Source organism: Rhipicephalus microplus, chromosome X, assembly GCF_043290135.1.
Source record: "Rhipicephalus microplus isolate Deutch F79 chromosome X, USDA_Rmic, whole genome shotgun sequence".
Classification (NCBI taxonomy): Eukaryota; Metazoa; Arthropoda; class Arachnida; order Ixodida; family Ixodidae; genus Rhipicephalus; species Rhipicephalus microplus.
The window spans coordinates 266,904,571-267,442,843 of NC_134710.1; the positions used below are offsets into that span (position 1 = coordinate 266,904,571).

The 538,273-nt window shown below is 46.7% G+C and overlaps 2 protein-coding genes and 5 non-coding genes across 7 annotated transcripts; 2 read left to right on the forward strand and 5 right to left on the reverse strand.

Annotated features, from left to right (window-relative positions):
• Positions 1-253: 253 nt before the first annotated feature.
• On the forward strand, positions 254-30,302 carry Rrp4 (exosome complex component Rrp4; the record flags this gene model as incomplete). Its single annotated transcript, XM_037414082.2, is given in 7 exon segments — positions 254-355; positions 831-966; positions 3,263-3,328; positions 3,654-3,722; positions 9,856-10,023; positions 29,608-29,736; positions 30,138-30,302. Coding segments are annotated over 7 exon segments (748 nt in total), but the record flags the coding sequence as incomplete, so codon positions are not given.
• A 54,642-nt stretch (positions 30,303-84,944) lies between these two features.
• ftz-f1 (ftz transcription factor 1) lies at positions 84,945-386,904 on the forward strand. The gene is made up of 7 exons (XM_037414080.2): positions 84,945-85,229; positions 250,166-250,477; positions 316,090-316,628; positions 322,817-323,092; positions 367,678-367,936; positions 373,098-373,198; positions 382,037-386,904. The coding sequence occupies exons 1-7, from the start codon at positions 85,118-85,120 to the stop codon at positions 382,181-382,183; spliced, it is 1,746 nt and encodes a 581-aa protein (XP_037269977.2). The 5' UTR covers positions 84,945-85,117; the 3' UTR covers positions 382,184-386,904.
• Positions 145,181-145,253, reverse strand: TRNAT-CGU (transfer RNA threonine (anticodon CGU)). The gene has a single exon. It is a non-coding gene; the product is annotated as a tRNA-Thr (tRNA).
• Positions 146,088-146,160, reverse strand: TRNAT-CGU (transfer RNA threonine (anticodon CGU)). The gene has a single exon. It is a non-coding gene; the product is annotated as a tRNA-Thr (tRNA).
• TRNAT-CGU (transfer RNA threonine (anticodon CGU)) lies at positions 146,544-146,616 on the reverse strand. Its single transcript has one exon. It is a non-coding gene; the product is annotated as a tRNA-Thr (tRNA).
• On the reverse strand, positions 147,000-147,072 carry TRNAT-CGU (transfer RNA threonine (anticodon CGU)). The gene has a single exon. It is a non-coding gene; the product is annotated as a tRNA-Thr (tRNA).
• TRNAT-CGU (transfer RNA threonine (anticodon CGU)) lies at positions 147,456-147,528 on the reverse strand. The gene has a single exon. It is a non-coding gene; the product is annotated as a tRNA-Thr (tRNA).
• Positions 386,905-538,273: the final 151,369 nt, after the last annotated feature.

A 538,273-nucleotide genomic window follows, 5' to 3' on the forward strand; every position in this document is an offset into this window, starting at 1 on the left:
CCTACGACGCGCCAGCTGTGCGGCGTGTTACGTCACTACTCCTCGGGCTTGCACAGAACTGCTCACCGTAAGACACACAAAACTGCTCAACCTCTGCCAGTGTAGCTTATGCTACAAAAAAAAAAAAAAAACGACGGGGGAGGGTCTCGATAACGAGAGAAAAACGACTAAGAAGAGAGAGTAGGCAGCAGCTGCGGTCGTACCGTTTTCACTATTCACATTCACACCATTTGTCTCTTCTTTTCCCTTTCAGAGGTCACGGAACATATATAGACAATGAACAGCTTCTGTCATCTGTAGCGGGGGCAGTGGAGAAAGTTAACAAACTCATCACTGTTCGTCCGCTCAAAACACGGTGCGTATACAACTTCGACAACTAGCAAACTTGTCACATACGCTGGCGCTAACGTTTGAGTCCTTGTACGGTAGCGCCAGCCTGGTGTGATATGATGATACAGTGGGGAACTTGATGTATCACACAAAAATGTTCAATGAAGTCATGGTGCTGATAAGACGGGGACCAAGAGAAGAGGACAGGACGTGCGTACGTCCTGTCCTCTTTCTTTTATCCACGTCTTATCAGCGCTGTGGTTTCGTTGACCGTAAGAAACACCTAGCCCAAAAGTCTGCTGTCTGAAATTTCAAGCCATAGTGGTTCTGGCCTGTAAATCGTTTTGTGTAAGAGGTGTTTCGTCTATCCAGTTGCAGTGTAACTTTGTTCAACAAAATTATTTTTATTTATAGGTTGACTGTGTTGAGACGTAAAAACACAGTGGCTGCTTTCATTTGTTTCCACCTGCCGCTGTAATGGTGACATTTTTTTTGCGCAGTTACATTGGCGAGATAGGAGATGTTGTTGTGGGACGTATTGTTGAAGTTCAGCAAAGACGATGGAAAGTTGAAATGGCCTCACGTCTGAATGCATCTCTACTACTTTCTTCTGTTAACCTACCTGGAGGAGAGTTGGTACGCGTCTTTCATTTTTCTTTGGGGCTGTGTTTATGGTTTCTTTAAAAGTGTACAAGCAGAAAGAACTGTGGTGGTGATGCTCTGTTATAATGTTATCATAGAGATGTTTTGTACTGATAATTGCAAGAAATATGTTTAGTAGGAGTGACCTCTTAATAATGAGTAATAAGAAAATAATACCATATTATCATACTTGCTATTTCTTTATGCATTTATGTCAGTTGTTAATTAATGTACAGTGAAAGGAAGTTGGCAGTCATAAAAAAAGCCACCATAACAGTTGTTAATAATATTTCTAAGATTCATACACCAAGGATTATTGTCTGAACACAATCGGCTTATTCCTGGTAGAAATAAACATTGTGACAAACGTTTCTCTTTACTCTGGCTACTTCTGCATTCTGTCTTGGTTAGATATAAGAATTTCCCACTTGTGTTGGGGAGTTTCTTCAAATCGTACTATATTTTTTCCAAAGTTCTTTTCTATATTAACAAAGACTTCCAAAGGGCTGTAATTTTGATAGCACTTACTTCCTCAAAGAAACTACTTATAAATGTAGGCAAAATGAAATTCTAACCCCATGCATACACACAAACTATGGCACTCAGATATTAGCCTTCCAAATTTCTTCTTTATTATCCCTTTGTGCAACAGTGCAACATAGGCGGCTGCATTTCCGATGGAGGCGGAAATGTTGTAGGCCCGTGTGCTCAGATTTGGGTGCACGTTAAAGATCTCCAGGTGGTCGAAATTTTCGGAGCCCTTCACTATGGCGTCTCTCATAATCATATGGTGGTTTTGGGACGTTAAACCCCACATATCAATCAATCAATCAACAGTGCAACATATAAGTCCCACTTTTCCATCTGCTGGGAAAATGTTCTCCCACATCACCCATTGCAATTAGCACAATGCTAAGTAGGTTGTATCTTAACCAAGTCTTTTGTAATCTCAAGAAAAATTCTTTTACCATGCTTTTGAAGGGCAGTTGTAGTGTTGCAATGGCATTTAATATTGGTCAATTTTCTTATGATAGCTTCGGAATTTTCCTCTTATTCAGATTTATGGAACTAGCCGATCAAAATAGTGGAGAATTTTCTTTTTTTATGGTTTTTCAGAGAGGTGCCTTTAGCTTCCAGTCATCACATGTTTCTGTAAATTCACGCAATATTTGACCAATAATTGCATTAGAGAAATTTGGTACCCATTGCCCCATTCATCCCTCAGCGCTATTACGGACATCGGGGCATAGAAATATTTTTCTTGATATTGTATACCTCCTAAAAAGTTTGCTAATATTTAGGGACAATACCTTAACTTGATAATTTTCACAGCAAAAGCAAGCAAAGCAAAATCGACTCAGAAATGGTTGGTGCGTGCGGTGAAGTAAGCTTTACAGAAACAGACCACAGCGCCACGAAAATGCACAATAGGCGCAACTGCGCGTTGTGTTCTCTTGCTAAAATGAGGTTTGCACAACTTTTCTCTTCACAACTTGACAAGTGACACTCAGCAGTGCCACTTCTTTGCCCATTTCATTGCAAAATACCTGTTGATGCATACTGATCATGAAATTAGTTTCAAACTATTTCTTTGTAGTATATAGGACTATACCACAGCCAATTTTTATATTATTGGTTCAAAAATATAGGTGAACCTACAAAGGGTTAAACAAGACTCTTTTGTACTTCGTGAATTAACTTCTCATTTATCTTCTACTGCCTTTAAAGGAGTACCATACTGATAGGATATTTGGTCAGATTTCTTAGTATGTGCAAGGTGTAGTTGTATTTGTTTGCCATTATGTATATAACATGCACATGAATTTGTGTTTGAATGTTGGAACGTGTATACTTTTTTGTGGGTGCTCTTCGCAATTGTATTGTTTCTCGCTGTTGCTCAATATATTCTGCACATGTGCGTTTCACAGTTATCAAATGGTCAGGCTCCTCGTTCGCAAGCAGAGCAACAAATAATTCAAGCCCACATAGCAAAGTTTGTCTATTTTTTTTTTCTTAAATGGCTGTGCAGTTCTTTCTGCTAATTTTTAGTGAGAATCATAAAAACAAAGCAAGCTGCATCCATTTTCACAAATCATAGTTGATGATACTAATTGCTATATTGGTAATCTTGCTGAATAGTAAAATGGCATGCTATTTGCATACATCTTGTAGACAGGTGTAAATAAATCTTGGCAATGATTGAAGCTGTATGTAAATAAAGCAGTGGAAATCATGTTAGCCCGTGCTATGTTCATTGTTTGTTGTTTGATGTGCTGACAAACTCTTTCAGAGAAGAAAATCTGCTGAAGATGAGCTGCTAATGAGGCAGTACTTGTGTGAAGGTGATCTCATCAGTGTATCCTTTAAATTTCTTAATTTGAAAAAACATGTGAATTACTGCATGCAAATATACAAAAGAGAGTGCAGATTAAGTAGACAGAGCTGGTATGTTTTATCTCTGGACAAGCAGGTATTCATCTTTGGATATTGTACTTTATCACGTGAGACTCTTAAGAATTGTGCTTGGGCTTCTGCCACCATTGAAAGCCCAGAACTACGCTAAATTTGCCTGGAAAGCTCCAAGTGGCTTGTTTTTCATCCTTTCCCATGTGCATGTTCTGAAGTGTTGTTTCTTGCACTGTTTGCTGCCAAACACGTTAACTTAGCAGCTACATCACTAGGCTGAAGTCCAGTCAGTGTTTGCTGATGGGTCCCTGTCACTACATACAAGGAGTCTCAAATATGGCAAGGCAAGTTCCCTTGTGAAATTTGGGCACGCATGAAATTCCCGACACTGTAAAGATATTGTGTCTTCTAATGTTCATGTTTCAAGTAAAAGTGGATGTGTCATAAAAATCTAGCCAGTGTTAGCCGTATATTTTACATTACTTCATTTTGCATGTCTTGGAATTAATTTTATGTGCGACCTGAGAGTTTAGGTGCTTTTGGCAGTTGCCTCAAGTGTGCTCAGATCTGTTGGGTGTGATGGGCTGAAACTTACTCTTGTGTGCTAACCATCATGTGCATGAGTCTTCTATTTAGATTCTACTTAAAATCTGCTAATTGGGAAAACAATATTTATCAGCCAAACAGCTCTTTTAAAATCGTTTCATTAGTGTATACCATGATGAGTTTGGCTAAAATGAAACTTTGTTACTCTTAGTCTTTCTAAAGAAGTAATACATGTGAATGTCAGAAGTGTGTTATATTAATATATTAAATTCTAGGAAAAAATTGCTCTCTTTGGGGCTTGTGTTGTTAGCAAATAATTTGCATTTATCTTGCTTGCCTTTTATTTACTACAGGCTTTCTAACAAATTACATAATGACTATTTCTCTTGTTTTCCTTGTGAATATCTGCCAAAACGTTTTGCAATTTCCTAGATTTACATGTTCAGGCAGTGATCACACTTTACGAGTGTGTTTCTCTCTTCTTTTGTCTCCACAAATATTCTGGAAGGTAGAAAGAGGAGAATCGGAATGGCGAAAGGCCCTGGCTTAGAGCTGCAGGTGATTCCATAAGTTTCCAGCCTCACATTTAAAACTAGCAATGATTTCAAAATTGCCAGCTCAGGCACATAGTGCTATTTATAAAAGGCATGCATATGAGTTTCAACTCAGTGCATTTGTTTGTATGAACTGCTTTGGTGCAATAAACGAAGTAATACGGGTGATTTTAATCATGGCATCCAGCTAGTTTACGACAACACTCCATTTTCTGTGGTGATAATTGCAAAGTCTGCACTGAAGGTCTGTGGCTTTGAAGAGGTCAATCACCCACCCTATGATACAGGGCCTAGCTCGTAGTGAATATTTGCTCATCTTAAGGCTGCTGATGATGAAGCATAGAATGCTTTCTGCGAACATGTTGAAGTTCATGCTATTTTATGAAGGGCATAAAATGTTAATACAAAGGAATGAAACATGTTTTGAAGGAGAGATATATTGAAAAATGGCACAGTTGTTTCACTTCTATCACTATCAAATGACGGTCAGGCTAGAAACTCGTAGAATCACCTTTGCATAAGCGCTTATTATGTTCTTGAGCCTTGTATATCTAGTTTTCTTTGAAAAGTCTTGGTCGCTGCTTCCGGTCTGGCCATGCAAAGCACTTTGTGGTCTCTCTACTTGTACCGAGACCTTTTTGCAGTTAAAGGGAAGCTGGAGCACTTTTTCGAAAATTGACTTGGGAGCGTGTGAGGACAACATGATTCCTCCTGAATTGGGTAAACGATGTGAGAATTCTCACAAGCAAACACAAATAAAGCTTTTCGGGGAAAAAACATGGGTTGTGGCGGCCGGGCTTCTTAAAACGTCGAGCGAATGCGGTGATGTCATGCTCGGTATGCCGCGTCATCCGCAACAGCATCACTGCTGAAGCATGGCCTCGTTTATTAGTTCTGGTAGCGACATCTCATGCGTTAGTCACATAGGCCATGGTTGAAAATATGAGGCGCTTGCTCACGTAGTGCTTGCTACATAGAATGCATTTCTTGCTCTGCTTACGAATTCAGTCGAGCAGAGGGTGAAGGTGTGGCCACTTGGTTTCACCGTCGTTTTGCAGCCCAGCTGACCGCATCTCGTCAAAATGTGATAGTTAAAAACACTAAATCTATGCAGTCCCCTGTTTTACCATACTTGCAGTGTCTCAACATGCTGCATCTGCACATGGCTCAGTGTAAGCGACGCTCACATAAACACGTCTGGTGAGCAGCCGAACCTTACGTCGAAGTAAAAAATGGCTCTACGAGAGAAAACAAAGATGATATAGGTTTCCACATCCACACTTTTGGCACATTCGCGGAAGTGGAGCAAGAAAACTTTTCTTTCACACATTCTAAAGCTCCTGCTGGGTGATTTCACGTAAGATCGAACAAAGCATGGCTGGTTGACATCTTAAAGAGGCCCAGAAACACTTTTTTAAGTAACCACAAAATTAATTCATTGGAAGAGTTTATTACCCACACAATCAACTACGCAAAAATTTTAAGAATCCGCCCAGTGCGTGTAGAGTTACAAAGGTTTGTCGCATGCTACAATTGCATTCTCTCTTCTCTCGTCCCGGCAAAAGTGCTGAAAGCTAAGCAGGGAGGGACGGTAGGGCCACAAAAAAATCTCAGGTGCGCCTTGCGACCTTGAGCACTTTTTTTTTCTTCGAATGCACAGCTTTTTCACTGTGATCGCGCGCACACGTCGACAAGTAGTGGCTTCCTACGGCGATCTCTGTAACGAGCAAGCGCGCCCTGTTCAAATCAGCCAATCACTGATAGATGGGCTTGCTATGTTTGATTTTTGGGTATATTCTATGATTTGTTGAGAAAAGAGAAAGCAATTTTTAACTGACTTTGATAATTCATTGCGTATTCCAGGCCGCGAGCTGCGCTATAATATTTGGCTTGCGTGTTGGTAGCCTCTACTATCGATCGGCAGCGTTTCCTGACCATGCTCAAAAAGTGTAGCATAGCCCCTTTAAATTTCTTTCAAAATTTTATATCTTGTTGCTTGATTAGTAGAAAGAAGAGATCCGCAATCAGTTTTGCTGTAAAAATTTTTTTCAAAGCACAGTAAATCAATATTGACAAAGAAGTGAAGTGTCACCGTTACTTGCCCCTTTTTTTTTTAATTTGATGATGAATAACGCAAAATATATTAAAGCTATGTACTTTAAATTTGTTTTGCTAAATGTAGGCATACTTGTGCTTACGTTCACTTATATTTTGATTCTCTGTGTAGTGTAGATTTTTTTTAATAAACATTCTCAAATTAGACTTAAAAAAATTTTTTCCCTAGTTAGCAGGCTTTTATTTAAAAAAAGACCTATGAGAGAGTGACGAAAATTCCGCATTACTTTCTCAGCATGCTTATTTATAAAACTACCAAAGTTTATATTAATAACACTTTTCAAGAAAAAGATACATTTACGCTAACTTTGCACTAATGCACAGCAGCAGAGCAAAGCTTGAGCACTATTGCAGTCAAATGAAGTGTGAGCAGCGGGCTGTGGGCACGGCCAGCACAAGTCATCTGCTGCCACTATATGAGGTGGTTGGGTGCACCCGGTAGTCTATAGTTAGGCATTTGTTCCCTTTTGATTTGGCTCCTGGAGCATCACCTTTATGGTTTCCACTCAGATCAATTCGAACAACGCAGTTTCTCTGGCTAAAGCGGCTGTCGCTGCGTGCGGGAAGCGAGCGCTCGCAGCTTCCTAACGAGTTTTCAGGTGCTTCTCATTGGGGCAGCGCAGTCAAACTTCAACTTACACGTCAATGCTTCGAAGTGTTTTTTGTGCAGGTGTGGAATGCGGTCTGGGAACTTGAGCTACAGACAGCGAATCTGTGACTTTGGCCGTTTGCCTCTGTTTACATGCAAAGCACGTGCGTTGGAATCATGGCGTGCTCAAGTTAAATCAGTCACCTCGAGACGCTTTTGTTCAAATATACAATCACGTATTGTAGACATGCTTTTGTTTGCATTTGCTTTGGATGCACAAAAAGCTCAAACAATGTCTGTTATGTCTGCAATCTTAACAAAACGTGGCTGCTATGCGAGCAAAGGGTGGATAAAATGGCTATGCTTCAAAGCCCATGGGTGGAAGTTATTCCCGGCTGTATCGCAGCCTAGCCACCTGAGGACGAAAAAAACGAGCCCTCTTTGCCCCGAAACACATCAGACTGTGCGCGCTTGCTTGCTCCTCAATCCCGCTCTCATGGCCGCTCCCGTTACCAAACCATTTCGAAATCGGCATGCTCAATACAGTCGACAGCGATTTCTCGCCTTTTAAGAAACTGAAGTACACGCCTGCATTCCATACTTAGCGGGCAGGAAGTTTGATCTACCGTTGCCTATCCTTGCACACAGCATTTTTTTACGCGTTTTTATTGTAACTGCAAGTGAAACCATATATTGCAACATGTTTTTATTGATTGTGAAAGCTGATGTGTGGGAGAATAAGTGGGGAAAGTATAAAAGATATCAAAAATGGTCTTTTTTTTAATTGTCATCAGACGTTTGTTTCCCTTGCGCGCTTTTTCTTGAAGTTAGCGGGATTATATACTTGTAATAAAAAGTGTTATTAATATCGGCTTTGGCATCTTTATAAATAAGCATGCTGAGAAAGTGATGCGGAATTTTCACCGCTCTGTCGTAGGCCCTTTTTGAAATAAAGGCCTGCAAACTAGGCACACAAACGTTTTTAGGTGAAATTTGAGTATGTTTAATAAAAAAATCTGTGCTACACAGAGAATCGAAGTATAATTGATCGTAAGCACAAGTACACCTATATTTAGCTAAACAAGTGTGAGGTACGTAGCTTTAATATATTTTGTGTAATTCATCGTCAAATTCGAAAAAAAAACAGCAGAGCAGGTAAGCGTGGCACTCCACCTCTTCGTCATGATTAATTTACTGTGCTTCAAAAATATTTGTTTCTAGCAAAACCAATTGCGAATCTCTTCTTTCCACTGATCAAGCAACAATATATAAAATTTCAAAAAAAAAATGTAAGAGGTCAACTAGCCATGCTTTGTTCGATCTTACGAGGAATCACCCTGCTGCTAAAACCATGAAAAAACATCTTCAGATCATCGAAAATAATATTGTTCTTCGTAAACCAGGAAATTTTGTCGAATTCTAAAACGTCTTGGGTTTCCTTTTAGAGTATGTTCACATTGGTGAATTTTTTTAAATTAAAAGTTAGAGTTCTATATGCACCTGCATCGTAAATTTTTCATTAATAGCTATTTTTCTCTTCAGCAGTCTTGGCATTTACTTGAAGATTGCGCCCACATATGTGGTTAGAGAAGAAGAGCAGGTTGTAATGATGGTAGTTCTATCGGTTCTATCACAAATTTATTTAAGTTGTCTGTAAGTATGGTATGCACATATACATTGTGCACTCTCAAGGATGAGGCACCATCCTTTCCTATTTCTAACTACTTAATTCTGAATCAGATTTTTTGCTAACTAGATTTTGTGGAATGGCTATGTAAATATGCCTAGAAATCTTGTGCTCTCGCTCCAGCATTTTAGAGCAGATGCACTTAATCTCGAGTCCTGTCACCACTTATCAGTACATGTGCATAGACTTGTGCATATTGCGCTGATGTGTCAGTGCAACATTTGCGAGGTAACACCTCATAGAAAGCTTGTCACATGAAGTGGCTGAGCACTATTTTGCTGCCTCCATGTTCTCAAAGCCCTCAACAAAAGATCACGGCCTCCTACACGCAGAAAAAGTCCTAATTTTATGTGGTGCATTGCAGGAGAAAAATTATGCAAGGAATTCGTTAAGGGGCCTGTGTTTTGTAAATTCTGCACAGCTTGTAAAAGTATATCTGAAAGATTTTGTGCTCTGCATAGTTAGCGGGCATAATAAAACAAAGCACTATCATTGCTTTATGCTAGAGACGTGATCATATCTGCAGTAGTGCATTTGCCTGACGAAAAAAAAAAAAGCTTGGTTTTCTTCAAGTACTGTTTAAACAGTACAAATTTTCTGTCTTCTCTGTTGTGTCCTCTCTTGTTAATATGGAGCATAGTTAGCACTAATAATATTAGGCAGCTTGACGCTGCTGTTTGTGTCTGGATGTGTACAGCAAACCCAAACTTATATCGACATTTAAGAGCACCGCTTATTTTGGGACATAATGTATTGTACTCATCATATAGCATGATTCCTCAGGAAGAGCCTGCATGCCTACTGTTTTTAAGCTAATTATATTACAACTAATGTGTGCCTAAACTGTGCATTTCTTTGTGGCTAACATGAATTTAAGATGAGGGTATCTTATTTTCATGAGAGGAGACTTGTGGGGTTTATTTCCCATGTCTACATTGTTGTGGTTAATCTAACACTAATCTATGCCTTTCAATTCGATGCCACAGCTGGGCCAAGGCACTTTGGTGCTTGTGTCACCATCGTTGATCAAGCGCTGCAAAACTCACTTCCACAACCTTCCTTGTGGTGCCCAAATTATCCTGGGCAACAACGGTTATGTGTGGATATGCCCCCTTCCATCTGAAGAAGGCACGAAGTTTGTTCAAAGTGTCGATGTAAGTCATAGCTGATGTTTTATTTTCATCACCTGCACTTAAAAGTATGCTTACTGGGCCTATCAAAGCATAGTAAATGCCTGTATAAATGAGCGCAAAGGAATACCATTATTTAAGAAGTGCTTGTGAATAGTTATTTTATTGTTTTCATACATTGTGTTCCCTTCAGTGCACATTGCAGGATCATCCAAGATGTGCTTCTCATGCTGGTGGCCTATACACGACTCTGCAATGTGCACACGAAATGTACAGTATAGCCTCGTTAATTCAAAGTCACTGTTGCCGCAAGAAATCTTCGAATTGAATTAACAGAACATAAAAAATGTGGGATGCAAGGAACTTGAAATTATTCAAGGTAATCAGGGCTGATGTGCCAGCTTGTTTGCAGCTCCAAGGGTTGTGTTTTCTCGCAAAACTTGGTCTTAATTTAGCCGCAAACACAGAGGAATGGCGGGCTTCACTGCTGCCGCTGAAAAAGCAAACGCTGTCATCAACTTAAATGCGCACCTGCGCAAAACAAGACGTGCTTCACTGTAGCACAGTAGTGACACGCGGGCAGCATGTTGCCTGCTCCTCGCAGCGTCAGCAAGTCATGATGATGCCATTCGGCCATTCTTTCTGGTAAAATAAAAAATTTAATGGTGGCCACCAGGACGAAATTGGCGATATGCTTTGGCTGGAAACCATGGTCTTTGAAGCCTTCAGACTCATTTTTCGAAGTTTCGCAAGGGCGTCTTCGTAAGCAGGCATTCGGTGTGGAGCAACACCACGGACCTGAGCCAATGGGGGGGGGGGGGGGGTCGACTCCCTCCGACGCCTAGCAGTGTGTGGCATTGCCGTGTCCGGGGAAAATTGGATCCTAGGGGTTGAGTCGACACCGGTTGATCGGACCTTTAAGGCCCCCCAGTGGAGGCAACACACTTCTTTGGCCCTGGCTTCATGTAGATGGCGCCCCTGGGCTGACCCACCCAGGGGAAACTGGCAGCGGCTTTTTCCTGTCTCTCTCTCCCCTTCTCCTCGTCTTTCTCGCACTTTAAATCTTTCCTGTCTTCTCCTCTTGTCTATTTACTTCAAAATTTCCTTGCGGCTACAGTTAACCTTGTGTATGTGCTCAACCTTGGGGCTCATGTATTAGGTTATAGCAGCAATGTACAGCTGATGTCATCGGCTTTACACTTTAAGTTCTACAACGTCTGCTAGTTGGGCTCCGAGGTGCAAGGCTGCCATTGCTGCCGAATGAATCAATATTGTTATGAGGACATCTTTCCCCATCTACTTGATTGACACCCTTCGAAGAGGGTGAGCACTGCATCATGAAGCTCTTCCGTAAACCAAAAGAAACTTTTCCGCGTTATGATGTAATACACAGTGATAAAGCAGATGTATTTGCACGTGTCATCTCTCCGTTCATTGTTTCAAGGTCGTTGAGTGATAATCTAGGAGCAGGATATAAGATCACTAGAATGGCCAGCAGAGAGCTCTTGTTTGAGGTTCAAGATAATGAGCAGTACTGTAAGCTCAGCAGCCTTAAGACACTAGGAGAAAGATTCGTTTCAGTTACCCCACACCGATCTATGAACGTGTCGCGAGAAGTTGTCTCTGACGCAAATCTTCTTCACTTGACCGAAACTGAACTCTTGAAGGGATGGCAATACCCTAATGTGACCAGTGTGCAAAGAATTAAAATAGGGCGTAACAACAAAGAAATCCCAACAAAACATCTGATTCTTATGTTTACGACCAGTGATCAACCTCAGACATTTGAGACAGGCTACATAAAGTTAACAGTAAGACTGTACATTCCAAATCCAAGGAAGTGTTATCAATGCCAAAGGTTCGGCCACAGTTCCCAGAGCTGTTGTGGTAAGCTCACTTGTGCCAAATGTGGAGCTTAAGGCCACTCCTCTGACAGCTGCAATGACACTTCACAGTGTGTAAATTGCCATGGATCACGCGCTGCATATTCAAGATGTTGTTCACAATGAAAAAAGGCGAAAAAGATCGCCACCCTGAAAGTCCTAGAAAATATGTCATCCAAGGAGGCCCGGAGGAGATGCTCTCATTCCATGGTCTGTCTTATGCTGATGCGGCGCGCCAGGGGGTGACGTCGCATTGGCCTTCGCCATTTGCTCGGCCCGCACATTGCGAGCCGGCTGTGGTGCCTGCCCCCCAGGTGGAAGTAGCTAAGCCCATTCCGCCTACCTTGCAAGAGAGCTCGGTGAGTGCAGGAGCGTCAGGCACTCGGACCACGTTTCACCAGATGTGGTCTCACACGAAAACTCTCAGCCTGCATGCACGGGCATCCAGTGCATCCAAAAAAGCAATGGACACAACACCAACTCCTCAGGTGCCAAAAGACCGGCGCCGATCGCTTGACGAAAATCTAAAAACCTATAACGGGGTCGGACAACGGCCCTGTTGTGTAAAAACACCTGCCCACATAAAGACACCTCTCCCGTGTGCGCACAGCACATTTTTATTTCCATTATGAATACAATACTCATTCAGTGGAATGTAACTGGCCTGTTTAAAAATCTTGATGACATTCAGGAACTTATTCATAAACACAATCCTAAAGTGCATGCGTGCCCAGGAAACACACTTGAATCCCAATAAACAAACTTTTTTACATTTTGCTGTGTATCGTAAAGACCGAAATGGTGCACTTGCATCATCAGGTGGTGTAGTAATTATAGTAGATAAAAGCGTTGGCTGTCAACATCTGCATCTTCAAACACGTCTTGAAGCAGTCTGTTAGAGCTTTACTCCTAAATAAACTAATTACAGTCTGTTCTCTTTACATCATCCACTCACCAAACATGAACTCCAATCGCTTATAGGTGAATTACCAGAATCGCATGTGGTTGTTGGAGATTTTAATGCCCACAGTGACCTATGGGGCGACTCTTGCTGCGATGCCTGAGGTCGTTTGGTGGGATAGCTCCTTTTCTCTTCTGGCGCTTGTATATTACATGAAAGAGAACCTACATATTATAATATTGCTAACAAATTGTACTCATCTATAGACCTCAGCATAGTTACATTGACGCTCCTGCCTAATCTTAAGGGGAGATGCGGGTCGAATAACGCGAGTTTTCTTCAATACTACTATTTTTTTATTTTCGCTTGTTTTGATAAGATTAGTTACCTCTACTGTTCTGAAAAAGAAAAAAATACATGTCGAGACTTGACTGGAAATTTTTTTAAATTGTGTCTAAAGAAGACAAGTTGCCTGTTAAGAGGGCCAAAGTGCGCAGTCTTCGAGCACCTGTCCGCCGATAATGCGCCGCCGCTCTCCATTGTTGATTGCATGAGGTAGAGTCGAGTCTCACTCTTCAGATAACGATAGCGTTCTGCGCTGATGCAGCACAAGAATGAGTAAAAAAAAGCATGTTTTTACACATTTTTTAAGCATCGCGACTGGCTTATCACGTGGTATGGATCGAGGACAGCCATTGATCGCTGTGTGCCTGTATGTGCTGTGAAGCCTACTTTCGGGGTCCATGTCTTGTCGATCAGCGCAGCTGAACAATGCTTTTCGCTTGTATTATCTCCGTTATGAATGAAAAAGGAAAAAATTCATTGCTCATGCGGGAAATTCGTGGCGATGCGCTCTGTAGGAATAGGCTACGAGCAATTGGTTCGATTTGCAGCAGTTTTTGGCTTGCAAAAGCCAGTGCATCAAAATTCATTCACAGCCATCAGCTGGAAAGTTCGTGATGCGGCAATGGATGGCGTCAGTGCCAATCTTGTGAGGTCGAAGGAGCTCGCAGTGAGGGAACTTAGCGGGTATGACATTGCCATTATGAACGACGGTATGTGGCACAAACCTGCCGCAAAATGGCATTGACACTGTTGTGTCTCTCGACACTGGACTTAGTTTAGATTTTGCAGTCATGTCGAACTTCTTCCTAGTTTGCAGTCGGCACAAGGCTCTGCCAGATGGAGCGGAAGATGTTTGGCAAGCGTTTCATGGCCCTGTCTGTGAGCGAAATGTCTTTGAGTAGTCAGCTCGAAAAAGTGGAGAGGGACAAACTCATGGTGCTGGTGTATTTTAGTGTCAGTGGCCACTACAAGAAGTATTGTCCTTTTGGTTTGCAAATTTCATCGCATTTAACAACATCTTTCATAAATAAAAACTGAATTTTAACTTGTTTTTCCGAAAACACCAATTTTGCCATTTTTTCATTTATTTTTTATTTATTTAAAAATACGGCAGGCCTTGAAAAGGCCCAGGCAGGAGGGGAAAGGTACAAACAAACAGTAAAATTGTACAGGTATCAAAGATAATATACTGACAACAAAATTAATCTACCACCAAGTAAACAAGCACTAAAAAAAGAATATACAGAATGAAAACATCAACAATACATAACTATCTAACAATGTACAAGGGTATCAGTACAAGGCTAAGTTTAAGACGTAAGATGCGATAGTGTCGGTATTGCTGAGTGCACCAAGAGGTAGGCTGTTCCACTCTGCTACTGTTCGAGGGATAAAGGAATACTTAAATATGTTAGTTTTGGTATTGTAAGGCGTTAATGGGGCAAAGTGGCGATGTTTTGTTCAGCGAGCAGTGAGAGGCTTACTATAAGATTCAGGAGAAAGAGGCAACGTATTATTATACAGCAGCAACATAAATTCAAGCTTGTGAATTTTTCTTCTTAGTTGTAAAGACTGAATGTTGTGTTGGGCTATTAAGATACTTGGAGAGTCACTGGTACAATATTTGAAATAGATAAATTTTACTGTTTTACGTTGGATTCTTTCTAGCGCATTGATGTTAGTTTTAGTGTAAAGAATCCACACGTAGCTGCTTCGTATTCTAACTTAGGTTGGACAAGGGAAGTATAGGCGGTTAGACAAGTCTTGGCAAGAGCTTGTTTAAATTTGTGTCTGAGGCAGCAGAGTTTTTTTAAAGCTGAGTCGCAAAGATGAGAGATGCGGGAACTCTAACTAAGATTATTGCTTATTATGACACCTAGGTATTTCCAGTTATTAACCTCTTTAAATGGCATGGATGCAAGGTTATAAGTGAACAAAAGTTTTTTTTTTTTTCTAATTTTCATGAATACTGTTTTATCAATATTAAGCTGCATATCCCAGCCTTTGCACCATCCTAAAATATTTTGAAGGCTGGAGTTTAAGGTAACCTTATCTTGTTGGCAGGTGATTTTTTAAAGAGTAAGCAGTCATCTGTGAATAAACTTATCTGGACAGGTTAAAATATAGTCAACAATGTCATTAATAAATATGTTATTAATACATAGTATATAGTAATATATAATGTGCCTCTCGTTTTCGGGCACTTCTAGTGCTTGGATCTGCATGAAATTTTGTCCAAATTTTTCCAAAGCATCACGAATGTAATTATCTCATTTAATTTTTAATATTTTATTATATAATAAAAATTGTATGTAAATCTTTACGACGGTAGGTGAAATATGGATTTTTTGTGTGTTATTTTTCACACCTACTACATATTTTGTATGTGCTTTCTAATTAGTTATTTGCATTTCACGCTTTATTTAAAACATTATGAACTATGAATAGTACAAAATTACGGGATGAAAAGAGGGTAGCAAAAAGTTAAGGTTTTCACTTTGTCATGTCGCAGAGCTAAAAGTATGCAACTTGCTAGAAAACTAATTATATATTTGAAATCTGCATGAAAAGGTCCATAAACAGCCCAAGTTTGAGTGCTGTAGGGTGAATATTCAAAAGGAAGTGTCTTTGAGTGGCATCTCCCCTTAAATGGGAGGTGATCGAAAATCGTTATGGGAGTGATCACTTCCCAATGCTGTTAAGAACACCACTTCAGCCCGATTTCATTCCTCATGCTCCTCGGTGGAAGGTGAAATGGCAGCACTACACTGCTAATACCTGTATTTCATGGGCTGATATGTCTTTTTTAGGAATAGAAGAAGCAGTCGAGTATTTCACCGCTTTTTTAATTGATGATGCTTCGCTTCAAAATGTATATGTGAAGCAAGTGGCATTACATTCAAATGCCGCATCCCGAGGTGAAATGATGAATGTGAGACTGCACGGAAAAAACATAAATCATGGGGGCTTTTGCGCAATTCACCCATTGCAGAGAATTTGAAAAACTTCAAAAGTCTCATGGAAGAAGAACTCTGTGGCCAGCTAGACTAAAAAGCTGGCAGAACTTTATATCAAGCATTAATTCCTACACTGATGAAGTCAAGGTCTGAAACCGAGTAAGTAGAGTTAAGAGGCCAGGAAACCTATTCACTTTCATTGACAATCACATCGGGCAACAGCTTAGAAGATCAAGCAAACTTGCTTAGCACACATTTTGAGCATTTATCAAGCTCCTCACATTATTCTGAAGCGTTAAAACGGTATAATGCAAAGATAGAGGGACATAAATTGGAACGGAAGTGTGGGGAAAATGAGCCCTACAACCAGCCATTCTTATTGGCTGAGCTACAGGCAGCACTAAACACGTGCAACCAGTCTGCGCCAGGTTGCGACCAAATAATATATCAAATGTTGAAGCACCTACTACCTGAAATGCAGAATACTCTCCTCTCTTTGTGTAATGCTCCATGGCTTTCTGGCGAGATCCCCTCTGTGTGGAAAAAGGCGAATATTATCCCTATATTTAAACAGGGTAAGGATTCATCTTCAGTTTCCAGCTATCGTCCTGTGGCACTAATAAGTTACATGTGCAAAGATAAACCGTCGACTACTACATTTCCTTGAATTGAACAAACTGCTTGACTCATACCAGTGTAGATTTACAGAGGGTTGGTCCGCGACTAACCATCTAATACGCCTTGAGACACAAATACCTGAAGCCTATGTCCATAAAGAATTCTTCGTGTTCATATTCTTTGACATGGAAAAGGCTTACGACACCACATGGCAGTTCGAAATACTTGGAGACCTCTCACACTTGGGTATACATGGAAATATGTTAAGGGTAATTGAAAGTTACCTGTCGAATCCCACATTTCGCGTTCGCATCGGCAATGCTTTATCAAGAGAGTTTGTGCAAGAAACCGGAGTACCACAAGGGGGAGTGCTCAGTTGTACTTTTTTTATTGTAAAAATGAACTCCTTATGTCTGTATTTCACACAATGTATTTCACACAACTTATGTTGATGACGTGCAGATAGGGTTTAAATCCTGCTCCCTGACAAGTTGTGAGTGCCAGGTGCAGTTCCGTCTTAACAAAGTCGGCAACTGGGCAGAAGAGAATGGATCATACTGAACCCACAAAAAAGCATGTGCATACTTTTTTCAATAGAGGCCTGCACCCCGATCCGGACATTGCTATGAAGGGTCAACGTTTGCCTGTCATAACAGAGCATAAATTTTTAGGAATTATTTTTGACGCAATGCTCACATTTATACAGCATATCAAATACCTTAAAAGCAAGTGTCTGAAAACAATGAACATTTTGGAAGTACTCTCACACACAACGTAGGGCAGTGACAGCAAATGTCTTATGAAGTTGCACAAAAGCCTAATATGAACACGCATGGACTAATGAGAAAGTCTTTCTCACTCCTGAAAGAGAACTGACTGAAGAAGTGGATATTCCTTTACTTAAACATCAATTTATAGCTCCTGAAAAACAGCTCCCACCATGGCACTGGCAAGTTATTGACTGTGACGCTTCTTTTGACGATGCTACGAAGCATGCCGCTGGTGCACAGATCCATGTCCACATTTTAGAACTACAGCACAAATACTCCTGCACAGTTTTTTTTACGGATGCATCGAAGACCCATGCCGGCGTATCTTGTGCAGCAGTCGGCCCCTCCTTTTCAGTCTCTGGCACGCTGCATCCGAACACATGCATATTCATAGCAGAGGCCTATGCCATATTATCCGCTGTTAAGCATATCAAAGAGGTAAAGTTAAAATCATCAGTTATCTACACAGACTCTGAGTGTTGTAAAAGCATTAAAATCGCTTAAAAAGCACAAAAACCGAGTGCTTAGCTCAATGTACACTCTCCTGTGCACTGCTTATGCTTCGAATCAACAGGTCGTGATATGCTGGGTACAAGAGCACTGTGACATTGAAGGCGATAGGCAGGCAGACCAGCTTGCCACCTCCGTCAACTAAAGCTGGAAACGACTCTATGCCGGTCCCTTTTCTTGATGTGATACCTTATATACGTAAGACTACGGATGTACTGGCAATGTCTGTGGGACGCTCAGTCTAACAATAAGTTTTACCTTATTAAGCCGAATTTAGGGTATTGACTCCAACCATAAGATCAAGGCAAAATGATGTCCTATTTTCAAGGTTGAGAATAGGACATACGGCATGCCGCATGTGTGGAGAGACGCAGTTTTTCACATATTGATAATGTGTGCAGGGTTGGAAAATCTCAGGAGAAAGTATTTCTCTAAATGCTACCGAGAGCAGATCCCCCTTCATCTAGCAATGTTTTTAGGTAACCATACATGCTTCGATCATCAGCCTGTCTTAAACTTTCTTAAACAGTCCCGCACATTGAACATTATTTGTACTTTGGACCTGTAGCACATCCTATTCAAGAAGATGCTGCTACGGCATTAAGTGCTCATGTGCTACCCTTCAGTCTCTTGCGCACAAGGGTTTTTGTGAGGTAGTAGCGCTGTGTAAGATGACAACTTTTCAGGCGCATTGTGTTCATGTTGATGCTTTATTCTAGTCCATCTCAAACACTTCATGTCCCTCATTATTTTAATTACGCACCTTTAGTCCGCATGGTCTTAGGTCCTTACACAGCCACCAAGCATTATCATTGTCCATGTCCCATACCATAACCTGGCACTCTTTGGCCATCAGTGGCCCTAGCGTCATAAAACCCCATATATCATCATCTCATTTTTTTGAAGTAGGCATTGCAGCAAGAACTCTGCCAGCAGTATAAGTGCGCAAATCGCAAGCGCAACTGGCAATTGGAGGTACGCATACATTGCGAATTTCGTCAAACTATCCTTTATCAAGTTTTTTACAGTCCCAGAAAGAATGGGTAAATCATCGATGACGTAGCGAGAAACATGCATTATGCTGCCCGAGCGTCATTGCTGTCTTGCAGTGAAGCATGTCTTGTTTTTTTTTTTTTGCACTGGAAGTACTGGGGCTGGGGTGCTTCAGCTGCCACTCAGTATTGTTAGGTTAAATTGCCTTGTGGCTCTTAAGGGCCATCACTTCCGGAGATTTTCGGCAAAGTCGGGATTGGGAATTGTCACATGGCACCCAATGTTTTCGAATTAACCGAACTGGTGCTGACCGCTGTTTCAAATTATCTGCTCAGACTTGCAGTGCAAAATGTGTAACCGCGGAAACATTTCGCATTAAGCGGTATTTCAAAGTAACCAAGTTCAAATTAATGAGGTTTTGCTGTATGTGCTCACATATAGAAACATGACAATTTAGGGCTAAGTAATGCACATGCTTTCATTGCCACCGTCTAGTTTGCATCACATGAGTTTAATTTCGCTCTGAACACTTACTACATCTGAGGCAACATTACCAGTGGTGGGAAACCTGCGCCAATTGCGCCAACCTGCTCCAACTGTAAATTGTTGCTTCATACTGCTTGAAAAGGGTCCTCTTCCTCTAATTTGTGCCACTGCTGTGCCACAAGGTGGTTTTTAAAGAGAAAGTAACGACAGCATGCACTGTTAGCGGGTATTACATGATGGTCATCACTATGTACACTTGCGCTGCTTCAAAAGCACAGAATCGGCCGGTCATACATTCCAACTTTCACACGATTGCTGCAGTACCTTTTTTTTTAACCATTGGCAAAAGATGAAGGCAAAGAAGGCGATGTGGCGACTACCGAAAAGCGTGCCAGTATTACTTGTTGCTGACAAATAGCCTATGTGTGTGGCGTAGCGCCGCTTTAAGCCTACTACACTCTTTTAATAGCTGGCGACTACCTGAAGGGTTGATCGCTGCCACCTCAACCGTTGTTCAGGACTGTGTTCAGCATGCCCCACTTTGCAGAAACGAAAGCAACTCGCTGTTGCGGAGTTGAGCATTGCAGCGACGGGAAACCTGCGTTAATGCGCCAACCTGCACCAGCGGGAAATTGCTGCGCCATACTGCTTCAAAAGGGTCTCTTTTTTCTAATTTGTGACATTGCTGTGCCACGAGGTGGTTTTGGAATTGAAGGTAATGTTAACAGCACGCATTGTGAGCGAATATTACGTGGTGGTTGCCATCTTATACACTTGCGCTGCTCCAGTGGCATGGAATCAGCCGATCAATTATTCCGACTTTTGCGTAATTACGGCAGTGCCTTTTCTGGTTACCATCCCCGCAGGGGTGCCTGCGCAAATAGGCGTTTGGTGTGTAGCGACTCCACAGACCCGAGCTATCGTGAGGGTTTCGACTCCTTCCCACGTCTAGCCGTGCGTGGCTGAGCCGTGTCCAGGGAAAAGGGGATCGTGGGGGTGAGTCGACGCTGGGTGATCGGACCTTTAAGGCCCCCCGGCAGAGGCAACACACCCCTTTGGCCCCGGCTTCACACAGACGGCACCCCTGGGCTGACCCACCCAGGGGAAATCGTTAGTCGCCTTTTCCTATCTCTCCCCCCTACGACTTTTGTCTTTATCTGTCACTTTTAGTCTGTCCTGTCAACTTCTCTCTTCTGCTTACTTGCACTTTTTCCTGGCGGCAAGGGTTAACCTTGTGTGTTCACTCCACCTTGGGATGCCTCACATCAGGTTATAGTGACGGTGTACAGCTGGCGAATGCAAGCAATTTCTTCATGTCTTGCAGCGTCCCCTCATTGGGCTCAGTGGTGGGTGGCTGCCACCGCCACTGAACACACTCCATATCTTATGGCCAAAAACTTCCAAACCTCTATTGATTGCTCCCTGAAGAGGACACGCACCAAAGCAAGCTTTCAGCTACTTCAACTAAACAAAAACAACTTTCCACGCTACCACCTTATCCACAGGGACACACCAGCAAAGCCTGTCAGAAAACTTTCACCGTTCTTAGTTTCAATGTGCCTAATAGACACACTCGGAACAGGGTACAAAGCTACAAAAATGGCCAGTGATGACCTCGTTGAAGTTCAAGACAAGGAACAATATGATAAACTATCCAGTTTGAAGACTTTTGGTGATGTTCCCATCACTGTTTCAGCTCACCGTTTGATGAACACGGTCCGAGGAGTCGTATCGCAGGATGACCTAGTTGACTTGACAGATGCCGAACTTCTTGACGGCTGGAAAGAAGAAAATGTAAATAATGTACAAAGAATCAAGATAAAGCAAAATGGCAAGGAGACTCCAACCAAGCATATAATCGTTACCTTTAGCTCCAGCATCCTTCCCGAAACACTCACAAGTGGGTACACAAAGCTTCGTGTTAGATCATACATACCTAACCTGCGATGTTGCTTTCAGTGTCAGAGTTATGGCCACGGCTCACAAAGCTGTCGTGGCCGACAAACTTGTGCACAATGTGGAGTTTCGGGTCACAACTCCGTTACTTGCACAGAACCGGCACTCTGCATCAACTGTGATGGAAATCATGCCTCATACTCACGGTCATGTCTATTCTGGAAGAAAGATAGAGAGATCATCACGTTGAAGGTGAAGGAAAACATCTCATTTAAAGAAGCAAGAAGAAGGGTCTCGCCATTTTATGGCCCAAAATCATATGCTGATGCGGCGCGTCCGGGAGTAGCGTCACACCAGCCATCGTCACTGCTTCTGCCTGCACAGAGCGAGCCGTCGGCTGTGACACCTGCCTCCAAAGCGGCAGTGGTTCAGTCTACTTCGCCTACATCTGAACAGAGATCAGAGACCCCAGGGTCTTCGGTTCTCAAGGCCCCCCTCATTAGGCGAGGCCCAAAATTAGAACTACCAGCTCGCACGTGCGGGCGTCCAGTGCCTCTGAGGAGCCAATGGATACATCGGCGCCCTTGGTGCCGAAAGAGCGGCGGGGCTCCTTGGAGCGCGCCAAGAAAACAAAAAAGCAAATAACAGGACCTGGTGACGGCCCTTTTACATAAACTCAAACTCCCCGCCTAAACAACCACTCGCTTTTCGTACACACAGCACTACTTCACATTCATCATGAACACTCAAATTATACAATGGAACGTCAGGGGCCTTCTCAGAAACCATGACGACATCCAAGAACTTTTACACGAACACTCCCCAAAAGTGCTGTGTGTACAAGAAACACGCCTCAATTGAAAACACACCAACTTTCTTCATAAATACGTTATTTTTCGAAAGGACCGTGATGATGCCATGACATCATCCAGAGGTGTTGCCATTATAGTAAATCAAGGGATTGCATGCACACGCTTACAACTCCAAATGTCCCTTGAGGCAGTGGCTGTTTGAGCTGTTCTTTTTGATAAACTGATCACAATTTGCCCTATTTACGTTCCTCCTAGCCATCAGCTGCAAAAACGTGATTTACACTCTTTAATTGAGGAACTTCCGGAGCCTTATGTTCTCCTTGGAGACTTTAATGCGCATAGCAGGCTATGGGGTGACTCTCGTTGTGACGCGCGAGGTTGACTAATTGAACAGTTCCTTCTCTCATCGAGCGCGTGTCTCCTAAATCGAAAAGATCCAACCTATTATAATCTCGCTAATAATACCTACTCCTCCATAGACCTAAGCATAGCATCGCCGTCTCCTTTGCCTCTACTCCGGCCGAAAGTCATCAGAAATCCGTACGGAAGTGCCCACTTCCCCGTAGTTTTGAGCACAACCACAGCAACTGAGTGTCCACCAAGTGTACCCAAATGGCTCATAAACAGAGCCGACTGGAAACAGTTTTATGCCATCGCTCGTCTAGGTTGGAGTGACGTATGTACTTTGAGCATTGATGTTGCTGTCAACTACTTCACAGCGTTTTTGATTGGTGCTACAACAAAATGCATCCCACAAACAAATGGACACCCTGGAAAACGGCGTGTGCCATGGTAGAACTCTGAATGCCAAAACGTGCGCAAACAGCAAAACAGAGCATGTAGGTTGCTTCGGAACTCACCGACAGCCGAAAATCTTGACACTTTCAAGAAAATAAAGTCTCAAGGCAGGAGAACGCGTCGGCAGGCCAGAAGAGAAAGCAGTCAGAACTTTTTGTCAGGGATCAATTCATACACACAGGAGGCTAAAGTCTGGAACATGGTTGGTAGGGTAGCAGGAAAACTAGTACGCGCACTTCCACTCGTAAACACACAGGGTGATACCTTGGAAGATCAGGCGAACTTCCTCGGTGCACACTTCGAACGGTTGTCCAGCTCTTCCCACTATACTGATGCTTTCCAAAAATACAGAACAAGAATAGAAAAGCAGAAACTCTGAAAACAAATGCACTAGAGACGAGGCATATAACCAAGCTTTCAGTTTAGCTGAGCTCCAAACATCACTAAACTCCTGCACTACTTCTACCCCAGGTTCTGACCGTGTGATGTATAAAATGTTTAAAAACCTACCAATCGAAACAAAAAACCTTACTTCGTTTGTACAACGCTATCTGGTTTTCTGGCACTAACCCTACTTCCTGGAAAGAGGCTATTATTATTCCCATTTTGAAAGAAGGCAAGGATCCTTCTTCAGCTTCGAGCTCTAGGCCTATTGCACTTACAAGCTGCTCTAGCATTGATGTTGTGCAAAGCCTTCGAAAAAATGATAAACTGCCGACTTGTACATTTGCTTGAAACAAACAATTTACTCGACCCATTTCAGTTCGGGTTTCGAGAGGGTAGATCCACCACAGACCACCTTGTTCGTATCGAGGCACAGATCAGAGACGCTTTCGACCATAAACAATATTTTCTCTCTGTGTTCCTCAATATCGAAAGGCTTACAGTACAACATGGCGCTTTGGAATATTAAGAGACCTGTCCCACCTTGGCGTGCGCGGAAGAATGTTTAACACAATCGAAAGTTACTTGTCAAATCGAACATTCAAAGTTCGAGTAGGCAGCATTTTTTCCCAAACATTTGTCCAAAAAATAGGCGTGCCGCAAGGTGGTGTACTTAGTTGCACACTTTATTATCAAAATGAATTCTTCGCACTTGTCTATCCCTCGAAATATCTTTTACTCCACATATGTCAATGACGTCCAGTTTGGTTTTAAGTCTTGTAATCTGGCCATGTGTGAGCGACAGGTTCAGCTCTGTCTGAACAATGTCTCCAATTGGGCAGAAGAAAACGGTTTCCGGCTGAATGCACAGAAAAGCACGTGTGTCTTGTTTTCCAGGAAGAGAGGCCTTCATTCCGAACCTGATATTCAACTGCATGGGCAACATCTTGCTGTTAATACTGAACATTAATTCTTAGGCCTAATATTGGACACTAAGCTAAGCTTCATACCACACATCAAGTATTTAAAAAACAAGTGCATAAAAGCCATAAATGTTTTAAAAGTATTGTCACGTACTACATGGGGAAGTGACAAGAAGTGCTTAATGAATTTGTATAAAAGCCTCGTACTTACCTGCCTAGACTGTGGGGCAATAGTATATCAGCCTGCGACACCTACTGCCCTTAAAATGCTTGACCCTGTTCATCATCTAGGCATCCGCCTCTCTACGGGTGCTTTTCGCACTAGCCCCATAGAGAGCCTGTACGTGGAATCGAACGAATGGTCGCTCCACCTACAGAGATGTAACATGTCTTTTAAACATTATTTTAATGTAAATGCAGACAAGGATCACCCATTACATACCACAATTAATACATGTCAAGCCTTGCTGTGTTTGAAAAACGGCCTTCCATGAGACAGCCCTACTCACTCTGTGAGGGGCCTATCGAAGGAAACCAGTGTGCCACTCGAACACTGTCTCATGGCTTCCGTGGTATGCCTGCCACCGTGGCAGTGGCAGGCGATAGATTGCGACGAGTCTTTCTTAGAAATTACGAAGCATGCACCAATTGCACACATCCAGACATACTTTCTTGAACTACAACATAAATACACATGTCCCGAGTTCTTTACGGATGCTTCAAAATCTAACACTTATGTCTCGTATGCAGCCGTCGGCCTATCCTTTTTGGAAGCCGGCGTTCTGCACACGGATACAAGCATTTTCACCGGCAAAGCCTATGCGATACTTGCGGCTGTTAAACATATTAAACAAATAAAACTACAGAAGGCAATAATATATACAGATTCTCTAAGTGTAGTAAAGGCTCTGAAAACACCTAAAAAGCACAAAAACCTTGTCTTTGTGTCGCTTTATTCGCTTTTATGCACAGTGTACTCATCCAAGCAGCGTGTTGTAGTCTGCTGGGTGCCAGGACACCGCAAAATAGAAGGCAATGTTTTGGTGGACCAGCTAGCTGGATCCGCCAACAAAACCGCTATCAACACTTTGATACCAATTCCTGCACTCAACTTGAAAGCTGTTCTAAAACGAAAGATCAGGGGTTACTGGCAGAGCACATGGGACACACACACAGGAAATAAATTGCATGTCGTCAAGCCGCAGCTTGGTCATTGGCCGCCAGTATCAAAATCACGCCACCCTGAAGTAATCCTTACAAGACTAAGAACAGGGCATACATACACTACACATTAATTTCTTTTGTCTGGGGGCGATTCACCTATGTGTGACAGATGTGGAGAAGCACTCACCATACTTCACATTCTAATACAGTGCAAAAAATTACAAGCTAAGAAGACAACTTTCCATTACCCTACCGGCAACAGATACCACTACATCCTGCAATGTTTGTTGGTAGGGAACTACTTTTGACACGTAAATCATTGTTAGCTTTTTTAAAAGATGTTCGTATGTTTCATATCATATACCCGGGCATTCCGTAGCACGACGTCCAGAGAGGTCTCCGCTGTGGTGGCTACACTCAATAAAGCACTTGCCTCACGGCCCTTGGGCCCCGCCGCGGTGGTCTAGTGGCTAAGGCACTCGGCTGCTGACCTGCAGGGCGCGGGTTCGAATCCCGGCTGCGGCGGCTGCATGTCCGATGGAGGCAGAAATGTTGTAGGCCCGTGTGCTCAGATTTGGGTGCACGTTAAAAAACCCCAGGTGGTCTAAATTTCCGGAGCCCTCCACTGCGGCGTCTCTCATAATCATATAGTGGTTTTCGGACGTTAAACCCCACATATCAATCAAATCACGGCCCTTGGACGCAAGGGTGTGATCGATTGAGGCACTAGTGGTTATGCCACACGTGCCCACCATGGTTTTTATTATCACAAACTTTTGTGATTCATTAACACCACACACTTTTCATGGCATGCTCATGATTTTATTATTTCTATGTTTTTACCCGCCTTAGGGCGAGGAATTTTAAGGCCCTTATACAGCCGCTAATCACTATCATTGTTCACATCTCTTGCCTCATGAACTGCCGCTCTTTGGTCACCAAATGGCCCTTGTGCCACAAAACACCAAACATCATCGTCATCATTTTCTGGTAACCATTGGCAAAGAATGAAGAAAATGTGGCGACTACCCAAAACCGCGTCAGTATGACTTATCGCCGACAAAAAAGCCTACATGTGTGGCATAGCGCTGCTTTAAGCCTACTGCACGCTTTTAATACCTGGCGACTACCTGAGAGTGCTGAGGCGCCGATCCCTACTGGCTCAATCGTTGTGCGGGACCGTGTTCAGCCTGCACCACTTTGCGAAAACGGAAGCAGCTCGCTGTTGCGGAATTTAGCATTGTGGGTAGCGCAGCACAGAGACAGCAAGCGTAGCACACGCTTTTATAAGGGGACAGCCCGAATCCGCCTCTGTTCGTTGCCAGGACCACTGAAGCATTGCTTGCAGAAAGCCCACATAGTCACATTAACGCAACAGTCTTCTCGCTGCATTTGTGCGTGGTCTGAAGTGGAGTGGGCGCTAGTTAGTACAGTCGAAACACGCAATAACGAGACCCTGGGAGTACGAAATCCCCGCGGCAAGGAAATATTTCCGGATCCCCGGTGAACGTTCACAGAAGCCCATGTATTACGTATCTCGTGGCAACGAAATATTTTTGGACAGCGACCCCGCATGAACGAATTTTCTGCCACGGTGCGGGCCTTATTTTTACCCTCCCGCCAAAAATAAACTGTCAAAAATATGCTCGTATGCGTGCTATGCACACTGAAAATTTGTAAACGTCTGTTTTCGTCGTGCTAGCGTGGGTACCGCTATTTTTGTTTACTTAAATTGGCGATGGGGGTCTGTGTCCGGCAACATGCCTGGCCTCACTGCAGCAGGCGATGGCAAATGATCATGCTGGAGTGCAGATGGCACTGTCGGACGAGCTCAACAGGCCGAAGCAACACCAACAGTTGGAATCATTCAAAACGACAAAAAAAAAAAAGACTGGAACTGGTGGCGACATCGAGATGAAGTTACAATGGCGCCTGAAAAATGCTTGACGCTCGAAGTGGATTCTCCGTTGATCGCGGAAAAAGAACTTCGAGCCATCGACATTCCGTATGAACTCGCCGTTGATGCGTACGTAGTCGTGTACGTAGATGACGACGTAGTTGTGTACAAGGAAGCGACCGACGAGGCCATTATCGAAAGCGTGCGCAAAGCTGACGACACCGAGGACTAAGAAGAGACACACGCGGAGAAACCCGCGGGTTGGGTTTCTCCGCGTTCTGCGGCGCACATGACGACGACGTAGAAATGGACCACTTTTTCTAGTGCGAAGGGAGAGCTTTGAAGTTTTGCATGACAAGGGTCAGCAAAGTAAGTTGACCGACTTCTGGCAATAAATTTTCGTTCTGCTGGCCGTATCACTGTTTTATGTCTCGTACTCACGGCAACAAAATTCTCGCAGAAAGGAAATTTTTTGGTTTCCCCAGCGATTTCGTTATTGCGGGTTTCGACTGTAGCTTACAAGGGGTGTATGAAGTAGACCAAGCGCTGCACGCAACTCGCCAGTAGACAATTGGCTCCCTTAGAGCATACCGTGTTTAAAAAAAGCTTTTTCAGTTTTCGCAAAATAGCAGGTCACGGTACACGTTTATCGCGGACAGCCGATTTTGCCGTTCCGTCATTATGTCAGTTGCTGTGTTCACTGTACCCTGCACTTTGCAGTAGTTTTGAAATGCTCTTTGGTGTCGCCACTGCGTGCCATTGGACGGTCGTGCGAGAATTCCAATCATTTCTGAACATTATCAAAAAGAAGCAAAAAGAAAGAAATGGCTTCATGGTAGGCACATTAGGCAATATTTGCTGTGGCACTTTATTTATTCCTTCTTTAGAGGTGGTGGCGCACGGAAAGAAATGCGAATTGGTATTTAGTCTTAGGCTTGCGTAAGGGGGAGAGGGGGACAGTAGGGGTGAGAGGGGGAGGCACTTATAGGGAGGGGGGCCCTGCAACGAACCTTTGCCCCCCTCCCATAAAGGGGAACCGTGCACACACTTATATATGTACTTGGTGGTTAATGCATATTACGTTTAATTCTTAGTTAGGCACATTCCGGGCAGGTTCTCGGCGGGTATGTACGTATTACTAGGTTTTATGGTTATAAGCTTTAAATATGTATGTGTATGTGTGTTTGTATGTGTGTTTGTGTGTATGTGCACTGCTATGAGCCTATGCTGCAGCTAGCGTCTTGCTGCAATATTCTTCACTGTCTTTTGTCACTGCTTCTGTATATAATCCTACTTTTGTTTATTTTTTGTGCTTATTTTGGGGGCGTGGTGTTTTTGTATAAATTAATATGTAAATTGAGGAGACAATAAACTTAATTAAATCTATCTTTTGTTGCTCTATGTGTTACGGAAAGTCCGTGCATGCTCCTAGTGCAGAGGTGGCTGCTCCAAATGCAGATTTTGCCTGCTCCAAAATGCTGGAAGGCATTCCCACAATTGCATTACCTTTATCGGGCTGATTCTTAGTAATATGATGCGGTTACTTGCAGCAGTTGCATGTTCTAGTTGTTGTAGTGAAAGTTTTATGCCCCATTTGGATCCGATAATGCTGCAGATTGCTACTATAATCCGATAGCGCTGCAGATTGCTACTATAATTATCTTTCGTACACCTTAACATTTCTAGATAGTTTAACTAATAAAGTGAATGCATCAGGTGGTTTTTTTCATGCTACGTTGCTTGTTTAAGGGCTATTGGATGGACTAGGCTTCGCCACTTTGTTTTAAGGAAACACCAATGATATGTTGCATAACACAGCTCTTATTGCTCCAGTTGGTGGCCTAATAACACACAGTCCTGCAGGACATATCATTGTAGCGGTTTATTAAAGATTTTTTTCGATATATAAGTTGTATTTTAGATTGTCGCTCTTTTGGGAAACGTCCTTTAAATATTGCTTCAGCGGTCGATTTCCTAAGACCTACGAAAGCTTTGGTTCTAATTAGCCAATGCATCTTCTTAAGTTTATCAAAACACAAAACCAATCATTTAAGAAAGCGTTGTTCTATTTTCGGGCAGTTGTTCCATTTAAGTGATTTTGGTTGGCTTAGATTCTACAGTAGTTCTTGCATATTCTGGCATGAACATTTGGATAACTATTTCCCACTGCATAGAGGACTTCCATTGAGAAGTAAGGGCCACAGAATTTTGTGGGAACACTTGCTGCAGTGTTATGAACTACAATATGCGCTGTTTTTTTTTTCTTCTCAGATGGTACCTGATGTGACCAGAGAAGCCATATCTAGAGTCAGGAACTGCGTCTTGGCTCTTGCACGGCACCATGTTCTCTTGTTTGACACCAGCATTGTGTATGCTTATGACATCTCGTTAGAACACAAGGTTAGAGATGGCTTCACATCTTGCATTGTGCATTTGTTTTGCCTGTTTCGTGTATCGTTAACTTAATTGCCACCATAGCACATCATCCTTGGACTCCATTTTGATGTTCTCAGTGGCTCTGATTACCTAGTATTCGGTCACCAAGCGATAGTCACATCATGCGGTCCTTCCGAGTCTGGTCACTATTGCATGTTCAGTGTGAATTTAGTCAATTAAAAATTTAACATTTACTAGTTTTGCAGTATTATTTCAGTTTACCACAAGTTCATGCAGGTCAACTAGCTGCACAGCAAGTCATCATCTAAATTTCTGCGGTGCTTTATCTTTTCTACCATGCAGTTTTTGCATCTTGCATGCTTTCTTGGACTTTGAGACATGTTTATTACCCTCTCCTTTTCCAGGTAAATGCCCTTTTGAAACCTGAGGTGATACTAGAAGTTGCTAACTTGACACAACAGAAGCTGCATCAGGAGGCATAGAAGTGGACAAAAAAAACGAAATTATAGCAACATCTTGCTGGTTTTAACATGACTCATCTTGCCCCAATTAAATACCATATATCACCATCTCTGACCTCTATTGCCAATGGCCATGCAGACGAAATGTCATGTGCTTCTCTGCAGCAAGACACCTGCTGGCTTCATTCTGCAGTGCTGCAGTAAGTGTGGCTAGTACATTTACCTATAATGAAGTGCAGCATACATGCATATCGCATACACACAGTTACAGAATAGAACAGGATTCTTTCAAAAAGGAAATTATGATTACGTTAGTGTGCACTTGTTAGCATATAAGTATTGTATGCTTTCTGTAGTTCAACATCAATCTGGCCTTTATTGGCGATAGATTATCACATGCCGGATATTAGATGCGAAGCTGCTCTTTGACTAGCCTGTGTAATGCTGTTCGTTCGTGTCTTCGTGCCAATGCGCCACAGGTGTTGGCGCAGTGCCAAGTATGTCACGCCTTCCCTCGCTGTGCACAGTGACGTCACTTTCTCCCTCACCTGCTGCACGCTCGCAACGTTCAAGCGTACATCGAGTAAACACTCTTTCGTCTGGTTTATCTCGGATGGAGCGGACGCCGAAAAGTGCAGCTCCTTCGCCCATCAAAACATGTGCCCAAACGATTTGGCCTAACTCGACCGCTGCCAGCATTGGGAGGTTTGGCAGAAACTATCGCGTTCACAAATGGCCACTTCACGGCTGCAACACCAACGAGGCGCGAGCCAGGGAACCAGAACGCAAGGGTTGGCAGTGAAAGACCAACACCGACGAGGTGCGAGTCAGGCACGTCGATCGCGTTTAAGAATGGCAACAGCGCGTGGGTAACACCGGCGAGACGCAAGCCAAGGAAGCCGAACAAAAGTTCCAACATCGGAAGGCCAACGCCGGTGAATCCTCATTGTCAGCAACTATCGGCACCATCTCGAAAACGCTGCGAGAGCCCTCTGCTGAAGCGCCTGCCCGAAAGCTCCGAGCTTCGCCGGGCGATCCAGAGGCGCCTCGCGGCCGCAACGCTGCTCGCGTCTGTGCATGACGAGAGCTGCCCATGACGACGCCCGCTTCCGACAAGAGTTCCTCCACCGCAGCTGTGGTCACAGTTCCCACGCGTGAGACTATGGTTAGACAGTCACCTGGCCGACGTCGGTTCCATCCGCAAGCAGCTGGAGGTGCCGACCGAAGGGATTTGACGAGAGTTCGACAAGAGCCGACCCGTCCGGCTTCGTGGTCTATGCCACTTGCAAGAAGTCACTGATATCGGGCAAGGTTTCAAAGATGAGCATCACGCTCAGTTACCGTTACCCGTCTCACCCATCGGAACTTCTCAAGCTGAACCGTTTTTCCAGCACCCACGTCGACGCCCGTTTCAACGAAGGCGATGCCGTACGCACTGCTGCTGCTTCGCATTTCATCAGGGTTGCCTTTGGAAAGATGGTCCATAAATTTTGTATTCAAGTTGGCTCAGCAGTTTTAAATTGAATGCAGTTAATGTAAACTTTTTTTTTAATTGGGAGCACCACAGCGGTGCTCAAAGTTATTGTATCTGAGAAAACACCACTTCAGCCTTGCTGTATGAAAGTGCAACATCTTTCTCCAGAGCGTACTGTTGTATTTGCTACACAATGAAATGGTGGGTTAAGACACGCCCACATGCTTGACTGCCACTGAAAATTTATTGCAACTTTTTTTTGTTACTGAATGCTGAACTCTCTTTAGTTGGAGTTGGATGCCAAATTGTTGATTATGTGCCATGTTTATTTCATTCTGCGGACTCTAGGTACAAGCACACTGGCGAACAAAAGGGGCACTGGTGTAGATGAAAGTTATTGATACATATGATGAATCTAATAGTGATTTGTTATTGTAAAATTGGAGAGTTTTACTGGATGTATACCTTTATACTACTTGTAGCAACCATTCATTGTTAGTTTCATTAGTTGAAGTGTCTAACATGGCAAATTTGTTTAAACCTTGCAGCTCTCTTTAATATGTTTTGGATTATAAACTCAATGTATAAGAGGGAGGGGGTACCCAAGAGTAGACGAAGGAGCATGTGTTCGGCGGGAGGAGGGGGCTAGTTGATATAGAACTTTGTTTTGTGGATTTTAACTGTGCTTTGGACGAGACACCAAAGTAGAAGTAGATTGCATGAATGCAGACTAACAACTGTATAATTGAAATCACACAAACTTGCTCTCTCGAACATCATGCATCTGCAGTAACAATCATGACCACGTGGCAATAGTACACTCCTCAATCAAGGCCCCTATCGACAAAATAAAATTATTGGTAGGACGAGGGTGTCAGGGTAAGCAAAGGGCAAATGGGCACAAAATCCTGGGAGCCTCATAGATAGCTAGACGTGGACCAAATAAATAAGTTATCAGAAAAAGATCTGTGTAACTCTTCAAGGAATGCCTTGATTTTCTTAAGGAGATAGGGAACTTGATGGGAGAATGTACAGTAGACTCTCAACAAATGAAACTTGAAGAGACTATGAAAATATGTTCCATTTTACATGAGTTCTTTTTACTGAAAGATGAATAGGGCTGTCAAGTTCCAATAGGAAACCAATTGTGTTAAAGGCAGTTGTTCCATTTAATATTTCTTTTTTATTATTTAAATAGAAAATGAATTAAGGAGTAGTTGTTGTCATTATTGGCGATAGTTACTCCTTTTCACTTGATTGTTACAAGTAAAGAATTTAAGATTTCCATTTGCTGAGATGCTACTGTACTATCGTCACAGTTGTTACTTTTATTGCACACACGCATTGTTTGAAGAGATAAATTTATGCAGATTCAATGAATTGGTTGTCCTATTATATTATGCTCTGCTCTTGTACCAAGAGCAGTTTAGGTCACAAAAGTAACCAGACTGGGGCTTTGTTGGGTAAAGCTACGATAGTACGAAATTCTCCTGTTAGGTGAGCATCCCGCCACACCTTTCAAGTTTATTGCATCTCGTGGATCATCCCGGGAACTTTTTTTCTGGGTATAGCGACTATTTTTTTACGAAACCAGTTTTATGGGCTCAGTGTTTCTGTTGTGGTCGTTTTAAATGAACTGAGTGCATATGCAAAATTTGGTTTTGGGGGTCTAACAGCATTATGACTGGTCACAAGTTACAACCTTAGAGGAAAGGTCTGGGTCGCTTAGGAGTTATTCCTTCACAGCACGGCCTCTTTTTCCTCGCCCATCTCTTTGCTCCTTGGTCGAAATTTGAGCATAAATTTTCTGAGGACCCTTCTCTTTTCTTGTTCTGTTAAAATTTTCTTAACTAAACTCCGCATGCAGGTAAGCTCGCTACTCTCTTTCGAGGTGATTTCAAAATCATTCAGCCAAGAAGGATGAACTCTCACGTTCACCACATTTTATCTTCAGTACAACTTGAAGCATGCATTGGTATCATGAAGGATTTGTATATACAAAAGGAAGGTTAATACCCACTGGCCTTTCTCACACGTGAGCAGAAAAAATATGAATATTTACCAGCTATTTTATGTAGTTCTTTTTAGATTTGTTACCCTGAAATCTTACAATAAGATATTGTAAATAAAGCTGAAGTTATGGAGTTGAGCACCTAAGGTGGTGAAAAAAAAAAATAATTGAACAGCAAATGTCACTGGTTACTAACACCAGGACTTTTCTTTGTCAGGGCAGCAACTGGCTTCCCTGACTGGTTGTTTAGGTGCGTTTTGCTCATTCACCCCCAAACTCAATGGTAAAGGCGAAAGAGAGAAAGAGGTATTATCATTTCTTTTAATGGTTCACCGCGGCTGGAGCCCTTCTTCCAAGGCTTCACTTGCTATAGAGGCTCGGTGGGCCTGACCCAGGGTCGCCAGTTGGCTTCCCAGGATCCATTTAGTGAGTGTCACCTCCCACGACCATGTTTGCATTGGGTGCGTATGTCCCATGTCAACTGTAACTGGTCATTCTGGACAGCAGTAGGTTATGTGTGTTAGTGTTGTCTCTGCATCAGGGACATGCGTTGGGATATCTTTATGGGTATGTGACGTGAAGCTTATTCAGGTTAAGAAATGTATTGGTCTACAGACGGCGCCAGTACCATGCTTGATGTCTGCCGGGGTCTGTGGAAGGAGGCACCCTGATGTGGTGATCTAATCTTTGTCTAGGATTCCATGCCGTGTCACCCCTTCATTTGTATCCTCTTCAGTGGCGGGTAGTCGTGAGACTCGGCCGCTAAGTACTCAAGCTTTGCAATGAACTTGTTCATTGCCAACCTATTTCATATGGGCTGGAGTAGGAAAAAGGGGAGAATGATACTAGCTGGGCACTCTAAGATGATATACTGCACCTTGTGTTCTGAATGGTGGCAGCTAGTGTGGTTCTTCAAAGGCTGCCTTCAAGTATCTTCTGGTGACATCAATTTCCAACCTAGTCCTTGGCACCACTAGCAAGAGTAGTCTAAGGTGTTGCGCCAAACCACAAAATTTGTGTCGTCGAGTTTGCCCCGGTCTATTAAAGAGAAAGCATATGTCACAGTGTGCAAAGGAGGGAAACAGAAGAAATGGGAGCAGGGGACAATCAAGATGGCTTGTCATGCCAAATGGGTGTTTCATGTTATATAGTGAGGCAGCGAGGCAGATATAAAAAAAAAGAATGAGGAGGAAATTTTTTTACTCCGTTTTCTTTTTGATGTTTCTGGATTATCTTTATGCTTTCAAATACCCTGTATTACCATAACCCAACGTTACTAGATTAGGTAATATTGATATTACCTCCATTCTGTATCCACACTCTGAAAGTACCGATGACAAAAATGGCCAAGGAGTTACGTTGATCTTTGATAGCAGTGCCCAACCTTTCTGCTGGCATAAGGAAGATGACGATGATTCCTACAGGTTGCATCTTGGCCACAACAGAACAGTTAAAAACTAATGCTTTTATGTGTGCTTTGAAAGTGTGACAGTGGCATGTTCAATATTTACCAGAGTATAGGCACTCCTGCAGCTGAGTGAGTTGTAACAAAGCTATTTCTTAGGGCAGGACGAGTTAAAACTACAAACGCTTTAACGTTAATATTCAGGCCCCGCCCCCGTGGTCTAGTGGTCAAGGTACTCGGCGGCTGACCCGCAGGTCGCGGAATCGAATCCCGGCTGTGGCGGCTGCATTTCTGATGGAGGTGGAAATGTTGTAGGCCCGTGTGCTCGGATTTAAGTGCACGTTAAAGAACACCAGGTGGTCGAAATTTCCGGAGCCCTCCACTACGGTGTCTCTCATAATCATATGGTGCCCCGCCGCGGTGGTCTAGTGGCTAAGGTACTCGGCTGCTGACCCGCAGGTCGCGGGTTCAAACCCCAACTGCGGCGGCTGCTTTTCCGATGGAGGCGGAAATGTCGTAGGCCCGTGTGCTCAGATTTGGGTGCACGTTAAAGAACCCCAGATGGTCGAAATTTACGGAGCCCTCCACTACGGTGTCTCTCATAGTCACATGGTGGGACGTTAAACCCCACATATCTATCAATCAACCTTAGTATTTAGTTATGTTGTGCGATTTCAAAAGTTCTTGTGCTCTCAAGGTATGCAAGTTCCAGATAATATTCACACATGTGCAGATTGAAAAATTTTCCAACTCGTCAAAATGCTAGTACTGCTCTAGACACTATGCTATATATGGGAGTGTTATATCCACTAGTGCTGCTTTTATATGTGAATGTGTTTGTGCAATAGCGTATATGTCAACTGAAAAGATACAACACCCCTTTTGTTTCAGCTTAATTGCGGGCATTATGGTCTCTAAAAACTTTTGCACCATATAATACGTGCTTTCTCACCAAGCTAAAATGCATGAACTCCAACGAAGATAAAGCTGAAATTCTGTGTCAAATAAGCTTTTGCTGATCTCTGGGGAACATACTAGGCCATATTTAAAGAGTGCTAGCATCTCACACGCTGCAGTTTTCAGAATATGTTTGGCCTACCACAGACAGTTTTGCATTTTTCACCAAGGTGACCCGGTAACAGAGATAACCCCTTAGGATTAAATCATCCACAACATTCAGGAAACACTCAAAGGATCAACTAAAAACTGAGACGAAGGCATTACATGAAAACCTTGTGCAGGCAAAGTGATTCTGCATGGCTAAACTGTTGTCAATAAAGCAATATCTGTAAACTCAAAGGTCACCCAGTGGTGAATGAAGGTACACCTTTTCCATTGGCACATGTAACAACACTGTTAAAATATCAGATACTCTGGACAAGCTGTCTTTCATGTAAGTCTGTGTTCCTACTGTCTCTATCAATTTTCCCCTCCAGAACTGGTAAAGTGCAAAGCACAAGAGAACACGAGTTTCACTATACTAAGTGCAGACTTTTCAGATTCGTGAGTCGGATTCGACATACTAAAGCAACACAAAGGCTACCATAGGTGCCTTGCAGAAAAACTCCATATTGACCGACCATCTGTAGTTGTTTAATATGCACCCAAAGCGCGACACATGAGTGTTTTTCCATTTCACTCAGATTAAAATGCAGTCGGCATCACGGTGTTGTCATAGCAAGAAGGTCAACTTGCATGCTCGTGTTCGGGCAGCAAAGGCCGCAGCCAGTACGCCAAAGTGAGTAGGATCTAAGAGAAAAGTCGCAGTAGACTAGGCTCAATGGTGAGGCCCTTGACGACAATTAACATTGTGGAACACGGCCTGTCTGCATAACTTTCTCTTTTCCCTGGCTCTCTGATTCTGGGACCAGTACTGCACCTGCTTGACAGATAAGCGTAGCCGAGAGGCCAGCTGGATGCACGTTTCGTGATTCACATATTGACTGCGCTTGTACTGTGCCTCCAGAAAACTCCTGTGATATAGTTTCAGAAGCCCTGGTGGATGTTGCTGCTCCTGCTCCGTCTCCATGTTGGGCTCACCAGCCAAAAAAGAAGGTGCTGTGGTGATGTGTATGCAGAATAAAAAGTGATGATAATAGCTGCACACATTTAGTATATTGTTTCAATGCTAAAGAGCTAGTTAAACATCTCCAGTAGTTTGCCAAAGATAATAAGTCAGACATGCTGGTGTTGCCAAGTATCAAAGAAAATTAAGGCTGGAAAAAAGGTGAATTAAATAATGGAAACACTGCAGAAAAAAATTAGAATGTGAACGGGACTTCCATATTTTTTATTGAGATGTTAAATACAATAGTAGAATTGCATTTCCATTCTATAATCTTATTTCATGGTACAGCCTTGCATTAAAACTTCATAAACCTATCCGCTGTGTCTTAATCATCTGGGTGGAAGACCACTTTAAGAAGCTAAAATCCTGCTACTACTCCGACTACAAACCTCAACGATGCACAGGGCCGCCAAAGCAGTTGCGTGCTTGTGCATCGTGAAAACTAACAATAGATGAGCGCATGTGCCTAGTGAATGTTCACCTTGTCCTACTACTTTCACCTTGCCGGGTGCACACCTGTAATGAAGGTCTTTCTTGCTTCTCGCTTCTCGTTATGTATAGCAGCTAACTTGGTGTGGCCAAGGTTGTCCAACTTGTCTCTCTCTTTCTCAATGTGTAGCTAATTTTTAGATAATCATGCCATGACCACAGAAACCGAACATAGGCGATGACACATTACAATTGTAAGGGTTCCTCTCTGTCTGACAAAGTTCTCTTCACCTGCTAAGGCAAAGAAAGTTATTTTAGTTATTGTGAAAAATTTCATAGATGGGGCAGCTAAAAGCATTAATGCAAGTGCACAAGAAATGTGCCTTAGTGCACTCTGGTTTATGCATCATCTTAAAAGGGCCCTGCAACACTTTCACAAGTAATATTTGAAGAGTTTAATTGAAAGAGTATGTTGCCTCAAGAATCAACTGTCGCAAAAGTTTTCAGAATCAAGTACAGGGATTTCCAGCAAGCTGTAAGTGCTTTTTCGCTCCTGTTGCCCTGACGAACACTCTAGAAAATAAACAGGGAGGACTAACACGGGGAAAAGAAGTTGCTTCACACACACTTGATGAACTTGAGCCCTTTCTTTCTTTTTTTTTCTCCAAACGTGTGGCTTACTTTCAGTGAGATCGCTAGTAAGCGTGTGGGCATGTCTCAACATCCCATGGCAGCTACGGTAACTATGAAGCTCATGATGCTCAAGTCAGCCAATGGCCATAAAATTTGGATTTATGGTGCAGTCATTCGAGTTTATGCGTCATTCGTTCAGAGAAGAGCAAGCAATATTTACCTTACTTTAAGAATGCTTGGCTCACATGCTCTCAAAAGCCTAGACTACAGATCGGCAGCGTATTGCAACTATGTTCAAAAAGTGTTGCAAGTCCCCTTTAATGGGGCTCTGCAAACACCGTGTGTGAAAGGTATGAGACGGGTTTCGTATTCAATTGCATCTTCTAATGCAACCTAATAAACTTTATGAATGAAATGCTGTAACTGTCAGACTATTGTTCCTTTAACATTGTTTTTAGTCGTTCGAGCTGAATGCTCTCAAATCTGTGCCTGAACAATGCATGAAAACGAAAATAGACAACCATATATTTGCAGCATGAAGTCAATTTTCCTTTTGAAAATAGACATTTTATTTAATTGTCTATTTTACCTTTCTAAAATTTTTCGCCACCTCGTGGTTTTCCGCAGAACTCATTTGCACTAAAGAATTCGTACAGTAACGCTTACCATGCTCCTTCTGTTCGCACACTGAGATTCTGTTTTAGAGGACCTCGAGGACATGTAATCAGACTCAGTAATTGTTGCTTAATTTTGCTCTCCAGCACTGCAGTGCTGGTATCACAATCTTAGTCATCATATGGCATCACAACTTTATCAATGACGAGATTTCTTCACTCTAGCCTATGTCAAGTGCATTGCACAGTACTGATACCTAAAAAGTCAAGCCAATAGTAGTCGCCATGCTTAACAGTGCACTGAACATAGAAACTGGCGGTGATATAAGGGTATGCAACAGCAAAGTAGTAGAGTCTAGTGGAGCATAAAACTTCACGGAAAATATTAGTCTCGTATTCCTAACAGCTTACAGAATGTTAAAAAAAATGTTGAAAAGTCATAAAAACAAATCAGAAAAATTCAGAAGAAACACAAACAGCTGTGAACATGCATTTAACCATTTTTTAGCAGCAAGGAAAATAATGCATAGTGCGCAGGGCGTGGGATCAAATCCCGGCTGCGGCGGCTGCTTTTTCGATGGAGGCGAAAATGCTGTCGGCCCGTGTGCTTAGATTTGGGTGCACATTAAAGAACCTCGGGTGGTCGAAATTTCCGGAGCCCTTCACTACGGCATCTCTCATAATCATATGGTGGTTTTGGGACCGCGAACGCCATTTCGATATACTTGTAACATTATAAAATTTGTTCCATTTTCCTCCCACAACCCACCTTCATCTTTCATTTTATCTCCTACATCTGGTGTTATGCCAATTTATCAGCAATGGAACATCGGGGTCTCACTGCTGCTTACTGTCATGACTGGGGGGACTGGCAGTGCAAGAGACGCCCGTCGGCTAAGCTCGTCGACGAGAACGCTGTCTGCGCCCCACAAGAGCGCGGGAACACTCCCAAGTGCACTGCCCGCCGGCGTGCCAGTGACACGCGGTCCGCATCGCACACGAGCGCCAATCGACGTTTCAGGAGAAGTGCGTGCACGGACAGAGGGGGATAAAAGCGCGTCGCATGGGGCTCGGTGGCCTTTGTTACGGCCGGTCGTGTCTGGTGTAAAGGCGCTTCTCGACGCCTTGTGTTCTTCACACCAGTACATATGTAAATAATTCGTGTGTTTGTGTCGTCAAGAAGCCTCGCAAGGGTTCTTCCTTCTCCGGCGCCTGGGTTGCCGATCGGTAGTAGATGCTCCCGAGAACACGCGAGCCGAATGTTATAGCGCAGCACGCGGTCTGGACTTCACAAAAAAAATGATCAGTCAGCTAAAATTGTTTTCTCTTCCCTCGACAAATGACGGAAGACGCTAAAACATTATTGGAAAAGACCTATCAGCCATTGGCTGATTTGAACATGGCGCGCTCGATCGTTACGGCCACGGAGGAAGGAAAGGTAAGGAGAGGCCCTGACGTCACTCGTTGTGAAGCCGCACGTGTGAAGCCGCGATGAAGCCGCAAGTCGGCCATATCGACTGGGCAAATTCTCCTCTCATGTTTACGTATGAATGCGAAGCAGAAGGCGCGACTCCCTCTCTGTCTCAAAAAAAGCACGTGGCCTGCGCGCCGCGTGTGCCGGTGCTATCCGAAACCAAGGCATTCGCTCGGAAGATTTCAAGCTGGACGGTCGTGCCCTCGCGATCTCCGACGCCAGCGTAGCTCCCGCCGACTGGTTCGCCCTCCGCGGTCTCCTGACACCGTGCAGCTCTCGCATTGTGGTGCCCCGCCCTTGGACTGCTTCGACCAGATCCCCACTTTCCTATCTCCTTCTATTTTCCGTCGCTTGCCTCCCTATTTCTTCACCTATTTCCTTGTATTCTTTTTATCCCTCCTTCCCCCCGTGTGTCGCCGCTCAGGTAGACAGAAATTAGGTGCGTTTTTTCTCTTCCTTACAACCACCACCACCTATCCGAAACCAACAGAACGGATTTGAACACGCTGTCTTGCTGCAAAACGGTTGACGAAATCTCTGCGCATGGCTGTTGTACTCTTGCACTGCCGGCGTTTACGATAAACACGGCAAGTTGCACGTTAAGCTTTTTTTTTTCTTCTATTTGATGTGTTCTTGGTGAAATAAAGATGATATTTCGGACACTGCCGCGCGACGAACCAGGCACCGAAATTTGTACAACTTCTTTCAGATCACTTTTTCCCCCTTTTGCGCTTCTCTTTAGGCTTTATGAAAATTTTGGTCAGGCTGTGGGCTAGACACAACGATAAAAAAAAAGAAAAAATGTCATCCCTGCAACAAAACCCGGAAGTCCGTTATGCCAGTAAAGTCGGCGTCGGGGAGTTTGTGTGCGTGGCAGCCCGTTGAGTTTGCGCCGGCCTCTTTGTTTTCGCCCCTCTTTTGTCCGACGTACACCGGTTACTACGGATAATCTCAAAGGCCATGATTTCATTAGGACGAAAGCAGCGAAGACCACCCGAAAGTGCGTGGGAACATGTCTCCAGTGTGAATCACGCGCACTAGTAGCTACGGAGAACGGAGACCAGGATCGCGTTAGGGCGAAAGGTGGGAAAGTTAGCCGAAGGAATGCGTGAGAAAAGGTCAACATCACTTGGTCAACATCGTTCGAACGGCTTTGTCAGCTTCTGAATGCACAAGCACGCGCATCTAGTGAGGTGCACCTAGTTACCTTGTGCAGGTGCGTGTAGACATTTTAACGAGTTTTGCTACAATACAGACAATATTGCGGAGAGCGAGACAATATTTCGAAGAGGGAGCATCTTTAGCGAAGCAGAACAGGAACTTTAATGCGCAGAAGCATGTGATAACTGTACAGGAACATGAAAAGCAAGATTAGATTACACTCTTTATAAGGGCTTGTGGACCGCAAATGCATCGTCCGTTGTCATAAGAAGCAACACCGCATAATAGTCACTAACCTGCAAGGCATTCGTTGAACGAATTCTTGAGCACAGTCGTTATCTTCTATGATGGCATTTCAGCTAAATTTTTACGGACGCTGCAAATTCGGAGTACGTATACGCGTGCTCGTTCCGTGGTTTCTAGTTCAGACACCTGGTTACAACCACCACCGGAGGAAAATCGCGTAACTAACAATGCGGCACAAAGAATGGATGCTGTCGAACACCTGCAGTACGCCACGGTTAGGTGCGAGGCCCATGAAAACGCGCACACCGCCGCTGGACCGCCTGAACGGTGCCGCACCGCACTACATCAACAATAACAAAACAAAACGCCGCCATTGTGCCCAGCATGGAGGAAGGAAAGGTAAAGAGAGGGAATGCCCAGCCGGCGCAGGGCGTAAAAAATGTGGCGGAAATTACGTCACGCGTGGCCATATTCACTGGGCAAAATGGCGGCGTGGTGCCCAATGAATATGGCCGCGCATGACGTGATTTCCGCCACATTTTTTACGCCCTGCGCCGGCTGAGCATTCCCTCTCTTTACCTTTCCTTCCTTCGTTGTTACGGCGATCACCGCGCAAAACCGTGACTTGTCCGCGCGTAAGCCGCGTATTCGAAGAAAAAAAAAAAGTGCTCAAGGTCACGAGGCGCGCGTGACGTATTTTCTTTGTTCCTGCCACCCCTCCCTGCTCAGCTTCCAACGCTTTGGTCGGCACAAGAAAGGATGCGATTGCAGAATGAGGCAAATCTTTGTAACTGCGCTCTCCAGCCCTGACCTGGCCCCAGAGCGTTGCATACTGGTGAGCTGTCGACATCGTCTGTTTGATCTGCCTGCGACAACGCTGGAAGACATCCTTTTTCGCGCGGACTCGAAGACGCAAGCCCTCCGAGCCTTTCCCGAGTTCTGTGCATCTGCGAACCTCGCCGCCTTATAGACGAACATTTTCGCTCTGTTCTATGACTGCACTTACAAGACGTCCTCTTGCCATGCCTCTCACTTTTTCTTTCTCTTCTTTCTATCATCTTTACCTTCCCCTTCCCTAAAGGCGCTGAGCCGTGCCCCCGCATCAGGTGGAGAAAATAGCGTCATTTTAATTCCTTCCTCTTTCATTACCCCCCTCACTCCGTTCGTACTGGACGGATTCTTAAAATTTTTGCAGCGTTGAATTTGTGAGGCAATAAGCTCTTCCAGTGAATTCGTTTTATGGTTACTTAAAAGAAAGTGTTTCAGGGCCCCTTAAAGCACGTCATTTTTTCACTTCAACCTAAACTGCAAATAACTTTCATAAAAATTATTACACACAGCCAGCACTTTGTTTTCACACTGCCACAGGAAATACAAACTATACTATAAATATAATGCACTTCTGACCCACAAGCTCCTTGCTTATCTCTTTTAAATCTTACTAAACAGGTAGGATACCAAGATGTGTAATGTAGTACTACAGTACAGTCCATTGTTAGAGGGTACCCGTGGGCTCGTGGCCGATGGGGGGGGGGGGGGGGGGCGGCGATGCGTTGCATGCCCATGGAGTCGTAAGGGCTGTGCGCGCCCAGTTTCGTATGCTCCGCCCATGCGCATGAAAGCGTTGGAGAGCACTTCCATATTTTTGTGGTGCAATTTATCTGGCTGTCACCCTGCTTGCTGCTCGCAGGATTTCTAGCAAGCACGAAAAATGTATGGTTTCATTTATTGCCACAGTTTTCGCACGCTATGACCATTATATTTTTGACATAGTGCTCGCTGCGACTGGCCACTTTTGTAACAGACAAGGCTACTGAAGTCTGGTGCAGCGAACATTCTAAAGTTGGCTTTTCAGCCGTGAAATAACAGCTTTTAGTGAAGAGGAAGCCCGAGTCAGTATCAGTTGATTTACAATGCGGAAATGAAAGATGCAAAGGGCCACGGCTTGCTAGTGTAGGCCGTGTGCAAGGTTAAAGAAGTAGCCCAACAAGTTACTCTATCAAAGAAGTAGCAAACGATGCGGGGCACGCGTCAGCCTGATAAACAATGCGCATGCGCCACATTTCGAGATCTCGGCAGCAGTTAGCACTCTGCAGACCGCCAGACATGCACTCACGTGGTCCCTTAAACAGTGGACAGTACTATACCTGGACAGAAGCTTGTTCACGTGTAACCTCTCAATGCACACTACCAAAGTTAGATAAAAAAATGTTTTTGGGGCCAAACTAACATATTTGTGCAGCATAACCATGGGAGTAGTATAAATGAGGCTACATAGAGACTACTATTTCTAGTGTATATATACCAAGACATTATTCTAGAACTGAAACACATAGAAAGGCTTCATGCATTAACACACAGCCATTAGTACAAATATTGTGCCATTTCATGTTTCCTGAATGCAAAACGTTTATACCTTTATACCTCAGGGCCATGCTAACTGGTACTATATTGTATGAAACTGTAGAAATAAAGCTACTCAAGACTCGTGTGGAAAAAGCAAGTGAAAATTTATTTTTCATCCCAAGGTAACATTATCCCAGTGGGTGCCATCTGTTTTCATCTTCCTGTACAAAAAATGCAAGTCTACTGCACTGATTCACAGTGAACAGTAGCATAATGCGATAGAAAGCAATGCGCAAGGTTTCATTTTGCTAAACACTGAGAATGCTATATGCACAGTCTTTATATGCAAATCACGACATGATGCATAAAAAAATTATACCATCTATATCCTATGCACTGAGCCTTCTGTCATCTATAATTGAATCATCATAACAATGAAAAAAAAAGTCAAGATTGTCTCACAATCTTTTACTATATGAGGTGACTCAAAAGAACCTTTTAACTGCATTATTTAGTCAAATAAAAATAATCGTAATTACCGAGTTTTATGTGCCAAACCTACAGTTTGAGAATGAGGGACGACGTAGTGCAAGGCTGTAAACATGCACCTAAGTACATGGGCCCCTGGCATTTCATCTCCATCAAAGTGCGACCATCGCAGCCTTCAGGTCAGCAACTGAGCACCAAAACCATTACACCACTGAAGCAATTAATATTATTATCAGTGTTTTTGCCCTCATTCAATGTCAATTAGGAGTCCCATTTCTTAGCATCAGCACAAATTAAATGGCTGAAATTGCAGACTGTGTTACCAAAAACAGTATAAAATATACGCATCATGACTCAATCACTCAATCTTGACACCGAAGTAAAGCACTGTGATGTGAATTGTCCTGTCACGGTGGTCCAATAGCTACGGCACTCGGCTGCTGACCTACAGGTCGCGGGATCGAATCCCGGCTGCGGTGGCTGCATTTCCGATGGAGGCGGAAATGTTGTAGGCCCGTGTACTCAGATTCGAATGCACATTAAAGAACCCCAGCTGGTCGAAATTTCCAGAGTCCTGCACTACGGCGTCTCTAATAATCATATGGTGGTTTTAGGACGTTAAACCCCACATATTATCATGTGATGTGAATCGCAGCATGCAACAATACATCATTTGATTTTCTATGTGACTTACAAAGCCATGCTGAAGAAATATAGACAATTCTGTGCACCAAGAGCTGTTTTAATCTAACATAGCTTTAGCAGCAAAAATACAGTCGCGAGGTGCTCTATTTAACCTTCCCATGCCATTTAAAAAATAAGTGACACACTCAAAAATTGTGCAAAAACGAAAAAAAAAAAGCGTAAATGACCTCGGCACAAAAGTTACACACAAAAATCTTTTATTTACCTAGAGTGCACAAAAAATAACAACTGTAATATTGGGAGAGTTCAGTACTATAACAGGCCAGTAGCAAAGCAGACACTTTCAGAAACTCTCAATCATGTGTACTCCCTGCTCTGCAGAGCAGACTACACTTTACCAAGCACACAAAGCTACACGAGCTAAGCAACTACATTCTCAGAGTTGACATCTCTGAATATTGAAATGAACATAATCCAGTCATTCCTATATTCCAAGCTTCAGCAACAAAAAAAAAGAAAACATCAATAAAAATTCTGCTGAGCTATTGTGCATGCTCAATTTCATGACAGCAAAAAAAAGAGTAATTACATTTGTTCATGAAAGATAATGTACAATATTTTACATATCCAATAAACAAATGGCATTGTATACTTTAAATGTAGTTAATTTAAGTGGCTTTCAAGCAACACAAATTTTTACTAGCCACACATTTAGTTCCCACTTGGAACTGAATGTACGACTGATATTCTAGTTACACACCCACAATGAACCCAAGAATAACTGAAACCTACAAGTCACAAGGGCTCGTTTTCCACAAGCTCATACAAAGATGCCATTCTTTCTTCACATTTACATAACAATTACTTTTAATACCATCCCCTATACTTCCCTTGGCATTATTTTCTGTTATTTATCATTAATATTGTGTCTAACAAAAAAACAAGTCCTTAAAATTTACATTTTTCTCCATTTAGACTTACAAGATTTCAATGGACTTGGCTTTAAATGGTCACTGAAAGTAACTGACTGCCATGACATACACATTCACTGTGCAGTTTCATTCTGAAGATGGAAATAAAACGACACTTATATACAGTCCTTGCCAGACACTGCAGTGAGTTAATGGACACCCTAAGCCACTTCATGGGAAAGACACACACTCGACAGAGACTCTGCACTGGCATGGTTAACAGGCTGCCTATTTGGTATGAGCCGGCCAGAAATTTAGGCTTCCTAAAACAGGAAAGAAAGAGTACTATCTAAACAAGCAGTGGCAAGGGCGAAGCAGTGGCTGATGACAAGCTGCCACTTCTCTGCACCGTTGCCCCTCCATTCTCTCTAAATGGCTGAGAATTACCAACACTCCTGCACCCAAGCCAAAAATACCAATTGTGTTCTCCATTTCTAAACAAGTCAACCCTTCCCTCGACTTTCCAAAAGTCCACCATCGAAGCTGCAGGTAGTTGGCATGAATTCTCAGCTAGCTATGCTGAACATAATAAACAGTCGCAGGTCACCGCAATACATGCATCAAGTTTCTCACAAGAGGGCAATGATGAACACATAGTAACTAAAAGTGCAGTAAGCGGACTTCTTTTCTACATCTGCAGCTAACAACTCTCTGTAGAAAAATGCCCATCAAGTGGCAAAGTAAGGAATGTACACTTCACATAGTCATACTTCATCTAATTTGGCCAGAAGACAATGGAAACAGAACCAACACCAAAAAAATAAATAATTATTAAAATGCTTAATAAGAATAGCATGCTACTACAAAATAATTAAACCATCAGAGAAGTACAGAAAACCACCGAGGTTAGCAAACTCAACAACATAGAATGTGCTATGACAGCAGCTTACTCTTCAGATGTGTACACAACAGTAGGTAGCTGTAATTTGACTTGTAACACAGCTCATAGTATACACATTCTCATGTCAATGAAAATGCTGGAGAATAATTAAGAAGTCTTGACATCTCTATGACAAGTGCTGAAATTCACCTGCCATAACCCTCGCACTAAAATTGTCAACAAAATAAATGAAAGGATAATATACAACACTTATTCCATTTTATTTCAATATTTTTTCTTCGTTCATTTGGTCATAAATACTCCTAGTTGACTTTACTATTATGGAAAGCTGCTGACTGATTGCTACAAAGTAGGCTTGTGGGAATAGTGAATTTTAGGTTCAAAGCAAATTTGAAGTGAATAGTGATTTTGGTCGAATAATTTGGAATCGAATTCGAATAGTATATATGACATATAAAGAAAAATGGGCATATTTATCATGACCTAACTAACTTCACAATATTTTTTAAAAATTGGAATAGGGCCTCTATGCAAATGCCTTTTTTTTTTTTCGTTTGAAGGAATTCGAAAGAACTTTAAGTAGTACCAAGATTTTACTTTCAGCATAATGCAAGTCATAACCCTTAAAATACATAACATTTTAAAATTTATTATACTTAGAGCATATAAGCTGTCATAACTAACTATTAAGCTTAATAAAATGAATTGATCTGAGAGTAATGTTTTCATTTAAAGGGGCCGTATGATACTTCTTCAAGTAGCCATGGAATGGGTTCCCTAAAGAAGCTTATTTATTGCTTCATTAATTCACCGGCACAAATATCTTTAGAATCCGTCCAGTACGTGTGGAGTTGCAAAGATTTATCGCACGCTGCAAGTGCATTTTCTCTTCTCGCCCCAACGAAAGTGCTGGAAGCTAAGCAGGAAGGGATGGCATGGGAAAATAAAATACGTCACATGTGCTTTCTGAGCTTGTGGTGTCATTTGCCAAGAGGAGAAAGCAATTTTTAGCTGACTTTGAGAAATTATTATGAATTCCATGCAGCGTGCTGCGTTATATTTGGCTTGCTCGTTTTCGGTAGCCTCAACTACCGATCGGCAGCGTTTGCTGACAAGGCTCAAAAAGTGTTGCAGGGACCCTTTAAATTTGGAGGAGGGCTTCGCGGCAGAGTGAATTTTTCCTGGATACGTGCTTTCACGGTTTAGCGCCCCTACACTGTAGTGAAACCACCTTTGCAAGCGGTAAATTCGGGTTTATATGCATCTATTCGTTTCTTGTGAATACTTTGAAATTCTCAATAATTTAAATTCGAATCGAAGCAAATTCGAATACCCTACTAATTGTTTGAATATTTGAAGCATTCGAATATTTGCACAAGCTTACTACAAAGTTATGTTCTGGTGGCTTGCAATCCTAAATAATAATCACTAAACTTACAGTTGTCACCACAACACATTACACAGCCAAGCAACATTGGTGTAGAATGCTTTGCTTGCAAACAGATGTACCATGCACAGTAACTGGAAATGATAAAAATATAAATGAGCTCACTGGATCGCAACAAAATATTTTATCCATACGCTTGTTCAGCATCCACAATTTGAATGAAGGCATTTTTATGCTCCACGAACTGAAGACGTTTGTAGTACACCATGTGTTTAGTCTAAAAAAAGTTGGCTGTACACAAATCTTCTTTAGCTTTATTGTATATGTTCTGCTTCAGAGCACAAACTGAGAGAAAGACTATACTTGTGGACAACTTGGCAATGAAGGCAAAGCTACGGAGGCAGAGCTTCTTCTCATGTACTCCTACGTGAGGTAGTCCACTACGGCGCACGTTTAGCACAGGGACGAAAAGTGACGGCTTTCTGCAATCAGTGCTTCATATCGACGCAGATGCCACTTGGTGTTGAAGGTACACTTAAAAAGCAGGATTTTCTTACGCCTAAAAAATTGAGAAGTGACAATATACAAAGTGAAACAAGAATAGTACAAAGGACTTTATGTAAATGAAAATGTGTAAAACTAAACCAGGGGCGTAGCCAGAAATTTTTTTAAGGGGGGGGGGGGGGGGCACTTCTTTTATTTTAGAAGGCATGCCCTCTTGAAATGGTAATTTTTTGCTTACTATGCCTTGGCAAAAAAAATCTTAGAGGGAGGAGGGAGGGGCTGCCCGGGCCTGGTATGGCACCCCCTGGCTATGCCCCTGAACAAACGAAACTACTGCTTAAATGAAACAACTGCCTCTGGTGTGTTTGGTTTTGGGCTGGTATTCAGCACCTAAGTTCATCTCTTAGTAAACAGAACTTCAGTTAAAAGAAGCATATTTAGGTTTCGTTTAATAGGAGTCTACTCTTTGTCACCGGTGTGAGCTGCATCCTGACTCAAAAAGCTAGTATATGTAGAAACTAAAAGAGTATTCTTTATATTTCATGCAGAAAATACTGACACAATTGTGGGACCACATTCATAAGCACTAGTACGATATGTACAATTTGGCTGTGTAGCCTTCACTCGATTGCCGAGAAAAGTTGTCCACGAGTATTGTTTGTTTGGGTACCTTCAAATAAGTGGGGGGAAAGGGGGATAATTGTTAGTCAATTCACCTTATTGTTGCTTAGTTTTATTAATAAAATGGAGAAGCAAGTAGCATTTCTACCATTCAAAACCTGTTATCTGAAAGATGAAAGGAGGGAAAAAAAACCTAGCAATGTAAGCAGCTTATGTGCAAGGGCAGGTGAACCTCCATATTTAAATAAATGAAAGATATTTAAAGTCCAACCTCCTGAAGTAGAACAATGCACTACCAAGAGATGGTGCAGTGTAGGGATACAAAGTCTGAACATTTCTGGTCCTTTGCCGCGCATCTAAGTCTGAGCACACAAGCAGTTTTGCATTCCATTTCCCTAAACTGTATCTGTGTAGCCAGATGACTGAACTCGCAGCCTCATTATTAAGAAAGAAAAAGTGGGGACACCATTTTGCAACAATGCAACTGCATCTCAAGATGAGCAATGAAAGGCATAACAGTGACTATTCAAGACATGGCTGCTGCTATCTACCCTTCATTTGTCATACTTTAAGGAACACAAAACAGTTTTTACAGCATTAGGCTTTGTCTCATATCAAAAGTTAAACCATGGAAGCACTGTGACATAATTTTTCTCACTTATATAGCACCGGTTTATATCTGTTGAAGCATTGTTCAGAACCGGGCACCACGTTTTCCTGCTGAGTAAGTCACATCACAGAGAAAGGTGCTTATATAAAGATGTTCAATAAATAATCCAGTGGGGGCAATGACATACCCTAGCACTGTGTGCGGCCAGCAAAGAAATGACGCTAAACGTTACATTATGAGCTTAGCCACCTGCTTCAGGGTCATCGTCGGCTGCTTCTTTCATTCTACTGCCACAAAGCTTTGGTTGCTCATAGTACACTTATGTAACAGCTTTTTTTTGTTTTGCCTAGTAGTTTTGCACACTGCATGAGAATATTCTACGTTGCTACGTGCCAGCTCTAGCTAAATATTCTACATCCGATTGCAGAAATCGCATGGAAAGCATGGTATATGCATGCCTTCTACAATAGTGAAGTAACCGAATATAGGTGAAATAAGATATGTGCACCGAATGGAGCCATTACATGCATAGCACATTACTATATCTTCTACATGTTTGGGATACAGCAAATGTTTTTTTACTTTACATTATTTAAATTTTGTGTTCACTCATGTGCATCACATCATTAGACAATCAGAACATTTTCCTTAGCCATTGGCATGTCAAAAAATGCAGCTCTATTGTCTGCATAACTTTATGCTGCAAGTACCTTCGTCACTAAACCTGCCATCAACATTGTCGCTGCATAAATCTTCTCAGTAGATTTTCAAGAAGTTTTATTGCCCTTACAATACAAGGCCTTCAGGACCAAGGCATGCCTCTCCTAAATTGCAAGAAATGTATTGTGTGGTGCAGTCATGTCTTTTTTTATCTTTCATCCCACTACATGGCAGCACAGGATAAATCTTGCTGTAAATTTATTCTTTGCATGGCACATGGCCAAACAAAAAGAATCAATAATAAAAATAAAATAAAAATGAGAGAGAGCTTTGTAACTACAAAGAGAGGTGCAGAATGATTCTATTTTGTTTAATACTAAATATATTTTACAATATTTTATCATCCACTTACATTACGTTTTCTTCAAGAAATTTTTTTGCACTGATCATTAAACAGCTGAATGCAGCTGCCTATAAGTTTATGAAATGTAAATGTTCTCTTACTAAAGTCATTAAAAATTGTTAACTAATTATTTTGTTAATTAGATACCTGAAAATGTCCACTGTCATTTCACTTTGTGCCCCCCTGGCCACATTATGTTCAGAAGTGAATTTCATGTACTTCTAAGTGCCTAATTTTAAGAAATGTGCAAAGCTTGATTTTGATCACGAGATGAGCAAACGAAATGATGAGGGAAAAGGCAAGTACAACAAATAAGAATACCATATTATCAAGACAGAGCATGTGTTGAACTGTGAAACAAAAAAGAAAGCAAAGAAATGCTAAACAGATCACCTGTAAACTGCAGCGCGTGTCATGCTAAATGCTTTGCCTGCTTTGCATGCACTATACTTTTTATTTGCAACTTTCCGACACTCCTCCGAAACTACTATCACACAAATTAAGGGTCCAAGATAATTAGTCTCCATGTTGACTACAGGGCAATTAAAGCACCCTTTCTATTGATAATTGCAGCTCCCTTGTTTATAATGCGTGCTTTCCAAGTGTAAAAGTGTATACACTATTTTCATCCCACTCGTGACAAGTGACTACAGAGAGACTGCACTAAAGAAGCCATCAGGCAAGTGCACACAGATACTAGCACACTTGGGAGACTCCACACCGGCTATGTGGGCCTTTATTCTACAGTCGCTCCTCATGCAATGATGGGTCAATAACATACAATAGACAACACAAATTAATGCCAGCCAGCGCTATTGCAGCAGCAATGCACTCAATGAAACCTCAAAGCACCATCATGAGGACAATTCTGAACTACTCACTGTGTTCTGTGTATCTTAGGAAGTGCTAATTTACCTACTTATGCAACATGCTGCCCACCAATGTGAAGCCCAGCTTCAGAAATCTCAACCTTTTCAGGGGCTGACTCAAAACATTTAGCACAATTTCGATTCATTAAGACTTCAAAAATTTTCCAAGCTTTTATCACTAATAATAAAGATGAAAGGATTAAACTTTCACATATAACAGAACTTAAACAAGTACTCGTAATTCCACTTAAAAAATTTTAATATCTCATCACGTTGTTTCCCTGTGCCTTTAAAAAAAAAAAGTTTGTTAACTGGAGCAATCTCTGGGTAAAGTACAAAGGTTTAGAGAGTGGCAAACACTTATCTTAACTTCTTAAAGAGAAACTAAAGAAAATAACTGATTTTTCTCGTATTCGTAAATTACTCTTTCACACTCTAAAAAAGCGCGAGTAAAAAGGGTGTCTTTTTGTCCCACAACAATAATCATCATCTATATTCCGTTCCATCCTTGCACTATCGCCCCGCGCCCGGTACATTCCGGTCACGATCGACATGCCCATTGTCAGGGTTACATTGCATTCTTGATAGGAAAGCGGCCAGCGCCGAGTTTTCAAGAATGGAAGCGCACGCAAGCCTGATGACGATTATTGTGGTTAGACAAAAAGACACCCTTTCTACTCGATATCTCTTTAGAGTGCACAAACACCAAAACCATCATGCTTACCACTGAGGGGGCCAGCGACTTAACATACCAAGTTTCAAGGACCCCCGACACCAAATTTGGAAACTCAAGATGCTTCTGTTGTTTGAGAGTGCTGCACACAGGGCCATGTCCGACCAATTATCAGTGACAAGCTCTGCTTATAAGATAATTTAATTTGGTTTTAAAGCATGGGTGCAAGCTTGTCCCGAGTGTTCAGGTGTAATCGACATTTTTCTGTTCTTTGACGTAGGCATGAGGCCCCATCATGACATTGCAGAGGTTCAGCAAGTATTGCTGGCATCAGGGAACATTTGCGGGGTGCACACAATACCCGACTGACACCCGGCAAAGACTATTGTTCAGTACCCCTCTCGCTCTGTTGTCGGGCTGTTTTTAAGTCTCAAGGTGGTTTTGGCTGCTTATGCCAGGAATGCTTTCCTTTTTACTGAGGGGGCACACGCTTGAAGCATCCACATCCTTTGTTTTTTCACCAACCGCGGGTCCCCCTATTTGGAAACAGCATGTTCAGTGTCACCGAAGTTTGAGCGCACGTAATTTCAGGCAATGCCCCGCTGTATGGCGGTATTTTCTTTTGGTATTTAGGTGGGCATTTAGAACTGATGCACTATCGTTCTGAATTAACAAGGCTAACATAAATAATAAAATGTGTTAAAGTATTTACGATTCAATGTCAACATTACCATACACAAAGCTACAAATCCCTGCAAAAAAAAAAAAGTCTCAAAGAAACCTTTCACTGTTAAGAGTCCTTTAGGAAATTGTTTTCTTCAGCCAATGTCACCAAAATATATAGAATGCATGTTGAAATCCGAGACGAAACTCACAGAAACTCTGGGGCGAAATTAAAAAATAAGACATTTACCTTGATTTTCTCCTGGGTTGCTAATACTATGATGGTGAAATTAATCCCATTAGAGTTTTCAGACTAAAACTTTTCAATCTAAATGGATTCATTGCATCACTTTAGTGTCCTTTTAAAGATCAGAGTGCAATTAAGCATTAACTTCAACTATTTTGTGTTTTTACTCATAAAGAAAAAGTTTTACTTTATAATGTACAAAATAAAGATGGCCATAAATTACATAAAAACCTACTTTTAATTGCATTCAAAATATCCTCCTGCCTACACTTGGCATACATGGTTAAAATTAAAGAACATTAAGTATACAGTTTAGCGCACAAACATGACAAACAGCCTGAAATAGATAAAAAAAAGAACCATTTAAGAGTCTACAAATAAAAATCATGCCATGTAGCGGTGCATTAACTGCCTTGGTCGGTAAATATTTTTATCTACATACAAAAGTGACAGACATTGAAAATAAGAAAGCTTTTTTTTTTGCTTGCAACAGAAAGCAACAACACAAGTGAGTGCAATTTTGAAGTGCAGGATTTTAAAAGTAGCTTTCTGACATGCAAATTTGCACTTTCACTACATGACATAGAAAGAAATGAATTTTTCACTAACTTCTAGTTTTAAATGTGTTCTAGTCTTATATCGCACAAAAAAAACTTTGGAAGCTAAATATTGCAGGGAAAATGATTTTTAAAGAGATTATTTGTATTCATATGTACTCCTTAACAAGATCTCCCAATTTCAACTAATAATTTTCATAATACCTGTACAACACATATTTGATATGACAGTAAGTAAAATTATTTTTTGCAAGACCGTGTCTATGCTGTCAGTAGTAAAAAGAACTCTTCCCATATTTCGATATATTCCTGAAGTGCAAATCAGGATGCTGCTACAAAGGCTTGGTATAGAAGCAGGAGGCATTGGGAAATTCGCATTTGATATATGTAGACATCATGTTGTCGAGGCACAACGCACGTGGTGGTGCCACACCTAGAATAAGTGCTCTTAAAAAACATCATTACTAGGCAGTGTCAATCTCAAACATGAGGCACAGCCCGACTTCCACGGTACATTTTTGTTTTCGTATAGAGTCATGACAGTCGTGCAGCATTTAGAGCAGCACATTTAGGTGATTTGAAAGCTAAGGTAACGTAATTTGACAATACCGCTTTATCCTGTGAAATTACAGGTGGCATTAAACATGCCAAATGATTCACTCTTGGAGGGCATAGGTGGGTACAGACAGCCAGAGAGCCTTTCACTGCAACTAAGTCTTACAGGGTACCTTCTATTCGGTGGCACGAGTTTCATCACCAGTGACTTCCTAAGACATACAGAAGCTAAGTCTTTTCAAAACAACTGTAAATTGGGAAAAACAAGAGCCTTCTTGCGGTCACGGGTCCTCTTGTTGGCAAACCAAACCTTGACTTGCTCCGTGGTGAGCCCCAGCTGCTGCGCCAGAGAACGTTGACACGCAGTATCTGGGTAGGCATTCATTATAAAGGCCTTCATCAGCTGATCCTTTTGATAACAGGTAAAGTAGCGGCCTGCATGGAGGGACAAGCAAGACACAGTAAAACACATTATGCTAAGCCACAATTACACAAAAGTGGCAGTATATGTACCCTTACGTGCCAATTTCTAATCAGCATGAATAATTAGGGTATGAATATGGCAAAAGCTTCTCATGTATAACATGAATCCTGCAGGAAAAACGGGAAGGCAAAAGCCCAAGACTAAATGTTTATGCAAAGTGGCAAGCATAACAAAATCCAATATTCTGTGTCCCATAAGTGTCAAATATGCTAAGCACCAGTATCTAAGAAAAAAATGCCATGCAATTTAGGATGAAATGCTATGCTATCAACAAACAGCTAGTAACATGCAGAAGGTACGTTTCATTATTGAATACTTTGTAATGTAACATACTGGAAGCATCCAGTTCAGCACAATTACACAGTTTTCCTACCCATAAAGTGTACGTGGCCAAGCTGTTTCTGTCCAAATTGACAAAAAACATAGCCTAGACATGCAAGACTACAAACATTCGTAACAGGTGTAACCGCAAAAGACGAAAACATTGCAAGTATTAAGGATGGTTTTAGGCCATTTAAAATTTTTTTTAGCCATAAGTGATTTGCTATTTGCACAGAATTTACCTTAGAACTAATAACCCAGTTCTTGAACCCAAACTTAAGTAGAATTGTTTTGCCATGCAAGACATCAAATCGTGCAAACAAGTGCAGTCGTACACTTTTTAAAATGAAAATCCATCTGTCCAATAATGCAGAACATTGAAATAAGAGTGTTGAAAATGTTACAACACAAGACTAGTTTAAACAATAGCTTAGCAGTACTGAATATTCAAGAAGGTCTAGTCAACCTCACTTAAACTTTGAAAAGCCTCACAGCCATTTTCATAAAAGACATTATATTTTGAGCTATTCTGAAAATAAAGAACGCCTTGAAGGTTTAGCTAAAGCAATAATAGCATCTTTCCATTTTAAAAATATTTACACTATATGACAGGGGGAGCTTTTTATAACTAGATGGCAAATGCTCAGCAGTACTGATGCCTTTTTAGTATCAGGAGAGTGCATGCAATATTTAAGTGTTGGTTTTAAGGGATTTTACATGGCAGCATGCAACCCAAGCCACTAAGCAGTCAGCTCTGTGGCTGGGGCAAGGAAGCTTCAAAGCCAAAGATGTGCTGTTTCTTTGGTTTATTAACTGCTTAAAAACATGAAAATACTGAGTTAAAAAATTTGTTCAATACAGACACAACGGACACAACAGCAAGAAATGTGGGACAAGTACTTTTACACCAATTCTCCCCAGAACATGGTGGTGATTATACAAAGGCTAGAGCAGATAGACCAGACCAAGACTAAATCACATCACAGGAGGCTCTCATGTATGGAAGACGCAACTAATGTGCGTAAAAGCACAGCCCAGTGCTTCGACCAAAGCAGTCTATAAATTACCACTGCAGCCTCTTTCAAATAAAATTGTTGCGATTAACGTTGTCGGAGACACCTCCTGTTCGGGGAAGGGTAAGCTAGCTACAATGCTGCTTCGTGAATGATGCCTGTGCCGTATACGCATAAAAGAGGTCATCTATCACTTCCTAAGTACTGCATTAATGTAGTTGCAAGTGTAAATTCAAGTTAACAAATGTTTTGTGCACAGTGTGGTAGCCAGGTGTTTGTATGGCAAGCATAAAGCAACACAAAGCCACTGCATAGTTGTATCTCACTACTGATCCTTGCCACAATGTTCTTACGGAGAAGTGCACAGTGAGTGAAGGCAGCACTGAGGTAATAGCAGCATGAACATTTGCCAACTCAAACACCTTCAATGCATGAAAATTACAATGACAAACACACAACGAGGCTATAGGTTAAATCACATCTTTGCAAAAGACTGTAGACTTGGCATGTGAGCTGTTCACAAAAGAAGACAAGTGACACACTAAACAAAACTGCACCAAACATGGACACAAGTGTAATAATGATTAATAACATACTACGTGGAAGGTGACACACCTACAAGCATCAAGATGAATATCAGTACTGCATCACACAGTCAGATTAGACTTTGGCATTTGAAATGAAAAACCCATGATCTGATGGATACACTGTAATAGAGGACTTAAGATTAATTTAGACCACCAGGTGTTCTCTAATGTGCACCTGAATTTAGGTAGACAAGGATTTTGAATTTTTTGTAACACAGGCACTAGCGATCCTGGCAAGAGCATCGTACTATCATTACTGTGTGACCTTCCAGATGAGACCATGTCCTTTGCCAATGCACCAGGCACAATTCTAATAATGTCATGGCTGAAAGGCAGTCATATTCTTTTGCAGAAGCTTTTTCTCCTTGCTGCGCCGATTTTGAAACCAGAACTGAACCTGGGTCTTCGAAAGGCTCAGCCTTTGAGCCAGCTCGGCCTTGCGCTCGTAGGAGATAAAGCGGCTGCGCTGGTACTCTTGCTCAAGCTGAGACCTCTGATATTCGGAATACCGCTCGAAGGTGCGTGTCCGCCCTAGAAGCACTTGGTGCAGAAAGGAAGCAGTGGAGCAGGGAAAGGGGCAAGAGTGGGAGATAAAAAGCCAGTTAGACATGAAACAAGCTCATACGCAAAACAGATAAAGATGACAGTGCGCCATGGCCCGACACATTGTACGACTTGTCTTGAACAAATTACTGCCAGACAGACTAGCAGGATGTGCTCAATAGGAAGAACACCTCAGACAGATTTTTAATTAAAAATTTCCCTATTGCCTCAGATACATCAGCTTAAAGCAGTACTAACTACAGCCTATGCAATCTTCCTATGCAATCTTTTTTTTACTTTACCACAGAAATTTAAAGGGGCCCTGCAACACTTTTAACGCTGCCGATCGGTAGTAAAGGCTACCGACAACACGCAAGCTAAATATTATAGCGGAGCATGCGGCCTGGAATTCACAATTGATTATCAAAGTCAACTAAAAATTGCTTTCTCTTATCTTCACAAATCCTGAAAAATGCTCAAAAATGACTCGTAAATAGCCCATCTATCAGCCATTGGCTGATTTGAACATGGCGTGCTCGGTCGTCACAGAGATCGCCGCGACTTGTCCACGCGTGCGCACGCGATTACACTGAAAAAGTTGCACATTCGAAGAAAAAGTGCTCAAGGTCACAAGGCGTGCGTGACATTTTTGTTTGGCTCTGCCATCCCTTCTTGCTTAGCTTCCAGCGCTTTCGTCAGGATGAGAGAAGAGAGAATGCAATTGCAGCATGCAACAAATCTTTGTAACTACCCTCGCACTGGAAAAATTTTTAAAATTTTTGTGGCGTTGAATTCGTGAGGCAATAAGCTCTTCCAGTGAATTCATTTCATGGTTACTTTAAAAAGTGTTTCAAGGGCCCTTTAACAAGTATTTTTGTCAAAATTTTCGTGCTGTTTTAGTATTAAGATTTTTGTCCAAATATTTGTGCTGCTTTAGTATGATGACCCAAGTAATGTCGGTGCAGCCTACAGCATACATAAGGATTAAATGAAGAATGCAGTTAAGAAAACCAAGAACAAACCTGTCTTTAAACTTCGAGGAAGAGATTCAGACTATTATGAGCAAATGACATGTATGATGTGCAATATGATTTTAGAAACCAGGAAAGTTAGCAAATGATCAACTATTCTTGAATTTCAGATTGCATCACAACACTAAGCTTCTACACAGTTCAGACTGCAGGTTGCAACTATGCGCTCAGTCAGTAATCATGACAGGGCTTAAACATTAGCGATTTGTTGAAGGTTCTTTTTTTGTTTTGTTTTTTTATATCTAAAGTGATAATTATAGTAATAAGACATGGAAAAACCAGAAGCAAGGTCATACTGCAGCAGCAGCACAGCTTGGAATTTAAGATTCCGTAAAAGAGACATGTATGTTCTTAGAAGAATATTGATTCCATTCCTCCATTTAGAACACTTCACTGATGCAGCTAAAGCAATACTTAAGCCATTTAAAAGTCAAACAGCTACTGACCCTAACCAAAATTAAAATTTTTTTCAAACACTGTCTTCAACAAAATGGGTTGTAGCAAACAACACTGCACTTTTCAACTTGAGTGAAATACTGACACAGGGACTCCCTTGCTATTTGAAATGAATTTTGAGCCTGAAAATTAAAATGTTGGTCTACTTTGATTTCAGTGGCGAAGCGATTCGAAGGGGCCCTGACAAAGTCACCCAAAAATTTGCAGTTCTCAGCGAAATAAAGGAGGAGGTCTATTGTACTTATATGCATATATCAAAAATGCACCATACAAAAATTTTGCAGCATAAAGTAAGTCCTAAAAGCCGTTGCCCATGACCCCCCACCGCTAACAACTGCCATTTTGATAAAGTGTCTGACGTAGCTGCTACACGGAGCGGAGCTGTTGTCTTCGACCTGTTTCAGCTTTCAGCTGCTGCAAATCGTTCAATTTCAATGCCAAGCTGAATAAGGCTAAAACGGTTTGAACGCACGTGTAGCAAACCGACCAGAGAGCAAAATAGTTCACCGAAATTCAGACACTGCACAACAAGCAGTTTGTCACAAGCAGTTTAAGTGTGCCAGTGTTCCCAGACTCTTCGGCCACTCGAGTCTTTATGAAAATATTCAATTATAAATTATATGTTCAACCAAATATGCTAAAATATTGCAAGTTTGTTCCTGAATACACAAGGATCAACCCATACAAAATGGATTAGCATCGATAATTGAGTGTCGTGCCCCCTCAAATAAAAACATTAGTGAATATGCACAGCCATGTTGATAAAAGAAATGAGCTACTATTTGTAAAATTGATCTTTTCATTTTGGTTATCACGCAACAAAAGTGGCACACTAAAACACTGCTACTCAACAAACCGGATGCCATCGGAGAAGTTTAGACTTGCAAGTCTAAAGTCAGATGTGTGAGAGGCGAGAGCAACACATTTGCTGCAGGTTGATGTTTTATCAGCACAAAATCATCAACGAAATCGCACTGCCAAGACTGACAGAGGTGCTGCAATGAGTAAATAGCTTTAAATCTCCAAGTGAAATGCTAAAAGGAGCCACACTGTTCATAACACAACCAAGACAAATGCATACAAGCATAATGAACTGTACTCAACACTGAATGCACAAGTAATCTCAAATGCTTCATGACAGCAGTTAGAAACAAAGTTCAAAATGCCATGCAAATAAAAAAAAATATATAGACTGAACCCCCTTAGTACAGTTTAACTGGGTACTACACTGTCACTCAACAATGTTGAGCATTCTCTATGTCTGCATTACAGTACATCATAGCAAGTAATACCAGCAAGTAATAACAGTTAAATATATCATTTTAGCATTACCTAGCTAACATTAAAAACAATGTTTTGTTTTATATTCAGGTGGCCCAAAAGCACCCTTACAATTATTGCCAATAGTGCAAGTCACAGGTAGCTACATAAGCACCTTAAATTTCCTTCTGAATCAAAAGCTAATGTTTCAGTAACATCAGCAGTTTAGGCTCATTCTGTCACATTATAAAACGGCACACTGAGAACTTACAAGAAATAAATGACTTGTTTGGCTTCAACTCCAGAAACACACATACCCGACAAAAAATGCATTTCGTACAAAAAGCTAATGTACCCGTTATATACCCTAACGCAACTACGTATACAAGGAGTAACACATATCTGAAAAAAAAAAAAAAGTGCCTGCCTTCCAAATGAGTATTGAAGGCAGTTTTCTCCTAGCATTGTTTCAGTCAAACTTGCACATCCACCGAGGTTTCAAAGAAAAGGTCAGTCACACTGGCAAAACTTGTGCAATTCTTGCATGATCCGTTATGCAATCTTCCACTCGACATGGCTAGTGCACAACAGCTTCAGTCAAGAGCATTAAATGTATTGATAGACACCTAGTCATGCTCGCATTCCTTCACATGAGCAAGCAAGCTTTTCCAGAGATGCTTGAAACACTCAAATAGTTGCAGTCAGCTTAAGTACCTGAAAATTGAAAAACAAAATAAAGCAGATATTCATAAACGATTAGCATGAATGTTATAAGATGAAAAGTTTAAGAACTATGCACATTGGTACTTCCTATCACCACAGCACACTTATATAGGAAATCAAATTCATCAGAAAAAAAAAATTAATTTAAAAGTATGTTAGAAAATATATAATAGGCAAGTTGCAATGCTAATTACCATGCACTTAGCTTAAAATAAAACATTTATTACATTTGAGCTCAGAAATACATGCCTAAGCACACTATCTGTACAGCTTATTGTATGCATTACAAGCATGGCAGGCACACATACCAATTTTCAAAAAAGAAAACCAACAAAAAAAAAGTTGGCCACAAGATAACGTACAAAGAAAGATACATTACGTCGCAAACAAATTTGGTGACTCAAAGTACGAAAGTGTGAAGATTTCTAAAATAATGCAACAATATATAAACTTCCGAAGATGATAAGGAAATGAATGTTAAGTCACCAAGTTCACTCTTCCAAGTTGCCAACGTAGCTACTGCAGGCTAGATTTGTTGCGAGCAATTTAGTCATCAAATAAAACAATCATCGGAGTTCGGGACCTCCAGCACAATATGCTACTTATCCATCGCAGGTCAACATTTAATCCATAAGTAATAGCAAGGAGCAATTATGTGCTGTGCCTGCTTTTCACTATCCAGAAAAAAGTGCAGGCTTCACACGATGGAAAGAAGTTAAAGTACTTGCACTATTATGCGTCATTCAATGATGGCCGTACAAATATTAGTCAAGAAAATGAATTCCGCAGTGCATAGCAAAATGATTAGCCTTAAGAGGTGCTAGTATGTTTTGGGTAAACAAAAAGAATGAACTAATTTAGGAAAGCTTGCAATGCTTCTCGAGTGGAAATGAGACCAATGGCTGGTTGATGTTGTAATATCAAGAATAGCAAAAATTTTGTCGCCATAGCCAAGTGGTCACATGTCTGGGAAGTTGTATTGTGGAATCCTTTCCTAAATCTTGGAAGCTGTTTGAGGATGCATCAACTGCCTTGTGACAAAGCCTTTCATTTTTTTTAAAAGCCCGACATCTGTATGTTGAAAAATCAGCAAACCAAACACTTATGATGCTTCGAAAAAACAAACATTCTGCAATGAAAAAAAAAATAGTTACAAAATGTCATTGCTGGCAGAGAGGTGACGCCAGTAAGTCAAAAACTCAAGTCCTCAAACAACTTTTGACTTTGCTGGCTGATATGATCTTCATTCAGAAAGAACGCTGAATAAAAGATTAAGGTTTCTCTTTTAAGAAAATGATCATGATTTATGGAGAGTATATAGGGCACTTATTGATGATTTCTTGTTTCCAAAATATATACATATATATATTTTTTTATAGAAAACACCAGTGACACAGATTTCTAGTTTGTGTATTTTATTCGATTGGAGATTCATCAGTAAAGGTTCTTACAAGCCTATACCTATAGAACACTTCGAAAACAAGGCAGATTTAAAAAAAAGAAAAAAAAAAAGAGGGGACACAGAATGGTTACACAGAATAGAATTTAGGCAAACCTACATGCAGGTAATGAAGCCTAGTTGCTAAACATTTGCAATGTACAACATGACCTAAGGAACCACCATGTAGGATAACAATATACATTGTTTGGTTAGGCTAGTCAAAGGCCATCATTACAGCTTGATGGCCATTAAAATGATGGATCAACTGTGTGTGTTAATAAAAAAAAAAGCACAACTCCAGAATGTGATAATTTTGCAAATGCCAAACCAACTGTGGCACTCCTAATCTATCTGTGATGTGACCTGTTCAAGATCACACCCGCTTGGCTTCAATATAAACAGTTCTGTGACCTTCACCATGTCACAATTTTTTTTTTTTCAATTAACTTTTCAGAAAGAAGCTCGGGCTCAAAAATGAAACTTTCCATGATGCAAATAAAGCTATCTTGACAATGTGAAATTCTCCACCAGCAATTCTTTTGGGAAGAAGCAAGTGAACACTTTAGCCAATCAAGCACACAGAGGGGCACCTGGCGAATGTCCTGTTGGCATTATCAATATTGAAGGCTAGGGCTAACACACATCCTGGCTAGAAAGCAGTCTAGAGGCAGCAGCCCTTGTGCCAAAAATGACAGTGCTTAATATATCTGAGCAAGTTGGTCATCATAAATGCATACATTGAAAATAATATAGTTGAGGAACAGTGCAATATTATTTCATAAAGCAATGGGATTTTATGTTGGCATCTATATTGCAAATTTTTGTAATGTCCTCTTAGGTCTTACCACACCTCATACTATCAACTATCATTGTTTAAAAAAAAAAACTGGCATTTCATGCACAGAAAAGAAGAGATACAAGATGTCCACTAACAAGGAGTGCAAAGGCACTATCTGGCATCTCTTGCGTTGAGAGATATTCTCTTTCTTGCTCGAAGCAAGGCAGTGTGTACTGAAAACAGTGTTAAAGACACCAGAAACAACAGTAGATGCAAGTTTTTTGCTGGAAGAAAGCCTTGCCGAGTAGCTCATTAGCAAAAAATTGAAATCCAGTTAAAGAACTTGATGTGCAAAAAGAACACCAAACAGGGGATAGAGACGAATGTGTGCATGTCGTCTTTCTACCCTGTGCTATGTCCTTTTTTACATGTTTTTGTTTGAAACAATGTATAGACTAGTCACCAAGAGTGTATCATTTGTTCGCAAAAGGAAGACTTATTGCGTTCCTTTGTGCTAGTAGGTTTACTTGTTGAGAAAGTGAAGCTGAAGTTCCATTTCTTGAATATGACACCGAAACCATGGCACAGGTACACCAGTGCAATGTCACAGATTTTTACGTATCTCTGATACATTGACACTGTTGAAACATGAGAAATACGAGACATAATTTCTTCAAACTCACCAATTTCATCTAATGGTTTTTCTAGAGTACAATGTAGTCCACCTTTGCTAATAGAAAGTTCACTAGGTGCAAGCATATGATAGAGCCGATGACATCGCAGCATGCTGTCAGGAATGTCCAAAATGTTGTGATGAACCATGTTTCATTCTAGCGCCTATTCTAAATTATCGAGCCCCTTTTCACAGAAACAACAGCTTTTTTTTTTCGTTGTAGGATGGTAATTTATTGATTGATTGATATGTGGGTTTTAACGACCCAAAACCACCATATGATTATGAGAGACGCCGTAGTGGAGGGCTCCGGAAATTTCGACCACCTGCGGTTCTGTAGCGTTCTTTAACCCAAATATGAGCACATGGGCCTACAACATTTCTGCCTCCATCGGAAATGCAGCCGCCGCAGCCAGGATTCGATCCCGCGACCTGCGGGTCAGCAGCCGAGTACCTTAGCCACTAGACCACCGCGGCGGGGCGATGGTAATTTATTAATACAGCCCAATTTGTTTTTCTCCTTAATGTACTTAATAGGCGAGAAGCTTGCAATACACAACAAAATCATTGGATTCAGACTGAGAACATGACGCGGCACTAAGTGAACTGCATTAAGCAATTAAGTGCCACCTAGGCACATCACAATTTGTGTTCAGAATAATTTGGTTATGCCATCTGGTTCTCAAAGTCCCTACCAACAAGCTTAACCTTATGCCACCCTATTCTTTCCATGGTAGCTTCTTTTATATTATATGTGTCACATGTCCCTGGCTTTTCATATAAAGATTCTGCCTAAAGCTCGTGCCTGTGCAGCAAGTGCCGATTAAAATTGGACCCAAGGTATTGTTTTTGCTGCTACTGTTCTAACGACCCACATAAGCAAACAAACAACACAAGCTCTACTGCTCGCACACGAGAGGTTCTGGCTATTGATTATTCCACTCAGAATAAACAATAATTCGCTGACCCATTTTCACAGCTAAGCTGGTTATTGCAGTTGCAGCAAGTGAACTTTGTATAAGTGTTTTAAGGTTTGTCAATTTAAATTTTTTTTCTAGCTGTTGTAAGGAGGAGAAGGAAAATTCTGCAGACCGAACCATAACAGTCTAGCTGATAGCTGACAATAGAAGAGCCAGCAAAGAGGTTGATTATCAAAGTGACATTAACGTCCATGGGTATAGTTTCTCGTCTCTCTCAGTAACTTTCATCAGTTGGCAGATATCACTATGACAGAGCAGATGCAAGCATCTAATCCCACTGTTTTAGCTTCTCCTGTGGAACCGCGATTCTTAACTGCATTTTTTCTTTTGACATGAGTTTTTTAATGTATGTTGTACTTAGCAGACAACACTGAGAGTGCAGTGAATTGTAGAAAACAAGCAATTGGTTTAGATTGATAGATTGTACTCTGAAAAATCTTGTGTCGTTAATTTCACCATCATAGGTTTATTGATGGAGAAGAAAATTAGGTTTAAAGTTACATTTTCCAACTTCGCGCCGAATTCTCCACGACATTGGCTCTAAACTACATAGGCCCAAGTAGGCGCCGTCAAACTATATGACGTAACAGCGAATGGTGCAAAAAGTTCAAGCTGGTGTTACCACCCATACTTTCTTTTTGGACGTTTTCTCCCTAACTAAACGTCTTGTCACTGCAAGCGTGGTGTTTTGGCCTCGTGAAAGAGTAGTTAACTAATTCGATAAATATAATTTTGCTTTTAATGTTCCTTTGAGCTTGATTAGCGAGAGGCTGCACTGAAACATACTGTACGATCAAACACAATATGTGCAGCCTAAGACAACTAAGGGTCCAACGATATGGTGCGAGGGTTGTACAGTGACGAAGTGTATACATATGCATGACAAGACCTGGCAAAAGGTGTGGCACTGAATATGGCAATGCTTACAGTATCCACTACCCAAACAGGCTTTGCAACTCTAGTGTGCCATGCTCTATATAGTATCTACTACCCAAACAGGCTTTTCAACTCTAGTGTGCCATGCTCTATAAGCAAGCCGAAAACTTCACTGCTATTGGCCACTAGTTAGTGTCACAGGTGAATTAAAAGGCAGTTTGAGAGCCACGAAATTTCAAATTGAGAGTGGCTCTTCATCTTGCACTATAAGGTATTTAACAGCTTATGTATGTATGCATAAATTACCATGGTTATACTTCTCTTACCTCTGCCATGCCTAGAATAGATATAAAGAAATATTAGCCTCAAAGTTTGTCTGGGATTCTTTAATGGGTCCCCAAAATGGCTTTTTTTTTTTTTTTCACATTGCGTTCTTGATTAGACCACTACTGTAGTAAATCATAGGCACCATAGCAGAGCTATGAGTACTAAATAGGTACCCTCCTCCTCCACTCTGCCTTTCACTATCAACTATCTTAACTATTCCTTCGAGCGCTTGGGGCTAAGCTCTGCCTTCAGGGGGCCTGAGAAGCGTGCTTTACACCCAATCAGATCAGCAGCCATGGTGACATCAATAGAACAGAGCATGACGCTCTGTGAATGCGCGGTCGAAAACAAGTTTGGCAGAGTCGCAACGATCTGCAGCGATTTGCAGCTTCAAATCGTTGCAATAAATTACATAGTTTATGCAGATAGCTCAAATTAACTTGTAAATTACCTTTGGGACTTGGCCCAATGTGTTTGTACAAAATCGTCAAAATTGTTTAAGGGTGACTTTAACTCTTTCCTTACCACGCCACTAGGCATCGTTCACCGGTGAACGATGATTTCACGGCCCTATTTTTCAACAGACACCGTGCGCATGGACTTGCAGAGCCATCTAGGCGATTGTACACACACTAGAATTGCTGTTTCTGTACGGTTCGCATTTTTACCGCGTGGCGGTGATTTTTAAAGGGCGCGCCCATTCAAAGGTTGAAGCGCACGTGATCCGCGTGATGGCGTCAACATTCCAAACCACGCGCGCTCGGAAAAAAGCGATTTCGCTCAATGCCGACGCCTCGACGAGCAATCTTTTGGATTTCTCGAGCAGTGAGGAATCTGACAACGATGCGGTGACATCGGATTTCAGCTCCAATAAAAAAATTTCATCAGATAAGCCTGGAACGTCAGCTGTTAGTCGCGAGTAAGTTTGGTTTTCACCTTCTGTTTTGTTTATCGTGTTCTGGAGCTGGCTGACTTGCTCTGTATGTGTCCCACATATTATTATTATTTCTAGCGTGTCTACTTCATTTGGGCGCGATATGCTGCCTCCAGCACAAAGACACGTGGACTTCCGACCCCAGAGGGATCCGGGCATCGACCTCGGCATGGCGCTCCGCAGCACCGCACAATTTATAGCTCGAGAAGTTCTTGAGCTATAACTTTCATTTTTTCAATCCTACTCCAATACGCTGTTTTAAATATTTTGCATCTCTCATAACTTTTCCATATTTTTTTACTCGGAAGATATAAGTATATCATTACGACGTTTGTTGTGAACGTACCTAATTATTTGTGTTTGTTAATTTTTGTTACCTATTTAGATCTGCCAGTTCTTTCGTCAAATGTATCTATCAAACCCTACATTTAGTACTTGCATTTTAGTATGTAATATTTTGCTCTAAAATTTTTTTCTTGAAAAAAAAAAAAAATCTCGCGTAGGACCAACTCAGAACTTCACTATTTCACTATGCATCAGGCAATTTTTTTGTAACTCAAAAACAGCTTCGTCAATTTTAACAATTCTTTTAAATAATGTTGCCCTGTGATTACTAAACATTTTGCATATTTCAGAATTCCTCAGAAAAATTTTTTGTCGGAGATATTGCTTCGTTTTTTGAATAAAATTCTTAAAAATTTTAGAATTCTTTTGTATACCAATTTTTTTTGCCAAATAAATTTCCTTTATTGCTTCAAAATAAAAAGCATTCAAAAGTACGTTCATTCATCTTTATTTTGATGTATTGCATGGCACTATAAAACTAGTAGCAACGGCACGGAAAATTCCTAGCTGCAACATACAAAAATAGGCCAATTTTCCCGTGGTACGGAAAGAGTTAACTGGCTTAGAATAGCAACTTCCGAGAGCAAGAAAAATATATCACTAAAAAACTTCTGCAGGCTTGCTTTTGGTGGACACCTCTTTTTCCATTCATTAGTTTGATCTTTCACAGGTCAACGGAAAGGTGAAATGCTGTAGAACATTCGAATTCTGAGTATAAAAGCACCTGTCATAAGCGGCACATGTACTACTGGCATTATCTTTCTGCAAACGTTCACCAAAGTGGCCAGATTCGGTATCATTGTTCCTCATCTTGGCTATAAGAATGGCTTTCAGTGCATGAAAATTGCATATAGTAGATTGGAACATAAATCTTTGTTTAAAAATGACATTACTATACAGGTGCCTTTAAAAATCATTGTATATTACAAATCATTGTGGTGCAATTATGTAAACTAAAATCAATATATCTACACTTATATAATAACAATATTCCTAGTCACATGATACATACTTCGATAAACAGCACCCAAACTACAACACTGCCGGGGCAAACTGCTGCAAAACCATGAAAATAAAACTTCCCCCTTATATGACCGCTGCACAACCTCAGGTATTGTTTAACGTTTCAAGTAAACATGTGCCGGGCGAACTGCTGCAAAACCATGGAAATAAAACTTCCCCCTTAAATGACCGCTGAACAACCTCAGGTATTGTTTAACGTTTCAAGTAAACATGTGCATCAAGTCCAGAGTGCTGTCACGACCAACAATGCTAAACGCAGCAGCACTATGAGCTGCAGGTGCGCCACAAAATAGAAAAAGTATCCTGTTCTCCTCTCCATGCCTTTTGGTTTGCCTCGTGTTTGTCGTGACGTCAACACCCGCATCTCGTCATGTCAGCGCCAACAAGAACCAGTTTATCTGAAGCAGGTACGCGCACACTCCCTTCCCTTCTTCCTCATGTGGTGAAGACAAGACAATGAAGGGTAGTGAAAAAAAAAAAAAAAAAGAGCAAGACAAATGAGAGCGGCATTTCAATCATCAAATGAATGTAACTCCGCTAATGTGGCACAATTTTAAAAAAGTCTCACAGTTACGTGTTCAATGTAGACTCGTGCTCAATGGACCCTTTTCATAATTCACAAGTGTGCTTCTCTGCACTGCATATTTGAACAAGTAATGGCTGCACCTGTCGTGCTTCAAGCTGTGACGCGGTCCTAGTTGAACGTGCTGGGGCTTGTCTATTAGGAGTGTTTATATCAAGAGAGCCGACTCAACATTTTTCACTTCATTGCGTTAGCAAACCGTGCTTGAACACACTATTTGCACTAAGTGACAAGACACCATCTGTTGTCCAAACAGCATAGTAGAAAAGCTAACTTTACAATTTTAAAAAGAGTCTATCGCAGTGCCACATCTAAATTTTGACCTATGGGTGATTTAGGGGCCCTTTAATGAACAAGACTTCTGACACTCACTTGTTAAGATGAACTCTCGTGTGTGTACGCGATTACATAAACTATCTAAAAGAAGAAAAAAAAAACTCTATACTGATCTAAAATATTCGAACACTAAAGTCAGCAGAGGCTCTTAACATATTCAGAATCCAAACTTCATCAAGATGTGCATAGAATTTCACACACTAAGCAACACCAAGGACCTCAAAAATATGTGCATGAATATAAGCACAATAACAACAAAAATGTTAGTTTCTTACAAGTGTGGTTTGAGTTAACACAGAGTAATGGCGAGAAAAAAAGTCATGAATGCGGAAAATGTAAACCCATGCCAGCAGGCAAGACGGCTTTCGTGCATGTATAACAAATAAATGCCTTTGGCCATTGTAATCCCATTAATACAAACCAAGAATGGGAAGTATTCAGTAAAGCAAGCAACACAATTAAAATTTTCACTCAATCTATTTAACAATGAACAACCTTACACATAAACTTGAAGCTAGATTTGATGACTTCACTTTATTTCATTCCACGAGTTTGATGCACTTTTAAGAAATTTCGCTCCAACTTCCGGACGGTCTCAGTGACCTCACCTCTAACCAAGACATAAGGCTGGGCAAGTTTCTAAGCAGCGTCCTTGTTGGCAAAGACTCGCCACAAAGACAATGAAGTTGCAATCTCATGATAGATAGCAATTAACCGAAAAGATACAGGAAGCCTACCACTTTGTTAAACCCTGAATCAATCGCAGAGAAGATTGTCTTTCCTCCAGGGACTGAAAAACTCACTCAAGAATAATAAACTGAATAGCGTCCCAATTAAATAAGGTCCTCAAACTGAACAGTCACTAGGAGCAAAATGAAATGTTTTTCTGGCAACAGGTGTAATGAACAATATCATTCAACCGTAAACGCAATCAAGACTATAATGAAAATCAAATACTAAAAAAAAAATTACAGGGTAAAGCACACTCACTCACTCTGGATGCCATACTTCTCTGGGTGCTCTCCAAGCATTGTTCCTAAAATTTTGGCCGCCACAGTGGCCCGGTGGTTATGGAGCTCGGCTGCTGACACGGAGATCACGGGTTCGATACCAGGTGCGGCTGTTGCATTTCGACGAAGGGAAAATGCAAGAGGCCCATTAACTTTGCGATTTCAGTGCACAATTAAAGAACCTCAGCTATCCAGAGCTTCTTTAGTTGCCCTCCATTACGGTGCCTCTCGTTGCCCCGCTTTGAAAAGTTACAAAAACCAACAATCATTTCGAGTACATGTGTCCTTTGATAGTGGGCAACGACTGCAGACATGAATCGAAATTGGCCCACAAGTCCTCAGCACGAAAGTTGCTTATTTGCTTTTGGTGCTACATTCGTGCTCTCTAAAGGACCACCAATGAGCAAAAAGATTTTTCTTGCATTAGTAAAGCACGATTTCACAATTTCAAAAACACCACTCTTACTGCGACATGACGCTCAACATGCGAGCAACTGGACAGAAAGAAAACGCAGGTGTAGACGGCACCTTGAGATTCTCGCACCAAACACCGTGACATCATAAATTTTGAAGGAGTCTACTGGGTCTTGTGTAGATTCTCATTGATAAAAATTAAGTACGTACATGGTGATTTGTGGGTGCCACAGACCTAGCATTTGAAGTTTCAGAAAATTTCATCAAGCCAATGTCGTGAAAATACGAAAAATACATGAAATATTTTTTTTTACATCATGCGTGGAGATTTTGGCACAAAATTTAGAATTGAAACTTCATCCTTGATTTTGTCCGCTAATAATGAACTTATGATAGAGAAACATATGGCATTAGATTTTTCATAGTGCAGTTTGTCAATCTAAACCAAGTTTTTTCTTTAATGTCCCTCTAAATTAAAAATCCCGGCTGTGGCGGCTGCATTTCCGATGGAGGCGGAAATGTTGTAGGCCCGCGTGCTCAGATTTGGGTGCACGTTAAAGAACCCCAGGTGGTCTAAATTTCCGGAGCCCTCCATTACAACGTCTCTCGTAAGAATATGGTCGTTTTGGGACGTTAAACCCGACATATCAATCAATCTAAATTAAAAATACTGGTTCATAATGCACTCATTACAAATCAAGCTAAGCATTCAATCCTTAACTTCATTTGTTTCGAATGCTATACACTTAATTGCAGGCTGATGTTCACTTTTAGTACTTATGACAATTTCTTATGATACGGTGTATGCACTTGTGGTCTCTCGTTTCTCTCCCCTCATTATCGACATTGCAATTGGGTTTCCAATTCAAAGATAAATGGTTCAGGTTGGGTTGTTTAGTGCGAAACAGCAGAAAAAGTGTTCTGCAGACGAGCCTATAAATGGGCAATATTAGCAAAGTACACCTAAATCTTTCGTAAACATTTGCCTATTACGGGGCTTCACCCAATACAGATGCTACATTAGAGAGCTAGGTGGATCAGGGAGACTACACCTATGAGTAAAAGTACAAAAACATGCCAACTTTGATTGCACACCTCAAAAATTATTGGACCATGAGTGACATCATCGCACATTTCTCAGGAACTACTGACAGGTGCCCACCAAAGTCCAGCATAGCAATATTGCAGCGGTCAGTTGGGACATTTTGTGAAAAAGTATGCAAATAAGCAAGAGAAATTTTCAGCAGCTGTAGACATACATATATCTCCGAACCATGGAAAACTGTTGTAGGGAAGCTTTGCTTTACAGCATCTGAATGCTGCATCGTATGAGGTCAACAGATGTAGCAGTCAGCACATAGTTTAATTAAGATGAAAGTTCTATAAGAAGGAAAGAAGACACAAGTAATTAAAAAGTCTACTGCAATATAGAAAATAGAATATAGAAAGAAGAGAGCAGTAGCAGCAGCATTACAATGACCAGAGAAAGCAACAAGACTGTTGCAGAGAACAAAATCAGGAAGGTAGGGGTTAATATAAAGGGTACTAATTAGCAAACAGTTAAAGGGGTATATGCTATACGACAGTGATGTGTATGTGGGGATGAAACAATTTAATGAGGGCAGAAGTCACAGAGGTGCTGCTGAACGGTTTTGAGTGTGATTTGTTCTATGTACACCTTGCTCTTCCTATGCTGTTTGCTGGAGCATTTTCCATTCTAGGTTCCTACTATAGTACTTTTTAATGCCTTCAGCATTAGGCAATGGTACATAAAATTCTAAGTAGTACATTGAATGTCAGCAGGTGCATAAAATTTAGTTTATATAACTCACTCTGATGCACAAGGTCCAAATTGAAAGCACCTCACATGACTTACAGCGCTTGACCACCCAATATTCTCGCATATTCTTCAAGGTTCAGATCAGCCTTTTGAGGCAACTTCAACAACCTGCCCACCATTCATGTGCACACAGTATTCAACAACAGTATAGTAAAACCGAACCCCCAAAAGTTGAGACTTCCAACATTAAATGTTAAGGCTTTACGTCCAAAGCCCTAACATTTAACATTTATGAGGGAAAACATAGTGGAGGGCTTCTAAAACTGACCACCTAGTGTTCTTTACCGTGCACTTTAATCTAAGTATATGGGCCTCTAGCATTCGCCCACACCGATATGTGGCTGCAACAGCTGGGATTTGATCTTGTGGCCTTCCGGCCAGCAATAAAAAATTGAGAGGTGGTTCTGCCAGAAGCCTTATTTGCAACATATGGGATTTGATCTTGTGGCCTTCCGGCCAGCAATAAAAAATTGAGAGGTGGTTCTGCCAGAAACCTTATTTGCAACATATGGCTAATGCTCGATAAACATATCATCAAACTGCAAAAAAAAAAAAAAAAAAACTCCTGCAAACATTAAAAGAACCACACATCCATGACCAGGATATTTAAGGAGGCCAGTAATATGAATTAAATGTGCTTGTAAAGACAAGTAGGAGTCACAATATTTGACTTTCCAACTATAGTATATAACACTAGTGCATACCTGATGTAGAAGTGCTAAAAGAATAAAAATTTACACTTTACGATGATGCATTAGAAAAAAGAGGTCTCAAAATGGCCTGTATAGTGATGCATTCACAGATGAACCTCACTATAATGAACCTTGATGTCACAATGCTTTAATAGTCACACCACTCCTTATTTATAGAGCACTTCCATAGCTCTTTGTGAATCCTCCTCAAATTATTAATTTGTTTTGGACTAGTTGATTATTCACTGTGTTCACATGTTGGGAAAACACTCACCGTACATGTAACTACTCTACCCCCCCCCCCCCCCCAAAAGTATAAATTGAAGAAATTAATAGCATAAAATAAAATAATGTGGTAGGTTCGTCAGTGACTTATCAGCCAAGGTACCACATGAATGCACACCTCTGACGACAACAGCGTTAATAGAAACACACAAGGTACAAACTGAAGTTTGTGTAAACTGGGAATAATTGCGCATACCTATGTCATGGGAATGTCTCCTGCTGCTAGTAATGTGTTAATAATTGTGGTCAACAGACTAGTCAATTGGGCAGAACTAACCAGGCCTGAACAAAAGATGCCAACAGCAGCTCTCAAAAAGAAAAGTGTGGCCAGTTATAACCTACCATAAAATCCCGAGAAAGCACCTTTTTCCAAACAAGAACCCCCCTTCTTTCTTCGGGAGATATAAACCATTTGGCCTCTTCTGCCCTGCCACCATTTTCACTGTTTCATTTACTGTTTTTATAGGAACAACGAGAGCGAACGAAAACAGTGAATGCATGCAAATTCTGTAAAGAATTTCACTAGAAGCACAGGTGTGCATTTTTTATTCTTAGTGCCTATTCTGCTGCCATATTTATTATTGATCCATGACTGAGCAAGGGCCAGTCTTCAAAATTTTGTAAATTATCCTCAACCACATGAAGAGCACTTGCTCGGGAATGTAGGGCACATTTATGAATTTGCTGCATTAATTGAACATTTGCAGTTTGTAGTCGGTCCCCTCCCTAAATGTAGAGATCCACGATCGAACACTACTTAACAAGCTCTTTTGCAGTTGACTAACGTGCACATTTTCTAAAAGAATAAGTAAACTTCTTTTACTTGAGCTTTACTTTCTTTGGTTTCGAACCAGAATGGACGGAAGGTAGGAAGAAGTTTCGAGCCGCGAAGAATAATTGGAACACAATGAAGTAACAGAACATAAATTTTCATTGTTAAACAAACAAAACAAGAGGCTTCTATTAGTGAAAATTACCTCTGCTATAGCTAAACAGCACCTCTAAATGAAAGAGGAGCTTTGGCAGCCAAGAAAAGAAGGAAAATAAAACCCCTTGGCAACGTATTGAATAATAACAAGTGCATTCTCTTCTACTAAAATGTTCATTGGTCAAATGTACTTGCATATTTCGACAGACAAACTGACAACTGAGCCTACCATGCTTAAAAAAATTTCCTGTCCCCAAAAGAATCCACACAATACTCTCAGTGTCATACCAGAGCCGACATTATGGCATAATTTTCATGCCCAAATTCGCCCTTAGCTTTTATTATCAAGTAACTATTTTTGCCCAAAAAAATGAAAATATTTTATTGAAAGAGTATCTGACCTATCTAGTTTTTTTTTTTACCCTTAATGTTTTTAAAGTCGTCTTGCAGAATTAATTTCAAATCATTTAGTAGAAAGGGGTTTATAGGTGCTAAGGAAATGCAGGCCGAACTTTCTTTTTTCTTCTTTTTTGTGACCTCTTGGACTAGAAATCTCATACTCAAGGATTAAAGGTGCCAACACAAAAAGGACGAGAAAGGGCACAATCCGAGCACTTTGTGTTCTGCTATTAATCTTCAGGTAGGAATCAGTACCAACTAGCTCGCTTTTCCGTTTTGCTGCACCTTAGAAATAGCAACTTCAGTACACCAGTATGAGACCACAGGTTTGTATGTCGTCACATATGGGTGATTTTCTGGGGCAAGAGCAGTTATTAGAGCTCATGTTTTCAACTTCTTAATGCACATTAAATACTGTTAAATATTTAGCTACAAAGTTGACCACATGCTCTCAATGCCTACGACAGGAAGAGCTTATAAGAAAATTTCAGGGCAGCCCCACAGTCCGTCTTCTGTTCTGAATTTTGACAGTCTGACCAAGACCCCTCTGACATTAGGAATGTTTGCTTTGACTATTGTACTAACGCGGCTGAACTTATTCCTCATTTTGTGCTCTCTTCAAATGTCCCACACAATTTCTCCCGATGCACAAATGGCTTATTTAAACAAGAAAAGTAACCCTCAGACAAACCTTTCCTATAAAAATTAAAGGGTGGCAACCACCTATGCACCGTAGAATAGGCAGAGTAGGTTTTGAAAAAATAATAAACAGATGGAAGTGAATAATTTGGATCAGCTGGAATGGAACTAAAAACCATCAAAAAAAAAAGGGTTAGGACAGCAATCCACAGCGTTCATGTAAGAGGCATATGCCTATTAGTCCCTGCCTGCCAGAGCCCCACTATTTTAGTGCAAGAGCGTGAATTGCGATTTAAGTGATTTGGTGCTGTCATAATTGTCCACTAACACATACTTCAGTTATTTGTGCTAACACACTCGTAAGAAAAGGAAAGAAAACAACCACCTATTCATAGGATGAAGCCATGAAGCCAGAAGAAAATCCGTACAGATTTCTCAGAAAGAAAAACTTCGTAGTTGCTGAAAAATTCGTCCTGGTCTGGGGTTTGAAGCTGGGATAAACGCCTTTCCGGAACGGTCACCCTTCCAAATAAGCTAACCAGAAAGCTAGCAAGTGACAGCGCGAGGGCGAATTCATCGACAACTTGAAGCACATGAGTTCTGCAGAAACCCGCAAGGTGGCGGAAAGGTTAAGAAAGGGAAAGAAGACAACCACCCATTTGAAGCATGAAGCCACAGGGTCATCTGTACAGATTTCTCAGAATAAATAAAGGCTTCTTATTTGCTGAAAGATTTGTCCAGGTATTGTACATATCTAGTTTGTACATATCTAACTTAACTTGTCTCGATCATAGCGTATCTAAAGCCCTTCAGTGCTACGACCTACACTACCAAATTTGTAAATTAATGCAAAACTGGCTCATGTCGCTTTAATTGAACATGCGACAGCTTTTACAGACGTACCTCAGATCATGGGGGCAGCCATTTTTAGTAGAACTTATTTCAGGATGCATGTTCATTACATATCTGCTACCCAAGCGTGCTAATGAAAGTAAAATTTTGCTTTAACTTCACTACAGAGAGGTTCAACTGTTCATGCCATTATTGATTGCATGTAGATTAAATGAGTCCAAAGCTAAACAAAAGCTAGAAAGCTCTGTACAAAAAAAAAGAAAAGAAAAAAGTAAACAAAAAGGAGACGACATAGCTGCATTCTATGAACAGCATCGAGAGTCATAGATAAGACTGCATAATACAAAAATGTTGACCAATTACACAGCACTATCAAGTGCATATATACATAGATATATAAAAGTAGCAGTTATAAATGTAACCACGCAATAAACATGAAAATAAATTCAATATATGCTGCCGTAAAAAGTAAATACTCAACAATCATGAGTACAGCTTAGAGGAAGTTCCACAAAAATTTTATGAAAGTCAAGACAGAACGTCAGTGGTGGATAAAAATGTGTTCTGTATGGGAGATACAATTTATTCAGAAATTATACTAGGGATATACACGGCTATAATCTGGAAACAGTATTTTTGATTCTAGGCTTCACAAACTCAATAAAGTGCACACGAAAAACTAAACAGAACTTTCATTACTGACAGAATATTTGAATGTTTAGAGCACGACTATAAGCTGTGAGGCACACCTACTCTGAAAGTAGGCCGTAAAATCATATACCAAGTCTAAAGATGCCTTCGCCTTCTCAGTACTTGCTTTAGTTTTCCTTCACACAGCATTCCTATGCCCACCTAGCACTAGGTAGGGGCCAGCAACCTATCAAACAGCGTTACCCAATCAGGAGCTCACATACCTTATGCAAATTACACTGTCCCACAGTCCACATGCACGCCCCGTTCCACCAAAACACAAGAAATTACTGTCAATAATGCAAATACAACACAATAACAGATATACAACACACAGGGGCAAACAGTAGCTAGAGGGCCACACAAGGCAGCCAGGACACACGGACACTAGATGGGAAGAGAATTACCCAACAGTTGCACTGATATTTCTCCACGACTTTAAATAGCTCAACTCCATATTTCATGTATGTTAATTACAAGGTAAGGTTATTTATGTAAATAAGAAAAGGTCAGCACAGCTAGCTACCTAAGTTTAAATATTACAGAAAGCTTTTTTTTTCACCTTCTACTTTTCAGTAAAAGTTGAAAAGCTAAAAGCTCCACAAGGAAACAATACAAATCAAGAAAATGGAAAACATCATTTATAGCATATCTATCAGTTAACAATGTATTCCATTTATGCTAGAAAGTAGCCCTTATATCATAAAGTCTTCACGAAACAAGTCACCACAAGTTTAGGCTCACAGTAATCTACAGTCGAGATAAACGTCGTCAACGCCGTCTTGCGACACCTCACAGGTGTCCCAAGATGGCTTAGTACTAATGCTCTAAGACCCATCTCTCTCACCACTGTTAGATGACACAAAGGCAACAAAAGCAACCTTATGAGCTGATTATCAAAGGCAGGTACTTCACAAAACACTGCAAGAAAATGTGCTGGGAAACGAGACAAAGTGCTGCAGGCAGAAAGCACAAGAGAGATTGCAGCAAGAGCCATGGGTCAGCAGTTACTTGGGAGGAGAGTTTGTCCACCATGGTGTCCCTGAACTGGAAGCTGCTTTGGGCGAATAGAGCCGATCTGTGGGCTCAGTGCGTCGCTTGGCAACTTGGCGGTCCTTAGCCCGCCTGTTCTGGAACCAAATCCTTACTTGCTCTTCTGAGAGTCCGATGTTCATTGCCAGCTCCATGCGTCGCTGGTAGTCCACATATGGTTTACATCTGTATGCTTGCTCCAGAGTAGTGCGCTGAGACTCTGAGAAGGTGGATTTTTCCCGCACACGCAGCAATCCCAGGGTCATTGATGACGGCAGTGGAGGGGCCGCTGCAAGTACAGAAAGTGGAAGGGAGCACTTGAATAATTTTTCTTCACTGTGACTACCAATGTCACTAATTACCAATCTAGGAAAAGAGAGCAGCACCAATGTGTTTTACACAATGAAAATTCACCAGATTGAGCTATGCTCACATTTCACACTGAGTCATTGGCCAATGTATGCAAATAGCAATGAAGAATGCTGTATTAGCACAAGCCAAACACTTCTTTACATTCTTCTGTGTTTGGTCCCTTTGACATTCTGCCTTATAATCATTATCAGTCTATACTGACTTCAGGGCAAAGTCCTCTGCGATACTTCACCTATTAACCCTGTCCTGTGCTCGCTGTGAACACATTAACCTCACTAATTTATTCTTATCTGCCAACTTATCTTTTTTTCTCCCTTACGCGCACGCACTTGCCTTCTGTTAGAATTCACTCTGTTACTCTTACTGACCAGTGGTTTCCTTGCCTTCGTGCAATATCCCCTGCCCTACCCATTTCTTATCGGCTTCAACTAAAATGTCCTCAACACCTGTTAATTCCCAGACGCATCCTTGTATTCCTGCCTATCCCTTTGCTTTGTATGGCTCACGGCCTTGTACTCTATTTTTCAACTTGAACCCTGTTTATGAGCCTCAGAAAACAAATGGGGTGTTTTATGGGAAGATACGAGCTTTCGCCATATGCTAGGCTTTGATGGTCAAGCATATAAGACTGAACAATAAACTATTCTTGACACAAGATTCTTCAGCGCTCGCAGTTGGTCATGAAATGAGAACAGAAAAGCAGAACAGTGTTGTTAACAAGCTAGAACTCTTGTTATAAGAGCCCCAACATTGAATATATTCAATCAGATAGTAAAGCCAATGTTGGTTTCTTGACCGAATACCCCTTTTCAATCCACTGATGGCCAATGGGTCACGTAATACTTAACATGGCAACACTATTGTGCTGTTGCAACAGGTACCTTTATTCCACCATTTATACCCTTTTTGTGTATTCCTTATTTTTTTTTTGTTTTGCACTATGTGAATTCCATACATGAAAAAGCTTTTTAGCAAAATTTTTTCCTAGTAGTAGAGCAATGACAGAGGTAAAGACTGCGCCTATAGGGCCAAAAATAGAAGCCTGGCCTTCTTAACCATCTTCACCTCTCACTTGCCAGTTTTACAAGGTATGGGCACAACGTTTCACATTCGTTACCCAAAAGCTTGACAGTGGGCAACTTTTAAAGGCAGTACGAGTGCAAAGGGTGATTGATAGACTTGACAGAAATCCACAAATTATGCATTTGCTGCTTATATGTGCAATGTCATACATAGGCTGGTTCCAATCATTTTCTCAGGCAGCCAAAAGGAGGCAGAAGCAGCGATGAGAATGTACGCCATTCTTTTCATGAAAATAACCAATATGAACAAGGGCACATGTGCCACTTTTTGTCTACTATACAAAGTCGTTCTCCCCTTTTCAATTGCCTACTTATTAACAATACAAGATCAAGAGTATAAGTGCATTGTTTCAAGTTCAATTTAATCCACCTTTTTATATCATTCATCAAAGGTTAAGCCAATGCTGACCACTACACATAAAAGCTGCATACGGCATAAAGCAGAGTTGGTTCTATTTCGAATACTGCACGGGCTACAAGGTTTCAATAGGGGTAGAGGCTGTGTATCAAATGTGACATGCTCTAACTGCCATAACTATACACGAGGTTATTATCACATTTCCTTCACTTTCTCAAACCACAAAACTAGCTGAAAACTACACAGCCTGCATATAAAGAGACCATGCCTCAATAATAACAATAATTGTTAGGGTTTAGCATCCCAAAACTGTGCTATGATTACCATTGGCGCCATAGGAGAGGGCTCCCGAAATTCCAATCCCCTGGGGAGGTGGCATCACCCAATCAACGGATCACCTCAATTCTACTAGAATTCGAAACAAAGTTCTCAGCAAGTAATTTCAAACTATCTGAAATATTTTCTTTTTGCACTGCACAACTACAACCTTGCGAGAAAACTAGTGCGAGTATATGAGCCCCCCCGTCCCCCTTTAAAAGCTACTTCTACAGTAAGGCTCATATTCCCTGAAATCAAAAATTTTCTTTTCGCCTACCACTAAAACTAGGAATGGTGGAAAATACTACAACGCAGCACTATGCACGGCAACGCAAATTCATAGCGGCCAAGACGCCCCAATGCTGCAGTGGAAGTAGGTGCTAAATCTGGTGTAACTGTGCCACAAATCCGATAGTAGAATGAAATTAATGCCACTCCCTGTGTACATCAGCCTTTCTATTTGAAAGCACAAAAACAGTTGATCATAGTGCACCCTACAAGCACATCTTGCTTACATAATCTGCCTTGTCAACAAAATATTAACCATTAGCTGCAAGCCTGCACGTTATTCACATGCCTCCAATACTCACGAAGACATGGCCACTAATATCCAAACAATGACATCTGGTTTTACAAAGTCATTACTGCAATTATCAACATGGCATTACCAATCTAATCAAACACAGCCAAATGAAAGCATTCAAGAAACTGCGGTGCAAGTTTTAGTAGACGCGAGATGTAAACTGTGGTGGTTGTGAGGGAAACTGCATTGGTGCAACTCTCTTCCCTACCATCTTTTACCATGGCAACAAGCTGAAAACATTTATCTATTAATGTTAAAAAAAAAATGCCTGCTTGAAGCACTATTTGCAGTAACTATTCTCTCACAATGAGATATTCTGTGTAAATACAGAACTATCATTACAATGTCTCCACTAATGAACTGCCTTCAGTATTTCTGCATGATAACTACAGCTAGATATGCTGAAGTCACTTTGCAATGAAGAATGATAAAGGGCACACTCTGTAACATAAACCAAATTACATAATTGAGAATGATGTAAATAGAAATCAATCTACAGCAGCAACAAGTGCAGGCTTCTTGCCTTGAATACCAGTAACTTGTAATAATCAGATGAAAAAGTGACCCAGGCCCCCCAGCCTAACAGCATTTTCGGCATTTGCACCAACACGAACACACTACTTAACAGAATGTTACATAACACACTTTTTTACTTAACGCAATGAAGATTTTAAAAGCTTCTAGAAACGAGAACTTTGCAAATGTATAAATAGCAAAACGAGCAGTATGATATTTGCCAGTTAATACGAATGAAGTTACTGAAAAGACTACACAAAAAGAGAGGTAAGTGTACTTGGGCAGTAGAACCAAAAGCACACACAGGAAATAGCAAACAGCACTTGATTTCTGCCTCGTGTATGACATCGAAGACCATCACACACTAAATTCTGTCTTACAAAGAAGTACTCGGTTGTCATAAAAGTAGAACTAGCATGCACACAAACCAATATGCAAAAGGCAGCTTAGAGCAAACGTTTTGACACAACTCGAGAAACATGATAGCATTTACAAGTGTCAACATCTCTCACCTACACAAATTCAAGACTACATCAGCATCACATCAAACATTCAAGATCTGATAAAGCGTCACTGTTTTAAAGGGACACAGTAGAAAAAAAAAAATTTTTGTGCATTTGTAAATTACAATTTCACAATACCGCGAATACCCATCTTACTGCAAGAATACGACTGGTAACAGAAAAAACGCACGAAACGAAAATCCGAGTGGCGATGCCACCATAAAATTTTTGCACTTAACACCGTGACATCACAGATATTGATGCAGTCTAATATGTTGCAGGTAACTCCTAATCGGTAAAAATGATGTATATTGTACCTTAACGAGGCCATAGACTTAACATACCAAGTCTCAACATATTTCTTTGAGTCCATGCCACCAAAATACGAAAAAATACAATGTGAAATTCGTAACATCACGCGGATATTTGCTGCGAAATTCAATACTGAAACTTTGACCAACTAATGGCGTAAGTTTTCAGAGTACAATTTATCGATCTAAATCTATTTGTTTTACTTTGGTGTCCCTTAAACCACCAAAATAGCTTTTCCTGTGGTGCAAATGCACTTAAGCACTGATTCGGCCATCAATAGGCCTCACAGACGGCAACATAAGCTTGTTTTATATATATATGCGAATACTCAAAAAACTTTCAAGCAAAGCTAGAAGTACACCGCAGAAATAAATCCGCGCTAGTGCATGGTTTGCATGAACGGGCGATCAAGCTTGCAGAAAATTTCGAACGGAAATGGGTTACAAAAATAGAAAATTTTATAATAGCGTATGCTAAGCTTTGCAGTCCTTGCGGTCGCCCACTATTTTTACCACTTGACGGGGCCCCGCAAGAGTTAGCGTACGACGCATGCGCAGTGGCTACAAACGGTAATGCTAGGCTTACGAAAAGTATTCAAATAATCCCTCATTACGAAAAATAGCCAACACGCAGGTGACGTCAACATGAACTGATAAGTTCTACGGCAATGAAACTTCGCGGGTAACATTATCACATGTAATGAATAAAACGACGAAGTACGAAATAAAGTGAACAGCAGCCAGAAAACTAAAACGGACTACCGCTGTCCAACAGCGATGTCCTTCGCGATTTAGAGGCGCCAACAGTTCGTTCGAGTCAAGTGTTCTCAACTCAAGTGGACCACACTTGCTCTGGATTCGATTGGGAAGCGAAACAAAAGCAAGACCGTCACAGAACGCACATTCGCATTTCCTTATTTGGATCGTAAGGCAACAAACGTCTAGATCTGAGCACGGTAAACAAGGCCCCGCGAGGAACCACCGGGAAAACGCGTCATTTTGCTGCAAGTCTTGACAGCTCATCCAACTCGACGGGCGCGCCGCTTTAGAGGAGCAACAGGAGGATGGAGGGGTGAATCGCCTCTTGATTTGGCTTCCCAGACGTCGTTTTCGGCCTTGATCGTAGACACCTGAGCACAGAAACAAGAAGGCGTTAAATAAAAAAAAACGTAGCAAAAAACAATGTAGACTACTCGTCCCAGACAGGCGACGCTCGTCTCAAAACGGGGACAGGCGGGAACGCGCCACAAACGTCACTGGGACATCGATGCAAGTGGCGCTAAGGAAAACAGGCTCAAGACAAACGTGCACGCAGCCGGAGCAGGTAACACAAGGCGCAGATGCACCAGAACTTGACCACGAATGATTTAATTAATAAATAGTTTAGGAAATCGATTCTGATCGCTAATTGCGGCAACCGCCCTTACTGCACTCTACGCGTCTAGAATTCGAGACAAAGAAAAACCGCCGCTACGGTTGAATCGACGCGGTCCGGGCACAAACTAATGGTGTGTAGAGTTAAATCGACCTGCTCTTCCATCTCATCTCGCACGAACAAACGACGAGAGGTAATGACTTATCAGGATTGCATTGTCCGCGACGTAACTCGCTGCTTAGATCGAAGCCGAAATTCATTATTGAAATTATGTTGCCAGACTGCTTTCATGATGATTCATGACAACACTAGAACCACCAAATAAAAATTAAGTAATTATATATTAAATTAGGTTGCAATATATAATAAACAAATACGGTTTCAGTTTTAGTTATCGGCTTTAAAATTTAAAAAAAATAGATTTTAGACACTGCGCGAAGAAGTGCAGCAACATTGAAATCATAGTAAACTTTTTACTTAGCAGATGGCGCCAGTTAGCTTTTTCCGTTGCGTATTCTGTTGTGGATGTTATGCTGGGAAGACCGTCAGCTGTCGCAGGCGCACTAATGAAAATTTTCTATTGTACCGCTGTGTGCGTGTGCAAGAGAACAGTTACGCCAACGAATATAACCGGCCATTATTGCTGTGAAGGAAAAAAAATAATACGCAGTAAAACGTGAAAAAATAGTACATATGCCGACGGCGCTCATCTCTCGATGTGAGAATGGTTTAAACCATTTATACATAAACACTGTGACGTACTTATTTTGCTAAATTTTTTATAATTACTTACTCCGTCCGCGCGAACATTTTTTGAGCTTACAACAGGCATATTCACTGCGGTTACGAATTTAAAAAACCCCAAAAGCTGACAGGTGCCGGGGCGCTGGAGAATCTCCTCGAGCGCGTTAACCACTCGTTACATACGCGTAGCATTAAAAAGGAACGCATGCAAACCTCCCATGAAAATTTAAACTTGCTCCTAACAGCAGCTGAAATCGGCTTGATATAGCCGAACCGGTTGGGAGGAGGAGGCGGCTCATCGTTGGAGGCGGCTTTCATGCGAGCCGCGAAAACCGGAACCACGTGACTGTCGGCGACGGTCGCTTGATACAACGTTTTCAGGCTTTTTTATCGCTTTCGATTTCAAAATTGAAGGAGAAATTGAAACTTGCACGGCGACATTTTAAACTTTCCGATTGTTTTAATCCGATTGCACTTGCTGTTATGTCATAACAGGTAAAGCGCTGGCGATCTCGCCAACTGTGACCCAATTCCATTGCAGCAAGCGACCGTCTGCGCTAACCCAGTGCGACTGAAAGTGATGTTGCGCGTGTATGTTGCTTTGGGGAGCTAGGCCTTGCCCTTGATCTCCAAACGAAGAGGAAAAGTGGCGCTCGTTGTACTGTCGGTGCAGTAACCGGGATTTCGTCGTGCAATCGGTTCGCCGGGCGATGTTGGTGGATGGATTGGCGGACACTTGTTCAGCCTCGACAATGAGCAGCGACAACAGCAACAGCTCGTCGAACGGCAACTCCTCGGCCGCACTGCCCGTCGTCTCGTCCGGTAGGTATTCGATACCCTTGAATGTCGCGCGCGGTGGTTACTTGGTAGGTCTGCTGCGTGCGCCTCTCGACCTAGAGCGGTGTCATCGAGAGGTCGCTGATGCTTTGTCACTTGGTGAATGCCACTCGCGCGCAGCGGCAGCCTGAGCACATGTGCGTTTAATGCGCAATACATTCGGAAATCACGATCGTCGCCGCGCCTGCGGGAGCCGGCCCGCTTCCGAAGTGTGTCGGAAAGTGCGGTGCTTGTCGAAGGTAAAAGCGTTGACCGCGAATCGTCGGCGTTCCGCTCAGTGCCGCCTTTGTTTCGAATGCAGTGAGAGCGAAGCGCGACCTTGGCACACATTTGCGGCTTCCATGCTTCCCGTCTGGCCGCTGAGCAACGGCGCCGTTTCTCGGACGCGCGCGCCGTTGCACTGCGGCCGTAGCGAGCACGCGTTGTGGACCTCGTTGCGTGTCGGAAGTTGCGGGCATTTCTCATTTTTCGCCGCAGTCGGCAGCTTCGCAAGCGCCATAAATAAGATCATCTCCCGATGACCCGTTTTCCGGATAGCGTCTCGCCTAGACATATGCGTATTCAGCTGTTGCGAGTTTCGATTAATTTTTTTTTTGTATTCCCTCTTTTTCGACGGGTGTTAGCCGCTGTTAGTTCCCCTGGTATCATGATTCGCCACGCTGCTTTTCACTGATTATTTTACTTTTTTTTAATTGTTCGTCATCATTGTAGAAGGTTCAGTTGGCGGCTGTCTGGTTTCGCATGCGGGCCTCGGCGAGACAATGCTCCTGCAAAGTCCGCCCAGTGCTCACACACGGGTGTTGTGTTTGCCAAAGAGCAAATTTGCGTCTTGGTTTGCTTAAGTGTTCTTGCTCAGCCAGAGAAAGCGACCGTCTACTATTGAGATGGAAATTTCCGGCGAGCAGCAGACTGCCCGTGATGCAATACGGCGGCGCAGGCGTTGGTTCGAACTGGTTGACTTCTCCATACTCGAGAGCGCTCGCACAAGGCGAAACCGCTATGGTGAACGCTTTTACGCATGTGACTTAATGCCCAGAGGGGGCCTATCGCGCGTTGCGTAATCGCGGGCTTTCTCTCGTCGTCGTATCTCTCTGCATACCCTCGTGCTGCCGGTCATCTATACTATATTCTTATCATTTGACCTCAACTTGGGCTCTAAGGAAGTTCGGGGAGATATCTCTCTTTTCTGATTGCGTCTTACGCCAGTGATGTGCCGAAAAAAAAAAAAGCGACCTAGCACTCATTCACCATGATCGGCTTACTCACCGTTCACTTCTATGACTCAACTGATTAATAAAAGAAGACCGTTCTGTAGTGGGTATGTGTCATCTCGATGGCACACACCTACAAAAAAACCTTCTATTTCAACAAACTCTGTCAGTTAATTTTCGTTGGGTAACCTGACAGTTAATTGACCTTTATCTTTCGAAACTTGTGTATGCTATCAATGGAAGCATTACTTCCGTTTAGGTATTAGGTGGCACAGAAGTGGTGCGCGCTTCTATGCCAGCCCGTATACCCCAGTGTATAATGCTTAAAGAAAAAGAATAAAAAAATTCAGACTGCGTAGGAAGATTGATGTTCATTCTTCGCTGCACCGTTGACTTTCACAGCCGTATGCTCTGTGCAGTTTCATTCACGTGGTGTGTTTCATTTCAGCTCGCGATCACAACGCTTGATGTGCATAATCTTCTACGCACTTTCAAGTGCACGCTAAATCTGAAACTCAACTACAAGGCTGCAGACGGGCAAGCTGCATGCCGCTTATGCGCCGCTAGTATAGTGTCACAGTTACGTGTGAAAAACTATCTTTTTTTGTTGTTATTTTGTGTGTGTATGTATGTATGTATGTGAGAGAGAGGGGGGGGAGATCGTCTTCTGTAAGCGGTGAATGATGTTTTGATGTTTAGTTTATTGCGTAATTTAGAGCTACCTTCTCTTTCTTCTGCTGGCGTTGCTTTGCCGTGACGTAAGATGGTGTTTCTACGCACGCGGTCATTGTTTCGTGCGCCCTCTGGGCAGTAGCGTATCCTGGTTGTTTCTTTTCGATACCTTTCTGCCTGTCTCATATCCAAACATTTTCATATGCGTCAATGAAAGTCTGAGTGCTCAGAGCGCACTGTTTTTGTAGCCTAACGGTGCCCAAAGATGGCCGCGACTCGAGGGAAGTGCGCCCGTGCCAAACGCAAGTGTGCTGTGGATCGCAGAAAAAACAGAGCTGATTCGTCCGCTCTTTGTGTACCACTCGTTTAAGGCGCCATGAACCTGCGGTCAGCACGAGCACATGTATATACAACAGTGGTAGTTGTTTTGCGAAAGGCGATGTGGGATATTCCGTGGGAGCGAGGGTTTTCGCAAATGAGGAGGCAACCCAGCTTGCTTCTCACTGCGGCCAAGGTCCACTGTGAACTTTTCTCCCACCTTCGCCGCGTCAGCGGAGCCTTCTTATGTAAGGCAGGAAGAGCTCGCGTCGCTTGCTTCCGTGTTGCGCGTTTTCCTTATTGGTGAAGAAGAAGAGAACGAGGAAGGTGTGCGCCTACAACGCCATATCCGGCCGAGCGCAGAGGCAGGCGCGCACGACCCTTTCAGCGCGTGCTCGAGCTTTGGCGGCGTTGTATAATACCTTTCATCATCATCACTTTAACTATACTCGCTGCAGGGCAAAGGCCTCTCCCATGTTCCTCCAGTTAACCCCGTTTAATCAGTGTCTTATTCTTTCTCTCGTGTCTTACGTTCCGTGAATGCTCGACTGCCACAAAGCCGAACGTAAAGGTGTTCGTGGAGCTATAGACGTCAGGCTCTGGAGTTTTGCCGGCACGCAGCGCCACCTGTCGACGCAGTTTTGAGTAGTGCAAACCCCGACTCCCTAGCGCAGTTTGCTGCGCAAACAGGTGCAACTACAGCGTATGAAACAATGAGCGAAATATTAGGTGTATTTGCGCATTCAGCGCTTAGAAAAAAGGCTACAAATTTCTCTCCGATAGTCGGATTCGACACCGAACCACCGTGAAGTGCTTGCTGGTTCACTCGCCAGAACGACGGCGAAAATCAAGAGCAGACGCAACAGCTTCGCGGTCTACGAAAAAACAAAAGACCCCAGTGGACGCTACTGTTGCGTTGTGAATTCGCAATGGACGTAAAGCACTACAGTTTTACTAATTTCCGCTGCTCTCGCGGAGCAGAATGGCGAGAGCGCTGCAGGGATGCGGGCCGTTGTGAACGTGTTGGGTAAGCGAATTGCTCGTGTTTTCCACACCTGGTCGCATGAAAAAGTGTGATAATGTAGGTCTCCCGTTATTGCTTTGAGCTGCCTTGACGGATAAGCGTGGTAACTTTGATTATGAAGCTTAACAGAGCCTCTGACCACGGTGCGCGCCGTGCAGCAGTAGACAGCTAGGTGACGCGCGCAATAAACATCCCACATTCCGCCACCACCAATAATTTTAAGTTGTCGCCACCACACAGCATTACGCACGTAGAACTTGGAGGGGTCTAAGTTACGGCTTTAACGGGGAAATGCGAACACGTGCGCCATACAGGTAAATCACAATATTATCGCGACCACGATCAGTTTTTCCATTTTTTTCTCTTTTTTTTTTTGCCGTTGGTCTCGGCGGTTGCCGGAGCTATCTCGCAGGCCTCGGTTTTGCTTTTCGTTGCACACCGAGAAAGTGGACACGCATGTATCCCCTTTTGCAGTATATACAAATAGAAGACGGCCTTCGACAGAACACATCAATTGTTCCCCACAGCTCCCAAACCCCACATATCAATTGATTGATATGTGGGGTTTAACGTTCCAAAACCACCATATGATTATGAGAGACGCCCTAGTGGAGGGCCGCGGAAGACAGAACATTCTAGCATGTGTAATAAAACAATACAACACACAGGAAGCGAGAGATGGGTGGAGAATGCAACTGCAAAGGCGCAAATTGACGGGGCTATTCGTGCCGGATAAAGCGAGCTTTGTACCACTGATTGTAAGATAGATGGCTCGTGTATGCATCATCGCTTTGGCATCATGGGCATGCCTAAGTTTAACGCGTTTAGGCGTTACATGACGCACGTCGGAGTGCTTGCATGCCTCGGACTCGATGTCATGCGATGCTCGCTTGCAGTTAAATTGCCAGTTTCAGAACGCCTAAATAGTTGCAACATCTTTTGCATTGTACGCACAGTTCGTTTTGATGAGCTTCCTACATTTCTGAAGCGAGGTTCGATTGAAATTAAGGAAGGAGCTTGCCAGGTCCTTGATATTCATGAAACCGCACCCGAATACCAACGAAAGAGGAGGGTTTATACACGTTTGCTTGCGGACGGTTCTTTTTGCTGCCCCGCCGCGGTGGTGTAGTGGCTAAGGTACTCGGCTGCTGACCCGCAGGTCGCGGGATCGAATCCCGGCTACGGCGGCTGCTTTTTCGATGGAGCCGAAAATGCTGTAGGCTTGTGTGCTTGAGGGCACTCTGGCGCGACGCAGCGCCAGAGTGCCTTCTAGTTAATTTTGAGAAACTCTATGGCCCGCAACACCTGACGCCACCGCCGCTCGCGAATCTTGCAGCGCTCACCGCAGCACCCTCGTTAGCGCCGTTCAACCCGTGAGGCCACCCGTGCGCAACGCTGCTGCTTCACAACATATCAGGGTCCCCTTTGGGAAGATGGTGTGCATTTGTAACCAGCTGTTGGCTTGCAGCGCATCGCTTCTTTCGCCAGTTCCATCAAGTAATGGCGTCGCTGGTTGGGTCCTGCTAGCGTGACAGGTGAGGGGAAGGAAGTGGCGAGTGGGAAGGAAGCGGTGTTCCACCTTGCGCCGGCGTTCCGTACCGGGCCCCGCGGGATGGACGAGCGGCAAGTGCACAACAACAAGGGGAAGTCCCCGCCGCCGAATCGCCGCTGCCTGCGCTCTTTGCGGGCCCCGCTTGGGCCTCCCTCGTGGCCGCCTCTCCTCGCCCCGTCATCCGTTTCGGACTTTCGCACGACGAGCAACCACAAAGAAAAGCGAAGAGCCGGGGGCCCGACTCGACAAGAAACGTTTTGTGTGTAGGTAAACTTGCATGTCGTGAAAAAAAAAAAATGTAATCGTCAAAAATAGCCGGCCTTTCTTTTATAAAACATCGGTTTTCTTCCGTGTGATATGGGATGATGCAGAGTTTCTTTCGTCCTCTTTAACTGCTTCTGTCGTTCTTTCATTCTTTTGCTTGTCGGTGTTTGAAAATTCTCCTCCGCAGGGCTATCGCCAGTTAAACCGAGCTTGTTGTTTTTCAGGACTCGTCATATTCGAGCTCGTGTCGCTCCCTTCCCTCTTTCCACTCTTTCGCCCCTGCTCGACTACGTTAGGCAATGTTCAGAGCAAAATGCACGAGGAGGCGAAGGGTGAACACTTGTTGTGACGTTCGGCAATCAAAGCACCCCGCAGCCAGCCCGTGCTGTTTGCGTCGGCGCCTTTGCATTTGCGATAAATGTCTTACCTCCAAACACGTAGAGTGAAACAAAATGTAAAGTAAGGAATAAATAAAATAAACAATAAAAATAAAACAGACCGAAGTTCTCGCGAGTTATCAATTTATGAGGAGAGCGCTCGGTGAGTCAATATGAGAGCGAGGAAGCTGCATGTTGTCCGCGCCGATCAGACGACGTCGTCTGCTTACCATCTTCCGCAAATCCATGCGCTCAACACGTTAGCGACAGATGGGAATCTTGGCGCGAGTCGCGCAAGAGAAGTGATACTCTCGTTAGGCAACCGTTAGGCTTGCGAGTCGAAGCGGCTGCAAGGCCTCATGCGGTCACCCTTCTCACCGATTGCGTACGACGCGCGCCCCACGAAACAGTGGTTACACTGCCGCGGCTGCCTCCTGGGTATCTCCCGTTTCACTCGGCGGCGGGGCCTCTTCCGTTTCGCCTGCGTCACCTGCGCAGCGCCCGCGCGGGGATCGACCGTCTCGCTGTCGTCACGCCCGTGTACGCTCGGTAGTGAGCCTCGGTGGCGGCGAGGACGGGCAGGTTTTGTGGGTCTTGAAAGCGATAAGAAAGGGGGGGAGGGGTAATGCCGCCGATAGCGCTACCGATACCGCCTTATCTCCTTCGCCGCTCGTTGCGTGTGCCGGCCTTCCCCACTTGTGCGCGTGGCAAGCGGCTTGTCGGAACGTGCGTATTTGGATTACGCGCGTCCGCCGGAGGTGCCGATAAAAGGCGGGCGACGCGATAACGTCGGAAAGCGAGCCGTTTCGACGCTAGCATTTCGAAAGAGCCTGTTTCTGAGGCTGCAAACGGGCCGAGGTTGTTCCGTGCGCAGCGCCAGTGCCCACTAAATACAAAACGAACGTGTTTCCGAAAAATGCAGAGTTTCGTTGCAGGGGAGTATTTATATACGCGCCGCTCCGTGAAACTTCATCGGTTCGGCTGCGAGTCTCCCTGCAGTCGAATCAAGAGCAATGCTCAGAACGGAAGATAGGAAGTCGCACTGGCGTGTAGAAATTCGTATTAGCAGAAACGTAAGCGTTCAGACACGGGGCACAGATGTAGAGAAACGGACTACTTAAACGTCGAGTGCCAAATGAAATGTCGCACGGTGACTGACGAGTACACGAATACAAAATTTGTACGTATTTGTGTATGCCGATACCATCCACAAATCGGACGGAGCTCGTGTATGCACAAAATGTTTGATTGATATGCACATGAGAGACGCCGTAGTGGAGGGCTCCGGAAATTGTGACCACCTGTGGTTCTTTAACGCGCACTCAAATCTGAGCACACGGGCCTACAGGATTTTATCCTATAGACGGAATGTGATTGCTATAAGGCCCGTATGAAGTAATCATCTTACATGTACCGTAATTGAAACCGTAGAAACTGTTGATCAACTTTTCTGTAAGCGCTCGAGGACCTTCATCGACCTTGTCTCCGCCCCGTCGTGGTTCACCGAATGGCGTGTGAACGAAGTGATTTAGCGTCGCTTCAACACGCAAGTTATCCGTCGTGTAGATTGTGAAAATTGTTGATTCGGTACGGCAAGTTGTCTTTTCCTCCACCTTTTTTTATACATTTTTTTCTACATTTATGTCATATTTACCACACCTGTATAACTACTTCAAATACTCTCCCTTATATACTATTATACCTTCTTCGAGTTCATGCTTGGTTTCTTTATGTAGTGCAACTTCAGAAGTCGAGCCCCTGATCAATTCCAATTTCGTGTGTGAGACTGCAAGCTATATCCTCGCCGGGGTGTAGCCACCGTTTCAGGAGGCTTATCGTTTTTTTTTTTTATAGTGGAGCTTGCCTTAAATTGTCCGTCGGAAATAGAAATGTTCATCGTTATGAACTGGCGGCACGCGCTCTCTTCATCGTCTGCTTCGCTTCCAAAACACGGGCGATGATTTTTTTGTTGCAGGATGTGATAGCCTAATAGCGAGATAACTAGTTGACAGTGAGAGAAAGAAGGATACTTTTTTTTTTGCGATAAGAAAGCCAGTGGGGATTCGAAGCCGCGGTCCCACAATCCCAATGCAAGCGACGTAACCGCTCGGCTATACAGACTCGATATAGCCCCACATGGCATGCCATTGTCCTTTATAGTAGGGTAAAGGGGATGGGAAGTGCGGGTGAGGAGGAAAGAGATTAAATCATGGCTTATGAGAAAAAGAAAGAGAGGGTGATTAGCAAATATGGTGAGGGTAGATACGTGAGGAGGTGGGAAAGGAGGACGAGAGAGAGAAAGTAAGCTAGACAGAAGTATTGATTTGGTTTGATATGTGGGTTTTAACGTTCCGAAACCACCATATGTGATACGCCGTAGTGGAGGGCTCCTCTGGAAATTTCCGCACCTGGGGTTTTTTAACGTGCACCCAAACCTGGGCACGCGGGCCTACAATATTTTCGCCCCCGTCAAAAATGCAGCCACCGCAGCCAGGATTCGATCCCGCGACCAGCGGGATAGACAGAAGGAGTAAGAGAGAAGCATGGAGAAAGGCCCGTGTGCTCAGATTTGGGTGCACGTTGTCGAAATTGAGCCCTCCACTCATGTGGTGATGTTGGGACGTTAAACCCCACCCATCAATGAAGAAACAGGGAGAAACGTATGTAGAAAGAGAGAATCAAATGCACTTTTTCAGCGTGGTGAAATAATGCTGCCTGATCCGTCGAGGCAACAACCAGGTGGTCGAGGACACGTGAGCTAGGTAGCGCGCAATCTCTTCGACGATGGGCTTAGCTGCTGTGAACGCGCGACAGGGTCACGTGCTGCGGTATCTGGTCGCTGGACGACGCGATGCTTGCATCCTCTTTCCGTCTTCTCTTTCTCTCATTCTTTCTGTGTTGCGCTCTACTCTCTCTGCTCCGGCTTTCTCTCCTCCTCATCATCACATGTTCTTACTCACGCTCATTTCCCTTCCTTACCTTTTTGCTACACAGTATATACTATACAAGGTTATGCTACGCGCTGCTATAGCGTGCCTGTAAGCCGAGTCGTCGGGACGCTCGCCTTCGGTTCAAGGGTACGTGGGTTCGAATCCTCCCGCCTCGTACATTTCTTTCTTTTTCTATTTTTCTTTCTTTCCGCTCTCTCTCTCTCTCTCTCTCTCTCTCTCTCTCTCTATATATATATATATATATATATATATATATATATATATATATATATATATTGAATGAACTTGCAGATAGCACATTTGAAAAGGAAATCGTATTTACTAACGTTTCGGCCGTGGCACGGCCTTCGCCACGACCGAAACGTTAGTAAATACAATTTCCTTTTCAAAGATCCTATCTGCAAGTTCATTCAATATAGAAAATATCCGGACCTGTCGTGCCTTCCCTTCTGAATCTGAATTCGCCATGGGCGACCCGATAGCTCTATCTCAGTGAGAAAGAGGGCAGCATGGACCCTCGGGCTGGCTCTGGATAAATATAGGGTCAGGGATTCAAATCCACATTGGTGGTGAAAATGGTGAAAATGTGTAGAGCGTCTGCCTCTGACGGGCTAGGTTCGACTCCCAGTTACGCCGTGCACACATCGGTTTATATAAAGTGCAAACAGACACTCCGAACAAACGCTCGGTGATGCGCAGCACTCATTTTCAAGATTGTCGTTTCTTTCCTCTTTATCTTCTGTATTTGACTCTCTCTCTCTCCCTTCTCATTTGAGGTGCAAACGGTTAGCGCATTTCTTTCAAGCCGCTCTCTCTCCTCTCTCGCTCTCTCTCTCTCTTTCTCTCAGGGAATAACCTATTCCCGCATAGAGATATGCGGCGTGTGTCTATATTGTTCGAGGTCGCTTTCTCTTAGTTTCGGAGACGCTTGGAAGTGTCTGAGTGAAAGTAAACCCCAAGCCTCTGCTCCTCTGTTCATATCCGCCTACTTCATTCATCTCGCTGGCAATTTCAGGGAGCTTTCGCGGCTGTCGAGTGAGTACTATGTTTTGTCTATGCCAGCGTGATATCGTGCCTCTTAATTTAATTAATTGATACGTGGGGTTTATCGTCTTTAAACCACCGTATGATATAATTTAATTGGTAAGCTAATTTTTACCGCAGTATGTGCGGCCGATAAAAATACAAACCCTACAGCGTCTTGTCTATATATAATACATTGCTATCGTTGCGAAAGCTTTGCCTTTGGCCTGTATCTGCGACATTCATTCTACTCTTTTTATTGCTCCATTCAAGGACATCCGCTTTAAAATATATATTAACAACATCGGAACTGTTTTACTAACATTAGGATTTCATGTCCTAAAACCATGATATAATTACAAGAGACTCCATAGGGGAGTTTTCCGGAAATTTCGACGAATATGTTTTTTTTTTTTTAAGGTGCACCTAAGTTGCATTGAAAATGCGGCCGACGCGGCGGGGTTCTACACCGCGACCTTTCGGGTCAGCATTCGAATAAGTCATCGCTGTGAGGAGGGTGGCATATATATGACCTAATCATTTCGACTACACTAAGCATTTGTTTTCCTTAAGTACTCACGTGTTTGCTGCACTCGCATTCGATTCAGCACAAGCGGGCGGGAAACCTAATTCGCTCAGCTGCTGTGGACCACGCGGTCATTGAGCGTCGGTTACGCCCACATTCTTCGCCGTGTTTTCAAGATTCTCTCTCTCTATAGTTCTCTATCACTATAGTTTCTCTCACTATAGTTTTTCACAAATAGTACATGGTATTATTCTAAATTCTTTTTACAGTCCAACTTGCTGTAGTACTTTTAACGACTCCCGTTTTCTTTCGGACGCATTGCGACAATTGGACGATTGGCCAGTCTCTATGCAGATGCTACTGGATTACCGTCCTCGCCTTTCTTCGGCTCAGAAAGTAGTCAAAGCTGTCTTGTGCTTTTTGAGGACTACAGGCCTACGTGACAACCTTTAAGTTTTGTGTAGTGCCACCGCTGGATACGCGCCAGCCGATAGACTGACAATCCCTTTTTTTTCTCTTTCTTTCTCTTCCCTTTCCCCTCTCTCTCATCTTTATGCCCCCTTCCCATTCCCCCAGCGTAGGGTAGCAAACCGGGCATGTGCCTGGTTAACCTCCCGGACTTCTCTCTTGTTCATCCCTCCTCCATCCTCGCTTTACCGCGGGAGTCGTTTATGTCTGCAACTGCCTCACTTCTGATTGGCCGTCCTTGATACAGTGCGTAAGGGGCGCGCGCACGGCGCACGTTTAGTTGGAGGGATGTTTTTCCCCTCTCTCTCCTTCTCCTCGTGTACGTATAGAAAGCGTGCGCTATTCGCCTGCGCGTCGCGGCGGCGCGCCATTGTTCTCCTGCGGGGGATCGTCTTACACGCTCCGCACATTGTATCACCTCTGTTTCCGCGCGTCGAGTCTAAGGAAGGGTTACTCTGGAGTGGCGCGGTGTCGCGTTCACTGCATGCACGTTTGTTTTTTTCTTGTTGCGCGTGGGAACGGGGCTTGCGCGTTCTCAACGGAGAATACGTAGGGACCTCTATAGCTCTAGGATTGAAGCTCCAAACTTTTGCGCTCTTTTGCACTCTCCTCGCGTTCTTGGCTCACGGACGTCACAGGCGCCGCCTATACCGATGGAGCAGATGCTGCAACATTTGTTAACTCTCCGCTCTCAGTCGGCGTGCGTATATATACTCTCATGGAGTATTGTGATTTTCGACACTTCACTTGACGCCGGGTTGATGTATAGATGAAAACACTTTCGTGAGGTTTTTTCGGGAAGGTATGACCGTTGATCCAGCGACTATACAGTCGTGCTCAATAAAGCCTTCGGACTAAAATAGCGTCTTCCTTACAAGTGTGCCAGTTTGGGCTAGTTGGTATGACATGACGATAGTTATAGCGCGAGAACACAACGACGACAAAGAGCGCTCGTGTCCTTCTTGTCTCTTTGTCGCCGTTCTGTTGTGGCGCTATAACTATCGTCATGTCTTCCTTACGTGTCCGCTCTGGATCTCGAGACTGGGCACTCCGCGCGACAACCCACGCACACCTCTTCGCGTCTTCACGCCTTCACACCCGCGACGTTATTCATTCCGGAACACATAACGATGACATAGTCCGAGAAGCGCCTACAACCGTTCACCGTTCGTCACTGGACTGTTCTCAAGGCTTGGGGATAAGCACTCGGACACTGTGACCGAATGGCGTCAGGAAGTGAACTCTTGAAGGTTTTCTTACTGGAAGCCGTGGACTATGCGATATATACAGGAGGGGACGACAGGGCAGATGCCGGAGATCTCTGTTCTTATGCGTTAGTCTCGTGCTCCACGTGTGCAGTAATTATCGAATGCCCACTATAGTTTGTTTTCAAACCTTTCCGAACGGTCGTAGTCGTGGTCACATTTATATTAGCGGCTGTTAGCGATCAGAGGTGATGCGTCGCGAGGCTTATTTTCCTCCCGATCCGGCGTAAGCAGTGTATACTGCGCGGTTCTGCTGTAAATCACGCCCAGGGAAGGAAGGCTCGCCACTGCCACTTTGATACCGAATAACGCCGATCGACTGGCCAGCTGCCAGTGATCTGCGGAGGCTTCATTGTATTCCTTTGTCCATTGTCGTCCGCCCGTGTGAGCGGCGTCGCGAGCGGTGAAGTTGGCCGCCGTCTGCTATAGGCGCGGCTGCCGCGCGAGAAGTGCCGTGGCGGAGGTGGCTGTCGGGCGAGAGTCACTAATAAACGCCTGACTCGTATAGGGGGACGACAGCGGCAGCTATTCACGAACGAGGAACATTGGTAGTATCATGCATGGCGAATGTGAATGTGCGCGGCTTGGTCGGCGGGTATTCGGGGAAGTTTCGAACGTTTTTCGTGGGCAAAGATGAACTCTTGAAAGATGGGCTACGAAAGAACTCAAATACTGAAGGGCAAATATACATGACTTCCTTACATGGCGAATGTGAATGTGCGCGGCTTAATTGGCGGATATTCAGAGAAATTTCGAACGTTTTTTGTGGGCAAAGACGAACTCTTGAAAGGCGGGCTACGGAAGAATTCAAATACTGAAGGGCAAATAGACATAACTTCCTTTTTTTTTTCTCCTGAAGGTTTTCATCCAAAATGGAATGTTTCGCTGTGTCTTTCGTGTCCTTCTTGTCTCTGTGTCGTCGTTTTGTTCTCGCGCTATAACTATCGTCATGCCATACCAACTAGCCCAAGCTTCCACAGTTCTTAGTTTCGCTCATATGTAGCGATGTTTCTAATATAAAACAGCTTTGGTGGTTTTGGGACGTTAAACCCCACATATCAATCAATATTAAAACAGCTTACGATAATGAGGAAGTGCAGCAGATTAGGAATATGAACATATAGCCCGCCCTACTGCCATATATTAAGAAATCGAGAACACCTGTTCCTTTGAAAGAAGAGTGGGTCTAAACCGGAGGCGGGGGGGGGGGGGGGGTGCGGCAAAGGGATCGTAGCGTTAACGTAGATGCATCAAGTTTCAAGTTCAAGTTTATTCTTTCTCGTAGTATTACATAACAAAAAAAGGCATACGGAAAGTGGTCCCACAGTTAAGAAACTGCAGCGGGACCTCTTGTTATTATTTACACAACAAAACTAAACATGCGTTGCTTGAAAACAAACTTATTCGAGAGCAGCATATTTTGTAGTTATAAAGAAGCATGTGGTAGCACAATTTATTGCATAGCACGAGAGAGTAAAAATACACTGAATGGTTGAATTCGCAAAGAAATGACAAAAAAAGCAAGAAATTAAAACAAAGAATCGGTATAGTTTACAAATAAACCATATAAGCTTTTAATAATCGCTAGTATGATGACAGTGTAGTTGAAGATTTTAAATGAACTGGTAGATCATTCCATACTTTGACACTTGCAAAACCAACAGTTAGTTTTCCGTATTTGCTTCGTGACTGTTGCGACTGGGGTTTGCAGGCCCCAGAGATCCGGGATGAAGATGTCGAGGCAGGAGGAAGTTGACTTATTAGAGGGAGTTTATTCACATTATCTACATGGCGTGCTCTCGTACATGACGAGCTCTTTCTTACATGGAGAGCTCTCGAATCTGGCGCTTTTTTACATGGCGCTCCTTCGAATGAGCCGTGTGGCTCATATTAAGAGTATGTTCTCCCCAGATCCCTAGATCAGGGAACGCGTGCAGATGGCACTGTCCAATCACGGAACACACATAACCGGCGAGGGTGACGAACATGCGCGGCCCACGTGAACGTCCAATATTTAGGCGATGTCACTGCACTGCCATGTGTCACCAACATGGCTCTTCCTCGTCGTGTGTCTTCCGCTGTGCGAAGGGTCTCCAGCTCACGACAGCGCACATCAAAAGGGCCGCCGTAACCAAGCTCAAAAAACTCCCAAGCATTTCCCCGAGGGTGAACATGGTTAAGTGCGAATACACGGGGTGATGCTATGAGGGGTATTTATTAATTCGCACTATTATATTTATTAATCACACTATGGTGCCTTTATGGTGTAATGGTTCCTGGGAATCGCAGTTTGATCACACGGGGGAGTTTACGTTAACTCACTGGCGAATGCCAACGGTTTTTAACTTTACTCCCCCTCACGACCCGCTCTCGACGGGAGACTGAGAGAGAAGGCGGGCGCGCGAGGGAGAGGGGTGCCCGCGAAGCTGCAGCGAGCGAGGATAGCGGAGGAGCGAGCGAAGGGGGAGGGGGTATAAGGCACGTTACTGACACCGATATCAGCGTCGCGTCCGTGAATGAATGAATGAAACCATGTTTATTCCACTTTGTTCGCGCCGAAGGCGCTGCGGTGGACAGTCAGGGCACTATAGCAGGGGGGGGGGGGTAGAGCTGCCTCCGTTTTATTACCGGACGTCATGGAGGCAGCTAAGTGGGGGCCGCTTGAATGGCTTGAATCTTGTGGCTGTCGCGGAGCCGGTCGCCAACCGGTGGCGCGGCCGGGTCCTGGAGGAACATGATGAGTGCTCGCCAGAACTCGATGGCGCGATCAGGGGGCGAAGGCTCCGGGCAGGCCCATGTCCGGAGAGAAGAAGGCCAGGGTCCCCGTTTTATGGTGGCCAGGGCACGGAGCCTAGGCGGGTTGTACACAGGGCACTCCCAGCACAAATGGTTGAGATCAGCCCGGCAGTTGCACGTGGAGCAGAGACCTGTCGCGTCCGTGGCTTATTCGGTAGAGCGTCGCGCTGCGGCCCGCCAAGTCCTGCTTTCTTTTAAAGATAGAGAGAAGACTGCGGACGCCGCCGACGGCGGTGGATGGTTTGGGGTCGCTTATAAAGTGTATTCACACTTAAAAGCGTCTGCCGCACTACTCGTTCAATTAGCGGGGCGATTTGCGGCTGTCGCCACTGTTCCTTCCAAGGAAAATGCTGCACTTGTCGTCTCGTGAACGGCTCACGGCGTCGTGGCGGCACGATGCCTCACCCTCCGGCCAGGAGGGACCATGCCTGGTGGACACAGGCCGCCAGCCGTTCGGCGATTTGGTTGAGGACCATAAGAACGCCGCTTCCTCGTCAGCTCAGGCGTCAGTCGCTACAAGACTTTGGAAGTATAATATTGTTCTTGGAAGAGAACCTAGTACTATTTACATCAGCAAGACTGTTTCGACCAATGACCTAAATTAATTGTGGGTTTTTAAGAATGCGATAAATGATGATGCCGTGGTTGTAGGATATAAGCCTATAGTGAGATTTAACTCAGTGAAAATGGATGTAACATGAGCGTGATAGGGAGCCGAAGGGATAATGTGAACAGCATTATTTGGATGTGCTGCAGAGGGGCTATATGACAGTGATATGTGAGCCCCTATGATGCTATCCAGTAATTTATGTGACTGAAGATGAAGACATATATACTCTAATGTCAGAAGAGCTGAAAGTAGTGTCGTGCCTTTAAGAGCAGCCTGACGCCGTGTGCTATTTCCTTTTCTAATGGTGTGAATGTTGAATTAAAAAAAAAAGAATCAAGTTAAGACCTAAGAATGAACGTTGATGCTCGTATGGGGTGGGATCCTATGTACAGCGGAGAAATATGAAATCGAGGTTTATTGCGCGAACTGAAAACCATGTAGGGAATATGGCAGGGAATGGCAGACACATATTCCATGGCAGGGAATATGTGTCAGCGCCTCGGTTGCCGGTCATGGCAGATAAAGAAAAGCCGATTTACATTTACGGTTCACAATGACGGGGAACCCGTACATAGTAACGCGAGATAATTGTTGAATATTGCGCTGGTGGCGGATGAATATACCCCGCAATATATAGGCACAGTCGTCGTATTTTCATATACCCCGCAATATAGGCCTAGTCGTCGTATTTTCAATGGTATCTCAGTTTCGTTGTGGTTTTTAGCGATGAAACCTAGATATGCATTTCTTTCATTCTGCTTGTTCTATCAAATGCCTTTGTTTCAGCGAAGAGTTACCTCGCGCATGGTAGTATAGACTATTTTACTTGGGCGCCCCCATCTGGGCTGTTAAGTCGATGTTTTCTATAGTTTTGCAATTGCGATGTGAATGCGTAAGGACATCGTACGCACCAACCCAACCGTTTTCGTGCGCACGCGTGTACTGTAACAATCTTTGTTTAGTTGTTATTAAAGAGACAAAGCACAAAGTTTTACAGCCCAGCATGGTGGCACTGAGACACCTCCGTAAAATAGTGACTATGTATATCTAGTGCTAAAAAATGTAATATTGGACGAGTGTCAGCTTTGCCGATGCGTGAGTGGTTAGTGTACTGATTTCACTGTAGGATACAGAAGCCTCACGTCACGTCGTTCATAATTAAATGTGACTAGAAAAACAGGCGAGAATAACTCATTCATTGTTTTGATAACGGGCAGCGTGTCCGCTTTGTAAACGTGTCGCTTTTGCGTTGCGGGGCATTAATCATGGGTCGCGTGTACGAGGGAAGACACGTAAAAGGAAAGATAATGCCCGTTTTATGCAGACATTTCTGTTACGCCGAGCCGCAGGGTACGCTCCCTCCGCGCTGTTAGCCTATTTACATTGTATAGCAGATGGATGAAAGATTGGTCGTCACTTGTTATGCTCTCTATAACACTTAAAGGTCAAAGCTTGCTGCACACTTGACAATTTGTTAAGTTATACAACAAGTGTGTGTGTGTGGGGGGGGGGGGGGTGAGAGACACATACCTATATAGACGTTCTCATGTATATATTGCACTGGGACGTTGTCGTGTGACTTCATGTGATACGACTGCCTAATGACGTCACCGACACAGATGTCGTCATCAAGCGATACTTATTCTAACGTTCGTGGTGACACCACGGCCTCAGTGGATCTTCGCGAAGTGATAATTGTTAAATCTCGCCAAATATTGCAAATTCTATTGACTCATGATATATAATTAGACTTTTGCCGTACAGTAAGTAAAGCGGGAGCGTCTCATGTCGTCGTTATGCGGACGATTTCAGCACTGTTCTCTGGACTCGCTTCGAGAGCCGCTTGTCACGGTCGCGTTGCCCTGACCGCTCTCACGTGACAGAGGAGCTTTGCGTAGGGATGGACGATCTGTTCCCCTCCCTCCTCTTTCACTCGCCACTGGGTCACTTCGTCGAGTTTTAATCGTGGCCTTTTCCCGCGTAAAGTCTGCTCGCTCGCCTCCGCTTTTCCGCCGCGCAGAGAAAGATTTCCGGCGACGACATTCCTGCTCCGTCTGGGTGCCAACAGCCTAAGCCGTATTTGTGTAATTTTGTGGAGAACGAGTGCGCTAGCAGAACATCGATTTTCTGCACGCCACAGCAATCCTTGTTTTGTTGTTAAAGTTCGCAAAGCAGTCAAATCGATCTAAAATTAACGCTCGTGAGCGCTATAGATTCACCGGACAGCTGGAAACGCTGTATACATTTCCGCCACGGCAGGTTCTTTGTGTATGTAGCATTAAAAACAGCTCATTTAGCTTTAAACGCGCTCCACATTAGGTTTGGCGATCCGGTAAGTCTGAATACATTAGCGAAACAAGAGGTTCCTGGTCTTGAGCCATCCGCCGGTTGAGTATCATTTTTTAGTTAAGTAGTGCATGTTAAAAATGCTAAAAGCGGAAGGGATTTATATAAGGAACAGCGTACGCTTACGTATATACTGTGCGTGCCTGAACTGTCCCGCTGCAGAGCGCGAGGAGCATATATATGAAGGAGAAAAACTAGGTTGAAAGTCGGCGTTCATTTCGTACACCTCGCTAGTTCTGTATCTTCCTTCGGGGGTTACACGCGTGCAGCTTTTGTTTTAGTTCACGGGAAAAAAAAAGAAAAGAAATGGAACACAAATCTTTCCAGTCGGGGTATTGGGATTTCTGGCAAAGCCACTGCACGGGTCTCGTCTCGCGGAAGGGCCGACGACTCGCGCGTCAGCAGCTGCGCAGCTCTGGCTGGCCTGCGACAAAGTGCAGGCCTTTGCTTTGGCAACTCGTGCGTCGTTGGCGGCGGTCACGCGGTTGCTCGTCGTGCGTTCCCACGGCATCGCTTTGCTCGCCCGAGGCATCTCTCCTCCTCCTCCTCCTCGCCGTGCTGCTTCCTTCCACCGGCTCTGTGTGTAGTTGTGATCGCGCCCTCATCAAGGCGACGGAATGGAGGACACTGTTCACTTTAAGAAGAAAGGGCGAACTTGGCATGACTTTGTGTCCCGCGGCAACAATAGTCATCTGCCTCGCGTTTTTTTTTTCTTTCCTAGCGGTATCACCGCGCACTCGGTATTTCCCGGTCACGAAATATCGCCATGACATAGCATTCTTGACAGGAGAATTCGGAGCCCTGAGTTTTCAAGAAGTGAGACGCGATCGAGGCTGATGACAATGTTTGTTATGCCCCCCCCCCCCCCCCCCCCCACAAAAAAGGAAAAGACTCCCACCAGACTCCCCAAGTATCGCAAACTGTCCTTTAGAGCGTTACTTTTCTGGGTGGCTCTGCGGGAATGGTGAGCACTTTTGTCGTCTCCTCAGCGGCCGCTCCGCATTTCTTGGCGCAGCAGTCGCGAAATTGTGGCGAAGACGGTATACGAAAATGCTTGTTTGAATGCCGAGCTCTCAAGGACGGCCGCAGTAATGGCCACGGCTTGAGAACACGAAGCACCCCTCGTAATTGGCCTCTTCGCGCCTTAACAATTCGTCGAACGCGCAACTTCGCACCCGGGGATCTTGCGAGGGGCTTCCTATTTTGCGATAGAAGAAGAAATTGTCGGAAATAAAAAAAAAAAGAATCTCGAACCTTCTCTGGGAATGTAAACCGTGCTTTCTGTAGTAACCTCTGAGTGTGTTCGGCGTATGTTGCCGTGAGTGCCACGCCTTATGGTCACCCTGTAGAAATGCAGTGTGTTGGATATGTGCTACTCACTTTTGACTCATCGAAATTCTTATTAATGCACGAGAAAGGTAAGAATAGGACCTGTAATGTATTTTGTTTAGTGGGAGGCAATTTTCTCTCGTATAGTCGTTTCAGTGATCCAATTATATGTTACGTAATTCATGGAGCACTGAAATTATTATTATTATTAGATGCGGAGCATCTTATACTCGCGCCTTGTAGTGCGCCGTCCGCACCGCTTCTCGAACATTCGACAGCTGACGCGCGCGCATGCGCCGTCGCGCCGTCGCCCACTCTTCCACCATCTGTGCATCCCTTCCTCCTCTACACACCGCGCGCGCTTCACTCCTCCACCATCTGTGCACCCTTCCTCCTCTACACACCGCGTTCGACATCTACAATTCTCCTGATTCTCCAGTGGACGCGCATGTGGCGTCGCGCTTCGAGAACATTCAACAGCTGACAGTGCATGCGCCGTCGTGCTGTATATATACTCAAGGTCGGCGCTCGCTCGCTCAGTTGCCGCTCGTCGGTTGGTTTGTACGGCGCGTCGACGTTCAAGGTCGCGGTGAAATGAATTCCAACGAATCCACAAACACAATGATCGACGTCCCTTCGACCAGCGCCGCCCTTTCGCATACGTGTGTACGTGTTCACTCATTTAACACCCCCTCCTACAACCACGTTAACCAACTTAGCCATCGACCCAAGTAAGTCGCAATTTAACACCCCATTTCACAACCACGTTAACCAATTTAGCCATCGACCCAAGTAAGTCGCACTTTAACACCCCGTTAACCAATTATATGGTCCGCATCCTCCTCAGTGTTCCCCCGAGGAAAGCTGCGGGCAATTTTTTATTATTATTATTATTATTATTATTATTATTATAGTCATCGTTGGTTACAGAAAGTTCATTGCGGCTGTTCTTCATATGAAACTCGGTTTGTGTACCTTGTAGGATTTAGGTCATACGCAGCTCCCTTAATTGAGAGAAAAAGCGCGTACACGATCGTCAGAGTGGACTTACTTGTTTCAAGTACTTGTCGCATATCTCCTTTTTTATTGAGTATGTTCTGCAACAGTAGCCAATTATTTACAGACGATTGAGTACATTTGGTAAAACGTGGCGATATCGTGTGGAACGCTGTGCTGTAGTGCCAATAATTAAATGGTGCTGTAGTCCACTTTTGGTGCGACGTCGACGCGTGCTGTCGACAACAAAATCCAACTGCTGGTTTTAAGATGGTTGTATAGTTAAGATTGCCGGCGCTCAAATGCACCCATTCTGTCGGGCTGACATTATCGGGCTGCGATTGACGAGAATAAAGTGAGCGCATATTCTTCGAGTGAGTCGTTCTTGCTCATCTGCACGATTGCGTGTTCACTTCCGCGACTTCTGTGAGCGAGTTTTGCATAGACTGCCCTTGGGGGTGGTTCGGCCGCAAACACGAAATACGCGGCGGTTGCTAAAAGCGAAATGCTGGATGCCCATGTACTGTGCGGTCTCAGCTTAGGTAAAATGGACGATAGACAGCAAAACGAATGTTCTCATATTAGTCTATTACTCTTTCGCGATACCGAAAACGCCGCGATTGGCGTATGCAGAATTTTTTTTTTCGGGACTGCGGGAGGGGGGAGGGGGGCACCTTTTCGATCTGAAGTGAATGGAGACTGGGCAGGTGGATGTGGTCCAATGTCATTTTGCGTTCCAAATGCAATGGAGAAAAAAAAAAAAGTGGCGGTGAAGGTGCACGTGCCCGGTGAGCTATCCCCTGTCAACGCCCCTGACGGTAAGCGAAAAAACGAGCAAAAAAAAAAAAAAAAGGCAGGCGACTGCATCTTAGAAGTTTCCGCACCCGTCGCCGTGACGTCATGCAAATTGACGGTATCTGCTAGCGCCTACCTCGGTGAAAATGAAATGAATCGTCCCCCCATTCAGCTACAGACTCAACATAGCGAATGTAAGGAAGTTTTGTTCAGATAATCTGGTTGAAACCGAAGAAAGTTCTCTGAAATACGTGACGTCATCATCGGAAATTTCGGCGAAGTAATCGATAGTGATACTTTTGACATTGATTTTCTTATTTATTAATAAATACATGCTGGTGAAATTAACGACACCGGAGTTTTCAGGATATAATTGATCAGGATTAGCTAATTTATTGTCTCACCTGTGATAGAAATTTCCGGAGCCCCTTCCATTGAGGTGTGCCTCATATTGATATTGGGGCGTTGGCACGTAAAACCCCAGACATAATTATCAGTTTTTCATTCTGGTCATACATCGCGCTATGGAGTGGTGTAGCCCTATTGCGGGAAAGATTTGTGCTAACGCATGTCTACAGTCGCATTTTATGCCGGTTACCAGCTTTTTTTTTTGCGGATTGACTTGCAAGCAGTTTCAGCAACTAGTAAAATTAAGAATCAAAGGCACTCCCCCCCCCCCCCCCCCCCCCGAAAAAAAAAAAGGATCAAGCTCCGAAAGGATGCAGGGTTGCTGCTGTGCCGCCGACGACGCGGTTACAGGTTCGGCTAGCGCAAGTATCGCGTTTGACTAGGTTGGCCTTCAAGATCGTTTTCTCAGGCGCGATCTGTGAGCGGCATGTCATGATTAACGCGCGTGGATAGCGTCATCTGGTGAAAGACACGAATTTCAACGGCGCTCTTCGTTTTTCGCTCATCGCTTTGGGTCTTCCAGCTTCGCTGTGTGAAAGTGTTTGAGGCCTGCGCCTCCGTACAGCGCGTGTGCGTGCATGTGTGTGAACGCAGGATGTTGTGCGGCCAGAAGGCGCGCCGCTGGTTGATCTTGAGGGGGGGTTCCTCGGAGGGGTTCGCGCTCTGTCCCCCCCCCCCCCCCCTTCGCTTTTCGCGTCTGGGGATCCTGCGCGCGTTGAGTCAGTCGTGACTTCTCCAGGGAAAATCTGTCGGCGTGGCATGGGGCGCGAGTTCCGTGGTTGCCCTCCCCTTTCGGGGCACTTGGCTTTTTCCGCGAATCGCACGTGACCCGGTCCGTTTCCCGAGTGCGCCGCGCCATTGCAGAAGAAGGGCTTGAGAACGGAGCACCGCGCCTTTGGCGGCCTGTTTTTTTCTAGCGACACAGTGTTGAAAGTATATAAGCGGTAAAGTAAATATGGACGCTGAACAGAAAGCTGTGCTGACTCTGTGTAAGAAACGTGATTTCCGCACGCGGGCATCTAATTAAGCTCGCCGAGTCGATCGACGCATTTCTTCATTCCCACGACTCTCTCTGTTGTGCTGACATTTTGGTTAATCGATGGTTTTGGTGCTTAATTCTTCTGCTATATACTTTTTTCTTACACTGACTTCATGGTTTCCGTGCGTGCGTAAGGCGTATGTCTACGTTCACACACGCACACGCTATCTCTCTCTCTCTCTTATATATTGTTTTAAGAAATGCGTCCAATATTATTTAAAAAATCACAGGATGTATAGCATCTGCGAACTATCTACGGCGTTCGTTTTACTTTGGCAGAAGGTATCTCCACACGTGAACAAACACTAATTACTGCAGTAATTACATAAATTAAACCAATTAAGTTTTTAACCAGGGGAAATAACCGATCGAATCCAATGAGGATAATAAAGTACTTCTTACGAAAATTTTATAGGCGCTTTGAAATATTGGAATGGTGGCCACTGGTAATCACCGTGGATGGAGGGCCTCTGGCCAATTTAGCCGACCGAACGGAAACCGACGCACCAAACAGTGGATCTACCATTTTTTATTTTATTTATTTTCAATACTGTTAGCCCTATCCGACTGTTACAGGGTGGGACAGTTTACAATACAGAAAAAGTAAACAAAAGCAGCCTAAGAATATACAAACAGCATAGTGCAAACAACTCAGTGCAAACTAAAAACTCAAATATACACGGCGCGAAAAAAAATTTATACAAAACAACAGCACTGCAGTTATACATAAGAATAGTAATACTATACACTTCGACAACGCCCCCAATGACGACACTGTTTCCCTCGCCGTTATGAACCGTCAATCTAGACACTGCTTCGTGGCCATTCGTGGCCGCTTATCGACGCTCGCCTATTCTTCTCCCTCGAAGCGAGGGAAACAGTGTCATCATTGAGGGTGTTGTCGAAGTGAATGGTCGATCTGTTTGAGGCGTCGGTTTCGGTCAAGAATATGCAATATGCTGCGTGTTTAGCATTTTTTTTAAATAAAAAACACGTTTTTTGCCAGTTATATGTTTACATTTTCTGCTTTATATGTCCCTATATTAACTGATTAAGATACCTCGGAAGCTGACGAAGCAAAAATATTGCCAAAATGTTGTGGTACATTTGGGAAAAACAGCATTTTGACTCATATTGCGACTTAATTTTCGCAATGTAGTGGTTCAAGTAAAAATATGGCTTTATGTTGTTGCATAGTATTGTTTATCGGCGATGTAAGCAGAAAGTTTCGAATGAGTACATTTTGTTTTAAGGGAGAAAAAACGTTTAGAACTGAACAACCACAGGGTAGTAGGAAGCCTGCCTTTACCTCATCTTCACTGCAATGCACGTGAGTGCGAGGTTTTCGCGGGGACTTTTCTGCACCGAATAATGCATGTCGTAGATCTCCTTGTCGCTTCTTTTATTAATATTGCTCTATATAACGTCGCAATGGGCAGTAGTGCTTTCTTTATGTAACAGTATATTCTACCTTGTACCATAAAAGGGCAGGTTATATTGAAATGCTTCGTTGTCCCAAGCGGCAGAGTTATAATGCAGTCGATGGCCTGCAATACAGTATGGGGGCGCTTTGTGTGGCTTATGATAATTAATACACATTGTCTTAATAATTAAAGACATAATTAAAGTATATTTCAGCTAAGCTGCTTTTATGATGTCACAGGTATAGGCCGATGCGTGATTGCTTACCACTGGTGTGCAAGATAAGATTGTATATCCTAGACACGTTAGATATTATTTCATATCGTTCCCGTAAATGATATTTCATTCAGTATTTCCGGAGGAATTTTACCATTTTGATCCCACTTTTTTTTTTTTTGATGGTCCGAAGGTGCTGAAAATGTTTTAACCAAAAGACCTTCCGGTAATGGTTGCGCGCTTTCAGCGTTTTCAACACCCGAAGACTATTGAAAAAAGATGGATGACAAGTTTAACTGATAACCGGAAATTCGAATCAAGTGCCATTTATGGGCACGATATCGAATCATTTCCGAGGATTCGATATCGTGCCTAGGATACATCATTTTATCATGCCCACCAGTGCTAACCGATCACGCATCGGCCTATACCTGACACGTCATAAGAACAGCTTAGATAAAATATACTTTATGTCGTTTATTATTATTAAGACCATGTATACTATTAAGACCATGTATACTATTATAAGCCACACACAACGCCTCCACACTGTATTGCAGGCCATCGACTGCATCATGATTCTGTCCCTTGGGACAAAGAAGCATTTCAATATAATCTGCCTTTGATGTGGTATACAAGTTGGACGACACAGCGAACGATGTAAAGGAAAATGATAGGTGTAACCTTAAGAGACAAGAAGGGGGCAGAGTGGGTCAGGAAACAAGCCGGAGTCGAGGATATCGTAGTTGAAATCAAGGCGAAGAAATGGACATATGGGTTGGGCACGTGACACGTAGGCAGGATAACAGCTAGTCATTAAGGGTAACTGAATGATTCCCAGAGAAGGCAAACGCACGATGGGGAGACAGAAAGTTAGGTGGGCTGATGAGATTAAAAAGTTCGCAGGGATAACGTGGCAACGGAAAAACACAAGACACCGGGTTGATTGGCGGATCATGGGAGAGGCCTTTGCCCTTCAATGGGTGTAGACAGGCTGATGATGGTGATGATGATGATGATGATGATGATGATGAATTTAGCCATTTGGCTGTGTTGGCAACAGATGTAGCTTTGTTTCGGTTATAATTTTTTATTGACAACACACTTCTTCAACACCTTTAGATATGTTTTCTGGCAAGATGAAACAGTGCAAGGTTCCTCCTCCAATATCCAATAGGTGATGTGGCCCCAAACAAAACAAAAAAATACACTCAAGTATTTGGCTTGAATGAGGGTGGTGTTTCCTCGCTCTCATATGTTGGCACTGATGATAATGGGAGCGACCAACAACATGCAAGTCAGCAGTGTCATACGCTTATTGATACTCGCAGTTCTTCTTAGATAGGTAGTAATGGTCTCTCTCTCTCGGGCTGTGGCCAGAGAAAGGACGCGCTCCTTTCCGCCGCACCATGACGTGCAAATCTGGCGTCGCAAGCATGTATACCATGAGCTCTTGCCTGCTGCCTTTGGGACCGACGGTTGAGATCTGTATATAGAAATAAAAGGGCAGGAAGGGCCCGGCACCCGGCTGGGGAGGGGATGCGCAGAGCCGCGCGCGCTTTTCGTGGCAGGGCTGCACAGCCGGGTTCGAGCCGACGTTCGAGTGATCCCCCTTCCTATCTATTCAAGGAGCTGCTCCCCGGCAGTGCACGAAGGGCGCCGCGGGCGCTCATTTTGGGTCTTTCTCCCTTTGTTTACGGGGCGCGCGTGCTCCTCTTCGCGGAGACGTGCCCGGCGGATGTGCCTCTCTTTCTTTATTTTGGTTCCACATCTCCCATTGAGCGTCTTGCGCGTGTTTCTCACTTGCCCGCCCGCCCTGGTGTTCTTTGTCTGGCCAGATTGGGCGAGCCACCTTTCCGCGAAATGGCCTGCGCGAGTCTCGGATGCTGCTGTAGCGGGCACGCTGTCGCCCTGTCGTGCCAGAAGGCGGCGCGATATCCCGCTGGCGCCCATAAGAAGACGCGCGTGTCTTTGTGGTACTCTTTAAACCGCGCTCTTTCTTTCTTTCTTTCTTTTTTTTTTACGCAATGAAGGGCACTTTGCTTTAAAACTGTGCAACGTACGCTTCGTCTTCACTGGTGCGCCCATTTTTGACAAGGTGCACGCTTGGCGCTCATCGAGCTCAGATTTCCGCGTTCACTTTTATTTCTCACTTTTTCTTTTATGTATCACGTGGCTCTGTGGTTCTGCTGCTGAGCGAAACGCGGACTCCATTTCCGGTCGTCGTGGCGGACACACATTCCGATGGAAGAGGAGCGCGCTCGTATACCACGTTCAAAGAGGGTTAAGTGAACACAGATGGGGCCAAAATTGATTGTAGCCCTTCTTTTTACAGCATCTCTAACAAAAAATAAAAAAATAAAGGATATGATATGCTACTAGATAACTTGTCCTTCCGGCACGTCTTAACTGAAGCGGCAGTGTATTCTGTAGTACTCTTTGATGTGGCGCATCTCGAAATTTGGGCTGTTTATTCTAAGAGGCATGACAGCAATGCTGCTAAGCTCCGCTTGTGCTTGTCGTCGAGTGTTCTTTTACTTTGTGTGTATGTAATTCGCGGCCAAAGCATGTCAGTAAGCAAGTAGCAACTGGGCCAACAATCACTATTGTTACTAAGCTCCAGTTTCGTAATTACAACGTGCACTCTAAAGGAAGCAATTCAGTCAATAATAAGTGTAGTTTGTTCGATTAGTAATATTGTCTTTGAGATGTTTCTGTTTAGCGATGTAGCCGCGTATGTTCTATCTGAAAACACGATGGAAGGTGTCATAATTCAGAAACATTTTAACGGAAGTGTTTTGTGAAGATTCAGGAACAGCAATAATAATAATAATAATAATAATAATAATAATAATAATAATAATAATAATGCATGGTAGTGGCGTATTGTTAAGAGCAGAAAGTAGATGACTGATGAAAAAGAGAGGATCTCTCTAGAGATAAGGAGACCGGAAAAGTACACAGAAAGTCATTAACGAACATGTGCGCATTTACAAGATACGCAGCGCACTGTTACTCGCGTCGCCTGACTTGCGCCTTTCGAGTAGTTCACCAAAGCTGGCGTGTCCTTTTTCGCGCGTCCGTACCTTGACCGGGTTTCGTCCACCTGAGCACGTGACGTTGCCTGCCACACTTGGCGTTGCTGCCGTGCGGAAGGAAAAGCGCGAGTAGCGTTGTGCTATACTTGCTGGTGGAGTGAAGCTTTCTGCTCACGTTTACGCTCTTATCCGACTACAGCGCACGAATGACTGTCCTCACCGTAAGATCTTTCTCTCGCTATTATTCGGTACCGGCTAGCTCAGACTGGCCGAGTTTGCCTGCGGTTGCACGCGTTCGATTCTCGGGACGTCTTGCGCGAAGCGCCTGCTCCCACGGCGTCTGCCGCGGCTGCTTTGCCGAAGCATCCTTCCGCTCGGGCCCTTTTGTGCTAGCGATAACGAAGGTCAGCCACCGCCGCGGCCAAGCGCGGAGAAAGAAGGAAAGGCTTAAGTCTCAATTTTCTCTCTATATATACACATGTTGTTTTTCTTCTGGACCGCAGTGTGCGCGCCTCTTGTGCCGTCCGCCGGAAAGGCGGAGGAGGAGCGGGTCCGAGCGCCGCTGGAAAGGCGAGGACTTTCGCCGAAACAAAGGACTGCCCAGTGTAATTGAGATGACTATCTCTCGCAGTGCCCGGCCTGGCCTCAGTCGAGGAGAATAGCCAAGGCGGCTCGGAGACAAAAGGAGGTCCCCGCATCATTACGCTTGCCCATTTCGCCTGACCAATGGCGCCTCATCCTGGTACTGTATAGCTGCGTGATTTACGGGGACGCGTCGCGCCATCGAAGCTGATCCTGGCGTATACGAGTGGCTCGGCCGGGGCTTAGAAATGAGCGTAATCGCTTGGCAAATCGTTTAGCTGAGTAGTGATCAGGCTGCGCCTACGCTTATCAAGCGCAATATTTACTTTGCTGGTTTCTGCACTATCGAGTATCCGTAACGGGGAAGACGAGCGGCGGCATGTTTCCACCGTCTCCGTTTGGGCGCGCGTCGCGGCGACCTCTCGTCTCCAAAGCAGAAGTGCGCACGTGCTGTTTTACCCGCACGGCGCGCATACTCGCCTGATAACGTCCGCTTTCTTTGTTTTTCGTGGTCTCTGTCTCGTTCAAATCGAAGGAAAGCCGATCCTGACGCGTAAGCAAAAACTCATCACATTATACAGGGAAAACATCTCTGCGGCAAAGTCGGTGTCTGCATGGTGGTGACAGGCCGATGGGACGCACCGTTCCTTCCATGAGGGTAATTGGATGCGCAAAACACACAAGATACGCAGCAAATGGGAATTTCACAAGACGAGTGCTCGTTCAAGTATTTGTTCTTCCAAACTTTTTTGCACGTTAAAGAACCCCAGGTGATCGAAATTTCCGGAGCCCTCCACTACGGCGTCTCTCATAATCATATAGTGGATTTGGGACGTTAAATCCCACAAATCAATCATGTTCTAAACTCTTTCTTGGGTCGCCATCCTTGTTTCACTTCGGCCGTTAGTGCGGAGAAGGATCGCCCGCTGCCCGTCTTTTTTCCCGCACCATTTCGCAATGCGGAAGGAGCTTCCCAGTAAGGTTCCCCTTTCTTTTGCGCAACACGCCCGGAGCGAACGTTGCCAACGCGACGGGATGCGCCCTGCGCTTGACTACGCGCGGTGGAGTCGAGGCGCCGCGGCGACTCGTATTCTTTGGTCACGTGACTCACGTCGCCAAGGCTCAGCCTAGCAGCTGCACCGACCCTGTCTTTCCTCCTTCCTTTCTCCTCTTCCTCCGACATCGCCTCGTCACAGCCGGAACACAGCGACACCTTTATCACCCTGTTTAGCCGAGCTCACATTCATAGAGACCAACCGTAGGTCGTATTCACTTTCGTGGCTGCCTGTAGCTGCAGACGAAGAGTTTCTCTCTCCAAATTCAATCCACTGAGTTGATTCCTTTCGAATTTGGTAATTAGTGCTTGGCGTGGCGAAGGTTGATCCACCTTAGAACTCCTACTCCAAACATCTCTTGATATTTTTTTTTTTCGTTTGCTGTGTTACAACAGAGCTTGTTTTTTTGTTCCTGCTTGTTTCATGAACATTGTGGCAGAACAGCGCAGAAAACGGAGGCAAGGAACGTACTGTGTTCTTCGTCTTCCGTTTTCTGCGCTGTTCTGCCACAATGTTTTTTTAAAATTATTTTTGCCGAATTTATATTCTTACGCGTACTTATATGTATCGGTGGGCGATGTGACTGTTTTGTCTCTGTAGGAAAGTATCATTCCGAGGAATTATTGTTTGTCGGAGATGGGGATTTCCACGGATGCACGTTGAATCGGCGTTCTCTGTCATCCTCCCGGACCTCCCCCTCCTCCTTTTTTCCCCTTTAGCTGCATGCGTTTTTCCATTCTTGCATCGGGACTCCTCAGTTCTAGTAGCAGTGTTTGCTCAACTCTTTGCAGTGCGATTTCCATTTAATGTTCTTGCTTTTCAGTGCGCAAATTGGTAAATTCTTATGCGTGAGGCCGATTGGGCTTAATTCGATAACCTATAATTCAAACGGGACAGGGAGTCCTCTTTAAACCGCGTGGTGACGACTACTCATCCACACAATACACTTATGGGCTGATAAAATCTCGTCATTGTTATGTTTCTTTATACTAACAACACGACCTATAAGTGGTTCCAGTGGGAAAAATAAGGAAACCGCATCACAAATGGCACGTTTCATGTGTAGTGTCACTGCACATGCTTACGTACAGATACACTAGAGCCGTTAACGTTCGCGTAGTTACACATCCGAATCCGAATTTCCGAAACATCCGAATTTCGTATACTATCAAGGACGAACATTTTAAGGACAGTGTCACTACGGGAAATGCAAACGTCCGCGTGTTCATGCAGGATTCTTTGATTTAGGGAACAGACGTGTAGGGAGAGGAAGGTGGGACGAAGGAGAGGCAAGGTAGTTAGCTGGACTGCCTAGTCTGCTGCCCTACACGTGTAAGGAGGATACCTGTGGAGTAAGAAGGCATGAATCTAGGTTCGACCTTCATACTTTCCATGAAACTTCGAGAATGCTTATAATTTTCAACGTCGCCTGATGGGCGCCTACACGTCATATAGTGACGTGGCTGGACGGCTGCCGCTCGGAGTCCCGCGTGAATCAGTTTCGGCCAGCCACGCTTGGGCGCCTGGGTCCCATCGATTTTAGCCCCGGGAGGCGAGCCCGGAGAAGAGACGCGAGCTACTTTAGCGCTTCACTTACGCGTGTTCCTCCTCCCTCCGGAGACAGCGCAGGAGGCGCTGCGAGCGCTTTGTTTTGTCTGGTACTTTCGCGCGCCGGCCGCAGTGTGTCGCCCTTCGTCGCGGGCGCTTCGGTGCCGGCGACGGCCATCAGACGGCGCCCGCTGCCGGCGTCCTAGTGACCGGGACCTTGGCCTGCAGGCGTACTGACCCACTTTTGCGAGGCTCCCCCTCCCCTTTTTTCCCTACACTCCTTTTGCTCCCCTTCGCGCGCGAAAGGGGGTCGGGTCAGCCGTTTTTTCCCAGTGATCGATTCGTGCTCTCCCTCCCACCTTCTCACGGACCCGTTATCATGGTTCTGCGTATGCCGCGCCGCCTTGTCCGTGGCCTATTACGAGAAACCCACCTTACTTTCTTTGGAAATTTCCAAGAAACTTGACGCGCTCGTCAGCAATTTTATATTTCAGCGCGAAGCAGGAATAAATAAAAGTATATTGTGGAGATGCCCATATTGAACATCACGGCCGTCTCCTTCATATTTAGCTACTTATTTTCTAGTTTATTCGAATAAGTAAACGAACTGAATAAACACCGTAGAAACACAGTAGCGCAGCTGATTTAGACAGAATTTGCGGGACTCAGGATTGAGTGTCGGCAATAGCAATGCGGGTATCATGGGATGCCACCGGAAAAGGCGGTGGTCGCGCTGCGGAACCTAAGTGCCGTGATTGCTACTATTGTTATCGTTATTATAACTACTAGTTTTGAACGTTCGAGGCAACACACGTGATGCACTCGCGTGTGCGCCGTTATTTGTTTAGGCGACTCTCTTCAGCTTTCCAGCGCGCGCGTGTTTGCCCTCCCCCCGAGCCGTTCATCATTTCCCAAGTGGATTAGTCCCGAGGAGCGCGTAGGGAAGTGAGGGAGCAAGACCGTACGCTTGACCCACATGTGCCGACGACACGCTTGCTCGTGCCACCTGCCCTCGCAAAGAGGTGGTGAGGAGAGAAACAACAAAACGCTATGTAGGATTAAAACGCGAGGACACGCGCGCAGCCTGCGGCGCAATGTTTTTCGCCACTTTTGATACCGCTAAGGGGCCGCGCTCTGCTCGTTGCCGCCAGTTAGAGGGGGCAAGCGTTCAGATCAGGGTTCCCGAAACCTTGAGTGGGCGGGAGTTTGCTCTCAAGTGACATTGCCCGCTGGATGACGGCGCTTGATATTTTCACGCACGCTGATTCCATTTGTGGTGTACACCCTCTACAGTGCGCACCTATATGTTTTTTTTCTTCGTAGCTCCGCTTGTTTATTTTGTTTTTTATTTGTCTTTGTTATGTCCAATGCATTCTTCCACTGTGCCAGTGTAAAGTGGGTCGCAAGGGGTGTTCGCAGCTGGTTTGTTTGCGTGAGCCTTTGTTTTATTTCTTATTTTGCCCTAATGAACGCACGATAAGTCCTTCGTGCGAAACGTAGATGCTTAGCGCTGCCTCAGTAGATGAATAGGGATACGAAGTATACAGATTGCTTCATTGCTTCAAGCGTCTTGACATTGCGTTCTTCGTATATATATATATATATATATATATATATATATATATATATATATATATATATATATATATATATATATATATATATATATATATATATATATATATATACCTTGTGCATTGCAGAACCTCGACTGTAACTTGCACCCATGTCGCACCTATTACATTCCGATTTTCTTTTGTCACAATCAGAGAACGTAAACAAACAAACGTCAGTAGTGCTCGCAAAATTATGCCAATTTTAAGTTAAATTAGGCGTATCTGCGCACGCCGATGGCAGGTGACGACAGGAAAGTTATTACAGATCTCTATGGGCTACCCGCCAACGAGCGATCCCACGTGGTGGCCGGAGTGCGCCCGACAACCCGTTATTTAGGGAGGCCCCTGGGAAGACATGATTGTGACTGGGACGAAATGCAATAACGCCACGCATTTCTGGGGAGAAACCCAAATGACCGAAACGTGACTCCTGGTTCCTAGGCTTAACGCGACAACCGAAGTCTTAACAGCCGAAATGCGACAGCCTTTACGATTAATTAATGAAGGCTTTCTCGCCGCGATGTTTGTTCTCCGGCGGTGGGGTCGCCTGCTGCCTGGCTAATGTTGTCAATCTTAAGCGCTCGCTCATTGTGCAAGCATGTGTGCATCTGCCTTGAAGGTGCAAGTGCCGCTGATTTAAAAAGGGCGATAGCAATTATATGGACAATCTCGGCTGAATTTTGCCGCTCGTGTCGACGTCATTAGCCGCATACGTATACGTATCTATATATATATATATATATATATATATATATATATATATATGATAACGCAAAACAGAAAAAGAAGAAGATATAACCCAGAAAGTCGCCGGTGCGCGGAATCGAACGTCCGACCTCTTGCTATACTACTTACCGCTTGTCCGAAATCATGCTTGTGAGTGCGAGGCGTTAACCACTGAACCACGAAGGAGCAGCTCCTTAAACGGTGAAACGGCAAGCTATGTATACTACCATTTACTGCTGGTGAGGCCCATCCCGGGAGAACTACTGTGCTTTCAGCATTACCAACGTGATGGCGCAATGGGCGCGCGTCGCCAGATCGTCACGACGCGGCGGCGTGCGCTCTCATCTCCCACGCGTACTTTTCCCAGCGGAGAGGAAAGAGGCTCTCGCGTGCGCGCGCTTATCTCGCGGTGGGGAGAATCCTACGCTTTGGGTTTTCACCGAAACGATTCTATTGTAGCTATTGGGCGCACACAGGCCACTGCACTTGCTGCACCGTCTCTGTTTGCGAAATCGGCGCGCTTTTCAGACACAGAGAAGTAACAGCTGAGACACTTATTCGCGTAAGCAACGCGGGGCACGTTTCGGCTTGCCATTAATCTTCGCGTGACCTTTCATTTTGTTGCTATCGCACTCATTACCTCGCTTTTGCGGCAAAGCTGTCACTTTTTAATGTTGCGTACGACTAAAGCAATAAAAGAAAACGTCTACTGGGGAATGATTTCGTAGTCTAAAATGAAGTGACCTTTCATGTAGTGAGCGAGATTTGCTTGTACTGAAGCATTTACTTCGCCTCCACGTTTCCAGCGACGCTCGACCGGATGTATGCCTGTAGAGGGATAACGTATTACTGAAAATATCGCAGCTATAAATGTTGATGATGCGCTTTACTACTATCCTAACTGGAATATTCTTTGAAATGGGGCAGTGTCCAGTAGCCACCAATGCATGTATGTTCTTTAAAATCGGGTGTCGTTGCATCTATTGCATTCCAGCATCTTATGTCTTGTTTTTTTTTTTTTCATTCCTGCTTCTATTTTCATTTTGCTCGCTCGGTTACCACCTGCCATGAAATCGGTTCTATCAGTCACTTGCCCTCTTTCTTTCACAATACTAGTCTGGACGTCTTCGCTCATCTTTCACAGCAATGTTCTGAGCAATTTAGCTTATATCAGCCGCTGATCGCTGGTGTACGGTGTGTTTGCGTGACACGACGTCACCTGATATACTTTTTGTACAAAGAGTGTGAGTCGGTACGGTTTCTCTATTTCTGCCCGACACACACACACACACACACACACACACACACACACACACACACACACACACACACACGCGCGCGCGCGCGCGCGCGCGCACACACACACACACGCACACACACACGCGCGCACGCACACGCACACACACACACACACGCACACACACACACACACACACACGCACACACACACACGCACACACACACACACACGCACACACACACACACACACCCACGCACACACACACACACACACACACACACACACACACACACACACGCGCGCGCGCGCGCACTTGGGTGACCCTGTCTTGATGCATGGTGTAGTTTTGCTGCGAAGCTTCCGTCGACTAGGAAGGGGCATCTATTTTCGGGAAAAGCCTGTTACACAACTGGGGACAACGGCCGTGCGGCGCATAGTCCGCCGCGCGTTGTTTGTCTCGCTCACGTAACTGGAACTGGGGACCCCGCGCGGCCGTGTAATCGCGAGCCCCTCGGGCCGAGCCCTGTAAATAATGCACGCTCCCCATTCATCTCCCGCCACATCAAGTGGGCCTGAGCGGGTCACTACCCCTCGCTGCCCGTCTTGAATGTTTAATTTCCGCCAGAGCGGCTCTAATGAGGCCAGCTCTCGTCAACGGTGGCCATGAGTGATGCTATTGTTTCACACCCGCAGCTCGTGAACTGTGTCCTTCTTCGCTAAAGGAGTTTGCTGTTTTTTTTTTTTTTTCGCTTTGAGGTTGGAGTTTATAACATTTTAAAGCCTCGTTTCCTTGTTTTTGTTTTTTTATGCGGGTTCTCTCCGGTGTATAATGAGTTTTTAAAAATTTTTCAACATAATTGTTGGGGGTCTTCAGGCGAAAAGCTGCGCTATGCATTCATCTTGAATGTGCCTGAAGGGCCTCACATGGCAGCAGTAAGACTAAAACCAGCATACATACACATGTTCAGCATATATCCAAATATAATACGCAATTTCTATGAAACCGAAAAAAATGCAATATATTGAATAACACCTGCAAACACATAGTATATATAACAATAAACAAAAATGCCCCACCGCGGTGGTCTAGTGGCTAAGGTACTCAGCTGCTGAACCGCGAGTCGCGGGATCAAACCCCTGCTGCGGCGACTGCATTTCCGATGGAGGCGGAAATGCTGTAGGACCGTGTGCTCAGCTTTAGGTGCACGTTAAAGAACCCCAGGTGGTCAGAATTTCTGGAGTCCTCCACTACGGCGTCTCTCATAATCATATCGTGGTTCTGGGGCGTTAATCCCCACATATCCATCAATCAAATCAATAAATAGAAATGTAATACATTTAGTGAGAAGAGATGTCAAATACATTGTTATACATAAAAAAACAGAGGTAGCTACAACATTAAAGGGACACTGAAGGCAACTATCAAGTCGACATTGATTGTTGAAATAGCGGTCCACAAACCTCGTAGCATTAAGTGCCGACCACTGGCACGCGTATGCACGCGCCTACGCGTCAAAAGCGTCTAGTCGCGCCTGTGAAGGAATTGGGCGCGCAACCACTGGTACGCGTCAACCGCGTAGACGCCCACGCGTCCAAGGCCGATGCACAATGTTGCTTGATTTTTTGGCTTAGACCTGTCCAAGTTCAGCACAGAACGGCACGTTCTTCACTGGAGCGGGTTGTATGTTTTAGAGGATATGACAACACGTTAAAAATTGATAGTGCTTCACCCACCAATGTTTAGACTATTTTAGAAGTAATTGACATTCCAGTGCCCAAAGTAACTGCAGCGGTATGCACCAGAAATCAACATCAGTGCGTGCGCCGCTCCCGCGAATAAACATTCGCGTCTAGGATACTGCACGTATATCATAGGCGTGTGCAGGGTTCTCTTTAAGGGGGGGGGGGGGGGGGCAAAAGTTTGTCGCAGTGCCCCCCCTTTCCTAATATGTCGATGTAGGGGCTGACTTAGCGCTCCCTCCCTATTATATTAATATATGGAGTTGACATTGAGCTCCCCCCCCCCTCCTCTCTTCAGTGATTGAGGCGGCGGCTGCCCTCCTGATCAGGTTTACAAACCTCCGGGTTTCTCTACCTGCACTACCAAATTTATTAATGATATCTTGAATATGCTGGTACCTTCAGTATATTTACACATCATATTTCATAGCACTCAACTTAATAATCATAACTGAAACTTCATGATCTGACAGATTTAAGTCAGTCATAAGACTATATTTGAGGCCAGAGTAGCAGGCTTTCAGCGGATGTGTGTGTTTGAAATATCCTCTAATGCAACAAAGCACACCTGGTTCTTATTGATACAATAGATATTGGTCATAAGATAGGAACCAAATACTGCGTAGAATGCCTTCGGGCATTTTGTATAGTCGAAATGTGCTCTAATGCAACGAACTGTGCCTGACACTTCATGATGTGACAGATATCGGTCATAATAATGCAACTGAACCCTGTATGGAAGGTTGCTGAACGTTGTCTTTAGTCAAAATATTCTCTAAAGTGACAAACCGCACCCAACTGTTCACGAAGTCACAGATATCGATCATAATATTGGAACTGAACCCTGTATGGAAGACTTCTGGACGTTGTCTTTAGTCAAAGTATTCTCTAATATGACAAAGGACACCCAACTGTTCATGAAGTCACAGATATCGGTCATAATATTGGAACTGAACTCTGTATAGAAGGCTTTTGAACGTTGTCTTTAGTCAAAGTATTCTCTAAAGCGACAAACCAGACTCAACTGTTCACGAAGTCACAGATATCGGTCATAATATTGGAACTGAACACTGTATGGAATACTTCTGGACGTTGTCTTTACTCAAAGTATTCTCTAAAGTGACAAACCACACCCAACTGTTCATGAAGTCACAGATATCGGTCATAATATTGGAACTGAACCTTGTATGAAATACTTCTGGACGTTGTCATTAGTCAAAGTATTCTCTAAAACGACAAACGACACCCAACTGCTCAGAGAGTCACAGATATCGGTCACAATATTGGAACTGAACCCTGTATGGAATACTTCTGGTTGTCTTTACTCAATGTATTCTCTAAAGCGACAAACCACACCCAACTGTTCATGAAGTCACAGATATCGGTCATAATATTGGAACTGAACCCTGTATAGAAGGCTTTTGAACGTTGTCTTCAGCAGAAATGTTCTCCAATGCAACAACACCCACCCTATTCGTCGTGATGTGACGGATTTAGGTCATGAGGCTGTAATTGTGCCCTGTGCGGAGGGCTTTTGAATGATAAGCGTATTGGAAATATCTTCTAATGCAAGAAACTGCATTTAGATCTTAATGATACAACAGATACTGGTCATAAGAATGGAACCAAGCACTACGTAGAATGCCTCTGGGCATTTTTTGTAGTCAAAATATGCTCTAATGCAACTAACTGAACCAGAAACTTTCATGATAAGAGAGATATTGCTCATAGGACTGCAACTGAACTTTGTATGGAAGACTTCTAGACCTTGTCTGCAGTTAAAGTATTCTCTAAAACGACAAACTGCACCTAAGTCTTCATGAAGCCACAGATATCTGTTATAATACTGGAACTGAACCCTTTATGGAAGGCAGCCAAAATTTTCTCCAATGTAATAAAACACACCTGACACTTCATGATGCAACAGATATTAGTGATCAGATTAGAACCGAGCACAGCGTGGAACACTTTCGGATGGTATATTTGTTTATTTTCAAATACGGCAGCCCATTGTGAAGCTACTGCAAAAGTGGCGTACTTATATACAAAATAAAAGGATTTAAACAGTAATGTCACAATAAGTGTGCCAACGCAAGCAAATATCACTACCCTTGAGTGCACCCCGGTAAGAAATTATAGAAATTGAACATTATTATACTACAAGTGCCTCCAAAAAGTCAGACACACTGGTATCAGGAATCAAACCAAGTAGATCAATACAGTGTTTGATATCTTTATTTGAACGTGTTAGAGAGCACTACAGATTACTTCTAAGCTTGATGGTGATTGCAAATCAGTGCTGTGTTCAAGGCTTTAGCACTTTGCTGGTAGTTTAAATATCCTTTAACATCTACAAAATGCATCTGACACTTCTTGATGAGACAGACATTAGTTTTGAGATTACAGCCAAGCACTGTGGCTTTCACATGGCATAAATAGTCGAGATACCTTATAATGCAATAAAGCATGCCCAAAATTTTTGATGGAACAGATACCGGTCATAGGATTGCACCGGAGCACCGTACAGAAGTTTTGGCAAGTTTTCTGAGCTAAACTGAGTATGCTTAAGTGCATGCAAATATATATAATCCAAGTTATAGCATATACTAAAAAAACTGAACAAAAATGAAGCACTCTTTGGAAACACATACAAAGATTCAATGTTAGAAACCATAAAATAATATCTTCAGCTCATTACAGTCTGGAGGAACAGATAAATACATGCACAGTTCTGGAAGGTCTCATAAGTCACATGAGGTACTTTTTGCATTTCTTCTATACAAAGTGCAGTACCATACTAGTGCACCTTCATTCATTCTGTGCATACATGTGGTGATCTTCTCTTCAACTATGGTGTCATCGTGCAGCTGATTTCAAATCATGTGCTTCTCACAAGGTTTTCAGTTATCTGTCCAGCTATGAACAAAATGCACGTTATAATATAGTAAACTGTAAAACGACGGAGAAGTGCCATTGTATGCCTATAGCTATGAGCATCAGAATGAACTATAAGTGAAGAATGGGTGTGTTAGAATGCCTCCAAACAACGTATGTGCTATTGAGCATGGCAGAGAAGCAGAAGAAGCGAGAAGTGAAATAGCAGGCAATGCCAGAATCATGCAACTTTCTTTTTCGATCACCACAGCAACGCACGCTCGAGTTTCTGTGTTGTACGTGAATGGAAATGAGACCGCTGACAGTTGAATGTTTCAGCGTTGGTGGTACCCGACACGAAGTCACCTCACACTGCTACCAACCAGCGCACGCTTGTTATTAGCTTGGCAACACACGAAAACGATTTGTACCGAAGCCAACAAATGTTTCAGCGTCGTTGATTGATTGATTTGTGGGGTTTAACGTCCCAAAACCACCATATAATTATGAGAGACGCCGTAGTGGAGGGCTCCGGAAATTTCGACCTCCTGGGGTTCTTTAACGTGCACCCAAATCTGGGCACACGGGCCTACAACATTTCCGCCTTCATCGGAAATGCAGCCGCCGCAGCCGGGATTCGATCCCGTGACCTGCGGGTCAGCAGCCGAGTACCATCGCCACGAGACCACTGCGGCGAGGCAATGGAATGAGTGCTAAACTTGTTTAAAAAAAAAAAAAAAAAACCACTGAAGCCTTGAGGTGCCCTATATACCATTCATTTTGTCATGGCGCAAAGGTATAACTCTTGCTTTTCTTGAACGTGCAATTTATTAATAGAGCTCGGCTTGTTTTTCTCTTTAGATGATATCCAACGAGGGTAACCTGGCTATTTGCCATTGATACGTGGTAGTTAGCTCGATAAACAGATGACCGAAACGCGATGCGCGAGGCTCCCGAACGACGAGACTCAGCTTGCGCAACACGAAGCTTATGAGATCATGCACGCAAAGCAGTGAGTGCTCTGATTCAAAGCTTACAAGAAGTGTGGCTGTCTATGTGAGGCTACGAGGGAGAAAGAGACAGTGTGTGTGTGTGTGGGGGGGGGGGGGGCATCAAGAGATTGTGACAGTGCGTTCAGGCTGACAGTGGCTGCTCATATCACAATGTCCTCAATGAGTACAAAGTAGATAGAAGGAAAACGAAGAACTTAAAGATTGGAAAGCAATAACAAAAAGTAGGTGACTTCAATAGCAGAAGTAATCGGCAAGAGGACCGATTTTGTCTAACGAACGCACTGTGTTCGTTCAGAACGCCGGTATATAAGAAGGTGGGCGTTCCCTTGCTGTCCATAACAGATCGACGCAACTGCGCTTGGCAAGCTCTCCGGTCGGGAAGAAAGGAAATATGACGAAAGCTCGGGCAGCCCTCGCTGCAGCCATCGCGGTCATTTTTCTGCCGCCCTTTCCGTAGCAAAGTCGTCTTCGCAGACGGCTTCACTGACACTTGACACGCTGAGTAGTAATACTGACAATGTTTACTACCTCTCATTATTTCTGTAGTGGTAAAACGCTAGTGACACGTAATAAATTTAACATGTGGATATAATGGCTGCATTCAAAAAATTTTACTTCTTTTTTTTTAAGAGTTTAGACATCATTATCTCAAGGGCCGTTATGCCTTAACAGAATAGCGTGGACATGCTTGTCTAGGGCAATGTAATGTCCATCTTCATCGACTGGTTTGGAACTGAATGCTGTCTGAACTTGAAACTGAACAAGTCTCATCCGCACTAACAGCAGCTCTTCACGCTCCTGCAAGACCTGTACGTGTGTATGTACAGCACTCGCCCATAAACAGCGAATTAAGGTGTAGGGTGAAGTACTTTCTTTTCCGGCGTCTACAGTATTTGTCATGTCGGCGCAATTTTCACTAAAAACGGCCACATCAGAGACAACATTACTTTGACGGCCAGATTAGCAAGTGACATCGCGTAGTTATCACGAGCAGCCGTTGTACTAAAAAAAAAAGTGTGATGTCGGGTTGCAATTCGTGAGTGTGTGTGTGCGCACGCGTGTGTGTGTTTTTAAGACCAGTCTGAATAAGTCTTGATTCATAGCAAACGTGCAGCGAAGACAGCAATATTGATTATACTTTCTTGAACTTTTTTTTTTTTTGCCGGTACTCACTTGGCTAGAGTGGCAGCTTTCCTCTTTGGCACAGTAGTTTGATTTAGCGATATACAGACCTAGTCAGATTTATCTCGATATTTTACATCGGTGAGCCGAATCTAGTTTTCAGTGGCTGGAAGCCTTCGCACAAAAGTGGCCGACCCGTTTATTCCCCATTTCACTGGCAATTTTTTTTTTTTAATTATTGGCCTGTTGCCGAGAAGGGGCTGGCAAAAGCGGCACTGGAGCCCAAGGATCTGTGCTCATGCAGCGAGACAAGCGAGTTATCCGTCGTCGAAGGCGCCTTCGAACCCTCGATGCAATCGGAATGCAAGTTCGCCTCTGGCGCGTCACATGTTATATACCGACCCGTGCATCCTTATTGGACGTAGAGTGCGCTCAGCAGACGCGAGCTCAAGGCCATCGCTGGCCGCAGAAGGGGAGTCACCTGTTTTCCGTTTGGGGCACGAGTTAGCCTACGGCGCTTTCTTGTTTGTGCCGACGCTGTCATGTTTTCTTCGTCTGGCTGGCTCTTCGTGCAGACATTTCCTAGTTTGTCCTGTACAGTTGTACTCTAGCATTAGCTTAGCTGGTCTCGTAGGCAGCTAGTGTATTTGGCTGGTCACGTTCTGTTCACTTGCATATGTATATAATATGCATTATAATTGGAAGAGGTAGATCGGGAGCAGCGTGTTGTTTCTTCTGCGAGTCCGTGCTCACGTTGCGAAGGCGCGGAGCTGCGAAGTGGACAGGGTTTATGACGAATGTATATGGGTTACATGAAAGCCTCGCCTGGTTGCATGCTCGAACTACTATTCTGGGTTGTTGTGAGGTTGGTTAAACAATTTTACCTTTGCTGAGTTGTCCGAGCCTCGTGCCTGAAATTCGTGATTATTTGCTCTTTTAATTAGAGCGCAGCCAGAGCGGATAGGCTGCAGCCCGGAGCCTATCCGCTCGTCATGAGCCGACCTTAGGCGATGAACCGAAAGAAATAACTGACCTTACTTGAGTGGTGGAGGATAGGATATGCCGTAAGTGAGACGCCAGACACTCTAGCGGCCCAGCGAAATTGTTAAAAAGGAAACAAAAAAGCGAACGTCTTTGATCAGCGTGTGCCATGTTTCAGGTCGGGGTAATTATAAGAGTGTATACTGTTCGATCCTCAAGTCCAACTTAAGGAATTGGGCTAGAGTTAAACTCCGTTTAGTGAGCGCTCACCAAAGTTAACCGATTTACAAATGAAAAAGAATTTATTGTACTTTGCCTTCGTAAAGCACAGTAAATACGTCATATTTTCTTAATACTTCACAAAGTAAAAAGAGTTACATTTTTTCTTGCCGTTTCGACCAAGGCAAGAAAAAAAATGTGCGGAATGTTAAATTATATAGCGGAAGACGTAATACCAGACTCTTGTCAGACGAACGAAACGTATACGTTCAATGACAATAGAGGTGCCACTGTAGTCACAAAAATTCTTAGTTCCGCCAAATATTGTCCTTTGTCGGTTCGCGGCGTGGTTATGCGACGAATCACTCACTGGTTACCGACCGTTAGAGAATGCACATCGAGCTGTTCTGCGCATCGACAGTACTTTTTTTTTTTCCCTTTTTGACAGGGTGCTCAGTGTGCCGCTGCAAAACTCGCGCATTCTCGGACGTCGCTGTGTCCAGCGCTCAAAGCTCGCTTCTGCGGCGCGTTTTTCCAGTGACTCTACGACGCGCTGTCGCGCAGCGCCATGAATGTTCAGCGGCGTGTGTCGTCACTCTTTTCGGGCGCTGCGTGGCCCCAAAGAAGGTGGCCGGCGTGCTCGGCTCGATCTCGGAGGACATACTTGGTGGCTGGTGTTTCCGTCACCGCGCGTCTTCATATCGGCAAGCACGCACGCTGGTGGAATGTGCTGCCACCTAGCCGGGGTAGCGGCAGTCGGACGTTTCCGCCGCCCTCAGCGGATGTCGTCATCCCGCGTTGTTCCACTTCGATTCAATTAGAATACCCCGCCTGCCGGCGCTCTGCTGCCGATACGCGGCGCCGTTGCCTCTCCGGCTCGGACTCCCTCACCCCTGCCCCTTCAACTCCACGTCCTCTCCCTTTCTCTTGGACGTGAAGCGGCGTTCTCGTTTTCATTGCGAGTGCTGCGCTTGAAGAGTGGAGGAATATGGGTGACCCAATGCCCCTCAGAGCTGGGTGGCCCACTCTCGGCCGGTGTGCCTTGAGCATCCAATGGAGTTCTCTTGATGCCTTTGCCGCAGAGATGAGCGCACTTATTCTTTCGCGCGGGAAGATTAATGCTGTTCGATGTCTTGCCTCTTGGTATATGCAAATGTGACGTGCCCCCCTCCCCGTCACCCTAATTTCACAAATTGTGACGAGAAATTTCACATGTAGTCACGACAGTGGCAAATTTTCTTGATGTAGTGTTGGATGCAGTGTTCGATGTAGTTTTTATTGCACATTCACTCAGCGCGAATTTCGATGAAAGTGAAATAGTAGAGGCCCGTGTACTGTGCGATGTCAGTGCACGTTAAGGAACACCAGATGGTCGAAATTTGCGGACCCTTTCACTACGGCGTCTCTCACGATCATATGGTGGTTTCGAGCAGTAAAACCCCATTTATTATTATTATTATTATTATTATTATTATTATTATTATTATTTGCGTGTTCAGTAAGAAACCAGCTAAACATCTAGTGGTACAGTATTGGATCGAAGTCGGGGAATTTAAGGTTTTGTGCAACGCCTTAACGATTCCCGTCGCGCTAGAAGCTTTTGTATTGGTCGTAGTGATGATCTGGATTTTAATTTAATTTTATTTTCCAACAACACCAACTAGCTTGCGAATACACGCCCTCAGTACACTTTAGTGCATATGACCGCGGTAAAGGAGTAGTAAGGAGCGATAGTAACAATGTAAGGGAACATGTTGTTGAACCATTCTGTGATGCGGTTCGTGCAATGTGCACTGCGGAAGCACAGTATGGGTGGAGCGTTTATCGTCGTCTCACTTCTCTTTCAAAAACGCTCTCTGGTCTGCAAATATTAGGAGCGACAGTAACAAGTTAAAGGAACACGTTGTTGAACCATTCTGTGATGCGGTTCGTGCATTGGGCACTGCAGAAGTACAGTAGGCGTTTATAGTCGTCTCACTTATCTTTCGAAAACACTCTCTGGCCTGTATAGAAACACACTCTGGTCTATATTGACATTGCTGGAACTGACATTAACAAACGTTTCTCAGACTGTACTGAGGGTGTGTCCGAAGAGCTGCGGTGTCTCCAAAGCGAACGATGTTGAACGGCAAGCGAAGCATGTCAAGCAGAGCTGACAGAGGCTTCCTCCGCCTTTCGCCTCCGGGGGGCAGGCGTCGCTGTAAGGCAGCGCCGTAGCAAGCCCGAGCGGTGACCCACTTTTTGCGGCCGTGTCGGAAGCGATAAAAGAGAAAGTAAAAGTGTGGCGAGTGCTGCCCGAGGGAGGGAAGTTGTTGCAATGCTTTCTTTGTTGCCTTTACTTTCGGCACCCTCCGCAAGCCCCGCCGTCTCGCTTCCTTTTCGCACACTGCGTTTGCGGCTGGGCCCTGCGTCGCAGCGGCCGGTGTATTATTCTCTGCCCATCGTCGTCACACTACTCGCAGTGTGTGACGTACTGCTGCTACTCGTCATGAGAATTAAAGAAGTTGGACAGCGCAGACCCTTCGGCAGGGCGCCTCGTTCCTTGCGTGAGCGCCAGAGATGCTCGCAATGCATTCCGTCCTTGTCTAGCTGCCGTGTTCGCAGTGAAGTCCCGCACTGTCGCGTCAAACAGCCCGCAAGGCGGGCCCAGATAGAGGGGTCTACTTCACAGTCACGTGATGTCAGATGTCACAGACAGTCCGCTAGGGCCGTAATTAGGGGGTGTTGAGGAGGTTCTGACACCCCCTTCCCCCGGAATTTAAATTTCTTCATGCTAGCTTTTCGTGTGGCACTAAAGTATTTATTTACACGCCTTCAGATCAGCCACCAGTCGGCAAAGTCAGCCATGCTATACACATAAACACCCCCTCGAAAAACGTTGCTGGGTACGGACCTGCTGTCCGGAGAAGCCTCCCCGCTGGCTATTGTCGTCTAGAGGTGCTATTTACTAAAAAAAGGCATGTTTTGAAGCCGAAACCGCGAAGGTCCCAAATTGGAGTCCGTGCTGAGTGCAGAGGTCATGTGCGGCAATGTACGTGCACGCGCAGTGTACGTTCCCTTCTTTATACAAGACACCTTACTGCTGTGAGCTAACGATATGTCTAATAAATCAATCGGGTCTTGCATGTCAGAAAAAAAAAAGAAGTGACTGTAGTTCGATGCTCACGCTGGAAGTGCAAAACCTATATTCATGTTAGAAAAGCGAACTATTAGGCCAGAATACTGCGATTTAGTTGTGATGATCCTCTAACTGCCTCTACTACTGGGCCCTCAATTTTTTTTTTGCAAAATATCATTATTTTCCTAACGCGAACGCTCCTACTCTGTCGCATAACAAGGGCACAGACATGTGAATACCAATATGCGAATGCGAAACTCGGGCTATATATGTCAGCAATTATATATATATATATATATATATATATATATATATATATATATATATATATATATATATATATATATATATATATATATATGTATATGTGTGTGTGTGTGTGTGTGTGTGTGTGTGTGTGTGTGTGTGTGTGTGTGTGTGTGTGTGTGTGTGTGTCGAACAGCCACCGCATACACAACTAAGAGCCCCCGAACGCGGATTCTCAGAACAAAATAGCATTCACTTTAAACGGCCATTCCCTTCTTTTGGCGACACTGCCTGGTACCCTTTCAAAGTGAGACAGCTCCTTAAGAAACCTTTTCTTCCGCGCCGCCTCGCTGGAGCCTCGGGACGCCGTTTCACGTGGTATACAAAGACGTCAACCAGCAGTCAAACCACAGCCACCCAGGCCATCGACGCCTGATTAGTGACGGTGGGTCGAAAAAGAAAGAGCTTCCGCGACACGCGAGCCGTTACCTTAGCAGGCCAGGGTCTACACTAAAGGGCACTCGTTTGCTGGATTCCGTACCGACCGGTTGTGCCCTCGCGATCTCCGGCGTCAGTAGCTCTGGCCGACTGGGCTCGCCCTACGTCACCTCCTGACGCCGACGACCTTCGACGACAGTGTAGCTCTGACCGACTGGACTTGCTCTACGCCATCTACTGACGCCGACAAAAGCTCTCGCAAGTGGTGCTCCGTGCTCGGACTCCTGTGACCGTGTTTCCATATTTCCTATCTCTCCTATCCCCTCGATTTGTTGTCGCTCTCTCTGGCTTTTACCACCTCACGTCTCTTCCTCTTTTCTACACCTTTACTCTTGATCCCTCCTCACCCCCATCCCTTGTGAGCTACTGCTCAGGTGTCGCTCAGTGAAGCAGACAGTTACGGGGCTCACTTTTCTCTTGCTTTCTCTCTTAAGAATCACCAACAAACATACACTAAAGGGACCGCCACCAAACCACCCTGAACGCAATGCTTTTAAGAAAATACGCACTCACAACGCCACTCGCATAGCGCAGTGAACCCTGGAACTTCTTCCAATTTTTCTTCTTTTCTTTTTGTATTTTTTTCTCTTTTTTTTTCTGTCTTAGCCGTTCTTTCTTTGCTGAAAATAATGTAAATGTGAGTGCCAACAGAATGCACCTTCATTCCTGACGAAGGCCAGACTCTGGCCGAAACTGTCGAAGAAATAAACGCTTTCGTTGTTACCGTTCTCACGGAGGATCTACTTCATTATTTGTAACGCTGCGCACCACGTTCGCCACCAAGCCTCCATATATATATATATATATATATATATATATATATATATATATATATATATATATATATATATATATATATATATATATATATATATATATATATATATATATATATATATATATATATATATATATATATATATATGCGGAAGAACAAAACCCTTAAGTAAGTATCCAATTCTTTCCATTATTCATTAACGACGGTCTCGTGTACTGCGAGACTTGGTGCCACATTAGGTTGTATACAAGGGACTATTGGCCAGCTGCCAGCTCGTAATAAGTTCACGTGCTACGTGACGCCAAACAAGCTCATAAAGAATGTGCCACACTCGCCGCCATGGCTACAGGTGGCGCTGACTGGCACTCCCGCGTTTAAAATCACATATAAACCCAATAAAGTGGCTGGGGAATAGCTGCCGTGGTAGCTCAGTGCTAGAGCATCGAACGCGTTATTCGAAGGTCGCAGGTTCGGTTCCTGCCCACAGCAAGTTATCTGTTCGCCCACTTTTATTTCTTGACATTTACATTACAATTGGGTCTAATAACTTCCCCTATACATTCCTTGGCATAATTGTCTGTTAGATATCATTAATACTTTCTCAAAACACGGAAAAACAAACCCCTAAGTATACACTTTTTCTGTGTGTGTGTGTGTGTGTGTGTGTGTGTGTGTGTGTGTGTGTGTGTGTGTGTGTGTGTGTGTGTGTGTGTGTGTGTGTGTGTGTGTGTGTGAGTGCGCGTGCGTGCGTGTGTGCAATCTACAATCCATTACCCTGTGTGCGGGGTATCAAACCTATGGCTTGTCTGGTTGACCACCCTGCCTTTTCTGTTCTCTCTCACTTTTCGCCTTTGTTTAACACAAGCTCCTCTGTCTTTACCGTATGTTGAGAACAGTCACGTATATTTACGGTAAATTCTATGATTGCTTACGCCCAACTGTAAGCCAGTTACTGCCGAAGCAGCGCTTGTCTTCTTTTTCTGTCGGTCTAGTCTACATACGCTTACTTAGGGCAGGGAAGCAATCAGGTGAGTATCGATAACCTCCCTGCCTTTCCAAATACAATATATATATATATATATATATACATTTTCCACGCCCTGCTATGTACGGCTACTAATGTGGTGCTCTACACCATGGACGCGAAGTTCGATGGGTCCACCCAGTGACCTATCCCCTTAGACCTCAACTGATTAGCTGGACGGCGGCTAGCAGCGCGCCACCTGTTTCCGGTCTTTCTCCCGCAACGTCATTTTGGTGTCGCGAAGCTTTCACAACTCTCAATAGAAATGAGAAAGAAATTGCTGCCCCGGGTGAACTGCTATCAGACGCACATCTCGAAGGCCATACAAGAGCTCCAATGACGTTTGCCCTTAAAAGATGTAACGCGATCGCCCACCTAACGCACCTGAAATGTCGGTACGCATTCCTCGCATCGTGCTGACCCATCCGATCACCTTCAAACTCAAGTTTAGGCTTGTCAAGGTTGTGTAAGTGTCTTATTGCAGTACATTTCGTCCAAATTATTTCTCTTTAAGCTGGGAATGTGTTATAGGGTTCGGTTTGCCAATGTGGTCATGAGTGCTTGACGTTACGACTCGCCGTTTTTTCGAGGTATTCAACATGCTCCGCCGAAGGCAGAAAACAGTGCACTAGGTAGACCCATCGAAAATCACGCCCCATTGTGGCGCCAATGTTTTTGCACCATCGTATAATGTTTAACATTAGCCTCGTACACACTAAACAAAAATGACCTGAAATAACCTCAAAAACTGGTTAAACCACTTGTCCTCTAGCGCACCACCTTTCCTGGGTTTTTTTTACCACCTACTACCGAGGTAAAAATTTACTCTCGTGCAAAGTGAGTTTTTGAACGTAGGGAGAGTAGTAATTATTTACCCCAGTGAGGTTTTCAGCGAGTATAGAGGGAGTAAATTTTTACTACCTTCACAAGGTTTTTGAGGTGATTACTGGGAGTTATTTCTGGTGGTAAAAATATAAAAATGACGGGTGCATTCGCCCAGAGTCGACAAATTTATTGAATAGCAGAATTGATTGAATTTATTGAACGGCAGAATTGGTGACACATACATTCACATACAGACAAACACGCACACACAACAAACGCAGAATAATACAGCACTAGCACAGACTGCACGCGTTGCTCGACTATACTTCGACAATCCGGTATATATATAGGCACGACTTTTTGACCAGCCCTGTATACCGGTGGGAGAGCTCTTTTTTGCATCGATTAACAACAACGCTTGAAGGTGCAAGCGTAAGCTTCAGGTGGGCTGCAGGGCACTAAATTTCACACCAACCTTTTATTATAAATCTACACGATCTCACCTTTTTGATTATCCAATAATTGCTTGGCACACCGGGCTCTTTGCCCCACGCGTGTTAGCACTGCTGATGCACAAGTCCACAAAATATACCTAAGTACGCACAAAGCATGGTAGCTCAATGATTTTCATTCAGCGACGGTGCACAAACACAGTAGCAGCACGTATTCATCACAACGGGCGTAGAAGAGCGGTCCACGCCTGCATACAAGCTGCTTACCGACGGCGTTCTAGGCCTTTTTGAGGAGCACGGCTATCCGATAAAACACAGCTGGCGATCACAGAACAGATATCCTGGGCGAACTTCGTCGTCATTTCAGACACAAATGAACACGTCACCGCTATCTTATGGGGACGGGGCGGTGTATGCACACTTCCAACGAAAGACCACCATCCGGGTTTTCTTCGTGCTCACGGGCAGCCTCTTGTTGTTTCCGTCTGCCTCATATCGGCTTCGCGCTACATGTTTGAGAACAGTTGGTGCACGAGGTGGGCAATTCGGGCAGCACTTTACTCATGCAGACATCTCCTACTGTGGAACAAAATATATGCGATGCTTCTTTCACTTGCCCCGGCGACACACTCCCACTAGTCACTGGTGGCCACGGCTCGGTGCTGACGACAAAGTGAAGCATTTTGCTTATTGCTTCTCCAGCAGGCATGCACGGACGATGACACCAGATTGATTTTGTTACCACTGGCAGATCTTCGCTATTCGGCTCGGAAGCGATATATCCGCGACGTGCAGGTTCGGAGGCGCTCGGAAGAGCACGGTCGCTCGGTGATGTAGGAAACACGTGAGATCCATCAGCCCAACCAGACACACAGATACCGAGCTTCTTGCACTGTCTGTCTCCAAAGCCACCGCCGAGCAAAAGCAACAATTTGCGAAAATATGCAGGACAGCTTTCCACAGCAGGTTTTCTTTCTTTTTTTTCTCTTTTGAGAGCCCCCCCCCCCCCCCCGTCTTTTTTTTTTTTTTCGTTCAAAGAATGCTGTTCTCGCTTGTTGTGCTTATGCTGCCCCCAGTTCCAGTAAAAGTGCGCTGACTCGAGGTCAGTCCAGAGGCACGGCGATGCAAAAAAAAAAAACAAAAAAAAACATCTGTGGGCTTTGCGTACCTGCAGTATTCACTGAGAGCGTCACAAGGGGGGTATGGGGCAAAAGCCACCGAAGCAGCTGCACCTTGCAGTCACGTGGTAATAAACTCAGAAACGCAGGTTAAAAATCACGTGATAGAAAACTCCCTAAGTGGTAAAACTGGATTTTGACATCCTTTTACTACTTGCCTGAGAGGTGGTGGTAAAACTATGTCATGTACCATCTTTTACTCCTACGCGAGGTAGTAATTTTAAACGCGAGGGAGTTTTCAGAGGTCACGAGCCGGAAAAACCCCAAACTCGGATAGTTTTTGCTTACAGTGTAGATCCTGTCCTGCTAAATAGACAGGTGCCGCGGTCAAGCTTGGTGCGGATTGCATGTACACCGAGGTGCGAAAGCATGCAGCGCACGCACACACACACACACACACACACACACACACACACACACACACACACACACACACACACACACACACACGCACGCATGCACGCACACACGCACGCGCGCACGCACAAAGGGCAGATAAATGAGCATGCTTTTGAAATTCGGGCCAACAAATGGCTGATGCTTAGTCGTTAGCAAATTTATAAATGATCGCAAATTTAAGTGACTCTTATCCTCATACAATAAAGACTGAGGGAGCTTTTGCTGAATGAATACGACCGGAGAAAATGAGATCATGACATGGAGGACGGTTTACCAGATGAGCTACCGGTTTGCTGCCCAGCACTGAGGGTAAGGGAATGTGGACTGCACAAAAAAAAGAAAAGGTTAAAGTGACCACTGCTGTGAAAGTTTGGGAAATTATTGGCTGGTACACGTAAGCATGTTTAAAGTAAATATCGTATATGTAAGTAACTCTTCTCCACATGCATTAAAGATGAGGAAGCGTGTGATGAACGAAGGCCACGAGATAAAAATAGAACAGGAAAAGCATGGAGCTCAACAAGACGTGCTACCGGCTTGCTACCGAGAACTGAGGGTAAGAGAATGTGGACACCACCAAAACAAGCAGATAAGGTGAGCACTGCTTCGAATTTCGGGGCAATAGATGGCTGATATTTGGTCATAAGGAAGACTAGAACTCATCGTTTTTATATGTCACTGTTTTCCACATGTAATAAAGACAATGGACGTTGTGTTAAACAAAGGCAAGGAGTGAGAGACAACGGGTAAGGCAGAGAGTTTAACCAGACTAGCTACTGTTTGCTACACTACAATGAGGATTAGGAAATGTAGACCGGACCGACAAAAAAAAAAAAGGGGGGGGAGGGTGAGCACTGCTTTGAAATTTGGGACAATAAATAGCAAATATCTAGTCATAAGCAACTATACAACTCGTCGTAAAAATACGTCATTGTTTCCCAGATAAAATAAAGGAAAATGATCTTGTGTTCAACAAAGGCAAAGAGTGGTTTAGAACAAGCAAAGCAAGGACGTTAACCAGCCTAGCATCTGGTTGCTACACCCTTAAAAAATGGAATGACGTTCTCTCCATTTAGGGAGGAACGGCGATGTCCCTAATGTTCGTCTTTAAATAGAGAAACGTTCCTCCCTCATCCACGGATAAACGTGTTCCTTCCTATGAAAATCAACATGGCTGACCCCAGTTTAGCGAAGCGAGTAGGCTTAGCAAATGCATCGATTCTCGACTGATAAGGCGTGTACACGGCACTGAAAGTTACAAACAACGGTCCTCCTGAGCTTGATATCGAACGAAATGGTTATAAAAACAACCGGACGAACCTGTAGTGATAAAAACATCGCGAAAGAGAACGACGGAGAAAGTATACGTTTCGTTTGGCCAGTGAGGTGACGTTCACTCTGAAAGACACGGATACTGTAGAGTCATCACCCGAAGAGTGCATGCTAGGCTTGCTGTATTTATTTCTCGCATATTCACATAGTGTAGCGACGTTATCCATGCGTTTACGGGGCCGCAGGTCACGAGATGTGCTTGCAAACCGTAGACTCGATCACAGCGAAACCGTTCCGACTCAGTAGTGCAGCTTTGATAGATAGCAATTCTTCAACGTTATATGAGTAGCTGGAGGTGTGAGAGCTTCATAGTCGTGAAGTAGGTGGTAGCTGGCGCCATCTGGAGGGACTGAATGATACTTGAAAAAAAAAAGTTGCCTGCGGCGACGTACGTTGTCAACCCCAACTCCCTCGCGGATAATTTATGACCGGACGACTAATATATGCTGATGCAATGCATAAAGCTGCACATGCACACAAGGACACATAGTACGAACATAAGGAGAACCCAATGAACAAGAGCACAACGAATCATTATAGATAGCGGCACACACTTCGACGTGTTTACTCACACCCTTCTACAAAACGCACCAGCTTATATAGCAATTTCGACTGACATTAGTGGCACAGGTTACAAGTAAGTTTATGTACACTTTTTTTACGTTTTCTGGCAAAACCACAAGATGCGCACACGTAGATATGTTGTATCTGATGCTTAGACACACGGAACTTTATTAACGGTTGCACAATAATGAACGGAATAATTACTAGAGCTTATCTGGTTTTTGCGAACACAATTACCCCAAGCCAAGCATGGAATGTCCACGCCATTCCAAACGCTGCGCCATCTCTCGACCACTGCCACAGTTTTTTTTTTTTTTTTTTTTTGAAGCCTCCGCGAGCGCAAACGCTTGCCGCGTGCTATAGCCATTTCGGAGGTCACGTCTTTTTTTTTATTTTTCCACTTGTTACTCGGAGAGGGCGCAGAATGCAGACCAGACTTAGTCTCCGTCGTGGTAGGTGTTCTGTGGTCGCGTCGACCTCGTTTAGTTTTTTTCGTGTTAACGTTTGCTTAAATTCTTTTTACGTGCTTACCACAAGTGTGACCGTTAGCCATGGATATAGTACACCGCCAGCCCTTCAATGAGAATGTTTCTGATGCGGTAACGACCGTTTTCGCAGTGTATACGTACGTTAAAACACGGGTCTTGCGAGAGAAATAAGCGATGACCTCGCATCCGAAGGTATTTTTTCGTGAGCGATGGCAGTGGTTGTTGGCGTCGCGGCATCTCTATTACTTGAATGGAGGAACTAGCGCTGCAGTGCGCAAATTTACTGCACAGAACGTTATAGCATGCTGTGCCTAGATACTTTTCTGTTTCAGATGCCTCTCGCGATTTGCCTCGCGTGTGAACTTGCAGTCATAGTGCGTGCCACAATTTTGTTAGCGCTGTGGCTGTGGTGGTTACTGTTACTCTGGATTTGGAACACTCTTTTCTCAAAGGTGAGTGAGTTTTAATACTTATCTGCTGTGCACAGCTGTTACTAGAAGGGCATTTTTTGTTGAGTTTCTCACGATAAAGGAAAATCATGGACGAGAAAGGCATACTGCTCGCGTGCATAATTCCTTCCTACTTCTCAGTGCTGGCATGGGCAGCTCAAAACGCGTGTGATTGAAAATTTGGTTTAACTGACAGAATTCCTTAGTTTACTTTTCACAAAAGTGTAGTTATGATGATGTTTAAAACGTTTCTGATGGTTGTAACCCATTTTGGCGAATAAACGCTCGGTGAAACTTCGCAGCCTGTTTCCCTTCGTGCTTTCACCTGCCGTGGTAGCATACCCTTATTGGGTGTCGTGTGACTATGCTGGAGGACGGAGGTTCGACTTCCGGCCCCGACGGCCGTAGTCGAATGGGGGTAAACTGCAAAGAACATCCATATGGCAGTAGCGGCACCTATAACTCTATCAATTTTATATGATCGTGCTTTCACGCATCGACTGTACAGTAGTATCAGGCTTCCTAGAATGTTGCAAAAGTTAAGTGTGGTGCTTTTTTATGCGCCTCATTGAATTCATGAGTGCTGCTGGTGCCGTGCGAAACTAAAAATGCGTGGGCTTACCAGGTATGTCGACATCGAAAAAATTCATTATTTGTGTACAGTCTAAGGTGATCGTTAAAGCAAGACTGCTTGGGAAGCAGAGCTCCTTGTATTCGTGACAAATTGGTAGTATGAAACAACACGAGACACACACGGAAGTGTGCGGAACATCGTGTGAATGCCTGGCGATAAAAAAAGAGAGGCTTTTACTCTACACCAATAAAAAAAAAAACTTCACTCCCGCATTGCTTGCATCAATCTTAGGTAAAAGCAATCGCTCGCGACTGGCCGCGGCCGGCTAGGCTCGGCGTGCGCATGCGCGCGCGCAAGACCCCTGTGATTGAGGAGAAACTTGAACACTGAAGTATAACTGAAGGAGGAACGTTGCTCGTTTTTTCCTTGCCGCGAGAGGGCGCGACGGGTAAAGCGCCCGAAAGGGAGGAAGTCGCTGCGCCGACGGAGGAACGGAGCCCGTTTCTCTATTCTCGCTCTCCCTCCTCCCCCTTTTTTTAGAGTGTACCCTACACTGAGGATTGGGGAATGTAGACCAGACCGACAAAAAGAAAGGAAGGGTGAGCACTCCTTTAAAATTTGGGGCAATAAATAGCGAATACCTAGCCATAAGCAACTCTACAACTCGTCGTAAAAATACGTCATTGTTTCCCAGATAAAATAAAAGAAATTGATCTTGTGTTCAACAAAGGCAAATAGTGGAAGAGAACAGCCAAGGCAAGTAGCAACCAGACTAGCATCTGGTTGCTACCCTACACTGACGAGTAGGGAATGCAGACCACACGGACAAAAAGAAAGGAAGGGTGAGTACTCGTTTGAAATTTGGAGAAATAAATTGAGGATTGTTAGTCATAAGCAACTCTACAACTCGTCCTAAAATACGCCATTGTTCCCCAGAAAAAATAAAGAAAAGGCACCTTGTGTTGAACAAATGCAAAGAGTGGGAGAGAACGGGCAAGACAGAGAGTTTAACCAGACTAGCATATGTTTGCTACACTACACTGAGAATTAGGGAATGTAGACCAGACTGACGAAAAGAAAGGAAGGCAGATCACTCCTTTGAAATTTGAGGCAATAAATAGCGAATACCTAGTCATAAGCAACTATACAACTCGTCGTAAAAATACGTCATTGTTTCCCAGATAAAATGAAGGAAAGTGATCTTGTGTTCAACAAAGGCAAATAGTGGAAGAGAACAGCCAAGGCAAGGAGGTTAACCAGACTAGCATCTGGTTGCTACCCTACACTGATGATTAGGGAATGTAGACCAGACCGACATAAAGAAGGAAAGGGTGAGCACTCCCTTGAAATTTGGGGCAATAAGTTGCGGATACTTAGTCATAAGCAAGTCTGCAATTCATCGTAAATATACGTCAGTGTTTCCTAGATACTATAAAAACAAGGGATCTTGTGTTGAACAAAGGCGACGAGAGAGAGAGGAAGCAGAAACAGGCTTAAGCAGACATGAATGTGGTTTCGCATCCAGCACTGAGAGTAAAGTAATGTGGACTAAACCGTAAAGAAATATGAAAGAGAACGTGAGCGTAGCACACACATACAGGAGTACAATCGGTCACAGAGACCGGAGTTTCTCTGACTCTATGCGTCACAGAAACGGCGGCCGGAGCGATTCACTACGACTTCTGCGCTCTGGCATTCTCAGATTGGGGAAACGCGGCCTTGAAGAGGGCCCTAGGCGAATCATCGTGACTGCCGAAGCGCTCAAAACACTGTATTACGAACCTGCAGCGGTTTCAGGAGTGTTAGGGTGTCCGAGTAATTAGCTTATCCCAGAACGTGAGTATGGTGTTCGTAGAAGAGCGAAGCATCATACTGGTCTTTCTCAGAAAGTCGTATGAAACCAGCGCTGTGGTGGACTCGGCCAGCGTATTTCTGTATCATTGTAGTCGTCGTGAAGGGCTTCGAAAGCTTACAGCATCACTTAGAGCGACACATAGAAGACATAACAGTGCCGTGCAATACTTCACGTCGGGGGCGTCACTCTAACCTTGCGAGCAAATTTTTAATTTTTTTTTTATAAAGAGTAAGCATGAAAGGATCTGTATGCTCGTCTGAATATCTGTATTACTTTATTGACATAAGCAGTCTCCGGAAAACAACATCTATTAAGAGACATTCCCTGTGGTGCTTTTTCTCTTCGAACCTTTTATATTCGCGCTGAAACGAACGAAAAAAAAAAGAGGAAAATAAATGTTTTCTACATCATAGTTATATTGGACTGCGCATTGAAGTTAACATGCTACAGAGTTTCGCTTGCGAAGCTCCCGTACTATAACATAGCTCATTTCCTTTTACTCGCTTCACCGTGTAGATGTAGAATCATGGCTTAAATGACGAATTCTCTCTCTTGGAATTGACAGTTAGCATGTAGTCTGCAGACGTAAGATTCCCGCACCAGCAGCTTTCAAAAGCTTCCTGCGATTACTTGCGCACACTCCGTCGTATTCCTTTTTTTTTTTTAGTTAAGCTTGAGACACCGAACGTGCTGAACATCGCATTTCAAGAATCAAATGCTCGAGAAGCGAAGAATTCCTTCATTTCTGCGGAAACAGCTGCCTATAGCCATAAAATGTTCCCAAGTCGACCCCGACGCACGTCACCCCGTCGCAGTCGATGTATATCGTGTCTCGTGAATAAGGGCGTTCGGTTAACGCGCGGCTGCCACGCTACAGACTTTAGGGAAATGACAGCTTTGGTTCCTGCATAATAGCTCGCCTGCTTGTTTTGAGCACGAATGAAAGCTTTGGCCAATCTGTCAACGGGGGGTAATATGAGGACGACCGTTCAGTATCTCATTTTGTCCTTGCGAATGAATTTTAAATTATTTTTTGATATTTGTCGCAAGAACAATACCGTTTGAATATCTGGTGCTTCATGCGAGTCGTTTGAATCATGCAACTGCAGCGCTCACACATGAAAAAAAAAAAAAAGACGGCATATCCAGTGTGTTCTGCTATCTACATACAAGGAAGCTTCGTTTCGCACCACCTATCACCACGACGACGATAACGACGACAACGAGCAACCAAAATATTGATGTTCGGTCGTCGTCAGTCACGACGCTTGTTTTGCTCCCCTCTACGTTGCACTGTCAAGTCTAATTCGGAATCACTATTAAGAACGTGGAGTATGGAAATGTAGTTTGCGTTGGCGTGCTAAAAGAATTCTGCTCTAGAGGCAAGAAAAAGAAAGAATAAGAAAGAAAAAAAAAGAATGAAAGAAAAAGAAAGAATAAACTCGGCAAATACGAGAGCCTCCCCCTCCCCCTTCCCCCACATTCGTTTCGACGGGCGAAATTGTCGCCGCTGTCATTAAAAGCTTTCGTTTAATTGTTCGTTCTCTATTATTAGTGTAAAGCTTTGGGCGAAGCCCGTGGAACTAGCAGTTCGCATGCAGGGTTAAATAACTATATGAGATGTGCGAGATGTTTAAGCGTAGAGTTCAATGTACGATTGTAAATCGAATGATGTGCACCCACCAGGTGTTCCGCTGTAGCGCACGACGAGGTTGTGGTTTCTTTTTCGTTGTGACCGCATCTTGAAAAGGAGGGGGGGGGGGGGGTAGGGTATTCGAAAAGGGACTGAACTCGTGCATATTTCTTTTTAGGTGCACTCGATCATGATCGGTTGCGTGGCGCGAACATGTACGAGAAAGAAAGATACTGAGACTCGCGTGCTTGTCTTTGGCTGGTGCGCCTTGGAGTAAGATCGTGGTTTTGGCCCGCGATAGACTAAAGTTTGAACACTGTAAGCTGCTGCGAGTTTACGAAGCTCTGCGTGCCTGCGATGCATTGGGAACAAGGACATCTGATTTATAATAACGCACATCACGATGAAGTAGACACGTCAGCACGTGTCGCATGCCGCCGCCTTTGCACGTTCCTATAAACTGTCATCATCATCACCGAATAGTCTTTACCTTTCTAGCGCGTTCAGAGCAATAATTCGGCCGTCGCGCGCTCTCCCGCTAGGCCGATTTGTTTGGCGTAGAATGCACTAACTCGGACAGGCGAGAAAACGACATAGGGAGAAAGAAAGAGATAGAACTGAAGGGATGGAAAGACAGAAATTGAAAACTGCTGTTTGGCCGAGTTGTGACTTCAGCGCTGTGTGTGTGTTTGTTCCTTAGGTGTTTTTTTTTTTGCGCTGGTAAATGTAGCTTCAACAGAAATTTTAGGCGAAAAAAAAAAGTCTCGCTGGGATTCGAACCCGCGTACTCGCGATCCGAAGGGGAGCGTTATAAACACACGCCTTTCCAGGCTCGCTGGCAGAGTGACACATAGTCTTGTATAGCATGTCAATATGGTGAGAAAAGAAAGTGGCGGTGGGGAGAATAGAGAAAGAGCATAGCATAGAAAAGGAGGGAAGTGCAGAGAAAGAAAAAGAAATCTTGAAAGATAGAAATAAAGTGAATCAAATAATATATATATATATATATATATATATATATATATATATATATATATATATATATATATATATATATATATATATATATATATATATATATATATATATATATATATATATATATATATATATATAACCGTCCTGAAGGGTCGCGCAAGCCTGCGCGACCCTTCAGGACGGCTAGCACGGTGGAGCTTGCGGCTGCAGGAATTTGACGTCACCATCGTCCATAAGTCCGGCCGTAAGCATGAAGACGCTGACACACTGTCACGCGCGCCCCTTCATGTCGGCAGTCAGGAAGCAGAGGAAGACGAAGGCTTCCTGGGCGCCATTAGCTCATCAGACTTGAGTAAACGGCAGCGGGATGACGCAGAGATTCGTCCGATCATCGATCATTTAGAGGGCCAGGACACAGTCATACCACGTCATTTATTCCGCTCGTTGCCGTCGTTCTGCCTTCGAGATGGTGTGCTGTACAAGAAGAACGCTCGTTCGAACAACCGTGCCTATCTCCTGGTGGTTCCTCGAGACATGCGAGACGACGTCCTCTTCGCTTGCCATGACGAACCCACATCCGGTCATCTGGGCTACTCACGAACACTTGCCAGAGTGAGTGAGAGGTACTATTGGCCAGGACTTTCGGCAAGCGTCAAGAAGTACGTGAAGAGCTGTCGGGAATGTCAGCGCCGAAAGCAACCATCTGTTAAGCCAGCTGGTTTGCTTCAGCCCATTGAAGCACCCTGCACGCCGTTCGACCAAGTCGGCATGGACATTCTCGGGCCTTTTCCTATGTCTGCGGACAACAACAAATGGGTGATCGTCGCGACCGACTATTTGACACGCTACGCTGAAACCCAGGCGATCCCACGAGCCACGGCTTCTGAGGTAGCACAATTTTTCATGCGCCACATCGTGTTACGACACGGTGCTCCTTCCAGTGTAATAACGGACAGAGGGACGGCATTCACGGCGCAGCTTACGGACGAAGTTTTCAAACTGAGCAACACCAGACACCGAAGGACAACTGCGTACCACCCGCAAACCAACGGACTTACTGAACGACTGAATAAGACCCTCGCAGACATGATCTCAATGTACATCGACGTACAGCACAAAACATGGGACCGGATCTTGCCTTACGTGACCTTCGCGTATAATACCGCCGTGCAAGAGACCACGCGATTCACGCCATTTCGACTTCTCTACGGCCGCGAAGTGCAGACCATGCTAGACTCAATGCTACCGTGTCAGGACGAAGACGAGTTGGCAAGAGACGCCGAAGAATTCGCAGAGCGTGCCGAGGAAGCCCGGCAGCTCGCGCGACTGCACATCGGCCAGCAACAGCAGGCAGACGCACGACGCTATAATACCCGCCACAGAGAAGTGTTTTACAGCCCCGGAGATCAAGTTTGGGTGTGGACGCCCGTCCGCCGCCGTGGCCTTAGTGAAAAGTTGCTGAGCCGGTACTTTGGCCCATATAAAGTGTTACGCCGCGTCAGTGACGTGAACTACGAAGTGGTTCCGGACTCAACACCCCATGCACGGAGCAGGACACGGCTGAGGCCAGACGTCGTTCATGTGTTGCGCATGAAGCCATTTATTGCGCGTTGTTCGTAACTTTTCCTTTACCGTACAGCGTTCTTTGTGTTTTTTGTTTATTTTGTGAACTTACTTTCTCGTTCATTGACGTTTCCTATGTAGGCACGCTCTTCAATTTTTACTTTCACTTCATCCGAATTTCTATTTTTTTTTTTTCATGTGCCTATGTAGTAGCATCGCGGTGCTGCTATGTACTTTCCTTTCCTCTTTTTGGTACTTGTTGTTTTTTTTCTTTTCGGAAGGGGGGATAATGCCGCCAGCACGTAGTGGGTTGGCAGCAAGAGCGGCTCTAAATCTGGAGGAAAGAAGAAGATCGCGTTCTTCTCTGCTCGAGAGCCAGCCCCGACTGACGCATCGTCCTAGAGCTAGCCACCCGGTTGTTCAATAAATCCCCCCAGTACTTGTGACTCATCGTGACAATATATATATATATATATATATATATATATATATATATATATATATATATATATATATATATGAGATATAACAGACAGTAATGCCAAGGAATGTACAGGGGAAGTTATTAATATTAATGGAATGTAAATAAGAAGAAAGAAAAGTGGATGAAAAAATTACCAACTGTAAGCAGGAATCGAACCTACGGCCTTCGAATTACGCGTTCGATGCTCTAACCACTGAGCTATTACAGCGGCACTCCCTCCATCCACTTTTTTGGGTTTATCTGTGAATTTAGAAGTAGGAGCGACAGTCAGCGCCATCTATAAGCCAAACAACGAGTGTGAAAACACTCTTATGCGCATGTTTGGCGTCACGTAGCACGTGAACTTATTATGAGCGGGCAGCTGATTAATTGTCCCTCTTATACAACCTAAACACACCAAGTCTGCCAGTACGAGACCCTCGTTCAATGAAATAAGGGAAAGAAGTGTATACCTAAGGGCTCGTTTTTCCGTGTTTTTAACACAATAATAATGAGATATAACAGACAGTAATGCCAAGGAATGTACAGGGGAAGTTATTAATATTAATGGAATGTAAATAAGAAGAAAGAAAAGTGGATGAAAAAATTACCAACTGTAAGCAGGAATCGAACCTACGGCCTTCGAATTACGCGTTCGATGCTCTAACCACTGAGCTATTGGCACTCCCTCCATCCACTTTTTTGGGTTTATCTGTGAATTTAGAAGTAGGAGCGACAGTCAGCGCCATCTATAAGCCAAACAACGAGTGTGAAAACACTCTTATGCGCATGTTTGGCGTCACGTAGCACGTGAACTTATTATGAGCGGGCAGCTGATTAATTGTCCCTCTTATACAACCTAAACACACCAAGTCTGCCAGTACGAGACCCTCGTTCAATGAAATAAGGGAAAGAAGTGTATACCTAAGGGCTCGTTTTTCCGTGTTTTTAACACAATAATAATGAGATATAACAGACAGTAATGCCAAGGAATGTACAGGGGAAGTTATTAATATTAATGGAATGTAAATAAGAAGAAAGAAAAGTGGATGAAAAAATTACCAACTGTAAGCAGGAATCGAACCTACGGCCTTCGAATTACGCGTTCGATGCTCTAACCACTGAGCTATTACAGCGGCACTCCCTCCATCCACTTTTTTGGGTTTATCTGTGAATTTAGAAGTAGGAGCGACAGTCAGCGCCATCTATAAGCCAAACAACGAGTGTGAAAACACTCTTATGCGCATGTTTGGCGTCACGTAGCACGTGAACTTATTATGAGCGGGCAGCTGATTAATTGTCCCTCTTATACAACCTAAACACACCAAGTCTGCCAGTACGAGACCCTCGTTCAATGAAATAAGGGAAAGAAGTGTATACCTAAGGGCTCGTTTTTCCGTGTTTTTAACACAATAATAATGAGATATAACAGACAGTAATGCCAAGGAATGTACAGGGGAAGTTATTAATATTAATGGAATGTAAATAAGAAGAAAGAAAAGTGGATGAAAAAATTACCAACTGTAAGCAGGAATCGAACCTACGGCCTTCGAATTACGCGTTCGATGCTCTAACCACTGAGCTATTACAGCGGCACTCCCTCCATCCACTTTTTTGGGTTTATCTGTGAATTTAGAAGTAGGAGCGACAGTCAGCGCCATCTATAAGCCAAACAACGAGTGTGAAAACACTCTTATGCGCATGTTTGGCGTCACGTAGCACGTGAACTTATTATGAGCGGGCAGCTGATTAATTGTCCCTCTTATACAACCTAAACACACCAAGTCTGCCAGTACGAGACCCTCGTTCAATGAAATAAGGGAAAGAAGTGTATACCTAAGGGCTCGCTTTTCCGTGTTTTTAACACAATAATAATGAGATATAACAGACAGTAATGCCAAGGAATGTACAGGGGAAGTTATTAATATTAATGGAATGTAAATAAGAAGAAAGAAAAGTGGATGAAAAAATTACCAACTGTAAGCAGGAATCGAACCTACGGCCTTCGAATTACGCGTTCGATGCTCTAACCACTGAGCTATTACAGCGGCACTCCCTCCATCCACTTTTTTGGGTTTATCTGTGAATTTAGAAGTAGGAGCGACAGTCAGCGCCATCTATAAGCCAAACAACGAGTGTGAAAACACTCTTATGCGCATGTTTGGCGTCACGTAGCACGTGAACTTATTATGAGCGGGCAGCTGATTAATTGTCCCTCTTATACAACCTAAACACACCAAGTCTGCCAGTACGAGACCCTCGTTCAATGAAATAAGGGAAAGAAGTGTATACCTAAGGGCTCGCTTTTCCGTGTTTTTAACACAATAATAATGAGATATAACAGACAGTAATGCCAAGGAATGTACAGGGGAAGTTATTAATATTAATGGAATGTAAATAAGAAGAAAGAAAAGTGGATGAAAAAATTACCAACTGTAAGCAGGAATCGAACCTACGGCCTTCGAATTACGCGTTCGATGCTCTAACCACTGAGCTATTACAGCGGCACTCCCTCCATCCACTTTTTTGGGTTTATCTGTGAATTTAGAAGTAGGAGCGACAGTCAGCGCCATCTATAAGCCAAACAACGAGTGTGAAAACACTCTTATGCGCATGTTTGGCGTCACGTAGCACGTGAACTTATTATGAGCGGGCAGCTGATTAATTGTCCCTCTTATACAACCTAAACACTGTTGCGCCTTTGGGTAGCGTGGTGCGGACTCGGGCCATCCGAGTCCCCGGAGAGGACGAGTAGAGAAGCCGGAGAAGGAGAAAAAAATGTTTATATACAGTATTTACATGGTAGCGTGGTACAACATGAAAAGAGAATCACCCACGAGCGCCTCTGCGCTAGCGTTTTTATACATCGTCCGCCTTCCCAAGATCCCTTGCAAAGAAAATTTATGCGCAGGATACTCCAATGAGATCGTCGTCTTCCTCTCCGTCCCCGAAGAGGGAAAGCCAAACACCGCCTCCCTCTGAACCTAGGAAAGGGGCAAGACATGCCCAGTTCGCTGTTTGGTGAGGGAGACCCCACGCGCCAGCGTGGCACCACAGCGAGATGACGTGGAATCCCATGCGCAGAGTCGCTCCCTGATGCAGCCAGGTTGACTCAAGCAAGGCAGAATACCCCGTACAGCTGCTGGGTCGACGCTGCTTCGGAGTGTTGCTCTCGGCGGCTGACAAAAGCTTGGCCAACGACTTTTGTGTCAAGAGGAGCCGGCGACGTGGTTTTTCCAGATTGTCCGCGTCCGTCGCCGTCCCGGTGCAGGGTTGACTCATCAACAGCTGCCAGGTGCCAGCAGGCCGCGAAGACCACGTGGAACTTGGGCGAGGCACAACAGCACCCCCGCCGCCAGATGATACATCGGGAGGTCGAGTTGTTCCATGCAGCTCGGCCGGGTCGATGTCGGCGACGTTCCGGCAAGGCTCTTGCTTTCTCGAAGGGCCTGGTCAAACTGGAATGCTCCAAGAGCTGGCCTCTGCGCCCCGCTTCGGTGAAAAGTGGGTGACAAGCTCCAAGAAACGACCTTTGTCAACCACACACAATGCGACAAGCACCGCGTGCACGCCACTCTCATCGCCAGGCCTCCGATTTTACAAAGCAAACATCTTATCTTAATAACTTAAGCTCAAGGAAACAATGTGCATACCAATCGGGACAAGTGTCCAGTAACTCTTTCATACGTAACTCCATTTGGAATCGAGATAACATTATAATCAAGCTAAACAAGCAAACTGTAGAGCTCGGGACAACGAGGGAGTCAGTGAAAAATTTCTCTACGCCCTCACTGTAACACATTGAAAAAAAAAATACACATAAACTAGGTAAAGGTAAACAAAAAAATCAAACAAACCTTCCGCGTCTTTTGACGAGTCAAAACGCTCGACTTAGGGCGTCTGCATTTGTATGAAGGCCACCTCTCTTGTAGCGCACCTCGAAATTGTGCTGCTGCAGTGCTATGCTCCATCTGAGCAAACGACCATTCTTAGGTGACATTTGGTGTAACCAGGTTAGTGGAGAGTGATCAGTTTCTATAATAAACTTAGAGCCAGCAACATAGCAGCCTAGTTTTCGTACGGCCCAAACAATGCAAGCACATTCTTTTTCCGAAGTGCTATAAGCCTCTTCCCTGCTGCTCAATTTGCGACTCAAATACAAAACCGGCCGCTCCTCTCCACTCTGGTCCGTCTGACATAGCACTGCTCCTAAACCGCGTTCGCTTGCATCACACTGAATAGTGAAAGGTTTTGCAAAATCCGGTGCCCTCAAGACGGGTTTCTCACTCAATGCGTGCTTCAGCTTCTGAAAAGCGTCTTCCTTTTTAGAGTCCCATTGAATGTTCACAGGTTCGGTCTTGCGTAAACTATCTGTCAAAGGGCTGGCAATCTCGGAGTAATTCGGGACGTAATGCTGATAGTAACCTGTGAGGCCGAGGAATGCTCTCATCTCGGTCTTAGTGCTGGGACGACGATAACCGACCACCGCGGCTACCTTGAGTTCGGACGGTCGACGACGCCCATTTCCTACAATGTGCCCTAAATAGCTTACTTCAGCACAGCCCAAATGACATTTCTCTCTCTTTACCGTAAGACCTGCATTTTTGACCCGTTCCAAAACCATCCGAAGGTGTTCAACATGGTCTTCCCATTTGTCCGAAAATATCGCCACATCGTCTAGGTAAGGCAGCGCAAATTTCTCGAGCCCGTGGAGAACCTTATCCATCAGGCGGCTGAAACAATACGGCGCGTTCTTGAGCCCAAAGCTCATCATCAAAGGACGAAAAGTGCCCAGGGGTGAGATAAAAGCAGCGTATCGACTCGCGCGCTCTGTCAAAGGGACCTGCCAATACCCCCTAACAAGGTCTAACGTAGAAATGTATTTCGCCTTAGACACTGTCTCTACCCTCTCTTCAATGTTAGGAATAGGGTAAGTCTGGTCGACTGTTACACAGTTCAGGCGGCGATAGTCCACGCATGGCCTCGGATCACGGCCCGGAATCTCAACCAAAATCAAAGGCGAGGTGAAATCACTGTCTGCTTCGATGATAACACCTAGGTCGATCATGCGGCGAATTTCGGCCTCTAGTATCTCTCTCTGTCTAGGTGACACCCGATACGGCTTACAGCTGATCGGCTTGTTAACCGTCAGCTCAATGTCATGCTTAATCACATCCGTTTTGCCTGGCTTCTCGGAGAAAACGGTAGCGAATTCCTGTACTAAAAGCTCTAAATCTTCCTCTTGAGCCTTACTTAGGGTGTTCCCTGTGTCTACCCTATCGGACAATGTGCTGCTGACCGTGCCATCGGAAAGACAAAGGATTTCCGCGCCCTCATCCTCAGGAACATTGAGTGCAAGGTTTACTACTGCTTTTCGTCGCATGTAGGGTTTCATTAGGTTACTGTGATACACTTTGGGGCATTTCCGGCCCCACTTTACCTCGTAGTTGGTGTCTGAAAGCACTGACAACACTGTCGCTGGTCCCTCCCATTGTACGTCCAGCTTGTTTTTTCTTGAAGGGCACAACAGCATCACCTCATCGCCCACTCTAAAGACTCGCTTTCGAGCTGACTTATCGTAACGGGCCTTGGAAAGCGCCTGTGCTGCGCGCATGTTGCTCTCCACCACTTCGCGTGTAGTCCCCAGTCGCCCCAATAAATCCAGTACATAGGAAACCACATTAGGGTCCTCCCCATATCCAGTCCATGACTCTCGTATTAAGTGCAGCGGACCTCTCAAGTTCCTGCCGTAGACAAGTTCAGCCGGACTAAAACCCGTACTCTCGTGTGGGGCCGACCTCAGAGAAAACATCGCAGCTGGTATACACCCCTCCCAGTCACTTTTATGCTCAAAGCACAAAGCTCGCAAAACGCGTTTCATGACCGAGTGCATGCGTTCCACAGGGTTCGACTGTGGATGGTGAATAGAGCTATGCGCGATTTTTATCCCGCAGCGTTCTAGGAATGTAGTCGTAAGGCAGCTTGTGAACACACTTCCGTTGTCACACTGTATCTCCGAGGGAAAACCCACCCGAGAAAAAATAGACAACAATGCGTCCACCACGCATACTGAACTCAACTCTTTCAGTGCGATTGCCTCCGGGAACTTGGTGGCAACGCACAGCGCGGTCAGGACGTACCGATATCCTGATTTAGATGGAGGCAGAGGCCCCACGATGTCAATCACGAGCCGACGGAAGGGTTCTGTGATTATTGGCACTAGTTTCATTGGTGCCTTCCATTTGTCTGTTGATTTTCCTATCCGCTGACAAGTGTCGCATTCACGGACAAACATCTCTACATCCTTCCAGCACCCGGGCCAGTAGAACTCCTGAGCCAGCTTAGCTTTCGTTTTCTTTATACCTAAGTGGCCCGCCCAGGCGTTGCTGTGGGCCAGGTCGAGAATGTTCCGCCGGTATTTTAGTGGAACTACCACTTGGTTGTAGACCCGCCCTTTAGCGTTCTCATACCTGCGATGCAACACCTCGTTTTGGGTGTAGAACGAAACGTTCTTTCTAGAGTTACCTTCCTTATGTATGGCATCTAGCAGCATAGAGAGTGCGAGATCCGCCTTTTGATCGACCACTAGCGTTGCACGGTCGGTTCTGGCTAGCTGACACCAACTGGTGGACGCGGGTGTTAACACCGAGCCTGTCACCAAGTCCTCGTTTTCGGGCGTTAGAGATATTTCCTCGCTGTTGTCGACCATAGCCCCAGTTTCCGTCTCGACAACTCGCATGGCAGACTCATTTTCCGTCGCAACTACCTCAGGTTTTCCTACACTGCCCTCGGACGTCTGTTCCCCAGAGGGTGAGCTGCTCAGCTGTTGCGTCAGCTCGCGCGCCTTCGAACGGGTAAGGGCCATGCAAGCTATTTCGGTGGCAAATGATTCTCCACGTGTTTTTAACATTTCCTCAGACTTATTTGAAAATAGGTAAGGGAAGTGCTCCGGAAGGTTGGCTGAAATTGCTGCTTCCGTACACAATTGGCCGAAAGGGCCCTCGATTACAACCCTCGCTATCGGTAGGCAGACGCTTTGCTTTTCTGCCACTTGCCGAATCCAGGCACACTCTCCTATATAGTCTTCGGAAGATACGCAACTTGGATGCGCTACATCCATTGTGGCCGCCGAGTCCCTCAATACCCTACACATTCGGCCGTTCACTGAGAGTGTCCTCATGTAAGGCTTCAACAGCTTTAAGCTATCCTCTGACTCCTGAATTGTGGCAAATGCCATGTGCCTCTTACAGCTCCTGGCCATGTGGCCCTTTTCTCCGCAGCTGTAGCAAACAACTGGCTTCCGCGCTTCTAACGCATGCGCTATGTCACCAGGCGCCTTTGAACCTGATGAAGGTGCCGCCTTAGTCCCCTCACTGTCCTTTCCCTGCTGATTGTCTAATAACTTGGAATTTTCGGGTTTCCAGTTATTTCTTGCAAACCTCTTGCGTCCCTGGTTTCCCGACCAGCTTTCTACCTTTTCATTTTTTTCCGAAGTTCGTGGTGTATTGCGGAGACTACGGCGTGAGCAGTAATCTTCGGCGAGTTCTGCTGCCCTGTTCATGTCTACGTCTTTCATCCTATCCTGCACCCAAAGCCTTACCTCCTCGGGAATTCCCCGGTAAAACTGCTCAAGTACCATCAACTCAATGACCTTGTCATGGTTGCCATAGACTTGCGCGCTTTTGAGCCACTCTTCAAAGTTGGCTCTAATTTGGTAGGCATAGTCTGAATGAGATTCGTTGCCCCTCTTAGAGTGCCTGAACCGCAGGCGGAAAGCCTCTGTCGATAGGCGACATTTTCGTAGCAATGCAGCCTTTACCCTGTCATACACCTCGGAGTCCTCTTTATTCATTCTTGCGATAACATCGGACACTTCGCCTGGTAGTACGCATATCAGTTTTTGTGGCCAAGTCTCCCTACTAAACCCTGCATTTTCGCATGCTCGCTCAAAATGCACGAGGTATAATGCAATGTCGTCACCCGCCTTGAAGGTGTGGATTAGATCCTTTATCTTTGATTCTCCACCCCCTGAATTTTGATTTCCCACGGACATACGAAGCTCCAGTTCTTTCAGACGGATTTCATGTTCTTTATCCTCGCGATCCCTCCTTATTTCCTCCTCTCTTTGTTCACGGGCTAAGCGCTCACGCTCCTCTTTCTTTGCCAAAATGGTTTCTCTGGCCTCAATGGCCTCTTCTAAACTCACTTCCTCTTTTCCCAAGTGCTCCAAAATTTGTTGTTTTCTTTTAACCGAGCCGACCGAAATATTCAGCTCCTGACAAATTTCGAGGAGTTCTTGGACCTTAAACTTCTCCATCTTAGATATGCACACCGTTTCTCTTCTAAGGTAATTTTGCCCACGAGCCACCCAATTCTTGGTCTGCGAATCAAAATTTACCAAAATCACCCTACCACGTTACCGACCATCTGCGCTAACGAGTCTGGCGAAAAGAGGAGCAAACACGCGGCACTCACCACTTCGATGCAGCCGACGCAGGCGAATCCCATAAGCTGCCAGCCACTGTTGCGCCTTTGGGTAGCGTGGTGCGGACTCGGGCCATCCGAGTCCCCGGAGAGGACGAGTAGAGAAGCCGGAGAAGGAGAAAAAAATGTTTATATACAGTATTTACATGGTAGCGTGGTACAACATGAAAAGAGAATCACCCACGAGCGCCTCTGCGCTAGCGTTTTTATACATCGTCCGCCTTCCCAAGATCCCTTGCAAAGAAAATTTATGCGCAGGATACTCCAATGAGATCGTCGTCTTCCTCTCCGTCCCCGAAGAGGGAAAGCCAAACACCGCCTCCCTCTGAACCTAGGAAAGGGGCAAGACATGCCCAGTTCGCTGTTTGGTGAGGGAGACCCCACGCGCCAGCGTGGCACCACAGCGAGATGACGTGGAATCCCATGCGCAAAGTCGCTCCCTGATGCAGCCAGGTTGACTCAAGCAAGGCAGAATACCCCGTACAGCTGCTGGGTCGACGCTGCTTCGGAGTGTTGCTCTCGGCGGCTGACAAAAGCTTGGCCAACGACTTTTGTGTCAAGAGGAGCCGGCGACGTGGTTTTTCCAGATTGTCCGCGTCCGTCGCCGTCCCGGTGCAGGGTTGACTCATCAACAGCTGCCAGGTGCCAGCAGGCCGCGAAGACCACGTGGAACTTGGGCGAGGCACAACAACACACCAAGTCTGCCAGTACGAGACCCTCGTTCAATGAAATAAGGGAAAGAAGTGTATACCTAAGGGCTCGTTTTTCCGTGTTTTTAACACAATAATAATGAGATATAACAGACAGTAATGCCAAGGAATGTACAGGGGAAGTTATTAATATTAATGGAATGTAAATAAGAAGAAAGAAAAGTGGATGAAAAAATTACCAACTGTAAGCAGGAATCGAACCTAGTTGGTAATTTTTTCATCCACTTTTCTTTCTTCTTATTTACATTCCATTAATATTAATAACTTCCCCTGTACATTCCTTGGCATTACTGTCTGTTATATCTCATTATTATTGTGTTAAAAACACGGAAAAACGAGCCCTTAGGTATACACTTCTTTCCCTTATTTCATTGAACGAGGGTCTCGTACTGGCAGACTTGGTGTGTTTAGGTTGTATAAGAGGGACAATTAATCAGCTGCCCGCTCATAATAAGTTCACGTGCTACGTGACGCCAAACATGCGCATAAGAGTGTTTTCACACTCGTTGTTTGGCTTATAGATGGCGCTGACTGTCGCTCCTACTTCTAAATTCACAGATAAACCCAAAAAAGTGGATGGAGGGAGTGCCGCTGTAATAGCTCAGTGGTTAGAGCATCGAACGCGTAATTCGAAGGCCGTAGGTTCGATTCCTGCTTACAGTTGGTAATTTTTTCATCCACTTTTCTTTCTTCTTATTTACATTCCATTAATATTAATAACTTCCCCTGTACATTCCTTGGCATTACTGTCTGTTATATCTCATTATTATTGTGTTAAAAACACGGAAAAACGAGCCCTTAGGTATACACTTCTTTCCCTTATATATATATATATATATATATATATATGTGTGTGTGTGTGTGTGTGTGTATGTGTGTGTGTGTGTGCGTGTGTGTGTAGAGATGGAGAGAGAGAGAGAGAGAGAGAGAGAGAGATACGGAAAAAAATAGGAAGTGAGAAATAGGGAAATATATTGTCAACCGTATGGAAATGTCATTCAGTAGAGGCGCTGAAATGACATCGAGTGGAGAATAAGACGACAACGTTGTTGTTGCGGGTCGAACTCTTCAGCTGCCCCGTTGGTCTGCAGTCCTGTGCGTTTTGTGCAGCGTTAGCTTGATGAATTCCAACAGAATGACCCCCCCCCCTTCCCTTAACATATTTTGGTAAAGGTAATATATATATATATATATATATATATATATATATATATATATATATATATATATATATATATAGTATATGGAGAGACAGAGGAAGAAAGAAATAGGGACAAAAAGATTGATAGATTGATATGTGGGGTTTAATGTCCCAAAACCACCATATGATTATGATAGACGCCGTAGTGGAGGGCTCCGGAAATTTCGACCACCTGGGGTCCTTTAACGCGCACTCAAATCTGAGCACACGGGCCTACAACATTTCCGCTTCCATCGGAAATTCAGCCGCCGCAGCAGGGATTTGATTCTGCGACCTGCGGGTCAGCACCCGATTATACTTAGCCACTAGACCACCGCGGCGGGGCGAGACTAAAGGACAGAAGACAGAGAAAATGAAAAAAAAAAGGAAAAAATTAAGAAAAGCGTAATAGAAAGGAACAAAAGGGTCAGCCATCTTTGCACTTCCGTCAGGCTTGAAACCACTGATGTGATCGGGCGTGCTTTTCATTTTTTTTATTTTTTTAAAAAGGAGAGTATAACTTAAACACTAGAAAAAAAAATGGAGGGGGGCGGACGTTCTTCGACAGTGCGTTGTAATTTACCAAAATTATATCTTAGTCTTTTTCTTCGCTCTTTTTGCTTGTTTTCGACCGAACATGATTATTGAGTGAATCGGTATCTCTCGAAAGCCGGTTTGAGATTTCTGCCCTGCTTTTAGTGGCTGTACTTGACAGCCATGTTTCTCCGGAATCAGTGCACGGTTACCAGGAATCAAGACACCTTGCGAAAGCTGACGCTGTAGCCGGCGGCTCCCTTACGCAATGGCTGCTGATTATTGGTGGATAACGCATTCTCGAGGTTGCAGCTAAAGAAAGCCGAGCAGTTGCGCCTTACAAGGTCATCGTTCCGAGCGCTGCAGTAGAGCGTTCATCGCTCATTGCACGTTCATCTACCGCTGAGGTACACTGCGAGCCAAGGACGAAAAGCCACACAGCTAGGTACGAAAGAAAAAAAAAAGTTATGCTTGGAAGATACGAAGGGGAACAGATGCGATCGTATGGTTCCGCTTGAGATAGCAAGCTATAGTGTTTACAGCGCTAGCGTGGAGCGAGGTGTATGTCGGTAGCCGTATACTCTCGCCCTCTGCACTAAAACATGCACGCCCGGTCCTCTGTTCTTGAGCGCTACTTATAGTAGCAGCTGGTAAGAAAGTTTCGCGAGTTCTTTCCTTTATTTTATTTATTAATTTTTCAACGTCTCTCTGCCACACTTGGCTTATATATTAACGGCCGGCCGAGGTCGACACGACGTCGAATATTACAAAAAAAAAAAGGAAGTCACAGTGTCGATAACGTGTTTATTCGCTATCGCCGTTCGCGACGCAGTTCGCCCTTGGGTTTTGAAGAAAGCGTGTTTGATGTGCACCACGTGACGTCGATTGGTCAGATGATAATAAGGCTTCGAAGGAGTTAGGGAGCCGGTATGTGGCGCCAGAAGAATTCACAAAATACAGGATAACGATCGATGAGAACTGTTGGTGGGGCAGTAACAGGGCGTAGAAATGAACCACGGCGAAAGTGACGATGTCGCGTTCCAGTACGGGTAGCGAATGCTGGCGTGCACGGTGTGTACGCATGAGGAGCCAAAGTTTACGTATACGACAGACACTGCGTGAAAAAATAAAGCACAAAGAGTCCTTGCTAGCAACCGTAATAGCCTACCCGTTATTGTGACCGAATGCCGGAGCTTGTTTGTTGGAACACTCTGCTGTTCTGATAGTGCGCCAAAGTATACACGTCTGGGCGGCTAACTAATGTATTGCGTATACCGTCGGGCTGATTCTGAATGCACCGGCCCGCGTTGCTGGCGTTCGTTTATTCGCCTTCTTCTTCCGCTCTCTTGCTTGGATGCGTTGTGCGCACATGCTTACGCTGTGCTTAAAGAATAATAGAAAAAAAAATGACTGGTATGGGGATAACCACCACGATGAGAGGGATTTGAGAGCGTACACAGTGAGGTGCCCGGAGCTTTCAAAATATGCTCTTTATTTTCAAGGTCACATGGCTGTAGTGTTTTCTCGCATTAATTCTTGAAATACGGTCGATACGTAAGGAATACTTGGTTATACAGGTAATGTCGCTATACATGTAATATCGTTTATTGGCGGTAGGTTTTAGTTGCCTGGCTAGGGGAAAAAAGGAATTTGAAAACAAATATTAGCTTTGCTGATGTCAGCTAGGATATCTTACGTGTAGTTGAGACAAACGAAGCATTAAGCTTTTGGTCTAATGCATGAAAAATATACTCGCTCCGGAAAGGATCGTATTTCTTGATGCACGCTGGCAAAACCTTTCCAGGTTCGCGCGCGCACATTTGGGTATAAACGCAAATCGTTTTGTTTTGTTTTGTTTCCCTGGGAGGCTGGCTCATACCCACTCAGGGGGATTGGCCAAGAAAGTGTAGTGCAGTTTTTCTGTGATCATTTTAACTATGTGTAATGAGTTGGTATTATAATAAGACTAATGTAAAAATAAAAACAACATAAAAAGAGCAAACGAAAAAAAAAATCAAGTTGAGTAATTTTGAGATTTGAGGTGTTATGATTACCACTCAGCTGCGTTTACTTCACTCTACCCTGGGGAGTAATAAATAATTTTTTTTTTGATTGAAGATCACAAAGGTATACGCTTGGTTGCCTGAATATAATCGCAAACGGCATTGAAAGCATCCCTGTGGCAATGTCCCAAAGCTGAGGCGCCAAAGCTTAGCGCCGTTTCCGCCGTCAATCTAAGGCCTATTTTCCGAAATGGCATAACTAGTAACCTTTTTCTAAGTATCTCGTAGCGGCGACAATACAAAAAATAATGATCTAGTGATTCCATTTCTCCGCAGAATGCGCAGAGGGGTGATGTTGTCTGACCAGCTCTGTGTAGATACAGGTTTAGAGGGGGGACACGACATCGAAATTTAGTAATTAAGACTTCGAGCTTTCTGGACTGACTCCAGTGGGGTCGCCATGGAAACATGAGGTGGTTATAGTCTGTCCGTGTAGTTAATCGTGGAGATTTATTTTCTTCCTCGTCTCCCTCGCGCGGCGAGTGTAGTTCTTGACCATAACCCGATTCAGCGTCTACATCCTTGGCCGAAGGAGCGAGGTCTCGGGAAGGTAATCCACATTCTCTGTGGTTTTCGCCGCGCTCTGCGACCTTCCGGGTTTCCCTCCCGCTCGGCGAAAGAGAGATAAAAAAAGGCCGCCACCGTTGTCCCTGAAAAGCGAAAGGTGCGATACGCACTTTCCCGCCTATCTCTCCCCCTTATCGCCTATAGCGCACTTTTGCGCGAGATCAGCAGTGCGTATAGAGCGGTGCATGCGCAATCGGCACGTGCCGCACAAGTCGGCGCAGAAAGCTTTTTGCTCGCAAGGCCGATATCATGTGCCCTTCCTCCGGGCGACGCTGATATGCATCTGATGATCCGCTGATAAGGTTCACCTAACGAGCGCCTGATGGCTTTGCTGATAGCGGCGAAAGATTTGACCGCTACACCTCTCGCACTTCTTCAGTATTTCCTTGCTAGATGCGCTCGAGGTCGTCCTATGGCGCTACCTTTCTCGCTTGCGGGCTTTTTTTTGGCGGCTCCCGTCGGTATCGGCGCTATCTGAGCGTTTGTCGGAGGTGCTGCCGGAAGTGCGATAGGGTGTCGGCCTGATGACGCAGAGCGAATCTTGTTTCTGCTTTCGCACGTCCTTCGGCGACGATTTCGGCACCGCAGTCGGCATCTATCAAGGCCGCGTGCAACCTGATCCTGCATTAAGCCCCCTGCGGCATTGCTGCTCGGGCCTTTATTTTTTTATAACATTGTCGTCCTTTTTGGTTTGAGTATAACGAACGGGCTTGACGCCGATCATTGTAATATATGCGCGGTGCGCTTGACATAGACCCGTTACCGTTTAGCAGGTGTCAAAGTTTTCTTTCCTGAGGTATCTGTGAACATATGTTGAGCTTGTATATCCGAAATGTGATCTTGGCCTAGGTGTTTTGTCCCTGCACTTTCGTTCGTCCTTAACGCGAGACGATGGGGTCTTTTCGTTGCGCGATCGGACGCATGGTAGCCTGTGACTGTAAGGTAATAGATATACCATATTGCCACTTGCTTATCCAACAATATTCTAAGTACCCTGCATAATGAACCATTTGAGGGTTGAATTTAGTCGCCATATGCCATCTGCTTGGGTCGATTATTTTTATTTTTGAGAGGAATGTGATTAAAAAAAATGGTTCTTTGTTTTTAAGGTTCACCATAACGTCGCAAAAAGTAGTTTGTGTTATTACATAAGCATGATTTCTTCAAGAATAACAGCATAATAAATTTGTGAAGAAGAATACGTATACGACCATTAAAAAACTATGCGTTACAACAAATGTCCGGTTAGTTCACAGATGGACAAAAATCACTGAACGAAGTAAAAACACGGAGGGGGGGGGGAGGTCACGTTTGATCCAGTTAGAGATTTCACTCGCTAATAGACATTAGAGTCTTAACTCGTAAATAACTCCTCGTGGTCAAAAAAAAAAAAAAGCAGTGCCTGGGGAACCATTGGCAGGCGTCGATTCACGAAATGATGTGAATGCAGAATGTACCTATATTTTGTGAAGCCCTGCAGTGTCGAATGGGACACATGATGGTGGTAACATGTTTGCTGTAATAAATATCAAAACAAAAAAATATGCACCTCTCCCACAACGACCCCCCAAACCTTCAGGAATTGCACAAATGAATCGTGCATTTCTCCCATACATCTCAGGGGATATGATTGGGAAACACGCGGCCGGCGGCGCCAACTAGTTTTGCGCAGCAGTGAGAGCTGTGGGCGGCGCTCGTTTGTCGTCTACTACAGCCGGCCGGTGGTGGTGCCGAGCAGGTGACATGTGCTCCGTTGTTCCCTTTAACAGTGGACCCCTCTGTACGTACGTCCTTGACCCTGAAAGGATTAATAACGCTGTGTGTTCGTATACCTATCTGGCACATTCACCTAGGTCATGCGATTGGGGTTTATGGAACAAGCAAAAGATTCACTAACGTCCCGCCCTTTTAGGGGCAAAGCTCCTTATGGTCTATAGGGCAGTCCATCCCTCCGGCGTAGCCAAGACAGCATATCCACAGGCGGACGGACGGATGCATGGGCGCTTTGCCACACTCATCATCATTCACTCCGTGGATATGCTAGGGTTTTTTCTTTTTTTCCTTCTCGTGTTACTTGCAGCAAATCGTCGACGCAGTGCTTCCGTCGTGTTCAGTGTGGCATCATGGGCCCCTTCAAATCAGTGAGTTTATTTTAACCTCGAAATTGATCCAGAGACGCAATCTTAGAGTTGTTTTGGAGTACAATTAAAGTGAAATCATTCCGTTTATGTGGTCTGTGAAATATGTTCGTTAATCATTAGGATTATCGGAAAACGGAGTGTATAGTTACCGCCGTGGTCAGACGCCGGAAACAAAACGTGATTTAAGCGTTTGCAGTCTTATCCTTGTATTCTAGAATCTTTCCTACACCGCTGCCATCCAGGAAGTTTGTTGCTTCATAACTCTTGGTAGTTTAGCCGTACAAACAGTTCGCAGTGTGCTCTCGTGGTGTTCTGTGTGTTGCTCACTTCTGTCCTCGTCTTTTCCCGCAGTTTAATAAGCGTCTGAGAGTTCAGTACTCCACCTCCACTAAATCGTCACTTAATTAATTAATTGATTAATTAATTGGCAAATCCTTGGAAACTGGGCAGCAATAAATAGTTGCTTACATCTTGTTTTAGCTTTTTGCCTATATCTCTCTGACCGTTTTTTCTTTGTTAAAACGTCTTCAAATTCCTTTTCTCTGTGTTTTATTATTGATAGCTGTGCATACAACTCGATCTGTTCTCTTACTCGTTTCCTTGCTTTGTGCAGCAATACCCTAAATGCCCTTTGTTCATCTCGACTAATGGACAGTCAGTGCTTCCATATCCACTTTGAATCCCAGCGCTTCTGGAAGCGGCTTGTGGGCCTTGGTGGCATCTCTATCTTGGCAGCCTGCTCTGAAAGGGTCGCGTGTAATGATTGGCTGTTTAAAAATCATAGTCCATCCCACCCTTGTGCAAGAATACCGAGCCTGTCAAAAAAGTGGGTTAGCTAGGCTGGGGCAAAACGAAAAAATAGGAAAAATAATAATGCAAAATAATTTAATTAAAGCAGTCAAAAAGACTTATGACAGGGCAGCCTGAGTCACCGAAAAGCTGCGTAAGTGAACCATCTCCCTATAGTCTGGTTATAAGGCGGTGCTGGTTATTCAGGCTGCATGGAGTTTTATACATGTTGAGCCTCCCAAGCAGATCCAACGAAGTTTCATGTCCAGGAGACAGACCGCGCCACACGTAAGTCCAGTTTGTGGACTCCTGCGCGCTCTGTATGAATTCAGCTCGCCACATTAGTATTTTTGAACGGTCTAGTACGAATTGTTGCAGGAAAGCGTTACCGCATGCGATTCCATTCGTCTCCTTTCCCCGGCTGTCTCACTTCATACCTCAGCCGCCGCAAGTCCGGCGGGAATAGTCGTGGCGCACGAAACAGGTCTGGGCCATAACAAAGCTCCGTGTCAAGGTTGATTTCGCCACCATGGCTCTCACGCCCACGTCAAGCCGTGCGCGTATGTCCGCTGTGAGGCTGCACGCCTCACCATTGCGCTCTGGTGCCCTCATTGCAATATTAGAATGGGCAGCTTTCGCCCGATCTTTCCGTGCAACCTATGACAAAATGAAATATATTACGGTAGCGCGCAGGCCTAAGTCTGTAAGTCTGTTTCGTCTGTGTGTTTAAGTGGGGTGGGATGCCGTGAGCTCGGGACATGGTATCGGGGAGTTAAAGAAATGGTATTTCGGATAACCGCCATTTGGGCATGTTTATGACGAAAGGTTGACCAGAACGGGCACTGAGAAAGAACACTGGACGGAGCGCTTACGCACTGATTTCTTTTTTTTTTACTTGGGGAAAGAGATTCTTAAATGTACATCAAATAAATGTACATGATCACAGGTATACGCTGCGCGCTGAGTCGCGCACGTCAGGATTTTTAAATAAAGCTTTGCGTCCATTCATTAGAAAGCAGCGTATTACCTATATTACGTGACTCAATGGGCCTCACACACAGAAAAAAATGCGACTGCGTACTATCACAATGCACGTGTGAAACTCTTCAAAATCAAAAACTCTCAGTCATATTCCATTAAAAAAAGCAAACTCAAAATTTCACAGCCGTACAGACGCCTGGCTCACACAACTATCTCCGCCAGGGCGTTCAGTAGAAAATATTTTTTTTTCTGGGGAGGCGTGAGGCGTTTGTATGTGCGTCTGTATATATACACACGTGCGAAATGATAATATTTTGGGAATTTCCCGGCTACATACGCCATTGATCTGCGTCCTTTTTATTGCGAAAAGCTTCCATTATCTCCATTGCCGTTCGCTCTTAAAGGGAAGCTGAAGGGATTTCAGAATTCAATCAAACTTCGTGTTCAGGAAGGACCGACATTATTGTTGACGATGTCATAATTCTTTTCGCAGGTATAGGAGCAGGAGCTTTAGAACAGGTGTAATAAGAGCTTCCCTTGCTCCGTCCCCGCGAGCGTGCTGAAAGTTTGGGCTTGCAAACATACGTCATCTTCGTTTCCTCTGGCCAGGAGCAAGTGTTCTTTCTTATCTTCAACCACGGCCTCCGTGACTAACCCATGACGTGCCGTTGCCGGAACTAATCGAAGAGACCACACTTCAACAGTGCTGCTGCTGCAGATGACGTGGCATGCCGAGAATAACGTCACCGTGTTCGCCCGTTGGCCACAGCCACTGTTTTTTCGCCAAAAAGTGCTATTGGCGTTCGCTTTTGAGAAGTCACACATCGCTTTTCTAATTCAACAGGGATCAAACTGCCCTTACGCGCTCTTAAGTCATTCTTTAGAAGAGTGTTTCAGCTTCCCTTCAAAGATGATAGTCTTTCTTGGGATACTTGAACGCAAAAATTTTGGTCTGTCTGTCTGTCTGTCTGTCTGTCTGTCTGTCTGTCTGTCTGTCTGTCTGTCTGTCTGTCTGTCTGTCTGTCTGTCTGTCACACGGCCAAAGTTTTAATACTTGCTGAACGCCCAGCCATTTTGAAATGGTGGCTGCGTTCATACTTGGTGAACAATGTCGATGAAAAAGCAAATACTATTACGCCTATCTGAGGCCCAACATCAATACGTAAGTATGGGGTGTTGTGTTATTATTAGATGTGTTATTTTATTAGAAAATACACAGATACGTAATTCTAAAGACACTAGTGTTTCTTGCGCTGCGTTGACAACGCGAAGCTATGCACGAAAAATTGCTCTGCCGATGTCATGGTGGTGCCACCTGGCAGTGGCCCTGGGTTCTGCGGAAGCTGCGGCATGGCCTCCAAGATAGCGGGCGCGCGGCGCCAGAGAAACACGCCGTGCGTCCGCCATCTCGGAGGCCATGGCTGCGGAGAAAACTGTCGTCTTTCGACGACCTTTGCAGCGAAGTACGCATACACTCGGCCAGTTTTTTTTATTTATTCTTATCAGTGATGACCGTGTCGCAATGTTTTGGCTGGTAAATGTATCCGTTGCAGTGCGTAGCTAAACGAGAGTGTACCGTGCCCCTGTGAGAGGATTTCGAAGTTCGTGAAGATGCACGTCCAGGCAACAGCACGTCTATAGCCGACTGATTTTCCTTTTCTGAACCGAGTTCATTTTTATGTATAATAAGCGCTAATGGTCGGCTTCTTCTTGGCGAGCATTTCGCTTCATGCTGAATATGGTTCTGCTGCACAGCTCATTCTTTCCTGAATTAAAATTTAAAGCACGCACGTGCGCCTACACGCGCACAGGGACAGTGAGAGAAAAAACTTGCTTGGAACGTTGTGGCCATCGCGAAGCCTGCTCCTTTTTAATAAAGAAGCGTTTATCTTATGCATTCTTCCGGTTTAGCTTCTGGTGCTGGCTGACTTTTCTTGTCAAGATGAGAGAATCAGTCATGATGTAAACTGTCGTCGTTTCTTTCTTTTACTTTATATATATATATATATATATATATATATATATATATATATATATATATATATATATATATATATATATATATATATTTATATATATATATATATATATATATATATATATATATATATATGTGTGTGTGTGTGTGTGTGTGTGTGTGTGTGTGTGTGTGTGTGTGTGCGCAAAACTTATACAGGCGTCATTCCGGGCGCAAGAAACCACGTTAGACGAGTGAAATAACAACCGGGCATCACAAAAATGCCAACTGTATGCTTCGCCACGGCCGGGCTAGAGGAGCGGCAGGCGCGCATTTTCTTACGGCCTGCGCTTCGTGTCTAGCTCCCACCTTTCACCACTGCTAGCTCATGGCACTGCGGCCCAACCCTCGCTTAACCTTGCCAAAACCAAGGAGGTTACGCCCAGCGAGTTTGACATGCTTATCAGATAGTGCTCAAAGTGTGTCCTTCTGGTACTATTTTTCTTTAGTAAGCCTCAAATTCAAGGCGAATTTCACAGGAGAATAAGTCAACGATACTCGTCACAGTAGGTTATTTCATCCGAAACAACCATCTTTTAATTTATGATTAACGTGCGTGGGTTTCCTCCTCGATTCAAGACCAAACACGTGCGGCTGGTCAGAAGCCAGGCGTCGACTGAGAAAAGGGAGAGAGTAGTGGGTTGGCTCGAAGCGCCCCCACATGCAACGAGCTGTGAAGAAGCTGCCCCTGTCTGGGTGCACGGGCCGTAAGAGAGTGCGCGCGTGCCGCCCGGCCGTGGCCTCACCCAATACGGATTGAGTAACGCATAGGTCGTTGAATGCTTCCAACCCACTACAAAAGGCTGTGCTATAATTCATCATCGTCACCGCATCGACAAAGGGCGCATAATGTCTTGCAAAGGCGTATAGCGGGTACCTCGCTTCTTTGTAGAATGGCGAATAAGGGTATCGTGGGTGCTTCCCAACTTGACGAAAGTTGTGATTTACGGTGTACACGTATTAGTAGTCTGTCAATCAATGAGACGCTAGACATTGCTTCTAAACACTCTTGCAAGAGTGTTTACTACAAGTTCTTTAAATGCCACTCTTCTAGCTTTCACTGTGACTGGGCTGCGCTTCCCGCGCAGCCCTGGAGATTTTTTTTTTTTTTGAAGCTGATGGGAGTATCGAATTAAAGGAAGTTATAACCGCGAAGGAGTACGCAATAAAAAAAAGGAGTAAAGGAAACAATGTTTCAGCGTGAGACAATGCTTTATGCGTGGGTCTTTCACATTATATGAAAGGCTTGTGTATTTCTTCTCTCGATTCTTCGTGACAGCGAGAAACTTTAACAAGTTCATGAAACACTAAACTTCTGTCTCTATAGTGGGACAGCATGCTAACCACACACACACACACACACACTCACACACACACACACACACACACACACACACACACACACACACACACACACACATATATATATATATATATATATATATATATATATATATATATATATATATATATATATATATATATATATATATGTATGTGTGTGTGTGTGTGTGTGTGTGTGTGTGTGTGTGTGGTTAGCATTGGTTTATTTATTTATTATTTCGTCCGTGCTGTTTCGAAATTTCAGCTGTACGCCTACTACGGCTCTTATCGGTAATTTGTGCGACGAGGTTGCTTTTGAATATTCAGTGGCTCTGTCTGCCGCGCCATGGTGTGCAGCAAGGCAGCACTGCATACAGAGATTCGACCTTATCGTCGTTGATCTCGAGGGTTGTGGTGATACGAAAGCAGTGAATTGTCGTCCTATCAACGAGTTTCCTCGTTTCTGTCTGCATTACGGGGCCAACCCGACTCCTACCGTGCACGGTCAGAATATCCGCACTTCCCGTGTCAATGACGTGCAGCTTGTCGCCTCGTTACATTGCACTGCATTGCATTGCATTGCATCGCATATTAGTAGGCAGAGTCTGTTCTTAGTTTCGCCTGCCAGAGCGCAGCAGAGAATATTTCGGGGGTTGGGGGGGGGGGGGGGCTTTTTCAAGCGACGCTTGTTAGGAGTTGCAGGTTGGTTTTCGGTGGCAGCATTGTCGTACGCCAGAAATCCGGTGCCGGAACGAATCTACTAAGCGGCCTGCATGGGGTGTTGATCACATGTTTATGTGGGTGTGCCGGTGATTAGCCGTTTCTGATATGGCAGTCTGAACTCTTGGCAAGGTCACTCTTCATTTCACGTTTCGTTTGTATATGAACGCACAACCTCACCTCGTTCCGGCGCCGGAACTTGAGTCATATTGGGCACCATGCCGACTGCGCAGGCGTGATTCAACGCTGCGACCGCCACCTATCAGACCCGTAGCCCCGTCGCGGTGGTCTAGTGGCTAAGGTACTCGGCTGCTGACCCGCAAGTCGTGGCATCGAATCCCGGCTGCATTTTCGATGGAGTCGAGAACGCTGTAGGCCCGTGTGCTCAGATTTGGGCGCACGTTAAAGAACCGCAGGTGGTCGAAATTTCCTGGACCATCCACTACGGCGTGTCTTGTAATCATATGGTGGTCTTGGGACGTTAAACCCCACATATCAATCAATCTGTCAGACCCGTTTCGCTTCCGCCGGGACGGGAAAGTGCTCACGACAGAAAGACGAAAAGCAGTAGGCACGCCAAGCATTGCTTGCTGGATTTCGTGCGTAACGGACGTGTTGTCCGCGACGCCAGCGTATACAATTCTCACAGATCGGCCCGCAGTCCGCGATCTCCTGAAGCCGCTTAGCTCTCGCCGAGCGGTGCCCCTTCGACTTTCCTATGTCTGCTCTCACCTTTCTTCACTCGTGTGCGGCGAGTGCTCCGTTTTCTATATCTTTACACTCTTTTTCAGCGAAAACTGTTATGAGACCACAACTCGGGTCACGCGCAGTTGTCCGCCGCCGCCGCCGCTACCGATGTCCGTAACCACATCGCGCGAAATTGGAAAACAAAAAAATAGAAACTTTTTGAAAACCCAGGTCTGCCTGGGTGACAGCCTAGTAATATACCACTGAGCTACGCCGGTTTTTGTGACCTGTTGGCAAACCTAACACCAAAGACTCAGTAGGGCTCGAATCCGGGTCCGCTGGGTGCCAGCCCAGTATTCTACCACTGAGCTACGCTGGTGCTTCTGACTTGTTGGCAAACTCGCCTTAGGCAGGCTTGATGTCGGCAAAGCAATCGCGTGAATACGACTTATAAAGCGTTTTAAAACAGTGAAAGAACAACCAGTCGTCGCACAATGCAAATAGCGTAACGAGTGGGCCGTACAATGTTCCAATCCATTACAAAAGCTTGTTCTTGTTTCCCTATTAACTGTGGCGCATACCAACTGCAGCCATAATTCCTCATCGTCGTCAGCCACTGCATGAACAATTGGCACAAAAATACTTGCAAGTGCTTATAGCGGATACCACGCTTCTCGGGAGAATTACGCAAAATAGCATAGCGAATGCCGGCCTACTACACAAAAGTTTATTACCAATGCCCATAGTGGGTATCAAGCAAGTGTGCTTGTAGTAGTTACCCAATGAGTGTTTTGAAAAGGCTCTGAAAGGCCGCTCATCTAGCTTTTGCTGTGACTGTGCTGCGCTTTTCGCGCAGGTCTGGCGTTTTTTTATCCCCTTTTCCTCATCACATACAAAGAGCTTAGCCGCGTCGCCTACAAGGCAGAGAAAAATGATCGCCCTTTTTTTTTTTGTCCTTCAAGAACCACTTATTTCTTACTTACTACACCCATTTTCCTGAACGGAAGGGTTTTTTTTTTTTTTTAGCGTGCCGACTTCAGCCTATGCGTAGTGTGAGATAAAAGTCGCGGCATAGTTTCGTTTTCGGAGATGATGATGATAATGATGATGATGGTGATGATGATTATATAGAATGTTGCATTGCCCAAGGGCCATTTGGCTGCCAAATAAAGTGCGCCAAGTAATGGGGCGAATTTCGAGCTGAAGGTTCTCTGCATCCCGAAGAAATCAATCGCGTACTGCATGCCGGTCTGTGCGACGCAGTCTGTCCGGCGCCGGAACGAGGAAAGTTGTTCGCCGAATGGCGCCGGCAGCAGGGGTCAGCAGGCACACCGCAGCCTCGGAGCAGGCCGGCAAGCCAAGGAAGGAAGCCGCGCACTATGTCGGTCAATGCCAGGCACTGTTACTCGCACAAACGCGCGAGGCTAAACTGTTCCCGGTGTGACGCGCACGGCCTCCCGCCGTTTCCTCGTTCCGCGAGCGAGAGAGAAAAACAACGCCGTAAGGACGACAGACCCCGCTCTTGGCCACGAGCAGAGGAAGCCGGGCGCTCTTGACCCCCTTCCTGCGGGCGCGCGTTCAGCCTCCGAAATCCTTGCCGCCCGAATCCTCCGGCGGCTGCCATATTGCGGGAGGTGGGAGCCCCGGCGGAGGGGATTTGCTTTGGCGCAGGTTCGCGAGCCTTGTCCACGAAATCGCTTTCACTCCGGCGCCCTATGTATCAATTGTTCCGCCAATACTTTTGTTATTCCTCCACAGGTGTGGTCTTCGTCTCTTTCTTCGTTTATTTTTTTTTTTTTTTTCATTCTTCGCATGGCCGTGCGCGAAAAACAAAACTGGCAGTAGCCGGGCCCTGTCGCTGTTTTTTGCCATAACTGGCGATCGTGCAGCACTCTATATGCTGGCGTTTCTCACATGGATGTGCTCCTTCTGAGAAGCATCCGGTTGCGCCCCCCCCCCCTTTCGTCTTAACGAGGGCTAATAAAGCACCACTCTTCGTGACCGAGGGGAAACAAGTAAAAATAGCGTTAGTCAGGCGTCTTGGCTGCACACGGCCGATGATTTCTCGAAGGAATTTCTCTTCTCCCCTTTCCTTTGACCTCTGGCAGGCCTTGAAGGAGAACAACTTCCGCTTTCGCAGTGTCTGGGAATCTTCGTCGACTGATTTCGTTCCTCTCAAGTTATTTTTTTTTTTCGGCACCATTGAGTCAGAGTCGCGCCGGCGTCCTTCCGCAGAGAACGAATAGCTCCGCGCCGTAGTTTCGCTGTTTCTAAGCGTGACCATAATGTACCGTCGGCAGTCACGACCACCGCTGCGCTGGGGCTGTCTCTATATCGCTCGAACGTAGCTCTCGGTCGCCGATTACTGGAGGTCTGTCGCTTGTTTTGCGCTGATGACGCCGATCCTGTGTGGTATTTCTTCGTATTCACGTGGACGAAGAAACGCAGACCGCTGCTCACTGTGTGTGTGTTCTTTATAAAAGTTTGTGCCCGCCAACTGAAGAATGTTGTAGTTAAGTAGAAAGTGTATTTTGTACGGTATTTTTCACGTGACGATATAAAACGAAACTTTCCTGTCCTTTTTGTAGTTTCTTGTGTCAGAGGTGCTAGGAACTATCTCGTTCGGGCGTTGCATCTTCCAGCTTTATTTCTTTGGTTCGTAATATAGCTACGACTAGCCCGTCCTTAGCCAAGTCGTATAGCTTCACTTCAAATGTTGATTAGGCGATTCCAATGCACCGTTCTCACGATACCACGGTGCATGCGCCCTTCCACTAGCAAAACGCCTCTTGATCTCGGAGGCTTTCCGGCAGACATTACTGGCCGTCGCGCCCCCTACCGGAACGGCAGAGATCAGCTCAGGAAAATGAATAAGGCCGATTCCTTCGGCCCCGTATGGTCAATGCCGGTGCGTTTGTGCGCTGTACTTAGTTCAAAAGCTGACCGTAGCTCGTCCACCATACTCTAGAACAGTGTTTCTAAGCCATATAAGTTTTCGGCAATCCTTGTGGACCGTAGGGGGGGGGGGATGAGAGGCCTTTTTACCGCGTAGTACTCTTAGATCATGTATCACCAACTGGCCCAATCGTCCACCTTGATTAGAGAAAGAAGGGTGAGGGGAAAGAGGGTCACAACACAGCATGCAGCGTGAAGTGGCTTTTAGTTCAATGGGGCATCGCGGACCCCATAATGATTTGAGAACCATTGGTCCATCCTTTTCCGTATACCTATGATCTGCGTTTGTGTATGACGTTTTAACGACCGCAATGTCGCAAAGAAGTTCATGGGCTGTTTTTTTTTTTTTTTTTAGCTGGGAAGAAGTACCCATTTTATGAAGGCCTTAAGTTAAGCTTGGTGGCATGTTCATCCTGCTAGCACGTAGCGCAGCTGCTAGAGCTGTGCGTTTGCGATAATTGAGATTTATTATTGCACCAATTTTACTGTACAAAACAATCCACAATAGCGTTGAAGCCCTGTGCGTGATTTAACTTCACCGCAATTACCGCTACGTTGTGGATATACACCTCTGTTGCATATTCTTCAATATTCTCTCTATCTCTCTCTTTTAACATGAAAGTGTTTATGCCAGGGTTCACCACGGCTCCGCTAACATATTTCCGTCACAGATATGGCGTTATAGAATGAATACGAATAAAAACATGGACCTTTCGCTCCTCAGCACGCGACGCAAGGCACTGACCACAAGCGTTAAAGGAAACGTTGTATCTAACTAATATTTGGTCCATGCTGGTATACGCATGCACAGCATGGGGCACAAATGTCCTTGAAGATAAGTTAGAACGCGTTCAAAAAAGAGCTGCAAGATTCGCACGGGAAAGTATGATTACAAAATTCGAAGTTCACAAATAAGGGAAGAACTAGGGTGGAAGTTACTTTCCACGCGCTGAAAGATAATCAGGCTAAAGCTTTTGTACAATATTTATAGAGGTAACATGGCAATCGACACAACACAAATATATATATATATATATATATATATATATAAACTGCTTCATTACCATCCTAGGAGACGTGCAAATTCAAGAAAAATAAGGCCCTACCAATGTCGCATTAACGTTTTCAACTTCTCATTTTTTCCGTTAAACAATTCATGAATGGAATCTGCTTTTCTTCTGTCATTGACAACTTTGTATATATGACTCTAGTCTCTAAAATTGACTGTCTTGCGCACTTTTATTATTATTATTATTATTGTTATTATTATTATTATTTCTCTATGTACCAACGTGCATTTTTTATCATTATGACTTTTTACATTTCGTTATAATATTATGTGTAATTCATTCCCTACAATAACGTTGAACTCGGGTGCTGTAGGTATACGCAATAAATAAATAAATAAATAAATAAATAAATAAATAAACGAGCACGTTGTTTAGCTTGTTTACGACTAGCCGCTTATATACACAATGTACCCTTGGCGGTCCTGAGAGCTCGGCAACTTCAGGGCCTTTTCGTCATTAATAGCGAGATGGCGCAAGGGCGGCACGTTGGGCGACGCGCTCTAAAGATCGAAGAACCGTGCTACACCACGCGTTGCGATGCATGTGCGACTCCACATGGCGTGATCGAAGTCCGTGTAGATGTTCTCAGGCGTGGTAGCTCACTCGCGCGCGCGCGCTTATCTCGGTATCCAGGCGCTTCGTACCCCTTGTTCTTCCACCGCAAGTTTGCATTGAAGTTAGGGCCGATCGACGCGCTTCCCGCACAGCCGCAACGCACGTGCTGGCACACCTGCCGCACCCAAGCGGAGGGTGAAAGAGCGACGTTATTTGTCCCCCGCTTGCGTGCGGTAGGGATCCCGGCACGTGCGTTGCGGCTGTGCGGGAAGCGCGTGGAACGGCCCTTACTATGGTTTAAGGGAGCTGAAGGTCACTTCGCTCGCGGTTGCGAAAGGAACGCGCTGCTCACACATGGAAGAAGTAAGAATGTGAAAGTCGTTTGCGCTCGTCCAGGTGTACTGGTGCGTTCGTTTCGTGCGCCTTTCTGTTTGAGCAGCGTGCTTTAAGTGTCGAGCTGGGACAATTGTTTGTCCGCGCTTGCCTTATTTGTGCTTATTTCGTCCGTGCTTTCTGCTTGAGGTGCGCGCTGCAAGTTTCGTGCTGCTTGCCCTTCTTCGCGTGACATTGCAGTTTGTTGCTGTGGCATTAATTCCTTCGTCCTTGTAGCAAAACAACGCGCAATAAACGTTCAACTATACATTTGTGAACGCTTCACTTTCGTGATATACCAATTCTTTAAGAGGTGGAGCAGCCACGTTTTCTTCCTTCTTTTTTTTTTAAATTCTTACTTTCCAGCTTTTTTGAGCCATATGGGTCTCGCTAAAGACCGCAAGGCGTACAGGGGTTTGTGATATCTACAGATAAAATTGGCGTGTAGCAAATTACTGCGCGAACCGCAAAAAAAAAAAAAAAAAACGCCCATAAGGTCAGCCGCAGCTGAAGGGATATTTGACCTGGCCCGGGTCTTTCTCGTCAACTCGCATGGGTTTCCCTTGTAAGTTTGCCTAATATGATCGAGTAGATAATTTTCATTTCCAGCTTCCTTCCCGGGGGGTGGGGGCAGCACGTACACGCATTTAATGTTTTCCCCCTAGACAAGTTTGAGAAATCCTCGCCGTGTTGTTTCCTTGTAACTCTTTGCGTCTTCGTACTAACCTGCGTATCTCCTACGTGAGTTCCGGAGCTAGCCCCTAGCTACGTGCGCACCAGGATACCTCGAAGTAATGATCTCTCGAAGCGCCTCCGCATTGTTTCTATGTGTGACCGGGACTCAGAAGCACAACGTAAGTTTTCTGGCTCTGCTGAATTCATCTTTGTCTCATTTTTCGCTGTGCCAACTTTGTTGGTTTCGGCATACTTAAACGAGTGAGCCAAACGTTCGAGTGAGCCAAGTGTTGTTGGCGCCGCGGTGATGTCTGTGATAGGCGTGAGGTGAACTAGTTCAGCTGGCACGAGCGAATCGAACAGTCGGCTCCGAGTCTGGGCTCCGCATTCCCTCCGCCACGTCGTGTGGATGGAGCGCCGGGTATTGCGGCTGCGACCCCGTTCTCAGCCGCCGTTCGGACGCCGCCTGGACACGTCCGCATTTGCGCGCCGATGTTTTGACGCACAGTGCAAACACGTCACGTCACCGTGAGTAAATTCCGTCCGGGCCCCAGAGATACCTGCCCTTCCTTTCCCGCCCGAGATCCGGCCTCGTAGCGCTTTTCGATCGCAGAAAGTCTTTGCGAGGCAGCGCCTCCTGTCGGGAAGCGGTGGTGATGCAGGGAGCGGGCGCAGCAAGCGTTCACAAAGCGCGCAGAGCGGGAAAGTGGGTCGCTGTGTTTCTGTGTAACTAGTTCAAGAGCAGCGGTGGCGTCACTTCTGACCCCTTCCGGCGCCGGAGGCTCGCTGCTTCCGCTCCTTTCGCTTTCCCCGACCGAGTTCTCTTCCGCTTCCCCCTCTCGTCCTCCTCGCGGCGCGGTTTGTTTGGCCATTTCTGGGTTTGCGTGCTTCTCGGTGGCCATGCTCCCGATTCGGAAAGGTCTCTGGGCTGGTACTCGTAGTAGTTGTGGGCAACGGCCGCCGGCATCATTATAGAGTCTATTGAAATAGAGTCTATGAAATTGAAATAGAGTCTATGAAATAGAGTCTATTGAAATCAGTTTACCGCTTAAGGTTAGAAAGTTGAAAAGGCACTGTTCCGAGAGCAGTATATTGCCTACTACTGAAAAACACTTATTTGCACATTGACAGGGAGGGTTGGGAGTGGTTCTGAAAAGGTCGCCACGTACAAACAATAGGTAGGCTTCCTCTTACGAGATCCCGTTGGCGTCGGCCGAGGCACGCTCCACTCAGCCCTGTTGGGCCGTCATGTTAGAGCAGACGAGCAGGGCTGTCTCCCAGTCCTTCTGGGAAAGGTCTGGATTTGTATTTTGGCACGCCTACACTATGTTGAAGGTGTCACTTGAATCTAAGTATCTAAGGGTATTATAAAGAGCCTCGCTGTTCTTTGGAGGTGTCCACCATACCCAAGCCCAGGAGGCGTTGGTTGTATACGTCTTCACTGGAAAATCGAGGGCGCCCTTATAGATTTTGCGGAGAATGACTTCGAGCTCATTCTCGTCGAACTTGCGCAGGTGGACATATCGAGCCGAATGCAGGACTCTGCTGGTTACTATTGGATCGTACCCCCCCCCCCCCCCCCCGCGCGCTTGTTGGAAACCGGCGCACGCTACGGGCAAGAAGGCGGTGCCGGGATTACATATATATATATATATATATATATATATATATATATATATATATATATATATATATATATATATATATTACCACTGGCTGTGTTTGTTTCCTTCTCAAGTGTGTGACGTACTTCTATTATATAACTAGACGTACGTACATATTCGGCTCTTTAGACTGTAAATGTTAAATTATTGTATGAACGATTTTCAATCGGATACTATATGCGTTTGTCGTTTCTTGATTATAATAATTAAACAGACAATTTTGTTCTCAAAACTTGCACGAGCCGCGTGTATGCAGCCTTTGCGAGCACCGGGCCCGTATTTCTGCGAAATACAAGTGAACAGGAATTTCCCCCACTGACCATCATTCGTCTTTATAGCAGCAGGCAGCCGTGATGAAGATTGCGACAGCGGGCAGGTTCGCAGTTTGCTATCCGACCTTCTTTTACATCCAGAAATGAAGTGCTCACATAGTTAAGCAAGGTAAATAATTTTTTTTTGGCTGTATTGCGCCCAAACTTCTATAACTGGCTAGTATAGCTCGCTGCTTATTTCATATCGGAGTTGTGAGATATTTGCCCGTTATTTCTGCCGTGGTAGTTTAATGATTGTGTAATTTCTAGAGATTTGACAGCTGTGCCAATTGTGCCGCGTTGCGCATAAAAGTGAAAGTGTACGTTTTAGGAAAAAAAAATTTCGTAATTTAGAGCGAGGGTGCGCCAAGATGTCATTTTTGTGAAATCTCGGACAGAAAAAAAAAATAGCAGGCTTTGGAGATGAGTATTTGATTGATCACAATTCCTGGTTCTTGGGCGCAAGGTTTTCCCCAACACTCTGCTAAGTGTCTCGGGCTGCAACTTAAGAATCAACTTAACAAACCAGGTGGCTGGATTCCGTTTTGTCGCACTCGCCGCATTTCGATGGGACGTGGAATGCAGAGACGCTTTTGCACACAGCTCTACTCTTTTGGTTTGTTTGGGTCAGCCTTTTCTCGTTTGTGTGCGCTCGGGGGAGCGCAGTTTTTTGTTTTTTTTTATTTAATAATACTGTCAACCCTCGCTTGAGGGTCATAACAGGGAGGGAGTACAATATGAGTACAAACAGAACACCTAAAAAAACCACTAAGCAATAAACACAGGAAAACAGAATGGGCAGTACTTCAACCATTACCAAAATAAGCATCAATTCAGTTCATCAGTTCGTTCAATGCTGCTTTTTTTTTCTTCACACCTCCCCTCCATGTATAGCCAATTGGTTAACGCGGTAAGCTGTTTCATGTGGTCTTGAAATATCTATGAACCGACATTATATATGACCAGATTATATATGTAAAAAAATAATTATTATCTATTTTGCGCAAAATGCGCGATTAATACTATACTTTGCCTTACCTCTAGCCGTCGGCGTGCATATACGCTGCATATCCGCAAATATTTGTGCCCTATTACGAACCATGCCAGTTGCAGACGGCTGCGGCAACCATCCTAATGAACACTGATTAATTGACTCGATCGAAGGCACATTGCTCCCAGCAGACTATATATAGAGGCTGTATATAGCGGACTGTGACACTTGCTGGCGTTGTTGCGGTTGTTCGAACGGCCGCCGTTTTCTCAGCGACGCGGCCTCAAGTGCGCATGCGTATACATGGTTCAGCCACAGCCGTGCGAGCAATGCCCTTCGAATTGGCGCTATTCCATTCGGAGTCCGCGTGTTCGCTTTATATAATCTACGTTTTTTTTTTTTCTAATCCTTTCGCTTTTCTCTCTTTGTCCGGTGTTCTTTCAGGAGGAGAATAAAAAACGAGTAGGAAGAGTTAAAGCAACAGGGGTCTGGCGTTTCGAAACAATATTGTTATACTACAAGCGCAACCTCAGAGAGCCCATGGCAAAGAAACGACTATTTATACGATCGCGATGGCGGGAAATTGTGTTTGGCTGCTTGCCCGTCGTTACTACTTTCGTAGACGCGGCACCAGCGAGGCTTTTGACCGTGTAAATGGCGGGCTCTGTTTCGTGCTTGTGCTCGAGACTATTAAGCGCAAGCGTAAACCTGTGTGTGTACCGGTCACGGACGCGGGCGTCTCTGTCTTTTCTGTATTTACTTCCATCTTTCTGGCGACCCTTGCAGGGTGCTTCTGAACGTAATAACGTTGGGGATAGGATGATCTGCCGGATATTTGGCACTTTCTATTAACTCGTACGCTTGCGTGTAATTGTGAATTGAGCTGATCTGTAGAATTACTGTCCTAATCCTTTCGCACCTTATTTTTTTATTCGTGTACGTGTTTTATATTACGCCTGTTCTCGCAGTTTTTCATTCAGCCTCGCATACATAGTTAGGCGCTCATAGGTTTGTTCTACGTATTCGTGTCATGTCGCCTTTCTGTCTTTTTTTAAATCCATAAAAGCGCGTTTATTTGCGCTAGAGGAACGAAAAGGGCTCATCGAGTGCATGCGCAGGTCAATGAGTAATTTTCGCCAGAGGCTTATATGTAACCACAATGCTCCCGCCGTGCACGGAACAGTTGCACCGTGAGTAGCGTGCCGCTAGCGCACCCGGGAGAACGATTACCCGAAAAAGGGGGCAAACTGTTTCGCGGTGATCCATACATACTGTATGTATACATATGGGCCGTCAGGTGGGTGTGTGCGTGGGGGCAGCCGCGCCGACAGGCGGAGCAAAGCTCGTGACAAGGGGCCGAACGCGACGTGCAGCGATGTGGTGGTGCACGCGGGTAAAGGAAAGATCGAAGTTGGCGCCTCGATGCGCCGCTGACCCGGGCTCGCGGGGTTCTAAATATAGCCGGACACACCGTGTTTCAGCTCGAGGGACTGACCTCGATTACGGTCTCTGTTGGCCCGCGGCCGCTATATATTTGTTCCCGCTCGAGAACAAAACTGGCCGCTCGCGCGTGCGTTGAGCCTGCATTTTCGCGCGTGTCGTCCTCGCGAGAGGGAGGGAGTGCCGATATAGAGTTACACGCGACGCTATAAAGCATCGATTCGCGCCTTTCGAGAAACAGAGGCAGTAATTGAGACAGTTCTCCGTCTCTCTCCTTTTTTATATATATTTTTGTTGCTCGTAACTGAGGTGTTCGATTATCTTGTGTGTGTGTGTGTGTGCGTTCGTGTTCGTCGGAAAGCAGGAATGAAATAATTAAGAACTTCCGCTATTTTTGTAGTTTTATTTTTATTCTTGCTTGATGCGTCGAAGTCAACGCTGCCCGCGCTGACATATCAACCCTTGATGGCCTCCGCAGAGAAAAAGCAAGAAACCAAAGTACACAAGATTTCTTCCCTCTGACCGTCATGAGTATGTTCCAACTATCCCAATTTGTCACATTACCGCAAAACCACATCACTCTTGAATTTCTGTCCCATGCGATCGGTTCAAAGCTGTTTCAAACTTCGACGTCGTCGATAGTTGTCAGTGACAGGTGCACCAAGGAGGCTAGTCTTTCGAAAGTTATTCAGGTGGAACGAGTTTCGCGACTGTTTCTGGATGCAACTCATGGGTGATGATAATTCGTAGATAAAGTTGCATGTTAAATAACGCCATGGGTTCACCACGCGAGTCCGGAGCTATAGCTATTGGCTTCCTCTGCCGGTTTAGCTCAATCTGTGAGGTATCAGAATGTTTTAACCTCGTTTGTTTTCTTTTTTCGTTCCTTTAGCGTTCGTTCTTTTAATAAAGGGATAGGAGGAGGGAATGAAGTAGTAAAACATTTTGCCATGGCGAAGTTTTCGCGTTTCCAATCTGGGCGTCAGGGGGGGGGGGGGAAGACAGTAAATGTAAAAACGAAATGAGCGAACGGTGGCGGCGTGAAACCGCGCCAGGATAATGTCGGGTGGTGAGAACGTCTGGTGCCGAAGGAAAGTGACAGTCTCGGGTGTGCAACATCTCGTTTTCCCAGTGCGGCGCTCCCTTTCTGCATCCCCTGATTGCTACATCAATCTCCGACCCGCACATGCCCATTCCGGCTTCCCCATTGTTCTCATTTTTTCTCCTCTTTCTCTTTCTCCTTCCTCGCTAAAGCAGTTCGTTGCGCGAAAACAACCGGTAGTACGTCGGAAATGGGTGCCTGTCGTTATTTTACTGGCAAACAACAGCGGGCCACCAAAGCAGCCTTCATATAGCCACATTGCACGTTCATTGTGTGCCTTGTATTACGTTCTCTACAAAAGGCTCAGCAGCTACATTTTCACCATCGCGCTGCGGCCAAACTTGCGAGCGAGAAGTGCAGGCGCGTAAGTAACAGAGCTGCACTGACCTCTCCTCTCAATTTCCAAAAAAATAAAAAAATGGCACGGCGATAGTTCCAGTAAACAAACACTGCAGAACGCGCGGTCACGTTCCGCTGCCCGAATGTCCTTCACCGACTGCACTGTTTTTCACAGCGCATCACGTTACACCGCAAGATGTAGTATATATGTGCGAGTGCCCCCCCTCCGTCCGCTTCCGTTACTTCCGGTGTGTTGCATCGTGGGAGGAGCAGGAAGTGCAGGGAATGACGCTCCTCCTGCCTGTGGGGGGTCTCCCCGAGTCCCACCAAGCGTTGCGGCACCCAAGCCTGCGCCTCCGGCACAAGCGTGTGTTCCCGCGCGTCTTGCCTTCGCCGGCCCCGTTTCCGCGTCCCCGTTGCGCCGGGTTCCCCCTTTTCCTGCTTCCCGGACCCCTTCTGCCCGCGCCGTCTTCGCCCTTGCGCGCCTTCTAGGCGCCTTTTCTTGGGGTAAAAGGAACACATAAAAAGAGCGGAGGAATACGCGGCAATATTGGGCTGGTGAGATGTGTTCTTTTCACACAAAACACTCGTGCACTCACATGCAAATTATACGCGTTCATATTAGTGGATGGCCTTAACAGATTGTATACGTACACGTTGGCATGTGGTGCCGTGACTTTTCGTTTCTTGTCTCTGTGTCGTCGTTTTGTTCTCGCGCTATAACTATCGTCATGCCATACCAACTAGCCCAAGCTGCCACACTTCTATGTTCGCTTCGCCCATGTGTGCCCGCTGCCGCACCTCACTAGACGCATTTGGATGTGAACGCCGTCAGGTTGCAGTTTATTTTATCCCTTTAATATAGCGCTGGTGGTGACTTGGTGTGGCCCTGTAATTCACAATAACCTTCAGGACGAGTGTTTCCGCTTAGCATGTCTTTTCGGAAAAAAAAACAAAAGAAAAACAATGCATGCTTGAAACACCTGCTTAACATGGCTGACGTGCGTGGCTTCGCAGACGTCGTATAAGTTTCATGGTGCCTGTGTACAGACTTGTGGTGAGTCGGGCTGTTATCCTTATTTAAATCGTCAATTGCTTTTGCTATATGCTAGAAAAAAAAAAAACCTTACAACCTGTCATAAAAACCTACCAGTTGATATGTTATAGGCAGATCATGTCGTGTGCTGTCTGAGCAGCGGCTTGCCCTTTGCTGTTTGCCGCCGAAGCAGAATCCTCGTTCAGCAGTTGTCGTACCTTTGAATGATTTTGATCGTGTTTTCGTATTCCACAATATAGTCTATCGATAGCTCGAGTAAGCAGCCACTAGTGCTTTTAAAGTTTATCACATTTGTTTACTTCAAAGCCTTTTAATAAAAGTGTGTGCCCGGGTGTTGCGAATGCTTTCGGCCGCAGTACTTTTTCGTTATGCTCCAGTAGGCGCTGCAGCTTTCCCATGCAGCTACTGGGCTGGCTGCGTCACCGATATTCGGGAAGCGTAGCGCCTGCCTACCTGGCGCATTGCGGCAAGAAAGGAAGAAAACAAGCGTCACCGAGCTCTTGTTTGGGCGCGATGCTGTCGTGTTCTTTTTTTTTACCTATTTTTAGGCGTAATTGCATATAATTAATGACTGCACACCGCCAGAAAACGAGAGCGCGAGCCCGTTCGCCTTTCCTGTTTACTTTTTCTCGTTCCGCACTTCTCGGTAGCCTTTCGCTTTCGGTTCGCTTTATATTCAGTTCGTCACATAGGTTAGTAAGCGTACGAGCGGCAAATATATATATATATGTGTACGAGAGAGGAAGGGCAATGAGAGGGAGTGAGGAACCAAGTTTCTCCGGTCGGGGTCAGCCCGTGCGGCCTAGTTTTCGACTTTGCGATCGAACTTAGTAGGGCCTAATGCTGCGACCTGCATGACCCGGCTGCTGTGAAGGAAAGGTGCCGCGGGCGACGGGGATGGCAAGAGATTGAGAGCTGAGGCAGAGGAACGCGGCGAGAACACAGCGGAGTGGCACAGGAACTTTCCGAGAGGGGTGGCTTCCCAAGAACTGCGGTGGTATTGGGGGGGGGGGGGGGGGGGGCATGGTTTGGGTGAGTTCTCACCACCGCATGTGGCTCCTATCGGCAACGGACGCCTGGGCCCTCTCTACTTGCTCCTTCGTGCGCTCCTTCACGTTTGCTTTCTTTGGATCCGCCGTAATCTGTCTGGCGTTCCTTTTATTTCCCCTCTTTCTCCGTACGATTGGGAAGCAGTTTGTTTCTTTTTCTAGATGGTGGGTTGCGTCGGAGGGGCTTTTCGTCTGCGCCGTTGTTGCATGTTCTCGTGCGCTTTCTTCCTTTTGACGGGAGGTTCTTTTTGTGCCGCCGCGGACCGGTGCGACCTACTTTTTCTTCCTCCGCCGCCGTCGCTTTCTCTTCTTCCGAGGGAAGGAAAATGCGCGGTTTGTTCGTCTTTTCGCGCGGGAAGGAAGTATTTGGGTGAAGGTCCTGAGAAAGTGCTTCCCGCTGCGGGCTCGCGAGCCGGACCGGGGGTCACGGCGTGACGCTCCGGTTGCGTCGAAGCGGTGACGCACCGCTCCTTCGTTCTCTATTTCATTGATTCATTTACAATATTTTGCCTTTTTTTTACTGCGTGTTCTTTCTTTGCGTCGGCGCGGCTGCGGAGAAAGGAGAGTTCCGTAGGGCGGGGGAGGGAGGGACGACGATTGTGAAGATCGCGATTTCCAGACATCGCCGGGCTGCCGTAGAATGGGCGCCGGAATCCGTTGGCTGTTACCTTTGGGTGACCCGAATCTCCCTCCCCCGTTCCCTAGCGCACCTTTCGCAGTCGGCCCGTTTGTTTGGGGAAAAGGGGGGAGGGAATTCGCTTCTTATTTGTGGGAAAGAGGTCGTGGCCTACTACTCCGTACCTCTCTGCGGCGGTGGGAACTTTCTGTAGGGCGCAGGGAATGCGGGTGACCGCCTTAGGAGGGGTGGAAGGGACGAGGCGACCACGTTGTTATATTATTATTATTATTATTATTATTATTATTATTATTATTATTATTATTATTATTATTATTGGTTAGCGTTACGACTGTGCGAGCGCGCTTTGCCGGGTGCAAGACCGGAGGGGCAGTGCCGGAATTCTTGTGCTTTTCAGACTCCTCTAGCGGCGTCCGTTCGGTTGTGCGCGTCGCAAAATGTTATCAGTAGTCGTTGATCTCAAAAGTTGATTGCGCTTGTTTTCGTTTTGTACAGGTGCAGCTTAGTGCCGCTGAGTGCAGTGATAGAGATCCAAAGGTTCCATTGTATAGCTTTAGTGGCACGGTGCTTCCATGAATATTACGCTCAAAGGTTGATTGCGCTTGTTTTCGTTTTGTACAGGTGCACCTTAGTGCCGGTGAGTGCAGTGATAGATATCGCAAGGTTCCATTGTAAAGCTTTAGTGCCACGGCGCTTCCACAAATATTACGCTGGAACTAAGTAAAAAGAAAAAGAGAAAGGGTAAGGAATGTGTTTTATGTTGTAGTACACAAACCCTCCAGAATTGCAGCGGTTGCGAGCTTTTTCATAATAATAATAATAATAATAATAATAATAATAATAATAATAATAATAATAATAATAATAATAATAATAATATAGAAATAAAAATATTCACGTCGCCGCTCAATCTTTCGCGAAAAAGCTGCCGCATTGATCGAGATAGCCCGCAATTCACTCGACGTGAACGCATTTTTGCCGCACCTTGATCGCACCAAGGCAGCATATCCGGCGCAGACATTACGCATCGCTGCTGTGGACCACCACAGGATTGACAGACGATGGCGGTAGATGCAGCGCTGGGAAACCGACAGTGCGAAGCATCCGACGACAATCGCGGTAGTGAATGAATATAGTAAGAGATGAATGGACGCGGCATGAGCATTTCCGGGAGCGTCGCAACGATGCTGCAGTTGGTCACTGTTCTTGTATACGTTTAGGATGCGGCGATTCTCGGGCGCGCGCGCCTCGCAGATGTCCGTTTGTTTTGCTAACGAATATATAGTCGCTTGAAGTACACACGTTTCCCAGCACCTATCAAACAGTGCTCACAGACTTAATCTTTGCAGTACGCACTGTCGAGTCTTCGCAATTTTGCTGCTTGCCAATACATGGAAGATTTGTAAAGTCACGTCGTGTTCTATTATTCATTTCTGTTTACAACTGATTGTCTGCCATTCTCACAGGGTAAATATCCTATCATACGGGCATGATGTATGTTTGATGTCAACACATTAGCATAGTCTTACATTAAATCATTGTTACTCCCCTTGAGGGCCACTACGTTACCACTGCGATATTACCTTGCAAGCCTTAGTGTCTCATTGTTCGCACCTGCGAGTGTTCGTTTGTGTTTGTGTTTTTGTTTTTTGCTCACAATGTCGTACCATCACGTCGAAACCTGTGTTTTGTGACTTTAAGTCTGAACTAAATTAAATAAAATACACGGACGCTTGATTGAGACGTGATTCGGCGGCAGTTTCTCAGCCTTAGTTTGGGAATCGCAGCCGTATTCTCTCCTGCTCGTTTCACACGCATCAAGCAGGAACGACTTCCCACCATTTCTTGCTATATCGTCAACAGCAGACAAATAACGATCGTATTCGTGAGGTGTCGCCTTTGAATGGTTCTGTACTGCTGCGCCGTTTTCGTTTATTCTCAGCTTCAAGCGCGTGAACTGTTCGCTGTCCATTCGTGTTGTCTGATAAAGGAGTCTGCGTTCTTGACGCACGTCGGAGGAAAACTACCACGTGCTCTTTTTGCTCTGCACGTGTTGACGTGTCCCGCATATCTGCAACCACTTCGGCAGCCACCTTGGTTCTCGCTCTCCGTCACCACGTGTTTCCGAACAGCGTTCGTGTGCTGGCGCGACATTCGCCTACTGACACACTCGTCACTGGGCCAAGGCTGGCCGCCGCTGACGTCGGCGCGCACTGCGGGGGAGCCTCGTTAACGGACGCCGCGTTTGGCTTCTTCCGTATTTCGATGCTTGTTTTTTAGACCTCCCTGTAAGCGCTGTCGGAATTGATCCGAACTGACTTCACTTGTACAGGCTGTAACCACCGCAAGCATGTGATTTAGGTCGAGGTCGGCCATCCTCAAGAAAGATATAGGTTGTGTGCTACAACGTTTTTTTGAATAGCTTACGTGCCACACACACACACACACACACACACATATATATATATATATATATATATATATATATATATATATATATATATTATTCGAGGAAGGTCGCAGGTTTGGTTCCTCCGACCACGGCAAGTTATCTTTTCACCCACTTTTCTTTCTTTTTTTTCTTCACATTTACATTACAATTAGGTCTCATAACTTCCCTTATACATTCCTTGGCATTATTGTCTGTTAGATATCATTACATTGTGTCAGAACACGGAAAAACGAGTTCTTAAGTATGCACTTCTTTCCCTTATATATATATATATATATATATATATATATATATATATATATATATATATATATATATATATATATATATATATATATATATATATATATATATATATATATATATATATTTAATGAGATCTAACAGACAGTAATGCCAAAGAATGTACAGGGGAAGTCATTAGAACCTATGGAATAAGAAGAAAGAAAAGTGGATGAAAACATTACCGGCCGTGAGCAGGAATCGAACCTACGACCTTCGAATAACGCGTTCGATGCTCTAACCACTGAGCTCCGTGGTTAGAGCATCGAACGCGTTATTCGAAGGTCGTAGGTTTGATTCCTGCTCACGGCTGGTTATTTTTTCATCAACTCTTTACACCCACTTTTTACCCACTTTTTTTCTTCACGTTTACATAGCAATTTGGTCTAATAACTTCCCCTATACTTTCTTTGGCATATTGTGTTTTAGATCTCATTAATAATGTGTCAAACACATAAAAACGAGCCCTTAAGTATACACTTCTTTCCCTTATTCATTACGAGGGTCTCGTACTGGCAGACTTGGGGCCGTAAGGTTGTATACGAGGGACTATTGGTCAGCTGCCAGCTCATAATAAGTTCACGGGCTACATGACGTAACACAGGCTCAAAAGAGTGTGTCACACTCGCCGCCTTGGCTACCGGTGGCGCCGACTGACACTCCCACGTTTAAATTCACATATAAACCCAATAAGGTATACCTGGTGGGATAGCCGCTATGGTAGCTCAGTGGTGGAGCATCGAACGCGTTATTCGAAGGTCGCAGGTTCGCTTCCTGCCCACAGGAAGTTATCTTTTCAGGCACTTTTCTTTCTTCACATTTCCATTACAATTCGGTGTAATAAATTCGCCGATAGTTAGTTTCCTTGGCATTATTGTCTATTAGATCTCTCACACACACACACACACACACACACACACATATATATATATATATATATATATATATATATATATATATATATATATATATATATATATATATATATATATATATATATATATAGAGAGAGAGAGAGAGAGAGAGAGAGAAAGAAAGAGAGAGAGAGCTTGTGTGTGTCGTAGGAATTTACTGTTTCTTTTTTTTATATGCACCCACCAGGGCCTGCTGAAAATAGGGAGCCCAAATTTACTTGCATGCTTGTAGTTACTGCTTGTAAGAAAACGGATGCGTTCTAAGGGCATGTACACGCGCTAGCTTATGTGCTCTCTTAATAATGCTACCTGCCTTCCGTCGTTTACTGAAATGAGCCGCTATTTGGTGGTTTCGTATTTGTATGCTTGTATGTGGATGTCGCGTCGTTCCCGTGATTATTATTATTATTATTATTATTATTATTATTATTATTTCCATGTGTTGGAATTCATGGCGGTGCTATACTACTACAGTTGCTTGTTTTTGTTTAGCATTGTTTTTTTCGTTGCATCTTCAGTGCGAATCATTATTTGAAAAAAATTTAAAGAAAAACTGTTCACATGGACTGTTCATTGCGCATTCGGAGGTCCCGAAGTAAAAACAGTCGGGTGGGGGGGAGGGGGGGGGCATCTAGCAAAAAACAAGTGGAGGTTACAAGAAATCTCGACAAACTGTAAGTGGTATATTTTATTCAATTTCTGGTAAGCCAGCAATAAAGGGGAAGACTAATTACGTACCATGAATTACCATGGTGTGTAATTGGTAATAAACTTTATCGAAGCAAACTAGAACCTGAGGATTAGTTGTTGGTTCACCGACAAAAAAAAAAATAAACGCCAGAAAGTAGGAAAAGAAAATCGACAGAATCGGCGCTCTGGTGTCAGCGTAGGAGCTCAGGTATCCTGCTAAAAATGAATCACATATGGCCGCCTAGGATCGGGTTGCGGTGAATCATGTATTCGTAAAATAAACTGCGTGGTGTATAGGTGTCGCTCGAGGCGTATATACAGCGCGCCGTCGCTGTTATTGAGAGGCCTGCAGTATCCTCTCGCGCGACTCGCGAAGGCTGTTCCGTACAGCTGCTTAGGGCCCACGATGACTTGTATGCCTGTGTTCTTTTTTTGTTCTTATTCTCCTTGACCGAGGAGCGCACACCCGGTAGGGAAGGTCACGCGCGGTGGCGCTGCCGAAAGTAGCCCCGGAGCGAGCGAAGCGTCGTGTGTTGCCGTTGCACATTCATTGCTCGAGGCTGCGACATTCGCCTACTGACACAGAGAACGGCAGCGCACTGGGCCAAGGCTTTTTTGTCTCCCGACGCGTGCTCGAATATGCGCCCTTGTTTCCGACGCTTTTGTGCCGCCTTGATTGCTTGCTTGTTTTTTTCATCACGTCGTTTGCTCCGGGGTCATGTGACGCCAACAGCTTTGAAAACGAAAGCATACAATCGGGTTGGGGGGGGGGGGGGGATTTGAGACCTCTCGAAGGTTAGTTCGTCGTATAGCCGTCAAGACGACGGCCAGGCGGGATTTATGTGCACGTGGTCTAGCCTTCCCGGTGGAAGAGCATCGTACGGGCTGAGCGAGAGAACTGAGGTGGACAGGGGACGCTGCGCCCATGTTCGAACGATTTGGGCCGTATCACTTTCACTCGAGGCTAATTGGCGATGCCAGCGCTTAACACAACGTGTGAGGTATCCCAAAAAAAAGAACGACAGAACGAGCATTGTCAATACCCGTCACTAAACCCGCATAATGAATGATATATCGTTTGTTGGGGTCTCTCGTAGTTTAGAACGATTCAGCAACTGGGTCTGCGTAGAGACGGTCGTACTGGTGGACCGGGTCTCGTGTACTTGTTGAAATGCCAGTGTTCTTTTTTTTTTTTTTTTGAGTCCGTCTCTTGACGCGCATTTTGCTTTCGTGCACAAAGTTCTAAACCTCGAATTTATTACGCATATATTCATTCATTTGACTAGAATGCTTGAGATATCGCAGTTATCTCGGTCTGACGACTTGCCGTTGACTGATTTGCAGCAGAGTGCAGCTGGGTGCAAGTTATAATAAAAAAATTAGTAGTAATCGGTGTGTGGACGTTCCGTAAAGGAAACCGGCCAGGCTATTTTATTTGCAAGCTTCGTTGTCTGAGTATATTCATGTTTACATTTCTGTAGAATTCATTGTCAATGTATTTTCGTCTGTGTGTGCGTTTTGTGGCCTCAAATTTCTCGCCTTAAACCGGCCGAACGCTATTCGTAGTTGACTCATTAATTCCTTGTTTTCTTCACCCGTGACCTAGCTAAAAGTTGCCCCTGCCGTACGTTCATTAAATAATTATCCAGGCGAAGATGGCGCACCACCTCTCACGGCCTTTATTCGATCGTTGTTCCATTCACATACACGAACGTGAGGATTATCTCGGCAGGTTTTTTTCCCCTTGTGCCACAGAAACGGTTTGCGTCACAATTGGTTTCAAAAAGGCAATAAAAACGAATTTCGTAATTATTCCCCAATGTCCATATTCAAATATGGCTGAGGTCTGGCTTAGGATCGCCATTTGGGCCTTTCTTTTTTATAATTTGTGTAAACAACATAGTAAATATTCTATTCATTCCGAATTGTCACGCCGACAGTACCAACCCGCTTCTTTTCGGGTGCCGATCTGTAGGATATTGCGAAAAGGGCAAATCGTTGTTTACTTATACTGGCAACTTATACTTACAGCCAGTCAGAATTAAACACAAAGAAAACGAAACTTATGCTTTTAAGGGAAAAAAAGTCTGGGTGGTAGACCACAATATTTGTTTGCATTAGAGTAGTTTAAATATTTGCCAGCTCTACGAAATTCACAGGGAAGCAATAGACACAATTGAACACTTACTCTTTCACGCGCACACGCATACACTCATGACCGATCCCTACTCGGTGCTCTGGTGCGTGAAATTGTGCGGCGCCTTCAATATGTTGAGTTGACAACTATAGCTCAACAGCAAGTTGTACTAAGCTGTAAATTTCAACTTCTCACGGTATGTTTTCGAAGCGACGTTATAGTTGGTCTAGTTAACCATGTATGAAACCTTCAGGGAAAATTATCCATGTCAGTCGGACTAGTTTAGGGCCTGTATCTCCTTCCTCGGTGAGTGAATTTAAGCGACAGCTGTGCCTCCTCTAACGTGCATGTAGGAAGATAAATGTCGGTGAAATTCGCATTAACTTTGTCAACTTTCTCGGTACACAAAACGTGTCTATTTTTCGGGTGCGCAACGTGGTGCCGTTCTCGGGAGGCGATATCCTCCGAAAATCTGGGCCAGTATTTGACAGAATTAGACAAAAGTTTAATGTACCTTTCATACTCATCTAAATAGGTATGCTGTGTGCAATTGGCGCATAGTGTTCTGTTTGTCGGACGTGTCGCACTAATTTTGGAGGACAGTTGATGGATAATTGAATCGATAATTGCGCTACAAAGCCCGTGAAATAACTGAATATGCTGGGAACCGCGAGCTTTCGATTATTTTTAAAATTGCCATTGTAACAATTAAAAATTGATAAAGTCTGCAAGCGATTTGTGTTACTGCTGTATATTTGTATTCGTACGTGCATTTCAATATATGTTAAGCTGTGCTGTTTCACAATATTTGGCAAACGTTTGCTGTTGCGAGCAACTGTGTCTATATCCCCTGTGTCTCGGATTGGTTTTGTATGTTCGTTTGTGCGCACATAGTTGTCTAGCGCTCCTCAATCATTCGTTGTTTACGTACTTTTTGTCCATTTCCGGGTTCAATTTCGTCTTACTTGCTGGAAGTCCCACGAAGAATGTGCCAATTAAGTCAGGACAACCTCATTTAGCCGCCTTCGTTGACATTCCGAAATGATCAAATAAGAATGAAATGTGCGCCTCGTTTACAAACAAGTCGGCATGCGGGCTTAATTAAGGGAAGGACGAGCGTAAGGCATCGTGGAGGTGCCTCCCCGGAAAACAAAGGGTACTGAGGAAGAAACAAGCGAGGCATCCAAGAGCTGTATCTCTAATTGCGGCCTCATCCGGGCCCTGTGTGCGCCGCGTTACCTTGTATGGTCGCCTGACATTCGCCCACTGACCCACACTTCACCGTACTGGGCCAAGGTTTCCGCCGTCGATTAGCGGGGCCTCCTCGCGCGAGGAGAAAGCCGCCTTGGCTTCCGCAGCGGAGGTCACCTGGCGCTGTCTGTGTGCGGCCTTCGTGTGTCTGCCGCTTCCGGCCAGAAAACCCTCGCCATGTAGACGCCGTCATTGCCGTGCCCGTCTGGTCCGAGCAGAACGATAATAGGCAAACCCCCACTACTTGCGCGTGCGCAGTACGACGAGTGATTTCGGTTGAAGGATTTAGTGAGAAGCGCGCCTCGAGAAAATGTCCTAAAAAACTGTTCTATTCGGCATTATTCTCTCACTGTACGGTTAAAACGCTTCTGCGGAGGAAATACCGTGGGGGGGGGGGGGGGGAGGTTGTTGTTTTGCTTTTACGAGTGTCTCAGTCGTTGCGATGTGCACCCGGCATTCTCCTGCGTATTATCCGTTAGTTGTACGCACCGCCATCCTTAGGTGCTGACTTGGGCCAGTTGGTTGGACATATAAAAAATGGCTGCGGATGGCCGAGAGCGATGCCGGCGACATTCGCAACTTGCACTCGGGTCATCGCACGCTATCCGCCTTTTCTTATCTCTCTGAGTCACACTCGAGACGTCAACTTGTACTAATACGACAAGAAGGCGAGTTGTTGCAAAGATTTGATTATTCATAGTCAATTCAACGCAATGGCATTAAAAATGGGCAAGCTTGCGGAAACAGGCTTCGAATTGTGTGGTGTTAGTTAAAACTGGGTGATACTTTCTCCTTATTTGCTGACTGGTTCCGATGTCGTCCGTATGCGTACAAAGACCGATTCACCGCGCTCACTGCATCGGGGTTGAAAATGACAGAAAACTTGTACTGATATCAAAAAGCTAGAAATTTGGTTGGCCAATCAGGAACAAGGCACGCCGGCACACCCGTTTTTATATTGCTATTCGCGCTGCTCCTTCACTTGTACGAGACTTCCTGTCTAGCTTCTGTGGAATCAACGGCACTATCTGGTATGCATCTCAACGTTCACCAATTTTTTTTTCTTTCAGGCAAGTACTAATTGTACCCTGTAGAATACTCCGATATAATGGTCAGCTCTAGCTTCCCTATATATTTTATTTGTGAAACGCAGGCACGAATTCAGTGCATTGTCGACTTTCCCCATCCGAAACATTAGTAACAGTTAAAGCTAACTAGTAATGCAATTAAAGTTACATACGACCACCCAAACCCCTTTAAAATATTTTCAGGCTGTACTTATGTCTAGTGGGACGTAGCGTGAGCAGTAGACCACGTGCGAAAACGCCCAAAGTCTTATACCTGCAGCAATGGTCCGCCGCGTGTTACCACCTTGGCTGCTCGAAGGCCTGCCGTCATCTGGTCCCGTTTGTTTGCTCCGTTGCGCCCGAGAAGCGCATCCGCCCACATCTTCCGGGCTGCGCCCTTGGCCCGGCCCGATGGCCGAGGGAACATTTCAAACTTTGTGTGAAATACGCGCACTCTGACGGCTCGTAGCGGGCTTGGGGGCGGGATTTTAACCTCTTTAAGGAGAAGGAACAAGCGTGAGAAGAGAGAGATTTGGTTTTTTCGAAGCGTTCGTTCAACAAAAGGAGGCGGGGGGGGGGGGGTGAGTGATTTTCTGAAAAGAAAAGAAGAGAAAAGTGAGCCACGTAACTGTATCTCAGTGGGAGGACACCTCAACCGTAGCTCACGAGGGATGGGGGTAAGGAGGGATTAAAAGGATAGGATTAAAAGGTAGAGAGATAGAAAGAGAGGAAGGAGAGAGCGAGGTGGTGGAACAGGGAGCGACGAAAGTGAGGAGAAGACAGGAAAGAAGGACACGGTTGCAGAAGTCCGAGGACGGGGCACTACAGGCGAGAGCTCTTGTCGGCGACAGGAGATAGCGTAGGGCTAATCCAGTCGGCCAGAGCTACGCTGTCGTCGTCGTAGTGGACCGGCGGCAGGAAATGGCGTAGGACCAACCCAGTCGGCCAGAGCTGCGCTGTCGTCGGAGATCGCGAGGGCACAACCCGTCGGCACAGAATCCAGCGAGCGAGTGGAGGCGGAGAACAGAGTGTGCTCGTATAGCTTGTCGGGTGTCGCGTTGATAAGCTCGAGTGCGGGGTTTCCACTCTCGGCCATGGCAGTCGCATTTGGACGGGGCCGAAATGCAAAGATTGCCCTTGTAAACAGCTTTGCCAATTGCGCCAATTCGATATGATTCCCAATTCTCGCGCCGAGCTGCGCCAAAACCATGGAATTCCCTGAAATTGTGCCACGCTGTGCCGAAATGCCCGACCAGCCTCGAAGGTTTCCTCAATTGCTGTAATTTCAGCGAGAAATGGCAGCCACGTATACGCTATCTGCTTGCAGTTTGCGTCATCAATCAATTCACGCGCGCTGGCCCTAACCATAAACCACGGTGCAAGATATATCCCCATTAGGTCAGGGCACTCGCGACACGCGATCGACCGGATAAAATAACGCCATCGGTCCGCTGAGCGCTGCAGATACCTATCGGCGAGACCACGCAACTTGGAAAAAAGAAGAAGCGTTGCTGTAGTTATCAACGCTTCGCGGGAAATATGAACTTCCTAGTCAGCAAATGGGGCTGTTGCATGTTAGCAACTAAAGCTGGAAGTGTATGCCGCGTTTTCCGCGCGCGAACAGACTCCACGTGCTGCGAAAATTGGGGCGTTACGGGCGACCACGTTGGTTGCCGTAGCAACGCCACATAAACCATTTTTTTTCTGTCTTGCTGTTCGTCGTCCCGGTGATAGATATCTGGTACCGTTGCCGGGCCAACAAGCGTGCGCCATTGTTGCTTTATCTGGTCGAACACGCCTTGCAAGCGAGACAAGAAGTTGTGCCCTTGACCTAATCTCAGAGCGGAAAAAAAAGAAAAAAGAAAAAAAAAGAGAGGAAAGGGTGGGGGGCGTAGTGGTGTTTCATGACTTGTTCCTACTCGTGCAGAACGCTGCTTAATCCACCTTCGCCGCAGTACAGTGGTGCCTTGCGGAAAAGCGTGCTTTGATTTTGTGCGGGCTGTTGCGTTAATCACGGGACATAGCACATTTTGTTCTACTACTCATGCGTGCACACGGCGCATAATTGTGAGTAGTAAGACTGATGACGTCTGATAAAATGTCGTACATTGCTCCGAATGAGTGCCAGTACACTTATTTGTAGTAGTGTATGACATTTCTGGCGCCCTAAAAACTGTGCCAGTTTTTATTTTTCCGCAACCCCTACGAATCACTGAATTTCAAGCTCGCCAGCTTGACAGATAGATACACATTTGAATTTGCAGAGTCAGTCGTAGGCAATGTTAATGTAAACGTTATTATTATTTGCGCAATGAAATGGTTCATAATAATAGTAATTTTATTGAAATAGCAGTGCGCTTACTCGCAATGCATGATTTAGGGCATGTTGAATTATTTGTACATAATTTTTTGTCTAAATGTAAGGCTTCTTTTTCATACAGCTCCAAATTCGGTCTTTAGTAATAAAAATGAATATTTTGCTCCCCACAGTTTGTTCCAAACTTGGATTTTTGTGCTCCGAAAGTAACGTATCGCTGCTCCAAAAATTGCTACAAGTTCTGTTTTGGCTGTTGCACCCCTGGGTGCGCGTTGAAGGATCGCAGGGGGTTGAAATTCAATGCCTAGTGTCCCACTCCTGTGTGCCTCGTAATCTGTTTTCGCACGTAAAGCCTCAGCAATTATCATTACAGAGAGATCATTAGACCAGGGGGTTGGCTGTGGGGTGGTCCAAAGGAATCAAATTAGTCTCCAGGGGATCAAGCTTGTTTTCGTAACAGCGCTGTCACGTTCACCTTTTTAATGCGTGATGCCTGCTCCTTTCTTGCAAAATAAAACTATGCATCTACTCGGAAGCATTTACTCAGCTGCTTCAAGTCTACTCCAAAATTTTTATTTTACCTGCTCCCACAAATGCTTCTAGGCGTACTGTGACATCTTGTAATCTTCGTTTTTTAATGGTTTTCTTGGCCTCCTCGTTACCTTGAAAAGAAAAGGGGGAGGGTCTACAAGATACAATTAAAATTTAAGACATGAAGGGTTTCGTTTAGTATAAATATTATTGCTATTACTAACGGGGAGCGTGATTTTAAGTTAGCTACCTTCGAAGAATCGATTCCGTGTCGGCCAGTTGTAAAACTACCCGATCGTATTACGCCACTCCATCGCAAGCGTGCCTGCTAGTCGGTGTGTTTAACATTGACAGTTCTATTTGCACACTCCTTTTCTCTTACCACGCGGTTGATTTATAGTCTATTCTGTTTTTGTCTGTTTTTGTGCTTGCGGGGTGAGATGTGCGGACGTCTTTTTCGTTTCATTCAGTGCGCAAAGCGAACGTGGTATTTCCGATCGCTTTTAAATGACGACTCATGTGAGCGCTATAGTGTATCGCACTTCGCGGGTATCGTGGCTTGTAACACGTCGTGGATACATTACAGTCGCCACTTCAGAGAGACAGTGCTTTTCACTTTTTTATGCAGGCACATATCTCGCGCCTTTTTTTAAATCATTTAACAAGTGTCCAACATAAAGAAAGAATAAATTTTCAACTGGCTAAATGTCGTCGCTATAAATCAAGCGCATATAACTGTCGGACGGCCCCCTGTCGTTGCTGCTGTCGCTGATACCTCACTGCGGCCCATCCGCGGATTCCTGTGAGCGAGCTGCACTGCGCGTCACGAGCGAGGAGTTTCCAGCTGTGAGCTGTGCCGCAGGTTTCTGAGCTCCGGGCAAAATGAAAACAATAGCAAAAAGAAGTACGCAGCTGATCTAATGGACTGGTCGTCAGTGATTTCCTGTTTATGCAGAGGCATGCCACTCGGGCCCGCGAATGTTTATATTTTACTGTCGGTGTTCTGTGGCCTAAAATAATTTAAAGTTATTTCTGGATGACAGGTCTTTATTTGCCGCGCCGGACCACTCTTCCGGATGAGTTTGATTTGTGAGCGTGACTATACGTAATTGTGTTTCGCTCAGTCGCGTTCGCGTATCCGTCCGTGTGGGAGGGGCTCTTGTCCTTGCTTATTAAAGCGACTCGGTAACTGTGCGTTTCTCTACTGATAGTCTGTAATCAGTAGTCAACCTTCACAACCTTCAACCGTCAAAACGTTTCCGCAATATTTGATGACATTTAACAGAGAGAAACAAGGAAAGGTAGGGAAGTTAACCAGATGCCCGTACGTTTTACTACTTTGCCCTTAGGAAAGGCATAAGTGAGCTAAAAGTGAGCCATTTACAGAATCACACTTCCTGCGGTACTGCCCCTGTTTTTCGCCGCCAGAATGAGATCCATTGATACTATTTTAATTTCGCTCTGCTTGTTACGACGACGCCGACACCGCTCAACGCATGCAGGCAGAAGCGGGCTTTTGAGAGGTGCGTTCTTAAAGAACGCTTGCACGTTATTGTCGGGGCAGCGCTAACTGTGTTTAAGCTTTTGGCTATCCGCAGTTTTAGCAATATAACCTGCGTTACTTACTGCCACAAAAAAAAAAAAAAACTGCCAGTGCCCGAATGCTACGCTCAGCATGCACTCTGTGCAAGGTAAGCGTCGCGAACCAAGCCAAACGAAACCAGCCGCAGTGCTTCCGCCCTAGTCCTGCACGTGCACGAGCTCAGACTGCGCGCGTGACGGAGAAATAAAAGCGAGGTTAGAGGCCATTGGCTCGCGATACCGACAGACTCCGTGTTCGCTCTCTCGATCTCGTTCGCTATCGGTTACGCCCCGCCGTGGTGGTCGAGTGGCTAAGGTACTCGGCTGCTGACCCGCAGGTCGCGGGTTCGAATCCCGGCTGCGGTGGTTGCATTTCAGATGGAGGCGGAAATGGTGTAGGCCCGTGTGCTCAGATTTGGGCGCATGCTAAAGAACCCCAGGTGGTCGAAATTTCTGGAGCTCTCCACTACGGAGTCTCTCATAATCATATGGTGGTTTTGAGACGTTATACCTCACATATTAATCAAAGCTATCGGTTACGCCAATGGTGACGCCGCTCAACGAATTTTAACGAGCGCTTATGAGCTGCGCTTTAAAGCATTTAATGGAATCATAGCGGTTCTGACTAATTTGTAAATAACAATTATTAATTTATATTAAGCGACCATTTTTAGGGTTTAATGTCCCAAAACTGCGATATGATCATGAGAGACGCCTCTGGAAATTTAGACCACATCGAGTTCTTTAACAGGCACCTGAATCGAAGCACACGGGCCAATTACCTGCATCGAAATGCGGCCGCCGCTTCCGCAATTCGATCCTGCGACCTTTGTGTCAGCATTCGAGCACCATGATCACTAGATCAGCGTGGTGGGTATATTTGTATTGATTATTGAAATTTTTTTCCGTTGTCGTACTATTCCTACGTGTCCGTCCTGCTTCGATAGGAAGTCCACCCGGAACGTTTTTCTGGAGCTCTAAATGACGAATAAACTCCGCTTGGACCTTTGAAGAGACGTGACAATGGGGTGGAGCTTCTGGGTAGCCTTCAAGGATGTTGCAGACTCCCACTAGGAAGTCCCTCCAGAAGCCTTGTGGCAGTCTGCACTTCGTGCATCGGGCTCGCCGCAGTGTCAGGGGACTGCCTCCAGAAGTCGACCCTAAGGTTCTTACGACGCCAACCGACAAGTTCGTTTACATCAGCTCAGCCGGTACGGAAGGCGTGCACGATGATGAATGCACACTTGAAAAAAAAAGGCCCACTGGTTCTAACGCCGTGCCACGGCGCCGCGCTAGAAGACGTCGAAGAGGAGTTGGTCGACTTCGAGAGCGAGGCTGCTTTGAATGAATGGGGCCGTCGAGGGCGTCGCCGCTTTGAGTGAATGAATTGTGTCGTCGGCTACTGGACAGTTATACCAGTGCTGTTAAGTATATCGAGTCATCAAGGCCTGTATCTAAGTTGCCCAATGAAACTGTGACGATACTTCAAGATGTGACGTGCCTGTTCTGACGGGCTGATGTAAGAATGGCCGAGGAGAAGTTACGCCACCTGATGCGCGGGGTGAAGGCTCATCGATGGTCTTGTGACGATCTTTTCAAAGACGGCGCCGAGTTCTTATGCGAGGCTCTCACAACTGAAAAGATACTTCGGCGTCAATTCAGCCTGTATGAACGGTATTGGAAAGGACGTCTGCTATACTGAGATTTTCACAGCAAGCGGTTCATTTACCAGTTGGATATTACTAGGGGACGACTGCGAACATTGCTTGCTGTCTTTCCGTCTGCTTCTTGCTTTCTTCCTTTCACAGTCATCGGATGCAACAGTGACCAGTGACTGTCTGCGATAAGTCATCCGCTCTATATGGTTTATTCGCGAAGAGCTGGAAAAAGGCGCAGTGAACTCCATTGCGAAATCAAGGACGAGTATACACAAGGCGCTCCGTGACACACACACACACACTCATCACACACACACACACACACACACACACACACACACACACACACACACACACACACACACACACACATATATATATATATATATATATATATATATATATATATATATATATATATATGTGTGTGTGTGTGTGTGTGTGTGTGTGTGTGTGTGTGTTGTGTGTGTGGAGAGAGAGAGAGAGAGAGATCACACAAAGCAAATGGAATCTCAGTGATCATCTTTTCTTTTATTGGTCGTTTAAGGAATTCATAATCCAAGTTCGTAAAAGTTCATTTGTATAGGACTGCAGTTGGCGGCCTCTTATATAGATCATGTTTAGTCTTGGGACGTTGTCATGGATTGTGCAAAAAATTGACGGAGCCATAGAGACTACCAATGATGAACTGAAAAAAAGAACTGAATCGAAAGGAACCAAGGACGAGGAGCGATGGTGGCACGCGTCGCCACGCCGGGTCGCCCACCGCAGCCATCCCGAGTCGCCCGTCGTGCTGGCTTCAGGGAACTTCACTGACCGAACCGTCGGGTACGATCACGCGCACAGAATTCATTTCCTTCGTCGTTACATCTTTTGCAATATATGTTTGCGAGGTAGGTCCTGCATAAAAGAAATATATGCAACTGTCGACTGCGAAAATTGTTTCGCCGTGAATTATAAGTATACATACCTGGGTGCGCCCGATGAAGCCACCAAGAGGAAAAAAACAAAACTCCGGTGGCCGCCCGGTCAGCTCCGCCGCGAGCGTTGACAGCCGCGGGCAGAAATAACTGCCTGGCAGGGCTGCACGTGTTGAGGAAAGACGTCGCGAGGCGCAGCAACTTGTGCGATACGCTCCGTTTTCGCCATGACTCGACCTGCACACGACCGCGACGACGCCACCAGACACCTGTAGTGGAGCATTTAGGGTATTATGCAATGACATTTGCCTCTTGGATCTCCACGATGGCATCCAGGGAGGAGGGACCTCGTGCATGTGTCTGTGAAAGCAAGACGTTTTCCCTTGACTTCTTGCCATTCGCGATGCAAATGCCAATAGATGAGTGTTGTAGGTGTGCTAATGAATATTCACGTGGTGTCACAGTAACCAAGACTTCTGTTAATCGCCTATTTTGCCTAATTCTGGGTATGCGTAAGAGCAATCCGCGTCGCTTGGCACAGACAACTTTACAGTTATTGTTTTTTTTTTTTCGCGCATGGTAGAGTGGAACCGTCTTGCTGACTTCAACTTTCTCTAACTTAGAGCTTCAATGTGCACAGTTAATTTTAGCTGGAGCTGAATGTGTTGGATGTGTTAATATGTGTTATGTCTCCATTTTGCGTCATATTCTCTCATGTTAGCCGTGACCCGTACTGTTGATTTGCGCCTTGATTTCATTGAACGGGATATTTTCCTATGTTATCTCTTCTATTCTTACTTATATCCTGCCTGTTGTAACTAAGTGCGTGCACCGTCTCTTGGTCTCTAGTGTGCGAAGTACATATGTAGATAATTAAAATGATTATTATGGACCATCTCCCCGAAGGAAACCTTGATGGAATGCGAAGCAGCAGCAATGCGCACGGCGTTGACCCCGTTGAAACGGGCGTCGACGCGGGTGCTGGAAGAACTCTTTGGTGCGAAACTCGGTGTAGCGTTTACTCGTGTAAACGTTTGTTTGAAACGCAAAGACACGTGAGGCGGGTTGTGTTTCGTGTAAGTTCCGCCGCCGATAAATAAGCCGAAAGAGTATTTCCACTAGACGTGCGGGCGAGCGTTGCGGGTGGTGGAACGGTTGAAATAAGCGAGAAGTGTGTGTTGCGAGCATGCGGAGGGCGCTGCAGTGAGTTTGCTGCGGTTGAGGAAGAGAGTGTCGTCAGTGCGCACTTGCGAGGGAATCGTGTGAGGGGAGCGTGCTGTCCTCGCGCAGCTGTGGCGTGACCTTCTTGGCACCGTTCCAAGACCTTCGGTGAAGGGAACGCGGTGCGGCGCGTTCGTACGGACGCACTTACGTACGGCGTTACACACGCGATTCAAAGAACTGCTTCGCATCTAAAATAGAATGGTGCCCCAAAAATTACGCTACGTGGTTCTACGTAAAAAACCTACGGTACGAGTGTCAAGTACGCCACAGTGGTGGATTTCGGATTAATTTTTTACGGTGTGGTTTTCTCTAACACGCGCCTTAAGCTTCACGTGCGCTTGTGCATTTGCCATTATCAAAATGCGTCCTACCGGTAATCGCACACGTATCCTCGTGCACAGCAACACAGCTTCATGGTGGATGTGCACTTCCTTTGCGTGGAAATCTGTGTTATTGTTGCCAGTAGAATATGCTTGTACAATGCCAAGGCGCTCGTTTCGAAATTTCTCGGCCGCACAAGTCTTCCGCCAACCCTTATGACGGACGTGGTTTGCTACCAAAGATGCAGAAAAAGAAATTGTTTCCCGTTGGCCGTCTTTACCGCTCTTTTCCTTTTTTTTTCTTTCAACTTCGACTCATCGTTTATTTAATCGGTCTCGTCGTCAACCTGAGACAATGAAATGCTCCCGAGCTTGCGCAGAGTAACAGCTGCCTGTGGAGCTCTTCTTTCGCCGCTTCCTGTGCGTTACATGCGACGCCGGCGGCTCTTTCTCGGAAAGGGAACGTCTTCCGAACGTCGCTGAAAGGGGCCTACGCTACTGAAAGTGGGCAGTTAAGTTTACACAGCGCGCGCGTGAAAGACAATGGATTTCGCTGAAAGGGAGGAAAATAAAGCACTGTTCTTGTGAAAGATACTCACAAAGAAAAGAGCCGCGGGTCAACTGCTTTGCTGCAATGAGCGTCCGGCCGCGGCAGCCAACAATGGCGCTCCGCGTTTCGTCACTGTCCGCGTCGGAAACGCGACTGACAGCTCGACCGAGCATGCGACGCCGCTGCAGCAGCCAGCCCCAGGCCCCCGCTCGCGGCGCGTCACTTGTTTGTCTTTTGTGCGTGCGCCTCTCTTGTCTTTTCTAACGCGCACGCACACATGGGCACCGATCGGGGCCGGTGTGCTCCGCCTTGTGTGGTTCCGCGCCGACAACGGCCCAGTGGCACGCGAACCTCCGTGGATTCAATTGTGCCCCACCTGAGCCACGCGCGCTCGAGATACATAACTGTGTACACTAAGTCGAGGGGCTACAAACCTAGACAGAGATGATGGCTATAGGCTTTGTGACGCGTGCCATACATCGCACGACAACAGCGCACATGTGTAGCTCCGCGCTACGCGATTTGATTTCACTCGAACTTATTGTCACCTTCATTGCTCGTATGTCGAGCACCGTGTGATCAAGGGCAGCCAATATTTTATTTCTGGTTGTATGATCAGATCCTTGTACTTTTGTTGCGTTCAATCAACTGTAGACACACAAAATGTAAAATTTTCACGGCGGGGTCGTGGACCCTCCCTTTGGATATACGCATATGTGGTTTTGATGGTACTTATAGTGCGTGCCGCTCCTTAGCAGCTCAGCCTATATAATGATATTTATTTCCAAGTGTGTTTTAATGACTTATAACAGACAATGCTATTACGTGTATGGCTAAACCAGTGAATAAAATGAAAACGTGCTTAAGTGTAATCCACCGTTGTCACACCGTCTACGTGAAGAACGAACAGAGTATGCCCTTGGAAAGGGCAAATGATTATATATTCAGCATTGTCGCATTGCGGCTGAGCAAATTAGCAGCACGTGCAGGCAGTAATTTCAGTCCGGCATAAGGCAGCTTTGGAGACATGGTGCACCGATGAGTGGAATCGACGAAACCGGTCCGGCATTTCCTTGTTATGTCACGTTAGTGGTATACTGCAGTTTTCAGGCATTTACCCATTCCTTCTATTCGACCGTGGCGTATGTTTCCGTTTGATAGACCCTTCGATTCGACTAACTGGAAAGCCGCGTAAGGCGCACGATCGCTGAAACTGCCTGTGGGCTCTATCTGAGGCTCCGTCACAGTGCGTTGAAATACCGTAATCCCAAAGTTATGCACTGCACGTATACACGGTGAAGCATTGCGTCCCCTTAGACCACAGTTCGGCTGTAATTAAGGGACAGCGTTGTCGGGGTGTACTATTTAGCGACGGTTGCCTTGGGTTACCTTGCTTCGAAGCCAACCTCGCTACTCAAGTTACATTCGGTCATCATCGGAATGGGATCCCTGAGCACGCCACGGTGATTAAGCGGCAAAGTTAACTTTTATTCTTGGTTGAAAAGCGTTTTATATCCTATAGACGTCAGCATTTTCTCTATTGTCTTCCTCTTGTAGTATGCTTGCCAACTAAGCACGATGGGCAATTGTGCAGGTGCGGACGGAGTATGTTCAATCTACACTACATGCAGCGCGCAGCGGAATGGTGCATGCTTCCAATCTATAGCGTCAGCTGTTAGGTTCTTTTCATAAACCGCAAGTGTGCTTCTCTGCGCTACATATTTGCCCTACTAATGGCGGCTCCTGTTCTGCTTCAAGTGGAGACAAGGTTCTAGTTGAGCATGCTTGGGCTCGTCTATTATGCGCATTTATGTCAAGGGAGCTGATCCTACATTTGCCATATCACAGCGCAAGTAAACTGCGCTTGAACACCCTGTTTGCAGAAAGTGACCAACCGCCATTAGTCGGGCAAACCGCATAGCAGGAAAGCTAACCTTACAATTATGAAAAGGGTCTTGGGCAGAGATGTGTTTGACGCTGTGGCATTATATGCTCTCTCTCAAGAACTTGAGTATTTGGAGGGTGTGTATGCGGAGTGGTCCGGTCCCTTGGACTACGGGATCTTGAATCTTACGCTTTTTGCGATTTATGCTTTGCAGCGAAACGCCGTCGCGTCCACTCGCTTTGAACTCGTTTATGGTTTAGTCTCTCTCTCTCTCTCTCTCTCTCTCTACGGATATTATTATCCCCTCTTCTAATTTTTTACTCGCCTTGTGGTTAGGTTGCTGGAGTGCTGACCCGCAGGTCCTAGATTCGACGTAGACGAAATGCTTGACGTAAGTGTGCCTACGGCGTTCTGCCCCACTGGCAACCCCTTCGACAACAGCCTCCATCGTGGCGAAACGGAGAATCACGCGTGAGTGCCCTACAATGCAGAACAACAAATATCGCATGGCCGAATTTAGGTGCACGTTAAAGAACCCCAGGCGGGCGGAATTTGTGGAGCCCTTCACTACGGCAAACCTCATATTGAGGTTTTAGGGCGTAAAACATTAGTGTTATCTTGCATGTGTTGATCGACGTCTGTTGGTTACAAACACTCTCTTGCACTTTTTTTTCGGCCATGCGATATTTGTTGTTTTGCATTGTAGGGCACGCACGCGCGATCCTCTGTTTCGCCGCGATGGAGGCTGTTGTCGAAGGGGTTGCCAGTGGGGCAGAACGCCGTAGGATGTTGGCGACCTGGCGTCAAGCGATTGAGAAGGGGGCACAGGTGAGAATGGCACCGGCCACTGCTGCCCCCTGACGCCGAAAAGAAGCGGCGCTTTCTCCTCGATGCCGGGGCGTGAGCGGCGTGCTAACGCGGAGCGCGCTGGGTGCCGACGGCGCAACCTCCCTTCCATCCCGTGGGACACGACGAACGTGGTGAAAGTGAAGCGAGGAGGAGGAGGGCTGCCGCGGGAAGGGCGCTACCAGGAATGGGGTCGGGGCTTCGCGGCCGCAACTGGGTCAGCTCCGATAGATGTGTCTCCCCCCTGTGCGGGCTTGTTTTGCCTTCCGGCCGCTACGCTGCGCGCGCGTGCTCTGGACGCGAGCACGTCGCGCTGTCGTCCTCTCCTCGGAGCTAACTGGTCATCCCTGTGCTGGCCTCTTCGCTGTACCGATTGACTGGCCTGCCCTTGCACCTTTCTTTTTGCCCGCGTCCCAATTTCTTTTTGAAGAGAGAGAGCCGGAACCCTGCACTCGCGGCAAGCACGTGTGCTCACGCTCAACGTATATACGACCCTTTGCGTACACACTGCGCTGTACAATGCGCACGAGTCGATGTTGCTTTCTTCCAATTTAGCGTTTGATTTCTGATTTCCTTATCGTCGTTCCCTCAGCTCGTAGCGCACTTTCCGATGTAATTTGTTTGCGATATGCCGTCGCGATGATGAGGCTCTCGAAATGAGATAGCACCGCCACACAGACGCAGCCTTAAAACTTATTCCCAATTTCGAGTGCGCTTCTGAAATTTTGGAATTTTCGCGAAATGTGGTTTCTGTATCCACTATGCGGAATTAAAAAAAGAAACGCCATCTTGTACATTGAATCGTTCTAGTATTTCATTAAGATTAGTACAAAGATGCCTGTGTTGCTTGCATGGAAAATCGTCATACTTCATCGACTAATCTGAAAGGTTTCATTGGCTGTTCTCGACTATCTCACATTGCATAGTGGAGTTTACGTATCAATAGCCAGCGACAGCACCGTGCAAGACATATCCACAAGAGTTTTAATAGTGTTACCAGTTTCTGGGTGTCAATTCCCGAAGTTCCCGACAAAATATATTGCTCTTTCAGTTAGTTTTCTCTTTCGATGCCTAAAACGGTGTCTTTTTTTGAAGGGTAATGGGAAAACATTCAATGTTTAGTTTGAGTTTGAAGGATTGCATCTGTAACCTACAGCCATCCTTATAATCCGTTCCAACTGAGTACGATTTTGCAACCTCTATATATACCGTGTATTACGGGATGTAAATTTACTCATGGGCCGTAAATTAACTAGTTAGAACCTACTTGGGAAGTAAGGAGTTTATACAAGTAAGGGGTTTGTATATTAGGTTAGAACCCAATATATAAACTCCTGCTCATAAGTAGCTCCTCTCGATTTATCTTCAAAAGATATTTGCTTTCCGGAGCAAAAAAAAAAAATCGATTTACCGCAACCAAATTTTACAGGTTCTTTCTTGTCAAAAGAAAGAAAAGTGGTGTGTGATTAGAAAAATTAAGTCTGGGGTTTTGCGTCTCAATACCATGACATGTTTATAAGGCACGCTAGAGCAGGAACTTCTGATTATAAGTGGCGACCTGTACTTCATTAACGTGCGCTGATTTCAGTTTTCTGCTTGCGTTTCGTTGATACAAATAGTTTCTAGAAATGACGTGCAGCCCATATTCGGAGTGTGCACCGAGGCCTTCCACCAGAACCTAAGTCTATAGTTAGCGGGTGTTCTTGCATTTGGTCCCGTAACAGAAGAATTGTCGTTGTAGAGCTTAAAGCAACGCAAGACCCTGCCAAGTAAGCTTATGTATACTATATATAGTATCTTAGCTATCACGACGGATAGCGCTTATTTCGTGGATAGGGAAGTGCCGAGGCTTTCAAGATATTTATATTGTTATTTTCTGTTTTATAAATAACAGCGGCAGTGGCTGTTTTGAAGTTGTCGAATATCATAGCGTTAGTCGAAGAAATGAGTAGTGGCTATAGAAAATTGCATTTTTACTCGCCACGGTGGTCTATCCGTTATGGCGCTCGACCGCTGACCCGATGTCACTAGTCCCGTAATTAGGGAGGCAATCGCTGGGCTGATTATAAAGGCTGACGTATCCCCCCCCCCCCCCCCCCCCAATTGAGTGTTGGTCTTTTGGTGAACCAGACAACGCCGGTTGTGGTCCAAAGAACGAGGCAGAGCCGAGAGTTAATAACAAAGCCAAAAATATATTCTCAGATGAGGCAGAACAAATGACACACAGACGTACACACTCGACAGTTATCAAATACAGTACGACACCACACACAATGTTCTCCAATACATGCTCAAACAACAAGCTTAAACAGCACGCGCTACAATGCAATCTCACGCATTAACTGTCCAAGCCGCTTAAAGACTTAAAAATGTTCGTCAAACGTATTCAGTCCAAAGTTCTTGGAACAAAACTTGAATGCTTCTTTTCCAGAAAACTCTCATACAGTATCCAGCGCCGGTCGTCGTCCCGCTGCGTCTGAGGTTTTTCTTCCAGGAAACTCTCGCGTCCTCAACTGACCGCACTTCGATTAACAAAACTTTTTCGCCGCTAACACGTCAGCTTCTCACGTGCCGCTACTGCAGGTCACATCTTCGTCCACTGGCACTGGCGGAAAATCTCACTCAATCTCTCCTGCCTCGTCATAGTTGGATAAGCCTTCTTTTGTTGGCAGCAAACAAGGAGGATTAAAGAGAATTGCTGGAGGGAAAGCTCCAGCAATGAATGCCTTGCCAGCAGAAGTGAAGCCATCTTTAGCCACTGCCAAGATGGCGGAAACATGCTCTTTTCTGATGGTGCCCACTTAAAGATCAAGGGTGATATGTTATGTAAATGCAACGTTAGTTCTATGTTAAGAGATAGTTGTTCCCGACGAAATAACGCACAGAAACGAGTATAGATGATTGAATCTTCAAAGAACTTCGCCTCTAATTAGAGGCTCACTAAGGAAAACTAGTAACTGTAAGACGCACTTGGAGCACTATGTGACCAGAAAAAGTTCCCAGATTAAACTTGTTGGGCGTGCGAGGGAAACGCTTCGTTTTTATTCGCTGAACGGTGATAATTTATCATGCCCCTAGTAAGATGGCCACCACAGCCGCCATCTTGCCAGTGGAGCGGCTTCACTCCTGGGCAGTCATTTCCACTCCAGCAATTTTTTTTTTTTTTAATCCTCCTTGGCAGAAAACCCTCTTGGTCTCCTCCTGCGACACCTCCTCTGCTTGCTTATATGCACTAGCCACTGGGTTGGCGTTTCGTCGGCGCGCCGCACAGCCAAAGCTGGGCAAATGGTCAGGACTTTTCTAGCATTCTCCGTGACAAGTGACGCCACCAGGGACAGGGAGTGAGTCTTCTACTTCCCTCTCGATATTTCTACAGCTCGCTCGTGTGAGATTCGAGGAGGTTGGTCGGCGTGGCGGCGGTGCTTTCGAAGGGGAGAGGAGGCGCGCGCGGTGTCTTTTGATGCTTGTTTCTTTGTGGCGCCGGCTTCTGCCGCCTCCGAACGGCGCCTGGTATTGTCGCAGCTGTTAGAAATCGGAGGCGCGCGCTTTCTCGAGCGATCGCTTGTGATACTCGAGGAAAGTCGCGGGATCGAATCCCTGCCGCGGCGGCAGCATTACGATGGGGGCGAAATGCTCTAGTCTGGTGTACTAAGATTTAGCAGCGCGTTCAGGAGTCTCGGGTGGCCGAAATTTCCGGAGCTTTCTACTACGGCGTCTCTCATAATCGTATCGTGGTTTTGGGACGTGAAACAAGAACAATTATTACTATTGAATCGCGTTAATAAAGTGTACGTGGAACTAGTAAGTGTGCGTGGAAAAGTAAAACGCGAAAATAAAGAAAAAAGTGTGAACGCGACCTCATGCTTAACAAATATGTGGAAGGGGTGCGCTTGATCGGGATTTCACGCCGGATATATATGGGTCAAGGCATTACCGCGTGCACATGAAAAAAAGAGAAAAATAAAAAAAAAGGGGATACGTGAAGGGAAAACTTGTTGGTCTATAATTGCACTTCCGCCGCACCTGGTGCTGGAGCTGTAAACGCCACGCGTGCTAGTGATCGACGACAGAAGTGGGCACGGGATTGAGATTGCCGCGAAATGAAAGCGGGACTGGGTTTCCGAGGGAGGTGGTGTTTGGCTGGTAGCCGGTGGCTGGCAAATTAAGTACTTTTCACTGATATGGGCGCCCTGGAAAGTAGCCTCCGCTGGAATGCGTGTGTTACGGGAAGAACAGTCGCGTTGTCTGTTTGTGCCATGCGCTCGCTTATTCGCAATCAGGGGGGGGGGGGGGTGCAGCTTTTTTTATTTGGTTCTTTCTTGGTTTGGTTTGGTCAAATGGGATGATCGCACATTCGTTTACCAAGGTGTCTCCTGAAAGCATCGGGTAAAAATGAAAAAAGAGTGCTGAATAGGAAAGGAGAGAGAAATAAATTGTTTGGACGAGTGGGAAAAGGCCTCCGCTGTAGATGGAGAGTCGGGAGCGGACGTAGGATTGGCGAAAGGGGCTTATTCATGTGTGGGCTATTGTTTAATTCATTTAAGTGTAGCTGGGTGGGCCCATATATAAAAGGCGCCACGAGCAAGGCTATTGTAGGTGAAATGAAGAAGCCTAAACTTAGAGCGGATGGAAAAAGTCACTTGAAGGGGTGGCGGGGGTAGCGTACAATGCCACGGAAAGTTGTCTGAACCTTGCGTCAGGCAATCACATGCATTGCCCTTCACACGGACGTGCACCTCTAGTGAAACGACCGAGGCTCTGTGAAGTTGGTCACGCTTGAAGTCGAAGACCGACCACACCGCCAACCTGTTCCATTTGCCTCCTCATTCCGTTAAAGAAGTGTGGTGCGGGAAGGCATTTAGTGTCGAGGTGGTTGGGGATAGTTGGCGCCGCACCGATTTTGTAAACGACTTGCGTCGCAGAGGCAGGCTTGGCGACATTCGTTCGAGCCCGTCGGTTACAAACAGCGTCGACACTCGTGTGTGCGTCCAGCCGAGCTTTTGGCTCTCGTGGAAAGGGGCGTCGTAAATGCTCCGCCAATTACGTGCAGGTCCGCGGGAAAGCTGCGGGCGCCTCTCGGTGTCAGGACAGCGTGCTCACGCCCGTGGCGGCACGTGCCTTTGGAAGGATCCTCCGCAGGGGAGCGTGCGCTCGGTTGCAGCAGCAGCGGCACGCGTCACGCTCTAGAACGACGAAACAAAACAGACCGCCCGCTGGGCAGCCCTGAATTTGGGATACGGGGCTGACGGGAGGGAAGCGCGCGCGTCGATGTGAACGAAAGTGTGAAGGACGCTGTCTGCTGCAGCTCCATGCAGCCGCGTCACCGCTGAATGTCTCTTGAGCTGATTTAAAACACCTCAGTGCGATGGGTGCTTTTGCCTCATAGTGTAACCGTCTCTGTGGCTGTCGTTGCACTCCGTTAGAAATTAGAACCGCTTATCCATTTGCGTGACCGCCGAGATGTCATTCAAAGTGTCCCATGACGTACCGAGTAGGCATGCTTCTGCATGGCTTACCTTCAAAGTTTATTGTAATAAGCAAGCTAATACGGGGGAGACAGTACGTGGTACCAACTACGTAAATTTCGCGCCCCCTTTACGGCCTGCTCTGACTTTGTGTGTGTGCGTGTGTGTGTGTGTGTGTGTGTGTGTGTGTGTGTGTGCGCGCGCGCGCGCCCGCGCGCTCAGTTCATGCAAGGTAAAGAAGTTTGAAGTCTAGCGCGGAAGCCTTTTTACTTCTCCGCCTTCATTCTTTGCGTGGTCCACTTCGAAATCCTCTGAAGTAGCCAATTCCCGTATACACAAGTGATTGCTCTGTCCAGTTTCCGAATGAATAGTTTTTTTTCCTGCCTCGCGATAACGGCATCGGACCTGGCTGCTGTGCTCTATTTGAACGAAGATGATGAGGGATTCAGAATATCGGCCAGTACAAGCATACGTGTATATTCTCCCGAGGTATTCCTTATTGGCCGGACACGCGGGTGCTGTGTCGACGCAAAGAATTCAATGCCAATCGATTTCGCTGTCTTCTGCCTCCTTCCACATTATTTCGCGTTACAGTTTATTTAACCTATTTTTTCTACACGCCCATTGGACTTTGAGCGCCTCGTCTGGGTGTATAGTAACACCTTCAGAATGAGGTGTGCGCGGTTCGACGTGTTCGTTGATTCCAGTCTATGTGCGCTGCCGTTGCCCAATATCGTGCTGCTCACGCTCGATGGTAGATCGGCTTCGCGCGTGTTCATTGATTGAGCACGGTCGTCGCCACGATGGCGTATAGTGGAGCTGGCTCGGGTTTTCTGGTTATGCCGCTGGATCTCGGTGCATTCTCACGCATTAATCTTCGGCAGCCCCCGTCCAGCTGCCGCTGCGAGCCCGCGGGGCGGCCTTTTCTGCCGGGCGGGCGCTGTTGCATCCTGCGGCCTATTCCGCCGCTGGCTGCCTTGACCCGAATCCGCGCGGAGCCGGGACAGCAGCACGCCGCGGACGAGGAACAGCACGCGAGACACGTGAGCCACGGCTTCGTCCAGCCCCGTACTGGGACGAGGTGCTGGCGGCTAAAAGGGAGACCCGGTGCTGGGGGGTCACTAATTAGTAGACGTGGCAGTGTGTCATTGGGGACGAGTACAAAGTCGAGCAAACTGGTACATACTATGGGGCTTCGTGGCGGCGAACAGTACTGTCGTGCAACGCGGGGATGTAAGTAGGACACGTTCCTTCTCGTGTTTGCGGCCCTCTATAGCCTTTCAGTTATAACTTTCGATCTTTGAGGCGTCTTACGTAGTAACGAAAAATAATACCTGCCGCAATTTAAGGGGACGCCATTTCCGCAGCCTCCTCATCACCTCATACATCGCTGGTTTCCTTGCGACCCTCGCTACGTCCTCGTTCGGCCGCACGTTGATCAGCCGGCAAATGCGAATCTTATCGCCCCCGAGGCAACATCTCTCCGCAATATTTGTCGTATACATACAAGAAGCGTATGTGCGTGCTACAGTCTTCGGCGCCTCTCACACCCTTCGTCGGTTGGACCCGTGTTCCATGGCCCGTCATTGGTCCTTCTCAAGCGGTATTCGACTGTAGACATGCGCATCGGTCGATTCGAATGTGCTACTCCGCCTCCACCTTCAGTACCTTTGGTGACAAGTCCGGGATGGCACACTCGGGTCATATATATTATACGATCCAATTTATTACCTATAAGTGCAGGCGCCGCGCTCGAAAGTAAATAAGGCACATAAGCCACCTCGGCAATTCATCCATGAAATAAGCCTGCATGATTTTATGTATTCACTTTTTGACCTCCTGCGAAAATCGCGTTCGTGTGACAGACCCTCCAACGCAAAGTAACTCAAGATTTTGTTCCTTCGCGAGTGTAGTGGTCGTCGTTGGTCAAGGAGTCTCGGTGGGCACATACGAGTATACACTTATTCGATGTAGGAAATAGAAGCGGAAAGAGGCTTGCGCGACGCGGTAAGACTGCACATTGAAAATTTCAGCATATCGCTGCCTGGACAGCTGTTTTTCCTGCAGCGTCTGAGACAGAATGCGTGCCCTGGTTTCCGCGGCGCACCGCGATCGAGAATGAAAGTGCCTGCACCCCTCCGCCGTCCCATTTGAGGGGCGCTTTCTTCCGGCGCGCGAACAATTGGGAGAGTGTCTCCCTTCGAATGGGCGCCAACAAGTGGCGATCAGTTGGGCCGCCTTTGCGCCCCCCGTGTATATATGCATGCAGGGCGGCAGTCTCTTCCTTCTCGAGCGCCTAAGGTAAAATTCAATTCAGTGTGCCCGCGAAAAGGCGCGCGGGTCGCGAATTAAGGTCGCCGTCTGTTCCGCCGCCTTCTCGGAGGTCGCGGAACGCGCGCGAACTTGCGGTGTGTGTCGCGCCGACGAAAGACCATGTCGGTGGTTTCGGCTCCCCCTCCCGAGGGTTGCGAAATTCCGCGCACTCGTGCGGAAATTGGAGCAGCCTCGCCGCGCTAAGTGGAAGACAAGGACCACTCGAAACAGTGTCTGTTCTGTCGTTGTTTTGGCCTTTATTTGCGACCGCCGCTGTAATTCGAGTGCCTGCACGAGAGGAATCTCTCGTTGGCCCGCCAAACTTCAGTCGTGAACAGCGGTGTTGCAGTGGTTACTGTGCTCGGCTGCTGACCCGAAAGACTTGTTTTCGATCCCGGAACCTTGCCTCCACTGACCGCAGTACTTATTAACAATACGAACATCAACTTTTTCAGGCGAAGCTTTCTCGTGTGGGCCACGGTTTATTCTATGAACGTGGCAGTTTGGTGACATGCCGTCATGTTGTCGCTGTTCTTTGATGCCTCTATGGCTACGTCATACTGTGCGATGATAGGCTTTACTCGAGCATGTACGGTATATACATGCCAGAAAGAAGCAAGGTATGGACGGCCACCCACAGCCGTTCAGTTTGTTGCGCGCAGATAACGCGCGGGTCCCATTCTTACACTGGTGGCATGCTATCTCTCGCGTTCTTTGTCCTTCTTGGAAAAAAAAAAAAGCAGTTGACGCGAGCTCGGTTTAAGTTATCTGTTGACACTTCCGCATACTGTCCGAACGAGCTTATCCCTAATATCTCCTGTTCCTGCGAATCTTCAGTAAAAAGCCCGCAAGTATATACAAAATCCTCCTTTGTGCAACGGCCGAAATCGGATCGCGGAGCGACCTGCTTGCAAGCTTAGGCTCTCCATCCCTATGTGAGGGGGGCGCTTGTGTCGAGGAGGAGGAGCGCTTCTTCGCCTCGCGGTCGCTTTCTTCTGGAAGGTGCCCTGCGAGACTGAAAGGAACTGGGACGCGTCTTCAGCGCGAGCATGGTACTGTGGCCCGCGTATTGTGTCTTCAACGTTGCGCACACCATCGGCGCCTATAGTTTGATCCGCGCTTTTGTTGCGGGGAGTACTTGTCCCCATTTACTAGGGACAAGCAAAGGGGAAGTCTGTTCCCGCGTCCCCGTGTGTTCTCTATGGTTATTTAGTCGTGCATTTCGGAGGCCGAATTACCTAAGCAATGATATATATATATATATATATATATATAAAGGCGAATAAGTATATACTTTAGGACTCGCTTTTTCGTGTTTTGTCACAATATTAATGACATCTAACAAAGATGCCAAGGAAAGTATAGGGGAAGTTATTAGACCGAATTGTAATGTAAATATTAAAAAAGAAAAGTGGGCGAAAAGATAACTTCCTGTGGGCAGGAAGTGAACCTGCGACCTTCGAATAACGCGTTCGATCCTCTACCACTTAGCTACCACGGCAGCTATCGCCCAACCAGTGTATTGGGTTTATGTGTGAATTTAAACGTGGCAGTGTCAGTCAGCGCCACCAGTAGCCATGGCGGCGAGTGTGGCACACTCTCTATGAGCCTGTGTGGCGCCAGTTGCCAACTTATTACCAGTTGCCAACTGGTGTAAAAACTAAATTTTACAAGCGCCGGCTACCTACTGACAAAGGATCACGTAAAAAAAAAGTTTACATCAAATAAGGAAGACCATGGTCAATTTCCATTCTCGTAAGATCTAACTCTTTTTTTTTCCTCTCCTTCTTTTTCTCGAAGATTTGAACTTCACCCTATACTTGCCAGTGGCCATGTTGTCTGGACTGTATAGTTATGTTCTGTTGTTTCAAGTTTATACCCCTGTCACACGGGCACTTAAAAGTCTTTTAAGTAAGCGGTCTTTTTCCGAAAAGGAGTTCTTGACAGCAGACACACGGCACAGAGCGAACTCATTTTCAGAAGCGGTCTTTTTCGTAAACGGCGTTCGTCGATCTCTTTTACGGCTCCGAATGAGTAGCCTCGAAACCAGTGGGCGCCAGCAATTTTCGAGTGGTGGGAAAAAAAGAGCGAATGCTTATTTTTCTGTCACCAAAACTCTTTGTAAAAACAAATTTCATATCCTGCAGAAGGTGTAATGAACTCTTTTAATGGTTATTTCCTTTTCTACTCTCGTAAGCAGCTACAACGCGTCGGCAATATCACGTGGTGACGCTCGGTCTTGCGCTGTTTTATCCTCTTCTTGGCGGCTTTTGCAGCGTCTGCCTCGCTTTCCAGAGCAAGAAGGCAGGCCGTGAGGATTGCGATCCTCGCTTTTTCTCCCGTACGGTCGCCCATAACGTGTCAAGAGCAGTCGAGAGCAGCGAAAAACAAATACGGTAAAAAAAAGCACAGTGGTGCCAGACGGACTTGTGCACGTCGCTAGTTATGGGAATGCTTCCTTATCTAGTGCAAAAAACTTTCACATTGGTGTTTCTTCATCTCTTACTCTTAAATTTATTTGAAGAAACGGGCAGTGCAACAAGTCTTTAATTTGTACATCGTGATACATCGTTTAATTTTCATTGCTTCTCTTTTAACTGCTAGCGCCACGCTTTCGCTAGCGTCTTCGAACGAAAACACTAAAAGGAGATCGTTGCTGCCGTGTGTCTGCGCCGCAAACACCTCTTTGTTAAAAGTCTTTCAACTTCGTAAAAGACCGCTTACTTAAAAGACTTTTTGCGCGCCCGTGTGACACAGGTATTAGTTATGTTCTCGTCGACCACCAAGGTTAAAGTATGTGGACAGGTACGTTTGTTCTGGTGGCTCCCACTCCACCCCTGACCAGGTTTAGGCATCGTCTTTGTGCGAGAGAATTGCGATGTTGGGGGCGGAAGGTGCACTTCATCCCTCCCCTACTGCCTCCTATACAGCAAGCAGCCCATTCCACATCCTGTAAGTATCCCATGATTCCGCCGCAACGCACCGTTAACGGAAGTGATTTAACAGTGAGGCGGCCGTGGCTGGGGCCTCTTCCCAATTAATGTGTGTGCCTTCGGCGCGTACTTCTTGCCTGCCCACTTTGACCATCCCTTTTCCCGCGTATACCCTAGCTCTGCGTAGCTCACCAGGCGCTGGACTATACTTTCTCTCGTGTGTATTGAGTTCGAAAGGGTAAATTCGTGTCGCTATTCTACCTATGACCTTTGTTAAAATTGGAGAAAAAAAAAACGATCAGTAAAACGGAAGCGTGGGTTTGGGCGCCTGTGGAAATAGCAGGGACTATACACGAATGCATATATATATATATATATATATATATATATATATATATATATATGGTGTGTGTGTGTGTGTGTGTGTGTGTGTGTGTGTGTGTGTGTGTGTGTGTGTGTGTGTGTGTGTGGATGGATGGATGGATGGATGGATGCTGCGAAGAAAGTGTGTCGAGGCCATCAGTGTGCAAAGCTTTCACCGGGTGGCTCCGCTCTGCCGCCCCGTCTGCCTCCCTTCCAGCTGTTTTACTCTCGCCTTCAGGGCACGGCGAAAGCTCCCGCTGGAGTACGGTATATAGTTCGCAAAGGAAGGAAGGGGGGGCCATCTCTTTGAGCGAGCCGTTTAATTCGGCGCCCAGCGTTGCGTGCTCCGAGGCTGCTCGCATGCACGAGCCGGTAGAGCACGCACGCACCAAAGTGCAGCACTCGGCGGCGGAAAAAGGCCTGACGCGGTTTTAATGTCCCAAATTGGGGTCACTGCGGCAGTCATTGTGTGGGCTCTGTCGTTTGCGCCGGGTCGTGCAAGTGCGGTGGTGTGTTTGCCTGGCACGCGTGGCGCGCGGTTTCCGAACGCCGCTCGAAGTCCCGTGTGGATATTTTCCTGTCGTGAGCGAGCGTTATTGATACCGACGGACTCTTCGCTCAACGGCCGGTGGACGCAGTGCGGAGAAAGAGGGCCGCGCGCTCCATAAACCCCGGTTGTCTACATTAAATGGCGTCTACCTGCTGAGCGGTGCATCTATAGAACGCAATCGAAGTCCAATTTCCACGTGGCGCGTACTTTGACGCTGTCGATCGGACCGTGTTGATCTTTTTTGATTATTATATTATTATTATTATTATTATTATTATTATTATTATTATTATTATTATTATTATAATTATTGTGTGACACCTGCTGAAGACAGGAATTGTGTTTCGTTTTCATATCGTTTTCTTTACGCATGTGTGTTCATCGGCGATGAATTTCAGAATACATCATACATGGCAGTTTAATCTGAAAAAAAGTTTAATTTTACAGCCGGTTTCTTATAGTTTTGCCTCTTGTTCACGTCTTACTCATCAAGAACTAAGATGTCCTTGAAATCGAAGATTGTTCAAAAAAGTGTGCTCATTTTGCAAAAAGTTGCGCAAACATGGTTCACCGAAAAGCTGCTCGTCACCTATAGTTGGTCCTGGTTTGGCTGGGCTTTTTATCCTCTCACCTGTCTTCTTTTTTTATACTGTACATGGCTATGCTTGCTCTCTCCTATAGCGCGTATTTGTCGCAGAAATTGGGCGAATCCCCATATCGCCACAGTAGCGCTCGGGCGGCAAACACCGATTAGGGGTGGCACGTTTCAGCTTCCTTTGGTAATCATCTGTAACGAGTCCTTGGGCTGTGATTGAGCACGTGCCGGTTCGTAATGCTAATAATTTTTTATCTACAATACACTGCGAATCTCGAGCATAACAGCTATGCTGTAATTTACAGGGTAAAACTTGTGTCGTTTGATTATGAACGGAAGCACGGACACACAGACAGACGCGCGGACACCCGGGTGGAACTACGGACGAACAGACAGACGGACGGACAAGAGCATGAACGCAAGTTTGGACGGAGAGACAAACGGATGGATGAACGCACGGACGGATGTAGGGAAGCACGAACGGACGGACCCTTCGCCCCGCTCATCATCATTCACTCCGTATATATTCCGTGAAAATCACTAACACCATCTTGTTATATTATTCCCAAGGACATATACACACAACGCCCTCTATTGAGCAAGTCATCATCTAGACGCAGCTACATACTACATACGGAGGAGAGAGTGACCTACGTCCTAAGGAGCTTCGCCCCTAAAAAAAAAAAAAAACTGGGAGCGTGAGTTTACAATGTGCGTAATGCTGTCAAGAAAAAGTGCATTAGCTAGGTTTTATTAACAATAACAATTGGGGTTTTGCGTGCCAAAACTATTATGTGACTATGTGTCATAGTGGGGGGGGGGGGGGGGGGGCTCCAGATTAGTTACGACCACATTGATTGAAAAACTTGATTTAAAAACGTGAGAGCCGAGACAAGGGAGCGGCACGGGTAGGTCCCTTCCAGGATTCCAGTGGCCATTGCTGCACACTCAGCCTGATCCAAGAGAACTTTCTGGGTCTCCAAGTCGGCCCGAGCGAGAACGGCCTCCACGCATGGTGTTCTATTCTATAACGGGCACCTAAATCCAAGCGCACGGGTTGTTCTTGACATTCCGCCGTTATCGGAATGAGGCCGCCGTGGCAGCGAATCGAACCCGCGCCCTCGAGCTCAGCAGGGCGACATCATAGCCTGAGTTATACCAGACAGTTCTATACGGTGGGCAGAAAAGCAAAGCGTTCGCAGATACTAAAGGTGTTTAGCAAGCTACGGAAATATGTTACGGAAATAAGGCACGGTTCCTTCCCGTGTACGCGTAACCGGCAATGTTCGCGGATGCGCACTCGTCAGCTGTATTGCCGCCTTACCGTAACGTGTTTCCGTAGCTTGCTAAAAACCTCTCTTCTCTGTCTCCCACTTACGCAGAGAAGTGTGACAGTTTGGGCTAGTTGGTGTTACATGCCGATAGTGTCTCTTTGTCGTCGTTCTGTTCTCGCGCTAGAACTATCGTCGTTCCGCAGAGAGTATCCTCCCGCAGGTATTTATAGCGTAGCGCTAACTGGAGGCGTCGGAGCTTCATTAGCCCTGGCTTGCTGATAGAGACGGCTAGTTGGTTCGAGGGGACACGACGATTGACTTCTCTGCACGAAGCGCGCTTGGAATTCACATTCTCAGTAGCCGTCTCGCGCCCAGTACCGATCCGTTACGCGGGCGCTGGAACGCGACTGCGGTGACAGCGCAACAAGCCGCCCATCTGGCCTTATGGGCGTCTGCTGGAATGCACTTTCATCGCTCACTGGCGACGCTGCGCTGGTCCGGGCTTTAGCGCCTTCGGCTCAAAGCATCCGCTGCCCTCCCTCTCCTCTCGCCACACACACACACACACACACACACACACACACACACACACACACACACACGCACACACACACACACACACACACACACACACACACACACACACACACACACACACACACGCATGCATGCTTACGGGCTGTCTGAAGAGCTGCAGGGTTACCTTGACAGCACCGCAGTGGCCCAGTTTCGGCGCCTCAGCTGCACGGCCCTCCCCGCTGGCTGTCACTGCGTCTTTTTGTCTGTGGCCCTCCTCTCCTACCACTGCTTCCACAACGTCTTGCTGCTGCCTCTAGGCGGTTCGTTTTATACTTTCACCATTCTGTAACTATAACGCAGCGCGCGCCGCGTTACCGGCGGCATGGTATGTTATCCATCGCCCTCCCCCCTCCCTCGCGCTTTCGGAAGACCTGTCGTCCGTTTGTTTAGGTTGTCGTGGCCGCTGAGCGTGCGCGTTGCGGGTGTTACGTGGCCCACTTTTCTGCTGCCGCTGCAGCTTGCTCGTCGCCTTACGGAACCCCCCTTTTACGTTTTGTTTCTTTTCGGGCGTGCTCTTCCAAGCCGATACCAGTACTTGCCCCCCCCCCCCCCCCCTCTTCCACCCCGTATTTTGCGGCGCACTCAGCGCCTTCCGTTCGTTGGGCAGCGTGGCGCTCCAGTTTAGCAGAGAACCTTGAACCGTATATTTCTCGACCGAGCCGCCCGGCTGGCGGGAACGCTCTCGCTGTATACTATAGGAACGGCGCGCTACCGTTATGCTGCTACAGAAAGGTCTACGCGATTTTTTTTTAATTATTTTCCCGCTCTCCGAAATATCAGGCGCGGATTGGGACGTGTGGTTTTCTTGCGTTTTTCTCCGTACCCTAACTGTTCACGAGGCCCTGACATTGCGCATACTCAAAAGGGTCTCTGATCACTTATGCGATTATGCAACGCTGCCTGGACGAACTGAATGCCCGTCGTCGTGCCAAGACGGGTGGCTTAGGGCGCCTAGTCCTGTTTGTTTGTCTCCTCCTTCACTCTCTTCTTTTTTCCCCTGCGTGCTCGTTCAAAAACGCAAAGCTCGTACCTGAGTGAAGAGAAAAAGTCGGTCACCTCAAAATGATCCAGCTGGGTGTTATCGAGAGGGCCAGATGAAAGTATGAGCTTTATTGATTTGGTTGTCCCGAAGTCAAGGTTGCCGTATAGTTCAGCCCATGTGTTTGTGTATTCTGGTAAACTGGGTCACGCTCAACAGCAAAGTGAACGGCTTTGCAACCGTCGTCGTACGGGCTGTAGCCGCCCAACAATTGCCGCTAATGTCATTCATGCGAGCGACACTCCGGTGTTCTGCGCACTCGTTGAACTGCGCTGCCGCCGCTGCAGGTTGTGTCCAAAGTATACGGTGGCCAGCAGCGGGGAACACCAGACGCCGTAATTCAGACATCGCCCTTATCTCCAGAACAACTCAGGTGGTTGCGGATCGATTACTCCACCCAGTGGACGCAGCCTGTCTTTCAAACGGCATTAACAGTCGATCGCCTCGTTTAGCCGCCGCCGTATAGCGCGCTCTAGAGTGATGATTTTCCTGCAGGGCTCGGAGAATAACGGCACGCTTTTCGCAATGTTCATAGACTGTCGCGCCACCTAGCGGAATTCAGGAGCGTCCTCTCAAGGATGGTCAGTAGGCAGACTCTCCCAATGCTCCCTTGTTCGGTGGTGCTAGCCTCAGTGTTAAACCGTTAGCAAGAAACGAACACAAACCACTTTGTGTGTTGCGTGCATCCCGGACCGCCAGTGACACGATAAATCTGATTCGTTCTTGCGCCATGCGAAGTTTTCGTGAAAATACGTGGCAACTCGCGATTTAAATTATAGCCCGCAGAGTACACATGTAAGCTTCACGAGATTTTCTGCAGCCACGTTGTATAGTTAAATGTTATTGTCCAACCGTTGCAGTTGAAACTCGCCTTGTTTTACGTGCGTGTAGCACTCGTCAGGGCTTTTGTAGTGCACGAATCTCGTAAGGTTCATTGCAAGCGAAAAGTAGTGCAGGCTCGCGATTTGCACTTCCAAACCTAGGCTTTTGCTGCGCCGCTTGTTTTTTTACGCTCGTTGGTAGATGGCAGCACACTGCAAGTGATTCCTTTCTTGCCTGGTATCGGAGCGAAATGTTCTCCGCACTCCCAGATAAACGTGGTGGGTGACGCCGTCTTTCTTGTGCATTGCACGTAGCCCAATTACAGTGGATATTAGAAAACGCCGCGTGCCGCCAATACGCTCGAGCTCGACCAGCGAAGCGAAATGGTTAGAGCAATGAAATGTGCAGTTACGACTAACCTCTCCTGCACGCTAACTTCTAGTCCACGCCAACTTCTCCGGCATTTCACCGGTGCCGTCCGAAGGACGTTGTTCGACAAATTTTCACAATTTTGACTTCGCGGAAAGCGTACGCGTGTATTCGTTTCGATATCCTTGTTTCGATCGCGTTGATGGAACCTGCAACATCCAAGTGCAGCGAATGGCGCACTGTTGGAGTCTGGTCATGGTTATGACACAGGCGCTACTTATTGGGAAGTTAAATGCTTGTATTCCGTTCAAACAGCAGCTTCATGATGCTTACAGTGCAAGTGAGGACGACAGTGTAATATGTTTGCTAACCATCACTACGCTAAACATTTGGCCTTGTGCAGCCGCGATGGCGTGCTACTTGCTAGTGGACCACAGCTTCGGCATATCTGCCAAACAGGCTCGGCACAAATTATCTCGGAGTGCCGTTAGTTCATACGTGAATTCTAGTTCGCGCAGTTTTCTGTAGCACGCACAGGCTTACGCAAAGCATCGTTGATACACGGACGATCAGCTGACACCACCACCCTTCGCACTACGACAAGGAATGAGCCAGCGGACATTCAGCAGTTCCTATAGTTCGGGAAAGTACTTTGGTCCGATATACATTCCTTTCACGATCAAGAGTTCATCCGGTGAAAGCGGCACTGGGAGTACGCCCGTGATGCGAGTCATGATGCGAATTCACGGGCTGATCATCCCTCCGCAGCCATCTTGGATCGCACGGCGCGCCACCTATAGGCCGTGGGAGTTGCGAATATTCGAGTTTGCTGCTTTTTTGCCTTGAATATGAAGCATTGCGCGCGAAACCCGGCAAGCTTGTTGTTGCGAGTTCGCGAGGTGGAGGAGGGGGGACCATGCATGGTGCAAAGTTGTCGCCCATACCGGTTCGTTGCATGAAGGTGCAGGACGACATTCGTAAGACGAATTTCTCTGAAATGTTGGCCTTTTCGGTCGGTTTCAACATTGCAATAGCAGGGAGCACGTGTTGCTTTCCAAGAAACTTCCGCTAACTTCAACTATCGCTCTCTAATACTGAAGCAGAAAAATTTGTTACTAAGTGCGCTAATTAAAGGAAGTAAGTGCTCTTTTTCCGTTTTCAGATAAAAGGAAGATGCTTTAAGTTAAGGACTAACGACTAACTTTTGTAATGTCGGGTGTAGGTGAAAAGAAAATTCATTTAAAAGATTTCACCAGACACGGGGAAGAACTGTTGAAAATGAGCGGGATACTCGCGAAAGCTTTTGTTTCCAGCCATGCAAGGCTATGCAGGCGCACAAAAAAAAAAATCGAAAAACTGCCCAGGGCAAACAGCGAAGAAGTCTATTGTTTCACTTTTAAAGAAAAAATCGTCCTGGTGCGGTATAGTGCAACTCGGGACTCACACCTTTCCTAGGCAGCTGTTCTACCATCTGAGCTGGCCAGGATAGTATACCACTTCGCAATAGGAGGGCAATTCACTGGACACGCAATCTCGAAATATACGTGGGCCATCGAATTAAGTATCGCCGTGGATTAAAGGTGTTCGTACCGGGCTTGAACCCCGAACTGGGACGAAATGTCTGTGTATGCATCGAATTAGGTGAGTGTTAGAGAACCTTGCGTAGCCACTATTGAACATTGGAACCTACATTATGGTGTGGCTCAATTTATATTGTGATTTCGGAACGAAAACGCCCTCCCCCCAGCCATTTTCTCTTTCCTTGGTACATTTATATTACGATATATATATATATATATATATATATATATATATATATATATATATATATATATATATATATATATATATATATATATATATCACTGCCGGTGTTTATATATGTTTCAGTCACACCAGCGGCCATCTGCATGTCGGAAATAGCCTTGACACTGAACGAAAAGAGTTTAATACAGAGACCTCTGCACCGGCTCTTGCCCGTTAAATATCAACAAATTAACGAGAAAACAAGTGAACAGTGCTTCCGCTCCCCTTTAGTTTTCGTGTGCGCCAACGGTTCACCGCCTGCACATGCTTTCAGGTATACAACGAGAAGCTCTTTCGTCGGCGACGGACGTTCGCTTCTGCATGCAACGCCATATTGGATGAGGCCGTTCCATTGAGCTACTCTGCGTCACGACGGCTTTGAGATAAAGCGGACCGCGCTTCCTGCGCTGGGCGCTGGCTTTGTTTTGGAATGAAAAAAAAAAAAACTCAATTTCAGTCGGGTGAGTATGCACATGTTCTGAGTGATATGTCCTCGTTAAGTACACCAAGCGTCCGCGGCTTTACCAATTGCAATGCTGCATTTAAAGAGCTTCACCTAAATGACGAACCGATTGCGATGACTATTGCCCCTCTGCTGCGCTGAAGGGAAAGACGACCGGCAGAGAAAGAATCCTCGCATTCGGGAACCCCATTATTGCGAAAACTTAAAGCACCAGTATCATTGCATATCGAAGCCTTGCAAATACCGTTGAAGCCGCTTCCGATGCGCTGCGTGCGGCTCCAATATTAGTGTCGCATCCGCATTAGCGTCCTTATAGCTGCTCTGCTCTACGATAATGGGGCGGCGCCTTCATCTTGGTGACGAAGAACCCGTTGATTTACGCTGTAATCGGTGCCTTATGTTATCCATCTTTAATAAATCTATCTCAATTTAAGTTTTGAGCACTGTTCCACGTATATGGCTCGCACGTGCATCATCGCGCATTATGAGCTGGCACGGGTATCGGTTGCCTCTTTCTCTCACGAAAAGTGTGCGAGGGAGTCGATACTTGGAGTCTTCTAAAAAGGGTGAACGTCTTGGTGTCAGTTGTCTCGCACAGCTTTTGCGAAGGCTCGAGGAACTGTTTCTGTTTCCCGCTCTCCCGACGGCGTCGTTGAGCCTCTTATGGTCGTCGGAAATGACTTGGGGCTCTGCAGCGGAGCAGCGTACGAGTCACTTAGAAAGAAGTGTGGCGGCTTGGGCTAGTTGGTATGGCATGACGATAGTTTTAGCGCGAGAACAAAACGAACACCCAGAGAGAAGTGCCCTTCGTGTCCATCTTGTCTCTGTGTCGTCGTTTTGTTCTCGCGCTATAACTATCGTCGTACGAGTCACGCTACGCATCCCGTGCAAGAGGATTAGTGCAGCGCCTATAGGGTGCTGCGTATCGGGCATTTCGTTGGAAACGCACCGGCAGTGGTATACTCCGCTGTATACATGAGCGATTCCGCGTTGAGCGAATCGGGGACGTCCCGGTGTGGCGGAAGCCCGCTATTACGACGGTTCTAAACGGGGCCAGACTCCCCGTGAGTCAGAAGTGCAGCGGCGCAGTCCGCTTTATCGCGCCAGCTCCGCGTAAAGCGCACAGCGGAACGGCGCAGCTGAAAACAAAAGGAGAGTGGACGCGATAGGCGTCGGTGGAGAGGGTGATAAAACACGGAAACAGATCTCTGCCGCTGGGTCAGCAACGCTCAGTGGAAATATGGGTCTAGGTCTGCCGCTTTGCGAGCCGAGTACGTCACGCCGCCGTTTCGTGGCCAACTTCGCTGCCAGCCCTCTTATTTTGTTCTCTCCGAAGCTTTACGCGTCGTACGCGACGAATAAAACAACTCTGAAGCTTAAGCAGCGTATTAATTTATTTGATCAGCTGACGCTGCCAGCGCCGTTAAAAGGAAAAGAAAAAATGTACAGCCGAGAACGCCGATCAATACACGACTCAGACCCTCGTGAATTGAAGTAGAGGTATTCGTTTAAAAAAAAAAAAAGAAACATGTATAGCATTTACAGAACGCGAAAGTGTCCACGAGTGGATAGGAGTGGTTCGAGCCTCTTATCGACCACATGCGATGTACGAGGCGCCAACTTCGAACTATCGGACTTGCACAGATCTTTCAAGTCGACTCCTAGTCGACTGCATCTATTGATAGCGATGCCAGAACCTCACGATATTGGCGATATTGGAAGCTGTGATCTTTGCCTCACACCGTTCCTTTTCTCCATTTCAAGCGCGTGGTGGAGCGTTCAATTAAGCAAAAAATATTTGTGTGTGTGTGTGTGTGTGTGTGTGTGTGTGTGTGTGTGTGTGTGTGTGTGTGTGTGTGTGTGTGTGTGTGTGTGGCGTCGTGCTTTTCCAGTGTAATTATGCTCATGAAACGTGTTCTCTGACGCTTGTGGTGTCTGTGTTGTGAATCATCACTAGCGCTCGCGATCAAGCAAGGCTATTTTGTGGTGGCAGTAGCCCTGGTCTCCACGTGTCGAAACCTACCCGTAAAGGCAGAGAAAACAAACATAACAGTGCTCTTCACTCTCTCGGATGCCGCGTGCGGGGCCTTTCGCAAGGCACCGCCGACTTTCCCCGAATTTGTGCTTACGCGATCTCAACGTCTGTCCGGACCCTATGGCTACCTGCGCCTCGCAGCTGGCGTCGTCCGTCGCCTTCCCTCTTTCCCCTCGTGGGCATGTGCTCCCTCATCGCCCTCTTTTTCACGCCGCAGAGGGCGGAAGCGGAGCCCGAGGTGTGCCATTGGTGTCGGTGCCAGGTTGGAACCGTCTCGCAAGATGACTACTATTCTAGCTCCCCATGCTTCGCTCATCTTTTTTTTTCGACGCGCCGTCCTTTCCGGACCCGCACGCGTCGTTTCGCTGTATGCGTAACCGGGAGGGACCCTTCCGGCTGGCGCTCCTCTCTTTCCCGCATCGTCGCCGGTGCGCGGCCGAAAGTGAGAGCCGCCTTTTCTTTCGCCTCTCCTTCCGACTCGCACCTCTCCTTCCGACGCTTTCTTCCGCATGCAGTCCTTTCGTGAGGAGAGAGATTCGGGCGGCAGGCTGGACGGGTTCTTCTTGCTCTTTGTCATGGCTTGCCGCTGCAGCCGCCCCGTGTGTGCGGGCCTCGTCTGACCTTGTCCCACTTTCGGCAGCTTGCAGCCGCCGTCGCGGCTGCTCGCATGTGGGACTCCGTTTGCGCTGCCCGTTGTCGGCGTTCGGCACTGTGCGGACTACGTACATACACGCCTGTTTTGCTCAGTCCCTCCCCTTTTAACGGCGCGCGCAAGGGAGATTTTCTTTTCTTAACGCCAAACACTCCTTCCGCAATGACGGCTGTACGGCTTGATGTGTTCGTCTTCGCACGCACACTTTCGCTGCTTCGACGTGGGGTGTCCTTATTAGCCGCTCAAATCAGCGTCTGTCCGTCCTTCCGAACTGACCTTGTTATGTGGTCTGTAGAATAACTCCTAAAAGCGACCGCCCTGCTTTGTTTTTTTTTTCCTCCCGTTTTTCTTTTTGTTGTTTACCCTCCTTTCGTAGCGTTCAACGATCGAAAATGGTTCATGGTCTGTGGGCTGCTGGCGTACTGACTACGTTTCACTCGGTTCACTTAAACTACCATTGTTCGCGCTGTTTTGGTTCTGCTCGTTTTGATTTCCCGCCGGTGCTCACTGTCGTGGCTGGTTACATTTATTTGCTCGCATTGACGGACTTCACTGAGCTCGCACGGCTCTCAGGCATGACTCCGTGCTACAGGACGCAATGTTGAGTAGTCGCCTCACTTGAAAAGGCAGCGCTTCCACTTGTCCTTGAATTGAAAAGGAACTGATGTGCGCTTATTGCTTCTAGGCTGAGTGTTTGATGGGTGTTTCAATGCGAGTGACAATGATTTGCGAAAGTCTAATAGCATCGATCGAGAAAGAAAAAAAAAAACGCATTGGACATTTAGTTTAACACGTTGAAAATGACTGCGATCAAGTTAAGAACTCATCTACGTTTTCGCACAAGAGGTGGCATCGAACACGCTGCATCGAGTTGGCGTATGTCTTTCTTCTGTCTACTTAAACAGTATTTGTCGTTGCTGTTTACGTTTTCTGCACTCGGGGAGCTGGCACTCATATGCAACCCGGTGCTCAAGGTCATTGCGTGCCTGCCTCACATATAATAAGCTGCATCGTGTCTGCGTGCGCGAAAGTGAGCCCTCGCGAAGTTAGTCTGCGCCGGCGTCTCATCGGGCCTCGGCGCCGCTCTATCCGCACTAGGTTAGTGGTGGCAAGGTTAGCCGGGCCTGGCGGCGCTCCCCTGTCCTACTTAGCCGCCTCCGACCGAGGACGCGTGTACCATAGTGAGTCTGTGTGGCCTGCGAAGCGCGTGGCTGGGACGATATACATACATAGCTTCCGGACGTGTCATCCTGGCCGCAGGACACGTCTTTCCGACAGAACGCAGAGACGCGTCCCGTGGACAGGAATGTCTGGCCCCGGCTAGGAGAATGTTGTAAGGACTTACGCTTTCATTTTTTTCTTTTTTGCAACGATGACTACGCTGTAAAAAGAAAATAAAGCAATTGAAAAGCGAACAGCTCTATAACATTGTCCTGTAATAATCGGCCGTTGCAGAAAGTGCCAGGTAGAGTTCAAGGATAATATGTATATTAAATTTATAGGTTCACGAAACGGATTATACGGTAATTTTCCGCTCTGTAAATGCGGTCAGTACCCTGAATTACACATCGATTTGTCAAGGAAGTATCTTGGGTATATACAGGTGGATTGATTGATATGTGCGGTTTAACGTTCCGAAACCACCATATGTATATAAGAGACGCCGTAGTGGAGGGCTCCGAAAATTTCGACCACCTCGTGTTCTTTAACGGGCACCCAAATCTGAGCACATGGGTCTGCAGCATTTTCGCCTCCATCGAAAATGTAGCCGCCGCAGCCGGGATTCGATCCCGCGACCTGCATATACATGTTAGCGAGAGACGGCTTAGCATGTCAAAGCGAGGTAAACGTTCCTTTCGCTTAAACGGAGGGAGGTCACCCCAGACACTGTGCTCCGGACCCAGGCTGCTGCTTAAGGGCGCATTTCGGGATAGGTGGCGTGGGGTTCAGGATTCCGTGTATACCGAGTATTTAGTTCGGTCTAAGCAGGGGCGGTTTAAGGAAATCACCGAAGCTCCTGTAATTTTCTGCGTCGAGAGAGAAAGCAATTTGTTCGATAGAAGTTCTTGATAACTGGGTCTTGCGTTGTGTTAATTTGTACGGATCAGGGGAGAGCTTTGTGGATATATGCGATTATGTATATGCGGAAGTGCTCTTTCACGATTCATCGTTTGTCGCCCATTGCAGGCTTGACCAGCAAGTGCGTGTGCACAGCGATGCTACGCTTCTGTCACAAAGCGTTTTTCATTACGTCGTAGTTTCAGTCGTCTGAGCTCTCAAAGCTTGTATACGTTAACGATACTCCGTGCGACTCAGTGTAATTTGCTTGTTTCGGCGGCTTTTCCGAGCACACGTCATTTCCGGCGCGTGTTCTGCAGCGTGTCGACGGCCAGTGTTCCGCTCGGCCGTGTCAGAGTCCAACCCTTGCGCGCGACTCTTTCCGTCTTTCTTCATCTGTCGCGAGCCCACAACTGCGGAAGGATAAACATGACCCTGCAGTTCACCTTCTGCTCCCGCCAACTAAGAGGAACGGCGCCGTGTCTTGTGTGTACAGTGAACGGGAAGCGGCGGAAGTCCCGAAGAGACGGCGACGACCGTTTGTCATTCCTCTGCGCCGCCGAAGGACTTACTTTTTTACTCGCGCGCGTTCGCATTCCATCAAGGACGGAAATTGACGAGCGTGATTTCAGTCAAGGTGAACCTTCCTTCGATACATAGCGGCGGAAAAGTAACCACACGAACAAAGAAGGAGCGCCAACCTTCCGGGCGACCCGTGTCTCGGATTGGCCGCATGGTTCCTTTGATGCACGCGCGGTGGCGTGTCCGGCGCGCTCATCGCGAGCGCGTATTTGCGGCGCCTCCCTCGCTTCGGCCGCTTGTGCGTCGGCCGTTAAGTTGTCCTCGATATTGTTGCCTGAATCGCCCGCCGAAGGATGCACCATCCTTGAGACAATTGGTGCGTCTTTCCGAGGCCTTTCCTTCCTCCTCCTGCGTCTTTCTGCTTTCATGGCTCCTTTACACACACACACATGAGGCTCTTTGTATTTTCTTGTTTTTTTTTAAACGGCGCTTTTCCCCTGGGTTGAAAGGCCACAGGGGAAAATACACAGACAAGTGCACTTAGTTTTATTTCCCTATGGCATTGCTTGCTTTTTCTTTTTTATTATTTGTTGCTTCTGCCGTTTGCTGAGTAAATCCATTGTATGAAAATTCCTTGGCTACCTTTTAAAATTTCTTTATGTCACGTGACAGTGGTCCATTTCGATCTATCTATCGGTCGTTCCGGGTATTCACTACACGCGGGGTTAGCCATGCAGTCTGGCCGGCAGTTGCTCTGTTTTCTTCTGTACCCAATTTCGGTAAGTTTAGTGGCGCGCACACTCCACAGCAAATGTTTACAAGACGTAGGCTTCAATGCAAATTCCAATTTCTACCCAGTTAACGCATGACGCTTCTGATCTGTAAAGGAAAACTGCTACGGGCTGGAACATTACTTCGGAGGCTGCGGTTCCAAACAAAGCTGCAATGCAGCCCGCTCTCTCGAAAATTTCGCGTCCCGCAAATTTGTACCGAATGGCGCACATATTCGAGAGAAGTGAATGAACCCGTCGCATAGACTAACGAAGCATCTCTGTGTGCTGTAGCCGTTCTAGGCGCAGAAAAACAACGGACGCGTGCCTCGTTTCGCCTAACATAGCTGCGAGTAAATCAAGTGATCTTTGACAGCGCTGTCAGCTTGCATGCGCTACTGGGTACTCTCACCACGAATGGGGCAGATCCAGTATTCGGCCGCGTTATAGCGGCTTTCGCTTTCATCGCGCGCTCGTCGCTGGCCCTTTTTTATTACGTCGTTGTCCATCATTCGGGGGAACTGTTGTGTTCAGGCGCGTGCGAACTTTATTTTCTTCTTTAACGGCGGAGCTGCTAAAGCTCGAGGTTTTGATATAACGTCCGTCCGTCCGAAATAAATAAATAAATAGAAACCCCCCGTTCCGTTGCCCGTAATAACATACAAGGATACGCGCCGTTTAGGTAGAACTTCCCCTAGCCTCGCGTGCGCCGAGGAGCAGCCGCCTTCAAGTACAACGCCGACAGCCAGATACGACCAGCGCAGCAGCCGCCGCGTTCGCCCGACGTGGCGCTAGCGGATTGCGAGCGACGAAAGACCTGTGCTTCTCAGGTTCGCGAGTGATTTTCTGGCGCGGGAGTTCAGCCATTTTTGCAAGGAATGTGACCGGCTGTGGTTCTGTCGGCGCCTAGGAAATAACTCGCATCAACCAGTAATAAAAATCATAAGTGATTTATTTCGGATACAGAATGAGTCTTAGATGGTGAGTCAAAGAGCAGAACATTGTCTGCGTGACTAAGGCCTTGCCACTCATACATTGCTCCAACATTGCTCCAATAAGGTCACGTTAGGCCGCAAAGATCGATCAGCTTCGCTGGTTTCTAAGCCTTACTCCGCTTGTGTAAGGTTGTCTTTCTTTTCTAAATTCTGAACGAGCCGATGCATAACTTGTACGTGAAACCAAACTATAACCACCAGCCATATAGGACCGCCAGAGAGAAAACAGCTTAGCATGCGCCAGCGATATACCTAGAGTTTGAAGTATAGCTATACGTAATAGGTCCGCGTCATGTCCTCGTCTTGCGATCCAGTGGTGGTGTCCCGAAATGTTGGCACATCTGATAATCATTGTAATAGAGGGATTATTATTATTATTATTATTATTATTATTTTCGGGTGCGTGCGTTTTGCGTGGTAAATAGAAAGAAAAAGAAAAAAACACTCTCTTGTGATCTACTACCCTGCACCGGCAGTCGTGATAAAAGGAAGGTAACAAAAATAATAGAAAAGAAGCAAGAACACAGGTGGCCATTTAAGGGCGCCTGATTTTTGCTTTATACTAGTGATACTAGACCACACTCACTCAGAAGGCAGTATATAAATTGTGCATATGTAACAGAAAAAGAAAGGAGAGACAAGATAACGGGATGTCACGCATAAGTTCTGACGTTTCGGTAAAGGAAAGCTTTGCGACTCTATACGTTGCGTATGCAGATTATTGTAGGAACGTTTTACCATTATATCGTTATCGTACAAAACACACCACCTCCCCCTCCCCCAAAGAAAAGGAGAGTGATGACCATAGATATCATTATTTCATGTTAAAGATTCTCGGATAACTCTCCATTGATCGTGTATGGGCGATCCGCCAACAGACAGTAAGCTGCGATCGAGGAACGTTGTGAAACTGATCCCCTACTTTTGAACTTTGCTTGCAGGGACGCTGTATAGAGATCGTGGGTTTGTTTCTTAGCGGTTGCCGATAAATATATTTTAGATACCTCTTAGCAGTAAATGGTTCTTCCCATTTTCCCAGTCTTTCCTTGATCGCAACCTATAGGCGCAGCTGGGTGGAATCGCCCGCGCGGCTTCCACATTAGTTGCGAGCTAGCTTCGCCACTGTGTGTGACAGTCCGTTTTACTACTGCTCGGGGAGGACGGCACCTTTCTTCGAGCGGTGCGCATTCGTGGCTGGAATGCGCGGAACCTGTCGTTCGGCTCGCGCATGAAACCTCCTGCGAGCAGAAAGAACAAACTCAAGGCCGTCACCCTGCCATGTGTATAGGCCTATACAGACAACGAGTCCGTTACTTTGGTCGAAATCCTTCAGCATAGGTGCATGATCTCTGTGACAGCCAGTCTGGATTTGTACGGTGCCATGTGACGTGATGGGTGATGGAAGGAGGGTGGGTGTTTTCCTGGTTTCATCGGCCGTTTTAGAGCGAGAGGAATCATAAAAATATACTAACTGTCGCTTGTATACGCAGAAAATCAGGAGTGAATATATTGCGTTACGTTTCATGCATAGCCTAAAGTATGATATATATATATATATATATATATATATATATATATATATATATATATATATATATATATATATATATATATATATATATATATATATACTTGTCTTCGATATGAACTGCGAAGTTCTTTTTCCACTGTTTACCAGATCTCAAGTTCACTCTTACGAAGCTCTGAAGAAATTCCCTGCCTTCGGGCCGGCGTCGAACGGGAAGTTATTTACGTGCCTGCCTTAATTAGCAGTTCAGCTTTTACTTACTATCATACCACGAAAGAAGCAGAAAAAGAAGGAGAGAGGAAATTAGCGATTTGATCAGGAATGTAGCCAGAAGTATGGCCACTTTCGATAGAAAAAAAAACTACATTTATTTTCGATTTGGGGGCCGTAAATACATTATCACAGCCGGAGCCTGCTGCTGTTTTCTTTGAAGGAAGGATCAGATGAAAATGTGTTTGAATGAATAATAAATCGGTAGACTAAATAATTTTACATTGCTCACAATTATTTTCAAGCATGTTTTTTTTTTTTTCTGAAACGGCCACTCACCAATGTAGGCTAACGTTGCCGACAGCTTCTCTTCACTTCTGATGATACGCAAATTTGAAAAATCACAGCATATCCACGAGGTGAATGATGGCGAGTGGGACTAAGCGGACGGACGCACGGACGGACTGATGGACGTGTCGCCCCATTCATCATCATTCACTCTGTGGATATGCTGTGACACCGTTTTTATTGGTATGCAATGCAATGTAACTGGCTACCACGACTACGACGACACGGGGCATGCGACCCACGGCGTAAGGGGCTTAACCCCTAAAAAGTGGAGTGCAGCGCCTGCTGACAGCGTTTTTGTTAACGTGTATTCTACTACAGCAGAAGGTTTCTCAAGCACACACGCAGGCAGTGCAGTGCAGTGGAGTGCAGTGCAGGGCAGGGCAGGGCAGGGCAGGGCAGGGCAGGGCAGGGCAGGGCAGGGCAGGCAGGCAGGCAGGCAGGCAGGCAGGCAGGCAATAGATAGATAGATAGATAGATAGATAGATAGATAGATAGATAGATAGATAGATAGATAGATAGATAGATAGATAGATAGATAGATAGATAGATTGATTGATTGATTGATTGATTGTAAAGACAGACGTTACTGCTCTCGAGCATTTCGTTCGTGGTGAGGCACCCCATCTGGTCACCACGTGGAACAGCTGCTCCACATAACCGTTGAACAAAAGCTTTTGATTTACGAATTCGCGTCCCGACTCCTGTTATTCTCGAAAACAGTACCGATACGTTTGTGGAAACGTGACGCCAAATCTTCTTCAGAAATCACCCCTGTATTAGATACGGCCGAGGCCGTCTCTCAAATGGCCACGTTAGCGGTTAGCTGACATTTTGCCCACCCCTCCTCGCCCTAACCTTATTCCTCATACCGGCCCATCATGGAGACTAAATTTTCTCACTGCGGCCCTCTAGCTGAGGGTGAGACTGGAAGATTATCGCACCGGAGCTGCTTGCTGCTTTTCAACTGTAAGTGGTCGTGTTAAGCCAAACAATCACTTCTGGGGAGATAGCAAAGCCGGAGCTTGTCCACTTCACCAGTGGCAGTGGAAGCTGAATTGTTCAAATGGAGACGGGTAGATAATCTTTGTTATGACACATTCGCCGTTGGTAGTCAACGTGGAGGGGGTCATCACCTCTTCACCCCATTTCAACTTTTTACTATATATCTGTATATACAGTCATACAGATAAAGTCACGCGCCAACCTACATAAAGGGTTGTCGGACGCTCCCACCCCCACCCTCTTTTTAGGAATCCAATAGAAAATCCTGAATACGCCTGTTATAGTCCCCGTTCAGAAAATGCAGCTTCAGCAATCTCCATTTGCAACATTCGCTGAATCGGGTATCCGTCTGATGGATCGATCTTTGTCTTTGCATATCTCGGTCCACTGAAGTAGGTTGCGGCTTTTCGAACAACTGGTCGAGCCGTGCTCGGGAAAGCCCTGTTTCACTTGCTGTCGGCCTACAGAGAAGGCTGGCGGCAAATTTTATTGTGCATCAATGGCATCGTATCCTAGAACCTACTTTGGCCCCTTCGAGCCCAGCTTTGCTAGGAGTGAAATGATATTCGGTAAGTGTTTTTTTTTTCTTCTTCATTTGCCGCCACTATGAGTGAGAGACAGAGAACGAATATTGAGGGTAGCATTCTCTGCACGGAGTTTGCTGCACGTAATTGTGAGAATTTTATTTCGCTTCTGCAGAGTTCTGAAACATTGACTGAAATGTCGAGGTTGTCATGGCTCAAACTTGTATAGCCTGGGGGTGGGGAGGGGGTCTCGGGGTTCGGGCTCTCCTCAAAATTTGGATGGAAGTGTGTGTTTTACTGTGGGCATTATTTTAAAAAAAACGTAGGTGCTTTTCAAGGCCTCAACAACTCCCCCCCCCCCCCCCCTTAGTTCTTTTGGAAAGTCATCAGCGTTGAAAAGTATCCTATATAGCGTGTCGCGATTCTGCAGTCGAGGCAAGCGACTATATCCATCTCACCAGCAGCAACGGATCGCCTTGCGGGTGATGTATGTAAGTTATCTGTTTAATATTATTTTTTTGCGCTGTGCGAAGATGACCGCACTTTTTTACTTCTTCTTTCACACCGCAACGTAAAACCCGGGGACAGTCACTGCGCGCTGCTTATTCTGGCAAAGAGAGCGAAATGGAGCTTGGCGCGTATTTATAGCTTATGAAAAACAAAAGCGCCCACTCATCGTATGCAAAACAAGTAAGCGGTCTACTTGAGTATAAACACATTGCCGTTTTTTTTAATGTAAGGATTAAGCTGCGACGCGTCTTGATTCAAATCTCGTCGCTTCCTCCTCACGGGTATACTTCCGCTTTGACGTAACAGATCGGCCGTTTTTCTCGCGTGCCTGGCTTGTTCTGGTTCGGTATTGCCTGTATTGCGGTCTGGAAATTCATTGATGAATATCCCCAGTTACGTTTCAATTTTGTGCGAGTCAAAAAAAAAAAAGAAAATGCCGATAATTTGTGACGCCCTACAAATTTCGCATATGAAATACCCTGATGTTTTGGAAGCGTTAGTTAACAAGTATTTATTAATTAGTCTTCGAATTAAGTTTTGCAGCTCCAAAGTATAGTTCCACTGTGATGCATAGTTCGCCTGTGAAGGCTACAGGTGTGTTACTGCCGCAGAATTTCTATTTAAAAAAAATCAGTGTCTGAACAACACACAGCGCGTATAAATGCGCATGCTGAATCCCGGCGGTGGCAGCATCACTTCGATCGAGCCGAAATGCTTAAGCCCGTGTACATAGATTTAGGTGCCCTATGTAGAACGCTATAGATGGTCAATATTTCCGAAGCCTTTCACGAAAGCGACCATCATAGTCACATCGTGGTTTTCAGGCGTGAAACCTCAGCAGTTATATTATTATTATTATTATTATTATTATTATTATTATTATTATTATTATTATTATTATTATTATTATTATTATTATTATTATTATAGCGAAAGATGTTATGAGATCACAACACGTTTCACGTGCGCGCGTTGCCCACCGCCGATGTCCCTAACCACTATCGCACGACATAAGAAAAAAAAGCGCATATTAAGAACACCATGGGATTCGAACCCGGGTCCCCTGTGTGGCAGTCCAGTATTCTACCTCTACAACTTGCCCTAGACAGGCTTGATGTCAGGAAAGGAATTGCGTCAATATGAGTAATAAAACGTTTCATAACAGCAATGGAACAATCGGGGGTCACATAATGCAAATTGCGCGAATAGAGGGTCGTCGAGTGCTCCAAAAACTTTGCAAAAGCTCGATCTTGTTCACATGTGGCGCATACCCACTGTGGGGGATTGTGGGAATTACAGAAGCTTCTGTCATGATTCTTCATCGTCGTTAAGCACACCTAAAAAAATGCACTAAGTTTCTTGCTAGTGTGCAGCAGGTACCACGCTTCTCCAATGAATGACGAAGGGTGGCATGATGAATGCCTACCTATACTGCGCAATGATTAATGCCTAGTGGGTATCCTGCAAGTGTGCATGATAGTTACATAAAGAGTGTTTAAAAAAGGCTCTGAAAGGCCGCTCTTTCAGCTTTATCTGTGACAGTGCTGCGTGCTCCGCGCAAACCAGGCGATTGTTTTATTATTGTTATCAATAATGTTGTTTTTGTTGTTGTTGTTTTTGTTGTTGTTAAGACGCACGTGTATTCGCGGCGAGATCGGGATATAGGTGGCGGCACCGTTCCCGCGAAAGTGTGGATATGCGGTCGGCGGTGCGTATACAAACAAATACACGCAGCGGCGCTTAGTTGCGTGCGGCTTGAGCCGATTGTCGGTGGATAAAATGCGCTCACTACAGTTTGCTGTTAACATCTACGCACTTCTCTACTGAATCGGTGCACGACGCCTGTAAAACGCTAACGTTACCCGCGATGAACACATTCTGCCTTTCATAGGGATGCTGGCCCTGGGTGACACTGCTCACGCCTTGGCACTAAATCACGCCTTTTCTGTGTTGTTTGTACGTGGTTAGCTCGTTTCCGCCTGCTACGCACTGCTGTAGCGTTACTGAACTACTTATTTACATCTTTGTCATCTGCATACTACAAAAAAAGAGAGATTGATTGATTGATTTGTGGGGTTTAACGTCCCAAAACCACCATATGATTATGTGAGACGCCGTAGTGGAGGGCTCCGGAAATTTTGACCACCTGGGGTTCTTTAACGTGCGCCCAATTCTGAGCACACGGGCCTACAACATTTCTGCCTCCATCGGAAATGCAGCCGCCGCAGCCGGGAAAAAAAAAAGAAAGAGAGAGAAAGAAAGATCGTAGAAAGCCCGCATATCTGTGTGATTCGTTCAGTACCGCCGTTCGCTCTTCATACGCATATGATTTTTTTTTTCGCATTCTGTCCGCCATGAAATGTCGGACAGTCGATAAATCTAGTCAGGAAAGTTTAATGGCTGACGGCGCTTTGCGCTACACTGCGTTTCGCACGCGTACGCACATGTTCTTGCACCACTAAGAATATAAAAAAAAATTAAATAAGAGTTCAGCTTAAAGCTTTCATTGGTAAATTACGTGCATATGGCAGTGCTACAACAAAGACCTGGTTATTGGGACAAGCATGTTTTTTTTTTTCAAACAAAAAATGACCACTGCATGCCTTCTGTCGGTCACCAACAATGCCACACAAACGCTGAAGACACTGTAAAAAAGATGGGAAATTTTCAGTGAAGTCATGCATTATATATAAGGCATGCCGTCTGAGTCAATTTTCAACATCTGGCCTGTTTAAAACGTTTTTAAAACTAAGCACACAGTTGCGCATGGTAACTCTGTTTTGAAGTACATTTTAAGTACCGATGTGTCACAGTTTATGTGATAGTAATATTTTTATGTAGTGGTATCATGACCAGATAAACACAACTAAGGCTCCTCGCATGATCAATAACTTACAGTGCCGTATAGTTGTACACCTACCAAAACGCGCCCCGCCGCGGTGGTCTAGTGGCTAAGGTACTCGGATGCTGACCCGCAGGTCGCGGGTTCGAATCCCGGCTGCGGCGGCTGCATTTCCGATGGAGGTGGAAATGTTGGTAGGCCCGTGTGCTCAGATTTGGGTGCACGTTAAAGAACCCCAGGTGGTCTAAATTTACGGAGCCCTCCACTACGGCGTCTCTCATAATCATATGGTGGTTTTGGGACGTTAAACCCGACATATCAATCAATCAATCTACCAAAACGCGCAAATGCATAACCTAAAGCCCCCCCCCCCCCTTTTTTTTTTTACAACCGAGTTCCTGTAAAACGCTACATTAACACACCATTTAATAGTCTTCATGTTTGGAAGGGTGCCAAGAGCATTTCGCGTTGTGCTTAAAACAGAAAGCGACACCCATTCTGGAATTATTCTGGTGAATGGAGGATACGACGACAATAAACAGCACTCTGGAAAGTTACCCTCGCCGATTTTATTACTATGCATTAGCGACCGAGCAATACCAAATGCTTTCGTACGTCGTTTCAGGCATACGTAGAAGCAGTTGCACTCGCGCTTAGATGACCGGACGAACCACACTTTTAGAACGTGCGTGACGTACGCGCACGCAGAAACGCGACGTCGCTAGCAGACGACGCTGGAAGCGATCCACGCCATAGCTTCCGAAATTGCATGCGCGCGACACCGCACGCCCCTTAATCTCGGAGGCCATCTCCACACTTCACCACTTCAGCCAGTTGCCGCCAGGCGGCGACTCTGCTCGATCTCGCGGTCAATAGCTATAGTGCGGTCAAGTGATAAACTACATTATGATAAGCGATATTTTATCAGTGATAATCTCTGACTCAGGCTTTCATTTGTAGAACGGAGGATTTAGAAGACCGATTTTTATTATTTTCGCCGTCAGCTCATAATGCTGTTATGTACGAACAATCATACTTTCTCGTAAAGCCGCCGCATTTGCCTCAGTGCTCCATCAGCGGTCGTCCGAGCAGTGCCCAAAGAAGTGAAGATAACGACTTTAACTCTGGTGACTTTTGCTCGCTTCGATAAGATATAGCAATGTGCGCTGTTGCTTTCATATTCATGATTGCCCCCCCCCCCCCCCACAATTGTATAATTCTTTTTAGATCAATACTATCAGTGTGAGCTATGCTACTATCAGTACGTTTAATCTACGGCCCGTGCATTTCGTTATTGCTTTTTGATGCGTGCAATTCAGTGAAGTTGATCATATCCTCGTTATGTGGTAAATCATGAGATGTTATTGTGAGGTTTCATGGTCGCTTATGCGTTTTTCTTTTGTCGTAGTGATTTTTATATGCTAGATATGTGAGGTTTAACTGCCCCAAACCACCATATGATTACGAGAGACGCCTTATAGACCACCTGAGGTTGTGATTTTTATATGTTCGCCTGCCAGCGCTGACGGTGCGTAAGTGTCTGAATTATCTCTGTGGAGTGAAGATATTGATCGCATATCGCTCCGGTTGTTCTTGTCGTTTTGTTCGGTCTCTTTGTGCGCGTGTTAGTTCGTGCTTCTTGTGTATCTATTCCAGGAACAGTACAGTATTGCCAAGTTTACAGTGTACATTTGAAGTTCTACATAAACACGAAAAAAAGAAAAAAAAACAAAGAGGAGAAACTTGGTAGGCTTGGATTTCAGTTATCAACATTTGTCATAATGCGGGAGTACAACACACGCTATTTGAAAAAAAATACAAATAAAAAGCATGCGTACTGCCAAACCGTTCTGAAGCGGTTGTATGGCGGTAAGAGATGGGTGAAGGCACCCCCTTTTTTTTCTTTTCGGGTCACAATGAGACCATGCCATTCCTTTCTTATCTCGCTGATAGTGACAAACAAGGTGCGTCATCGCCAGCTGATGATTACGTTCAAGGTTATAGCGTGGCAGCTGTCCGCACTTTTCCTTCCTTTATTCCCATTTATCCTTCCTGCCCCCCCCCCCCTTTTTTGGTTTGCTTTTTGCTACTTATAGAACAGTGTTTGCACTGCACGCCGTTGCCACAGTGCCGCATTCTGGCTGTTTGCGGTCTTCGTCACCAATGCGGCTCGTTTTCCAGTGGTGTGCGGTTCCCGTTATCTGAGCTGCTGGAGCAACGGGCACATATGATAACAGATCAGTTTAAAACTGCTTACTTGTAATAAATGAATAAACGCGTGAATGTTGTGCGCGCAGTGAGGCAGTATAAAGTTCGCATAAGAAAGGAGTCTGAGGCCAATTTTCCTTAGTGTGTGTGTGGGTTTGATACTTTTACAATCAGATGAAATAATGAAATGTGGCCCCGCCGTGGTGGTCTAGTGGTTAAGGTACTCGGCTGCTGACCCGCAGGTCGTGGGATCGAATCCCGGCTGTATTTCCGATGGAGGCGGAAATGCTGTAGGCCCGTGTGCTCAGATTTGGGTGCACGTTAAAGAACGCCAGATGGTGAAAATTTCTGGCGCCCTTCACTACAGCGTCTCTCATAATCATATGGTGGTTTTGGGACGTTAAGCCCCACATATCAATCAATCAAATAATGATGGGTGTAGTTATGTAGCTGGGATTTACATCTAAATAGATAAAGGTATGCGCGTTATGGAAACATGACTTTTTTGTTATCAACTTTACGAAGCGCATTAAAAAAATAGTTAGTTTCACTTAAGTGCAGTTTATTATTACCTAAGGAACAGTACATTTGTACGATGTACTTATTCATGTTGAGATTGTGTGCAATACGAGGTCGCTTTTGACGATCACTCGTAATAAATGGCTTGCTGTTTCGCATCAATACGAATAATTGCAATTAACGGCTCGTATTTTATAGGTGGGGGCACATTTCAATCATTTGCAATGTGCCTTTGGTCGATTTGCCAGATGTATGGGCCGTATGGGCAGTAAGAAGACACGTGGGAGAACGTGTGACTGGGAGGACTGTGCAGTCGGCGTAGACAGCCTGCGGGCAAACTCTTCCAGATGGGAGTTAGCCGAGCCTCCTGCAGAGCGCAGATGGCTGTATGACCCTTGGGATCTTTATGTCTCCCCAGGTTCATCATCACCGCAGAGAATTTTAAATGTCCAGCGTTTGCTTGGGGCTGGATCTTTTGTAGGATTATTGTCTTGGCTCCGTTCTCTACCGGCGGTTTGTGTCTCCTGCGTCCTTTTCGGTCGTCAGTTGTAAGTTCAGGCGTTCGTACATGTTCCTTAACGAGAGGGGTCATTGTACCGTACACTGTTAGCCCCATGCACGCCGCCACTGTCTATCGGTGCGTTCCTCCCACTCCCTGGGCATCTTCGCAGCGGGAACGTCTCAATTCTACGACGCATGCTGGGTGGTTCATTGCTATAGTTATTTGACTCCACTGCAGCGGGGTGGTTCAGCCGGACAGGAGTTGCCGCCTGGTGACGGGTTCGGAAAAATGGCAGAGTGCACAGCAGTGCCAAAGCGGTGCACGGAAAAGCTTCCGACGAAAGGCTTTTTGTTGGGAAGGTGTCCTGTGAGCCAACAGGGAAGTTTGGCAGCTTGGGCTAGTTGGTATGGCATGACGATAGTTATAGCGCGAGAACAACACGACGACACAGAGACAAGGAGGACACGAAATGACACGAAAGGAGGACACGTGTCCTCCTTGCCACTGTGTCGTCGTTTTGCTCTCGCGCTATAACTATCGCCAACAGAGAAATCGAGGAAACGAGCAGTCACTTCTAACATGAAGCAGGTAGAATTCATTTTTAAGACTGCTTCTTTCGCTTTTTCTTTTTGTCTTCCTTTGAGTTTCTCAGGGGACAAGCGTGGTGCTGCCTTGGAGAGCATGTTCTTACCCGTCTCTCCGTTTTTCGGGTGCCGTTCTCGACGCTGACAAATGGGGTGACCCATTATTGGTTTCGGAACGTTTGTACCTTTGTTCGGTGCCGGCGGCGCGAAGTGGGTGCCTGGACATCCTGTCCTGGAGTGCGGCGGTCGCCGTCCAGTTTCACGCTCTTTCGACTGTGCTCCTCCCGGAATAGCGACGGCGGCCACACTTCGTGCTGCAAGCCGAGCCAAGCAATGTCGCGCCGTCCTCTGTCCCACAGTCCGTGTGCCGCAGCGTTCGTCGACCAGACGTCTGCGTTTACCGATATGATATCCAGGTGTGTTGCTTGCGGCAGCGCCCACTGACCCACGGTTTCGGATCGCACCGGTTGAAGGTGTGTGTGTGTGTGTGCGTGTGTGTGTGTTCGTGCGCGCGCTGCCACGAAGTTTCTAATAAAGCTTAGTGAAATAACAGCAATATGTCACACAGTCAATCCAATCTGTTAGTAGGCAGCTGTGCACATAAAAGCACGTACAGTTTAACGAATAACTAAAACTTCCTGTCCGCATGCAGCTCGGCGATTTCACAGCTCCAAGCGTATCGCCAGATGCAGCAGTACCATGGTCATTTCTGAATTTGCGGACGTGTCAGGGCGTTTCTTATAGTCGGCGGCCATAAACCTATAAGTAGTTAAGCTTGTCAAGCCACATATGATTAGCGATACTTTCCGGTAAACGGGACTTCAACAAAGCGTGCTGTGGTGTCCTTTTGATGGTTGGCGAGTAGTAAAGTTGTACTCAGCAGCGCAGAACATCGTGCAGTCGTCTCTTTTTATTTTATTTTCTGCTCAGTCGCGTTGCTTCCAACTAGCATGCCTTAGTAGTGATCAGATGTTTTTTTAGCGAAGGAAGAAAAGTTTCCCTAGCTAATGATTTTCGCGCAGAACACACGGAGCACATCGGCGCGACCTCAATGCGTTTTATTATGCAGATTGAGAAATGACAGGGATAGTTACACCGAGCTATTTTGGTTTTATCCTCCCGAACCATATTTAGGGAGGCTTCCCTGCTTCCTGTAAGAAATTAGCAAGAGGTAGTTACGATTTCGACCACGAGTTTAACGTTAGTTTTGGGGGCATATAAATCGGTGAGCCGTTTTCATAGTAGAATGACAATAGCATCTGCCCACCGTTGTGATTTCGTTCGAATAGGTTTCTGCAAAACGCTGGCAGATGATAGTGTTTATCAGATGATCGGCGCGAGAGAATGAACGAAATGAAACTGTTGATTCCCTATTTTTTGTCTATCTTCTTGCGGCGCTGGATTTTCAACATTTACCACTGAAAGAGAATGATCAAGGTGTGTATCTAGTGCGTGTAATGTATGACCGACAGACATAGATGTTCCCGTGCTCGTTTCAGTTGGCCATCATCCTCTGAGAGGCTTGTGTGCATTGGTGAAAGGCAGAAAGAGGTTGCTTGGGAGGGAGCGAAAGCGCGTGGACAGTTTACCAAAGAACCCGGAAGGAGAAGCTTAGACGCGGAACTCTCTCTCTTTTCTTTCACTGTCCCCTCCCGGAAGTCGGGGGGAGTGGGGGCACATCGGGGGATCGCGAAAGGGACCGTCTTGATGCACTATGAGTCTCAGAGCATTGCTGAAGTAGGTTTTCTTTGAGGAGTGGGCCTGCTGGGGATGTTCAGAGAGGGGGACGGGAGGTCTTCGAAGCTGGGTCACTGGGAAACGGGGACGTCTGTCGGGATTTTCAATATTCCCTTTTCTTTAAATTATAATGCGCCCTTCTTGTAGGCGCCAGAGAGGCTGTAAGATCGACAGAAGGTGTACCGAAATTTTAGACGTCGTTCGGGGGACAAGAAAAAGAAAAAAATAGTCACTAGTTAGCTCACGGGTTCAGCCTTTATGTTGCTCTAGTTGCGTAGCGTCACCTCTTGGTGTGTGTGTGTGTGTGTGAGTGTGTGTGTCTGTGCGTGAGTGTGCGCGTGAGTGTGCGTGTGTGCGTGCGTGAGTGTGTGTGTGCGTGTGTGTTTGTGTGTCTGTGCGTGAGTGTGTGTGTCTTTGCGTGAGTGTGTGTGTGTCTGTGCGTGAGTGTGTGTGTGTGAGAGTGTGTGTGTGCGCGTGTGTGTGTTTGTGTGTCTGTGCGTGAGTGTGTGTGTCTTTGCGTGAGTGTGTGTGTGTCTGTGCGTGAGTGTGCGTGCGTGCGTGTGTCTGTGCGTGAGTGTGTGTGTGTGTGTGTGTGTATGTGTGTGTGTGTGTTCATCCGCCCTTTCGGAAGCCCTGTTCACCTCTTCCTGAATCTTCTGGCGCTTGTGTGCCCCCACCCTAATGTCCTTATAGTGCGTGCTTTGTGGCCTTTTTTCACTCGAAAGAAAAAGCGAGAGAAGGAAAGGGCGAAATTTGCGCCGCAGGTCATTTTATCTTGTTGTTTATTGGCTGCTTTTTCGCTAACTTGTTTTCTGAAAATGTACAAATATTGCTTGACAACATATGGAGCTCACGGAAACTTCCGCCGTTGGTTACCGGTAGCTGTCGGTCGCACTTACGTTTCCACGCAACTTCACATATGAAATGATTCGTTCATTGCGCTAACCTTTTTTGTGCACATTCAGAATTTGACGAGTTGGTTACTGCGTCTTCATTTGCCTTCTACTGAGCACTCACTGTGCTATGACTGTGTGGGATGCTACTGATTTTCGCGGATGTGTTTGATTAAGCTGCGTTAACGAAAAGAAAAGAATTAAGAGTAATATGTTAATCTTGTAGGTAAGTGTGCAGAAGAACTGCTATGTGTCACCGCGTGTAACCTGTCGTGCTGTTAGGCTCGAGGTCGAAGGGTCAATTTTCGCGGCCACAGTGGTCATTTTTAGACGGTGGTGAAATGCATAGAACACTTGAGCGCTCAGATTTGGGCGCACTTTAAAGAACCGCAGGTGGTCAAAATTAATACCGTGTCCTTCACTACGACTCATAATCATAGCGCGGTTTTGACTCGTACAACTCGAGCTGTTATTAGTATGTTCGAAATTGTCCAATGCTCACTTTTTTTTAATCTTGAGAGACAAACGCGGAAAGTACTTAGAAATGTGCCACATAAAACTTCTCTGCAAAAAGTAAACAAAAACTGGATGACAGATAGTCTAGAAACATCCAAAACATTCAGACGTTGTGTTAGCTGGTTATGGACTCGACTGCATGCGTGGGGATAACGGGATAGAAAGTGACTGCACAAGTTTTTTTTTTCTAACTTTAATGGGACGAGAGCCAATTGGAGAAAATTAAACTCGTGGGCATTTGACGAAGCAACAGTGTCTGTTTACACAAGCATGCCCAACCAACTCCGCTGATGCGCCGCCGCTACGTGATGGTGAGGGGGCTTTTTTGCATCACCCGCCTGTCTTCAGGAGAAGCGCCTTAGCTGGGAAGGCGGGTGTGCCAGCTTGTACGATGAGCGCTCACAAAAGCTCCAGCTGACAGCTGGTACTTTGTCATTATTGGCACTCTGGGATTCGCGATTTATATATACACCTAATCGAATGATAACAGTGCAACCTCGCTGACCGAAATGATGGTTGTTGAAACGTGTTTTCCACATTTCACCTGACGGCTTGAGGGGTGCAAACGTTTGAGCACGCCGGACCCGATTTGTGAATCGTCATTATGTGAGTAGATTGATTCATGGCTAATGTTTTCAAGTGTTTTTTTTTCACGGACTAAACTGACAATATTTCTCGCTAATAACAAGACGTTTGAATGTTAAAACTGAGGCTGAGCCATAGATAGGTCAGCGATCTTACTCCTGAGTCTTAATCACTCAGACTGAGATTGTGCCGTGAGTCTGACTCTGAGCGATTCCGGGTGAGTAACGTTTTGGCGAATGTGAGTCTGAGTGAGTCCAGTGTGCAAGATATAGTTCGTGAGCGAGTCTAAGTAAGTCCCACTTTTTTTTGCCGACCTCGAGTGCACTATTAACAGTAGTAATTGTTGGGGTTTGACGTCTGAAAAGCGCGATATCATTATGAGAGACGCTTTAGTGGAGGGGTCCGGAAATTGAACGTGCACTTGAATCTGAGCGCAAGGGGCCCTTGGCAGTCGGCCTAAGTCAACGTGACAGTCGCTTTGTGTTGATTTATCCTGTGCATGAATAGGTAAGTGTGCGCGGCACTAGTAGCTGGAAACAGAAATACTTGCCGAGTCGCCAACCTAAGCTAAGCTAATCTAGTCGCCTGCGCGGCATAGGCTGCCCCGTTGGCTTGTTTACCAGGCTATCGATACACGTGGCTGAGCCCGCCAAGGTGCGACGCTGTGTCCAAGTGGAGGTTGCCAGTCTCGAAGGAGAGTGCGGCACGTGCGAGAGGGGGAGTCGAGGCAGCGGAAAATTAAAAACCATCCAGGCGAATGGAAATAACGCGCCGGAGGTCGTCCGTATATATGATCGCTGCTCGCGGTGTCACTGGTGATTATTATGTTCTCTTGTTTGTGCTCTCTCGCCGGACTGCTTCGGTCTCGCTTTCGTCGTCCTTCTCGGCGGAGGCCGCCTCGAAGGCCTTCCTTCCTGCATGTTCTCCGCGTACGGGCTCCTACTACTTCCTTACTTCGTCTCGAGGTCTCTGTCGAACGTATACAGCTCTGCTCATGACACGGACGTCTGCCACTCTCGTGTTCCCGTTGTTTGGAGCCGTAGGTAGATGTATACTGCTTGTTTGGTGCATCTATTTGGTAGCCGATGTTTGGTATACCGCACGGTATACGCAGGACTACGTAAATGGCGTCCTCCAAATAGTTCTTTTGACGCTCTATCTGGAAATTTAGTTGATTACCCGTTTCTAAAATTGTAGGCTTTACCCTAGAGATAGGAAGACAGCTGAGTGGATCAGGTCAGAGAACAAAGAGTTGTGGCCGACATTTCAGTACACAATGAAAGGATAAAATGGGTCTGGCCATGTCACGTCAAGAGGACCGAGGGATACCTATAGAACAATCAGAATGGTTATAGATGGGAAGCGTGGCCGTGGACGGCATATGTTTAGCTGGAGTGGGGAAATTGGGAATTAGTCGGCATAAAATGGAATTAACTCACGCAGAACAGGGTGGGTCAGAAATAATGGGGAGAGTCCCTCGTCCTACAGGGGACACAAGAGAGGCTGGCGATGGTGATGATACTTGCTTAGTGCGGTAGAATAAATGTATAGCTAAGATTGTGGCTTGTCGGCTCTGCGTCTAGCTCAATGTAAGAAACTTCCTAAAGCAATTACACGAAGCGGGTAGCGTATTTCTGTGCGCTTGCTTCAAGGATGTATCAGTTTTGTTTTCGCTTAAAGCAGAGCACATAGCGCGATAAGTACACGTGGCACTCACTTGTGTTCTTCAAAAGAGTGTGTAAGTCTTGTGCATGAGTAGCTTTTCTCAACCCTCAGTTGTCACCGTTTTCTACTTGTTTCCACGCTTGCCCTGGACGCCTCCAATGGACGAAATGGAGAATTCGTAGTAAATGATTGTTCACTCGACGACATATATGTGCGATAGGACGAAAAGAAAATAATTGTGCTGATGATCGCGCTGTTAGCTGTATTCCCGACGTCTCCAGCACCTTATGGCAGGGTAGAGATGCTTAAAAGAGTTGGACAGCTTAGAAGAGGGACACCGATAAGGTGAAGATAGTTAAAATTGACCGATTTAGCATTGCCGGAAGTTGTTCCGAATAGCTTGGGGAAGATACTTGCTTACGGCACTGTCGTCCAAAATGGGAAAGTATCGAAAAGGTAGACGCTAAGCAATGACAGTTTTTTAAATGAAAAATCTAGGGAAGGCACCTTCGAAACGCGAACTAAAAATAAGACTGTTCCCACGCCTTCACCCACCGAGAGTGTGAACACACCGAGGCTCAAGAGTCCTGCTTACCGCTGCGGCGAGTAGCACTGGATTAGCTGTCGGTAATCCTCGCCTTGGCGGTACTACTGACGTCACCTGACGCTGTTGATGACGTGCGCGAGTTGGACTGTTTAAAGAACGGGCAACTACAGGGACGAGGAGAGACGCTCGGCAATATGAACGGTTGCTCGCTTTTCCATAAAGCTCCCGGGAGAAAACGTTTTCGTGTACCTTCGACGACTAATGGGACGCTCGCCGCCACTTCTCCGCCTGGCATGAACGCACTTCTTACAGTTTGGATGTCATCGGAGTTTCAGCAACGCAGAGCGAAGGTTCATTTCTCATCCACCGTATACTACATGTATACGCCGAAGACTGTAGGAATAGGGATGAGAAATAAATAAATAAATAAATAAATAAATAAATAAATAAATAAATAAATAAATAAATCATCGCTCAAGTAATTCGTGGAAGGAAATGAAATGTATTATTTGTCGTGCGCGACACCAGCCTAAGAAAAAGAATTTTTTTTTTTTCAGAACAAACACCCATCTACATGACCGGATATATCTATCAGCTACCTGCGCGCGCCGAACATAAATCGTCCCTCGTCTCGTTACTTTTGTGTTTTTACCCATTCAAGTTTCGCTTGTAACACGCCTCTTTGAAACGCGTCACCTATATTAGGAATGTTTCAGTCAACTCGCGGTCATATAGTTCTGCCCTTCTGCTCTACGTGCAGTGTATATGCAGGGCTCTCAATAAATGTGTCCGAAAACCCCCGGAAATAACGGGAACGATATATTTGCTTGCCAACTCTGCAATCACATTTTTTTTTCGTAGTGACGGACATCTTACGATGACTCGGGGCATTACATAGTTGACACACAGACAGACAGACAGACAGACAGACAGACAGACAGACAGACAGACAGGCAGGCAGGCAGGCAGGCAGGCAGGCAGGCAGGCAGGGAGAGAGAGAGAGAGAGAAAGAGAGAGGGGGGGAGAGAGATAACATTATTGAGGTGCTAGGGAACACTATCTCAATGAGGTAGAGCAGCTCCCACGTCGGAACCGGTAGGCCGAGCCCCACGGCCGCGTCGTGGTACCTCTGGACAGTACAGAGTTGATGTGCAAGTTCTGAGCGCAGAGCTCCATTCCTCTTTGGTCATGTGCCGAGAATCGCGTGATGAGGGGCACTGCTAGAGCATGCGTTCTCACGTAGATATGGCGCCACAATCTGGGCATGTTGGATGCCTTTTCTCATCTTCTAACCACTACCACCACCAATGCTTTCAATAAACATACTGTGGGAACGAAGACTGGGGCACGACTTGTGTTGAAACATGGGGAAGGTAGATGCCTGGGCCCTACAAAGTTGCATATGAGAAAGGGAGAAGATTCTTCTGTCCAACTGATAATGTTTGGTCACCTCGTTGAAAGCGAGGAGAACATCCCTAAAGGCCGTTATGTTGGAGTCTGAAGGTCCCGCAGGCTGCCCAGCACGGTAAGGTCGCGTGCTTGGGCGTGGGTGATATCATGTAGGTTTGCCATGGAGCCCGGATGTGATCCGAGGTGAGCCGGAAACAAAATTATGGCGTGTTCAGAAATATCCCTATTACCTAAGATGCGAGCTACTTCAGTCGATAACGATCCAGATGCAAAGGCTCGCACTGCCACTCGTGAGTCTGTATAGATGTGTTGCCGGGTGTCGTCAAGGAGAGCGAGAGCTATGGCTACCTGTTCAGCTTTAGCGGGAGTGGTGTTCCTGATAGTGTGAATAACAAAGCCTGCGTGGTCAACTGCAACGACCGAGAAGTTGGCTGTTCGACCGTATTGCGCCGCGTCTACGAAGCATGCAGACTCCGGGTTTGCGCGAACACTCTTGAGCAGTGCTTGACCTCTGGCCTTCCGCCTGTTCGCGTTGAGCTGCGGATGTACGTTGCGGGGGAACGGAGCGACCATAATGTTGGCCCTTCGCCTCTTAGTGAGAGACTGACTATATACGTTTCCCTTCTACTGCACTATACCCTAGGATTGTCAGGATGCTCCTTCATGCAACCGAGGAGGAGAGCCTGGCCATCTGAGCCGTATGCTGTGCCTCGATGATCTCTTCCAACGTGTTGTGTATACCCAGCTGCATCCACCTCTTAGAGTTGGAGACCCTAAGCCTAATCATGCTTCCCGTATTAGCTGTGAGCTTGTTTATGGTCTGTCCATTTGTGCCATTCGCCTCTATAAGCATTCCAAGTACTCTGATTACCTCTACCCTAGGGAAGATATGACCAGAGAGCTGCATAGTGCGAAGCACTATATTGATACCCGGAAGGGGGACCCAGCCATAGTTATTAGTAATAAGATAATTAAATCTTAATTTGAAGGTATTGGCAGTGAAGTCGGATGAAAATATTGAAGTCCCTACTGTGAAGAGCCTATTACCGTCTTAATTGAGATTCTCGGGATGCGTAACGGCGTAATGGCGGAGTGCTGAAATTGAACCGAATTGACCGGCGAAACCGAAGCGGCCGAGAGGGAAGCTTACAATCCGCGCAGGTTGCCAAAATGGCGTCTTTATTTCAGTCAACGATAACAGTGGTGTTAATTATCCTGGATTAAAAAAAGCTGCCTCTTTCGGAGAGCAATTTTTTACTTCAGCTATGCTTCATGAAATGTATAGATGAGAAATAAACATTATTACGGTGCTCGCTCCATTCTGGATGTTTCGAAGAGTGTGGCAGTTGCGTTAGTCGGCCTTATACGCTTTCGATTTCGCTGGCGATTTTCATTTCTGTGCAAAGATTAATTTTGGTCCCTTTTTAAAAGTTTCTCAAAGCGGTCGTGGACTCTTCGCCGGAAAGTTTGAGTTTGAGTTTATTCAACCACGTGACAAGTGCACGAAAATACAATGTATACGTGGTTTGGTGCGAAGGGAAAAAAGCTGCATTTCACAGCTTGACTGGCCCCTTCACCCAGAAAAAAATCTAAACTACAAATATACAAAAAAAAAGGCTTCGGTTCTCTTCCATTTGACGTCTGGCCGCCTGTCTCCTCAAATTCGTTATTCGCAGGGTTTTCGGACACGTTTTCTCGAAACACGCGGCATTAATGGCGTGTCGTGTAATATTTAGGGTCGGTTTAATGAGCCGAGTAGCATGATTTCGTCAAAGCTAATCTTTTTACAAATTGACACGTATTTTCTCATTGTGGTGAATTTCTATTGGCTGGCAGTTTCATAAAACAGACGGCCACTCTTCTAAGTGTTCGTCATCTTGTAAGACCGATGTGCATGACAGTACATGTATACGCCGTAAACTTTCGTTGTTTTTATCGTTCCGCGTGGATAAAGATAGATTACCTACTATTCGTATCTTTATTCATTGTCTCATTGTTCATTAAAAAAAAAAAAGAAGTGATACGTTCACCGAAATCTCGCGATAGCAGACAGCAATAGCCTGTATGCGGCTTTTCTCCGTCCATTCTGCTTGAGAGAATGTATCCGACGTCGCCTTTAATTTTATTCATAGTTTATTTGCGTCGTTAGGAAGTGACAGTGTTACTCGTCGTGGTATGAGTGGCTGAGGCGCGTAGCTGTTCAGCTCGAGAACGCGGGCTCGATTCTTAGCCACGGTGGCCGCATTTCGACGGAGACAAAATGCAAAAGCACTCGTGGGCTTCTATTTAGGTGCAATTTAAGTTGTTTAAAAGAAAAGTGTATCGCCAGTGCCTCCACCATATGGTTTACCTTATAATCATATCATGGTTTCGGCACGTAAAAGCTCAGCATTTTTTTGTAAACAACAATACTGTTAGCCACAAACATAGGAAGACAAGATGTATCGCAGCCTATGAACTGAGGGAAAGATAATTTATGGTGTTAATTATAAGTGCAACTGGAAATGAAGGTGGACAACACAACAACTTGCTTCCGGTGAGATGCGAATTCACAATGTGTTATCATTTGTTATATATTCAATTATATTCATATTAACGTAGTTGGGAGCTTCCAATTACTTGTACTTTTGAGTAATGTATTATTAATAGCCTTTTCAATACCTGCCAGTTTGAGCTTCACGAAAAAATTTTCACTCTATACTTGTGCTGCACGTACAAGTTCTGATCAATCGACCAGCCTGGGCAGGTCGATGGCAAGCAGCGCGAAGAAAATTCTTGATTTGTGGATGCATAATTTTTAAAAGACCTAACAGGTCACGAAAAAAAAAAAGACCTGTAGAGGCCGCTTTGTTCGCCCGAAGTTCTCAGGCTGCTGAAGAAAAGAGCTTTCTTTCCGTGTAATCCATTCCTCTTTGACGTCAGATGTAAAAGCGACAAAATATTTTATTAACGTTCGAGTAAGTTATGTCGCCTCCGCTATCGTGGAACAAGAGGAAGAGAGAGAGAAGAAGAAACGGTGTGGTCGATGTGTGGCCGGAGAGTAAAATGTGTTTGATGTACGAATGTGCTTGTCATCGTTAAATGAAAGTGATTTAGCTGGGCGTGTTCATTCTGTAGTTATATAGACCGAGACCGAATCAGTATTGAAGCGCCTATGTGCGGGCTTGGATGAAGTGATTCTTTACAGATCTAGGCGTGCATGTTTAAAAAGATCCTTGCTTTTTCCACCCTTGGCGCGTGGGCAGCGGCGGTGCGGAACCGCGTGCTGCCTTGTTTGTCGTGAGAGAGCCCTTAGTTTTGAGAAAGTTTCGGCTGGCGCAATGAACGCACCACGACGGCTTTCGTTCTGTCCGAACGCGGCGCGTGGCCATCTGCCGTAAAGCAGAAGCGTTTGAGAGGGATACCCGTGTTGATAAATTTCTTGATTCAATGTGTGACCTTGCAGTAGGACGTCGCCGCAGATGTCCGTCGCGCAGCTGCTGGCGCTTTGTTTCCGGCGCCATAGTGCATGCGAGGCAGCAGACACTTCCTGGAGGAGCCGCATTCGGACCCAAACAAACACGGCGGTGAAAGTGCAGTGGGAGACGACCCCTCCTGTGGAGATCGGAAGCGCGCCGCCGCCGCCGCCAGTGAAAGTTTTTTCCGCGCGCGACCTTGCTCCACTTCCGCGTCCCAGTGGCCCAGACTCGCGGGGCTGCTGCTCTCCTCCTCGGTGCGCGCGCGGCGACCCTCCTCGCCCGCGCGCTCTCCAACGCGCCGCGGCCGCCCATTGGCTGCCGCTTAGTAGGTCACCGCGCTCTTTTCTTCTCTCTACTTGTTTCTCCGGCGTTCTTTTTTGTTTGCCCCCAGGCCGCCTGCTAGCGCTTTTCTTTTTCATCGCCCCCCCTCCTCCCGTGCGTGGTTTTCTTTCCCTCGCTTTCCGGTCGCCGTGGTTCCTCTCGCTGCGTGCTACTTGTTGACTGCTGCGCGGCATTCACTATCGTTTGCCGCCGCGGCCCGACCGGCTGTGCGTCGCTCGTCGTCCCGCCCGTGCGCAACTTTGTGGTGCCCCCTCCCTCATCCGTCGGAGAACTACTGCGTCAAGTGCGCCGGCGTTCTGCCACTCGTGCTTGAGTCGTCCTCGCAGACGCGCGTTCGTGACGATTGTGTGCGCGCTTCTTCGGCTGCCATGCGCCTCCTGCCGGGTGGCTGACCCGCGCTGCGGCGAGATCGTCCCGTGCGCGCCAGTTCCCGTTAGTTGTGTCCGGGATTTGCGGGCGCGACCGCCGCCCACTGCTTTGGATTATTTTCGCGATCTCGCGACCCGCCCGCCGTCAAAATGATGTCCCCGTTCATGGACGGCTCTCCCTTCTTCTACTCCACTCCAGGCGCCGTGCTGAGCTCCTCGGGCCCGCCGCCCCAGCCGCCGCAGCACGGAGCCGCCGATGGCTACCCGGATGCTCCAGACACCAAGGAGGGCATCGAGGAACTGTGCCCCGTGTGTGGCGACAAGGTGTCCGGCTACCACTACGGTCTTCTCACGTGCGAATCGTGCAAGGGCTTCTTCAAACGCACTGTGCAGAACAAAAAAGTTTACACATGCGTGGCTGATCGCAGCTGCCACATTGACAAATCGCAGCGCAAGCGATGCCCCTTCTGTCGCTTCCAGAAGTGCCTCGACGTCGGCATGAAACTCGAAGGTGAGTCTGAACCTCTTGCCGCGGATCTGCCGCCGTAGCGCGTTGCTCATGGTCGCCAGGAGCGGCCGTGCGTTTGCGCGCCACGACCGGCTGAGATTCGCTATGTGTGCTTCGCGGCCTGTCGTCGCATGACGGCAGAGCCCACGCCGGAGGAAACCAGTTTCGCGCTGGCCTCCGTGCTTAGTCAGCGCACCTGCCGTCCTCATGCTTTACTTGCCACTGGCAAATCACGAAGGCGCCTTGTGGCCAAAGGAAATTCCTCTGGGTTGCCGGCAACAGAATGGCCTAGTGAGATGTTTTAGACATTTGCACAAGGTTCGGCGCACTTGTAAACGACGCTCTCCTCGTTATAGGTCCCGATAGAATACCTCGTCTTTACTAATTTATGCATATCAGCACACTACAACGCACTTGCCGCTGCTACTATCCCGCCCTTCCTTCGGTAGCTCTTTTTGTTAAAGTTCCAAATGGTAGTTAGTCGCGCTAGCTGCGCGCCTCGTAGCACCTACTGCGCTGTTCTTGGTTTGCGCGCACGCATGTGTGCTGTCTCCGCTGTTCAAACCTGGCGGCGCGGGGATGCAGAGGGCGCTGGCGCGCAGTGTTTCGCTTTCCCTCGTTTGCACCCATCGATCGCTCCCTCCAACTGCCCAGGGCTCGGGCCCAGAGCCCCTCTTGGCGCGACCTGAGCGCGGACGTGGCCTCTTTTCGTCCCTCCCTTGACCCACTTCCGGGGGCTCTTCGTTTTTACTGTGCGATTTGCTACGGACCCAAGGGTCGCAAGTGTCGGGCGGTGCCGGTCTCCCGGGTGCTTCGCAGTGTGATAGCCTTGCAGGGACTGGGCCTTCTAGTTCCATTCTATGTAGGGGACAAAACGTGTAGCTGAGTGACATTCGCAATTTTTCGCTTGCGTTCGAAGGCGTTTGGCTCGTTCTGCCACTCCGTTGCTGCGTCTGACTCATTGGCTAAAAGCGGCTGAGTGATGCAGAACGAGCTGTTCTTCGATCTCAATAATCCCACGATATCTGGCCAGTAAGTACTACAGTCAGTCGGGGCACCGTCATCAGATTTCCTTCGACCGCCGATTAGTTAAGAATGAAATGACCCACATCAGCGGCTACTCATGGACCTAATCTAACATCTAAGTGGAGGCAAAAAAAAAAAATCAAATCGTCGATATGAGATCTACCTCATCTATCGTCGCTGCTTGAGTCAGTGGTAGTGGTTTGACCAAAAGAAAGAAAAAAAAATTCCACGCGCATTTTTGTTCATCTTCCCGCGGTGCGAATATCATTTCATTTGCTACCGTAACTGCCAAGTGGATGTACGGCTTTCATTCGCCTATGCCTTACGCGGCAATTTTATTCTAATCCCGCCTCGAGGCATGCACTGGGCGGATAGTTAGCGGCCAGGTGTTCGGCGGCAGCAGGCCGGGGCCACGTGTTCGCGGAGCGAGGCCGACGCCTTATCGGCAGACCCGCTGCTCCGTTGTACGCCCCGCAGTGCTGCTGCACCTCTCGTCCCCACGTCGTTTAGTGGCCGCCGGCGAATTTAGTTCGCCCGATGAGCCTCTGCGAGTGTTGTATAGATGGAGGGATGCTGCGCATGCTTACACGTTGTCACATTCGCGGAATCGCCACATTATCGATCGCTTTAAGTCTGCTAAGTTAGGTGGTCCTGTGAAGAGAAGTGTGGAGTCGATTCGATGCACGCGAATGTATTTGGGGAGGTCGGAAAAGCCTAAAGTATGAGAAAGCATTGTCCGCTTGGCGTGCTTATAGCCTGTATAGCATGCTTACGCACGAGTACACAGAGCCGAGTAGTAGTGAATAGGTCGTTATAACTGTCTACTTGGGCGCGATCTTTGAGGCGTACTAAGGAACCAGTGGACGGATTGTGGAAGTTTATATCTGAGCCAGAAAGCATGAAATTGACACATTAGTTTTTAAGTGCTGGCTTTAGCGCTCAACTTCTCTGTTCGGCCGGCAACCCAGATGTCAAGCTCTATACGTTATTGGGTAAGCATTCGTCATATTGGTTTGAAGGCTAAGCTGGCTATCATTCTTGAAGGTAAATTTCCAGAGCCAAAGTAAAAACTATTCGCCTTCGTAGTAGATACCTGGTCAAAGGTAAGTGATTGTAATGCGAAGTGGACTAGACGTCAAAAGAGGAAAAGAAAAACAAACTTGTTGTTAGTTATTGAGATTACTTCTTTCGCCACTTCAAGCTAATACTCTGGAAGAGCGCATATGTTCGGTGTTCCTTGTGTCCTCGCCTGTACTAGCCACCGCCAAGATGTTCACATCGCCTTGGCCTGGAAGAGCGTTTTTTTTTTTCTTTCTCTTGAGCTGTATACTATTTAGATGGTTTAGCGTAACAAGCGAGCACGAATGTGTGACTCAGTTCTGGGTGTATGTAAATAAAATATAATAAATTAGGCACTTGCGAAAAATAAAGTTTCCCATTAGCAGCACCGTGGCATTAGGTGTTAAAGGGACCGCCAACTAACTTTCTTCGATCCAGTTTTTTTCCTGCGTGACGGGAAGCTTACCCTTTGTAGTGATCGTAGCTGCAGTAATTAATCCCAAGAGCTCGTAGTCATTTTATATTCAGTATTTTTCGATCTGAAAGGCTCTGAACGCGGTAGTGCCTTTTCATCTGGCAACGCTGAGTATTGACAGCGATGCCGGTATAGCCTTTCTGGTGGCTTATGCATGGTGTCATTGTTCGTATATCGCAGCATTTCCTGGACTAAGCGTAATCACGTTTATTCTGCACTTTACAGCTATTTTTGAAAATAACAAGCTGTTACAGTGAGACGGTGTGGCGAGCTTCCCTGCATTTCTACCGCGTTGCCAAGCCGAGTAATCAAAAACAGAAAGGCAGCGCCACTTTAATGCGTACTGCTAACGCAAGCTTCTGCGTCTACTTTTATAAAATATTACATTTGCTGTAAAGAATCAAACAATATTTCAGTACTGATCAATAAATTCTTGACCGTGTATATTAACGCATGGTCACGTGACAGGGCCTTAATGGTAGTTTATGTTTTTGCCACCAGAGACGCCACAGGCCATTTTTCGCGATTTCCAATGAAAAAGTAAAAATCCACTTGTCGCGAGAAAAGCAGGGTTGGTTTGAGTCACTATAAGGGACAATCTTTCCATCCGTGCAGTCAGCTCATTTCATGTTATAGGCAGTTGTTGGTTCCTTTAATGTCGGCTGCCGTCCCCTCAGGAAGCGAGCGCGCTCTGTGTCGCCATCTAGTGCTCAAAACCAGGGCTCCGGCGTCGTCGGTCTATTTTTGGGTCATTGCGTACAATGCGCACACCTCCTGCTGCTCATACTGATAGTGCGCCTTTATAGTGTTGCCCATGAAAGGCACATACCAAATCGTTGCGAAATTTGAGAAAAAATGACTGGCGCCACGTCCCCGCTTTTCAAAGGCCAAAGGCACATCAAATCAAGAATCCGTTCATTGGAGTGATGGTCGTTGAGATTCGATGCTGGGCTGAATCATTCAGCCAGTGCCGTTATTGCGCACTAGCTGCTTGCTGTTGTCGAATAATTAGGTGACGTTATATTTTTTAGCCTTTGACGCGGGGAGCCAGAACACTCAAAACCACACTTTTATGGCAAGTAATGATAAAACCGCTCTACACTGCATGACCGTTGCCCGTGCGAAAGTAAGGCATTCTGCCCGTAATGTTGTATTTGCTAAAACGATAGGGATAGTGAAGCTACAGTGGGTGAACAAGCAACATGAAAACAATAAACTTGGTGCATAGTGGCGGCTGGGCAAGGACGAACGCTTTATTTGCGTCTATCCGCCATTGTGGGTGTAGTTGTTACCGTGCAGTGTCGGAAGTGCGCGAATAGACGGACGCTCTTCTATAGGAGTGAGGTCGTCTAAAGTAGCATCTGGTTCTGGGGCGGAAACCACCAGCAATTACTATTTTAAAGTAACGTCAGTAATCCGATCATTGCGTCCTCGTTTGTATGTGGTGTGCTGAATTTATGTACAGTTGATTGATTGTTATGTCTGGTTTAACGTCCCAAAACCAACATATGAGAGACGCTGTAGTTGAGGGCTCCGGAAATTTCGACCACCTGGGGTTCTTTAATGAGCACCCAAATCTGAGCACACGGGCCTACAGCACTTTCGCCTCCATCGAAAATGCAACCCACGCAGCCGGGATTCGATCCCGCGACCTGCGGGTCAGTAGCCCAGTGTCTTAGCCCCTAGAATTTATGTACAATTGAGATCCTTAATTTAGAAGGAGGTGTACTGTTAAGCCTCCGTTGCTAATTTCCCATCTTACTTCTCTCTCTCTCTCTCTCTCTTTATTTGTTCTTCACCGCATGTGATTATACATAGTATGGTTAGAGGGCATCGTGATGTCTTCCTTTTCTTATTCATCGAAATGAAAATACGGAGTCTTTCTTGTTCGGTAAAACGGGGCACAAGGGATAGCGGTTCTTGTAGCTGTCTTGATCAGTCAGTAATTCTCAGGCATGCATTTAACACAGCGGGCATCTCAGTAATTGTATGAGTGAACGTCATTGCAGCTTAGGTACATAAGTTTCTCATTAATGGTAATGCGATTCGCAATCATCACTTATTGCTTCGTGTGTAACTTGTACAGCAACGTGACGCAACGTCATATTATTTCGCTGTCATAAGAGTGCGTCAATTGTTGAAGCTTATGCAGAACGGCTTCAGGAACGCGGCTGACACAGACGTCACTTCACTGACATCGCGAAGTGTTTCGTTTGCATATTACCGAAACTCAGGTAATTTAGAGAAAACGAAGTAGTATTAGGACCAATGTAAACGTACCCTATCCACCATGCATACAGAAGATTCTGCGCAGTATACCGAATGCGGTTTATCAGGTGCTCCTAAACCGTTTCGGTCCACCGTGTCTCAAAACTCTGTTGTCGCAGATCAAGTTGCGCGGCAAACCACCGCTGTCACTGGCTCCGTAACGGTTTTTCAGCGAGGCCGTGCTAAATGGTGCGCCACAGGGCCGAGCTGTCGCCTTTATGACGGGACTTGTCCTAGTTGAACCCCCACCTTTCGCTTGTCAAGCGTGAACCATGGTATCGAACAGTCTCTCTCACTCCTCCACAGGCGAGTATAGACACTGAGAGTTCTAGTCCGGAAATCTCCCCTCATCCACTGGTAACTTCTTCGATTATTTTGTTTTTGGTATAGCCTTTTGGTAAAAGCCGGTGGCTTTCGCTTTCTTGCTTGCAGCTCTGACGCGCCGATCATCTCTGCAGATCTTCGAAACTGGCATATGGACTCTTTCACGAAGCGATTTATCGTGATTGGCGCCAGGCCCCTCGTTGAAAGGGGCTGCGGTATATCAATATACACGCCAGCTTGAACTGCTGGTTTCGTCATGCGAGGGGAAACAAAACTCTGCATGCTCAGTATGTCCGGACCATTTAGAGAAGTGGTGCCCACGCGGCAAGCACTGTAGGCGTCGTCTTTTCGAAGCGGGCGCATGGAACTAATTTACGATTGTTTGTTTTTCTATATTCAGACTTATTTTCTCCACGTGGAAAAAAACGCAAGTGAATGCGATCCGTGTGTTCGGAGTCCAGAGAGACCACTTCGCGGGGAAGGAGACAGGCTTCGATTTATTTAGCCCCATTGCCGCGGGCCACTGTGGCGAGCAGCGTGGCCTGACCCGCGTCATTTTGTGCCTCGCGCTCGTCAGCACTGCCCTTACTTCGGCGCTTATTTAGGGGTGGTTTTCTTCAGGCGCAATTTCCGGTGGCTGAAGGAACGCCGTCGCGGCCAACTTGGTTTTGGCGGTCCTTACAGCGTCGTGCCTCCGTGCGTACCGAACCATCTCGTTTTCGAGATCGCTCTCTTGTCTTTCGTCTCCAAAGCCCGCGCGGTTCCGCTCCCCTTGTCGTCCTCGCGAGCGGACTCGTTTTGTTCCCGTGCGCGCGTTTCCACTTGGCTTGCTGGAGCAGCGGCGAACTGCTGCAATGCCCGCGCTTGCGTAACCACCAGCCGAGAAACAGGTTGTCTTTTCGCCCTCTCCGCTGGCCGAGCCAGCTGCGTCCCCCGTGTGTGTCCTCTGTGCACGCGCCCGAGGCGCGGCCCTTGAGGGCGAAGAAAACTCGCGGCCTGTCACTCACCGACGCGTGTGTCGAGATGGCGGTTTGCTGGCGGCCACACAGCTCGAGGACCTCCTCCTGCTATGACGTCGCCTCTCTCCCGCCTTCGATGCGAGAGCCGAAGCTCTAGATGTCGCCGAGGGGATCTTCTCGGGAACGTGGCAGCAGTATGCATGGAGACAATTCGTTGGCATTACGTTACACTGGATTGTTTGGAGGGGGGGCGGGGGGGGGGGGGTTGGAGTCGTTCTTAACTTTGGCAGCGCTGTCTGTGATTTCGTTCTGAGTATCACATACGCTCAGTTAATTTGTAGAGCCAGACTCGTATACCCGCAGCGGCAGCTGTGTGAATACCTAATGATCTGCAACAACAGATTCCGATGATTAGTGGTCAACCTCAGCTGAACCGAAAAAAAACACACGCAAAGTTTGATTACTCGTGGCCCCGTAACATTATGACACGATTTTAAACTGTTGATTGTGCAGCCCCAAATCTGTAAACAAGGTATGCGGAGGACATGGGAGAGGCAGTTGTAAACTGAAATATAAGTATTACAGCATCGCAATGGTTCCTTACCACTTTTTCAGTGGCTTAATCTTGCAGTATTCGTTGTAAACCTGCAATTTTCGCAATTGATATGCATTGTACCGTTCACTACCATGTGCGTCAATGTTGCACCGTTGGTCGAACAAGAAGCATCGCTTACTTTGCACCCGGAGCCGCGGTGTCGTCTGGCTGCTCAAGTTTTTTGAAAGCTTCAAACATGGTTCGCTAGAAGCATTCTTCTTGTTCGACAAATGAATTCAGTATCGTCGTAGCGCTGCCTTGGGGTGTTTTATTCAATCAGCGGGGCACATTTAATAACTGTATGGCCGTCGCGCTGTAGTGCGGTGACGCACCGGGGCGCGTTCCTGACCACCTACAAAGTTGTCTCGCCCAACTGTGCTGCACTTCGCGATGCTTCGTTCGACATGTTGTCGTAACCGTCCAGCATGGTAACCTTACATCTGCCTTCATTTCTACCCTCCCTACTTACGCAGGTGCACTGTCACGTGTGCGACTTAATTAACTTGAACGCGTTGGTGGTTTGAGTTCCATAGTACAGCCCACAGAATACAAACGAATTGAACCGAATGAGCATGCGTCACTACTATTCCTTCATGACGAATTTCATCTACCTATTATGCTCATTCTTCAGTGGCATCGAGTTGCTTATTACAATGACAAAATGGCGTCCGATTAACCGACGAAGAAGAGCCAGAAAGAGCGAAGTGAAAGAGATTGTTTCCTAAATGTGGCTTCCAATTTCGTTTGTAAACGCAATTATTGCATTCGTTACAGTGTGCACACATCAAGCTGAGCACTGTTTGAAGATTCGTGTTTTGAAATTTGTACAGTGAAGTTTGGAAGGTTGCTGTTTGCCGCATGTTCTGTTGAAGCCGCCTGACTTTGACTGATTGCATCATCGTTTCCGAAGAGAATTCGTGTATGTGAGGTGATTCATAGAATCGGCGTAGCGACATCACTTGTGCGTTCATAGCCGCAGTGATTGGTCTCCCGAGTGCCGTGTAGTAAAGGTATACGAAATGCGAGCGAGTCGCGGACCAGGATGCTGCCCCTCGGACCCTCAACACGAGAAACAGCACGAGCTCGTCAATCACACCGCCCGCCTTCCAGCTTGTAACTCTGTAGGTATAAAGTACGCTTCCTGTCGAACATGCCGTCAGGCTTTTGTTTGTGAAGGCCAATTGTATGTATGAGAAAATGTATGCGTGCATTCATACGATGAGGTAATAATAATAGCTGTTGGGGCTTAACGTCCCAAAACCACCAGATGATTATGAGTGACGCCGTAGTGGAGGGCTCCGGAAATTTCGACCATTTGGGGTTGTTCAACGTGCGCCTAAATTTAAGTGCGCGGGCCTCGAACATTATCGCATGCATCGGAAATGCGCCCGGAACCCGCGACCTGTGGGTCAGCAATTGAGCCCCATAACCAATAGACCACCGCTGCGGGTTGATACGATGATGAGGTGTGCGTACAAATTGCTGTTGGGGCACTTCCAGAAGACACTTTCCCACTTGCCCATGCAGCGCTTCAATTGAGGCACAAATATTTACTCGCTAAATTGGGGCGCAGCTCTTGATACTCCATATCTTGCTTTTTTTTAAATCACTCTTGGCGTTCTTCTATTGCCAGCCACGACTTGGCAACTTGCATATGAGGACGGGGTTCGGTCCAGTTACTCTGGCGCTGACAGGTGGCCCGAGCAGTGCAGCAAAGGAGCGGCGAGGAGGGAGAGCCTTCCGGCGGCGTTCCTTTCCCGGCCGGCTCTTTCGCGCGGCCGAGTGCAGCACACACCGGGCGGCCTTCTTCCGCGAGACGGCTGTTCTCCACTCTTGAACTTGGTAGCGGGTCCCTTGGCGCTGGTCCCGTTCGGTGGCCCGGATTGCTCGGCCCGACCGACTTCGTTGTCCGCTCCGCCGGCGACCCCCATTTCGCCAGGCAGCGTTCATTAATCGCCGCCTCATCGTCCCCGCAAAAGTGAAATGTCAACTGTCGGGGCGTACGGGGACGGGTCGGCTGCCGCGGTTATCCGGAGCGCCATTGTGCCTCTCTCTTCCTCCGTTTAGGGTCGACAGTATTCGGAATAATAGGCGATGTTGCTAACACTTCTGCGAAGGTATTGCGGCGCGTCGTGTCCACAGCTGCGCAGTGAATTTAGCGACCTCTTGCTGTGTTTGGGTCTTGATTGATACAAACAACTTGGCCTAGAAATATTAACACGCTACATGTGTGCTATTTCTTTATTGCTTCGTCTATTTGGGGAACATGCAATGCAAGTGGCAGAACGTAACACGAGTGCAGCACGTGTCCGTTTCATTAGTGTGCCTGCGTGAATTATGTGTGTGTGCCATGTTAACACTGTCTACATCGCCCCTCTTTTTTTTTCGCCGGAAGTACCACGCTGATTTGAGGAAGGTATAAAAGAAAAGCGGCGCTGTCAAAGAAAGAGGAGCTGACGATGCGACGTTATGACACCCCAGTTTTTCGTAATCATGAATGCCACGTACGAAATGCCCGACAAACCTGCGACGGCAGCAGGACGCCGTAGCCGCGTGGGGTCACTTGCTTTGTTTCTTCGATTCTTTATCCTCCGTTTTTTCTATTAATATTATTTTTGTCCGCGTCGTTGTTGTGGCTGCACTTCGCCAGCGATGGTTGTGTTGTGCCCATTAATAGCTCGTCGACTTTCCCGGCTCTAATCGAGGCTAATCGAGGCTGGGAGAGACAAGTTATCGAGAATCGTGCCGTTGCATACATCGTCGTTGATTTCGTTTTTAATGCTGAACATTTCTCAGTTGCACGGTGTCGCGCTTCGCAGTCGGCGGCGCCGTCCACACACCCACTGCGCATGCTCGCGTCTCGCGCTGGCCCAGGAAGACACCCGCAAAAAATGTCGCTCCTGGGGCCATTAAAGAATAAGACACAACCGGGCTTTCAGCAAGCCGAGCATGCGCACTGGGGGTGCGGGCCTCTCCCCTGTACACCTCTCTCTCGAGCCCGGGTGGTGTGTGTATATAAGCGGCGGAGCGCACGTTCGGAATTCAGTCAAGGGCGTCTTAACTTGGCTTTCGCTTGACTTGGCGCTTTGCTTGACTCGAGTAGATGCGATGGAAGCAACAGCGCCTTCAACCCGTAGTGGGACACAGTCCAACATCAGCGTCCCACCACTTGTAGAAGGCAACGCTCCTCTTTCATTCAATAAATAAGAATAATAAAGGGAAAATAACAATTTAGCATTCCCAAACCATACCCAATCACGCAGCGTTCGCGCGATAACCCCACCAGGTGCGGGCGGCTTTTTTTTTCCCTCTTTCTTTTTCCGTCTCATTTCTATATACCTTTGTTTAAGTAAGCTTTATGCAGTCGATAGGGTGGAGCGCCTCGGCAAGACAAAAAAAAAAGTTTTCTTCATTGACGTCGCCTGCGTTTCTTCATTGGCCGGCGGCTTTCGCTATCGCCACCTCCAGTATCTCCATTCGTTTCGCACCTCTGTTCTCACGGCCGGTTACAAGGGAACATTTTTCGCGAATACGCGAAGAAGAATAGCAACGGCTCTGCACAGGTTTAGCAGAGCCGTTGTCCGCTATCACTTCGGGTTAAATATTCATGCAGGTCTGGTGATGGTTCGAAAGCAAGCGCGGGTGACGGATTGCGTCGAGACGCATTCTGTGCGCTCCGGGTTTTGCTCTTCATCTCTCATGTGTTCACAAGCAGTGAGAACGCTGACGAAGCACCGGATTGCGCCTCTGAGCGATGCTTATCGGGTCGCTGTGCTTTCTGGCCAATACGTCCGAACCGGACGCGGCGCAATTGAGCGTGCATTGTAGGCCCATTTGCCGACGCTTCCGTCCGGTTTCAAAGCCCCGCGCGATTGCATCCCTTTTTCATAATTCATGGCAGCGGCTTCACGCAGTGCGCGGTTTGCTCAACGCTTTGCGATTGTCTCGGAAGCCAGGCTGAGGGCGAAGGTTAGAAGGCTATGGCAGCCCGGTCGACGAGATTATGTGTTCTATCTTCTTCTCTACTCTGGAAAAAAAAATGAAATTGAGGCTTGCCAATGAAATGATGACTTACCAGGTGAGATGTGTCGCAATAGGTGCGTCGCTAATCCTCGTAGGGCTGTTCTTCTATAGTGGCCGCCACGCAAGTGTAAGCTACCGTCACTCAGCTGACAACCGCGCAAATGATTGACGTAGACACATGCGCAGCTTTCATTCCTTACGCGCAAATACTTCAGAGTAGTACTATATGTTCCGTCGTTATATCCGCCATCGAATCAAGCGTGTGATTCGAAAGTTTTCGTGTACCGATTATGCGAGCCTGCCTATAGCATGCGCGCTGCAAATGTAGAAACGTAAGTGCATAACTATTATGTGTAGCTTCTGTAATGCTTAACTTTACAAACTTTCGTCGGTATGTACCATTCGCGATCCCTAACTAAATTTAGTGTCTTCATTGATCCAGTCGCCACTCACAGTGTACGTTTGCGAAGTTAACGACGTCCCTACATAACAAATAACCCAGGGATCGGAGTTGTGCCTCCTCCAACGGGTCTTACCCCCGTATTCACAAACGCTCCTCCACTCGACTTTCACCCTTCACTTGACAGAGTTGAGCACTGCGCCACCACTCGGCTCAAAATGACGCTGCGCTGCTCAAGAATCGCAGCAGACTATCGCTGATATGCAGTGACTTGCCGTGCCTAGAGATGGCGCTCCCATCGGCTTTCTCAAGTGAAGGCGAAGCGTTGAGTGAAGGGAAGTTCTAGAATACGGGGATTATTTCGCAGGAGCGTTCGGAGCGTGCTACGGCAAATGTGCCCTCTTTGGCTGGTTGCCGCGGTGACGCTGTCGAGCATTGGGATTCTGTGCAGCGAAGGGCGGACGAAGCGATGTTCCGACTGCGAGGCGCGCTCCTCGATGGCCCGCTTAGATTGCGCGCTAGTCGCTGTGTCGGGTGCGTGCGTTTGTGCAGCGCGCACCACAGGCACATCGGGGCGCGTGCAGCTTTCTACCGCGTGCTTGTGTATGTGTGCTGCGATTGCGGCGTACTGTGGGCACGCGCGCGACTCTCGGGGGCGATCACTGCATTTCCTTTTGTACCTCTGGCCTGTTTTGATGTTTTTTCGGCCCCCTTTTCCCCCCTCCCATACGTTGTCTTTGATTTGTCAATAGGGCCTATGCATATGTACGCCGCCCTGGCTTACTTATCCGTAAGCTTACGTCGTGATGAATGGGAACGCGCAATTCGCTCCGCTGGTCTTGCGTGCGGTGCCCTCGGGTTCAAGACAGTCAAGTCCCCCCCCCCCCCCCCCCCCCCACCTTTCCCACATGCGTAACTTGTCCCATGCCTGCTTGCCGAAGATCTCAGGCCTCTCTATCGCTCGGCGAGATATATAGTTGAAAGGCTGTTTGTCTTCTTCGTACGAAAGGGTTAGAAGGAGAGGGTGCTGATGTTGAGTGGTGCTCTCTCGCTTCTTTTGATCGCCATAGTTGGTTGTGCTACTATCCGTAGACGAACCAGCACCTAGTTGGCGGGCGAGCTCACGTTGCCCTCTGTAGTTTCTTTGTCTCTTTCTTATATATATATATATATATATATATATATATATATATATATATATATATATATATATATATATATATATATATATATATATACTTTTCAGAAACATTGCGCCTTTTCTCCAAGGCATGGTTGATTGCTTCTGCTGCATGATTGGCTGTTGTATCGAGTTGTGTGGGCGCGTTCGTACTCCAGGAGTGAGCTCACTCTGCTGACTCGTGTAGTGAGCAAACGCCCACCATAGAGCGGGCCCTCTCATTCTTATCGTCTCGCGGCCACTACCACTCGTTAGGTCCTATAAAAGAGCAGCCCTCAATGTGTAAGAGTGGCATACGCCGGCACAAGACTCTCTTCCCGGCACTGCAAAACGCCGGGCCCACGCGGAAGGCAGCTACTAAAGAAAAACGCAATTTCCGAGAACGCCGGAGGTCCGCCTTCCTGAGCGACTTCGCTTTCGTAGCGGCGGACGAGGAAACTGCGTGCTCGAAAGGGGGGCGAAAGTTACGTGGCGGCGTTACGTGAGTTCCGGCGGCGGAGGCGGCGTTGCGTCGACGGGAACAGCTGAGAGAGTGGCGCTGGAAAGCGGGGCTTGTCGCCCTCTCGGGCTTCCTCTCTCGCACCACTCTGCTGCTGCGGGCGGCGTCGCTATCCGGCGGGGACTATGCGGCGCTCAGCGGGTAGGCAGCGAGTGGGGCAGGCCGAAGTGGGCCAAGTGTGGAAATAATGTGCCGTCCGACCGTCAAGTGCAGGAGACTGGAACGAACCTGCCGCTCGCCCCGTTCCCTCTCTGCTGGATGAGGATGGCGGAGCAGGTTACGTCACTAGAGGAGAGAGTTGAGCGCCGGCGAGGGCGATCTCGAGAGCGGGCGAAAACGGGACTTCCCTGGCTTTCGATTCGATGACACAACCGGGCTGGAAAAGTTTTGTCATAGCGCTCGCTTTCTGCTTTCCCCATTACGCGTTTAAGATCGAAAAAAAAAAAAGGACGCTCTTGCCGAGCATGATTGCGAGTTGCAACACCTGTGGCTGGTTCATTGTCGTCTGTGCCCATATTAAAGAGGGTAAGACGCGAGAGCGAGGGTAGTGTTTAATATCTGTGCTGGTTTTCTGAGCAGGAGGGCTTGTCTACGTGATTGTACTGGCCTGGTTCCAAAAAAAAAAAAAAAACTCATACTTCAGTCCCGTTATTTAAAGAAGATATCACGAAACAGACAGGGAATCGTAAATTTGTACCTATATTTAGTATTGTAACACAGGTGGGAACCCACGCCCGAAACACACACACGCACGAACGAGCGCGCACGCATACGATGGAACACGTTTTGGAATTTCCTTGTTTTACGAACGCTTCTTCGTTTCCGCCAACAAACAGGGGGGAATTTTATTGTTTATATTTTTAACGGCCTCTAGAGAGATGTATCGATCAAGCTGGATGAGTATATTGCTCGCAAGGAATACCACAAACGTCCGTCTTATCATCAGCTTTTGATATCAGCCTGAAATTACGCACAAACGCAACGTGGCTGTGAATTTGGCGATATACTCTTCGACAAGCAGTCAGTTCATGAACCATCAACCAGATCCGACGAAGCAGTGTCCATATAGACACTGCTTTGCCGGATCTGGTTGATTGTATTCTTGATAACCAACCTTTACCTTAAAGAGCTACTGACTATACTTGCGTGGAACTTCGGAATGTGTACGAAGCCTAATATTGGAAAATACTGAGATAATGAGGGGTTGCGTGAATTTACTGATCCAAAAGTTGCAGAGCGCAGGAGAGGAGACTGCGTTTCGCAGCCCAATCACACGTTGTAGCTTAACTTTTCCTCCTCCGCAAGTATACGCGCAAGTCGAGCATCAGACTTCAATTGGGTGTTGTGACTCGCTGTTCCTACAACTGGGGTATCCAGCGGCTGACCAACCGCTGTATGAACCATTGTGGGGGCACATAGTCGCAACGCGTGGTCTAAGTGACTTTGCAAATTATTTCATGGGTGGCAATATAACCTTGGATAAGAGGCAGCGTTTGATTTGTGGCACCGACATTATTGTTATTTATAGGAGGCGATCATGGGCCTTATTCAATTAGCTAAACTCACGAAATTAACCATCATGTGTGGCATCCCTTTCGCTGCGGATCATCCGCAGTATGTTGGTGGGCTGCAACTTGACGCATCGCGCTCTTCACACGGCCGCCTGCAGAGATGAAGCGACTAAATTCGGCATGTTCTGTGTGGCTGGCCGGAATGTATATATATATACACGGGCAATATATTTGTAATGCACAAAACAAGTTAGTTGACCGGCCTCTCTCAGAGGAAAGAATATTACGGCCACCGTACAGACTCAACGTCGCAGAAAAAGGGTCGTTCAAGCGTCACTCGAACTCCTGCAAACTACTGGCCTGCCTGAACGACTCTCTCGCGCGTGCGCGCATGTGCGTGTGTGTTATTATTTATTTTTCTATATATATATCTCTCTTTTACCTTCCTATTTCCTAACCCCAGTGCAAGGTAGCATACCAGATCCTGGCATCATCTCCCATGCCTTCTTCTCTCTCTCTCTTTCTACCTTTCTATCGAGTACTAGATGTTGCCGTGAATTGTGTGCGTCACTCACTTCGCTTTGCGAAATCGGGGTATTGAGCGAACGCGATAGTAGGGCGCTTCAGGGTTTTTTTTTTTTGGGGGGGGGGGGGGTGCTTTAAACGTACGCTGATTGCGCTAATTGGCCAGTGTTCTGGCGTCTCGCTGGCCAGTTGAAGTGGTCCCTTTGCTTTGGGAGTAAAAACCACGTCCTCTTGTCTAACAGCAAGAAGAAACGCCATCGATCAGTGTCGCCGTACACCGCGGCTACAGTGTACAGATGAGTCTGTATACGTCGGCAAAGTGTTGCACAGTGTGCGAAGACACGTCACATGTTTATTTACTGACGTGCGGTTTTCCGATCAGCCGATATCGCGAAACCCTGGGCCTATACCCGCCTACCGAACAATCGGAAGTGTACGAGCGTGGCGCAAAAAAAAGAGCAAACACTGCACCAGGCCCTGCTCGCGTGTTTTCTCGCTGCCCATTCCGTTCGGTTATTCTCGCGTGTGCCATTAGTCTTTGGCCTGTCGGCGTTGTAAACCCGCGCATTTTGTCATTACGATATTGTTCCGGACCGTGATAAATATCTGCCCGCAAACGCTTCGGCAGTCGATCAATTCATTGACCGCCGGCTCATTGTTGTGGCGTTCGCCTTTTGTTCCTTCCGCGGTCGTGGTCTCGTGGTGCTGCCACTGCTTCGTAACGAAGGGTGCCCCCGTCTCCCCACCTCGGTGAGAAGGTGCCGAACGCATCGCTGTTTTCGCGCGCGTGTAATTGCGACCGCTTTACCCGCCGCACCACGCTTTTTTTTCCCCATATCTATCCTCTCCCAGTCTCTTCCTCCCCTTGCAGCACATCTCGATCCAGGGGGATGGGGGTGAACAATGACGCAATCTGTAGCACTGAGACGGCGGGCGCGCTTTGCATTAAAACGTGCGCCCCTCATCCCCCTCTTGTGCTTCGAGAGAACAATCGTTTATTCACTCACCGCTGGTCAGGACTTCTGAAGCTGAATACGTGTTTCGCACGTCGGGTTCGCGGCGAGTCTTTTGTGCAACTGCCAACTATCGCGTACGCTCTTTAATACCCTATGGCGCTCGCCTTTGCTCTTTTTTTTTTCCCTTATCCGATCGTTTGGATTTTTTCTTTTTTTCTTCTATCGCAACGTATGCCCTGCAGAAACTTACTCGGTATTTCATTTTGTTTTCCCTCCTGAGCGGCGGGCGTCCGAGGAATCCTTAATGGCACGCCTGCTTACTGGCGACGCCGTTCGTTGTTACATTGCGCATTTTGTGGAAACGTGATCGTTTTCTCCTGGACGGGAGCCAGTACGGAGACGGACGCTCGTGGCATTTACACCCTTCGTAATTAGTTAATATACTGTACCGCCCGCGCCTCTTGAGTTTGCGAATGCTAAGTTTACCAATGCAAAGATTAGCGACAGCTTGGCGCGTGCACCACGCTCATTTCCTCGTTGAACCGAGGGGCCCTGGCCGGGGGCTCTATCTTCAGTAAGCAGAAATCCTTGTTTTTATTAAAATTGTTTCTTTCCCCTCTCTCTCCCCGTAAAAACAAACATGCATACTTCGAGTAATGTCCGTCGCAAACTTGTATGGAACGCAACGAGAACCTTAACCCATTTGAATATAAAACGATCAGTATATTAATCGAAGACATGTATAACATGCATGCTGCGTTCACCAGTCGTCCCTTTTCTGAATCAAGGATCTGAATACCGGAGCATACCGCAGCTGTGGAAGTCGCATCGTTGAAAGCCTGCATGTAAATAAATGGCGACTGTCGTATATGTTACGGGCATCTGCAGCTGCAATGAGCGCAATGGGTTCAACTGCGCTATATCATTGTAGCAAGTGGCAAAGGGTTACTCCAATTCGGTCCGGTTTTCAAGGATCGCATTGTGCCACGATAGTGTACCGTGCAACACGCTTTCAATAGTTGCAATTGGCGTCAGGGAAGACGTACCACTTGCCGCGACAGCGCGTCCTTTGGAATGTGGATTTTGGTCCGCAACCACGAATACTTGTTTGGCATTCCGTTTGTTCAGTGACGAGTGGCAGGCGTTCATCTTATTAAAAGCACGCTCGTGTATGCATCCGAAATGGTCGCCCAGGGCTGAGCTATTTTTTTTATCAAATTCTGGACGGCAAGTTGTATAGAAGGGAGCAACGTTGCCCAAACTGGCAGTTTGCTTGTGCGCGTATGCGAGTCCATAACGCTGCTGAGAAGAACGTGTATATAGCGCATTGGGCGACGTCATCCTAAATGATATTCATTCATGTCGCAACAACTTCGAAAATGCGTTTGTGTTGTGCCTAAATCTGGGCCAGTGCTCTCGTAGCGTGATGCATTTCTGGTATAGGCTTCTGGCACGTCTAAGCTGAGGAGTATCGGCGCAGTCGTGTCAGAGCGAAATCGGCCCGCCCTGCGGTCGATATGCAACGCTTACGCATTGTGTCAACACTCCGCGGGCGGTAAGTCAGAGGTAAGTTCGCATTGCCTGTTCTCTGGCGACTGCTTAAGCATAGGGCCGTCGACCTCGCAAAGAGGGCCGTTGTACCTGCAGGAGCGTTGCGCTTGATCAACAGGTGTGGTCGCATAGCGCCCGTTGTCTCAGCACGCTTTATTTAGACGGGTGTTGCCTCCGCTGGCGTCAGAGGTACGACAACTGTGGAAGCAGCCTTTCTCACTGCAACTATAGGGCCCAGCATGCGTCCGCTTAAATTTGACGGGAGGCTCTACCACTTTCGTTGGTTTATTTATGTTCTATCCGTCGTTACCATGGCATTCCTAACAAGCCGTCCTTATCAGATGTTCTACGCCCTAAAAGGGACGTTGCTTCCAGTAATCTATAGACACCGTGATGAAAAAGCTCCAGCAACGGATCAGATTGTGCCCTAGAGCTCTTTTATTTGAAAAACAAAAACAAACAGTCCGCATTCATTGCAGTGACTCGGCGTGGATGCTGCGCATTGCAGAGGCAGCGAATAGCTTGACCCGACGCTCGGGTCGCAGGAGAGGTGAACAAGAACAGCTTCGCCCCGCGAGGTTGTCGCACCTGTGCCGTTTCGCAAAGCGCAGTGGCTGTCTCGTTGCCGCAAGCGCCGTGCTTTGTTGTTGACCTGTCTGCGCTTCCGGCCACAGCACAGAGATATTCTGCGCAGTGCACACGGCTGCCGCACATTGGCTTCTCGAGGCACACAGCTGCACGGTTAAACAAAAAAAAAAGGGGGGGGGGGATGTGTGAGCGACATGCCTGATTGTCTTGTTAGCGATTCATACTACATTTCTTTGTCTTTTCCTGCGTTACGCTCCAGTTGTCGGGTATGAATTGTTCGTGTGTTCTGTATTATTCTTTGTTTCACATTATTGATGAACGAAATGGTAAACGTCCAACAATCTGGTAAATTTAGGTTTATACGCGCCGTAACTGCAAGCGCACCTGTTCCCGAGCGTTACACCATAGCATACTTCACATGTAAGCTTACTTCGGACGGCACGTGTTCACGTTGATGAACGTTTTTTTTTTGTATAGTTTTCTTTCTTCTCTTCAGTGGGAAGACTGCGAAATAGCAAGATCGGTAAATTGTGTTAGTCGTTGGCCACGGTGTATCATTGGTTACGGAGCTTGGTTGCAAACGCAGTTCTGTCCCGGCTGCGGCGGCCGCACATTGGTGGAAACGGAATGGTAGAGGCCCGTGTACTCTGTGATGTCAGTGCATGTCGCAGAACACCAGGTGGTCGAAGTTTGTTGCGCCCTTCACTACAGTGCACCTCATATCGTGGCCTTAGTACGTGAAATTTCACGTATTATCATTAGCTTCTGTTATTGACACAACTTGCAGTTCTGTGGGATAGCGGCCGCCATTTCAGTTTTCTTTCACATAACAATCCTTCGCTCGCGCCATTGAAATCAGAGCGCTGACAATGACTGCAATTTTACTTCGTAATATTCTCGAGCCTGATGACCTGAATGGCTTACAAAAAAAAAAAAAAATGTACACCCAAGCCTGCTAAGTGGTCAGATGCAGTTACGTGGTATTCATGGAGATCTGGAAATAGCGCGAAAAGAGCAAACGCATACGTAGGTGAGCCAGGAGACCGTCTGGCGCCATTTTGTCCGTTTCTATGTTGACACACAAGGCATTATTGTGAACAGATTGATTCGCCAAGACGAGAATGTTGGAAGGGCTCATCGCCGTGAACGTTCAGGCGTTTAATTTCCCTGAAGCTGCTTGGGCATGGTTTCATAAGAGGAGAAACCTGGGACTGTGACCCCCTGTTCATAACATAGACCGGTCCCAGGGTTGTGAAAGCTTGACTCCTTATCACGTCCGATCAGCCGTTGTTTAGCGCTGGGAACCGTCGCTTGCCACTCGGATGTCGCCAAGTGTTTCTCTTCCGCGTAGAGCGGACTGCGCCGCGCCCTCGTCCAGTCTCGAGAGCTGGTTTCCAGGCGATGCCGCGGGTGGCTGTGACGCTAGCGCGCTGTGCGTCGCTTGCCTCGCTCCTTTCGCTCTTTTGGCGGCGCATCTCGGGGACGAGCCGTCGCGCGGGCGTGGCCTCGTCTGGGCGTGGTGGTGTAGCGCGGTGAATTCTTGAACAGGCAGCCCTCGCAGGCAACATTGTTCCGGCCGGCGCCGCCGCGTCCCGGCGACGGCGTGCGCCGCCGAGTCTTGCGCGCTGGCGGAGCCGCGATTAATCACCAGTCGTCGATGCGTGCCTGGTGTCCCAGGGTGAAAAATGGGCGGCCCCCCTGCACTATATAGCGCCGCTCGCACTGTGTCTGCAGTATCGTTCCTCCGCTGCTGCCCCTGCTCGCTTCCATCCATCGGTGGTCGTAATTTCGCGCCATCGTCTGTCCGTGTCCGGCGAGGCGCGACTCCCACGCGCGGCGCTAATTGATAGACGGGCCAGCCGCTGGACCGGTTTCGCGCCTCGTCGTCGGTCCCTGCGCGGCGGCCGGTCCAATCGACGTGACATCGAGCGTGGACCAGGTGTGGGTAGGGTTAATCTGGAGCAGCTGCATACCTTGCCCCGTCGGCTGTGCAGCGCGCCCTGACTATACGGAGGTCCGGGGTGGACTGTGTGCTCAGTCGTGAAGTCTATAGTTGATGCTACCCGTTTGCGACTCTTCACCAGTTTGACGGAAATCGTATGAATCGACGTTTTCTACTAGATGTGTTTCAACTTTTCTCATTTACACGGCACCCTGCTCATTGCCTCCCATCGCCTCCCCACTGCTGAAGCGACAAATGCCGTCATAGCTCGACACTTTTAACACATTTAACAATCCATCTCTTCCACCAGTCTTTGAGGATTAGAACAGTATTCCCGAAGATATCCTCCTCGATTGTAACACAGCTAAATTTAATGTATTTATTACAAGTTTTTTTTAACTAGCTAGTTATTCAGTAATAACTTGCTCGGTCTTCCACATTTCTTTTTAACAACATGCGTACCTTTGCGAGACAAAAGAGTGATTGTAATGTTTTTCCTCATTGCACGCGCTTTGTATCTCGTTTGTAATGGTTAGGGTACGTTTATTCTTGTACGTTATTCTTTTTTTGTGAATATCTGATTTCTTAATGTGTTCTCTCAATGTTATCACTACCCCCGTCATTATTGCAGCAGCTATATGATCTTGTTTCGCATTAATTTATTCAAATGTTCAGTCAAATATGGCATTCGCGTTGTGATATCTCCTTTATGTAATTTCTTACCTCCGTACTAATGCCTTGTAAAAAGTCCTTAAGGGTGCAATAAATGATGATGACGATGATCAAAGCTGTGGCGATCATATAAGTACCTCCCCCCCCCCCCGTCCAATAAAAACTATTAACATTAACCGTTTTCTATCGTAGGTAGATAACACATGTTTTCAAATATTTTGCGCACCCCTTATAAGGAAGGCGAAAGTAGCTCCCATTTTTCGTGAAAAGCAATCAACTGATCTGAATCAATCTGAGGTAGATGTGCAAACACTTACAGCTTCCGACAATGCATTGTCATTTCTGACAAAAAAAAAAAGGGGGGGGGGGGGTGCGGAGGCGTAATGAATGGCGTCACTCCCGCTATACCTTTCTGTGGTACCGCTAGTACCTCCCGTCTGCCTTTTGTTACGTTGTCACATGTCAAGGCAACAGAGGCGGCAAGATTCGCATACTTCAAATGAATTCGAATACTAATCAAGTAGTGCAGAAAAATAGAAAGTCCAGCCCTTTTATTGTGATTTATATTAAAATAGCGCAGAAGAGGAGACAAAGGAGTTGAATTGCACAGGACGATCGTCTTGTGAAGCGTTCTTTTTGATTCGAATGTGCTGTTGATAGTGTGAAGTACTCGCGGCACCGAATAGGGAGGAAAACTTAGCTGTGCTTTAAAAGGAAGTTGCGCGAAATTTGATATATTATAGGCCAACGTGCTTGCCTAGGAGCATCCCCCCCCCCCCCCCCCACCTCTTGTGTTGACAGCGATGTCATTCCTTCCATCTCGCAAAGCTTGGCTGAATTGAATAACTTGACCTACGGTTTTTAAGCGTTTTTTCTGTAAAAGCTTGGATCTGCTAGAGACAATTATCTTTTAATATTTCTTTTGGGGCACGCTCATGGATGAATACTTGGTCTTCACTAACGATTCCACCATCATTAAACGTAATTTAACACTTGATGTGAATGGGCATTTGGTGAGCTCGCGTGAATCGCTATAGCACAACAGCTGCGGCTGTCCATGTTTTCTACATTATTTCATTTAACGGATTAACTAAAAGCGTTGGTACTATCTATCTATGCCTTTCCATTTTCCTTTTACAAGTGTAGGGTATAGTAAGTCAACTAAGCATGGTCTCGTTTAATTTTTCGCTTTTTTTTCTCTTCTTTGGCTGCGCCTGTCTATTTTGTACAGTTATGTAGCGTAAATTTCGCGTATTCACTTGTAGCAACGCGAGGTCGAGCTGTTTACCATTACCGGAGAAAATCCCGATTCCCTATACTGTCTCGTGACGATCTGAGCATGCGACGAATTTAAATCCGTCACGTATCCACTTGATGGCGTGTTGATAGCGTGCACCGCATACTTGTAGAGCTGTACACAGCGCTCGATAAAGCTATGTGCGCGTGAGCAAAGCCACAAAGGAAGGTTTGGCTCAAGTCCCTTTAGCTATAGACATGGTTCTACTATAATTTCATCGAGCGTTTTTTTGCGCAATGTGCCGCCTGCTACCGAGCCTGTGAGTGGGCTCTCCTTTGGACTCCTTCCGCACAAACCGAGGCCGCACAAGTGTAAGAATAACCGTGATCGTAAAGACAACGCTGCTCGCGAGTTGAATACGCGTGGAGCATAACTGTGCCCGACTCGTTATTCCAATAATAGACAAAAGAAGTCTCGTTAGAACGGTAGCGTTCCCGTCTTTTACCAGTTTTAACGCGCAATATTGTTTCTGGCCGTTGAGATGCTTCGCGTGTAACTTTGACCTCAGTAGTCCAAAGGGTTGCCTACTATTTTTTTCTTTTTTAGTGATATCGCAGTGGCAGATGTACAGTGCGAATAGGGAGTTTTAGAATAGCGCACCGCGAGCCCTTGCGGTGCGATTATTGTCACTGCGCATGCGTCGTAACGCGAGCCACCGTTCGTGTTGCCCGCCTGCAGAAAATCCAAAATAGCGGGCGGCGTGTGCGGCCCGCAAATGGTTTCGAGGCTACGGTGTCGCTGCGATCGTGCGTTGCGGTTTGCAGGAGGGAAACGCTATTCTAAAACTCATATGGCGCCCTCAATGCCCGCAACGCCCACAGCGCCTGCAAACGTTATTCTAAAGCTCCCTAATATTGTGCATTGCATGCGGTGCGGGTCGTCTGAGAACATCCGCATTGCCTGCAATTTATATTCATTTCGTGTTGTTTCAAAGAAAGGTAAAGTGTGTCGTGCGCGGCAATAAAGTCGCGTATGTATTATCCTGTATGTTTTTCTTAAATGGTCAGCGTTAGTCAAAACTGTTGTCTCTTGCTTTCTGTGAACAAGTGTTTACAGTTTAAAGTTGACGATCATACTCTCCTATAATTTGGCTTCGATTGTTATTGCCCGTCACTGTTGCGGCCTCATCAAAAGAGAAAAAAAAGTCAGCGACGATTGCGATTCTCCATAATGCGAAATTTGAGCGCAGCAGGGTTGTAACGTTGGTGACAGTGGGCCTCGGCCTGCTAATATTATCGGCAGCAGTTCCCGTCGGTTGCGTCGCTCCTGCCTCAGAAAGAACGAATCGATTTACGAACCAGGCAGATAGGGACGCATTTGTACAGCTGAAGTTATTTAACCTAGCCCCTCAATAACGTTTTTAAGCACCAGCGTAGCTTAGTGGTAGAATACCGGGCTGGCACCCAGCGGACCCTGGTTCGAGCCTCTACTCCTCTATCTTTTATCTATTGCACGTATTCTTCCCTCCCCTTCCCCACTGTATAGTAGTCACATTCTCGCTTAACCGTATGGTCTGTGTCCCCCCCCCCTCTCTCTCTTGCTCAGTTATTTGAACGATTGACACTCGCCTTATGGAGTTTTATATAGTGGTACTCTCTAAAGCTACACTGGTACTGCGAGATACGCCGTGGTGGAAGGCTACATACAGCCGACTGCTTGACGCATCCATGTGCATGGACGTTCTCTCTCTCTTCCATTTTTTTTCCTTCATCAAAATGCCTCCGCCGCGACGCTAAATCCCAACTCGTAATAAATCAGCCAAATAGAACAGACGCTACAGCGAGCCATCGATACGGTTCAAAGATTCCTAGAGGACACGGGCCTCACCTGCTCGGCTGAGAAATCGGAGCTACTGGTTTACAGACCTACGCGCAGAGGTCGAAAGCCCAAATACAGCGAACAAAGCGCAAATCACGCAGAGGAAGCGATACAGCTAACGACCTCGGAAGGCCACGTCATTCCCAAAGTAGACGTTATACGCGTATTAGGCTTGTATATTGCAGCCAATGGCCACAATGGCGAAACTGTTCGCAGGTTGGAACACGCGGTAAATCAGACAATCCGACTTCTAAAACGAATTACGAACCGACATAGTGGTATGAAAGAAGGGAACACTATTAGACTTGTGCAAGCCTTTGTCCTCAGTAGAATCACGTACGTTGCCTCTTACTTGAATTGGCACGTCGCCGAGAAGATAAAATTAGATTGCTTAATCAGGAAAGTGTATAAGCAAGCTTTATGCTTACCCATGAACACAAGCACAGTGAAATTATTAGAACTAGGCTTGCACAACACGCTTGATGAATTAATAGAAGCGCACAACGTAGCACAGTATGAACGACTTTCTAAGACTAAAACGGGCAGGTACATCCTCGAAAAACTGGGAATCCACTATCACACGCAGCAAGGCGAAAAAGCCGACATAACCGTGATGGTGAGGGAAAAGATAGTGATTCCGCCGTTGCCCAAAAATATGCACCCGGAACATCACACCGGCCGAAGAAACCAGAGAGCGCAGGACTTGCAGAGAAAATTCGGAAATTGCAAGGAAGCGGTATTCGTGGACGCGGCCAGATACGCGCGAAGGTGTGGTTACGTGGCCGCGGTGGTCGACGGTAAAGGGACATGCATGACGAGCGTTACGGTGCAAACGCCACTGACCGAGACGGCCGAGGAGGTGGCCATAGCACTCGCGGTGGCGACCACTGAGGCCGAAGTAGTAATTAGTGACTCGCAAGCAGCGATACGCAACTATGCGAACGGTCGTGTCTCCCGAGAGGCGCTGCGAATCCTAATGACTAACGAAGACAAAATTCGGGAAAAAAATGACACTTTCGTCATATGGACCCCCGCACACACACAAACCCCGCTGGCCGGCAACGAGGCGGCGCACGCGGCGGCTCGAGCACTCACGAACCGAGCCGTTGCGAACGCCGACGCCGCCTCGGACGAAGTTCCACGCGGGGGGGAGTGGGAGTGGGGGGACCGCATGACTAGTTACCACGAAATAACGCAGCACTATAAGCTAGAAAGGCGAAAGTACCCTCCGCCACACAACAGGTTAAATAAAAAACAGGCAGTTGCGTGGCGACAACTGCAAACATATACTTATCCGAATCCAGTTCTCTTTAGTCTCTGTTACCCTGATCTGTATTTAACAGAAAAATGCAAGGTTTGCGATGAAAGGGCGACACTTTCACATATACTATGGGAATGCTCGAGTTTAGATGAAAGCAACGATGAAAACCACGAAGAGGCAGTTTCGGACCGCAGGACACGCTGGGAGGGGGCTCTGCTCAGCTCCTCATTCGAACAACAACTGTGGGCCGTCCAGCGAGCCGAGGAAGCCGCCCGAGCCCAAGGGCTCGTGGCCGACGCCTAGGCCCGCCCCAAATCAACTTCGCTGGACTTCATAAATAAAGTTATTCTTCTTCTTCTTCCTGCTATTCATTCCCTTGTTCTTCCGCTCGGACAGTTTGCGTGCATTTTTGTCGAATTGTTAAGAAGCGCTCACTAGTTTTTCCGCACATACAACTTTTCTAACTTTCCTTTTACGTTTCATCGGTGGGCTGTATAGTCCGTTCGCCTCGGGAGAAAAGATGCAACCGGGCCGCCTCCTTGCAGTATACATGTGCGGATGGCTGCGAATGCCAGCGGCAGCTTCGCGCGGTAGGGATAGCTGTACTACGAGTAATTAATGGTAAGTGTTGGGTTTTAGCTTTCGAAAACCACGATATGATTATGAAAGGCGCCGTATAGTTGAGGGCTTCGGGAATTTTGACCACCTGGGTTTTTTTTTTTTTTTCACGTGCACCCAAATCTGAGCACACAGGCCTCAAGCATTTATGCGTCGATCGAAAATGCGGCCGCCGCGGCCGGGACTGAATCGCACTACCTGCGGGTCAACACCACCGCGGCAGCTCTTCTGTGATTAATTAAGCGTGTGCATTGTGTGTACGAATTGCCCCACCAACAACACGTACACGGTACGCCGTCTCGGGTGCACACTCGTATATGTATACATACCAGCGAGGTGTGCCATATGGTAGAAGACGCTGGGATCGCAGTGCGGCAGCACCCTCAGGCAAAACTGTCAATAGTTGTCACGGCATATGCGCCCGGACAGTCGGCAGCGCTAACCCGCCGCCGAGGCTTCCACGACGAACGTGCAGTGGTGCTGCAGTGGCAACCACAGAAGTGCACATGGTCGGTCGGTCTGCTTGTAGCCAATCTACTAGCATTTGAAACCATGACCACATTATGAGACCGCTTTGCGGAATCCGCAGGAAAACCGCTGTGAGGGGTATACAGGCAATATTTTGTGCCTACTCCACCCTGCTTCTTTCCCTCCCTCGAAGCAATAGCGGTGCGTGTTTCTCAGGCGCGTACACGTTTACGAAGGCTCGCACCGACGTCGGTGCGTGTTCCGCCGCCGCTGCCTCCTCGAAGGAGAAGGGCCTTGACACGCTGACCCACATGGCGCCGGTACCGCGTACGCCGTTTTCACTGCGGCTTCCTTCCTGTCTTCCTTCCGTCACACTGGGCTCTTGTGGCGACATGCCTCCCTTCATGCAGCGCTTGGATGCGAAGCAATTTTCGTGCGCCCGGACGATTCTGGGTAGCCGCCCTTGCCCAGTCCTGCGCATGTCCACTGCCTCCTTCGCTCCCCCGTTTGTGTGCGGTAATTGCTGGCGTGTAGAATCTTGGGTGTCTGTGGTACGTAACGGTATGCAGTGACAACGTTGTAGCCACATGTGACTTCAGTAAAACTTGCGTTGGGTCTAGTTGGTACATAGCACAAAAAAAGAAGTTAACTTCTTTGGCGCAAACAATACGGAAAAAGGAAAAAAGAAGGCGAGGAAAGAAACAGATTGACGCCAAACTAACAACTGCTTTATTCTTCACACAGCAACGCATATATATGCCGAAACCACATACATTGCATGCGCACGCACAGCTTCGTATCGTATACGTAAAAATGAAAATTCCTTAAACCTTAATACATCACACCACACACCTGAAAGTACACGCGTGTTGTCAAATTACACTTGTAGAACACGATATCTTAACCAAGATGTGTACGCAAAAATTCATATTCGATGGCATGCAAAGAAACGGAAGTATCACTGATACAGTCAGCTCCGCTTTTCTTAATATGATAAGCCTCCAAAGCAAGTCTTGCATCTTCATTCCTGCTCCTGCCCAGAATCATCGTATCATGAAACCGTGGCGAACATCCAATGCAGGACTGCAAGTGAGCAACAAGATGTGCCCCTTTGTCTACCTTGTTAACTATTTTTTGCGCATGTTCCCTAAGACGCTCGTTTATGCAACGTCCCGTTTGCCCGATGTAGATCCTGCCACATACCAGAGGTATGCCATATACCACACAGGTGATGCAAGAAATAAAGCAGACACCGTGTTTTATTTTGCACCCAGTTTTGCTACTACCGCAGGTGCGGGAGCACAACTTCAAGAGTTTGTTGGGCGCAGAGAATACCAAGGAGACCCCATGCCTGTTAGCAACTCTCTTGAGTTGATGTGTGACCTTATGTAAATAAGGTATCACAACAGGCCTGAACGTATCACGTTCACATGTCGCCTTCTTTCTTGTTTTCCTTTTCTGAAGCAGGGCTTCAGCTACGGCTGTAAGGAAACACAGCCGTAGCTGAAGCAGGGCTTCAGCTACGGCTGTGTGCATGCGCACGCACAGCTACGGCTGTGCGTGCGCATGCAATGTATGTGGTTTCGGCATATATATGCGTTGCTGTGTGAAGAATAAAGCAGTTGTTAGTTTGGCGTCAATCTGTTTCTTTCCTCGCCTTCTTTTTTCCTTTTTCCGTATTGTTTGCGCCAAAGAAGTTAACTTCTTTTTTTGAGCCACATGTGAGTTATACTCATCGGTACTTGGGGAAATCAGCGTATACTACGGGGAGAGTTCGTGACGCCAAAGGCGTGTACCGCTTGCGTTTCCTGCGTTCCCTTTGGTTGTTGCTATAGTGACCGTCTTCTTGGTAGTTCGTAAATCGCACTGCTTTTTTAGCTGATAATGGCGCAGCGCTAGGTTGGAGAAGTTGGTGACGCCATAAAAGGACGATTCAAACCTGGTCCCTGCCCTGTGGTTATGTGTCAACTCGTGGGACTATAGGTAGTAGACATGTAGGGCCAAATTCACAAAACCTTTTTTTTTTTTTGTAAGCGCTATTTGCCACAGGTGGACCTTGTTTGCTGATGATATGTCCAGCGCGATGATATGATAGGCTGAACGTTTCTCTCACTAACGATTCAAGGATGAGAAGTTTTTGTGGTCGTGCTGCCGCAGCCCGTCGTGTTCTAGAATGAGGAATCTACGCACGCTTAAATCACAGCTGCCTAATGACCCGGCGGTTGCCCTTTTTATATTATCTAAAAGCCATATTTTGCGTTATCTGGTGTGCGAAAGAATTTCTTGCTGAACTTTTTTCGTCTTTTTTTTTCTGGCATCAGTCATTAAACATTGTACATACACTTAACAAAAAAAAAAGGTAGACGAATTCTTGAATTATTCATTCCCGTATTATTGACTACGGCCACCGCAATTTCTAGGATGCAGGTTATATCGGAAACCTGGCCTGCGATTATGACAGACACGTAATCTGAAGAGCAGTGCCAACAAAATTCCCGTCCACAAAATGTTATGCTGAAATGACTAAAGGGAAATACGTCGACGAAGTGTAGCTCAAGGGACACTAAAGACAACTATTAAGTCGACGTTGGTTGTTGAAATAACGGTCCAGAAACCTCGTAGCGATACTTTTGTGCCAAGAAAGGCCTTATTCTGAAATAAAATGACGTTTTAGTGGTCCGCATCGAGTTAGCGAACTTTAAATTACCCACCTCAAGAAGCGGACCGACCACGTCACTGTTGCCGTGCACAACGTTGCCCGGTTTTACTGCGTGGTTGCCGACACTAGTAGCCAAAACGAAAGCAGCCGGAGCCACAGAAGCAACAACGGCCATTGATCAATTTCTTGCCATTGGCTCCGAGATGGCGGATGTGCTTTGGTTCAACTGCGCCCCGCTAGATGGCACGACCTGTCCAGTTTAACCACGCGAAAATTGAATGTTTGAACCACTCGAGCCATTCCCCATTGTAACGTCCGGCGGTTGTTGTTGTTTTTTTTTCATGAATCAAACAGAAACGAACAAGCAGCTTTTTATTGTGTCTTTTGATGCAGGAAAGGTTCTTTACTTAGTGCAGCTAGATTGATTACTAGTGATTAATTGTAGGTGGTTCGTCTGACGTCATCGGTATCATTTTGAGAATGTCCTATTGCGGCGCATGTATTGTTAGATATTTACCTTAATTTCTCGCTAAGTAGGGCACTGTTGTTGATAATGCTGTCTTTTTAGATGTTTTATACATTTAGCTCTAACTCTGACGTTAATTGTTATTTGACTTTAGTGTCCCTTTAAGCTTATTGTAGGAATACATCACAGACCCATGCATTTGGGTAAGATTTGGCCCACGTTGCCGCAGAAAGTGAACTACGCATTTTATTATTTGCAGTTCAGGTGCGCCACGAGCATGCGCAGTAGTTATTCGAAAGTTATAAGGGTTACACCCATAGCGGTGAAATCTTTCAATATTTCACAGCCTGCGTGGATAATGTCTGGTTAGTGCCGGATTCTCACTATATTATATTGTCATGAGAAGTCATTATTTGCGTAAAGTTTGGTGAAAAGTAACGAAAACACCAGAGTGTTTCAGGCGACAGTAATTTGTTTTAAGTATACTACAATATTTAAGTATATATTGCAAAAGTCTCGAACATTCGTGTGAGAAGCCATGTGGTTGCGTGAATCTATGGGATCCTATAGTCCAAGTATGCCACTGAATACCGTTATAGATGAGCATTATTCGTTCACTCGACACGCGCGATTAGTGACCGCCAGGTTTCCTCAAAGTAATCTTTACATGAAATTCTATAGACGCCAAGGCGAAACACGTTGTAGGACGTTCACAAGAGTCGCTAAGAGTGGGTCTCGGTATCTATACACTAAGCTACCGTTCGCGCACGAGATGAGCACGACGACGTAGAAGGTAGAAGTAAGAACAACGTGGAAAGATCGTCGGCGTTTGTCGGAGTCCGTCGAGAGTCTTTCGCAGAGGCGTTATCTTCTGTACCGTTAGCGATGCTCGTGGAAGGCACACCCGCAAAGCGAAAGCGCCGCGATAAGGCCGCGCATGACCGCGCGGAGAAGTCGAATGCCCGATAGATATTCCACTCCCAAGACGAGCATGGCGGCGATAATGTAACAATTCCCGCGCAGTGCCCTTCTTTCTCGTGCATTAAGATGTCGAAGCATGCAGCGAAAGTCGCCCACCTTATCACCAAGTTCCGTCGTTCGTGAGGGGTGAATGACAAAGGACAGAATAGCCTATATGTAAGGATTCAAAGATTCCTTCTTCTCAGATGGATTTTCTTTTTTTTTTTTTTGGAAAGGGAAGGGGGGTTGCGTTTGCGCAACTGCCCAGACTTCGCTTTGGATCTTGCACAGTCTTCAAAGGCCGATTGGCAATGGAATGTGGCTTAGCCAGAATTTCTTACAATACCATTGAAGCTAGTAACCTATTTTTTGAAGAGTTTTTTTTTTCTAAACCGCCTAACCTGGAATCACTCTACTCGCACCAACAAAGCTTATGACACGTGCCATCTCTATTTGCACTCATATATGTGTGCTAAGTGGGGGAGTCTAACATCGGCAGCTCGGAGATATTATGAGTGGCGCCGTATAGTGGAGAACTATAGGCATTTTTTTTTTACTTAGAATTCCTTAACACGCATCACACAGTACAGGGGCGTTTCGCCTCCATCTAAATGCGACCGCCGCTCTTGGGATCGAACCCGTGTCCTTTTGGAGAGCAGCTGAGCATCGTAACCAATTCGCCACCATGGCTTCCGTCGTGATGGCTTCGGCAGTGCTGATGCTGGCGCTATAGAAACGGCACGGCGTATACCTTACTGGCTCCCCAGTGGCACGGGCCAACCGCTGAAGCTGGCAAAATAACGCTGTTTACGAAACAACGCCTGCAGGCTGAACCTTGCCTTTTGTTCAAGTGCCACACGGGTATTATGACGCCGTACGTGACGTTTCTGCCCAGGTCACGTGGGGAAAATAGACGCTTACGTTCCGGGGACGCCGCTTGCGAAGTTTTTCAGTACTACTGAGGCTCCGGGTTATCTCGGAGGCGATACCGAGGCACCCAGTGTTCTAGGTCACGTCGCTATAGAGTAGTGGCGGTTGTCTTTCTCACTTTTTTTTTTTTCGCTCTCCCTCTGTTTATTCTGTCGCCCACTTTTGTTATCAAGAACGGTTGGCTATTGTTGCTAACTTTCGGGACGCTTTTTGTTCGTGTTTCGCACGGCAAATCTCGCACGAGGGCTTCTTTAACTGTAGGCCTTCTGCATTGTCCATTGGTCATTGGCACCCCGTATATGTCGGCAAAAAAAAAAAATGCAATTCACTCAGACCCACTGAAGAACACTCAAGAAAGACATTTTGTGCTCGGGACTGACTCAAACTCACCGAAATATTACTCACCCGAACTCGCTTGCCTGGACTCGCTCAATCTGAGTCTGAGGGAGTCCAAGTGCGTGGACTCATGAGAAAGTGTCTATGGCACCCCCTGATACAGTGTTGTGTATACGTTGTGGTTTTTCGGGATCCCCGCTTCCTTGTTTATACACTGGAAACAAACACGAGGAATAATATGACTGTGGTCGCATTGCTGTACGCTCAGTCAACTTCGGACATGAATTCAGAAACCGTTCGTGTGATTTCTGAATGACCGGTGGTCGCCGGTTGTTTGCTTTGTCCGATGTCGTGATTAGTCGGCACCTGCTTTTCTCAATCGTATTAGCGCGTGTGGACTATCTCAGGGTGATGATGACTGCTCTGCGTGGCATATAATCAGTTGTTCAGTTGTACAATATCTGACGTCATCATCTGAGCGGCATATACCCGGGCTATTCGTCGAACTTGCAGAGCTTGAGGAAGAAAGCGAAAATTGCCACTAAAAAATGCTGTTGACTTATTTCCTGGTTGTTGATTTCTTTCGCAAATTCAACTTTAATGGGAGGTGACCAAGGCAGGGTGTAATACCAATGTCGCCACACTCTGAAAATAAATTCTCGCGTTTGGTGCTGTAGTAATGTTGTAGCATTTGCTACGTGTGGCGTGCTACAAATGATGACCTTGAACCACTTGTTGGTCTTCATGCCGCGCCGAAACTCCGCGATCAAGGCAGCGGACGGGGAGGCATCACACAGGCGCAAGGGCGATACATTTTCGCTGTCTTCTTCGTGGTCGAGCAGTTCAGTCGAATACTTTGGCTTTTTAAAGTTGTAGGTATTATTAGCGCAGAACATAGACTATGTAATACAAGTGACACGTATGTATGAACCGGGTGTTCTCTGTGGTCGGCCTGCATAACGATAAAGCATCTCCTATCGATTCGACGAAAGCAGAGCAAGAGGCAGTGTCTGCGACTAAAATCGTAATCTTTGATTACGATTTTACGATTGAGAGTATTCCTTGATTATTGGAATGTTCGGCGGTTACCCACGCGTTCTGTCGAGAACATTCTTTTTCGACGGCGAGCTGCTGTGAAGTTGGCTTGCCTGCGGAGGCTGCATACAAATACGAAGTTCGTCTTCCGCAGCTCAAGGCCGTAGTTCTCCAAAAGCGCTGACGGCTAAACGCTGCGCTCGAATAGGATAAATCTATTTCGATCATGTACAGCGACACTTGCGCCACGGGCGGAATTAAAAACAAATGCGCTGTCGTTTAAGTGATGAACGTGTATTCTGTCCAGAAAGGTTCAAATAAAATTCTCAAGTGCGAGCTCTCACAGCGCTTTACCGGCTATGGTGAAGCCAGCTCTTGGCCCTGTATTTTATCTCGGTAACATGAGCGTCTTGGGGAGGTGTTCGCTTAGAGATGGTGTTCTGCTCTGTTAATGTGAACGCTAAGGTGATCGTAGAAGTGATTTGTCGTTCCCGACGCAAGCAACATATCAAGTTGAGTATTCATGGCGCGATCTCCAACAAAGTTTTACAAGATTATGAAGATTTCAGAAAGTTATTAGCACAAAGATACATCATGTATCTTTCAGTGGTATGTGTCTGAAACAATTAGTAATATTCGTGGGATGTCTGAAGACAACACTGTTTTTCTTCGCTGCGCGCTAGCGTTTTATCGTGCCCCTTGTAACATGCTGGCCGAATGCCCGGCTTCACTTTTGAGGCATAACTTCCACTCCAGTAGTCTTTTAAACCTCCTAATGTTTTTTTTTTTCTTACTGGTTCATCCAAATCAACTTACCCAGTACTCGAACCCTCAAAAAGAAGGTAGATGAGCATATTTGTGTGGAACAGTACGACTGTAGTATACAAGATAACTTGGCTTAATATTTACGCCGTTGATGGTATTTATTACAAATGCTACCAGTCGAACCCTGGTATAGTATTGACCATGTTCAAGCAAGGGTGAAGCTTGGTGAAACGGTGATGGAAAGCTGTCCTAAATAATTGTCTGACGGTGTCGGATGTTTATTGCGGGGTCAGGCTGTTGCGAAGGGGAAGGAAGCTGCTTGAATATTAGTAACAGCGCGTGAAATGTGTGTAATTTCGGGCTTGGAAGCCCGTGTTCGCCAACATGTCTGCCGCCGGAGTCGTTCGTTAGAGAAAATTTCATCCAATCATGGTTTGGTGCTCCATCTGATACACCATAGCAAAACGCTCTTACTAATCGAAATTCATTGTGGGCCCGTATTCACAAGTATCTCTTATGCCATAAATGTTCGTTGAAGAAAAATTTAAGCTTGTCTGGACTTGTCATTAGCGAAAGCAAATGCCAAAAGCGAAAGTGCAGTTACAAACGAAGAGCTTTGTGGATTCAACCCCCGCTTCCGAATCAGCAACGGCCCATGTATAGCCAAACATATGGTACATATGTTGACAAAAACTCTACACTTAATTTAATGGCCAGTTAATTTCACTAACTGGCCATAATTTAGGCCAGTTAGTGAAATAAACCAGCCAATAGCAAAAATAACTTGCGAACTAAATAAAATCTTCGTGTATTCGACCCCTCTTAGCAATAATGCTGGCGTGTGTGCGCTTAGTGCGGTGTTGAGACGACGATTGACCACGTATCGTGCGGATGCGTGCAAGAAGCTAATGCCTTGGACAATCACAATGAACAGATGCTTCAGACCGAGGGCATTGTTGGAGGCACAACTCGTCAGATCGGACACAGGATGCTTCCGGAGCGGGCGGCTCAGGTCACTGGAGCCTTGGACGTAGAACCCCACGCACGGAGGCTCCAAAATCACCCTTATTCTGTCCTTGATATCAGTCACTTGACTGCGCGGTCTCGCCGTCACGTGGGTCACCGGTAGGCCGTCCCTTAACGTAAAAGCACCGTGGTGGCGTCTTAACAACCTTAGCTAGAGATGTAATGTCCCACTCAAGCACTCTATAATGGTGACATTCAACCAAGCGAATCCACTTCGTGTGTCTTTGTAAAGTCATTGTGTGCACAATCGCCAACATGCGCTTTTCACAACATGGTTATTGTTTTTTTAGTTGTTCTCTCGATCGCGTTTTTCAGGAAGGCCTGTTCTCAAATATAAGCGTGTGGTTAAAGGCGCATCCTTCCGTCGTGTCCTTCTAGTGCGCCACTCGTTTTCGCGAAGCCAGCAAGCTTGTCGATTCCACCACGAGCGCGCGCGCGGCGTTGGCAGCGTCGGCAGGCGCTGGCGGCCGGAAATCGGGGTTAGCCGCGCGCGTATAACGTAACGCCGGCCCGACCCGCTGACCCAGTTGCGGCTCCCCAGGGAAATTCGCGCTCCTCACCTGACCGCCCCTTGCCCTCGGTCTCTCTCTCTCTGTGGGAGCCGCCTCTACTGTCTCTTGGAACGTTTGTATAGATCTGCGTGGGTTTTTCTTTTGTCTTGGCTGCTCCATCTGTTCACGTTTCCGCTGTCGAAATTTGCCGCCGTGTTTTTACCTACTTATATATTTCTCATATACACTTTCTTATCTGTCGGCGTGTCGATACGCTTCTGCCTTTATCCCCTCCCGTCCGGCTTGACGGAATGGATAGATAGACCCGCTGTGTAATTGAAGTCCGGCTTGACAGATTGCTCCCTTGGCGCGGATGAGGCGAGGCTTGTCGTGGTTCGGGTGCGCATCTCGCCTACCGAGGCTTGCGTGGAGCGTCGTCATTTCGCTTTGTTGCCCCATCGCGCAGCGATTGGCTGCGTGGGGTGTTTCGGTTATAAGTTGGTCGCGTCCGTTATTCCATGATGACGCGTGTTGGAACTTTTTGAAATGTAATGGGCAGTATATGTGTTCTGTCTTCGCCTTCTTGCAGTGACAAAATGCTGTCTGTAATAATTGGAACAAATAAAGAAACCTGCAGTGTAAAAACAAAAACAAAATCGCGTGTAATCCCTTGAGTACACCTGGCTGATCGTTGTGCACCTTTCGCACTCGCTTTCACTCGACAGGTGTGATGGTGTAGTCGTATGCGGTTTGGTGCTCTGATGCGCAGAGGTAGTGGTTTTGTTGGTTTTGAGTTTCTACCGACTATGAGTGATGCGTTTTCCTTTTTTTTCCCCCTTGAGGTTGGGGGGGCTAGTTGGTTCTTGCCTCGTTTTCTCTCGCCTTTTGTATGCATAGTATATCTTCAAAAGTTGCCCAGTATTAATGTGTTTCCTTTCATAGAGGAGAGGGAAAAAAAAGCTTGGTTCGAGCTGCCTTCTTTACTGAAGACACAGCTAAGCGCCTGCATAATATAAAGGGATAGACGAAAAGAGTCAGAAAGGGGCAGTCGATTTGAAAGGGGAGCAACGTCCGTACGGCGCACACGAATCGTTGGACAAGTAGCTCTGTTACGCAGCTCCTCCAATACCCCAAGTGATGCCTTGATCATTCTGGAAAGCGGTATGCCTGGCGACCACTTGGCATCTTTCGGGAAGGCGTCTTGTTTGAGCATTTTGAGGATTGTCAGTAGAGTAAATTGGTTTAGCGGGAACTGGCGCGGTTGAATGAAGATGGCTGCTGCTGCGCCGAGATAATTTCTCGCAGTGCGGGGCCCGTGTATACTGTTACCTCCTCCTGCCTTTGAGCCGCCGGCGAGCGCGGATAAGCGAGACGCGCGCGGTGTTACCGCGGCAGGGGAAGCCGCGCGGCGCCATATCGCTGTAGCGCAGCACCTCCCCCTCCCTTTCCAGAGAGATCTGTGTCGCTCGTCCCCCTCGCCTTATCGCTTCCTCATTGCTGCACTGTGCTCGCGGCGGCCGCCAGCGCGCAATCTATCTCCCCCTATCTCGGCTCGTGTGCGCGGAATCTAGTCTCGCTACTCCGAGGATCATAGCCTATAATGTAAGGATGGCTTGAAGAGAGGTATACACTTGCTGCTGGCTCTTGTGTTCAGCACGCCTCCCTCTTCGCGCGATGCCGAGACAGCTTGCGAGCAACTTGTTGACAGTCAAGAGGAGCCCAGCTGGTTGTGAACCAGTCGGGAGTGTGATGATTTAGAATTCACGTGTCGCTTCGCTACGACCGCTGCAGAGCACCGCCAGCTCGGCAACAGTGTGTGCCAGACCTTTCGTGCAGCCTGCGCTGTCGCGTCATTGTGGTGATACTGAGGAATGCTCAGGCCAGGAACTTAGGTGATTGCGTTGCGTGCATAATTACGTTGTTTATACTTTAGCGGCGCATTACACAACTGATTCGTTGTCTGCATTTGGGTGGATTGAAAGTGGTGTTTGTGTTATGGCGAAGCCCCTTTTTGCAAAACTGTTCTATGACAGTAGCCTTTACGGCGCCTCATCATGCCCCATAACCTCGGGCAGCAAATATGGCGGCGTATCGGTTTAACGGTTGCTGGACACTATTGCGCTGTGCGGCTGCGTGAAATGCGGCGTTTTTATTGCTTTGTAGACGAAGTGGACGCGTATACGAAACGAGGCTATATGTATGATCGCTGTTGGTGAGATGGCGCACAAGATAAGGCCCGTTTCCGGCGAGGCGAGACACGCGTGTAATGGCTCGTGTACACCGGCGCCTGGGCATGATAGTGGGGGCTCGTGTTGGGACTTTTTTTTCCCTGGGTGTATCGCACAAAAAGTTGGCGTCAAGGCGAAATTTCGCAGTCAACCTATATACATGGTTTCACTATGGCGCGTTAATGCGTTCGGTGAAGTATCTGCAGGGCTTTGAAATCCTCACACTTCACGTAAAACGTTACAAGCATTAAAAAAAATGGTTGTTTCAAAAACATGTCATTTCAAAGATCATGTATGTTTAAACTATACGACGCACCTCGACGCAGATATCAGTAGCCTCAAACTTTGGGCTTGTTCGTTATGCATAACTCATGGGAAACAATGTGACTTCTGAAAACGGGGACAAAGGCAGCCATCTTTGGTTCTCCTTGATGTTTATCAGGTAGTATGAAGTCACACTGTTTGCTCTGAATTAGGAATTTCAGTATCGACTTTTTGTTACACGTCGCTCTTTTTTTGTTACACGTAGACTTTTTGTTACAGCCGATCTCTCTAGATATTTGGAAACAACCGTAGGACACAACAGGTGATTACGCAAAGGAAAACGCAGTGTAAATTAATGGCAGTTTCGTATTCACCTGTTCGATGAATTTTTGACGAGGATATATTATGCGATATAGTTCCCATGTTTGACAATAAATAAATAAATAAATAAATGAATGTTATAGTGAAGTACAGTATGACCTAACGCCGATGGAGTTCGATCCTGCAGCCATATGTGCAGGGCTCTATTTCAGTTGAGGTACGTCAACCATTGTTGTTCAGTTTTGTATTTAAACACACACACACACACACACACACACACACACACACACACACACACACACACACACACACACACACGCACGCACGCACGCACACAAAACACTGGTACATATTGTAATGCAACTGAAGCGCGTCGGCTGGCTGGTTGAATACGAGGACTCGTTGTTAGTTTCAGGAGCTATTTTTTTTCTTCTGACAGCTATGCGTATTACATCAGGAACGCGAATACTCGAACAATCTTTCATGTCTCCTGCATTTGCAAGCGGCCGTCTCAGCCAATGATAGCAACCTGTCGCCTGAGCTTGTGCGGGGCCTTCTGCCTTACTGGGTGTCAGGGCTAACGTTGAACGCGTTTACGGAAGACACGAAAAAAAAAAAAAGCACGATATACTGCATGTTACCAGACTAGTACAGTACCATCACCAACGTATTTCGCGCGCGCGTTTAGGGGGGGGGGGGGGGGGGGCTAGTTGCTTATGTAATGAGTAAGAGAAAACCGATGAACAAGCAACAGCTCGACTAAGGTTAGTTGGGACACTTTATATATCGTCGTGTTCCGTTGCTCCAAATCAAACGCTTTGTTTCCAATGATGCATTTCCCCATATTTCCCGCGCGTGCACACTCGTATATTCAGGTCGTATCTTCCCTCCTCGCGTGCAGTACGGGACTGCCCTGCGACGGTCTCGGCCAGCTCGTCGGACGACGCGGCCGCAGCTCCCAAGTGCGGGGCACACTTGCAAGAGCGCTTTCGTGCCTCCCAAGCGCGCTCGCATCACGCACTTGTCATTGCGAACACGTCTGGGTGGCGGATCTCGGCGTCGAACGAGAGAAGCTCGCACAGCGCTGCAAAAGAGCTGTGCCGAGGTGACCGACCGAACAGCAGTCGACATGGGTCCCTCGCGGAGAAGCTGTTCCCCTGGCTTAGGCTGTGTGATTGCGCCTCAGGATGAGGAAAAGGTGGTGCAAAACTAAACACATACCTCTAAAATCAAATGCGAAAAAAATGTAAAGAGAGAGGTGTCGCCGCTTTGCTATTTCCGAGCGCCTCCGTACGCGTTTATTGCAGCTGATAAAAATTAGTCTGTGTGTGCGCGTGGCCGCTCTACTCCCCCCCTCCCCCTCGTTCTTTGGTTATTTCCCAAATTCATTCTCGTCACATGATGTTAGGTACTTTAAGACCTAAACCGCAACGCCTTAAGTGATAGTGACTGGAATGTGGCGTGCACTAAGTGTGTCTCCCCCGTTAAGTGCACTATATAACGACTGCAGTTCTCCTTTTTTTTCCGTTTCCTCGCCGCGTTAGAAATCGGCGTGAATTGTCTCTTTTTGGTGCAATGAACAGTCTAGTTTGCTTGCGCAAACCAGGCGGCGACGGATTTCCTCTCTTGAGTAAATTCAGGCGGGGTTGGTGCGCCTGAGAATAGATTTGCTATTGCGCGGCAGTTTTTCATACAAATTATAGAACCGCCGTTTACCGTCATCGTTGCTCGTCCGCCGAACGCGTGTTACGGGACACCCGCAGCCTTGGTCATTTTAATGACGTTACGTGAAGTGTCGGCTGTCAAATCTGAGCTTTGTCACGTTATTATTATTATTATTATTATTATTATTATTATTATTATTATTATTATTATTATTATTATTATTATTATTCGAAAGTAATATACCGCACACAGTGGCAAGCTATCACAATAAATCAGTTTACCCCCTCAAAGGGGTTTTGCGGTATCTATAACTGACACCCCTGACACCCATATCATGATTTTTTTTTCGGTAACCAAAATTTACCCTTATCCCTGAACAAAACGTGAAAAATAAAGCCTACCCGGTCAGGAAACGTGCAATCACACTTGACATCAGCATAGAAGGTGCACGAACGCGTCGGATCATACACACAACCGAGCGTATTGTAAAATGCCCAATGAACGGAGGGGAGCTTTCGTGCTACACCGTCTTAATGTGGCCTTCTGGTATATATGGCAAGACGCCGTTTAGTACTGGTGCGGATATTCTTGTATCCTATAAGTGAACACTGAACGTTAAAAGAATAGGCGTAAATTTATGATATGCCTGCAGGTATATCCCTAAAACAGACATATATTTTAATCTAAACTTGCCTCTGATCGGGCTCTTTAATAGGCGAGTCCCAGTTATCATTTTGTACGCTGTTGTATGGACAATGGCTGTTTCGATAATGCAAAACATCCTTAATTGCTCAAGGGTGTTTTAGCTTGAGCATCGCCCTTTAAAAGTTGTTTGGGGTAGGAAAACGTCCTTACATAGTAGTTTTGCTAATTCTGGTGAGACAAAATGTTATTTTGCTAACTTGAAACCGCCTTAAGGGTGCAAGGCGGTTTGCACTGTACTACATTCTCGAGCACCTTTCGGAAGGTTCTGGCTTATTTCTTAATTTGGTTTTGTATAACAATGCATTTCGGCGAGAGGAAACAGTTGGCAAGAGTAAAACTGAGAGTGTGACAGACTGCCTGTTGCCACCAGGCCTGCGTTTCATTGGAAACTAGTGTAAATGTCGCGTATGCAACAATTCATACACGCTTTGGCCTCATTCTAAAGCTCGGGAAATTTTGCTTGTAAACTCGTTGGCCGTTTGGACTTGACCCTTTTTGTTCAAGTGATTGGTTGGCGTTTCATCGCAGACGTGTGAAACTGATTTCACCGTTTGGGATAAAGAATTCGAAAGTAAATGAAAGGGGTAGCCTTCCAGCTTTTCTGGGGGGGCTCCTTGCTGTCGTCAGTGTCGCATTGTTAAGGGAGCGTAATTTAACGTAAGTGTGAGACCGGCCTTCGTTTTCCTAATGAGCAGTTATTGAAAGTACGTAGCAAAAGTACATGACCTGACTATGCGGTACGCCAGTGTGGGATCCCGTATTAAGCTCGACCTTCGGGGCTTCCATGACTGTTTTAGAAAAGCTCCCATCTTTATTGTTTTCGGTAAAGCAACCCCTATTCCATTAAAATTTTCGAAGTTCTAATCCCTCTGTCTATAGCGTGCCGGTCGTGAGGGTACATATAGCTATAATTGTATTCTTATCGCATGTGTTGTATATTAGGCCAGTGTGCCACAGGAGTATATAGGGCTGCTGGCATTTCTCGCAGTTGATTCTTCATGGATGGTCGCGCTCTTTGGCCTCTCGCTGTGGTTCGGGCCTCATGACTTTAGGCTGAGCCTGGTGAGCGGCGACAACGACCCCCTGTTGCGTCTCGAAGGACCAGTTTGCGCGCCATTGTCGAGCGTGCGCCGATCGATAGACGCGCGCTCTTTTTAATTCCACTCCGTTCGAACCGGTGCGTCTCACTTGTTGCGCCTCTCCATGCACGCGGGGAGAGAGAGAGAGAGACTGATTGATGATGCGTTTCGCAAGTTATCCGAGCCAGAGGTGATTGCTTGCAGAACCACGTACGACCTGAAAGAAGCCGTGCGCGCTTAGAAATGCTGTGCGCTTCGGGCACGATAACGCGCGCGGTAAATTATACGCCCATTGGATGCTAGCTACGCGCCGGCCTGAGAACTTTTTTTTTTTTTATTTTTGTTCTCTGGTTGAGTGTGCGGGCTCCTTAGGAATCGTCTGTTTCGTCCCTGTTTAATAACCCTGCTGTGGTTGCGTAAGTTGCAGTTTCATATTCTTGGGCTGACTGCCGATGTGTGCGGGGGAAGGGGGGGCATGCTTGTTGTTAGACGCGTAGACTGTCATCATTTTATTTTCCTGCTTGTCGTACGGCCGGCTAGGCGTTGAAGTAATTCTTGATTGTTAAGCGATGCGCTCGGGCTTGTTCTTGCCCTGCCTGTCCCGTGTGCGTCGAGTTTGCCTAGGCGGCCGCCTAATTCTAGGTGACCTGTTTGAACGTTGGCCATGTTTAAAACAAAAAATGGGTTAAAAAAGAAGGAGTTAATGTGTACCGAACTGTGTAGCCGGAGTATACCTCCTTGTATACCTTCTTGGGCTTAATCGTTTTGGCAGGTGAATAACAATTCAGCTTTGTATGTATAAAACTACTGCACCCCGGATATTTGCGCGTTGAAATCGAGGAGCTGGTGACGACGATATCGTTGAATGTCTGCTGCGTCTCCTCACCACTATTTTCTTCGTCATATCCCAAAATTTTATCATTTCTTCGCACTCTATGGAAAGAAACGAACATCATCGAAGATACCGAAGAAAGCACCTTCAGCTGTGGAGAACCTTGTAATGGAATATTCAACAAGCGAGCACGAACTTGTGGCTTTTCGGAGCTATCGAACGAAACGGTACATTGTCAGGCGACTGGCGTCTCTTCGAGTGTTGAGACGCGTTGGCATTTTCTCACCATTGTATGCCGTCCGAAATTTCCAAACAACGACTGCGTGAACCGGTGGTGTTGTCGCCTTCGGCAGGGGTTTTTCTCGCGTCTAAAGATACGCAATTACAGATTTTCACCACACTCTCTTTATGGGCCTCATCTTAAAACTTGTACTGGTTTGTCAGCGCTCGAACTAACTCGGCAGCGGATGGGCAGATGTTTGTGTCTTTCTCTTTGCATCGGAATGGTATGTCAGCTCTGGTAGGAACAGCTTGTTTCTCAAGATACGTCAAAAATGTACTATTTGCAAGCATATGCGATGTCTGTATATCTACAAAGGGGCTTCTTCTGTTGGCACGAAAATGTAGCAGCTAAGTAATGCGTCGAGGGCTTATATGTGAGCCCAACTTCGCGCTACTCTAGTTAGCCGTCGGCGAGGCGCAATCAGTGTCAGGCGTGCCTGTGTGCACACTGCAGGGATGGCCTCCCTGCACGTGGACCGCGCTCTTGGGCTATGCTGCTCTGCGTCGCCTGTGCTGTCACCCTCCTTTATCTGAACATGCCCCCTCGGTGCGAGACGGCGGGCGACCGCGCTTTCCCGCCGGGGTAGAGTTACACATTCGTTATCACATGCGTAACGGGACTTCTTCGCTGTGGGGATGTGACGCGAACTCGGCCGTGTCGTACTTCCTCTTGACCGAAAGGTTCTAGTCGCATGCACCCTAGTTATGTGGAGTGGAATGCCATTTATATTGCGCCCTTGTTTTCTCGATTTGGTCACTTTTTTTTTTTTTCGAAAATTCGTTCAGTTTTCACCAACGGCGTTCTGGTGATAAATGTTGTGGAGGCGCCGCTGTGAACTGCATGGCGAGATGGGTCCATTTGTCACGCGTGTAACGCACGTCGGCAGCCTCGTGCGTTTTGTATGAAAGCTCATTATGCCCGTTTTCAGCTTGTTTTTGTCTCAAACAAATCCATGTCCGCTGCACGGTATACCTCGAATGCATGCGGCCGGCTTTGCAGTGCTTGGTGCTTGTTGCGCTTCATGTTAGGAGCGCTGGAGTGAAATGCAGTCTCAAAGCCTTGCTGTGGCTCTCGCCTTCGATGTGTAGCGTGAAATATTAACTCGGTCTCTTAATTTAGGTGTCTACTGGGGGGGGGGGGGGGGGGGGAGAAAGCGGTTCACCCGGCCCAATTATCTCGCTATAGAATCGCTGAGCACTGTACAATTTACGCTCTGTCGACTTGTGCAACGACGTACTGTGGAAAGATCGCCTAGCTTCCCTTGCCATGTAGCGACCCTCCGTCGGCGCTTCGTCCGCCGGGGATGGCTTGCTCTCGCGTGTCTGTCGGGTCAGCGCAACCTGGCAGCCGTAAACCAGTCGCTTCTCGTGCTAGGAGACAGTGAATCGCGCGGACCACTGGTATACTTTTCTCTAGTTTGGTGAGAGCCGGCGAGTTTTCCACCCGGTAGTCTCTCGGACCTCCTTTCCCGATTCGCCGTTCCTCATACCTCGGCTGTTGTTCGCGCTGCTGTCTGAGCGGATATCACTGTCGTTCGCGTTGGCTCTGTGCAGCTGCAGCAATGCGCGTGGTGAGGGGAGAAAGTGGAACACCGCCGGCGTAGCTGCGCTTCGCAGGTCACTGGGTCGGAGGCGGAAGCAAGGGGCTTGCGCTGGCCCTGCCGCTGTTATAAGTGCGGCCATGCTTTTTGCGAGTCCCCCTATTGGTTTACGTTTCGTCGTTAGGTTTACCACGGGAAGAACTTATGCCGGGCCATCAGCCGACGGCCATGAGTATTTGCACCCACACTTGCTTAGAGTAACGTAAGATTAAGAAGGAAACTTTAATCAAGGAGCAAATGATGGCTGTCGTCCCCGGTCCTGGACGCCGTGGTCCCTTGCCGCAGGTTTCTTGCCGAGTCACGGCCGCTGGACGCGCACGATTCCTTTCCTCCGTGGTTGCCGACATTGCGGAGCAACAAGCCTGTCTGTTAGCTCGTCCCGCCCCCGCATAGCGACCTTAATTTGAATACCATCACCCCAGTAATCCGCCTCGAGCGCCTTGCCCTTGTGTATTTTCTCCTTTTAGCGTATGAGACATCGAGGCAGCTCACTTTGTAAATACGATGGTGATTCGATCGTTTAATAATTGGCATTGATTCCATTGGCTCGTTTTACAGGCAACTTGATTATCTGAGAACTATCGTCATTCTTCTACTGATCAAAAAAAGTCAGTCGTCTTTCAAATTCTCGATTATGGCGTATGGAACAACTTTGTTATACGTTTTTTTCTGTGTTCCTATCGTCAAGCGTAACTTCTGTTTGCTAATCTTGGTTCTTATGGTGATTTATTTATTGATTCATTGATATGTGGAGTTCAATGTCCCAAAACCACCATATGATTATGATAGACGCCGTAGTGGAGGGCTCCAAAAATTTCCACTACCTGAAGTTCTTTAACTTGCATCCAAATCTGAGCACACTGGCCTACAACATTTCCGCCTCCATCGGAAATGCAGCCGTCGCAGCCGGTATTCGATCCCGCGACCTGCGGGTCAGCAGCCGAGTATTTTAGCCACTAGACCACCACGGCGGGGCGTTGTTATGGCAGTGACTGCATAAGTGGAGTGCAGTCCACTGATAAATTGAACACATATGTGAGGAGCACGAGCCATTTTGCCCTCTTTTCCAAGTGCTGGCTCTTCTTGATGCATACACGCGCTCTGACATTGATTGTGTTTTAGGTGTGCAGTGCATTGGCATATAGTTTCTGACGGCACTTGCAGTGAAGTAAGAGCCGTGTACGAGTGTTCCAATAAATTTTAGTGGCGAGTTCAGCGCCTTCCTCTTCAGTCCTTGTCTCTATGTTTGCGCTGTTTTTACATCTCAAGCGTGTACTAATGTATTTACCTTATATACAGCATTGGACCGCACGCAATATATGCAGGTTTCACCGATATAGAACTTGTATCTTGAAGTGAGCGCCGTGGTTATCGTTCACACACACACACACAAAAAAAAAAAACACTGTACTCGGTCAATCTTAACCCCCCCCCCCCCCCCCCCGCGAGGTGCTTTCGATGTGTCTGTAACAGTCCCGTGCGCCGCGACCTATAATACTAGCGAAACGTAATTGCAATTATCGAGCATGGATGGCGCTGTCTGTCAACTGTGCACTCGCCATCCTCGGGCGCAGTTCGCTGGCTGCGTGTCTCGCTTGGCGGGCCACCGTCGTCTCGCTTCGAGCGCCGTGCTTGCAGGCGCGTGGCGCTCTTCTTTGTGGTGCTCCTTCCTACACTCAGGTTGTCCCGTTCGCTTTCTCCGCCTGGGAGTTACTTTCAAGGTCAGCCGACGGTACGACGCATGCGCCGACGACGCCATCTTCTCTCTTTCGGGTGCATTCTCTCGCCGCCTCCTTGGCCATCAGTCGTTTGCGTTTGTTTTTGGCCTTTCTCTTCTCCGGGATCGCAGTCACGTGATGAGTGTGCGACGACCGTTAATTGTCTCGACGGAGGCAGCAACCGCGTGGCTGGCATGTACGTACCACTCGGGCGGCGGCTACGTAGCGAATGAAAGGAACTTAAAGAACGAACCAAAAACGAAACAAACAGAAAAAACGCTGAGTTGCTCAACCCTCTCGAGTCTTGCCTGTTGGCGCATTTCTCTCTCGGCGGCTTTTGTGTTTTCTTTAATCTCGGCGGCTTTTGTGTTTTCTTTCTTTTGGTGCGTGCTCTTTTAAACTTGTTGTGTTGATGGCGACTCTTTTATTACTTCGTGCACTCTCTGGCCATCGCACGCTGCTGTTTTTTTTTCCTATTTTTCTTTTTTTACTGATTTGTTGCGTGCTTTGGTTCTGAGACCACCACTCTGGAGCACGGGTCACGCACAGCGGCTCGGAAAACTTTCCTCTTTCTCGCCGATGATCCATCAGCTTCACGCGGGCTTTCTTTTTTATTATATATATATATATATATATATATATATATATATATATATATATATATATATATTATTTTATTTCGTGTCCATCCCTTCTCTATGTGGACGCAGATCTGGACAACTTGTTCTCGTAGCTTTGCGCGCGCCTGCATCGGGTTTTCTGCGCGTCCATCGCTGGTCAAGCGCTGTCGCGATAGCGCCAACAAGCTCGGGAATTTGGCCGTGTTGCGCCCACTTCCATCGCCTACTTTCCTTGCTCCTTCGTTTATTCCTGTCGTGGTTTCTCAGATATGTGCCGTCCTGCTCATTTTATGATGGGACTTGTGTGAACACCGCATACCGATCGATGCAGTCCCGTGTCCACATTTCAATTTTTTTTTATGTAAGCATGAGCTCATTGCACTATAGCGATGATACGACACCTTGCGGTCGCGACAGTCACAGTGGGCAGGTCGCAGGGCGGGCTTATTCACAGCTGCGATGCACCCGTTTCGCCCCATCGGCGCCGTCAAATTAACCCGGTCATCACTGCTCACTGTCAATTTTGTTTGTAGTTAATATGGTCCAGTGCTAAGACGCGGCGCGATGTTGACGATGTCGTTGGAGGGGAAAAAAAAAACGAACCTTCGCTCTGCATAGGGATCGTCCGCACTGCTTTGCCGTCTATCCATACTAATGCAACAGATTGTAAAACGCGATTAGTGAGGCATCCTACCGTATGTCACGTGTGTACACGCGCAACCGCACCTGACGGGGTACCAGTGGCCATGCGTTGCCCTCGCGATGCCGACCTGGTCGCACTAGCCTCGTTGATAATGTTGTAATTCAGTATATTGCTGAGACGTTCGTGCGCCGTGACTTCGGTATACGTGATAAAAATGGCTCCACGGGCTCAAATTCGGAACCCCCTGTGACCTATACTAACTACAGCGAAAGCTGTTATGAAATCAGAACATGGGTCACGCGTGGCGCCGTAGTTGTCCGCCGCCGGTGTCGGTAATCATTATCGCAAGAAATAAGAAAAAAATCAGTAAATAAAAACGGACACCAATGATTCAAGGGAATCGGAACCCTGGTACGCTGTGTGCCATTTCAGTGTTCGACCACTGAGCCACGCTGGTGCTTGGGACTCGTTTCTAAACTGGCCTTAGGCAGGCTTGTTGTCGGAAAAGGAATCGCGGTAATGGGAGTAATAAAGCGTTTTAGAACATCAAAAAAAAAAAAACAACCAGGCGTCACACAATGCGAATTGCGTAACGAGTGGGTCGTTCAATGCTCCAACCCATTAAAAAAACTTGTTCTTGATCACCTATTAACTTTGGCGCCTACACACTTCTGACATAATTCTTTATCGTCGTCAGCCACTGCACAAAAAAAAATCACAAAATTCCTAGCTATTGTGTAGTGGATGCCACGCTTCTCCAAAGAATGACGATGATAACATAGTGAATGCTAGCCTACTACACAAAATATATAGGTATTTATGGCGTAGTGGGTACTCAGCTAGTGTGCTTGTAGCAGTTACACGAAGAATGTTCAGAAAAAGCTCTGAAAGGCCGCTATTCTAGCTTTCGCTGTGACTGTGCTGCGCGTTCCGCGCAGGCCTGGCTTTTTTTTTTTTTTTCACATGAAAAGTCACTGTTGTCCTTCGCCAAATATACTGACCTTTGTTGGTCCACAGTCAGTCTCGGTGGCCCAGTGGTTATGACGCTCGGCTGCTGACCCCGAAGTCGTGGGTTCGATTCCCGTCACGGTGGTCGTATTTCGATGGATCGATTGATATGTCGGGTTTAACGTCCCGAAAGAATTTCGATGGAGGCGATATGGTAGAAGCACGTGTATTGTGCGATGTCAGGTCACGCTAAATTAGGAAACCAGGTGGTGATCGGAATTTGCTGAGCCCTCCGCTATACGACGTCTCTCATGATCATATCGTGGTTTTTGGACTTAAAACCTGCGATATTAATAAATTTTGTTTGGGACCACGTTCGTTTGTTACTTCTTGAGCCCTGTCATCTCTTTAATAATGAACTTTTAAAAAAAACTTTATCTCGTTGTGCTCTCTCATTTTTCTTGCTTGCCTACATCGTTGTATGCGCTCCCCTGAAGGCACAATTTTTTTTGTGTCTGTGTGCAAAGCATTGTAACATATGCGATTATTAAGCACCCTCTGTATTGATAAATGCGCATTTTGACGTCACAGGAGGCGCAATCTGGGCGTGACTTTAAAATAACGCATTCGTTCAATAATCGTGTGTACCTGTACGACGCATATATTCACGGTAAATCCTCTGGCGGGTCAGTGAAAAAAAAAAAAAAAAAACAACGTGTGGCGAAATGTGTCTCAGCCCCAAGCTCCATCGCGGCATTGGTGGGCCCATTCTGATGGGATGAATAGAACAAAGAAAAGGCTCGTCTATACCATCCATTTAGCCCCGCCGCGGTGGTCTAGTAGCTAAGCTACTCGACTGCTGAGCCACAGGTCGCGGGTTTGAATCCCGGCTGCGGCGGCTGCATTTCCGATGGAGGCGGAAATGTTGTAGACCCGTTTGCTCAGATTTGGGTGCACGTTGAAGAACCCCAGGTGGTCGAAATTTCCGGAGCCCTCCACTACGGCGTCTCTCATAATCATATCGTGGTTTTGGGGTGTTGAACCACACAAATCAATCAATCAATTATGCCATGCATTTAGTGCTTGGTAAAAAAAAACATATGTGGTGGCGATAATTGATCTGGCACCTACGACGTGCCTCATAATCGTATTCGGTCGCGTTGAAACCGCGTGTAATTTTCTTTTTAAATCTCCCGCGTCAAGGGGTGCCCGAGATGCCGTTGTTCGGGAGTGTACTTGTCAACGCACGAGGTGGCGCGCCTTTCGGTCGTTCGAGGCTCGACATTCTTGCGCGCGTTCCCGCCCGTGGGCGTTCCACGTGTGGGAGCGCCAGGTGAAGTGAGAGAGACTGCGCCAACGCACGCCGCTTGCCATGCACGGCCACGATGACGGGAAAGGGAAGCGGACGTGTACCTGTACTGCAGCGCCTAGCGAACCGTGACTACGCGGCCGACTCGATGGGAGGGGGGCACAGGAACGGAGCGCCCCCCTGCGTCACATGCGGCCTGTTGTTATTGTCCTCAGTTCACACGGAGGAAAATGAATCGCGATACAGTCAGCCACTTTTATTGTCTTTTTTTCCCCCTAGTCTCGTGCTTTACGCGCGTGAGGTTTGCTTGAGGGGCCCAGATACACTCACCAATCTTCAGTTTGGGAACTCTGACCAGATGACAAGGTAGCCACGTTGCGACGATGCACCTTGTTAGCCGCTTATTTTGCTTATCGCCAGTAAGCTCCATCGCCCTCCTCCTGTGTTCTTGTAACTACAATTCACGCCTGTTAACGACGGAGTTTGGTGCACTGCTGTCGGATCGCCCGCTGGCTGCACGACAGTACATACTTGATGTGGCTGGTAAACGCGTCTCTGTACTTTCGCCAGCGTCCTCGCGTTTTCCCTCCCTCAGTTTCACCCAATACGCCGCGGTATACCTTGACGGCTACGGCTTGCTCTCCAGAGTACGACCTCCATGACCGCCATACCGTGGTCATGCCGGTCGCATTTGAATGGGCGTGAAATGCGAAAAAAGAAAAGCATTCTTGTACTCAGTACATCCATGAAGACATTGAAGAAGCTTATGCGGTAAAAAAAAAAAAAATCTGCACACCTCCACTGTGACGTACCTTGTAATCGCATCGTGGTTTTGGCATGTAAAACATTCGAGTTATTTTTGACCGTCTCAAAAGGTGGTGCTCAGAACGTCTATAATTAGCAAACTTCAGCCATGATCCGACTATCTCCGCTTGTGAGCCCTTAATTTGGAACACTTCAGTGTATTGATTCGATTATTTAAGCAAGCGTATATGTTAATAAAGGATTGCCCTAATTCAAGTTGAAGCGCTGGAAAGCCGCGTTGAATACTGCTAACCGCGCTTAGCGGACTATGTGAATATTCAGTTCGCCTGAACTCCACGTAAGTGTACACACTTTGATAGTTTGCAAAATCGGCTAGCACCGCCACAATTTCGGTAACATGACGCTATGGCTGGCAGGTTAAACTAAGTGTGTGTCACACGGAGTTCACGTTCCTTTCCTTACCTTCCATATCTGGCATCACATGACGCTTTTTAAAATACTGCGTCTGTCGTGCAGGATGCGTCATTAGCGGTTCCGTAGGTTCCAAGTATGTACACAATCTTCTCGGATCACTGTGGGGACTTTACAAATGCTGTTAAATTATAGTTGTCGTCCTCCCAATTGAGAGTTGCTATATAAAGCTAATTGACTGACGGCGAGTAATGGTACTATATAATTTTAAATGAGGTACCACCGGTACCGTATGCTATTGATGCACCCGACGAATAATTGTCCTGTTTCCGGACGCCGTATACGTTAGCCATACCGATCACTATCACAATATATACCACCTCTCTGACGCTGTTGCTCGGTCGAGTATATAAGTATTGATATACTGTTCAAATTTTAGGTACCCCGGCCTTCTCTCAGGGTTACCGCCAATTACAAAAGGAGTAGCTGTCACTGTATACGAGGCCAGCTAGTCCGTGCTGTCTCAGTAAACCACCTGCCGGCATTGTGACCTCATTCATTCAAGCGTTCGTGCAACCTGTCGGAGGCTTTCATCATTCGCAGCTGGTTACATACGCAGATATTGCAATGCTCGATGGCTTTTTTTTTTCTTTCTTTCATAGTCAATGCGCGAAGTTTCATAGTATAAGCGCATTTCAGCGCAAATGTTATTTTTATTCCCGTCGCGTTATAAACTGTGGCTCCTCGTACTCGCTTTTGAACTGTGGTAGTGAGCATGACATTAAACCTTCTCACCGAATAAAAGTGCTTATGAAACGTGGCCTCCTTTCTGCGACCTTGCTGCCTTGATTTCTTCAAGTGTTCGGCGATCAAAACGCAACAGCCATTGTGTCACGTCACTCCTACTTGAAAGACACCGAAAGTTTTTCTAAAGAGTAGCTGTGCTTTGGCCTATATAGTAACCACAGTCTTCGCGTACGTTGCCCGTGGTCATATACTGCTACGTAACGCTTCGTTACAGCATGCACCGTGGTTCACTGAGGCATTGGTACGAAAACACTTGTTGATGAGCATGGCTATCAGGAGAGACGCTCGACTTTTCCCGGAGAGTGTGAAGATGAAGTGCAGTGTGTGATTCAGTCACCAAAGAGCTACTGTACAGGCTCACTTGCGTTTAATATGCGGGTGTCTATACGATGCAAATGGTCGTACCTTGTATTCTACGTATTCTATTGCATGTGTGTATGCTACAGAAATGGCTGAGCCAACTAAACGCAGTGGGCCCTTCTTGTGTGAGAAGGCGAACATGACGTCACAACTGCCTCTGTAAGTAAGCAGCACCTATACACGAGCACGAGCGTTCCCTGTGGAGAGCCACGGAACGAATATGGGAACCGCAAAAACGCGTCAGAGCGAATGAAATCATGTGAACGTTTGCACACGGATGGTTCAAAACGGGGTTCATGCGCAGACGTAGACAAGTTGTCATGTTTGTGAAGTAGCAAGCTCTTCTGCGATTACTAACAGCAATATTTAAGTAACTTGTCAAACGTTTCCACCCTGCTCGTAGCAAGTCACCTTTTCGTCCATATATCTTTCCTTCTTCACATTGACATTACAATTACTTCTAATAACATCCCCTGCACTTCCCCTGGCATTGTCTGTTAGTTCTCATTAATATATTGTCTACTAATGTGTAGTAATTTCGGGGCGGGACAGGGAATTTCAAAGGTAAAGTGTAATTTAAGGGCCTTCATTATCATTATCTGTCTATTTTATTTACTCTACAGGATGCATCCCTCTCCCGGCAATCTTCCATTTATCTTATCTCGTGCGAGCTGATTCGATTGTATGCTTACGAGCTTCTTAATTTCGTCATCATTTCATCCTATACGCATTACATTACCGACCTAGGTCGACCTCTTTTGTTTAATGTCAACTAAAATGTCATCTACCTGTCACTCTTTGTTTTCTGGCTTATCATACTGTCTCTTGATATCTTATTGTTTCTTTTATCACTTTCCGTTCCATTTCCCTTGACGTTTTTTTTTTCTAGAGTTTTTTTTTGTTATCTTCCAAATTTCAGCAGCGCATTTAACGAATGCATTTTTAGTAACGCATGTTAGGGATCTTATCGGCGTATTGCATCCGTTATTTTGGAATGCCTGCCAGATACAATCCAGGCCACCCTCGCCGGTGAATTTTCTTTTGATGACTAGGCTCTCCCCGTTAGAGATTCACCTAGGTATACATGTAGATTCTGCCACTAGACGAAACCATTTTTCTTTCGCCACGCTATTGAACATTGTCTTCCGCGTATTGATTCAAACAAGCTTATTTGTATTTTAAAAGAAATGCAGTTTTACAGCAGAGCCGTTATGCTAGAGTTTCGCCGTGTGTTTTAGATGAAAAATTGACACCACCATGAAGCGGCCCGCGCTCTCTTTACTTTTCTGAATCGCTCCTAAGACGCATGCTCCGAGTGGTATGCAATATCTCTGGTGGGCAGGAGAAAGAGTAAAGAGGAAAGGGGGAGAGAGATAGAAGAAAGGGAAATTTTTGGCAAAGCGAGATTCGAATCCGCGTACCCACGACTCGGAGGCGTGAGTTGTGGCCGCTGGACTGTCGGGGCACCCTAGCAGAACATAGTGTCAAAACGGTGGGAAATGGAAGTGAGGGTGAGGAGAATATATGCGAGGGTATTGTGGGAAAGGAGTAGGGGAGAACGAGTACAGAGAAAGAAAGATGTAGGAAGAGATGGAAGGCTAGCAGACGGCTACAGTTTTTAGAAAAAAGAGATAGCGGGAGAAAAACATAGAAAGATAGAGAAAAAAAATAGAAGTAAATGGAAGGACAAGAAGAACGTATAGAAATACGAAGCAAGAAATAGAAAGTGAAATGTATGTGCCGGTAGTAAAAGAAAATATAATGATCAAAGTTAATGCTCAAGCGTGCATTATAAGCTGACGCACACTTCGTAAAAATATTTTTTAAAAGGTAGTTCACAAAGCACATTGACATCGCTTAAGATACAATCTGCAGAGCGTCTTCTCAGAGTAGAAATTGGTTTGTGGTAACAGACTAATAGTGATATGCTCATACGAACGCTCAATTCATACAGACATTGATAGGCCAGTTCTGATAGATGTCAGTGTTAGTGGGACATATAATTATCTTGTCGGGCCAATATTATCTAGCCAAACATGCTTGTGGAAATTCTGACATTCATTTAACAGCATGCTGCTGCATGCATCAATTTGTTCTGTGAACCGGGATTACCATATTCTCAGAATCCGCCACTCGCCTTATTGATTGCCTGTGCTGCCGTGGGTGCCATAAAAATATCTAGGTGTCCTTCGAAGTGAAGTTAAGCTGTGCTAAGTGTTATATTGTCCCCATACAGCTTATCTTCTCCGCTCCGTGCGCTAAAAACAAGCGCCACAATTTTGTCCCTGCGTCTGTATAGCTGACGAAAGAAGATTATAGAGGGAATCGACTGCGTGCAGCGTCCTCAGTTGAATTTTTGCACTCTGCTGCTAACCCGAATGTTTCGGGATCGAATCCCGGCTTCGGCGGCTGCATTTTCGATGGAGGCGGAAAATGTTTGAGGCTCGTGTATTTGGATTTAAGTGCACGTTATAAAGAGCCCCAGGTGGTCGAAATTTCTGGAGCCTTCCACTACAGCGTCTCTCATAATCATATCATTATTTGAGACGTTAAACCCCAATTATTATTATTATTATTATTATTATTATTATTATTATTATTATTATTATTATTATTATTTGGATTTTTAGTTGAGTTAACTTCGATTTTCTCTTTCGCAACCACGGTAGAACACTATAGTGATAACGCTGATAGCATGTTTCGCTCCATTCGTATATTGTGATTGTTAAGTGCTGTCGATGGTTCGAGCGTTTCGCTATAGATCATCCTCGTGTGTGTACCGACAGATGTAAAAGACACGCGAGCAACGTATACATTCACTGTTTTTACCATAAAGGTTTCGTGCGAACATTGATCGGACTAGCTGTGACATTCGCGCGGGCAGTTTTTTTTTTTTTTTTTTTCAGAAAGGAGTCATTCGCGTTCCATGCCGTGACTCGATAAAACATTCTCAATCTCCAGCGGCCATTATTAGACGACGCTCCAAGTTTATCCTGCAAGCGCGGAGACGTGCATGGTAGGCTCGAGCAGATCGGGCGAGGAAAGTGTGGCGTGCTTGTGTGCAGTGTCTTTGAACCGTTCAGTTACGTCACTTTCCGTGCTGCGAATGCGGGCTGCTGCCCTGCCGCCGATGCGCGTGTCGCAACGGGGCCCTTATTACCATGGCGTTGCGCCGACGGGCACGAGAGAGGGTTACGCTGTAGCAACAGTGGTTGTCTCGTTTTGGCAGCGATATACGCAGCACATGCGCAAGAGGCACGCGCGACGACTCTTGATGGGCGAGGAGGATGGAGGCTGTGGTTTGGTTGATAGGTCAAGTATCGTACATCGTACGCTCGTCTCCCTCAATCACGTGCGTCGGTGGGAAAGGAAATTCCAATGCCGCCGCCGCCGCCGTGGTGTGTGTGTGTGTGTGTGTGTGTGTGTGTGTGTGTGTGTGTGTGTGTGTGTGTGTGTGTGTGTGTGTGTGTGTGTGTGTGTGTGTGTGTGTGTGTGTGTGTGTGTGTGTGTGTGTGTGTGTGTGTGTGTGTGTGTGTGTGTGTGTGTGTGTGTGTGTGTGTGTGTGTGTGTGTGTGTGTGTGTGTGTGTGTGTGTGTGTGTGTGTGTGTGTGTGTGTGTGTGTGTGTGTGTGTGTGTGTGTGTGTGTGTGTGTGTGTGTGTGTGTGTCGGAGTTATCGGCGTCACGGCTCACTGCGTCGGCTACTTTGTATGTGCACTGTTAGTTCTGGCAGGTGTCGCTGGAACATGCCGCCCGTTGAACAACCTGCCTCGTTCTCGATATGTACTCCCAGAACAACTTGATTGAATACGAATGAGTGGAAGTCGTATGTCACGAATCAACGCGGTGTGCGCGACTTTCCTTGTTTGCTAAATCATTTCAGACCGGCGGAGTCTATTATTAAGCTCAGAGCTTGAACTTGCAACTGCCTCGTGGAAAGCGCGAAACACGTACGCAAAGGGAGGAAGTAGGTGAAACTCGTACATCCACTTTGTTTGTCATTCTTCGAAGTTTGACAGCCGACTGCCGTGCAGGTGACGCCAGTATAAGGTCGCAACGTTTATGCCTTTACTCCCACATTCGTAACTGCGCGTACGCAATGCAAACCTTATCTTGACACCAATTTGCGCTTCCAACTATATACATTTCAGTCAGTCTTTAAGTGCAGAGCACCTTAGGAGCCCGGGCTGTCGTGTGCTGTCATCGTGTGCTGTCGTAGCTGAATGCAGGCAAAAGCACCAATAGCATGGCCATATGATGTCAAGGAAAACTCTCGTTCTTCGAGCGCCTTGACGGTGATAAAGCGCTTCGTGGGCTCCTGGCTGTCGTCTGTTGTTGTCGCTTGAGGCAACGCAGCCAAAACCGCGTATAAAATGGAAAAAGAAAGAGGAAGCAAGCGAGAAATAAAAAAAAGAGGGACAGAAAGGGGGAAATGGGAAGGAAATTGAAAGGGCGGGAAAGGGAAATAGATAAAGGGAGAAATGCATAGAAGTAGAGAGCAAAAAATTTTAAAGGAGAAAAAAAAAAGCGAGGAAAGAGAAACGAGGAAGGCTTCGCAGCCCCGCACTTCCTGCAGGCTTGGCACCCCCTAATGCGTACCTGCCTAATTTTTTTCTTTTTTTTTCTTAAAATATTTCCCGTTTCTTGCGCCGGTAATGAGTTCTCATAGTGTAGGAGATATGTTAACGTCGCGATTAGTTCAGGTTCTTCAAGGATATATAAATCTGCTGATGGGGGGGCCTTTAACTTGTCACCGGTCGTATGTTTACATTTTTTATTGTTGTGATTGGTCGTGACCGAAATTGGCGGGAATGTTTGTTTTACTGCAGCACATGGTGATCATGCGGACAGCTCGAGGTGCGCACGCACGCTGCACTTGTATATTACCCGCTATATAAGACTCTAACTGGATGCCTCGGGTTTCGCGAAGTGCAGCGAAATGCGAGAGTTTGAAGCTCGGCTATCTCAGGCACGGCGGGGCGTGACGACCGGTGCACCGACCATATCTTGCTTCACATTATACGCTACAACGGTGCTTCTTTTTCCCAGAAAGGCCTTGGCATTACGCCCGCCGGCGTGCTTCGCGCCGTCCGGGGTGCGCGCGATTTGCATGTCGCCGCGCGTGCGGCGCGAGAAATGAGTGAACGGGAACGACGTCGAGAGGCTTCTGTGCCCAGATTTCACGCGGTGCAAGTTCCGCTCACAGAGCGCGGGGGTAACTGTATCGCTTCTTTTTAGACAGTAGCGCGATCCCTCTGCATGGTCTAGGCAGTCCCGGGCGGGAATGGATTTCCTGTGTGGAAATTTCTTGCTCAATTAAAAACGAATGGTATGTATGGTGTCAAGTGACCGTTTAGTCAAATTGTGGAAAAAAGAACCAGTTTTTTTTTGTGTGTGTATGGCGATTCCTAGTATTCGCTAGTGCTTTCACTCCTAACAAGAATCTTCCTCGAAAAAAAAAAAAACACATCTATGATTATTTTCATTACGTGGCTAAAGCACTCGACTGGTCGCAAGCCCCGCAGGTCGCGGGATCGAACTCCGGCCGCGGCGGCCGCATTTTCGATGGAGTAAAAAATGCGTGAGGCCCGTGCGCTTAAATTTATTTAGGTGCACACACTAAAGAACCCCAGGTAGTCGAAATTTTCGGAGCCCTTCACTCTATACAGCGTCTCTCACAATGATATCGTGGTATTGAGACGTTAAACCCCAACAATTTCTTAATGTGTCCTTTGTTGTAGATAATGACTGTTGTCACGTGACATTGCGTGCAAGTGGTCCGGTCATTGCTATCTGTCAATGCCGAACGCAGTTTTGTGAGGCATTAGCGGTGGCCTGTATAATTTTAGTAAGTCGGTCTCTGTGATGCTTGGTTGCTCGCATAACAGGCTTCATGAAAAACAGCGCCAGTGACTATCGGTGTCGCCAGTCATCTTGAACTTGCCTCAGCCGCACCGATTTTGACTTCGTTAATCGCTAATTGAATGGCTGGGAGTGGTCTGCTTGAACGACCTCGGTTCTTGTTGGTGGGCGCCGCGTTTTAGTCGTGGTGGCATGTTAGTGCAGACATAAAACTTAACTCCTCTCAGTGCGTTCCTGAATGAGCTACGAGGAGGTCAGAGGTGACCGTCGGAGTACCGCAGGGATTGCGCTGTAGCTTTCCCCGCGCGGAAGGCGACGCAAGTCTGAGCGTGCTTCGAGGCCCGCCCAGCACGGGGGGCGAGCTGGTGAATCTGCGTAATCGCCGCCGGTAGCGGCCACTGCGGGCTGTTTTAATTGCGAGACAATAGCTGCATTGCTGGTGCCGCAGAGAGAGCTGGGTCGGGGGCGCATTGTATACCTCCGCCTCTTTCCTTCCTCCCGGCGCTTTTCTCGCTTTCGTTGCGTGTTGTGTATCGAAGCGCGCCTTTTGTGTGTGGACACAGCGCGCGGTGCCTGAATAGCGTCCGCCCTGGTCCATTTCATGCGCGCGGCGGTGCTAACGCAAGGCTGCTGCACACACCGAGTCGGTCAAGGTCTGCGGGCTGTCCGAGCGCGTCCGGCACTTGTCCATCCGTCCCCGCCGGTGACGCCAGCGACCTGGGGCGTGTGGAAAGCGTCTGCCGCCGCCATTGTGCCTGGCCTGGAAGCTTCCACCGGAGGCAGTTTCGTTTGCACGTGCGCGCTTTCAGCAACTGCTCGGCGAGCCCCGCGATTACGGCATGCGCCGAGAAAATGTCCCGCGACGCTCTTCTGTTACGCGTGCTTGCATGCACTTGTACCGGATCCGCTACTCATGTCGCTAGTTACTGGGACGACCAAGGGATGCGCCATTCTTTTTGCTTTGTTGTGTGTGGACTTCCTTCTTTGTGTGAGCGCTTTCCGGATGGTGCAGAGTGGTGCTGGGTGTGAAGATGACTCGGCCATGAATCGCCCGAATACAGTAGCTGTCGTGTGCTTACGCGCACGCCGATCTGTTTCCGTTGTTTGCTTGCTTGTTTGTTTTTCTCGCTCACCCCGAATATGCTGCATGCAATGGTAGCTGGGTGGTTCCTTATATAGAATGGCAGCTGCCAAATGCGACTTTGGAAGTTTGAGGAAGGCTTGTGCTGTGGGGGCTGCCTGTATACCCAAGTCATAGCTTACTTATTTCCCTCATTTTAACTATTTTATTTCAGTTTTCGCTCCATGTTCCTTTTGCAAAACCATACTGTCCCCAGCGGCCGTCAGCATGTAAACGATATAGCCTCATTTGAAGGGTGTATCAATTTCTGGCGCTTTACATGACACATCGGCGATTCGATTTGAGGCGTGCTAGGGGGTGGTGTCAAGGGGCTGTGGATTAATTTCGGCCTCCTGGAATTCTTCTGTAACATGCACCTAAATGTAAACACACAGTTGTTTGTATTTCGCCACCCATCGAAGTGCTGCGACCGCCGTGGTTGGAAATGGGTCCCGCCCTGGTGGTCTAGTGGCTAAGGCTAGGCTACTTACCCGCAGGTGGCGGGATTGAATCCCGGCTGGGGCAACTGCATTTTCGATGGAGGCGAAAATTCTGTAGGTCCGCGTGCTCAGATTTTGGTGCTTGTTGAAGAACCCCAAGTGGTGGAAGTTTCCGGAGTCCTCCACTACGGCGTCTCACGTAATCACATGTTGGTTTTGGGACGTTCAACCCCACATATCAGCCAAAATTAATCGTGGTTGGGAATCGAACCCGCTCCCTCGAGCTTAGAAGCAGCGCGATCCAAAATTCTTTTGACATTTACGACGTGCCCATATCATATATGACCGCGTTTCTATGAATAAGCGTAGACGTTCGCCAATATTTGTTTGATCTTGATACTGGCTACAAGCATTTCAGCGTATGCGTTCTACACTCCCAGCCGCGCATTACACATGCATCCGGCCATGCTGCCTTCCCAGTTCTTTTTTATTCATTATTTACCTAAATTGGAGCGTAGTTTTCGGTAATGAGGCACATGTATACACTGATTGGCAGGCTTTGCATGCGTTACCATTCATGACGTTCACTAAAAAGGTATTAAGTGAACGACTAAATTGAGCGTTTTATTTCATTAGCCGTATGCGTTTCTCCCTAGTTACTGTGAATGTACATATTTTTATGTGACAGCTAACTGCGTATATATATATATATATATATATATATATATATATATATATATATATATATGTGTGTGTGTGTGTGTGTGTGTGTGTGTGTGTGTGTGTGTGTGTGTGTGTGTGTGTGTGTGTGTGTGTGTGTGACGGCAACATGTGTATACTTGAGGGCTCGTTTTTCGTGTTTTTACACAATAATAATGAGATCTAACAGACAATAATGCCAAGGAAGGTATAGGGAAAGTTATTAGGCCAATTGTAATGTAAATGAGAAGAAAAAAAAGTGAGTGAAAAGATAACTTGCCGTGGGCAGGATCCGATATATATATATATATATATATATATATATATATATATATATATATATATATATATATATATATATATATATATATATATATATATATATATATATATATATATATATATATATATATATATATATATATATATATATAGCTGCGTTAATACTGAAGGTACTACTTTATACCAGCTCTGTGGGTATGTCAGCTGAACTGAGCCAAACAGTACCTGTTAAAGTTATTAATTATATAAGCGCAGCGCTGATAAGTCTCGAAACAGTGAATCTCTAGGCTGAGGGTCTCTACAGCCGCCCAAGTAGGGAAGTGGTATCATGTCTTGTTTCTTTCTCTCTCTTAACCAAGCTGTTCGCGTTATCTGTTGATCTCTTCATTTTCTCTCTCTTGTTCTTCCTTCTCTGTCTCGTCTATTATTCTCCCTCCCCCCCCCCCTCCCACGTGCAGATGTGGCCAACGGAGCCAAAGTTTGGTTAACCTCTCTGCCCTTCGTTTCCCTCCCTCTCTCTCGCTAGGGCTCAACATCACACCAGTGTTTCCGACTCTCGCGCTCAGTCCCTGGCCGGCCAACCTCATGCGTGTGTGCATTACTTGTTTTGACGGAAGTTTTTTTGCCTTGTGTGCAATTTGCGCGCAAAGCCGCATTTCATCATTCATCTCTGTCTCTCTTCCCTGTACTTTTTTTTTTGGTCCTCCCGTAGACATGACAGTGCTGTAGCCCATATTTGCGGCGTATATGCGTGCAGCTATAAATGAGGACTTTCTGCGCGTTCTGTGCACGCACTTTCGTGCTAAAGAGAGCGAGGTTGCGAGAGGCTACGCGACACCGATTGTCGCGGCTGTCCTTGTCCCGCTCCAGCTGCGACGCTTCTGGTGCACCGCGCTGGCTGCAGCCAAGCGCCCCGCTTCGCGTTATTTCCGCGACGATACACTGTGCGAATCTTGGCCGCGCTTCGGTGTTCGGGATGTGATGTTCGTGGACGCAAATAATGTTTAAAGCTCGAACACTCAGCGCCTGTGACGTCTTTATGTTATGTGGAGCATCAGATCGCAGATACAACATGGTGACGCCAGCTGTCTAACTCCGATGAAGAGGCGTGGAAGAAAAGAGGGAAAGGGAAATTTTAAAAAGTGACAGCATATCCATGGAGTGAATGATGATGAGTGAGCGAAACTCCGGAGGTACAGCCGCGGCCACGTCTTTGTAGAGCAGCCGGCTTTTGCTCTGCGGGACGAAACCTTGGGGCAGCATCAGGCTCTGACGGGGTCAGCCTGACAACTAGGCCGTTCGTGCTCCCGATACACCACTACAGAGCCCGAAACTGTCTCAAGGTTTTGGCCTGCAGAGCGAGAAGCTCTACATGCACAGACGAGCGCTCTACATGCACAGACGTGGCTGCGGCTGTGCATTGCTAAACCGCGAATCCCCCGTAAATCTTTCCAATCGATCGTCATGTAAAGACGACGAGCACGCGCTGCAGCCCGCTTTCCGAGCCATCCGCTGCGCCGCCTTGTCTTCGTCGCTCGAAGCACACAGACTGCCGGCGAAAGAGGAAGCGCGCCGAGAGCGAACGCGGTCTTCCGTCACACGAGAGCACGCATGCGCGGATCAGAGTGGAGCGAGCGCCGCAGCACCATCTAGTTAGTTCTGAGACCATGATAGCCATCTTGTTTTTTTTTTTTAATATGGGTTGTATTTTTACTTATACAAGAATGAAGCCATTCTTTGAAAAAAATTTTTTTTAAAAAACGAGCATGGGGTCCGACTTCGAGTAATTGCATTGTTCTATTCAGTCTTCTTTGAACCGGTCGAGTGGCTTTTGCGGCTTCTGTAGTTTCTCACGGCTGAGCGGTACTGAACTCATGTACATATAAAAAGAACAATCATCCTTTGAAGAAAGTTGAACCAAGTAGTTCAAAAATTCAAATACATAATGTTCTAAAGCTAAATCTGAAGGGGGGACACTTGCAAAGGGTGTCCCCCCCCCCCAACCGTAGCATAAGGGGGGTCCCTCCTGATTTACGCCAATGTAATGCATACGTATGCGGTCGACTTATGTGCATCTGTTGCGCACAGGCTTCTTTAACATGTAGAGCAGTGCGTATTTCCCGGTTTGACCCCAAAGTCGTTGTAAACACGCGTAGTGCAAGAAGACACGAGCGCCGGCCAAACGCGTCAAATTACAAATGTTTCTGAGGCTGTCGTCGCAATGAATGGGTTCAATGCCAAAGAAGTTGATGAAATCTGCCAGTATCCTTGTAATTTGCTTCGGCATAGATCACCAATAGTGCACAACTATTTTTTTTTACTTTTTTTTTGCCCCGCCGCGGTGGTCTAGTGGCTAAGGTACTCGGCTGCTGACCCGCAGGGCGCGGGTTCAAATCCTGGCTGCGGCGGCTGCATTTCCGATGGAGGCGGAAATGTTGTAGGCCCGTGTGCTCAGATTTGGGTGCACGTTAAAAAACCCCAGGTGGTCTAAATTTCCGGAGCCCTCCACTACGGCGTCTCTCATAATCATATAGTGGTTTTGGGACGTTAAACCCCACATATCAATCATTATTTTTTTACTTTTATTTTGGTTTTGTTTGTTTATCGCTATTTTTCTGTCTTGTCTTTTTTGCGACATACATAGTTTCGGATCATTTTCTGGTTAGTCAGAACGGTAAAGGAAAGAATTACTAAGCATTCTGTTGTGCTCCGTGAACGAAACATGTTCGATCAAGCTTAATCCCGCTCATACCGGATGGGTGATTTAAAAAAATAATAAAGAAACGTGCCTTCTTGGCCGGAATCCAGAGCAACATCCGCGTATGCCTGGAGGTATACGCTCCTGGATTTTTTATGTGCAGAGCATCGAACTTACGGGGTTCGTCGATTTGTTGCTCTAACTTTATTCGAAAAGACGTTTGCAGTTTCCGGCGAAAACTCTTTTTGTAACCCAAAGGTTGTACCGATAACTTCGCGTATGTTCACTGGTAATTAAGGTTCAACTATTTAGAATGTGTCTTTCCGTCCCTCTTTCACTCAGTAGGATAAGGCGATGGTGTACATATTGTAGGCAACGTTTCTATTTCAATATCCTATAGAATTTCTTGACAGATTTAAAAATATCACCGTTTACGTGGCTTTCACGATGCCCGAATTTCGTGGCTGTGCGCGTGTAGAGCTACGAAATACGTAACAATCGACACTTCTTGGCCCAGTTCCACTCCTTTTCCACAAGACCTCTTGATGGAAGCGTGATCGATCCGATAGTATCAGTGTTGCAGAGTTGGCGTCATGAAAGCAGGGCCCTACTCGAAACGCTCGGAACAATAAAAACCGCCGCAGTGCGCCCTTTCAGCTTACAGCCTATCTTTCTATTGTCTGGTTGTGTTTTCTTGTGTCCGTGTCTACCTCGCAGCTTCTTTGATAATTAAGCGTACAAGCTCACCTGTATGTATGTATGTATGTATGTATGTATGTATGTATGTATGTATGTATGTATGTATGTATGTATGTATGTATGTATGTCTCAGTTTATTATCAATCGCAACTTAAAATATACACACGGCAAAAACTTTTCCACTTCAGTGCCGTAGCATTATTGTATGCGACACCGCGAACTGCGGAAAGCACACTTGCCACTCAGTTTGGAGCGGCGCACGCGCTACATGGTGGCACGCTGTTTCTTGCTGCCTCAACATCACTTTCGCCCCTTCAAACGGAACTGTATCATAGTGCAGCGCTTAAAAAAAAGCTCCTGCCCAGCTCGGAACCACGTACGGTTACTTTGCTGTCTGCGAGAGGTGTGTGTGTGTGTCAACTATAATCTGGATTCGTTGTTGTAACCTGAAAATTGTATGACGTAGTATGTATGCTAAAGCAGCATGCGTGTTAACAAAGTATAACGAAGCCGCCTATATAACGAACAGTCCCGCTGATGCGAACGACGCGTCTTGCCGGCGGCCGCTGCAGTGCAGCAGATAGAGAGAAGCGGGCGTCCGAGTGAGCCACGGAACGAGAGAGTGCACGAACGCCGCGCAATGTGGCAGCATTCCCTCCGCGCCCGCTGACGTGGTGGTGTCAATTTGGCGCCGAGCCGAATTAGATGCGACGGCGGGTCGCGCGGTGCGTAGCGGCCATTGCCGCCGCAGTCTTTCTCGGCGCGTCTGCTCCGGCTGTTGTGCGCCACGCCAGAGGCTTGCTAGAGCGGAGGCCACTGTATACTTTATTATTTCGACGTCATTGTTTTGATTGATTGATATGTGGGGTTTAACGTCCCAAAACCACCATGTGACTATGATAGACACCGTAGTGGAGGGCTCCGGAAATTTCGGCCACCTGGGGTTCTTTAACGTGCACCCAAATCTGAGCACACGGGCCTACAGCATTTCCGCCTCCATCGGAAATGCAGCCGCCGCAGCCGCAGTCATTATTTTGCTGCCCGAAATAGGTCATCAGTGCCTCAAAAACAATCGACATCTGCGCGCCCTTTACTATTCCGTGAAAGTGCGAAATCGAGATACATTGACTTCACGTGATCTTCGAATTTGAAAAAAAAAAGTCTGTCTCTCATATTATTAGTCCGCCACGTAACGCGTAGACGTGCTTTCTTTTCCTTTTTTTTTTCTTTTGGGGATAAACCAACGTTTTGTGGTGCTCCTCGATGCAGCAACCACTCGAGGGTTCGAACCCTGGCACAGTCGCAGCGTTTAGACGAGGAATGAAGCACATGCGCACTCATGCACATCCATGAAAGTGCACGTCTAAAGAACACCAGAATTAATACGAAGTCAGTTAAGCGTGCGTCAGGATGCGATCATGGTTCGCATACCGTTATCACCGAAATGAACTGGTATTTTAATTTATTAAGTTGGTTGCAGTGATATCTACGCTGGCGTTCGCCTTCAATATTTGTCCCAATCCGCTTGATTTTTCTCGTGTCTTTCGAACGTTCTTTTGCATTCCGGTTGCGCTTCGTGAATCGAGTTAACCACGCTATCAGAGAAAATGTAAAATGTTACGGCTTAGTGACACTTCTTTAATGGGTACTGAGCTAACGTACATTTTTTTTTCACTGATGACATTTACACCGAGCATTAGATTTATCGAAGGATCTTCGAGGCGCTACGTTACACTTTTTGGCGCCGTATTTTATTTAATGATAGGCCGTTCATCACTGCTAAATGAATGGGACGTGGCACATGGCTTAAAAATGTTGACATACGTTGCAGTTCATTTGGAAACCACTATGCATGCCTTCCTTTAACGTGCCTAATGCCTTTGAATATTTCTACAAAGACTAATTTAATCAATAAGCTCAATTATTCAGTAACACGTCGAGGTAGTTGGGCACGCGACAACGCATTTCTTAATACACCATGGCGCATTCATAAATTATCCGGTATACCTCTCTTACGGCGGCTTGCATTCCGCCGATGATTGGAAGAGAGCATATGGCATACCAAGTGCCTCATTTTCTGGTCTCACTCGACCTGGTACGTCAGTGTTTACATGCACCGATGGGACAACTTAAGTCGTCTCGTATGTAACCTCTCCTATTAGGCTAACCGATTCACCTTCCTAACGCATTACAACCCGTATACATGCATAGTGTGCTGGAAGCGCAATGCTATACGATGCGTCGCATGTTGTGTTCATGGGAACGTCGATAATATCTTGAGCACAGCGTATAGGATGCACTCGCTTTATGCTAGCACTATCTCGTAGTTCTGTTTATAAACTCGACAAGCGATCATAATGCAGTCCACATGCTTCCTTCTACATCGCTTTATGTAAAAAAAAAAAGTAGAAAGAGGCGTACGAGTAACTATAGAACCGAGAACTGGCGCAATGCACCATGGAGGGATGAGCCTCGCTGCTTCTTGTGGCTTGATTGTCGTACTTATCTTGCCGAGTGACTGTCTTATCAGTGTCGTGAGACGAACAAACTAACGGCGCCGTTCTCTCTCTGTGCAGCGGTGCGAGCTGACCGCATGAGGGGCGGCCGCAACAAGTTCGGCCCCATGTACAAGCGTGACCGGGCCCGCAAGCTGCAGATGCTGCGCCAGAAGCAGCTCGCCATGTCGCAGTGCAGCTCGGGCGGCTCGGAGGCGTCGGGTGGCGGCGGACCGCTGAGCGTCGGCTCGGCCGCGGGAGTCCACTACTCGTTGCCCCCGTCGGCGTCCGTCTCGTCTCCGGGCCTCTACTCTCCAGAGCCCGGTGGGCCCATCAAGCAGGAGATACAGATTCCCCAGTTGAGCTCTTCGACGAGCTCGCCCGACTCTTCGCCCTCGCCACTTGCGGGACTCGTGGGCCAGCCCATGGCGCTTGTGCCCCAGCCACACCCGACACAGCAGCAGCACCAAGGGCAGCAACAGCAGCAACAGGGTCCTCCGCCCGGTGGCCCGCCGTCAGCAGCCGCTCAGCAAGGTCACTACCCGACAGCGCCGACGGCGGCTCAGCCGGACAAGACGGCTCCCCCACAGGCGCCGCCAACGCCAGCCTGGCTGACGCAGGTGCGCTATTCGCGCCTCCTGGATAGCGCTTCATTTGACGGTCCTTGCGACGCGATCGAGAACAGGGACAATCGCGCCCGGATTATTTCGCCGGGCTGGTGGCCGCCTGTCTTGCGATAAAGGCGCTTCGGCGCACCCAAGGACCCTCCCTGTGCAATACAAAGACGATTGATATGTGGGGTTTAACGTCCGAATCCAATACAAAGACGAACCTGTTCTAGTTGTCATTTATTTCCGGTTCCTGTCCTCGTCCTTGCGGCCCGTCTAATTGATGGGCCAGTGGTCAGTGTTTGGGATGAAACCGGGGATGGGAAGGTAGTAAACGTGTCAAGCGACTTTTGTAGGCGACCAGGGGCGCATTCGCTGCAGTTGAGCCAATGCAGTGCCAGTCCTGCATTGGTCGGCGTCTGATCGCACCATTTGTGTACAATGACCAGCGTTTCTATGCTCCTGCTCGCCTGCACCACACATCGCTAATCAGTCTGATCGGTATCCACGCCTTGGGAAGCCAGCTTCGAGCGCCAAAGAAACGTGTTTTCTTTCGTCAGGCTGAAGCAAGGTTACCCTCGCTTGGCACTGCATATTAGTGTACCGGGATCATTGTCGCGAGTACAGGCGTGCCAAGGCAAAATATAATTATCTTGTTAGTAGTGTGTGTACGTTAGAAATATAATTAGACCCAAAATGGTACTTACTTTCGGTTTGTATGGTCTCGCATGAACACGCTTGGTTGAAGTGTTTGCAAGGGCAATAAAGGTCTTTCGACAACAGCGGAATATGTATTGTTCGCGTACACTACTAGGCACCCTGTCTAGAGCAGAAAATACCGGATTAAGCAATTATCTCGGTAAACCTCAGCTGGATACTACCTAGAAAAATAATGACAGATCTATACTGATGCCGCAAGTATATCTACACATGCGTGCATTTGAAAAACCCATGCGGATGAATTTCACGCAATTCGCAGCATATAATCGTGTTTGTGATAAGATAAATTATTCCTTTTTAATGAATGCATTGACGACACTGCAGGTTTTGAATGGGTCACCGATTGAGACCCTTTAGATAACGAACACATAGCATGGCTGTGACAGGGTGCTGGGCATGGCTGTGACAGGGTGACAGGGGCTATGACAAGAATTGCCAAAATATGAGTTCACCAAGGGCATGACGTCTCCTTTTTTATCCCTTACACGGACAATCTTCTATTTAAAAAATATATATATATGGTTTTTTTTCGTAGTGCCACAGATGAATCGTACAATCGAACCTCTGTACAATGAAAATGGAATTTGATGCATTTCATCTTGGTTAGGAAGAAGCGGGGAAGCCAGCAACATTCCAAATCTTATAGGTCGAGCTGCGCTGTGCTCACTTTTGACGCGAACTTCCATGCGTTGCGCAACACAATGACTGCACTTTGCCGCATCGTTTTTGAGCAGCGTGCGTGCCAACAAACTAAACTATTGCAACCTTCGATTGGATCGAATGGTTTCGTTTCGTGCCACCCAAAACGGCGATAGATAGATGGCTATTTGACACTATGGTTAAACCAAACTGCCAACGTAGCAGCTGATGAAGGTCGGCCAAAATCACATTCTTTGAGTACGTGAAGGGAACCCACCTCCGAAACTGTCAGCTTCTTCTCGCGAGGCATGTGAGTCACTCCCGTCTTCAACAGAGTACCGCATTCAGGCAGAAGCGAGTAAGTGGGCCCAAATGGTCGTGTCAAGCTACAAGCCACCAGTCTTTGGACCTCCTTCACACTAACTTCAGCGACATCGTCTTGCCGTCATTAAACTTGTTTTTCTGTCTCTCCATCTCTGTAATCAGTAACGTTGTTGACGGTTGTAACTATATCAGCTACTTTCCCCTGAAACTTGTGGAAGCCTGCTTTAAAGCGATGGAACTATCTCAATAATCTTTCATGTGAGGTGCCTTTGATGAATATATCAAAAGGCTCCTTTCTTGTTACAACCATCTGCATACTATTCAAGTACATTATTCTACTTTTAACTTGTTCGTACCATCTAGTTGTTTGATTGTCCAGGTAGCATTTCCCTTCTACTGACGGCTAATCTTTTGTCATTACAGAGAACCGATCTTGTCGGTGCATTAAGTCACATGTTCCAAATTAACTATAGTATTGGATACATCGTCTGTGTTTCTGCCTACAAGCATTGCGCCTATCATTTTCCATTCTTACATTCGCTACACATGCACTAGAGGTGGATCACATCCACTTCATCAGTGAATAGTTAGAAAGTCCATGCAACAAGTAGCATTCTTCATCAGTGAATAGTTAGAAAGTCCATGCAACAAGTAGCATTCTGTTCCTCAATGCACCAGAAATTATAGGTTCGTTACGCGAGTCTGTCAACTCTACAATATGTCTGGAAATATCTGCAGAGGTTAGGCAGTTGCAATAATTATTCATAAAAGCTGAAAAACAAAAATGTTTTTGGCAGGGAGACAATCTCTCCTCAATGTATAGGGGAATAAAGTTCACTGTAGGGTTGATCTAATCTACCTACCTACCTACCTACCTACCTACCTACCTACCTACCTACCTACCTACCTACCTACCTACCTACCTACCTACTTACCTACCTACCTACCTACCTACCTACCTACCTACCTACCTACCTACCTATCAATCAATCAATCAATCAATCAATCAATGAATCAATCAATCAATCAATCATGCACTTACATATGGGTGCTCTAGGGATCACCTCGAACTTAACGTAAACCAAAATTAGTATGAAAGGGTAAGATGGTTCGACGAATATGACGCCCTGGTGCTGACATGAATAACGTCACCGTCCCGTCACCTACGTCACCAAAGTTGCACTTCGTGCCAGACAGTGGCACATACCCGCGCGCGAGTATGTGCCACAGGTGATAGACATTTTATATCTACCCAGGAAGAATGGTGAGACCCAGTAAAGGCGAGAACATACGTGAGTAATTTTAACATGTGAGCCTTAAGAAAGGGCTGACATTTACAGTGCTAGTTTAGCGAATGCATAAAATAAATTTCGGGGTTCCAGAAGGAATCGAACGCCTGCAGCATTCTGCATGGCAATCAAGCATTTTACCACAGAGCCACGCCAAGTCTCGGAACTACTTTTCAAATAGACACTAATGTTCATGAAACGTCTATTGTGGCTGCAGTGCTGGCTATCCAATTTTATAAACATTATGTATGCACTCCTATGATACAGCCTTCATGTCGTGTTAACCAAAATTGTAGTTAGGTGCTATGCGCTGAAGTTGATTTATCTATAGCAGCGTCCAGTCCTACCATCCTTGCAAGCACCAGCGCTTCATACCAGCTTATTGCTACTGATGTTGCTAATACTCGTATTCCTGTTGGCACCTTTGCGCAAGTGCAAACAACTGGTTATATAAACACCTGCAACTGTTCAAATAGGTCGGTGCGTGTAACATTTCTGCATATATCTAGCGTCATTTCATAATGTGTAATCCTATAATAAATTACAACACGGTCACCTTTCCTCCACATGCTTCGCATAACGTCGATTCCCAAGGTACGTGGGATTTGCCGATTTTTTTCTCGTATCCTACAAAAATGCATTTCAGGGTTGACGGATAGCCCGTTTTGGGTGGCAGTGAGTTCCTTGGTGGTTTTAACGGCAGCCTGTTCGGGTTCTTCACTGATGGACTTGCGGAAAATCTTTCGATAAGTGGTTTGTTCTAACTTATAATATATGGTGTTATCATTACCGATGTTCGATTGTGCCTGTCAGTCTTGTGGTACTGCTATTCATGCCAAAGGAGGGGCCTCCCGTGGCAAACTGTCCTTGTCACGCTTGTTTGAACAGCAGCGCCTCGCTGCTGTTCACATGTATCGTGAAGTTTCAGTCAAGCCTGTGTTGAAATTGGCTAGCGAGGTGCTCTTAATTTTCCTGCTGTCTTGCAAAAAAGACAAAGAAAGTAAAACCATACACGGGTCAGTAGTGTCGCTTTTATACGTCAAGTGCAGAGAGCACTCTGTATTTCGGAACACGTATATACTAAACGTGATACTGCAGTCGTGCTCCGACATTCGGCCAAATGCAAGTCGCTAAAGAACTAGTGCTAGCTATAGCATTACATGAAGCACTCTTTCTTGAAAAAAAAATTGAGTTGTGAAACCATATGGGTTAGTTCATTTCGTGAATGAGTAGACGGCTGTTGCAATACTTGCCGATGTGTGCAGTAAAGGAAAGAAGTAACCCGTATAGCGAGTACACGGTGCTGTGCCGGTGGGTTGCCGCAGTATGCTGTCTGTACTAATTAGGCACCACGAAACTGCACGCTAAGGTGGGTGTATGCGTATAGTTGGAACAAGTAGAATAAATGAAAGCGGGAATGAAATCGTCAAAGAAATGGGCGGATGGTTGCGTGGTAATGGCCCAACGACATATAGGACCTCACGGGTGAAACGCAATAAATCATAAGCTTTTATGCTCGCATGATGTAGTCGTTGCCGGATATAAGGAGCATCGGGTGTTTCGCACGCCTCAACGCGGCAATTCCTTTTTTGTTGTTGCTTGAGGAGAGGGGGGGAAGCAAACAGCCCTTGGAAAGCCTAAACACATGTTGCTTTTACGTGTGCTGTTTCGTGCCTCAAGGTGCGGCATGATCATTTGTGTGGCGAGCTTAATTAAGTCTATGCTTCACCGCCGACGAATATACTAGGTCACTCGCATTACTGCAACTGAGAGTGTGCAATCGAAATTTCAGTCCGTCCGAATAAAGTGTGTGCAGTTCTGAGTTCGTAGGTATATCCAGAGCTGGGGTAAATTGAACTTCTTTAACAAAGGTGGAGTTTAAGTAGTGCAACCTCCTTATCTTTGAAATTTTAACAAGGGCATTCGAGCCACCATACCTCGTCAAAAGTTTTCGGCTACGCCCTTAAGTTGGGTCAGATCCCGTGAGGCGTGGCTGGTGTTCATTTCTATACGAGCCTGCTTCACCGTGTTCGCGGTCACATGCGGGTCGAAGTCGGCCTTAGAAGTGTGGCAGCTTGGGAAAGTTGGTATGGCAGGACGACAGTTATAGCGCGAGAACAAAACGATGACACAACACTTGTCCTGTTTGTCTCTGTGTCCTCATTTTGTTCTCGCTCTATAACTATCGTCATCGAAGTCGGCCACGCGGCCTTGCGTGTACACATGCAGTTGCCATTTGGGTTGTGTTCACTGGTGCTGTCAACAGCAAAAGTTTGTGGGATGTGCAGCGCGTGGCGGAAGACTAGAGTTCCTCGATGCGCTCGTTCGCCTCCGCTGCGTGGCGCGCGTATCGAGGCACTGTACGTAAAACTAGAGTTACTGTATATGCTACCGTATATGCTAAAGGTAGCATATAGAGTAACTCTTCAGAAAACTGCACTGCCGCGCCGCCTACTGTGCCGTACCATTGTACCTACCGTACGCGGCCTCGGTGATTGGCAACGGCGCGTTTGCTGCTGGACGCAATCTCGGAAGCTATGTGCGATAACCTCAACATCATGGTGCACGTGCACATCCGTTAACTCTTTCTGTTCACAGTACAAGTGAATATCTGCAAATTTTAAACATATATCTGTGAGCGTGCAACGTTTATACATATATTTAGCGTCATTTCATGACGGGTTGCTCAATAAAAATATTACAGCAAGGTCACGTTTTTTCCGCATGCTTCGTGTAACGTCGATTCCCAAGGTATGCGTGGGATCTGGCATTTTTTTTATTTATTACGCCAATACTATTCGTTATTATTTCTATTAATAGGGGCGGAATGATTCAAGCCTGCTTCACGTCCGCTATCGTCGGTCCAGTATTCCATTATATGTGAAATCGGCCCTGCCCCGCCCCACCTTTTTTTTATATATTGTTAGTGGACAAACACGAAATATACATGAAACCCTAGGGACTTATATAGCTTCGCTGCAAAAAAAAAAAACAATAATGAATGAAGGCGTGAAATGGGTAATTTAGTATTGTAGTTGTGCGTTGCCGCCATTCTTTAATGGGTGAAGTCTTGGCACACAGCGAGGCGTCACAGGACGCGCCATATTGTATAGGCGCGCACATCGTGCACTAGAGGCCCAACAGGGGACAGTCCCTCGCGCGCGCGCGTGTAGAAAGCTTGCTTGTGTGAACATGACAACGCATTTGTGCCATGTGGGGGGTTCGCAGGGCCCGTCTTCGCCGCCGAAGCCGTTCCCAACGGCGTACGAGCAGGGCCCTCTGGTCGCCCCCGACGACGCCAAGGTGCCGGTGCTGGTCCGCGAGTTCCAAAAGAACATGCTGGACGACAAGGAGTGGCAGACGCAGCTCTTTGGGCTGCTGCAGAACCAGACGTACAACCAGTGTGAAGTTGACCTTTTCGAACTCATGTGCAAGGTCATCGACCAGTCCCTTTTTGCGCAAGTGGACTGGGCGCGCAGTACCATCTTCTTCAAGGACCTTCGGGTAAGTCACTTTCCCAGCTCCCCCGCGCAGCTCACTGCGAACATCCGTGCCTGCATCACGTGGTCATAGAGGCACACCACAATTGAAAACGCAACACCTCAGTTCGTTGCCTTGGTTTCGTCTATTGCGCTGAAGTAACATGCAGCAAGTACTGTAGCAAAGCCACCCGGCACATACGATGCAATCGGGGAAGTCACCAATAATCTGCGTCATTTTGTTCGACTCTGAATAGTTAACGTGTTCGCCAAACCGCATGAACAATTGTCAACATCTGAATGATACAGAACACATGTAACGGGCGTGGCAATTAAATAGCCCTTTGGCCACATGGTGCACGGTCATGCCAATGTAAAAGGAGTAGGAGGCACTGTTTTCTGCTTGCACCTCTACGTGAAGCTTTCGCCTTATTCACTCTGGCACGCCATCGTACCAGAACTATTTCAAATTGATATCGACGCTTGGTGCATGTAACGAAGATTCAGAACCACTGATTGTCGTCAACAGTGAGGATGACAGGCAGCCGTGGTTTTCTTGTCAGATTCATCGGGTCATCTCTCTTTGATGGTTTATCAACGCACGAAGTGTGAAACGAGCAAGCATGGGTGGGGGAAGGATTTGACTGCACTCTCTTCTTTTATCAAATCTAGCTGCCTGACTGTGCAGATGACTAAGCTGTTTTCCGCGGTGCGTTTTCTTTCAGAAAGGTGACACAGCAATGCCAGATCATGAGTATGTATGGTTATTAGTGTGTCCGATAAGCCGATGAAAAATAAACTGATTGGCTTGCTGCTGTATGACTCAAAACCAACCTAAACTCTTCTACAGCGAGCTGCCTGGTAACCATATCGTCGTTTTGATACGTAAAATCCCAAAATGTGAATTTGTGCGTCCTCATGGTGGCTTATTCGTGCGCTGCAGATCTCCTTTGCCTGACCACAGTCACAAATAACAACTTATACATGGTCTGTCCAGAAAGTAAAGTAGGGCTGCATTTTTTTTAATGTATTCGAAACCCAGACACATTGACTAGATAGCTTTTAAAACTTGCTCTTTCTTCATCATCACAGCGTTTCCAGTGGCCCTGCCAATTACTGAAGGCTCCCTCAATTGCAGAAATTAGAATGCTCTTCGGCCCCATCCTTACGCTCTTTTGAATGGCCTGGACTGAGCCGTGGTACCACCGTCCCTTCCATGACCCTTTTCAGTTGAGGGAAGATGAATCAGTCTTTCTAAAAAAGAGTGTCGTCAGGGCTGTAGGGTGGCTGGGAAAGCTCTGCAATGCCATGCCTCGTGAGAAAGTCCCATGAGAGGAATGTAGCGCAACGCATTGTCGCGACTTCTTGCCTCTAAAGGGTGTCCTGCTGGTTGTGAGTCTTTAATTTGCTCTCATCCTTCCCGGAAATGTATGCGCCATTTACGAACGCCTGATCGACCCATGGCATCACTCTCGTAAGCTGTCTCGATTATGTCACGAGTCTGACGCGCTGTTTTACCCAGTTTGAAGTGAAATTTCACCGCGTAACGCTCCTCCAAGAAATTTCATTGTGGGAATGACAAGGTACCTTGATAATCGGAGTTCAGCTTAAACTCGTATGCAACACGCCCCGAATGCTCTGAGACGACTGGTAGCTAAACATCCCCCTCCTTTACAGAGCTTTACAGAGCTTTACAGAGCAAAAAAAAAAAGCCTTAATGCTCTCCGGACAAGCTCTGTACATATGACCAGCAAGTATATATTATCAACTGATACTTGCAGGGGCGGAACAGCTGCGCCAACTTGATACGATTTCCGATCGTGGCGCCGAGTCGCGCCAGAACCACGAAATCCGCTGAAATTGCGCCACGCTGTGTCGAAATGCCCAGCCAGCCTCAAAATTTTCTCAGGTGCGCTAATTTCGGCGAGATGTGCAGGCCACGTCGGCCACCAGCAGTTAGCGACATCTGTCAAAGCGCCAGGTCTCTAGCTATAGTGCATAGAATGTACTTAAAATATGACCCGATAAAGTGACAACGCTTCGCGCCCATCGGTTCGTTAACCGTGGGGATACCTATCGGCGAGACGACGCAACTTCAAGACAAAAGTACTTTGCTGTAGCCACCAACGCTTCGCGGAAAATGTAAATTTCTTAGCCTGAAAACACGCCCATGGCTTGTTGGGGACTAAAGCTGGAAGCGTATGCCGCGTTTTCCTCGCATGAACAAGCTCGAAGTGCTGCGAACGTCGGCGTTGCCAGCGACCACGTCGATTGCCTTAGCAGTGGGGCCCGTGTGCTCAGATTTGGGCGCACGTTAAAGAACCTCAGGTGGTCGAAATTTCCGGAGCTCTCCACTACAGCGTCTCTCATAATCATATGGTGGTTTTGGGACGTTAAACCCCACATATCAATCAATGCCTTAGCAGTGGCACATAAAAACTTTCGGTTCGTTTTGTTTTGTTTTAAGTTGCATTGTCCCGGCCACGATCCTGGCGATAGATATCCGGTACCCTCGCCGGCCCAATGGGTGTGCGCCATTGTTACTTTACCTGGTCGAACGCGCTTCGCAAGGGAGCCGAAATTGCACCTGACCCCCCGGTGAAAGAAGAAAAAAAGGTGGAAAGTAGGGGGAGGTGTAGCGGTTAGAAAATTTTTTTACTTAAGTTCTAAGAGAATGCTGTTTAAGCCGCCTTTGCCCCAGTACACTGTTGCGCAGCGGAAAAGCGTATTGAGATTTGGAAGGGGTTGTTAGCGCTATTCACGGACACTGCACATTTTGCTGGGTTACTCATGTGTTTGTACGCCGCTTGATTCTGAGTACCAGTATAATAACCGATGCCTAAATAAGGTACTTGCAGTCATATGGAGCAGAGTATGACATGTCTGTATCCCTTAAAAAAGAAACAACGAATCGTGCGCCAGTTTTTTTTTTTTTTCGCCACTCCTACTCCTCGGTTTTACGAATCTCCCAAATTTCAGGGTCGCGAGCTTGACCGATTTATATTTAAATTCGCAGAGTCTGCCAAATGATTTGGCAGGCGCAGCAATTGCTAATATGAACTTAACCACTGTTTGAAAAGTGGGGTGGTTCAAAATATTACTTTCATTGAAATAGCATGTACTCATGTTCACACTGCACGATTTAGGTGATGTTAAACGGTTTATATACATTTTTTTTTCAAAATTTCAGCCTTCTTTTTATACTGCTCTGTATATGGTATTTCATGATGAAAAAAACGTATGATTTTTTTCCCGTAACCTCCTCCAAATTTGGATTTTAGTGCTCCAAAAGTAGCATTTTGCTGCTCCAAAAATTGCTCCAAATTGTATTTCAGCTGCTGCACTCCTGTACTTGCGGTAGCCCTTACATTCCTCAAATGCTTTGAATGTAGTGGCTACGCGAGGTTTTGGGCTACTCGAGGTATACTTTCAGCACCTGTACAAATTACCTATTGGCGATAACAATTAACGGAAGCTGTTCATCTTCTGTCTGTTTATATAGTATTCATCTCTTGCAGAAAGATAGGGGAGACGTAGGATAGGTTACAACTTGCGGTATACATAGTGTAGTTAGTGGTTTTTTATAATCACCGAGAAATAACATTTAAATCTTTAATGACGGTTGATACGTTTGACGTGATTTCGCGCTTGTCTGTCCCATTAACATTATTGTATTGAACGTCTGGCTGGCCTATTGCTTTTAGGAATCAGGGGCGATTTTTTTGTGTGTGTGTGTGTGTTAACGAATAATACGTCCTCAAAACACGATAAGCCTAAGCTCGGGGACGCGGGCTCGATTCCCGGCTTAGGCGACCGTATTTCAATTGGGGGAACATGCAAGAACACCGGGTAATTAACCCCGGGTGGCCAAAATTCACGAGGAGTCTTTATACTATGGCGTGCCTCAATGATATTGTGGTTTTGGCATGTATAATCTTGAGCTCAGTTATTATTATATATTTTTTTAATGCGAGGAGCATCTGTCTTGTCATCGTGCTAGTTTGTTGATTGGTTAACAGCTATTCGGCAGCTTGTCGCAAGATATAGCCTGATAGTGGGTTTCTATACCTGGATGTGTCGTCGGGTCATCGCAGCAGCACCCCCTTTTCCCCTCGATCGGTATTGTCATTGTACTTGAAATTCCTCAGCCGCCGCGCTGACAATGTGCCGACGTCGGAATGGTTCCGCCTGGCTGCGCGCGCCACACACATGCAGCGAGAACCGAGCCGGCTTCTTCATGTAAGCGAAATAAATTTCCTCTCTTGTTTTCCTTGCACGGATTGTAAGGCGTACTTTTTTTTTTTTTTCGTTTATAGTCGATAAGAGTGTGGAGACTGCGAGAGCGCACCATGGGACCGACTCGTTTTAGAGTGTTTTGCCAAACGTCGAAGCTCGAAATATATCAGCAGAGGAGGTGGTTTAGGGCATCCTCTTTGGAATACTCATCACGTGACGTCATTGTTTATTCACGGTTCCTTCCCAGGAACTTACGTGCTCGTTTGCCGCCACTCTACGGGCGCCGGTTTTGTACTCTTCGTTTCTTTGTTTAAACCTGGGCCCCTTTTGTCTATTTACTATGGCGTTGCCTCGGTGATGTCACCTGGCGTTTCCTGCTTCGTGCCGAAGGCGGTATCGTTTGTTTTTAAGCTGCTCTCATCTAGGTTGTAGTGTGTTCCCGTGTGAAACTTCTCCCGGCACATTTTCAATTATTTGAGACTTCACACTAACCTACTATTTAGTTCGTTCGCGTTTTTTTCTCGAATTTTCTGCCTATACAACGCGATTTTCTCTTTTTCTTTGTTTTGTCTTCTGTACTTTTATTTTGAGGTGCCTTTGGTTCGTGCCAATTTCGCATGTGGCGGCAGCGTGAGGTTCGTGTTTGAAATCGTATAAATCTATCTCGGGCGACGACTTCCCGTTTCTTCGTCTGCGTGTGACGACAGTGAAGGTGCAGGTTGATTTGCAGCGTAGCAGAGCGAGCGCTGAGAGGCCACTATGACCGCGTATACCGAATAATGCAGTCTTCCATGCGAGAAAAATCTGCGCGGTGCTGCCGTGGACGCACCGTTTCCAGTCTCTAGTGCGGGCCATTTGCGGCGGCTGGGGAGGAGAGCAGCGTGGATTGCGCGCGCTGCGAGGCATTCGCTGTAACGGCTCTTGACCGCGTGTTTATCGGCTGGCCCGCATCCGACTATCCTGGGGAAGAGAGGAGGATGAGAGAGGCTGGCATGTGCCCGGCGGGGGCGCACATACTCACCAGAGCGCCTTTGGGCCTGCCGCGCGCTCTTGTGCGTGTGTGGATACCGGCGAAGCCCGGAGGGTGGCGTGTTATTTTTTGGCCGATCCAAGGTCGCCCGAACGGGTTTTCCGCCGGCGCTCTGTGCGTCGCTCGCCCAGCATCTCTGCCGCCATGTTCCGTTCTTCGCCGCCCTCCTCGCTCTGTTCCTTCGTTCCCCTTCTGGCGTGGGCCCCGCTTTCCCCTCGTCTTTTGTGCCGGCTTCGGAGGGAGCTAACCCTTAGGGCCCATGAATTATGGACCTTGTCTCGAGCGGCTGCCTCTTTTCTTCGTGGCGAAGAAATTTCTCCTTTATTTTTTTAATGAGCTGCGTGCGCTTCTCACGTCCGTCAGTGGCTGTTCTTTTGGCCGTGGCTTTTTCTTTTCTCGCGCCATCAGCATGGATTGCACTCCCGCACCACATTGCAATGCCGTAACTGCCGCACTAGTATGGTGTGCGCACACTAAGGGATTGAGTGGTATTGGAAATGGGTTAATGATTGGTTCACCTGGTGCGCGTTACTCGATCATATTGTGTTCTGGAAGTCTATTTATGGATCTGACCAGCAGCCAACACACAGCGTACAACGAAGTAAAGATAAACGACCAGATAGGCTCGTCGTCTTATTGGTTTCGGGGCATGTGCTTTCCGGGCTATGTTTTAGCTTACCGGCCAGGGTTTTTTTTTTGTTTGCTTTTTCGCAGATCTGTTCGTCTTGCATGCCAAATTGCGTGCGCAATTAAACCTCACCGCATATTCCGTTCTGATCTTAAAGCGAACAAGCAAGTAATTTTCACTCTTTCTGCTCATTTCTGTGCAGTGAGCCTGCACGCTCCGCGTGGCCTTGGAACGGCAAAACCGATAATTTCTGCCCTTGTTTAATCAGTATCGGCATGCTTCCATTACCCCGGTTCAGGAAATCGGTGTACTCTCCGTTACGCAAAACTGAGTGACAAGGTAGCTTTCTCAGAGTCGCGTCTGGTAAAGGGAGCGGCGGGTCTTTTGTCAGTCGTTACAGCGCTGTATTCACCTGCCGCACCGCGAACGCCGCCGCTCTAAATTTTCAGTGCGCTCTAGTTTGTCGCGGTTATCACCAGTTTAAAAGGAAAGCACTTCGCCGCCCGCCATAGTTTCACGGAGCCTTTCGGCGACCGAATCGTACCAGGGATTTACGTTTGCGAAATACAGACGTTATAGTACGAGCGGGCTCTGACTGCCATGAAACCGTTGAGAGAGGAGTATAGACTTCGTTACAAAAAAAAAAAAAAAGATGGAGGGTACGCCCATCCTGAGTAAGGCGAAGCTAGCACTGAGCTTGCATATGTTATACTGTCCAGATTTGTCAAGCCGTGTTAAATTGACGTAAACCAAACCAGCAGTCGTTATCGAAGCTAATAGGTTGTCTGCCAAAAACAGTGTTCTATGGGACTAAACGAATTTTACTATAATACGTATATTTAAGCAATTTATACTGCCGGTAAAAAGAAAAAAAGGAAAAGATTGAGACAGCGGGCAGCTTAGCAGAGTGTACCTTTCGCGGTCGTGTTACGAGCAGAATTTGTTTCTTCTTCCAGATGTGTCAGGCCGCCATTTATAAGTAGCTGATGAATTTGTCTTTTCCTGACTACTGAGTCGAGTCGACACAAATCCGTATGCGAGCAGGAGCAAGACGTGTACTGTGCAGGAGAATCATATATAATTAGAAATACTCGGGAGATGCACTAGTACCTTCAAGAGCATTTCACACGCCGCGGTCTTAATCGCACTTACTGCGAATGTGCGCTGTCCAGGCACATGTCGCTGTCTACGTAAGCGATGCCCATCCGAAGTCCAGGTCGCTAACATTATTATACGCACCACATGTCTTGACGTTGTTCTCAACTACGTTTGCAGTTTCTTTCAAGACCGCGCTGCTTGCGATCATTTCGGCAGCGGTGAAACGATAGAGCACGTTCTCTGTCACTGCCCTCGTTACAGCGTGCAAAGACTAGCTATAGCTAGCCTTGACGACAGACCCTTGCCAGAACAGTCAGTACTTGAAAGGTGACATGATCTGTCTTCGCAGAGAAAATCAGTGAAGGCTTTATTGAACTTTAGTGGCCTATTGAATAGGATATAGCACCCCCCGCTCTCTCTTTTTTTTTCTTTTTCGAGTGTCTATTTTGCTGTTCTCTTTCTTTCCCACCTTTCTTTTCCATTCCTCTTTTCCCTTAGTGCAGGATAGCAAACCGGGCGCCCCAATTTCTGGTTAACCTCCCTGCCTTTCCCTCATTTTATTGTATCTCTCTCTCTGCAGTTTATTCATATATGCACTTGAACAAAATGCATGTCTCAGTGTTGATGACTGCTTGTTTCGGAGCTGAAGTGCCCAGAAAGTTGGCGCAGCGTCTTACTATACTCTCCGCCACGTAATTCGCAGCATGTATTATGTACAAAATGTGAGAGCATTAGAAAGAAAACTGTGGGATAGCCCAACAAGCTTGACATGCTATCCCAGGAGCATGTATATGCTAGTTGTCGCACTTTGTTGGCCTTAGAGGTTTGTAGCATGCAGTTCTTAAAATGATTACAGAAGAACATCCAACTCTTCGATGAAGGAAGTCGGGACGGAGGGCAAATGTGTACGCTACTTTAGCGAGCCAGCTAAAGCAGCTTTCATTACTGCGGTATTTTCCGTACATATCCGTTGTTTGTTTATAGTTGCGGCCTCTTGAAGTACTGCGGTTGGCTACGTGCTGTTCGCAGCACTTCCTCTTTCTCACTCGGTGATGTACTCGTAAAAGTTGTCGCACTTGACGCGGAAGTTCAGCTGAAGTGATGTCTAATGCCTCTGGTAGCATATAGACACCCCAGCATTGCTTTGTGCGTGTTATTTCCGCGACCTTCGTTCTCCTTGCATGAAGCAGGTCGTTGGACGTCCGTTGGGTCTTATAAAAAAATTCTGACATAACGGTTCTGGAACAAAATCTATGCAGCTGTCCCGACAAGGGCGGCGCGGGACTCGGGACGGTGCACGAAAAGTCGGGACAGTCCCGCAAAATTCGGGATGGTTAGTACCCAAACCGTATACGTCTAACGGGATAGATGCTGCCGGCGTAAGCTGCACTGTGATTTTATTCCGCCAACAGTTCTGAGAGGCCACCTTAAAGTTTATCGGGCACCCATCAGCGGTAACGAATCCGAGCGTATGCCGGTTCATCTAAATGCAACCACGCGCTTCAACATCTACAATAAAAGCTGGCAATTTCCTCGTTTTCTCAGATTTGATCATAACTGGCAATGAAAAAAGCATGACTACATCTGGGGCTCGCGGCCATTGAAATTTCGCTATACTTTTGCGCCACCCAGCCTGCGTTCGAACAAGCTAGTGCCATGAATACGCCATTGCATCGATGTTGATCGACGTTCAATCCTCATCAGTGCATGTCTTGGTGGTTGTTGCGCCGAGTGTATGTTAATATGTATTGATTGATATGTGGGGTTTAACGTCCCAAAACCACTATATGATTATGAGAGACGCCGTAGTGGAGGGCTCCGGAAATTTAGACCACCTGGGGTTCTTTAACGTGCACCCGAATCTGAGCGCACGGGCCTACAACATTTCCGCCTCCATCGGAAATGCAGCCGCCACAGCCGGGATTCGAACCCGCGCCCTGCGGGTCAGCAGCCGAGTACCTTAGCCACTAGACCACCGCGGCGGGGCTATGTTAATATGTAGCCTGTAGCAAAGGGAGCTAACCATTCTCTGACTCGTTGCAGCATCGTCTTGATATATGCATGCATATACAACAGCTCGGCTTTTCGGCTTAATTCCACGGGGTCCGTTTGGGGAACCTGAACGCATTGGCGCTCCCGAGACGAACAGGACATTTGCGCAATGAATGGTGGCCTCCCTCGCCCAGGCGTGTCAGTGCGCGCCGAATCTGATGCTTGGCGGCGCTCTCCGCCGTCGCCGTGTTATCTGTCTTGGAAACGGTCTCTCGAGGCTGTGCCCGCGTCGGGCGGCGCGCAAATAACGCCCACGTTCTCGGCACGTGCTGGAAATGGGCGAAAGGAAGTCGTGAGGACCGAGTGCTCGCCATGTGTGCGAGACGATTCGCTCCTCTTGCGGCGGATTCAGCGCGGCGGACACATTATAGACGAAAAACAGTCGCTGAAGAAATAGGCCGACCATTGTATACCGTCTCTCAAGTGCGCCGATAAATGAGCAGTTTTGGTGAGAGACAACCCTTTCAACAATTCTAAACATCTTCCAAGATGGAACTTCCTGTCGTGTTCGGAAAACGCGCTTGGTGTTATTGTATTCGGAAAACAAAATAAGTCATTGTGTAATCAATTGTTTTTTTTTCTTGCGTGCTCGCTGGCTGTGCACATTTCATAGTTACTTTAATAGTATACTGCGTTTTCCGTTTGAATCCTCATTTTATATACACTATAACATTGTATGTAAATATAAGCTGTTCTATCTGTTCAGAAACAAATACTGCTTTATTACGAATAGGCGTTCAAAGCTGGAACGCCGTTTCTTACATTACTAGTCCCCTCTTGTTGACTACTTGATTTCACTGGTTTTCCTTCGTTATTTAACCCGCATTAGATATTAAGGTTGAACGTGTTGGTCTGTCTGTCACAGAGGTTATCACCTCATGGCATGTAGAGATACCTTTTTGTTGTTGTTGAATGCATGGAGCTGGCAACAGTCGCCGGAACTAAATTTCGTCTTGCGTCAAGCCTACATGACTTGAGCATATAAGCTTGAGTATACAAGCTTCTAGTATAGGTGTGATTTATTCCTGCCAACTTATTGTCAGTCTCTCCTCGGAGCATCTGTCAGGTGAAAGCAGTCTCTGGAACCTGAACTCTGTCCATTGCACGGCCCGCCTCTCACCGTGAGCGACGATACTGCCATTCCGACACGGTGGCGCGAGCCTCTTTTTTTCGTGACTGCCGTCGTGTGACGTAACGTCTCTCGGGTGCGCACCATTGGGCGGCGGTGATGCAAGAGGCGCGGCGTGAGATCGGCGAGCCCGTAAGTCGGCCGCCGCGCATGCATGCAGTGCGCGCTAAAGCCTTGACCCAATTCAGCGACCTGCCTGTCTTTGCGGCCGCATCGTCGTCGCCGCCGGCTGCCAGTATCCGCGCGCGTGTTTGCGTATGTGCGAGAAAGCCGCGTTCTGTTTCCGTTTCTCAGCCCCATTGCGGATCGCGTGCACAATGTTAGCTCTCTCTTATTGTACGCACATTTAATTGCACTCTTGCTGGTGCTACGAGCCTGGCGGCAGTGTGCCCTGATGGAACGCGACGTTGCCTCTACTTTGCGCGTTGTTCTTGTTGACACTTTTCGAAGTAGAGAACGAGAAATCCACTCGCCGCGAAAAAAGAAACTGTATAATCGTCTTTACGTCTTTTCTCTGGTATCGTGTTGGCGCATCTGTGCCACTTACCGTCGTCACTGCGTGTATCCGCGGTCTAATGACTAAACTCTGAGGTTTTACGTGTCACAACCACGATATGGATGAGTTGAACACGCTGTATACTATAGGGGACTCCGAATTAATTTTGACCACCTCGATGTTTTTAACTTGCACTTTAGTATGAGCGCTGAATTTCGCCCCCCTGCGGAAATGTGGCTGCTGAAACCGGGAATCGGAAACTGTGCTCTCGTACATCGCAAGTGCCATTGTAGCGCTATTCAGGACAAGTTTGAGGTTGTGGGACAACTGCACATACTGGAACAGTGTTCCAAACATGCTCTACACGAACCACAGCTGACAAGATAGAGAGAGAAGTGTTAAGTGAAAGACGGGGCGTTTAAACTGTAAAAAAAAAATCAGCTTGCTATACTCTGCGCTAGGGAAGGGATAAGGGGGAATGTAAAAGAAATAAAGTGAGAAAATGTAAAAACATGACACCATTTCCCAAGGAGCCATGTGGGAATGCGAGGCAGCACTGGTGTTCCTTTTGTACGTTTCATTTGTGTGTGGAGTTGTATATATGTTGTCTGCCGCTTATATTACCCCCCCCCCCCCTCTCTGTATATTACCCTGTGCGTGCCGCAGTGTAAACACCCAGCGCTACGAGGAGAGTGCGGGAATGAACGAGTGCAGGATTATATACGAGCGCACAGCTGTGGCGGAGAGCTAAACGGGAGAGAATAATCGAAGCCTTCTCCTCCCTACCTCCTCGCTCTCAGGAGAGGGGGGAGAGTTAGCGTTTGTGCAGTAAGCGTGGTCACGCCGCACACCGGATTGAACTCCGCCATAAGCTGCTTAGCATCTAAAAAAACTGTGGAAAAGAGAGAGAAAGACACACACGCGCGCACGCACAAGTTCATATAGTATATATATTCGTTTTTTTTTTAAATAAACATTTCAGTTGAAAGTGAGTGCTGTGCCGTGTCCCTTTAAAACTATAGTCTTATGTCCGGGTGTTTCGCGCTGCAAGCCACGATAAACACTCAAGCTGACATGATAGCGATTTCCTCGTTATGCATGCGGGGGAACTCGACTGTGTCCATACGCGGAGGCCTTGTTTGCAGTTTTGACCGCGTTCTCACAACTGGGTACGCGCGTGGAAACACTGCAGTCTGGTGATTGTACTTGCCAATATTCATAGCACTGCTAGCCAGAATGTTACTCGCATGATCCTCGCCTGCTCGAATTATGATGAAGTGCATGCACTCCATTTGGGCTTCGCAGTGACGAGGCGTGATCATGTGTATCCGTGCATTATGTGTATCCGTGCATTATATTTGAGCTAACGCTGACACTATAGACGACGTCCGTGGTTTGAAGATGCGCCTGTCATGTTTTCCGGATATTTAAAGTGGGGGGCCTCACTTCCTTGTTGGTATACGCGCGTATTCGTGGAAGTGGGACCCGTGCGAGTTATTTACATATTTACGAGGGGTGGGGGGGGGGGGCGTGCTCTTAACTCCGAGAGACCGCTTCCTTTGCGCGCATGCTCAGAGTCGGAAACAAATGCGCGTGCTTTCGTAAACAAGAAGCGCCCGCCCCGAACAGTGGCTTTATGGCGAGCTCCCCCCTTTCGTGTGGTGTTGCATAGGGAAGAGGGATGGATGGACCGAGTTGTTGGCGCCGTTCTCTCCGTTTTCACTGCGGGTACCCTGATCGATGCCTCCGGGCCGTAAAACGTGCCGCCGCCGCCACTGCAGCAGCCGCTGCTGCCTTGACCCAGTTCCACGGCCGCCTTCCCCTTTCAACCGGCGGGCGAATGCCAGGGCTAAAACGGCGCCCACGTTTAGGGGGTGCACAGCGTTTTGTCGGTGGCTGCCAAGTGGTCCTGGCACTAACGGCCGAGCTGGCGGGCGTTGGTCGCTGCGCTCATTTTGCACTCCATAATCGCCCTATTGGACATAGAGACTTTTTCACGCTGTACTGCAAGAGCACCACGCAATACAGGGGCGTGCAAGGATAACACGGGACATTTTTTGACTGGGTACATGTGTCGTGTTCTCTCTGCTGCAAGCGGTTAATTCTGTTGCACTTTGGATAGTTACCAAGTGGCAATCATATATTTAATGCCGTAGCTGTTCGTTGTAAACTCGTGTGAGTATCATTTCCCGCCGTTATGCAACTCGCATTGTCGTCTGCTGGCCCGTTATTGTCTCGAACAGCCGCAGAAAGGTGTGAAGGGCCGTATACTTTTTAGGCGACTGCAACGGCGGCATGCGCCCGAAGCAAGCCGGCAATGCGCCTATTTATGCTTGCCATTCCATACGGTGACGCGCTAGCCTGACTAAAGCCCGACCGCTATACCGACGTCTGGCACCACGCGTGCGCTTAATGGGCGCATCCCGCCTTTCCTATTCGCTGCTTCATCCTCGTCACGCTCGCCGTCTCCTAATGCGATCTGTGCGTGACCGGAGCTTGGTATGATAGTGCTCGCTGCATGTTATGCATAACCTCAGCGCAGGTTGTTATTTTGATCTTGGCTCTTCGCCCACACAGTGGGGAGGAAGGAGCCGATTGCGACCGATGTTTAGTTATCATGATATAGAAAAGGTTGCTTATTCAGTCCAGTCACAATCATGAGGCGCTAATAACTATTGGTAAGTAATGAATAAAAAAGTAACTATAGACCAATCCAATTGTAGTTAACGTTACGGGTCGTGCTGTATTGTCATCCGCGTAAGTTTTTATTTCATTTGTATATGGAGTTCTTTCTTGTTGTGGCTCTCGCCGACGAATTTCGGTGAGCGTCAGGTTCTTGACAGAAGACGAGTCGCGTGAGCAGCAATCGGAATCCCTCTCCACCGGCACCCTGCAACAAACCCCTCCGGCTCGGCAACGCCACATGCATATCGGGCCGGCAGCCGCAGGGTTCCGCCGGGCCTGGCATTGACCTGGAAATGAACGCGGAAGGAGAGCTCGAAGCGGGCTCGAGGGTAGTGCAGGTAGTGTTGAGTGCAGGCGCCGTGTCGATCCCCTCTCCCTCTTTGCCCAACTGTGGTCAGGCGCCAAGGCTGCCGCCTGCCGTCTTTCGCACCACCCACCTCTTTCCAGTGCTGAGCGTTGGGAAGGTGCGCGTGGTAACTTCGTTGAACCTGCTCTGACTTTTCAAATTCGCTGTTTTCTCCTCTTTCTGTAGCGTTGGCTGTGGATACACATTCCGCGTTCCCTTAGTCTGCGCTTGCGCAATAAACTCAGGAGAACAGTTCATACGATAACGCGCTACATAAGCTTGCTTTCGTTAGCCGCAGTCTTCCGCGTCTTGGTCGTTTTATCGAAGCTTCCTTATCGGGTTTCCCTCGAGTGTCGGCATTTTGCTGCGCCCCCCCCCCCCCCCCCAGAAACACCGGCTATTGTTCCCGTCTCGTTGCATTTTCTTTTCTCGTGCATCGTTGGCGCAATCTAGTCGCGTACTGTTCATAGGCACGTGATCGGTTATCCAGCGTCAGCCTCCGTGAAATACCTGCGAATGTACGAAAATAATTGCGCGGCTTAGGCTGCTTATTGATTCCCTTGCGCGCGCGCAAAGCCTGATTTCGGTGTCACGGAGCTTACGTGGCGCCGGGCCCGAATGGCTCTTCTTACGGCTAGCACGTTATACTTCTACATTTTTTTTACACCGTTGCACGTTTTTACGCGCTGCCGTTGGTGTGCGGCGAGGGAGTGCGTATACTTATGCAAAAAGCGGCGAGACCGGAGTGTTATGCATGGGGAGGCGTCGCTATTTCGGGCGGTGTCAAGGTTTTCCCCGGCGTAGCTGACGGGACGCGTCGTTGTGTCCGCTGGACGCCGCGTTGCCTTTTGTTTGCGTTGTGCATAATCAGCGCTGCTTCTCGGCCTTTCTTATGTGCCGCCTTCATTGGCGACTTGTTTTTCTCGGGCACTGCAGATAGGCTAGCCTTTCCTGCGGCCGGTGTCCTCCGCGAGTGGCATTGACCCGCTTTTTTCGTCGCGAGCCTCTCTAATCGCGCCCGTCGCATCGTTCTTTCCGGGTGTCCTGCGCTGGCCTCGCTCGGTCCTATCGCGCTCTTCTTGTCGCGATTGTTCACCCATCAGCGTCGGTGGCCTTCGCTGCCTGACGCGGAGGAAAAGAGGATGGCTACAGTGTGCGCATGTTTTGCCACGGCCTAATCTCGGAAGGCCGCAAGGCGCCGGACATTTTGCGAGCCGCTTCGCCACACAGTAGCGTCGGCCTTTTCCGGCGTTGAGAATCGTGCAGCTTTCTTTTCTGGTTGCCACCTTCGTATGTAAGCCTGTACACAACCTGCCAGATGGTGTGTGCCCTAGCGAAAAAGGTGGAATAAACAATCTTGAGTCAAAACAAAAAATTGGTTTGTTTTTGCGTGTATTTTTCTTAACGTTCCGGAACCCGCCATTCTGTGGATTCAGCGCCTTTATTCGAACTTTGAAATTATGCAGTAATGCAGCGTTTTTTGAAAACTTTTTACTGCATTCAATGTGTCGTTCGAGCTTGTGCCGTTTACTCCTAGTAGCCCGCCTTTATACGTTTTTGTTTGTTTGTTTGCATGTTAGAGGTATACTTAAGTAGTCACAAGAATTATCCGTAGTGCGCCTTGTGATAGCGCTTATAAGGTTACGCCGATAAAAAAAAAAAAACAGCCATCGCTCTTTAAATGCGTCTTCACTTAAATGGAAGCCTTCTCTCCTTTTATTCGTGCCCCTTTGTCCGGAGCCCCCTGTTTTGATCTACTTCGCGCCATTGTGTGCGCGTCGTCCATGTGGCGTCATCCCCTGTTCTTTCCTCTGCGGCCGTATCCCCTTTTCCTCCTCCGCGTCTACGTATACACGCACGGAATTATCTGAAACCGGTTCGAGCCGTGAGCTGCGTTGCATAGCCGCCGTGTGATGGCGAAAATGCCGAGCCACTTGGCTACTTGCGCGCCTTTCCCGCGTCGCCGTGACGCTGTTGTGACGCTCCGTTCTTCGTCTGCTGCAGCGGGCCCCGTGCAATTTACGCCGTGCACGTCACTTCGGGGAAGGCAAATCGGCGTTTCGCTCGGCTGTTTTCTTCGCGGAGTTGTTCACTCGCCGTCTGGGCAGCGGTCGAGTTGCCTCCTGACAGCGTAATAACCGGTAGTTGTTTGTCCAGAGGCCGTCATGTCATATCGGCCCTGCCTTCCGACGTCGCTTCTGCAGCGGCTAGTCGGATGATAACCTCGACTTTCGGCGCGGCCGAGACGAGCGATCTTCGGCGGTTTCTCTGCAAAGTTGAAAGAGAATTCGGCTTTCGTCCGCCGCTCAGTTTTACGGAAGAACGCGGCGTCGCCAGCTCGGACACGTCGCCGCGCCATGCTAGTGGCATGACGTATAGGACCCATAGTGTGCGTGCCAGCGCGGTATTTTTTCCCAAGAGCCAAAGATGTGGCGGAGGAGGGATTCGCGGGCGGCTGCGCCACGTGACCCCTTTTTAGCCAAGGAGGTGCTGCCGCCGGAACCCGCGCACCTGTTGGCCGTGACACACATTGGGTCTCCGAGTGACTCCCTCTCTTTCTCGCCGGTCCTGCCGCGGCTGACGAGGCCCACTTTCGCCTTTCGCGGCCGCCCCTGCAGCGCCCTCCGACGCTTCCGGAAATCCCGACACTGCACTCGAAACGGCGCGTAAAGCGTCCGTTTTTTCATTATGGGTCAATTCAGCTGCCAGACTTCATACGAAAACTGTAGCAACCGTACCTGCTGCGCATCTCCGCGTGTGTTTGTTGGCGGGACTGTACCGCAGTATACCAGAGTCCGTTAATGAGGACTTTGGTATGTGGCATGCCCCTTAGGGTCATGTCGCTTTTCTTGTATTCTGATAGCACTTTTATGAACTGTATCGGCTGGTTTTTGCTGTCGCCACCGTCATTCACACACACACACACACACACACACACATATATATATATATATATATATATATATATATATATATATATATATATATATATATATATATATATATATATATATATATATATATATATATATATATATATATATATATATATATATATATATATCGGGAAGGATGCGCTAGCCTCATGCTTTTGCGGAGCGAATAGGAGGGGCTTATGGTTGCGCTACCGCTGCGGCAACGATGAGCGCACTCATTGTGCCTCCACAGCAGGCAGGAGCTTCTACGGGCTGCTTTGTCAACACTAATAAAAAAACGGTGCCAAAGGCGTACCTAGAGTGCACATTCGAATATGTTGCTGTCGCATTCATTGCCTCGCCCTTTTTGTGAAACTGTGCCTTTTTTTTCTTTTTTACGTCTTTTTTTACGACGTTTCGTGTCATTTAACGCAGATATTTTTCGATACAGCACTAACTTAGTATTATTTGCTATAGGCAACAGTTTAAAAATACTTATACATGCTCGAAGTTCTGTGCTTTTCTGTGTTCACAAATGTAACGTCGTATGAACGGGAACGCAGAAACATGGCGAAAAAAAAAAGCTTGTACGAAAAGGAGCGCCTTTCCAGCCAATTTTCCTTCTCTATCACGCTTCCGCGCTCCTTTTTTGGCGATGTCAAACTAGCTAGCCCAACGGTTCACTATTTCAAAGACGGGCTGAGGCTCAGTAATCGAAGCCGCCTGCGCGGATCTTAGGCAAATTGGTAGCATTGTCATTTCCGTGCCCAGGCCAAACGACTGCAGCGCCGACGTCTCCAGTGGTGAGAAAACTCTCCGCAATGCTGTACCGTCTATGCGCCGCTACTGTGGCTGTGACGCTCTTTGTGAATTGTCTCACATTGCTATGCGCGTAGTTTATTTTTTACACTGCCTCTAATACATTTGGCCTTTTTCACACACGTTTGTTCGCGAGGTATAATAATAATAATAATAATAATAACTTGGTCGTTTCCTATTGGGCGCTATATACCTTCCAAAAACGTTCATCTAGCGCATATATGTCACGCTCTTGCTACTGTGCCGTCGCTAACACTTCATAAGAGTAGCATGGGCGTGTAGTAGCTGTTCAGAAAACCATCTGAAGCAGACACATTTATTCGCATATAAGCCTAAATCCAAAAACCTAGGCATTGAAGGCGATTACAACACAGACGCCAGATACTGCGACAGCATGCAAACAGCGTTCGAAGACGAGAATACGAAATTAAACACGCAGACACCGCCGCCTGAAATCAGCGTTGCAGCAAGAGCACTTCGCTTTTCTTGACGTGCTCGCTTGATATGCGATCACTCGATTAGATAATACCTGAGAAGCTCTCTTGGTCATGTTTTCTTGCTCACTGCTGCCCTTTTTTTTCCCCTTCGTCACGACGATGAAGAAAATGATGCGTGGGTTGAATCTCGTTCAGGGCGGCCGCATTTATAGATGGAGGCGGAATGCTATAGAGGCCCGTGTACCGTAGACATAGGTGCATGTTAAAAACCGCCGGATGGTCAAAATTTTCGGAGCCCTCTGCTACGGCGTCCATCAATCATGATCACATCTTGATTTTGGGACGTAAGCATCCGGCGCTTGTATTATGAGGAACTGGTGATGATGATGACAATTGGCTTTAAAATGATTCCGCGTTGCAGTTTAGGGAAGAAAAAACACGGAAATGTCGTAGGCCCGTGTACTCAGATTTGGGTGCACGTTAAAGAACCCCAGGTGGTCGAAATTTCCGGAGCCCTCCACCACGGCGTTTCTCATAATCATATGGTGGTTTTGGGACGTTAAACCCCACAAAATCTATCTAATCCAATGGAAGAAAAAACAAAAGCAATTGTGGTATGTTTTATGAGGCTATCAATTTTCCCGCCACAACTTGGAAAGGTGCAGGTCAAGTAAGTGAGCGTGAAATTACTAAGATATCAGTGAGAAATGACTCCTACAGCTTTAACTGCGCCGCGGTTTCTTCAGCAGTTTTGAATACGGACGGCCCTGTAGCAACTGCTTGTGTCAAGCGGTGACCCAGTTTGTTGGCATCTGGAGGCAGTTATTACAGTCTCTCTCTTCGGTCCCCTTCCAGAGCTCGATGAAGAACCCCTGCGTGGACGGCACCTTTGTTTGCTTTAGCTGGGCTTTGCGTCTCCCCTCCTGGAGCGCCGACAGCGGGCTTTATGCCGGTCAAAACTCGTGGTCTGGGGCTTTAGAAGAAGTTGCATCGCTGTGTTTCCTCTGATCAGGGTTCGACCGAGTCAGGCTGCTTTAGGTCGCCTAACCGTCTTCCCCTCTACCTTCCCTCCTCCCATTGTGAATATTGTCCTTTCCGTATAGCCATTCAAAGCGTTCGTCGTCTGCTGCATATTAAACTTAATACGTATACAAATCCAGTCAGCCACGTCGGTTGATTTAATTCGATAATCAGGAAGACTTTTCCAACATGCAGACGGCTCGGTGAGCGCCTGCATAGGTTGACCGGGTCATCGCTTACTTGGGAACCGCCCTGAAAAGACAGAATAAGAGAGAAAGAGAATGGCCCTGCTTCATTTCTTCGTTCATGTTTGTAATAAAAGACGGCACAAATAAATCAAGTGGCTTAGCGTAGTGCGCTGGTGTCTGCAGTCACTCATGCCGCCGTCAGAGCGATAGTATTCGAAGGTTGCAGAGATTACAACGCGAGCGTCAAAGCAGCCCGCACGTATCGTTGACTTTTCCTGTCGACGGCGGACGGCACAAGGTTATCGTGGTGCAGTCGCGTTGTAGCTGTGCGATTCCGCCTCTGTATATACGTATCGTATACATCATTGGGTATGCTCTTTCGCGTGCGACTATTTGCTGGCGACTACCTATTCTGAGGTATTTGCTCCTCGATGAAACTGAAGACGATGTCATCAAAAGGCGCGTCGAAAGACGACTGACCGTGTGACGCTCATAACTGGACGGATTAACCGTGGTGTGCACCTGCAGTACCCTCATCTTGTTCCTTTCGGTAGATACGGCGACCCCTCCTGTTCAAGCTTATGCATGAGCATCGTTCATACGTGCGGCCATCTCGATCGGGAGGGTGCCTTGGCGCTGATTGATGCATACTTCCGAGGGAGCGTATTGCTGATCACCGCTCGAATGTGATTAACGCAATGAGCTGCATAGGAGGCAATCCATGATAGACGCGACGGTTCAATACGTGTTTTACAGAGCGCAGGACGGATGCACCTTCCTCTGAGCGCAACTGTCGTCTCGCGGTCACCGAAACTGAACAAAGCGAGGGAGGCTAGGTAGTTGGGACACTTCGGGACCGCTCCCCCGTTTTTCTGTCACACTCTCTTCCTTTTCTTATGTCGATGAATAGTGGCTTCAACCATCGTAGCGTCCACTCGGTTTCTTTTCGTCATTTTTTTTTTTTCAGGAAGGTGTCGCTGTTGTGCGCATACAATACGGGCGACGCGGAAGGAAAGAAGCGGGATGAACCTGCGCAGTTGCGTGTAATAGCCCCACCTCAATAATCGGTGCTTTCATCCCCGGCCTCTTGCTTTTCGGGATCTGTACGGAAAGAATAAGCGGGCTGGGCCGCGCAGGCGGGGAAGCTCACACAAATTTGAAGCATGGGGCATAGCTCGCGCATTTTGGCGTGGAGAGAGCGAACCACAGCGCCTGAGCTCTTACGCTGCACACAGCGGTTTATTTCTTTCCCAGAGATTGACCTAGATAAGCACCATTGCACTCCCTCGTAGTGCTGTGTAAGCTGGTTGACCTCTCTCTCTCGCTCTCTCTCTCTCTCTCTCTCTCTCTCTTTCTCCTCCGCGCGCAGTTGTGTTTGAAAAAGAAACGCCAGAAGGCCACGTGACAGAGAGACACGACAAACGGCAGCTTTCTTCAGAAAGGGAACGTGCTTTGAGCGATGAAAGTAACCGGTGGGGACATTCGAAAGAATTGCTCCTAACGCAGACGCTGCTGATGTAAAACACTGATAAATCTGTCCGCGTATTCGTGACAGCAACATATTCGAATGTGAGAGCTGGTTGTCAATAGCACGGAAGAAAAACACGACTGCCGAACGAGTCAGGGGTGCGTTTTTTCCTCTCGTCCCGAGTCAGAGGCGCGCATGATCTTTGCCAGAATTAAGCCGCGGCTTCCGTTTAACGAGTGCGCATAGTGATGGGGGGAACGTTCCGTCGGCTTCTGCGAACTGAGCATCTCTGGATTTGACCGGTCCGCCCGCCATCGCTGTGCCGAGTGAAGCAAAAGCTGTAAGAAACAATTTAGCGTTGTTCGCTCGCACTCTTCGCGGTCTGCTCCCTTCCCTCGTGGCATCAGTGTCTCCGATCCCTGAGGGAGGAGTGGCACTTCGTAGATCACGGCCTGGTTTCCACGGGGTGCATTTGCGACGGCGGGAGGCTGCTGCGAGAGGGCAACCGATGGGGGCAAACGAAGGAGGAAAGGGAAAGAAAAAAAATTATGTGGCGGCCCTCTAGTGCTGCCACGCCGGGCTGCTGTCTGTTCCCTTACCCTGTCGAGAGGGAGGGCAGGAGCCCTCCTGCGAACGCGGAAGTGCGCTTGTTTCGGTCACTGTGCGCGACCAGTGTATTAGTGGCGTTCTTCCCCTCTCTCTTCCTTATTTTTTTTCTTTTATCCATCCCGGCCCTCCCAAGTGTCCCCTCCTCCCCGCTGTCGCGCCTCCAGCGTCCCACTGCCGGGGTTGTGTTTGTATCTCTGCCTATTTATGTTATGTGACCACCGCCGTTGCTGATGGTGCTGCTTTCCCTCCTCCACCTACCCGTCGCCGTTAAAGATGCGCTTCCTTTTACGCGGCGCCGCTGCGGCCGGTCAGAGCGCGTTTGGCGCGCGAGATCCCCATAGTGTAGACACTGGCTTCGAAACCCGGAGCAGCCTTGCGCGTTCGCCTTCTAAGCTTCTAGTTTTCTTGCTGGAGACGTCGCCCTCAAGAAGGCATTGCGAGTGTGCGGGTATTCGAGAGCATTACTTGCTTTTGGAACCCCTGCCTTCTCTTTGTGTACGTGCTTTTAAGTTGTTTGTACATTTTGATTTCAATTACTTTCATGTGTGGTTGCGGTCTTGCTGTAGCCGTCACCAATCCGTCTCGTTGCCAGCTCCGCTCTTCTTGCTGGGCGTTGCATGCAGAGTAGTGTGGTATACAGCCAAGAAATGTTACGATGGAAGGCTATAACTATATGCTAAAAACAATATATTGCTGAAGCTCCAGGCTCTTCACACTCTTTCTTCATAGTTTCTATGCCGTAACAAAGAAGGAGAATGAGTGCTTGTGTGGATGCGGATTCATGGAAGAGGATGGGATGATTAGACCATTTTTAATCTTTCTGAGTGCAATTCGTTTTTCATTTGCATAACCCTGTTGGAGCCATCTGCAAAGCAAACAAACAAACAACGCTTACGGGAGATGCTCATGCGCCACATTCAAAAGAGGTTTGGTACACGGAGAGATAACGTATGTTTCATGAGCTATACGCTTTTTCTGCGCAGACAAACAACGTGCGTAGTTTCGGACGTAGCCTGTTCCTTCCACCGTAAATACGTCCTCCTCCATAGGAAAGTGTCCAACCGCAACTCTCTTTCTCTCTAACCGAGGCAGTGTAATGCGTGCTAGGAAAGAGGAGTGGCGTGACCGCCGGGAGGAGGAATTTGGGACACCGGTGCTGTTCGCATTTTGACGGGGCGGCCAATGGTTCGCAATGTGCTCTTGTTTTCAGTGTTTTTTTTTCTCTCCTTCTCGCCTGCCAAAACTGCGGGGCCACCTTTGTGGAGAGGCGTTTCATTAGCGTCATTGGAGGCGTGTGCAGTAACCACCGGGGGGGTGCCTGTGATGATATAACGGCTCTTCGCTGGCGCGCAACGTCATTTATAACCTTTGTGCTCCTCACGCCGCCGCACCGCGCGATCTGCGTTCCACGCCGTGTGTATTTTATTTCACGGGGCCCGCACCAGTTCCTGATTTCGAACTCTGTTGTGGGAAGCGCTAATGAAAACTTCCCCCACGCCATGTGGGACCGCGAGAGTCGTTTTTTTTTTCCTTTTTTGCGCGAGAACTTTCCGCCTCCGGAGGAGATGTACGTATGAGCAGCGGCGCCCCGCTTGGTAAAGGCAGCAGATCTATGATGGAGCGGCGCGCCCGTGGGGCGATGCGGTCGGCGTGCGCGCTCCATCTATCGTCAACTCGGGTTTCGCACTAAGCGTTGTTGAGAATCGACCAGTAATGTTAGCATGTTTCGTGCGGCACCTGTCTCGTCCTGTGCTCACTGTTCACAGTTGCAGTCGCGATGGCATTCATTCTCCCCCTCCCCCTGTTTGACTCTGCATTTGTGCAGTTATGGGCCTGAAGTTTGGCGCACACCAGTTATTCCGTCGGCACAGCACATGCATGCAGGCATACGTAAAGTTTAGTGTTGATTGTTCGTTGAATTTCTGGCTGTCTTAGAGTCTGTACAATCATCGGCGCGTTCACGCCAAAGATTCGATATGTTATGCGTTATAGTTTTCACGAGTGTATTTTCGTTTTTGACTGGGTGCTCTTTACATATAGTCTAGTTTTCTGGTGGCATCTGTGCGTAATGTCCCGTTCGAAGAAACGTTCCGGAGGGGTAAATTTCATCCGTCTACCGGCTGCACTTGCTCTCGTTTTCCTTTGTCCCGATTTCTACCGCTCAAGTAAAAATGACCGTAATCCGACACACGTAGAACAGCGAACGCTCTCACACCATCTGGAGTTACCTCTTGCCGGGACCCATCGTCTCGAAACGTAACGAATGAAGGGAGCGTCGAGTACCGAAGCATGCAAGGAAGCGCCTCAGCGAGTGCTTCCGATAGTTATAGGGCGTCCCTCGTGTTCTCTATGCACCGCACGTGATTTGAAGTGTGTCGATTTGCAGGTGTCTGCATGCTTACGCCACCTTTCTGCGCGGCGTTGCAATGCCCTTGGGCGGCCGGTGTCAACTGAACCTTAATTATTTTTTTGTTTTGCTCCGTACCTTATTTTTTTATAGCCATACCTGCAAAGTACACGTATGTATCGCGAACTGGTAGGGAAGGGGGGGGGGGGGGTCAGATGGAGGAATCGTGGACCCCGCCGCCTCGTCCATTGTGGGGCCATAGAGTTTCCTGATATGCACTAGAGGGAACTCTGGCGCTAGTGTCTATAGGAGCAGCAACGCATGGCGCTTCACCGAGCATGGGAATTATGGGTAGTGCGCATAATTGTCTAATCTACGTACTTCTGGCCTGCTTTTGGCTCCGTGTGTGTTCGTGTGGCTGGGAGATGTTTTCTCACGAAACAAAAATCGGCAAATGTTCAGTGGTTGCACTTCACCACCTTATTCTTTTAGACTTACCTTTCCGAATCGGGTCACGAAGTTCAAAAGGGTTGAATCTTTCTTTGAAAACAAAACCGAAACACAGCAATACACGAAGTCGCAAGTACGATTCGCCGTCCACAAGTAGGAAGACTAGGCAAATGTGTGTACTACCCATCATTCCCATGGTCGCTGAACGATCGCAGCGACGGAGTCCCCTCTAGTTAATTTTAAGAAACTCTGTGTGTGGTGCCGATCGCTCGATGTGGTATATCTGTTTTTTTTTCTTCCTTTCTTTGTATCTAACTTTCTTGCGTCCGCCTTGTCACTATGTGATTGCAAGTTCGTCGTCGTAATGGTGGGGCAGTTATACCGTATATCGGCCAGAGAATTCCTTGGCATCGCCTTTGTCGACCTCGTTAGAATACGCTTCCCGTCGTCCTGACCCGCGAGGGTCTGGCTTTTCTCTCGCGGGGCAAAGGGGATTTATTGTTTCTACGTGGTCTTGGAACGGCAGGTCGCACGCGAGCCTATGTGCTCGCGGTCTCCGCGATCCGTGACGGGGCGGCGTCATCTTGATGCAACCCATGTCCCCCCTCCCGCCTTTTTGTTACAGCTCTTCTATCGACGGCTCGTTCTTTTCGTCTTCGGAGCAGTGGCTTACCGTCCCTGTCGTTCTGGCCGCTCAGCTCGCGTTTTTCTATAGCGTAGTTTATGGGGTTTTTTTAACTTTTGCATGTACTTTATAAATGGATGTACTCTGAACGCACTTGCGTAACCTCAGTATGTATTCTTTACTCTCATAAACCTATAAGTGCGTTCGTTGAATATGGCTGAGGAAAAGAAAATTCCGTAAAATGCCACAGCCTTCCCATAGCGCCCGTCATGTTGTAGTCAGTTCGCCATATACTCCGAAACTTGGACCGCCTATGGCTGTATATACCCTGCATAACATGGTTCGGAGTTTGAAACCCCTAGCTCTTCGTTTTCAGTCCACAGGGCTTGGGCTTCCCGCTTGGGGTGTTGTTCCATTTTGAAGCGGTGATCCGCCCGCTTCCTTCCTGCACGCGTCATTGGGTTTGCTTGCTTTCTCTGCTTAGACGCGTGACCCGTATTCGCGTCACCTGTTTGCCGTGGCCCGCCCGAGGCCTCGTTGGTTGTCGTCTCCTCTGTTTGTGCACGATATCCGTGCAAAGAAGTCAAGACCATTCCTTCCCACCCTCCCCGTGCAGAGGCGTGACGGAACACGTGGTGACATCGCTAGGCACATATATAAGCGCAAAAAAAATTGAAAATAAAAAAAAAACTACTGAAGTCGTCCTGTGGCGCAAACACCGCCGTATACGGAACGACTCCCGCACCGCATTTGCGGGGGTATATCACGTTTGTACGTGCGTGTATGCGCTCTCTCATCTCGACGAGGGCGCGCGGTTATGCTTAAATATTGACACAGGGCGTCGATCCCCGCTGCAGGAGCTGACGTGACCTGCCTGCGGCGGCGTTCAGCGATTCTCTCTGGCGGCAGTGGTCGATCGTGCGCCATGAAATCGAGCTCCTCTCCGTGCTATCATTGATCAGCGGAGAAGTCACATTCGAAAAGCGATTATTACGTCAGTGGCGGACGGACGAAGTAGTGGAAGCGTCTTGGTTCTTGCGACTTCGGCGCTGAAACCAGTATCGTTCTCAGTTCGGCAGTGAGCGTCGGCGAAAAACTCGGCGGCGTCTCCTCGAGAGAACCGTACTGGATTTAGCGACCCGGGTATAAACCGTCAGCAGTAGGGCTCGTAGCCGGGGGCGCTTGAGGAGACGGCCCCCGCGGCGCCCATCATCCAGCGGCGGCTGGAGGCACTCGACAAGGGGGCAGCAATCGGGGCCAACGCAGCTTCCTTTCTGGCCGCGCGCACCCTGCTCGCTGGTGTTTCGGAGGGTGGATTGCTGAGGAATCCAGCGTGATGCGTCCCTCTCACGTTGCGCGGCCAGACGCGCGTTTCGAAGTTCATGTAGAGGCCTGACAACCTGTACCTCCTGGTGTTTCGCGGCACGGACCGGCACTTTCCTCCAGGAGCGTGAGCCGTGCCTCTATCCCTCCGTATTGTCCTGTGCCATATAGGGCCCGCCGTACATATATATAGCCACAAAGTGCACGGACGACGGAGAAGGCGTGGTGTGCTTGTACGGGCTCTGGGCTGCAGGTGTGCGCGGGCTTTCGTTATATTTTTGTCCGCTTAAGTTAGCGGAATCCCAGTCGTTTCTTCTGCAACCACGAGCCAAGTGCCGGTGTAAAATCGAGCTGTCTTCGAGGCCCTCTCTCTATGCAATACCACGCCTCAAGTGTTTCTTTTTCTCTGTAAGTCCTCGTAATGTATTTCCACTCGCACGCGTCAGCAGAGGAATGTTTTGTCCTATATGCCGTACCTCTGTTTTGATGGCGCCACCACCGCGTCCTTTGTCGCCCTCGCTCTTTGGGCACAGCTATTACGATTGTGGTCGTGTTTGGCGGCTGTGTTGTAAGCTGCAGATGCAAAGTTTACCAGACAGCTATACATAGCATCAGTCAGTGACCGTTCCAATGGTAGTATACCTTCCTGCTATAAAACATGAAATCCCGGCGGGTTCCGCTCCCCACCCTCTCTCTCTCTCTCTTCGGTAGAGAAGGACGCATACATGCCTTCCGATCTATAGATGCAAACGAACGCCGTGCACATTATGTTACATAGTCGCTTGCGCTCTCAAATAACACTTCTGAATTAGCGCGAAAGGTGGAGGCGTGGATGCTGTAGCGACTCGTTGTCGATGCTAAGACTTCTCTGTTTTCGCGCTTTTATAGCGTCATCAGTGCTTCCGCGTTATATATGAGATCAGCCGACCAGGAGGGCGTATAATCAGAATGCCATAGACTCGATCGGAAAACATCGCTTCATTATGCCGGCCTACTTCGCCACTTCTCTGCGGTTATATGGTAATGATGACTGTATTGAACTATTGGGGTGGTATTCTGGAAGCTGAATGCTGGAATCGTCAGATCTAGTATGTAACGAATGCTCGAGAATCTCATGGTTGAGTGAACGGCTCACGACATGTCAACGATGATTATAATTTTTCATTCATTCGCAATTGTCTTCTAGTGTTCACTATACTCGCCGCTTTCAAGCCACGGGACGTGCACCAGCTGCGTTCCGCTGTTGCCCGCATCCCCAAGGTTACTGTTAGGTATATACAGCGCGAAAAGGCGATTGTGAATCGAGGGTTTTTGCGCTTGCACGCTCGATACTCTTGTAAAATCGTTCTCAAGCTAGCCGCTTCCTAGCCTAAGAACAATTACGTTTAATCCCAACACACACATTTCAACTCCACACTAACCATAAGCTGGCAACACTAAGCCGGCAATTGTAAGCCAGTAACACTAGCCGGCAAGTGAGTTGTTTTTATGCTTTATTCCCTTCCTTTCTCTGCGCGGTTTCTCGTGGTTGGTATGCACGTACTGATGCATGCGGTTGCGAAACTCATTCGTTTATGAGGACGACGTGGGTCGTATCGGTGACCACACCGCTGGCACTTTCCAAGCAGCGACAGATGTCCACATTTGCGTCCATGGGTCAGCTGTTTAATTGTCCTAAGCTTTTGGCTGCCGTCTCTTGCGACGTTTACTTTGCGGATGGTTCCTTTTAAGTGTGTTTATATGTTTTCGTTGCCCATCATGGGAAGTGCTTCCACGGGCCACCCCAACACCTCTCTCCCATCGTGTCTTCCGTGGACTCGGGTATCCAGGATCGGGTCTCTCGACGGAGTGCAGGACGCAGACGTGCCAAGTCCCCCCGTGCTGCCGGTGCGTTCGGCGGCGGCGCAGGTGGTGACCTCGTTCCGGTCCCCGCGCGACCCACTTGCCCTGGCCGAGCAGGGGGGCCTCCCCCTTGCACTGCCTGCAGCCGCAACTCTGCCGGTGCTCGCGGGGTCCCGGCCACAGATGGGTGGATTTCCATGGCAACGCTCAGCCGCTCGCGGTTGTATCTATAGGGGGGGATATTACTGCTTCGTAACCTGCTGGAGGCTCAACGGAATGTCTCAAGCCGCGTTAACGCCTCTTGGCGCAATCTCCTCTCTAATGAGTGGCGCCAACGTGCGTTGCGTCGAACTGGGACACGTGGTCGCTCTGTGCACTTGTCGCGCTCGCTGTACAAGGGTACCAGCTGCGGCGGCAAAGCTTTTCTTTATTTGATGTCGTGTAGTGTGTGTGTGTGTGTGTGTGTGTGTGTGTGTGTGTGTGTGTTTTGTTGAGATTCGGTGAACAGTCATATTTTCGCATGCGCGCTGCTTCAGCGACGCCGCCGAAGTCGCTGTTATCAATACGTACACGCGCAGCATACTGGTTCAAATTGGTCCTAGCGCTGTTCAGAACGTTAGGCCAAGCGTTAGGATGGTGCTGTTTTTGTACCTCTCTGCCTTTGTGGTCAATTCGAATTATCTTTCTGGAAGTTATAATAGAAATTAATTCCGTTAGTATATTTGTGTAAGCACATTTCATAACATGGCTGTCCACGCCATAAGGCCAGGTGCCACCGATAATTGATTTCCTTGGTGTTATAAAGCTCACGTGACTCTGACCGCCTTCTAAATGTCCTGTGCGTGGCTCGACATGCTTGTCACAGCCCGTGAAAAGTGACATTGATGACCTGTAGCGATGTGCTACCGTGCGTACACATTTCGAATCCGTCCTTCCGAGCCGTTCAGAGAAAGAGGTGAGGCGCAGTGTTTTTTTTTTCTCTCCCGAATGGTTGCGTGGTAAGTTCTCTTTCCTTTATATTATTCCCTCTCTCCCCCACCCCAAGTGTAGGGTAGGCAACCGACCAAGCTTGGTTAACCTCTCTGCCTTTCCTCTCTCTCTCCGCCATCATTCGCCTCTGCCGCCGTGAGCCTTTCATTTGCAGCGGCTCGCACGTACGGTGTTGTTCGCGTCGCATAGAGGATAAAAATTGATGCAGGCCCGTTCTGGCTCGCCAGACTCACCTCAGCATCGATGTCCTTAAACCTTCCGCTCGGTGTCGGGAAGCAGCGCTAGCGCGAAGCCGATCTTCGTACGCGCTTTCCTCGTAGCGCGTGGCCGTCTTTTCTTAGTCTCTTCCACGTTTCCCCCTTTCGTTGACGTAACGCGCCGCCGCATCGTAACAGGAAAGGCGCCGGCTCTCCCAAGGCCAAGTGCATCGCGTACTCACCTACTTCCTTCCGCAAGTGCCACTTCCGCCTTTGACGCCGTCGGGTGGCATTGCATGTAGCCAGCTTCGCCGCAATGTTTCGGAGTCCCGCAGTGAAAGCCGTTGCAACGAGGCTCTTTAGTTAGATTTTTGCGTACGTATTCATTTCCGGGATACCACTGCTTTACTAATTGTTGGGCTGCGGCTTATAAACGCTGACATCGGACAAAAGTTCTACCCATCTGGTTCGGGGGTTTTACTTTCCGAAAGTCGACTGTGCTTCTTCACAATCATTAAAGGATATTTTTTTTATCTCAGTATATACATTTCTATCCTAAGTGAACTGTTACTATCACAGTGATACCACTGATTTCAGTTTGCAAAGTCCTAGTGAAGTGCTCCCGCGTACGATAAATCCTCGCACATGATTCAGTTGTAGGATACAATTTGAAGGTGTGTTTTATTTAACATCACTATTTCCCTACGTTCAGCGTCGAAGTCCCAAGTCCTGTCGTGCGTAGCCTATAAACGAGTGGGTCTACGGAATATGCGTTGCCTGCGTGTCACAAGATGTGCCCTTGACAGCTGCCTATTTGTCGTTGCCGCCATTTACCATTTTTAGCTTATTCGCAGCCCGCGAGAAGCGCCGCACTTATTAATTTCTGCCGCCCCACCAAAAAAATCTGTCTCTTTAACGTGGCCTGCTCCTCCTACACAAACAATAAAAAATCTATTATCTTGGCTGATGTTGTTAGTGTTAATCACCCCCCCCCCCGTCCTGTTTTTATTTTGACAGTGTGGTCAGACACTGATGAGGCGCGTATGTTTCTTTTTTTTCCCCTCTGACTTTGCTTTGACTTACACTCAGTAGCGTATTTCGACCGGGCCCTCTTTTATTGTGGCGGATGAACCTCTCGGACGCTGATGCCACCCCTCTGCGGCGGCGGCCGCAATGCAGCAGCCGGACAGATGCCTCCTCGCATCGCCGACGTAACAACACACAGCGTGTCTAAAAAGGGGACAAGCGTCCTCAAGGCCAAGCGCGGCGGATCCCTCGTCTCGCTCTCCCGCTTCCTTCCGCGCCGAGCTATTTCCGCGTCGCGGCCGCCGGTGTTGTGCCGCGTTCGCCCTTCCCTGCGCTCCCCGGAGCTGTTTCCGGAAATGGCGCTCTCCCTTTCTTCCAGCCGTTTTGTTGCTTGCTCCCCTCCCCTCGAGCCCTCTTCGATACCGCCGCGGACGGCGACAGATGGCCTGCATTATTTAATGGCGCTTTATATCTGGCAGACGGGCACAATGGCCGCACCGCGTCCGCATGCCACAGGTGGCGCTTTGCTTCCGCCTTTTCGGCCGTTACTCTGCAGTCTGAACACTTCCAGGCAGATCCATTTTTGATGTTTTTTCTTTCGAAAACACGTACTGTCCCATCTTACATCGCTTTCTTTCCTTCTTCTTGAAACGTGACGACAAAACTAAACAAAGTGTAATCGAAGTTTGTTTGTTTTCAACGTTTAATTTTTATTCATATGCTAGCGTGCAGGTTTAACAGTTTTCACTTTCCGTCAGCGGAAAGCACATTGCACAGTTTGTCTCTGGAAAACCCGGTGATCTGTAGGATACGAGTTCGAAATGGAATTCAGTTTCTTCGCTTTATTTTCTTAAGCGTCTAGCCAGTTAATTTCCACGCTGCTCATTATGACAAACAGGCTCTATTTGCGAGAGGCGGTACACTTCTACAACGAAGTGAGCTCACAAGGAACCTTAATTACCGCTTTTCCTACGTCTATTTCCCTTAAGTGACTGTGCATTCATGTGGCGCTTTGGGCATCGTTCACTTGACCTCGCTGGGGGCATTTTGCAGGGAAAGGTGTTATGAGATCACAACACGGGTCACGGGTAGCGCCGTAGTTGTCAGCCGCCGCCGCTGGTGTCCGTAACCACTGTAACATGAAATTGAAAAAAAAAAAACAAAAAACACCACAGTCATAGTTGGATTCAAACCTGGGTCCACTGCGCACCAGCCCAGTATTTTACCGCTGAGCCACGCCTGTGCTTTTTTTTTCTTTCATGGTATTTATTACAATGTGTGTTAGAATGAACATAAAATGACGCTTATAATATGCAACATAAGTACAATCACACAGTGACATTAAGCGCCCTGGCGTTTCTAAGGAAACACTCGACAAGTAACGAAGTTAAGTAGAGCAGCGAAAGTTCTTGAAATTGCGTTATACACAAAAGGTGACGAGGCCAAGCACCTCATTAAGATAGGGTACCAGTCCGGTTGGAAGTCCGTTTCATCATAAAATTTGCACGAAATTCCTTGCAAGTGTTTAGCGGATGCCACGCTTCTCCGAAGAATGACGTAGAATTGCGTTGTGAATAGCTGCCTATTACACAATGATTATAGCGTAGTGGGTACCCTGCAAGTGTGGTTTCAGGAGCTACCCTTAAAAAAGTTCTCAAATCAAGTCCACTCTTCTAGCTTTCGCTGTGATAGTGCTGCGCGTTCAGCGCAAACCTGTGTGCGTGTGTGTGTGTGCGTGTGTGTGTGTGTGTGTGTGTGTGTGTGTGTGTGTGTGTGTGTGTGTGTGTGTGTGTGTGTGTGTGCGTGCGTGCGTGCGTGCGGACACGTGCGTCCGTCTAACTATCAATCAGTTTTTTTCTCGCCCATTTGCATGGGAAAAGAGCGAGCCAAGCCGTCTGGGAGCATGTGCCACTTATACGTCCTCTATAGCCTGTCAAATTTCGAGCCCAGCAGCTCGCTTCGTGCGAAGAATTTCTCGGAAAAGGAGGACGCGAGAAAACGTGCGTGCAGGGGCGGGCCCTTATAGCAGTGCTCTCGAGTCGGTAAAAGGGATTGTTCGGCTTGTTGTGCCGCGGGGCAGGTCACGTGCGGGAGATCGCACGGGACGTCTCGCGATCCGGCGGAGAAGAGCTCCCTTTTGATATTACACGCGATACGGGGGGACGTTTCGAAACGGCTTTACAGGCGGCGGCACTTGACGGCGCTTCGTCAGTCCGCCCGTTTCGTTTCCGACGCGGACCACTCGGGCAGAAATTTGCTTTCGCCGACCTAGAAACTCTTTTTTTTAATGACGAGCGAGCACGCACTGCTGCCGGGCGCATTCTTTCTCTCTCTCTCTCTCGGCTAAGGACAAGGTGGAGAAGAACCGCGATCTGGAGTCGGGCAAACCTGGGCACTTCGTGGAAGAGGGGTGTGATCAATCTGTCACTTTCTTCTCTTTTCCTTGCATCCTGAGGGCGGCGGCGCTCAAAATTGAATGTGTGTGCGTTGCCGAACACGCATGCACTCTCGCCTCGTTGGGCTCGCTATCTAGGTCTCCCGGCGCGCCGCTACGCGAGGGTGCGGTGATGATAACTCTTTGGCGAATGACACGCTCGCGCGCCTGTTTGCGTAATACTTGTCCCGTTGGGGGCGCCAAGTGCTTTGCCCGCATACGCGCAGTCTGGCATGGTGTAGTACAATCGAAGCCGGGTCTGCCTCCCCTTCCAGTTCTCGTTTCATACGCGTATTCGTGCGCCCTGCTTTTCGTCCGCTTCAGCTCTGCATTTCTTTTTACCTCGCGTTTTCTCTCCGGGCTCTCATTCTTGCAACATTGGACATCGCTGCATCGACACGCAAAATGGCCAGTATAGGTGGTGATCGAGCTCTGTGGTATTATTCGCACTGAGTGTCTTGTGTGTGGACATCGCAAGAGCGCGACAGAGGTTGTTCGCCCTAAGCCGCACCTTCAGGACAACGCCTTCCTTATAGAGTGCGCGGGCCATGGTTCGGCAGTGGGACCTGTTGAATCCTGAGAAAGCAAACGTGTGGCGCTTTGAAAGGAAACACAATTTAGCGCGTTTTTCTCTCCAAGACAAGCAAAGCATATGCGCGTGCGAGTTTTTAGGAGGTATGCACGAACATGCCTGCCTCTTTCAAATTGTTGCAGTTTTCACAGTCCACGTGTTTCCAGTTGTTTCGATCCGGATTACACCGCGTAAAAATATTATTCTGGAGTACACTGTGAGCACGGAGTATTTCAATATATGTCAAGTATAAAGAGCGCATGCACGCATTGTGCATACAGAGCCTTTTTTATTACTTCTTTCGCTGCGTGGTTGTCTCCTTTGCCACAGCGCGCAGGCGCTCTTTATTCGCCGATTTCGGTCAAGGATAAACCGGATCCCAGCGCACCTCGTTCGGGCCGGAATTAAACGGACACACAGCGGGGCGCACGCGCGTTTCCCTTTCTGCCGCTGGGCGTCTCTTCCTTCCGATCCCCTTTCCTTTGCCCCGATTGTTTTATTCGTGCTTCTCGGCGACGCTCTGTTTGTGTCCAAGGCCGAAAGCAGGCCAGCTATTAGGAGGAAGGGGTGGGCAGCGGTCGTCGTGTGCCTCTTCTTGCCAGCTGCAGCCGCAGTTCTACTTGGCACCCGCCGGGAGAAGGATGGGCACGGCGTCGTTCCATTCTCACTCCTGGCTTCCTCCGCGTCAGCTTTTGAGGTCGAGGTTAGAGTCGACAATGAAATATCCATTCCTTCTTTCGGCCGCGCGCTTTCCCGTGTGGCACCGTTCTCTGGCGCCCGCGGCGCGCTTGCAAGCAGCTGACTGACCTGTCGGTGGACTCAACGACACTTTTCCGGCATTCTATAACGCGTCGACTCTCTGTCACTATCAACTAACTAGTCGGAATAAACGAAAACGCTACATTGTGGTTCTTTCCGCGGCTTTTGACGACGGGATCCAGACGGGAGCAGAGCGGGGCTAGCTACTTGTATACTTATTACACTTATTACGTGTAGTATGCTGCGATGCATGCGAATTTTCACCGGTACATCTTCTTTTCCTCCGTGTACATAGAGATATAGGCCGATGGGCCATCAGGGACGATCCGATTGTAACCTGCCTCAACGTTGGCACCCCGTGTGGCCAAGAAGTAAAACTTCCTCGGAACTATCCTCCCGTCAAACGCCTGCCGCCCTCGCTGGCAATCCGGTGCTTATTTCGTATTTTCCGCTGACTGTTGTTTTGTTTTCCCGCGTGTATTCTTCCTTTTAGTGCCGTTCCTTTTAGTCACCGCGTTACCAGACCGCCTTGCCTCGCTGAATCACAGCTCGTTTAAGACGCTCGCGCCATCGTTTGCGAGCCGGCCTTGGAGTCGTCTCCTCGCCGTGGACGCCGCTTCCTGGATAGTTACAGTAAGTAACGTTCCCGCAATGTGCAGCTGCGCGAAAATGGCAAGAGCGTGCCTTGTTTTTTTCTTTTCTTTTTCGCCTCGCTGACTCTGCCGCGTCCGTCCCTTGCGCCGCCCCGCTGCTGGCGTCTCGTGGCCTTCTCTTGCGTGCAGTACGCGCTGTCGAAATCCCCGCACTTGGGTTTTCGGAAACCGACCGGCAGCACGAGAAAAGCGTTTGCGACGCGTGGGTAAAAACTCTTCCATTGCAGCTTGGAACACGGATGATAAGACATATCCTTTCTGGTTGTCTGGGATACCTCAACCTGCGTAATATCTATTTGCGCTCTTCGCCACCGTCATTTGGTCGATCAGTTAAACTGGCAGCTACTGGAAGCAAGAATTATTCGCCGACATCAAAAAGAAAATCTGTATTTGTGTTGAAAGCTGACGACTTTCGTCGTGTTCGCGTACAATGAACAAACGTCCCGTGCAATGCTTTCATTCGGAAACATCATAACAAATAGGAAGGGCTCATTTCCAGGAATCCCTAAGGCAGGTGGAGTTGGGGGGGGGGGGGGGGGGGGCGTGATACTTCAGACTTCTTACGCTAAAAGTAAACACGTAAGGAACAAAAAGAACCACCCAACGTATCAGAGCCTCACTCAGGAAGGAAAAAAAAAACGTGCGCATTGCTATTATGTAAAGCGGCTTTAGATTCCTACCTGAATCTACTATGCTAATTCGCTCTTCTTTAATCCTCTCTGTGTTCTTGGCGCTCGCGCGTTTTTTGTGTTTTTTTTTCTGCTGTACTAAGAAGTCAATTTCATCGCAAAGACGAAACAGTCAGTGATTTATTGGTTGATTGATTGGTATGTGAGGTGTAACGTTCCAAAGCCATTGTATGATTGTGAGAGACGCCGTAGTGGAGGACTCCGGGAATTTCGACCAACTGGGGCTCTTTAACGCGCACCCAAATCTGAGCACACGGGCCTATACAGCATTCTCGCCTCAATCGAAAATGCAGCCGCCGCCGCCGGGATTTGATCCCGTGACCTACTGGTCAGCAGCCGAGTACCTTAGCCACTATAGCCCACCACGGCGGGGTGAAACAATAAATGCGACAGCAATGAATTGGAATGCTGTGCCAAATGATGTTAGCAGCCAACTCCAATTAGCATCTGACCTGGCGTGATTCAGCAAAACGCTAGCTTAAGGAAACATGAACGCTAGAACAACCAAAGCTACCTTCGTGCTGTCTATCAGTTACACGCAAACCGAGCGGTGATAACACAGCGCGGGCAAAGGTACGAGCCGTCTCTTAAGCCCTGGCAAGATAGGGGGCGCGCGACCAAGTAAGGGCGCCCCCCTCTCTTTCTCTCTTCGTGTGAAGGGAGAGCCGGCATGTTTTCTTTCTGCTCTAGCCGCGATCGTATACTGCCCTTGCCCGCTTTCCCTCGCAAATATATCATACGACGCGTGGGGGGGGGGGGAGTGTTATTGCCTTTGGTCATAAGAAGGAACATTACGGCAATTCTAACGGCAAATATGCGCTTGAAGTGTCCATGTGACTGATACCGCAGTAATTCCAACACGCGTTCAAATTTCGGCTCTTAGTCGGGCAACATGACACATTCTAAATTGGTGGTGCGCGTGGTTATTATTGCTTGTAATTAGGCGTATTCGACTTTCATTTACATACTGCTCACGGGTGTACTTTTCAGAGATTCTTGAAACGGTCGGCTGAGCGGCTTTGCGCAAGTCAAACGGTCACCGCGTGTCGCTTGATTGGCGCCTTATCGTTCTCTCAGGTGGCGTTCAGCGAACGAAACCGGCGCGCGCGGATCGTCTTCCGCACGGAATTCGCGCAGCAGCACGCACCGTCCTCGGTATTGCGTAATGGGGATTAAGGTGCGGAAATGACGCGAGCTGTAATCTGCTATCTAGCGTCTCTTCCTTGTCCAGAAATAACTTCGCCACTAAACGTGAGGAAAGGGATTCCGCTGAGCGGACGTGAAAAATAAAAGGAATAGCCTGGGAGGAAAGGGGTGAACGGAGGGCAGCTCTCTCTCGCGCGCCCAAACCGTAGATTTGTTTACACCGACTGCACGCCCCTCCGCTACGCGGTGGCACGGCGTGCTGACGATGCCACCGACTTGCCCGTCCGACCCGCAAGCTTGTATGCGCTTTGTGGCGATGGTGCGACTGGACGGCGAAACGGTGTTTTTGTTTCACCTTATTTATTTTTTTTATAGTTACTCCTCGTGATTAGACTTCATGCGTGATGAATTCAGTGCATACGGAATTATTAGCTCCTACCGTGTGCGCTAACATTTCCCGAAAACAATGCTGTATGTGTAATCAGTTCATCGTGGAAGACGATTACAATGCTGCATTCTCCATGATACACAAGCGGGGGCAATCAAGTCTTTGTGCAACATGTGTCAATACCGTGCTCAAAGCAACTGGCGCCTTCTACTCGTCCTCGTGTCCCCTCGTTTTGTATTTTCTCGCATTTATGCGCGCATATGACTGAAAATAATCTCCGCTTCAGTTCCATTTGACCTGTCTCGTCGAGTTTGATCTTGGCGAATCCGCGTCTTGGCATGATGGCATGAGTAAACCACGAATTAGACTCGAAAACTCGTGCACCGTCTCCTGCGGCGTCCCTAACTCTATTTTTTGAAACGGCAAACTTAATCTACCAATCAACATTCTATTTTCCTGCACGTGTCTGCCCTATAAACGCTGCTGAGGTTTTTTTTTTTTTTCAATTCTGGTGTTCAGAAATGGTTCGGTTGTGCGCTACGCCGGCGCACTTTGTTTTATGTGTTTTTTTTGTACTTTGTGCATTTTCACATCTCGTAAAATTTGCAGCTCAATTCTCTTTCTTTACAATTGAATAAAACTTACCCCGCTGGGGTCGACAGAGTTTGCGCGTGTGCTGTACCGACGGGAGTGTGGCTGCTTGGGCTAGTTGGTATGGCATGACGATAGTTATAGCGCGAGAACAAAACGACGACCCAGAGACAAGAAGTCCTTCGTGTCCTTCTTGTCTCTGTGTCGTCGTTTTGTTCTCGCGCTTTAACTATCGTCTGTACCGATGGGCCATGGCTGAGTACCGTGGAGCGGGATCTTCATGTTGTAATATTTTACTTCTGCAATGTATAAGAACGTATGCATCGCAGGCTCGATGGTACTGTTTTTCATTCATCTTATTGTGCCTTTGTAATGGCCGTATGTTTATGCGTGTTACAATGCGCTGGTTATGGAAAAAAAAAAGCTAGTAGCTCGGTCCATACACTTTTGACTAGAACTGTGTTATAACGAGGGAGGAAAAAAAGAAAGTGCAACATGTCGCGTTTCAGTGGCCGCTGGACGACGGTCAGGTATTAGAGGCGCCCGCACGAGGTACTCTTGTGGACTTGGCGTTTCGCTGCACCTGATCGCCCGCCAGCGAGTGACGGTGAAAAAGCGAATCTGTGAGAGAGAAAAACTGAATGGACAGCAACATGGTGGTCGAGATGGAGGACCGTCGTCTACGCCGGTGGGTGCTTGGCAAGACGGCGAGCAAATTATTATAGGAGACAGTGCTCCTTTCGCTGCACCTTCTGCCGCTACCACACACGGTTGATTGATTGCCCAGGAGTCGGTGCCGGTATATGGAGCGAGCGAACGGGTTTGAAATGTAAAGTGTGCGTAACCACAGTGACGGCTCTTGTGAAAGGAGCACATTGAGTAACGTCGTTGTTTTGTTGCATAACATTTGCTGCCGCGATTTAGGCCCCCTCTCTCATTATATATATATATATATATATATATATATATATATATATATATATATATATATATATATATATATATATATATATATATATATATATATATATGTGTGTGTGTGTGTGTGTGTGTGTGTGTGTGTGTGTGTGTGTGCGCGCGATTTCCAAGTCTTTTCGGCTCGTCGCGTTCTGTTGCTGCCCGCCTGTGGCTCTTGCACAGGCCGTCACGTGACGAGCGTCCGGGGAGGCCTATGTGGGTCAGTCACGTGGTTTCTCTTGGGTCTCCTCGCGGAAATCGCGCGGCGCCCCGCTCGCGCGCCGTCAGCACCGAACGGATATGACTGCGCGTCGAAAGAGCCGCAGGCGAGAGATGCGTGAAAAGAAAATGGCGGCTTCGTTGAACGGGAAAGGAAGAGGAGAAGGGCGGCGCGTCTGTTCGAGTGACGGCCGTCGTTGTGCTAACAGGCTGCACTGTCTGGCGTCCACTGTTGGGGGCACAAAGCGGCCTGCTTCGGTACGCAGCGAATGCCAACTCTGTGGCGTCAGCACTGGTTGCCATGCGTATCTGTTGTCATTCCCTCTTGTCTGATGAGGAGTAAGATTCAGCTTTCTCTTTCGATGGCCGCTTGATCAACGGCTCATCATGCCTAACTGCCAAAGTTTGGACAGGCCGCATTGCTTCTCGACCTGTTTACCAAGGGAGATGAGAGATGCGGCGGCAGACCGATGGCTTTCCGACTCTCTTTATTAGCTCAGGCCCGTTGGTGAATGGCCAGCCAATCTGGACTGTATATTAAAAGGTGCAAAGCATTAACACTATCAACGCATTTTCTCTCCTCGAATTTCCATTTCCCACCGGGCTTGGAAACGAAGGATCCGAGGGCAGCAGAAGTCGGGTCCTCAATGCTTGACCCCTTGCGGGCGCGCTTTCACAGTTTAGCTAAAGCTGCACCAACGTTGGTACTCACGTGGAAGTGGTAAGGTGGCGGCTGGTTCCTCGCAGCTCACTGATTGCTGCAGAATCAGCTTTAATCGCTTCCCTAAAGCTACGACGGTGGGTTTCTCGATAGATGTTTTATTTCTCCTTGGTCGCGTGAATCGCCTCACTCGAGGTTCTTAAGCCGGAAAAGATGTCTAGGGATCCGGGCTGCAGTCCATTCAGTAAGATTTCAATATAGCATTTGTTCTTTCAGTTCGATGCACGTCAGACAGCTCTACTTTGTCACAGTTTAGTTATCTGTCTACTTCAGTGGCTACAGAGAGTGCATATATATAAAGCTTCCAGGTGCGCTTCTCCACGCACCTCGCTTGATGTAACCAAGACAGGCATCGGAATAGAAGTTGTGAATACGCAGGCTGGTGACGTCATTCAGGCTGGTGACGTCATTCCCGTCTCTCTCCATTACTCACATGGTCTGAGCTTGGAACACGCGTGTGTCTGTCTGGCTTCTCAGAGTTACGCAGGCTGAGAATTCGACCGGCTTGGGAACTGTTATTCAGTCATGCAATCGAAGCTTTTCAGCGCGGTATCAATAAATCTGTCTGTTACATAAATTGATTTTAAATCTCCTGTAAACTCGATTGCAAGATATATGAACTTTTGTTCATTTTTTATGGTGAGTTACTTGTAACTAGATTGACGGCATTCTAGTTGCTCTAATCGCGACATGTGCGAGCACCTCCGAGGGTGCGTCGCATTCAACACTGCAGAAGCTCATTGTATCACGCACATCGGAAGTGGTTTGGTGACGTGTCGCCGTAAAACATGCACGCGCGTGCCCGTCATCCCGCTCGGTGGAGTGCATGCTTGGAGGAGGCTGGCAGGTTGTGTAGCGCGTCGTTTCGATATATATTATAAGCAAGCACGCGGAAGGGGTTGGGGCACGGAAACTGACATTCATGGCGAAAGATTACGCGCATTCTGCCATCTTGTTGGGCCCGAGTGCGAGATGATAGCGGCAAAGGTGTACGCGCCGTTTCATTCCGGTCCTTTACGGGGTCGCACGGCGCTGCCATTGTCGGCGTCGAAGCGGCGGCTGTCACTCACAGCCGGCCTACATCTTTTGTCGCCCGTTGCGGGACCCGGCGGTGCGTGTTTGATTGAGCGCCGCTCGCCGCTTTCGCCCGGCCGGCCTCTTCGCTGTGAGCGGCCGGATGTGCGCGACGGACTCGCCGCGAAGCGCGTCATTGGCGTTCAATTGCTGACCCGTTTGAAGTCTATAGTACACTTAGCTACATGTGGAGTCCTGCTAACGATCTGCCCGAAAACCTGGCGCGGGGATCGCGAAAGGTTTTGATTTTTATAGGTAGTTCAAACGCGCAGTTGCGTGTCTTATGGCGAATTCCATTGGAAGAGCAGGAGCACTCAAAAGCACGCTTAAAGTGCTCTCCTCGGAGACGGCGTGTTTCAGGTATCGAACAGGTGCAGGAGCACTGTTATTCACTGGTAGAGCGAGAGCGCTTTTGCTGCGCCGAGAGCAGCCAGGAGCAGTTTGCAGTGCTCTCGCCTGAAAAGCGGAGTAGGCGAAGTACGTCCAGTCACTTGGTACTTGAACGTCACAGCCTCCGAATTTTTCTTCAGCCGGTGAGCGCGGCGGCAATGGTAGCAACCATGTGTAGTTTGACACCGGTGTTTTGTACGGATGGCTACGATGACAGCTGGACCTCTGCCGAATGAGTCATTGCGCAAGCATACTAGGTATTAGGATAATGAAGAACGTGTGAGTGACCGATTTCACGCGTATTTTGCTGCTGCCCCACAAAGAATATGCCGGGGCTTGGAATGTTCCGGTCACATGGTCTCTCTACTGGATAGATGGATGGATTGATGTGGCTGTACCCTTTAGATCGGGCGGCGGCTAACGCCACCTAGCCGTATTACTTAGTGAACCACCAACTAGATTTATCTTTTTTTTTTCACTTTAAATAGTGAAGTACAGGACTGGTACTTTGCAGTGAATGGTTTAATTTTCACTCGTGCCTTGACCTTAGCCACCAATCAGATAACCTCCTTCTAGTTAATTCTACCCGCTTAAAGTCTATATTGCTTTGGGTGCACGTTAAAGAACCCCAGGTGGTCGAAATTTCCGCAGCCCTCCACTACGGCGTCTCTGATAATCATATGGTGGTTTTGGGATGTTAAACCCCACATATCAAATAAAGTCTATTTTGCCCTCCCTGTCCCTAAACCCCAGTGCTTTGAAAAACTCTGCGCCATCATTCTGAACTATAGGGTGAAGCCCTTTACAGAACATTACCAAGTGTTTGGCAGTTTCCTCCTCCTCTCCGCATGCACTGCATACAGTGTCTACCCCTTCGTACTTGGCCCGATATGTCTTCGTCACCTTGTCCCCTGCCCTCTGGGAGCGCGGCGCATTCCAGTGGCAGATCGAGTGGCCCTGCACTCAGTGCTCTGCCTCCCTCTCCTCACTGCCCCTGTACTCCTGTTCTCTCAATGGAAATCGCCATTCAACGGCTTACTGACGAATGAATGCAATTCTGTCGTCCCGACAGCTCTCTTTGCCGCGTCCTGTGCCGTACCCAGGGGTTGGCGGCGGACAACTACGGCGCTGCGCGTGACCCGCGTTGCGATCTCATAACAGCTTTCGCTGTAAAAAAAAAAATTCTGCCGGGGCCGCGCCGAGCAGTTATCGAATGGCATTGACAGGAACGTCATCTGAGCTGCACGCTGGAAGGTACATCGGGAAAAGTTTACCGACGACGTAGTCCGGACTCCCAGCCGAGTGCGAGGATTTGCTTCCTGATGTTTCAAAAATTATTTTTCCCGAAAAAAAAAAAAAAACAAACCTTCCAGCCCCTGTGGTAACTGTTCGACCGAATTGGCCGGATACATGGCGCGTAGCGACCCCGTTTGAATATCCGGCGGTCCGCTGGGGCGAACAGTACACACATCCGCTTCGGGACCTGTCTTGTCCGGCTGCAGCCGGAATGAGAGTAGCCGCGTGCGGTAATGAACGCGCGTGCCATCGAAGCGGAAAGCGACAGAGTGGGACACATTCAGTAATTGAAACTGTTGCCCATTTGCTTATGTGTGTGCAATATATTACTGAACCTCCCCTGGCCATTGAAGTTCAGGACCACTTCCAGCGTGCTAACGCAGTGAACCTCTCACACCTCAGCATGATCCTCCCAATAATGTCCGAGTAGCAGAAGCGTGTCGCGCCGTCCGGCTCCTAAGTCCATTCGTGTCTTCGAGTGCGGGGAGATCTAACTAGACACCCATCATATGGCGCACGCAAAGAAATACGGTCACATGCGTGGTGGCGAGGAACGAGAGGGCAAATGAGGCAGTTAAGAACAGCCGATAGGCATATGAAGGCGCGCGCTACGGCCCCCTGGCTCCCGTCTAGGCGCGCAGCGGGATTCGAGCTTTTAAAAAGACTCCGGGTGGCGTAAGGCGGGCACATTGTTGGAGCGCTCTTTTGTTCTTCGACCCTCGTTCTGCCGTCGGCAAGCCAGCACAGCGCACTTGTTTCCTCACGGAGCTGCGGCCCAATCCTGCAACCTGGACAATGCAGTTGGACACGATCCACGGCCATTTGCGCAAGCGCCATCTTTGTCTTGGCGTATAATTATTAATATGGAAGCAACCGCCATTGTGAACACCCTTTCCGCTGCTGTCGACGTGCGCCTCTGGGCGTGCAGAGACGGAATTTGGCCATCGGCATTCGCTGACGCGCCGTTGTCGTGGTTGCGTTTAGGCACTTCGTGCGGCCGACAGCTAATTGTCCATCGCCGCGGTGGTGTACCTATTTTGTTGTTTTTTTGTACTTATTACGCTTTGTGCGTGACCCGCACGGCGATGACGAGCGACCTTGCTGCGTATTTGGTTTTGTTAGGCCTAGCCACGCCGTCGTACGCGCTGGTGTGTTGCGCCTTGTTCGTTTAATGCACTCACTGGTGCGTTTCTATCTTTATGTGTCGCTAAACACTACATCATCACAGGCCAACGCTGTCAGCAGTGGAAGTAAAACAAAAATGCAGTCATTATGGTACCATTGTTACAAGCGAAACGGAGTAGTTTGTTTTTTTTGAAGGTTTGCGTGGGGGCAGAAATATAGACAAAATAATGAACTAAGTCATAGCCATTACTGTACTCTGGAGCACTGTCAAGAATGCTTGAAAGTGTGTGTGTGTGTGTGTGTGTGTGTGTGTGTGTGTGTGTGTGTGTGTGTGTGTGTGTGTGTGTGTGTGTGTGTGTGTGTGTGTGTGTGTGTGTTTGGCACACACACATTAATTTGCATAAAGGAGGGTAGGAATTTCCCCACTGGCATAAATTTCTCTGTTGTACCTGCAACCTCATAGAAGGTATGGACTGTTCCAGATATGCAGATTGAAGCATCTCAACAGTTTTGTTTAGGTAGCTTATTTTGTATGCAAAAGTATATGAACAACTTTGGTGGATAGTGAAGTTAATGTTCATAAGCATTCCAACTGTTTTAGGCAAACATGCAACATTATGAGCATATTATATGCATTCTATACAGATCAGAATCATTTTTCACTTGCAATGTTCAGGTGCTCTTTAAAGTATATTTCTCTTCCCCTTGTGATGCAAAAGTCTTAACGATTTAAGCGTTATGTTGTGAAGTGCAGTACTTGCCATTCTTTTGTATAATATCTAGAGAGTTGTATGTAATTGTCTCTTTACACTACTGGACTTCCTGTGTACTTACAAAGAGAGAGAGAGAGGGGGGGGAAACAAGAAAGGCAGTTTTGCCCTAGGGGAAAATCATTGGGGGCAATAGCAAAGTTTAGTATTGCATTTAAATGCCTTGGGGGGTCTTTTAACTGAACATGGCTCTGGCGTGATACCACTACACAGCCAACATGACTACTCTTCCTGAACTCTACCTAGATTTGCAGCTAGAAACACGAGGGTCCTTGCAATGCTGGTATGATGGGAAGCGCCAGTTGTACCTGGTGCTGCAGGCATCACATATTGATTATACACGAGGTGAAACTGACTGGAAGCTGTCGGCATGGAATATTGGATAGCACTGACTTGGTGTTCACTGGTCTTTCTCTTCAGACCAATATATGTGCATCGTGAGCTCAGTAGAAACACCGGTGTGCATACAGTGTGTGTACACACAATGCTCATGATAGTGGCAGAATGCAGAGGGTGATTGAGAGTAGTGTTGGCTGTGTGTTCGCTTTGCCTCATTATTTTTGCATCCAAAGCACTACGTCTTCGAGACCCTCTAATCTTCTGCGTGGGCCACCCATGCGCTGTCACCTGCATGCACACACAGCAGCACCAGCGCTCACAGTGCATACCATCTCCGTAACAATAATAGTTTCTTGTCTTGAGTAAAAGTTTGGGCAAAATAATGAACTCATTCGGTGCCATTACTGTATGTTGGAGCATTGTCGAGGATGCTTGGAAGTATGTTGTGTTTCAGGTGACTGACAGGCCAGGGTGTGTGCCTGTGGGGGCTGGTAAACCTGTTTACTTATGCATTTGTTTGTCACTTCTACAGGTGGATGACCAAATGAAGCTGCTGCAGCAGTCATGGAGTGACATGCTCATCCTGGATCATGTGCACCAGCGGCTGCACAATGGCTTGCCAGACGACACCACCCTACCCAATGGCCAGAAGTTCTCGCTCGTGTCACTGGCACTGCTGGGGCTGCCTGCGTTGGCCGACCAGCTACATGCGCTCACTGCTCGCCTGCAGGAGCTGCGCTTTGACCCCGTCGACTATGTCTGCCTCAAGTTCCTGCTCCTGCTCAACCCAGGTGCCCTGCCAGCTTGGCTGCTTTGCTATCCTGTGCATGCCTGCCCATCTTCCTGCTTTCTGCTGTGGCCCCTTCTAGAGATTAGGGGCTTAGCTTCTTGTAGATAAAACTGAGCTCGACATTTTCTGTACGTTAAAAAGGTTGGAGTAGGGGTAGCAGCTTAAAAAAAACAAATATTTATATAAAGATAAATGGTGCTTTATATACACAGTTGAAATGGTTACCTCGGTCTACTTTTTCTGCATTACTTGCATATCACTCACTTTGAAACTGGGCTCGACATTGTACGATCAAAAGGTTGGAGTGGGGGTAGCAGCTTTCAAAAAAGCACATTTTTATATAAAGATAAATGGTGCTTTATATATACAGTTGAAATGGTTACCTCGGTCTACTTTTCCTGCATTACTTGCATATCTTTTAAACGAACTCAACTGTATTACCCCCGTATTTGCTTGAGTGATCTGTTATTCTTGTGAAGAAGCAGAGTACCTAAGTTGGGCAAGTCTACACAAGTGCATTTGTACCAGCCTATCTCGTTCCTTTGTGTTCAATGTAATATGTTTGCAGTGTAGGCAAATATGTTCATATAATGGTTGGCTTTAAATGGAGGTATTACTCATAACAAAGTGTAATAATTTGACTTTTAATGCAAGGGGCCATAGCATTTCATTGTAAACAATGGTATTGTAATTTGGGCTTGTAACACATTACTATTCCTGATTTATATATCTTTCATTTGACTGCCTAACAGTGTTTGAAGTGCATCTCATATGTCACTGTATTTGAGGCACAATATTAAGTTAGCATTCAGAAAATGTGCAGCCTTCATTTTCCGTAAAAATCACTAATTCCCACCATTGCCATATGTTACCATTAATTGTACTGTTGACTGTAGAGGGTATTCACATTATTTAGCACTAGTCTAAGCATGTATTTCAGTGAACATTGCATAGCCTGCAACGCACTTCAAGTGTAATTTTTAGAAGTTGAATGCAATTGTCTAAAAAAGTAAAGGCATCTGAAAACAAGGCTGCAGTCAGCTTTTATTTCTATATCTGGCACCTTGTAAGACACTCCTGAATCCTTAGTCGCATATTGGCTATTGTCTCAGAATGTTTAGTGCAAATCCTCCAGAACCATTCAATTTCATGTGCCTCCACAAGATGTGTACATTTGCCATGTGCCACCCACTTTGGATGGCTGCTTCTAAATGATGACTGGCTGCAATGTACCATCTAATTCCGTATCCCATTTTGTTTAATATTTCATTTTATGTGTGCATGACACCATAATGTGCTTCATGTTTTACTTCATTTACTTTGTGTTGGTGAATTGCCCCAAGATTTAAGGAAAATGCATTTCAGAAGAACAAACGGGTTGTCTTGTATTAGTATGAGCTATTGTCAGTGGACTATTTCTACCTTTGACTTTACGAAGCCATTGTACTGTAAGGTTTTCTTTTTTATAAGTGAAAGCAGAAAACAAATAACAGCTTTCTTTTAGCACTAGAGATAAGGTATATGTGGTCCCGGTAACATTTAGGCTGTACAGCATGTAAGCATTCAGGCAATCTTTTACAACTTTTGCATTACAAAAAAAAAAAAAAAAAATCTGTCCCGTCTTGCTTGCTTTGCTGCTCAAACATATATTAGCTTGGGGCATGGTTTCTGTATTTGGTTGTTGCGAGATCTTGCAGTTGCTGAATAATGCTTGCAACTGGGGCTCCTAAGTCTCCAAGACCCTTTTTACATCTCTTTTGCTAGATGATGAAGCCAGCTGACTCAAGGTACAAACAGGCAGCCTTTTCATTTTACTCAATATGTGGACTCTCAAGTACAGTGTCTAGATTGTCATTCATTCATTCATTCATTCATTCATTCATCTGGTTAATCTTTTCCGCAGCATTGAGCATGCATTGAAACCGTCTGTGACTGAACATCTCATGTGTTTTTGTTCATATATATCTCGAATAGCTTGCAAGGCAGTGTTCATTGATAGAATTTACAGCATAGAGCAGTATAGCAAACATTTAGTTTTAAAAAAATTCTTGGAAGTTTGAAGTATTGATGTCAACTCTTTTGACCCAATTAATACAGTCATTGAGTTGTCATGTTTGCTGCTGTCGTACTGCACATAATGCTTAAATTTTATCATATCAGTAAATATGCTTCACTCCTTTGTGAGAGAGGTGGATGGGACAGTCTTATTTTTAGCACTTCAAGGATCACTTAATACCATACATTAGGTGCTCTCCATGACTGCATAGCTTCATTGGTATTACTATTGTTTGCATTCATCTACTTTGACCATCCATCCATTCATTCATTCATCTATCTAACAGCTATGTGAACTAGAAGCACTAGTATCCAGTGATGCTTTGGCTTGGCAAACACTGATGCATTTTTGCCACGCAGTGTGTCAACCTCAAGTTGCTGAATGTGTGCTTGAAGGTGAGCCATCGGAAAGGTGGTTTTGTTGACTTGTGGCCAAAGGTGTTGCTTAGTGTTCAACCTTTCTCATAGCAACTAGGAATTGAACATTTTATGCCTTGGTGCAAGACACATTGATCTCTTCGAATTTATACTAAAGCTTTCTTAGTATCCAGCTTCTGTCTTTGTCCGTATGGTGTTGCATGAAATGTTGTAGAGACCAGGGGAGCCATTGCTACACTGTCTAGGTGAATAGGCAAAATTCTACTTATGAAAACTGAAGAAAAAATGAGCTTCCTTATAAAGTGCTTAATCCAGTCTGAAAGCCCCAAATCTTCTATTCTTGCATAAAAAAAAATGAGCCCATCAGATTCTGTTGTTCTTCTCGCTCAACAAAAACTAATGAAATTCAGGCCGGCATTGTAACCGGTTGTGTGACTCTTTATGAATATGAATCCCAGTTGTCGCAAACTGTTGGGAGAATCTTAAACACTCTTGTGTCTAGGAGTCAATTCGTAAGATTTTCATCTTGTGGAGATGGGTCACTGGCCTTGAAGGAGCCCCAGGGAACCTTCTGCAAAATCTATGCCCTTGTAGATGAGTTCAGGAAACTACAAGTAGGTGTAATAGTTGCATAGTTTCAGTGTATCATTTGGGTTGTCCAATATACTACCTTAATCATTGAAGGCAACATGCTTAACCCCTTCCTGCCTCTTTTTTAGTTTTCGATGCTGAGAAGATAGATCTGTGATCTTTAATTCAAATTTAAATCACTAAAATGTAATGGGATGTGCCTATTTGATTTGACAGTATTCATAATGATAGGAAGTGTGTAATTTTGTGGCATTGCTACACTCGGATGAGATTGGCTCAGTACTCTGCCAAAAAAAAAAAATTCAGGAAGAAAACATTTTGTTCATTTGGAATCTCTCAGACTCTTTTGCAAATCGTAGCATCACAGAAGAATGTCTCTGAGGAATTAGCATTAGGATCTAGATCTGTGCCTTAGTCACAGGACCACAGAGCGCTTTAGTTTGCTAGGAGAAAAAAAAAAAAGAAACTTCCCCCATATTTAGAGATGGTACTATTTCGTAGCCATAAGCCAGCTCTAAACACCTGACATCATTGTAACGCTTCTTGTGAGTGAGCCCAAGAGAACACTATTATGGACATGTTCATGGTGGGCGTTCCTTTATAGGTGCCTTTCTGATCATGGGGGTTTCTTGTACATATGTGGCCACTGTTAGAGGTACCACGGCCCTCGCTGCCACTCACCTTGGATCACCAAGCGGGGCGGCGCATAGTACTGCGGCGCAAGCACAATCAGCGCCAGAGGCAGAGTTAGTTGCACATCGTCTGCTGCGGTTCCCCACACTTTGCCGCGTGCGCTCTCGTAAAGGGTGCTTGCAATCTTTTGCCACTCGAGGTGAAGTGGGAGGAACCGTAGCAGACAATGTGCAGCTAACTTCACCTTTGATTTTGCTTACACCACAATATGCACGGCGCCCGCCGTGGTGCTCTGCGGAGCCCCCTCCGCGCCCCCTCCCGTGTCCCGTGTTATCTCCAACAGTTACCAGACCGGTACATCATTCTTTAGAATCACTTTGCGAAATCCTGCTTTTTTAAGTTACTAGATTTGGTATAATTGGCATAATTTTCAATGTTAGGTACCAATAAAAATGGCCTCGAAACAATTCAGTGTATACAAATTTGGCATCAGTGTCAGTACTGCAGTTATTTTTCATGCCATCCCAAGCGATTCGGCCTTTTTTAGACGTACATGTTCCCAACTATGATTATTTTTGTTTCACACAGAAGGCTGCACCTGACAGCATAGTTTAGCTACTTTTGCAGCAATTATCTAGTCTCTCACTTTTTTCTAGTCTGTGCATCTGCATGAGGGAACATTTAGGCAATGAGAATACGTTGTATGTAATACTTCTTCTTTAGTACATATATCTTGTATTTAATATGGCATTGTAAAGCAAGCCATTACAATCGAACAGTGGCGTGGCTAGAAAGTCGTAAATAAACAACCGGTACTGTTTGTGTGTGTACACAGAACCATCGGTATGAAGTGTTTGGCTGCATGAATGCACTGGTATCATGATTTGCCAGCAGAACAGCCTGCCATTGCAGTGCATATTATTACTGTGAGCAGCAACTTGATGAAACATAGGTGATTCACACTTAGAACTGAGGATGAAGCAGCGTGAGTACTTGTGGCCTTGTTTTAGTCATGCTGTTTCATCCTCATTTCTAAGTAACATTTCTGTCTGATTCCCTGTCTTTGCCTATGTATACGTGTACAAGCTTAATAAATGGGCACAGTTCTGGAATAGCAGTTTTAAAGTTTTCCCTTTAATTTCATCAAAAACTCTATATGGGAGAAAATGACGTCATTTGTGCTCTTTTTGAAGCTCTCACTGGAACTTTTTCTCAGTGATTTCGAAAAATGGCATAAGGGCTAGCTTTTTTTTTTTTTTTTAAGCTTTCATTGCAAGTTTCCCCACGTGGAAAGCTGCTGCACTGCTGCAAGTTAATAGTGATTTTACTGCACCTTCTACTTGTATGAGGGATTTATTCACTGGACAATCCAGGCTTTTTCAGTCTATTAAGGTGTTTTGCTTTGTGTTTAAGAGACCTGTGTTCTGAATGTATGGCACTGCATTTCCTTTCCTGGTGGGCCTCTGCTGTCTTCTCCTTTGTGTGTGCTGGTGCGGCTGGAGCAGACGTGCGGACTTTGAGCAACGTGCGACTGGTGCACGAAGCACAGGAACAGACCAAGCAGGTCCATCTTGAGTACTGCCTCAGCAACTACCCTCAGATCAGCGTACGTACATTTTTTTAAACACTTTCCACACCCCCTCGATTTTAGGAAATTGCTGGTAACATTGAAGCTGTGATCCCTGCAGTGAAAAAAAAATCCTTTGAACAATTTTCGTTATGCAGCAGTTATGAAATGTGGTCGTGGTGTGTGGATTGTTATTTCTTTGAACAAATTCCTTCTTTGGAGTAGAAATGTGTTATCTTATTTGCAGTGCGATCTGCCATGGTAGCTTAATCTCTGTGGTGTTGTACAGTTGAGCTTGAAAGACCCCTGAACAACCTCTGAAAATATGGAGAATCTCTCCAGGTGTTTCCAGTGTTTGGTCTTTGCAGCACAATTCGTGACGCCAGCAGTTTGTTCATGTGACGTCAGTATGAAATAATCCCTCAATTGGTGGATACACGAGAGCTATCTGTTAAACATCTCTTACCCTGCTTTGCCACACAGTCACATGTTCATTCTGCCTTGTTTCGCTTCACTATCGTGCACAATAATCTTATTTCGCTTTGTTTACTGTGTTTGTAACTGTGCAAGTGGAGATTGCAGCATTTAGTCGAAAGACACAAAATTCTGATTGGTTTATTCCGTAGTGCTGACATTTCATGTATTCTGTGGAGAAATAAGTGTGAGGAGGATATAGTGCTTGTAGGAAAGGTAGTGAAGGTGAGTAAGAAACTGCTGTCTCACCTTTAAACTCGGGGAGTGGTTTAAAGGCCCTTTAAAGCTGCCACTTTTCTATGTAGTAGCAGAAATGTAAATTTAGTCCTGTAAATAAATTTGGGTGCTAGTTCAGAAATAGTAAACCCAGGTGATCGAAATTGATATAGGGCTCCTCACTACAGTGTGCCTCATAATTGTACCGTGGCTTTGGTCCAGAAAAGCCCATTAGTTTTATTATTGCTGTAGTTACAGTGGCCATGTATTCGATATTGCATAAATTTGCTCTAGAGAAAAAGCACACAAGTAATCATGTTTATCGGATTTCTATGTATTTCATATTCACTCTTATTTATGGAAAATTGTGTCGGAAGTTTCATGCATATAAAAAGGCTTGAAGGATTTGATAGGTATCCAAACAATCACTATTGGCAATGAAAATTTCGTAAATGAACCCACACATCACTGAAGCTGTGAGAATCGTAATAACTTTGTGCCTGTTCAATTTAATATGCTCTACAAATGTTACAAAAAACGTGGCACCTCTAATGCACATAGCATTCGTACGATCAGCTGATTTGTATCGTTGATTGTGATGAGAAAGCTCCTGACATTGAATTACACCCTGCCAACAGTGAATCTCATGCAGTAAATATTCAATATTCAAGTGAAAATCAATCACTATTTGTCTCTTTCTTACCATAAAAATTATGAGTGAAAAAAATAAAAAAATTGGAGGATGTCCTAACGATGGAATGCATTGAATTCTTTATTTCCAGTCAAAATTAATTGGTTATGCTTTGCACTTGAAGGCACATATTCAGTAAATATGGTGGACTGCTCACCAAGAAACTTCTAATTTATTTCTTGCTTCCTGCTCCTCTCATAAAGATTGTCTGATTTTTGCTGCTTTCTTTCTGCATTGTTAGCAGTACCTAAGCTGATTTGATTCATAAGGTCTAGAATTGGACAGCGCAGAGTACTGGATGAAACACTGAAGAAGCACACATGGACAGTACTGACTCTCAGCTGAGGTTTATTCCATACGAGACAAGCACAAGAAAAATAATTCTAAGCAAAAGAAAGGACAAACAAAAAGTACCTCAATCTGTTTACCGCCTGCGCATGACTTTCAGAAATTCAGCTTGTTTATCAATTAAAGGGGCCCTGCAACATTTCTTGAGCATGGTCAGAAAACGCTGCCGATCAATAGTCGAGGGTCCCGAAAACACAAGAACCAAATATTATAGCACAGAACACGGCCTGGAATTCACAATAAATTCTCATAGTCAGCTATAAATTTCTCTCTCTTTTCTCGACAAATAATGTACAAGCTCAAAAATCACTTGTCACAGACATTGTATGAGCATGGCGCGCTCGGTTGTTACAGGGGCCGCTGCGGGAGGCTACTATGTGCACGCACATGTTGCAGCCTTCCGCGGTGAAAAGCTGTGTATTCAATGAAAAAAAAATATAAAGTGCTCAAGGTCTTGAGGCGCACATTACATATTTTCTTTCACTGTTCCACCCCTCCCTGCTTAGCTTCCAGTGCTTTCATATAGATGAGAGAAGAAAGAATGCACTTGCAGCGTGTGACAAATCTTTGCAACTCTGCTCGTACTGGGCGGATTCTAAAAATTTTTGCGGCAGGGAATTTGTGAGGCAATAAGCTCTTTTAGGGAATCCATTCTATTGCTGCTTGAAAAAGTGTTGGAAGGCCCCTTTGAAACAATAGAAGGCTGGCCGATACACTGCTCTCTATATTTATTAATATGGTATGTCTTTACGATAAGTCTTGTGTTCGTGCAACTGTGCCTATCACTTCTGTCTTGTTAAACAGTGGCTTGCATTGATGCTGTGCGCAATGAGAAACTTGGTTTGATAGTCGGTCATTCTTTTCGCATTTCCTCTGATGTTTCTGTTGCCCACCTACCAGTCTGATTGATATAACTATTGCCGCGTCACAGAGGAATCTTGTAGGCTACTCCTGTAGCACAAGAAATGAAGGTGTTTCTGCGTTTCACATCACATTCACCTTTCTTTTTGGTTTTGCCTTCTGTCCTGTGCTTAAAACCACTGTCTCCTGTTCAGAAAAATGTTTCTGATTGTGGCACAAATGAAAAGACCGTTTATCACATCGGTACAAGCGAGCATGCTTTTGTGCCAGAAAAAAAAAAGAATTTTAACTGAGAAAAAAAAAAGTGGCCAGTAGTACCACCCAACAGCAATTGTGGGCAGTCTTGACAACTTAGAAATTCTCACAGGTAGACTTATTTATTTTGCTTAAAAATAAACACGTTTAACTTGAAATTGTATTTATGCACTTTAGGTAGCTTAGGTTGCGCCAGACACCATTTTTTGCTTTTTATCTCATGCGCTCAAATAGGCGCCTGGTGGCGCTGCCGGCGGTGTGTTCGCTTGCCAGCATGCCTGCCTGCTAACAGCGGAGAAACGCGACCACGACATTTGCCGCTGCTCATGAGAACAACAAAAAGTGTGTGCGTGCCTAAAATGGTCGCTAAGGTATTTGTTTAATTCATAACCAAACTTTATGAAGCCTGCAAGAACCGCACGCGGTTTCAGTTTTCGACTTTCACTGGCACCAACCAGTGTTGTGGGCATTCATCATACCGATGGAAGGAGACATAATGTGAGCAGAAAAATTCTGTTTTAAAAATTTCTGCGCACTTTCTAGAGAAACCTCTGCAAGGTTAGACACTTCACATGGTATGCTTCTTATTGCGACACAAGACAGGAGACTAATGAAGGATGGTAAACAGTCCCTTTAACACGCACACAAATGCTGCCCAGCTTCTTGGTAGCTGTAAAAGCCACTTTCACATTATATCTGGATGCAACATTCTTAAGGTTATGCGCCATCTTGTGAACGTAGAGTATCGGGACGATGCTGCTTTCATTATCTTTCTCACGACATTCGTGTTTACTGGATTGTTTGATGAATCTTCTCACATGATGTGGTGACCAGATAATCTGGAAACCCTACTTTTTGCAACCTCTGGATCCGAGCATCAGAACTGCTGTGCACAGCTACAGTGTGTACACATGACTTAAACTTGGCCGCCCCTACAAAGATGCAGCCAACCCATGTTTAATCACTTTGGAAATTGGTGATGTGAGAGGCATAAAAGGCTTTAGTAGCAACCTGGGCACAAGAGATTCAGATGCTGACTGAACATTTCTGCAGCACAATAATTTGAAGACGTGCAATGTAATTTGCATAAAGTTGAAGACCTGTACTACTCCATGCCATAGAAAGAGCTCATGACCACTGTGAAGTCATGTATCACACAGACAATTACGAAGCCAAGTTCATTGATAAGACTGTGACGTCAGTGAACAGCTTCATGGAACTTCTGAGGTTTTCTTGAAATCCATTTTTGTAGGCGTTAGCAATTTGATAATCTTTCTTAAAAAGAGCGGAGTTTTCATCAGCTCTCGCATTGCTCCACTACTTAGCAACATTTTCTTAAGTAAAGTCCTAATATAAGGACAGATAAGATGGTTTCAGTTGAAGTATTTCTGTACATTGACGATTACTTAATCCTTTGTGAATGAAGGAACAATGTCATCAAAAGGATGGGAGATATTTTTAAGATTTTAAAAATAGCAGAAGCACACTTCACACAACTGCCAAAAAGGATTAAACCTTCAATTTTTACACTGAAAGCTAACATTTAAACTGGAGCATGTATGCTGGCAGTACGCGCCTAGGTCACAAAAGGCTGTTTTTTTTTTTGTCTTACACATCAGCTCATTCTTAAGTGATTAAAGATGGGTCAACTGCATCCTTGGTACAGGCGTGCCCAAGCCATGCGTATGCACGGTGCAAAGCAGTGTTCATGGCAAAATCCAGTAGTTGCAAAAAACAGGGTTTCTAGATTATATGGTCACTAGGTTTTGTGAGAAGGTGGCGGGATGGATTAAACAGTTCAGTAAACGTAGCAACCTTAAAAAAGATAATGAAAGCCGGATAGTTCTGCTTCCCTACATTCACAAGATGGCGCATACCCTTAAAAATGTTGCATTTAGATATGATGCGAAACTAGTTTTTACAATTCCCAAGAATATGGGCAGCATTTGCACGCGTGTTAAGTGTGGGGCAAAAAGGGAAACCAGAAAGAAAGGTCAACATGGTATGAAACACAGAAGCACCTTCATTCATTGTGCTACAGTAGTCTTGTACAAGATTCCAGTGTCATGCGGCAATAGTTCTATCGGTTAGACTGGTAGGTGCTCAAATGTTAGATTATGGTAGCACCTGGGGAAATGTGAAAAGAATGATTAATTATCAAACTTGTTGCTCGCAAGCCACTGTTTAATAGGATGGAAGTTATTGATAGGCACAGTAGCATGGACGAAAGACTCATCCTAGAGACACTAGAGACATTATGTTTACATATATAGAGAGAGCAGTGTATTAGCCAGCCTTAAATTGCCTCAAGTGATCAACAAGTTGAATTCCTAAAAGTCACATATAGGTGCTAAGCAGATTGAGGTACTTCTTGTTTTTTCTTTGTTTTCTTTAGAATTATTTTCTTTGTCCGGTGTTTTGCTCTGCGCTATTCTATACGTTGTGAATCGAGACCAACTGACCAACTTTTCATTTTGTTGCATTCCTTGGTTCATATATGTGGTGTAATGTGCTTTGTTGTTCAGCTCACAAAGTTGGGATGTAAATTAATCAGCTGGTGTTGTTAAGATGGAATTTGAGGGAGCCAAAATGGGCAGACCTACAAGGTAGCAGAGGCTTAGCATTCCAAATTTCCAAGAGGGTTTTGAGGTAACTGATTGTGATTGTGATCAAAATTTAGAAGTTTGTGTGCACATATGTTGAGCATTTGCGGAAAGCAGTTTTTGGTTGTCGACAAGTGAGGTAAACCACTGGTGGCAGATTTCGGTGTCGAGATTCCTCGCTCTTTCAAGTACAGTGCAGTATGATACACAGCAGATAAAGATTGGAAAAGGGCTTTAGTTTTTTTAAAACAGTTTGTTAGCAAAGGTTACAAGCTTGCTGGTGCGTGCACTTCTAACATCACATAACCCAGGTGAAAATGATTCCCATTCCCAGCTGGGTTATGGAACCTTGAAATTTTTCCAGGCTGGAAATTCTAGCTGGGAATGGAAAATGTTTTCAGCCTGGAAAAATTTCCAGGTTTCATAATCCAGCAGGGAATGGAAATATTCCCACCTGGAAATGAAAAAATTTTCAGGTTCCATAATCCAGTGGGGAATGGAAATATTTCCCAGCTGGGAATAGAAAATTTTCCAGCCTGGAAAAATTTACAGGTTCCATAATGCAGCTGGGAATCGAAATATTTCCAGCTGAGAATGGAAACATTTTAGGTAGGAAATGGTTTGTTGCAAGCCTTGAAAGAATGTACAGATTTCACCTCACTGCTATTGCATACGTATTAGCATCAAATTCTTCAGGACCTGTTCATCCAGATCACTCAACACAGAAAAGAGAATGGTTTTGAAACTGAAAAACATTTATTTGAACGCTTGTAGCAACTGCTGGAACGTATCTCGAGATGTGGAATGAGTTGGTTACATCCTTGCACACTACCTGAAAAATATATTCATGCATAGTGAGTGCACATTAAAACCACATTAACCTATAAAACGCTATTCTAGCAACAGTATAACCTCACCAACCCACATGAACAGCATCAATACAGCTTTTCTTAGAAGTACAACACAACTTTATCGTACACTCAAAACAACAGCAGCATTTGAAGCAAATGTCTTTTTTAGGAAAAATTTGATGGGCATTGCAGTTTAAACCCCAATAAATACTAAGCAACAATTATTTTTATTGACCCTAAAGTACTCCAAATGAACATCAAATTAATTCACACGCACTTATGTAATTACTGGCATTAGTTGCCAAGACGCATGCACGCCATTTGCGCAAGCATTGAACGGCACATAAATATGGCGACAGTCTTTTTGCCCAAACCGGCCTGTAATGCATTTTGTGTGTATAGAAACATTGCAAACAAACATTTGGGACAAACGTGTCTAAAATATACAGGTACAAAACTTACCTCTAAACGATAGAACCGCACTTGACATAATCCATGTCCCATGATCGGCGCTCAGTCCAACACATCACACACAGTACAGCTGTAAAAACCACTTGAACGCACTGTCATCACTCGTAGCACTTTCCAGAGATAAAACTGAACTATTTCATACAACCGCCACACATGTATTACTCAAGGAAAATCACTAAACTAACGTACAACGAGCAAGCACATGTGCAACTTGCTCCATGACTGTGCACGACATGTGCAACTGCTCCAGAACATTATTGAAGTCCTGAGGATCAGTCCAGGACTGATGCTGGCTGCTCCCACGTCGGGACAGAGAGGCCAAGGCCCTCTGCCGCCACACGGGCCCTCTGGACTGTGGCTAATAATGATTTATTCAGTTTACTGGACCACTGTCAATAATAATGTTACCTTTAAAAAAGATTATTACTTTTCCTATGATGTATGAGTTATAAAGAGTTGGCTATTATTTGAAAATAGCGTTAGAATGCACTGAGAAATGATACGACAATAGTGCTACTAGTGCTACTGAGATGTCAACGAAAATCGCGGTAGCGCATTGTTTTTCGTGGTTTGTGGCTGCGGAATCGACGAGAGCTTGCTAGCAAAGCTTACAAATATTAGGTCATGGTAGTCAATGGTGAATTTAAAGGTAAGGCTCCTTTTCATAAGGCAGAAACTGGTTTTGTTTAAAGCTGTAGGCGCAGCGGCTTAATGAGCAACTGAGCAAGCTACTGGTTGAACGTCTACAGTTATAACATTTTGCAACGACGTGTTTGCTGGGTGCACGACTGTAAGGTCAAATAAAAGTAGGTCTGACCCTGCCCTACATTTAATTCCCAGCACTACGGGGTGCCTAAAATCGTAGTGGTTAAATGTATGCCGGCCATATGATCTTGGCCGTCGAGAGCATCTTTCTGGGGGAGGGGGGGGGGATGCAAACTTGTGTTGTACCACTGCCAGGGGAGGGAAAAAGCGCTGGGGTAGCTTGGGCGGGGGTAAATGTTAGTGTGTATTGAAGGGTGCAAGTGCCCCTTTTCTAACCCCCTGCCGACGCCCATGCTTGCATGTGACCAATACTCTGAGTCGTCCTCGAATGCACAGCTTGCGTTACCGAGAGGTTACTTTTTCATTGCGTCTAGGAAGAAAAAGTTGAGTTTTGGTATTCGATTTGTAAGGTGTGGGACTTTAGGAAGCAAAATTCTGGAAAAAAAACTCAAGTTACATTCGAGTAAAGGCAGTAAACACTTATTCTGTCCCTTGTATGTATAGCATCTTTTTGTTTGGCTCGAATTTCTTTTGAAAATAACCACTCTCAAACAGAAAAATTTCATGCTAATCGAGCAAATTATTTCCCAACTGCAAGATAGAAACATTTCCTGCTGGAAATATAACTTCCAAACTGGACTGGGAAGCTTCAAGCTGGAAATGGCTTTCCAGTTGGGAATGATTTCTATTTCTAGCCTGGAAATACTATTCCCAGCCTGGGATGGGATTAATTCCCAGCCGGATATAGCATTTCTAGCTGGGAATGGGAAATTCCCCACCTGAATGGCAGTTTCCAGCTAAAATCCAGACTGGAAACTCAATTTCCAGATGGGAATTCACATCCCATTTTTATGAGGGAAGATTACAGCAGTATATTACATCCCCTTGATTGACAAAGAGCACCTGGTAGTTGTAGCTGCTTAAGTAAGGTTTGCACAAATGCCTTCCCCTAACCCCTCCTTGGAGAGTAGTCAGGGCAGGGATGGCCACTTCTAAACCCTTAATTTAGGCTGAGTATGCGGGGAAATGCAGCCTGCCCCCCCCCCCCCCCCCTTTTTTTGGGGGGGTCAAGAATTCATGTGTGCAACCAACACTGACTATTTACTCCTACCGTACCACTGTTTTCTGCGACGACTGAATCTTGAACTTATACAGTTGATTTGTCCCTATCCTGCATACTTCTTTCCTCATCTTTGTGTTGTTTCATGCTGCCCTCAAAGACTTTAGAGCATACTGGTGACAACAGTGCAGAGATTTAACATATATAAGTTTTGAAATATGGTGCTTCTTTCTCATCCTTCCTGCTATGCATGATGTCTGATCATGGCTTACTTTCCTGCAGGACAAATTTGGCCAGCTCTACCAGATGCTTCCGAGTCTGAAGCTGATAAGCACACGCGGGGAGGAGTACCTCTTCTACAAGCACATGAGCGGCAGTGCCCCGTCACAGACGCTCCTCATGGAGATGCTCCACGCCAAGAAGAAATAGCATCCGGCTCCTCCGCCCGCCCCCACGCCCCTCCGCCGGAAACGTCTCGACCGGAAGAACCCTGACCGGAACCTGGCCCGCTCCGCGTCCGTGTGAGAAACAGCGCGCGCCCCCTCCTCCTCCGCCTCTCGTCCTCTGCCCATTTCGTACTACCCCGCCGAGGCTGCGTTCGGCCCAGGGAGCCGTGTGGCCGGGCCGGCCGTGGCTTCAAGCGGAGTGTGCGGATGACATTTTCTCTTGGGATACAAACTGTAAAAGAGTGAGCACGAGAAAGAGGGGTCTGCCTTCTCTGTGCAGGCCCGGCGGTCAGCGGGGAGCACCCGTGTGAGAGCTCTAGCATTAAGTAACATGCTTGTCGTCTCGTGTACACAACACACATGGATGTGATAGTGTGTGCTTGTGTGTGCATCCATATGGGCGTGGATGCCTAGCCGTGCATGCATGCCGAGTGAGTGCAGATGTATAGTATATATAAGTATATATACATATATATATATATATAGATCCCACACGCACACACGTATATATGTACCTATGTACCAGTGTACGCAAAAGAAGAGAAATAGAACAATATTGAGGTGTGAAAAGAACATTTAGTGCCACCCGACACATTTGGCTGGCTGGCCAAGTGTGTCGTGTGAGCCACAAATTCTGTGTGGAGGTGTCACGAGCTCTACAACTCAACAGGGACTCTGCGCAACGTTACGGAGCTTGTGTGGGTGGCGATATCTTAATAAGAGAGGTTTTCTCTGAGCATCTTTCCATTCTTTAGTCTTTTTCTTGCCTTGTCCCTGTCATATTGCTTTTGCTTCCAACTTCCCTTTCTTTTGGATGTGATGGTGTGCATGCTGTTTTTGCGTGAGTGCATCTATTTACAAGTTGCATTGGCATCAGGCTAGACGAGTGAGTGAGAAAGGACTTTTCTCTTTCCCCTTACGAGTTTGGACAGACTCAGGGAAAAGAAATTTGTGTGAGAGAGAACAAAGGGGGAGACTGTTGGTCCACCCAACTTGACACCCTTTGTTTCTTGCATGGGTGACTGTTGCATGCTTTTCCCTCATTTTTAACTTGTTATTCACAGCAGCGTATGCCAGATTTCTCTAAAGTGTCTTTTATAACTGTATTCTTCACTCATTGCTTACTTTCACGTTTTCTACATCGAGTGTCCCTCCGTCTAATTCACTGTGCTGGGCACCCCACTCTGTCATGTCTTTCCTTACTGCTGCTATTATCACCTCATCTCGTGAACATTTTTCACCTCGCAGAAGAATCGAATTTCCCAGCCCGCTTACTTGTGCATTAAGCCATGCCATCCGTTATCGCCGGAGCCGAGCATCTGTGTCATCCTTTGTTTTTTATTGTTAATGTTTGATCGCTGCACAGAATGTGACTTGGAAAGGTTGTGAAAGGCTCCATCGTTGTTGTTCTTTTTTTTTTCTTACGGAGCAGGAGATGCCCTCGGCACTATTTGCTTTTGAATGAAATAATAATAAGCATAGTAGTGGCCAACTGAGGAATATGCAAATGCTCATTACATGCCTGACTGTGAAGAGTGAATAGTGGGCCTGGTCTTAGCAACTAACCTAATGAAGCTGCGTCTCGAGTGTATCAAGTTCACTCTTCCATTAGCTTGCTTGATTACTTTTATTTTATGATGCACATTTGAGTAGAAAACGACCACTTTTTTTTTCCACTGATGATTATTATGACAAAATGTTTTACAAAAAAAAATTCGCTGTTCAACTGTAATTTTTTTTATCACTTCGTATATTGCTATGGGAGCACCTCTAGTTGTGTAGAAGTGCATATAATTCTATTATGTTAAGGCAAAATATTTTGCCACGTTTGAAAATCAAGAAAAGTCTTTTAAGTAAGAAGCATGAATTTATTTCTTCAGGGAAAATTTCTGGTTAAAAATGAGCATATTTTGTTACTGACAACTTTCAACAGATCAGGCTCACTCACTTCAACAGCAAAGCTGACATTAGTCAGCCTAATGCAGGCAGAATGTTGCATCTTTTAATAATTTTCTTTTATTTAGTATGGCTTGCAGAGGGCTTTTCTCTTGTGAAGTTTGTGCACAGTACATTTGCTTTTTCTAAGGCAGATGTTGCATAGTATACACTTTATTATTTATAGTGCTAGTAGATATTTTACTCCCTGTATTTTTTAGATATTTAGTTTTTATAGAAGTTCAGAAGCATTAGCATGATTGCATGTCTTTCTATGAGGCTTAGACATTGTCAGCATCTAGTTTTAATCTTTAAAAAATTTAATAAAAGAAGTTGAGGTTCATGTGCTTTTCTCAACTTTTTATGCCCCTCAGAATATTCTATATGAGTGCCGAGGCATCAATGAGTGAAGTTATGGTTTGCGTGCTGGTGACTGCCAAGTTGCAGGTGGCTGTTAGGCTTGCTTGTGGCATATGTTGCCTCCTTCATGTTAGAATGTACTTTCACGGCCATTTGTGAAAGCTATATACTTACATAGCCAATATGTGTAGGACGGACTGGGTGCAGCAACAAAGCATGTCCAACGCAGCTCAATGTGTTTTAGTTTTTTTTAAAGCTTATTCTTTGTTGATGACCCTTGTGGTCAGTGTGTACATAGACCACTGTCTTTATCACAGATGTTTTTATCTTGATAGCAGAGTACAGATGCATACATCATTTTATTTTTTTTTCCTTTATGGCGCGAGTTCCTTCAGTGTACGATTTTTTCTTTTAACATTATTTTCGTCAACGAATATGTGTGCATGAATGTCCCGATTGAGAGCATGTAAAATTATCATAACCTTTATTTTTTTTTTGCCCATTTGATGTATGAGGAATTATATTTATATTGTGTAATTCCTGTGCAATACTTTTTTTTTCATAAACTTTTAAAACTGATTTTGTGAAGGCTTGGTATTGGAAACCCCTCATGTGGCAGGATTATCAGCTTGATTTAATTTGGATGATGGATGTTGGAAATACAACAGTAGAGAGGCTGTGTTTTCGGTTGACATCATGCTTTTTGTGTTTTTTCGCACACAGTACAGGTTTGCTCGTGATATAGCGTTCCACAGCCAGAAGCAAGCGCACAGATCATGTTGGTTCAGATCATTGTATTTAAGAGATGTTCATCAAGCGCTTCCGTGTTATAGTGTACTTCGCAACTGGAAACTTGCTTTGGCAGCTTTGAACTATTGTGAAGTCCCTACTAAACAAAAATCTAGAAGGGGCCATTAAGCCCATTTGTTGCAGCACAACCAATTTGTATAAAATGCAGCCTCCATTAAATAACGAGTGCTAGTGTAATACAGATTACACAGCAGTTTTTTGTTGATGTTTAAGGGTAAAACAAATGAAAGTGTGTATAGATAATTAGATTCGAGTGTCTTGTCATCGCAGTTGCAAGTATTAAGAGTACGAATAGAAGTTGTAACAAAGATTGTTGTCTGTGCCTGTACTTTTTCTTTTTTTTCCCCCATTTGAATTGGTGCTTTTGTTACAGTGTTATACAGTGTTAATCATTGTCCGAGTGGCCCCCATTGAACTCCACTGCCAACCTACACACCATGAGGAGTGCGTTCTTGCTGTATGACTGGAGAGAAAAAGGAACATTTGCATCACTCTGCTTGCTGTCGCTGCCATGCTGTCATGTGACACATATTGTGCCGAAGGTTTCCTCATGAGCTTTGCTTGCTTCTAGTTATTGCATCAAGAAGTTTCAATTGTCTTGTTGACATCCCTTTTCTGCTCGCAGTATTTTTATAGGGATGGATGCTTAACGCTCTAGTTCGAATGCTTGTGTATAGGCCTGTGTAGGGCATGAGTGAACGCACCCTTTGCATTTTCATGCACATGTGGCAGACGTCTGCAATGCGGGTGTAGTCGAATTGTTTGTGCATCGGTTCTAACATATTTTAGGCTGTGCTAGAGATTAATAGTTTTCTTTTATGGACCGAATATTGTATTTTTCTTTATTCAAGCATATTGTTAACATTTAGGTATGAGCATTTTTTCAGACATTTCATGGAAGTTCAAATGCAGTGCCTGAAAAGCAGCCATTTTATACACTTGAATGAAAAAAGCAGGCACTTTTGTGTGTCACCTTTTAACTTTGTTTATCTGCAGAAATGGCTAAGTGACATGACCTGCTTGGGTTATTTTCATTAGTGTTACCAGAGCGTGGAAGGGCTGGAGGTTCCATTATAACTCCCATCAGATTGTATGTGCATATATACACACGCACACAAAAACATGAATATAGAGGGGTCAGACTGTCCCCCAAAAGTAAAATTCTGCTTATGCCCCTGGTATCAGAGCAGTGTCGCTAATTCTATAATTTGCCAGGTTGCATCTTGGTTGTTTGATGTTAATGTAGTCTTTTTCAGTCTTTGTTAGAAAGCCATGATGTCGTCTTCACATTGCTTATGCTCATAAAGCACAATGAATCAACAGTGACAGGTGCTTATTACCCTAACCGCATTAGAATGGATCTTGTATGAATGTTCCCCTCCAAATATGTCACATAACTTGGAAGTTAATGGGCAGTCATATGAGCGAAATTTAGTTGTTTAAATCTTGGTAAAACATAATGTACATTTCGAGACGAATGGATCGAGGGTTCATTTTTTTCTCTAGACTCAACTGATACTAAAGCCAAAGAAAGCACAAGAGTAGGGGCAGATCCTGAATGAATTTTTCTTTTTCAGAAATTGGGGGGGGGGGGGGGGGGGGGTCAACTCTCATTTTGGTGCATGTATTTAATTTTGTATGTAGACACATACAAAATTAAAAATTCAAGGGGGAGAGGGGTTCAACCTCCCACACCCCACTCCGTCCTGGCTACACCAGTTCACAGAGTAGATTTGTTTTTTAGTTGAAGTGTAGTAATGATGACATAATTGAAGTGAAGGAACAAACAACCTGCTTTGGTAGAAAGTGAACCCATAACCTTCCAACTCTCAAGATTTCAAGGTTGTGCATTTGGTCCTCACCAGGGACAAGTTTTAATTTTGTTTATGTTCATTAATTTTTTCTTTATTATAATATTGCACCTCAATTAAGAGTTACAAATACTGTCTCCTTTGCTTCCCCTTTGTTTCACAAGGGGTTGCCTTCTTGTATCCCTTGTATCCCGGCCGCTGCAGCGAAATTTTCTATGAAGGCAAAAATGATTGAGGCTCTTGTGCACGTGTAATAACCCCAGGTAGTCGAAATTTCCAGAGCCCTCCACTACAGCGTTGCTCATAATCATGTCATGGTTTTGGGACATTAAGCCCCAACAATCACCATATTATTATTTATACATTCTCGTCTGAACGGCATGTCAGTAGCATCTGAACAAACTGGATGGAAGGTTCTGCAGTGAGGTTTGTTTAATATGGCTTCGCTGGCTATTCAGGTACTGCACAGAATTTTTATTCAGAACGGTATTTGATGGCACATTATTTTTACAAGACGCCTACATATATGTGTGTATGTGATGACATGTTTTTGGGCATTTCCAAATTGTAGAGTAGAAAGTGAGAGAACCAAACATTGTCAAGCACTTTAAGGGTTTTTAAAATGATACTGTCATCAACAGATTATACGATGTCATTTCCAGTTCAACTACACCCATGCTGCAAGAACACAGACTACAAATTATCGCACAAACCATTTTATCAGTGCTGTTTGGTGGAGTAACGGTGCTTTTCAAGCATATTGTTTGTTTGTTTTTCGCACAATGTTTATTCTTGTAGTTGATTAGAAGCGCACAAGGATAGTTCACGTCGTGGATCTGGTCCTCATAGCTTGCTCTTTCCCGCACAAGGCTCAAGGGGTGCCCGTCAGCAAAAAAAAAAAATAAGAATATGGTCTAGTAGTATAATGTATGATAACATAGAGGTTTTGAGAGCATTGGGAAGTGTTGGCTGTTGGTATTGAGAAAATAGTGTTCTCAGAGTACAGCCCTTATGAGAATATTACTGCAGGCACTTCTGCAAACATGTCATATGTTCCCTTTTTTTTCCTCGATTTAAAAATAAAGCGATGTGGAGACATTTGGAGAATGATGAATAGTTATCAAGATGTGCCTTATATATACCAGAATAACCTATTAAGTGAGAAAAATAAAATAATGGGTGTGCACTATTTCAGGAAATTGAGCCTGATAGTTGTACCACTTTTGGAGATACAAGGCATACTACTTGAGCATTCCCTCCCCCATGATGGAAGGAAAAAACTTGAGGAGAAGCCTTTGGATTGCTCGCTGCATAGCTTCCACAACTGTCGCTTTCAGCTTATGGGACAACTCGACCTGTAATGAAGTTTTTCATCTCGTAGGCAAGCATGTCTCTAATGTTCTTTTTGCTGCACTGGCTTAAGTAACGTTGGAAGACTGTACTTTATTAACAGCTGTTGCCCCATAAGGGAGGGCAATGGAGCCTAAGATAGCACATGACTTTCACAACACTTTTCACAGTGCATCTGAGCCTGTTGGGGGCCTATCCTCAGTTTTTTCTTTCCTCTATTTCCTTCCCCTGCTTGTTCTTATTTTGCGAGGAGGCGTTCCCCGAGACAGCCCTGTATGCCGCTGCTACGCATCGCCACTAGTCAGCAATCAGCGAATTGATAGAAGAGTTATCCTCCATTATCTGTTCCATGTTGTTGTCGTTTCTGAAGTGATTGGATCCCTACGCATTTGTGCTTTGCAGGAGTGGCTGTTCCATCATGTGGCCAAGGGCCCTGCCTTGGGATAAGTTTCCTTGTTTTACAATAGTGTAGCACAGATTGTCATGCGTACATTACTGTGAGCAGCCTTCAAGAAGGGGGTATTATTTGTGATGCAAACAGAAGGCAGGGCCTTTGAATGCCCTTGGTGACAGACATCTATACTGGAAAGAAAGCTGCAGTTTTGCTCCTGTGCTGTGTTGTTACTCTACCCTTGTAAAAGTATCCGTGTACATGCATATTCCGTAACCGTATTCTGAATGTACATGCCGATCTCAGAAGAAATGAATAACCGTCTTGTTGTGTGTGTAATCTCATCAATTTCTTTTCCCTTTGATGCATATTTGTCTCCCTGCCCCCACCTTTTTTTGTTGTACACTGAGCCATAAATCGCTTGCAAAGTGCACTGCTGTTTTCTTGTTAAAAAAAAGAATAGAAAGTGTTGAGACAAACACATTCTTCTTTTGTTATTGCATACTACATTTACTGTGTATGATAGGATGAGAATCGAGAGGAGAAAAAGAAACACATTGTTGGAACTTGCATTTTGACACTGCCTTTTCTATTCAATTTTACAATTCCACGTCTTGAGTGGAAAATGAAAATTTTGATTGACCTTGTACATTTTATTCTAAGCTTTTTATTGCGCTCTTGCTTTTCTGTTTTATTCCTGTTCTCTTGAGCAAAAAGACAATGAATGAAACAATATTTGAAAAGTTGGTTCACTAAAGAAAACATTTGTACAAGGAATCTTCACCCACTGTTGAACTGTGTAAATAAATTGTTGATATTTGATTCTGGTTTATCTCATCAGTCCGATTTGTGCAGCTTGTATCTATCATTTCCTTTGAAGCTTTTGGGTGAAACCTTCAGGAGCTATATCAAGAGTGTAGAGCAAAAAAAAAATGTTCTTTTACAGGCGGCACTAGTGGCGACTAGTTGCAAAACCTTCGGTCACAGAAGGTCAGTATGTAGTGCAGTCTTGAGCTTAGCAAGCTTCACTATATATGGTAAAAGTTCAGTCTTGTCAGTTACTCATAGTAGCAATTTTCAAGTGCTTAAACTAGACAAGGATGACGAAAGGACACAACATGTCCGCTGCATAGCGCAAGCATTGTCACATTGCTAATGGATGAATCGGTGAGTGAGGAAAGGCTCTAAATATTTCCACAAACAAGTGGCGCAAGAAAAACTTGTCTGTTTGCTGAAATAGACACTCTCCAGACAGAAGGTTTTTATTAATTTACTAATTAATAATTTGTAGCTTTATGTGACATATTTTTCTGGTCTGTTAGAAGCATTGTAGTTGTAAGTCAATTCACTCAATACGCTGCAAGTTCATTCTTCACTAGTTGCATTCAAAATATGCAGTTCCTAATGCAAGGTTGGGTGCATTGAATGCTGCCTTACAGTGCACCATTGCGGCAGCTATAGTATGTGCTGCATTTTCATGAGGTTGTTGAGACGCGAATACAGAAAGAAGCGGATGGTGTGAATCAAAAACCCTCAACTGGCTTCTTTTTCCATTCGCTCTCCTTGCCCTTCCCTGCTTGGGGAGGGAGTTGAATAGGTGAAGGGAGAACCGGTTAGGAGAGAACTGCTGCTTCTCCTGGCCTGTTCATGGTCACCACAAAGGCATGCCACACTTCAGCTATGCTTTAGCAAGGAGCTGTGGGGATGGTTTGTTATAAAAATTATTTCTGCGACGTTTGCATCATTGAGGTGAAGCAAATGACAGTCATTCATTACCTAGGTAAGCAGCAATAACAATTGTTGGGGTTTAGCGCACCAAAAAAAGGTATACTACACGATTTGAGAGATAAAGTAGCAGAGGGCTCTGAAAACTGCGGCCACCCGGGGTTCTTTAACGTACACCTAAATCTAAGCACACGGGCCTCAAGCACTTTCGCTGCCGTCAAAAATCCGGCCCGGCAACTAGGTCAGCAGCAGCACGCAGCGTTGTTGTCGCACGATTCTTCCTGTTGTTCAAATCATGTTCATGTGCTAGATTATTGCATGGTAGCATCCCAATGTTTTCATGGTTTGAAGTTAGTTTTATTCAGCAATGATATTTGTTTGTAAAAAGTGTACATTGCAAGATTTGTTATACACAATTTCCGTGCATAACACTTCGCATATCATTCAGTGGCACCAGTATATTCGGTGAGACAAAAGAAATGGACAGTGCAAAAAGGGTTAAGAATGCATATATGTCAATTTAAAAGGGCCATGGCACGGTCCGCCAGTATTTTATGGGTTTCTTTGGGGGAGAACTAGAGGTAGAGAGAATAGCTATGACGCCTAGGTACGAAAAGAGGGCTGCAAAACGGTATTTCAGTGCAAAACCAGCCATATATAATATTCGTCGGCTGTGAACCCTTCCACCACTGGTGACCGCCATTTTACTATAGCGCACGTGACGTCATGCCTGAAAGGAGCGGAGCCGTTGTCTTCTACCCGAGAGACAGCCATTGCAACTCGTTCAATTGCAGTGTCAAACGGAAGATAGCTGAAATATCCTGATTTCACGTAGGGCCAGCGTACGCAAAGTTTTGCGTTAGCGGTTGGCGCCAATGCGGATGCGTCGTATCTTTACCAATGCCCGCTAACTTGACTCCCTAATATTGTTCACCAGAACGCAAATGCTCGCACGGTTAGCTGCTTGTTATGTCACGGCCTGCGAGTGCGTCAGTGTTGCCCGTCCGACAGGCCGCTGACATGTTTACAAAGATATTCAATAACTCCTCGACCAAATGCGCTAAAATTTCACCATTTATATGTAGGTGCACAATGATTCACCCACGTAGCACATATTGTGATCGAAAATTGGGTGTCTTAGGAAGAAGGCGACTCTGAAAAACAAACGATAGTTTAGATCAATATAACATGTACCAGCCAAAAAGCAGTTGCTAGGATGAAGACAGTTGAAAAAAAGAATGTTTTTTGAATGCATGTTACGTGGTAGATAATATGTAAGAAAGGTAATTCCACAGTTTGAATTCCCATAAATATCGTGGTGAACTTACCGTATGAGAACTCTACTGGTAGAAGACGGTTATTGAGTTTAGAAAAGCTAGTACCATTATAATTCACAAGGCTTCCTACGACAAATGCCACCTATTTAATGTAAGATATCAAGAATAACAACTTCAGCTGCTATAGGAGATGAAGAGTATATATTTAAATTGTGATAAAGTGTCAATGCAATGGTAACTAAATGGCTGAATGTCATAACAAGGGCTTGATTTTGCAGGCGTTGAAATTTGGATAGCTTGGTAATACTCATGTTGCCGTAGGCGTCGTTATGCAAATGTAAACAAATGGTTAAAATATGTGCGACTGTTCAACATATTTTCAACTGAATTGAAGTTATTGACGTAAAATTGTTTACAAAATACAATATCATCAAAAATGCATCTAAATCCTTAGCTGGAGGCTAGATGGGATTCGTTCAAAATAATCATGAATAAAGACATGCCACGTATAAAAAATAAATACAAATAATATTTTACTGATTTATACCACACGGAAAACTCATTATAACATGATAAGTATACACAGAGCTTGGCCAATGCATCATGGGCATGGACACTATATATCTGCGCGTACAACATTTGCACACATCTTCTTTTCGTAGAATTTCACTCACTATAGAAAAGTTAAACCTCAGTCACGTTCCCTCCGCATATGCTTCGCATAACATCGATATGGTTCAGCCGGCCAAAACTTCAGGTAATTCTGTGCAGCGGCCACTTTTTTGTCTCGCAGTGCCATATTATGGAATGAAGTTACAAAAAATTGCTTCATGAACGTGTGCTTTGTGCGCATACACTTGTCCTTAATTCAACAGAAACTTAATTCAGTCGTACGTAAGGCAATTATACAGAGAAAAAGAAAGTGTCAATCATGCGGAAGGTCAAAAATTGTCCGACTGGTCGTGGAATCTTTTAATATTGTGGGCGTTTGTTACTTACAATGTTCTCATCCCTGCATGATCACAATCACCATCATCCGCTTGTCTCTTTGTCCTCATTGCCACTCTGGATCATCATCACCATCATCGTCTGTGTACTGTCTCTGCCTGTTCGTTTTGCGAGGTCTTTCCTCAAATAAACGCTGACGCAACCAAGACTACCAAGACTTCATACGTGGTAGAGGTGGATTTTCGGTCCTCTGACCTCCCTGTTCTCTGACTTCATAATATTATTATATTTATTGTCTCTGTGTTGTCGCTGTTGTTGACCTGTGTCATGTGCGGTTGTACCTGACATGGGCAAGGGGGCCTGCGCCTCCACTGAATAAAATTGAAAAGGCTGAGCCCCCCCCCCCCCCCCCCCACCACTTTCGACCGTGGTAACTCTTGGCTGCACTCTGGAAACCAACAAGTAAGGCGTAGTTTTACATCACAACAGTAATCACTCAATTATGTTCTTACGGGAGAAATAAATTGTTACAAGGCTATGTTATAACATAGTGAAATTTTGTCAGCATTTCTGCTTTGATAATGTTTCTTGTAGTAGTATATATATATATATATATATATATATATATATATATATATATATATATATATATATATATATATATATATATATCACGTTTGCCCCCCCCCCCCCCCTCTCGCGAAAGAGTTGGGGTACACCAGTGCCACTTGAAGCCCTTATATCCAAACGGCCATTTCATGCAAGAAAGTAAACAGCTGTTCGCACGGGAACTTGAACTGAAAAAAGCATAAGGCCTGAAACTTGACATTCTTGAACTGACCACTGCGTGAAAAAAAAAAAAAAAAAACACCAGGCCTGCGTGGCAGGCGCAGCACAGTCAAAGCAAAAGCTAGAAGAGCGGCCTTTCAGAGCATTTTCTATACACTAATTTCTGCTGCAAGCACACTTGATTGATGCCCATTACGGTATTAATAATAGAAATAGGTAGTATGCCGGCATTCGCTATGCTATTTTTCTTATTCTTCTGAAAAGCGTGGTATACGCTAAACTATTGCGAGGAGTTTCGTTACGATTGTTCGTGCAGTGGCTGACGACGATGAGGAATTATGCCTGAAGTGGGTATGCACCACAGTGAATAGTTGAACAAAAACGAGCTTTTGCAATGAGTGAGAGCATCGGGACGACCGACTCGTTACGCTATTCGTATTGGGCGACGACTGCTTGTTTTTTTTTTTTTTTTTGCTGTTTTAAAACGCTTTATAGGTCATATTAACGCGACTGCTTTCCCGACATCAATCTTGCCTAAGGCAAGTTTGCCAAGAATCCTCAAGCACCGGCTCGGCTTAGTGGTGTAATACTGGGCTAGCACCCAGTGGACCCGGGTTCGCGCCCCCACTGTGTCATTGGTACTAGGTGGCGGCGGACAACCACGGCACTGCGCGAGACCCGAGTTGTGATCTCTTAACAGCTTTCGCTGTAAAAATTTGGCCAAAAGAACGGATGACAGCTCGCCCGATATCGGGCTATAGGGGGCAGCACCGTTGCCTGTTTCACATGCGAGCGAACGAGCGGCGGCGATGAGCGGCAGGAAGACGCTGGACGCACGCTCGTTTCACATGCGCCGCTGCTGTTGCCCGACGCCCGCCGCTCTAGCGGGCAGTGTTGTCCGCGAAAGGCGCCGGTCAACCGCTGTTTTCAGTGGTATCTGAAAGCCGCGCTCTCCTCCAAGTGTCCTTCATTTGGCGCCCCTGTGCTACGAGGTTCGTCATCAACAGCCACTCGACTTTTACGCGTCTTTACACTGATTGAACTAGTTTTACCATGTATCTTACAACAAATAAGCAACGTTTGCAGTTGCTTTTTGTTTTGTCCTGGCTTTTTCACGTATGATTCTTGTTGCGCGCTCTTATAACTGATATAACTGACCATGGAGAAGCAAAAAAAAAAAGTTTGCTTGTGTGGTTTTATTATACAGCTGTTCCATCAAGGTGAATGCATAAGAACTGCAAGCGTATTTTGCGCAGCACTTCCCATGTTTCTCCGATTCATTCCTTTTGCTTTCAGTGATTTAACGTTGGGACGCTGAACGAGGTTTCTGTCAGCCCAGTATACACAACTCGCAAAATTTATACCTAAAGTTTTGTACCTGTTCGCTCGAGTCAAAATAAGAGTTTTTATAAAAACTCTAAGTAGTAAGCTTCGGCAGTGTTTGTAGTCACCCTTTGGCTCATGTGAACCCATCCTTCATTGGGGTTTTCTGCATGGTCTACATCTCTTTTGGCACTTGAATTCGCATGCTTGCGCCCTAAACAGTAAGCCTCTTAGACTTTTCAGTAAAGCACTCCAGGAAGAGTTTCACCAACGGCAGGTAGCATAATATACGTGACACGCTCGTTGTCCCGGGTTTTTTGGCTGCTGTATATACACTTGTGCGCGGCGCAGGTAAGGGACTACGCAGCAATCCTTGCTTTAGCTTGCATTTGCGTCCATAAATGCTGCGGTGGCGAGCAGGAAAGCCGAAGTATCACATCATTTCACACAACACACCTTTGCCATCGGCACATAGTGACATTAAATTGGTAGTATTCGACCGTACGTGTAATTTAGATGCATGCTTCTAGGCATGTGTTGCTGCACTGGTGCCTGAAATCAACAGCTGTTCTTCGTTATCTATGCAGTGTCTGTTGTGCTCGCGACCGAATATCTACTTTCGCCTAGCCAGCCACCCATTCTCTGCACTCTAGCTCTAGCTCAGTCGGCAAAGAACTAAATACTTACAATAGGCACGAAAACTTTTGGCAACTAGAATAAACAACCAGGATGAGTTCTTTGAGAAATGTGAATTTTTTTTCGGCCATATTTGTGATGGTCTGAATACCACTGGTTGACTTATCATGTCATGACCCAGTTACAACGTGCTAACTGAATGCACATTAACAAAAAAATGGAGCATTTTATAGGGGCTTATTTTTCTGTTAGACACAAGAGTAATTCAATTGACAATTAGGCTAGAAAAAACCATCGTCAACAATAACTGTATGCTATAGTGTATTAATTATTGTGTCAATTAAAGAGATCATAGCAGGTGAAAAATCAATGCTGCACTGAATGTAACACCAACCAACCTGTTACATTTACCAAAATTTCGCATTGAGCTTTCTTGCTCTGGTTTGCAAGGCACAACATACTAAACATGTATGCACGGGTCGATGACCTATCTGCGCCCAGTCACAAAACCAGTAGAATATTCAGGAACCATTACTCGATAAGAAAAAAAACATATTGAGTAAGCATTCATACAACACATATGTGTTGGTTTAAATCCCCAGCCACCACCTTTTAAGGCAAAGGTAATGTCAATGAAAATGTAACCATTAAGTGCAGTCAAACTTATCAAGATAGTACCAGGAGAGAAGCACTTTTGTGGAAAAAAAAACAGCAGCATGGCAAAATAGTCACCACTATTTTTTTAAATTCATGTGAAGGCTTCAAAATACAGCTGTTTCTACAAAAGTTCAATATTTCATGCTCTGTGAACAATTCTCTGTGTACGTTTTCAAGTGTATTCGACATGAGGCACAAAAAGGTAGGCTATTCCAGAAAATGGCGATTATACGCTTGAAAAACAAGCTGTGTATCATAGTGAAGCGCAGGGACAATATGTTTTTCTGCACCAGGTAAGGCCGAAACTGCGCTCGTTCCAGCGATATAAGAAAAAAAGCAACACTTTAAAAAAGAGTTGATGATTGGGCTGCTTCATATTTTGGACATAAAAGCCATTGCGAAGGCGCAACGAGACATAACTATTATCAGATAGGAACAGACTAGCACAAGCGCAACACTACTGCAACACTACACAAACTGAGCAAAATTGTAACATTCAGTGTCGATGCTGTTGAACTAATAGAAAAATGTTCCTTAACTACGCATGGTCTGTCCAACTGAAGTTAACAAGGCATGTTTCACAACAATGTCTTATTTTGGTGGTATCACGGACAATTATATCTGTTTTGCATGAAGAACATGTCAAGTGCTTAATGAGCCGAAATGCCATAGGATAGGGCACAGCAGAGTTTTAAAAGAACGGCATTCGAAAAGGGGATTGTACAGAAAGAATTTTTTTAATTGGTTCATTACTGACTATGGGCGCTAATTCAAATGACTGTGGTGATGTAAGGTAAAGTAAAAGGCTAGTTTCGAAACGAAAACAAGTTTGTCGAAAAAAATCGAAGCTTGTCGCCATAGCGCACAACAAGAAAGCTGGAAGTATTGCCTTACCATAACGTCGCATAGTTTGAAAATAGGGTAGACAGAGGTGAATGGACTCACTGTTTCCTCAACCCCTATTTATGCCTTAATTCGGGAGGTGAAACCTGAGTGCCTGTTAGAAGATGCATGCTAGACCTTTGTTTCATGCAAAGTGCTCATCATCACTAAATCCCTTCGTATTATAAAATGAACTATAAAATAGGGAATGCTAAGAGCTCGTTTTCCAACCTTAACCAAATGTTGACAATAACAGAAAAACAATAAAAATGTAGGGGTAGATATTTCAAAAATTGTAGTGAAATTGTAACAAAGGTGCACGAAAAGATAGTTTCCTTTGGCAGAGACCAAACCTGCCAACTTGGAATACGTCCGATGCTCCACCAACCACTTCTGTCATTAGTTCTTACAAATGTACCTTACGCAAGTGCACAAGCCCTTAAAGTTTCCCTTATTCTGTTCATTCATAGTGAGGGTCTTCTTCTGTCAGGCTGCATGCCTTCAGGTAGTATGCAAAGATTATTAGTCAGCTTCCAACTCATAAAATATTCTGTGCTTTAGCATTCCAGCAGGCGCGAAAAGTGTTCCATACTCGCCGTCATGGCTACTAGCAATGTTAACACTCCGAGGACACACATGGGTCGTGTAGCCATATATTTCTTGGAACCTGTACTTCTGTGTGTCTGTGTATTCTTTCCCTGAATATTCGAGCTTACTTTGATAAGCCTTTTCGTATATGAAGAGGTTTTTAGGAAAACAGGTTTATTCAAGACGCTGCTTAGTCATTCTAAAGCCTAAGAAGCAAAAAAAGCAATTTATTCGTTGTGCTACGGAAGTGGTATATAGGATACCATTCAGCTGGGGTAAAGTGTACATCGCACAAAAAGGCCGATACCCTAACAATAGAACCTGAGAGCACGCAACTACGGTGCATGCTAGAAACAATGGTGCACGCCGTCCTGCGCATTACAGTACACTTGTCTGCAATGCAGTTTTCGAGGAGGCGAATGTCAAGGGCAGAGGTAAGGGCAGGTGTGAGCGAGAAATATTACAGGCACGAAAGATTGAAATTGCCGCAGATGCAGAATCAGTGCATCATCGGTGAATCTGACAATGAAGGAAATAAAGTTTATTGAATGCAGTTAAATAAAAAAAAACTGCTTAAGCATGCCCCCTTCATGGTATTGTACATTGTTAACACATTTTTTTGTCAGACATTTTTTGTTGGTTCAGTCAAAATCTTGTGTGATTGTGCTTGCGTATTTGCTTTTGCGCTGAGATACTTTTTAAAATAAACTCGGTTGCAAGTTGAGCGTCTTCTAAGTAGCCTTCTTTTCATTCCAAGCCTTCGCTCCTCTAGGCCAAATGTAAACTAACTAGCCCAACAATTCACTATTTCGAAGCATACTTCTACATATAGCGGCTGCTGTGGCCACATGTCCACCTCAAATCAAGAATCGGGGCACTTCACGGTAAAAGTCACCCCATTATCTTTTTTTTTTTTTTTGCTTATGCGACTGCACTGTTGTTTGGAGCGTATCCATGTTTCTCAGGTGGTTTTATTGAAATTACTGCATGCATTTAGCCTTCATTTATCCTTGTTCGTCATATGTTTTGTTGATGAGCATAGCTAGCATGAGTACCTTTTCTCACAAGGATTATCTGGTACTTGGGCTTTGCGATAGCTATACCAGTTTCATTTGTTGGCCTTATTCACTTTGAACTTCTTGCTTCAGTGTCTTTAGGGGGGGGGGGGGGGGCACAGCACCTTCGGCAATGCTTCTTTTCATATTCACTGCATTTAAACGCTTCTCCGGGTTTCCAACTTTTATTTCAGCAGTTTGTAATGTGGTCCATCTTTTGACAAAAGCAGACGACTTTTGTCAAAAGCCGACGAAATGTAAGGCTGCGTGAAGTCTTCAATGGCCTTTGGGAAGCGGACATACAGTATCCAAACAGCAGACCCATTAGATGTCAACAACTATTTTTACATCGCCTGTTAGCAAATAATGGTTGAAATATTTTGTTAACCGCACAGATATTCGGTAAGAATTTTATTCAAGCCATGTATTGCGGGTGCAGACAATTTCGTAATGCCATTAAAAAAATGTGAGAATTTAAGTTTTACAAAATATCAAATCGTTTGACTACATTATTAGCTATGCATTGCATAGTAGCAAAAACCTACACTTCATACACAAATTAAGTACAAAAGACTAATATGCCAATGCTTTTTTGCATTTAATTTTTTTATGATTTAATGCCTTTGAGCTCTATTCAAAATGGGCCCAAACTAGCTCTACCTCTCAGCTGAACATTTATTGCTAAGTTCCGAAGTCCTTGAAAGAAGAATATCCAATAGCAGTTGAGGCAATAAATTGAATCCCATGAAGGTTGACAGGTGTTGAAACAACAGAGAAAATATATGTATTGATAACATAATCGAAGTGCAACAAAGTTGAGAACGTCAAGCCAGAGGTAGCAGCACAGCAGCCACTACGGCAGAAAATAACTTACCAACACTCCTGCTACTGCTCCACCTGGTACAGTGAATTCAAATTGCCTGTAAACTCTTTACTGTGCCTACAATATTTATTTGAAAAAAAAAAGAGCTGCGAGGAAGCCAATCAAAGCCCTTGCAAAGTTCACTTCACAGCTGAATGCCTTTTAATCATGCAATACTATCTTGAGCCCAGCGCACATCCACAATAATACAGTGATGGAGGAAACATTGTGCAGTGTAGCTTGAAAACATTTTCACCAAGTTTTTGATTGCTAGTGCTCACCCCTATATGTATGAGCTGTGCTCAAAAATTTCTTTGCTTACATTATCATCACAAAGTATGATGGGCTAACTTATACACAAATCTTGCTGAGTTGTCACAGTTTTCTTATAACTGCTGCACACATGAAAAAGCAGTCACAATGACACATGATGGCCGCAGCTTGATGGAAATGAAAAGAGACATCATTAGGCACATGACAAATAATGCATACGTTACCAAAAAAGGGAACAGCCATAGGTCAAGTGATATTTGGCTGAGTCTGCATCTTCTTTCTGAAAGGTGCCAGAGTTCAGCGTCAATTATATTTTGTTGGAACAATTCACTTGCATGCCAGCTAGTAATAAATGAATGTGACTTTGAAAAACACGATAAAAATATATGAAATATGATTCTAACAAACACAGAAGATGCAGCATTCAGCTTCAAGTGCTTATTGCACTGCTTAGGCTGCTATGATGAGCTCACACGTTTATAAAGACATTATTGAATGCAGGACCAGCCTAGTACAGCTTGCAACGTGTTTTAAACCTACAGGCGTAAACAAAAGTGTGCAGACCACGGGGTTGCGTGGAAGCACGGATCGACGTGCCATCTATGCACACTGCCTGCTGCAGTGTGCATGCCTGTCTAGTCGTAATCAGGTGGCCTTGCACAGCACTTTGTTTGACGGAGTTACGGCGCTCATAGCCGAAACAACAACCGAGTGTGGCTTTCCTTTGCTCCATCAAATCTATGCCGCTCTTTCATGCAGCTGCTTAGGTAGCGCCAATTGAAGCGCTGGGCGTATAGCTTTTTTTCTCACCAGTTAGCCTAACCATCACATGAATAGCGGTGCAGTTAATTTCTTGATTTTTCGTTATCGATTCTGTTTGTGCCCCATGAAATTCTTAGTTACACATCTTGTTCCATTTGAACGTTTTCTGCTATACTTTTTTGTCTTTTTTGTGCGTGTGATTTGCCGTATGGGTTTGATAGTTTTGTTTGTAGATATTACTGTACTTTTCAAACTGCTATTCATGTGATCTACTTGATGTAAACGCCGTTCATGCATTCTCATAATCTTTCTTTGACATTGCTTTGACATTCTTTGCTGTTCATTACTCGCCACGTCACAGTAGATAGTGTATGATACTGATAGTTCACATGTCAGGGGCCCTTGATATAGCATGCCTATATACTTAAGAAAAGCGCATTTTTATATCGTGTTTTTCCTGATGAAGAAGGTCCCCGGCTGAAACGTAGGAAAAATAAATGTTTTCGTTTTGCCCGTCCTCCACTTTTTAGTATATATATATATATATATATATGAGATCTAACAGACAGTAATGCCAAGGAATGTACAGGGGAAGTTATTAGAACCAATGGAATGCAAATAGGAAGAAAGAAAAGAAAGAAAAGAAAAGACTGTCACTTCTATTTCTAAATTCACCTATAAACCCAAAAACGTGGATGGAGGGAAGGCTGCTGTGGTAGCTCAGTGGTTAGAGCATCGAACGCGTTATTCGAAGGTCGTAGGTTCGATTCCTGCTCACGGCTGGTTATTTTTTCATCCACTTTTCTTTCTTCCTATTTACATTCCATTGGTTCTTATAACTTCCCCTGTACATTTCTTGACATTACTGTCTGTTAGATCTCATTAATATTGTGTTAAAAACACGGAAAAACGAGACCTTAGGTATACACATCTTTCTCTGATATATATATATATATATATATATATATATATATATATATATGTATATATATATATATATATATATATATATGAAATAAGGGAAAGATGTGTATAACTAAGGGCTCGTTGTTTCCGTGTTTTAACACAATAATAATGAGATCTAACAGACAGTAATGCCAATGAATGTACAGGAGAAGTTATTAGAACCAATGGAATGTAAATAAGAAGAAAAAAGAAAGAAAAGTGGATGAAAAAATAACCAGCCGTGAGCAGGCTGGTTATATATATATATATATATATATATATATATATATATATATATATATATATATATATATATATATATATATATATATATATATATATATATATATATATATATATATACGTAATCGTGGACGCCGACTCCTGTGGCAAAATCCAGCTGAGAGTGTCCATATGATTGCTATCACAATAAAAAAGAGAGAAGTGCCGTGCCATAACTGTCTCTCGCGCATAGGGGGACACCTCAACAGCACGACACAGGGGACGGGGCCATGGGATTGAAAGATAGAGTAGCAATAAAGATTAGATGAGACAGCAAATATGAAGTGGCCATCATTTGGTCCGCCTTCCTCGGCACGCACCCGGACCACCCCAACGCGCAGTCCACAAGGCCGCTGATTAGGGCGGGGAAAATACTCGACGAAGAACAAGCACAACGGGCCGAATCGGCGCGATAAAGAAAAGTTACAGCATATCCACGGAGTAAATGATGAGGGGGCGAAGCTTCGCGGGTTTTATCGGTAAACCGTGCATCATCCGTCCATTCGTCTGTCTTTCTGTCCGTCCGTTTGTCTGTCTGTCTGTGCGTCCGGTCTGTCTGCCCGTCCATCCGCACCTACTGAGTTAGTGATTGAACTAGGCGGTCACGTACCAAGAGAGATGCATATACAGACCCACGGCTTAAGCAGCTTCGCCCCTAAAACGGGAGCTGAGGCAGGGGCGTGGGCAGAATTTTCTTTTTTTTTGGGGGGGGGGGGGGGGGGCTCTCGTTTAGCGTAATTTTGTGCTCGGTATGTCATGGCAAAAATAAGATCTCAAGGGGGGGGGGGGGGGTGCCACTCCCTAGATATGCCACCGCCTTGGGGCATGCCGCATTGTATGAAAAGGGGAAAGTAACGCAAGTTGCCAACACACACACACACACACACACACACACACACACACACACACACACACACACACACACACACACACACACACACACTTGTTGCTGATGACTGATGAGATATGATCAAAAGAATTCGAGCTGCTTACCACGATACCCGTAGCCTCATACCTTCAAAGAATAGTCTTACGGTTAAATGAGTATACATGAAGGAACCAAGCTTCGATGCCCATTCAGGGCTTACAATTGTTTCAGCCGCGCCGAAATTCACGGAAGCCTTGCGCTCTACGCCACGGTAGAACACTGCAGCCATGGCGGCGGTGACAAAGTTTGCTAAACGTTGGCCTGGCGTGGGAGCATGGCCTTGTAGTCGCGCGCACCGTCGGATGCCGCGCACGCCGATAACCTCGCTGCTGACGGCAGCGCCACCGCGTACGCCTCGCTCGAGACATGTCTACCTACAACGCTCAGCAGAAATCTTTCGTCTTGAAGCGTCACTACGCGCAACTCAACAATCTGGCATAAAAGTTGATTTAAGACTATACCAGCCAAAGTGGTCTTGCTCTTTTCACCTGTTTCAGTGAACATATAACACGTCATTCTTGCATCTGAAATCGCTTTTTCCCAGCTTTCTTTTTGTGGTTGGTGGAAGACGTTCGTATCGGGCGACAGTTACTCAATATTGCTTCGTTACACGTTGTTACTTCCGGATGCTGTCGCGAAACAGCCTTACGGGACGGCTCTTTGCTCTCCCATGGTAGAGAACTCTGTACTCTAAATCGTTACCCACTTTTTCTAACCCCCCCTCCCCCCCTGAAACAGCCTCTCGGGACGGCTCTTTGTTCTCCCATGGTAGAGTACACAACGTACTCTTAATTGTTAACGACGTGTTGAAAAACACATTTTAATAACTGAACAACCACACCAACGCACAGTCGACGAGGCCGCCGAGAAGGCCGGGGTAAACATTCGTCGAAAAGCTAGCACAACGGGCCGGATTGGCACGTTAAAAAAAAAAAACGTCATAGAATATCCATGAAGTTAATGATGAGTGGAACGAAGTTTCGCGGGTTTTATCGGTAAACCGTGAATCATCCGTCCATCCGTTTATCTCTCTGTCTGTGCGTCCGGTCTGTCTGCCCATCTATCCACATCTACTGAGTGCATAATAGAATTAGGCGTTCACGTACCAAAAGAGATGCATATAGAGACCCAGGCTTAAAGGGTGTCACCCCTGAAACGGGAGCTGGGGCTTGGGCAGAAATTGATTTTTTTGGGGGGAGGGGGGGGGGGGCTCCTGTTCAGTGTAATCTTGTGCTCGGTATGCCGCGGCAAAAATGAGATCCCTCGTTGGGGGGGGGGGGGGGGGGTGCGGTGTTCAACTCCCTGGCTATGCCACCGCCTTGGGGCATGCCGCAGGGAGATTAATGATAATTGCCAACACGCACACACACTCCTGCTGGTGATGAAATACGACCGGAAGAATTCTAGCTTATTACCACGAACGCCGTAGCCTCATACCTTTGGCAGTATAATGTTACAGTTAAATGAGTATACCTGAATGAATCCACGCTTCGAAGCCGCTTCAGGGCTTACACTTGTTTTGTCCGCGCCGAAAATCACCGAATCTTTGCGTTCTATGCCACGGCAAAACACTCAAACCATGGCGGCTGGAGCAACGTTTGCTAAACGTTGGGCTGGGAGTTGTGCGCACTGTCGGATGCCGCGCACGTCGATAACCTCGCTGCTGACGGCAGCGCCACCACGTCCACCTCGTTCGAGACACGTTTACGTACGACACTCAGCCAACATCTTTCGTCTTGAAGCGTCACTGCGCACAACTCAAAACAATCTGGGATAAAAGTTGTTTTAAGTGCATGCCAGCCAAAGTAATCTTAATCTTTCCATTGTTTCAGTGAACTTATAATGCGGCATTCTTGCATCTGAAATCGCTTTTTGCCCAGCTTCCTTTTTGTGGTTCATGGAAGACGTTCAAATCGGGCGCCAATTCTTGGTGGTCGCTCGTCAGCCCTGCTTCTCGGCAGGGCTTTAGCACTTGTAGCTACAGAAGCGCCTACGTATATTAGGTTTCCATTTCGAGCCAGATGGCCTGACTACCAAAAACTGGCGGTTAGCAAGGCAAAAGCTGACTGATAGGATTAAGGAACTCGGTGCCTTGTCTTGTCCGCTTACAGCTAGCGTCACGATAATTCAATCACTGTTGTTCAGTTTCCTTACGTACATAGGTTCGGTTATGCCAGTTAAACCCCACACCAAAGTTATCTTGGAAAAGAAAGTTTTCGAATTCTTTTGGGGTCGTGTCTCTCCTTTTGTGGCGCGCCCCGTGTTGAAGTTGCGCAGGGACGAAGGAGGACTAAGTATTCCCGACCTTAGCGTTGTGACCACGGCATTACATGTTAAATGGACACGGGTAGCTCTTGAGTCAGATATGCTCCTTACTAGAAGCTTCACGTCATATTTTCTGAGCACCAGGCTGAGGTTGTTCTCGCCTGGGGCATTTTCGAATTCCGTGCCTCGGGCGGGAACGCCTTCTGCCTTTTATGCAGGGGCCGCTTCTACTTTGGCCCGTCTCCAAGAGGTCGACCCCGAGATAGATTTAGTTTCGATCGAACTCCGTGAGTTAGTCAATAGACTCGCTCCGGAGTTACCTGAACGCTATAGAGAACACGACCTGTCCCAACACAGTCCTAACTGGCGGTTAATTACTGCCAGTTTCCTGGACGCCAAGCGCGCTACATTCATGTATCGCCTGGCCAGAGATCGCCTGCCTCTACGGTTCAGGCCTTTCACAAGAATTGCTCAACGAGGAGTGTGCCCTTTTTGTGGCACTATGGAGGATCTGGTTCACGTGTTCTCTCAGTGCGCACTACCAGCTGCCCTCCATCGAAGGATAGCTAGCTTGTTTGGCCACCCAGGTGTTCCTTTCAACACCGTTCGTTTTCTTCATCCCCTGTCGCGACAAGTGGCTAAGCAATACGTGCTTCTGCTTGTTGAGTGCTCCTACCAAGTGTGGGTGGCACGGTGCTGTGCCGTCTTTGACGGCAAGCGACCCGGGCTTCACGAAGTGCTTGCAAAAGTACGGAAGGAGGTCTGGTTCGTTCTCCACCGAGAGTGGCAGCGCCTAGGTGCAAAGAAGTTTTATGAGGCATGGCACCGTCCGGCAGTGATTTTCAGTGAGGCAGGAGGGCAGATAACCATCAACTTTTAATGATGGCTTTCTCTAAAGCTCCACGACTAGGCCTAGTGAGCCAGTCGCCCCCGAGTTTGGTCTGTATGGTCTTTCACCCGAGTTTTGCATGTGCTAAGGTGATCCTGTCACCTTGTCGGGCTTTACCCGCAAGGTCCGTGTTGGCCCCTTCCGTAGGCTCGGCAACTTTACTCGTCGAGGCGGAAGGTGGTTCCCTTCTTCGAGAAGGACTAAGTCGGCTTTCAGCCGTGCCAGTTTCCGTGGGTACGTTTGGTTTGCGTGCAGCGGCACTGGCCTCTGCACCAAATAGTAGTCCCGTAGACCCCACAGGACGGATTGTGTCTCACTGCGCCCTTGTGGTGAGGAGACGGGCCATGACCGCAAAGCGCCTCGCGCCGAGCGATAGCCCATCCGCCCTGAGGGGGTGTTGTCGCAGGCTCTCAGCCGCGCGACAGTGTGAGGACACGGGCACTTTGGTTGTGGTGACTGAAGTTACCGCGACCGAAGGCAGCACCGCTGCCACGTTTTTGGGTACGTCCGCTTTGCGTGTGGTGGCGAGAGCTACCGTGCCGAAGGGTAGCCCCTGTGTCAAGTTTCGCTGGGCCCTATCGGTCAGGAGACGGGCCATGACCGCAGCGCACCCTACGCACTGCGATAGCCCACCTTGCCGGGGTACGTTCACTTTGCGCGTTGCGACTGAAGTTGCTCCGCCAGAGGGTAGTCCCTTTGTCGGGCCTCCCTGGCTTGTATGCCGGGAGGCAGGCCGCGTCTGTTGGGCGCCTGGCGCCGAACGATGGCCCCCTTGCCAGGGCATGGCCGTCTGCCCGAAACAAATCTTCCCCCCACACAACCCTGGGGGGAGGTGGAGCCGGGACAGACGTAGGATGATGATGGGTTGATGAGTTAAGTGTGACTCTGGGACAAAGCGTTTCGGCGCCGCGTCTCCTTCCTATCTGACAACGGCTCCAGTACTGTCTCGGGATGGCTTTAAACTCTCCCATAGTAGAGTACTCTGTGCTCGAAATCGTTGCCCCCTTTTCTAACCCCCCTCCCCGCCCTCCAGTACTGTTTCCGATTGGTGTGGTGAGAAACAGCCTTGCCGGACGGCTCTTTGCTCTCCCATTATAGAGTACAGCAGGTACTCATAATCGTTAGCCATGTTTAGTTGATGAAACACAATTTATCAACTAAACATTTGTGATGGTCGTAGCAGGACCTATTGTATTGCGGATATTTTTGCTGCGTGGCGCCAGAATGGTGCCTAGGGTTGATGCGGCGTTGCACTACTGCGGGGTTCAATCCACATTTCATGTCAAAAGCAGACTGGAAACTTCAATAGCAGGTAGTGCTTCAATTCTATGGTGCACAATGGTCATCAGTCATTGAGTGATATTCTGAACAAATTTCTATTATTTACTCATTCCCAGCAGTTCTGAATAAATTTCGGTAAACTGCAGCATTAAAGCGCGAATATCATATGGTGCGTTCATTATTTAACTAATATTCAGACTTTTTGTAAGCGTTTGATTGTCATGAAAGCTTTAAACACCGTTTTTTTTTCACTACATATTTTCACGTAATATTTTCATTTTTAAAAATGGAGGCCGAAGTTTCAGGCACTGAAAAGGTGTGTTTTAGGCGTCAAAGAGGGACAGGTGAAACACCATTTCAGGCCTTCAAGATAATAAATATAGGCACAATAAACTTCTCGTAAAATTGAAATTTTTTAAAACAAACACGTCGGTGACATGTATCTACGACAAGGAGTAAAAAAATGCATTGTTTAGGATAGCACAGAGGGGCCAACGGTTGAACATAGGCATGCATTTACCACGCGATTTGCAGATTAAGGTCTGTCGTTTTATTGTCTAGGACTGAAAGTCAAGTGTCGACTAACTATAAACACTCTCTTGGACTCTCTTATGTTTCGTCGTGGCTGGGAAGGTCAGCGCAAGATGTAATAACCAGGCCAGTAGAAGAGAGGGATGCCAGGTCTATTCTAGTAGGATCAATATCTCCTTCGTCGGTGAACACCTTAGAGGGCCTCTCTGACTATGTTGGGGCATTTCGAGCTGACAAGCGTAATGAATGCACTCGGCACTCTGAATCTTGCCTGTTAATATTTGGAACACTACATGTCGCGGGAAAACGCTAAATTTCTACTGAATGCCACTTGCCCTTCTCGTGGGCGTGCGCCCCAGGATGAAGGGAGTGACAAACAGCAAGGAATAGTCGATCGTTCTTTTACGTCACTCCTTTACGTTGATTTTGTTGCTCTGACGTCACTCACCGTACGCTCTTCATTAGAACGGGGTTAAATGCTAGCTGTACCTAAATAAAGAGACGCAAAATGTCCCGTCTTCTGATTATATTCTCAATTTTAGATGGTACCTCAATAAGAGCCTTGCACGTGACAATACTCTAGTTGGCATGTGTAATTGGTGTGCTTTGTTATGTAGCATGAATGAGAAGTACTTTGGTTTCGGCTAGCTGCTTTATATCATTCGGAAAGGGAAGCGCAAAAAGAAAAGGAAAGTAAATACAATGCTCTCTTAATTTTTTCTGTGTTTTCTCGTGTCTCGTGCTACGCGTTGAACATTTTCGCCCGTGTTTCTCAACAGCCGAGTGGTCCAACATCTGGTCACCACCTTCCTCAAACTGACGTGTACAGGAAACGACGAGTTTTAAGAGCCGAATAGATTTGTAAACATGAGCTGAATCACTGTACAGTTCCATCTTTCTCATCATGTAAATAAACCTTCGTTCTATTTCTAATAACGCGTCTTTTCGCTGGCAACGATCGGCTATGCGGACGAAGGCGGGAAGCCGTGAAGAAACCCGTCGTACCCGTCATAGACGCCGTGCCCTCAACAACTAGAGGCAGCGGTGGGATGCCACCATTGATTTCCTACCCTTGACAATGACCAGTGGTGAGTAAAAAAAAAGAAAACGCCAGGCCTGCGCGGAAGGCACAGCACAGTCACAGTGAAAGCTACAAGGGTGGCCTTTCAGAGCCTTTTCTAAACACTCATTCAGTAACTGCTGCAAGCACACTTGCTTGATGCCCACAATGGCATTAATAATAAAAAAATTAGGGTAGCTGACCGGCATTCGCTATGCTATTTTTTGTCATTCTTCTGAGAAGTGTGGTATCCACTAAAACATTGCGAGGCATTTGTCATGCAGTGGCTGACAACGATCAGGAATAATGCCTGAAGTGAGTATGCGCCACAGCTAATAGCTGAACAAAAACAAGCTTTCGTAATGGGTTCGAGCATTGGACGACCCACTCGTTACGCTGTTCGCATTTTGCGACGACTGCATGCTTGTTCTTTCACTGTTTTGAAGCGCTTTATAATTCGTATTGACGTGATTGCTTTCCCGACATCAAGCCTGCCTGAGACAAGTTTGCCAACAAGTCTTAAGCCCCGGCGTCGCTCAGTGGTTTAGAATACTGGGCTGGCACCAACCGACCCGTGTTCGAGCCCCGCTGTTTCATTGGTACTAAGTTTTTTTTTTTTTAATTTCACGCGATGTGGTTACGGACACCGGCGGCGGCGGCGGACAACTACGGCGCTGCAAGAGCCTCGAGTTGTGACATCATAACAACTTTTCCTGTAAAACAGCGAGCTAAGAGCGATGTTCCGAATTCGGCTCAATGGTCCCCCTATTTACAAGACCTTCGATAAATGACAATAGCGACAACAACAACACTGCCGACAGTCCACGGAGAGAGCGCCTCTATTTCATCAATGCAAGCCAGATGCGCCCAATCTTGCTGCTCAGCGCCCTATTCCTTATCCCATTCCTTTTTCTTATGTGATTCTTATGTGATTATTAAAGGGAAAAGAAGAGAAAATAGAGCCCTATACCTGTGTGCAACAGGTTGCGACACTTCACAGTAGCTCACAAGGGATGGAGGTAAGGAGGGATTAAAAAGATAGGATTAAAAAGTATATAGAGCGAGAGGATAGAGAGCGAGGCGCAAAGACAGCGAACGACGGAAGTAAATAGGAGATAGGAAAGATGGACATGGTCGCTGAAGTCCGAGGACGGGGCGCAAGTTTACAAAGGCGAGCGGATAGACCCCCCCCCCCCCCCACACACACACACACAAAATGCACTACGCTAGGCGCTCTTACTAGGCTCCGGATGCTGCGCGCTCATTGGTTCGCGCGTGATGTCAGCAAACATGGATACACCAATGACGATGCTGCAGGCAGCTGCCAGGCAAGACTTCGCGCGCGCTCTGTTCGCTGAGGCAACCTTGATCGAGAAAAACGCCTTCCGAACATTTGAAGCGACGCGTGGAAACTTCAAGTGTGCCCAGAAACGCTGTGAGCGTGCCTCTACCGAAGCTGCACTTCACTGCCGCCGGCAGTGATGGTCCGCTTTCAACGACTGCAGGAGACACCAAGAAGTGGACCATCGTATCCAGTGTCGAGATGCTGGCCTCGGTAAGTTCTTTTTTGCAGTTCCAAACAGAGCCATAAAATGCTTGCTTACGAGACCGTCGGTGCGTTCAAGTTCGCAAACGATGCTCGGGCAGGCACAGCTTCGGTTACCACGCTACCCAGCGCGAGCACGACTATTGCTACTGTTGCACAGTGCATTTAGTGCGCATAGACTTCAGTGGAATAAACTAAACCACAACAAAAAGAAAATTAAACTGCAACCCACAGCTTTGAGTGTTTGTCGAACGCTATCAAATAATAAAATAAAAAGTACGCACACGTTACTTGATACTTCACCGCAGAGCTGCTATGTATTTTGGGGAAGGCATGTGGGAATCTTTACGATCGCGTGCCCAGAGTAAGCATCATGTTGCAAATCACTGCAGTTAGTGTTGGAAAGAGTGCAGTGTGTACATCAAAACTGCAATCCGGAATCGTTAGCGGTTAGAGCTCGCATTCTTCACTCGTCAATTAATTGCCAAATGTCCTGTGAATGAAGAGAATAGCCAGCAGCAGCTAAGTTGCGCGTAGTGGTAAAAAATGCATCCTCCTCGGCATTCCCTTTTACAGAGAATGTATGTTCGCGTAAGGCAAATGAATTGTGCTTGTGTGCCGAGTGCACGTGACAGGGAGTGCTACACTAGCTGTAGGGCTGTGAATGATCAGTTTATGAGCATTTTATAATCTGTTTGCAGCACCTTGCTGAGAAATTCCTTGGGCTTTTTGGAATACTGCTAGTTCTGGCTCTATGAAAAAAAAAAGAAAACATCATTACACCTCAGGTTGACAGGTAATGTTTGATTTGTACAGATTGTGCTAACATAATTACCATAATTTTACTCAGAGGTGTAACTAACAAAATGGCACAACGCTATGCTATTGACACATATTTGTTATGCATTGTTTGTAAAAGCATCCGTAAATTTTGGTGATCTTGAAAAAGTTAGTTCACATTTTTCTTTCAATGCAGACTAACCTTGGCCTATCGCACAAGTTTGTAACAGGTGGTATGTAAAAAGACTGCACATAATACAGAGACACACTCTCTTCGTGTCATCATTTCTAACTTCTTTATTTGATACCTCAGGCCTCCTAGTTGCCTGTGCAAGAAATCGTTTGTCTTTTGCAGCTGCTTAAGCTTTCTTCACTTCTTCAGGTTGTTTTCTAACCTCCCCGGATGATAAAGGGGTACTAACTGCATTTTTTTATTTTCTTGCGTGAAATGAAAGGCCCAACCTTCTAGGCTCTAGAAAATGTACTGCAAAGTGCGAGTGCACTTCGCAAAAGTAATAACAGCATCATTTTAAAAGCTAGTTTCTATATCTACAGTGCCCTGACATCGTAACACAATATGAGCTCCTCGTCATGTGCTTGTGCGAGAAATCGTGAAACTCGCTCGGCTGCTTCGCACTGTCGCTCCATTGCCAACCCACCAGCAGTCATTTTGATAGATTTTGTGACGCTGAGTGGCCGTTTTGGTACCTGATGTCATCAAAACTAGCCAGATGTCACAAACAAGTGCTTAAAAGAGGGTGCGCTGCCGAATTCTCGCGACCAAGTGCTAGAAGGACGCCTCAAGGTCAACGATAAAGAAGAAAATAAGCATCCAAAGGCTCCCCGAGTGCGCCGTCCCTTCCCTCTCGGAAATGTAGTCTCTCCGACTAACCTCCTCACGTCGGCGTCCGACAAGCCCTGGAAGGTTCTCGAGGGAAAGGGGCGTGGTGATGCAGAGTTGCGTCATCTGTCGCGGACGGCCCTCGAACTGTCTCGCGCTTTCCCCAGCCTTCGCTGCGTATCGCGCCGACGAAACGACGATAATTTTCTGGAATCTAGCGCGGAAGGTATTTAACCGAGCAGCGGTGATGGGAAAGCAGGAGGAGAAGAAAGTATGCGCCAGAGCGCGTAGGGTGTTCCGCCATATCGTCGGCGAAGGTTTTGTCCTCAGTGACAAAGCAGGAGAAGAAGGGATTTCAGTGTGCGTAGCGTGTTTCCGCCGTGTCTGTCGGCGAAGACTCTCTTGCTCAGTGACGGAGGAGAAGAAGAAAAAGTTGACGCCCGTGTGCGTAGGCAGAAGATGAAAGCTTTGTGAAAGTGTGCGTAGGGTCTTTCCGCCGTGTGGGCGAAGTCGTTTGTCCTCAGTGACAAAGGAGGAGAAGAAGAGGATTTCCATCTGAGGGGTGAAGACTCGTGCTACAGGCAGCAGTGTGTGTCTACCGCCAGCGAGCGAAGACGCGTGGCAACAGCTGCGTGTGGGAAGCCGACGTGTTACCGGCGAAGAAGTTTGGTGCTTGGAGAGCTACCAATTGAAGACGCGAGGTTTCCGGGTAGAGAAACTTCGGGGGCAGCGGAATGACAACAGCGCTGGACTTTGAGTGAATGATTCTCGGAAGAGTATCATTCAGACTTTCGTTTCAAGGACTTTGGCTAAATAAGTTTTCGAACTGTTTAGTCTTTAAGTGTCTTGGTTGTTCGATGCATGCGACTGCATTGTAGTGCGTATTGTTGTTTGTGTCCGTTGTTTGGTGTGTGGCTGATTGTAATGTGTAGTACGTTGATTGATTGGTGACATATCGTATTCAACTATAGTGGAGTGTGCATATTTTTGTATCGATTTGATCTGCCATAACCGAGAATATAATTTTGTTTTGTTTATCAACTCTGGCTCTGACTTGTTCTTTGGGCCACAGCCGGCGTCCGCTGGCGCACCAAATAGGACCACTTCTAATTTGTGCACGCTTTTGTGGTGCAGTTTGGGGGGCCGATATTTCGGTCCTTGGAATTAGCCCGGTGATCGCCTGCCTAATTAACGGGACCTGTGACACCAGATTGCAGCATAAAGTCCCTAGAATTGCCTGATGTGCCACGGAAAACCTGACTTTAATATAAGAAATAATATATCTTATAATGATTTTATTTGCTTCTCACTTGCTCAGAGTGATCTTTGTATACTTAAAATTCGCATGGCAGGGTAAACTCACCTTTGAAATGTGGTGTCGTACTCCTTTAGAATGTTGGCTGTGGAGACCAATTCGAAGAAGCTATTGAGGCCAACGTATCTGGCAATCTTTAAATGTCCCTGCTGGCTTGTCATTTTGACAAAAGAGAATGGCCCTCTGTGACTCGCTGCTGAGTTTTGCAATTGTTTCATCACTAGCACCAGGTCCCGAACCTCAATTCTTGGTACAGCTGTATTCTGTTTTTTTTTTCGAAGTTCCTTTTCACTCTCTTTCTGTACTTAGCTTCACCCTCTTTAGTTCTCTCTTAAGCCAGGCTGATCACTATTTCAACTCATAGCCACGTTGGCTGGTAAATATCTTGCTTTTCAGGAGCAGCCAAAAGTCCGTTTATGAATGTTTATTTTTGTTCTTGTTTTTTTCCCACTCCTGCAATAGCTTCATTGAGACTGCAGTATGTAAAAATGCATGAGAAGTGTGCACCCAAGAGATGCCTTTTAGGGCTGTGCACGATGAGCTACGTCATTTAAAGGTAGCTCTTCCATCCTTCTGGTAAGTGTGGACACATGCTTAAGTATTACAATATGTCTTAATTAGCTGGCTTCACTAGCCCATTAACTGCAGAATGACATGGAGCAGTAAACCTGAGCGCAATTCGCTGTTGGTTTGCCCGTTTTTTGGGTTGATGTCTCTGTGAATCTGGTTCACTGTCTCACTAATACTGACTTTTTGTTAGACATCTTTTAGTTTAGAAAGGAAACTAGACTGTTGGTACGGCCTTTTCTGCTTTTGCTGCCACCAACCTTTTACAAGCCATAACATTTGGATTTTTTTTACAAAATTCTCCTAAGTCCATGTGAGTGACCTCCTACGGTGCAGAAAAGTGTTGTGATTGTACCATATGTTGAGTCAGCTGCCTAAACTTTACTTTATTAATCTGACACTCAGGATATGATTATCTTGTTGTTTCTTATTTTATGTCAGATCATGTGAACTGCTTGGTTAAACTTCATGTATGTCCACTGGATGCCGTCATGACCACCCAAATGACAGCAGTTATGATAGAGATTAAACATTTTTAATTAGTATGGATGGCACTGTGATCAATCCTGCTTGTGTCAGTTTTAGAGCTTCAGTTTCTTCTCAAAGCTCGACAGCATTTACTGTTTTACACTTCAGCTAGTGGGATCCCCAATACAGATAATCTACTAACGTCTTTCGTGGAAGCTTATGGGTGCCTTTAGGATGGCTGGTGCTTCTTTTTTTGTTGTCGTGCAATTCACTCTCGCTTTGTTAAACTTGTAGCTGCGGCAACCAACCACACAAAGTTAGAAACTACTTGGCAGTCTTTCATCTCGCTATTAGAGTATCGCTCCTATTCACTATTGTGATTCATGTGTATTCAGCTTGAATGGTAGAACAGTCTAGTAGACGAAATACGGGATTACGTCACATAATTTTTTAACAGTGCAAACCTCTCTCTGCTTCCATTCCTTGCCTTCAGTCTTTGATTTAGCCACTTGTGCAGCTGTCACTTTTGTACTCGATGTTATGTTATCTCTGTGACTTGCTCTGTGATGCTGACACACCTAAAAGTGCAAACTTCTTCGCATGCAACTGTCCTAAAAAAGAACTATAAATGTCGCTAGACAGCAGGTCGCTGAACTCATAATTTAAAACCATTTTGTTTTATTCTCTGCTACTTCTAGGCTGGCTCCTGAAGCAATGTGGATCAGTGACCGGAGCTGGGATGCTGCCGCGTACTGCTGCTCGGCTCACTGTCTACGAGTACTTCAATAAGGACAGCATCCGCCTTTGTGGACTTTTTCTGGAGGCGTTTAGTACACATAATTTCTCATTCTGTTTGACAAGAAACTGTTGTGCAGCATAACCTTTGTTAACATTTCAAAATGTAAAATGAATCCTTGAATTGCCAGAGCAAACCTGCTCCCATGGAGACTTCATATTGTTGAGAAACGGCGGACCGATCCCGCCGAAGCCACCACTGTTGCGAAAGACGGCGACGCCAACACGGCCCCGGAGGCGCCACTGCTTTCAACTCCGCCGGGAAGGTCACCAGCCGTTTGATAGCGTATGTTTATCAGCTCGCGACTGCTTCTGCGCAAAGCTGATAAGACGAGCGGACGAGACGACGGTGAGTTAAACAAGGTTTATGTACAGCATATTTACAGAGGCGTTACAATTTCGGCACTGGGGCCGACAGAGACTCGAAGAGCCGAGCTCTTCTCTCTAACACATAGGTCAGTCTTTCGCCTAAGACCGCTGACTCACACACATGTCGGCACTCCGACACGGGGACGCCTCTCACATAGGACCGCCGATCGCGACGCGCCGCAGGGCTTCTTTTATTTACACCGGGTCCAACCAAAATGTCCAATCAGAAGCGCCGCTGGTCGTCCGGGCAGATTCCGCCAATGGGGGTCGCCGCGCCATGCGTCAGACCACCCGACACGCGGCCGCCGGCTCGCTGTCACGTGCGCCGCTGACTCACTGCACCTGGGCCAGAGGGGCGCCGCGCGTGTTCACGCCGTCGAGGTGATCGCGCCAGGCAGACTGCGGGCTGGCCTTGACCCAGATTGCCTTTTTCCGAGGCACGGACGTTTGACGAGGACTCGCTGGCATAACAGCACCCCCGCCGCCAGACAATGCACCGGAAAGACGAGCTGCTTCCACGGGGCTCGGATGTCAGGTGCGCTCGTTCGCCAGGTCCCTCCAGGTTCGCCTCCAGGGCCATGGGGAGAATACAGCTCCAGACTGTTCCGGGAACACATCCCAATTTTGACGACGGATCCCAGCTCCACTGGCTTGTCGCCACAACTTGTCGACCAGCTTCACTCGTCTCTTCTGACCATCTTCGGTTTCAGCACTTGTCGATGGTTCTGCAACTTGCTAAGAACGGTTCGACAACAGACAACACACGACACACGCAAGTGCCTTCGGTCACCCGACAGAACACCAGACAAAGTATAATACAACATATACCTATCTACGTTTTTATCGGAATTTTGTTCCCTCTACATCAAGAGGCACATGTGGGACAAAAGACTCTTAAAATGACAACTCAATTTTTTTTCCCACGTACAACAACGTAACGAATTAGAATACCACAAAGTTGGCCCCTTGAGATCACTCTGAACGAGAGCGCTCAGCCCAGGTCGTGATGAGGTAAAAATTTTGCCCCGAATCGCCAGCGAGAAACCAAAAGGTTGAGAAGTTACTAGCTGGAACTCACTGCTCAATGCACCTGCCTTAGCGTTTACCTTTCCTTTATTTTTTTTTTGATAGCGAACGTCAAAGTTGCGCTGTGGAGCAACATGCTCCACTTCAGTAACCGGCCACTTTTAGGCGACGATACCTATGCGGCACCAAGAGCGGCTCACACTTTCGACGTTGCACAGGGGAACAACGATACGGCTTGCTACTGATTGACTCCTCACCGCTTAGCTCGATATCGTGTTCGATCACCGTCGTGTCTCCGGGACGGTCCGACAACACATACCCAAACTCGGAAACAATCTTTCTCAGGTCCTCTTTCTCAGGTCCTCCTTCACTTAAGATAGGCTCTAGGTTTATCTGCTCCCGGATTACTTTCGATCCCCCTTCGATCACCTCACTAGAACTCAAATTTTCTGCTTCCTCTTCCTCTGAAGCCTTCAACAGCTGATTTACGACCGCTTGATGTTGAACATTGGGTTTTATCAAGTTGTAAATTTTGTTCTGCCGCCTTCCTACTTGCACCTCATAAGTTGTATCGCAAGGCTTCGATAATACTTTGGCGGGCCCTTCCCAATCAACCTCAAGCTTGTTCCTTTTTGGTGGCTGCAGCCGCATTACCTGATTATCAACTTCAAAAGCGCGCTTCTTCCCCGATTTCTCGTAGTGCTCCTTCGACAGCACTTTTGCCGCGTTTTTCTGGCTTTCCACGAGCGCTTCAATTTGGCTTTCCACTAGCGCTTCAATCGAGAGATCCTCACTCTGCCCTCGAATGAGCGTCTCTCGATCAACTCTCGGCAGCTCGCTCCAACTTTCCGCTACAGGCGAGAGGGTTGCAACCCTCTCGCTCTGACTCAATGGCGCCACGTCGTCTCCCCCAGCGCATACCGCGCCGGCCGCTCCCGCGATGGGCCGCTCGCGTGACTGCTCACATGACTCATGCGGAAAATTTCCTTTCTGGGGTTCCGTCGACCCGCCGACAAGGTCACTTGAGAGTTCACCGCATGGAACCAAGTCAAGCTTCCGCGAAAGCTTTCGCGCTTGCGATCGCGTGGGAGCCATGCACGCTAAGTTGGGGAAGAACGATTTGCCCTGCTCTTTGAGAAGCTGCTCCGAGTTGTTGGAGAAAATATAAGAAAAACGACCATTCAGCGCGGCAGACACAGCCGCTTCGGTGCAAAGCTTACCGAACGGGCCTTCAATGACAACGGTGGCGATTGGTAAGCGAACACTCTGCTCCTCGGCGACTTGCCTGATCCACGCGCATTCTCCTGTGAAGTCATCCGGAGACACCAATGAAGGATGGACAACGTCCATGGTTGCCGCTGAGTCTCTAAGTGCTCGGCACGTTTTCTCATTGACCCTAATTTCTTGGAGATACGGCTCCAACAACCGCATGTTTTTTTCTGATTCTCGGATCGTTGCGAAGGCAAACTTTTCCTGACAGTTTCTCGCGATGTGCCCTTCCTTTTTACAGTTGTAGCAGATTAGCGGCTTCCGTTTGTTTTCCGGTTCTAATGCCTGTGTGGTAGAAACCTCACTCGATTTCTCCGCTTCTGTTTGCCCTTCCCCTACACTGTCCTTCGTAAGAGACGGGTCCTTCTTGAAATTACGGTGCGGAGCGGGTTTCCGTTGATCAGGTTTCCTTGAAAAGCCCTCTTTCCTTTCATCCTTTTCAACGCGCGCTGCCCTGCTATGCAACTTTCGGCGAGTATAATACTCCTCAGCTAACTCAGCTGCCTTGTTTAACTGTACGTCCCCAAGTCTGTCCTGCAGCCAAAGTTTGACATCCTCCTCGATGCAGCGGTAGAATTGCTCCAATGCAACGCATTCCACCACTTTATCGCGGTCGTCATAAACACCTTCGCCCTTAAGCCATTCAATCAAATCGGCTTTAAGACGAAACGCGAAGTCAACGTGTGACTCATTCCCCTTTTCAGCATACCGGAACCTTTGCCTGAAAGCCTCGGGTGACAACTTATAACGTCTCAAGAGCACTTCCTTAACCTCGTCATAGCTCTCAAACGCTTCCCTCGACAAGCAAGTTATCGCGTCGGACACTTCGCCGGGAAGAAGAGCTAGCAGGTTCCGCGCCCAAAGAGACCGCTCCAAAGCATTTCGCTCACAGACGTGTTCAAACTTGACGAGATACTTCGCCATGTCCTCGCCTACTACGAACGGTGGCAGTTGATCCCGAATTCTAATACTGCTGACCTGAATCGTCGGAGAAGCTGCGCTAGGCGCCTGCGAACACTGTAGGATTGCCAATTCTAGTCGTTTCGTCTCAAGGCGCTCCTGTCTCTCGGCCTCCTCGCGCTCGCGACGTTCGCGCCTTTCAGCTTCTTCACGTTCGCGAGCTTCTCGCCTTTCAGCCTCTTCACGTTCGCGAGCTTCGCGCCTTTCTTCACGTTCGCGAGCTTCGCGCCTTTCAGCCTCCTCACGTTCGCGAGCTTCTACTTCTCGCCTTTCAGCCTCCTCACGGCGTGCTTTGATATCCACCCAGGCCTCATCGACTTCCTCAGCCGACACTCCCTCATCCTTCATGATCTCAAGGATCGCTTGCTTTCGTTTCGCACGGCCCAAAGTAATGCCGAGTTCCTCACAAATTTCGATGAGTTCCTTCACTTTAAGGTTCTCCATCGTTCACACTAGCCTCTTGCTGTTTGCCCCTGTTAAGAATCTACTTGCCGTACCCACTATAAGCCTACTAGCAAGACGCGCAAGCAATTTTTCACACTCCCGTGTTTACCCCCTCCGCATTAACTTTGGTTTCAAAGCGCTTCGACTTGGCTTGAAACTATCAAAGCTCACTTCAATGCTTCACACAGCCCTTCTCTAAACTACTACAACCTGAGCTAGAGTAGTCTGGTGAACTGAGGGGAAAACATCAGGCACTCACCGCATCGATGTCGCTGACGCCGGCCGATCCCGCAGCTGCCAACCACTGTTGAGAAACGGCGGACCGATCCCGCCGAAGCCACCACTGTTGCGAAAGACGGCGACGCCAACACGGCCCCGGAGGCGCCACTGCTTTCAACTCCGCCGGGAAGGTCACCAGCCGTTTGATAGCGTATGTTTATCAGCTCGCGACTGCTTCTGCGCAAAGCTGATAAGACGAGCGGACGAGACGACGGTGAGTTAAACAAGGTTTATGTACAGCATATTTACAGAGGCGTTACAATTTCGGCACTGGGGCCGACAGAGACTCGAAGAGCCGAGCTCTTCTCTCTAACACATAGGTCAGTCTTTCGCCTAAGACCGCTGACTCACACACATGTCGGCACTCCGACACGGGGACGCCTCTCACATAGGACCGCCGATCGCGACGCGCCGCAGGGCTTCTTTTATTTACACCGGGTCCAACCAAAATGTCCAATCAGAAGCGCCGCTGGTCGTCCGGGCAGATTCCGCCAATGGGGGTCGCCGCGCCATGCGTCAGACCACCCGACACGCGGCCGCCGGCTCGCTGTCACGTGCGCCGCTGACTCACTGCACCTGGGCCAGAGGGGCGCCGCGCGTGTTCACGCCGTCGAGGTGATCGCGCCAGGCAGACTGCGGGCTGGCCTTGACCCAGATTGCCTTTTTCCGAGGCACGGACGTTTGACGAGGACTCGCTGGCATAACAATATGTACTTTGAATAAAAAACTGAAAATACAGCTTGTAGTGCTGGATATTTTCGCTTTCACTTAGCCTAAAACAAGAAAAATATGGTCTGTTAGCTCATCTGGAAGTACAGTTACACCACAGTACTGCCTGTCATCAGAGGTGAAGTCAAAGTCGAACCCACCTCAATTTTTCGAGGGCTGGGTGTACTTTCGACTGTGCAATGACTTCAATTTCTAGCACGTTCATAATCCTTGAATTGAAATGCTTTTCGCTGGTGATATTTTAAACTATGAAAATTCTATAGAGTAAGCCATTAGGTCTGTCCTGTTAATTTGTTTGCGGTGTTACGGCTATGTAGGTCAGTTGGCCAAAAATGTTTATGCGTTGCAAAATACGCAAACAAATATGGGTTAGTATATACAGAAGGAGGTCCCCTAGCACAAGGCTTAAAGGCTCAAGGCTCCTGTGAAAAATATACATGTTGATAACTATAGAAAAATGGCAACCAAAAAACTGGCAAGTTATTATGATAGAAATAAAGAGAAAGAAAAGTTGTAATATAAATTTCAACTCAAATGGTAATAAAACAATCTTCAGTAATTATACATGTCTATGAAAAGATGGCAGTAGAATATTGCACAAAAGGTACTTCAATTAATGATACACCAGACATCTCAAATCTACTTAAAAGTATTGAATGACAATTGTTTAGTGCATAGTGGTATTGAATTCCAGAAATGTATGGCAGCAAATATGGTAGCGTGTTTGCCGTAGTTAGTGCGTGTCTGTAGTAGTAAAAAATTGTTGTTAGAGAGGAACTTAGTGGGATTAGCGTTTAATAATCAGAATTTCGCAAGAAATTGGCTGTTATAGAAGCGTTAAAACACCTAAATACAAGAATCCCCAGTGTATGTTTGAATAAATTAGACACTGTTAGTACACTATGTTGCTGAAGAAGCGGGGGCACGCTGGTGAATAGAGTACTGAATGTTAGGATGCGAATGGCTTCGTTTTGAAGGCGTTGAAGTGGGAGGATATGAGATGGATAGGTGTTTACACATGACGTGATGCAGTAGGTAATATGACTGTGGAAAATGGGGTAGCATAGCTTAAGCAAACTTGAAGCAGAGTCATCCTTTAATTATTGTTCTGATACCATGAGCTATCCTCTGTCTTATAATTGAAATGTGATGATGGTACTTTAGATGAGACCCTAGGAGTACTCCCAAGATTGTGAACTTAGAACAAAGATGTCTGTGGCTCTTGATGGTAATAGCCGGGGTATGTGAAAAAGCATTATGACTCAAATGCAAGATAATGAACTGTGTTTTATTTGTGTGAATTGTTAAACCATTAGCTGTGCACCAGTTCTTTAACAATAAATGTGTCCAAGGACCTCTGCTGTGCAATTACAAGAGCTCTTTACATCCAATTGCCAATCTGAGAAAATGGGGGACCACAAACAGGCCATTGTGACCAGCACGTCATTGCTGTCACGTATTCAAGTCCAGAGCCCCACACCAAGAACGTCGATGTTTATTTCTACCGCTCGTGCCCTCCCATTTTTCTTTCTCTTTGGTTCTCCTGCTTAGTGTTGCGCGGTCGCAATCATCCGCAACAATTGCCTCATTTGGAAATTTGTTTAGAAACCTTCACTCGTACACCATGCTAGACAGCTTGAGATGCAAGCTGCTTTAAGGATCAAAGGGCTTTTTCACATAGTCTCCATCAACAGTGGCACTTGTGTACTGCTCTGCTTCACCAAAAGAATTCACAATAAAACAAAAAAGGTAGCAGTTAGTATTAGACGTCATAATTTTGCAATTGTACATCTGCACATTTCTAAACAATGAAATTTCAACTTTCTGGATTTATAGATGTAAACACCTCTTGGAGAGACATAAAAACTAATATTGTCACGTGGTCATGATGTTGAAGACTGCAGTAGTCGGCGGGGTTGAGACAAAACTTTTCATTTCAGTGAAACTTTGCCTGAAGTATGGAAAGCCAAACTACAAGCAATACATAGTCTGCCCTGATAGCGGTAAACGATGCGTCGGCCATCAATTCTGACAAGCAGTACAGTGCAAATGCTTTTATACAAGTGCTATTGAAAACTCTTGGGTTATTGCTGGTGGCTGCGTAAGCACTAGACTATTCGCGTCCTGTCCACAAACTTAACAGTGTGATATCTCAAGTTATCCCAAAGCGCCTGAAAAACTACTGCGCCGAGTGTTGCTTAGAGTCTTTGTGGGTGAAACTGGTTTTTTTTAAATAAAACACACGGAGCAATACGCATGTACTTAGTTGTCAGGCTTGTCAATTATTTGCTAAATTGATCCCAAGTAAAAAGATATTTTTATCCCGAAAGGCAAAAAAAAAACAACTGAATATGGCGTGTTGTGCTGCCTGTGTTATTGCTGTGAGAAGTATATAAAGCAATTCACATACCTTTAATAACGGTATACGAGATTTTCTAATTCCCCAAGCAGTTTGCAGTGGCAAGTAACTTTTTAAATTTTCAACACATCTTATGACAGCCTTAATTAATCTTCTCATATCCAGAATTCTCTGGCAAAACAATTAACATAAGGCACTTTCTTTTTTCATTTCAGGACATCATTGAAATGTTGATGTGAGGTTTTTACATAGGTTTTTATTATTGTTTTTCAACAAAGCACTCCGAGTATGTAAGCATTTCACTCAAGTTCAGCCAGAAAATGAATGCTTCCAAAGTTTCTCAAAAAATACATTTTATTGATATTAACAATTATAATTTATCCAGGTTGCCACTCGTGATTTCGGCAAAAATTTTGCCAATTCATTGGCACTCACTGCATTTTCTGTCTGGCATGTGCTGAATATAAAAATGTGCTTTTTTTGTAGTTTGCTTAGTTAACTTTATTCCTATCTCAGCAGAGTTATTTGTGCTGTATGAGCTTGTGTTTTTATCATTATTACACAAATAATGCAATAATAAACAGGTAAGTTCTTATGAACAGGCTTATGGCTTGTTAAGTGATGTAAGCTAAGAGTAAAAAAAGATGTGCAATAAACTGATCCTTCTTGCTAATGGACGGCATGATTAAGAGCAACTTTCACCAAATACAGTTATGTTTTACTAGCATTGCATGTCACGAATTGGCATCACTTGTAGCCAGGTGCGTTTTCTTTTTTCCATTTACATACCTTGAGGCATGTGCCAGGGTGTGTTCAATGAGAGATGGAATACAGCACAAAAAACAAAAAGCACTCGTGATGTTTAAAGATGCCAAATCACACAAAAAAATGGTGGGTCATTGGTAGCAACTACACTACTAGCGGTATGCAAATATTTAAATAACAGACCAAATAGCATTCGCTAGTCAAATTTAATTGTACATACACAAAATACCCAATATTTTAAAAATAATTAGCCCCGATGGGACAACCCTAAAGCAGGAAAACATGGGATCAGCTGAAGGTTTATTTTTTTTGTAATCCCTAAACTACCACAATAAATGCAGCCGAAGTATTGGCAGCACTATGGATTCTATAACCATTACCAGATAAAGCATTTTTGCTGCAAACTGCACTTTCACTGTTTTTACTGTGGTGGAACTGCATCGCATTTATCGTTTCCTCTTTTCATCATTGAAACTAGGGACTATGACTGCATTTAGCTTCACGAATGAAAACACAGGCCAGTAAGTCGTTTGTTCACGTAAATTGTTCTTACAGATACAGCTTTCAACACTTGATTTTTACATGCTGTCTGTGCCAGTGTATATGTTGTGATAGTTTTGCCTGTTCCAATAAATGTTTTGCTGAATGCATGGTGTTCGGTTCAAAATTGTTTAGGTTTTATGCCGAAATTTTACTTAAAAGCTGGCAACTGGGTTTCAACTTGAATAATGGAGTTGCTGAGGTATTTTGAATTACAGTTGAAAAGAATTTCGAAGGCTCTGGTTGCTGCTGTATACAAGCTTATCACAGTTTTCATAATTGTAGTATTATTTGGTGACAGCTGGTGAATATTTATTTCAAATAAACTGTTGTGGAGTTCTAGGATTATTTTTAAAAAGGTTTCCTTTCTATTTGAAGACTATCAGAAGAGTATAAGGTTAAGTTAAGCGTTATACTTGGTTATGCCGTTATTTGATTCATATTGAATTCGCTTTTGAAATTTACTACTCGCAAACCACTCGCTTGCGCGCGTCTGTAGTACGACAGTGTTCATGCTGTCAACGCTTCACCTCTCTACATGCATGCCTCGCGGTGAAGTGAGAAAAAAAAAAAACGCTGGCTTGAGGCTGGTTCATTACATGCACAACATAAAGTACACATTTCGAACTGTAATAGGCCTAGAGGGAATACGCTGTCACCCGCGTCCTTCTCTTCTAATAATAGCGCGGCCTCTCGCTCCTCATGTGAACGGAATTGCATGGCGTGTTGATAGAGTGACACTACGAAGACATTCATTTGCAGGTCTATCGAGAAGCTGCTACAGATATTCGTGCTTCTCATTTTGCATTGCTATCATAATCAGTAGCGGTGGTATTCACTACGAGTAGCCTAAGATATGCCAGAGTGAGTGCAAGCTGAGCGATCGAGTGACGTGCGCGACGTAGGCACTCAAGTGCTCCGAAACCGGCTCTTTGAGCTGCAACAAATGCTTATCGAGTTACGATTATTGTTATATAGTCCGCACATGAACTCTTAGAACCGTCATCATCTATTTATCACTGCATATCTGCGCCGACTTCGATGCTTTCGGCGATCGTTGCAAACGGAGCGACGAGTCTTTCGGCAGCGTCGACACAGGTGTGCGCACAGCGTTTCTGCAGCACCTTGGTAGCACCAACTACTTGAAAATTCTTTAAAGGGTGGGGTTCTGTCTCACCTCGCCAGCCATTGCCGCGATTGCGGTTGTATTCCTTCTTTTGAGCAAACCGCAATCATCGACCGCCATCATAATCAAAGGACACGTGAGATTGCTGAGGCTTACCACATGGCGAAGAGTGTTGGCATTTGCGTTAGCCAGCCATCTGTTTCTTTATCTGAACAGGAGATTGGTTTCATTGATCGGATGTAATCTTGCGTAGCACTTGATTTTCTGTGTACACATGTATATATATGCTTTCTTTCAAATAAAACTTTCAGTTGTTAGACCAGCGCTTGTCCTGATTCCTTCTCTTGTGTGTTTCCTTTTGTGCGCTGCCCACTATGGACTTGACAGGGCCTTCTTCCCATTCGTCGTAGACGGTCTGCCAGTACGCGTGCGAGCGTCAACTTTGGTCTTGCTTTCGTCGCGGCGTCTTCATCAGCTGTGCCCCCGCCCGACACACGAACCCTGCAGCCTCGTCTTGGGCGCAGCCATGTTTGCTGACGACATCACGCACGAACCAATGAGCGCGCAGCTTTTGAGAGCCTTGTAAGAGCACCTGGCACAGTGCATTGTGGGGGGGGGGGGGGGGCACGGAGAAAGGAAAGGTTCCTCTGTGTGGGGGGTCTATCCGCTCGCCTTTGTCAATGCCTCCTAGATTTCCCGTGCCTGCCGGATGAACACGAAACGCCGGTCATCTATGGCAGCGCTGCCTGCGTAAGGATGAGGGTCTTTGTACTTGGCCTTTGAGATCGGCAATTTTGGCGTTTGCTACTAATTTCAGAGGATGCCTTGTATTAAAAAAGTTGCTCCTTGAATGACGACGTCCGTTACATAGGTTAAATATAATTACGTTTACGCCTTTTTTAAAACTTTTTACGTTATTTTTGTTGCATATAAGCTCCAAAAACGTAAAAACATATTTAAAGACCATAGAGTTTCTCAAAATAAACACTAAGAAACTCTATGTTAAAGACACCCCTATTTGAGTGGCGCCACCACCGTAGTTCCGACGACCACCGTTTCCCTAGTGACCGCCAATAATCCGGCAGGCACGGGAAATCTAGGAGGCGTTGCCTTTGTAAACTCGCGGACGGGGCACCACTCGGCGAGAGCTCGTGTCGACGTCAGGAGATGGCATAGGGGTAGCCCAGTCGGCCAGAGCTGCACTGTCGTCGAAGGTCGCGGGGGGCACAACCGGTGGGCACAAAATTCAGCGAGCGAGCGAACCCCATTCCTACTCTCGCCCATCACCTAGTCTTCGCCTGTGCTTTGCGGTCATGGGGAAAAGAGCCCTTCGTGCAGTGCCTCACGACGGGAATATTATAAAGTAGCTAACGTGGTTGCTTGGGCGAGTTGGTACGACATGATTCACTTAAAAAATTCCGCCATATCCACGAAGTGAATGATGATGAGTGGGCGAAGCTCCGGAGGTAAACCTGGTAAACCATGAATCCTCTGTACATTTTGCCCACTCGATTTTATTACATCGCTCCCCCTAGCGTACGTCGCCGCACTAAATCGAACGATTGCCTTCAACCAATGACACGCGCCATATGTGACATCATTCCTATTTTATAAGATCTCGCGTCTTTCATCAACTACAAGTACCGCTTTCTAGTTTATAACATCTTGCATCTTTTCATCATCAGCTACAAGTACCACCATCTAGTAAACACTACAAGAACTAAACGAGAGGTGGCTACATACAGGAGACGGTACCGCCATCTAGTGAACACTGCAAGAACTAAACTAGAGGTGGATACATACAGGGGACGGTACCGCCATCTAGTGAACACTGCAAGAACTAAACTAGAGGTGGCTACATACAGGCTACAGGGGACGCACAGCCCACGCCCTAAGGAGCTTCGCCCCTAAAAAACAGCGCCAATAACGAGGGACAAGAGAAAGACGGAGACAGACAGCGGCACTGACTTACAACAAGATTTATTTTCTAGAACCGCACAATATATACTTGGGCAGTATCTGACAAAAAATAAAAAAATAGAAAACAAACAAAACAGAATCCACCTAACAACCACGTAGTCATCTCCACAACGCACCACGAACAACACGTGTGCTAACGTTTCGAAGGAAATCTATTTCTTTTAGTGATTGCGCAATCGAAGGCCTGCTGACACATACACTGCCCAGCCTTTCTATTTCTGAAGCCTCATAAATTTCACGTATCATCTGGTCCCGATGACGCCCCATGACGGTACAAAGCTGAAAATCAGGGACACAACCGCAGTCTCGGCAATGAATGCCGAGATGGCCCGAAACTGTAGAGGAGACTTCAGCGTGCTCTTTCAGCCGCTCATTTAAAACCCTGCCTGTTTGGCCGATCTACCACTTGCCGCAGGACAGAGGTAGAGAGTGCACTACCCGTGAATCCTGGTTCGAGGGGTGAGCGTGGCTGCAAAATAAACATCGGAAGAAGTACGTTCCCTGCATTGAAGGGGTAGTGTACTCGTATGAGCGGCTAAAAGAGCGCGCTCACATCTCCTCTACAGCCCCGCCGTGGTGGTCTAGTGGCTAAGGTACTCGGCTGCTGACCCGCAGGTCGTGGGTTCAAATCCCGGCTGCGGCGGCTGCATTTCCGATGGAGGCGGAAATGTTGTAGGCCCGTGTGCTCAGACTTGGGCGCACGTTAAAGAACCACAGGTGGTCGAAATTTCCGGAGTCCTCCACTACGGCGTCTCTCATAATCATATGGTGGTTTTGGGACGTTAAACCCCACAAATCAATCAAACATCTCCTCTACAGTTTCGGGCCATCTCGGCATTCATTGCCGAGACTGCGGTTGTGTCCCTGATTTTCAGCTTTGTACCGTCATTACGCGTCATCGGGACCAGATGATACGTGAAATTTATGAGGCTTCAGAAAGAGAAAGGCTGGGCAGTGCATGTGTCAGCAGGCCTTCGATTGCGCTATCACTAAAAGAAATAGATTTCCTTCGGAACGTTAGCACACGTGTTGTTCATGGTGCGTTGTGGAGATGACTACGTGGTTGTTAGGTGGATTCTATTTTGTTTGTTTTGTATTTTTCTATTTTTTTGTCAGATACTGCCCAAGAATATATTGTGCGGTTCTAGCAAATGAATCTTGTTGTAAGTCAGTGCCGCTCTCTGTCTCCTTCTTTCTCTTGTCCCTCGTTATTGGCGCTGTTTTTAAGTGAATATTATGAAGTTATTTTTTGATCATTTGTGTACAGATACGTTGGGCGGCGTCTTGCATTCCTCGTAATCACAATGTGTGCGGTCACGCTGACTCTGTAAGTGATATGCTGTTTTCATATAGCGTGTCGCCGTTCGTGGGGCTATGCAGGCAACCAATAGGGACGCGTCACGGTCACGCAGCTGCAGAACTAGCTCTGTGAGGTCGCGACGGAATTATTTCCAGCCACAAAGAAGAAGCATGAAGGAACAAATCTGACAGACGTGTGATATTGGAGAGGGTCACACGTCTATCGTGTTTCCGTGGAAAAGCACGAAGCGCTGTGATGTAAGCAGCCCTACCTAGAGTTACTGTATATGCTATCTACGGGAGCATATTAGTATATATATAAGGGAAATGATTGATTTATATGTAGGGTTTAACGTCCCAAAACCACCATATGATTATGAGAGACGCCGTAGTGGAGGGCTCCGGAAATTTCGACCACCTGGGGTTCTTTAACGTGCACCCAAATCTGAGCACACGGGCCTACAACATTTCCGCCTCCATCGGAAATGCAGCCGCCGCAGCCGGGATTCGAACCCGCGACATGCGGGTCAGCAGCCGAGTACCTTAGCCACTAGACCACCGCGGCGGGGCATATATAAGGGAAAGAAGTATAGACTTAAAAGCTAGATTTTCCGTGTTTTGACACAATAATAATGAGATCTAACAGATAATAATACCAAGGAAAGTGTAGGGGAAGTTGTTGGACCAAATTGTAATGAATGTGAAGAAAAGTGGGTGAAAAGACAACTTGCCACACACACACACACACACACACACACACACACACACACACACACACACACACACACACACACACACACATATATATATATATATGTATATATTGTTAAGGCGTTTAATAGCCGGTCCACAGCGAGCAAGCACAATGGCGACAGTAACAGTCAAGCATGGGCTCTCTGTGCGAGCGGCGTCCTTGTTGGGTAGCCCCACTAGAAGGTACTCAAGAGTTCGACCCATTTCATAGTTCGGAGGCTTCGCTACAATTACCCCGGGGTCGAAGAGGGAGCCGCCTGGCGACCTAACAGCTTGTTATTATGAGCGGGTCATAATAAGCCTTCAGGCGCTCCACGTTGACGATGTCTCGCCCACGGCGGCGCATGTCCGAAGATTGTTCAACGGGTTCGATCAGATAGTTGACGGGTGAGGTGCGCTCGATGACACGGTAGGGGCCTTCGTATTTGGGACGTAGTTTGGAAGAGAGGCCAGCGGCAGAGGTCGGGATCGAGAGCCATACAAGCGCACCAGGAAGGAACGTGGGCTCAGAAGTGGTGCTGGCATCACGGATACTCTTCTGCCGCTCTTGCTCTTGCGTCGTAAAAGTCTTGGCAAGCTCGCGACACTCTTCAGCAAGCCTGGCTGTCTCGGAAATAGGTGTACACTCAGATGGATCCGGCGTGTACGGGAGTATCGTGTCCATGGTGTGCGACGGGTGCCTTCCGTACAGCAAGAAAGGTGAAAAACCAGTCGTGCTCTGAGGGGCGGTGTTGTAGGCGTAGGTGACGAAGGGCAGTATATTATCCCAATTAGTGTGGTTGGCAGCGACGTACATAGAAAGCATGTCGCCGAGGGTGCGGTTAAAGCGTTCGGTGAGGCCATTCGTCTGTGGGTGGTAAGCAGTAGTTTTGCGGTGGACAGAATGGCACTCCGTCAGAATGGCTTCGACGACTTCCGACAAGAAGACACGGCCTCGATCGCTGAGAAGCTCTTGGGGTGGTCCGTGGCGCAGTATAAATCGATGCAGCAGGAAGGACGCAACATCGCGCGCAGCAGCCGCAGGGAGAGCGGCGGTTTCGGCGTATCGCGTTAAATGGTCAACGGCAACGATGGCCCAGCGGTTACCAGCCGACGTCAGAGGAAGTGGTCCATACAAATCGATACCTACGCGCCCAAAGGGACGGTCAGGGCAAGGTAACGGTTGTAGACTGGCGTGCGACATGTGAGCTGACGGTTTACGGCGTTGGCAAGTGAGGCAAGAGCGAACGAACTGCTGCACATAGCGGTACATCCCGCGCCAGAAGTAGCGTTGTCGAATGTGATGGTAGGTTTTGAATACCCCAGAGTGCGCGCATTGCGGATCAGAATGGAAGGATTCACATATCTCTGACCGCAGACTGCGGGGTATCACGAGTAACCACTGCCGGCCGTCGGCGTCGTAATTGCGTCGGTGTAGAAGGCCGTCAAGAATGGCGAAATGGCGAGCTTGACGACGCAATGCACGCGTGGATGGCGTTGCGGATGGATCAGAGAGCAAGTCGATCAGCGGGCCGGTCCAATTATCCTTTCGCTGTTCGGTAGCGATTATGTCAACGTCAATGGCAGAAACAGCAGCCGAGGATACTGAGCAGAGCACATCACCTTCAGGCAGAGGGGAGCGCGAGAGGGCGTCGGCATCAGCATGCTGGCGTCCATTGCGGTACAGCACGCGGATGTCGTAGTCTTGTAAACGGAGAGCCCAACGGGCGAGACGGCCTGAGGGATCCTTCAATGATGAAAGCCAGCATAGTGCATGATGGTCGGTGACGACATCGAACGGGCGACCATACAAATACGGTCGAAACTTTGTAAGAGCCCAGACGATCGCCAGGCACTCTTTCTCCGTGACGGTGTAGTTTGTCTCAGCTCTCGTGAGCGTACGGCTTGCATATGCTACGACATATTCAGGGAATCCGGGTTTGCGCTGCGCCAGGACAGCGCCGAGGCCTACACCGCTGGCGTCTGTGTGCACCTCCGTCGGGGCCGTAGGGTCGTAGTGGCGTAGAATGGGAGGAGATGTCAACACATGGCGGAGCTTCGCGAACGCGTCGTCGCACTCAGACGACCACGAATTGAGGGACCCGTTACTTCCAAGGAGCTTCGTCAGCGGTGATATGATCGTGGCAAAGTTTCGTATGAAGCGTCGGAAGTACGAGCACAGGCCCACGAAACTACGCAGTTCTTTGACGGACGCAGGTTTGGGGAATTCGGCCACGGCCCGAAGCTTGGCTGGGTCAGGAAGAATGCCATCCTTGGACACGACGTACCCAAGGATGGTGAGTTGCCGTGCTGCAAAGCGGCACTTCTTCAGATTTAGTTGCAAGCCGGCATTGCTGACACGTGCAAAAACTTCTTTCAGACGTTGGAGGTGCGTAGAGAAATCTGGAGCGAACACCACAACGTCATCGAGGTAACACAAGCACGTGTGCCATTTCAAGTTGCGCAGAACGGTGTCCATCATGCGCTCAAAGGTCGCAGGTGCATTACATAGACCAAACGGCATGACGTTGAATTCGTACAAGCCGTCGGGTGTGATGAACGCAGTCTTCGGTCGAGCGCCATCAGCCATGGGTACTTGCCAGTACCCCGAGCGCAGATCGAGAGAAGAAAAAAATTCGGCTCCGTGAAGGCTGTCAATTGCGTCATCGATGCGCGGCAGTGGGTAAACATCCTTGCGAGTGATCTTATTGAGCCGTCTGTAGTCTACACAGAACCGCGCAGAACCATCTTTCTTCGCAACAAGAACAACAGGAGACGCCCATGGACTGTCCGAGGGCCGAATAACGTCGCGTCTGAGCATATCATCAACATGCTCGTTAATTTCCCGACGTTCAGCAGGCGACACGCGGTAGGGACGTTGCCGTAATGGTGGATGGGCACCAGTGTCGATACGATGCGTAACAGCGGACGCACGACCGAGAGAACTTCGCCCGACATCGAAAGAAGAACGATATTCTCGCAACAGGTTCAGAAGCTGGGAACGCTGTACCGACGTGAGGTTGTCATCAATGTAAGGGCCAAATACATCAGGAGATGACGAATTAGAAGTGGAAACAGCACTGATGGTACGCAAATTGGGACAACGCGAGTCATCAGGTACGTCCAGGACTTGTGCGTTATCCACTGGTTCCACTCTGCCGAGACATTCCCCTCGAACCAAGGTAACAGTGTACGGGGATGGGTTGGTCACGAAAATAGAGGCGTTGCCCTGGGTGATTTGCACGGTCGCGAAAGGTACTAGCAACCCTTTCATTCGGCAAGCACGGTCGGATGGCGAAACGAGTGCAATTGTGTCGGAGAGTCCAGCGCAGTAGACAGATACACCCATCGTGGAGCTTGGAGGCACTATGGTATCGTCTTTCACGAGAATCTTGCTCACTTTCGAAGAACTGTCTTCCGGCGTCAAATGCGAGAAGGGGGAGAGTTCAATTTCGGCGGCGGCACAATGGATGACGGCGTCGTTGCGGGATAGAAAATCCCACCCCAGGATGACGTCATGAGAGCATGCGGGAATGATGATGAATTGGGCGACATACAGAACGTCCTGAACGACAACGCGAGCTGTGCACCCTGCTGTAGGATGGATACGATGCAAACCGGCGGTACGAAGGGACAATCCAGAAATTGGCGTCGTCACTTTACGAAGCAAGCGGCAAAATTTTTCGTCCATAACAGATACTGCAGCTCCTGTGTCAATAAGAGCAGATGCGTGAACACCGTCCACAAGCACGTCAATGACATTAGATGGGCGGCTCTGAGGGCTTTCACAATGCGATAGCATCGCAGTCCTTGCCTCGGGGACTGCGACGACTAGTTTTCCCGCTCGTGAGCAGCTGAACTTGGCCGCATGGGGGACGGGGAACGACGTCGTGGAGACGGTGACCTACAAGAAGATGAAGCTAGGCGAGTTGGCGGTGGCATAGACGGCGTTTCCTCGTGATAGGTACGCCTAATCTGGCCAGCAACAGGCGACGAGATATAGGGCGTCTGTACGCGAGTGCAATAACGTGCTACGTGGCCGGCGTAACCGCAGGCAAAGCAAATGGGCCGGTTGTCGGATGTGCGCCATCGGTTCGCCGGGGTAGGTTTTGTCCATGACGCAAGAGCCGATGGACGGAACGGTGGCTGGAAAGGCTGCAGGGGGTGCTGGAGCTGAGTCTGAGAGGTCACGTCAACATACGTAGCCGGCATACCCGCTGCAAAGGATGGAGGTCGTGCGGCAGCTTCGGCGTAAGTCAGTGGGGCGGGCGCTTGAACGACTGGAGGCGGCCTGGGGACCACTGGGGCGTAACTTGCGGGTACAGGAGCCGGAAGCTGTTGTGGGTGGTACGCAGGCATAACCTCCGCTATTTCCTGCTCAATCGCTCGGCGGATGGGGGGGAAAATGGTAGTGGCCGATTGTTGAGCAGCCGGTGGGTGGGCGAAGGGCAGGAGAGAGAACTGCCGTGCGATTTCCTCACGTATGAAGGACTTGAGGTCTGCCAGCAGTGCCACCTGGTCACAGCTCGCCTCCAAGCCTGCAAGCCCTGCATCTCGTGGTGTTGAGCGACGGGTCATCGAACGCTGCCGGCGGAGCTCCTCGTAGCTCTGGCACAGCGTGATGACCTCAGCTACTGTGCCTGGGTTTTTGGCCAGCAGCATCGTGAAGGCATCATCGGCAATGCCCTTCATGACGTTCCGGATCTTGTCTGATTCGGACATGCTGTCGTTGCATTTCTTGCATAGGTCCAAGACGTCTTCAATGTAGCTGGTGAATGATTCACCGGCCTGCTGAGCACGTTCGCGTAAGCGCTGCTCGGCTTGCAGCTTACGAACGGCAGGGCGGCCAAAAACGTTGGTGATAGCGGTCTTAAAATCGGGCCAGCTTGCGAAATCAGACGCGTGGTTGTTATACCACATGCCGGCCACACCCGCGAGGTAGAAAACCAGGTTGCCGAGTTTACCTGCCTCGTCCCAATGATTGGGGACGCTGACGCGTTCGTACATGACGAGCCAGTCCTCGACGTCGGTGCCATCCGCGCCGGTGAAGACAGGTGGGTCGCGGATGCGGGGGACACCGGAACATGGCGTCGGCGCAGGAGGAAGCGTTTGCTGGGCGGCGTCTTGTTGCATGGTTGAAGGCACGGTACGGGATCTAAGCTCCAAGGGCATCGAATGTGAACCGAAGATGTTTGAAGGGCACAGCACTCTCCACCAAAATGTTAAGGCGTTTAATAGCCGGTCCACAGCGAGCAAGCACAATGGCGACAGTAACAGTCAAGCACGGGCTCTTAGTGCGAGCGGCGTCCTTGTTGGGTAGCCCCACTAGAAGGTACTCAAGAGTTCGACCCATTTCATAGTTCGGAGGCTTCGCTACAATATATATATATATATATATATATATATATATATATATATATATATATATATATATATATATATATATATATATATATATATATATATATATATATATATATATATATATATATATATATATATATATATATTGGTCGGCTGCCCTGCCATCTCGTAATAAGATGATTTACTATGTGATACCAAAACAAGCAATAAGAGTGTTCCACACTCACCGTAGTGGCATCAGGTGGCGCTGACTGAAGCTCTCACGTTTAAACGTACGTATAACCTAGTTATAACGTCGACGAAGGGATCACCGCCACCGTAGCTCTGTGGTAGATCATCGGATGCGTTATTCGAAGGTCGCAGGTTCGGATCCTGACGCTGGGAAGTCATCTTTTGGTCCACTTTTTCTTTACATTACCATTGCCACTAATAACCACCCCTGTACTTTCCCTGACATTATTGTTTGTTAGTTCTCATTTATATTGTGTCTAACGAAGAGAACAAGCCCTTTCGTTTACACTTTGATTCAAGCTTTTCAATATGTACGTCATCTCTCGTTTGCTGATGTGCCGGACCTAATAATACGAGCCACCGTCTGGCTTTGACAGGCCTGTTATCTTTGTTGTACTACTCGAGATGACAATGAATATTGTTGTTAATGATCATCCTGTCAATAGACGTTCTCGAATGGCTATACAAAAACATGCCTTTACAGCATGATTTGGCGTGGAACGGCCGGCCTACAGGAGGGGCGCATGCGCACTTCAAGAGCACCACTCCGCTAGCCCGGCCGTGGCTGCCACATCACTGTAATATGTCACTACGAGACCGGGAACGTTGCATGATGAAGATTGTACCTTAGCTGGAAACATGCCCACCTACGAGCTACGCTATGTCATTCGGGTTGACCATCCCTTCGTCACAGGAATCCGTGTAACATGATAGTAAAATGCATATTCACCGAAGTATTTGGATGTTCACTGTACATCGATTTAGCATAGCTTGCACATTGTTTGTGGCTGTTTGGCAGATGCAGCGCCGTTGAACGTGTATGCACCCACGTTGACGCTTGGTGGTAGGTTCTTATCCCGATGACTGACGTCCTTGATGACTTATTAAAAAAAACACTTTGGGAAAGATCGCACAATAGGCAACACACCTCGGGCAGAACCGGGATATGCTCACTAGATATAATCAAATAACAAAACCATGTCGTAACGCCAGAATAATATTCCCGCCACCAAGTCCCAAACTAAACAGGAGACAGGCTGTCACGACAGCTCCAGATGAACACATTTTCTAATCCTATTCCGCCTAAAACGGATATACTGGGACAAACATCAGGACGACACGTGCGAATTGTGACAGCAACACTCAAACACATGCTATGGGTGCGTAGTATATTTATCGGGACACTCCGGAAACCCTGCAGAGTCATCGAGGTGAACCATCGCTCTGCGCAGCTCAGACCTCGACATCCATGCAAACGTGAGCAGTCCAGCAAGGCCGCGAGGCGGCTTTGAGGCATGGCATTGACGTTCCCCAATGGGAGACCTAAGACTGGGTTGCGTTAAACCATGCCCCGGCGGTTAACAAAGTATCCATACATCCATCCAGAAATCTCGTACTCTACAGTGAATGGAAATTCAGATTTCAGTTTGTTTTACAGAGAATACACTTCAAAAAATTCAGATATCATGTTTGAAAGATAAAGTTCAAGGGAGCCCCAAGCCTGTACACAAGGGGGGTCACGGCCCCTGGCCCCCCTCGTGTCTGCCGCGGCCGAGATTAAATACAGCAGGTAGTTAGATGGAATCCCTGCCATGGCAACCGCACTTTAGATGGAGGCGAAAATGCCTGAGACCTGTGTGCTTAGATTTAAGTGCAAGGTAAAGTACCCCAGGATGTAGAAATTTCCAGTGCACTACAGAATCTCTCCTAATCATACCGTAATTTTTGAACGTTAAACACTAACAATAATTATCGGTGCTTGCGAAATGTTACAACTGCATGCAAACTATACTTGCGCGTGTACCACATAATTACAAATTACAACTCAAGGGCGCTTCTACACAGCCTTCCGTACCACTTCGGCTCTTCGATTTCTTAGTTGTTGCCATGTCGAGCCGTTTTAACCCTGTACTCACGCGCCCAACTAAACTGGCTACTCCCATTTGATTTCATTTGCGAAGGACCCGCGGTTCTCTTTTCTTCCATCCGGCAGTTCAGATTGATTGGTATGTGGGGTTTAATGTCCCAAGACCACATGATGATTGTGAGTGGGGCCGTAGTGGAGGGCTCCGGAATTTTCGACCACCTCGGGTTTTTTAACGTGCACCCAAATATGAACACACAGGCCTACAACACTTCCGCCCCCATCGGAAATGCAGCCAGGATTCGATCCCGCGTTCTGCGGGTTGTAGCGATCGGGCTATGCCTTGACCCAGCGAGTCATTTGCCACGCCGGATTAGTGCAAAAAGTACAGTCTCGCCACGTCTGGACGGAGGAAGAAACAGAGGCCGCCCCCACGAGACGTCGCCTACTGATTGACAGCGGCGCCAACGGGGTGGAATGTCGCCAAAGAGGGTTTTGGAGCCGCCACTCTATCTCCCGCCTGGGCCAGTCACGCATTGTTGGCGCGTTAAACGGCAGACGACGACGGCGCTGGTCAAAGGGCTCTCCCCAGAGGATTCCACGAACCGGGCACCTCTCAAAAAATCGGCGCTTGTTTAATCCATTGTCAAGTAGCCGACCGGCTGACTGCCTATGCCCGCCAGGCATTGTCCCGGAGTACGAGACGTAGTGTCGCCAAGACGCCACCAAGAGGACAACAGGGACGGCGTCTTCCTGGGGGAGACCGCGGCGGCTGCCGCGGATCGCCCCGCTAATTGAGCGAACATAATCGGCGGACTCTTTGAAGTATGCGGCCAGGATTGTGGGCACTCTCGACTAAAGGCTCACACACGGCGAGGAAGAGCCCTGCTGGCGCCACCAAAGTGCAGTGTTCACATAGACCTTGCATGCTCGCCCCCCCCCCCCCCTCACCTGTGTGTGCGTGATTGGTGGTCGACTCGTAGAGGAGGAGCCCGACAGGGCATAAAACGACGCGGCAGAGTGCTGGACGTCGCTCTGAACCTTGCTCTGAACTAAGTAAAGTTCAACCACCACGCTCGTGGTTTGTGAAACCACTAGTTCTTCTCTTCTCTTCTGTCATCTCGACAACTCCCTGTAAAGATGTAAATAAATCCGTTAAGTTTGCTCAAAGCTCTCCCCTAGTCCTTGGCTCGACGGAGCGACGGCGATCGGCCCCGCTACCCGCAGACTGCGGTCGCCGCGACGCGCAACAACTGGTGGCAGCGGTGGGATGTGAGCCTGGAGGACGGAGAATCAACAACACGCCGAGATCATGGAGACTGGCAGCTGTGGACTGGTGAGTGCTGGCTTTGGTTTTTTGGTTGCCAGGCTGATAAGATAGAAGTGCAATCTTTTCGCTGGTAGAGGCTACCACAGAAGCAGTTGTTTACGGAACTTCTGGGTAGAGAGTGAGCTGCACCACACTAGTTCTCTGTCATGGATTGGAAGCGTTTGTTGAAGAATCAGCTACTGATTTTGGGGGAGGAGCTGGGAGCAGAAGTAGATACGGGGATGAAGAAACACGCAATTGTTAGCGCTATCGAGGGCTTGAATCTGATCAGTGAAGATATTAAAGAAACGTGGAACGAGATTCAAAAGCAACAGGAACAAGAGCGCGAGAAAAAGCGTGAGGAACAGGAGCGTCAGGAAAGGCGTGAGGAACAGGAGCGTCAGGAAAGGCGAGAGCAAGAGAGAGAGCAGTGGAAGGAAACCCTAAAGGTAAAACTGGAAGAGACAAGAAGATCAATACAGTGCCTTAGATGGTCTCAAGTAAATTCGAGGATCCATGCATTCGAAGAGGGCGAGGATATAGAGAGTTACCTAACCTCTTACGAGAATGTTTGCACAGACCTAGGGCTCGACGAAGACTATTGGTCTTTCGCCTTATTGAGTGTCTTTCCATGCGACTTAATTGGTAGAATAGGGTACCTTTCCGAGGACGAGTTCAACAGTTACAATGTAGCTAAGGCAGCCTTACTGCGGTGCTTCGGCATTAGAGTTGACAGAAAGCAAATTGAGTGCAAGCTCATGAACGCTCCGTTGAAGAACGCGCGGCGGTGTGCTGGTATTAAAACCAAGCCTGAGAGAGGTCCGCGTGTCTCTCATAGCACCAAGGTGAATACACTGTAAACAGAAATAAGCCGAGATGGGAGTAAATGTGCTTGTCCTCTAGCGCACGCCCAGATGGGAGTTTTAAAAAACCGTCCGGAGGGAGTAAAAAATTTACTCCCCATCAGTAGGGGGTTTTTGCATGGTGCCAGGGGAGTTTTTATTTACATCCATTGGGGAACTTTTTCAGGTCAGTATGGGAGTAAATTTTTTGCATCGACAAAGAAAAAAAAATTACGTCAGCAGCCGTACCATGCGCAAGCGTAACTTTAATTACATAATATTTAGTGCGCACAACAATGATTACAGTACACAAACATTATCACAATGTTCACGTTATATCACAACACTCGCACTCACCACAGCTTGCCACACGCAGTACACACATACCATATAGTCACCGGCTATATATATGCACCACATTTTTAACTCCCCTGTAGCCCCGGTGAAAGCCTTTTTTCGCTATTAATTAGGCAATAAATACGCACGGCGTAAGTATGAACTTGCGGTGGTCTGATGTAAGCACTTCAACACACATGCCTTTTATCCTAAACCTGCCTAATATTCATTATTTTTTTACTATAGCGAAAAAGTTTCATCAGTTGACGCTCTGTCGTACGGGCTGAATTTGCATTAGCAGTACCGTTTGTGGACCCGTAAAATGCACGGAATCATACACAAAGTGCGCGCAGCCTTGAATGAACACATTAACGAGGCACATTTAGCAGCTCCAGCGATGAACCGAGGTAGACCGCCGCTACCGCGTTCGACGACTAGGCCTCACTCACGAGTACGGCACGGTGATTCGATGAATGACAGCTGGCGATCACAAAATGCTTGCTGATGTGCAGTTTACGTCTCGTTTTTCCCATGCACAGAAATAGGTGTCCGCTATCCACGCAGTTTAGGCTACGGAGCGATAAGCTTAAACGAATGAGACGGTTCGCAGTCGCTGTTCTCGTTGCTCGCATGCACTGCATGTATAGCTCGCAGAGCTCGCCACGGCGGCCGGTGCGCAGTGCGAGCTCGATACGATGCAGGCTTGTTACCGACGCTATAACGTGGCCTTCCTACCGCTTAGATGTTGCAGCCGGTGAAATACCGGTGACACTCCGAGAAGCCACTATCGGCGGAGACGGGGCGAGCGCGTCGCCGGCGCAACTCTCAGACCGGTTGCCGGCCAGCCTGCCGTAGTCGAGCGAAGCCTACTTCGAACCGCTTCGAAGTTTTACGGTGCAATCGCTGACGATCGTACTCCGCCTCGTTCGGCACTCGCCTTGTAGTTAGTCATTGACAGCTGCGGTCGCAAGGCGCAGAAGACTGTTATACACCCCAGCAGCCTTCATTTTTTGTGAAACACGTTCTTTGCATCGCCGGTAGTCGGTGCTAGCTCGTAGCGCTTGCCGCGGTGGCCGGCGCGCAGTGCGAGTTCGATACGATGCCGGCTTGATACCGACGGCATAGCGAGGCCTTCTTACCACTTAGATGTTACAGCCGGTGAAATACCGGTGACACTCCGAGAAGCCACTATCGGCGGAGACGGGGCGAGCGCGTCGCCGGCGCAACTCTCAGACCGGTTGCCGGCCAGCCTGCCGTAGTCGAGCGAAGCCTACTTCAGACCACTTCGAAGTTTCTGATGGTGAAACTCCAGGAGCAGCCGCTGACGATTGTAACAGCTTACTTTTGCTACCATTAATTTATTCTTCGAAGTTTTTTGTTACTCGGCCCTTTGAAGCGCGGCATTCACGACGTTTCGTTGAGGAATCGTACCGATGTGCAGCGTAGTTTAACGGTGCGAAATATATTGAAATGTTCCCAGTAAATACCAACCGGTCGTTGCTATTCTTCGCTGCACTTATAATTTCGTTTCCTGTTGACAGATGCTTACACGGTTAGCCACACAAAGCACATGTGTTTCACACCGACGTGCAAACATATGCCCGTACACACACACACACACACACACACACACACACACACACACACACACACACACACACACACACGTCACGCCTAAAGAGGGTTTTTAAAGCTCGTATAGGGAGTTAGTAACCACGTGACCTGAAACTCCCTGGGGAGTTTAACAAGGTCATGTCGTTCACAAACTCTGTGATTAAGCAGGGGGCGTTTTACGATGACATGTGCCGAGTTCACTCCCTACCAGGGAGTAAATAATTGGGGCAGGGGAGTTTTGTGGGCTCATGTGCTGGAGAAACTCCCATCTCGGCTAACTTTTGCTTACAGTGTAGTGAGCGCAAATGGGAGATAGAACAACGGGAGCGAGGTGAAGAGTTCGAGCGAGCACTCAGCCTAGATATTGAACTGTCGGAACAAAAAGTCGAGGCAACGCAGTGGAAGATTCAGCCATCCGCAAGTGTAGCGCACGAGAAGTGCGAGGTGCAGCCCAGAGCTTTAGAGAAGGCTAGCACGTGTGAACGTAGCAGCGGATTCAAAGGCGAATCGAGTTATAGTGCTGCGAATGAAGCTGCGCTGAGTAGAGAGGCCGACGAAGGCCAGAGCAAGTGCGACGAGGTGCTTTGCCAGTTAACTGTTAGCGAAACAGCTAGAATAGCTGTAGAGAATCTGGCACAGACCTCAACTGTGTTTGTCGCGGCGGTGGATCTTGCAAATGAGGTCGAAGTAGGCAAGAACACCGGAGAAGGCTCAGAAGCAGCGAGCGTAAAGAAGGGTATCAGTGCAGTTGCAGACAGCTCTCAGGAATGCGAGCAAGATTTTTCGAAGGGAAACAGCTGCATTGTTCCTGAGTGTGTTAACCAGTCCGCCGGTCTAGAGGGTGAGAATAAAGATGACCAGGGCGAAAATCATTTAGACCGCGCGACTGAGACAGCTGACGAAAGCTGTGAGAGGGTTCACGAGTGTGAGGTGCGATCGGGAGGCTCGGAAACGACGCGCAAAAAGCGGCGCAGACGAAAGAGACGTCGCAAATCCGCGAGGACGAACAGTACTACGCGTGTAAAAGAAGGCGCAAAACCTGTCAGCGTAGCAAACAAGAGCTTTGCAGCAGCGTCAAAATTACATTGCATGCGTCCGAGCAACCAGACGAAAAGTAAGAGGAAAGCGGGTTCGCGAATGGAATTGCGTGGAGAGCGCCGGTCTTTCCGTTCTATCCACAGAACGTTTCAGGGCGCACCTGAGTACAGCGTTAGCACAGGTGAATCGGCCAGACAGGGCGACAGAGCCAAGAAATCAAAGTGCCGAAACACTGTGGCAGGTGGTGCAGAGGCACCCTTGAGCTGTAAAACCCTTGATAACTCAACCTGCAACGAATTTCCAAGCGGTGCAGGACAGGTCGGTCGCAGACGTCGCCGGAAACGAGAGAGGCGTACGCGAGCGACAAAGCGAAGGGGTGAAAGAGGGGGCAATCAGCCGGGCGAGCGGCCCAAGAGTAGGTTACCAGCCAGTTCAAAGAAAGGTCCTTTGTGGCGTAAAGTAAGGTTCCAACGGCGGAAGGGTAGGCCCCAGCGCGCATCCCCGCGACGGAATGTACGCAGGAGATTTAAAGCTTTGCGGAAACGGGATTGTAGAAGGGGTCCTAGAGGAAAGGGAAAAGCCACAATAGCTAAATACCACACGCGAGCTAGCCCAAAGAAGGCATGGCCACTCTGTCCCACGCATCGCTCCGGTCACCTACGCCGAACTGACAGAAGCCCGCCAAAATCGCGAATGAGGCGTAACGCTGCGGTTCAGCTTGTTGCTCGTGCACGTGGTTGTCTCGCGCGTTTTCAGAATCAAAGACCACGACCGCCGCGTGTACGGCTGAAAGGGGAGCGACAGCTATAGACGGAAGAGTCGGACACAGGAGTTTTTTTGGAAACATACTTGTTTGGTTATATTTGGTTTTAAAGTGGTGTTCCTGTGTGATCTCCACAGCTAGTTTGTTTGGACACTTTTTCTTCCCTCTAGATTTTGTTTGCGTGTAACCTTTGCCAAAATTTCGAGTTGAATTGGTTCAGCGTTATGAGGAAGCAGTGGCCCAAATCAGTCAACCGACTGCGTGAAAGGAGTTTTTTTAAGATACGAGCACGCAAGTCGCAAATGAAGATTTGGTACGCCCGCTAGTTTTGAAAGCGGGGTAGCGTAGTCGAGCGGCGCCGGAGTTTCTATGCTTCGTGCCCTTTAGTTCAGCGTGGCATCGCATGCCGTCTTCAATAGAGTAAATGAGCAATGCTTGGGAAGGTTTTAGAATAAAACCAAACAAAAGCAATTTTCGAAATGCTCATGGGGAGAAACATTCGGTACAGGAGTTTTAGCGCAAAATTAACGCCTGTTTTGTTACGCACTCCTGACGTGTACATCAAGTGTGATTGTTCCTTGCGTTTGTTCCTTGAGAAAATTCACGTTCGGATGAGGGTTTAAGGATACCTAGGTGAGAGAGATATCGCCTATGGTTAGGTGCGTGTGGGTATGCTAGCGCTCTTTGGATGAGAGTAAGATGTCATGCTAGAGCGCACAGCAACGTCTTGTACGTTCTTTAAAAACATAGGCTGACATGAAACTACATTCAGAAATAAGCGTGTTAGTATACGAAATTGCATTACCCTTTGTTATTTTGGTATGTGCTCAGGGATCAGTTGAATTCTTTAGCTGAGCGTCGTGTTATACGGAACGTTGAGAGACGTTTTCCGTAATGATTTTAAGGGGTATTCGGAGTAATCGAAATTTTTAGCTATGGGCAAGAGTATTAGTGTGGTTGCCATTTAAAAGAACAAAAAAAAAGCGTAGGTGCATTGTGGCACATTTGATAGACCGGCCTGGTTGCCGAAAACTCATTGCCGGCGCTTGCTGGTTCTAGTGGTTGGTCTTTGTGGTTTCAGTGGTGTTGGGAGACTGCGGTTACTGTGATCTCTCCCGTCGAGCAGCTGATACTACCCGACGTCCGAGATCTTCCCGTCGGCGGAGGAGCTGTAGCGATCGGGCTATGCCTTGACCCAGCGAGTCATTTGCCACGCCGGATTAGTGCAAAAAGGACAGTCTCGCCACGTCTGGACGGAGGAAGCAACAGAGGCCGGCCCCACGAGACGTCGCCTGCTGATTGACAGCGGCGCCAACGGGGTGGAATGTCGCCAAAGAGGGTTTTGGAGCCGCCACTCTATCTCCCGCCTGGGCCAGTCACGCATCGTTGGCGCGTTAAACGGCAGACGAAGACAGCGCTGGTCAAAGGGCTCTCCCCAGAGGATTCCACGAACCGGGCACCTCTCAAAAAATCGGCGCTTGTTTAATCCATTGTCAAGTAGCCGACCGGCTGACTGCCTATGCCCGCCAGGCATTGTCCCGGAGTACGAGACGTAGTGTCGCCAAGACGCCACCAAGAGGACAACAGGGACGGCGTCTTCCTGGGGGAGACCGCGGCGGCTGCCGCGGATCGCCCCGCTAATTGAGCGAACATAATCGGCGGACTCTTTGAAGTATGCGGCCAGGATCGTGGGCACTCTCGACTAAAGGCTCACACACGACGAGGAAGAGCCCTGCTGGCGCCACCAAAGTGCAGTGTTCACGTGGACCTTGCATGCTCGCCCCCCCTCACCTGTGTGTGCGTGATTGGTGGTCGACTCGTAGAGGAGGAGCCCGACAGGGCATAAAACGACGCGGCAGAGTGCTGGACATCGCTCTGAACCTTGCTCTGAACTAAGTAAAGTTCAACCACCACGCTCGTGGTTTGTGAAACCACTAGTTCTTCTCTTCTGTCATCTCGACAACTCCCTGTAAAGATGTAAATAAATCCGTTAAGTTTGCTCAAAGCTCTCCCCTAGTCCTTGGCTCGACGGAGCGACGGCGATCGGCCCCGCTACCCGCAGACTGCGGTCGCCGCGACGCGCAACAGGGTCCGGAGCCGAATACCTTAGCCACTAGACACTATATATATATATATATATATATATATATATATATATATATATATATATATATATATATATATATATATATATATATATATATATATATATATATATATATATATATATATATATATATATATATATATATATATATATATATATATATATATATATATATATATATATATATATATATATATATATATATATATATATATATAAGTGCAAAATGGGGTGCTCTCCTTAGAACGTCGCCGCCGACAGTTAATCCTTTTGTAACTGTGGCGACGTCTGCAAGGTCGTAGAAGGCCGCGGTATACCCCGAACAAGGATTAGACTACAAGACGCCCGGCTGAGAGCCAAACGTTTGACCGTTCCCACGGAGAAAAGCGTGGGAAACGCTCTAGTGGCCAAGCCGTATGACAACAACCCGACAGGTTGTCACTCTCGCTAGTTGACGGCCCTCTCCCAATTAAAAAGGGGGTGGGGTCCAAAATATTTTGGGGCGGAGTTTCCCATCAATTAAACGAGCATGATTGGACCCAGGTAGAGGTCTCTTGTCCCCAAGCAAGAGAGCGAGGAGACACGAGGGGGATTTAAGCGCAGGATTTTGCCCTGCTAGGCAGACTAGTCGCTGACCAAGATGGTGTAGAAACAGATCAACAAGCATATCTTCTAGAAGTTTTTAGTGTGGCTCTGTATCGGCTGGCCACCTAAACTTAGCCGTTCGTCTAGCTGTGACGCGATATTAACGTCTGCAACGTAGACATCGGGACTTCGCCTCGAGTTAGCTCAACCTGCTCGAAGTCACCTGCAAGCACTAGCCTCCCGGAGCCACCAGCGTTGCAACCCGCCGACATCGCAGTCGTGCCAGAACTCTCTTCGACTTCTCGCATCCGATCGTCGGGGACACAACGCTGCCGGTCATCACACGTATGCCTTCACCTGTTTATATCTTCGAACTTTCTCCTCCGTCGTTCTATTCTTGTTCGTGTGTGTAGTTTGTAATAGTTCTCTCTCGTAAGCTGATTTATTGTCTCTGTTATATATTTCTTTAGTTGTATCAAGTGTCGATGTATTTTGTTAGTTGTATTGAAGTGTTATATTAGATCCCGTGTGCTGCAATATCACTAGAGTAAAGTTGTTTTGTTTTCTCACGTCTCTGATCTCTTCACTGTCTCTGCTTGCGTGCGGAACGAACCAACCTGCTGTCATTCCCGTCGCCGACTTCGCGCTGGCGACGCTTGAGTGGCAGCTTGTAACATATATATATATATATATATATATATATATATATATATATATAATATATATATATATATATATATATATATATATATATATATATATATATATATATATATATATATATATATATGGCTGTGCTGACCTGCGACTTGCGGGTCAGCAGCCGACTGGAACACCACGGCGTGGCAGGGGGTCATAATCTTGCCGCTGGTTTTATATCAGCCACGAATTGTTGCTTTTGATCGCCGCGAGATGACGTGAAAAGAGACTGTTGTTGCTAACGCTCCCGCTTGAACGCGCTGCCAGCAGCCGCCGGAGCGCGCAGACCACACGTCGCCCTGTTCCCTTTCATAAAAATTGACATTGTACATAATATGCACGTTTATATCTGTATATTTTGGGCCATGAGGCATTTGATAAGACTTAATACGAGTTTCGCTTATCACAAGCGTGCGCATTGTTTCTTCACGGGGGAGGGGGGGGGGAATGTTCGTTGCAGCACTCCCTCCCTATCATGCCAATGTACGAGGCCGGCTTTGCACCCCCCCCCCACTAACCTGAGCTCTTTTGTTTGTTTTTTTTTCTAAAAGAGCCAAATGCACAAATGATACTGAAAAAAACGCACTTTTTTGCTATTGACAATACGGTTGGGCCTGTTCAAACAAATGTTTTTCCAGTATATGTTCCTCGGGCAGGGGCCGGCCTCCGCCGCGGTCACTGTTGCTGATCGGCCAGACGCTGCGCCGTTCTCCCAAATGGGCTGCATAAATTAGGCGTCTTTTCTTTCCTCTAATCACCAACCGATCGACGGCGTCAGCTGCGCTGCCGCTGGGAGGCGGCACTCACCAGCGACGAGCTGGCCGACCAGCTTTGGGCCGTCCGGCAAGATGGCGCCCGGGCCCAAGGACTTCGAGCGGTCACCTGAGGCACCGCCATCATAATCGACGGAGAGTGGGAAGGGACAGGGGTTAATCCCCTCTTCCCCTCTCGCCCGGTAAAACTGTAGAACTTTAAATAAAGTTTATTCATTCATTCATTTTTGCGTTTTCAAGATTGGTATAGATACGTATGCATATACGGTGAGTGACGGTGACGTGGATGCCAACGGTGCCATCAAAATCCAGTCGAGAGTGTTCATATAGTTGCTATCGCAATAAAAAAAAACCTAGTACCAAAGACACAGTGAGACTCGAACCCGGGTTCGCTGCCTGTGAGCGCAGTATTCTACCGCTGAGCCTCGCTGGTGCTTCGGACTTGTTCGCAGAGTTCCCTTAGGCAGGCTTGATCTCGGAAAAGGAATGGCGTTGTTATGACTAATAAAGCACTTTAGAACAGCAGAACACCAAGGCGTCGCACAATGAGAATAGCGTAACGAGTGGGTCGTCCAATGCTCCAACCCATTACAAAAACTTGTTCTTGATCAACTATTAACTGTGGCACATACCTACTTCAGACATAAAGCCCTAACCACATGCACGCGATTTCCTAGCAACGGCGACAAACTTGCTTCTTCGCATTGTCGTGTCGCGACGTCTCCAACCGCATGTCGGCGACAAAGTGTCATTGTTGCTTGAATGGAAACTATCGCGTGCATAACAATAAATTGTGAATAGAAGTTTAAAAGTCGGTCGATGACAACGTGCCAAGTTTATTACTGTCTTGTGTGACATAAGGAAGCCGCGAAAGAATTTCACGACCTTCTTTTTTCGCAATCTTTAGTGTAACCACGACAGGCTGCACAGAAGCGTACGGTACAATGGCTCCGACGCACTTCGCACGACGTTTTTGCACTGTAGCAACAAGCTACCATCGAGACATCAAAACAAACCTTCGATAACGATATTACGACAAAATACGGCCACTCGCCCATTTTTCGCATGACATGAGAGTATAAAAAAGTGTAGTCGATACCTTGCATTCTTCGAAGCACGCGCAGATAACAAGCATTGAGAGCAAATCGCAAATCAAGCGAGGAACAGGGGCGCAGTCATGTTGATGGATATCGCCGAGCTGGCTTCCGGGTGACAAGCGATCTTGTCTAGTTTTCCAGAAATGAGGCACGCGACAAGCTGCGGCGACGGATGGGCCTCCGCGACAGCAAATCTTGTCGCGAGTAAGTCGCGTGCATACGGTTAGGTCTTAATTCCTCATCGTTATCAGCCCAATGGGCACGCTGCATCAACAATTGGCACAAAATGCTTTGCAAGTGTTCAGCGGATACCACGCTTCGCAGAAGAATGACGAAAAATAGCATAGCAAATGCCGGCCTACTACCAAGAAATTGTTATTAATGCCGTAATGGTTGCTAACCAAGTGTGCTTGCAGCAGTTACCCAGTGAGTGTTTAGAAAATGCTCTGAAAGGCCGTTCTTCTAGCTTTCGCTGTGACTGTTCTGCGCCTTCTGTGCAGGCCTGGCGTTCTTGTTTTTGAACTGACCTTTTTCATTTAAATAAGCCCTAAACAGCTAGCTCTACCCCATTAGCCTGCACAGCAATGTCTTTCATGCATACACTTCGAATAGAAGCGCTTCTACCGTGCCCGTCCCCATTCCTAGCCCCCTCCCTTCGCATCTGAATCTGAACTGCCTTTGTTCTTCGACGCGCTTTCACAGTCATAATTATGAACATTCCAGTACCGGCTTTCCACAACTGTTCGTGTACTCGTCATTACGTGTACTCGTCAGCCAGAATATGTGGATAGTCCTTGGAAAACACCACCATTGGCACTGTCACTGACCGAGATTTATTTCACTACATTGTGCTCGAAAGTAGCTTGAAATTAACCTTTAAATGGAATCCAACACTACGTGTTCACATTTTTAGGGGCGCTTGAGTTTTTTTTTTTTAGCCCAGTTATTTAAGTTGTAGTGGCAGGTAAACGAATTGTGATGCGTTTGCGAACTGAGCAGAATTAAGAATTAACAGAGTATTTACCGGTGACAGAAGGTGCAGAATAAACGAAGGTCAACTGAAAAAAAAAACTTCTATTTAAATGGCGCGGTGATTGCGCCGTGAGCACACGTTAGCGGCAGCGGCGGCGGCGCGCCTATCAATAGGCGTCGGTGGCTTAGAAAAAATTGTTGCTGGCGGTAACAGAAAATGTGGTCTTTACCGGCAACTACAAAAACCACACCACAAACTGACAATTGTGCCGATAGAAGATCAGACTAGCATATCAAAACCAGCTGAAATCAATAATTTTTTTATTAAAAAGAACAACACTTCGTGAAATAAAGCACGTAAGAACTCCGCAAGCGCGGGCGCGCGTTTGATGGCCGCATTTTTCGAAGTTCGCCGACGCCGGGAGCAATAGGCACACATTCTTCGTTAAACCTACATTTGTTGTCTGCCCCCGGGACGGCTTTAAGCTCTCCCATAGTAGAGTACCCTGTGCTCTAAATCGTTACCCCCTATTTCTTATTCCCCCCCCCCCCCCCCCGTTTTTGCTGACTCCACAGCCAAGGTATGCCCCCGGGACGGCTCCATGCTCTCCCATTGTAGAGTACCACGTACTCCAATTGTTACCCCCTCTATAAATAAAAAAGTAGACCCGCAGCCGTCAAAGGGCGAACCGAGGCTCGCTGTGCGCTTGTGGTCAGGAGGCTGGCCATGACCGCTAAGCGCCTTGCCATGGAGAAACATGAGAGCGGACACTCAGGTAGGGCATTGCGGCCGAGATACTGCGCTGCTTTCAGCGCCACGAGCGGCTGGTCAGACCCTGTCTTCGGCATAAATAAATCGGACAAAAAAGTGCTTCTTTCTGATACTGTGATACACCCTGATTCACCGAACGCGAGCGCCTTTACCACTAGGCTATACACCCATGCTTCAACTAAGTGATTACATGTACTGTACAGTCTGTTTTACACTTATTGAGGGAAATCTCAGAATGTACGATTCGCGGTGCGGCCAGCACTTCAGTCGTGCTGTTGAGAAACGGCGGACCGATCCCGCCGAAGCCACCACTGTTGCGAAAGACGGCGACGCCGACGCGGTCCCGGAGGCGCCACTGCTTTCGACCCCGCCGGGAAGGTCACCAGCCGTTTGGTAGCGTAAGTTTCTCAGCTCGCGACTGCTTCTGCGCAGAGCTGAGGAGACGAGCGGACGAGACGACGGTGAGTTAAACAAGGTTTATGTACAGCATATATACAGAGGCGTTACAATTTCGGCACTGGGGCCGGCAGAGACTCGAAGAGCCGAGCTCCTCTCTCTAACACATAGGTCAGCCTTTCGCCTAAAACCGCTGATCGCGACACGCCGCAGGGCTTCTTTTATTTACACCGGGCCCAACTAAAATGTCCAATCAGAAGCGCCGCTGGTCTTCAGAGCAGGCTCCTCCAATGGGGTTCGCCGCGCGAGGCGTCAGGCCACCAGACATGAGGACGCCGGCTCGCTGTCACGTGCGACGCTGACTCAATGCACGTGGGCCACAGATGCGCCGCGCGTGTTCACGCCGTGGAGTTGTTCGCGCCCGGCGGGCTGCGGGCTGGCCTTGACCCAGATTGCCTGTTTCAGAGGCACGGACGTTTGACGAGGACTCGCTGGCATAACAGCACCCCCGCCGCCAGACAATGCACCGGAAAGACGAGCTGCTTCCACGGGGCTCGGATGTCAGGTGCGCTCGTTCGCCAGGTCCCTCCAGGTTCGCCTCCAGGGCCATGGGGAGAATACAGCTCCAGACTGTTCCGGGAACACATCCCATCATTGACGACGGATCCCCGCTCCACTGGCTTGTCGCCACAACTTGCTGGCCAACTTCGCTCGTCTCTTCTGACCATTTTCGGTTTCAGCACTTGTCGATGGTTCTGCAACTTGCTAAGAACGGTTCGACAACAGACAACACACGACACAAGCAAGTGCCCTCGGTCACCCGACAGAACACCAGACAAAGTATAGTACAACATATACCTATCTACGTGTTTATCGGAATTTTGTTCCCTCTACATCAAGAGGCACATGTGGGACAAAAGACCCCTAAAATGACAACTCAATTTTTTTTTTCACGTACAACAACGTAACGGATTAGAATACCACAAAGTTGGCCCCTTGAGATCACTCTGAACGAGAGCGCTCAGCCCAGGTCGTGATGAGGTCAAAATTTTGCCCCGAATCGCCAGCCAGAAACCGAAAGGTTGAGAAGTTACTAGCTGGAACGCACTGCTCAATGCACCTGCATTAGCGTTTACCTTTCCTTTATTTTTTTTTTCTTTTATAGCGAACGTCAAAGTTGCGCTGTGGAGCAACATGCTCCACTTCAGTAACCGGCCACTTTTAGGCGACGATACCTATGCGGCACCAAGAGCGGCTCACACTTTCGACGTTGCACATGGGAACAACGATACGGCTTGCTACGGATTGACTCCTCACCGCTTAGCTCGATATCGTGTTCGATCACCCTCATGTTTCCGGGGCAGTCCGAAAACACGTCTTCAAACTCGGGACCAATCTTTCTCAGGTCCTCTTTCTCAGGTCCTCCTTCACTTAAGCTAGGCTCTAGGTTTATCTGCTCCCAGATTACTTTCGATCTCCTTTCGATTACCTCACTAGAACTAAAAATTTCTGCTTCCTCTTCCTCTGAAGCACTTAAGAGTAAATTTACGACTGCTTTCAAGTTACTGTGATAAATTTTGTTCGGCCGCCTTCCTAATTTCTCTTCACAATTGGTATCAGAAAGCTTCGATACTACTTTTGCGGGCCCTTCCCAATCAACCTCAAGCTTGTTCCTCTTGGACGGCTGCAGCAGCGTTACCTGATTATCAACTTCAAAAGCGCGCTTCTTCCCCGATTTCTCGTAGTGCTCCTTCGACAGCACTTTTGCCGCGTTTTCCTGGCTTTCCACTCGCGCTTCAATTTGGCTTTCCACTAGCGCTTCAATCGAGAAATCCTCACGTTGCTCTCCAATGAGCGTCTCTCGATCAACTCTCGGCAGCTCGCTCCAACTTTCCGCTACAGGCGAGAGCGTTGCAACCCTCTCGCTCTGACTCAATGGCGCCACGTCGTCTCCCCTTTCTCCGGAAACCGCGCCGGTCGTGTCGACGACGGGCCGCTCGCGTGACTGCTCCCATGACTCATGCGGAAACTTTCCTTTCTGGGGTTCCGTCGACCCGCCGACAAGGTCACTTGAGAGTTCACCGCATGGAACCAGATCAAGCTGCCGCGATAGCTTCCGCGCTTGCGATCGCGTGAGAGCCATGCACGCTAAGTTGGGGAAGAACGATTTGCCCTGCTCTTTGAGAAGCTGCTCCGAGTTGTTGGAGAAAAGATAAGAAAAACGACCATTCAGCGCGGCAGACACAGCCGCTTCGGTGCAAAGCTTACCGAACGGGCCTTCAATGACAACGGTGGCGATTGGTAAGCGAACACTCTGCTCCTCGGCGACTTGCCTGATCCACGCGCATTCTCCTGTGAAGTCATCCGGAGACACCAATGAAGGATGGACAACGTCCATGGTTGCCGCTGAGTCTCTAAGTGCTCGGCACGTTTTCTCATTGACCCTAATTTCTTGGAGATACGGCTCCAACAACCGCATGTTTTTTTCTGATTCTCGGATCGTTGCGAAAGCAAACTTTTCCTGACAGTTTCTCGCGATGTGCCCTTCCTTTTTACAGTTGTAGCAGATTAGCGGCTTCCGTTTGTTTTCCGGTTCTAATGCCTGAGTGGTAGAAACCTCACTCGATTTCTCCGCTTCTGTTTGCCCTTCCCCTACACTGTCCTTCGTAAGAGACGGGTCCTTCTTGAAATTACGGTGCGGAGCGGGTTTCCGTTGATCAGGTTTCTTTGAAAAGCCCTCCTTTCTTTCATCCTTTTCAACGCGCACTGCCCTGCCATGCAACTTTCGGCGAGTATAATACTCCTCAGCTAACTCTGCTGCCTTGTTTAACTGTACTTCACCAAGTTTGTCCTGCAGCCAAAGTTTAACATCCTCCTCGATGCAGCGGTAGAATTGCTCCAATGCAACGCATTCCACCACTTTATCGCGGTCGTCATAAACACCTTCGCCCTTGAGCCATTCGATCAAATCGGCTTTAAGACGAAACGCGAAGTCAACGTGTGACTCATTCCCCTTTTTAGCATACCGGAACCTTTGCCTGAAAGCCTCGGGTGACAACTTATAACGTCTCAAGAGCACTTCCTTAACCTCGTCATAGCTCTCAAACGCTTCCCTCGACAAGCAAGTTATCGCGTCGGACACTTCGCCGGGAAGAAGAGCTAGCAGGTTCCGCGCCCAAAGAGACCGCTCCAAAGCGTTTCGCTCACAGACGTGTTCAAACTTGACGAGATACTTCGCCATGTCCTCGCCTACTACGAACGGTGGCAGTTGATCCCGAATTCTAATACCGCTGACCTGAATCGTCGGAGAAGCTGCGCTAGGCGCCTGCGAACACTGTAGGATTGCCAATTCTATTCGTTTCATCTCGAGGCGCTCCTGTCTCTCGGCCTCCTCGCGCTCGCGACGTTCGCGCCTTTCAGCCTCTTCACGTTCGCGAGCTTCTCGCCTTTCTTCACGTTCGCGAGCTTCGCGCCTTTCTTCACGTTCGCGAGCTTCGCGCCTTTCAGCCTCTTCACGAGCTTCTCGCCTTTCAGCCTCTTCACGAGCTTCTCGCCTTTCAGCCTCCTCACGTTCGCGAGCTTCTACTTCTCGCCTTTCAGCCTCCTCACGGCGTGCTTTAATATCCACCCAGGCCTCATCGACTTCCTCAGCCGACACTCCCTCATCCTTCATGATCTCAAGGATCGCTTGCTTTCGTTTCGCACGGCCCAAAGTAATGCCGAGTTCCTCACAAATTTCGATGAGTTCCTTCACTTTAAGGTTCTCCATCGTTCACACTAGCCTCTTGCTGTTTGCCCCTGTTAAGAATCTACTTGCCGTACCCACTATAAGCCTACTAGCAAGACGCGCAAGCAATTTTAACACTGCCGTGTTTACCCCCTCTGCATTAACTTTGGTTTCAAAGCGCTTCGACTTGGCTTGAAACGATCAAAGCTTACTTTAATGCTTCACACAGCCCTTCTCTAAACTACTACAACCTGAGCTAGAGTAGTCTGGTGAACTGAGGGGAAAACATCAGGCACTCACCGCATTGATGTCGCTGACGCCGGCCGATCCCACCGCTGCCACCACTGTTGAGAAACGGCGGACCGATCCCGCCGAAGCCACCACTGTTGCGAAAGACGGCGACGCCGACGCGGTCCCGGAGGCGCCACTGCTTTCGACCCCGCCGGGAAGGTCACCAGCCGTTTGGTAGCGTAAGTTTCTCAGCTCGCGACTGCTTCTGCGCAGAGCTGAGGAGACGAGCGGACGAGACGACAGTGAGTTAAACAAGGTTTATGTACAGCATATATACAGAGGCGTTACAATTTCGGCACTGGGGCCGGCAGAGACTCGAAGAGCCGAGCTCCTCTCTCTAACACATAGGTCAGCCTTTCGCCTAAAACCGCTGATCGCGACACGCCGCAGGGCTTCTTTTATTTACACCGGGCCCAACTAAAATGTCCAATCAGAAGCGCCGCTGGTCTTCAGAGCAGGCTCCTCCAATGGGGTTCGCCGCGCGAGGCGTCAGGCCACCAGACATGAGGACGCCGGCTCGCTGTCACGTGCGACGCTGACTCAATGCACGTGGGCCACAGATGCGCCGCGCGTGTTCACGCCGTGGAGTTGTTCGCGCCCGGCGGGCTGCGGGCTGGCCTTGACCCAGATTGCCTGTTTCAGAGGCACGGACGTTTGACGAGGACTCGCTGGCATAACAGTGCATTGGCAAGCAGCTCGCGCATGTCAGACCAAGAGATCTGGAAGTATATTTGAAGTGCGGCGGTAGAGGCGACGGCCACCACTTCCACCCACTTCCCCGTTCCGGAGCTCCTGGTGCAGACACTAGAAGGGCCTTTGTGTTGAACCGTATCGTCTGCTATGGCGGCACGCGAGTACAGCCAATGCCACCTAGATTATTAGGCCCGCTTCCTGCCGCCGTGACATCACTCATTTTGCCCGAGTAAGTGTGCGTACGGGAGGCTGCAAATCCATTGCCACCATCCTGTCCAAGTAAAAGATAAAGCTTTGGCGGCAAGTTTTACATGCTTAACAGCTTTATTCTGCCTTTTGGATCGAAAAGGGCGTTGGTTCAAGTAAGGCATTGCGCTTCAAAGCGTTTATAAATTCACCTGTGAGCCATTTCTTCAACGAAAGTCAAAGATGGGTACGCTATCGAACGTGTGGTCGATCTATGAAAGCAAGATGGGACGTGCCAATAATGATACGAAATAAATAAGGTTAATTTTATTCGTTCTTTGTTTACACACACACACACACACACACACACACACACACACACACACACACACACACACACACACACACACACACTATGTAGAGCATTCAGAGAAACTGTTCCTACTCATTTTGGAAGTTTCTGCAATTTTATTTGTAATGTTTCGAAAATCTGTCTTCATCGACACGTAGTTTTTGAAGAGAGTTTCTGCTGCTGTCACAAGTATGTTATTCAGCACATTATCAGGGTCATGACCATTGCAGAAGAAGACAAACTCTTTTGTTTCACGAAAAAGTCTTGTTACCAACACAAGAAGCGGGGCTTCCTCTTTTGCTCTGGGCACTGTCGCAGTGGTGCTTAGTCGGTTATATAACTTAGGCTCTGAGAAAAATGTTAGTGTCTATATTAAACCGTGTAGTTTCCTGGGCACTTCTATTCACTGCCAGTTCTTGGATCGGTATATTTAGGTAGTGGTTCTCAAATATTCCAGCTTGAAGTAGAAATCACACCTGAACACGAATTAAGAAGCGCTTTACCGTAAGTGTCTACATGCATATAAATTTCAAGAAAACCTGATATGCTATAAGGTGCCGACGGCAATAAAGTGGTAAAACCGTCAAGAAATACTATGCACAAAACCGATGCATTGTAATTATTTTCGTCTTAATCAACCAAGTGAACAGAAGTAATACAAGTCCGCGGTGCTAATCGCCAATAAGCAAAATGTTTACTGACCCTGAAGAAAAAAAAACACCTGTCTTGCAAACGTACTGCGACGCGCGTTTAATATTCGATTGCCAGGGCTTACGCTAACAAGTCAGAAGCGCACATGATACCTTTATTTTAGAGCAAGAAGGGGACATGGTGGAAGTTGGGTCATTGGAAGCAATTAGAAATATGCAGTACGGACATACGTACCTTCAGGTCATGAAAAAAAAAAGAAACGAATGCCGACGTCAGCTTGACGAACAACACACTCCCATTTTGTTCTCCGGTTGTCCTTAGAAAACGAGAACTTTCACAACTTCGGTCCCTTTTTCGCGACAATAGGTGACCGGTAATATGAGAAATCGCAGGGAACTGTGGGATACGATGGCTTCCGGTTCGACGCATCACGCGGGTTAGCAGCGGCACGCGCGAATTTTTGTAATGCTCCGTTGAAAAAAGCCCCTCTCCATGCAATGTCAGTGCCTTAGAAGTTGGTTTTTTGTTTATGCTAACCATGACTGTGACGATGACAAGTTGCAAAAGCCATGAATGGTAAGGAAACTTTTTTATCGCACTAAAAGGATCTGCAATGCTTTTATACTGTTCGAAGGTACTGTCAGTTCGCGCTTGCACATCAGTCGATATAGAAAACAGTTTTTCTTTCATGATACGTTACTGCAGATAAAAAATCACCATTTTAATAAATCCCAGGGAATGGGGATGACTGTAGCAGTGTGCTAAGAGTTTATTTCGGGATGATGATCAAGCTATGCGGCACAGCGTTACATAAGCAATACAGTCAGACATAGACGGCACCGAAATTCGAAACTCTGCGCTTGGTTAACGCACTTCTTCCTCTAGGTGCCATCCTGGCGCACAGTTTGACTATAATAAACTCGTCCGGCGCTTCGCGTAAACTTACTCTTGAGTGAAGCTTTCACGTTTCTTTTTTTTTTTTGTCATATATATGGATGCAATGGCCGGTGCTCATAATATGGCAGGTAGATTTTGTCCGCGCGTTCCCGTAATATCTTTTCTAGGTGCGCCTGCGTGATAATTTATTTCTCAATATAATATTCGCAGCGAATTCATGTGTAAGCTTTTTTTTAGTGTGGAATGCGCAGGTACCTGTAATAAAATGGTTTTCGCACACTATGGCTTCGTCAAAGGCTACCTGTCAGTGTGCCTCTGTTCAGATCCGTGGCCAACCTCATTTTTTTTCTTCATTCCATGTGAATTGATACCTGCGTTTGCCTTTCATGCTCGAATTAGAGCAGCCAATGGCTGAACAACCGATCGTGGTTTATCAGGATGAAGATAAACGGGCGATCGCGCGCGCGAATGCCAAATAATCTGAGGCTTGTAGCGAAGCGGTTCGCCGTTGTCTACTCTTCTCGAACCGGAAGCCGGTCGCAGACTACGCACCCCACTTTCCCTCGCTCTTTTACTGGTCACCTATTCGCCACGCAGCATCGCCCAACCGTCCGAATTTGCAGCCGTACATATTGCGAATATCCAGTGCATAAAACACATCACACAATGACGCTGCAGTTCGCGGACACAGAAAGAGACGTTCTTCTCGAGTCACCAACAAGTACACCAGCACGCCACGAAAGCGTTTGTCGGGCTTGTCTATCCATGTCAGTCGAGTGATGAGAGCAAGCGTAGGTACGTCTGTGCATCGAAACACGCTCGTCCCAATGGAGTGACGTCAGAGGCCGAGACAAACACAGTGAGTAGGCCTGAAATTATCTAGAGGGCATTCGTACACTACTGGCCACACCACGCGGCATGCGATCTGAGATTGCCCCTAAGTGTGAAACTGTACATCCACGTGAATGCTTCTTAAAACAACGTGGATGTGTACACCTTGTGCAAAACAAATCCAGGAAGACAACACTTCCTAGTCAGACTTCACTTATTTTTGCGGTAGTGCATTAAACATCCTCAGCAAGACACGATGCAGAGTCGCCCCGCCGCGGTGGGCTAGTGGCTAAGGTACTCGGCTGCTGACCCGCAGGTCGCGGGTTCGAATCCCGGCTGCGGTGGCTGCATTTCCGATGGAGGCGGAAATGTTGTAGGCCCGTGTACTCAGATTTGGGTGCACGTTAAAGAACCCCAGGTGGTCAAAATTTCCGGAGTCCTCCACTACGGCGTCTCTCATAATCAAATGGTGGTTTTGGGACGTTAAAACCCACAAGTCAATCAACGATGCAGAGTCGACATAAATAATTGCACAAATCAGTAAAATGTTTTATTTTAAAAAAGTTACAGCTTTGCTCCAGAGGCGAATCATTGAACGCGATAGCAATAAACTATAAAGTCATGAGCAGAACGGAAAGGAGATCGAAACGTACCCCGCGTTTCCCACGCACACATGACGCTTGAAACGTACTCACAGGTATAGATGCACGCGAATAAACGTTTCAGTTGTTACTTCGCTGTGTCTGAAAAGCCTGCGCTTTTCGCAAATGTAGACTGGAATGATTGCAGGGACCTTTGTGCGCCAGGGAACTACAACATATTTGTTCCAGGTTGTGGTGTACACGTATCCCGAAGGAGTACGGCCACCAGCGTGGGTCCGGTCTTAGCGAGCCGCAGGGCACGCGTTAACCGTCGCCGTGGCGGGAAACACGATACTGCTCAAGTCGCAACACTTTATTGCGGCAACACCAAACGCAGTACAGCCCGTTGCAAAAAGGCACGGCGGGAAAGCAAAGAGGCTTATCCACGCCACGGACACAAAGCACTACACAGGGTGCCACGAGCACGTCTCCGCGGTAAAGGTGATCCACGGAGACACCGGAACAAAGGCCCGGTTGCTCGAGCGAGGGCAAAGGCGCTCGCGTTGGCTTCGGAGGGAGACGGGTCGGCGTAGCTAGGCCACGCACTAGGACACGGTACCGCCCTTCGGCCGTGAGTACGCAGTGGGGCAACAAAAGGTGAGCGTTCGCCTCCGGCGCGAGGCGCCGTCAGCGAAGTCCGACGAGCCCCCGAGCGACGGGAGACGACGGACGGGAAAGATCGCGCGCCTCACCCTTTGCTGTCCGGGAGAGTACTGCCTGCCTCTGACGCAGCGCGCGAAAACCTCTCGGGAGGCTCCACGCGCGGCGCCACAGTCAACATCCGCTACCGGGTGAGGGAGTTAAACGTCACTCCGCCCTTCCCAGCGCGGCAGACAGCAAAGGAGGGCAGACATGTCGGGACATGAGAATGGCAGAAAAGGCGGGAAAGCCCGCGCAAAGGCAGCGGGCCAGCCTCAATTCCCACATCCCCCTCTCCTAAATTTGCCCTTTACCGGTCTGCAAAAGGCAGCCGGACGTCACCCATGCAGTTAAAATGACACTGCTATGAGCGGTAGCTAACCCCAGTCCAGCCCTGCTACTGCTGCTTAAAAAAATATGATTACAAAGGAGAAACAAAAACATAAATAACAAAATAGACACATGACACTATAAAGATAACTGCGGAAGGGAGCACAGAACGTGGCACTAGTGTTCGTGGTGCTGAAGGGGGATAGCGTCCACTGCGCGGAGGGGCGGAAAAGTGCGTGACAGTGTCCGCTGGGTGCGATGCCCGAGTACGAGGTCAGAGGTATGGTGGCTAGAATTGGGAGCTGACGCCAACGGGAGCTCGGAGCCGCTCCTTCGTTTCGAGCAGCGCGGCGGTGGCGCTGTCGGCGGAATGGTGATGCTAGTTACGCGCGCGCGCCTTGAGCGCGCGGACCTTTCAAAGATGCTGTTGCTGAAGCATGATTCAGATAAATTGGCGATTCAGATAACTCACTGTGACGATGGCTGATAGAACGCCATTTCAAGCATTAAAAGAAATTGGCTGCCGCTGCAAGACTTCTGTGACGTTGAATCTGCGCAAATTAAAGCTTTTGTTCGCATATCCCTGCAGTGTTTTGGAGTGCAAGGCGACGGCGTTTTTTTTTAAAAAAGTATTACCAAAGTTCTGGGCGAGGAAAATAAAACAAATATTTATTGCACATCATATTATTAGGAAGATCTATTGCACATCATGGAATACAGGGTAAAATAAAATAAAATGAAAAAATACGCACATTTACATACGCTCGGGAGTAGTTAAAAACATTGAAACATTGCACACAGACAGCGCATCGCTTGGCACTAAGTAATAAGAGGCATACAATCACTTTCCACTCGGCAAAAAAAAAATCAATAGAGCTTAAAGTTACAATATCAAACTCAGAGCACGCGTCTAAGCTTCAGCAATTTCATTCTTTCCTGCTTAGCGTTTCGTTTGCTGTTCTGGGCTTTCACATGAAAGTGGAGCCTAGTAAGAACATAAAACTTGATAATTTTGTTTGTGAGGGACATACTGTGGTCAGGGCAGCCAACAAGTGTAAGCTTTCTTAACTGCAAGAAGGAAACCAAGTCCATGATGCTGTCAGGTTTGACTTCTGTAACACTGAAGCAGTGGGTAAAAGTGTTCTCGAGAGTGGTCACGAGTTCATTGAGCTTGACTGATGGGTACAGCAGGCCTCCTCGGTCAACAGCAGCCGTGAGGGATGCTGCAGCTGGAGATGGATCGTTCTCGCCTTGTAGGAGCTGCTGGCTGCACTCTGCACATTTGGTGCTTGCAACGCTTTTTCTTGCCACATATCCAGCCATGTAGAATATGAGTCTGGCATCGCTGCTTTGCACGACCATGTCTGCATGCTCGGTGCCGTGGCCGTATTCATTGAGCACTTCATGTGCTTCGGCAAGGTTTCCTACGTCAAGAAGCTCGTCTAATTTCCTCCGAGGAGTGAGGTCCTTTCCGTTGTCAGCTCCCAGCAGACTTCTCAGCAGTCCTGAGGACACATTGCTTCCTTTCGGTGGTTTTGCCAAATTCTGGAAGCTCAAAGTGTTGACCGAGATTAGGAACTGGGAGGCAGTCGGATGATCATTGCATCCAGACATTTGTCGGACGATTCCAAACAGCCTCTCCAGGGGGTCCTGACTCAAGCGGCATGTCATCATATAGCTGAAGTTCAACTTCATCGTCAGGTAGCGGAGAAGGTGTAGCGTGCTTGATAAGGTAACACGAAGCCCCTCGGCTGTACAGCGTGCGGCTTAGGAAACCTCCGGAGCCAGCAGCTGTTTCCCAATCGTCCAGGTAAGTCAAGAAGTTTTGAATGCACTTCTCGTGCATCCCTCCAGGCTTAAGTGCACCCGAACTGCACCTTGAAGTCATGGCCTCAATGAGCCTTCTCATTCTTTCCACAAAGCTGACTGTCGCCGCTGTGCTCCCATGCTTTTCTTCGATGGTCGCATTGTACAAGAAAAGGCCTCTGAGGACTTCATCACTGTAAAGCCGCACTGCATAATTTACCCTCATTTTCTCAAAGCCATTGGGATGCACAACCGATTTGCTAATATGAGGCATGGCTTTGAGAGTCGTGTCATGCTGTTCATCAAGCTTCCGGGCACAGTCAATAGGGTCAACACTGGCATGGCCTTCTGGCAGTTTCACGCCCGTTCGAACAAAGGTGTTCCTCACACATTTAAGAAGGTGTGGGAAGTCCGAGATGAAGTGCAGAAAACGTTCTGGGTCTGTAGGGTGCGGCCTTCTACATACTGTGTTTTCTTTCCTGCCGTGTATGCCGAATGAGTGCCACATGCTTCTGTTCCACGCAGCTCCATCAGTGGTGATAAAGTCTACGTGCAGACCGGCGTTTTCGCTCATGACTACTGCTTCGAGGATTATTTTGCCTAACGTCTCGGACTTCACATTGCTGCGTGATGCGAACACACCAATAATCTGGTGCCACGTGCCTGTAAAAGGCACGAACAATACTACAAGGCCATGGTCACATGCTACGGAGCGCTCACTCTCTGGTGTGAACTTCCCAAGGTCCACAAAACCTTCGATGGTGCCATCGGTTCCCAAGCTCAAGTGTTCAGATAGCTTAATCTCATCAATTAACAGCCCACCATGGCGCTGGAACAAGTCCATAGATTTTGTTTTTTCCGCCACAGCAGCAAACACTTTTTCGCTCAGGCCGAATCCACTCCTGTAACGCTTGAGATATCGACGTAGTGATGTTCGAGAAGGCAACGCCATGATGTTGTTTTTGCGTATATGCTCATAGAGGCGTGGGCTTTTCATGGACATAATAAGGCACTCTAGAGCCCATTCACTTTCATACTTCATCCCTTTCGTGGATTTTCTTTTAGCCGCAGCAAAGCACGCCTTGACTTGTTGCTGCTGCCTAATGGGTAGGGCCTTCACCGCTTCTTCAAATGCTGTAGAATCATTCCGTGCATTCTTTTCTTTCATTTGTTTGATGAGTGATTTAGCCTGCAGGACACTCAGGCGACTCCTTTTCGCTTGCGCTGTTCGCAGCTTAAGCCTGTATGAAAGCTTTTGGGACTGGGCCACATTTTTGCCTTTTCTTCGCCTGTAGGACTCACGATTCAGGAGTAGTCTTCTGAGGTGCTTGCATTGTGGGCAGGCTTTTTCTGGCGTTGGAGCAACCCCACGGCAAGATGGGCTGAAGGTTCTGCCATCAAAAGTCTTCTCCTTGTACTTTAAATTCACTCCAAATTCACCAGTTTTACCAAACCCTCTGCATGGTATCATGGAATCGACGTCGCGAAGCAACTCTTCTGCCATTTCGATGTCGGTAATGTCAAGGGTCTTTATTTTTGTGGCTTGCACAAAAGCTGTCGCTTGAAGTTTGTTTTCATCTGATGTCATTAGCACATACTTGTCAATAGTCAACTTGTCACCATCTAGTGCGCAAACTGTAAACACCGTGGCGTTGTCGGCTCCAGCAATTAGATGTCGAGCCCAGTAAGCGCTGGGAAGACCACACTTGCGGACGTCGGGAATTGCGGGCACATTCGGAACAGGTATTTGGTTACTGTCGCTTTCTGTGCTGTACGAGCCAGCTGTCTCCTCGCAAGCAGACGTGCTTGGTTCCTGACGCCGAATTTTCGATGGTAGGCCGCAAGTGGATGTTCTTGACGTCCTTTTTTTCGGCACTTTCTTTGAAAGATACGCAGGAACATTTGGGAATATGGTTGGCACCGCGTCAGATTTCAGCACCGGTTTCCCTCGGGGAATCTGAACAGTTTCGCCGTTTATCACATGCGTGTAAAAACGCTCAATAAACTGCTCGTCGAAATGAAGCTCACATAGCGCCGACTTCACGTCCAACGACTTGTCGGCACGGGGTACGGCTCGTTGCCAGGCTTCGAAGAGGGCAGGGTCTTTGGGAACAGAGAAAAGAGAAGCACGCTGACCTTGCTCCCTCGATGACACATAGCCGCTCGTGCAGCCAGGAGCAAAGCAGTGGCGTTGCCTCGCTTTCGTAGTGCTGGAGTTCATCCTAAGGTCGGCACTCACACTGTCATGTCAGCAACTAAATACATTTTGCCATAAGCGAGACATCAACGCGGAAAACTGCACACACCCAGACACGCTTCCAGAGGCGAACCAGCGAACCCAGCGGCGAGTCGACGAGAGAGCGCGGAGCGCGCGCTTCGCCCGCATCACTATGCCGACAGGAGCGCCGTGGTGGCCGTCGCGGCGGCGCTTGAAAATGAGGATCGCGCGCGCTCGGCGAATATGCGGGCGCTGGCGTCACCTCCCAATTCTAGCCACCATAGTCAGAGGTACGGGAGGCGGCTCACTGATGGCTTGTTGCTGCTCTTGATAAGCCGCGAGTCCGACGAAAGCCGCTTCGGTTGTTCGGAGGCCCCGCATTTCTGGCTCGATGAGGGAGCTGGACGTTGCGGGAAGCCGGGCCTCTCCGGTGGTCAGGGAGGCCGAACCAAAATTGGCTGCGAGGCGCCCTGGCGTTGGCCGGCAGCATATAGCTGCTTTCAGCTGGCCTCGTGCAGGAGCCATGGTGGGAAAGGCAGCACGGCTTCTTCGGCGAAGGCCGAGAGCAGAGCACAGCCAGATGGTCTGACGTCAGTGGGTCAATGCCCCCCTAGTACCTCCAGTGTCCGCGTCGATGGAGGGAAGCCATGACGCACTCTTCGGGCTCGCACTTAAGCGTCACGCACGCACACACACCGCCAACAGCTGCGCGAGCGTAGGCGCAAAGCGTCCTTCGTCTCTCTCTCTGCCGGCAAGCACCGACACTCAAGGTCACACCCAGCTCCCTTCGCGGTAGACGAAACGAACACAAAAAAGGTAAAAACAGAGCAAAACGACACTCAACATCTGGCAAAAAAACATAAAACACAAGTAACACTTAATATTAGTCAAAAAACATAAAATACACATGAACACTTCAAAAAAAAAAGAAACACTGGCCACAGACAGGGCGGGGTCAACTTCTTTACGAGAAAAGGCCGTAAAGAAGCTAACCTATACTGAGGCTAGACAGTAAACTGAGGGCCTTCGGTTGCGGAGAAGTCCGCCGTCCGGCGCGAAATCACAAAGGTGACCGCTTCCTCAGATTATACCGGTGCGGGGTCCGAATGCGGTCCGTCGCTCCGGGTGTGCCCGTTGCTTGCGCGAAGTGCCGCAGGGCACTGGCGCGAGCTCGTCAGACCGTGACAAAGGGCTTCAGGTCTGCGATGTGGGCACGGCTGAGTTTTCCCAAAGGGGATCTTTCAGCTAGTACGCGCCACGGACGCTCACTGACAATCGGTTCATAAGACCGGGTGGCTTTCCAACCCTTGCTCAACCGTTTGTCAGAGGTGGCAGGCACGGAATAGCGATAAAAGCCACGCTTCGTGCCGGGCCAGGTCACAACATTGCTCAGTTTGCAAAAACTTTCGAGCCACTCAGGTGACCGGCCATAGATTCGTCGTGAGAGGATCGCAACAATGCGGCTCTCAGACTTTTGTGCATAACCACCTTAAACGGGTCACTGGACTCGTCGTCAGTGGCTATATAGTTCAGCAGGAGCCCGTCATGGTCCAGCAAAATGAATCCGCCGGGGACTCAGCGACACACGCTGTTACAGCCCCCTAATCGCGCCCGCCGCAGAACAAGCAGCGTAACGGCGCTCCGCGCCTCTTAAGACGGTTTAACAGCGCCCGCCGCAAAGCAAGCAGCGTATACGGCGCTCCGTCCCTCCGAGACTCGAAACGGATCACTCTGCTGAGCCTTCAGTAGCTCTTCGCTGCCGAAAGCAATTCCCATTCTCCCAAATGGGGGAGTCTGGTATCGCGCCCACTCAGGACCGCCACGTGCACGGCGTCACGGGTTCGCTCTCGGCATGGTGGCCTTCGGAAAGTTCCCCCGCTCGGCCGCTATGCAGTGCGCCGCTTACCTGGATAGCAGCCAAGGTCATCCTCATGGGAACTCCCCCTTTCCGCGGCTGTTTCGCCCCCGACACTTGCATGTGCTAAGGCACCGCGAGCGGCCGTCGCACCGAAATCCAGGTTCTCGGCAGACAACAGGAGCACGAGATAGCGCGTCAGCTACCACGTAGGAGTGTATTCACCACAAAAAAAGGGGTGACGACACAGGCGAGCGCCCAAGGGCGCCCGTCGATAGAGGCGGTGGCCTCTTGGTGCAACGCAGCATGCCACGAAGCAGACATGTTGCGACGAGCCCGAATCGCGCAGGTGAACTGACTCGATAAGAGCAGTCAAAAGCTAGAGCTTTTGATACCACGTGGGGCGCCAGTGTGGTGCACACGTATCCCGAAGGAGTACGGCCACCAGCGTGGGTCCGGTCTTAGCGAGCCGCAGGGCACGCGTTAACCGTCGCCGTGGCGGGAAACACGATACTGCTCAAGTCGCAACACTTTATTGTGGCAACACCAAACGCAGTACAGCCCGTCGCAAAAAGGCGCGGCGGGAAAGCAAGTAGGCTTATCCACGCCACGGGCACAAAGTACTACACAGGGTGCCACGAGCACGTCTCCGCGGTAAAAGCGATCCACGGAGACACCGGAACAAAGGCACTCGCGTTGGCTTCGGAGGGAGACGGGTCGGCGTAGCGAGGCCACGCACTAGGACACCGTACCGCCCTTCGGCCGTGAGTACGCAGCGGGGCAACAAAAGGTGAGCGTTCGCTTCGGGCGCGAGGCGCCGTCGGCGAAGTCCGACGAGCCCCGAGTGACGGGAGTCGACGGACGGAAAAGATAGCGTGGCTCACCGTTTGCTGTCTTGGAGAGTACTGCCTGCCTCTGACGCAGCGCGCGAAAACCTCCGGGAGGCTCCACGCACGGCGCCACAGTCAACATCCGCTACCGGGTGAGGGAGTTAAACGTCACTCCACCCTTCCCAGCGCGGCAGACAGCAAAGGAGGGCAGACATGTCGGGACATGAGAATGGCAGAAAAGGCGGGAAAGCCCGCGCAAAGGCAGCGGGCCAGCCTCAATTCCCACAAGGTAAAGCCCAAAGTTAGATAAGACGTACGATCCTCCCCACCGCGAGATAAAGACGTGCGAGGGAGCTTCACTTCCCTCTTCTAACGCTCCCCCTCATCTAAGGATTCGCTCGCAGGATTTAAAGCTGGACGGTTGTGCCCTCGCGATCTCCGACTTCAGCGTAGCTCCCGCCGACTGGTTCGCCCTCCGCGGTCTCCTGAAGCCGTGCAGCTCTCGCATTGTGGCGCCCCGCCCTTGGACTGCTTCGACCGGATCCCCACTTTCCTATCTCCTTCATTTTTCTCTCACTTGGCTGTCTTCTTCTCCGTCTATTTTCCTTCTATTCTTTTTATCCCTCCTTCCCCCCACCCCTATAAGGCACTGCACCGTGTCGCCTGAAGGCAGACAGAAATTAGGTGCCTTTTTCCTCTTCATTCTAACCACTACCACCACCACCCTCTAAGGAGAGCAAAGTACGCGTAGGAGATTAGAGCGCGTGCCACTGCGCGATGTGGCGACGCTAAAGTCCCTTAGCTGACGCGCGCTCATTGCGCCATCTTGCGGGTAATGCTGAAAACACGATAGCTGCCCCCCCCCCCTAATGCCCATCAACAGCGGTAAATGGTACATATTAATAGCTTGCCGTTTCAACGTTGAAGGACGTGCTTCTCCGTGGCTCAGTGGTTAACGCCTGGTACTCCCGTTTCAGAGGTTCCAAGTTCCATTGTGCGCACCAAATTCTCTTTCTGAATTATTTTTCCTTCTTGCGTTTTTTTCTTCACCGAGCCGTGGCCCATTCGGTGGCCGCCTTCACCTCCGAGAGCGGGCCGATGGCACTATCCACACAACAACTGGAATGGTCGTGGGCTGATCGCCTGACCACATTCAACATTACAGACCACTATAGACTAAACAGACGCAAATATACCACCACACAACAAATTGGACAAAAGACATGCCGTATCTCTGAGGTTATTACAGACAAAGCCCGGCGATACTACACCTGTATTATCCTCACCTATACCCGACGAACGCATGTAAAGCGTGCGGGGAAAGGGCCACACTGCGGCACAGGCTTTGGGAGTGTGCTGGAAAAAACGTCACTGCCGCCGCTCCCTTCGCGACGCATGTTAGGCAGGGACGAACTCCGAGGCCAATTGTTGCTGCCACCACCGCGCGAGGGCAGGGGCTGGCCTCCGCCGCGGTCACTGTTGCCGATCGGCCTGACGCTGCGCCGTTCTCCCTAATGGTAAGCATAAATTAGGCGTCTTTTCTTTCCTCTAATCACCAACAGATCGGCGGCGTCAGCTGCGCTGCCGCTGGCAAGCGGCACTCACCAGCGACGAGCTGGCCGACCAGCTTTGGGCCGTCCGGCAAGATGCCGCCCGGGCCCAAGGACTTCGAGCGGTCACCTGAGGCACCGCCATCATAATCGACGGAGAGTGGGAAGGGACAGGGGTTAATCCCCTCTTCCCCCACTTCGCCCGGTGAAAACTGCAGACTTTAAATAAAGTTCATTAATTCATCTATTTATTCATTCATATGTTCCTCTCCTATAAATACTACAAATCTATATTGTGGCTAAAATCTGCATATCCAAACATCATAAGTATTGTGGAGTAAGGAAGGGGAAGAGGAGGAAGCTACAAAAGGGAGAAGGCAGGGAGGTTAACCAGGAAGACATCCGGTTGGCTACCCTACACTGAGGGATTAGGGAAGGGGACAAGAAAGACGAGAAAGAGGGAAGAGAGGGAAAAGAAAAAAGGGTGGGGGAGAGACTGACAGTAATGTCACTGCAGCGTGTAAAACTCTACCGCATGTCAGAGGCGTTCACACAAGCCTATCTTTCTCAGGAAACACAGCAGGGCTTTCACTGCCTTGTGGGCTGTCGAGGCATGTGGACGTTGCTGTAATAGCACCTGCATAGAAAGAGGCCGATCATACAGTCGCCGCATTGCGTTGGCAAGTACTTGTCTATCTGAGGCAAATCGAGGACAATGGCACAGAGTGTGTTCGATATTTTCGTCGTTGCCGCAAACATCGCACGCCACACTGTCAGTAATTCCGATTAACGTGGTATAAGCTTTCGTGAAAGTGACTCCCAGTCAAAGGCGATAGAGAAGCGAAGCTGCACGTCGATGTAGGCCGAGCGGAGGCCGGAGTTGTAGTGAAGGGTCGTGAAGTCTTGTACGTCGTATGCTTCGTGTGTTCCACTCAGTCAGTGTGAGACTGCGGGCCAGTTGACGAATCTGCCTCGCCGCATTCGCTCTTGAAAGCGGAATCAGAACGCTGTTCGCTTCTTTATGTGACGTGCGAGCAGCATGATCTGCAGAATCATTGCCGCCTATACCACAATGCCCAGGTAACCACTGAAAGACGATGTCATGGCCTTTTTGTATTAAAACGTGGTGAAGTTTCACGGTTTGGTAGGTCAACTGGTCGTGGCATCCGCGTCGGAGAACTGAAATCAGGCACTGTAGCGCTGGTTTTGAGTCAAAAAACAGAGCCCATTTACCTGGTCTTTCTTCTGAATTAATGAGTTACAGTGCATTGCGCAGAGCCTCGAGTTCTGCCGTCGTTGACGCTGTCAAATGTGAAGTCTTAAAACACCGAGTTACCGTTGCGATGGTATAACCACTGCTTCATCTGAACTAGACGGCGTAGTAGAGCCATCCGTGTAAATGTACACGTGGTTACTGTAGTTTTGTTCCAGTAGGAATAGACTCAGTTGTTTCAGGGCATGTGTCGGTAAGTCCGATTTTCTCTTCATTCCTGGAATCATTAAGTGAACTCGCGGCCGGCTCAAGCTCCAAGGGAGAAGCATTGGCTTTGATGCAGGTGCGTATGTCTCAGCACGGCCGCTGGATCAAAGCGCACAGGGTGCGGCCTGCTGCGTGCGCTCGAAACAGCGGGAGAGGCCGAGTTCATTCGCCTGCCGCCGCGGCGCCACCGGTCAAGGACAATGAAAAGCGGCGGAGTAGTGGTGCGCGCGCGAATTCCCGGGATGTTTTAACTCGCGACTCTTCGTGCTGCAAGCGGTCACTTTGAATTTGATATCCTCTCAGTGCTTTGTTCCACCCTACCACGGGCCAATTCCCTTGTGACAAATGGTTTATCGCTACTAAGGGAGACGGAGTGGCCTCGACTAAGCCATCCCGCCCCTGCGACAGTGTCACAGAACGAGCGCTAAAAAAAAGAGCGCGCCGCCAAATCTTCGCGACAACGGGCGGCAGAAACGCCGCGAGGTAAAAAGAAAAAAAAAGAAAGCAAACATCCAGGGCTCCCGGGCGCGCGCTCTCCCCGCAGAAGCACGGCTTCGCAGACGATCCTCCTCACCCCACTTCGGCGGCCCAGCAAGCCCGCGATTTTTCCAGAACGAAGGGGGCGGGGCCATACCGAGTTGACTCACCGGCCGGAGAGGGCATTCCAACTGTCTCGCCCTCTTCCCAGCTTTCGCTGCGTATCGCGCCGACGAAATGACGAGAAACATCTGGAAAGTCGCGCGCAAGGTATTTAACCTAGCAGCCGAGACGAGAACAGGAGGTGACGGAAGTTAACGCCAGAGCGCGTAGGAATTCCGCCGTGGAGTCGGCGAAGGTTCTGCCCGGAGTGACAGAACAGGAGGAGACGGAAGTGAGCGCCAGAGTGCGTAGAGATTCCGCCGTGTAGTCGGCGAAGTTTTGGTCCGTAGGGACGGCTCGAGCTACAGGCAAGAGCGTGGGTTTACCGCTATCGAGCGAAGACGCGGGCAACAGCTGCGTGTGTGAAGCCGACGGATTTCCGGTGAAGAAGTTTGAAGCTTGGAGAGTGGCCATTTGAGGACGCGAGGTTTCCTGGAAGAGAAACTTCGTGAACTACGGAACGACAACAACGTTGGACTTTGAGTGAGTGATTCTCGGAAGAGTATCATTCAGACTTTTGTTCCAAGGACTTTGGACTGAATAGGTTTTCTATCTCTTTAGTCCTTAAGTGTCTTGGTTGTTCAATGCATGCGACTGCATTGTAGTGCGTATTGTTGTCTGTGTCCGTTGTTTTGAGTGTGGCTGATTGTACCGTGTAGTACGTTGTTTGATTGGTGACGTATTGTATGTAACTATTGTGGAGTGTGCATTTTTGTGTACTATTTTCGATCTGCCCTTATTGAGAATATAATTTGTTTGTTTATCAACTCTCGGCTCTGACTTGTTCTTTGGGCCACAGCCGGCGTCCGCTGGTGCACCAATAAGGACCACTTCTAAATTGTCCACGCTTTCGTGGTGCGGTTCGGGGGGCCGATACTTCGGCTCTTGGAATTAGCCCGGCGATCGCCTCCCTAATAAACGGGACAGGTGGGACAATTAATCTGGCGTCCGCGACAGGACCTTTTGGTGCACTGTGTGTCCAAAGTAGTGAGAAAGAGCCTCGAGTTGTTGATACTGCTATCGGAACGATTTTGTGTGTTGTGCAGTGTTCTCGTTAACGAGTGCAGGGGAGTGTTCCGATAGACTGATTTAGGCAGATACTTTTTGCACGCGGCAAGGTTTTAGTTGCGAGTTGCGAGACACAATGGATCTCGAAAAGTTAGTTGCTCTTGGTGAAAAGATGGGTCTTTCTGGCGCCGAACTACGGAAGTGGGTCACCCAGAAGGAAAAAGAAGAAAAAGAGAGAGCCAAAGAAGAAAAAGCAGCCGAGCTGGAAAAAGAGAGGTTGGCGGTCGAAAGAGCCAAAGCGGACAAAGAAGCTGAGGTGGAGAGAGAGAGGTTGGCGGCAGAGAGGGCGAAGGAAGAAAGAGAGCAGCAGTTGAAGTTGGAGTTGGAGAGAGAAAAGCTTGCAGCTGAAAGGGCGAGAGAAGAAAGAGAAGCAAAGGAGCGACAGCTGAAAGAAGAAAGAGAGGCAAAAGAGCGACAGCTGAAGGAAGAAAGAGAGCAGCAATTGAAGTTGGAGCTGGAGAGAGAAAAGTTGACAGCCGAAAGGGCGAGAGAAGAAAGAGAAGCGGAGATGGCTGAAAGGGAACGGCAGCGGCAGCACGAGATGGAACTCGAGCGGCTCCGTTTGCAACAGCGAAGCGAAACTCCCGTCCAAGCTAGAGTTGAAAGCAGTGAACGGGAAGATCACGGCTTCCGCTTGAACCCAAGCAAGCTGCTCGTAGCGTTTGATGAAAGGAAGGACGACCTAGACGCGTACCTCCACAGATTTGAGACGATTGCGAGGAGCCAGAATTGGCCGGAACAGCAATGGGCAACTGCTTTAAGTACCTGCTTGAGTGGTGAAGCGCTCAGTGTGTACGGTAGGCTGACGCCGACCGATGCAGCCAACTATGCAAAGGTGAAAGCGGCTTTGCTGAAGCGATTTAGATTCACTGTGGAAGGATTCCGGGACAGATTTCGGACAGGAAAGCCAGCTGAGGGTGAGACGGCTACGCAGTATGCCGCCCGACTTTGTCATTATTTCGACAGATGGATTGAACTTTCAGGGACAGCCCAGGAGTACAATGAACTTAGAGAGCTCCTAATTAGAGAACAATTTCTTACTAGTTGCCACCCAAGCCTGTCGCTGTATTTGAAAGAGAGGAAGGCTGAGTCACTTGAAGGAATGCTTGAATTGGCTGATCAATTCTTGGAAGCGCAAGGTGGCACTAATTTGGCCAAGGTAAAGAAGGAGTGCCCCGATGATTCGAAGAAAATTGCTCCCGAAGAAAAGAAGCGTGCACCAGAGAGCATGCAGCGATGTTTTCTGTGTAACCGAGTGGGTCATCGCGCGAAAAACTGTCGAACGATCTTTACGAGCCCTACGGTAGTGAAATGTTTTAAGTGTGGTCAGACTGGGCACAAAGCAGATGCATGTCGGAACGGAGTGAGTCAAACTCACCAGGTATCCTGTGTGCAAGCAGCACCGAAATCTGATAATAATGCCGTCACTGATGGATTCGTAGAGTTGAAGAATGGGGAGAAAATTCCTATTGTGGGGGCTGTAATGTCAAAACAGCCAACCGGTGTTATGAAGGGAATGCCAACACTTCCTGGAAAGATTGCTGGCAAGAAGATTACGGTTCTAAGAGACACCGGTAGCTCCACGGTTATCGTGAGGAGAAATTTGGTACGGGAAAGTGAGTTGACAGGCAGAACGAAACCGGTTTGCCTAATTGACCGTACGGTTCGGATGCTTCCCGAAGCAGAAATTGAGGTTGAAACCCCGTACTTCAGCGGGAAGGTTACTGCTTTATGCATGACGACCCCCCTGTATGACCTTGTCATCGGAAACATCGACGGGGCGCGAGGGCCAAGTGATCCAGAATGTTTGGGAGAAGACCCGAAGATAGAGCCCTCGCCAACACAGCGGCCGCGAGATACAGTGGAGGAACATCCCGTGACGGGTCTCACTAGAGCCCAAGGTGAAGCTGCGGCGCAAGAGACAGCGAAGGAGAAGACGATCGTGTCGAATAAGTTCACAGGCCGAGCAACTGGATGTACGTCGGCACGACCTCGACCGACTGACAGTGTAAAGGAGACGGAGTTGGCCAGCCGGGAAAAATGTAGAGGCATGATCAAGCGGGTAAATAAACAGACAGGACCCGTCGAATGTAATGACGCGTTAACGGTGTCGGAAGAGGCAACGATGGCTGAGACGACGCCTCAGATATCGTCGTTGGAAAAGGCTCGCCGAAAAGGTACAAGGAAAAACAAGAAGAGATCGAGCGAGCACCGCAAAAAGGGGCGCAAGCGCTGCTCGAAGTATTCAGGATAAGTGCTGAGGTCAAAGCAGAATGTGTTTGGCAGTGTTGAGTGCCATATGTTGTGTTAATGTTCTTGTTATCCTGTGTCTCAAGTGTATGTCGAGTGAGTCAGTGTTCTGTGCGATGGTGCGATGTATAGTGTTGTATAATTGTTGTATAGACAGAACTTTGTACGTTTGTATTGTTTAGAATGTGTGATGAAGTGTTGTAGGCATGTACCTGCGGCTATATTTCATGTGTTGTGGAATTGAACTACAATGTACGATTGTATTGAGTGATATATTGTGAATGTGAAGTGTCATGAGCGACGGATTGTGTTACAGTCTGTGAGAATGTGTGGTGACTGTTCGCGCTCGTTTGTGTGGTTTTGAATATTATGAGATAATATTCTTAAAGTGGGGGGCAGTGTCACAGAACGAGCGCTAAAAAAAAGAGCGCGCCGCCAAATCTTCGCGACAACGGGCGGCAGAAACGCCGCGAGGTAAAAAGAAAAAAAAAAGAAAGCAAACATCCAGGGCTCCCGGGCGCGCGCTCTCCCCGCAGAAGCACGGCTTCGCAGACGATCCTCCTCACCCCACTTCGGCGGCCCAGCAAGCCCGCGATTTTTCCAGAACGAAGGGGGCGGGGCCATACCGAGTTGACTCACCGGCCGGAGAGGGCATTCCAACTGTCTCGCCCTCTTCCCAGCTTTCGCTGCGTATCGCGCCGACGAAATGACGAGAAACATCTGGAAAGTCGCGCGCAAGGTATTTAACCGAGCAGCCGAGACGAGAACAGGAGGTGACGGAAGTTAACGCCAGAGCGCGTAGGAATTCCGCCGTGGAGTCGGCGAAGGTTCTGCCCGGAGTGACAGAACAGGAGGAGACGGAAGTGAGCGCCAGAGTGCGTAGAGATTCCGCCGTGTAGTCGGCGAAGTTTTGGTCCGTAGGGACGGCTCGAGCTACAGGCAAGAGCGTGGGTTTACCGCTATCGAGCGAAGACGCGGGCAACAGCTGCGTGTGTGAAGCCGACGGATTTCCGGTGAAGAAGTTTGAAGCTTGGAGAGTGGCCATTTGAGGACGCGAGGTTTCCTGGAAGAGAAACTTCGTGAACTACGGAACGACAACAACGTTGGACTTTGAGTGAGTGATTCTCGGAAGAGTATCATTCAGACTTTTGTTCCAAGGACTTTGGACTGAATAGGTTTTCTATCTCTTTAGTCCTTAAGTGTCTTGGTTGTTCAATGCATGCGACTGCATTGTAGTGCGTATTGTTGTCTGTGTCCGTTGTTTTGAGTGTGGCTGATTGTACCGTGTAGTACGTTGTTTGATTGGTGACGTATTGTATGTAACTATTGTGGAGTGTGCATTTTTGTGTACTATTTTCGATCTGCCCTTATTGAGAATATAATTTGTTTGTTTATCAACTCTCGGCTCTGACTTGTTCTTTGGGCCACAGCCGGCGTCCGCTGGTGCACCAATAAGGACCACTTCTAAATTGTCCACGCTTTCGTGGTGCGGTTCGGGGGGCCGATACTTCGGCTCTTGGAATTAGCCCGGCGATCGCCTCCCTAATAAACGGGACAGGTGGGACAGACAGTCAGCTTTAAATTCATGCTTATGACAAGTTTGCCCCGTCCTCAGGCCACAGGATTAATAGACGTATTTCATATTATTTTACAAAAAGGACTTGAAAGAACTTTCAGACCCCTTTTACGGCATTTAACTATAGCACAACGTTTTAGCTTCTCGTGAAAATCACTTTTGAATAAAGGCCATGATTTTATGTTTGCCTTTGTCCGCTGGCGCGACGGTGGATTACATAACCTTCAATTCATTCCAGAGTATTTCAGAAGCTATAATAACTCTAAATTAGCATCCGTCTGCATATTTCCCGTTTGAAGGCTGTTGAATGTGAAATTGTCTTCTTTGTTGTGCATGTGGAAATAATGAAAATGCCGGGTATTGTGCTTACAATAAAACGTGCCTTTATTAACTGGAGCTCTACAATCCCTAAAAGATCAGTATATTTTCTAATACAGCAGAACAATTTTGCCTGCATTACAAGGTAAAAAAATGGAGGTGCCATGGTCCTCAAAGGCGCAGAACTTTTCTGGAGAGGGGCTTGTGTGCCAGCCTTACAAGACGTTGCACAGTGGCACTCCCATTCCCTGCCCAGTTAGCTTGGAGTGGTCGAAGCAGCTTTTTTAAAAAAACATCACAGATCTGGTTCGTGTGCTGAAGGCTGCCCGAACCACACCGTAGTGCAGGGCAGGTAACCAAATGTCCAAATGTGGAAGGAGGGCTGAGTGAAGAAGTTTACACAGATTTCAACTTCATCAAACTTCAGTGTCTTTCATCACTTCACTGACAAAGTCACATGCGAGTTTGCAAATTTTCACGATCTTCATGTTGGGATACCGAAGTTGTCCGTTATCGATTTTCTTCACTAAATCGTAGATGCTGCCACACGGTTTCGTCTCGTGCAGGAGAACCTTGCATGATTCACAGGGCAACTGCAAGTAATATAACCAAGTCAAGTAAAATTTTCATCAAAAGTACTATGCAACAAGTATGTAGGCTCCTTTTCTTACTTCGCTTAGCTAAAGAAAATATCTAAATTTCGTAAGAGTGGGAATGAAACAACCTGCGGCAAAAAGAATGGCATACACGCATATCTGTTGTCCACTCTTACAGTGGTGGCACACCGGCGGGGCGGGACCCGCATCCTGATTCGGGCCGGAACCCCGGCTCCGGACTGACCTGAGTTTTTCTTCCCTCGAGGTCAGCCTGGAACCCTGCCCTTGGTTTTTAGTGGCGAAAGGGAGGGCAAAAGGAGAAAAAATATTAGAAAGAGGGAAAACTGCTGGTTCGCATATTATAGTTAACATTCGAAGAAGGCGAAAGTGAAGTGAACATTGTTTAAGGCTGGCTGGCGTGCTAGCGACGCGTTCGAAAGAATGCAGCAAATAATGCAAAGCTTAAAAATAACCGTCCTTACCTTCTCCTCACATGCACGCGCGATGTATCCGGCCAGGTATACTAGGAGTGCTAGTTCGAGGTCATCCGGCACAGCAAGCCAAACATTTAATACTTCTAGCTCATAGGAAAGCCGCTTAGCACTGAGGACGACCGCAAGTGGCACGGCCGCGGTGTTGCCTTCTCGGGCTTTGAGTTTTAGAGGTGGATTTGTTTCGGAGCTATGGGGAGCGTTTCCACTCTTAGCAGCTTGGAGAATTCCAACCTGGGGGAAAAAGTGCGTAGGTTACATGGGTGTGCTCTCCAACGGGCACCAAATATACCTTTAACAGCTTTTCGGCTGTGAAGACCGCGGTTCTTGCATCAACTCTATCGTTGCCTCCGTTAAACTGTCGAAAGCAACTGAAGAGTGACTCCACGGGGTCGCTGTTCAAGGCACGGGTCAAGACGTAGCGAAAGCTGGAAAAAAGTTTGTTTGATACCTAAGTCAATACACATACACGTAACTGCGATGAAAGAAAAACCTACTTGTTGTCTAATAGATGTTGAATCAATGCCACAGTTGACCTCGTCGTCATTATCGTTGCCTCGCATGTTTCTTTCGTCATTTTCTTTTTTGTTTTGCCACCAGAAAGCTGAATCTCCTCGATGAACGTGATGAAGTCTACTTCAAGACACGAAAGACGGTCGTCGTCGATCAAGTAGAATGGTTCTTCCCTTTGACCACGCGGATTCACAGCGCCAATATTGTGAAGGTCATACCACTTCGACACCATTTTCATGAAGGTGATGGTGGGCAAGCAGTCCTGAAATTCTGTCGCATCAGGATGGCATTGCGGGTTTTCTTGTAGAAACCCAAGCGTTGCTATTACGACTGGGGAGAAAACTTGCGTAACCCTTGACACTTTCATCTTTTCTAAGTTGTTCGGTTCAACGTGTGACTGTGTTAGGGACCTCACTGGCTTTACGAGTAGCTGTGACTGAATGCTGAGTAGCTTCTTCAAGTACAGCCTACCTTGAATTAGGTTATCTCCGTCTATCATCTCTCTTTCCACAAGATTATTTCTGATTGATGAGGTGATTCGGATCAAAAGACAAAAAAAGAGGATCACCTTGTCGCAATGGATGTGGCACTACATGCGCAAGCATTCCGTCCTCGGAAAGGCTCTTGAAGAGCGCAACATCTGACTGGTGATTGTCGGTAACAATCCTCGTTACACGGAAACCCACATCTTCGACTGCCTTCATGACATTCATTGTCATAGAACGAAGTTGCTCACTCCTGAGGCACCGGGTAAAGAAGTACCCAACTGTTATTACATAGGCAGTTGATAGCCCTCGCAGGACGAAGCACAACAACCTGTTCGCCACTTCAGGCGTCGCACATGATTGCTGCTCAGGACCCATGTCAACGAGACCGAAAACCTTATCAAGTTGGCGATCGTACATAACTTTCTGCTGTATCGCCATTTCATCGATGATTAGGGAGCAGAATATTTCTTGTTCGACTTGTAGCGCTTGAAACTCTGCGCGGAGGCGTTCTGTTATGAGTGATGTGACGCCTATTTCGCCTGTTGAGTGCCCGATGTACTTCTGTAGTGTGGCACGACAAGGCAACTTGAACACGCCTCTTGTTCTCACATACTCGTAACCTTTGTTGGAACACGCTTTCCAGAGGACGCACTCCCTCAGAATTGATTCAGTGTACGCTGGCTTCTTGGAAGCGAAATTCGACACTTGATTCTTGATAAATTCGGCGATTTATGGCCTTCGTCTGCGGCTTTTAGTACACTCACAAAACAGGCGATTTCTTTGTTGCTTTCGAAAGCTTGAAGCCGTTCACGAACCGTATCGTGCTGGCTTTGGAGCGTCTGCAGTTACTTATTGAGGCGGGAAATTTTCCGCTGCAGGCGGTTCGTCGTTTTCTTCGCATCCTCTATCATCCGCTTAAGGTCAAGGTCTGTTTGAGACATTTTATCTGTACATGAACTGGTTTGGCACATACTATCAGCAGGCAATGAACAGTCCCACGTTCCGTCCGAAGACCCGCTTGGTGCAACATGTTATTGATCTCCGAAGAGATCAGGCTCGACATCTTCATGCCTGCTTTCATCTGGACCATTTCGTGCACTCTTTTTCGCGCAAGCTGATGAACCACCATCTGGTACTTCTCTTCGAGGCCACTTTCTTATCCTTGGAGCCCTTGGCTTTTGCATATAGGACGGGTAATTGGGGAGCACCGTCGGGATAGCAGTTGGCAGGAGCATTCGCAGTTTGGTGCCTTTCTTATAGTCATTTTCAGTTAAGTGAACAGAACAAACCGAAGAGCGGTCACTGGGTACCCACCTCGTTTCTTTTCCGCCAGATCCCTGCCGGGAGATGTTGGTGAGCCATGCTTGTCGTCGTTCAGCGCTCGATGGAAATTCATGGTAGCTCAAACCGGGATTTTTCTTTGCGTTCGACGCACACAGTGGAACACAGCAGTTATTTGGCATACTAACTGGCCACTCTAACTACCTAGCTGGACTGTGAGGCAGACCACATCAAGCTGAACACGACTATATTTGTTTGGAGTATGTAACCTCATTCCGCGGCGAGAAATTGGCGCGAAAATGCCGCGTTCGCCGTAGCGCGCCCGCGCGTCTCTTCGGTGTGTCCCCTACTACTAGCGCCCCCCGCGAAACTTGCGGCCGCAACTGTCAACAACGCTCGTCCTCCCTCGCCAATGCGCGGCGGCTCTACGCAGCAGGCCGCACCCTGTGCGCCTTGATCCAGCGGCCGTGGCCTCAGTAAACGATGAACGATGCTTATAGACAATAGTGCCGTATGTCGTACGGGGCCTTCCAGTAGCTAGGCTCGCCAGGTGGTGAGAAGGGGTCTTGGCATAATGCCTGAGGTGCATGCGCATTGTCTCGGTAACAATATGCGTCTTTATCGAGTGATCTTGAGCGATGGTAATGGTTTTTGCCGTTGAAGCACTGCGGGGTAATCCAAGGCATATCTAATGTGCTTGGGTTTGAATGCTCTGAATCGCGCGCAGGTTGGTCTTGCTGGTGTTAGATATTGCAGGTAAGCTGTACCGCATGAATCCGATAAACAGCACTATGTACAGTTGTAGCATGGAAGGTATGGGCAATCCCCAATTCTTTCCTGCAAGGAATTTGAACATGTGGCATGTTGCGATCAGCCTCTTCTTCACATGGTTCACGTGTGGAGTCCGCGACAGGTTTCTATCTATTATGACTCCCAAGAACCTGTGGCTCCAGCTGAACGATATGTATTCTTCATTAATCGATATTCTGTAAGCAGACATTGGTTTCTGCGTGAACGCTACCACTGCACATTTTCCACAGGACACTTCGAGGCCTTGTTTACGAAGGTAGCATGACGTCGTTGTAGCAGCCTTCTGAAGGTGGGCGCGAAGCAGAGGCCTTGTCACACCTGATGTCCAAATGCAGATGTCATCAGCATAGACAGAAAGTTCTACAGTGCTAGGTATCTGCTCGACTAGACCAATGAGAGTTAGGTTGAAAAGTGTAGGGCTTAGCACTCCTCCCTGAGGAACTCCTCGGCTGCTGTAATATCCAGGTGTTGGGCCATTCGCTGTCATCACGTAAAATGATCTCAGCTGTAAGTAGCTGTACACCCACATATATTTTGCCACCAAGACCTACTGTTTCTAAAGCACTAAGGATGGCTTCATGGGTGACATTGTCGTAAGCCCCCTGAGCGTCTAGAAACAGGGCGGCGCACAGTCTCTTACAGGCTTTCTGGTGTTGAACATATGTCACCAGATCAACAACGTTTTCGATTGACGAATGGCCGCGCCTGAATCCGATAATGGATACTGGATAGATTTCGTAGTGCTCTAAATACCACTCCATTCGTGCTAGAATCATTCGTTCCATCGTTTTTCCTACACAACTGGCAAGTGCGATAGGACGGTATGAGGCAATATCCAAAGGAGATTTACCAGCCTTTAGAAGTGGAATGAGGCTACTTGACATCCATGCCTGCGGAACCGTACCAGTCTGCCAGGAGTCGTTGTATAGGCGTAAGGGTGCCTTCCGAGCTTCGTCTCCAAGGTTACAAAGGGCACGATAGGTAGTGCCATCAGGTCCGGGTGCTGAAGAACGTCTGCACAGTGCCAGTGCCGCCTCCAGATCATCCACAAAAAGCTGGCATTCCATACGGGGATCACGTGAGGGCAGTGGGTTGTCAAATTTTTCCGTTCTTGATACTGTGAAATTGGAAACACCGGCAATTCTTCTACAGAAATATTCTACGACGTCAATCTCTCTGCATCGAAGGTGAAGTGCCAGAAATGTAAACGGGTGTCGCTGACCTAAGGTTGTGCTAAGACCCCAGACAGTTCGCCATATCAGTGATAGGGGCTCTCGTGGATCCAACGACTCGCAAAAAGATGCCCAACGTCGCCTAGCCAGTTTATCCATGTGCCGCTGCATTTTCCTTTGAATGCGTCTAACCAGCCTCAAATCATCCATGCACTTTGTCCGTCGGTACCTTCGTTCTGCACGACGGCGTATAGCGCGAAGTTTCTCAAGCTCGATGTCGAAATCGGTGTGCTTCTGACTAGTCAAATGTGTATGCGTGGTATTCTGCAGGACATTCTTTATCGAGTCCTCTAGGTTATATGATGAGCCGTTGGTACAGCAGTCTTCCATTAACACTTTGAATTTCGGCCGATCGGTGTATTTGAGGCCTCTTTAGCACTTGGAGCTGGTGAAACTTTTTGTACACAGGTAAGTTGGTATATGGTCGCTGCCCCGTGTTTCGAGATCCGAAAACCAGTGCACTTTACTGGTAAGTGAGCGAGAAACAATGTAAGGTCCAGGCAGCTGCTATAGGCTGATCTGTGTAAATATGTAGGGCTTCCATCGTTACAAACACAGAGTTCGTACTCCGAGGCTAAGGACACCAATTTTCTTCCTCTAGAGTTGTCCCTGGAGCTTCCCAATAGGAAATGGTGAGCATTGAAGTCGCCAGTGATCACAAATGGCCTAGGAGTCGATGTCAGAATACCGCGTAAGCGCTCGCAGTCATGGCGGCTTGATGGAGATAAGTAAGCTCCGATAATCGTGAAAACAACCTTATCCTTCTTCACAGTAAGGCACACATACTGATTCCCTTCATCAGGCGAGACTCTGTGGTGAACGTAAGTGAGGTCATGGCGCATGAATACAATAACTTTGCTGCAGTCTCTGTGAGTGGAGGACATAAAGCACTCATATCCTGACAGCTTGATTGAAGCACACAGGTTGGGTTCACAAATCATGATATTGGGGAAGCGGTTCACAAATAGAAACTGTCTAAAGTCAGACATGCGCGACTTCAGTCCTCTGGCGTTCCACTAAAAGACTTCCGCTCGAAACGACAGTGCCTCGCTGGCCATGGTTTTACTTTAGAGCTGCAAGCACCGGACTCAGGGTGTCCAGCACATGCAGTGCGGTCTGCGCAGCCGAAGTCTTCATATTACTCAGTAAGACACGCATGGTACTCATCAGCGATTGCAGCAAGCTTATCACTTGATCTTAATTCATCGCATCACTGGTTTGAGGGGTCGTCGAGGGCGACAGGATTTGATGCAGCTCCGAAGTAGGTTAACTTCGTGGAAGTGAGGGCCACTGTTCGGAAGGTGCGACTGCTGTCCCTTTTTTATGTGTGGAGTAAAGTTAGTATTTAGCTCATATAGAGTGAAACATTTCATTTGGACATGAATTAGCTCGTAAAATAGGCGGAAAACGGTTCGAATGCACGGTATGCGATAGAATCGACATAATTCTTGTGCTTCCGCCGGTGAAGTGCTTCGACGCATAGGCGTAATGGCGATTAGTAGACTTCAAGAGCCAGTGGTCCTTCGTGGCAACAGGCGCACTATTCTGGACTGTCATGAGTGTTTTTTTTTTCTGTTCCAGGCATATTTTGAAGGCCTTGAAAAGTGTTCCAGTTAGTTTTATGTCATGCCATTCCTCGCCACTTCTTCAGCTTTAGGGAATAGATGATGCCCAATATATTTATTTGATGCCTATTTTACTTCAAATGCACCGTGTTCCAGTGAACAGAGGACAAGATACTGTTGCGCTCAAGTGAAAAAGAATCACTATAAGATGCAAAAAGAAGTAGGCAAGGCAGCCTCTTACTTTTTACTATCGGGTTTTGGCATTAAACATCATGTCCTTCAATTTATGCTAATTCGCGCTGGAACCCTTTATTCTGCAACGTAATCACGATAACAAAGCAACTAAGACACAAATGAAGCATTTTGGGTGGGATCATGTTGTTTGTTTTGATCTTGTTTGTTAGTGCAGTGCTGGTTCAATGAATGTGGCTAACTTTGATTGAAACACTTAGAGTACTTGGTTCATTTTTGATGAACTGTCTTTTTAAACTCATGTTACAATGAGGAATCGTGCCATTCTAAATATAACTGTTCTAAAAATTGAAGGTACTTAGGCATGCTTTACGTTCCATAGAAATTAGCCTCGTTTCGGTTTCTGCTTTTGGCTCCTTTCGAAGAAAAGAACGATTCATATGTATTACGAGTAAGCAGCAGTCAATGTATTTTATTCGCCGACGATCGGCACGTTTACCTCTGAACACGCGCCGCTTCGCACCTTTGCATGCGCGCCGCCGGCCGCGTATGACGGTGCTGCCCCCTATAGCCCGATATCGGGCGAGCTGTCATCCGTTCTTTTGGCCAAATTTTTACAGCGAAAGCTGTTAAGAGATCACAACTCGGGTCTCGCGCAGTGCCGTGGTTGTCCGCCGCCACCTAGTACCAATGACACAGTGGGGCGCGAACCCGGGTCCACTGGGTGCTAGCCCAGTATTACACCACTAAGCCGAGCCGGTGCTTGAGGATTCTTGGCAAACTTGCCTTAGGCAAGATTGATGTCGGGAAAGCAGTCGCGTTAATATGACCTATAAAGCGTTTTAAAACAGCAAAAAAAAAAAAAAACAAGCAGTCGTCGCACAGTGCGACGACTGCTTGTTTGTCAGAGTCGCCTTCTTCCTAAGACACCCAATTTTCGATCACAATATGTGCTATGTGGGTGAATCATTGTGCACCTACATATAAATGGTGAAATTTTAGCGCATTTGGTCGAGCACTTATTGAATATCTTTGTAAACATGTCAGCGGCCTGTCGGACGGGCAACACTGACGCACTCGCAGGCCGTGACATAACAAGCAGCTAACCGTGCGAGCATTTGCGTTCCGGTGAACAATATTAGGGAGTCAAGTTAGCGGGCATTGGTAAAGATACGACGCATCCGCGTTGGCGCCAACCGCTAACGCAAAACTTTGCGTACGCTGGCCCTACGTGAAATCAGGATATTTCAGCTATCTTCAGTTTGACACTGAAATTGAACGAGTTGCAATGGCTGTCTCTCGGGTAGAAGACAACGGCTCCGCTCCTTTCAGACATGACGTCACGTGCGCTATAGTAAAATGGCGGTCACCAGTGGTGGAAGGGTTCACAGCCGACGAATATTATATAAGGCTGGTTTTGCACTGAAATACCGTTTTGCGGCCCACTTTTCGTACCTAGGCATAATAGCTATTCTCTCTACCTCTAGTTTCCTCCACAAAAAAACCCATAAAATACTGGCGGACCGTGCCATGGCCCTTTTAAATTTACATATATGCATTCTTATAACTTTTTGCACTGTCCATTTCTTTTGTTTCACCGAAAATACTGGTGCCACTGAATGATATGCGAAGTGTTATGCACGGAAATTGTGTATAACAAATCTTGCAATGTACACTTTTTACAAACAAATATCATTGCTGAATAAAACTAACTTCAAACCATGAAAACATTGGGATGCTACCATGCAATAATCTAGCACATGAACATGATTTGAACAACAGGAAGAATCGTGCGACAACAACGCTGCGTGCTGCTGCTGACCTAGTTGCCGGGCCGGATATTCGACGGCAGCGAAAGTGCTTGAGGCGCGTGTGCTTAGATTTAGGAGTACGTTAAAGAACCCCGGGTGGCCGCAATTTTCAGTGCCCTCTGCTACTTTGTCTCTCAAATCATGTAGTATACCTTTTTTTTGGTGCGCTAAACCCCAACAATGGTTATTGCTGCTGACCTAGGTAATGAATGACTCTCATTTGCTTCACCTCAAAGATGCAAACGCCGCAGAAATAATTTTTATAACAAGCCATCCACACAGCTCCTTGCTAAAGCATAGCTGAAGTGTGGCATGCCTTTGTGGTAACCATGAACAGGCCAGGAGAAGCGGCAGTTCTCTCCTAACCGGTTCTCCCTTCACCTATTCAACTCCCTCCCCACGCAGGGAAGGGCAAGGAGAGCGAATGGAAAAAGAAGCCAGTTGAGAGTTTTGATTCACACCATCCGCTTCTTTCTGTATTCGCGTCTCAACACCCTCATGAAAATGCAGCACATACTATAGTTGCCGCAATGGTGCACTGTAAGGCAGCATTCAATGCACCCAACCTGGCATTAGGAACTGCATATTTTGAATGCAACTAGTGAAGAATGAACTTACACCGTATTGAGTGAATTGACTTACAACTACAATGCTTCTAACAGACCATACAAATATGTCACATGAAGCTACAAATTAACAATTAGTAAATTTAAAAAACCTTCTGCCTGGAGAGTGTCTATTTCAGCAAACAGACAAGTTTCCCTTGCCCCACTCGTTTGTGGAAATGTTTAGAGCCTTTCCTCACTCACCGATTCATCCATTAGCAATGTGACAATGCTTGCGCTATGCAGCGGACATGTTGTGTCCTTTCGTCATCCTTGTCTAGTTTAAGCACTTGATAATTTCTACTATGAGTAATTGACAAGACTGAACTTTTACCATATATAGTGAAGCTTGCAACGCTCAAGACTGCATTACATACTGACCTTCTGTGACCGAAGGTTTTGCAACTAGTTACCAGTAGCGCCACCTGTAAAAGGACATTTTCTTTTTGCTCTACACTCTTGATATAGCTCCTGAAGGTTTCACCCAAAAGCTTCAAAGGAACTGATAGATACAAGCAGCACAAATTATACTGATGAGATAAACCAGAATCAAATATCAACAATTCATTTACACACTTGCCCCGCCGCGGTGGTCTAGTGGCTAAGGTACTCGGCTGCTGATCCGAAGGGCGCGGGTTCAAATCCCGGCTGTGGCGGCTGCATTTCCGATGGAGGCGGAAATGTTGTAGGCCCGTGTGCTCAGATTTGGGTGCACGTTAAAGAACCCCAGGTGGTCTAAATTTCCGGAGCCCTCCACTACGGCGTCTCTCATAATCATATAGTGGTTTTGGGACGTTAAACCCCACATATAATTTATTTACACAGTTCAACAGTGGGTGAAGATTCCTTGTACAAATGTTTTCTTTAGCGAAACAACTTTTCAAATAGTGTTTCATTCATTGTCTTTTTGCTCAAGAGAACGGGAATAAAACAGAAAAGCAAGAGTGCAATAAAAAGCTTAGAATATAATGTACAAGGTCAATCGAAATTTTCATTTTCCACTCAAGACGTGGAATTGTAAAATTGAATAGAAAAGGCAGTGTCAAAGTGCAAGTTCCAACAATGTGTTTCTTTTTCTCTTCTCGATTCTCATCCTATCATACACAGTGAATGTAGTGTGCAATAAAAAAAGAAGAATGTGTTTCCTCAACACTTTCTATTCTTTCTTTAACAAGAAAACAGCAGTGCAATTTGCAAGTGATTCATGGCTCAGTGTACAACAAAAAAAGGTGGGGGCAGGGAGACAAATATGCATCAAAGGGAAAAGAAACTGATGAGATTACACACACAACAAGACGGTTATTCATTTCTTCTGAGATCGGCATGTACATTCAGAATACAGTTACGGAATATGCATGTACACGGATACATTTACAAGGGTAGAGTAACAACACGGCACAGGAGCAAAACTGCAGCTTTCTTTCCAGTATAGATGTCTGTCACCAAGGGCATTCAAAAGCCCTGCCTTCTGCTTGCATCACAAAGAATACCCACTTCTTGAAGGCTGCTCACAGTAATGTACGCATGACAATCTGTGCTACACTTTTGTAAAACAAGGAAACTTATCCCAAGGCAGGGCCCTTGGCCACATAATGGAACAGCCACTCCTGCAAAGCACAAATGCGTAGGAATCCAATCACTTCAGAAACGACAACAACATGGAACAGATAATGGAGGATAACTCTTCTATCAATTCGCTGATTGCTGACTAGTGGCGATGCGTAGCAGCGGCATATAGGGCTGTCTCGGGGAATGCCTCCTCGCATAATAAGAGCTTGCCATGTTTCCCGAAAAAAAAAACTAATTTGGCAACTATTCAGTTTTGCTGGTGTGGAAAGCCGCGAAAAAATCGATATACATATTTGAGTCATTATGTTTACAGTTACATTACTTCATTACCGTGCCACAAATACAATTTTATCAAGTGAATTGCAAAACATTTTATGAAAAAAATTGTTTTTCGATGTCCTCTAGCTCAGTCGGCAAAGAACTAAATACTTACAATAGGCGCGAAAACTTTTGGCAACTAGAATAAGCAACCAGGACGAGTTCTTTGAGAAATGTGAATTGTTTTCGGCCATATTTGTGATGGTCTGAATACCGCTGGTTGACATGGCATGTCATGACCCAGTTACAACGTCCTAACTGAATATAAATTAAAAAAAATGGGAGCATTTTATAAGCGCTTATTTTTCTGTTCAACACAAGAGTAATTCAATTGACAAGTAGGCTAGAAAAAAACATCGTGAACAATAACTATATACTATAGTGTATTAATTATTGTGTCAATTATAGAGATCATGGCGGGTGAAAAATCAATGCTGCACTGAATGTAACACCAACCAACCTGTTACATTTACCAAAATTTAGCATTGAGCTTTCTTGCTATGGTTTGCAAGGCACAACATACTAAACATGTATGCACGGGTCAATGACCTATCTGCGCCCAGTCACAAAACCAGTAGAATATTCAGGAACCATGACTCGATAAAAAAAAACATATTCAGTCAGCATTCATACAACACATATGTGTTGGTTTAAATACCCAGCCACCACTTTTAAGGCAAAGGTAATGTCAATGAAGATGTAACCATTAAGTGCAATCAAACTTATCAACATAGTACCTGGAGAGAAGCACTTTTGTGAAAAAAAAAACAGCAGCATGGCAAAATAGTCACCACTAATTTTTTTTAAATTCATGTGAAGGCTTTAAAATACAGCTGTTTCTACAAAAGTTCAATATTGCATGCTCTGTGAACAATTCTCTGTGTACTTTTTCAAGTGTATTCCACATGAGGCACAAAAAGGTAGTCTATTGCAGAAAATGGCGATTATACGCTTGAGAAACAAGCTGTCTGTAATTGTGAAGCGCAGGGACAATATGTTTTTCTGCACCAGGTAAGGCCGAAACTGCGCTCGTTCCAGCGATATAAGAAAGAAAGCAATACTTTAAAAAAGAGTTGATGATTGGGCTACTTCGCATTTGGACATAAAAGCCATTGCGAGTAGCGCAACGAGACAGAACTATTATCAGATAGGAACAGACTAGCACAAGCGCAACACTACTGCAACACTACACAAAACTGAGCAAAATTGTAACATTCAGTGTCGATGCTGTTGAACCAATAGAAAAATGTTCTCTAACTACTCATTGTCTGTCCAACTGAAGTTAACAAGGCATGTTTCACAACAATGTCTTATTTTGGTGGTATGACGGACAATTATATCTGTTTTGCATGAAGAACATGTCAAGTGCTTGGTGAGCCGAAATGCCATAGGATAGGGCAATGCAGAGTTTTAAAAGAACCGGCATTCGAAAGGGGGATTGTACAGAAAGAATTTTTTAATTGGTTCATTACTGACTATGGGCGCTAATTCAAATGACTGTGGTGATGTAAGGTAAAGTAAAAGGCTAGTTTTGAAAACGAAAACAAGTTTTTCGAAAAAAATCGAAGCTTGTCGCCATAGCGCACAACAAGAAAGCTGGAAGTATTACCTTACCATAACGTCGCAGAATTTGAATTTAGGGTAGACAGAGGTGAATGGACTCACTGTTTCCTCAACCCCTATTTATGCCTTAATTCGGGAGGTGAAATTTGAGTGCTTGTGAGAAGATGCATGCTAGACCTTTGTTTCATGCAAAGTGCTCATCATCACTAAATCCTTTCGTAGTATAAAATGAACGATAAAATAGGGAAGGCTAAGAGCTCGTTTTCCAACCTTAACAAAATGTTGACAATAACAAAAAAACAATAAAAATGTAGGGATAGATATTTCAAAAATTATAGTGTAATTGTAACAAAGGTGCACGAAAAGATAGTTTCCTTTGGCAAAGACCAAACCTGCCAACTTGGAATACGTCCGATGCTCCACCAACCACTTCTGTCATTAGTTCTTACAAATGTACCTAACATAAGTGCACAAGCCCTTAAAGTTTCCCTTATTCTGTTCATTCATAGTGAGGGTCTTCTTCTGTCAGGCTGCATGCCTTCAGGTAGTATGCAAAGATTATTAGTCAGCTTCCAACTCATAAAATATTCTGTGCTTTAGCATTCCAGCAGGCGCGAAAAATGCTCCATACTCGCCGTCATGGCTACTAGCAATGTTAACACTCCGAGGACATACAAGGGTCGTGTATCCATATATTTCTTGGAACCTGTACTTCTGTGTGTCTGTGTATTCTTTCCCTGAATATTCGAGCTTACTTTGATAAGTCTTTTCGTATATGAAGAGGTTTTAGGAAAACAGGTTTATTCAAGACGCTGCTTAGTCATTCTAAAGCCTAAGAAGCAAAAAAAGCCATTTATCTGTTGTGCTACGGAAGTGGTATATAGGACACCATTCAGCTGGGGTAAAGTGTAAATCGCACAAACAGGCCGATACCCTAACAATAGACCCTGAGTGCACGCAACTACGGTGCATGCTAGAAACAATGGTGCACACCATCCTGTGCATTACAGTACACTTGTCTGCAATGCAGTTTTCGAGGAGGCGAAAGTCAAGGGAAGAGGTAAGGGCAGGTGTGAGCGAGAAATATGACAGGCAGGAAAGATTGAAATTGCCGCAGATGCAGAACTAGTGCATCATCGGTGAATCTGACAATGAAGGAAATAAAGTTTATTGAATGCAGTTAAATAAAAAAACTGATTAAGCATGCCCACTTCATGGTATTGTACATTGTTAATACATTTTTTTTGTCAGGCATTTGTAGTTGGCACTGTCAAAATCTGGTGTGATTGTGCCTGAGTATTTGTTTTTGCACTGAGATACTTTTTAAGATAAACTCGGTTGCAAGTTGAGCGTCTTCTAAGTAGCCTTCTTTTTATTCCAAGCCTTCGCTCCTCAAGGCCAAATGTAAACTAACTAGCCCAACAATTCACCATTTCGGAGCATACTTCTACATATACGGGCTGCTGTGGCCACATGTCCACCTCAAATCAAGAATCGCGGCATTTCACAGTAAAAGTCACCCAATTATCTTTTTTTTTTTTGCTTATGCGACTGCACTGTTGTTTGGAGCGTATCCATGTTTCTCAGGTGGTTTTATTGAAAAACTGCATGCATTTAGCCTTCATTTATCCTTGTTCGTCATATGTTTTGTTGATGAGCATAGCTAGCATGAGTACCTTTTGTCACAGCGATTTTCTGGTACTTGGGCTTTGCGAACGCTATACCAGTTTCATTTCTTGGCCTTATTCACTTAGAACTTCTTGCTTCAGTGTCTTTAGGGGGGGGGGGGGGCACAGCACCTTCGGCAATGCTTCTTTTCATATTCACTGCATTTAAACGCTTCTCCGGGTTTCCAACTTTTATTTCAGCAGTTTGTAATGTGGTCCATCTTTTGACAAAAGCAGACGACTTTTGTCAAAAGCCGACGAAATGTAAGGCTGCGTGAAGTCTTCAATGGCCTTTGGGAAGCGGACATACAGTATCCAAACAGCAGACCCATTAGATGTCAACAACTATTTTTACATCCCCTGTTAGCAAAATATGGTTCAAATATTTTGTTAACCGCACAGATATTCGGTAACAATTTTATTCAAGCCATGTATTGCGGGTGAAGACAATTTCGTAATGCCAACTGAGAAAAAAAGTGTGAGAATTTAAGTTTTTCAAAATATCAAATACTTTTACTACATCATTTGCTATGCATTGCATAGTGGCGAAACATACACTTCATACACAAATTAAGTACAAAAGACTAATATGCCAATGCTTTTTCTGCATTTAATTTTTTTATGTTTTAATGCTATTGAGCCCTGATCAAAATGGGCCCAAACTAGCTCTACCTCTCAGCTGAACACTTGTTGCTAAGTTTCGAAGTTGAAAGAAGAATGTCCAATAGCAGTTGAGGCAATAAATTGATCCCCATGAAGGTTGACAGGTGTTGAAACAACAGAGAAAATATATGTAATGATAACATAATCGAAGTGCAACAAAGTTGAGAAAGTCAAGCCAGAGGTAGCAGCACAGCAGCTACTACTGCAGAAAATAATTTACCAACTATACTGCTACTTCCCCACCTGGTACAGCGAATTCAAATTGCCTGTAACCTCTTCACTGTGCCTACAATATTTCTTTGAAAAAAAAAAAAGAGCCGCGAGGAAGCCAATCAAAGCCCTTGCAATGTTCACTTCACAGCTGAATGCCTTTTAATCATGCAATACTATCTTGAGCCCAGCGCCCATACACAATAATACAGTGACGGAGGAAACATTGTGCGATGTAGCTTGAAAAAATTTTCACCGAATTTTTGAATGCTAGTGCTCACCCCTATATGCATGAGCTGTGCTAAAAATTTTCTTTGCTAACTTTATCATCACACAGTATGATGGGCTAACTTATACATAAATCTTGTTGAGTTGTCACAGTTTTCTTATAACTGCTGCACACATGAAAAAGCAGTCACAATGACACATGATGGCCACAGCTTGATGGAAATGAAAAGAGACATCAGTAGGCACATGACAAATAATGCATATGTTACCAAAAAAGGGAACAGCCATAGGTCAAGTGATATTTGGCTGAGTCTGCATCTTCTGTCTGAAAGGTGCCAGAGTTCAGCGTCAATTATATTTTGTTGCAACCATTCAGTGTCATGCCAGCTAGTAATCAATGAATGTGACTTTGAAAAACACGATAAAAATATATGAAATATGATTCTAACAAACACAGAACATGCAGCATTCAGCTGCAAGTGCTTATTGCACTGCTTAGGCTGCTATGATGAGCTCACACGTTTATAAAGACATTATTGAATGCAGTGCCAGCCTAGTACAGCTTGCAACGTGTCTTAAACGTACAGCCGTAAACAAAAGTGAGCAGACCAGGGGGTTGCGTGGCAGGACGGATCGATGTGCCATCTATGCACACTGCCTGCTGCAGTGTACATGCCTGTCCAGTCGTAATCAGGTGGCCTTGCACAGCACTTTGTTTGACGGAGTTACGGCGCTCATAGCCGAAACAACAACCGAGTGTGGCTTTCCTTTGCTCCATCAAATTTATGCCGCTCTTTCATGCAGCAGCTTAGGTAGCGCCAATAGAAGTGCTGGGCGCATAGCTTTTTTTCTCACCAGTTAGCCTAACTAAGCATAGCTAGCACCATATAGCCAAATGAAGCCAAGTATATAAAAATAAATTTGTTCATCCCAGCTTGCCCTTGTCACATTAACCCAAGTTAAACTTGCCTTGTTGCGCCAAACTGTAGCAAAAACTACTCAAGCATAGTGTAGCATAATAAAACCTGTGAAAGCCAAGTATAACCAGATTAAATTAAGCTAATTTTAATTAGGCAATGTCATTTGCTGTTTTCATGTTATTCCATGTAACGCTTATATGAGAGAAGGTGAGTCAAGTTAAGTATATCCAAGTATAATTAGGCATAATTGATAATGGTATCACTTTATATAACCGAACATAATTAGCCCCGATAAGGCAAACCCAATCGCGGTGGAGTAATCCAAGTCGAGTTCACCATGAGCCAGAGAAGAAATGCCCAGGAAGAGGCTGACTACATTTTACTGACTGGATACTGAATAAGCTTATTTAGGTCTTACACGTGTTGATTGTTGACACAAATGGTTCACATGTGCTGAGGAAAAACAGATGAAGCGATGTCTCATCCTTTCGGCCGCAATGCTCCGACAATGCATGTTTCAAATCGTAGCTATGGATCAGCCTCGCTTACCACGTCCCTTTTAGAAAAAAAAAACAAAAAACTAAACATGAACTTGCGAAAAACATACTGCTCATGGTTCATTTCAATCAGATGAATATTATTGAACGCACGCATTCTGAGTGATCGCGCGCTGCAGCAACTCAAGTAAGTTCGCTCTGCATGGAAGAACTTTCAGGCCGAATGCCGTCGTGGCTTGAAACACCAAGCGTTAACAGCACCAAATAAAAACATACCAAAGCAATGCGAGGTTTTTGATGGTCTCAAGTGGCGTTACGACTACCCCACGGTGGCTTTGGCAACAGAACTGCACATTTGCGTCACAGACTCTTTGCATGTATGGCCTGCTGCGAAGCGCGCCTCCGACGACGTTACGAAGGGCGCCACGAAATCTCGCCGCCGACTCCATTGTTACGAAAGACGGCGACGCCAACATGGTCCCGAAGGCACCACTGCTTCGAACTCCGCCGGGAAGGGCACCAGCCGTTTGGTAGCGTAGGTTTCTCAGCTCGCGATTGCTTCTGCGCAGAGCTGATAGACGAGCGGACGAGACGACGGTGAGTTAAACAAGGTTTATGTACAGCATATATACAGAGGCGTTACAAATTCGGCACTGGAACCGACAACTTAGAGACTCGAAGAGCCGAGCTCTCTTTTCTGACACATAAGTCAACTGCTCGCGACGCGCCGCAGGGTCGCGTCATTCTAATCGAATCCGGAGCCGCTGCGCTGCACGTGGCTTCACCCAAGGACGAGTGACGTCGCCATGCATTGCGTCAGACTCGCCAGACAGGAAGGCGCCGATTGCTTCGAAGGGCTCGCTGTGCGTGCGTGACAGAAAGGCACCGCCGCATGAATACGCCGTTGAGTTGTTCGCGTCAGGCAGGCTTGCGTGCTGGCCTTGACACGGATTGCGTTTTTCAGAGGCATGGACGTTCGGTGTGGACTAGCAGGCATAACATGCCATTCCTAATTTTTATTCTCCTCGATTGACCCTACTAAGAGTACGGGCTTGGAACACGCATGCCGCATTCACACATGAGAAATAGTTGCCTAGCCAGAATTTTTTCTAGTGGCATGGGGAGAGGTGGCACCCCTTAGGAAATGGCTATTTTTTCTGTATATGCCAACGAACAAAAATTTGAGGGGGGGGGGGGGGGGCACGGTGTGTGCCACCCCCTGGCTACGCCGCTGTTGATAAGTGAAACGAAAACATCAGAGCGGCCGGAAAACCACGTGCGCACGCGTCGGAAACAATTGTTATGGGCCCGGGGAATGATGCGGCCACCGCTGGTTTCGCGAAATTATTCGAGTTTGCCTTCTTTCTGAGCGCTATGTTCCGTACCGAATTCCAGTTTTCACGCAAAGTACTGTAAAGACACAGCTCGCACTTTTTCAAACTTTGTTTGGGGAGATACACGCCAGCAAAAACGGCACGAGCGAATGCACCGGATTCAGCCGGCTGTGCACAAAAACAGGACACGTTCGGGCATGCCGACTCGCTGCAGCTGCACCAGATATATATATATATATATATATATATATATATATATATATATATATATATATATATATATATATATATATATATATATATATATATATATATATATATATATATATATATATATATATATGAAAAAGACGGTGCCCTTGCATTCAGTGGAAAAAAATCAAAAAGTGGAGGACGGGCAAAACGAAAACTTTTTATTTTTCCAACGTTTAGGCCGGGGACCAGCCTTCCTCAGGGAAAACACGATACAAAAATGTGCTTTTCTTAAGTAGGCATGGTATATCAAGGGCCCCTGACACGTGAACTATCACTATCATACACTGTCTACTGTGACGTGGCGAGTAATGAACAGCAGAGAATGTCAAAGCAATGTCAAAGAAAGATTGTAAGAATGCATGAACGGTGTTTACATCACGTAGATCACATGAATAGCGGTGCAGTGAATTTCTTGATTTTGTGTTATCAGTTCTGTTTGTGGCCCATGAAATTTTAGTTACGCATCTTGTTCCATTTGAACGTTTTCTGCTATACTTTTTTGTCTTCTTTGTGCGTGTGATTTGTTGTATGGGTTTGATAGTTTTGTTTGTAGATATTACTGTACTTTTCAAACTGCTATCAGTCGACGAGGCCGCCGAGAAGGCCGGGGGAAACATTCGTCGAAAAGCTAGCACAACTGGCCGGATTGTCACGTTAAAAAAAAAAAAAACGTCATAGCATATTCATGAAGTTAATGATGAGTGGAACGAAGTTTCGCGGGTTTTATCGGTAAACCGTGAATCATCCATCCATCCGTCTGTCTATCTCTCTGTCTGTGCGTCCGGTCTGTCTGCCCATCTATCCGCATCTACTAGTGCGTAATAGAATCAGGCGTTCACGTACCAAAAGAGATGCATATAGAGACCCACGGCTTCAAGGGGTGTCACCCCTGAAACGGGAGCTGGGGCTTGGGCAGAAATTGATTTTTTTAGGGGGGGTTGGGGGGAGGGGGCCTCTTGTGCAGTGTAATTTTGTGCTCGGTATGCCACGGCACAAATGAGATCTCTCGATGGGGGGGGGGGGGGGGGGTGCGGTGTGCAACTCCTTGGCTGTGCCACCGCCTTGGGGCATGTCGCAGGGAGATTAATGATAATTGCCAACACGCACACACACTCCTGCTGGTGATGAAATACGACCGGAAGAATTCTAGCTTATTACCACGAACGCCGTAGCCTCATACCTTTGGCAGTATAATGTTACAGTTAAATGAGTATACCTGAATGAATCCACGCTTCGAAGCCGCTTCAGGGCTTACACTTGTTTTGTCCGCGCCGAAAATCACCGAATCCTTGCGTTCTATGCCACGGCAGAACACTCAAACCATGGCGGCGGGGGCAACGTTTGCTAAACGTTGGGCTGGGAGTTGTGCGCACTGTCGGATGCCGCGCACGTCGATAACCTCGCTGCTGACAGCAGCGCCACCACTTCCACCTCGTTCGAGACACGTTTACGTACGACACTCAGCCGACATCTTTCGTCTTGAAGCGTCACTGCGCACAACTCTAAACAATCTGGGATAAAGGTTGTTTTAAGTGCATGCCAGCCAAAGTAATCTTAATCTTTCCATTGTTTCAGTGAACTTATAATCCGGCATTCTCGCATCTGAAATCGCTTTTTGCCCAGCTTCCTTTTTGTGGTTCATGGAAGACGTTCAAATCGGGCGCCAGTTCTGGGTTGTACTCGTCGCTTGTCAGCCTTGCTTCTCGGCAGGGCTTTAGCACTTGAAGCTTCCAGTATTGTCTCGGGACGGCTTTAAGCTCTCCCATAGGAGAGAACTCTCTGCTCTAAATCGTTGCTCCCTTTTGTAACCCCCCCCCCCCCCACCCCTTAGCACTGTTTCCGATTGGTGTGGTGAGAAACAGCCTTGCGGGACGGCTCTTTGCTCTCCCATTATAGAGTACAGCAGGTACTCATAATCGTTAGCCATGTTTAGTTTATGAAACACAATTTATCAACTAAACATCTGTGGTGGTCGTAGCAGGATCTATTGTATTACGGATATTTTTGCAGCGTGGCGCCAGAATGGTGCCTAGGGTTGATCCGGCGTTGCACTACTGCTGGGTTCAATCCACTTTTCACGTCGAAAGCAGACTGGAAACTTCAATAGCAGGTAGTGCTTCCATTCTATGGTGCACAATGGTCATCAGTCATTTAGTGATATTCTGAACAAATTTCTATTATTTACTCATTCCCAGCAGTTCTGCATAAATTTCGGTAAACTGCAGCATTAAAGCGCGAATATCATATGGTGCGTTCATTATTTAACTAATATTCAGACTTTTTGTAAGCGTTTGATTGTCATAAAAGCTTTAGACACCGTTTTTTTTTTCACTACATATTTTCACGTAATTTTTTCATTTTTAAAAATGGAGGCCGAAGTTTCAGGCACTAAAAAGGTGTGTTTTAGGCGTCAAAGAGGGACAGGTGAAACACCATTTCAGGCCTTCAAGATAATAAATATAGGCACAATAAACTTCTCGTAAAATTGAAATTTTTTAAAACAAACACGTCGGTGACATGTATCTACGACAAGGAGTAAAAAAATGCATTGTTTAGGATAGCACAGAGGGGCCAACGGTTGAACATAGGCATGCATTTACCACGTGATTTGCAGATTAAGGTCTGTCGTTTTATTGTCTAGGACTGAAAGTCAAGTGTCTACTAACTATAAACACTCTCTTGGACTCTCTTATGTTTCGTCGTGGCTGGGAAGGTCAGCGCAAGATGTAATAACCAGACCACTAGAAGAGAGGGATGCCAGGTCTATTCTAGTAGGATCAATATCTCCTTCGTCGGTGAACACCTTAGAGGGCCTCTGACTAGGTTGGGGCATTTCGAGCTGACAAGCGTAATGAATGCACTCGGCACTCTGAATCATGCCTGTTAATATTTGGAACACTACATGTCGCGGAAAAACGCTAAATTTATACTGAATGCCACTTGCCCTTCTCGCGGGCGTGCGCCCCAAGATGAAGGGAGTGACAAACAGCAAGGAATAGTCGATCGTTCTTTTACGTCACTCCTTTACGTTGATTTTGGTGCTCTGACGTCACTCACCGTACGCTCTTCATTAGAACGGGGTTAAATGCTAGCTGTACCTAAATAAAGAGACGAAAAATGTCCCGTGTTCTGATTATATTCTCAATTTTAGACGGTACCTCAATAAGAGCCTTGCACGTGACATTACTCTAGTTGGCATGTGTTATTGGTGTGCTTTGTTATGTAGCATGAATGAGAAGTACTTTGGTTTCGGCTAGCTGCTTTACATCATTTGGAAAGGGAAGCGCAAAAAGAAAAGGAAAATAAATACAACGCTCTCTTAATTTTTCCTGTGTTTTCTCGTGTCTCATGCTACGCGTTGGACATTTTCGCCCGTGTTTCTCAACAGCCGATTGGTCCAACATCTGCACCCCTGTCTGGTGGGTGGACCACTGATTCTTCACGTCACCTGATACGCGGCAACAGTGGTCACCACCTTCCTCAAACTGACGTGTGCAGGAAACGACGGGTTTTAAGAGCCGAATACATTCGTAAACATCAGATGAATCACTGTACAGTTCCATCTTTCTGATCATGTAAATAAACCTTCGTTCTATTTCTAATAAGTCGTCTTTTTGCTGGCAACGATCGGCTATGCGGACGAAGGCGGGAAGCCGTGAAGAAACCCGTCGTACCTGTCATAGACGCCATGCCCTCAACAACTAGTGGCAGCGGTGGGATGCCACCATTGATTTCCTACCCTTGACAATGACCAGTGGTGAGGAAAAAAAAACAAAACGCCAGGCCTGCGCGGAAGGCGCAGCACAGTCACAGTGAAAGCTACGAGAGCGGCCTTTCAGACCCTTTTCTAAACACTCATTGGGTAACTGCTGCAAGCCCACTTACTTGAAGCCCACGATTGCATCAATAATAAAAAATTAGGGTAGTAGACCGGCATTCGCTATGCTATTTTTTGTCATTCTTCTGAGAATCGTGGTATCCACTAAACCATTGCGAGGCATTTGTCATGCAGTAGCTGACGACGATCAGGAATTATTTGTGAAGTGGGTATGCGCCACAGCTAATAGCTGAACAAAAACAAGCTTTCGTAATGGGTTCGAGCATTGGACGACCCCCTCGTTACGCTGTTCGCATTTTGCGACGACTGCATGCTTGTTCTTTCACTGTTTTGAAGCGCTTTATAATTCGTATTGACGTGATTGCTTTCCCGACATCAAGCCTGCCTGAGACAAGTTTGCCAAGAAGTCTTAAGCACCGTATCCGGTATTGTAGGTAATGCAGGACTAATTGACATCGGGGTCTCGAATCGGGCAACAGCATATACAAGAGTACAAGGCAGCTCGCATGCTCGCCTTGACCGGATTTACGTGTCCTCATCACTCCTATCTCGTAAAATTTCCTGCAGCACCGAAGCTGTATCATTTTCAGACCATTGTATTGTCATAGCGCAAATTGGTGAAAATCGTCACAAACAATTCAGTCCCCAGTGGACCCTTTGGAAAATGAATGCGAAGCTCCTCTGTGATCAGGAATTCATATATCGCGTCCAGATGGCATTGAGGCAATATTTTTCGATTGGTTTTCATATCTTCGCTGCTTGGGAGCTTTTTAAAGAAGAAGTTCGTGCTATAGCTTTAGAAATTGGGGCTGTTAAGTCTTTCTATAGAAAGAATAATGAAAAGATACTAGTTAAAAGTCTTTGCAATCTTTATGAGATGGAATGCGAAATGCCGGGAAAGTAGATCAAAGATATTGAGAATATTAAGTGCCAACTACAGAGATATGATGCTGCTCGCTACCAAGGGGCACGTATTAGATCTCGGAACCAGCGCACTTTAAATTCTGAGCAACCGACGCGCCAAACTTTACTTAATGAGCAACGCCATGCGATTTATAAAGTTATTCCAGACTTGTACTTTAACGATGTGCTCATAAAAGATAACGGAGACATTACTTTGGCGTTCGAAATGTACTATAACAGCTTATTTAGCTCTCCCTCTGGTGATCTTGACGCTCACCTCAAGGCTAGTTTTGTTTCTCTTGTGAACCCCTTGAAGGACAATGATTGGGCAGCCTTTAATGGGCCCATTACTATACAGGAAATCGAGCAAGCAATCGACAACTTGCCATTATTGAAAACGCCGGGGCCTGATGGCATCTCAGGCGAATTTTACAAAGCTTTCAAGAAAACGCTTGCTCCTATATTGCTGAATATTTTTCAAATAAGTTATGACATGAATAAACTCCCACAATCTTTTTGCAAAAGTCACACTGTGTTAATACCGAAAACAACTGACAAGGAAAAACTTCGCTTCGTCGAGGGCTACAGACCAATATCGCTGTCAAATGTGGACTACAAAATCTTCGCAAAAGTATTAGCAAATAGGTTGCAATTTGCTATGTCGATCCTCATTGGGTCTCATCAGACATGTGGGATTAGAGGTCGATCCATACAAATCAATATACATGTCACTCGAACAGTGCTTCAATACTGTCATGGTTCTCAAAAACATCTTGCAATGCTACAGGTAGACCTTGCAAAAGCTTTTGATCGTGTTCGTCATTCCTTCCTTTTTTCTCTTCTCGAACAAGCTAATGTTGGCAAAGTTGTTCTTAAAGGCGTTAAATTATGCTATAATGAAGCTCAACTCGTCTGATAGTTAATGGTCAACTCTCTAAGCCAGTTTCTATTCGCTCTTCTGTAAAACAGGGATGCCCGATGTCACCTCTTTTATTTGCACTTTATCTAGAACCACTGTGCTTAAGCATAATACAGTCGAGTTGCATTCGTGGCTTTAGAATATTAGGCAGTGAGGTTAAAGTATTGGCTTATGCAGACGATGTCGCATTATTTTGCACAGATAAACCAAGTGTCGAAAATGTGGTATATACTATTGAATAGTTCGGCGTAGTATCAGGAGCTCGTTTAAATGCCTCTAAAAGTTTAGGACTGTGGTTTGGCTTGTGGGGTAGCACACCGAACCACTTTGCAGGGATTAATTGGACAAGAACTCCTCCAACATACCTCGGTGTACCATTGCATGCATATAGATTCAGTGCGCATTACTGGAAGGAACGCGCGTCCTTAAGCTTGAACGACAGGCCCAGACATTTGTGCCCTATCGACTTTCGATATTTGGGAGAGCTGAAGCTTGCAATACTTTCTTAGCAACAAAACTTTACTATGTATTGCAACTTATTCATTGCGCAAGATTCTATATACAACGCTTTCATCGGATTTTCGCTACTTTCATATGGTCTTCGACTTTTGAGCCCATGCGTCGTGATAATATATTCAAGCCAGTTAGTGAGGGTGGGTTAGGACTAAAACACCTTCATCTATGGCAAATAGTGTCCCGATTTTTCTTTTTTCGAGACAATTCCCATCCTGTAATCCGTTCCTTCTTGCAGGTTACACTTTTTGATTGCTTAGCAGATTTAATTGTTTCATCCTTAATTGTTTCATCCAATTGATTCATGCAGGAGGTTTACCTCGCAGTTCAGTTCCTTAAAGCTCGCTTCTCTGTAGAATACCTGTACGCAGTATCGCGCAAGGTGCTGTATAAGGACCTACTGAGTACACTCTTCCCACCTCCATTGTACCGTTCACTATACGCCAATCTTCCAGGTCACGATGTGTTGAAGCTAGTGCGCAAAATGTACATTCCACCGAATTCAAAAACATTCTTCTATAAACTCCACTCTGAAACATTGGCGGTAAACAGATGGTTAGAAAGAAAAGGTATTTTCATTCCGTCTGTTAACTGCCGTCTATGTGATGTGCCGGAAACGATTGAACATTGCTTTGTTAGCTGCAAAGATGCCATACTGTTTTGGGATGTCCTTCAGCGAGCACTGAAAAAACGTTTCGTCATTAATTCTCACACAATACGTTATCTTCTGCCAGCAGCGCTTGATGAAGTACCATATGATATGTTTTTCCTCATGGGTATGCACAGCTTGTGGAAGACACGAATGCAAGACCGCAATGTAGAGCCCACCACCTCTTCAAGCGCACACTTCATTCAAATGGCTATCCACCTAAAAAACATTTACGACGAGCTAGACTTTAGACCGGACTGATACTCCGTCTTAGAGAACTGTTTGACCTCACCCCTTTTTTGTTTGTATAACACAATGTGAAGAACTTTCCATGTGAAGAACTCGCGCTTTGTTAGGCATTTAGTGTTTATGAGTAACACTTGAAAGCTTACTTTCGCGATTTGATTGTACTTTTGTTCGCTTGATTTTGTCATGATTGCCCAAGTACTTTAATAAATACCATGGTAGAAAAAAAAACACCTGCACGGCTCAGTGGTATTCTACCACTGAGCCGTGCAGGTGTTTGGAACTAAGTTGGAAGCAGCCCTGATGTCGGGAAAGAAATCTCGTTAATATTAGTAATAAAGTGTTTTAGAATACAGCCAGGCGTCAATTAATGCGAATCTCTTAACGAGTGAGTTGTTGAATGCCCCGATCCCTTGCAAGCGCCTCAGGCATAATTTTTCATGGCCGTCAGCAGTGGCGTACCAACTCTTTTCCGAATGGTCGTGGTGGGGGGGGGGGGGCAAATGTACCTCACTCGTCACCAGGAATATATATATATATATATATATATATATATATATATATATATATATATATATATATATATATATATATATATATATATATATATATATATATATATATAGAGAGAGAGAGAGAGAGAGAGAGAGAGAGAGAGAGAGAGAAGTTCATGGACACGCTCGCAGTTGTTTATGAATTTGCCATCACAGAGCTGACACGACGCGCTTTCTTATATACTACGAAGTTTGAAGCCCAATTTCCGCGTCCAAAATGCAACGTTCATCTTGCTATCACGGCTCTTTCTCCCCATTGTGCTTTGGTACTTAACATGTAGATACCACAATGGTTTGTATAATAAATTTACCATGGATGTTAGTCGTCGGTATGGAGATGTACCAAGCGTCAACGAAAATACACCCAAGTTACACGGGGTATTGCTGCCAAACACCAAGACATACATTCGGAAAACCCTCCTCTATGAATGAAGAGTAAATATTTTGTTACCCCTAGAAAGGCACATTTTACTTTCGAATTATACGCCGATTACCGTGACGGAGGGCTCAACCATGTTTTTTCAACAAGTGATTGCTGTTCGATTTTTTTTTATAAGGTATATTACACTTTCTTGCACATAATCAGGCTTGTGTGTGTATTATAATTTAGTCTCAACACTATTTCTGCAGCGTGCAACCGATAATATTATTGCTATTGTTCTACTACTGTTGTTACCTTATTATCAACTTTTCTACCTTTTCATTTAAAAATGTATAATTTATATTGTTACGGGCATACTACATTGTTTACACTCATCGTATTTGTATTGATATTTCTAAAAGGCCCCCAGGCACATGCATAAATACGCCAATACAATCGATTTAAATTTTTTTTTTTGCAAGAACCAATTTTGGGCGATTATAACGTCAAACTACCCGCATTGCTTCATATCTAAAACATCGTTAGCTCTATTTGGTTTTTGTAAACAGTCTTTGTCAAGCACACAGCACCAGTTTGTTAGGCGAGACGAAAGTTGACGCGAAAATGATCCATCGCGTAATGACCACTGATGAACGACCACGTAAAATTAAATTCGATTCGTCATATTGTTTACCTTTTGTTCTTCGGCATTTAAAATTTTCTGTGTGCCACAAACTCGCCTGCTTGTTAAAAGGCATCACGAAGCTGGAGAGCATCTCCTTGTAAATGCAATTCAAGTAGGCTAGCTGCCAATTACATATGGAGGGGCTATTTCTTGGAAGTGGCGAGATGGATTAGTAGCCCAATAAAATATTTTTACTTGAAGCATAATGGTGTTTAGTACCTTGTGTGCTTATATATCTATGTGAGCTCACACTCTCTGACAAAAAGAGAAATAGAGAGAAACAAGCAGTGCTGCACGTGTGTGCTTCTTTGCTGTCCGAGATGTATTTTAACTAAGCCTCCATTGTGCTAAAAACCATGGTCTCACCTTCAGCGTTGTCCGGGGGTCAAGTTGTGGGGCAAGCTTAAAAGCTGAGCTTCCTACTGAGCCCAAGTCCACTGCTTTATTCATGGCTTTTTGCAAGCTACTGCTATGGCTCCAAGTTACTGTAAGCAAGGCTCATCAGGCTTATCAGAGGTTAAAGCGGAAACAATTTTTGGCGTTTCAATACGGAAAACCTAAACATCAAGAACGATTCGTAAATTCATCGGCTCACAACAGCTTCGACAAAGCAGCGGTGACGATATATTCATTTTGAACAAAATTATTTTCTGGAAGCAGTAAATGTTTTTACCGGTTTTAAAAAGAAAGTTTGCTTGTTCCCATCTGTAACTGCTTCAACAAGTCACAGCAGAATAAAGACATGAACAAAGGATGTAATATTATAGGGCCCCTGTTCAGCGCTTGCCTGTTCTGCATTACTACAGCTGAAGACTCGAAAGCATCGCATAGGCGGCCCACACCGCAAAAAGCCTACAAGGAAAATTACCACAGCGGAAATGTCGAAATTTCACTATGTTGTAACATTGCCTCGTAACTTTTTCATTCTCCAGTAAGAACGTAGATTACTGTTGTGATTCGGTTTTTGTTGGTTTTTCCAGCCTGCAACCTAGAGGAACCATTGTCTAAACGGGGGGGGGGGGGGGGAGCGAGTTCTTTCAACTTTCCCATAGCAACCACTAACTGCAACGTATAACCAAATGTGATACACTGGAGGCTGCGCGGTTGACAAAGGGGAGGTATTTCCTGCCATTTGCTTGGTCGTGCACAAACAACAGTTGTTCAGAAGTGCTCAGTGACCAAACTTAAAAGACTGGAGTAAACTTCACCATAGTTTGGTACTAAAGTTCTGTAAGAAAACTATGTGCGCTCTCATAACAAACGTGACTGGGTCAAGTACGACGGGTCCTATTCGTGATCGTTAATAATTTTCGCATCAGTTCGGATATTTTTGGTTTAATGTTTGCTCACATTGTGCACGTGTCAGTCGTTAATTATAAATGCTTTATGGATTGACACTTTCACAATAGGTGTCTGTCTGTTTTTGTTTCATGGCAAACGTGAAAATAAAGGCTTATTTTAATTGTACTGATAGAGCTTAGTCTTATAGAGAAACCGGTCAGTTTCACTTTCACCACTTCAGAAAACAGGAACGAAATGTTTTTTTTTTTTTTAAATATGGTAAACAAATCTTTACGAATGGCCACATAGCTCAAGCAGCCAGCGGACGTCGAAAAGGCACGAGTGCATTCCACTTGATTGCGAAGTGTTTAAGCAAGGCTCCCTCGGCAACCCTGTTCTTCTCAATTTTTCGTCTTTTCCTTCTATTTGGTGACCTAACCAGCGACGTCATAAAAGAAATGTTCTGTTCGTGATTTACTTCTAGTAGGATGCCCGCCAGCCGCCAGTGGTAAAAGCAGCGCTGCCGCTGCGTATCAGGATGCGAGAGCGAATACATGGGAGCTATAGCGAGTTTCCACTCCCTGCTGCAGATACCAAGTCAAAGCTGTATTTTGCCAACATTGTGCAACCAGACAGAACATCCTCTGTTACTATCAGGGACTGTTACAGAATTTTGATGAGCCTGGCGTTGTAAATTGTTTGTTGAACATCCCCCGCTAATGACACGCCGTCAAAGGACTTCAAGATTGATGAAGAAGAGAACGTATAGGGAAATAGAACATGCTCTTTAACATGGATGCTGGGCCTTGTGTCTTTTTCACTTGGCGTTTTCAAGGGCTGAAGTGCGGTTTTCCCACACATGAGACCAGTATATAGACTTCATGAAAACCGTTGTGTTACATGGTTGGTGTAATACACCCTATATTTCTTCCTGTCGCCATCATAACACACGCACAGCATTGCCGTGCACATTGTTGCAAACAAGAGGATACCAGCTCAAGCTGGCTTCTATGTATTACACTGATGTTCTCTCTAACTTCAATTTAGGTAAGAATTTTTGCTCTGCTCGCCTTTCCATCATTAGGCGTAATTATTTACAACTGGACACCACCTGACTTGCCCACGCTGGTTGAAGACAGGGAAGGCATCCAGTTCCATCCGGCTCAGCTCGTCAAGTACACGGAGTAGGCCAGCGTCACGACCGAAATGCCGAGCAGCTCGGTAGCTACCAGAGGTCTCATCTGGCCAGTTGTGAGTATTCCGAGTATGAATGTCTGCGCCAATTTTTTGCGAAACATTGTTCGACTCAGAGAGGCGACCTCACGGCAATAGTATACGCGTCTTATCATGCTTTTCACGCAAACAACGTTTGTTCTGAAAGTCACGACACGTGCATGTGCTGTGGAATATTGATCGCGAGTAGCCATTTAAGGTTCGGAGCAGCATGGCTACTCAGAACCTTACATGGCTCTGAGCAACGGCTGCAAGAGTGCGTGCATATCCGGTATTTTTGGCCCAGTTACTGAGGAAGCAAGAAATAATCATGAAGTGCCAAAGAAAAGTGGCTGACTTACTTCGACTATGTTCGCCTTATTTGCAGTACTATTTATTGCGCGTGTTTCTATGCATGTTCACTGTCACAGGTGGTATCCCTGCTGTACTACGATAATGTTAAAGGCCACTTGGGACCACCGGCACCAGCGGGATACCCTGTCGTGTGCATTCCGGTAACACGCAGCTTGTAGTTTGCACGACGTCCACATTGAACCATATATGTTCCACAAACACACAAACACGCACGCACACTCACGCACACTCACACACACACACACACACACACACACACACACAAAACCGTAGGCCTGTTATGAATTGAATTGGACTTCTTGGCAGGATGAGCCAGTTGGTTCATGCAGTCACTTCTTGAAGCGGTGGGTGTCACAGAACGAACGCTAAACAAGAGCGCGCCGCCAAATCCTTGCGACAACGGGCGGCAGAAACGCCGCGAGGTAAAAAGAAAAAAAAAGAAAGCAAACATCCAGGGCTCCCGGGCGCGCGCTCTCCCCGCAGAAGCACGGCTTCGCAGACGATCCTCCTCACCCCACTTCGGCAGCCCAGCAAGCCCGCGATTTTTCCAGAACGAAGGGGGCGGGGCCATACCGAGTTGACTCACCGGCCGGAGAGGGCATTCCAACTGTCTCGCCCTCTTCCCAGCTTTCGCCGCGTATCGCGCCGACGAAATGACCAGAAATTTCTGGAAGGTGGCGCGGAAGGTATTTAATCGAGCGGCCGAGACGACAGAACAGGAGGTGACGGAAGTTAACGCCAGAGCGCGTAGGGATTCCGCCGTGTAGTCGGCGAAGGTTCTGCCCGTAGTGACAGAACAGAAGGAGACGGAAGTGAGCGCCAGAGTGCGTAGAGAGTCCGCCGTGTAGTCGGTGAAGTTTTTGGTCCGTAGGGACGGCTCGAGCTACAGGCAAGAGCGTGGGTTTACCGCTATCGAGCGAAGACGCGGGCAACAGCTGCGTGTGGGAAGCCGACGGATTTCCGGCGAAGAAGCTTGAAGCTTGGAGAGTGGCCATTTGAGGACGCGAGGTTTCCTGGAAGAGAAACTTCGAGAACTACGGAACGACAACAACGCTGGACTTTGAGTGAGTGATTCTCGGAAGAGTATCATCTCGACTTTGGTTCCAAGAACTTTGGACTGAATAGGTTTTCTGTCTCTTTAGTCTTAAGTGTCTTGGTTGTTCAATGCATGCGACTGCGTTGTAGTGCGTATCGTTGTCTGTGTCCGTTGTTTTGAGTGTGGCTGATTGCACTGTGTAGTACGTGGTTTGATTGGTGACGTATTGTATGTAACTATTGTGGAGTGTGCATTCTTGTGTATTGTTTTCGATCTGCCAATTTCGAGAATATAATCTGTTTGTTTATCAACTCTCGGCTCTGACTTGTTCTTTGGACCACAGCCGGCGTCCGCTGGCGCGCCAAAAAGGACCACTTCTAAATTGTCCACGCTTTCGTGGTGCGGTTCGGGGGGCCGATACTTCGACCCTTGGAATTAGCCCGGCGATTGCCTCCCTAATTAACGGGACAGGTGTGACAATTAATCTGGCGTCCGCGACATAGGACCTTTTGGTGCACAGTGTGTCCAAAGTAGTGAGAAAGAGCCTCGAGTTGTTGATAGTGCTATCGGAACGATTTTGTGGGTTGTTCAGTGTTCTCGTTATCGAGTGCAGGGGAGTGCTCCGATAGACTGATCTAGGCAGATACTTTTTGCACGCGGCAAGGTTTTATTTGCGAGACACCATGGATCTCGAAAAGTTAGTTGCTCTTGGTGAAAAGATGGGTCTTTCTGGCGCCGAACTACGGAAGTGGGTCACCCAGAGGGAAAAAGAAGAAAAAGCAGCCGAGCTGGAAAAAGAGAGGTTGGCGGTCGAAAGAGCCAAAGCGGAAAAAGAAGCTGAGTTGGAGAGAGAGAAGTTGGCAGCCGAAAGGGCGAGAGAAGAAAGAGAAGCGAGGGAGCGACAGCTGAAGGAAGAAAGAGAGGCAAAGGAGCGACAGCTGAAAGAAGAAAGAGAGGAAAGGGAGCGGCAGCGGCAGCACGAGATGGAACTCGAGCGGCTCCGTTTGCAACAGCGAAGCGAAACTTCCGTCCAAGCTAGAGTTGAAAGCAGCGAACGGGAAGGTCACGGCTTCCGCTTGAACCCAAGCAAGCTGCTCGTGGCGTTTGATGAAAGGAAGGACGACCTTGACGCGTACCTTCACCGATTTGAGACGATTGCGAAGAGCCAGAATTGGCCGGAACATCAATGGGCAACGGCTTTGAGTACTTGCTTGAGTGGTGAAGCGCTCAGTGTGTACGGTAGGCTGACGCCGACCGATGCAGCCAACTATGCAAAGGTGAAAGCTGCTTTGTTGAAGCGATTTAGATTTACTGTAGAAGGATTCCGGGACAGATTTAGGACAGAAAAGCCAGCTGATGGGGAGACGGCTACGCAGTATGCCGCCCGACTTTGCCATTATTTCGACAGATGGATTGAACTTTCAGGGACAGCGCAGGAGTACGATGAACTTAGAGAGCTGCTAATTAGAGAACAATTTCTTACTAGTTGCCACCCAAGCCTGTCACTGTACTTGAAAGAGAGGAGAGCTAAGTCACTTGAAGACATGCTTGAATTAGCTGATCAATTCTTGGAAGCGCAAGGTGGAACTAATTTGGCCAAGGTCAAGAAGGATTGTCCCGACGATTCGAAGAAATTGGCTCCCGAAGAAAAGAAGCGTGCACCAGAGAGCATTCCGCGATGTTTTCTGTGCAACCGAGTGGGTCATCGCGCGAAAAACTGTCGAACGATCTTTACGAACCCTACGGTTGTAAAATGTTTTAAGTGTGGTCAGACTGGGCACAAGGCAGACGCTTGTCGGAACGGAGTGAGTCAAACTCACCAGGTATCTTGTGTGCAAACGGCACCGAAATCTGATAATAATAATGCCGTCACTGATGGATTTGTAGAGTTGAAGAATGGGGAAAAAATTCCTATTGTGGGTGCTGTAATGTCAAAACAGCCAACCGGTGTTACGAAGGGAATGCCAACGCTTCCTGGAAAGATTGCAGGCAAGAAGATTACGGTTCTAAGAGACACCGGTAGCTCCACGGTTATCGTGAGGAGAAATTTGGTACGGGAAAGAGAGTTGACAGGCAGAACGAAACCGGTTTGCCTAATTGACCGTACGGTCCGGATGCTTCCCGAAGCAGAAATTGAGGTTGAAACCCCGTACTTCAGCGGGAAGGTTACTGCGTTATGCATGACGACTCCCCTGTATGACCTTGTCATCGGAAACATCGACGGGGCGCGACGGCCAAGTGATCCAGAATGTTTGGGAGAAGACCCAAAGATAGAGCCCTCGCCAACACAGCGGCCGCGAGATACAGTGGAGGAGCATCCCGTGACGGATCTCATTAGAGCCCAAGGTGAAGCTGCGGCGCAAGAGACAGCGAAGGAGAAGACGATCATGTCGAACAAGTTCACGGGCCGAGCAACCGGACTTACGTCGACACGACCTCAACCGACCGACAGCGTAAAGAAGACGCAGTTGGCCAGCCGGGCAAAATGTAGAGGCATTATCAAGCGGGTAAATAAACAGACAGGACCCGTCGAATGTAATGACGCGTTAACGGTGTCGGAAGTGACAACGATGGCTGAGACGACGCCTCAGATATCGTCGTTGGAAAGGGCTCGCCGAAAAAGAACGTGGAAGCACAAGAAGAGATCGAGCGAGCACCGCAAAAAGGGGCGCAAGCGCTGTTCGAAGTACTCAAGATAGGTGCTGAGGTGGAATCAGAATGTGTTCGGCAGGGCTGAGTGACATATGTTGTGTTAATGTTCTTGTTATCCTGTGTCTCAAGTGTGTGTCGAGCGAGTCAGTGTTCTGTGCGATGGTGTGTTGTATAGTGTTGTATAATTGTTGTATAGACAGAACTTTGTACGCAGTGGCGTAACTAGGGGGGGGCAAGGGGGTACAAGTGCCCCGGGCGCCACTAGGGAGGGGGCGCCAAGCCGAGTCCTCGGGTTGGCGCCCCCTGGAAAGGTTGTCAATGTTTTTTTCCGTAAAACCGCCTGGAAGGGGGGAGGGGCGAGGTTGTAATGTACGACTGGAAGTGGGGATGGTGGTGAAGGAAAGGGTTGCCGCAATGGCTTTTGCATCGGGAAAAGGATCCTCTATTTTCATTTTGCTGCGCTACCTCCGTGCCTTCCCATGACCCTCGGCTAAGCTTTGTTTTGTGCTCCGCAGCACTGGGTTAGATGAGTTTCAGCGAACCCCACCAGCCTCCCAAACCACTTACTGAAAGCTTCCCTGAAACCAACCACGTACGTAAACAAAATAAAATAAAAAAGTTCGAATGCACCTTTTTTGAGTAAGAACAGAAAACTCCAACGAAATAGCCGATCGTCCAACGACTAATCGTCCACGCAGCGGCGGAAGGAAGGGCGAATATAATCCGTGACCTCGGCACCAAAGGCTAAACAAAGGCGTTTATTCGCAGAGTTCTCTGGAGGAAAGACGGAGAAAGCGTGACACGACGGCGACGTTTGTTGATTCCCTGCATCGCGGGCGCCAGCAAAGCAATAGAAGGGCGGGGGTCAACGTTTCCCACATGCCATCCACCGCCATGGGCAGGTTCATCCTTTGGCCCAAAGAACACGCACCTGCGAAAAAAGCGCAGAGCGTAGTGTACCCGACAGCATGTGCCGACTGCCCCGCTTCGTACGTTGGAGAAACCAAGAACTTCCCTGAAAGAATGCGGCCGCACAAGGATGACCTCCATCAATGGAACAGCGAACGGAGCGAAACGGCAGAACACTCCGACCAGTTTAACCCCCATACCAGACCCGAGGGCGCGGTGTCTAGCTGGTTGCTTTGTTTTGTACTCACCCTGCATTCCTTGGGATGCACAAATAGCGCGAAAGCTTAGGTACGAGAAACTTGGGCCTGGGAAGCGCCCGTGCCGTCAAGATTTTTGCAGTGTGGACTGGAAGAGAACAATGACGGGTAAGGGACTTCCGGAAGTTTGAATAAAAAAAGAAAAATACTATACAAAAACGCGGGCGTAGCTCATCGAAATCAGAACTGGTGGCCCTTGGCCTCCGAAATGGCCCGCCGCGCGCCAGTAGGCAATCGCGGAAGCCTACATTAGCGCTAATAATAATAATAATATAATAATAATAATAATAATATTATTTAATATTATTATTATTATTATTATTAATATTATTAATATTATTATTATTATTATAATTAATATTATTATTATTATTATTATATAATAATAATAATAATAATAATAATAACAAACATTATCACGGGCATAATGAGGGGCGCGGAAATATATTTGCCCTGGGCGCCGTCCTATCTAGTTACGCCACTGTTTGTACGTTTGTATTATTGGGAATGTGTGATGAAGTGTCGTAATCATGTGCCTGTGGTTATATTTCATGTGCTGTGGAATTGAACTACAATGTAAGATTGTATTGAGTGATATATTGTGAATGTGAAGTGTCATGAGCGACGGATTGTGTTACTGTCTGTGAGAATGTGTGGTGACTGTTCGCGCTCGTTTGTGTGGTTTTGAATATTATGAGATCATATTCTTAAAGTGGGGGGCAGTGTCACAGAACGAGCGCTAAACAAGAGCGCGCCGCCAAATCCTTGCGACAACGGGCGGCAGAAACGCCGCGAGGTAAAAAGAAAAAAAAAAGAAAGCAAACATCCAGGGCTCCCGGGCGCGCGCTCTCCCCGCAGAAGCACGGCTTCGCAGACGATCCTCCTCACCCCACTTCGGCGGCCCAGCAAGCCCGCGATTTTTCCAGAACGAAGGGGGCGGGGCCATACCGAGTTGACTCACCGGCCGGAGAGGGCATTCCAACTGTCTCGCCCTCTTCCCAGCTTTCGCCGCGTATCGCGCCGACGAAATGACCAGAAATTTCTGGAAGGTGGCGCGGAAGGTATTTAATCGAGCGGCCGAGACGACAGAACAGGAGGTGACGGAAGTTAACGCCAGAGCGCGTAGGGATTCCGCCGTGTAGTCGGCGAAGGTTCTGCCCGTAGTGACAGAACAGAAGGAGACGGAAGTGAGCGCCAGAGTGCGTAGAGAGTCCGCCGTGTAGTCGGTGAAGTTTTTGGTCCGTAGGGACGGCTCGAGCTACAGGCAAGAGCGTGGGTTTACCGCTATCGAGCGAAGACGCGGGCAACAGCTGCGTGTGGGAAGCCGACGGATTTCCGGCGAAGAAGCTTGAAGCTTGGAGAGTGGCCATTTGAGGACGCGAGGTTTCCTGGAAGAGAAACTTCGAGAACTACGGAACGACAACAACGCTGGACTTTGAGTGAGTGATTCTCGGAAGAGTATCATCTCGACTTTGGTTCCAAGAACTTTGGACTGAATAGGTTTTCTGTCTCTTTAGTCTTAAGTGTCTTGGTTGTTCAATGCATGCGACTGCGTTGTAGTGCGTATCGTTGTCTGTGTCCGTTGTTTTGAGTGTGGCTGATTGTACTGTGTAGTACGTGGTTTGATTGGTGACGTATTGTATGTAACTATTGTGGAGTGTGCATTCTTGTGTATTGTTTTCGATCTGCCAATTTCGAGAATATAATCTGTTTGTTTATCAACTCTCGGCTCTGACTTGTTCTTTGGACCACAGCCGGCGTCCGCTGGCGCGCCAAAAAGGACCACTTCTAAATTGTCCACGCTTTCGTGGTGCGGTTCGGGGGGCCGATACTTCGACCCTTGGAATTAGCCCGGCGATTGCCTCCCTAATTAACGGGACAGGTGTGACAGTGGGACCCGCATCACCCAGGCTTCGCCACTCTCGGTGCCAGCTGAAAAGGATCCACGTGGAACGGTCCTCCGAGCAACCTCTTCTACACGTGGGAGGCAAGAGCCATGGACGACGACGGGTCGGTCGCGTTCGAAACCATCTCCCAGGAGACGCCCTTTGCAGCATCGGGTGAGCAGCAGAGGCATACCGTTTCATCACAGACCTGAGGATGTTGAAAAATAGAATCGAAAAAAAAAGTGCGGCACGAACGTCTAGTCTTGCAATTATCCATAAAAAGTTTTAGGTTGAAATGAAAAAAAAAACGTTGCGCATCCGCTTATATACCAATTTTTTCTAGAAATGAGCAACGTTTCTCATACTTCGAGATAATGATCATCGAAATTGCATGGCGAAATCGAAACTGATTGCGCCTGGTGAAATTAGATAGGTGATGCCGACCAGATGGTCAGCTTTTACTCTTGCGGTTAATTATTCGTGGCCAGGATGGATCACTGCGTGTAACTCCTCCGCACATACAGCGCGATATGCAAAGAAGCTCGTGTCCCGAGCTGGCAGAAATGAATCCAGGATTCTTCACTACGATTGAAAACCCAAGCTAGCAGTTTTTAAGTTGAGAACTATCCGAACCCCATGAAACCTCTTTCCTCAGACGAAAAAAAAAGAGGCAGATCCCACGTATACCTGAGAATCGACGCTATTCCAAGCATGCAGAGTGAAGGCGACCGTATCGCATTTTTTTTATTGAGTGACACGTGATTAAATGACGCTAAATATATGTACAAATGTTGCACGCACAGACGTATGTTGAAAAGTTGTAGATGATGATATAATCAGCTGTTTGCACTTGCGCAACGATACCAACCTGAACATGCGTATTACCAACACAAGAAGCTGATATAAGGCGGTGATGCTCGCGAGGATGTTGGCCCCTGGCACGGCTACGTAAACAAACTTCAGCGCATCGCAACTAACTACAATTGACGTTAACCCGACGTGACGGCTGTATGAAAGGAGTACATACGTAATGTTTATAAAGTTGGCTAGGCAGCACTGCAACCACTACTGACGTTTCAAGAAGATTGGCGTCTATTTGAACAGTAGTTCCGAGGCCTGGCATAGCTCTGTGGTAGAATGCTTCGTTGCCATGCAGAATTCCTTGGTTCGATTCAAGCTGGAACCCTGACATTTATTCTATGCCTTCTTTGGGTCGACGCTACCGATGTGCGGTATTGATTAACGCTCACGCGTTAAAATTGTCCATGTGTGTTCTCGTCATTCCTGGGTAGATATGAAGTGTCAATCACCTGTGGGACATGCCCGCACATCACTGGCACATACCCGCCCGTGGGTATGTGCGACTGTGTGGCGGGATGTGTTTGGCGATGTACCCGACGGGATTGTGACACTATTCATGTCTTGATGAGCGCATCATATTCATAAATCCATCTTACTCTCCCATGCTAATATTTATTCACGCCAAGTTAAGGGGTTGACCATGGGAGCACCCAAACGAAAGCGGCTAGACAGATAGATACGTTCGAAGTCACCGAAATTTGCTAAGAAATGCCTCCCAATAAAAAAAGACAATGATGAATTTTACATGGTCTTAAAAGAACTCGCGATTCGCAATGGCGCCTCCTGTTACTGTCGAATGTATCGCGGAAAATGTTGTAGCCTACCCTGAAAAGGCTCATTCATTCGAAGACATAGACCGGAGAATTGTCCCCAAACTAAATCTGATTTACCTTTTGCTCCTCTCTCTCGCTCTCAACAGGTCGTCTGGTAATAGACTGTCACAACTGCCGCATTGACTGGAGCAGAATCGTTGTCTTCCCGCAGGTCCTTGACAGTATGTACATCTCGAGTGAATCTACCATGAGATGCATCGTTCAAGAAACACGAAACGCTTCAGGTCCCCAACTGACGTTTAGCGAGCCTGTGGTTATCAGCGGCTCCCAAGGTGCGTGTGGTGCACTTCATATAGCGTAAAACTGAGTTCACAATAAATTAATAAGCCTAACGAGATCACGATTGGAGTTCTATTTGTATAACCTGGTCGTTTAACGTATGTATACATTTATTTTTAAGTATGTATACATTTCCTTTTAAAAGTAACAAATATAAATATGAAAAAAATTCTGTGGCCCCACCGGCGATTCCAACATACCATTCCTTGCTCCTCAGTGCGCCATATTAACCAAGTAGATCACGCCGCTCATACTGTCCATCACACTAACGGCGACTTATTTGTATACACCATTCGCCACTGACCTACTGTCAGTGGATTCATAGGAAACATTGTTCAACAAAGCATGTATTTCGTTTCTCTAAACATTGACGCATGTGATGGCTTGATCAAGAGAGAGGAGGGTTCACTGAAGCACACACAAATGGATACAAGGGGCATTGCAACGTGCCTCTGGCTCCACTTTCACTCTAATCCAACATAAAAAATTGTTCGCATCAAGTCCAGGACTGTTCTGAAAGTGGCTGGAAAGTGTCCTGCCTGTGAATGCGCACCGCCGCTATAACTTTAGACACACAAACTCAACTCGCTGCCCCAGATGAGATGTTGTGACGCTTGTGCCGTTAAAACATCGCACGGCTTCATCGTCACAACAGTGTACATGTCACCAGGAACCTTGTGGAATGACGTCCCAAACTTCTTGCTGCAAAACGTCCGTGCCGCGTGCCTCCAGGATGTGCCTCTTATAGTCACAGGAGACTTCAACGTTAGTGTACTTCAGCATGAAAACCAGTGGCTTGTCACGTTTCTCCATGCCAAACTTGGACTTCGTCTCCATTTGGACGTCACGTAGTCAATAGTTCACATAAACACCTGTTTAAATACTGTGGTTACTGCAATACTGTCAATTCAAGTACAATCAACCGTGTTCACAACATTTCGCATGGTTCCTAAATCTTCTTATTCGTATAACAGCCTGATGTAATGCTATCACATTCCTTGCTTTAGCCTTGTGCCGAAACTATGACTTTTTTTGCCTCGCAGATTATTTATGCAAGCCTTCGTTCTTGTCTGATCTTTGTAGGCTTAGTTTTATCTGTCTAAAGCGTACTGCCGTTTTTCTGACCTTCGGCAGCCCCATTCCTCGCAGTCTAGTTCTGTTTACAAATCTTGATTTTTCGGCTCTCGCCTACTCCTCTTCCAGAGTTAGCCTCCGCAAGAAATAGCTGTGATTATATCTACTGTAAACCAAGGAGTTTTTTGAAATTTCTTTGTCATGGTGTACGAGGTAAACACTCAAACTTTCTTAGCTGCTCACAAAGATACAAAATTATTAACCCCAAATAACTTGATCCTAGAGTCACCTGGGCCGGTCAAATTCTGCGACCAACTTGTGAAATATTTTGCTATTAAAATCTGTGTTTCCAGCTTATTACTACTTTTTTTCTGTATTGTCCTCTCTGGGCCAAGGGAATCGCCCACAAAGGCGGCATGCCTCCAAATGTTGGTCAGCTAACTTATGGCTGAACCCGCAATACGCTAATGAATCATTTCTTGTTCTTATTCCTTTTTGGTATAAACAGGAGGATACTTGGTTGTTCTGCAAGTGATCTCAACTAGTAGGGTAATTTGTGATCTATTGTGAAATGTGTGGCGATAAAATTTAAGTGTATGAAATGCATTAACTATTTCAATGTACTGATGTTTAGATGTCCTGTCCCGCACATCTGATCCACTGCTGCTAAGTCTTCCAAAGCTTCATTGAGTTCCCGCAGGAGGACCATAAGCGGCTGGCAGAATGAAATCTGTGTTAGACTGCGTATTTTCACTGGGAGTCATTCAGCATTGGGAAAAGAAATGTCCACTGGTAAAGTGTTATCTTAATCAACAATGCTAAACCATCGCCTCGTCTCTTCAGTTGTGGCTATACAATGGGATCCCATCATTCAAACATGTCAGTGCCATTATCGTGTACAGTGTATTCAATTACAAAAATATTTTAGGAAAGTAGTTGACCCATTCAGCCATCATTCCGATTTCGTCAAAGTATTTTTGCAGGCTCCCGCTGATGCTGAATGAATGATGAGTGAATTTGTGCTCACTGTCAACATCGAAAATATCTTTAGCCTCAGAGAAATTTCGGACAGTGCAACAGCCAATTGCCGTGGGCATATTTTTGGCTTTCTTCAGCAGAATCTTTCCAAGTTTCACTATAAAAATTCATAATCGTTGTTTTTTTCTTGCCGGTGTTCTCGCTCACCACACCACATTGCGTTCCCCGCCGCGGTTGTCTAGTGGTTATGGTACTCTACTGCTAACCCTAACGTTGTGGGATTGAATCCCGGCTGTGGCGGCTGCATTTAAGATGGAGGCGACCATGTTTGGCGCACATGTGCTTAGATTTAGGGGCACGTTAAAGGACGCCAGCGTCTATATTTTCGGAGCCCATCACTACGGCGTCTCTCATAATCGAATCGTGGTTTGGAGACGTGAAACCTCAGATATTTTAAATTTAGAACGCATTGCGATTCAATATTTTCAGATTATACATGAACGAAAGGTTCTCGGAGACTGTCCGTTTTAGTGAAAAGTCTTGGTTTATCTTTTTATCAAACAAATCTCTTTCTGTCTCGGAATCAAAACTATCAACACGCTCAATACGCCGGCGACCCTAAACATAGAAAGTAGCGTGCATGTGAATACGAATGCATTGTAGGCGCGATGCAAAACGAATCTAGAAAAGAAGCACTTTCTATAAAGTTTCAATAAAGTTTGTACGAAATACAATAAAAGCCTTTTGCAGGACAAAAAGCGAAACCACCCTAGAGCATTCGACATACCAGAGAAATGAAAAAAATTATGAAATTTTGAAACCAACACGCCTCGTGGTTGAGTCGCTTTAAGGGCTGTTAGATATGCTGTCAAAAGCTAGACAGACAATTGGTGCCTATTTGGTTTTCTTAGAGAACGAAGTTCTGTAAGGGAACCAAATAGAACATATTCCAAATAAAAATCAGCTAAGAGATGGGCAAAACGACTCCATTGATGAGTGGCTTGGCACAGCTCAGCTATACCAATGCGGTCCCCTTGCCCTGTTAGGTTCGAGTGCACTGTAGTTTGGTGTCGGCAAATGTCGAGGCTTGAGCCTTGCCGTTACCAGCCAGATCGGGCCAGGTAAAGTAGTTTTCACGGGGGGCTCACGCCTGGACTTCCGTGCTAGTGGCTGTGCCCGGGTCTGAGGTGGTGTCGCTCTTTGCTGAGTTCGTGAGATCATTCTAGATACGTTGTGCCGTGGCAGCACTAAAGACAACGGCCGGACTCTGCAGTCTGGCCATCGTTGTGTATACCTTCTGTATGTTCCACGTATTGTAATTAAAAAACAAGTACCTATTGTATGGGCAAGCTATTGGGGAACGTTTTATCGGAGACAAGTACTGAGCCCTTTTTTCTAGCATATGCGGCTACCTGATGGACTAGGTGCTTATATAGTTATTATCAATAAAATGGTCTTCATTGCTTGCATTTGCTACTATTTTAAATCAGGAATGTAATTTTGTAATCGCAGTGATAATAGTAACAATTAATTCACATAATAAATATATGCCTGTTAGTAATCATCGGAAGAGCGATCACAGAGTTCAGAGGCAGGGCAAAGTTGTTGAAAGTTCCCAAAGTATCTAGACGAAAGGTCGGAGTGTATAGTCTCGTGAAGAATCGTATGTAGACACGTTCTTTTTCCATGGCTCTGTCATGGCTCTCAGTGGACATGCGCAGCCCACCTCACCTGGACATGCGCAGCCCAAATTGTTAACGTCTTAGCTCTCGTCGTGTCACTCTGTATGATGCGAGAGTTACATGATATTGTCACAGCAGCGTAGCATTGGTCCATTAGGCGAGGAATCGGGTCTAAGTATATTTGTTTGACGACATATCTGGCTTGAAAAAACACAGTTATGAATTCCCTACCGGGTGATTTCCCCTTACCTCTAACTGTATGCTGTTATGCCTGCGAGTCCACACCGAACGTCCATGCCTCTGAAAAAGGCAATCTGTGTCAAGGCCAGCACGCGAGCCCGCCTGAAGCGAACAACTCAACGGCGTCATCACGTGGCGGTGCCTTTCTGTCGCGCGCACACAGCGAGCCCGTCGAAGCAATCGGCGCCTTCCTGTCTGGCGAGTCTGACGCAATGCGTGGCGACGTCACTCGTCCTTGGGTGCAGCCACCTGCAGCGCAGTGGCTCCAGATTTGATGAGAATGACGCGGCCCAGTGGCGACCCCATTGGAGGATTCTGACCTCACGGCCAGCGGCGCTTCTGGTCTGACGTTTAGTTACTCATAGAATACTCCCGGTGCATATAAAAAAAGCCCTGCGGCGCGTCGCGAGAGTAGATCTATGTGTCAGAGAAGAGAGCTCGGCTCTTCGAGTCTCTAAGCTGTCGGCCCCAGTGCCGAAATTGTTACGCCTCTCTATGTATGCTGTACATAAACCTTGTTCAACTCACCGTCGTCTCGTCCGCTCGTCTATCAGCTCTGCGCAGAAGCAGTCGCGAGCTGAGATACCTACGCTACCAACGGCTGGTGACCTTCCCGGCGGAGTTCGAAGCAGTGGCGCCTTCGGGACCGTGTTGGCGTCGCCGTCTTTCTTAACAATGCATGAAATGAGTAAGCGCTGAGAAGCTCAATTGCACCTTTACTTTGAGGAATAGAACGATACCACAAAGCAGATTGAAGCATCTCCATCCAGATCCGGCGAGTACAACCCACGTAGTCCAATAATAAGATTATCTAGGGTTTTACGTCCCAAAACCAAGATATCATTAGGAGAGACGCCGTACCGGAGGGCTTCGGAAATTTCGTCTGTCTAGAGTTCTTCAACGTGCACTGACATCGCACACTACATGGGCCTCTACCATTTCGCCTCCACCTAAATGTGACCGTCGCAGCCTGGATCGAATGCGCGTGACCTTCGAAGTAAGCAGGCGATGACGTTAACCACTGCTCCATCGCGGCGGTCTTCTCACGTATTCCGATCGCCACCCCTTCAATAGGTGGAACATTGTTAGCAAGGCGTGCACCATTAGAGAACGAAAAAAAAAAAGTCATACAAACGGCTCATATTAAGTTTGTTCAAACATTCGTAAAAGCTGATTGGTTAATCTCTTATATGGCGTCACCTTTCAACGCTCCGATTGCCTGTAGGAGCCCGACTCGCACCGGCGGTTTGTTACGGCGCGGCCCCCGCTGTACATGACGCTGGCTTTCTCGGCATTTGTCGCAGTCGTGGAGGATGCGGCCTTTCGGTGGACGAGCGTGGAGCGGCGCTCGCAGCGGGGGCTGAGCTTCGTGTACGGGCCGGCTATGTGGTCCGAACGACCTCTTGGCACGCGAGCCCCGCCGAAGGCGACGGTTTCAGTGACAAGGGTGTTCTAAGTCGCGATGGCAGGCTGAGTGTCCACTTGCTCACCAAAGCGCTCTTCCACGGTAAGTGTCGACACGACCGAGAAAGGTCAATTTTTTTAATCTGAGCGTTTGTGCCAGCTTGCTACCGTTATTTCCGCGCTGTTGTGCGTGTGGCTTTAAATTTGAACTTGCTGTGAGAAGCACCTGACCTATTTTATTGTAACTTGCAAAAACCATGCACTGCGACATAGGCGTGCGCACGGGGGTGGAGGTAGGAGGAGGCGAGCGCCCCCCCCCCCCCCCCCAAACAACCTAATGGAGGGGGGGAGCACGAAATCTGAACCTTAGTATTTACTAAGGGGTAGACTTGGCACACTTAAATAATGCTCGTACTTCATGCTGTCCGAAGCCAACCAGCCTGAACCGAAGCAGCACTCTTGGATAAAAGTATATTACACTGTAAAAAACCCTGCAGGGGGCCATACCCCGATGTCTCGGCAAGTCTTGTTGCTTGCGTGGTATTCCCGGAAAAGGTCGCGTGTTGAGCCGACACTACTGCTAGCTTCAAAACTTCGCTTGCCAAGGCTGACTGCGTGATGTCATGCTCCCGAAGAGGCCCTCGCAATCCGAACTGCCGAACGAAAAGGGCAGCAGCAGTCACGTGCTCTTGCAGGGGCGGTGGGGTTTTTCGGTGACGCCGTCGTCTGCATCACAACTCACGTGACCGCGATGTTGAGAGTGAGCTAGAGTTTCTAATGTGCATTTTTATGCAGCTGTTGCACTTTAGAGATGATGCAGTGTGCTAGAAGCTTATCGTGAGAGTTGGTCTTCACGGGAGTTTAGTTTATATCGCCTACAGTCGAAAGCTGTTGTTTTCAAAGCTCGCGACCACTTCTCTGGAAGGCTAGATTCTAAGACGAAAACGGCAGTGCATACGGCTCTCAATGCGAGGGCGGCAGTGAGTGGTGAGTGGAAAAATAACATTTCACTGTTTCTTTATGTTTTGTGCACCACACTTACGGTACCGAGAAAGGAAAACAGCCTGCCCCTGGTGACTATCCGGCCGATTCGCACCGTTGCTCTCTTGCTTTCAGTGGATTAAACATGAAGGGAAGAGCTGCATGTTTATTGTAGGTGCACAATATTGTTGTGGGTGTATTTACTACTTTACTGTAGAAAAATATTCCAGCAGTCACTGAAGTGGTGGATGTTGTATTGTTCGAACACCGCAACCCCACAACATCCACTTCCGGCGGCAAAAAGAACCAAATAACCCAGTGATTATTAGCAGCTGTTCGACGAGGCGTAATGAGGCTGCGAATCGCACACTTGGAATATAGAAGCGAGTGTAGTGGCCCGCACGTTTGCTCTTAATCAGAAAAAAATGCCCCCCCCCCCCCTTCCCCGAAGAGAATGGTGAGGAAATGCGAATGCATTGCGTAACGTCCTAACGGCATTTCGCATGCGAGGACCCGGCATTAGAAGAATGTTTTCTTTTTTTTTTACTCCGTGCAGTCAATAGAAGCGTTCGCCGCACATGACGTTTTTCTGTGGTGAGGAACGAGATCTGCGTTTTCGTTTTTAGTAGGTAGCGCACCCGGTTAAATAGTAACGAGTTTTATCTGGGCGGCTTTGCAAGCGAGCGGGCGAGCGGAGAGGGCAGCGGAGTGTGACCCGATAAGAGAGGGATAGCTGAGACTCGCTTCAGCTGATCGAATTGCTGCGCCGCTTGTTGATCAAGCTTGAAGCAGCTAAAGGTATTGATTTGTGGGGTAACTTCCCTGCTGATTGCATCCTCAGCACATGCAGAGACTCAAACGAGATCGCTCTGTGTTCTATTGCTAGCGTACAGAGAGTTTTTGAGTCCAGAGTCACGGCGAGTTTGCAAGACAGGATCGCATTAATTCAAGAGATTAGGAATCTCTAAGAACAAACATATTTCTGTGCTTTTCTCGCTTTCTTTATCTCATCTAAAGGGCCTGCCACGATTCGCAACTAGAATCACAACGTCAACAATACCCTTTTAAAATTTTCGGTTTCTTTTTTTGTTTTTCTTCTCTCAAACCAACACGCATTAATTCGTCCACAGGTTTACACTTACTGAAATAGTTCCAGCGCAGGATGCTTTTAAGTGACTTTACGATTTTTCATGAAGCCTGATTTTCTCTACGGCTTTCTTCAGTCTGTTGAAGCCAACGGAGACGAATGGTGTTTCTGAACGACCCTCTCACGTTGGATTGCTGTGGAAGAGCGTGCAAGTAAAAGCAAAGCGCAAGCGTCTTTCTCGATGCTATATTCAAGCCAGTTAAACTCGTCGTACCAGCCCGCGCAAAACCTTCGCGTATCGCCTGCTGTCTCTTTTTGCGGGTAGTAATCCAACCGAGGCTGAATAGGGCCATGCGTAAGCCTGGTGCGCCTGTCAATGTGATGGTCGTCGGACGGCAACGGCCGCGAAGGATCATCGTCACTCGGTGCGCAGCTTAAGGTCTTCATAGTAGAGCACTCTTCTTCGTCGCTGTCGATTTGATTTATATGTTGGGTTTAACGTCCCGAAACCACTATATGATTATGAGAGACGCCATAGTGGAGGGCTCCGGAAACTTCGACCACCTGGGGTTCTTTAACGTGCACCCAAATCTGAGCACACGGGCCTACATCGGAAATGCAGCTGCCGCAGCCGCGATTCGATCCCGCGATCTGCGGATCAGCAGCCGAGTACCTTAGCCACTAGACCACCGTGGCGGGGTAACCAGCTGAAGTAACTGTCGATCGAGCAGGGGCTTTGTTGCAGCACCTCCCGAATAAAATTGATGTCACTGCGAAAAGAATATAGCAAGATGATTTTGATGAGGTCACAGGGGTTTAAAACAAACAAATCTTCGTTTTTCTTACGTGGTTTGGTGCCAGTGATGTGAATTCATGACGGGCTGCTCTACATCAAAATTGATAGGGGGGAAGAGGGGGTCGCCACCGAAAGGGCGAAGGTGAAGCGAAGCCAATCGATTGAGAATCTGGGTTTTAGCAGCAACGTTATATTTCCTAGAAATATATTTCTAGACACTATAGGACCGTTAATGAACCATGTGCATGAAGCTTTAGCGCACACACATGAGGACAAACACAATAGATACACAGTGACCAGAGCAGACTAACAACTGATTTGTAATGTTTGATATTTATATTGTTTTTATAATAAAGGCTGGGTGTCCGAGTAGGTGACTCGCATGCTTAACACCAGGGACTGGATTTCGCGTCAGGCAAGGTTACCGATGAGGCCCTCATGAGGTTTCCCGCGCACATGGGGGGCATTGCAACCATCAACACCCGCAGCCGTAAAACCAGCAGCCGCAATACAAACAAGCAAAGACTCACCAGCATCCCGCCTAACCATAGCCGCCCACCTCGTCGCGAGGCAACTTACCTGCCGCGACGCAGCCACCCAAAGAGCAGCCGCCAACATGGTTGGCAGGAGCACTGGGGGAGGCACGACGTTGGCCATAGGTACCGACACCGCCGAATTCACCCCCCCCCCCACCTTCGTTGCTGCGGCAACTGAAGTTGGTGCAGAAGAGGCAAGGCAACAGAGGTGTGCCGACTGCTATTCAGAAGAGTTTCCTGCCATGTACCATGACGTGCTTGGGCGCTATAGAAAAGACCGGAAGAAATTTCCGCCACCCCATGGACGTGTGCCCGGACAGGTCGCAGGCGGTGGACCTAACGCAGGCGTTAACCACTGAACCACCGAGGAGCACCTCCTTCACCGATTAAAAGGCAAGCTATTGATATCTACCACTTACCGCTGCTGACTGGCATATGGGGGGGAGGAATTATCGTGTTTTAAGCATTACCAGCAAGATGGCGCAATGAGCGCGTGTCGCGACATCGTGCGGCGGCATGCGCTGTAATCTCCCACGCGTACTTTGCCCTGCTCAGAGGGAGGGGGGGGGGGAGCGATGCTTCTTCGTGCGCCCTTATCTCACAGTGGGGAGGACGGAGGATCGTACGTCTTGGCTAGCCTCGGGCTTTATAAAGAACGATTCTGTTGGAGCTACCGGGCGCACAAAGCTCACTGCAATCTCCGTTTGCGGAAAGCGTGCGCTTTTCAGACACCGCGAAATGACAACTGAGACGCTTATTCGCGTGCATCGATCTGTACCTGTGAGTACGTTTCGTGCGTCATTTGTGCTTGAGAAACGCGGGGCACGTTTCGAGCTGCTTTTCAATCTGCGCGTGACCTTCTAATTTGTTGCTATCCTGTTCATTGCTTCGCCGTTACAGCAAAGCTGTGACTTTTTTTGGGATACATTTTTTATTGATTTGTGCAATTATTAATGCCGACTCTACATCGTGTCTTGCTGAGGACGTTTAATGCACTACCACTAAATCAGTGAAGTCTGATTAAGAAGCGTTGTCTTTCTGCATTTGTTTTGCACTAGGGGTACAAATTCACGTGGTTTTACGGAGCATTCACGTGGATGTACAGTCTGTTTCACACTTAGGGGAAATCTCAGATCACATGACACGTGGTGCGGACAGAGCTGTACTCGCCTGAGCAGACGATGCGGACAACGGCCCTTCTAGTGTCTGCACATGTGTGAGCTGCTGGCAATGCATGGATGAAGTGCTGGACGCACCGCGATTCGTACGTTCCGAGATTTCCCTTAATAAGTTCGACCGACTGTGCATGTATTTCCTTAGGGGAAACATGGGTGTGTAGCCTAGTGGTAAAGTCACTCGCTTGCGGAGCATAAGGGATATGCCATCATCAGAAATAAGCACTTTTTGCTTGATTTATATATGCTGAAGACATAGGGTCTGACCAGCCACTAGTAGCGCTGAAATCAGCGCAGCAGCTCGGCCGCAAAACCCCGCCGGAGTGTCCGCTCTCATGTTTGTTCATGGCAAGGCGCTTAGCGGTCATGGCCAACCTCCTGACCACAAGCGCCCAGCGAGCCTCGGACCGCCCTTTGACGGCGGCGGGACTACTACTTATTTATAGAGTGGGAAATGATTAGAGTACATCGTACTCTACAATGGGAGAGCATGGAGCCGTCCCGCGGGCATTCCTACCGTTGTCACAAAGGAAGGGGAGTTGGCACCTAAAAGCGCCGCGTCCCAGAGTACAATCACTCATCAGCCAGTTACGTTCACCCCGGTAGGGGTCCGGCCCCTGGTTAGAGGATGGGTCCTTTTTTGTTTTGCATGAACGGCCTTACCCGGACAAGGGTGCGCAAGGGTGACAAGGGTCCACACGGCGCGCAAAGAACCGTGAGGACACGACATATCTCACGGCCCCATGCCACGACGTGGCCGGTACCTTTCCCAGGCAAGGGGGCCACTCTTTAGTGCAGCTGACGAGGTCAGTGCACATGGAGATGTGGCCTTTCCATAGCGACCGGAGGTCGAAGACCCCCGTTTTCCCCGCTCAAAGCGAGCGGTTGCGCTACGCCCCCGCGGCGCGACGAAGACGATCGGCGCGCGGGAATAACACGTCGCAGGCTTGTGCCGGCTGGCTGCCTGCCAGCGAGCGGTTTGAATTACGCGCGCGATGCAGCAGCTGTGCACGCAGCAGACCAGTATACACACGCCGAGGGCGGGGCTAGCGAGGGAAACGAGTTTAGCATGGAGGGAGAAAGAGTGCATGCTTTCTCTCGCTAGAGAAGGAGCCGGAGAGGAACAGAGAGCGCCCGCCGAAGGGCGCGCCGCCTGACAGAAAACGCTTTCCCCCGGAGAAGGCAGGAGGGCCCAGCCGAGCAGAATCCGTGTCTCTGTGTCGTCGTTTTGTTCTCGCGCTATAACTATCGTCACGCCATACCAACTAGCCCAAGCTGCCACACTTCTAAGTAAACAAACCGCCAGGCGTGGTCGCTTGTCCTAGCGCGAAATGAATGCGCCGACGGACTTAAACAAGGCATGCAGGCGAGTGATGCCTCGCCAAATCGTGCTGCTAGATGTTCCGCTATCATAGCTGGATGGTTAGTTGCCCTTTAGACTCACTATTGATCACTGCCGGTCGGTGCCAGGTTTCGAGAAACTTCCTCGTGCCTAGGGGACACCGCTCACGAAAGAGATGAAACCATTCCTCCTTCCGCATGCTTTTGCAAGCACTTCGTGAAGGCCCGGCAGCCTCCCCCGGTAAACGGCCTCGCATCGCGCCAACCAAACTTGCTATAGGCACTCGACGAGAAGAAGCACGAACTGGTTGACCGCGTGAGAAGGGAGCGGATTTCAATACCGGACCGTGGGATATGGAACTCCCGGGAGCTGAAATAAGTCGGCTATCTTGCGGAGTATGGCTTTTGGAAGGGCGCACTCGTGAAAGATGTGAACCACGTCCTCTCAACTGTGACAAAAAGGACAAACACCTCGCTGGATTTTTGGTGTGAAGGGTCTGTACATTATTGGCAGACACCCCCTTGCCAGGCGGTACATAAACGAAGCATGCTTGGCGTCGAGAAAGGTGGCAGTGATGAGATGCCAGTTCGGCTTGTGCAGGGACAGGTCAAATACCTTGTAGCATTCAGATAGAGGTGGGGTTATGAGGCCGACTAAATCTTGGAGTTGCATCTCGACTACGTCACACTCTGGATCGACGCGCTGAATCTCCGCGAGTGTTCTAGCCGCGCTTGCGTAAAAAGGTGACGAGGTTCCTGCACGGGGCACGCAGTGAGAGAGGGCGCTTGTCGAGAACTGCCGTAAGCGCGTGCTAAGGAAGAACTACGCGAAGCTTCGAGTGAGTGTCATGTCCGAGTATAACGCTACACGGGTCCATCTAACGTGAAGCGCTCTGGCCATGAGCCTCAGGTCGGGGACTCCGAGTCCTCCCCGATCTCTGGGCAGCTTCAGGACCGGGCGCCCCACGTAAACACATGAATCATTCCATAGAAAATCGAAGAGAGTCTTTTCCAAGCGATTCTTGGTTCGACTCGCGACCGGCATAACACTAGCCACGTAAGTTAAAGTCGAGAAGAGCAACGATCTTGCGATCGTTATCCTTGCAGTCAGCGGACAAGAGAGTTTGCCGAAATCCTGGATTCTGGCTTCAACCTTGCCTTCCGCTATCCGCCAGTTTTCAGGAGTCAGGCCTCCCGGTTCGAAGTGGAAACCTAGGATGCGCAGCTCGCCTTCAAGGGTAAGCGTGTACGGGCTGCGCGCTACTTGGAGCTGAGTTTAAGTACATTACTGCACTTTTCGACCGATTAACGCGTGCGCCGCTCGCCTCCCAGTACTCGTCTAAAACCTCCAAGACGGTGCAAAGGGTTGCCTCGTTTTGGACTATGATAGACAAGTCATCCGCGTAGGCAAACAGCGCGACGGGAGGGGCGCCCAGTAGGAGGGGGAACTGACAAAGTCGGCTGTCGCCAGTCAGTTTCTGCAGAAGTGGTTCGAACGCGAGCACGTACAGGGCAGGCGAGAGCGGGTCGCCCTGCCTGACCCCCCTGCACACGTCGAACGACTCCGAGACGCGATCCTGTATGATGACAGCAGACGTCGGGCGAGAATACAGAGCTGTAATCATGCTAACGAACCTGTCACTAAATCCTGCCTCGTTTAAAAATTGGAAGATGAAGTGATGGCTTATTCTGCCGAACGCCTTTTCCTGATCGAATGAGCATAGAATACCCGGGACGTCCCGTGCATTCGCCCATTCAATCAAGTCTCTAATCGCGAAGCCGTGTGATTGGTAGGATCGTCCTTTAACGCAGCATGCCTGGTATGGTCCCAACACAGTACTGAGTACTGGAGTGAGCCTAACAGACAGGCATTTGGCTATGAGCTTGTAGTCGCAGTTGAGAAGTGTGATATGGCGCCACGCCCGAAGGTCGGTGCGTCTTGACTCGTCCTTACAAAGGAGTGTGATCAGCCCCTTCCTCTGAGTCGTTGACTGCGTCCCTTCACGCAGCAGCCTGTTCACCAGAGCGGTGAAAGGCTTCCCGAGCACTTCCCACAGCTTGACGTAAAATTCCACCATCAAACCGTCGGTGCCGGACTACGATTACCCTTCATAGTCACTAAGGCCGCGTGGAGCTCCTCCTCCACGATAGGGGAGTCGCAGAGCTCGAATGCCTGCTCGTTTTTTACGAGCGGAAAGTGGGCCGAGGGCGGAGTTGGCTCGGCGTAAAGGTTCCGTAGAACCGCTTTGCCACCTCAAGTACCCCGTCCGGCGTTTCCACTAGACTACCTACCTCTAAATCGATGAGGGACGTCAGAGGCATGTGGGTCCTAGCTAGGTGTCGCCGCAAAATGGTTCGACTACACCATGCCTCCATTTCCCATCTCTCAGTGCGAGCGACGGCCTTGAGGCCATCCCAGCGTCGCTGGAGCACTACTCTTAGCTCTTTACGAAGCGACGCGGACGCAATGCCGGGGCTGGTGGACTCCGGTCGAGACAGCAGGAGGATCACACCGGAGATGATTTTGATCTCCGCCTCCCGCGTTGCCACACGACCGAAAGCATTCCGCGGCGCCGGCCTTCACTTCGTCCCACTTGTCGCCATCTAGCTCTGGCGTTGCGTGTACCGGGACTACTTCTTATTTTGAGAGTGGGTAATGATAAGAGTACGTCGTACTCTACAATGGGAAAGCACGGAGCCATCCCGCGGATATTCTTTGGATTTAGAGTCCTGCCGAAGGATGGACAGGGGGGGGGGGGTAGAAAAAGTAGGTAACGATTTAGAGTACTTGGCACTCTACTATGGGAGAGCTTAAAGCCGTCCCCAAGGCGAAGTCAAACCCGGAAGAGAGTGCTTAACGAGGCATGATTACCGACTGCACCCGGCATCGGCGAACCTCAAAAAAATGTGGCCTTAAACGTGCGCCAGCTTTCGCGGAGATCTTAGGCGCACTATTTACCAAAGTGTTGTATTTTTAAAGTAAAGTTTATTGATTCAAGCAGTGTTTGATATGTTAATCTGATCTTTTATCGAGATAATTGTCATTTGTGGTGCGGTTTTTTATAGTTGCCTGTAAAGACCACATTTTTTGTCGCCGCCGGCAACAATTTTTACTACGCCACCGACGCCTATTGATCGGCGCGCCACCGCCGCTGCTGACGAGTGCTTTCGACGCGAACAGTGCGCCATTTAAAAAGAATTTTTTTTTTTTTCAGTTGACCTATACGTTTATTCTGCACCTTCTGTCGCAAGTAAATACTCAGTTGTTTCTTGATTCTGCTCAGTTCGCACACGCATCGCAATCTTTTTGCCTGCCACTACAAACTTAAATGACTGGACTAAAAAAAAAAAAAGAAGCTTAAATGCTCCCAAAAATGTGAACATGTTGTGTTGGATTCCATTTCAAGGTGAATTTCAAGCTACTTTCGAGCTCAATGTAATTAAGCAAATCTCGGTCAGTGACAGTGCCAATGGTGGTGTTTTCCAAGTACTGTCCACATATTCTGGCTGACGAGTACACGTAATGACGAGTACACGAACAGGTGTGGAAAGCCGGTACTGGAATGTTCATAATTATGACTGTCAAAGCGCGTCGAAGAACAAAGGCAGTTCAGATTCAGATGCGAAGGAAGGGGGCTAGGAATGGGGACGGGCCGGGCAGAAGCGCTTTTATTTGATGTGTATTGATGACATTGCTATGCAAACTAATGAGGTAGAGCAAGTTGTTTAGAGCCTATTTCGAAAAAAACAAAGGTCAGCTAAAAAAAAAAGGCCTGTTCAAAAGGCGTAGCACAGTCACATCGAAAGCTAGAAAAGCAGCCTTCCAAAGCCTTTTCTACACACTGAGTGGGTAAATGCTGCAAGCGCACTTGCTTAGTACTCGAAGTAATAACCCACTACGGCCTTAATATCAATTGCAGGGCATTCTTGTGAGAAGCGCGGTATCCGCTAAGCACTTGCAAATAATTATGTGTCAATTGTTGATGCAGTGGCTAATGACGATGAGGTATTAAAGCCCTAACCACATGTCCGCGAATCCCCCATGCAGCGTGGGTTTGCGCCACATCGTCAAGGATCTTGTCTTGTCTTGATTTCCCCACGAAAACGACAAACGACCGCGACGAGCGACAAGATTTGCTTTCATGGAGGCCCATCCGTCGCCGCCGCTCATTGCGTCCCTCATTTCTAAAAAACTAGAAAATATCGCTTGTCGCCCAGAAGCCAGTGTGGCGATATCCGTCAACATGACTGCGCCCCTGTTCCTCGCTTCGTTTGTGATTTGCTCTCGATGCTTGTTATCCGCGCGTACTTGAAGGATTGCAAGGTATCGACTACACTCCGTCGTAACAGCCGTCGTAACAAAGGCTTCTGGGCGGCCTGTGGGTTACACCAATGATTGCGAAAAAATAATGTCGTGAGATGCTTTTGGGGATTCCTTATATCACAAAGAACGTAATAAACCTAACACGTTGTCATAGACCAACTTTTAAACTTCTATTCACAATTTATTGTTATGCACGCGATATTTTCCATTCAAGCAACAATGATACTTTGCCGCCGACATGCGGTTGCAGTCGTCGCGACGCGACAGTGCAACGAAGCAAGTTTGTCGTTGTCGCCAGGAAATCGCGTGCATGTGGTTAGCGCTTGATGCCTGAAGTGGGTACGCTCCACAGTTATTAGTTGATCAAGAACAAGCTTTTGTAATGGGTTCGAAGATTGGACGACCCACTCGTTACGCAATTCACATTGTGCGACGCCTGGTTGTTCTTTTGCTGCCGTAAAGCGCTTTATTAGTCATAATAACACGATTCCTTTCCCGCTATCAAGCCTGCCTAAGGCAACTTTGTGAACGAGTCTGATGCACGAACGAGGCTCAGTGGCAGAATACTGGACTCGCACGCTGTCGACCCAGACTTAAGCCCCACTGTGTCCTTGGTACTAGGTGTTTTATTGCGATAGCAATTATTATAACCTCGGCTGAATTTTACCGCCGGCGTCGGCACCGACGTCACCATGACTCACTGTACAAGTAAATGTATTTATATACACGAAAACGCAAGGAGGAAAAATAATTCAGAAAAAGACTTCGGCGCGCAGAATCAAACTTGGGACCTCTGAAAACGAGTTCGAGGTGTTAGTCACTGAGAGGCACGTCCATGAATCTTGAAACGGCAAGCTATTTATATCTACCACTTACCGCTGTTGACGGGCATCTAGGGAAAGGGACTTATCGTGTTTTCGGCATTACCCGAAAAAAATGGCGCAGTGAGTGCGCGTCGCTACATCGTCACGACGCGCGGCGCCCGCTCTCATCTTCCACGCGTACTTTGCCCCGCGGAGAGGAGGGAATAGACACTCGGTCGCGCGCCCTAGCTCATCTCGTGGTTGGGAGATTCGTACGTCTAGGCTGCCCTTGAGATTTCACCGGAACGGTTCTGTTGTAGTTACCAGTGGCACAAAGGTCACTGCAATCATTGCACAGTCTCTGTTTGGGAAAAGGGCGCGCTTTTCAGACACAGCGAAGTAACAACTGAAACGCTTGTTAGCGTTCATCTGTACCTGTGAGTACGTTTCGTGCGTCACTTGTGCATGAGAAACGCGAGTCATGTTTCAATATGCTTTCGATTCTGCACGTGACCGCGCACTTTGTTGTTATCACGTTCGCTGCTTTGCCTTAGCGGCAACGCTGGAACTTTTTTAAACGTTTGCTTAGTACGTATTCACTTAATTATGTGGTCGTGCGCACTCTAACACGATTGAGACTTGTCCTCATCGTGACGTCCCGCTAAGGTGCTTGCCCAGATAGCTTGTGGCATTGCGAATCTCCGCTCAGTGTGAGCTGCAAGATTGCCGACAAACAGTGACCTTAAACCAGAGATAAAGTGTTCATTAAATTTCGCATGCTTCATTTGCACTATCGGACCATTTTAGATAAACAAAAGCATACAACGGGGAAGAAACACGTATAATATAAGGCGGAAGAAGCCGCGGTTCTAATATGGCTGACATGCTAGTTACAGTGCAAAAAAAAATGCGTGACCTTTTGCTTGTTTCTATTGTTGTTTTGCTTGTTTTCGGAGCAACAAATTCAAATTTGGGAAATTTCGGAAGTCTCGCACACAGATCGGGTAGATTCGTTTACACATGAGATGACAAAGAAAATTTTCGTAGTAAAATGCATCTTCGGAGTTTTAAGCTCATTAAGCGAGCGATCCAAGTCATTTAGGTCAGTTTCTGCAACACTATAAACACGCCTTCCTTTCACTGCTTTAGTTTGTAACCCTAACGTTCATAACCACGAAGCTCAAATAAGAGCATGCAAAAGGTAGGCTTCGCACTTCGAACGTTTTGTGCATAAAAGTTTGCACCGCGCCTTTTTTTTTTTTTTTTAGCTTCGCATCACTGAATGCATACGCCCTTTGCGCGAATATAACTTCCTTGGTATAATCTCGGAAAACAAATTCCATAATCTCCGAAATCTTCCATAATCTCGGAAAACAAATCTTGCCATTCGTGAGAGACACTGTTGTCAAGAGAAGTGATTATGTACAGCGTGCTCTGGTAACAAGGAAATTGATTTTGGTGTGGTCCACAAAATAAGCTTATTAATAAAAAACGGCGCAGATGATTTTTCGCGGTCACCCGATCTTTTACCTCGAGCTTCAAGAGTATCACTGTTAAAAAGTATCGGAGTTGCCTAACACTATAACACTGTCACAACCAAAGTGCCTGTGCCGGAGGATAAAAACAACAAAACAAAATAATAATGTTTGCTGTTCGTTCACACTAGCCTCTTGCTGTTTGCCTCTGTTAACAATTTACTTGCCGTACCCAATATAAGTCTACTAGCAAGACGCGCAAGCTATTTTTAACACTACCGTGTTTACCCCCTCCGCATTAACTTTGGTTTCAACGCACTTCGACTTTGCTTGAAACGATCGAAGCTCACTTCAATGCTTCACACAGCCCTTCTCTAAACTACTATAACCTGAGCTAGAGTAGTCTGGTGAACTGAGGGGAAAACATCAGGCACTCACCACATCGATGTCGCAGACGCCGGCCGATCCCGCAGCTGCCAACCACTGTTGCGAAGCGCGCCTCCGACGACGTTACGAAGGGCGCCACGAATCTCACCGCTGCAACCACTGTTTCGAAAGACAGCGACGCCAACACGGTCCCGAAGGCGCCACTGCTTCGAACTCCGCCAGGAAGGTCACCAGCCGTTTGGTAGCGTAGGTTTCTCAGCTCGCGACTGCTTCTGCGCAGAGCTGATAGACGAGCGGATGAGACGACGGTGAGTTAAACAAGGTTTATGTACAGCATATATACAGAGGCGTTACAAATTCGGCACTGGGGCCGACAGCTTAGAGACCCGAAGAGCCGAGCTCTCCTCTCTAACACATAGGTCTGCTGCTCGCGACGCGCCGCAGGGCTTCTTTTATATGCACCGGGTGGATTCTTTGAGAAAACAAATGTCCAACTAGAAGCGCCGCTGGTCGTGAGGTCAGACTCCTCCAATGGGGTTGCCGCTGGGCCGCGTCATTCTCATCGAATCTGGAGAGGCTGCGCTGCAGGTGGCTGCGCCCAAGAACGAGTGACGTCGCCACGCATTGCGTCAGACCCGCCAGACAGGAAGGCACCGGTTGCTTGCTTGACGGGCTCGCTGGCTGAGGTGACTCACTGTGCGTGCGCGGCAGAGAGGCACCGCCGCGTGTTGACGCCGTTGAGTTGTTCGCGTCAGGCGGGCTCGCGGGCTGGCCTTGACACAGATTGCCTTTTTCAGAGGCATGGACGTTCGCTGTGGACTCGCAGGCATAACAACGCTCAGTCACAAGATACGTTGCGGCTTGTGAGAAATGTCAGCACCGCAAAACGCCATCGACACTTCCCGCCGGACGCCTTCAACCACTTGACATTCCGTCAGAACCGTTTTTCCGCGTTGGTTTGAACCTACTTGGCCCTTTCCCCTTGTCTTCTTCGGGTAACAAGTGGATAGCTGTGGCCACCGACTGACCACGTCATACCATCCGCAAACCAACGGACTCACGGAGTGTCTAAATCGAACTCTTACAGACATGTTCGCTAAGTATGTTTCTACCAACCACACCGACTGGGATCTTGCGTTTCCGTACGTCACATTTGCCTATAATTCTTCGCGCCATGACGCTGCCGGTTACTCTCCATTTTTTTTTTTTTTTGCTGTTTGGCCGAGAACCAACATTGCCTCTAGACACCGTCATACCGTCCCCTGCAGTACCGACCAGTGAATATGTCATGGACGCTATAACTCGGGCCGCTCACGCACGCGAAATCACCCGTAATCGCCTTTTGGCCTCTCAAGAGAAGCAACGGCGTTTGTATGACCAACGACAAAGTGACTCTTGAAAAGGGAAAAGAAGAGAAAAGTGAGCCCCGTTATTGTCTGCTTCAGTGAGCGACACCGCCACAGTAGCTCACGAGGGATGGGGGTGAGGAGGGATAAAAAGGATAGGAGTAAAGATGTAGGAAAGCCGAAGAAGGAAAAGAGAAGAAGAGACGTGAGGTGGTGAGCCAGAGCGAGCGACGACAAGATGACGGGATAGAAGAGATAGGAAAGATGAAGCACGGTCACTGGAGTCCGAGGACGGGGCGCACCTGCGAGAGCTCCTTTCGGCGTCGGTGGATGGCGTAGAGCAAGTCCAGTAAGTCAGAGCTGCACTGTCGTCGGAGGTGGAAGGTCGTCGGCGGCAGGAGGTGACGTAGGGCGAGCCCAGTCGGCCAGAGCCACGATGACGCCGGAGGTCGCAAGCACGCGGAGCGCGCGAGCGCGCGACCGGTCAGCCCGAAATCCAGCAAGCGAGCTTGTATGACCAACGACACCGCGACGTACACTTTCCGCCCGGTTCTTTGGTCCTGCTCTGGTCTCCGACCCGTCGAGTTGGCTTGTCAGAAAACAGCTTACTCCCTACACAGGTCCATACCGAGTCCTTCGTATCGTTACTCCTGTGACATATGAAATAGGTCCTGTTGCCCCGTCGCCTTCATGTGCCCAACAGGCTATCGATATTGTACATGTTGCGCGCTTGAAGCCCTACCACTCTCTTAGTGACTTTGACATTTAGATGCGCCGAGACGGCGTTTCTGCCGCCAGGGATTATGCTACATGTATGCATACTTAGATTCTAGGGGGCGACGCGCGTGTGTGCCTGACGACGAAGAAGTGTGGTCTCCGCTCGCTCGCTGGAGAATTGGTCACGCCATTACCACTGGTTTAAAATACATCTATTCCACAGCCTCGTCGATACGGCGTCTCTTCTTTTCCGTAACAATATGAACACTCAAGAAGGAAAAAAAAAAAGCCGCCCACGCTCGGCACCCAGCTCGTCGCCATGCGCCGACGCGCGCTTATCACGCGTACTTTGCCCTGCGGATGGGGGAGTATTTAAGGGGGGTCAGATGCTTGTGCGCGCGCTCATATGCTTTGGCGGGGAGAATCATGTGCCTTCGGCTTTCACTTGAACGATTGCGCTAGTTGCCGGGCCCACAAAGGTCACTTCGGTCTCTGCACAGGCCCCGTTTCCGGAAAGAGCGCGCGAGGTACAACAACTGGGACGCTTGTTAGTTTGCACTCATCTGTACATCTGATTACGTTTCGTGCATCATTTTTAGGGGCGAAGCTCCTTAAAGCGTGGATCTGTCCATTCTCGGCGTATGTATGAAGCCACCTCTAGTTTAGTTCTTGCATTGTTAACTAGATGACGTGGCTACCTCTAGCTTAGTTCTTCGATTCTTTACTAGATGGCGGGCAGCGTTGTAATAAAATCTGTCCGCTGTTGGCGCGCGCTGGTAGTTGCCCGATGGATAAGGCCGCAGAGCGGCGGCTGCGTGTGCTCGCAGACAGAATCCCGATGTGCGAGACCACGAGGCAGAAGCGCTCCGTGAAGCTGCGTGACGCCGCCGCCAAGATCCTGCCGTACGAGAGCGGGAGGCCGAAGCGTGTCGTCTGGCTGCGCGACGCCGCCGCCAAGATCCCAGCGTTCGAGAACGAGAGGCCCAAGCGTCACGGCAACTGCGCGAGGACCCCGCTGTACATATACACACACAGTGTTTCTCACGTCTTTCTTGATGATGTAGTAGGCGAACTTTCACTGAACAGTCACGGTTTTACCGATGATTTCCCCTCAGGTGCTTCGCCCACTCATCATTCACCCCGTGGATATGCTGTGAATTTTTTGTTTAAGCAGCGCGTTACGTATCGAACGGTAAACGTTGTTAGCTCGCTCTCGTCCTATGTGTGTTGTTTTCGTGCGCCATTTGAGCGTGAGAAGCGCGCTCAAATGGCGCACGTTTCGATCCGCTTGCCGTTCTCAGCGGGACATTTCAAGTTGTTGCTGTCACGTTCATTGCTTCGCCCTTGCGGCAAAACTGATTTTTTTTTTTTTCAAATGGCAACGTTCCCGACAATTTGTAAGAACTGCCCCCCTTGTCTTGTTCCGGCCCCTGAGAGATTAAATTGCGTCAGTGCGGCCCGTTGGCTGGAATGATTTTGAGAACCCTGTGCTAAGCAGGCTCTTTCTTCCACTACATGACATTCATGTACCAGTTTTTTTAAAGACGATAGTCTTTCTTGGGGACCTTCGACGCAAAAATTTTAGTCTGCCTGTCTGTACATTTGTCTGTTTGTCCACTCTTACCGGCATCGGGCACTTGAAATGGCCGACCCCATCCGCAGCGACCGCCAATGTTGCTCAAGGTTGAGCGTTCATGCTTGTGCAATTGTCAACTAAAAAGCAATTATTGTGCATGTCTGGGGCACCATAACAACACGCATATATTCTGCATATGCATCTCTTACTAGAAAACGCATACATAAGTAACTTTAAGGATCATGGCGCTTATCACACTGCGCTTACCATGCAACGATTGCACGGAACGGGGAGTGTTTCCAACGCTTTGCTAATACGAGCTGGTGGTGGCTCCTACCCGTCGCCCCGCGTTCTACAGCTTATCACCTCTGAGACGGGCGCGCACGGCCACGCGCTTTGTTTTCCAAAAGAAACTGCCAGATGGCGCTCATGTCTCACGTGTGACGTGACTTGAAGTGCTCGTTCGCCTCCACTGCAAGCTCTAGGCACACTAACGCAGCACCTCCGGAATACCATTCACCGATTTTCTTGCGCAGAACATCAAATAAATGTTATGTTCACTCTCTTCACACGCAAGACCATCGTCTTTCGACGACATTTGCAGATTACATGCAGATACGGTGCCATTTTTTTTTTAATGCAATAGCGTCTAAGAGCTCGTTTCGCAGAAATTCCGGCGTCGGCGGTTGTGACCAAAAAATCGAGAAAGATGCAAATACAGGGGTGCAACAGCCAAAATACAATTCGGAGCAATTTTTGGAGCAATAAAATCGCAATCTGGAACAGGTTACGGGGAAGAAATCATACATTTTTTCATCATGAAATACCAAATTTGGAGCAGTATAAATAAGAAGGCTTACATTTTGAAAAAAAAAAAGGTATAAACCGATTAACATCGCCTAAATAGTGCAGTGTGAACATGAGTACTGCTATTTCAATTGAAGTAGTATTTTGAACCACCACACTTATCAAACAGTGATTAACTCCATATTATCAGAGCCGTTATACATATCCTCCCCTCATTCTTCATTTAACAGAGCAGATGCTGTCGCTTGGCGGCAACTACAGACCAATTCATTTCCTTGCCTTTATATGCTAAATCGCTTTCATCCGACTCTACCCCTCCTACTGCCCCTTCTGTGGATCCGTACCGACGGTGTACCACTCCACGTGGGAATGCTCTGCCCCACAGGGCGTGCCTCCCATTCCCAATCCCACCCCTTCCTCTTGGGAGTCTGCACTGCTCAGCTTACGCCGGCAGGAACAGCAGCAGCTGGTCCAGCGGGCTCGCAGGGTCACGCAGGGCAATGGAGCCCTGGACTGAGGGCCCCACCCAAAGAAGGCTCAGTGTGCATTTGTTATTAATAAATGTTTCTCTCTCTCTCCATATTATCATTTGCTGCGACTTCCAAATCATTTGACTCTGCGAATTTAAATATGGATCGGTCAAGATCACGACCATGAAATTTGGGAGATGAGTAGAACCGAGGAGTAGGGGTGGCGAAAAAAAAAAAAAAAACTAGCGCACGATTTTTTTTCTTAAGGGATACAGACATGTCATACTCTGCTCCATATGACTGCAAGTACCTTATTTGGACTTCAGTTATACTGGTACTCAGAATTATGCGGCGTACAAACGCATGAGTAACCTAGCAAAATGTGCAGTGTCTCGTGAATAACGCTAACATCCCCTTCCAAATTTCAATACGCTTTTCCGCTGCGACCAGTGTAGAGGGGCGAAGGCGCCTTAAACAGCATTCTCTTAGAACCAAAGCTAAGAAATTTTCTAAACGCTACACCTCCCCCTACTTCCCACTTTTTTTTTTCTTTCACCGGGGGATCAGGTGCCATTTCGGCTCGCGAAGCACGTTCGACCATGTAAAGTAACAACGGCGCACGCCCGTCGGGCGGGCGACGGTACCGGATATCTATCGCCAGGACCGTGGCCGGGACGACGCAACTTCAAAACAAAACAAACCAATAAAAAGTCTTCCGTTCCACTGCTAAGACTATCGACGTGGTCGCTGGCAGCACCGGCGTTCGCAGCACGCCGAGCTTGTTCGCGCGAGGAAAACTCGACATATACGACACGCTTCCAGCTTTAGTTCCTAACTTAACAACCATAGCCGCGTTTTCAGACTAGGAAATTGACATTTCCCGCGAAGCGTTGGTGGCTACAGCAATGCATTTTTGTCTTGAAGTTCCGTCGTACATTGTATGCACTATAGTTGTGGCCTGCGTTTCTCGCCGAAGTTAGCGCACCTGAGAATATTTTGAGGCAGGCAGGGCATTCCGGCGCAGCTGTTGCATCCCTGCAAATAAAATGAATTCTGGGTCCGAGTGGGGATCGAACCCGGAGCGCTTGCGCGGCCAGTGGGTGTTCTACCACACAGCCGCGCCTCTGCTTATGAAAGCAGTGAAAATAACTTCCACTTATTGGAAATGCAGTGAAAGGAACTTTCATGCTTTACAAACACACGCGTCCTGTACGTATGTGACGCTTTATTTGTGAAGCATGTACAGCCGCGGCCACGTCCGTGTGGAGTACGCGAGCAGCCGGTTTTTGCTCTGCGGGGCGAAAGTATCAGGCTCTGACGTGGTCAGCCTGACAACTATCGGCCGTGCAGCTCCTGATACACCACTTCAGAGCCCGAAACTGCCTCAAGGTTTCGGCCCACAGAGCAAAAACTGGCTGCTCGA

Coding starts and splice junctions, on each gene's coding strand:
- ftz-f1 (XM_037414080.2), top strand. CDS start 85,118: ATGTTGGTGGATGGATTGGCGGACACTTGTTCAGCCTCGACAATGAGC. Junction 250,478..316,089: donor CGTCGGCATGAAACTCGAAG/GTGAGTCTGAAC, acceptor CTCTCTGTGCAG/CGGTGCGAGCTGACCGCATG. Junction 367,937..373,097: donor CCTGCTCCTGCTCAACCCAG/GTGCCCTGCCAG, acceptor CGGCTGGAGCAG/ACGTGCGGACTTTGAGCAAC.